Consider the following 558,355-nt stretch of genomic DNA (forward strand, 5'->3'; position numbering starts at 1 on the left):
ACAGGACAACAGTCTCATGGCCCCAGATCAGATCATCAGTCCCCACCCTGGCCTGGGCTCTATAGTCTTTGCCTCCTCTTCTTAGGTAGGCTTTCTTATCCCCCTTTTCTTTAGAGGACTCCAGGCCACCCTCTCCTCTGGGGACTTGTGTTTAACCAACTAAGACCTTTCCAGCCTCTCTCTTGGGAAGCCTGACTCCTTGTGTGGCATTTGGCCAGTCTATTGTTGAGGAACCTCTTCTTGGAAGTTCCCAGTCTCTCTGTCAGTTTCCTAGAACCTTTTCACCCTACTGCTTCTCTCCTCAGGGCTAGTCCCAGGCTATATACCTTACTGGAGCTCTTCCTTCTGTCCTTCCTTTGCTTTTGGCCTTTCCTTTATAGAAACCACCCAGTCTGATTCTTCCCAGCGGGGTCTAATTCTTAATGACCTGTTTCCCCTCCTGGTGTCAGAATGGGCTAATTGGGCTCTCCAGCGCCACTATCACTGCCAGTGTGGGGTTTATACACCTCCGTCACATGCACCTATTTGTTCCAGGAAGTATATGAGGGGTAACACCCATAAACCATTCTGTCTGTTCATTGATTGTTTTGAGGGCTCCTGCTGATGACTGCTATATAAGAACTAGGTATTATCATATTACGGTACTGGTTTGTGCCTTTGGGACCTTGTAGTACTCCTGCTGAAGTCAATGGGACCTTTGCCATTTGCTGCAGTGGAGCATGACTGGGCCCATAGGCCTGTTCTTGCAGCTTGTTGCATATGGGCACACCTTTGCTCCCACATGGAGCCCCTTTGGCTTCAGAGAGGCTCCCCACTTCATGGGAGGCGTGGTGCCTTACACTGTATTGCATTCCCTTCAGGCTTTCACACTGTATCCACCATCATGGTAGCTACTGCCTCCCTTCTAGACTTTTTCTTTTTTTTAAAGACCTTCCTCTCTATTTCCCCTGGGGAGTATAAATTAAGTGTTTCTTTTTTCCCCCACCACAATGTTAATAGGTAATAATCAAAAGACTTATTGCTTAACCATATTTTATACGTCTTGCCGTTTTCGCAGTGTTGCTAAGGGAGACAGCACGGACCAGTGCTTAGTCAGGGGAGCTGGGGTTTATTCCTGGCTCTGCCAATTACTTCTCGTGTGACCGTATCAAGTTGCTAAATTTATCTGTAAAACAGAATAACATCCCATCTATGAAACAGTTACAGTAAAACCTTATTAATCCGTACTCATTAGACTTTGCAATTTATAATGTGCACCAAAGCAGTGGTCTCTATCTCCTTCTGTACAACACACTAATGTTAAATCTTTGACAAGACTTGCATTACTAAGATTTTTTTTCAGAATGCTCTTGTACATTTACTTAAATGTTATACTCATAATATATAATAGTACGGATCAGACATAAAACTGAACTGTAACTCAATTATAGCAAAGCACATTGTGAGGCATTAGCCTTGTTTAAAAAATTATTTGTTTGTCGGCTTACTTGCCAGTTACGGAATGCATTGATTCATCATTCATTAGTGCAATAGTACAGAGGCCCATAGGAACATTCCCAGGACCAACAAATTCCAAAATATTGTAGGGAAATAAGTTAGCAATACTGTTGATTGGGGAATGGTATCACCTTTCATCCCAAAGCAGCTAAGCTCCTAGAACAGAAATCTTGACTAGCAACTCAGATGGCCCTCAGTTTATTTCCTGGTAATTCACATAAGACTCGATTCCTTTAATTTCACTGTCAGTGCAGTTGTGTTTTATCTGATGATAAAATTGTGTATGTGAAAACCCAATCAGAAGAGCCTAACCAAAAAAAACAAAAACGCACCACCACACTTTTGGTCCTAATTAGCTCCTTTGTTGGCAATCACAGCAGAAGCATAATGAATTCATAGATTTTAGGTCAGAAGGGATCATTAGATGATCTAGACTGATCTCCTATATCACAGGCCTTAAATTTCATCCAGTTAGCTTGTGCTGAGCACAGTAATTTGTGTTTGGCTAAAGCAGATAATCCAGAAAGGCATCCAGACTTGATTTGAAGGCATAGAGATGGAGACTCAACCACTTCCTTTGGCAGTTTGTTCCCATGATTAACCACCTTCACTGTTAAAAATTTGTGCCTTTATTTCTAATGTGAAGTTGTCTGACTTCAGTGTCCACTGGTTGGTGTTATACCTTTTGCCTCTGGCTTAAAGATCGCTTTAATATCCAGTATTGCTTCCCTGTGAAGGTATGTAGTTACTAACCAAGTCACCTCTCAATTTTTTTTTTTTGACTGAACCTAATCAGAGTGAGCTCTTTAAGTCTCTCACTGTAAGGCATTTTATCTAGGCTTTTTCTGCACCCTCTCCAAATTTTCCATGTTTTTTTTAAAAATGTGGACACCAGCAGTATTCTAGTATCAGTCTCACCAATGCCACATACAGAGGTAAAAATCACCTCTCTACTCCTGTTCCCTACTCCCATGTGTGTGTACATCCAATGATCACATTAACTCTTTTTTCCATAGTATCACACTGAGAGCTCCTGTTGAGTTGCTTGGCCACTATAATCCCCAGATGCTTTTCAGAGTCCGTGCTTTCCAGGATACATGCCTCCATTCTGTAGGTATGCCCTGCATTCCTTGTTCCCAGATGAACAACTTTGCATTTGGCTGTATTAAAATGCATTTTTGTTGAATGGGCCAGTTTGCAGAGCAACCCAGGTCAATCTGTATGAGTGTCCTGTCTTCATCATTACTTACCGTTATGCCAATCTTTGGGTCATCTGCAAATTTCATTACTAGTGATTTTATTGTTAATTCCAGATCATTGCAGAAAATGCTGAATTCCATTGGGTACCAGTCCCTGTGAAACCCCACTAAAAACTCCCCCATTCAGTGACAATTCCCCAGTGACAACTACTTTCAGATCTGTCAGCAGTCAGTTCTTAATCCATTTAACATATGCTCTATTAATATTGTATAGAGTTAATGTTTAATCAGAATGTTATGTAGTACTAAATCAAATACCTTACAAAAGTTTACATTGACATAGTTACTTTTTATCAACCAAATGTGCAGTCTCATCAAAGAATGAAATCAGGTTTGTTTGACAAAACTCATTTTCTATAAAACCATGTTGACTGGTATTAATTATATTTCTGTCCTTTAATTCTTTATCAGTTGAATCCCATATCAGTTTTCCATTATTTATTCAGGCTAACTAGCCTGTGTTACCAGTGTTGATGTGCATGGACACTCTACCTTATAGAAGTGATCTCCCCAGGTCAGGGCTGAGATACAATGGTTAATAGTGTAGGAAAGTTTATTCGATCACTACCTGTTCTATGGCTATATGATAGATTTCAGTCCCCATTGTCGTAAATCTGGAACATGAAATTAACTTAAAAAAAACTTAGCAAAAATCAGCCACGTGGCAGTTTTGAATCTTACAATGAAGGAAACAATTGCATGTCAAACAAGTGAATACACAACTTCATGGAGGCAACACCCTTATGTGTGAACCAATGGATAAATTGGAAAGAGTGACTGGAGAGGGCCGCCGGACCCTAGTGACGGGGTAGGGCCGCCGGACCCTAGTAGCTGGGAGCAGCTACTCGAGCCTGCTGGGTGGGAGAAACCCCCTGAGGCCAGCCCTGACCTGGAGGAGCTGCCTAGTGTGGAGGACCTGCCGGCATGGACTGAACCTTGTGGACCGGAGGAACCCCTGGGGCCCTGTGACCTGGAGGAGCTACCTTCCACAGACAACCCTGAGGAGTTTCCAGACCTGCCACCGATCAATGGTGAGGGACTTGCTGGACACCCGCTCATCGCCTCCCCCAGCAACCCGGAGGGAGCTACATGGCTGCAGGTATCCGGGGATTGAGTGGGAGGAAGTGGCCCAGGGACAGCCAACTAGCAAGTGGCTGAGTCAGGGGCGAAACCCCCGTCAGTGTGTTGCGGCTGGAGCCCCACTCACTCAGTGGCAAATGGCTTTGCCACTGATAGGGTCCTGGGCTGGGATGCAGTGGAGTCAGGTTGGCCTGTGTCCCCCTCCCCACTTCCCTAACCACCCTGGGAGTGCTTAGCGTCCTCTATACTGCTGGCCAGAGGACCCCAAGTTTTGCCAGCCCCACCAGACTGTAAGGCTGGGGGCTATAGACCATACTATAGACTACAGATCTGCTCTGCCTGCTTGAGGGCTGGAGGCAACAGACTGCTCATCTGTCCCGCCCCGCCGGGAACACTAGACTTATCATCCCTCCCCCCCCCCGCCCTGTTTGAGGGCTAGGGGTCATAGGACCTTGGTACTGTCTAGCCCCTCTTGAGAGCCGGGGGCTAAAGACCCTGTTGCCTGCCCCGCCCTGTCTGAGGGCCGGGGGCAATAGACTACTGGCCCACCCCATCTGTTGGAAGGCCGGGGAGCCGCGGACCCCTTACCAGCCCTGCTCTACATGAGGGCCTGGGGGCTGTAGACTGCTGGAGAAGCCCACCCCACCTAGGGGCCGGGGCTATGGACTCATAAACAGGGAGCTTATTCCCCTCGACAAAGACGCTGTGGCCTCCCTTGGAGCCTGGGCCCGAGGAAGGGTCTCAACGCTGCAGGCTGGACCATACCACCAGCCTACAGTGCCCAGTCTGCTCATTTAATTCATGTGAATCGTTTCATTGAAATCAGCAGGACTACATGGGAGAGAAGGATTTGGCCCTGACTTTGTAAACTGCTGCCTACCAGACTTCCACAATCATATGGAGCTTCTCTCACCCTTAGTAGCCATAGGTCTGATTCTGTGAGGTGCTGAGCAACCAGAATACCAGCAAGCTGAAAGGCACTTATTACTTTGCAGAATCTGACCATATCTGAATGCCTATTCTTGACATAACTTTTAAACCAGTCAAACTGATGGGCTGCAGATGCTAAAGATTTTGCTAAGGGTAGATATAGATCATGAAGTTATTGTTAATATCTCTCAAAATATGGGGAGGGCCAGCGAACATTTTTAAAAAAATCATTCAACTATTGTAATCCCTTCCTGTACACACCCTTTGAATGTTCTATACAAGCCTGTCTCTTTTTGCTTTCTCATCAACAGAACTTGCTGACTGCATCACATGATTAAGATGGATGATTGTATTGAATAGTTTAGCACCAACCTGCACCCTCCAAGGACTTTGAAAGCTTACTGACATTGACTTGTGCTATCTCCACTTGGGCACTATCATTGCTGGAGATGGCTTTGCCAATAGAAAATAGGTGTGTAGGTTAAATGTAAGAGGAGAGAGTGTTTGGCACTGGGGGACAGAAGAGGTAACAGCAGCTCCTGCAATAGGTAAGAAGTGATCCCAGAAACCTGCCCCGTATTCCAAACAATGTTCCTCCAGCTGTGATCCTGTGGCATAATTCTGGGATGGTGTGCCCTAGATTCTATTGCCTGTCAAAGCACACAATTTTCTGGGCAGCAAGCACACCAGAGAACACACACCTTTGTAAAGCAACGAAGATGGATGTGTCTCTTCTCAAACATATTTCCTGTAGCTTTACAACAGCCTGGAAGTTTGAGAATAGGATTGGCTAAAGAGTTAATGAGATGATCCGTATTGTAATTGAATTGGCTCTGCTTTTTGGTGAGGCTTCGTATGCTCTATTAAATAGGGCATTGGACTGGGAGTTAGGAATGTGTGTTCTACTCCTGACCTGCTGTGACACTCTGGGGAAGTCATTTCTCTTCTTTGTGCATCAGACTTCCCCATCTGCAAAATGAAGGTAATAATGATACCTGCATTCATTTATAAATGATGTGGAGACCTACAGAAGAAGCATTATAGAACAGTTACAAATTACTCCATTTGACAAGATTAATAATTTAGGCATTATCAGGTCAAACATTAGACCAGTTGCATAGCTGAGAATCTATTTCATTTTGCAAGAAAGAATTGCAAAATTACGTGTGTTGAGATATGATTTTTGTCCAACTTCACTTATTATTTTTCTTGCTTTCGTTTTCTGTAAATCCAGAAGGCTTCTCCAGGGAGCTCCCAATTGCTCATTCCCAGGTGTTTGTTTGATAGTAAAAAAACAACAACAACAAAAAAACCCAAAACTATTCAGTGGGAAAGAAACCCCTAAGTGCATCCCAGAATCCAGCACTTGGACAGTGCCCAGCATTACAGGGACTGTTTTACTCTCTGACTTACATCTGTTCTACAGTAGCAACATCAACTTTTATACTATTATTAAAGCTGCATTTTCATCATGGCGGTCACAAGATCCATGGATCCCATGATTTCATATTGACATTGCTATTTTTACAAAGGGTCTGTGGCAACTTTCAGCTGAGAACTTTCAAAGCTGACAAGTTACACCGTTTATGAGGTTCAAAGTTAAAAAAGGGAGCAAGAACATGCATAATTAAGGCTATTTGTCAGTTATTAGAGGATCAGAAGGCAATCATGTATCCTGTTATTTATCCTGCTTTTAGGGAAAAAACCATGGAGCATGTATATAGCTGATATTAAAAAGACAGCTGCTCCTGCTGCCTTTGCCAAGGCTAAATCAGGAAAGTGAAGCTAAAGGGAGGGCCTGAACTAGCAGGGATTGGAATAGCTGTTTTTAAATTGTTTTCAGTTAATGGTTAAATGTTATTTAATGGGTTTTGAACATTTTTTGTTTGCAAAATGTAGGCTATTTTAATTAAAATAATGTGACCTGTGATTCTTAGCACTATCTACTATTAAAATCATTACTTTTTCTGCTCCATATAGATTGCCATGACAAACCAAGAGCCCTCATTATTATTTTGTATGTATTTCTAAGGCAATCACCACCACAAACACAATTTCATTTATAAACAGTCCCTTGAGGAACCAAATTCTCAGTCCATCCCCCTCAATAATAAAGCTTAATATATTTAAATGGAAAAATAATCCAGGTGTGGCTTGATTCCCAGGGCATAAAGCCATGACTATTCCATAAATGAGTTATGAGTCAGAACCCTGTCAAAGAAATGAGTTTAAAATCATGCCCTAGAGGAAGGAAGACTGGCTCAGCTCAATTTACCCCTATGCGGCACATACCTACTATTTTCTCACTGTTTGCTGCTCTAAAATTGACAGCAAAAACAGTGAACTCTATAAGGTCTATAGAAAACAACCCTAGTTCGATATTCCTTTTCCAATGGAAATTTTGCATGATGGAGTAAAAATCAACCTCAATGTTTGTACAAAACAATACATCTGACATTTTGGAGAGAGCAGCTGTGCAAAATACAGGGTGGCATATGGGGTGACCAAACTGGCCTCTTGCTTGTGACACTGGAAAACTAAAAGGCAGGATAATATAATGAAAGTGAAGTACACCTAAACCTAACTCGTAGTGCTACCCTGTTCCTTCAAGCTGATTAGTCTTAGAGGAGATTTCAGTTACTACCTTTATTTTTCAATAAGTCCTACAAAAGCAGAAATAAAAAGCAAAAGTTTGGATCTCTTACAAAATATTATAAATATGAATGAAGAAAGGAAGTGGCTTTCAGATAACATAGTGCCATTATAGAGCACCGATTTAGACAGATATACTACATCTATCATATAAAGAGTAAATGACTGTGCATGAGCTCTACAGAACACTCAAATAGATATACTGAAGTCTATACAAGGCTCAGAACCTGAAAGACTTAAAAGTTTAACTTTATGCACTGAGTAGTACTATTGACTTCAGCCAAACTACTCAGAATGCAAAATCCTAAATACGCACCTATGGGTATGTCTACACTGCCGAGTGAAGTCGACTTACTTAAAGTTGACTTTCAGCATCCGATTTTTAGAAGTCGCAGCAGCGTGTACTCATTACGCTGTTTGCACAGGTCTCGTGCGTCCACACTCACCACGCTTATTTCGACTTCCAAAGCAGTGAACTGTGGGTTGTTATCCCACAGTGCAACTAGCCGCAGTGGCTGTTGGGATGAATGTCATCGTCCCATGATGCAATGCTGCTTGCCCCTCCCTTCTTCCCCCAAAGAAACAGGAAAACTGTTTTTGCACCCCGCAGCATCGATACCTCCTCTAGATCACAGTCCATGGACAATGATGAGGAATCCGTGGCTCTGGTGTTTTAAACATGCACCATCTTCCCTAGGTGACAATCAGCGATATCAGTCTCCTGAGGGTCACGCATGAGGAAAGGGAAGATTTGCTGCATGCAGCAGGGTACCAGCTGTGTTCTGCCATGATGCAGGCTCCCTTGATTGCAGCGTCGCATGGCAAAGTATCCTACTGTGGAGGGAGGAACAAGGCAGCCCTCACCAGAAAACGTTTGCAAAGGATAACAGATTACCTATACGAAAGTTTCCGTGAGATATCAACTGATGATTATCGGAGCATATCTCATCACAGAAATAAACTGTTCCCTGGGTAACCTCCCAGTACAGTCACCGAAACGCCTGAAATCCGCTTCTTGCCACCTCCCCCCCACTGTAAAAGGATAGAACTGCTAAGAAGAAAAAAATCTCACCAGATGTGCCTTCCTCGGGATCATTAGTGCTGTCCTGTGTGCTGCTGGACTGCTCTGCGGTCAGGAATATGTCCTGACTTTCAGGGAGAACGGACACCCCGCTCTCATGCACCCTGCTCTCCTCAGCCGCCTCCTTCTCCTCATCCGCGGATTCCTCATCATTGTCCATGGACTGTGATCTAGTGGAGATATCGATGCTGCGGTGTGGCACCGTGGTGGGATCGCCACAAAGAATTGCATGCACCTCATCGTAGAAGCGGCATGTTCTGGGCGAGGAGCCAGAATGGCTGTAAGCTTTCCTGGCTTTCTGATATGACTGACACAGCTCCTTGATCTTCACATGGCATTGCTGCGCGTCCCTCTTGTTTCCCTTCTCCAGCATGCCCTGGGATATCTTTCCATAAATGTCCAGATTCCTTTTGCTGGCTCTGAGCTGAGCCAGAACGAACTCCTTGCCCCAGAGCCCAATGAGATCTAAGACCTCTCATTGACTCCATGCTGGAGTGCGTTTGGGCTTTGCAATAACCATCTCTCCACGCTGGCAGCACAGGAAATGAAAATTCAAATCTTCTCGGGGCTTGAGGGAGTGGACATTTCCTGGCAGCGTGACCACAGTACAGCATAGCACAGTGCGAAAGTCCAGAGCGGTCACAAGGGGGCATTGTGGGATACCTCCCGGAGGCCAATAAAGTCGATTTAAGTGAAGTTGTGTCTACACTGACACTAAATCGAATTAATAAATTCGAATTAGGTGCTACACCACTTGCAGAGGTAGTTTTATTAAGTCGACTTTTGCTGTGACTTAAGTCGACTTAACAGTGGTGCCAGTGGAGACACAGGTGTTCGGAGATTGATGTAGGTGACTTTACGTTGACCTCCGTCGCCAGTGTAGACCAGGCCTCAGTCTTTACAGTAGCAAGGCATAACAGAATTACCAAAAGTAAGCCAATGAGATCCTGCATCTACCTCCTAAAGCCCAGGATTATACCTAAAGACCACATTATTTGCGGGGTTTGTTTTCTCTGTCATATTTCTTTCCTCCGTTGTGATAGGACATATTTGGCATTTATACTGCATAAAAATTGCACTTTTTTGTCAGCATTTCTAATGAAAATAAAATAAGATGAGGTGCTCCCTAGATTTTTAAAGACATCCTTATGACAACGGCCAATGGCATAAAGCATTTCTCTCCCCTCAACAGACAGGAGGACAGAACGAATTTGTCTCCAAGTAGTTAATGTTTTACATACTGAAGGCACCAAGAGAACAGAGGTACAATCTTGGTAAAAAATTAATTCATCTACAAAATAGGTCCCAATCCTGCATGCACTTACACATGCTTAACTTGGCTACCATGACCAGTCCCAAATGAAATCATTAAGCTGGGCAGGTGTTTGCAGGATTGGGACCATAGGGAGGACACCTCTCCCACAGGAGGCGTTATGAGGCATGCCTGCCATGTGCTTTGCGGTTCCTCTCAGGTAAAGCACTGCGAAAGTGAGAAGTATCAGCCTCTGCAGTGAGTATCAGCAAAACAAGCTTTAAAAGCATGTGGGCCTCTCAGAAGACAGGATTTTGTTGTGTTTCAATGGAATTTAAAAGTCTCTGGGTTTCCCCCCTCTGCCTCTGAGATTGTCACAGCCCTGAAGTCTCCTTCAGGGCTGGATTTAGGGGCAGGTGACCCAGGCAACCAGCCTGTGGTGCCAGGCTCAAGGGGTGCCAGGCTTGGGGTGCAGTTTTGGTTATTAGCGACAAAGGGAAAAAAGAACATTTGAAGTAAAATATTTCAGGTATTCCATCTGTGCAGTTCAGTTATTCTTAACATTAAAAAGCTTCTATAAGCTTAGTGGAAACAGTATTATTTGCTTATATATGGCATGAATAAATACAGATTTACAGATCCCAGCGTGCAAATCTGTTGTCTTTAAGACAGGGACACACCACGCCTGCAAATTGTGCTTCACAGTCCTGAAATGGGCTACAAATGCAATACAGAAATACGTATCCAACAGTGTAACAAACGGAGACGGGTTGCCCAACACGCTGGTTGCCTGGGGCACCATTTGGTCTAGGGCCTGCCGGGGTCTCCATTCACAGAGCCCCCCCACACACACACTCTGACTGACTCCAACAACTCCCCGCCCCATGGGCGGAGGACGTGAGCCTCCCAGGAGCTTGTCTTGCTGCCCTGGATGGCACCCACGCCGGGGAGTCGTGTCTGGGCGCTGCTGTGGGTGGGTCTGCCCAGGGTGCCCAAGACTTGCGCCCACTGGGCGTGCATCCACCCAAGGGAGCCACCTGCCCGCCCCCCAGCGCTGAAAACCTGCTACCCAGCCCCCACCCCACCTAACCCCGCCCCAGGTCCTGCCGAGCGGGGCTGGGCGCTAGGTGCGCCTGGCGGGGGCGGGGGCGGCAGCTCCTCCTCTCGCTCTCATTGGCGGGAGGAAGCGGCGGCCGGGAGCTGCTGGATCCGGCGCGGGCAGCCTCAGCATGTAGCGAGCGGGGACCCGGCCAGCCCGGAGCCATGTACTCCGGGAACAGCAGCAGCGGTGAGCGCAGCAACCAAGCGCCCGGCCCGGGGCTGCAGGAGCAGCGGCAGGACCTGCCCCTCTTCAGCCCCGGCACCTACGAGCTCCTGGCGCTGCTCATCGCCACCATCGGCGTCCTGGGCTTGTGCAACAACCTGCTGGTGCTGGTGCTGTTCTGCCGCTTCCAGCGGCTGCGCACCCCCACCCACCTCTTCCTGCTCAACATCAGCCTCAGCCACCTGCTGGCCGCGCTCGGCGGCGGGACCCTCACCTTCGTCTCCTGCCTCCGCCGCCGCTGGGTCTGGGAGGCGGCCGGCTGCGTGTGGGACGGGTTCAGCAACAGCCTCTTCGGTAAGGGGCGCGCCCCGCCCCACGCTCCCGCATCGCCTCACCCCACTACCACCCACCCACCCCATTTGCCACCAGCTCACCTCATCTTCTCTTTCCCCTTCCATTCCCCACCGCCACCCACCCACCTACTGTGCAATCCTCTTTTCCCTCATTTCACTGCCTCGCTCAAATCTCCACGCCTTGTCCCCTTCCATCACACCATCTCAGACCCCTTCCCATCTCCCTCTACATGCTCTACCTCACCTCCACCCTACCATCTCCACCCACCCCTGTCTGCACCACCTTGTCTCCAAACCACACCCAGGGACCATCTCAAGTCACCATCAATGTATTTTCTCCACATCACTACTAACCCCTGGCCCTTTTTATCTCTCCACCACCATCTCCCCCCAGTTACCTTCTTTTCTTGATACCAACTGCCCACCACCACTTCATTCCCTTTCCCTCCCCCAGCACCTCTTTTTCCTTATCAGGTATCATTAATGTCCAGAAAAGCAGTTTTAGTGTGAAGTCATGGGGGAAAAGATGGGTTCCCTGCAAAGAGAATGGAGGAAAAACTGCAGTCTCTGCCCACTGTGCTTTTAGGATATAGGATGCTACTGCTTGAAAGAAGAAAGTTTGTTTCTTGTTGTGATTATAACATTTACAAAAAGTGAGCTGTATGACTGGGACCTTCCGCATGGAAATTTGCATGTGCAGGGTAGTTAACATAGCATATAGCCCTTTATGTTAACTTCTGTTATCAGAAAGAAAACTATTGAAAATTAACCAGGAAAGCTATAAATGAATCAGAGAAGTGTGCCTCAACATCCCCCACCTCACCCAAAGTGTTCTGAAAACGGAGACACATTTTAAAAGAAAGTCCTTGTCTTACTTGAACATTATGTGTCATCACTCCTCATTTATAAGGAAAAACAAAACCCAACGGAGAAGGGAAAATAACTTTGACACATTAGAGGCATCTCTGACCAGACAGACAGCAGAGAAATCTGAATATCACAGGGGCCACATGACAATACTAGGAAATTTAGAAGCCAGCTAGATCTTTGTCTGGGAATTTATCCAAAACATGGAACATGGTTTTTTTTCTCCTACTCTCAGCCTCAATTCTAAAGACCCAGGTACCCTTAAGTCATTATTTTTGGAATGTTAGCATCACCTTGTTGCATTTAAGAGTCCAATTTGTTAAAACAATAGCATTAGTAACAAAAGAATAATTTTTGATGCTTCTCTAATCTTGGATGTTCACTTAATCCACATGAGAAACTCAAGTATTATTGGTATTTGTAGCATTCCTAAACTACTGAACCACTGTAAAGTATGATTTTCTGTACTGTGATAGATAAGTGTTCTCAAACCACTATTTACATTTTTAAAAAGATGAACATCTTTCATATTTTATTTTAAGTAATTTCTACAGACAGTTTATGGAAGTCTGACAAAACAGAGGATGTATTCTAGCAGTGCAGGTGGCTGGAAGGAGGACAGAATTTTTCTTTAGTGATTAATAATGTTGCAAAAAGATACATGATTGTTTTCAGCAGTGAATGTAAGTAGTTAGAAAGCCAATAACTGTCTTTAAAGTTCTTATCAGAAATTCTTTGACACAGGCTTATGAAATACAGAGATGTGTAGCTACACTACAGCCTACCTCCAATAAGCAACCCCTTTATAAGATTTCCAAATTTCCCAATATAATTTTATTTTATCTTTAGCCATAGTTCACTTCTAGTAGACAGCCAATTCAGTGGTGGATTAGCTGATCACTTATGACTGATTTCACTAATGCCAGTAACACAGAAGAAATGCACGTGCAATGGACAGACAATATGGGTGCAAGATGCAATTAGACCGGAAACTCACTAGTAGAGGAACTATTTACTTGTTTTGTATGGTGCGCAGCACATTCCCGGGCTCTTAAAAATGAGCCCACCATTGCTTGCAGCGATAGTTGTGCAGAACGCTCTTAGCATAATTTTATCTACATCTGGCAGCTATTTCAGATACTTAAAAACCTATGTATTTACCAGTGTGTGTTTTGCATGTGGACTCACCCAGAGAGGTTACCATTAGATTTATTTAAGAAAGAATTTAAAAATGCCATTCAATTTACTATCCTTTTTCTCACATATTGCAGTTACTTCAAATGTAAAAAGAACAGCCATTGATGTATTTTTAAATACCTGTAAGAAATATAAAATATACTGTAGGGAATTGATGGTGATGGGGGATTCAGCTACCCAGACATCTGTTGGGAAAATAACAAGTTCTTGGAATGTATTGGAGACAACTTTTTCATTTTGGAAACTGGAGAAAGCTGCTAGGGGAGAAGCTGTTCTAGATTTGATTTTGACAAATAGGGAGGAACTGGTTGAGAATTTGAAAGTGGAAGGCAGCTTGGGTGAAAGTGATCACGAAATGGTAGAGTGCATGATTCTAAGGAATGGTAGAAGGGTAGAACATTAGAAGCAAGAGGAAGACCAAGGACAGGGTAGGCCTGGTACCCATGGAGAGGGGAGGGAGGGACAATAACAGAAAATGTGGAAATGGCAGAAATGCTAAATGACTTTGTTTCCGTTTCACCAAAAAGGTTAGTAGTGATTGGACATCTAATATAGTGAATACCAGTGAAAATGAGGTAGGACGTGAGGTTAAAATAAGGAAAGAGCAAGTTAAAAATTACTTAGACAAGTTAGATGTCTTCACGTCACTAGAGCCTAATGAAATACATCCTAAAATACTCAAGGAGCTGACTGAGGAGACATATCTGAGCCATTAGCGATTATCTTCGAAAAGTCGTGGAAGACAGGAGAGATTCAGAGGACTAGAAAAGGGCAAATATGGTGCCAATCTATAAAAAAGGAAATAAGGATAACACGGGGAATTATAGACTTGTCACCTTAACTTCAGTACTCGGAAAGATAATAGAGCAAGTAATTAAGCAATCAGTTTGAAAACGTTCTAGAAGATAATAAAGTGATAAGTAACAGTCAGCATGGATTTGTCAAGAACAAGTCATGTCAAACAAACCTAATTGCTTTCTTTGAAGGGTAACAAGTATTGTGGACAGGGGGAGGCAGTAGGTGTGGTATATTTTGACTTTAGTAAGACTTTTGATACTGTTTTACATGACCTCCTCATAAAAAACTAGCTAAATACAACCTAGATGGAGCTACTATAAGGTAGATGCATAACTGGTTGGAAAACCATTACCAGAGAGTAGTTATCAGTAGTTCACAGTCAAGTTGGAAGGGCATATTGAGTGGGATCCTGCAGGGATCAGTTTTGGGTCCAGTTCTGTTCAATATATTCATCAGTGATTTAGATAATGGCATAGAGAGTACACTTATAAAGTTTGTGGATGATACCAAGCTGGGAGGGGTTGCAAGTGCTTTGGATAATAGGATTAAAATTCAAAATGGTCTGGACAAACTGGAGAAATGGTCTGAAGTAAATAGGATGAAATGCAATAAGGACAAATGCAAAGTACTCTATTTAGGAAGGATTAATCAGCTGCACACATACAAAATGGGAAATGACTCCCTAGGAAAGAGTACTACAGAAAGAGATCTGGGGGTCATAATGGATCAAAAGCTAAACATGATTCAACAGTGTAATACTAATTAACTGACTTAGACTGAAGCAAACACACCAGCTATTACACTGCCTGATAGATTTTGATACTTTAATACATTTTGTTCAACTTCCACATAAGAACAGAATCATTTAACTATATATGTATATAAATAAAACTAGAATATTTTAATCTGATGGTACTCTAAATTACATCTAATCAGAATTTTGAACATAGTATTATTTTTTGGTTCCCAAATAACACCTGTAGAAAGAAGATTGTGTATAATCTAGACACATATAAAAGAGAACAGAGTTGCCAGGCTGTACATTTACAAATACACCTGTCACTTTAAAAACAGGTGAAGTTATATATTCCAGACCACCAAAATTATTGAATAGAAAGAGTTTCACTCACACATTGCATGTTAGTGACGTTTAAGGCGTAACTTGGACTTTGTCATGTCCACCATTGCATCTTTTAAAAAGTGAGTTTAGTACTCAAAGTACAAAATTGACAGTTCTGAAAATGAAGGTCCTTTGTAAATAGAACAGGTGCAGCCTTGCACATGCCATTCTCTCACTATGCCATGCCAGTGACCTAACAGTTGTCACAGATAGTGAATTCTTGGCTGCACAAGTACCAGTTAGTGTTAACTGTGAGGTTAATTTGTGTGTTGTTTACTCCTGTCCACTGGGAACTGGACTCATTTCACATTGAATGACCAAAAGATGTTTCATTGTGGTCACTATTGTTTGTGCTCACATCTTAAAGATAGACTTAGGCATTCCTCCTTGGTGGAATAGGGACTTATTGCACTAGTTTATCACCTACAAAGGCCAGGTTTCAACTATGGTGATTTCATTATATCCTCTAGGAGAATTTAATACCATTACAAAACCACCACACAACTTAGTGTTCTCATCTATTGCCAATCTTTTATTCAGGGCTGACCTGCAAATAGGATACCAGAGTTAAGCATTTGGGATTGTGGTGTATTAGCCAAGCAGACCGGAGAACATCAGCCCATTCTATGCTTGCTCTGTGGCTTTCTACTAAGAACTGAATTTGGTAGTCAGTCAGTAAATCCTCTCCTCTTTTCTCATCTTCAACTTTTGTGCTCACAGATTTCCTCACATAAACTTGAACTGTCCACAGCTGAAAGGCCCACATTCTAGGGTAGAGACAATCTTACACAGCAGAGTTATATTCTGAATTTATTTCTTATTCACACATCATGTTTGTAGTGATATAGGCTAAGATTAAAGATGACGGGTGAATTTTGGATGCCAGTTTGTGTCATTTTAAGAAAGTTTAATGTGGATCTGATTTTCTGATGGTGGGTTCATGACAGTTTCTGAAAACCAGATCCTTTTAAGGATGGACATCCAAAATCACTAGTCATTTTGAAAATCTTGTCCATACAGAGTTGGGTTTTCAGCCTTATTTTAAACAGCAAATTTTATTTTTACAAGACTGCTATTAGTTATACTTTCAAGGTAGATATCAAAGTACTTTTGTGTTCAACTAGAGCATATCAGTATTACATGATTTTCCTGGCATGTACTAAAAAGACATTGAGATAGCATCTGCATTTTGTATTGGGTACTCTGGTTTACCATGTAATTTCGGAGAGGTTATTTCACAAAAATAAGGATACTGTACTTATGTAGGGATTTTGGAGCAGTGCACTTTTAAGAATTCCTGTTTGAAAATGCCTCTCTTTTGGCCAACTATTGTGACTGATTGCAGGTGCCTTAGCTCTAAAATTTAGACTCCGTCAGCAAACTTCACATTCTAATGTTTTTTAGTAAGGGGAAAAGCGACAGGGCTTGGAACTCAACTCCAGTGGAAGTTGACTGACTCAGGGTCTAATCCTATTCAAGGATATACAAAGCTATTTCTTATGTATTTCCTGCAGTACCCTATTTTTGCATTAATTTTGGTTCATTAGCTGACAACCCAGTATAGCAGTGGCTATTCCCCAGGCAGTAATAGTTTGCCCAGCACCTGCTGTTCACCCTATCTAGACTCTTGGTCTGCTATTATCTTTGGAACCAGAAAGGATGGTGGTTGATTTGGAAAAGAAAGGAATGGTCAAGGTCAGACAAAGTACTCCGCATGATAGACTCCCAAAGTCTGAAATAATCTGGAATGTAAGACTAACTTTGTCCTTGTTCCATGAATAATAATCCTGATTTTTATTTCTGATCAGAATCTGAGGTCAGATATAATTTACCTGTGTATGTATTCACAGTGGGGACCATGAAAATTGTTGATGTTTACACCATTATTGTACCACCATCTGCAGGATTCCCTATATATTTAGGGTGGGAAATAACATGGTAATTTTAATTACTACTAGTAAGTGTCCAGTTTTTAAATGACTATTGCATTAGCTCTCCCACCTCATAGCCCCCATCTAATCCATTAAATCTTAAGTGTGGAGCCATAGGGGCTCTAACATGATGGGAAGAGGTAGGTACTCCAGTTAATAGGTCTATTTCAAGCTATAGGAGGTCTCCTTTCTGATGGCTTTGTAGGAGGCTCTGTACTTGTCCTAGTGAGCCCTTCTGCCTGTGATAATTTGAACCTCTTTCCCCTCCTCCCAACTGATGGGTACCAATTTGACTGCAGCTGGCAGAGGTATCTGAATTACGTTTAATCAGATTCAGCAATATGGCTCTTGTATCTGGAAGATTTCCTGTTTAGCATACATTTATCTATCCATCTATATAAGTGCTAGAGAGGATACCTGATAGCTAAACACAAACAAACCTTTGTAACAGACTCAGTTCCCATTAACCAAAGCAGTTTTGCCTAAGGGCCATAGAATCAGAGAATTAAACCCTTAGATATGTGTCTGTTAGCTTGTCATGCTGGTAGTGACTGGTGCAGAACTTGGCACATGCAGGGAAAATGCGCATCCTGCCCCAGCCTTTCAGGTCCACTTGCAACCAGATATGCAGCTGCAAATCTGGGTGTTTTGAATCCCAACACGTGAAGTAGGATCAGGGTTTACCATCAGGCATAGGATTAGTCCTGTACCCATAACAATATTTCCTGAAGTTTCAGAAAAATGCCTGACTAGCTCCAAGGAGCATATTGTCCTTTTGCTACATATGCAACTTCAGCTAACACTAATGAGGGTTATTTCACTTTGTCAAAAATACTATTCCCATAAACGTTTGCAAATACATTGAAACTTGTCTTAAGCAAGTTCTCAAAAGAACGATGAATTGATTGTATACAGAGATGGTGTTTAGAAAGGTAGAGAAAAATTATATTTTTGAGGCGAGGGTTTTATCTTGCACAGGTTTCACTGTATCATACCTAAGTGATTTTGGAAAGTTTGCGTCATCAGAGGGAGCGGTACTCTTTAATTATGGCTAGAGAGCCATGTCTTTTCTCACAGCATGATATTTTTCTTGTAAAGATATATAATGGAACATATTTAAGCTTCCAGCTCTTAATATCCATTTGACTGAAAATATTCTTCCTACACTGGTAAAAAAATCATAGTATATGCAATAGCTAAATTATGACTCATTAGCTTCACAGATAACTGAATTCCTGAGCTGCAACATGTACAAATGACAATCCTTGAAAATTAAATTCTGTTCTAAACAGACCAGTTTATTAAAGGTGAACTGCCAAGCAAATCTTACGATTGAGGGCTTTATGCTGTCCTCCACTAGCATGAGGAGAAAAACTATGAAGTTTTGCCAGCTATTTTATAGCCTCTTATCTCCCAGTGAATGTCTTGGAGAACAATGCAAGGAATAGCTCAGTGCTAAGGGTGAAATTCACTTTACTCAAAACCTGAAAAGCTTCAAATGTGCTTGTACCAAATTCACAAGGAATTTTGTCCCCCCATCCCCTGTTTTTTTAGTTAATACTGGCCGAGTTTTTCCTTTAAATGTTGGAAGATGGAATAAACTGCCAGAGATTCATCTGAAAGCCAGGTTCAACTTTTTTCTCAGCTGATCAGAGGCTGGAAAAAGCCTATCTGACTTATAGATTCACCTGCTATTCAATTAGAAGCCCCTCCCTACTCTGTTTGAGAGCATATTGCCCTCCATTAACTTCTCTCATACTGTCACCATATGTTGCATTCACAGTTTTATTCCTACTGAAACTAATGCCATCTGCCAAACAGCTTCAGGGATCTGCCCTTTCTTGCAGGCAGCAAAGAACTTGAGAAATATGCTCCTTAAACTCTTAGGGAGTTTTGTCTGAAGCAAATTAATTGCTCACAGGAGTGAAGAGTGGATTATTTATTCTACAATTTTTACAATGGCCACTACAAAAAATAGATGTAAAGTCTAATATTTCTTGAAAAGAAGGATTTCAACCTGTTTAGTTTTGACTAAAGATATTGACTTAATACTAAATGTTGCTGAAAATCCTCAGCAATGTATTGCTGGTATCACAAAGTAATGTTCTGACGACATATATTTGTTTGCTAAATTAAACCATCTGAGTTAGGGATTGCCAGTGGGATGGAAGGCATTTTATTAGCATGTTGTTGTTTCATGTCATTGACCAGAGGTTGCTACCATTTGATGACTGGTTGGCCTTTTAGATGGGTTGAGGCTCTGTCTCTAGATGTGTAGGACACAAAATTCATCATCATATTTCGCAATAAGTCAGTTGTGTCAGAACACATGTCAAGGAGTGAAAGGATAAGCAGAATGATGTACCATCTGAGTAAAGTGTTGGTTCTATCAGGTCAGATTTGAGACATATTGGCTGGGCAACATAAGAGAAGCATGCAATGTTGTAGCTGTTCTGTAGAGATAGTCAGTCTTCAGAGATCCGACTCTGACACATTTCACCAGGCAGACGCACGAGCTAGGATGCATGAAGGAATGAAGAGTGGGAAGCAGGGGTTCAGGTTCTGGGTAAAGCTAGACAAAAAATCAGAATTTCCGTCTCATGGGAAATGTCCCAATGTGGGATGAAAAGTCAAAATATCAAATTTTTTTTTGTAGAACAAAATGTTCTGAAAAATATTGATTTGGAAACATTGAACCATTTCATTTTTACATTTCTAATATAAGTGAAATGTTTAAATGTTCCCACATTAAAATGTTAAGTTCTGTTGTATTTAACTGAAAAGTTTTGTTTTGAGTCAGTTTAATATAATACTGTATCTGTCTATGGTACACATAGTGCCTCATGGGAGTTGTAGTTCTGGTGCCTCTCCCATTGTTCTCCTCTATGGGCTGGGCTCACTAACTGAACTACATGTCCACAGTGCATCAGATCTATCAGTCAGGTGGGAGACTGGAGTGTGTCGGGGGAGAATAGCCCAGCCAAAGGGCCTGCTCATAAGACTGGGTGCATGAGGCACTCAAACTACAGTGCTCATGAGCTACCATGACACTATTGGCAGATGCAAGTTAATGCCAAACTGACTCAAAATATTTCAGTTCAATTGAACAAACCAAAATGTTTCAACACAGATCAAACCAACCCAAAATAAAATGTAAAGTTTTCCTGATGGAAAAAAAAATCCAATTTTTTTTTTATTTATTTATTTATTTTTTTTTAAAGTAAAATCAAACTTTTTCTAGGGAAATTTTAACTTTTCAGGAACTGATTTTCCTGTCAGAAACTCATTTACAGACATTGCTAGTTCTGGGGATATTGAGGAGGGAATGAACATTTAGAAATTGTATTCTGCAGCCCAGTCATGGAGACATTTTGCTTTGCAAATCAATGCTGCATTTGACCACCACAGAGTTTAATTGGGCATAATTTCATTCAAGTCAAGTAATTGTCCTGGTTTAAACCAGTGCTAAAATTAGTCCTGTGATTCCTAAACCATGGAAGTCTGTGGAGCATTTCCAGTAGGCACTTAAAGAGAGAAAAGAATCCTCTGAGGTGAAGCAAGGAGAAGCCAACATGTCTGTCAGACTTTTTTCTGAAAATTTTAAATAAATATAGAGAGAGAGAGAGAGAGAGAGAGAGAGTGTGTGTGTGTGTGTCATTTGAAGCTTGAGCCTTAATCTTAAATAAAATAAATTCATAGATTTCAGCAAGCAAATAGCTTTGAGAATAACAATTTGTATCAAATAAAAACTGGAAATCCTTTTGAAGAGTTTAGTATCACAAATAGTCAAAGTTACTGATGTTCCATAACTGAAAGTATTACATACTTTTTTCCTAGCGTATGTCAGTTTCCTGTTCTCTGGGATAATACACATACAATAACATTAATCAGAGCCATCCATTCAGTGTATAGTTATCTTTCTAATCAGTTCATATTTCATACTGTAAAAATAGGCAAACTAATTCAGAATAAAAATCACCTCATTTGCACTGCTTCAGGAATAACAAATCTATTTAAAATTCAGTTTTATGCTGTGCTTAGCTCCACAAGACTGAATTTCCTAAGGAAAAACTGATGGCGTCTTTCACATACATAGATTAATTTAAAAAAAAAAAGTTTCAGGTTAGATGTGTTAGCCACCAAATTGCATTGGTGGTATGTCGCAAAAACCCAGTGCCATTTCCTAGAGCACTGTGCTAGAAGCAGGCCTGGTGCCTCCAGGTCAGAACTGCCACTGCTATGCCTTTTCAGAATGTGAGACTGCACTGCATGGGTCTATGATCTGTGGTGTGGGCAGTACAAGGAGCATTGCTCCAGGTCTTTAGGCACCTGCCCAGGGACCGGAAAAATCCCAGTCCTTGTGCTCAAGGCCTCAGTCTAGCTCAAACTCAAGGGGGGGGAGTCGCTCACCAGCCAACAGACCTGGCCAGAATCAGAGCATATTGGTGAGGAAAGTTAGGATACGTGCTACCATACTCATGAGCCAGAGGGTGGCTGCAGCATCTCTGGCTATACCGAGGAGCGAGTGGAGGCAAGATATTGCAGCAGAAACACTGGGGCAATTAGGGACAAGTGGGGATAACCTGGGACTCTGCTTGTTTAGTGGTTTTGGGTTTTTTAAACTTCTTCTCACACATTTTTTCTGTGGGAAAAAGGTACGAGAACAACAGTAGGTTTTATTCCTCCTCCAGCCCCTTCTTTCCCACTGGAACAAAGGTGGGGAATTAAAAGTGAGAGGAAGAGAGGGGAGAAACAACAAAAAAAATCAAAATGTTTTTGGAATGACACAATCTTTTAATTGAAAAGTTTGGGGTTTTTTAATTGAAAATTTGGCATGAAATAAATACTGTTTTCTTTTAAAAATTTTCCTTCAAAATAAAAAATACAATTTCAGATATCTCTACAGGTCCAGCCTGAAGATTGGTAGATCTGATGGGATCACAGCATAACACTGTGTATGGCCAAAAAATTTTAAAGTTGTGGCCAATGTTACATATGACTGTAAAAAAATGAATTAAATGTATATAAGAGCCTCTATCTTGGTCTATGCACCAGGGAGTGTATGAGGGATTTCCACAGCTAAAAGCATGATCTACTATTGCTTAGGCTAAGGCTGCCTTACTAGGGCTGTAATAAACCCGCATCCTTTGCAAGTCAGACACAGACCAATGGATCAGGCACTGACCATGGGTAACATTTAGAAGTAGTGATATAGATGTCTGAATCCTAGGGAACTAGGTCTGATGTATCATTACATATATACTTTTACGCCTTCAGCTTGATCAGTGTAAGACTGATGTGCTCCCTCTGATTTCTACCAACAACAAAAGAAAACACCTATGGAACATCAGTGAATTTGGGGTCCTTACTGCACCCAGATTTGCCTTCCAGCTTGAGTTTTTATCAGACCAGTAACCAGTAAACCAATAACAATACTTCTTGCTGTTACCCATTTTTTCTGCCTCAGAAAAAAGTGTGGAACATGAGGAATATCTTCACAGGCAGCAGGAAAGGGAAAAGAAACACAGGAAACATACTTGCATAATGCAGTTTTGGCAATTTTCTAGTTAAGCATGCTGAACTAGGGGAACACCACAGGGAGAGCCCTGAATACAGAATTGAATAGAATCATTAACAAATTGAGGGATCTTCTCCCCTTCACAAAAATGTCACTTTTTAAATTTAGTTTTAGTAATTCTTCGAGTAGGATTCTTCCCTCCCTGCCCCCCTTCCAGTACCAATTGGCATTTTACTACTAACAGCTCCCACTGCTTAAAGGAGATGATGTACTAACTGCTAATTCAGCACTACAGGGGAAATGTGGCATTGAGGCAGACGCAATACACATTGGAATAATACTAAATGCATTTTAAGTGTGGAATGATTCTGTACTATATCTGTCATTTCAAAGAGACCACCCACCCTAAATTATCTCACAGGGAGTAGGATCTGTGAAAAATGAATGCACCTGGTGTTTGGCACCGTTAGGATCATGTTACTCTGAAAAATAGGCTGAATAGCCAGCATACATCTAAATAACTAACACACACAACTATGCATATAAACTGGGGGGGGGGGGGTCATTAGACTAAATTTTTTCAAGAGAACACATTTAGCCTGAAGAACTCACTCCTACAGTATACTGAGGCTATTAGCTTAGTACATTTCAGTACATGAGAACATTTGTATGAATAAGAATAGCATTTGGAATTTCACTAGCTGAAACAAAATTACAAGGGACATCAATCCTCATGCTTCAGGACATGAACAGAAAACCCCACTGGATCAGGAATTGCTAACCCCTTTCATCTGTTTAGTATAGCAGAGTTGGGTGCTTTGTAGGGTTTGACAATGTGGACCACTATTTGAGAGTCAGGTAGAGAAACAAAACTAAATCTTCTTTGTTTAGCTTAGATCTGTCTGTGCAAATATGGTTGGAAGAAGAAGAAAGAATTCTAGATTACTAATGCTCAGACATGGCTAGTGCTTGACTAATAGGAGGCTGATAGCAGAATTCAGCTATTCATAGTTGGGTAAGATGTGGTGCTGCATAGATGCCTTGTTCCAGCTTCCAGACACAATAAACTCTTCATTATTCTCTAACCTGAAGATATAGATGTCATCCTAAATGAAACTATGATCTGATGCTGATTTGTGTTCTCTTCGAACATCAGGGTGATCATGGATCTGTTTCCCTCGCTGGTTTTTCCAGAAGTATCATGACAAAAAGGCAGAAAACTTTTAACTCCTTGGGTGGATGTTCCATCAAGTCCCATTTGCTGTCATCATATGATCCATCTAGTTCAGCATTTTATATCAGATAAATTTGCCCCAATGGGGAGGTGAAATTCAGCTGGTACAAGTTCCTCTGAAGAACAGATGAATCCAGCAAATTAACATTTTTTATGTTGCTGGAAGCATAATCCTTCATGTAAGCCTCTTACCTGTGATCTATCCTTCGCTCCATCAATCCTGATGATGCAAGGATTTAGCTTTAGTATTTGGCAGAGACACAGGAATGTGTATTGGCTATGGAGACTTCTTAAAATGGAAATTAAGCTATCCTCTGTCTACTGAGAATGTTCGAAAAATACAATGCACTGAAGATAAAAAGGACAACTGAAAGAAACTGAGCTGAAACCCAGTATAAAAAGGAGAATCTTGACAGTGAAAGCATTCTAAATATTTAGGTAAGTTAAAAGTCAGAGTTATGGGCAACATCCTTACACAGACAAGACTCCCATTGACTTCAGTATGAGATTTGCCTGAGTAACAATCGCAGGATTAGGCCTATAAACTCTTTGCACAATGAAATATAAACAAATTAATTCAGTAACTCCATTGATGATACATCAGGAAAGAATTTGGCTGTAATCTGTAAACTAAATGAAAAAAGCAAGCACTAAATTTACTGACAATGTAATGGTAAAGATGAATGCAACATGGAGAAAGTTACATGTGCTTTCATTTTTAACTGCATATTTGAAACCACTTTTTCACTTCAGTTAACTACATTTTCCAGATCAAAAGGATATATATGTAAACTTACTTCAATTCAACGAATCAGGCTTCAAAGGTAAGCTGATAAATATACACACTGGGTTCTGAGTTATCCAGAAAGTAACTCTGACAACAGATGTACATTCTGGATATGCTGATAATGCCTCCACAGTTAAAGTTGCTTTCCATATGCATTTAAAGCAGGTCTTCACTCTTTTTGCTTTGTATGAAGAATGTACAGCAAGTGATCTTTGATTTAAGATTGACTTTTCTAAAGATCCTTAAATAAATCTGTTAATAAATTCAGGAATTAATTAAAAGTAGGGTCTTCAAGCAAACTTCTACTGGAGTAAATTTTGGGGCGGGCCTCCCAAATCAATGACTTCTTACTAACCCTTCAAACTCTCCGTAGAGTTAAAACTCACTAAAACCTCTAGAAATAGGTATATTTGAAGAAATTAGGTTATTACTAAGTTGTAAGTAAGCAAAGTTAACAATTATTCTTTACTTGTGTCCTCCTGTGTTATATTTGACTATCTTGGTCACTGAATACATTTGATATCAAATGGATTATGTCTAAAAAAAAAGTCCTGTTTCTAACCACCAAATTTCAAGTAACAGCAAGGAGAAACATAGCTGCCTCATGGTTGATCATCTCCCAACGCTGTACAAATTTCAGCAGTATAATCTTTTCCAAGGTGTCATACACACCACAAACTAGTACTTGGGTAAAACCCTGTTCCCTCTCCATGTCAGCAGCAAAACTCCCATAGACTTTAATGAGGCCAAGATTTCATCCATTGTCTACAAGTTACATATTTCCTTTTAGTCTCCACTAAACAATGAGCAGAAAAATGCCATTCAGAATATGTCTACAATGGAGCGGTAATTCTGGCTTGAGTAGACATATCCACAATAGCTTTGATCACCCTAGCATTCCTAAAATAGCCGTAGAGCCACAGCTATGTAGGTGATGGAACAGGCTAGCTTCTTTGAATAAGTACTCATGGTTTCAGATTGGAGTGTACTCAGAATGGCTAACGTGTCCTGTCACCTATGCAGCCCATCCCACCAGCTATGCAGCCACAGGTAGACTGCTCTTTTTAGCATACTAGGTTGATCAGAGCTAGCTCAGGTAGACATACCTGAGCTGGAAATTACACCTCCTGCTCCTGTGAGAAAATACCCTCAGTCAGCTGGAGCTAACCATAAAAGCCTGATGGTCTGAGAGTGGCAGTACTGGAAAAACAATGCTATATACAGCTGACATTTCCCTCTGAGGCTAAGGTCTCTATTATTTTTTCCTTCTAAAAGGGAGTTACTCACATTTAAAAGAAACAATATGGTGTACTTTAAATAGTTAAGATCTTTCTATGTTCTGTGTGTTTATGTTTCTAGGAGAATGTTGTCTATTGCCATGTTGAGAGAGACAGATGATGGAACATGTTACAATGAAAAGTCACTTTGCTCTCATGGACTCTAGTTCTTGTTTCAATTTTCCATGTAAAATAGCCACTTTGACCTGAAGTCTATGGTTGAGCCATAGACTGGAAAACACACTGGCATGTGTCAAGTGAAATTTGATTTGCCTAGGAGAGACATCTCATTAGATGTCTGTATGTGGAATGATTGATTAGATCGGGCACCTTACTGTATGTCTCCACTTTCACATTTCAAAGTCAAGTTGATGCATTTTGAAGATTGTCACAGACAAGCACAGTTCAGGCCAATAATAAGAAGTAACATTTTCGAAAACACCTAAATGACCTAGCTGTCTAAGGCTTCTAAGTGCCTAATTTTTTAAAATGGGACTTAGGGTTTGAAGTGGAGCTGAACGAATAAATGATTTTTTTGTTCAGTGGCTGAACCAAAAATATTTGGTTCATTTGAACTGAAGCTGGCCTTTTGTTTTTTTCCTCATCAAAATGAAAACCGAAAACATTTTGCTCAGGTCACACAAAACTTTTTGAATGGCAATTCAAAACAACATTTCATTCCAAAACCAATTGTTGATTCAAAATGAAGCATCAAACTGGTTCTTTGTGCAAATGTTGATTTGAAGCATTTTTTTGTTTGTTTGTTTGAGCCAAAACTGTTTGCCAGATTTGACCCAAATAGTTTCAGTGCTCTGAAAAAAATGCATTTTCAGCAAATGTATTATTTGCCAAATTTCTGTTGCCCCGCTCTATTCCTCAGTCACTTAGGGCACTTTGAAAACGTTACCCAAAGCTTCTTCTAGAATTACTTAATCTAAAATGCAGAAAGTTGCAGCAGGTGTTTCAACGTTTTCTGGGGAAGGCACTTAAAGAACACAATTGATCCATCATTTTTATTTGTTTTGATGGCGACGTCTCCATCCTTGTCAAGACTAAATGCCAGACTTCACAGAAATAGGGGTGCGGAGCACCAGGGTCAAGCTACACATGGGAGACCAGATTATTCCACACTGCCCTGCACCTTGCAGCAGGGCAAAGTGAGTGCCATTCTGGTTTAGTAATCTTTAAATTGCGATCGATCTTTTTCACTCTCCCAGTTGATTAATTTGAATTAGCTGATGTTGATAAATTAGTCTTGTGGGGTGTATAAAAGGAACAACAGCAGAGAAGGTTTTGTTGAGCAGGGGGTGTTGAACTGAGCCACAAAAGTGTTACACCTCAGTCTTTCTACACAACATACAGAAAAGCAGGTTTTCAGCCTGTACCAGTTTACAGAATGCTACATTAGGACTTCATACACTTCTAATTTTCTCTAGTTTGACTTGAGTTAGATCTACCAAATATGTCCAAAATTGCACAAGCATAATATTAAACATTTCTGTTTACAAGTTCTAATCATATTTGAAATACAATTTATGTACTACTTTGTGTTATGTTTATGGCTGCAGTTTCTCTTCTAGGTATTAAACATTTAAGTTCTATTAGCCTAGCAGGATGGAAGCTGGCTCACAATTTCTTTGTACTTTGGCCTTCTGACTGGCTGATGCCCTAAACATTTTTTTTTTAAATTGTTGCTTCTCAACTAAATAGCCATCATCAATAATAAAAGGTTAGAATCTCACACTGAAGAAACAAAGAAGGTTTTCTTAAGAGGTCATCTTTACTGAAAGTTTAAAGGGGGAAAAAAAGTATGATAAAACAACACAACCCATTTTAAGATGCTCCTTATGAATTTATTCACAAGAGATCATGAAAACTTACATCCTAGAGGTCACCACTAGAGCAAACTTCTGTTTTTGTTCCTTCCAGGTGTGTCTGAATTCTAAGGGCGAGGCTGTCTAGCTGTTCAAGTTATTCTTTTACATAGAGTAGTTTACTGATAATCCCTCATCTAAGAGTCAGAAGCTGATTATTCACAAAAACCCCATTTACTCAGATGTGATGCAAACTGACAAAGGTGGCTCTTGTCATTTGAACACACAGAAAGTTCTTTAAATCATGGTTAACGTAACCCATTGCAGACATAACAAAGACAAAAAGGACCACCTGACCCCTGAACTACATTCCCCTGAACACAACCAGCATTCAAATTACTTTCTCCAATATAAAATCTCAGACCTTTGTGAGCGTCCTGTCATTATGGGCTGCCCTGTTATAAGAACCATCCCCATCAGGCAGACAGCAAGCATTCCAGTTCTCACAAGCCATCCTTCACCATAAATGTGCAATCAGTGTTGACACCACTCATTAAGGTCCCTTTTTGACATAACACTAATATTGTGTGTTACCCCAAATATATAATTTGCTTTTTAAACATCGACCTTCTCCTGAGTTATTTACATAAATAGTTCCTTTGATCCCAAAGGCCTCTTTAAATATCTTCTTTCCTTAGGATACCCCTTATCTCCAGAGAAGACTTGCATACAAAGATAAGATTACTAGAATATGCACCCTCACTCCTACAGCCCGCACATACTGCCAGTGACCTGCATTTCCTGTCCCATGCATGTCTATTGCCAGATATTTACTGAACATTAATTGCAGCAAGCATTTACATTTCACTAAATACCACCCACCTAGCCAGCCACAGGCTGCTGTCATTCTCAAATGCCACTTTTAGTAAGAATGTTAAGGCTTGGGTGATGGCAAATTAGAGCACCACAAGCTAGAATGTGAATCTACAGTGCATAACGAGTCACGTGGACCCTGCTGTAGCACACTAGATGTGCTGCAGTGAATTAGTGTGCAGCAAGCTAGCGTACTGTAGATTCACATCCTGGCTTGTGGTGCTCTAATTCGCCATGCAGATAAGCCCTACTTTCAAATACGGATGGGCCTGAGCTGAAAAAAAAAAAAAAGGGCAGTATTTTTCCGATTAGAAAGGACAGATGCAAATTCTATTAGAGAGATTTGCATCCAGTCATGGAGTGCTATGAAATAAGTATGTTTGTGTTTAGGCTTTGATGGTTAAGAGAAGAGAGACACTTGCTAGATCAACAGTGGGTGCACAGGGTTTCGGCTGACTGAAGATTGCACTATGTGAACAAAATAGACAGCAATCATTAATTTCCACGACTCATACAGAACCAAATCCTACAGTCCTAATTCAGGCAAAACTCCCATTGATGTGAGTGAGTCACAACAAAATTGCTGGTAGGATGTACTGTTCAGTACTGACCTTAATCTAAGGCTCCTGTCATGCTGTATTCATTAGAAGCGTGGGCTTGAAGGGGAAAAAATGTACCAGCAATTCAAAAGAAAAATATGGTATTGAAGCTCCCCACTGCAATTTCTGGGACAGTTCAGCTGTCAAAGCTGGAATTCTACCAGTCATGTTGTTTGGGAGATTTACTGTGCATGTCAGAACTTTAAGATGTAGACCCGCTTTTAAAGTTAGTCTTCACTCTGAATAGGTGGTGGTGTTGTAGTAAATGACAGCATTCTTTTAAAGTGGTTTTACCCTTAAATGTACCTGCCACATTAACTCCCGCTTAACCAAGCTGTATTTAGGACTATATAGATTAATCTGGACCCTTCTTTCTCTTCCATACCCCATCCATAGGCTGCGGTGCACAAAAGTTGCATATCACCCTTATTCGCTTTGAGTAGTCCCTTTGAAATCAGTGGAACTATTTGTGGAGTGAGGTGCTGCTACTCAACATGCTTAAACGTGTCAGTGTAGTTTTTCAGTGTCTGATTAGAGGTGGTAAACTGACAGACTAGTAGTGAGATTACAATATGTTCATATCTCTCTACTTATTGATCACAATTAGCTTTCTTTCCTTTATTTCTCCTTACAGGAATTGTTTCCATCATGACCCTCACTGTTCTTGCCTACGAGCGCTACATTCGAGTTGTTCATGCAAAAGTAATTGATTTCTCTTGGTCCTGGAAGGCCATCACCTACATCTGGCTGTACTCATTAGCTTGGACTGGAGCACCCCTCCTAGGCTGGAACAGATACACACTGGAGATACATGGACTCGGTTGTTCAGTGGATTGGAGGTCAAAAGACCCCAGTGATGCCTCTTTTGTGCTCTTTTTCTTTCTTGGTTGCCTAGTGGCACCTGTTGGGATCATGGCCTATTGCTATGGCCATATTCTATATACAATACGAATGGTGAGTTGAAAACAGTAAGCAACACATGCAATGAATAATTTCAATGAAAAAGTAAATGAGTAATTGGTCCCTAGATATGTACATAGTCCCCAGGGTTGTATTGATAAAATATTCTACAGCAAAGTTAATGTACATAAAGGATAGGATTTTCATGCCTGAATTCCATTTTTTAAATGGGACTTTGGCATCCAAATCCCTTAGGCAACCTTGACAATTTCAGCCTACACTAAAGTGCTCCTTATTTCACATATTATCTTAACTTTCCATTAACGTGCCTCATTTTTCCCTTGATACCTCTGACATAGGAGGGGAGTGTATCTTAGCAGAATGACTTTTATCTGTAGGTACTTTTTCTAATAGCATTCAAAATGAGATTCTGCTTTTCATGAAAGGGAGCAGGAAAAAAGTCTCATGAGACTCTAAAAAGAAACCTACAATAAAAATTTGATAAACCCATAACATAAAATATTAATACTAGCATTGATTGGAACAACAGACATTTCCCTTTGAGGACTTATTGTACATAGTACTAGAGACATTGGGTAGGAATGCATTGGTTTTGTATCCAGTGCATCTCTTTTATTTTGTGAACCATCAGTCTTTTGATGCAATAACCAAAACTCTTATTCTACTATAAGGGAGGTTTGTTAAGATAATATTCTACCTCTAGGTCACCAGTTCCAAGTCAGTCCAGATCTGTAGTAATTATAAATTCTTATTGTTTGAGTTTGGTATTCTCAGTCCAGTTTACAGTGGACCAGCATCTATATCAAACAACGATAACTGATAATAATTAGAGAGAATAAGAGTGTGTGTAGGTACTTCTTATCTGAAAGTTACTCATCTGAAAATCTGATGCTGAGAGATGAACTGGCATGGAGAATGAATATCCTCTCCACTCAGGAAGCGGTCCCACCATGTCTGAATTATAAATCAATTGGCGGGGCAGCATGGAGAATTTTGTACTGGCAATTCTCATGCTCTACATAGTTTATATTAATAGAAGAAATACATTTCCCAGATTATTCTTTCAGCACCACCATATTCATACAAAATTTGAGGAAAAGAACATCAGACAGAGACTAGAAACTTTCTATGTTAATGGATGGGTGCATGTTAATTTTCTAAAATACTTCACTTTGAATGAAGAAAAAATAATCTGATGTCATTGATTGTCATTCATGTTCATTTTTCTGTATCTCCTCAAACTATATCTGCACTTTATTTACTACACATCATAAATGAGCAGGAAACACACTGTTCAATTGCAAAAGAACTAAAGAGTCTTGAAATGGGATTAGTAGTCTCTGCTCCTAAAAACTGTAGGCTAGGGAATTGAGAATTAGTTACTCTTTAAAAAATTAAAACTATTCATTGAATTTGTTTTCAGCATTTTCCCTTTCCTCCTCTGCAGCTTCGCCGTGTTGAAGATTTTCAGACTATTCAAGTGATCAAACTCCTAAGATATGAAAAGAAAGTGGCTAAAATGTGTTTTTTAATGATCTCCACGTTCCTTATCTGTTGGATGCCTTATGCAGTGGTCTCCCTTTTAGTAGCTTCTGGCTATGGCAACCTTGTAACTCCAACAGTGGCTGTCATCCCATCTTTCTTTGCCAAATCAAGCACTGCATATAATCCAGTCATCTATATCTTCATGAGCAGAAAGGTAGGTTAATCACAAATGTATTTACTTGAACAGTCAAAGGAAGCATATGGCACAGCTGTGAGGATTATATTAGACATGGACCCCAGTTTACAAACTTGAACACTTAAATTAAGGGCAGTTAATCACTCTAATTAGCAAAGGGGTCAGAAATTGGCATTGAGGTGTACAAATACCCATTTGAGCACACAAATATGGAATTAACACATCACATCCTTCCCATGGCAATATTGGCAAACAGGGCAAACACCAGTTCCTCTATTCCTCCATCATTTGCTGCTGCTTCCATCCCAAATATAGAAATACATATCCACATTTTAGGTGGCAAATTTGAAAGTGTTTGCCCAGTATATCCTTTAAAGCAGAGATGGATCAGACTGGAAATATATCTGAATTGCACCTTAATTGCACTCATAGCTTTGGTTATTCAAATGAAGTTCAACCTAGATCAGAAGCATCCCAGAACTAGAGCAGAGCCTCCTGCATCCATCTTTAATTTAGAATTATTATAGCAATCTAGGATTTTAGCATCCTTTGCTTTACTGTTACAGTTTAACAGGCCAGTGCAGTGCTCAGGTTAGGGTGTGTGATACTCCCTTCATTGGATTAGAGAAATAACAATCCCTAAATTGTATAGGGCTTTTCATTAGTAAGTATCAAAGCACTTTACAAAGGAGGTCAGGATCATTATCCCCACTTTACAAATGGAGAAACAGAGAGATGTGTGATTTGTCCAAGGACACCTAGGAAGCCAGTGGCAGAACCAAGAATAAAATCCAAATTTTCTGAGCCTTAGTCCAGTGTCCCCAGACCACAGTGTCTGGATTTTACTATGAGTTTAAATAAGACTTCAGTAGAATGCTTCTGCAATGAAATCCAAGAGGTTTGGATGTTTTTCAAAGCAAAAAAACCCACAAAAACAAACACCCCCACGTAAACCACATACTACTATAATCTAGATCTATTTGACTATAGAAACTTTTACACAAATTACTGATGTGACAGCTCTCCCAAGTTAACACTTATACATGGGGGAAAAAAGTCATCTTGTAACAAAAAGGTAACTTCATTAATATATTAAGATAAAGATGTTCACTAGAGCTGACTAGAAAAAAAAATTGGTTACAAAAATTCAAGATTTTAAAATTTTGTTTCATCACAAATTGGGGCAAAGAAAAATTGCTTCAGCCTAATAAAACAATTTAAAAAAAAAAAAAAACCAAAACTTGCCACATTTCATTTGACTTCAGTCTTTAATTTAGAAATATTACATTTTATTTTTTAAAAAATAAAGTAATTTCAAAATGAAAAAAATAAAACATTCTGTTCTGAAAATGTTGAAACAGAATGTTTTGACATTTTTTAAGTGTTCCATTTTCAATTATTTTCAAAATAAAAATTTGGTCAAAATTGACACGTTCTTGTGGAACATTTGTTTTGCCAGTTTGGCATTTTTCCAAAGCAAGAAGGATGCATAGTCAGAAAATTTTTGACCAGCTCTAATGTTCACTAAACCAGAATAATTTGTGAATAGAAGTGAATTGCATTTTAGAGCTAATTGAAACAACAGATTAAAACAGGAAACATTTGCTTTGTATGAGAAAATTGAGATTTAATTTTATAGGTGTTGTTCCTTGTCTTCCTTCTGACCAGTAGGTTACTTCTCTAGTGGCAGTAGCCAATTTATCTGAGGCTATTGCCGCCGTCAGATAGATTTTTCCAGTTTGATTGAGTAGCCGTGAAGACATACTCAATCAATCCGGAAGTCGATTTAATAAAACCAGTTCCCTAAAAAGTGTAGCGCAGCAGGGATGGCGCACTAAACAGAACTTACAAAATCGACGTGAGTTACGCAAGCTATTCTGCGTAGCTTGCGTAACTCCCATCGACTGCCACCAAATTTCGCTGGCACTGTAGACCAGGCCTGAACGAACTTTTACAGAACAAAGGGGAATGGAGATTTACAGATCTACATATTTATAAAGACACCTAAAAGGAAGCTAGGCCTCTCTGTGAAAAATCATAATAAAGATAAACACCATGAAAATGGCATCACTATGAAGCAAAGCATAATTTGGAAATAGCATGCACATTGCAGCCCAGCTAAACAAACTGGAGCTTCCTATTTTACCTTAAAGCAGAGTTTCAACAGAACCGAGTTCTCTATACGGGGCTTCTCATACACAAAGAAGCATAATGTGACAAAGAAAAGAGAAACGTGAATGTTTTCTGAAAGGTCTTCCCTGACTTTTGGTTGCCTCTTAGAGATGGAGTTTACCAGGATCTCCCACTTGGACTTTACAGTCACATACATAAAGAACATTTGAATGGAATGATTTTGATGCAGTCACTCTGACTCAGTCCCCAGATCACAAACTGATTCCCAATACAATAGTAACCACAAACCCCAAAAGCTCGTGGGGACCCATCAACCAGATGAGATTTTGTACGATCTGATACCCTACTTGGGCCTAATTCATCCCAGACATAATGCCTAAAGCTGGTCAGAAGTTTTCTGACAAAACTTAACTAAGTTTCATTGGGAAAATGCCAATTTGCTAGCCCAAAACGTTTGGTAGAATCTATTGCAGATTAAACCAAACTTTTGCCAAAACACAGACACGTTTCCATTGGAGACCTGCTGGTGTTCTAGCGTGGCCAGTTGTGGCTGGTTCTGGGTCTCTAAGGTCTATCAGCAAAGCCCTAAGAATAATTGGAAGCTGGAAGTGCCTACTAGGCACTATTTCCCAGAGGCACAAAGATGGGGAAATTATCACATGGGATAGCCCCCTAAAAATGCTGAGGGATAGGCCACCAAGAGGCAACAAAGAGGGAGTGCTGGGGCTTTTTCAGAGTGTGGTTTTTGTGGGAATGCTCAACCAGGATTCCCGGGAAGGCTGGAAGGGGATGTAAAAAAGTTACCAAATTAATTTGTTTTGTCTTCAACTGGTGAGTTCTCTCAGGGATCAAGTTCACTTTGAGTTTTTCAGGTTTGTGCAGATTTGGAAGTACTGCGCATGTGTTTTTATGGTGAAAGTAAAACCATACTTGCCACATTTAACACAGTTCTACCTTTGGAATCCTTAAAATTCTATATAATCAGCCACTGAGTATCTTGCACTATATATTTGTAAATCATAAATGATTGTGGTTTAAATGACACACCAAGTACAGATCACATTCCAGATCTAGATCCGTTAATGGAGAGAAACATTTAATATTTTTCCTTTCCATTGCACTGTTACCCATCCTTGGGATGTTATTGCAAGTCCATAAAATTTGGTGTTTTTTAAAGTTACAGTTTTCTAGAGTCGTGCTCACAGGAGAAATTCAGATTTTATTTTTTAAACAGGGAATTTTCTAACCCTGTTGGTTGCAGAGAAAAATCTTAAAATTATGAACTCTAGAGGCTCCAAACAATGAGTAAGCCAATCTCATGTTTTTTGGAGGGTGCCTGACTGATGATTTTTGAATATTTGAAGTTGGCAATATTGAGTTCATGAGATTTTTTTGTATTAGAACTGTTCTAAAGAAACACATACAGTAACCAACCCCATCACAGAGTGGTTCTGGGAGTGGTGTGGTACACCACCTCCCCTCCAGCGGAGTGGTAGTGTACACTGTACAAAAGAGCTCAGAGACAAGCACTGCTTCTTCAAGCATCAACTTTTCCTGAAGTTGGGAAAATCTCTGCTTTCATTTAAAAAGAATTAGCACATTTCTAGCCCTTGTGGTTACCAAGAAAAGCTGGAAAACATGACCAGAGTTTATTCTAAAAGCTCAAAACACAAGAAGGCAAACAAAAAACCCAAAATGTAACTTTTTAAAATCTCACGATTTTTAAGCCAAGCCACATGAGTTTCTTGGGCCTGACTCATGATTTTTTAATGCCCGGGGTTGGCAATAAAGCCTCTAGCGCCCAGTTCCCTCTGATGTTACTTCTTTTCCTGTTCCCTAGGGATTACAGAGCCTTCTACTGGCAACATATTGAACTGGGTAACTGTAACCTCTACTGACTAGATGGTCCTCTCCAGCTCATTTGAGTGAGTGGGGTGCATAAGGAGGAAAGGTACCCAGTAATAAGCCAGTGAGTTAATTACACGACTCCTGATCATTCAAAACCAGTTGGCAACTACAGAAACTGATATAACAGTTCACTGAGAATCATTTGATATGCTTGTCATCACTGGATGCATTGTATGAAGTGAGAGCTTTGAAACATGTAATTTGAATCTAATTTTTCCTCTTTGCAGTTTCGACGATGCCTTCTGCAGCTCTTGTGCTTTCGCCTGTTAAGATTCCAGAGGACTATGAAAGAACGACCAGTTTTAGGCAGTGAAAAGCCAATAAAACCAATAGTTATGTCCCAGAAAGTGGGGGACAGGCCAAAGAAGAAAGTGACTTTTAGCTCTTCCTCAATCATTTTTATCATCACCAGTGATGACACCCAGCAAATAGACAACAGTAGCAAACATAATGGCACAAAAGTAAATGTAATCCAAGTAAAGCCACTATAGGGCTAAGCTACACCAGGTGTTAGAACCTGAATGCACTTTAGCCAATGAAACTGTTTGGTCTGAAGACTTCTTTGATGATCGTGCAATGAAGAAAACATTGTCCTTCAGCTGTGAAATATTGAAACAATTCAGTGGGTGAAGCTCTGTAACCAGTTTAATTGTGGTAACAGTATAGAAATCTTTGCATTTGTACCCCACATAGTACTGGACTCCGATTTTTTAAAACACATGATGAGTCAGTATTCCCTGTACCAGGGAAATCAAGGCAGTTTCTGAAGTAGGCCTCAGGTTTGCTAACCAGAATCTGATCTTGACAAACAAAGGTGACTTTCCAAATTGCCACCTCTACAGACAGACACAGTATGAAGCCAGTGGAAAGTTGCCCCTTTGCTTAGTGCAAGTTGTCCGGTTGCTGTTTTGTTGCTACTCATTAGGTGCCCTGAACACACTGAGGTGCTCTGGGGAAATCAAAATGAAGTGAATAGAGGCAGTGATGAAGAGATGAAAAAAGGAAAGTATCAGAAATTTTACACACCACTACACCCTGCATTAGTTAAAATAAAAAACCCAAACAAACAAGAAACAGAGAGAAAAACATAGATCAGTAGGGACTGAAAACAAAACTACACACATTTATCATTACATGGAACAGAAGTCCTGACTGCTTTTTGACCACTAAATCTGCTGTGATACTTTTCTGAGTAGCAGCAGGTGTCAACCCAGCTGCTTCTGCTTAAATTTCAAATGTGAATAACTTTTCCTTCTTAAAATTCACTCAGCAGAATAGGTACAGATGTTACTTCATAAAAAGTCATGGGAATTATTGCCAACACAAAATAGTTGCAGTACTCCACTGCAGAGGTAGCTGCAATTCAGCAGTGGGCAAGTAATTCCTATGTATGGAGGGCTAGAATCAACACATAGGACTTGACTCTTCTCTCCACTACCCTTGTTTTACACCAGTGAACTGCACATAAATCAATGGAATTTCACTGATGTGTAATGGAGTGGAGAAGCAGACCTAGGAACAATCCCAGATGGGTGCTAGTCCACCCCTTCAGCCCTTGCTACCAATAGGGCAATATGGAGCTCTGAGTATAACTTGCAGCTTCTCCACTCTGATAGAAACTGGAGGAAAAGCAGCCAGTGGGTAAGGGGACCAGGCTGGACACCTGTCTGCACTAACAAGAGTTGATCTGGCCTGAAAGAATTAAGCTCTCAAAGAGATCAATAGGGACTGGAAACAAAAGTTCTCAGCAAGGGTCTGATACTTGGAGATACTGACTGAAATCAATTCATATTAAAGTGACTGACCTAGTCGCCTCCCTTTGAAGAATCTAATAACAGTTGGTACTAATTTTAAGCAGTCCTTGAACCCCCAGGCATTAGATTGAGATTTTTTTCTTGCCTCTATGAAGGGATGCAGTGGCATCAAATACCTTGTACACTCACATTTCTAAATCATGTGCACTGGTAATTTGACTCTGTATGCAATGTTTTAACACACACACACACAAAAGCATTATTTCATCTGGGAACGGACACAGGTAAAACGCTCGTCTACTTTTTTGTGTGTGTGTGCGCCATAAGTATAGAGTTGAGCTGTTTCATGAATTCAGATACATGTCCTTAATGTGGGTTATCAGTTTCCCTCTCCAGGACCCTTTTTTCCATCAATGATCAATACCCATGCGCATTTGTTTTTACCAAAGAGAAAGAAATGCACTGGAAATCCATATAAAATACCACCCCTTAACAGAATGTTTATGTTTCATATTTTAGCATTTTATGTATCTTGAGCCTTTTATGAGAGATTAAATTTACTTTATTTATAGTATATTAAAATTATGGTCAAGTATTTTCTCTTTGAGAAGAAAATGGCTCTTCGCACCACCTACTGGACAAATGTAGAGTTTCTTAGAAACTGACAAAACAATAGTATTTCAGCTTTTGGAAGTAACCATTTTGCTTTTTGCCCTGTTGAAACTGCACAGAAAGGTACTAATTTATTTTATAAAGAACTCACATACAATCAACCTCCTTCAGAGAGATACTGTCATGGAATTTAACCCCCTAGTTCATGTGAAAGAATTACCATGAACTTAAAAATAAACAAACTACTAAGATTTTAAAATGTTCCCCTCCAGTATTTGCAACCCCAAAACAATATATGATGTTATGAACATCACCATATATAACCCAGAATGATAAAATAGTAAATGAAAATCAAATAGTGAAATTTACTAGAAATTGGTTACTTTAGTTTCTTTAGCCAAGCAAGTGAGTATCTACAAAAGACAAATTTTCATAACTGGTCCGAAGTAATTAATTTTAGTTGTAATCCTGTAAATTGTCACTAGCAACACACATATGGACACTTTAAAGAACTACTAGTACTGAAATTGATTTGTATATTGATCTTATTCATTTAGCACACTGGCATCACATTTTCTCACCATTTGTATTTCTGATAGCAACAGCTTTAATGCAGAAATTACAGCCAGCCACAGAATTCAAGGATGCTAACAGGCAATCTTGAGCAAGGACCACCAGCATATTAAACACCATCTTTTTCTGATGCACCCCCAAAGTAATTGGCTTAGTTTGTAGCAAGGGAGGTTTTTAACAATAGGTGACCTCTTGAGTTCCCTCACAACTTTATATTTCTATAGTTCTGCAGTCTACTTTGAGGATGGCCATAGTTCATTAATCCATTTTACAGGAGACAGAGTCCCATCCAGCAAAGTGCTGAGTGCTTTCATGTCCCATTGAATGGAATAGGATTGAAAGGTGCATAGCAGCTGGCAGAATGAGGTTTTTAACTATCTTTAAAATAACAAAAGTATAAGAGGAAAAAGGAGAAAGATAAGGAAATGCATGAAAGGGAGAAGAAGCAAAAAAGATATAAAATGTAGAAACTCTTTAGACAAACCAGTTGCAGAGTTGACCTTTCAGTCCATTCAGTGTTTAAAAAGAAATAATCCCATTTAAGATGTTAAAATATAAAAATAAAGAGACAAAAAATGACCAGAGTGGCTAAAGCACCACTATGACTCATGGTTAGCCCAGTTCATTTGAAATTTTGATCCCTGGATTAGAGCAATATAAAAGAAACTTGGGTAATAATTTAGCATACAGAAAGCTATTAATAGCTCTGCAGTTGCAATAGATTCAGAAAGTGAAATTAATTGGTAGTGGAGGGAACCAGCTGAAAGTCTGCTTCACCACACAACCCTCTCATTGGGTCTTTGTGGGGACACTAGATACAATATAGCAGTTCAGAGGCACCTCCACATCTCCTGCATGCCATGGAAGTGGTCCCCACACCAGTTCTACAAAGGCACATGTGAAGGGTTGTAGTAGGTTTTGAGGTTCTAGCTGCTCCAACACATGGCAAATAGTGTGAAAGGGATTCAGCAACTGTTCTGCTCCAACCTGTAGGCTTGAACCTGTGGGGACAGGAGGGCTACGCTGCATCCCCCCTCTTTGGGTATGGAGGTGGATTTCACTACTTCACCTCCCACAAAGAGCTGGATTACTCTAGCTTAATGCAGAAGTGGATTTCATTCATGAGGAATGGCAGACCCTAGTTCTCCCCTCACCAGGTTACTAAAGATAAATCAATTAAGAGGTACATCATTAAAAGAATACTATGTTTCCAAACAGTTGTTCTAACTGAAGTGATTATTGAAGCATTACATTGTGTTTAACCATCCAGAAAGAACAATCTACTCACTCTCAGACTGAGAGGATGCATCTAGCGGGCCCAGCAGGGATCTGTCGCTATTCAATATTATCATTAATTATTTGGACAATGGAATGGAGAGTATGCTTATAAGATTTGTGGATGACACCATACTCAGAAGGGTTGCAACCATTTTGGAAAATGGGATTAGACCTTGACAAACTGGAGAATTGGTCTGAAATCAACAAGATGAAATTCAATACAGACAAGTACAAAGTACTCCAGTTAGGAAGGAAAAATCAAATGCACAAATATAAAATGGGGAATACCTGGCTAGGCAGTAGTTCTGCTGAAAGGGATCTGGGGTTATAGCAAGTCACAAATTGAAGATGAGCCAACAATGTGATGCAGTTGTGAAAAGGCTAATATCATTCTGGGGTATATTTAAGACACAGGAGGTAATTGTCCTACTGTACTTGGCACTGGTGAGACCTTAGCTGGTGTACTGTATCCAATTCTGGGCACCACACTTTAAGAAAAATGGGACCAAAGGAGAGCAACAAGTATGATAAAAGGTTTAGAAAACCTGTCCTGTGAGGAAAGGTTAAAAAAAGGTGGTATGTTTCCTCTTGAGAAAAGAAGGCTGAGGGGGACCTGATAACAGTCTTTAAACATGTTAAGGGCTGTTATTAAAGAGGACGGTGATCAATTGTTCTCCATGTCTACTGAAGATAGGACAAGAAGTAATCAATTTAAATCTGCAGCAAGGGAGATTTAGGCCTGGTTCACACTGGGGACTTAGTTCGATTTAAAGTCCATTAATTCGAATTAATTACTCCTGCGTTTACACTGACGCCACTGTTAATTCGAATTAAGGTGCCTGTAAAATCGAATTAATAAAACCACCTCTGAAAGTGGCATAGCGCCTAATTCGAATTTATTAATTAGAATTAGTGTCAGTGTGAACATAATGGAGCTTAATGCGAATTAATTGACCTCCGGAATGTATCCCATTATGCCCCATTTTCACCACTCTGGCCAGTCCCACTGTGCTGCTCTGTGGTCACACTAGCAGGTAACGTCCCCGCCCCTCAAACCCCAGGAAGATTTGAATTTCCATTTCCTGTGCTTGCTGCCAGCGTGGAGAGAGGTTTGCCATTATTCTCAGCATGGCTTCTGCAAAGCCCAAACGTGCTCCAGCATGGACTCGACCAGAGGTCTTAGACCTCATCGGTCTGTGGGGTGAGGAGTCAGTTCTGGCTCAGCCCAGAGCCAGCAAAAGGAATTTGGAAATTTCTGGGAAGATATCCCAGGGCATGCTGGAGAAGAGACAAGAGAGACGCTCAGCAGTGCCGAGTCAAGATCAAGGAGCTTCAACAGACATATCAGAAAGCCAAGGAAGCTAACAGCCGCTCTGGCTCCTCTCCCAAAACATGCAGGTTCTATGATGAGGTGCATGCTATTCTGGGGGGGGCGATCCCACCACGATTCCTCCATGCAGCATCGATACCTCCGGTAGTTCACAGTCCATGAACAATGAGGAAGAGTCTGAGGATGAGGAGGAGGAGGAACCTGTGGAAAGCAGGGAGCATGAGAGCGAAGTGTCCGTTTTCCCAGAAACCCAGAACTTAATCTTGACCCCAGAGCAGTCAACCAGCACACAGGACAGCACAAATGATCCCGGGGAAGGCACATCTGGTGAGTTTTCCTGTCCCTGTGCATTGGGTGGGTGGGTGGGTGGGGGGGGGAGGGGGCACGTAGGGGATGTCTGGCACTTATGTGACTGTACTGGGTGTTACCCTGGGATCAGGTTTTTTATGTGATGAGAAAAGCTGCTTTTATCATCAGTTGATATCACATTGGAAATTTAATGTATGTAATGGGCTATCCCTTGAAAATGTTTTCAGTGGACGGCTGACTGTTTCTTCAATCCATGTTAGGATTCTTCTCTGCACTCAAGGTAGCCAGCTTCATGTGTTTTAAGCGTAGCCTTCCCCCACCCCACCGTGCAGTCCACAGTTCCTCTCTGTAAGGGTTTGGAATGAAAGCAGAGATCCCGCCCTACTCAGTCCCTGTCTGTGTGTGTTTGGGATGCAAGCAGATTACCCCCACCCCCCATGGTTCCTGTCTGTGTGGGTTTGGGATGCAAACAGAGAGATTACCCCCACACACACACACCTACTCAGTTCCTGTCTGTGAGAGTTTGGAATGCAAGCAGAGATATCCAACCCCAAATGCTCCCGCGCTGTTCCTCTCTGTGTGGGTTTGGAATGCAAGCAGATTACCCCTCCCCCCCCCAGCCGACCGCTGTCACTCTCTGTAAGGCGTTTAAATACAAGCACAGAGAGAAAGTCACTTGATATATTTTGTCAAGGCATAATTAAGTAAATTTATACATATGTTTTTTCTTCCTCAATATACAAACTGTGGCTACATTTTATCAAGGCATCATCTGAAAATGTTACATATGTATGTTGTTCTTCACTATGCTAGCTGTGGCTATCTTGTTATTTTTCTTTCATTCTGTAGACTCCTCGCCAGTGGCCCGACCATTACGCAGTGCTGCGGACAGACTGTGTAAGATTAGGAAAAGGAAAAAACTAAACAGATGTCATGTTTTCGGAGCTCATGAACACCTTGGCAGCTGCAGAGACAGAGCAAAGAGCGTGGAGGCTGACCTTGTCCAAGAACATGGGCCAAATGCAGGAACATGATCACAGCACCACGCAGGAGATATTGAGACTGATGCGGGACCAGGCAGACTTGCTGCGTCTTATTGTGGACAGAGTCCCAATGCTGCCCTCCCCATCCCATTCCCCAAACAGGTCTCGGAAGAGATTGGCCAGGATGCAGCACCTGCTCTCCTCCACCCCCGTGGAGGGGAGCAGAAAGCTGCGGTGGCCACCCTGACAGCTGGCCAGCAAGCTACCACCCTACCCCTGGAGACAGTGAAGGAACCCCCCCCCCTTTACCCAAGACATGACTGTTCAAAAATAAATGCTTGCTTCTTTCCAAAATGTTTCTTTATTAAATAAAATCTTGTTCATGAGGGATTTGTCGGGCACAGATCTGAAGGGCGGTGGGGGGGTGGGTGCGGGTATCGTCAAAGGAAAATAACATACAGGAACTGAAATCAGGCTTGCATTGAAGGCAAGAAACATAGAGGAAGGTGGGGGGATGATAAAAGGCAAGCAACATGCAGAGGGGTGGGGGGTTGGTGAGGGGTTGGGGGATAATCAAAGGCAAACAACATACAGGAACAGAAATCACTCTTGCATCTCATTGCAGAACCTGGTTTTCAAAGCCTCCCTAATGCAAAGCACTCCGCGGTTAGCTCTCAGCATAGTGCTGGCAGGTGGCTGCTCATAATTGGCGACCAGTCTTTCTGCCTCCACAGCCTAACCCTGGGGGAACCTTTCCCCCTTGGTTTCACACACATTATGAAGAACACAGCAAGCAGATATCACAGAAGGGAGATACTTCTCACTCATGTCCAGCCTAGTGAGGAGACTCCTCCATCTGCCCTTTATACGCCCAAAAGCACATTCAACGACCATTCTGCAACTGCTTAACTTCTTATTAAAACACTCCTTGTCACTGTCAAGGTGTCTGGTTTATGGCTTCATTAGCCAAGGGAGCAATGGGTAAGCAGGATCCCCCAGGATCACTATGGGCATTTCCACACCCCCAATCTGAATTTTTTGGTCGGGGAAGAAAGTTCCCGCCTGCATACTAGAGAACAGCCCAGAATCACGAAATACATGAGCATCATGCACCTTCCCAGACCACCCCACATAGATGTCTGTGAAACGACCCCTGTGATCCACAAGCCTCTGCAGGACCATTGAAAAGTACCCTTTTTGGTTTATGTACTCAGTCGCCAGGTGTGCAGACACTAAGATGGGGATGTGTCCCATCAATGGCCCCCCCGCAGTTGGGGAAGCCCATCGCGGCAAACCCTTCCATTAAGTCCTGCACATTTCCCAAAGTTACTAGCCTTCGTAGCAGAAGTCTATTTATGGCACTGCACACTTGGTGCATGGCTATGCACACTGTGGATTTACTGACTCCAAATTGATTCCCAACAGAGCGGTAACAGTTGGGGGTTGCCAGCTTCCAGAGAACGATGGCGACTCTCTTCTCCACTGTCATAGCTTGTCTCAAGCGAGTGTTCACGCACTTCAGGGACAGTGCAAGCTTCGAGCACAGTTTGAGGAAAGTTGCCTTTCGCATCCTAAAGTTTTGCAGCCACTGATCATCATCCCATAGCTGCATAATGATGCGGTCCCACCAGTCTGTGCTTTTTTCCCCCAGCACCAGAACCTGTGTTCCACCGATTGCAGATGACACATTGCAGCCTGCGGCAATCAGTAATTGTTCTGCTGGGTATCTTCTAGCAGGGCAGCCTCAGTGGCATAGATGTAGTATCTGCTTCGCCTTCTTGCTCTATTTCTCAAGTACTCCAGGATAAGCCGCGATGTATTTGTCACGCTAACAATTATAGTGCGGAGTATAGCTGGCTCCATGTCTCTGAAGCAATGGTGATCGTAGGGAGTTAAAAAAAAAAAAAAAGGCATGAAAATCCTTTTCCTGTTTGTTTGGGGGGAGGGGGGAAGAGGGTAGGGGAAGCAGCACTGCATCCTGGGACGATGACACTCGTCCCAACAGCCTCCGTGGCTAGTTGCATTGTGGGATAGCTACCCACATTGCACTGCTTTCTAATTTGAATTAAAGCTGGCCAGTGTGAACTCAAGAGACCAGCGCAAACAGCGTAGTGTGTACACGCTGCTGCGATTTCTTTAAAGTGGCTGCTGAAAGTCGAATTAAGCTAATTCGAATTAGCGCTGCAGTGTGAACATGGCCTCAGGTTGATATTAGGAAAAACTTCCTAACTATAAGGATAGTTAAGCTCTGGAATATGCTTCCATGAGAAGTTATGGAATCCCCATCAATGGAGATTTTTAAGAGCAGATTAGACAAACACCTGTCAAGGATGGTCTAGGTTTACTTGGTCCTGACGCTCTGCAGGGGGCTGGACTAGATGAACTCTCAAGGTCCCTTGCAGCCCTATGACAAGGGTATAATTATCCATGGCTTATACTACCAGCCTTCACCTCCAGAAGAGAATATTGCATGTACGGTGTTGAGAGAGAGAAAAAGGGCAAAAAAAATCTAATATTAATAATGGATGGCTTCAACTACCCACATATAAACAGTTAAAATATTACAGGAGGACAAAGATTGGAGAGGGAATTTCTTGACACCTTAACTGACTACATTTTCAGAGCAGCTAGTTCTAGAGTACACTAGTCATAAGTACACACACAGGAGTTCGTTATCGTTGTAAGTATAGTTGACACACTAACAGTGGTCACAATATTATCAGGTTCAACTCTTAAAGGGAGGAATGGTACCAAAAATTAGCATGCTGACAATCAACTTTAGAAAGGGGGCACTTAAAAAAAAAAAAAAAAAAAAAGGAAGGAAGGAAGGCAGCCAAAAGTGGTTAAGTGCAAGAGGTTATTCAAGCTACATTGAGATCCTTCACAAAATGGAAAACCAACGAAGCAAACAGAAAAGAGCACATGGGAGATATTATCAAAAGCATCCAGGAGCATAAGTCAACTTTCAATGAGACTTGTGCTCCCAATTACCTTAGGTGTTGTTTGAAAATCTCACCCATATGGTGCAGCAGACACTATATAAAAAGGAAATTAGGAAGGATAACAAGGATTTTTGAAGAGAAAATTGTCAAAGGTTTGAGACATTATTTGAGTGTATCAGAGACAGGAAGCTTTCAAGAAAACTGGTCAGTTCACTAAGGGTATGTCTATACTGATGGCGGCAAAGTTGCTACCGTCAAAACAATCTTTCTGGATCGATTGAGCGGTCAGCGTAGACCCGCTCAATCGATCAGGAAGTCGACTCTGGTAAACCACCCCCTCAAGTGGCGTAGTGCTGTGTCGATGGCTCAGTGCAGTGAAGACACCGCGCAGAAGGGAAGCAAGCAGTCAACGGAGTTACGCAAGCTACGCAGAGTAGCTTGCGTAACTCCCGTCGACTGCTGCTGAATCTCCAGGTAAGAGTAGACCAGGGCTGAGTCACCAAGGATAAGAACATGGGATTTCCCCCTCCCACCACAGAAAACATTTTTTGTCAGAAAAAACCCCAAAACTCAAAAAAACCGAAAAGTTTTCTGTAAAAAAATGTTTATTCAAAAATCCAATTTTCCATTAAAAGTCAGTTTCAACAGAAAATTTTGGATCTTTTAGTGCGGAAGTTCAGAGGGACCTACCAAAGTTTGATGAATGGCAATACAATGGAATTGAAATTCTTAGTTGACAAAGACAGGGTAATGCACATTGGAAGGAAAAATATGAATGATTTGCACACCTTTCTAAGTTGCTAAGTTAACTGTTACACAGGGAAAAGGACTGGGTGCCACTGTTGAAAGCTCACTGAAGACTATGTCCAATGTGCCCCATCTATCAAAAGAGCAAACAAAATGCTAGGATTCATAAGAAATAGGATGGAGTATAACACAAACAATACAATTTTACATATCATGGGTGCGCCCTCACTTCAAATTCTGTGTTCAGTTCTGATCACCCTGTTCCAAAAGAGGTATAGCAGAAATACATGGGGTTCAGAGCCAGACAATGAAAATGATTAAGAGCATGAAAAAAATTCCCTATAGAAGAAATTGAAAAGAATTTCTGAAAAGAAGACTGTTTACCATAGAGAGGAGATGAACCAAGGAACATGATAAAGATATTCAAAAGAATGAATGGTATAAAGAAGGCAGGCGCAGTGTATACACATGGGCACTTATAATACAAGCACATGAGGACAGACTGGGGGGATGTCTACACTTCAAGCTGAAAGTGTAATTTCCAGCTCAGGTAGATGTACACGCACTAGCTTTGATTGAGCTAGTGCACTGAACACACAAGTGTCACTGTCACAGGTTGGGTGGCAGGACAGATTATCCACCCGGGTACAATCTCTCCTGGGACCTAGGTATTTGAGCAGCTCCCTCTCCTGTTTCTTGTGCCCCCATGGCTACATTTCTATTTTTAACATGCTAACTTGATCAAAACCAGTGCACATACCAGAGCTGGAAGTCACATCTTCAGCTTGAAATGTGGACAAACTCAATTAAATAAAATGGCAGCAAGTTTAAAAGGACTAAGAAGTAGTACTTCACACAATGCATAGTTTGCATGTGGAACTCATTGCCACAAGAGATCTTTGATGCCAAGAGTTTAGCAGGTATCAAGAAATAGTTGGACATTTGTATGGATAATGAGAACAGCCAGAATGACAATAGTAATGATTTAAAAAGTCAAAAAAAAACCAAGAGTTTTCTAACAGATTAAACCTTTAAGGTATAAGCCAACCTCTATCTAAGGGGAATTAGAAGGAAACACTGAATATTGTTCCTTTCATTTGCCTTTGTTTGGAGAATGGAAATAGTGGATGAATCAGGACAATTTTGTTCAGTTCCTATGGGTAAAAATGTTGTAATTACATTCTTTTATTTGTGTAAATTTTTAAATCTTGGTACTTACACTTAACTACTTAAATCTGAGTTACACAAGTGTGTGAATTTTCAAATGTGTATTTTCAATTATATGTTAAAGATATGCTAAGAAACTGAAGCCATCAGAAATAACTTTCAGAAAAATGTGAATTTTCAGTGTATTGTTTTTAACTAATAGAAATTACATCAACTTAAAACATGCTGAAAAGTAATATTGCACATTTCACCAGAATTTGGAAACACTTTATATCCAATTTTACATCATTTCATCTCTCCCTAAAGAATAAATTAATGTAACTTCAACCTCTGTAATATAGTTACTGAAGTAGTACGAAAGCACAAGTTGAAGAGAAAGTCAAGATTTTTCTACAACAAATCAAAATACAGGTGATTATTTACATATCAACTTAATTTCAAACTCAGTTAGGGGTTTTCCTATTCCGTTGGTCTCATTATCAATGTCACTATACTTTTTGTATTTGAGCTCCCTCTTCTGGATAGTTCAGCTAATAAGTCTATCCAGATAGAGAAGCCTACTTGCAGTAGAAAGAATGTTTGGTGAAAACAATCTGTATCTGCTGGGAGGTTTCAGTGTGATTTGAATGACTAGCTCATTACCATTTTGTCAAACCAAGAAAAATAAAGAAAACAGCCCTGGAGACAACTATTTGGATGTAGCATAGGACTTGTATTGGGAAGATGCCTTTAAGACAGCTTTCTGCTCCCCTGATCCTTGATCCGTTTGAGGGTAGAACCACCCATATCGTAAGTAGAAGCAGCCTAAGAACTACTCCAAGTGACTTCAGCTAGAGTGGTCCACATATAATTTGGTGCCATCTGCAGCTCACTAGATTGCAGCATGCTCCGTCCCTGACCCGTGGCCAAGTTCAGGCACACCTTCCGTGTCTGGGCAGAGGGCAGGGGAACAGAGTTGCACAGAGCTGGCCACGCTGGCTTTACGCAACCTAGGGATTCCCTCTTTGTCAGCAGAAATCCTGCCTGCCTTAAGCAGTGCTAAGCGGACGGAGCCAGGGACCAGGATGCGGCCCAAAACATTTTAATAGTTATGCTACTGTATAATAAAGCCCTAAAAAGCCTGATACTACCCTTCTGCTTCCGCTGGTAATATTCCCATCCACTTTAGCAAGCCATAAGGACACTTAAAGGGACACTGTTTCCCTGTGGATTTGGGCCCAGGAAGAAACTAGTCATTTTTAATCTCAAGTCATCCTGCTGCCTTCCTGCTTTGTCCAATAGCATCTTAGCCAGGGCTGCAACCAGCATTTCCTATGGGTGGACACGAGGTTACCTGCCAAGTAGCACAGGCCCAGAAGCAAAAAAGGTGGACGAGGCAGCATAAATGGCGGCCCGGGGTTCTGGGAAGCGAGGAGCCTGGTGAGAGCAACTGACTGAGATTTTCCCTCTTTCACCTCCCACTGGGAAGATTGGGACTTCTCCCACCACTCCCATCTCACTGGGTAACATCTATGGCCAAGGGGCTTCCCTCCATGGCATATCCCTGTCTGGCACATCTGAGGACAGTCCTTTCATTTTGTTTGCTGTACTAGTGGGAGTTGTAAGCTGAAGGTGGGTCGGGGGTGCTTCTGAACTCACATGGGCAAATTTAAATTTTCAGAGTTGCAGAAAGTTATAGGAGGGCTCAGATAATTATTTAATGACAGTAGATGCTGAGATTTAAAAAGTTAAAGCTTTCTAACTATTAAACACAAAAGCTGTCAACGTCACATGCAAAATATCCTTAAATCAAATGTCAGTAAGTTCCCAAGCAATATTTTTCTTACTTTGCCTATCTATATATTTCAATTATTATTGATGAATATATTTTGCTGGTTTGTGTTTGTAGGATGAAATTGATGTTTGCTGACTTTTACTCAGCCTTCCAAACCTAGCAATAAAAATGTACTCATAAGTGAGGAACATTTGCTACAATAATAGTATTGAAACAGTTGCAGCAACTTGGCTAGAATAATAATCCTATAGACTGACTTTTTGTATAACTACGCTTTACACATCAAGATCACGGTATTTGGGTTATACAGGCTCAGCTTTTTAAAATGAACTTGGAATATACATGGCGCACGTTTCCAAGGTGAAATGGTAAGTCAGCGATTAGAAACTGACATGTTCCTGCCTGCATGAAGCAGACAGAATTTTTCCAAGGATAAACAATTACAAAATAAACTATTCCAAACAGTTTACAGAAGTCTTACCTTTCAGCCACCTCTTTCTACTAACGTCTCCATAACCCACTACAGCGGGGCACATAAATGCTTCAAACAGACAAAAAATATGTCCAAAATATGGGAAAATCTGAGATATTAGGGTAACAGTTGTTTGCAGTTGTTTATCTTTATCATTTTCCCTTATGATCTTTCATTTTTAAAGTATGAGGCACTAATTTTTTTTAGTAAAGGCCTCTAGCATTTATCTATTTCTCAGTCTTTCAGCCAACCATGACTTCTTTAGAACAGAACAATACCCTTGACAAACAGAAAAAACCAGATGGCACATATTTTGGTGCTCAGACAGCGATCTAGAATGATTAAGAGCAGAAAAGACTTAGACTGTAAGCTACTTGGGGAAGGGACTCCTGGATTTCACTCCTTGCTGAACTTCAGGCATTTAATATGCACAATAACACTCTTCTAGACCAGCAATATTACAAAGCAATTCAGTGGCCCATTTGCTCCGTAGATCTCACTTCTGAAAAATCTTGGTCACTTTCAGATAGGGGCATCAAATGTAATGTCCACATGACGCCCTAATATTGCTTCAATCTCTGCCTGGAGCCCTGAAGCAGGGGTGGTAAGCAGCTGCTGCACAGGCCATTTGTTCTTTGCTACTAGCACATTACAAAGCTTTCTATGAAGCAGCTGGAAGCAAACCTCAAGCACTCTGTCAGGTAAGTAACCAGCTAGTTTTGCTATAGCTCCTCTCGGCAAGGATCTAAAGTGACATACCCCCCAGTATGTTATGGTAAGGTTGCTATATAACACGCAGCATGAATGCACTGTCTCAGGAAGGCTGTTTTACTTTGCTCTGACCTAGTCTGCATGGGTATTTTTTAAACCCCACACCTCTCCCCTCCCCCTCTGATTACAAGGTAAATGAGATCTCAGAAGTATTGCAGGTTACAGCGTGGGACACTGGTGCTGGTTGCTCCCCCACTCTTTCATCTGTTCTCACTGTTGATTTAGGAAGTTACACTTGTGGTCAGATTACCAAGTGCGCACGTGCGATGGTTGCGTTCGTCACCTCAGCCCACCATGCAGCATGAGGCCAGCGTTCAGGATGCTGTGAGAACAGTCACTATTTGTGGATTTGGGAGAGTCAAACTTCAGCCTTAATGTTGCACTCAGATGTCTGCCTGTGTTACAGAGTGAAGCTTGCAACAAAGCCAGTCTTCACTAAGAGCATGGAACTTATTGTAATGAACACAGGACTGCTTACTGGGCACTGTGCTAACCCCCAGTGCTGCACCCAGCCAGGCGGGGCATCTATAATCCTTGCAGCCAAAGAAAGGCAAGAACTTCCAGAGGGGAACCAGAGGCTCTGTGTGGGAGTAGGAGCAGTAGGTAGCAGTCTGGGAGCTGGCTGCCAAGAGAAGTGCCAGTGGGATCAGAGACAAACGCTCCACAAGAGCTGGGCTAGGAAGCTTCCTATTGTGGCTGAGGGGAGGCCTGCTGCTCGGAGGTGGCCTGCAAACAAGGGACCATGCAGATGAGTCTGAACAAGACAGACAAAAGGATGGGGCTCTGGCTGGGAGGGATCTACAGGCCTGAGTGGGAGAGGTGGCCTGGGATGATTACCCCTGGCACTAGACCCATCTTCCAATCCCTGGTACTGGACTTCCCGCAGCAGCTGAGTGAGGAACTGTTGGTTCATCTTTTGGCAGTAATTTACAGCCATTGGGTAACTGCAACGATTGCTTCTGACAGCCCTGGTAAAACAACCCTCAATTATTCATCAGACTTTTAGTATTTATGGGAATCCACTGAGAGCTGGGTCTAGTGCCGGGACCACCGACAGCACTTGCCTTCAGCTGTATGGAGCACCCTGGTGGCTACCATACACCTATGGGGCTGGAGCACCAGAGTGACGCCCAGCAGTGGGTCAGTTGCTTTATATTTCTTCTGATGCGCTGGGGTGGGTGCTCCTTACAACAGGTTTCACAGCGTGGTGTGTGTCTTATAATTCACAGACAGGAACTACTCAGTATTTCTGCACTATTTCTGCATTGTCTGATCACACTATGCAGAGGCATTGCTACTGTCAGTGGGTGTGCAAACCATACAACATGCATTGGTTTTTGTACCACCTGATTGCCTTTTTAGTAGAGATAGGTTGGAAAGGGTCTTTCTGTGGGCTTGATCCAGAGATGACTAACCTCACTATAAAAGAGGTAGAAGGAAATGGTTTAACACATCAGCACTATAAATCATGCTCCTGTTGTACTAAATAGCTGTTCACAGGAACAGATTGTCAGTCTGACAAAGGCAACTTTGCCTTCCTGAACTGTGTGAGAAAAGCATCAGTAACTGCCAAATTTGTTATCCCTACATGCTGAAAAGTGTTCAGCTTAATGCTATTTGCTATCTGAAATTTGTAACTGATTCTTCAAATGTTTCCAATACATTTTCATTGTTTTATTTACACCAGTGGAAAGTGGATTTAAAATGCTATTGAATCATCGGACCAATCTTCCCCTCAAAGTGCTGTCTCCCCATTGGGGAAATAGAACTTCTGACTCCTGTGTGAGAGAAGTGTGGGATACCCTCCACACACACAAAAAAGAGTTGTGTCATTCCTGCACAGAGAACCACTAGGTGGCTGAGAAGGAGGGAGAGGTGACTCATTTAATGATGAGAGTGACAGTCTCATTAAATAACCTGCAACTCTCAACCTCCAGCAGCGCTTTTATTAGCAGCTATTTTGTGATTCAGGTGTACATGAAAGTTAAATTTAACTCCAGCATCTAATTATTTTTTTAATCTTCACTCTAAAAGGCCATCTGACTAGAAAGGTCAGAAAATGCTAACTATATATTTCATGGGTCATTGTCCTTCTGTGGTAGGTTCTATTATCAGTAAAAACATTATCACCATTAAAAAGATAATGTGTCCTAAAAATCTACTTCATACTCATTGTCCAATTCACAAAGGCAGCCCAAGCCATGATATTCTAGTGTAAATTTTAACACTATGGGCTTATATAAGCTTCACTTTCAAGCTGGACTGGTAGACATTCTATTTTATCAGGTAATGGTTCAGTGGCAGGGGACAGTGATAAATATAGTTTTTGGTTCCGCCCCACCCAGCAGAATTTATAAAACTCAATAAATACTTTTTAACAGTTTAAAATCCTCAAAAAGCTGTACAAACATGACCTGATTGAGCCTCACAACTTCCATGGGAGACAGAAGTTATCCCCATTTTACAGAGTAAAAAAAGAGAGCCTGGGTAAGTTGCTCAACCTCAACGATAAATAGGAAATTGTCAGATTCAGTCACTAAAACACTAGATTTCCTAGTTTTCATTCCGTTGCTTGGCCCACTATACAGCAATGCCACTAGAAAAAATAGTAAGACAGGATGCAGGGTAAATTAGGTAAGTACTGAGATAGTAAGGTCTTTGAGAACAGGGACTATCTTTTTGCAGGTCCCTGACTGAGGCACACAGGCACTTCCACAATACAAGTTACATCTCATAACAGTGAGCCTAATAATATTGTTTCTGTCTCCATATACAAAGATTTACAACAGTAGGAAACAGTACATTTTCAGGACCATGGGGGTGAGAACTGCATATACATGTATAGGTCATCTTAATGACTCTTTGAAGGACTTTGACTTGACCTTGAATAATAAAACTCTATGTCACACTGTGTGCATTTGAACCCTTCTCTAGAACTCCTCTCAGGCAATGCTAGGAGTGATATTGCAGCCTACTCTGTACACATAAGGAAGCAAGTGTGTAATTAACTAAGAAAGTAAATGTAGCTTGAAACAAAGGATTCCAGGGACCTCAGATGAAAAATAAACTAGGAAAAACATACACATGAAAAGGATGATGAGAGAGTGAAATCTTCCTGTAGTATGTACCTTAATGACAGATGATGTAGTAGTCTACAGAGGACACGGAAATCTCACTAGCAAATTATTAATTTAGCAGGAATGATTAAAACACAATCTATATAGTTTGTCTAAGATAGATTCATAGATCTTAAGGCCAGAAGGGACCACTAGGATCTAGTTGATCTCCTTCAAAACACAGGCTACAGAATGTCACCCAGTAATTCCTGCACTGGAGGGAATTATTTTTCCTTGCCCTATCACCAGAGCTGGGAGAAGAGGGGTTTATGGGACTGCTTCCAAGTATTGAAAGGGTGTGGACATTGAGGAAGCAAATGAATTTTTTAAGGTGATACAAGAAATTAAAGCTCAGAGGTAGAGTTGATTATAAAACTAAAATTCTTCCTGTGAAAACAATTCATGGGAATATCCCCTTTCTAAATTTTTCAACCAAAAAAATTCATGTTCTCTGTTGGTATTTTCAAAACAAAATGTACATTTTCTTTGTTTCATCTTAAAATGTAATTTTGTTTTCAGAAACTGAAAAACTTTCGTTTTCCATTTTTGGTTTCCAGATTTTCAAGTTTTTGTCCCTCCTTATCTGCCTTTATACTTCTCCCTGCTTTCTTCCATTGGAAAAAGTAAAAGCTAAGTGGGTGAAAGTGGAGAAAACTCTCCTTTTACACACTTTTGTACTGTTTTCTAGCTCTTTCCATTTAGACCCTGTGCCTGACTCTTCACTGCCTAGCACCGTGTAGTGTCACTAGCAAACAATGTGAAGTACCAGTGACACCACAAGGTGCAAGGAGATGGAGAACCAGGCCCCACTCTTTCAGTCTTTTAATGAATTAATCTCTATATTAAATTACTCCTTGAACATTCAAATTTTGTCCCTGCATCCCCTTCATTTCCTATCACCCTCAAAGGCCTTGTTGATACTCACCCATTCTTCCAGCCAAGATGGCTGCAACACGGCTTCCTTTCCAGCCAGACACTGCTGTTGAGCCCACCAGCTGCTTTGCAGCATAGTGCCATGAAGTACTTCCTCCCTCCAGAGGTCACTGCAACTCCTGCCACCTCATCAGACTAGAGTACAGTATACCATCTATAAATAAGGTTACCCACGTGTTTTAATTCTAAAGAGTTTGGGGTTTTTTCAGTTGCTTCATACTCTTCCTTTCAGGATGACATTTAGCATCTTTGTTCTCAGACTGGTATCATTCCCTTTTCCCCTCCTCCCCCCCCAAAAAAAATAACTTTGAGCAAACAGTTCAGCTGTGTTAGAGAATGAAGAGTAAGAAAACTACACTTTTGACGCTAAAAAGAAATAAATGTGGTCGCTTTGTTTAAACAGCTCTGGTATGGCAATGGGAGGCGGGAGAAATTTGACACTGGTCTATTTTCTAAGTCATGTGCTTTGTAGTGATCTCTAGGCATTAGCCATGCCAAGCAGCTGGCACCATCATCATCGGCACAGGATTACATTCCAGGAATGGCTTTACAGAGAAAGATGGTGCTAAGGTAGCCACGTCCAGAGGTGAATGGCATGAAAGAAGTGTTATTGCCATTGTCTTCCTCCCTGCTCAGAGCAACATATACGCTATTATTTCAAGATAAAAACTAGCATTTACTTTTGAATCTTTGTTTCAATAGGCATTTTGGAATGTTTTAATGAGAATCCTCCTAGAACATGTCGTTCATTGCTTTTTTAACCTCCCCAACTCCCGCTTTATATTTAATAGAAGCTTAGAGCATATAATTAAAAATATTAATTAAGATAACGGTACAGAGGAAATGGGGTTAAGTCTGCAGTCTTTCCACTAGAGCTACTTAGGAAAATAGTCAACACTAGATTTCACAGTGTCCCATTTTCAAACTGAGACCAAATTTGTCTAAGCTATTGTGCTACCATCTTTTCACTTTGGACCAGCAACTGAGTTAACATTGAGGAAAGTAATAGAAATGATGGGTCTGAGCAATTGACAATGGGGGTAGATGCTGTGTAAACATCACCACACAGCTCGGCCAATGGCAATGATCTTTGCTACTCCTATTATTTTAAGCCAGAGTCGCTCCACAAGAAAAGTTACTAACAACACTAACTTGTGTTATTTTTTTTTAAACAAACAAACGAGGATGAGACCCTACAATACTCATTTCCACACATGACCTAATCTCCACTGAGCCAAGAGAGAAATGCATTAATCACTGTACCAACTAAGTCAGGTCTTTAACAGGCATTTTAAGCCAATATCCATTTAGACTGAGAATCAGAGAGGTGTAATCAGGTCTTCAGCTCCTCCCCATACTCCAGTGCTGAGCAGATCCAGGCATAGGACAAATCTGGGCCTGAGTTTTAGTGAGATAGTATCACTTTGTGCTAAAATACTAAGCTTGTCCCAGGCTGTGATGTCATAGGGGGCAGAAGGGAAGCAGCAGGTACCGACAAGTTTCCAGCTGCCTGAACAGGGGTGTATTCTACACACCAGAAAAGGCTGAATTGTATCAGCACTCATGCTTACCTCTTTCCTTTGTACACATGCAATTCAGTGTGGTCTTTAATTATGTGATCAAAATTTTTAAAGCAGTGTTATCAAACTGGCAAGGATTCCTCCTCCCCCCCCTTTCAAAAAACTAAGGCCCCAATCTTAGAAGCACCTATGTACTTTGTTAGCTTCACACCCATGAGTAGGCCCATAGGGCCTGATCCAGAGCTCACTGATGTCAATAGGAGTCTTACCTGTCCAAGGGCATGAGGCTATTCCCTTTTAGTCCATTTTCTTCACGATTCGCTATTTGTAAGATGCAAAAAAAAAATGTGGAATGTTTAACTTTTCTGTAAATTGCTGTATTTTCATCTTTCCAGCCCATTCCAGAGCAAGAAGGAACCATCTTCCTTCCTGCCCTTTGCCTCCATGTAAGTACAGTGTCTTTTCCACTAGGAAGAACGTGTGCTTTTGATGGTGGGTTTTCTCCTCTGAGTTTCAAAATTGCTGACAAGATTTTGTTCCCAACAAATACGTACTTTCAGCTGGAGATGAAGCATTGATGGTGTCAGCTGAAAAGGGTTTAACAACAGAGGAGTGTCTTCAATTTGGAAACAAAGAAAAAACAACATTTGTAATCTTGACTAGATTTTTCTACCTGCAAAAGCTATAATGAAGCACTGTGACTGTGAAAGCCTGGTGGGCCTCTTGTGCTCATACCATGTTTTACTGTTCAGCTTATTAAAAAAAAATTATTTTTTAGAGTGGAACAGAGTGAAGGCCCTTGCAAGTGTGAGAATTAGGACAGTCTTGTATCACTTTCCACACTCTAAAGTCAGATGAGTGCTGAATCAGTGCTTTAAAAAAAGCTGTTGGAAGGTTAATACACCCAACTCTTCAAGTAAGAGGGATTTTGGAATTGTTCTCTCCATAAAAGATTTGTATTGATTCTATATGGTGTTGTAGGAAATTCACAAGGAAATATATAAATTTCAGTTAAAAATAACCAGAAGTTTAGGCACTAATATATGATATATTCCCCATCTGACTGTTGAAGTATATTTTGGGGGCAAGGCATTGGTTTACCATTACCTGTCCCAAGAAAGCGAAGTCATTGTTTTAAAATTGTCATTAGTTTAAATCCAGCCCAGCTGGGTTTGTCCGCAAATCTGTACCATATAGCAGGTGTGTAGTGGCCCAGATGAAATGAACCAGTTGTCTACTAAGAACTGACATGTGTCCACATATCCTAATAAAGTCTTCATGGATGGTGCTCATGGTGGCACTTTCAGCAGAAAAGCCAAGCATCAAAAAGGTATGGAGAGTGAATTTTCCTTTTACCATGGTGGAGGTGTCTCCAGAATATGGTTAACACACATGGGTGCACAGCTATGGGGAAGCTTGAATCATTGCTGTTGGCTCTGTTCTGTTAATAGAAGATTCAGGTTTCATTGCTTTTAAGGTTATACAAATTTTAAAAGGTATACTTTTGCCAGAATTTCTAATTCCTTCCTGCCTTTGCCACGGTGGGGTGGTTTTAGCATCAGTATACAGTACTGCCATTTTAAAGATAGATTGTATCTACAGCTTTGATCCTGCAAAGACTTAACTATGAGAGTAGTCCCACTACATTGGATGCACTCAGTTCCAGACCCCTAGACAACCATTTTGCACTGCACTGCCAAAGCTGCCCAAAAGGGGAATCCTCTGATTTCCCTGTTTCTGATGAACCCGCAAGCTCCTGGGAAGTAACTAATGCCAGGCTCAGCTTGACAGTGTTTGCAAGTATATTTTAAAGCAAGACTTCCCAATTGCTTCTACACGTTCTCCTCTTCCCTCCCTCTGATTAAAACCAGGTTCTATAAACATTTTTAAGTCTTGCTTTAGTGAATGATGTGTGTTTGGAGGGAGGCAGGAGAGAAAGGAAAGCAAGTTTCAGGACTAGGAGCTAAGAGAATAACGAGATGGGTGTCTTACACATCTTCAATGTGTAAGCATTGTAGGAGCCATACAGCTGTCAAGGTCATAAAACCTGTCACTGAAATCTATCTTTCCAGAGGTTTTACTAAGTATAAAACTCCCAATTTAATTAGCAGAAAAGCTCATGAAATACAGAAAGCAGTGATTGTGTCAAGCTTGTGGGGAAGGGCTAAGAGGAGAAAAAAAGTTGCTTGACGTCTTCATTGAAATGCAATGCTGTTTAATAAATCTGTGCCTATGTGTATTTCACTACTTGGCAACTGCTTTCTTCTCCCTGCTACCCCCATTTGTTGATGTCACCTTTACTTTAATTTCTGAGAATTTAACCTTCAGGAAATGAAAATTGCTGGAGTGCATGACTGGGTAGGGGAATAATGGAGCTAGTGCAAATGAAATCTTTCATTGATTTTTCTTTAAAGGAAAGGTGACCCTACTCCATGCGAGGCTGTAACCATGGTAGCAGTGGCAGAAAAAAAAATGTTGCTGTTACAGTAGGAGGCAGCTATGGACACAGAGATGAATGTTTTCAAGCTCATGATTGTAGACGTGAGATTTTAATTTAATAAGCTTCGACTTTGAAGATCAGTTGTCTTACTGTATCTCTCTAGAGAAGTATGTCAGTGATAATGCACACAATAATTGGGCCACACAAGCACAAGAGAAATTGAAGGATATTAGTGTTGGAGGAAAGCTGAATCCCTCTTGATAATATTAAATGTATCTAATGACAAATCTGTGATAGACTGCCCAAAATCCATAGGGCCCCATTGCCATTTACATGATGAAGCCACCTTTGTGTCAGTCTGGCAGGGTAAAGGAGCCATAAAGTAGGTATAAATGGACCTTAGTGTAACTGAGAATTCAGGCCATAGTGCTTAAATAGCACTTGAAAGATTGCAAGTGCTTTAGAACACACTAATTATGCCCAGGAGGGAGGACAGAATAAAAACTGAGGCAGTAAGGTTGAGTAACTTGCCTAAAACCACAGATACAGATTCTCTTTATCAAAGCTGGTGTTCAAATGCAGATGTTCCTGTTTTAGTCCAGTGCTCAGGATGTTCCTTTCATCATTTTAGCACCCGTTCAGGCACTAGCTCTCTTCCTGTGTACCATGGCTCCTGCAGCCCCCTCCCCTGCTAGCCGGAGAATGCCATTTACTGTCAGGTTAGATTACTTCTCTGGTCATAGTGGTTCATGTTACTCTAGAACATTTAGGAATGGATTCGCAACTGCACCCATGCTCTACTCCGGCATGGGGGTGGGGGATCCCCCACATGCATAAGGCCAATTAAGGTTCCCTCATCCAGCACCAGCTGGCCCCAGCTGGAATTAAAGCAACTGCAGGCCAATTTATACCACAGACATACACTTATGCCAATAAAGGACCAGAATAACCAAAATCTACCCTATCCCTGCCCTGTCCAAACATCCTTCCTTGTCTCCCCCTATGCTGGGATGGGAGCAGGGGCAGCTAGCATAGGAGTAGCTCCTCCACCAGCCTTACTCCAGTGCAGAGTTTCTTTATGCAAGGGACGGGGCTGCTTCAGACAAAAGCAAAAAAAAATGAGTAGAGTGGACCAGAGAATCCATGCTGCAGTTTATGGGAGGATTCTCCATTTCATCAGAACAGAATTGCTAGACTTAAGGCCATTAAACTGATCATCTGCAGCTGACATGATTAAGATTAAGGTGCATCTTTCTCATGTGATTGATTATTTCCTTCCTATGTTTAATGTTTATGTAAAATATGCAGCAGCATGGAGGATTGTTCAGTATACAAAGACATTTGCTGGGAAATGAGACTTCAGGCAGAATTGTCCTTAAGAATATTTGTATCGCAAGTGCCATATAAACATACATCACTTACAGCACTGTAAACTTGTGCTGCTTGTGACTCAAAGCACAGGCACTCCATCTGCAGAAATTTTTATTAGGTTTGTCAGTCACTGTCCATCTATATTGAATTCCAATATCCCTTTGTATAAAAAAAAAAAAAAAAAATCAAGAAAGGTTGACTTGAACTTTGGAAACCGAATGTTTTGGTAACAGCTATACTTTTGATTCACAAAACATTTAAAAATCCCTTCTGTAAAAAGTAGCCATTTTAAAATTAAAAGAGCTTCTAATAATTAAAAAGTAGAGGCAGAGGCTGGATGGGTCTGACTAGATTTCGGAGGTTGTCCTACATAATTGACCTCTGGAGTAGTGAGCATCAAAATGAAATTCCTTTTTCTTGCATAGGACACAAAATATCATAATAGAATTTCTCAACCATCATCACTCTTGAAAGACTGATTTTCTTCTCTGGGCCAGCTTAAAATAGCCTTCAAGGCTGCAGGATATCTTCAAATGTAAATACACCACAAGTTCTGTTTACTGCAGTAGTGGGCACTTACTGCACTTGCAATTGCATTCAGATCATGGTTTCAGTATAAAAGTTGTAAGAGAGGGGTAATTAGTGCCAACAGTTGACTGTACTGAAACATTCCAAACAGAATGACTCTGGACCCTGCTTGTCCCAGTGTTCCTATTGATTTTAGAAAGTGTTGTGATGCTGCTTATTGATTGACTCCTGCAGAACAAGCACGTGAAGGCCTTGATTTAAAGAGGGGCCAATGAAATTGACAGCAGGCTAGTTAAGCAAACTCTTTCTAGGCCTGTCACATATTGTGATCCTGCCTCTGTCTCAATAAGCTTCCAAAAGGAGTCTTTAAAATTACTCTTCCACACATAAACTAGCTCTTCTATGGCTCCTGACTCTAGCTGTGATGCAGTGTTCTGAGCTTCCACTACTTAGTCCAGTGATTTTATGGGTAGTGGGGAACCTCCTGCTGCTGCCTCACCAGCACCTTCTGCCTCACCTCTCACCACAACACTGTCGCCACACCAGGTCCAAGGTTCAGGCCCTAGACCTGCTCAGTGATTTCAACTCTAGTGTTCCCTGGGCAGAAACAAGGACTCTAAAATTGAGTTTGATCAGCTTGGTCTTTAAACAGTGGAAGGGGAGGGTCAAATGGCATCTTTAAACAGAGTCCAACAGTCAGGCAGGAACACTGTCTCCAGCACCTCTGAGTTTAACTTGGATTTGGAATTGCTACCCCCTGCTTAGCAAGTGAGGTTAAATACACGGTCATCCTCTCAATTAGAGCATATTGAGTACAGTTCTGCTGCCCTTTACTCATTCAATAATGATAACATTTCGTTACCCCTCACTTCAAGAATAAAGTGCATTTTAACCCAAAAGAGCCACAATTAATCACCTTTGGCAAAGTAGCTGTGTCTACTGCAAATAGAGTTTGCTCCTATGGTCTTTTCCTCCAGTTCATCAATAGATGGCAGGGAAGAGCTCATTCAGACTCAGGCTTACTTTTATAAATACCTTTAGAGGCATATGGAGCTTGAATGATAGTCACAAAAGTGTACCTTTAGAAATAGTAATAGCACTTGCACAGTAGATACAATCTGTAGATTTCAGAGTGCATTACAAAGATGCTTTAATGCACACTGATCTGGATATTCATACCAGAAAACAGTTCTTTAAGCTATGAAATACCCCATACACAAAATGCTTCATAGATATCAGTGGCATATGTATTGCAAAGAGAAACATTGTGATGCAATGCACAGTCCTCTGTTAAAGTGGTTTTGCCAAATAGGTTGATGTAACAACAGACTTGATTTAAGAATCGATGTATTGGAACCTAGAAATGTTAATAACTGCTTCTAACAGGCACTTTTTTAGACTAAAAACGTATTAAATTCTGTAAAGCTCCTAGGAGAGGCTTGCATTTCCTTCACCAACCATTGTGTGGGCTTAGAGTCCAACAACAGAGAGGATCAACAAACTAATGAGGGAGTCCGAATCCCCACATAGGCACCTGCCTCAGACTTTTTCTTATTAGTCTGAGTATACAAGATATGCATATTTGTAAGGTACTGAGAGTGAACCAAGCAGTAAATTAGTTTTGAACATTGGTCTTGGTTAAAAACATTTTCTGATCAAGCATTCATTCATTGCTTGACCAGAAATTTCACCATATTTAGAGACAGGTTGGATTCATAAGAGGGAGGATGAGTGGGTAGGGGTTTTTTTTTGGTTTTATTTTTTTGGTTTTTTTTAAACTTAACAGCTATTTCTGATTACTTACCTATTTCAGTTCATTTTGAAGAATTACACTGATAATTGCAGCCAGTGAAGGCTACCACTGATGTGGGAACAATGCTACAATGCCAGGTCACATCTGGACATCTGCCCTTTCCTCTACTTCTCTTCCTTTCCTCATTACCCCCACCCTTTATTACCCCCACCCTTTATAAAGGTGCAGCCTAACCAATGTGCGTGAATCACTTCTCCTGTGAGCGTGTATGAATTTTGCTAGGTTAAAAATAGAATTATAAATGAACATGGAACTACAGTTGATAAAATGAACAAAGTACATCCCGTGATGCATGGGCATCCATTGCTCTTCCACACAACACAGTCTGACGGCCCATTACCAAAGTTGTACTGTGTCTAGTGCTTGGTTGTATCACCTATTTTGTCTGTAGACAATACATTTGGTTAAGTTTGGTTATTTGGTCTCAAACATTTTTCATAATGAATCACAAGTATAATCACCAATCAGCTATTTAGTTAAGCAATGCATTTGATAAATAAATATCTATGCTCAACCAAGAGAAACTGCCTCTTAGCTTGTCATGTGGGACACAAGTCGTGGCAGGTTCCCAACATAATGCTCAAAAACATGTATTCAGGTAACTTAAAATACCGTGTGATCCATTCCTGTAGCATAAATAGCTTTTTGTAGCCTTCATGTGATGATTTTTTATTTCCAGTGTAAATATTTTTCAGCAGTAAAAGTGAGGGAACACCAAATTTACATGGGACATAGGTAATTTCTGGTACTAAAACAAGTGATGACCCTTGAAATGAGGGATATCAGACATATGCAGGAGAGCCCGTGTTCACATGGATAGAAAGATTTACATCCCATGGCCCAAGAATGCTGTTGGACTTTCAAGATGTAGTGTGGTGAGACAAGACATTATCAAACATAATGAAAGGACATCATCATGAATGATTACACAACTAGATTCTGGGGGCGCCAAACCCCTGTGCTTTATACTAGTAGGATGCAAATAGAGAGGTAGCTAGAAAATAAAAACATCATGACTGGAGAAGAGCCCCAGACAAACAAACACTGTCAGAGTGAGCACAGGATAGCTTGGGATGTGCAGGAGAAGGCATCTAAGTTAATTGCTAGTGAACAAGAACAATAAAAAATGTAAAAGCTTATGTTTAACCTGAATGATGCAGATAAATGGGTAAATCTTTCAAGATACCTCTAGCCCATTTCCAGAATTGACTTAGGATCCTAAGTCACATGAAAGTCAATGAGACTTGTTATCCTAAGTGACTTAGGCACTTCTGAAAATGGGGCTTGGGCTCCTAACTGACTCAGGTGTTTTGAAAACTTTATCCAAAACCTAGTTTAGCCTAGGATGCAGACAGAGTCAAAAACTCCTCAACTAGATGGAGGTAGAAGACCAGCAGCCGATTAATCAGTGTCAGGTCTATTCCGTTTACTGCACACAGTGTAATATGTTCAGCTACTTGCCTTTTGCGCACCTGTTGCCTGGAGCTTGTAGCTCTCAGAGCCCAAGTAAAACAATTCTGGTCTCAAGTTGCTGAACTGAATGAACAGAAATGGAATTATTTACAGAAACATACAGAGACATTGGTGTGCAGGCCCAGTTTAGAACTGGATGCCTTCATTCTCCAGTTGAGCAAGTTTACTGCATGATGAGGGAGAACTGAGGTAAAAGAGACACCTTCTGGTAGAAGTGGCTGATCATTCCTCACACTGTAGAGGTCAATGCAAGAGTTGGGACTACAGTTCTGAGATGTAGATACCATGTGATGATTGGGGATTCTATCATCCAAAATATTGATTGCCGGATATGTGGTGATTAAGAACCATTTTGTGACTAGCTTAAAATGGCATGAATGAGTTGGGTCTCAGGACACATTTCTAGTAAACTTGTGGAGAAGAGCTCATGGTCATGGCACATACTGGTAGCGGGGATGTAGTGAGATCTAGGAGAAAGGTCCTAGAGAAAAAAATGTTTAGATTACTTTGAAGAAAGCTTCAGTGCAGAGCCTCTAGGGTAATCTAAGAAATCCTTCTACTTCCATCCACACGGGCAGATAGACAGGGAATAAAAAGTGTGGCTGAGAAGATTAAAGGGGTGAAACTTAGAGGAAGCAGGAGCCTGTACAGGAGAAATGGGCTCTGCCTTATCCAAAGTGCAGCAATTGGTACTGAAACCTAGCAATGTTGACAGGTGCCATGGTGCACTTGAGTTGGACAAAACATCCAGGGAGATCAGTAATACAAAAGTATCTTTCTATCCAGCAGAGGACTGACATGACAGGAGTTAAAACTGAACTGGAGCAGGGACAGACAGAACTGAAGCAAATTCCAGAAGAGTCAAAGGATGTCACAATAAGAAGTGTCTATATACTACTATAGGAAGCTTAAAAGCAAGAATAGGTCAACTAAAATGTCTGGTTATGGAATCATTCCTAGAACACAGAATGACAAGTCACTGGGATAGTGTAACACCTGGCTACAGGACAGAGATTAGGTCAACGTGTTGGGGTATAGCATATATAGAAATGATTCTATAGAATCTAGATAGATAAAAATTCTGAGTAGAGAGATCATACAGATTCTAGTGCATGGAAACAGATCTTAAGCCATAAGAACAAAAATGTATATTACTGGAGCGCTTCATAAAGTAGGGGTCATTGTCTACTCTATAGTGAGGGAGATCAGGGGCAACTAAACAGTAGTGATGGGTGGCTCAGAATAGGACCATTTGTCTGAAAGGAAGTGGGGCCACAGAGGATCATAGAGAGCACCCTGAGTTCAGGAGGAGGCTGTTCAGTTGTTTCTATTTATAGGGAGCCTTCTTTGGACTTATAATACCCTAGAAGGAAAGGGCTTATTTTGAATTAGGTTTGTACCAGGAATGGAAGGCCTTCCTTGGGCCCTGGCAAGACCTATAAACATCTACATAGGTGACAGACCTGTAATAATGTTATTCTCACAGTTATGAGGTAATGATCTGTTTCTTCCAGACTAGATAGATTGAATGATTAACATGAGCACACTTCCTCACTTATCACTAAACCCCCCCCCCCTCAAAAAAAAAAAAAAAACACTGTTGTACATTATTAAACTGGACAGAACTGTGAAAACCCACTTTCCCCACAATATATTTTTTCCACCCCTTTCAGCTCGGGCAATGAAATACAGTCAGTTTTTACTTCCTTCTGTTGCATCAGTTATAGTGTATCTGCTTAAAAATAGTTGAGCCTGGTTCTCATTTACACTAAGGCCCTAAAGGGGGAGTAAATTACATTTATACTCACCTTATGGGCCCTTTCTGCTGCCAGACCACCGTCCAGAGCAGTGAAGTGGAGCCATGATGTAAAGTGAGAATCAGGCCCAATTTGTATGGAATCTAAAATATGGTCCAAATTTGAGCTGACAGTGCCCTTTAAGTCTTATACTGATTTAGCACTCCATTCTTTTCTTAAATAACGGAAAGAATGATTCATTGTACAGTTCCCTGAGTGGACAAAGATAAAGTTGTGAAACTGGTGACCGTGCATGAATCTCACTAACGTGACAGCTCTTCTGTGCATTTGTTATATAGCACAGCTAAAAATAGCTGGTATGATGTTTAGCTTAGATTTACTGGAACACATTTACACTCCCCTGAGAACAAAAATCCTGAAGTGACCTAGAAACACTGTTGCAGATTCTAGTGAATTGATAAAGATACAAGATCTGAATATTAGAGAAAAGGTAGGTGAGGTAATATCTTATATTGAGCCAGCTATTGTTGGGGAAAGAGAGAATTTTGGAAGAGCTATGGTAAGCTTCTCTCTTCTATTGGTGAAAAAGCTCTTCTCTCACCAACAGAACAAACAAACATATCTATTTCACCAATAGAAGTTGGTCCAATACAAGATATTACCTCACCCACTTTGTTTCTCTAATATCCTAGGACCAACATAGTTACAACACTGCAAACAAGATCTGGCTACGGCATATGAATAATTCTTAGGAATGTCAGTGAGAAAAATACTGGTTAACAAGAGTTTTGTTTAAGATATTTGTACCCTTAAGTACATGAATGTGTGTTTGCAGATAACTATATATATATATATAATTGTTTTCTTGATTATGTTCTGTTAATACAAGAGTTAAGGAAGCTAATAAGTACAACTTTAAAACAAAGGGCCACTTTTATCTTCAGTTACATTTGTGCAACTTTATTAACTTCAACAAGAATTGAACTAATCTATCTGAGGGCAGACTTGGGCCCACATGACTTTAAAGCAAGTAAAATATGGTAGCAGTAGCTTCTAGCGTACTGATCATGGCAATGAACTTTCACTCTAGCCATCTTTTCTCTAACCCACAACCAAGATTTAATCCAGTGTTTCCTTTCTTGATGTTTCTACAAGATATGATAATGCAGGCCCCAGGTTGCCACGATAGGAATGAAGAAGCTGGGGGAAAGGTGTGGAGGAGCACATGGTTCAGACAGACATTCCTTGGGTGTGGGGGGAGGGGAATGTAACTGGGATTCTCTAGATCCCTATTAGGGAAAGAAAATAGAAGTTAATAAAAGTACAAGTAGAAACTAAAAAGAAACAGTCAAATGACAAAAGTCCTATTCAATCACATCACAGAAAGCTAAAAAGTGACAAATTGTATAATCGCTTCTATAAATATACTAGAAGGCTAAATACTAAGGTGGGTAAACTTGAGTGCCTGGTATTAAATGAGGATATTGATATAATAGGCATCACAGAAACTTGATGAAACAATGATAATCAATGGGACACGGTAATACCAGGGTACAAAATATATAGGGATGACAGAGTAGGTTGTGCTGGTGAGGGAGTAACACTATGTGATAGAAAGGCTAGAGTCAAACATAATAAAAACCTTTAATGAATCAAATTGTACCATAGAAGCTAAATAAATTCTTTGCATTGATCTTCACTGCAGGAGATGGTGAGGGCGATTCCTTCACATGAGCCATTCATTTTAGGTGACAAATCCCATGAACTGTCCCAGATTGAGTTGTCAGTACAGGTGGTCTTGCAACAAATTAATAAATTAAACAATCATAAGTCAGCAGGCCCAAATGGCATTCACTCAAGAGTTCTGAAGGAATTTGCATGAAATTGCACAGCTACTAAATGTAGTATGTTACCTATCATTTAAATCAACGTCTGTACCAGATGATTGGAGGATAGCTAGTGTGACATCAGTTTTTAAAGAAGGGTCTAGAGGCAGTCCTGGCAACTAAAGGCCAATAAGCCTAATTTCAGTACCAGACAAATTGGTTGAAACTATAGTAGAGAGCAGAATTATCAGAAACCTAGATGAACACAATAGGTTGGGGAAAAGTCAACCCGGCTTTCATAAAGGAAAATCATGGCTCACCAATCTACTAGAATTTTTTGAGAGTCAGACATGTGGACAAGCGTGATTCAGTGAATATAGTGCACTTGGACTTTCAGAAAGCCTTTGATGAGGTCCTGCACCAAAGGCTCAAGCAAAGTAGAGGGATAAGAGGGAAAGTTCTCTAATGGATCAGTAACTAGTTAAGAGACAGGAAACAAAAAGTGGGAATAAATGGTCAATTTTCAGAATGAAGAGAGGTAAATAGCGAGGCCCCCCGATACAAGAGATTTTTAAAGCTGCTCTGGTCCACATAAGGAGACCAGCAACAGAGACAGCATTTAACCACACAGTTGAAAAGAAAGCAGAAGGGGAGAAAAATGTGCATTTTATCTGTTCTGATTTAAAAAAAAAACAAAGATAACAGAGTCATAATAATTAGGCATGAATAGAAATATAGTTTTAAGTTTAAGGCTTTTGATAAATAGTAAATAATGATAGTTAAGAGAAAGTTAGATAGAAATCCAAAATGGTGGCTGATTATGTCATTGTTGAGAAAGAGAAGAAACAAAATGGAGATATTAAGAACTGACCAACAGCAGAAAGGTAGACAAGGGTGAAATAAAGGTCACTCCTAATATCTGTAGGGAGAGGTCCATAAGTAAGGAGGAGGATCCAAGTTTGAAGTAAACAAGTGAAGCTAATTAGCATGTTGGGCAATTGATTGGTCAAAAATGATATCACTACTAGATGGGAAAGATTGTGATGGATTACTTTCTTAATGTCAGTCAACAGCATGGGTCAGAAAAATTGTATATAAGGCAGAGAGCTGACAGGCCTGTGTATGGGTGATTGTGAATAAAGAAGTAGCAGGAAAAACATCTGAAGAACATCGCAGCAGCCACCACAAGATTAGACAGAGCAGAAGGACCTATAGAAAGGACAGAGAGATTTAAGAAGGAGTAAATATAACTCTTCTAAATATAAGAAATGCATGCATACGATGATAAATAAAGTTGGCTGCCTGCGCTTGAATGATCTGTCACTCAACCCATTCTATGATTGCCTGATCAACACTCATTGAATAATGGAACTGGTTTCCATTACATACAGGGTTTACAGTTTGGTTCAATGGCTCTCAGCACCCCCACTATAAAAATTGTTCCAGCATCCCTGTATAGAACTGTACAAAAAGTATTCTGCAACCTGCTTCATTTTGCCTTCCATAGCCATTTGTTTAGCTAAAAAGTAGTGGTGTTTTTCCTTACCCTACACTAACCCTTTGTACGATTATTTAGCATACTATGATAAATACGAAGTAGATCCTCCCCACAGGTTAATGGCTACAATTGCTGCTTGTGAGGACTACTACTGCATCAGTGCTAAGACACAAAGAGTGATCAGGAAAATGTATCATTGCATTTTTTAAAAGATACTTTAACTTGAACAAATGATCTATTTCAATTGGCAGATAAAAATCAGGGGTATCTGACTGCTTCACTGGCCTGTTTGTCAAAGAGATTTTACCATCTGATTCTGGAGTAGATTCCCCCATTTTCACATATTCCCTTAGTAATTAGTGGAATTAATTAATTCCCCACTAAGGATTTTGTTTGTGCTTCCTGCAGTCCTCCGAGACTGTAGTGTGGTGTCATTTCTATCCCATTGGATGTTACAAAGACTATTAGAATGCTTCTCAGTTTGATGTACTTTCTCTAACAGAAAGTACAAGTGTTTAAATGCTCTTATGTTACCAAAAATGAACGGATAGGCAGCTTCTCAGATTTAGCAAGAATTGATGGCTAGTACAGCCGCCCAATGGGAACAGCAACAAATTTCTCTTTCAAGTTTTTAAATGTCTTCATTTTCAAATGGCACTGTTCCATTATTGATTTATAGTGCTCCTTTCATACCAGGTCCCATCAGACTGATCTACATGAAATAAATATTGTACATACCAAAACAGTAATGCTTTTTTCTTGTCTGAAACCAGACTAGAGTGAAAGGTTGTAAATGATGCTCTTTGTATAAGTGATTAACTAAATCAAACTATTGGAGCTTTTGAAGTCTTCCTGCTTTAGAGTGAAGATTGTGCAGGGTGTTGGAAATGTATTTTGATTTCTCTGAAGGATCATGGTTATAAAGTCTAATTTGAAATATTTGCATAAAGCATGCAAATATGTTGTTTCTGTGGGAGGCAAATGTAAAATACACTTCTCATGTTTTACCTGATTGCTTTAACATCATGAAAGACACCTGTTACAGTATTACAAATAATGTTTTCATTGCACAAATCAGGAAACTCCGTTACATAGCAAATTTAAGATTCCTGTGTGTATTACAGCATACAGTGGTCACCAAGCCAGGGTTTGCCAACAGCTGTTACACAATTGTGTCTGAGACAAATGTCCTATATTTAGAATAGGAATTAACAAGATGTGTCTTGGAACAAGACTTGTGGAGCTTAGGAGCTCCTCAGGTCTGCTGTGCTGCAGGTAGGGAGCCTGGGGAGATAAATTCTCTGTTGAGCTGCATGAGTCACAGGAAGAGTCAGAGTCTAACTTGCTATGCTGGGGGTCTGTTGAGATGCTCCTGATGAAGACTGCCACTTCCTCTCTAGTCCTAGGACAGACAGTCTAGTCTGGCACCAGCAGTAAAAGTTGGCAGTGGTGTTCAACAACTTCACAGGTTGTGTGATTCTCCATCTATTAACTGAGCCCCATGATTTAGCTTTGGTTTCTGCCAGGGGAAAAGTAATTTAACTTACCATGTGGTAAGATATCACAGTTCAATTGTCTAGGTATTTACATAATGGGCCCTGGCCTTTAAGCAATACTGCAATACAAATAAATAATTCTCCCACCAAAAGGATATTGGCCCTCCCCAGAGAAATGGAGGGGCTAAAAAGGTTGAGGGGTCAAGTAATGACTTGGGGAGAATTCGAGAGCAAGGACCAGAGTGTGGACTGATGTCGGGTTCCATGCGGGCCGGATAAAGCACAACAACCAATATGATTGCAAGCTAAATCGTTTATTCCATCTTGTTCTTCAGCTTATATACCTTTTTATCATCTCTGCATACAATGATCACACAATTGCTGATTGGCTATTATATAATTTCACATATTTAGCACGGGAACAGCTTACATATTATTGGTGGCTTCTTATCTTACATAACTCTCTTGTTTATGACCTTGGCTACTATCTTTTAGCTAGTGGATGGCGGCCAAGTCCCCGAAACTCGCCGCCAATGTGGCGCCTGACTGAAGGTGGCTGCCTTCCAGCTTCCCTGCCTGCAGCCTCATTTGACCCGGTGTCCATCAGGCCTGCTGTAAATGTCCATGTCTGTAGCCATCAGGTCAGCATATGGATGATATATCCCCACAGACTGAGGTTCAACAGAAGGGGGGACACTGAGTAGATATCCCAAACAATGCCCACACTATTGTCTCCACTCGATTTGACCTCTGGGAAGTGTGTGGAGGCCCAGGAGCAATGATGGCCTCCACCACAAGAGTGAGGTAGTATCACAAAGATGGTGTCAACTGAATGTCTTGGGACAAATAAAGAGGACAGGGCTGAGTGGTGTGGGCGAAAGGGGGTGGGGTGGAGAGAGGTCATAGGAACAAGAGAACCATAAGGGGTGACCAAGAAGAGAACCTTGCCCCAGACTGACAATCATATGTGTGTGAAAAAAGCATCTTATGTTTCATCTATTAACAGGTCCAGAAACTACATTAACTTTCCATGCAATTTCCAATACCTGGCATGGAATAGAAATGGAAAGGTTCAGTGGGTAATGATACTATGCATTATAAGAATGGCTCATATTTGGAGAAAATTTGTAATATTTATAGGCTTGAAAAAAACTTAAATCTGCTTTTTATACACTAAAAAGCATGTTAAAAACAGTCATATTACCGTATATTATAGAAGTGGATATGTGGTTCTGAAAGGGACCTAAAAATTCATCTAGTACAGTTCCTTCACTGAAGCAAGACCAAGTAAACCTAGACCATTCCTGACAAGTGTTTGGCCAGCCTGTTCTTAAGAACCTCCAGTGATGGGGATTCTATAACCTCCCTTCCAGTGCATAACTTTCTTTATATTTTAGAAAAAGCTAATATCTAACAAATCTCCCTTGATGCAGATTAAGCCAACTAGTTTTTGTCCTACTTTCAGTAAATACTGAAAACAATTCATCCTTGTCCTCTTTATATCAGGTCTCCCTCCCCCTCCCCTTCTTTCCTCAAGGAACATGCCCACTCTGTTCATTTTCTGTCTTATTATCTATCCCTTTTCTAACGATTCCTAACATTATTAGTTTTTTTGACCGCCATTGCACACTGAGTGGACGTTTTCAGAGAACTATCCACAATGACTACAAGATTTCTTTGAGTAGTAACAGCTAATTTAGAGCCCATCATTTTATATGTATAGTTGGGATTATGTTTTCCCATATGCATTACTTTGCATTTATCAACACTGAATTTCATCTGCCCTTTTGTTGCCTAGTCACCCAGTTTTGTTAAATTCCTTTGTAAGTCTTCACAGTCTACTTTGGACATATCTTGAGTAGTTTTGTATCATCTGCAAATTTTGCCACCTCACTGTTTATCATTTTTCCAGACCATTTATGAAAGTTGAAAAGTACTGGTCCCAGTACAGATCCCTGGGGACCACCACTATTTACCTCTCCATTCTGAAAATTGACCATTTATTCTTAGCTTTCGTTTCCTATCTTTTAACCAGTTACTAATCCAGGAGAGGACCTTCCCTCTTATCCAATGACCACTTACTTTGTGTAAGGGCTTTCTGAAAATCTCAGTACACTATATCCACCGGATCACCTTTGTTCACATGCTTGTTGACCCCCTCAAAGAATTCTACTAGATTGGTGAGTCATGATCCCATTACAAAAACCATGTTGACTCTTCCCCAACAAATCGTATTCATCTAGGTGTCTGATAATTTTGTTCTTTACTATAGTTTCAACCAATTTGCCTGGTATTGAAGTTAGTCTTACTGGCCTGTAGTTGCCAGGTTCGCCTCTGGAGGCTTTTTAAAAATTTGACATCACATTAGCTATCCTCTGGTCATCTGGTACAGAAGTGTATGTAGCCTATCATTTTAAATCCCACAGTTAGCAGTTCTGCAATTTCACATTTGAGTTTCTTGAGAACTCTTGGGTGGAAACCATCAGGTCCTGGTGACTTACTGTTAAATTTATTAATTAGTTCCAAAACCTCCACTGGCTGATGTCCACACTGCTTTCCTTGGGTTGGTGGGGTGCGTCCTCACCAAGAGCATTTCCATTGACCTAAGGGGCAGTTTGTGGGGAATAGAGAGACCCATCACTAGCTCTCTGCCAGGAGCCCACAGGCTCCTGGACTCCCTGTGGGCTGCTCCCCCACTCCCTGGCTCCAGCTGCCCCACTCCCAGATGAATTGACAAGAATGACAGCCCCTCCACCACTGCAAGGGGACACTGTCTACACGGACGCTGCGTCATTCTAGCTATGCTAACAAAAGCCCTACCCCTCTTGTAGAGGTGGTTTTCTTTTGTTGAAAAAACAGGGCAGTTTTGTCAGCAGGCAGGAGGGGGGATTAGAGTGTGCAAACAAGCACTGTATTGTCAACAAAAGCTGACTTTTGTCAACAAAACTCTCTAGTGTAGACCAGGCCTTAGTTTCTTCACCATAGCCTTATCTTCCTTGAATGCTCTTTTAGCATCTCGATCGTCCAGTGGCCCCACAGGTTGTTTAGCAGGCTTCCTGCTTCTGATGTACTTAGATTTTTTTGCTGTTACTTTGAGTTCTAGCTTTTCTTCAAATTCTTTTTTGGCCTTCCTAATTATATTTTTGCATTTCATTTGCCAGCGTTTATGCTCCTTTCTATTTTCCTCAATAGGATTTAACTTCCACTTTTTAAAGGATGCCTTTTTGTCTCTAACTGCTTCTTTTACTTTGTTTAGCCATAATGGCACTTTTTGGTCCTCTTAGTATGTTTTTTAATTTGAGGTATACATTTAAATTGAGCCTCTATTTATGGCAGCCACATCTGCCATCTCACTGTGAGCTAGTTTTTATTGCAAAATCCTGATCCACTCTGCTGTAACAGATAGTCTCTCCACAGCCATTTCCCAAACACGCATAATATTACGTGTTCTCATGAATATATTTGACCTTTAAGATGTTGAATAATATGCATGATCAGTGACTAATGCAGCATGATTCCTTTGTAAACAGTGTATTGAATCTGTCTACAAAGAAAACACCTGAATTATTGCTAACTTTTTCCATATGAAAAAGGGGTGTAGCTACATCGCTGGCTTAGTTTTTACAAATATGCTTTTATTTAATCTCAAACACTTAAATTCCGAACAGTTGAGTTCCCAGAGGAGACATTTTATAGCATCCTGAGGATTAAGTTTAGACAAAGTGTCAGCTACTCATCACTACTTTAAGGATGAAATTACCTGTAATTTTTCCAGCCCACTAAATTAACATGATTTGGCTTTGAGTTGGGATGACAAGTGCACTTTTTAATCCAGTACCGTGTCATCTATCAAATGGCAACTTTAACAAAAGTTGAATGTTATGCCATCAGACATGTACATCAAAACAAAACTTAAGAATGCACTTGTTTAAGGTGAAAAAAACGTGCAAGCAAACACCATAGAGGATTAATATTTAAGGATGATAACCAGCATAGCCAACTTTTTGTTTTAAACTTTGATGCCTAGAGTTAGGCTTCTACACCCACATTTGCAGAACCGCATTAGACGTGGACTGACTTTTAGAGGTGCTCAGCAACTTCAGCTCCCATTGTGAATTAATAGACTCAAGCACTTCATCAATCAGCTGTTAATGAAATGGCTTAACCTGAAAAACAGTATGTAAAGAAACAATGGAAAATGCTGCAGTACCAGAACAACCAACTGAGCTGCTCTGTGCAAGAGACAACCCACCAATACCTAGCCTCAGACAAACCTGTTCTGGACTGCAACTAAGATTGATTGATTTCTTTTAAAACAAGAAAAACCCATCAGTAGTAACAGGTGAAGAAAAAAATATAACAGCCTTTCCTATTGGAACAAAGTGAGTGGAAAGAACACAAAGACAGGTTCAGGAGAACTCAATATTACATAGGGCCATCAAATGTCAGGCATCTAGCTATGTATTCAGCACCTATGGTGAATTGGGAACAGTTATGGAATGGCTCCGGGCCACAGTGACAGGTGAATTGGGGGGGGAGGGGGAGTGGTGTTTTAATGACCTAACTCCTGGTGAAGGCAAACATCACAGTCCCGATGTTGGAGCAGCGCTGGTGGGACATGTCCACTGGAGCCAGGTTTAATGATCTCTTTGCCCTCACACTCCGAACATTGGAAACTAAATCCAAGTGTGCGACCAACAGAAGCAGCTACATTTTAATGACATTTTCTTCGACTATCAGGTAGTAGGGACTGCAGCATACATCAGCTCTTGCAGGCCAGTGACAGATGAGTAGGACCAGCCAAATTTTAACTTACACATTAGGGCATGAGATGCTGGGGCCACATCAGGCAAGAGCAAGGAACATACCTAGAGGAGCGAGCAGAGGTAAGTAACAGTATTTCTGGCTGTGGGGAGACCTTCAGCTTCAATCCTGTAAGCGCCTACCAGTACAATAGCATCCAACCACCTCTGCTAGACCTAGTCATAACTTTGGATGGGTTGTGAGCCACAGCAATTCCTACTTCAGCCCTTCTGGGTCATCCATGCCTAGCTACACCATAACGTCATTCCATAAAGGAATTCTGTCCATTCTTCTTTTCTTGTTTGAATAAGTTTCCAACTGCAAAAAAATCTTCTGAACAGTCTAACCTTTCCCTCCCCCATTAAGAGGGATCTGTGTAAAGGTTTTTCTGAAAGAAGGTTGATGCTTTTCCCTTTTTTTTTTTTTTTTTTAAAAAAACAGCCACCACATTTCTACTCTTGCTACAAGTTACACTTCACGATAACAATGCTCTTGAACAATAAGTCCTGCTGTTCACCAGCTTTAAATATTTTAATGTGTTAAGAAGTTTTGGCTTCATAAACACTAAAAGCCCAGCACTAATGGTTTATCTTATTTAAAAAGCAGACATTATATACATGGCTGAAGTTGTGCTAGTTAATCCATTTTCTCTCCCCCCCTGAAATCTGTGTAATAGACCAATGAAGTCACAAGGAAGCAGTGGATTGCTTCTTGGGGTAGTTAAACTCAGAGGTGGGCAGGGTCTGAGAGCTTGAAATGTTGAAATCAACCAGGCCTGATTAACTGGTTGGCTGTGCCTGGTTTTTATTTGACCAGCCAGATGAAAATACAGGCTCTTGGTCAAACAGGCCCTTTTTGCTTGCTCCGAGTGATTGTCCTCTTCTTCACCCATCATCTACCACTCTTGCCAGCTGCTAATTGCCACCTGTGAAACGCCAACACTCTGCATCGTAATTGTGGATCATCAGCACACTCTAGTAGTGTCAGCACTTGGGAAAAAAAGTGAGCAGCTTGAACCACAAAAAGGGGACAGAGCAGCTGCACAGGCCCAGCATTGAGACAGCATCTGACATTTGTAGAAGAAAGATCTCAGATACTTCAAATCGTCTTTTATAGACATTTCAGAGCATAGTGTTCTATACCCTTGGCCACATGCAAGCTGCTGAGGCATCTTTTGTGCCTCTACACTGGCCCATTTCCATTCCTTCAGTAACCTGCTAAAGGCCTGATCCTGGGAAGTGATGAACAGAGTACCTCAGTGTAGGATTGGACTCCGTCTGTAAACCCAAACCTTAGCCATATAAAGGTTATTCTAATCTGACTGATATTTAGGAAGTACTTTATGTACCAACCTTGTCTCTGAATTTGGGGTACAACGGATACAATTGGTTATCAAACCCAAGTCACTTCTTGTCAGTCTTTGTTCAATCTTCAGTTTAATCTTCTCTACCAATGCCTAATTCTGGCCTTTCCCAACTCTTCCGGACCTGCTTTGTAATAAGCTGTAATGCATGTCATTATTTACTGCCTCTCATACATGTTTCTTCATTATCCTCATTTGCCATGTAAAATAGTCTTACCCTCCCCAACTAAAGTTAGTAAAATTCAGTATTCAGCAAGTGACTTCTTAGCACTATACAAAGGTGAAGTATTAACAGCATCTACTTTACTAAGAGGCAAATCTAGCCTACAGCTGTCTGGCCACGGTGGTGCCTGTGAGAGGAACTGGCATAGCTGTGCTGTGCTAGAGGGATTCTTCTCTTGGGTAGGTACATAAAAAAAGAGCATGTGGATTGATCTGTGGGGTCTCCTTGCACAGCAGCACGCAAGGGTTTGATAGGGCATGCAGTAGGAAGGACTAGGCCAGAGGATCCAACAGTAAGTAGTTATTGCTGTACTTCCCCTCCTGAAATCTTATTGGGCCGTATAGGCCTACTTTAGCCATTGAAATGAAGCAGACCCTGAAGATGGGCCCTGCAGACTACATAGAGGATTCCATCGCCACACAGTGTCCTCCACTAGGTCCCTAACTTTGCTAATCTTACTTCTAAAGCACATCTGGCTGCAGTAAGGGATACTCTATTGCAGTGTTTCTCAATTAAATTTGGCCACGGAACCCTTTTGAACTCAATAAATAATTGCGGAACCCCCCAAACTCTTAACAGTATTTTTCCATATGGGGCCAAAAAAAATGTCAAAATAAGCAAATTATATACAAACAAATAAGTCAGCGTTTCTCAATTAAATTACACTTACACTCAATACCCTCCGCCGAAAAATCCGGGACATCTTCCCTTTTTCGGCGGCGCGGAGAACAGCTGCTCACGGAACCCTAACAGTGTTCCCGCGGAACACCAATTGAGAAACACTGCTCTATTGTATCTCCCAAGATTGCATCAGTTTCTGAATCAACAAGCTTCTAAAGAAGCTTCTGGATAGACTGCTATGCAGAGTGTATCACAATTTCCCTAGACATCTACAGCCTCTAGCGCCAAGCATACACTTGTCCTAGAAGCTCAGAAAGCTGAAGCAAGTTTTTAGCTTAGTTTTAAACATGCATGGCACAGCAGAGCAGGATTGACTTTCATTTTTGTGGTCTGTGCCTATTTCAATGAAAGTCCTAGCACTGTGAAATAGTTAATCACTTCATATGTACCTGAATACAGTATTCAAATTTCTCTCCAGAACACAAGACAGCTATAACTGTCATGGTGCATGGTGCTTTAAAGAGATGGGTGCAGATCCTCAGCTGGTATAAACTGTCAGAGCTCCATTGAAGTCAATGGATCTATGACAAATTTACACCAGCTTAGAATCCATCCTGCAGTGTCCCATCCCTAACTGGCTTTCCATCAGAGCTTACATTTAAAACAGACAAGCTGAGATAAAGGCATATTTACTTGTGGTACCAATACAAAACAGAGTAATTTTTCACCACATATATTGTATCCCTACAATTCTGGCACTTCAGATAGTAGTCTGTTTTCACTGGCCAACAGGAGTTTCACTTTTGCTTGGTCCATTCAGGTCTGTTTTCACACATCACACAGTGCTGCAATGGCTGAAAACACCCAAAAGAGAAGGTTTAATGCAAAGAAAACATAGCATTGACATCTTTAAAATGCATTGATTTCTATTATAATTATAATTTGGTAATGTTAAAATAGTGCCTAGACCCCTGTCAACATCAGGGCCCCTTTGTGCTAGGTGCTTTAAAGAGTGGGAGACAGTCCATGCCCTGAAGAGTTTATAATCCAACTAGACAGGTAAAAAGGTAGGAGCGGGGGAGGATAGCCCAGAGAGGTAAATGAATAATGACATACCTCTAGTTGCACAGTTGGTCAGGAGCAAGACCAGATTCCAGGTCTCCTGATTCCTAGTCCAGTGCCCTATTTTATTTAGAACCTAATCTGACTGTGTCCCTTTTCCAACTATAAGCAGCATTTAGTTCACTTTCAAAAAGCCTTCTCTTATTGATAAACCAGAACATGCAGGAACAGTAGTTACAGTTTTAGTTCCTGTACTGCTGGAGTTAGCAAGCTGGCTGTGGCCAGCGCTAAAGTTGAAAGCACTAATGTTATTTAAAATCTATTTTCAAATACAGCTCACAGGTTAAGGTGGTGAGAAGTGCCGGGTACTTATGTAAATTCTCAGACTGTGCTCAAGAAGAGGATGCTGCTTTCTTTAGGAAAATGTCAGCTATGGGACTGTCCATATAGTCACCAATGTGATACCCGAGTTGTTAAAGCTTATGCTATGCCACACAGCACTATCTGTGTGTTTAGGGCTGTCTCTCCACCATTTGGAGGAAAAACAAAATCTTCAAGAAAGAAAGTTTCAAGCCAGGGTAAGTGCATATTGCTATTTTTTGGTTAACAGTAACATGACAACTTAGAACTTTTGCTGTTGATATGATTCAAGTACACATCATGGCTTTGCTGTCAATTGTCAGGAGTCTTGGCAGTATACGGTTTTATCTAGTTCATTCAGCTAGCTTTCCCTCATGTAAATTTCCTAAGAGTCCTTATCAGCTATGTACTCCAACCTTTTCCTTAACTGTTATTGCCTGTGAATGTATTCTAATCAGAAATCTAATTATTCAGCTTACAAACACCTTGTAACGAAGACAAAGAACTATTTAGACCTCCTCTAGTGCAAGGCAATACCATTCTCCAGTATATTTCTGAAAGTCTAAGGCTTTATAAACAAACTGTTGCATAATGTGCCTTATTTCCATTACTGCAAAGTATAATAAAAATCCTTGCATTTTGACACCTCAGAGGATTGGCTTCATTTATATCTGAGACGTGCTGTCAGAACCCTCCCAGTTCAACAGTCATTTTGCCACATTCCACAATAAACAGTAAACATATTTATTAGTATAAAGTTAATATAATCATTTGTGTACACAATAATACTTGCAATTTTATATATTGGTTAGTAGCAATCCCTCTAGCTATTCTCTTGCTACCTACTGTGTGTTCCTACTGAGTTTTCCATTAAAAAAACCAAACCTCCCTAAGTTAAGAGCATGTCAGAGTTGAGAACTCAGAAGTCAACAACATTCTAAGTTAGGGTTGAACACAATCTTCTCTCTGCCTCTTTGTGCATTAAAGTTCTTATGTGATCATTACCCAAATACATTATAAGTAATTTTCTCCAATCTTAAATATGTAGCATTTACTGCTCCTATGTAGCACTTGTGAAAGGCATTTCTACATCAGAAGCCCTGACTCATTTGCTGTACAATTTACAGTTTTTTCAGGCACCTAATGATATTTTTGAAAATTAGTATGATCATGTAATTAACGCATACAGAGAAGGGGCATAAAAAGCTGCACATGCAACCTTATTAACTTTTGCATTTCTTGATTTGAGTGTTCAAACATACAGCTATACATCATTGGTTCCCAAACGTTTTGAGTGAAAGCCCCACTAGTGAACACTAGGTAAAACACATGGCCCTCCCGCCCCCCCACCAGCCATAAACACATATAACCCCTATAAAACACAATGATAACAACACTAAATTACATACATAATAAAATTACTCTTCTCTGGCACAGCCATGATCACATGCCCCATGTGGCCCCGCCTCTTCCTGTCCCTCATGGACTGAGGGTAATGGAGGCTGGCCCTGGTGGATTGGCAGGGGCTGCTTCTCTCTGGCCAGGTGCCCAGCTGGCATGGGGCATTGCTCCTCTGCTCTGGCCAGTGTGGAGCTCAAGGCTGCTCCTCTGCTCTGGCTGGTACAGAGCTTGGGAGGGGGAAGGGGCTTTGCCCAGCTTGGAGGGCTTAATGACTTCAATATAATTGAAGCCTCATGGGCCCCCTGTAATCTTTGGCGCCTTCCCAAGGGGGTCCCTCAGTTCAGCATGGGAACCGTTGCTATACATGATATGCAACAGGATGGATCACTTGATGATTACCTGTTCAGTTCATTCCCTCTGAAGCACCTGGCATTGGCCACTGTCAGAAGACAGGAGACTGGGCTAGATGGACCAGTGATCTGACTCAGTGTGGCTGTTCTTATGTTCACTCAATAGGAAATTCTATTACATGCAAATTTGTTTTAAGAGAAAATATATTTAAAGCAATTCACTGTGGTTTGACCCAACAGAATACTCAGTCTCTTACAAATGTAAACTCAGTGATGCAAGGACTGACCAAAAGCTGGCCACTTTCTCAGTGGTTTTGCTCAAGGTATCCTTCAAAAAAAGTCACCTTTAAGCAAAGCCCATGCTTAGAATATTCCAGCCCAATAAATTAAAGTTTTAACGAAGTTATAAGGAGTTCAGAACGCTAGGTTAGAACTGAAATGATTAAGATTTCCATAACACTTAATGCTATCACTCCATCTATAAATACATGCAAACATCTCATTAATTCAGCCTTAATTTTCCACATTTAATTCTCAACAATGCAAAATAAGTTTCCACCCACATTATCTTGACTGTATTGCCTCTCCTTTTATAATAGTTTATAACACATTTTATTAAAGGTGTAACTTAATATATTACAAGAATAGAAAATGTTAGACATACAAGACAGTGGTGTTAGTTGCTGTGACTTCAAACCTGATCTTGTGCATTTCCTCACTTTGCAGGACCAGAGCCTGAAGTCACTGAAATCAAATACACAGATAGAGAATCCCACACACAGCCCTATTGAATTCAGTAGTGCTTTTCATAGGCTCAAAGTCCACACTAATCAGTCCAACTAAACTACTGAGTGGGTAACACTGACTTTGTAGGTAGGGCTTGGTTGTTTTCTTTTGTTTTTTAAAACTTTTACTAAAGCCTCTTAAAGAATAGAATTTGCAACGGTAGTACCAGCAATAAAATCAGTTCAAAGAGAACATAACCCCTTGAAGCAGAGGCGGTGAGAATGAGGTAAGAAAGGAGGTTCAAATGTTAAAATGCTTTTAATGGTACCATAGCAAGAAGTGCAAGAGTTAAAATGAAAAGCCAAAAAGATAATCACACACATTTCTCACAAGCCCTCATATGTATTTTGATAGGCAGCCCTTAAACAAAAGAAAAACCCATTCTTCTCTAGCCTCTCAACAACAGTAGAGTTTCCATAAAAATCACAGAGTAAGCTTGTGTCAAGAAGATCCTATAACCCACCTCCCCATACTCCCAGCCAAGTTGACTATAGACCTCCTGAAGGTGCATCTCACATAGGACAGCAAACAGCTTCCCTGCTCCTAGGGAAGTGAGTCTCAGAGGGAACAAGTCTTCAAAAGAAGCTCCCCCTTGTAAACAAATGAAAGAGTTGGAATGATTCTTGACAGTGGTAGCGTCCTGCTTTTCAATAACTTTAAATATTTACAGCTATAAAGGCCCCTATTATGCTACACTATGTTGCTATAAGACACATCATTCACACGGAATAACTATTCAAGATAATTATGCTACCTTAATTAAAAGTTAATTAAGTAGCTATTCCCTAGCACCCTGATGAGTGGTACAGAGAGAAGCCAAATTGCATTGAAATCTGGGAGAGGGATTAGTCAAAGAGAGAAAAACTGGCTATTGGGTATGGTTCCTCACCTCGCATCCTGTCTGCATGGGTGAGACCAAGAGAAGTGGGAAGGAGCTATACTTCATGACCTGCTCCTCCCAAAGAGCTACAGAAGGTCCACAGCAAAGTCAAGCATAAGTTAAATGTTGCTTCAGACAGAACAATGGTCCTGCACATTCAGATTCTCCTCCAAGGAGGCACAAAACACACTTGGTCCATCTGAATCATAGCTGCTGCAAACCAGCATGAAGGAAGAGTCCCTCCATGCAACTAGCTAGGTTTCACATCAATGAGGTCTGAGATTCAGGTTCTAGTAGATCCCTTGTTTTCCACCACATTTTCTGAAATTGTTTCCTGGCTAAGTCACACCAGATGGGGTCATGGATCAGCAGGAGGGGTAGGGGATGGAGATGGATAATAAGTAAGCTGTTATATCAGAGGTTTTGAATTAGTGCTCCCCGACACAATCTTTCACACAGAATAGGAGCATAGGGGCCTCACAGTGCTACTCTACTTCGCAAAGTAACTGTGAAAAAAGCACATTCTCAAATCAACAAAAGTGATTTACACTCCTGTTAGCCCACAGAGCCAGTACAGCTCAGATTATAAACTGGAGTCTATTCCACTTTATGCACTATGAAGAGCACTATAAAATCCCATTACAGGCCTGTTATGTAGCATACTCACTGTGTGCACATCCCCTTGTCGGGATGTGATACTGCCAGGGGTCCTACAGGGAATGCCAGAGATGAGAACACCAGTTTTTGCACACCATGCACTGCTAGGGTCATTTGGACTGGTTCTCCAGCCAAGTCTCTCCAGAGTTCAAAAACCTCTCCTGGCTTAACAAAGAGGACTAATTGAATATCCAAGTAAACCTCTAACCTAAAGTCTTTCATCCCCCTCTAGCACCACTGAAGTGCTCTCACTGACTTTACCTCAGCCCCCACTCCACAGCAGTCTACTCCACTCCTAGGGGTTTCTTCCTGCAGGAAATTCCTACCTCTACACTCTCTGGCTTAGCCAGCTCCCTCAGTCTGTTTAGGGGCCCCAGATGATTAACAGCTGGACATCTAGCTTCCCCCCTTCCCAGGAGGCAATCAGGAACCCCACAGATGTTAAGCATGTCACTAATTGGGGTTTGTTTTTCTTCTCTAGGTGGTCATGGGGATTTATTCCATCACCAAGCCTAATAAGTTACACCTGTGCAAACCCAAGTGACAGAAATAACAGCTAACATTGAGAGTATGGTGTTTGTAGAACGTTCATGTATGATAGGTCAGAATGAATCCAGGTCATATTTGCTAGCCTGACCATTGTAAAAACCACGTTTTTTCCTTGCAAACTGGGCACTTTTTTCTACAGAATTACTGAGACACAACAAACATGGAATCCCCATAATGTCATTTTTATAAAGCATGGCTTTGTTTCAACTGATTCTGAGGACAAAAAGCCTGTTTTCATGAATTCAGATATTCTGTTTAACATTGCCCTCCAGTTCTTTTTCCTCACTGCTTCAGTTTTTAACAAAAATACTCCCTTATGGAAAACTGTTTTCCATCCAAAAGTCATTTCTACATGAAGCAGTGGTAACCACTGTTAGACCTGTTTTCAGGCAGGGTATGTAACACTCCTAATGTGGTATGCAGTGCTGGTGCCACTTTTGGAGTTCTGGTGGTTTCTGCCTTAGTGAGCAAGGCACAACACTTAATATTTTCCTAAGACAAAAAGTTTGATATGAAAACTAAGATTGCAAAGTTAAGATCTCAAAAGTAAGGAAATGCTTAAGTTGACTCCCCATGCAGCTTTAACGCTGCCACTTGTAGGTATGCATTACAAAAAGGTTTAATATAAGCTCTAACAACACCATCACAAACTATTTTTACAAGACCTCCTGCCTCAATCAGTTTGCCTGCTGGGCAGAATGGTCTTGTGGTTATGGCATTAGACTGGGACTCAGGAGATCTGGTTCTTATATTACTATCTCTGCTACAGGTTTCCTGTGTGCCACTTTGGACAAGACAGTCTCTGTGTGCTTCAATTTCCTATCTGCAAAATGCATCTCATCCCTGCTGTGAAGATGAGTTTATTAAATTTGAGCAGCTGAATACTATTATGATAGAGCTATAGACAGCCCATAGAGCCGACATTGCATAGTGAGTGAAGCATGGGTACATAGTGAATGAAGTAGGGCCTCCTCCAGGCTCAAATTCTGTTCAGTTACAATAGTGGAAATCTGGATTAACTCCACTGAAGTCAGTGTTACTTTAAAGCAGAGTTAATTTAAAGCAAAATGTGGTCCTCATTGTGTAGGTTGGACAGTGTGCAGCAGAAGGGGCAGCTAAAAATAATTTACAAGCAAATATATACAGATACTTATTCATATTTTCCATGGATTAATTTCCTTAAAGAAAAGTGATTTAAAGTATTAGTATGTGGCAACTAGCAACAAAAGCTTTCACCTTCACTACTCTTACTAATTTTAATATATTCCACTCTTTCCTCATATATGGTGCTACCCCCAATTTGTGTATTGATAGAGGCATTGTTTCTATGGAAATAAGTAGTGAAAACAACTGTAATGCATAAGCACCAGGGGATTATTATGTTTGTGCATTCAAACAACATTGGAATTTCTTGACTCTTGAGAGCATAACACTGCAACCTCAGTGTTCTCACTGCATATTCTTTTGCTCTGGATGTGTGCGAACATTTATGTATGACCCAATGGGACAGAGAGGAAGGAAGGTAACAAATCTTTCCAGAACAAATTGTCCCAGGCAATCCATCATCCTTTTTCTGGTCTGCTCCATATGCTCAGGGGCTGGTAGGTGGGACACCCACCTACTACACCAGGTTCCAGCTCAGGGGTCCTCTAATCAGCAGCCAAACTCTGCACTCCTATTTCTCAGTGCTTTTCCTGCTGAGCCTTCTCTTATCTTCCTAGCTCATCCCGTCCCAGGTTTGCTAACTTCCCCACTCTCCTCCCAGGCAGGGGCTGTCGCCTACCCTCTATAGCCCCAAACACATCTCTCTTCTCCCAGGAAGTGACTGCAACCTACACTCCCGCAGCCCCTGGGCTTTATACAGGCCCCTCCAGTTCCTGTCCAGCTGAGCCTTGCATCTAATCAATTCTCTGCTAGCTGGCTCTTCCTCCAGGTGCAACCTGGGCAGTTAATTAGCCAACTTAACTCCTTCCAGTCTTGTGTAGGATGGATGCCCCATCACAGTTTTCAATCTGAGACAATTTAAAGGGGTCTGAATTTTCAGAGTGCAGATATTCAGTACTCCCTGACAATGGTGGGTTTTTTAGGGTTTCCCAGAATTGCTTAGCCACTTTTGCATGGAAGGTGCTCAAGAGACTGTGGTGAGGTAAATAATAAGATGTGAGCATGCAGATCATAAAGCATATATACAAAAACAAATGAGAGGCATCAGGGTATGGACTTCAAACAGAATAAATGGTTTATCTTAAATTCCTGCTGGTAAGACTATAAAGTTAGCAGTGATGTATCAACCCTTGAGGCTGTCTTCAGGATTGATTTATACAGAAAAATAGTAAGGATTAACTCCTTTTATGAAGAGTGCCTCTGTATTTATTATGCATTTATTCAGCCGAAAAAGATGTTTTACATAGAGATAGATAATTTCTCAGTTAAAAAAAAAGATCTTTAATAGGACAAGAGCACATAAGAGATTTACATTTTTAATTGAAGACACTGCATTTAAAAAAACCTGATTTATCATCTTTAGTGTATGCTTATCCTACAAAACCCCAGGAAACATGGTGATGTTTTCCCTCTATTATTAAACACAAAAGCTTCAAGATACAATGTTTTCTTTGAAAAATAAAACTGACGAGATTGCATTTGACTGCGTCATTATCACCTTATCTACTGTCTGAATCAATACAGTTCTAGTGTCACTGGCATTGCAGTTATAAAATAAGACTAGGGTACATGATTATAATGAAGTGCTTTTACTGTAGACATACTCTCATGTTACATTTCATACAGCATTCACTCTTGTATTTCAGTTAGCCTTGATGTTTTACTAATGCTGTTTACAAGTCCAATATCAAAGAAATATAAGTGCTAATACTTAATGTCACCTGCTTAGAAAGCTTTACCAAAGCAAATGTAGAATCCAAGGAGTATACAGTACAGTTCTAATAGCAGAGTTATTAAATATTATGGACCAGACTCTCTTTTTTTCCTTGTCGCTTGTACCAGTGTAAATTCAGGAATAACTCCACTGAAATCAGTGTAAAACTTATGGAAACAAGAGTCAGGCCCAGTATGTCTGTGCACTAGCATAACTGATTTAAATTAATTAGAATTAAAAGTTTTGCTACCTATGGTAGAAAATAACGTCTAGTATTCAGATTCCTACTGTAGTTCCTAGCTACCAGCAAGAAAATGCATATACTATAATTAGGCTGGCAAAGTAAGTTTGAACCCCAACAGAAGCAACAAACATTCATAGGAAACTTGCATGGTAAAGCTTAAGGGTATTATGAATAGTCATGATGACTTCTCACTAATTATTTGTTCTGCACTTAGCTACTGTTATTTTGATCTATGGTTTTATCAGTGAATAAAGTTATTCAGTTTTCCTTATGTATCAGAAGGGATTTGCAAGATCTAAACCTCTCAAATATCTCTGGTGTTCTTCTCTCTGTTTATTTCCTTCATCCAGCTTTTGATGTGGCACTAGATCATCTCTAAATCCCAAACACCCTTTGGTAACAAGCTTTACTCATGAAACTCAATTTTAAAAAATATGAAAAAGTGACATTAGATTAAATTTTTTTTCTGTGAATCTAGCTTTAAAAAATGTTTTTAAATAGATTTTCCTTGTGCATGACTTTTTCAAAACATTACCAAAAGGCTGGTATCATGTGACTCACTTTGTTAAAGTGTATCTTTAAAAAAAAAAAAGTACTTCTGTGGCACTTTCTATTTGAGGAGTTTAAAAGCAGCACAACCATTAATGAATTATGTTTAGCACATGGAAATAGATTTGTTCTCCAAAAGACAAACATTAACTTTACTGTGGTGAATAGAATAGGGCAAAAATGCCATTTTAAAAAAACTTTCTGGAAAAAAATATTTCCCCACATTTTTGGTTTACATTGGGTTATGGGGCATAATTGAATCTCTATCCTCCAAGCAATGATCCCAAAACAAGAGCAGCATGGTTGGAACCAACACTTCAAGAAAAATCATAACACGGTAAAGAGTGGCAGCATTAGTAGTGCTGTATGCATGAGCTGCTGCCATGCAGAGCTGTAAAACCCATAAGAAGAATCATAAAGGCTCTAGCAGCAGACATGACTTTCTATCCCACTATCCAAATGCTGGTTCAACAAAGATGCAAGCAAGCTCTTTTAAAACCCCAAAACAAAACTGAGTGTAGCAACCACAGTGAAGGGGACATCAGCAAGACAGTACAAAGATGGAGATAGGAAAATAGGCACCTCTTCCCTAATGGGTGCAACAAGAGCTGGTTGGAAAATAAAAACACATATTTTCACAACACTTAATTTCTCACCAGTTATAGTTGCACTGATAGTCAGAAGCATGTCAGAACACTGTTGAACTGCTCTTCCTCTAATATTAACACCAGCAAATTGCACACTACTGTATTCTCTAGAAACGGTATGAGGTAAATAGCAAATGCAGTGTGACAACCCTGCCCCAAGACACAGATGACAATGGATGGAACCAAAACAAGGGAAGAAACTTCTCTAAGAAAACTTGACATCAACGGTCCTTTGAATGCTGTAAGGTACCATATCTAGTATGAACTTGAAAAGCAAACTCATTTGGCCATGTTATTCTCTGTGTACACCAGAGCAATTTGACTTTTCTATGCTCAGTGGGAGATTACTTTGCCCTAGAGCTCTGATCCACATTGCACCCTAAGAAACTCACTTTCCTTCAGAAAGTAAAGTTGGGGGAGGGGAAGAGGAGCTAGGAGGGAATGTAATCTTCAAGTAGACACTCAAGTCAAATTCAGTCAAAACTGTTAGATTTTATTTATATATAAAAAGATTGAACAGGCTGCTCTTTCTGTTCCAGGCTCCTGTGACCAGCCCCTATGATGGGTGTATCAGGGGAGAGCGCACACCTGTGCTCTCAACCTTGCTACACAATACTCCATCTCTAGCTCTCATATCTAATCTACAGTAAAATAGTAAATATCTTATTTTGAATGACTGAAGAGTCTGTATTGGAGACTTAGCTTCCCCCTACTCCCTGGAAATATCCTTTCCCCCATCCCAAGATAGTCTTTTTAATTTATTTTTAATAGAAGTTATATTGAATTATTGAGAAGGAGCCATTTCAATTTCTGTTGATATAAATGTTTGCACTTATGGGTTAACTGGTTTTTGTAACTATATTTTGACACTTCTTGCACTTGTTACTTTTAACACTCAGAACTGTCAGCCATCAAATTCAAGTAGTTACTAATTTTATTTTTGAGAGAGTAGCAGGGGAGGTGTAGGTGGTTTTATTTTATACATTTGGTTTGTTCTCTGAGGGGTTTTTTGGAAGAATTTTCCTAAGAGGAAGAGTAAAAATCCTTTCAAAATTTTAAATGACACCTAAATGGAGACCCTGTGCAAATATCTCATTATTTGAAGTCCTTTCATGTATTTTTATGGTATGGATTGGCCAGAGCACGTAGATTACATTTCATCCACTTCAGTTAGTTCTTTTTCCTTCATACTATAATCTTGGAGTTTAGTTGTTAGATTTCAACACAAAGGACGTTAGTGTTACTGCACAACATGATGAGTCTGTTTAAATTAAATTTGAGGGCAATGGGTATGTATTTATAAACACACACTGTAATTTTCTTACAAATAAAGAGCCTTAAAGAACTTAACAGCAACAGAAGAGTTCCTTTTTTTTTTAAATTCCAATTGAAGCAGTTTATTAAAAAACTAAAACACACCACTTACACTTTTGCTAACCCAAGCCTTGCAGTTCTTGTGCATGAGAAATAGAAAGTGAAACTGACTAGGAAAAAAGTGAAACAAAACATTTTCATGCTCCACCAAAGATACATTCCAAAAAGTAAACATAAATGGTGAAGCACAAATTTAGTGATACTTTGTAAAATCTTTGGCTGCAATCCTCTGCACTGTTAGCTTCGGTGCCTGCATGGAGCCCCAAATGAATTCCAATAGGACTCTGAGTGGACCAAAGGGTTTTTGTGCAGAACAGCTTGCAGAATTGGGGTTTAATGTTTCATTCTGAAGGATGTTTTTTTAAAGAAAATGTAATTATAAAATAAAAGGGAAGGCTTAGTGGCACAGTGTACAAATACAGATGGCAGAGTGCCACACAGATTGTACCTGCTCTTGCAACACACAGCATGGTTAATGAGAGGTCAATTTTCATAAGGGCCATACTGATATCTTTACTTATGTTGATTATCACATTACACCATGAGTGGAGCCACTGAAGTCAAAGGGACTACTCAGTGTGAGCAAGGGTATTGCAATCTGGACCCCACTGAACAATAGTATAATGTTAATTTGCTGAATGATTATGCAGTTTATGCTTTCATTAATAAAACTAATGACAAAAAAGAAAGCCCATCACATGTACCCTAATGTACACCTAGTGGAAACCGTTAATTTGTTTCTGTCTTTCCATTGTATTAAATGCTGTTGAATCTTAACCCTTTGGAAAGTATTCAGTTCTCATGTAAATATTGCCTTGGAGCAAGCTATTTTATATGGTTTTAGGGAATGCTGTGCTAAAAAGGAAGACTTTTCTGAAACTAGATGGATGAAGTAGGATGGAGTAAGTCCTATTCTGGGTCTCCACTACCAGGAACTCCTCTTCCCTGACCTGAAGTCATGATATAATTTGTTCCCCTCTGATGCCTCTATGGAAACTACCATGTGAGAGATCAGACGCATTGGGAGATCAGGGGAGAAAAATGGAGTGAGCTGTGGAGTAAAGCCCATGGTGCTCAGAGAAGACAGCAAACATGAAGTCTTTCAATACCTTTACAAGTGGAAAAATTGGATCATTTTGCCCCATCCAATCTTCTCAAGGAAAAGAGGGAGCAGCAGTGGGAGAAGGCAGCCTGCACTGAATATAATCGTTCTTATTAAAGAGGAGCAAATTTGGGGATAAATACCCAGAAACAGGTATTTACTGCATTATCCTTTTTATTTTCTTGCACGTATAAGCATACACATATTAAAATTGATAAAGCACTTGTCAAATAATGTAATTATTCCCTTATCCAGACTTTTGGAGAAATACTTAATAAAACATTTTGGGGCTTTTAAAACTTTGTTTTATTTGGCACACATCAGACCTTTGAATAACACCAAAGAGATATTTAGCAAAATATAGACAGATTGAACATAGGTTAAAGTGCAAATAAAATCATTTATTTACAATACATCACTGCATGATGTACCTTTAACACTATCCTGTGACACAGCCATAAGAAGTTACCAGCCCATAAATAAAATCTATTTGTCTACCCTTTGTCCTACATGAGTATGCCATTTAAGCACCATGATCATAAAAGAACTAATATTTAACTTGACTGCCGAAAAAAGTGTGTGGCATTTTGATAAGCTGCTTTAACATATCATTGATTGAGGGTGAGTAACAAAGGATGACAGGCCACAAATATAGCATTAGAAGATAATATTTTGATGTCTTGAATTTTCCTGCTCTAGTACTTAGTCTTTGCAATGGATACGTTGTAACTGCAAATGCTAAAGAGAGAATTAAATGGCAACAACAAAAAAAGTAGTTGTGGGTGGTATACACACTCTTTAGATCCTGAAGCAGATTGACACACTCCAAGGGCAATAATGAATTACTCCATGTAAGTTTCAAGCTGAAGTTGCCCAAATTCTACAGATTTTTAAAAAGAAGACTGAAAAATAGCTATTTCAATGTGTAGATGCCTACACTTTCAAAATAACAGGACAAATTTGCTATGCTTTTAAAAAAGACAATCTTAAGAGCCAGCAAATAAAACCCCACTTCCCAAACAGTCACATTAAAAGAAAAATATAAGCAACTTGAATGACATAACTAAAGGAAACAAAGTTATCTAGATCATTTTGTGACATGTATACATTTAATTTTAGCCACATTAAGATAAAGGTAATAAAATCTCATAGAGGGTCAGAAAAGAATCTGCTCCACTGTGTTGCACTAATATCTTCCTGCATTTTCCTTTATCCTTTGATGCATCAGCTAAGTCTCCACTGCCAGAGGTAGTACACCAGTCTTGATGAGATGTTTATCATTGCACAGTGATGCAGTGTTTAGGACAATAAGTGAAAAGTATACCCATTGAAGTTGCAAACAGGAATAGGTAATAATGCTAAATTAAAATTGATCAGGACAAGATTGTTATCACCACTATTTTTGTAAAAGGTACTACTATATATTTAACAGGCAGAAATTATTCCCTTTAAGTCATTACTTTTTCTGAAGTTGTGTGTACATTAGCATTTGTCCAAAATTTACTATTGGTGGGAATGCTAGTCTGAGCAGTTGCCGGCATATTTACCAGTGTTATCTACCCTTGCTCAGAGCCAGTCTAGATTATATAGTAAAAACTGCTGCAGTGTGTGTACAGTAGTGTTTCAGTACAGCTTCACTGGTAGTTATTAGTTCAATGCTGTAAATCCTTAGAGAAATGCTAGGGTAGACAAGGCCTGAGATGGCCCTGTTTTACACGCAAGCATCCATAAACTGATAAAAGCAGAAATGTGGTTAAAACTTCTGGAGGGGAAAAAAGTGGAATTATTTCAACCACAAAAGAAATTATGAACTTTTAAAGCATTAATGAGTTGTAACCAATAACCTGTACAGCTTTAATTTTTGCCTCTTCTGTTTAAAAAAAATATCAAGTACAAATCACAAGCATTGTGCTCCCATAAAATACAGCAGACAAAATATTGTACTTAATCATTTGGTAACTGATGACTTTAAGTTATATTTGTTCTCTATCAACCTAGCAAAACACACTTTTAAAAAAAGAATATGACACGATATCATCAGAATTTAATACCCCTGCTTTGCAACCTTTTGAAGTCTACCCAAACTGAGGCCAAACAGGGTATGCCTTTACTGCCGCTGGAAACATCCTTCCCAGCTCAGGTAGATAGACTGAGTTAGCATCCTAAAAATAGTGTGGAGGTTGCAGCACAGGCTAGCCACCTGAGCTCGGACCCAGAAAGGTCAGGCAGACTTGTAGTCGGGTAACTAGCTTAGGCTACTGATGGCGCTGCAATGTCCACACTGCTATTTTTAGCATGTTAGTTTGAGCAGAGCTAATGCCTGCCTGTCTACCCCTTCCCAGCTGTGGTGTAGACATGCAAAAAGAAGTCCCAAACATTTAACTCCCACCCTCCCACCCAAAATCACATGACACTAGAAAAGGCTATTTATACAGAATGTATTTTAGTACAGTGTACATACAACTACATTACTGATATTAGGCCAAGTCCTGTTCATTTAAGCAATCTCATTAAAGACAATGGGACTATTTGTAGTCTTTGGCTCACATACTGATGTACACATTACTGATGTTTACATTACTGATGTTTGAGTTTCTTGGCCACTTGTGCTCCTTTTTGATAGTGAGAAATAATCTGAACAAGGATGAAGCAATTAATAAAAAGGAAAAGCAAACCTGCCAGCCATATAAGTAAAAAGGTGTTATTTCCTTTAAATTCCAGAAAATATGCAGGTGCCAGCCACAGTGCCTGTCCAAGGAACCACAAAAGAAGAAGCAGGACACCCCGATGCCAGGACATCCTCACAACAGGCATTACAAGGGGCAACAGGCAGAGGTACCAAAGAAAATATTGGGATGTGCACACTTTGTTAAAACTTACAAAAATAGCAGTGTGCAGGAAACAACAGAAGACAAGGTCTTTGTAATAAGCTAAGGACACAACTAGAAGCAGGAGCAACTGTGGCAGAAAAGCTGCGAGTCCTAAGGCAAAACTCCATTCACTCTCTGCAGTCAAATACAGCATGTAGAAATAGGGGGAGAAATTATGACGGATATCCCTCCTGGTCAAGTGGTAGAGGTAGGTATGTTCCAAAAACTTCCAACCATAGAGGTAATAAAATGACAGGCTCAAGGCTGTAAATGTAAATCCACCAATTACCCCAAAAAGCAACACATCACGGTTCAGCAACCTTAACAAAAGCTGCCAGAAGTGGCCCACAAGTGAAAACTTTGATTTTTTAAAAGGAATAGCATTGGTTGTCCCTTTTGTACAGCATCCATCACTCTGCAGATGAAGGGCAATTGGCAGGGCATAAGTCACTGGGTAAATTTTCATGTGCACCGAAAGGCCATACAGCACAGCGGCTTTCACTAGGTTTCCTTTTTCTATGTAATACATGGTGGCAAGCACCAGTACTGCGATAAGAGACTCCGCATTTCCCCTGCTGGACACAGCCATTGGGAGAGGATTGAGAAGCCAGAAAGCACAGTACCCGCAGGCTCGGCTAGTGTCCATTCCTCTGAGGAGCAGGATTTGGTACATGAGGTGTGCGGCCGTTATATCACCGGCAATGAAAAGCAGTTTCCCATACAGAGGAGTGAGGTAGATGTTGGGGGTTAAGATCCAGCCCAGCAGAGGCGTGTAGCGGTAGGTAGCTCTTTGGTACGGGGAGCTGCCCTGGGTGATGAACCTGGCTGCATCTGTGAACACGTGGTAGTCAATGTCCGTGTATTTCACCACCATGGTCCTGTCCTGATGGACCCCGTAGAAGACCAGGGCCAGGCGCAGGGCAGCAGCTGCGCCGATGAACACATCGCTCCTCAGCCAACTAGCGGCCGCCCGTCCCGCCACAGACTCCGGCGAGGGCATCCTGGGGGTCGGGGACACCCCAGGCCGAGAGGCCGAACGGGGCCTAACTGACCGCGGCCTAGTCTCCGCCCCCCCGCGCGGGCTGCCCCGCCCCGCCCCGCCCCGCCCCCAGACGCTCTGTGCGCGCGGGCGGACAAAGCGACCCCGGGCCGGGCCGAGGCGCGCAGGCGGAGGGGGAGGGGGGGGGGGTCGCCGCGCTCTAAGAACCCGGCCGGGACGCACGCGCCTTCCCGCCCCTCTGCGCCCGGCCCCCCCCCGACTGTGTGTGTGAGCCGAGCCTCGCCGCCACCCCTGGGCGCAGGGGTCGCTACCTGCGGCGCGAGCTGGGCTGGCCGCGCGGCCCCGAGTCGCTCACTTCCGCGAGAGGGGGCGGGGCCCCAGCAACCTCCCCGCCCTCCCGCGGCTGCGAGGGAGGCGACAGCGGCCAGGAAAGGCGCGTGCGCATTCGCAACCCTCCCTGACGCCGCTGCCCTCAGCAGCCTGCCCGGCAAGGGGCGGGGCCGCAGGGGGGGCGGGGCCGGCTGGGTCTGCTCCGCTGCTACGGCTGGGGTGTGGACTCGGGCGCCTGAGGATGTGTCCGTCCCCTCTCCCCGCCAAGGGAAACGGCTCCCAGGGGTGGGAGAGGATCCCCGAAAAACCTCGGCGCTGTCTCTGCCCCTGTACCTCATTTCTGCCCCCCTCCCACACAGGCGCTCCCTCTCCCCTTCTTGCTGAGCTTTGGGTGCAGCAGAAATAAAATATCCTGCAAGCGAAGCTGCAGGCGGCGATAGCTACACGGAGGGGAATGGATGCCACAGCCTGGTGTTTGCCGGATGAATAATTTTGGGGGTTTCTCCTTTTTTGGGGGGGGGGTCCTCCATCACCCCTTGTGTTGCACCTTGAGGATGTGGCAGGTTGAGAAGCATGGAGCCACCCCGGCTAGGGATCCACCCCGTTTGGGATTTTAGCCTCTTGTGCCCCTTTCTCCTTTGTATCACAGAGAGAGGAGCTGCCTGGATGGGTGGAATCTTCCCCCTACCCACCACATATGGGTTTAGGGGAGGCATGGAACAGGGGACGTAAGTATGTGAGACAGGAGCAAAGAGGCAGGTGTTAAAAAGCTAACTTGTCTACCACATTGAGTTTTCTTCTTTTTGTGTCTTTAATAACAAATCACAATTTTAATGGTGGTTGTTCCAATGGGACTAAACCAGCAAAAAACACAAGCCCAGACCACATTAACAGTGTAATATTATAATAGCAAACAAGGGATTTATTAATAGTGTTGGGCCCACAGCATCCCTTTATCTATACAACACCTGTGGCTTCCCTTGCTGGGCTCAAAATGTGCTCACTAAGCCACTAATTGTGGGCTTAATATTTGCTCTTTGCCCAAAAATTTGTAGGCTCAGATCCTTCAACATCTACATAATAATTGGGATGGGGCATCAAAAATGGTTTACTAACATCTTATCAAGACACCCACTTATCTACATAATATATCTTCATGTCTATTTGTCAGTTACCCTACATTTCAGTTTCAGGCAGTATGATGCCTGTTATGATACTGTTCTTGCCATCTCTCTCCTCCAGGGTCATGCACAACTCTTCCTTGTCCCTTTTTAATGGAACTTATGTTATCTTTTCCACTCCTTTGAGGAAATATCTTACTATAACAAATCTGCTGCTTTCCTGCCATAGTGGATTTCAAATGTAGCTTATATACTGCTGATGTAATGAAGCTCAGTATAGTTAAATGGTAGATTTTAAAAAAAGTCTTCGCTAGTTCATAGTGATGTGAAGTCTGGCTTTAGCCAGGTTCTGTTGTCCATGCTGAGGCAAAACTCCCACTGACTTCAAAGGAAGCAAGAACTGTATGCTGTGGGCTTGTCTACACTCCAGGGGCTACAGTGGCATGGCTGCCGTGTCTAATGTAGACACAGCCTACAGCAAGGGAAGTGGTTTTTCCTGTCACTGTAGGGACTCAACTTCCCTGAGTGGCAATATCTCGGTCAATCAAAACATTCTTCCAGCAGCCTACCCCCGTTACAGCAAGGGTCAGATTGGTATAGTTATGGCACTCACCGGTGGATTTTTCATACCCCTCAATGATGAAGCTATGTCAATCTAAATTTTTAGATCAGGCCTGTGTGAAAAGACAGCCCCTTCTGGGGCCCCCCTTAGTCATAGGTTAGGCCAAGGGATGACTAGTGCACCTGCCTTAGTTTCTCCTTTCTTCTGTAGACTCCACTAACATCACTCAAGCTTTCCAAGTATAGCTAGGCCTTTGCAAAGTTAAGTTAATTCAAAGAGCCCCACACCCTTAAACCAGAATCCCTCAGCATAGTCTAAACTGTAGATTCACTCTTTCAAATCCCAACACCATATTCAGCTCTCATGTCTCTCACCAGGCCCCTGCTTTCTAGTACAACTCCACCACCTTTCATCCTATCCACTCTAGCTAGGATATTTCTCCACCGTTTAATCTTCTGGTTTGAATCTAGCTCTCTTCTATGTAGATCAGTAGACTCACCACTTCTTCATTCCCAACCTTTAGCCCTCTGTGGCCATCTGATTTCAGCTCTCCTGCTCAGAAAACCAGCAGACATCTCCCTCTACTCCTCTCACATCTCTCCAGCCACAGCTCTCTAACTGGGGAAGTTTGTAGGTAACGCCCCCCCCCTCAGCTGCCTTCCACTTTCACCAACCTGATGTGAATCCACTACTCACTACCCTTTCCTTCAAGGACAGTCTCCCAGAAACTCTCAACCCAGATCTGCTAAGCTCTTTCTACTTTCAAGACACTGTATTTAGACCACTCTCACTTTTGGTTCTTAGCTCTCTGACTCCCTTCTTCCTTGGTTTGGGCTTTCTCCCATTTATAACTCCCAGGAACAATCACACCCTCTTCATTACACCAAATTAGGGCACACCTGGATTGGAACAGGAGAGCTGGGCTTGATTTAATGTATTGGTGTTTAACTGGCTCCTGAAAAAAAGAAAGGATAGATAACTTCATTCAAAAGGGGAATGAGGTAAATAAAATAGCGAGTCTGCTAAAATACTGTTTTGTACCAGTGTGATCAAATGACATTTTCTGAGCTAAAGAAGAAATTGATTTTATTTATCAATAATTTAACATCCTGAAAGAAAGCTTGAAGCTCTTCAAAGAATTAAGAGTCTTCCTTTGAAGCAGTTTGCTTCAGGAGTAGTAACTGCATGCTAAACCTGATTTATCATGAGGTATAAAGATTTAGGGCAGGAAGGAGGATAGTCTTGTTAAAACCATAAATCTGTTTTTTCTGTAAAACACTGTTTTTATTTCTATAAGATATCAGGAGCCACTTTTATAAAATACCAGGAGAAAAAACTAATAGAACTATTTAGATTGAGGTTGGTTTACTCCATTGCATATGAAGGGACAAGTAAATTGTAAAGAAGAATGTGGATTCAGCCACAGTTGCACATAAAATATAAGCTGAATAGAAATATTTAGCATTCCACAGATATTTTCCTTTCTCTTTCAGGTCCTTGCTTTGTAGAATCTCAAAGTCTGTGTCTTTCAGATGAGGCCTTAAAACTGAAGTCCTGTCTACTCTGTATGCACATTAAAGATTCCACTGTATTTTCACAATAGGAGAAGAGTTTTTTGTTCTGATCTCCTCATCAAAAATTTCCCTCTTCACATTTTCATGCTGAGTTTGTTGCTACCTTCTCCCTCAGAGGTGGAAGCATTTCAGTGATGTGGTGTACAAAAACAAAAATATTGTTTCAAAACCCAGCTATTGTTACCCAAATAACAAATATTACAGGATCTTATTAAGGGATAAGGCAACAAGCCACGTTTATTGTGAACACAGAAACTTCTGTAGATAGTATCAAAGAAAAGAAAAGTATCAACACTGCAATAATATCAATATTGTGCTTTACCAATGAAATAGCATTACTAATAATGTAAACACTAGGAAAACAGTATTAACATTATTACAGAGACATGTTTCAATTGATGCTTTCATTCACATTCACACACACTGACAGGCACACACAGATAGAGACAGACAAACATACATAGGGATCTTCCAGATGTCATAGTTACCAGCTTCTTGGTGCTCATGATAGTCACTGGCCAGGTGACTAGAGCATGAGGATGAGGAGCAAGGTTCTGCCGATGCGCATCGGTACTCCTGGCTGATGTGATGTTGTAGACCCGAACCTCCAGCCTTCATCTTCTTGTCCCATTTTATAGGGAAAGGACCCCATGTCAGTCTATGGGTTTTACATTGTCATGCTGCAACTGCATTCTTGGTGTGATCCTTAATCACCCACATTGTTGCAAGCCTGATCAGATTTTGTCCTTTGAAATGTGCTGGCTCCAAAGTTATCAGGGTGGGCTCCTCTTCGGCCATTTGATCATCTTTGCTTCTTTCTTCTTCCCTCAAGCGTTTTAGGTGAGGCTGGTGTTTTCTTCATGTCTGTTTTGATATCCCTTACTCAGACCAATTGTTCAATCACTCTTTTTGTCTACACCCAACTCAATTGCTCGGCCATTCACACTTCAATCACTCAGGGCCAACTCCTAGCTGTTTAGAGCAAACCTTATTTCATTTTTGACAGTGTCTTTCACAATTAGATAGATACATTATATTGCACAGTGTGGCTTTTGTACTTAGAATAGGACTTTTACAAATATATTGGAAGCAGGTAAAATTAACAGATAAACTGGCCAGTGGACATGGTACAGACATTTACAAACAATCTTAAAATTATACAAAGTGCAGACAGACTTGAATTAACATTTAAAAGGGTAGAACAGTAAGAGTCAGTCTGAGGTTTTAGCTTTTGATTCAGACTGATGTGCCTTTTGGTAGGAAGGGGGGGCTGTTTGTGGCTCTGTTCTTACATATATTTCAAAAACAAGATTTTGGCCAACACTATGCTAATTGTCATTATTTAACATTTATATCGCGGTAGTCTCATGAAGACCAACCAGCTTGGGGACTTATTGTTCAAGGCACTATGCAGAGATATAGAAAATGAGCTTATAGTCTAGAAGACAAGGCATAACAGGAGGATGACACAAATCACGGAGTCAGGGATGGAGGAGATACGGTAAAAAATATAATAGAAAATGTGCCCAATTCTTAGCCAGTCAGGAGCAGTAATCACAATTCACCACCTGTCTGGGTGTTATTAGGTTGCAGTTTAGTGTGTGCATTATGGAAGAGTTGAGTTTTGAGGAGAGACTTGGTGGTAGCTTTTCAGATTTTGACAGCTTTCTCCAAGCATCACAGGGGGAAATGTGGTTGGCATCAAGGCCAGAAAGGAGATTACAGTAGTCAGGGGTCAAGATGATGGGGGCCTGAACAAAAGCCTTGGTAGCCTGGACAGACAGAAAAGGTTGAATGCTTGAAGTATTATGTAGGTAGGGAGAAGCAACAAGAGGCAGCATTTACAAAACACAATCACTTAAAAGCAAGGAAGTGAACAGTAAAGAGCAATATGTGGTCAGTGTAAGGTCTATTATAAACAAATTATTTTAGAAAGTATTAAAGAAATGTACTTTTCATCATACCACAATAACTTTAATTCTGACCTACGGAATGTTTTTCATGTATCATTTCTGTTATGTTAATTTTGGAATCTAAATATTTTCTTTTGAGGGATAGTGTTAAGTGGAAAACTCTGCCATTTAATATATTTATCAACAGACAATAGATTTTTGGTAAAGTAATTATAATAGTTTTTAATTGAAAGTAGTATTGTACATGTAGTTTGATAGCAAAAATGTGTAACATTTCTGGTATTTTGGACTTGCTTCAGGCTGTCATCCTCTACTCTAACTTCCCACAGAAATATGAATTAAATTCAAGATCTTGGTTCTTATCTTGAAGGTGCTCCATGACCTGGGCCTAAGATATTTTTTAAAATCACCAAAATTTCCAGGATGAAAACCCTGGCCAATAACTACACTCCTATGGCACAGTGGAACTCTCTACTGTAAGGGTAATTTTTGACTGTGCAGAAGACAGAATTTCTGGGGACTCAACCCAAGATTGTAGTATGAACTCCTGCAGAAGTTGAGGATAATCCTTACCACCTTCTGCTCCAAGTGCAAGGTGCATTTCTTTGGCATTGCTTTATCTAACATAGACCTAGACCAATATGTAGATATAAAGCAAACAAAACACACTGAACAAATAAAATAAATACAAAACCAAAAACCAAACAAACCTCTAAAACTCTACCAGAATAAGATCTTTCACTCTACATACTTCTGCCCTAGGCAAGAGAATGAGAAAATTAACATGTGACAGATGTATAGTCGCATTGCATAATACACTAATGAAAGGTGCTTAGAAACTAAAATGGTGAGTATGGTACAAGAACCTATGTAGAACAGAATAGTGTTGCGGAATAGCTGGCCCCTTTAAAGGGAAAAAGAGCCTCAGCCCACCAGATTTGCTCACTTCCCTGGTGGGTAATAATGAATGAGGCAATGAGGTCATGTGATTAACTCAGGCCAGGCCTGGGGGATATAAGGAGAGAGAGCAAGCCATCTCAAGTAGTTTTTGTGGGAGTTGAGTTCAAGCAGGATAGTGATATGGTTATAGCTAGGAGGACTTGGTTTGTTAGGTAGAACAGAAGCCTGGGAAGCTCTGGCTGGCTTGAGGAAGCATCTGTAAGGTACAAGACTGGCTCCTATAAGGAGTTATAGGCTTGTTTGGGTGTTTTAGCTCTGGGAAGGAGGGCTGGGGTCTTCTGGCTGAAGGTAAAGTAAGAGTCTTACATGAGCCCAGCTTTGGGAATTAGGGCTGAGGTGGCCTTCTCTTTTAAGGAAAAAGAACTGTTTGAACTGTGGAGCTAGTGGGGTGAAGCTGGTGTGAAGTATTTGAGTGTGGAATAAATAAACTGAATCCTCCTCCAGAAGGGGAATGTTCTAAAAATGCTTTAGACTACATAAGTTATTGGGGAGCCCTGTGAAAGAGAGCAAAAGTGAGTCAAAGTGCTGTACAGCTGCCCTAATCCATAAGGGGGAGTTCAGAAACTAATTTGTACATGCTGATATTTCTTCTTCCAAACGGTCTTGTACTCAATTTTTCATATGAGTGGTTGGAAAAAACTATTTTGAGGTTGTGGTCAGAGTTAAGGTTACTGGCAAAGGTGGTTACTTCTTTGCTACTTTGCCAAAGTGAATGATACGTTGTAGTTTGCAACACTAGTTAGTAAGGTGCTTTAGATATCTTCCTAGAGAGAAAGCACTAATATAAATGTAAGGTGGTCATTGTTATCTTGAGCTTTTTTGTTCATGTCTAATATTATTGGGTAAATTTTATATACTGTGAACTGACTTCTGATGAGAAAACAATTTCTAGCACTTGTTTAACAATCTTTGAATAGAAATTTGTTTTACCATGATGGGTAAAACAATGTGCTTTAAACTGTATTTATGGAGTTCCACCCATAGTATTTAACATATAAAGTTTTGTTTCAGTGCTTGCTAAATAGAAAATAAGTTCCCAGTACAAACTAGTCAATAGAAAGGAAGTGACAGAGGTGAATCTGATGCTTTGAAGCAGTGTCTATAAATTAAAACAACCACCTAGAAAGAACTAAGCTGTGTGAAAGAAATTAACATATAATCATAGGTAATACAAAATTAATTCAAAATGACTGAACATTTTAATTCCACTCTTACACACAAACATCTCACAAGATGAGCTGGCCTTTTAAGACCTTGCCCTCTTTACACCAAGTTAACTATCACAAGGTAAAATCCTACAGGAAACAAGGTAGGCTATAGTTTTCATACAAGTTAGCTTTTAACCTGACCTGCTATCATGTGAAAACCCCAGCCTACCTTATCTCCACAAGGATTTTACAATGAGACAGAATGCATGTTTTTTCTCACTGTAAAAACATGCCTTTTTTGGCAGTTAAGATGTAGCAGATCAGGTTAAAAGCTATGTAGGCTATGTCATGCTCATTATGGTAGTATCTGAGCACCTTCCAGTTGTGAATTAAATGACATGACTAAACATCAATTGTGTTTGTTCTCTTATCCTCTTGCTAGAGGAAGAAGTGTGGTTAGTGAAGTTTCTTGTCCTGGTAGGGTTTATTATATGTGTAAGCAGGGTCTGACTGAGTTATACTTTGATACGTAGTGATGAGCTGGGAAAAAGACTTTAGGAGCAGGCCACATTTGCATAGATATGCCTACTTTGTCCACGTGTGCAGCAGATGGAACTCATTTGCCAGAATGATGATAAATTTTGGCTAGTTTACCTTCTAGTGGGAAAGTCTGAACGAAAGTCCATTTAAAAACACTCACCTCTCCTTCCACTGTCTCCCCCCGCCCCCCTTCTCAAAATTCGCTATCCTTGGTTAGCGAAACCTAGAGTTCAGAGGTGCCTTCATGGGGTCCAACCGTGCTGCAACTGACTTACAGCTGCCACTGTTTCTCTGTCACCACTCTGTTGCCCCTAGCCATTGTCTCTCTGCAACCATGGCTGCTCTGTCATTGCTGGCTAATGATGCTGCCCCCCACACCATCACTTTCAGAGGTGCCGCCACTTACTCCAGCTCTTTGGGAGTTCAGTAGGCAGTGAAGAGGCTGTATTGTCTTTTACTGCCCTCACACAAGGCCTAAAGCTTAGCTCCTAGGCTTGCTCAGCAGTGATGCCAGTTGATGATTCCTAGAGCTGACAGCATTCTCAACTGAGTCTCATCAGCTCGCTCAATAAACACTGGACAGGGATAGGTCTAATACCATCTAGGATTCAACATCCACACCCACTTATCTTCAATAAGATTTGGCATCCTTATACCCTGCTTAGCAAGTGAGGTTCAGTTTAGGGTGACCCCCAATCATTCAGGATATGATCAACACAGTTCTGCTGTCCTTTATTTGTACAGTAAGGATAACATTTCATTACCCCACATTCAAATATTTGAGTGATTTGTAACCCAAACTAGCTAAAATTGATCATTCTGGCAAACTAGTTCTATCTGCTGCACACCTAGACAAAGTAGGCATATCTATGCAAACGTGGTCTGCTCCTAAAGTCTTTTTCCCAGCTCATCACTACGTATCAAAGTATAACTCAGTCAGACCCTGCTTACACATATAATAAACCCTACCAGCACAGGAAACTTCACTAACCGCACTTCTTCCTCTAGCAAGAGGATAACACCACAACATGGGAAAGGACCTAGCCCAATGCACTGCGAGGTCAGATTTGCTTATGGTCATGGGCTTTTGAATGTGGTTGTGATGTTTTTCCAAATTAATGCTTGGTTCCCTTTTCCTCTTAATAAAATGTTTTTCTTATACACTCAGTGTATAAGTGATTCTGAGTGGGGAAGTATTGAGCCTCACAGGTGTCCAACGGTGATGTTAGATTTTCCCGGATTACTGGGTGGGGGCTTGATCTGGTTCCAGTCTGTATTGCTAAGAGGAACCCCTAGATATTGAACCCGGATCTTGTTGCTGCCAACTCCACCTGGCAAAATGGTTACATTTGTGTTGCTATTTGCTTCTATTAAAGAAGGCAAGGTCAACTTCCGGTGGGAGGAATAGTATTGACCTCACCTAGCTACATCATGGGAAAAACTATCTGCTTCTTGTTTCCACTAAGTTTACAGAAAGATAGCTGTGTCACTATCTTGCTATTAAAAAAACCAAAACAAAATAACCTCCTTATTAGCAGTGAAAACATAGCCAAAAACTATGGGGCAGCCTAGGCTTTAATTCAGCCTTCTACCTTCTGTGACAACTGCATGCTGCCTTATTTCCACTAGGATTTTGCCTTGGGTTAGCTAACAGGAGTTAAGAGCACTTTATTTTGTAGTGAAGACAAGTCCTAAAACTGATGCTCAGCCTCACCTCTGTCAGCTTTACCTTGTCTCCCTTAAGTGGAGAGAATGAGCACAAAGGTCAGTGGGGGGTGGGGGATAGAGGGACACAACATGACTAAACACCAGCTTTGCCGGGAGATGATATAAGGGCAGTCCCATGTTCACTCAGGAGAGGGATTCTAGGGAGAGCAGAGTTGGGCATGAACATGTTGGAGTAGTGTGGGTGATGGGGCAGATGGCTTAATTGTTCAGGAATCAGGGACCTCATTGTGGGGGAGAATTCTTTCTGTGCTGCTGCCTTGTGAGGTGGTAGTAACCTTAACAACAAAGGGAAGAAGGAACTGGTGGGAGCCCAAGGAGGTTGGAAATCAGCCACAGGAAAGGCTAAAGACTGTTGATGGAGAGGCCTGACCCTTAGAGGATGGACTATAGCATGCAAGAGACTAGGGTAGAAGACTGATTTTGGTGGGGGGGTTTGGACTTTGATAAAAACTCCAGAAAGGGTGGACTTCATGGACTTAGCTGGAGGCCTAAGACACCTTAACAGCTGACCCTGGCTGGGAGACAATGGTTTCTTATGTGAGAAAATGGATGGGTCTGAAGCAAGACTGGTTAAATCCAGGTTACAATACATAGTCTATCTTATGCATTGTTTTAAAATGTTTTATACAAATATATAGCACCTGATCCTTCAGAGGAAGGAGAAGAACAGCCCATAATACATCTAGTCAGTTGTATTATCCTGTACAGGGTGATGTGACAGGATTTATGTGGTCTGCCCTGAGGAAGGAGTTGATCTTTCTTGGAAAGGAGGAAAAATACTTGTCTTGACCTGTAGAGTATACAAACTATTGATCCTAGTGGGAGGGGCTGACACAACGGCCTTATTAGCTGGTTTTTAAATGGCAGGGTCTGAGCCTTGGGAGAAGCTCTTGTTCCTAGGGAGGAACACATCCTATTTATAGGAATGTGACTATTTTGGAGCTTGACTGTGGTTTTAATGTTTCCTAGAGAAGCCTTCTGGGAGGTTGACCACAGATCTAAAATCCAGCTCTTAATCTTACATGATCCAATTGGGCAGGTGGAACAGCTACTCCACCAACAGGAACTGCCTCTCACTGAGTGTCCAAGTTTTCACACTGCTACCCTCCCGGCTGTGTCCCAGTCTAGTTGCTGTATATTGGAGCTCTGGTTTGTAGGAGGTAGTAAACCACTCTGATCAGGGAGGGGGCAAGTCTCAGTGTTTGACAGCCCCTCCCCCTCCGGTAAAATTGGCTGAACCTTGGACAGGTGAGGATTTGAGAATTCTACTTTAGGCCTTGCACACAGTCAGGTCACACCTAGAAGCCTGAGATTAGGTTGTTCTTAATATGAATATCTGCAAATACTAACAGCCATAAAAGTATCCCGTCCTAAAAGTATGTAACCATAGTATTTAACAGGTTCACTAAAGAAATACTTCCTCTTATTTATTCTGAATTTGTAGTCTAATTCAGAGTGTCCCTCTGTTCTTTTATTAGGCAGCAGGATAAAAAGGAAGGAAACATGCATTTCTTTACTTGGCACTTCTTGCAATATCTCAGTTAAATGCTTTCTAACTCTTCTTACCCCAAATTTATCAGGGTGACCTTGGGGCATGGGAGGGAAAAATGATCTCTCAGACACTGGCTAGAAGGCCCAGCACCATGATCTCCACCAGTAAGCCCTCAGTTAATTCCTTTACCCTTGGTTTACTTGTGATAAATGAAGGATATTATAATTTTATGCCTCCTTTCTGTTAGATGCATACTATCGGTTTGTACTATTTTATGTATTCTGTTTTGAATCAGTTTGCACAAAATCAATAATTCTAATAGCCACATTTTTTTAATTCCCAGTTTTTTCTTGAGCTTTTTTCTACTGTTTTGAGTATCTCAAGACATGGGGATTCTATCCTTTCCCTTAAAGAGAGGATTCTTTAATCAAATATATCACTTTGCCGGGAAGCTTTTTCCTTACTGTTCAGACTAAATAGATCTTTTAATAATTTCATCCCATTACTGTAGATATTATGCCTGGGAACATTTATTCTTTATAAGACCATGCTATTTACTGTTCTTGATTTATCACCTTCTAGATATATTATGTAACTTTTGTTGTAATACATTTTACTAGAGAGACAGAAGTTACACTTATAGGAGAGTAATGGACAAGTTCGTTCTTTCACTTTCTTTGAAAATCTCTAATACACTTGCTGTCCTCCATTTTTTTTTGGTACTATTTTCAGGGAGCAATACAAATTCCTTTGACAAGTACCCTCGATTAGCAATTTCACCATAACTATTGTTTTTATTTATTATTGTTATTACAGTAGCAACTACAGACAAGGACCCCATTGTGTTAGGCACTGTACAAACATTACAAAGACAGTCTCTGTCCTGGAAATTTACTTTTAGCAATTACCTCTCTCAATAGCCTTCCATTAGAATATGCACTTAAGAGATCAGGCACTTCCCCACTTCTCTTATATATTTGTTTAGCTGTTTCTCATCCTGACTCTATCTGGTCAGTTACTGGATTGAATGAATTGGAAATGGTTGTATGTCATCTGAGTTTTGCTTTTTTGTCATGGCATGCTCTAAGAATGTAATGCTTCTCTTTCAACACAATTACTTGCTGGTTGAGTTGACACACTATTTGGTGCTGAATAGTTATTATAAATCTCGCTCTTCAGTTGTTACATGTCATCAAATGGAATGAAATTATACTCCAAGCTTTTCATACATATGTTTTGGTTAAATCTTTAAAGCTCATTTAATTTAAGTGTTGAATCAAAGCTGCAGCTTCACCATTCAGTCTGTTTGTCCACTGTGATGAGGTGTATACCCCACACGGGCAGAGTTCATGGGAGCCTGAAGGTTCAGTTAGCCACTTGGTGGCACTTGGAGGGTGTGGAGAGCAAATTTTTATCAGACCCAGCTGGGGAGGCACTCGGAGCAGAGAGAGAGATCAGGGAGAAAGGAGTCCCGGTGAGAGTAAGCCTTGGGAGCCTTTACTGAAAAGGGAACTGTAACAAAAAGAGGAGAAATACTGAGAAATCATTGTGGGGGAGTGAACCCCACCAGTGACCCTTAATAAAAGTAAAAAGAAAGTTGTAAAAGTAAAGAAGAATTATGGCTTAATTTTTTTTATTCGTTTATAGTCTTTTCTTTCTAAGGCAAGCTTGAAAATGTAAATGATCCACTAGTGTTAAAAAAACAAACAAACAAACAAACAAACAAAAAAAAACCTCATAACTTTTCTCAAAAGTTAACAGGGTATTCACAGAGCCATCACAGCTACCAAAGGCTTCTGACCTTTGGGTTATAGGTGTGTGTAGGTAGGCAAGGGGCCTTTTTGACTTTTTGGAAGTAATCAGATCAGTTCACCACTGAAGTGAGCAGTGCTGCCCAGGTCCTGTCTACATTGGAGAAATTGCATTTAAGAAAAAAAAAACCCCACAGTTGCTATTACCTGCTTTGCTCTACTGGTTGTTGTAACATTATGATGCCTAGTGTAGATGGGCTACCAGGTACCCTGGCTGTCTTTAACCACTGTCTTCTCAGCCTGATCAGAGCAGGTGTAATCAGCACTGTGCTTACAGTGGTGGCAGCAGCCAGTGGTCTGTCTATACTAACTCTCCCCGTGCTCCCTTTTGTTCCACCAGGCCCACAGTATTCTGCAATAATCCAGTCTTCACCTTTTGGTGCAAGAGGGTTGGGCAGAAGCCTGGATGCCAGCCCCCTTCTGGATTGGTAGCTACCTGCAGATCATGGTGGCATAGCTGCATGCCTGTAGGATCACCATTCACAGATACCCAGAGTATCAAACTCTATATGGATCTGTGTAGTGGAGGGGTGGCTTAAGTGAGGTACTGACTGGGATGCTATAAGAAGGGCAGTGTGGTATTGTCATTTTATGATTAACCTGTGGGTGGCCCCTGAACTTTATGTGTGCTTACTCAACCTGCTGAGAATTTCACCAACTCAGTCAGTTGGTGGTTCCTTCAGGGGCTAGTCTGCAGGAGTACACAAAAAAACATCTCAAAGCACTGTTTTCTCTAAAAACTGAAGATAGAGGTCCTGAAATCAAGGATTTTCCTTATTTTATGCAACACATGGTTACCATATTTATTAATAAAATTGAGTTCATTCACACTAATGCTGCGTGAACTACGTGCATGATGGATGAGAATGATTTGAATTTTTTTTTTTGGTTTTGGTCTGTGAGTGGGAAAAGGCAGGGAAGTTTGGTGGTGAAAATGTTTCACACACATGGCAATAAGTGTTATGGCTGGCCCTGATTACTGTGCCTAAGTAAAGAAAGTGGTAAATGGCTTCCATGATCAAAACAAATCAGAAGCCAGAAGTGTAGTACAATCAGTACATTTATGGGAGCTGTTTACTTTGAGATAATATTTACTTACACTCTATTGCACACTCTGCTTTTGCACAACAAAAGAGCTCCTGGTGAGATGGCTCTGAAGGGTTCTTTTTTCAAAAGGTAAATATTTTTTTAAAGCTGAAAAAAAGGGATGAGTGTGGGAGACAAATAGCAACAATATGACACAAAATGTTGATTGGCTGTGAGAACGGCAGTTTCCAACAGAGTGCTTTATTCCTTTTTTTTTTTTTTTTAAACCACTCGGCAAGTAATATCATCACCGGATATGTTACCAGTGTGACTCCATGAAGGGCCAACGAATAATTAATGGAGTGAATTCAAGAATCACTTCTTCCACTGCTGCTTTATGTAAATATGTGGATCTACAAAATTAAACTCCCAGATTAGACTTTTGGTAGCAATAAGCTACTCTTATTTTTCATTAAATTTAAAATGCATTACAAAAAGTTAGAGATCAGACCTTCATAAAATACAATATCAAACTTTTAGTCCAGGTAAAAAAACAAAAACAGAAAAATGTGAACTTGAAATTAAGGCTGCAGGATCATCTCAGTGGCTAGGGAAGAAAGCCAGGTGTGTGTGTGTGTGTGTGTGGTTCGGTTTTGTTAGAAACCCAGGAAATTCAAAAACAAGAAACTCAAATTTTAGAAAGTAGTGAAATTCACAGGTATCTTAACTCTGACCCCAAAGACCTCAGGTTCCATTCTTCCCACCTTGAGAGAATATAAAATAGGTGCACCACAGAACACTGTTTTTATCTTAACGTAGGAATATGTGATTTGTATATGTGGATACAAAAGGTGTCTATTGACACTTGCATTAATTGGCTGCCATCTAGAACTGTTCTTACTGATCCTGTGAGATGCTAAAGTGCTGAGAGCCATTTGCAGGACCATGCCATTAATGAAGAGTGGGGAGTTGGCTGCCTGCACCAATCTACTTGTTTCATTGGGAACTTGAAACACGTTTATGTATGCTATGTATAACAATGAAGTGACATAACCACTTTACATCTAAACATAAAGAAATGTGGCAGGCTGTAGTCTTGGAGGTCTGCAGAAATGGGAAAATTCTTTTCTTCATTTTGATTACTCCCCTACCCCCATGAAAGGAGTGAAGAACCCCTTGCTTGTTGCCTCATGTTAATGTTCCTGTGAATTCCTTTGCCACTTCTTGAACACTTCAGAATCCTACCTCACCCTCAGAAAGTGTTATGATCAGGCTATCAAGCACCTACAACTCTTTTACTTCATCTAAGTCTTAAATATACCGATGACCATCAGTCAACGATATATTAGTATGGGGGAGTAAACTTACAATCAAACATTTGACAAAGGAACATAGGAATTTCTTTTAAAAGATCTTCTTTCTTTTCTCCAGGTAATCCCAGAATTCACGAGTTCTTAATGTGAAAGATGTTTTCTAAAAATCAGTGCTTCTAGACAAACGTATATTCTTGAATCAATGAACTCAAATAGCCTTGAAACTGTTCTTCAGACTTAGTCCAAAGATTTCATCAACAGTTTACTGGCACTAAAAATCCAAACCTGCTCACTGTACTATCATGAGGGTGTCAATGTTAGCATGTACTGAAGTCAAAATTCCTACTGTCTGTGAAAGGAGCAGCATTTGACCCTACATGACAAAAAAGGAGTAAACAATAAAACTTAAAGAAATAAATCATCCTAAGAAGTTTAATGAGAGAGACATAGGAAGAATCTTGCTCTAGGGTGGCCTGTAGCAACGTCTTACAGGGTTGAGCAACGGGTGGTCTGGGAGCTACATTTAGCCTACCAGATCATTTTATTTGGCCTGTTGACTTGGGGCTTAGCCAGGGGTGGCCCTGAGTAGACTGTGGCCCACCCAATTAGTACCCAGACCCATCCTTATCTGAGCATGAGAGGAGGTAGCTCTGCCAGTATCCCGAATGAGGGAAGAAGGGGGCAAGTGGCTTTGCCTGTGTGCAGCAGAGGACTGCTGAAGGGAGCAGGAGGAGGCTCTCAACACTCCCCACAGGAGGCTGGCACCTGTGGGAATAAGGGCAGGAGGCAGCAGCTTCCCAGTCACAGAGTGTTCAATCTGGGATGGTCCTGGCAGACAGTGCCAAGGGGTTATCAAATGGGGTTGGTGTTCTCTGGTAGTGGTGACTGGGTAGTGTCAGGGGGCATAGGCTCATCAATCTTCCCAGACATTGTAGAGCTGAATGTGGGTCAAAACACAAACTTTTAGTGGGTAAGTGTTGGCTTTGATGAATTTAATTTCAAAACTTTTTCCTATCAAAATGTTTCATTTCAACACTTTTGAAATAAATTCTGAGTTTTCCAGTTTGAAACAACTTTTTGTTTTGAAACATAAGCTAATTGTAGCAAAAACATGTTTACTAATCAATCAAAATGATAAATTTCAAAATTATTGAAAGAAACCTAAACTGAAATTATTTTTTTGGATTTTTTTGGTTTGCAAATCTTTTTTTCGGATTTTGATTTTTTTGTCCTGATTTGAGATGGGGACATTTTTTTTTTTTAAACTCCTCAATTTTAATGGGACATGAAAACTGTTTCCTGTCTAGTTCTAGTAACTATTTTTCCAATGATGTAAAAACATTCCCCATTTAGATTATTTAAAAAAAACAAACAAACCCTACTCCAATGCCACTAACTGCTGCTCCGTTAAGGACAATAAGGCCATATCTTAGGCTCAGGTCAAACATGTAACAAGGGGCCCATCTCTGACTTGTTACACATCAGAAGAAGCTGTTCTAATCATATGTCTCATCTCATTTATAAGACCTTGGGTTTTTTTCATGTCTCCTTGCTTCTTCATCAGCCCCATTCCTTACCAATCTCCCCCTTGCTTGTTTTGCTTCACATACTGTTGTGCCTTCCTTCTCTCTACTTGTTAAGCAGCTTGTAAATGCCATCTCTGCTCTGAACCAGTTTCCTAATGCTATCTCATTTGTCATGTTCTGGTTTTGCTCCTGCTTTATTTCTCCCCTTCCCACCAACACACACACACACTCTGGAATAAGTTTCCTCTTTCAACTTATTCCACACATGTGTGATCAGGCTCTGTTAAAGGCCTAATGCTTCCACACTCTAGGGAGTAGTTTCTTAACTAAGGGTAGCACTTTGGCCTGTATATGGAGCATAAACTGTCGTGCCCTACAGCCACAAGTTGATGTACAGCAGTGGTGGAACTAACCATGGCCACATCTCCATCCCAGTCATGCTCCCTCTGACATATGGAGGAAAGTGCTGGCCAGCCTTTCACCTCTCCTCCCTCCTTCAAGCACTGAGCTATCCAAACTACGGATGCACTTAGAACCACCTCCCCATCTTAATTTTATCTTCAGTAACCACCATCATACTATTTTAAGTACAAGTTCTCCTGGTATCATCTTCCTTCCGCACCACTCCACAAACAGACCCATGATAGACAGATCTAATTTGTCCCTTATTTTTGACAACACTTCAGTTAAACATTTTTTGCATTCCCCTATTTCTTCACTAGGTTGCCATTTTTTTTAAAAGTGCATCTATCTTCAGTAATGAGATCCTGTTACTTCTGTATTCTCTTGGTACTAGAAATAATGCAAATATTGAAGAAATGTCATTTAGTCACTGAGGGAACCACAGAAAAGCTTTTAAGGGTGACCACTGCACTTGAATTTCCTGTTCTTTCTCAATGTTTATTGCCTACTTTTTTCTCCCCAATTTTATATTGCTTTTATTTTATATTGTTTATTGTAAAGTTTCTTTTAATAATTCTAAAGCACCAGGGTCAAAAGCAGTCGATAAAAATAAATAAACTAGCATTTCTTCTCTTAAAACATTGGGTATCTATATTTGTTGGCCAATAATTCTGTCTCTGGCATCGATTACTCAAGGATAGTAAGCATTTTGTTGGGGTACGTCCCAGGCATGCGTTGCTCACATCCAAAGCCATTTTATTTAGAAAGAAGTGGTTCACATTTGGTTTTTCAGATGGAATTCTGCCCTTTAAACATGGCTAGATCTCTGGCAATTTGTAACAGCTCATGACAGCCATTGTTTTATCCTTTTGGTCATTACTCATGAAGACCTCCAACCAGATGTGTCAGAAACACTGTGTAATGTGTACAGCACATATTCTAGGAGCACATACATACTGAAAAGAGAATGATGATCACTGAGGTAAGTGTCTTGATTTTTCCCCACACACTCTGGAAAGAAGCTGTGCTGTTATATTATCCTTCTTCATTTGAAGCATTTCTCTTTCCTTTAAACATAGATATAGTATGAGATGAGGCAGGGGGGCTGAGAGGGGAGACTGCATGTAGAGAAATTAAATGCTTGCTGTCATGTTGATACTGGAATGCTCTGTAGCTGAAGGTTGGAATTCAAGCCCCACTGAACAGGTTGGACTTTGAGTTCACCATACAAGGAATGAGTATTTCCAGGTCACTTCGCCTTTCACTTTCTGAAGCTGGTGTGTTCCTAATGAGGGAGAACAACACAGGAAAGAATGAGTAGTTTCTCAGCAACCCACAACTGACTCATGCTGCTGGCTTCGTAACTAGGAGTGAGAGAGCACTGCAGGATCTATAAGGAAGATGTTTTATTGGTAATCGTGACCAGCCTTAAAGAAATGGAGAAAGGATTGAAAAGTAAATAAGAGACAAATATGAAATCAACAAAAAAGAGAAACTGTAACTTCACTCCCAATACAGCAGGCTGCTTATGGAAAAGAAAAATAATTTCCCCTTGGGTTTCCCTAAAAATACCTGCTTATAACACTTCATGATAATGATTCAAAAAAGGGAACCATTATTGCATGGTATTGATACAAAGAAGAATTGGAGAGTATATCTTTTCAGTCAGTTCTTAAAGTGGAAAACAGTGAGTTGTAGTTATACAAGAACTATATGTGGTGGACAAGACCGATGATCATAAAACAAATAAAGCAAAACCTACAAATACTAAAGCTGCCCAGTTAAAATCAGAAACAGTCAGGAAGAACAAATATTAAGGTACCTACAGAAACATTAACTCAGCCACATTGCACATGGATACTATTCCTATTTTTATCTGGTTCAGTGTATCATTTAATTATATTGTTTATTAAAAATGTACATCAGAAAATATACAAGAATGTGCAGCATGGCCAAATTAATGTTGCTGTGGGAACCTCAGCTTTTGCACTTACACATTGCTAATTTTTATTTTCTATTTTAGGTCCTGATTCAGGAAAGCACTTAAATATATGCTTCAGACAGCATTAAATAAAGTCAGCTGGAGTCAAGCACATGCTTAAGTGCCCTTCCTGAATTGGGGCCTTAATGTTGTATTCACTTAGAGCTTTTAGCATTTAATTTCCTTTCTTTTTTTAAAAGGGGGTGGGGGAGAAATGTCGTGTGCTAAATGTTAACATTTAAAAATGGTCCCAATTAGGTCTTGAAGGTGACATTTCAGCTTTTGACCTTTGTTTTTGCTGTTTTACCTGGAGACAGTTTTCTGCCATGCTGAGATAGAGGTGGAGTGTGGCTGCTCTGCTTACATTATGATGACTGCATTTTGATGATGGAGTGGTAAACAACAGAATGTTAACATTTGTAGAATATTGCAGAAAACTTTAGACATTAACGCAATAGAATCTACAAGCTGTTCATGCCCATGATTTTATCCCTTTCTTAATGAGGTAGAGTGGGAGCTCTGCAGCATTTTGCTGAGTAAATATCCTGTTGAATAAATCACCTGCATACAAATTATTGCAGCAGTATCCTTAGAGCACAAGAAATTGCCCTTGACTGCCCCAAGACTCCTGGGCAGGCTAAGTAGAGGGAAGGGCCATTGTGAATGTGACACAAAGGGTATGGGACTCCACTGTAGTGCTAAAATATTAGCTGGTTCCTATATGATTTTCATTTTAGTGGCTTATAATTAGTTAACCAATATTTGTTTAAAACTAGCTCATGGATATATCTTTCAGCAAGGACTAGTAACATACCCAGGAGTCAGTTCTGCCATCTGATAGATGGGCACTAGATGGTATTGCATTATAATACTTATATGAAATTAAATATTTTTACATTAATTTACAAAGATTGCAATCAGGATCAGGAACCTGGTGTTAGGCACTCTACAAACATGTAAGTAGATGTGGACTTAGTCCAAACAGCTTAGTGTCATTAGACAAGTGAGTGTAACAATGATAGGAAAGGAAGAGGGACAAGGATGAGAGTAAAATGGTATAGGTTAAAAATGTGCACAAAGTCATATTAGATTTTACTCTGTAACTCCAAGGACACACCCTTTGCTCTTTTCTATATTCTTGACTTTTCAGTTCCTCTCTCTGACTTCCAAATGAGCCCGTATGTCCCTGGTCTTTGCTTCCCCTGTTGCTGCTCTCACTTTGAGAGCTTCTAGAGGAAATCCGGTGAGCTACAATGACTTCCTCCACTGTGAGTTTGTTGTAGTGTTTGCACTTGGATTTATTCTTTCTAAATAAATATCTTCACAGACACATTCCTACACTTTAAACCCCCAGCAACTCTTCACATTTGACTGAATCCTTCAGCCTTACTCCCTCCTCCTATACTTAAGAACCTGATAATGCAAATTAATTTAAAGACAACAAGGATTTACATTTCTTTTCCTCTCAGTCCTTTACTTTAATTTTCCTTGTTTTAGCCTAGTTTCCTGGTTGGATTTATTCCTTGGTCTGATTTATAGAACCTTTCTCTGCTGCTGCTTGCTCTTCATTGTTTATTCTCCTCTGGTGGTTCTTTCAGAAGTCAAGCACATTCTTGTTTCTTTACCTTTAAGCTCTCTCCTGTGCCCAGCCTTGCATTTAGTTTTCTTTTCAACATACCATCTTAATCATCTCACCAATTTCTCACAGTGAACCTGTGAAATTCTTCATCTTCCAAAATCCTCCCCTTTTCCTCACCACTGACAATTGCACTATCTTCCATGACACTCAAGTTCACAAGCTCAGTGTGCTTTCCTCTATGTCTCTCTCTCCCACTATATCCAGGTGCTCACCAAATCATTGTGCTTTCTCTATAACTTACCTAATGCTCTCACCTCTTCAGACCCCATTACTAAAACCCTGGCTCAATCTTTTGTTATCTCTTATCTTGATATTCTACCTACCTGGATGTAAACTTGTCCTCCATCTCAAAGCCTTCAATGCTCTATTCCTTGGAGGGCCCAGATTTGTCCCTTTTTGTTTGTTTGTTTTGCTTTAACTTTTCCTCCCCTGGTCTCTTTTTCTTATGAGTTCATGGCAATTACTGCCAAGATACAAATGCCTCATTTCTCTTGCCAACTAACTGATCTGAGCTCTGGGTAGTCTCAAATCTGCATTGTGGGTCTTTGAATTTTCCCTTTATGGATTTAAGGGGATGACAGAAGCCTCTGCACTTGAAGGTCTGCTGCTAGTCTTTCATTTTCTGGAAAAGAGAAGTCTCCAAAGCCACGTGTTCTCTTTCTACTGAAAGAGGCATAGTTTTACATGTTGTCCCATTAAAAACTTCTTCAATTTATCCTTCTAAGTAAATGAGACTGTAAAATGGTATTGATAGATTTTTCTTAAAATAAATAAATAAAAGTTAACCATGGAGAGCCATATTTTTCACACGTTTGAAAAATGTGTAATCCTTTTTCTTTGAGGTTTGAATATGCAGAAGGTATTATTATTGGCCTCTACTGGATATAATCAGAACTGTGTAATTGAGTCATAGATCCTTTAATATTAATTGTTAGAGCTGGTCAATTTTTTAGTGAACAGTAAATTTTTAACTCAGCGATTATTTATTTGGGTCTGTTAATAGTTTCAGGTGATTTTCCATTAGCTCAAGTAGTAGGAGCCATTGCTTTTAGAGGCAGAAAAGTGTGAGCTCTGTCTCTGCCCTCACTTTGCATTTTTGAATGGCCATGATGTACAGCATAGTGACAAATAAAAAGCCCTTCGTAGCTGTGGTTTTGTTACAAGAGGGTGGGTTTATAAGTTACAAAAGGGTTTAATTAAACTATTAACTTCACATTGAAGAAAGAGCAAAATGCAGACCCTCTTTATTCTCAACACTTTTCCATTCCTGTGTTTATTCCCTCTAGCCCTGTGGAATTATGACCATCCATGCCTTTTTAAAAGAGAATTATTTTCTGTTCTAGTTTCTCTGTTTCATCTTAAAGTTGTCTCCCCCCCCCAATATTTTTATTTTTTCCTTTGCTTTCTCAGTGTTTAATTTTTGTAGTTATTCTCTATCTTCATCAATAGAATAGCCCTGGCCAACAACTTTGTACATTTGCTGGGGGAAAAATGCCCCCTCTGTACTGAGGTTGGATGACAAACCAAAGGTTTGGGGATTAAACTATAAATTATCCAGCCCCGTTTAAGGGTGTGTGCATGGCTTAGGTCCTAGATCTAATTAAAACAAACATGAGCTATAGATTGTGATCACATGAATGCTATTTAGAGAACTATGTTAAATTAGTTGGTTTCAGTTCAGTTCCTTGTGGGCAGGCGTCAACATCATCCAAAGCACAACTGACTGTAAATTAGATCCTTGGGTGGGATACACAATGGGACTTAGGCACTGTGATGCTCGGTGTTGCATCACCTAACTTTTAAGCACCTAGAAAATCACAGGTACAATAAAAACTGCAATCAACAAACCCAAGTTAGACAACGAGGCTCCCTGTATAATTAATGGGGGATGGAGATGAAGAGGTGCCAAAGCCATTTTTTGAGAGAATGAGTAAAGCTCCTGTCTTGCTCTCCACAAAATGGCTCTGGTGATGCTACTGCCTACTTATAACTTTTGGCCAGTGATTAGAGCACTCACCTGGGTCATGGGAGAGCCAATTTCAATTCCTCCTCTCTGCCTCAGGCAGAGGGAGAGGATTTGAACAGGGGATCTCCTACCTTTTAGGAGAGGTGCACTAATCACTGAGCTATGGGCCATTCTATTTAGGTGAGGGCTTCTTCAGTCTCTCCTGTTGAAGGTGTAGCAATTGGATAAATGAGTGATTTCATCGGAGGGACTGGTCCTAGGGTCTCCTTGAACCATGGGACTACAGAGTCATTCCCATTCTTTTTCTCTTACTCTCTGCCCCAATGACTATTGCAGATACTTAGGATCATTGGGCCAGAGAGAAAATAAGGGGAAGACCTGCAGTTGGTCTGAAAGAGTCAGCAAGGAATTGAGAGAGTCTAACTGGTGCACTGTTTCAGGCTCCCCACAGTGAAAGTGCCTGAGTGTGATTAAGCACTGTTTCCACCTCTCATGTGCCCCCTCTACACATACCCTTCCTCTTCTGATGACTTAGCCCTCCAACCATGCTACCTACCATTGCTCCTCCTTTCTGGGTATCAAAGTCCCATGTTCAAAATAGTGCATCTGTGGTTGTTGATTTGTCTTTATTCAGGCCCTTCTTCCTTGGCCCCATGACCCTCAGGTTTCCCTCTGGAGTCCCTGCACACTAAGCCACTCAATCAATACCAACTCAAATATTTCCCATTCCAGCTAACACCCCATTCCCTTCCCCCCCCTCCCCCGCTTAAGTCCTCTTCTAACCCAAACATTTATAGGGAAAATATGGCAATATGCAAAACTATCAAGCAGATATTTCTCCTTATATTAGATTGTTTGCCTATTAAATATTCTAATGGAAATAAATAAAATTGTGCTTAGTTCACCTAGTAGCATGGAAGTAGTCCAGTCCATTGTCAGTTCCACCACAGTAATGTGGTGAAAATAACCCAATGACATTTCTTTACTGTACTGTCTTTCCTGTTACGCCCTTGCTGAGGTGGGGCTTCTTCATTGTAATATTGGAAAAAATATGCAAGAAGGGTAAGAAGTGAAAAAAATGAGCCTGAAACAGAACTTTTAATGCCAGATTTATCTCTGGGGGCTTCTTATCTATCTGCCATTTGTGGTCAGGTCCTGTAGTTCTGACACGTGCAAAGCTCCTATGAGAGGCAATGGAGTCACATCTGAGGAAGGACTGCAAAATTTTAAGATGGAAGAAAATTTCCACTTTTAAAGAAAATGCAATATACACTCCTCACTGAACTGATTTAACATGACTTATCCCTTACTTGACTTGTGAGGTTAGTCAAAATAGTATAAAATAAAGCAAGAACAATGTTGTTTTAGGAGCTGTGTGGATAAAATCACATACTGCAATTGGGAAGGCTTCATCTTCAGTCTTGCTTGCTACTTTGCTGTGGTTGTCAGAAAAATGGAAACTTTGGATGAGTTGTTGAATAAATTAGTCACGTCCTTAGAGGAGTATTCCACTATCCCAAACAACACTGCCAGAACTTGTTTACATTGGAATAGTTAAAAGGAAATGGATATATCAGAGACACATCTTAAAATATGGATAGGCTTGGAAGGATTAGATTTTATCAGTAAATGTTGGTAAATATTGATTTCACTGTAAACATACAAACCAAAGAAAAAAACATTTCCATTGATGATGATGACGATTGAAATTTACAAATAGGCAAAATAAGAAAAATTCTGCCTGAGAACTTATTTGGGTTTGATTTATGGATATTTACATATTTTGAAATATTTTGACATGTAGACAATTTTGTTTTTAATGGTCATAAAGCTTTTAACTTTTTGAATCTCAACATCTATTGTCATCAAATTATTGCCTGACTCACCCCCCATCTGATTCCCTTATAATTTCCTGCAACTTTTCAAATTTAAACATTTAAATCGATAAAATAGAAAAATGTTTAAAAATAAACATTGATATTATCTGTCAATTTTTAAAAAAGTCAAATTCTGCCAAGCCTAAATATAGACTACTTCATCCATACTGTAAGTGTTTCAAAACCAATTGGCTTCCTTTTTGCTGGTTCCCTCACTTAGATCAATTACAAGATGACATTACTGTAAGAATATAATATATTATAACAGTATTGGAAACCCACTGATATTTCTCTTCCATGCCATTCTAATTCATACTATTATTAAAATGCATTCACTATCAGTTAGCTGAGTAATTGGAAGGAAGGAATATATGTATATCTTTTAATATTTTCCTGTGAGGTTTTGCAAAAGAAAAAATTGCATTTAAAAAGGTACTTTGTGCAATTGCTATGTATAGCTGTCTCAAAAAGCTGTTAAATGACAATCTGATACAGTAAGTGTTTGAGTTTGTGCTTTTTTGATGCTCCTCGTTAAGATGTTCTTAATGCATCTTAGGAACCATGTTCTTCCACTATATCTATCTAGTGCAATATAAAACCCTATTGTTGAGGTATCTGAACACTTTAGTATTGTCCATTCAAGAGATGGGGCTCAGTTTGGAACCCCAAAGGCATACTTGAGGAAATGTGATTTGGGATCTTTATCTCTCTCTCAGTGATCCAGTCCTGTTCATTAGAGTCTGAACAAACTTGAAACTTTGGGAAGTTCAGATTTGAATCCAAATTCCATGACCTTGAGGTACACATCTAGTGCAGTCTATGCGACTTCTTAGCAGAAAGCAAGAATTTCTTCAAACCCCTTTGCCTGCTCTTCAGTTTCACATTTTCTCCACCCAGTATTTTCACTCTTTTCTCCTTTCTCTTTTTACACTTCTCTCTCCCATCTCAAAGCTCCAAACTCTTCCCACATTCAAATCCCTATGTCTAGTGCCTCTTTTCTCTCTCCCTCTACCCTATCATGTTGTTCTCCCTCTCTTTCTGCCCCTCATGATGAGAATCCCACTTTCTCTTGCTGTTTCTTATCCCCATCATGAAGCATGTTATCTGCCACATACCTTCCCTCTCTATCCTTCTACATCTCACCCCTTCAATTCTGTCCCAGTTGACCTTCATTTTCACTTTGGTCACCTGAACTCCCCCTTTCACTTCTGCTTTTCTTCCAGAACATTTCCACTTGTCTATTAGCTTTCCTCCTCCTCTCCCCTAGTCTCTGTTCCATCCTCAATTTTCCTAAAGATGTCAACCAGCATCTTCAGCTTGACTCTTTCCTCCTCTAACTTAACTCTGTCTGTCTCAGAGGCACTCAGTACAGCTGTTCTTTCCAAAACTGATTCTATCCCTCCAGAAGTCCTTAATATAGTGTTCTCCCCCCTAATGCCTTAAGCTGACTCTACCCCATGCTTCTAGCTTAGTTCTATGTACCCAGATCCTCTCAATTTGGTTTCCAACCCCATAATGCACATCATACCTCAGACTTCCACTTGCCTGTACCTTCAGCTACTCAAAGAAATGTACAACTGGAAGGGACCTTGATGGGTCATCTGGTCCAGTCCCCAGCACTGAGGCAGGACTAAATTTTATTTAGACCATCCCTGACAGGTGTTAGTCTAACCTATTCTTATAAAATTCCAATGTCGGGGATTCCACAACCTCCTTAGGTAATTTGCTCTGGTGCTTAACTACCCTTACAGTTAGGAAGTTTTTTCCTAGTGTCTAACCTAAATCTCTCTTGCTGCAATTTGAGCCCATTACTTCTTGTCCAGCCCTTGGGTTAAGGAGAACAATTTATCACCCTCCTCTTATAACCTTTTACATATTTGTTATTATGTCCCCTCTCAGTTTTCCCTTCTCCAGACTAAACAAACCCAATTTTTTCAATCTGTCCTCATAAGTCATGTTTTCTAGACCTTTTAATCATTTTTATTGCTCTCCTCTGCACTTTCTCCAATTTGTCCACATCTTTCCTGAAGTGTCCTGGACACCATACTCCAATTGAGGCCTTATCAGTACTGAACAGAGTGGAATATTTACTTTTTATGTCTTGCTTATGACACTCCAACTAATACATCCCAAAATGATCCTTTTTTTTTTTTTTTTTTAAATAAACAGCAGCATTCTATTGTGGACTCACATTTAGCTTATAACTAAACTGAAGTCTGCTATACCTACCTCCCCCTCCCCCCATGACTGCTTTCTAAGCAGTCATTTCCCATTTTGTGTTTGTGCAATAGATTATTCCTTCTTAAGTCTAGTACTTGCATTTGTCCTTATTGAATTTCAGATCATTTCTCCAGTTTGTCAAGATCAGTTTGAATTCTAATCCTGTCGCCCAAAGTGCTTGCAAACCTCTCAGCTTGGTATCATCAATAGACTTTATAAATATACTTTCTATGTCATTTTCCAAATCATTTATGAAGATATTGGATATAACTGGACCCAGGGCAAATCCTTGCAGGACCCCTCTTGATATGCCCTTCCAGCTTGATTGTGAATAATTGATCATTACTGAATATGCTTTTCCAACTATTTGTGTACCCACCTTATAGAAGGTTTATCTAGGTTACATTTTCGTAGTTTTTTATGAGAAGGTCATCTACTGCTCCTCCCCTATCCACAAAGCTTGTTATCCTGTCAAAAAAGGATATTAGATTGGTTTGACATGATTTTTTTTTCTTGACAAATTCATATTGACTGTTACTTATCACCTTATTTTCTTCTAGGTGCTTACAGATTGTTTATTTGCTCCAATATCTTTCTGGATACAGGAGTTAAGCTAAGTGGTCTATAACTCTCTGGGTTGTTCTGATTCCCTTTTTAAATAAATGGATACTATATTTACCCTTTTCTGGTCCTATCGTATTTCTCCAGTCCTCCATGAGTTATCAAAGATAATTGCTAATGCCACTGAGATCTCTTCAGCCTTAAGTTTTAAAGATGTATTTCATCAGGCCCTGCGGACTTGAAGACATCTAACTAATTTCTTAACTTGTTCTTTTCCCATTCATGATCTGCTGTGGGAAGGTGATGAAATATGTGGTGGAAAATAAGATTGGCACCTGGTCTGCTTCCCAAGCTGTCAGGGCAGAAAGGAAGTAGCCTGGACTCCTCCTTTGAGACATCTCTGCTCTTCTTCCACAGCAGCAGATAGCAGACCTTCTCTAGCCATTCACTTGTAAGCTCTTTGAGGCAGGGACTGTTGTATGTTGTGTTTTACACAACAAGTGACACCACTATTGTTAGCACTTAACAAATAAACACGTCTTTCCTGGTCAGCTGCTCCTTGGCTGCTTGCTGGGCAGGGGAGAGTACCTCAATCAAGACACAGCTGGAGGGGACAGAGTCATTATTGTCTCCTTCCTGCTCCTGGGAGAGACTCTGAAATTACATGTAGGGGTCTCTTCCAGCTCCAATTGCTATGATTCTCCCAAGGCATACTCCACAAGGGGCAGCATGCAACAGGAAAATCTCTTCACCCTAAAGATGGCTTACTCCTCCTCCTGCTATTACCAATATTTCCCATCTGAAAATTTTAGCTTAGCAAAGTTGGAGGCCTAAAATCCAGCTCCCTCAATCAGGGGTGTGATTCTCCCCTCTTCCTCTCCCCCCCCCCCCCCCGCATTAATTATCCCCAATTTCCCGTAGAGTCAATGAGAGCTGCAGGAATTCAAACATTTCTGACAATTAGGCCCCTTCCCCGTGTAAGTGTGTGTGATCCATCTATGACCCAAGTTTGAAAACCGTGGGCCTCACTCCTTTAAAAAAAAAAAACCCCACGATGCTGGGAGCAGTGGGGTGATCAGTCAGGCTCCTGTTCTGGAAGAAGAGAGAGGATGTGACACGTTTTCTTTCCCCACGGCCTTCCTCATCCATCCCATTAGCCCATATTTTATTCTTGGCCTGCCAGCCCTCGCCGGTTGCCTATATCTCCTTGCCAACTTGCTGCCCAACCCGCAGGCAGCTGCAGCTCCTTGGCTGCTTCCCGGGTGGTGGTGGTGGTGGGGGAGGCGAGCTGAGAGCAGCAGCAGCAGCAGCAGCCAGAGAGCGGGCGGGCGCGGGAGCTCGCCGGGCGGTGCAGCGGCACCTTTGACGTTCCATTTCCTTCACGTGACGAGGCGGCTCCGTTCCAGGGAAGGAGCCGCCGCGGCCGCTTCTGCAAGGCTGGGGGCGAGTCGCAGCCCCGGCGGCGGCCGGGTGCACGTTGTTTGTGTGATGCCCGCGCCTCGCGTCCCTCCCCCCGCTGCCGGCTGAGACGGACCGCGCGGCGCGCGCCGGGGAGCAGGCGGAGGAGAGGAGCCGCTGCCCGCCCTGCAGTGACCTTGGCCCCGGGGAGGTAAAGCGGAGGCAGGGCGGGGAGGAGGGGAAGGGAAGGGAAGGGAAGGAGCTCGCCCTCCTCCCAGGGCGGCGCGGGTGAGGCGGGGGCACGCTCGGCGGGCTCCCGCGGCGCTGTCCGCGGTGCTGAAAGCCCACGCTGCGGGGCAAAGCCGCCGGCAGCCCGAGCCCCGGACGTGCCGCCGGGCGAAGGGGGGAGAGCGGGGCGCTGGCCCGGGCCCCCGCTCGGAGCGCCCCGGGGCTGGAAGGGGGTTGGGGACAGGCCCGCGATGAAGCGCTGACCCTCCTGCAGCGTGCGGTCCAGGTGCCCGCTCGCTCCGGGGCAGAGCCCTCCGCTGCAGCCGGCGGAGCTCAGTCCTCCCCCCCACACACCGCCTGCCTGCCACGGCTGAGCCGCAGCCTGCGCCGCCGGACTCCCGGGCCGCGCAGCTCTGGGGCCGGGGCGGAGGCGAGCGAGGGAGCCGGCCTGGTGCCCCGCCGTGGGGCTGGAGCCCCGAAAGGGCTGACAGGGCTCTTTGCGCAGCGCTGGGAGCCCCCCGCGGGCTGGGGGGACGGCCGAGGGAGATGCCTAAGACTGGCTTGCTCCTCGGGGGGAGGGGGAGCCTGAACAGGTGGGAAGGAAACTGGCTACGGTGCAGTCACTAAAACGCCGAAACAAGCCTTTAAAGTCCGATCCGACAGATGCAGGGTCCAATATGTACTGGGGGGGGGAGGAAGAAGGAAGGAAGGAAGGAACATTTCGTAGGGAGATGCCTCTGCGATAGTGTGCTCAGCGGTGTGTCAACGAGCGGTTTGAAGTGGCAATTCATTAAAGTCGAAACTAGGTTAGTACATTACACTCATTCATTATTTACAGGCAAAAGGGGTGTCTGGGATTGATGGGGGGAGAGACGACAGTAAACGGTGATTTAGTTGCTTTGCTCCAGTGTAAATATCAGGAGGAGAAACTGATCATGTTAACGTGTTGGGAGAAAGTCAGCTCTATTTAGTAATCGTCAGTGGGCAAAGGAGACCTGCAGCGGTATCTCACTGAGATCACTTTTACCTTTCACAGAGGTAAATTGCGCAGCACAACATTTGTCAGCGGATCGTATTATTGGGACATGGCTCAAGGAAATAATTATGGGCAAAGCAGCAACGGGGTGGCTGATGACTCCCCAAACATGCTGGTGTACAGAAAGGTAAGAGGCTTTTTAATTTCTCTAACACAGTTGGGCAAATGACATTAGGAAACTTCTCACTCCTGTTTTTTTGGTTTTTTGCCCAGAAAATGAAACTATTTTAACGTTTTGCCTCCACTTCTCAAGATACAAGCTGCTGCTGTGATGTTCCATTTGTAGGAGTGAACCAACGTGATTTCAGAGCAGAATCGCTTGGTATCAGTCCTTTAGTGTAGTTTGTTGGAATATTTAGTACACATGATGTATACTTTACACTACTTAAATAGCAACAGTATGAGCATTTGAAATGTTAGCTGGGTATTCCAATCTGCTTATCTGTTGTCTTTAAGAAATGACCTAATCTCTTGCTCTAAATTTTAAAACACATATACATATGCCAACTTTACAAAGTGTTCAGGAACGTTTATTCTATAATGCATGCTTTAAACAACCATTTATGTTTGGTTGTCTCACTTTATATATGTCAAATGGCAGTGCTGCAATATTTATTTCACCTCCTATTTCCATGTGGTGGATGCCTCTGATATGATAAAACATTTTACCATTGAATTAGACTATTCCCTCCTAAAATCATTTGATTGTAAAATGAATAAAAATATTACATACTTTATATTTTAGCTTTCAAATATCAAATGTTTTATGACTAATTTGCCAGTTGTTTCCAATGCAATTAAAGTGTTAATTAAACATCTGGTATGAGGAAAATAATTGTGTGGATGTTTTTATGTTTCGCAATCAATAGCATTTTAAAAAATTATATTCCAAAGATTTTCTGTGCAAATATATTTCCCAACATGATAAATGTTTTAACAACAACGTCAATAAACAAACTTCCAGACATTGAACTCAATAATGGAATTTATTTGGCTTCTGTACTTCAATTAGAGTGGTTGCTTGGGGAATATGAGATGGGTTAGTGGAAACAGACTATGTTTAAATTAAGGAGACAGAGTTGTCTTTATGTGGGAATTGGACTTCTTTAAATAAATACAATTAAATTATAATTAAATGAGAAAATTCTTAAATTGTGGAAGTGGTGAAAGATTCTTTCACACAAACTCAGGTGCAGAATATTTTAACTATGAGTTTGCACCCAGAATTTAGGATATTGTAATTAGTTTGTGGTTATTTAAAATGGGAAAATCAACTTTTTTTTTTTTTTACAGAAGTTGGTCCCCTCTCCTCACCCCATTAACTGCAATAAAAACATTCTCAGTGCTTTTTCAATAGGGAGAGGAACTGATGTGTCATCAGAGATTGTGGTAATAGACTGTTCTTTCCAGAGATTATAAATATTTTGTTAGTCAGAAATTGATGTATAGTGCATGCCTTCTTATTTTCAAAGATGCTGCCGACTTAAGTGGAATTTGGGAATTCCCAGCACCTCTGAAAAGCATGCTACTTTTATCTAGGTGACTAAATATAATTTTAGGAATTTGATGCACACAAGTCTGGAAAACTTTGTACATATGTATGTATATAATTGGTCAATGTCACTGGGTCACTTTCCATTAATTTCACAATTGTGTACAAAAATTGTGTCTGTGCACTTATGTATATTTATGTAGTAAACAAACATGGGCAGAATGGTTATCATAATATTACATTTCCTAAACATTTATTGTAGCTAGTTGATTTGATTCAGTTCTCTCAAAAACACAGCATTTCATTATATTTTATATATACTTAAGAATAAGTTGGGTTGTAACATTTCAGCTATATGATGGATACCATAAGTATTGCATAGGAGATATTAAAAGTACTTGAGTATCAGTTATTTTTCTAAAGCTGCTGTACTCAGATACACTTTTTTTTTTACCCCACTAAACTAATTCTTTTCTTTTCTTTCATCTCATTGCTGAAATGTAACTTTACCAGACATATGTGACATATATAGGAAACTACATATACAGTGTTTACTTAATTTTTCTGTGGTATTTTTTTAAACAGGTTTTGTATAGTAGGGCACTTTTCACATATCTTAATCTTATGCAATACAATCATGTTATTTTTGTGGTTGAGAAGGAATTTCTCCCGGTCAGATTGGCAGAGACTCTGGGGTTTTTTTGCCTTCCTCTGCAGTGTGAGGCACGGGTCATTTGCAGGTTTAAACTAGTGTAAATGGTGGATTCTCTGTAACTTGAAGTCTTTAAATCATGAATTGAGGACTTCAGTAACTCAGCCAGAGATTATAGGTCTATTACAGGAGTGGGTGGGTGAAGTTCTATGGCATGCAATGTGGAGGATGTCAGACTAAATGATCGTGATGGTTCCTTCTGGATGTAAAGTTTATGAGTCTATGGCTATGTGTACACTGATGGCGGCAAAGTTGCCGCCATCAGATCGACTTATCTGGATCGACTGAGTGGTCAGTGAAGACCTGTTCAGTCGATCCAGAAGTCGATGCTATTAATCCACCACCACAAGTGGCGTAGCGCTGCGTCGACAGGAACGTGTTTCCCGTCAGCGGAGTGCAGTGAAGATGGCGCACAGAAGAGAAGCACAGCAGTCGATGGGAGTTATGCAAGTTTTCTGCATAGTTTGCGTAACTCCCGTCAACTGCTGCCGAATCGCCAGGGTAAGTGTAGACCAAGCCTATGTCTGCTTTCTTTGATTCCTTTAACTACTCCTCTTGACTATAGATTGACTCTTGTTGACTATAGATTGTGCTGACAGGTGTCAGTCTTGGATGAAAACTTCCAATATTCTTTCCTAAAGCAATGCTCTAGGAAACAGGCAACAAATAAGACCTGATGACATATGTGTTTTAAAAGCACATAGGTGTATATGACAGGATACAAACATGATACTGCAGTAAACAAATATAGTATAACTTCTGTGTTTAGAGTATGATAATAAAAGGTTCTTAAAGCATAAGTCATTTGACTTCAGATATTATCAGCTGCCTTTGAAGTCCTCAACTATGATGGGTTAATAGTGGCTATTACATCACAGGAATTTTGTAATAAATTTGAGAACATAATGCTCCTCCATTTTCTAAGAAGTGGCTGCAGTAACTAGTAAGTTTCACTGAATTTTGCCATTGTATTACAGATGAATGAACTGTGCTGAGTGACGAAAGCATCGACCTGCCAAATTCATGAAGTACTCCTTCAAAAAAAAATTTAGACATAAAATGAATTAGAAGTTACTAGAAAAGTTATGTAACTTTGGGGTGGTTGTCTCATGGATGATTGAATAGTTAGAATAAAACATTTTCTTACATTTTGAATACTATGGCTTAAATGTGGTTGGGTTGAACCATTTGTTCCAATTTGAAATTTAGGCAGCATGATTGTGTGGGATGGCAATCTGATATTTGTACTCATAAGAAATAGATGGAACATGTAACACCTCTTGTGATAGATAAGAGACAGGCCTTGATTGTAGTGAATACAAAGCAAATTCTTTATTGAGGATGCTGAGCACAAACATAATCTTGTAGTTATCCCTGCATCTCTAGCTCCAGTCTAATTAAATGCAATCTGTACTGCCTAGAGTCACAGCCCAGGTCTCCCTAAGTCCTGGCCTAGTCAAGTCACAAAAGGGATACCTGACTGCTATACAGAGTACTTGAAGAATTTGGATGATTTGAGATGGTCTTGAGTCACAGTGTTTGAATCTAAGATCTAATCTGAGTCTGCATTTTTTCTGAAGTTCAGGTGTGTTTGGATTCAGTATTGAAGTTTGGCCCAACACAGAGAAAATCTGAATCCCAAGGTCTGGATCTGACCTTTTTCAAAGTTCAGGGGGTTTATGGATCCAGTGTTAATTTTCACCAGAGATGCCAAGCCCTGACAGAACCAAACAAATTACAAGTAAACAAACTCATCTCTCACCCATAGTTAATTTCCAGTTAGTTACTGAGCTAAGGAAGTGAAGAAAGATGATTGGTTTGTCCAGGCAAGGAAGATGAAGAAAACATAATAGTATAAAATGACACAATGTAGATTTCGGTGCCTTCTAATAGTGTTCCATGTTCATATACATAAAAAATATACTGCACATTTAGATGATTTTTATAGAAAACTGGGGTAAAGTAATTGAGTTAAATATTCAGTGCATAAATAACTTATTTAAGTCTGTGTTGTAAAATGCACTAGCATAGATAAATAGTTCCTTATATCACTATCTTGCCATCGCTGAAGACGCTCACGTGTTAGGATTATTGAGCCTCTGGAAGTACTTTTTTCTTTTAATAGAATGTCAGCTGCATTACTTTTTTTAGATGTCTGCCTCATTATAAAATAATGAAATATGACACATAGGTGGTGCCAACATACCTTAGGAAGAGACCTACATTTTCCTGATATTAGCTTCAGGCAAATATGAAAATTTTGAAAGTTTTACTTTTATTTCCTTTTCTGCTCAGTCTATTTCAGTCAGCAATTAAGAGATGGATTAGAAGATAGAAGAGCATTGTCTGGAACCCATAGTATTTGAACATCAAAACTTCTTCATATGGAAATCTTAGATCTCAGCAACACTTTCAATTGTGGCTAGAAGTAGTATTGTAGAGAAAACTACTAGTATTGGCTTTTTCTTGTATCTTATGAGTTTAAAGTTTCAGAACTTGAGGTTGTTTTCTTTCTTCAATTTGTGACATGGAGAGGATAGAGTTTATTGTTGGAAAAACTTCTAATTTTAGAACCACTACCCCATGCTGTACTTCCTTGAGTTGAAAAAAGCCATGGGATTCTAACTGATCACTCTCATGTTCTGTTTTAAATTAGTCTAAATTGAACATCCTCTGAGGGATTATGAACTCTAATTTACAAGTTTACTTGCTGTTTTATCAGCTGTTTAAGCTATTCCAATCCATCTTTGGGCCTTTTTGCAATAACAGGACTACCTTTTTCTGAATAATTAATGATATTCTGGTTGACTGAGACTTTGGGTCACCACCTCTCTCCCTGTCCCTAAATATTAAAATAGTTTTTGATGTAGGTAATCATATCTTCATAGTGCTTGAGGCTAAGGTGTTCTCAGTTCTAGTCCTGTTCCAATAATCAAAGGTCATACTTGCTGGCACCCACATATGGCAAAAACTAGATTTATATTACAAGTTTGTCTGCCAGTCCACTATAATTTGCTCCCTCTAGCAGCATGGTATTTACAGGAATGGTGTAATGCCATTCCTATTACTGTTGCTCCTCTATAGTGTAATCTGTGGAAGTAGTGATAACTGTCTTTAGTTACCCCGCCTCCCCAAAAATAAATTGCTTGGTTGAAGTGGCAGTCAAATAAAACTGTACTGGTAATGTGTAGGTATTCTCAAATATTCACTTAAGGAAAAAAAGTTACTTGGTGGACGTTATCCTGACTGCAGTCTTCATATTTGGGGAAGGACATGAACAATGGAATTTTAAAAATGTTAAGCAATGACCTATGGGAGACTTACTATTGACTTCAGTAGGAGAAGAATTAGTCTGGCACTATGTACTTCTGAATATGCCTAAATTATGGTGGCATCACACTGCTATATAAAGGAACATATACATTGGACCTATTTATAGACCTGAGAGCACCCCATTCAAATCCTTTCAGAGTCCTCAGAAACATCTTTAGCTGTTACATATTCATCAGCATCAGCTTTGGCTTTAAAATGATAGGAAATTCATGGTGCCAAAATAAGTTACGGAAATTTTGAAAAAGTGGGCCATTTTTATACCCAAAACAACTATTTTCAATTTTCAGTGACTCCTGTAGCAATGTTACCATGGGCTATGATCACATTATATCTAACTGCACAGAAAGGTCAGAGGTCTCAGTTAATACTTTCATGGAAGATGCAAATGCAAGGAAGATTGAGGTACTGTGGGTAACTGTCATGATGACTGAGTAAGTGGTACTCTTACTGCTGAATTTATAGTGACTCCAGGGTCCCTGAAAGTATTAACTGGGCCCTTAGATCTCTCTTTGATCAGATATAATTTTATCACAGCCCAAAGTAATATTGCTAAAGGCACACTAAAGCTGAGCCACTGAAAATTGGAAATAGTTACTTTGGATGCAAAAAAAGGCGGATTCTTTTTTCCAAAGTTTCTCTAATATTTATTTTTTCACCATGAATTCCCTATATCTTTAGAGCCCTAGCTGACGCTGATGAATGTATAAAAGCTAAAGATATTTCTTATGTCACTGGAAGGATTTGCATGGGGGTGCTTGCAGGTCCATGAGTCGGGCCAACTTGTACTGTTCTTTATGTACTACTAGTGATGCCACCATAATGTATATTTCCTTCCAGGAGATGGAGACAAGGAAAAAAAGCTTTTAGCTATGTCACTAATACCATACAACTGAATTACTAACTACAAGACTCCAGTTCTTCCTGTTTTCAACAGGTGGAAGGAATTTCTGCTGGTTGCATTGAGGCATTGGCTGACTTTCTTCCTTTAAACTGTAGTCTCACAGAAAGTCCTTGAGAGAACTGTTCACCTGCTAGGAGGTGTCACTGCCTAAACCACTGTTTGGCTCAGCAGCAGGGGTTCTGTTGTGGGTTATGTGGTCTGGTTACCAGTCATCTGCTCCTACCCCTGCACCTTAAGAGGAATAGCACTATGTGACAGGATGTCCACCCAACACAAGGCCTGAAGGGGGTAAATTAGGCCAATTAACCTATAGGCTGCAGTAGTGACCTATAGTGACCTAGCTGGAGGTCAGAAAGAGAGAGACCATGGGGCAAGGAACCGACAGAAGGGGGTGTCAGACCTGGAACCAACTAATCTCCAGAGCAACCAGGAGGTGGAGCTCCAATGGTGAGTGAACCCCATGACACACCTGTAGGGAACGGTTCTGCATGTATGTTGGACCCCCAAAAAGTAAGTGTAGTGGTTCTGTTAGCTGATAGTCCTTGCTGGGTGGGGAGAAGGGAAACCTTAATGCCACCAGGTGAAAAAGTGATGATAGGCATCTTCCCCTGTATCCCCCATTGCTGTAAGCTTGAAATGACAGCATTACTTGCCAGTGACCCAAACAAGCAGAAAAATGTTACAGTGTGCTATGCAACTATGTCCCTTCTTTCCTATACCACACATATGCAGTTTAATACTGTGTATGCCTCTGTGGATTGTGCATTGTCACTTTTAGTCTCTCTGCTCTTTCCCTTTTGATGCACTCTACATTAGTCACTATGGAAACAACCATGCTATTGATAGTGACATGCAGTATAGTCACTTTTTTATTAAGATTTTAAATTTACATGTTTTTTAAATGCTGATGTTCATGATTTTCATGGCAATATATGTCATGTGATATAAAAATTGAGGGATTTCAAGCAAAGGAAAAAGGATGGTAGTAAGACTGCAAATTAGAAGTTCATATATAAATTTTACTTTAACAATTACAAATGTGTCTAATAACAGATTAAGGAGAAAATGACACCATCCCCACCAAATCAGAGCATGAAAACATTATTTTCTTTAAATAAAATAAAGAGATCCCAAACTCTACCCTGCAAACCCAAACTTTAGACAAAAAAAAAAAATCTACATAGGACATTAAAAAATCAGTAGTAAAATATACTTATTGCATTACATTTAAATATATCTGTTTTCAACCTAAATACTGGAGAAGCATGACAATACAGAAATGTATAATGTTAATACCTAGCACTTTTCATGTGTGGATTGCACAATACTTTACCAAAGAGGCACATATCATTATCCCCAATTGATGGAAAGACATGGTGAAATGAAGTAGGTCAGTGGAGAAATTGGGAATAGAATGCTGGTCTCAAGACTCTGGACAAGCACTATAATCCACTGTCCCACACTAAGCAACCAGATCTGACAAATAAACTTCCGTTGCTGAAAGAGAACTGAATACTGAGTATGAAAAAGAAAAGACGTCAAGGCTGCCAGCGGATTGAGGACTGGATGGAGAACCAAAGCTGGAGACTGTCTAGGAACCTGGGCGGCCCAAGGAGCTCAGCTGGTAAAACAAGAAGAGCTCCTCCTGTTGTTAGTGCTGCCAGGAGTTGTTAAAGCTGTTAAGTTGTGATGGCTGCTCAGTGCTTCTGTTTTTGGAGCGCCGGTGTTAGCTGCATGAACAAAAGATGCAGCTTTCTGATTCAGTGATGTTATTCATAAAGAAAGGCCACGGGCTTGGTTTGATGGCAAAGGGTTGTCAGCAAAGCACGGTACTAGTGCCAGTCCAATAGGTCACAGGGACACTAACACATGTGTTCCTGTGAGAAGATAGAGGTTCAGTCAGGACACCAGGATCCTGTCTCTTTGGCTGATACAAAGATGCCCCTCCTATGACTTCTCCTTTTATACATTGATACAAACAAGTTATATATTACACTCCAGACATTGCTAGTTACCACCTTTATACCTTGTACATGATAGTTTGAACAAAACATCTCCATCCATTGTCCTGTTGGTGTGTTCCTGTTAATCTCTTGAGAATTTGTTTACATAGTTACTTGATAACTCTGGGTGTTTTTATATCGTCCTCTCTGGTCAGGAATGTGTTTACTTGCTTGGCCAATACCTGGTGTGTTACTATTCAGCCAAGGCCAGGTCTACTCTGGTTCACGGGGTCTTTGGCTCATGCTATTACTTATGCTTAGGGCTCCAGCGAGGCCTTTGGCTCCAAGCAAACCTCTGTAACACCTGGCAAAGACATTTTTAACTGACAGTGAAACTGTCTCTAGATAGTCTGCAGAGCTCTTCATAGAAAGCAGTAGGAGCCTGGCATTGCATTTAATCAGATTTACAAAAACAAAGGGAATTCCAAGCCACAAACATTTATATATTAGTAAAGGCTTCTAAATTAATTCACGAGAAAATGTACCACTACAAATCTGTGTATGCGAATGGGAAACAACCAAAAATAACACTAAAAGCACTTAAAACTGTGGAAATCAAAAACTAACTATACTTTTTGTCTTGGTTTATATTACAATGGCTCTATTTTCAAAATATTCAAACATTCAAAATATAGCTAAAATCTCAACATTCCTGTGTTAAACCCTACACTCAGTTGCTCCATATAGAGCTCTTAGACTTATTTCTCTATATATGTCACTTTGGGAGCTTTGTTATCATGGTGGAAATGAATTTATATTTTGAAATCTTTTTTTTTTTTTTGGTTAGCATCCTGGAATTTCAGTCCTGGCATTCCTTATGTAGAAGGCTCTATCACAAAATGCTACTGCAGATCTCTAAATGTGCTTGTTTGACTGATGTATCTTCCTTGGAAAGTTATTTCTCCACACTGACTCTGATTAATGAAAGCGCCTTGGATTGTGGTAGCAGGACAGGAATTTAAAGAAGTGGAGGGAAATGTTCCTTTCAGTCTTAATTCTTTTTCTGCTATAAGCACATATAAAAAGAAACATGAATTGTCTGTTCTTCCTTGTAATATAACATTGATAAGGGGTTGCTTTCTGGTCAAGAACCAGAGAAAATGTGAGACTACTAATCTGTCATATTCAGGTAAATGTTTTAATGAAGTGACCTACCCCAATGTAGAGAGACAGCTAAATGCAAGATTGAACAGATAGTTTAGTGTAAGTATTTAGCACATATTCTAAGGGTCCATTCAAGGTGAAGTGGCCCGTTAACACCCCTGTAGTCATAGGATGAAAAGGGGCAGTTAGTGGGTTACAGATTGTTATAATAAGCCATAAATCCAGTGTCTTTATTAAAACCAGGATTTTCAGTGTCTAGCAAAATTATGAATTTAGGCTCGAAGGTTGTCTTTTGTACTCATTGTGCAGGTTTCCTTAGAGGATGAGGACTGATAGGTCAGATAGAGTGATCGCTTTGTGAAAAGTGTTCACCCGTAGATGATAGGGTGTTGTCCTTTATCATTTTCCTGTGTGAATTCATGTAAGAGCATAGTGGTTGCCTGGTTTCACCCACATAATTACTATTGGGGCATTTAGTGCACTGAATGAGGTACACCACAAGTTGAGATAGGCATATGTAGGACCCAGGGATTTTGAAAGGTGTGTTGTGGGAGGGTGTTAATCATTATAGCAGTGGAGATATGTCTGCAGGTTTTGCATCAGTTGTTCTGGCAGGGTCTGGTACTACTTTGGATTGAGTCCTGGTCTGTGGGGTTCTTGCTTCTGATGATGAGCTTGGAGAGGTTGGGGGGTTATCTGAAGGCCAGAAATGGGTTTAGGAAATGTTTCTTTTAAGGTGGGGTCCCTTGAGTATGGGCTGTAGTTGTTTGATGAAACTCTATATACGTTCCAGTGTGGGGTGGTAGGTGACAAGTAGGGCTTTGTGGTCGAAGGGGGTTTTACTTCTATATAGAAGCAGATTCTCTTGGGCTATTTGGATGGCCTGTTCCATGATGCAACCTACTTCTCTGGTGGACTGTCCATATTTGGTAAAGGCAATTTGAGTCTGTTAAGGTATATATCCTAGATTTTATTCTCAAAGCATATTCTGTGGAGTCTGAGTACCTGGTTGTAGATAACAGATTTCTTGGTGTGCTTGGAGGTGGTTACTGGATCTATGAAGGTAGGTGTGGTGATCTGTGGGTTTTTTAAATATATTTGTCTGTAGGGTTCCATTGTTTACACTGCTTGTGGTGTCCAGGAAGTTGATGTTAATGGGGGAGTGTTCCAGAGAGAGTTTAATGGATGGATGGTGGTTGTTGAGGTTGTGGTGAAAATCTATGAAGGAGTTTAAGATGACTGTAGGATGAAGGATGAAAATATCATCAATATATCTCACTATATCATTGGTTTTGTTGTGCATTTGTTCAGAAATTCTCCTCTATGGTGGGCCATGAAGAAGTTAGCATATTGAGGACCCATCCTAGTAATCATGGCTGTTCCCATGATTTGGACAAAATGTTTGTTGTTGAATTGTTTTGGGTGAGGATGAAATGAATGGGGTGAAATGAATGATTTGTTTGGGGTGGATATCTGAGGGTTGTCCATTGTCTTGTAAATACTTGTGGCAGGCAGGTTTGCCATCATTGTGAGGGATGTTCGTGTATAAGGAGGTGGTATCCATGGTGGCAAGAATGGTGTTGTGAGGGAGGCTGTTAATGTTGTGGAGTTTGTGGAGGAAGTCATTTGTGTGCTGGAGGAAGCTGGCCATTTGTGTGGTGAGCGGTTTCAGGAAGGTTTATGTGAGTCCTGATATTCCTTCAGTAAGAGTGCTGTGACCAGATACGATGGATCTGCCTGGGTTGCCTTGTTTGTGTATTGTGGGAAGCATGTAGAAGTTCCCTGGGTGGGGTTGTGGGGGATGAGTGTGTGGAGTTTCTCTTGGAGTTGTTTGGGGAAGGATTTGATGATATCCTTAAATTCCTGGGTAAATTGTGGCGTGGGGTCTTTGAGTTTTTTATAGAAGGTTGTGTTGGAGAGTTATCAATTGGTCTCGTTACCATAGTCATCATGGTTGAGGACCACAGTGGTGTCCCCTTTCTCTTCTGGTTTGATCATTATTTGGTGGCTAGATTTTAGGGATTTTAGCTGTCCTCTTGGCAGTGGAAAGATTGTGGTGGGTGTGATGTTTGTTAAGGATTAAATTAGTGCCTCGCTCTCCTTGTCTCTCCAATATCCTGGGACCAACATGGCTAGAACAACACTGCATACTAGCCTAATGTACTCACTTTATGAGGTTATTTTAATTATGATTATTGTACTCAATTAGCAGTTCCTATATTTGGGTAAGAATATTCACTGAGCTCCTTTTGAGGCAAATGAAACTTCTATTATCATAGAACCACATAGTCTTGTCCCATGTGGAAAGACTTTAGGATGGGACTTATTTTGAGAAAATCTCTGTGAGGATTACACACATTCTCCCATTAGGACTGAAGGTGGGGTTCCCTTGCCATGGAAAAGCTTCTCCCAGATCTTGTGGATCCCCTGGGATCTGTGCAGATCCATGAGAGGCCTAAGTCATCCATGCTGACTCCCTGTATCCCTGCAGTAATTTGAAGGGTTGGACCCTGACAGCACAGATCCAGGGAAGCTATGATTACCATAGTGGCTCCTGATGAAATCTATGAAAAAGTTAATAGACCATGAAGTAGTGTAGTGTTAACTCTCTCCTATATAACTGTTGTTGGAATTTGTGCATTTCCTCCCCCCTTGCTTGTCCTGTCCTGAACTCCTCCCCACCGCAGAGAACCCAGACTGAGTGGTGAGCTCTCCATTGGTTCTAAGGTGTGTGTGTGTGGGTGGGAAAGGAAAGATACCAGAGAAGAAGACACTTAGCACATGGAGGACCACTCCATACTCATCTCAGAGGAGGCGCAATCTAACCCAAAGTAAATATTACTCCCAAAGGAAATGTATTAATCTGTTCGTTGTGGATTTTAATAACCTGCATGCTTAAACTTCATATTTTTATGGCCCAAGCCTGAAAAGGGTACCACTGGTAGGTACCCTTATGCTAGCAGAGTTCAGCGCACTGTCAGTAGATATTAAGTGTCTGCTTTCATGTCAAACGTTGCAGGACTGGGGCTCTAATTTAGTGTATTTCACTATGTGTACATTTTATTTGGTGTATTTACCTCCTCTTTATTAGATCAGAAATTTAAATAAGCAGTGTGCCGTCAGTTAATTGAAGTCTGGATTTGTTTTTGGTTTTTTGGGTGCTTGGAATATTAGCCTGGCAAAAACCAATTTTCTTGCATGCTGATTGCTAATGATTCATAATTAGCCTTAATTTAATAATCATGAAAATAAATGTTTGCTTTTTTTGTGCATTTTCATAGATAATAAAATCTCCTTCTCAGACAATTAATATCTCTTGGAGTGATAAAATGCAATGTTATTGCAGTACATCTTCCACATAGTAAATCTACTCCTGATTGTATTTATTCCTCCATAGTACATGATGTTCATGACTCTGAAAACAAATCTGAAATTCCTGGTGCTTGGAGATTCCATTTTAAGTAATGAAATATTATCGAAGATTAGATTCTGTGACTTTCGGGGGAAAATCTCTCATATTCTTCCATTGTATAGATTTTTCTTTGATATACTGTCTTATCAGAATGAATAAATGAGTTAGCTAATTTCCTTTGAAAGACAATGACTTGAAATAATTAATAAAAAATCATTCATTTTATTGTTTCTTATTCAACCAAACTCCTAGGAATCGCCAAGATGAAAGATACATTGCATATGTGGGCCAAACTCTGCCCTTGAATATTAACTCAGAAGTCTCCCACATGCATTTGAAATGGAATGGACACCAGTAATTAAATGTGAATTTACAATAAAAACGAAGATTCAAAATTAGGCTTTTTCTGAAGCCGAGTTTTAAAATCTCTTCTGTTTTGTCTGTCTTTTTAAATCTTTGTCCTGTTCCTTCTGGGAAGGGGGGAAAATAGTGCAAGAAATATAAGAAATGGTGGCTGTGCCACAAAATCCCTGATCTTCAGTAATTTTCCATGTGTTTTGTTATGCAGGTACATAGAGGCAATGTGGTCTGGAGCATAGAAGTCAAGAGGTGTTCTCCATTACAGTCCTAGACCTCTCGACTTACTGTGTGGCCTTGAACAAATTATTTTGCCTTTTTATCTTGGCTTCCTCATCTGTAAAAGGGGTTTAATTATTTTCCTAATCCACCTATTTCACAGGGATGATGTAAGAATTCCTTGATTAATATCTGTACAATGGTTTGAGCATATGAAGCATTATACAAATGCAAAGTTATTATGAATGCAGTAATTTAATTTAAAACAATTAATGTGCTCTGAGCAATAAAACTCACCCACCCACTCTCAGACACTCTCACAGTAGATTACTAGATTTGAAATTTCTTGCTGGTATGTGTTTTCAGAGTTGCTAAGCAACCATAAATCCCATTGAAGTTAATGGGAACAAGAGGTGCTCAGCACCTTTGAAAAATCATGCAGTATGTCTATTATTAAACAATCAAAGGAATCTTCATATTTAACTACATTAAACTAGATCTCAGATCCTGGCTCCTGTGTCTTGAAGAACACCGCAAGGTCATATACATTTCCACTTTGGGTAATGATTCATTTTGGTTTCCAGGAGAGCTAGAAAATGCCTTTCTCCCACACATGTGCATCAGGAAAAAGCAACATAATGCTCAGTCTGCACTAATGCCAACATCACTTGTTCCTCACAGAACTGCATCACAGAAATATTTTTCATATTGTAAAGCCAACATTCTTTTCAGAGTTCAAGCAGCTTCTTCTGCTCCTCAGATATTCCCGACCCAAAGCTTCAAAATTAATTTACCACAAGGGAATTGGTATGCTGTCTTTGCTCTGAGTCATTGACTCCATCTCTTAAGGACTTTCAGAACTGGTTCTAAAGTGTATCTCAAGCTGTCTGTTAACAATCGCAGCTGTGTGCTTCTCATAAGAATGTTGTATTTATTCCTTTGATATTTATTCACGTGAACAGAACATAGCCATATTTGTTTATATGCATCCTAAATTTTCCAACAGATGAAGTCAGTCACTTGTATACCTCCATTTCATGAAAATGTTGCAGAATCATTAAGCAGCTGTACTATACCTGAAGTCTTAACATTTAGGATCACCAAAGTGCAAACAATTCATTTTTTTCTTCCAAAACATTGAGGCATGACTTTATGTAGCTTAGAAACAAAGGATTTGTTTCTCATTTACACTAAGGCCCTGTTACTACACTGCAAAGTGACCTTACAATGTGATGCCAGACTGGCATAAAAATAGCCTTAGTGTTCAAGGGAATTAGTCCCAAAATTTAAGGCTTTGCCTTTTGAAAAATATCTCAGCTATGGAATGTGATTTTGAGCCAAATGAAGATAAATGCAGAAGATGGCAGAGTAGTTTGTGTTGATTGGTTGTGTACAGACAGTGTGCTGCTTGTCCTTTTTTCTGTGTTTCCCCCTATCCTCTTCAACTTGATTAGTTTAATGTACTAATGAATTTCACATTTATTTTCAGCTAGATTTTTTAACAGGAACATTATGAGTTGCCTTGTCAATTTGTGAAATATTTTCTGCTTTCTCAATCTGATCACTGCATTTCTTATGCTATTCTTGATATGTTTGCATGACTCTCAGTAAATTAAAGGGCACTGAGTATGCACAGGGAAAGGGCACTGTAGTGCAGCATTTTTCCTCACTTGTGCTTCACGATGAGTTTGTGTTCCATCATATTGGGATCATTTCAGATTCTTGGTACAAAATCTTTATGGCCTACAGCCGTACCCCCTTATGCTCTTATTCTGTCAAATCTCACAAGGTTAAACAAGGTCAGGCTGGACCAGTACTTGATAAGTAACCTCAAAGGAACATGTAGGTGCTGCTGGAAGTACTGCTGGTGACTCACTAGGTGGTGCTCTTCCCACTGAGTATTAAACAACTATCCCACCATCATGTTAGGAGGGACTGTGCTAAGGATAATAAAACTGAAGTCCAGATTACCTGTGGTCATTAATAAAGGTTTTTCCTTTTCATGAGAGATAAGATAACATTGGTGTTGTGGCCAAATTGCAGATCTGATAATTTTATGCTACCTCCCCAAATTTTCTCTTTGTAGTTTTCAATGTGGAAAAGCCTGTATTCCTTGGCTGAAGTGTTGTGCAACATTGTGGCAAGCTGTTAAAAAATTGCCATTTCATCCCATAGGTGAAGTGATGTTAGTGTGTTCCCATGTTTGTAAAACACTTTAGGGTATGCAGGATAAAAGGTGCTATACAAATGCAAGATTGCAATTGTTTATCACAAACTGGTCCAAACTTTGAGGTTTTTCTTCATTGATATTCCTTTGGCAGCTCTTCACAAGAAGAAATCCTCTTCAGTTCTTTCTTTTTTGGCTGTAACATGTGTGCACGATAAAGAGATCTTTTTTCCATAGTTTAGAATCTTACTTATGAACCAAATTCTCTCCAACTGTTCTGCTAATAGTTGAAATGAATGGGCCTTGTATTAAATCTTATCCCTTACCATGATATTGTACGGTCTTGTTTGTATTTCGAAGGATAATTTCTTGTTTTCAGTCACTGACAATTAACACTCTGTCCAAATATTTTTCTTTGACTATTTCTTGATGCACAAGATTTCACTGGAGTTGACATCTATACCAGCTGTCACCACCAATACATCATTTTAGTTCTTTGGAAGGCAATAAGAGCAGGTAACTGGGAATCTAGAGACCTTATTGTTTTTTATTCCTTCTCAAAGTCAAATTGAATCAATGTCAATCATTCAAACCATTCTGGGTTTCTATTTTAACTTCAGAGGAATAAACCCTTAGTTGACTTCATTCCCTTCCTGCTATACAACACTGATCAATACGGTACATTGAAATCCCCATATTGGCATTTAGATACCAAAACTTCAAATAACTACTACATATATATTTAAAGGTATACTATGCTAAAATGATCTACTTCTTCAGAAGATTGTTTGACCTATGGGATACAGTTATGAAGATATCTGGTCAATGAAATCAGAATATTAAACACACATTTTATGTATAAAATGAATTAATATAATTTCATACTGTAAATGAACTGGGCCAAACTTCGCTTTCACTTACCCTGGATTTACAATGGGGTAACTACTGACATCAGTGACACCAGACTCACATCCATATAAAAATATTTGGCCATTCATCTTTCACTGTCATAAAACTGCAAAAGATCTAGTGTAATCATGTTTTAATGGTGTAGGGCACTAGACAATATGCTTTACAATTTTTCATTAGCACTCCTCTCACTGGTACAAAATAGGCAACATTTTTTTAAGTGTGACTTCCTGCAAGACAGAGATTATAGGTGTACAATTCACAGTGAAAGTCTATTTAATATTTGAGGACTGTTATTTCCGTATACATTAAAAATAGACCTATTTATCGTAAAATGTTCCAAGTTTTGTGAATATTTTTACTTATTTTAAAATGAATTGTTTTTCCTGATTGGAAATAGGTTTGGCCTGAGTGAAATGTGTCTCCAAAATGTTTAATATTTCTGTGGTGCAATCAGGGCCCAACCATAATTTTTTCGGGCCCTGTACAAACTTGTAACACAGGCCCCCTCCCACATACATAATGGGGGCTGTAGCCTAGGCCAGGCCCACCAGGGCCTCCAGGCTACGGTAAAGTGTAACCTTTTTCCCCCCAATGTGGGGGCCCGGGGTGCAATAATAGATTATTCATCAATTTCCTTCTCAAAATGAATCAATGCTACAAAATTGTCCAAACCAAAATGTCAACAATTTTCAGGTGAAACATCTCAAACATTTAAGCTAGTCTTGCATAGTTTTTACTAGTCGCGTGTGTAAGTAATTTAGTGAAATCAAGCATCAGCATTTGTGCTGGGGAGATGGTCTATGTCACTATAGCTGGTTAAGAAATGAAAATCTAATCTCAGGAAAAAAATTTAAATTGATTTTGTTTGAGTGTTTGAAATGGACATTCTTTTTTCTTTTTTTTTTAATGCTTTCTAACCATTTTGACAACATTTGATAAAATTGCCATTGAAGTTTTTAATTATTAAAAAAGATGATTTTCAGAAAATGAAAAACTTCAGTAATGTTTCTTTAAAAAAGGATGAATTTTTTCACCAAAAATATCATTTTCAAAATCACAAGTTTTTGTTGAAATAACATTTTTGTTTAAAAATTCAACCAGTTCTACAGGTAACTGAGAAAATGTTACAGATCTAGGTAATGTGTCCATACTTCTGGAAAATGCTTAAATCAATATCTATTCAAGACATAATTTAAACAGGTTCTTAGTTTTGTCATCTGCTTAAATGCTGTTCTGAATAGGTATACTTTTTTGAATTGACATCCAAGTGAGTGACTTGATCAACTTTTAGTCTCAGAGTGCTTGATTTAAAATTGAGAAATTAAGTAGTCCTATGTGTGACTTCCTTATCTCTTCCCCCACCCATATCTCAAAACTGTGATTTAATCTAGCACTGATTTATAATAGCTGTATAGCACAGGCACAGAACTAAAATAAAGGTAGTACAGAGGAGGACAAAAATTATCTTCCAGAACTGTGTGGTAAGCCTTTCATAGCACCTGCTTTCAATATGCATGCCTGGTTTGTGATGCTACTCTAATTTCTTCTACCTTCATGAATATTATGACATTAATTTTCAAAAACATGTATATGAAAAGATGAAGCAAACTATGAATAATAAATTAGCTGGTGATGCTAGGAAGTGGATTAGAAGCATTTCAAAGGCTTCAGTTAATAAAAACAGAAAAAGTTATTCTTCTCTATTCTACATACTCCCAATATTTTGATTTCTTAGAGATTTAGTTAGATAAATACTTTGGGCAAGTAAATGCATTTTTGGGTATGATAACTACTTCCTAATGAAAATTAGGTGATTTTGGGCCCTATCTTGTTCCCATTGAAGTCAATGGGAAAATTTGAGCTGACTTCAGTGAAACGAGGATCAAACTTACTCTTCCTTCACATACAGGAAAAATACTCTACAATAGATTTTCTGATGGCTACAGTTAGCACTTGGGTTTAGAGTTTAGAGGTGATATTGTGCAGTAAGGACTTGATCATGAATCGTTTATGTCAAAGGGAGTCTTATAGTTGACTTCATTAGGATTAGGGCCATATGCTCTGATTCAGGAAAGCATTCCTGTTCAGGAATGGCACTTGGAATTCAGTGAGACTTAAGAAAATGCTTAAGGAAGTTAGTTGTCTAAATACCTGGTCCCTGCTTAACTGCTTTCCTGAACAGGGATGAACATAAGCGTGTGCTTAAATATTTTCCTGAATTGGGGCCTTAGTGAATAACTTCAGTCTAGGTAAGAGAGAACAAATGTATGAGTTCAAGAATGACTTACCTGTAGGCGTAGGCTTGCACCCTGAATGATGAAATGTTGGCTTTGAAGTTTTGCTTTTGTTGTAGAAAAAGCTTCATTGGTAAGGCTGTAAGAGTGTTTTTATTAAATGCTGTTTCCCCCTCAAGTTATGTTAATAGTATGTGTTCATTTTGAGTAATTGACCTTTACTCCTAAGGTAAAGCTGAAGGGCCATTTCTCACAATTTACATATAATTTAACTCTGAAATAACTGTGAAGGACTTCTGAGAAGCAAGACTAAATGAAATTCCAGTTAGATGAAATACAGCAAATTAATATACATTTTCTGGTGAAAGAGGAAAAAGATGTCTTGAGCACTGGCAGACAACACTATACTAAAGCATAAGTGTAAACTCAATTACTAGCAACAGAAAACATATTTGTTGCAACATTGTAATGAACTGTATTGTTAACATATTCCTGCTTTTTACTGGGGAGAGCGGGAACAGTTCAACTGAACCTATACTAAGGGGAGGCAGTGCATCCTAGTGCATAGAGCACTAGCCTGGGATTTGGAACACCTGAATTCTAATCCTGGCTCTGTAACTGGCCTGCTGCGTGACCTTGGAGAAATCACTTATCTATGCCTCCATTTCCCCATCTGTAAAATGGAGCCAATGTAAAGTGCTTTGAGATCTACAGATGAAAAGAGCTGTGTGTCTATATATGTTTATAAACAGCTTGTAATGGCATGGCACCCACCTCTCATCAGTCCCCCTTCTGGTCAGGTGTGTCTGTGGTCTTTAAATGGTCCCGGCCCTGGTATAGGCTGTAGCTCCAGGGCTTCCTATCTGGAGGCAATGGTTTCACTCCAGCCGGGGGCCTCTGAGCTTAGTGCATCCCATCACACCTCTCCTCTCCCCTATGGGATTGGGGTGGTAGTTCTATAGAGCAGCGGTTCTCAACCTTTTTTTCCCAAGTACCACTCGGGGAAAAAAAGGGAGGGGACCTGCGGCGGGGTTTCGCGGCAGCGGGGAGAGACTTGCGCCGGCTTACATGGGGGAAACAATACCCGCCACCGAAACCCTTCCGCCGTTTGCCCATTTTCGGCGGCAAAGTTTTGCAAGGGCGGGCAGGAGGGCACTTCCGGCGGTGGATTTGGCGGCGCGGTACAGCTCGCGTACCACCCAGCCTTCTCGTAAGTACCACCGGTGGTATGCGTACCACCGGTTGAGAACTGCTGCTATAGAGGGTAATCTCTTTTTACCCCATCTTTTGCCCCACTATAGCAAGTCTTCTCCCTCCCAGACTTCACTGTCTGAAGGGCTATTAGCAGTAGTTTCTGTGCCCCGATCTACCAGGATCCTTTTCTCGTAGGCCTCTTCACCTTGAGAGCTTGTCTTAGCCATTGCCCCTTTCAGTCAGGGCTCTGTCTCCCAGACCTCTCTGTTTGGAGAGCCTCTACCCAGTCTTTGCCCAGGTTCCTCAAGGTCTACGCTCCCAGGTCTTTCTTACCTGGAGCGTGTGTTTGTGGTCCCTTGAATCAGTTTCTTCTCCTGGACTTTGGGGTCTCTAGCTGCGTCTCATAATCGTATACCGTGTGAAGCAAGAGCAGTTTTTCATTCTCTGTGAACTGGAGATCTTCGGTCAGCTGTTCATTCTTGAACTTGAGATCCTTCAGTTCCCTTTCTGCTGCCTCCAGTCATTTTGCCAGGGCATCCTCTCTTAGGAGGGAGTGCACAAAGCCTGCCTCTGCTATTCCCTTCCCTATCCTGGCGTCCTGTTTTATACCTCAGCCCTTCTCTTTCACATCTCCCCTGCTGGGGCAATTCTATCTGGGCCTCTGTGCTAGTTAGCTCACTGGATATTTTAGCCTGAGTTCACAGTGTTCTTCTGGGTTCCTGCTGTAGCTCTCTGGGCCTCGGCCAATGCTTCCTGCAAAGCCAAGCATAGTTCCCTCTGCCTCTTGGCTTCCACCTGTACAAGGTCAACTCCTGCTCTACTCAGACTAGGTGGTTAATGACTTTCCCTCAGGAGATGTTAGCCTCATCCAACTCTTGTTGGCATTTCCTTAGAGGGCTCCTCAAGCTTTAGGCATTCTGGTCTCGCTTCTGGGCTCTTTTCCAGGGTCTCACTACCCTGGCTGTCAGTCTCTCTGCTTTCTTTTCCAGCTGGGCCCAGACCCTCTCAGTCCTGGATTGCTGTCCTGGTCTTTCCCACATGAGGGCTGAGTAACCCAGCCAGTCTTTCCCCAAGATTATGGGCCACGGTGTTCTGTAAAAGGGGGATCTATTTCGGACCCAGATTGCCGGATCTATCACCGGGCGACAGATTGTAACCAAACACTGATATGGTATGAAACAATTAACGATTTATTGGGGGTGACAACTCAGAGGGATACACACTGAGGTTGAGAATAAACGAGGGGACTAAACCCCAGGCCCGATACCAAAACACAACCTTTGGATTTCCACAGTCCAAGATCTTATTTACGGTCTTTCTTCTCTCCCTCCGGGGAGTGTTGGTCACGATATCCGAAAGCCGTCTGCTTCTCGACCTCGCTTGACGCCGTCTGCTTCTCTTCCTCGTTTGGATGGGCAGCCAGGTGGGAGCCAGTCAGTCAACAGCAACAGATGGACAGCAGTCAGACCAACCCACGACAGAATGGGCAGCAGCAGACGCAGTAGCCGCACTCACTCCCTTAAATCACCTTCTCCTGGGGCTATCCTTAGCCAATCGGTGGCCAGGATTTTTCCTGCTTTCCAGCCTTTGCACATGGCTCTTCCTATTGTGCACACTGCACCGATGCCTTTGCACACGGCACTCCTGCCTTTTCCGCACAGCACCACCTTGTGCACTCGGCACTAATTCCATGGTTTTCCCGCCTTTTCTTGCTGTCACTAGGCAGATCTCCACCCTTGGCATGTTGCCAACTGCTAGCATCCAGCTATCTATATCAGATCCATGATGGATTCTAAAATTCAAAATGGAGTCTGGCTTAGTTGTTAACTATTTACATCCTAAAAACAAACATTCTCCCTAACAATGGCAAGTCCTTGACCATGTCAACCCAGAGTCAAGCTCTCCAGCCCTGTATCTCCAGCTCAACTTCTGCTGTGGAATAGACTCGGGTCTGCCATGCATAGAAGAGACGTGTACTTGGAGGTGTCGGTCCAGGCTAGTTGCCCTCACCTGGTCTTCCTGAATCAAGGTGTACCCACACCCTGAGTCTACCAGATCCTTAATTATGGTTCCTCCCTGCTTGACTGTCACCATCCACGGTGAGGCCACCCTGATCTTTGGAGTAGACCCCCATCAATTGGTCCCACTGTAATAAGAGTTCAAGTAGTCACACTCCATTAGTGGGCAATTTCTTTTAATATCTGGCCACACCTGTACCAGACTACTGGGTCTCCTAGCTCCTTCCCACAAATTTCTCCCAGACCTTTTGCCATTGCGGCATGCCCACTGAGTCTAAAAGCCTTGGAGCTTTTCCCCTTTGAGACCTTCCCTGTGCCACCCCTTCATGAATCCCTCTCAGTTTACCAAACAGCTTGGGCCATTCCTCTCTTTTGGCCTCTCCTTCAGTTAAAGGAGGCCTTAGCTTGCTCAACTGCTTCTCCCACTGATGGCTGGAAATGTCTTACCCAGCTCTGTGCACCTCCAGGTAGGATCTTCAGGAATTGTTCTAGAACCACCTGATTCAGGAGCTTCTCCAATGAGCTGATCTCTGGGCAAAGCCAGAGCATCGCCAGGTCCTGTAACTTCTGCGCCACTACCCGTGGTTGTGCCCCTTGCAGGAATGATTCCATCTGGAACTTGTGCCTGTATGCCTCCGATGTCAATTCTAGCCGATCCAAGATGGGTGCCTTCACCATCAGGTAGGAACTCGCCTGCTTGTTGCTTACTGCCCGTTAAGCCACTTGTGCCTCACCCATCAGGAATGGGGCTACGGGGCCACCCAAAATTCATTCTTTCCAGTCTGTTGCCTTTGCTATCTACTCAAAGGTCTGGAGGAAGGCCTTGGGGTCATTTTCTGGTCCAAGTTTCACCAATCCCAGAGCCATCCAACCACCAGTTGTATCACCAACTGGGTTCTCGGGTGTGGTGTGACCCAATTGCCTCTGTATCCACTCCTGCTGACTGGAGTGGATCTCTTGCCACCAATGCTGCACTGCAAATTGGGCCTGTTGCCTCTGCAGGTTCTCTATTAATTGCATCAGCAGGGCCTGGGTTGTCTGTTGCTGCTGCATAGCAGCCCCCTATTGCTGCTGGTCTGCCACCAATAGAAGGATCACCTCTTCCATAGTCATACCTCTTGTTTTGATCAGGGGTCAGTCCGAAGGATCCCCACTACTGGTAACAAATATAACAGCGTGGCACCCATCTCTCACGAGCACCCCTTCTGGTCAGATATGTCTGCGGTCTTTAAATAGTCCTGGTCCTGGTATGAGGCTGTACCCACAGGGCTTCCTCCCTGGAGGCAATGGTTTTGCCGTCTCTGGTCTGTTCTGGCCCCACCTCGCCAAGTGGCCTCTTAACAGTTCAATTCCCTTTCCAGGGATGTATCACAGTTCAACTGTAGGCCCACTTCCTCACAACCCTAGCCTTCACCAAAGCTTCACCTTACCTCAGGGGTCATCCAAGTTCAGGCCTAGCAGCCAGCCAGGAGCAATTTCTCACTCTCTTGTTCCCTGCTAGCACTGAGCTCTCTGTGCTGCAGTTCCCTTTGGCCAGCCCATCTGAACTCTTCTGGCTCCAGCAAGGAACTGACTCTGGTTTCTGGTCTGCAGCTCCTTTTATATGGCACTCCTGGGCAGCCCTGCAGCTCTTATGGTTGGCTAGCCCTTTGCAGCCTCCCTGATTGGCTGCTTCCTGCGCAGTCTCTGTAGGCCACACAGAGGACTTAGCTCCACTGCTCCTTTCCTGGTATGGGTGAGGCCTCCAGCAGCGGGCCTCTGAGCATAGTCCACCCTATCACACAGCTGAAGGAGATTTTCACTTACCTCAAGTTGTAGTTTGTTTTTGAGGAGAAGAATTTGAGGTTTATCAAAGTAACAGCATGAAAGTTTGAATGGCCGTTGTGTGCAGTGCCAGCTGTGAAGTCCTGTGTGGGTATGAAGTGTTTCAATATGTATCATGAATACAGTTTGTGTGTCAGAGGAACAATGGTCTTGATTCAAGTAGTATATTGAATTTAGACAATCTGGGTTCAATTTCCATCTCTGTCGCCAACGTACTGGTTAATATTGGGGCAAATTAGTATATATCGCTGTACTTCTGCTTCCATCTGTAAAATAGGGATAATATATCTTGACCTTATGGGGTGGTAGGAATGATTTCATCCTCACTTTGTTGGACAACACATATGATGATGATGGTGATGGGGGGCTATTTAAGTACCTAGAAAGTCAGTACTGCAATATTTTTCTAACATATACTTTTCCCAAAACATTCTAGTTTCATAGTAAACTTTACATCTTGACCTTTTACTATTGAATTAATGGGATCTCTCTCAGGGATAAATCTTCCTCAAAGCATCTGGGGATTTAGCTGTATGACTCCCATTAATGTTAATGGGAACTGTGTGGTTAAATCCCTGTGCAGAATGTAAACGCTTTAGTGTTATTGCTTTTGTATCTTTATCTACTTTGAATTCCTCTGTGAATGATGATAGGGAGAGGAGCTGTAATGTACAAGACCGACAGAACAGGCCCATCTGTGAAAACCAGATGGCATCTGTAACCATTTTCTCAATGATTTGGTTATATTTCCTTCCATTTCCTCTACATTGTCTAGGGAAAATTTGCAAGCTGAAATGAGCAAGTACGACGGAGGTACTGACCTTTTTTGACAGAACAGTATTTTGTGTTTTCTTACCAGCACAGGCTACCCTTTCTTAGCTAACATCCTTAAATGGATAAAAAAAACTCTCTCCTGTAAGCCAACGTTTGTGATATGTGTTACACACTATATTAATATGTATTACACATCACATTTATAATATATGCATTATATTATATGTGAATGTTAGCACAAAGCTATGCTAAGTTGTATTACGTTCACTCTTGCTCACTTTTGTCAAGAGATATGTAATCCACAATACTCTGCAAGGCTACACATAGTGTTTGGCACTACCGAATATAAACCATATCAAAATCAAGATATGTGAGTGTTCTACCCTGGTACAATGTATGGAGTGTTTTCATGGTTTACCTGGTTTGGAATGCTGTGTTCAAAACCAAGAGATAAGGAGTATACCATGGTACAAGAAAAACAAGATAAAAAGCTGATTGGCGAATTTCAATCTTGAGTGATCTACAGAGTGCTCTTAACTTGTAAACAGGAATACTATACATATTGCTGGTTTAGGGGGCGTATTTTGGGGAGCACACCTTCTGTGTAAGATGAATTGGACATTGTTGTGAGAAACTGCTTCCTGGAAGTATTTGTATCATACTTACTGTCTTTATTGTATTTTTGTTATTGATTTTTGTAAGTAGGTTGGCTATGTTTGGTTATTTGGTCTCCTAAATATTTTTCATGACAAACCACAAGTATAGCCAATCAATTGACTATATTATTAATCAACACACTCTACCAGGATCCACACTTCAGGTTCTTTGGTGCTATTACAAGAGGAGATAAAACAAAGTCTGCAGGCTGCATTCTTGACACTGCCTTGGTTTTAGCAACATAATTAATGTTTGAGGAGAAATGCAGACACTGAACTCAAGTTCTGGCAGGCATGGTAAGTAAAGGAAATTAATTCACAACTATTTTTTTATTCCAACCTGTTAAATTTAATAATAAAAGCATTGCAACCATCATCACAGAGGTATCCTATCCTGCCCCAGATCCTCCAGTCCTTTTTCATTTGAGTAGCCCTTGCTTGCGTGAACACTGTTGATGATTTCAATGTGACTATACTGTTAGTAAGAATTAGAGGAGCAGGTCCCATGTAATATAACTGAAGCCAGATGTGATAAGGAAATAAATAAAAGTAAGGAAATAAAGTTCAGTTTCTTTCCAGCACTCCTTGTTATAAATATTATTGTGTCTATATAGTATGGTTGACAACAGGGCTGTTGTTGTTGGGGTTTAATCCCACCATCTGGCTTTGGTTGGCAGAGTTTTTTATAATCTCCACATATTCTCGGTATACACATGATTATACTTCCGTTGAGTTGTACTATCTTACTCACGTCTATATGAATGTATCTCTTTCATCTACACAGATGTAAACCATACAGATTAAAAGACAAATCAAGTCTTGTGCTCCAGAATAAAAGGAAAGAATCCTCTGGTGGAGAAAGTCTGCAGGACTAAGCAACAGAAAACAGTGCATGTGAGTGGCTTGCTGCTACAGGGCTAGTAGGAAGCTTACACATCATTTGGGCATTTAATGGCCAGTCTGCATATTTTGTTTTAAATTTCTAGGTTACATATTGCTGAATTTTATTGTAGATATGGAAAAGATATTCTCCAACTAGATAAAAACAGGTTAGAACTACTATATATCGAAATATGTGGGCTAACCAGGTTGATTGTGTCCCTTTTAAACTGAATCACTAGCATTGTAATTCATTTAGCAATTCTCATCTTGAAGCACTTTTTCAATTACTTCATCTACTATAAAAACTACATGCCTTGATAATGAATTTTCACTTGCTACCCTCTCGACAACTTGTTATGTTTACTTAGATTTTGGCTGATCCCATAGACTATTAGCCCAAGCTTCTTTCTCTGAGTAGCATAATTTCTTTCCTTACTTTCAAGGAAAGAGCCCATTTTTCATACTGTTCTGTGCAAGAGGACCCTGCAGCAAGTATCACTCAAGCATTTTTAGTGTGCAGTTTCCAAAATCTGGAAGGCTAGTCTAATATCTTTACTAAGAACATCTTTGTGTTACAGATTCTTGGATTTTGGTAATTATAATTCCAAAAGAGGTACTTAAACATTAGAACCAATATTGCTTCAAATTTGCTATTTACAGTTGATAAAAATATCATCCTGATTGCTTGCTAATGAGACTGAGCCATTATTCTGAAAGGTGAGATGATTTATGTTTCTGATCATGCTTTAGGTCCAGTCATACTGTTTCCAGCTATTGCAGAGGAATACATTTGCAAAAATGTGATTTGAGATAGAGCTATAGTAGAACCCCTGATTGTTGCTAAGTTTCTGTTTGCCTTTGGAGTTTGTTCTTCACAGCTTCAATTTAGTATAAAATTAAAACCTAGATTTTTAGCTTTCTTTGGAAAGCTAAAGTTTTAGCTGTTAACAGATAAACAAAGCAGTTATTGCATTTTGTTTCTAGGTTTATGGTTCCTGTGTTTCCTCAGATAACTGTGGGACATGAGGTTTTCCTTGTACAGTCTTAAATTCTGAAAAGAATGGATCACAATTTATCAGTAATGCAGAGATAAATATATCATGTCAAATTTCTAATGTGTGAATTGCATATTTGATGATTATTCAAAAATGGGTACTCATACAGACCAAGGTTATTTGCAAGTGCAGTCTAGGAGGCCCAATGAAAATTATGACCTTCAGCAAACAAGTGAGTAGGACTTGGCCTTCCACTCCCTCTCACGATGCCTGATCTTGCACCACTGAAGTCAGTGGGAGTTTTTCCATTGACTTCAGAGGGTGCAGGATCAAGTTCATATTGAATAACACATGGAAAATAGAATGATCCTGGAGAACAACATCCCAAAAAATGAATGGGATATACATTATTCAGCAGAGAACCTGAAAAAACTAGCACTACTTCTTCACATGCCAGTTGTTCAAGCATGTTCCTAGAATAGTTGAAGCAACTAAGATACATGGTGTTGGTACTATTTTAATTGTGATAAGCAAGAGGCACAGATTATTTGTACAGTGTTTTTAAAGATTTGAATTTCAAAGTACATTGTCATTAGTTTAAAAATGGTTGAGTGTTCTTCTCTCACTGTGAGGAAGCAAAAACTTGTCCTTTTGAGACTTTACTGAGTAGTATAACTTAGTTACAACACAGCATTTCAGCTAAAGTTGCATTGATGTTTACAGACGTTTTCGTGATATCCTTTTCAATATGTGTAACAAAGTAATTACAGTTGCTATTTCTAAGAAATAAAAATAATGTTAAGCAAAGAAAATTAATCTCAGAGCATTTTAATAATAAATAATAATAAAAGAATAATAATAATAATAAATATAACGCCCCCAGACCTTTTCATTCTTGGTAACCCCCCGTTTGTTTTCTATGCTGTAATAGTATAGAATTTGTATTTCAGTTGTACAATACTGTCCATTGCCTATGCTTCACTGTGAAGGTAAGTGAAAGTGCTTTTCATCTCGTGGCCTGAGAAATTGATTTCTCTAAAGAGTACTGTTGGATCTTCCTGTTTAAAAGAAATACCAGAATAAGCTTTGATGTCCTGTTAGTGTCCCAGATCTATTTCTGTTTGCTGTTCCTGAAATTGAATTGATATTGAATTGCAATATCTGGATTTTGTTGTCTAAATAGTGTCTTTGAGGACAGGAGGTTTTTAGATGCAAGGTCATGGGAAAATCAGATCCATTATTTCATAGACTTCACCATCACCTAGCTTTTTCCGCAAATGTGGTCTCTATATTAGTTGCTAGCATGGCTCTTTTCTTTCATTTGCTGAAGTACTGTGAGTTCTGTGGTTTCTACTTTTTAAAGCTAGAACACATGAAACAGAAATTGTTTTACATTGTTTAAAGCAGTACACATCTTTCACACAACTTTTTTTTTAAAGGCAGTTGTGAGGACATCTGAAACTGGCTTGTACACCTAACTATTTGGCTATAAAAAGTACCCAGAAGGGGTACTCATCCATGCATACATCTTCAGACAATTAGGTCAGTATCTTGCAAAAATGAGTCAAGAGTAGGTAGAGTTGTGGATCTTTGTGCAAAAGTTGGATCTTCCAAGAAACCTTATGACATTTTATTTGGGCAACTTTAGACAAATGACATTGGTAACTAAGAAAAATAGATGTGCCAGAAATTCAGAGTACATGACAAGAATAATTCATTGATCCAGACTAATTCTAATTCCTGTCTAATACAAGACTGGCAGAAGAAGAATTGCAAGGTTTATTCAGAAATAATCTACTGGAACAAACAATAAGAATACAATAGCTAATATATTTCTCTTCTTGGCAAAGAACAGGTCTAGGGAAAAATTACCAAAAGTCCATTTTATATCTCATTGAACTGATTTGAGCAGTCAAATACATGAGTCATTTGAATTTATATATACATATATATATTCACTGTGTGAATCCTTACTCTTATTCTGTCAGAGGAGGTCCTACTTTATGTGTTGGAGTGATACCATATTTTGGATCTCAGTACAAATAACTAGCTTAGCTTCACAAGTAATAACCATATCAAGTCATGATCATTACATTCCTTTCCAAATGTAGTGTTTTAAGTGTATAAACAATATTGCCATAGTAATGACTTACTGTGGATATAACTAATCATCCTCTATACATAGGTTGCTGTTTGCCTGTATGATATATAATTCCAATTTAAAAGCATCTCATTGCACTGAACGGGTATATCTTTTACATTTTCTTCTACAATATTTACGTACAAATCACTTCCATATTAGGAACTTGTGACTATGAGCTGACAGAACTTGTGCCAGCTAGATATCTCCAGAAATTCCTCAACACATGAGACTCGCAGGACCTGTCTGACTGCCAGTAATAACGGAGAGGTGGCTTCTCATCTGCTAGTTCTTGAACATGCAGCTTTTTCTTTTTTTAGTTATGTGAAGTTCTAAGTCTGAATTGCATGGCAATGGCAAAAATGACTTGCTTGTAATCTTTGGAACAATCAGCCTTGCTAAGTCTTAACAGGAAATAATCAAGCCTTCTGGGTATTGCAGACATCTGCCAGTCCATACCAGTAAGGCCAGCAGCATTTACCAGCCTGAATAAATGTTATGAATTTCTAAAACCTGCTTGTTGTTCAGTAAAGCTACGAGAAGAATGATTCATTTTAATAACCAATGGTAGGTGACCAAGCACATGAATCAAAAACAAGTGGAGTGCAATCGATAGTGTTCTTGTTCATACTGTTCATTTTTGAAGGGATTAAGCTTGTATATACTGACATCAGTGGTGTATAAAAGTATCAAGTAATTATTGTCCCATGAGAAGAAAATGGATAAAATATACAAAATTAAAGCAGGAAGATTATTGCAATATTGAAGATTTCTTATAGACACCTATGAGTATTGGCATAGGGTATAGATTAAGAATATTAAAATTGTCTGATATTTGATCTGAAATAGTGTTTCACCAAAAAGTGATCACTGAGACTATACATCCTATGACTTTCTCACCTCCGAAGAAGTTTTCCTATTGCTCATATAGTAGTGGTAGGGGGATTTGATGTTGAAGAGTCTAGGTTCAATTCTCAGAGGCCTCTGTATGGAGCTAATAATTACTAGTGTTAGCATTTAAACACCATCTTTACAAAGAGCAATAAGTAGGTGAGTTAATGGGACTGAACCAATACCAGAAATCTAATTTAAGGCTGCCAGCATTGTCTGAGTAGAACTTTGACAGAAGCTAGTAGTTTTGTATATAGAAGTTAGTAAGATCAAGTCTGAGCTGGGTAACTAAGATGTGGCGATAGAGTATTTCAGAAGCAGAAAGCTGAATAAAAATGCCCTGGATTCTGAGGAAAACTGTGAACAACAGAAGCTTGAACCAGACTTCTCAATGATCCTGATTTGGAGGGAATAGTGCTGGGTTCTTCTATCTGCTGGGCAGCTGAAATTGAAGGGATTTATTTATTTATTTCCTGGAGTTTTCATTTTCCACTTTATGGGACTGTAGCTCTGTGGATTGGATGCTTCTTGTTGTATTGCTTCTGGCTTTCTTACTCTTTGCTCTAAATGCCTGACTTCAGGGAAGAGGCAATGTAGCTTAACCTTTATTCACCACTAGACCTCAGTAATGGTTCCCTGACAAACTACGCTAGAGGAAGCCTTTAGGAAGAAGACAGTATCTGTGGCACCAATTCTCTTTTGGAGGAATATGCCATTGTGATAGAGAAAACAAAGGGAATCTTCTCCTCCCATTATCTGGGCTGGCAGAGAATTTCCAAAGTGAACTGGCTAATCAACCCAGAATGCATAATCCATAGACCAGAAACAGGCATGACTTGTGCAAAGAACTCACATGCTTTGCAGAAAAGACGTGACTATGAGACGAATTTGCTAGGACCAAAACCTCCATGCCAGAACAGATGGGTGTTTGGCTTTGGCCTGCTAGTGTTTGGCCATATTTCTTCTTCTTTTGTATGGCGACAGTGGAACAATAAAGCAACAGTGTGACTACAGTTGGATTTTAAGGTCTCTTATTCAGCTCAAAGCAAAGGGGGTGGCCATGTGAATGGCTACAACACCTTCAGGATGAGCATAGATTGGGCAATTGTTTGTGGGGGAGGTCTAGGTTGGATATTAGGAAAAACTTTTTCACTAGGAGGATGGTGAAGCACTGGAATGGTTTACCTAGGCAGGTGGTGGAATCTCCATCCTTAGAAATTTTTAAGGCCCAGCTTGACAATGACCTGGCTGGGATGATTTAGTTGAGGTTGGTCCTGCTTTGAGCAGGGGGTTTAACTAGATGACCTTCCGAGGTCCCTGCCAACCCTAATCTTCTATGATTCTATGATGTGTCCAACAGTTTGCACCACACCATAGTTGCTGTTTGGAAATTCCCTCACTTTCCATCTATGGAGTAAGTATGCGCATCTTCCATTTAGAGTGCAGATATGGTTTAGGGCTGTCCATCTGTGCCATGGGGTGGAGAAGCTCAGCACTTGCATAGTTGGGTCATCAATTAGATTTTTGTTAGGTATGTTGGCAGTCACCAAGGCTTCAGATCATTTTCTGCAAACATCCTTATCCTCTACAAGGAGGGCTGAAGGGTTTTCCTGATTTTAGTTACTGGCAAAGGGAGTTTTCTAGGTTATGGTGGAGTGCTAGCATGGTATTTGCATGATGTTTATGTACTCCCTAACTGTCACAGCATCTTCTCGGATATTTGTTGGCACGTTAACCAATACCAATAGCCATGGAAGTGGTATTGATGTGAAGGTGCTACTGATTAGTAAAGAGCAGTGTTAATTTCGATGTCCACTAAAATGGTGTGTGGACTTCTAATCGAAATTGGGGCACAGAATTCCACTGTGGAATGGACCAGGGATAGTGTAGATATTTGGAGAGTGAGGGTGTCACTTCCCCAAGGTGTTGACCCTGGCCTTTGTTTTCCTTTTGGTGATGGTGGTGATGGAAGCTGAGTGTGTAGTCTATGGTTATTCCCAGGTATCGGAGATTATGATCGTGCATCAACGGTCACCCACAGAAATTGATATTTAATGTCTTCTTGGTCTTGTTGTTATTCAAATGGAAAGCTGAATCCACTGTTTTCAAGACATTTGGCTTTAACTGCCAGACCTTGAAATAGGTTTCTGGTGCTTTTAGGTCCTTTTCTAGTATCTTTTCTGCTGCTTCAAATGAGGAAACCTGAGTAGCCAGCTCAATGTCATCCACATACGTGAACTTGCAGGAGGATGTTGGTGGAATATCACTGGTATATAGATTGAAAAGTGATTGATCTAGAATGGACCCCTACAGAAGTCCATTGTTCAGTCTTCAAGAAGACTTGTGAAATATTTGAGGCAGCACTTTCAAAACAGATCTGTGCCTTTCTCAGCTAGTGAAAGCCAGCAAAGAATTATGCCCATGTCTAACAAAAATAATCAATAATCAATCAGAAAAGCAAACCTATCAATTGTCTTGAAATCCACAATAGTCCACCTGATCCTCAAAGCCCATATGTGATGCAAAAGATCGTGTCAGCTAAAAGCCTGTCTCCAAACTCCCATACCTATGCAAAATCATTGAGAAAGTAGCAGCAATCAAGTTCCAACAATATTATGAAATCTGCTAACGTCTTGGATGCTTTGCAATCTGGCTTCAGACCAGATTTGGCACAGACAACCCCAGTTGCAATAACAGCTAACCAACTCCTTGTGGCAATGGATAAAAGCATATTTCAATGCTTATCCTACTTTTCCTAAAGTGTTTGAAGCTTTTGATGGAGTCCAACCACACGATATTAGTGACCAGCCTACATAACTTAGCTAGATCATCAAAGTAACACTACCATGGTGGAAACACTACCATTCCTTTCCAACAGAACCCAAAGAGTGGCGATGGGCAATGGTTCCTCTTATATCTGCCGACAATGACATCTTGTCTCCTTTCTTCTTAGAAAGGTCATGATACATCACAGGCTTTGTCAAATACATAAATAACAGATGTATATCTCACTTTTTACAAACTAAACCATTGACATCACTAAGTTATCCCAAAACTTCCAAGAGATCAGTCCCTGCACAAAGATCAGCTGCTCAGTCTATACCTAGGCAAGGCAAAAGTGTTGCTGGTTGGCAGGGGAGACATTCTTGAAGAACCAGCCAGGATGCTGACTTCCCTTCCCTTCCTGCTGAAGATGTGTGCCTTCCTGTAACAAAGTGACAGGATTATCTTGCTTCCCCATCCTATTAGCAGGTGTTGGAGTGCCTGAGAACTTTTGTTTGGAGCCTGTGTGGGTGGGGATTCCACCATTTTATACTCCATTAGTCCAAGTGCTGCGAAGTTTTGATATCCTATTAGATTGGGTGCTAACCTTGGATGACCAGGTACTAAAAGTGTCTTTCTCCATGTTCGCCTAACTAGGAGACTTCATTCCTATCTCTCAGATGAGGACTGGCCACAGTGATCTACATGCTTGTTGTCTGCAGACAGATTACTATAACTTTCCATGCCTAGGACTTAGCATGAAATTAATGCAGAGACAACCTGCCTCTGGGATGGGCTGAGCACATTGCCCCATGCTTCAGTCTCTCGACCAGCTTCTAGTTTGCTTCCATTGTCAGTTCAAGGCCTTGCTGCTGATCTCCAAATCCATCATTGGTCCAGGGCCCACGTATGTCAGTGACCTGATCTCCATCGATAACCTGGCAGGAAAGCTATTATTCTCTGAAGATGAACTTACAAACAAGAGTGAACAAGGGCCATTCTCAGTTGATTTATTGTAGTGTACAGGAACTGGATTGTATCCCTTTTCAGAGTTAGTAAGCCCTCTAGTAAGCCCTCAATGCTGTGTATTTTTTAGAACCCTGCCAGGGCAGCAGTTGTATGTGTGTTAAGGCCTTACATTTTATATATATATAGTTAGTAAACATGGTTATTTGGATCTCACAGTGTCTATTTGGTTCCTTTATACAGTATTACACTTGTGTATAAAGTGAGAGACACAACAGCTATTAAATCAGCAATAAGAGGAATATAGACTTGGTCCAAAGTCTGACAGCTTTCAGTACACATCGAAAACCCTACCATGGCTGGAATGAGGACACTTTTCCTAAACAGTTTCCTGAAACCTGGGAAGAGAGAACAGAGGAATACTCCATGAAGTCCATCATGGATCTTACATTGCAGTTCTAGTTACACATGGAAAATTACATTAAAAGAACATGTGTCAATCCTGAAGACTGAATGAGGCACGGACTCTGTGGAGAAAATAGTATGTGATCATGTAATTAGACTGTATTAAGGTTGCCCAGGCAACCATAAACCTGACACTTCCTAACTTAGGAGTGATTAAGGGTCTTTTAATGTAACTTTTTGTATGTAATTTTCTAGGTTTATTTAAAGAAAAAGGTAATAACAAATTCTGTCTTGTGCATCTTTAACAACCTTCTCCACATCGTTATGAATCAGCAACAGAATTCAACCCTTGCTCCTTTAACACTATAGTAGAGACTTCTACTTGAGCTACAGAACTAACAAAGATAATTGGTAGACTGTGTCCCTAGAGTGAGGAATGAGTTGCTGGGTCCAAATACTGGATCTGGAGGGTGATAGGGAGAAACCGAGCCTGATCTAGGTCTCTCTTTCCCGTGCCCCCAGAACTGAGAGAGCTCCTGACCCATGTGTTGCCACCAGAGAAGGGGATTAGCTACTGGAACCCATGTACTGGGTCCAAGTGATGGTTGGGGAAACCCGACCCATCTCTCTCCCCACCCAGGAATTGGAAGGAGTGTGTGCGTGCACGCATCACTTGGGTCGTGTGCTGGGTATAGGATTTACATAATGGGGGAGTTCAGCCTGTCTTCCCCCTCTCCCTCACTACAGCTGCTGTGGCAGTTCCATGGTATTCTCAGTGCAGAGTGTGGTGGTCCCTGCTGCTTTGGCTCAAGTGTGAGTCCAACCTTAGAACCATCTGTGACTTTGGCAGGCTGCCAAAGTTTTCTTGCGGAATACAGGTAAGAGGAGGGAAATGGCAATCTTTAACACTTTAAATCTCAGCCACATTGAAATAAAATTTCATGGGACAAAGAAAAGGTACTTGTCTAGCCTGAGGGTGTTCCCTCTGTCAAATATAAAAAATCTGCTGCTAACAATGGAGGAGTGAATGCTTATCAAAAAGTGGTCACAAGAATCCTTTATAATGGAAAGAGTGAGGCACCCTAAATATAAGGGTGACTACCAGCTCCCCCTATAATATCCCTGTGTAGCATTTAGACTGTTAATAGATGTTATAGAAAACCCTCAGAAGTGCAGGTCAGAAGGCCTAAGCTGAATGGCATTAAACACAGTGATTTGCTGTGCAAGGGAACAAATGGCATACTTAACATAATCCCATTTAGGTGCGTAGCAGTTAGCAGACATAATTTACAGTGCTGCTGGGAAGGTTTCTGTTTAAATCTCTTTTACTACACTAAAGAATGCTCTGTGTAGTAGCAACAAGATCTAGCAAGGTTTGTGGCTGAAGAATGAGGACATTAAACTAATACCAACAGTAGTTAGTGGTGTGGATTGATACCCCATTGATTAGTGTCCTGAAACACTTGCAGTGCTGTGAGAAGGCAGAGAAGTTGAGCTGACTGGTGGCAGAAGTTCTTTGTTTCACCCAAGAACATCCAAAGCTTATTTTCTCTGAAATGTCCTTAGAAATTCTTGCCTTACCCTTCAGGGTCCACAATACAATTGTTTGATGCTGTTCTCACTTCTCTTGCTTTTGCTTTACAGATATTTCTTGACAGTAGTTTTTACATTTATCGAGTTAGTGTATTTGCCCATTAATTGTGATTGAATTAGTTTAAATTGTGCTTCTGTTTAATGAGAATAACATTTGTTTTATTGCTACAATTTTTCATTAATTAGTGCTGCCATTTTATATTCATTTATTGTTGTCTTTTGACTCCTTGTTGCCATTTTTAATTAGTGACTGGTGCCATTTTTAACTGCTCAATTAATTGACCTGCATTTGTGTTGTACTGACACTGTACCAGCATTACTATCTATCTTTCTGTTGAACTGTACCTATTCGCTCTGATCTCTTAAATTGCGCCTTTTGTTGCTTGTTCTTAGATATATGTAGACTTGCATGTGAGCTGGGAGCACTGAGTCTGTAGCAGGATTATTATCCAACTGTAACTAACACTGATTTTAGGTAACCTTGTGAATACCTGAATATCTAGATATAGCCAGAAACTTGCATTTGAAGAGAACAGCTTTGTTTAGATGTTGGTCATAGTTAATTTCATGAACAGTATTTCTGGTGATATCAACACTAGACATGATTATCAGAAGTGACTAGTGATTCTGAGTGTCTCAAGTTTTGGGAGTCCAATCTGAGATCCTAAAAGAAGTCTGATTTTTTTCAGCAGATGGATACTCAGTCCTTTCTGAAAATCAGGCCCCTTTAAGGTTTCTCAAGTGGAATGCCCAAAACATCCAAATCACAGTAGAGCTTTTGTTTGTTTGTTTTGTTTGTTTGTTTGTTTGTTTTTGGAATAGTTTATTCACTGAAAATGTAGTTTCGGTCAACAGGGCTATCTGTAGGAGTTTTGTTGCCCAGAGTGGAAAACATTTGAATGGTCCCCCCAAATGGCCAAGCAAGATGGCCAATTTGCACCATCCAATGTTGATCCTTATAACTTTTTTTTTTAGCCCACTAGTTAGGGCACTCACTTGGGATGTGCCCAATGACTGTTTGCTGTTCTCATGATTGACTATGAAGTGCTATTATGAATGAAAATGAATGGTAACTGGGCCACAAAAAGAGAGTGAGAATAATTCTTTAGCCTGATCGTTAGGGTACTCGTGTAGGCTGTAGAAGACCCAAGTTCAAGTCCCTACTCCAGTGATTGTTTATGAAAGGTAGAACAACTTCAACATGAGAAAAGGAGAAATGCCCACCCCAGAATATCCCATCTCCCAGTGACTGGGCATACTCCTGCAATGTGGGAGTCCCAAATTAAAATCCCTTCTCCACATTGTGGGGGATGGGAGGGAATTAGACTTGGTTATCCCACTTCCTTGGTGAGTACCCTCACTAGTTGGCTAAGAATTATAAGGACAGCAGTTCTATCTCCTCCTCCAGCCATTCTGAGACTCTAATCATCCTTTGCGTTTGTTAAAATGTCTGAAATTGAAACAAAATATTTTGAGCCACATAAAATAAACTGTTTTGTTCAACTCAATTCTAAATGTTTTTTTTTTAATTTTCAACTCTCCGAAAATTTTGAAAAAATACATTTTTGGTTTGACCTGAGATAAAATTTTGTCTGACTTTGTGGAATTGCCAGCAAAGCAAAAAATCCATTAGTTATTCAGCTCTAATCACAAGTCGCTTCTGAAACCTTGGCTTCCCACACTTTACATTCAAATTCCACAGTGCTTGTATCAGAGCCAGCCTCATGATCTAATTTGTTACATAATATTTTGTGGGATGTTTCTGGGCAAGTTTCAGAATATTTGTCATCATGAACCTAGGCAACAATTATGTTGTGGACTGAGCAATTTTAATTTACTTGGTCAGTGTCTGGGGAATCCCCAATTTGTTTTTGGTAGTTTCCTACCCCAGCCATTCATTCAGAGAATGATTTCTTCAGAAAGATGGCTGTGTTGCCTCACATTATTAGTTGTCAAATTTATCTACTTTTCTTTCACGCATCCAGCTCAGAAGCTAAGTGACAAAGGAGAATGTACTGTTCAAATGGAGTTGCATGCCTGTGGAAAATGGATCATTCTCAATACCTGTAGCACCTAGTGAGCAAATGTTACAGGGTCCTAGCAGGTTCATTAGAAAAGTAAGTGAATGAAATCTCCAGCTTAAAATATTTGCCTGTTTTGTGGTAATTTACATCTTCAGTTACATCACAAGGATTGGAATGTTGGCTAATGGGAGCTACTGCTAAGTATCTGGGAAGTCATTACATTTTCCTCTTAGATTGACCTGTGTCCTGATGCCTACAAATCTGTCAACAATGACTAAGCAGCTGGTACCTTGTGAGTGCTCCCTATTATATGCAATATGACCATTTCACTGTTGCTTTGTCTTCTCACCTCCCTTCCCTTCCCCCACCCCATTTATTTGCTGTCTCTCCATCTGTTGTTTCTTGTGGTATGCTCCACTGGGGGGCAGAGACTTTTTATTGCATATTTGTACAGTGCCCAATCCCTGACTGAAGCTTCTATTTCAGTACAAACAGTGATAATATTGCACTGTCAGCCTGCTGCAAATGCCCTTCTCATTCATGGCTAAATGCTCCCCTCCTGTGGAAAACCTCAATAGGGGCAAAGAGTCCTTCCCTGCAAAATGAACTTCATGGTGTTGCTGCTACATTTTCTTTCCTTGGAGAGGTTTTTGCCTGAATAGAGGACGTGAGGTTGTGGCCTAGGTATTCTGACAATAGCAGTTCCATCCCCACAGGTACCAGGGTATCTATGTAAAGAGGCAGCCCCAGTGAATTGTTTCCTGATCATCCCTCTCCTTTGAGAGCATGGCTTATTCAGAAGCTGTGCTCTCACTGGTTCTCCTGTTAAGCTGGTGTCTTTATGACTTTTCACCAAGAGAGATCATGGAGTGGTGGTAATGCTTGGAATTTACAGGAAAAAATCCACTGTCTTGGAGTGGAGCTGAGGTGTAGACTGGATATTCCCTGATCTCTCTCCCTATATTGGCCCTAGTCCTTCTCAATACTATAGATGCCTGTGTGTGTTTTATGATAAGGAGCTTCACAGACCCAAGGGAATGGAGAAGCTTGCTACTTAGCTACTTCTGCCCATTTGATGTATTTGGATAAGGTGTGGGTCCTGAAAGCAAAATCTTGAAAGCAGTGCAAACGTCACAGTAAACAAGCTTCACATTTCTTTCTTTCTTTCTTTTTTTCTTTCTTTCTTTCTTTCTTTTTTTTTTTTTTGCAGACTATTTAGCAGCAATCTAAGTAAGATTGCTTTCTATGATGAGGTGACTGGCTCTGTGGATGTGGGGAAGGCGGTGGATGTGATATACCTTGACTTTAGCAAAGCTTTTGATACGGTTTCTCACAGTATTCTTATCAGCAAGTTAAAGAAGTATGGGTTGGATGAATGGACTATAAAATGGATAGTGAACTGGCTAGAGCATAGGGCTCAACGAGTAGTGATCAATGGCTCCATGTCTAGCTGGCAGCCGGTCACAAGCGGAGTTCCCCAGGGGTCGGTCCTGGGGCCGGTTTTGTTCAACATCTTTATTAATGATCTGGAGGATGGGGTAGATTGCACCCTCAGCAAGTTTGCGGACGACACTAAGCTGGGGGGAGTGGTAGATACCCTGCAAGGTAGGGATAGGATACAGAGTGACCTAAACAAACTGGAGGATTGGGCCAAAAGAAATCTAATGAGGTTCAACAAAGAAAAGTGCAGAGTCCTCCACTTAGGAAGAAAGAATCCCATGCACAGCTATAGACTGGGGACCGACGAGCTGGGCAGCAGCTCTGCAGAAAAGGACCTGGGGGTAACGGTGGATAAAAAGCTGGATATGAGTCAGCAGTGTGCCCTGGTTGTCAAGAAGGCCAATGGCATATTGGGCTGCATTAGGAGGGGCATTGCTAGCAGGTCACGGGAAGTGATTATTCCCCTCTATTCGGCATTGGTGAGGCCGCATTTAGAATATTGTGTCCAGTTTTGGGCCCCCCAATACAAAAAGGATGTGGACAAGTTGGAGAGAGTGCAGCGGAGGGCAACCAAAATGATTAGGGGGCTGGAGCACAGGACTTATGAGGAGAGGCTGAGGGAACTGGGCTTGTTTAGTCTGCAAAAGAGAAGAGTGAGGGGGATTTGATAGCGGCCTTTAACTACCTGAAAGGGGGTTCTAGGGAGGATGGGGCTAGGCTGTTCTCGGTGGTGGCAGATGACAGAACAAGGAGCAACGGTCTCAAGTTGCAGGGAGGGAGGTCTAAGTTGGACATTAGGAAAAAGTTTTTTACTAGGAGGGTGGTGAAGCACTGGAATGGGTTACCTAGGGAGGTGGTGGAATCTCCATCCTTAGAGGTTTTTAAGCTGCGGCTTGACAAAGCCCTGGTTGGGATGATATAGCAGAGGTTAGTCCTGCTTTGAGCAGGGGTTGGACTAGATGACCTCCTGAGGTCCCTTCCAACTCTAATATTCTATGATTCTATGATTCTATGATTCTAAGTAGGAAAGAAAAGTATTAAAGAACTGAAATTAGAGAACAATTTGTTATATCCTATTACTGTATACAGTATGTCTAAATAGAGTTGCCAAATGATGGATTTTCATTGTCCCATTGTTCCATGGAAGAGTAATCCTATGTGGATTTCTGGGAGAAAAAAAATTGAAGCAGCTTTAGAAAAGGGTGAGATGGAGTAGGATTTAAGATATTTAGGGGCCTCCACTACATCAACATAAATGTTTTTACACATGCATTTTGCTATGTGACATAAGACCAATATTTTCCAATCTGGGAGGTTAATGTATTGCTTCCTACAGTAAAGCCATCTTAAGGCACTTAGTAAAACCGCAGTTCTTCATGAGTGCCGAACACACACAAATTACACTGAAGGCAATAGGAGCTGAAGATGTTCAGCACCTTTGCACATTAGATCACTTTTATTTAGGTACCTAAATTTGAATTTAAGAGCTGAACTCCAGCCATCAATATTTTATAATTTTGGTCATGTATGTACACACACACACACACACACACACACACACACACACACACACACACACACACACACACACACACACACACACACACACACACACACACACACACACACACACACCCATTTAAAAACCTTTTGTGATTTTGATAATGCCCATTGCAAACATGGGTTTCTATTATTTGAATCTCTCTCTTTATATGCTTAATTTTGCTTTAAGCAAATATGAAAACAATTTATTTTTTACTGGCCCCCTTATAGTGGATGAAAAGATTGGTTGGGCATCCGGTCTTCCAAATCCCCAATTCTAGCAAATATATTAAACTGGTCAGGTTTTCCAGTCTCCCAAGTTACATGGTTTAATGGACTTAGCATAGCTGGAGATTCACACAGGAGACTTACTCCACTGGTGTAAGGCTATACACCAGCTGTTCTCCTTATTCCCAGCATAAGGGAAAGGAGGGATTTATCAGGGTGGAACCCAGCTCTGCTACACCTGATGCTCCACTGGTATAAATTGGAAGCTTACACCACTGTTTCCAGAGTAGTTAGAGTAGATCTCCTGTTACTCTAACTTCTGCTAGGGCCAGGCATCTGAGGAGCATCCAGCTCCCTGTGGCCCTCGGTGCTCATTATGTACAAGATGTGCTTAGTTGTAATGAAAAATCAGAGCTAGTCTCTCTTTATATTACAATAAAATCTACCTTGTATGGGGAAAGTAAATTAATTTCTAGCCCATTGGAGGACATTGATCTTGGAACCAATCTTTTATATAAATATTTTCATTAATGATCATGGCAGAAAAAGAGTGTGCTGAAATGAAATTTGCTCATTGACAAAGTTGGGAGGAGAGCTGTGTGAATAATTGATTGTCCAGTTCTATGGCTGAACCAAAAAAAATTGGTTTGTTCTGAAATTTTTTTTTCCTAGTTAAATTGCAAAACCAAAAAAAAAAAAAATTGTCTTGAATGAATCAATATTTTGGACACAAAATTGGTTGACTTTTTCAATGTTTTTCCTCATTTTTTAATTTGACTGCAACTATTTGCTGAATTAGATCTGAATTAGCAAGTAGTTCCAGTGGTCCTAAAACTGCATTTTTTGGCAAATGTACTGTTTATCAAAATAAATAAATAAATAAATGCACAGGTCCAGTTGGGAGGCATTGTCAACACAGAGGAGGAGCAGCATATTATACAGAAAAAATTGGATGACCTAGAGGACTGGAGTAATATACATGGGATGAAATTTAATAGAACAAAGTGCAAGGTCATGTATTCAGTGACTAATAATAAGAATTTCTCCTATAAGATGGGAGCTAATCAGTTGAAAATGACAGAGGTGGAGAAAGACCTGGGTGTATTAATTGATCACAGGATGACAAGCCACCAGCATGATGTGTCTGTTTTGTTTTTTTTAAGACAAATGTGATCCTAGGATGTATCTGTCACAGTTCAAAGCAACTGCACCTCAGTGGTCCCGTAAGCACACACCCTCTCAAGCTTCCAGCTCCCCATCTGTTGCCTTGCTGGAGTGGAGTCTTACATCTCACTCCTTTCTGACCAGGATATTTCTAGACTGCACAATTTCCTGCCTTCCCAGCAGAGACAGGTTGCCCAAGGACACTTCCTTGCTTTCTCTTCCCAGACGATTAACAGGTGTAATTGCTACAGTTATAAGTTACCATACAGCATTTCCTAAACAAACCTCTTTTATTCTTAAGGTAAAACATTACAGAGAAAACATATTAAAACCATATAATAACCTACACATGTGTTAATAAGCTTACCAGGGATCACCCTAACCTGGGCTCTGGCAGGAACAATCCTTCAGGGGGGATTCTTTTGGTTACAAATTCTTCAGTTTCAGCTCAGAGCAACACACAGCTTTACGAGACCGCAGTAGGCCCAGTCCTTCTAACCCTTCCCAAAGGATTGGGGCCCTCTATGGATTGGGGTCCTGTCCATTTTCTGGATCAGGAAGAAAGCCTTGAGCCAGTTTAAAACCAGACTATCTATGCAAAAAGAGTTGTCTTTGTTTGTTGGTCCCTGGAGAATTCAGTTTGACTAGTATATGCTCACCTCTCCAGGGGGTGGCTTCAAAGGCTGATAACAGAGGAAGTACATTAGCATCCCCCTTCCTACTAGAGAGAATACATACAATAGCAGAGACACAATTGCATTTTTAATACAATGTACCCCAAAGGTAATAACTAATTCCATAAGGTTTAACTTAATTTAGTAAAGTTTTCTCAATTCAATAAGATTTCTTCAAGATATTGTCAGTCTTTCACAGAATTGGGTAAGGTATTTCCACAGTATAGCTCAGAAATATTAGTGCCATTGTACAGAGCAGTGGCAAGACTTCATCTAGAATACTGTGTGTAGTTCTGGTCATCCATGTTCAAGGAAGATGAATTCAAACTGGAACAGTTGCAGAAAAAGGCTACCATGATGATCAGGGGAATAGAGGGCCTATTTTATGAGAGGAGACTAAAAGATCTTGGATTGTTTAAGCTAGCAAAACCAACGTCAAAAGGGTATATGATTGCTCTCTATAAACACATCAGGGAGTAAATATCTGGGAGGGAGAACAGCTATTTAAGCTAAAGGACAACGGAGACACAAAAACAAAAGGAAAAATGGACCATGAATAAATTCAGGCTGGAAATTAGAAGGTTTCTAACCATCAGAGAGATGAGTTTCTGGAATAGCCTCCCAATAGGAGTAATGGGGCAAGCAAGTGAACTGGTTTTAACATGGAACTTGGTAAATTTATTAACAGGATTATGTGATGGGGTTGCCCGTAGTAACAGGGGATTGAATTCCATGACCCAGGAGGTCTCTTCCAGTCCTATGTCCTGTATTCCCATGCAATCTCTTTTTACAGCGTGTCTCTTTTTTCTCTGGGTTTTTGGGGCCAAATTATCTTTTCAGTACTCTCCTGAATGACCAATTCAAATATTTCACAGGCACATGAGTTCAAAATAATGTATTACCTTTCCCATAGTAAGATCAGGAGTTAAAATATAGCCCCTCGCTTTTCCCTGTGCCAGATTCCCCCTCACTGGCGTAGAACGAAACAAGGGGCTGTTGAGCAACAAAGGTAGGACAGTCTGCGTGTCCACTGCCAACTTCCTTTTTGGGATCCATCTGTGGAGGATAGCTTTAAGGTGTGCCATAGGCTGCTTAATCAACACTATGACCCTCCTTATCCAGTGCCACCTACTTTTGGGACAGTGCTGTCTGGTTCCAAGCTCCCAGCAGTGGGAAATCTGGGGACGCATATCCTGCTGCCCTTCTGGTGTACTTTCTGCCACAGGAGTTGTTACATCAGCATAGGTTGGAATAGTTCTGGTATTTATTACTTTAAGTGAAAAGTTTGTGTTATCCTTTTTTTAAACTAGGTACTAAGATATAATTAATGCTTTGAATTAATATACTCATATAATTGTACTAGAGAGCACTTTTGTTTTTAAAAGACTCTAGCATCAATTCCTCCTGAACCTTACTTAATCTGTTAGATAAGTCACACACAGTAAACTGTATATTTATTAAGGATAATCTGTTTCTGCTTTTAGAACAAAAATGTTAAATGACAGATGCCCACAATTCTAACACCAGATGCTACGGATGGAAAGGATTTATGACCTAAATACTCTTAAAGAATTTCCTCCCTAAATGCACATTCACAGCAGCATGTGATCTCACTGATCTAGGTAACTGGAGTGGCTTCTGTTATCACCAGTGATACTAGAATAAATCTGCTGACCTGGTACTGTTGGTATTTTTTGGTTTCATTGGAAAAAACCCACTTGTTCACTTAAAAAAACCAGACAAACACATTTCTGATAAATTAGCACAAGGACTATTTCCAGGCTTAATCTGTTCAGTGAAATCAGTGACAGCATCCACAGACTTCAGTGCACGCAGGCAAGGTCATATGAGAAGGTCATGAGACAGTATCAAAAGCCTTTCTAAAGTCAAGATATACCACATCTACCACTTCCCCCCATCCACAAGCCTTGTTACCCTGTCAAAGAAAGCTATCAGGTTGTCTTGATGTGATTTGTTCTTGACAAATTCATGCTGACTGTTACTTATCACCTTATTATCTTCTAGGTGTTTGCAAACTGATTTCTCAATTATTTGCTCCATTATCTTTCCGGGTACTGAAGTTAAGGTGACTGGTCTGTAATTCCTGGGGTTGTCTTTATTGTTATATAGATTGGTACTATATCTGCCCTTTTCCTGTCCCCTGGAATTTCTCCCGTCTCCCTTGACATTTCGAAGATAATCGCTAATGGCTCAGATATCTCTCAGTCAGCTTCTTGAGTATTTTAGGATGTATTTCTTCAGGCCCTGGTGATTTAAAGACATCTAACTTGTCGAAGTAACTTTTAACTTGTTCTTTCCATATTTTAACTTGATATCCTACCTCATCTTCACTGGCATTCACTATGTTAGATGTCCAATCACTACTGACCTTTTTGATGAAAACTGAAACAAAAATGTCATTTAGCACTTCTGCCATTTCCACATTTTCTGTTATTGTTTTTCACCCCTTTTTGAGTAACAGACCTACCCTGTCCTTGAGCTTCCTCTTGATTTGAATGTATTTGTAGAATGTTTTCTTGTTACCCTTTATGTCTCTAGCTAGTTGTAAGATATCGTATGTAAACTGGTGACAGTATGGTCTTGAAAATCATTGTGTGATGTGTATATACGGGTTGTATGCAAAGAGTTGCATATTTGTGCTGGAAATATGTTCTTAAAATGCATTTAGGAGGCAGTGCACAAACCCCAGCCTGCCTGAGCCAAAGGAATGTGGTCTGACCTGTCTGACCCACTTGATTACAGACAGAGGACAATGAAAGAACTTTTACATAGAAGCTAAACAAAGCCACCAAGCTAATGAGTGGCAAAGAAGACAACTTAGTAAGCACACTGGAGGGCAGACTTTGAATCTCAGAATGCTTTCCTGGCTGTTGAGGCAGAGAAAATGGATTTTGGGTAATATAAGGGGAGCAAAAACGACGTTAGTTATCCATCTCTTAAGGGACATAGGAAATAGCACCCTGGAGCCTATGAAAGTTGGATCCTTTTGACCTGAAGGACAGGAGCTGCTAATAACTTGCTGTGAGTGAGAAATTGTTTTAGGCAAAGATGTAACTTGCTAAATTTAAGTTTTAATCATAGAAAGTGTGTTTTGGTTCATTATTTGTCATCGTATCTATCTCTTTTTCTCTTGATTAGTATCTCTTAAGTCTCTGTTCTTTGTTAATTAACTTATTCTTGTTTTATTACAAAATTAACTGCTGTGTGTTAAAGTGAAGTGTGAATCTTCAGCTAACCTAACATGCTAGTGTGTGCTCGGTCTCTCTGAGTGTCTAGTAAGAGGGACTGGACACTGCAGGGAGACATCTCTGGGGAACTAGGTTCACTGATTATTTCCTGGAAGGCAAGTTTCAGACTGGCAGAGTCTTGAAGAGTTTGCTGGCAAGACAAACAAACTGGTCTATAAGAGAGCTGACATACAGCTTAGCAGCCACAAAATTCTCACTCTATCTAAGGTAAAGCGGTAACACACTGGCTCACACTTCTGGGTGTTCTGAGCAGAATGTCATACAAGTCTGCCAGGCACCATGGGTATGTACTCAGATCTTTAACCCATGCTGAAGCCTATGCCACTGAGTGTGTACCCAGGGTTCCTGGAAGTCTTGTACTCCTGTTTGATAGCCTGTGCTGCTGCATCCTTATTATGGTTACCTATGCTAGCTAGATTAATGCTAGTGCAGATATACCGATCTGTGTTTACAATTAGACCTTCACCTATAGTGGAGGTATACCCTTATTGGAGCTGCAGGAGCTGAGCATGTCAGAAAATCATGCCACTCACTTTTTTTAAGCTTAAAAATGCTGCAAGGACTATTTAGTTGCAGAGATACTTTTTCAAATAAATATTGCTGAATCCGCTTATGCATGTGACTTTGTAATATACTTTTCACAAACATTTTTGTCAGTAAAACTATAATATTTGAATGTCCTCAAAAAACAAACATAAGGAGCTCAAGTATGGTTGATGTAAATTAATTTCAGGTGTTGTATGATTATTTGTGGAAAGGGTTTGGGAAATATAAATACATCTATAAAAAGATGCAAAACAAGACAAACATTTATGCAAAAAAGAGCAGCCAACTTCGCACAAGAATGAGAGAAACTGTGTTTGACAGTTTCAAGCTAAAGAAATAGCAAGAAAAAGTGGTTTGATTTGGAGTCAAATATTTACTCTTTCCTTGTGCCTTTAGTTCTAAATGGAACAATGAGACTCTTTTCAAGTTTACATATTTCATCAAATAGTAAAAACCTACATTATTATTCTATAGCCAAGGATCACTTAAAAATAATTTTCCCAGCCCTCTACACAGTCAATTTCAAGATAACTTCCATAGAACTTGTCGTGATTGTTTTAGAAGCTGGCAGTAGCTCACAAATGGAAAAACTCAACTCTTTAGTCCTAGTACTTTCAGTCAGCCTAATATGGAGAATATATTCTTGAAGAAAATATTTTTTGAGATGAACTAGATGGGATAATAGATTACATGAGGGAGCTTACATGAGGGAATAGTGGGGGGGGGGGGAGTTGTTCTCCCCCTCCCCCCCCCCCAAGGATACAGGGCTGGGCTAGCTGCAGGGAGTTAACTCCTTCCAACACATGCTTTGGAGAGTTGGGAGATTTGGTGGTGAGCATCATGGAAGAAGTAACTCTAGAAAGTCCAGAGAAGAATTTGGCTGAAGTGAGTCTGTTCTATTATATTTACTTTGGGTTCTGGGACAGGGAAGCCCTGTTTTATGAGTTTGGCTCTGAAAGCAGTGAATCATAGACTTCAGCTAGAAAATCATTTACCATGTGGCATTAATGACCTGCATAGAGATAATGACTGGGCAAAAACAGGAGCTGAGTTTCAAAAATGGATCTGCACAATTTGGTACACCTGACTTGACATGCAAATAGTATATTTGTACATGTCTGCTAGAAAATAGCTGATCTATACACACAGTTGTGATATTTTTGCATGTGTGTGTTAGATCACTCTATTATGTACCATCAGAGGTGCACATTCTTTCTTGAAAACCGGGTCTATAAGTTTTTGGTTGATTTGCTGAACTTCTAATTTACACTGAATGTGCCTGTCTCAGGGATGGATTTAGATACACTAGTATGCATAATCTATAGAGATGTTTTTATATGCAGCTGGAAATAAAGAGATGTTTAATCTATTGCATATACTATAAAAGCTCATCAAAAGACACACTTAAATGCATTGTTCTGTGTGGAATACAACTGTTAGGTATGTCACAAAAAGAGCGGAACAGTTATTTTTATATATTAAAATTTTATACAAATACATTAACAGTAATATACAGTACTTTAAATTGTGGTAGTCTTTGCTGAAGAATACGGTTTTATCAATGTGACCTGTGAGATTTTCAGATTCATTTGTAGAACTGAGTTCATGGTAATTCATTGCTTTCTTAGATTATTGCTTGAAAGAAAATTGCACATAGGAAGGGTAGATGGAAAGCATAGAAGGGTGGCCAGTTCAATCATCACATTTCTTGGTAACCTAAGAGAATAATATCAAAACGATCAGTAACACAATAGGAAATCTTTCAGACATACTGGTTTAGACAAGAAGTGTTACAGCAGGTGAGGAAACATTGATATGGCTGCCATGGGATTCTTCTCCATTGTGAGGTGTGTGCATGTATGTTGCAAACATTATTTTTTATGGATGTAAAAGATAAGTGATGTGAAAGGACATTCTGGGGGAAACATGCATTTTAAAAAAAATTATTACACAAGCTAATAGCCTGAAAAAAGTAAATGGCTAAACTGACTGGGTCAAATTCTGCCTTCTAATATGCACAGATACTATAGTGATACGCTCAGTATAGATAGAAGGGTGTGGAATATTCCCATTGACTCACATTCAATTCCTATATAATTAGAACTGGTAAGGAATTAGTTAAAACATTTTTTGATAGGAAAATGCCAATTTGTCTAACCTGGTATGTTCCCACAAACAGTTTCGCTATTGAACTACCGTTTTGATAAGAAGTGGTGTCTCAGGTCCAGAATGGAATGTTTGGTCGGAGAAAGAAATACACCCTCATTCACGCTAGGGATTTGAACCTGGGTTTCCCACGTAGTAGATAAGTGCCCTGACCACGAACACTATTGCACATGCTTCTTTGGGCACTAAAAAATCAGAGAGAGAAACTTTGAAAGGTCGTCGTTTTGTCCCAATGTGAAACAGGAACATTTTTCAAAATGTTGGACATTCACAAGACAGGAAAATAATTTCCCACTCCTCTTTCTTTAATGGACAATAAAGCTAATGGAACTGAGACTTAGGGCTTCTCTACATGGCAATATAGTGTAGTGCATGGCAAGTCGGGGTGTGTTTGGAACAGCAGTATGTCAGTGCTCACAATAGAACTTCATAGGGTATAATAACAGCATCCACATGGCCATTCAGGGCACAGCAGACTAATGTGCTGGAGAGTCACACCCTGGTTTGCTGTGCACAACATTGCTATGTAGGTAAGCCCTTAGAGAAATGTATTAATGAAGGGCTCAGGAAGACATGCATATGAGAGTGAAGCTGTATCTCTGTGGAATAATCTGTTAAATATTTATGAAATAAGGAAGTTTTTGGAGTCAGTTTATATTCTACTGGCATTGTTTGTGCACTTGTTTAAGAAAGTTTCTTGACACATTATAAAGCACTGTATTTGGAGAAACCAACTTCTCTGATCCTGCCTAAGATTCTGGTTTTCATTATAAATAGTTATCCCACTTTATACTTTTATAAAAAGGAAACCTTTTCCACGTTGGAAGCTTCATTTTGAAATTTAAAAATGCAGTGAGTCAAATCCTTCAGATAGCTGTAGCAGTGCAGCCTTATTGAGCTCAATGTGGTTGCATCTAACTAAAAAAAGAGAAAGTCTCTCAGCAAAGCTTGTTCTCTTAGGATTCCCACCCCACTCAACTTTAACCAAAATATTTTTCTTTCAAATAAAGAATATAAAAAAATTTCTTGTCTCAAAGCCTATACAGTTTGAAAACTTTAAACACATTTTTACCCCCAATGGGGGTGAGGTATATAAAGAAAATTACATATGTTATAGGCATAAAATGGGGGGAGGGGAATCTTTCTTCTGCTGATCATTAGGTTTGCTTTCTTTATCTTCATCATTCAAGATGTTGGAATTCATAATAGGATTCTCAGTTTTATTCTAGTATGAGTATTTCTTTTCAGAAATTATTTTTCATTGCTCTCTTGCTAATATCTAGCAACCTAGAACACTAGCTGAAAGTAGAAGAATGAGGTAAATCATAGTTTCTCAACCTGTGGTACGCGTATCCTGGGGGTACACAAGACACAGGCAGGGGCTACTTGGCGAAAAACCCAGTGAAGGGAGGCAGGTGGTAGCCACCGACTTCTGGGGAAGCCAGGCAGCAGCTGCCAGCTTCTGGGGGAACTGGGCGGCAGCCACCGGCTTCCCATGCGGTCCCATCTCCTAGCTGGGAGGTAGACGGCAGCCGCCGCAGTCCTGGGAAGCTGGGCGGCAGCTGCTGGCTTTTTGGGAAGCCGGGCAGCAGCTGCCTGCTTCCCGCCCAGTCCCAGCTCCCAGGTGAGATCCCAGTGGTAGCCTCCTGCGCCCTGTGGGCTCGCAGCTGGGTGGCTGCCACCTGCACCCCAACTCTGAGCTGCCTCCTGCTTCCTGGCGTGAAGATGGGCAGCAGCTGGCTGCCACCTGCCCACATCCCTGGGTCCCAGCCTGCACGGAAGTCTCCTCCGCCCCAGTTTGGAGCACGTGGCAGTCACCCACCTCCCGGGCTGGCAGCCAGGCGGCAGCTGCCTGCAGTTTGCCCAGATGGCAGCCCCTCTCCCTGGCTTAAAGCCCGGTGCCCAGAAAACCAGACGGAGAGCCCAGCGGCTTGCCCAGTCCTGGAGCCGGGCTTTACCTGTAGGTTTACTTGTCAATTTCACTGCTCTAGCTAAGCCCTGAAATTAACAACTATGACAGCCCTAGATTTTACCAGTATAAAAATCTTAAGAGGGACCCACACAACGTTATTTGCCTCAGGCCCGCATCCCCCTAGGTACGGCCATGCGGAGCACTGCTATTCGCTCTGGTGGGCCACTAGTGCCTGCTTATACCTCACAAGTTCCCGCCTGTATGAGGAGAACACCACATGACTCTGCCATAGTGATTGGCTGGTGTTGACCTTTGCTCCTATATGAAAGAAGGAGAGGAGGAAGGAGGGAAGATACAGCAGGGGGTTTTGTGATCTGCCACAGCCACACAGCACTGCACAACTCAGAACTTTCCTGCTTTACGAGAAATACAGTTGTCCAGCGGTAACGGGGAAAAAGATTGTATTTCTCAGAGTGGAAAATTGAGTGTTGGGGTACTTATTAAAATTTTCAGAAGTTAGGGGGTACCTGCTACTTAAAAGGTTGAGAAACACTGTGCTAAATTATTTTTTCTTTAGACGATAGTGCCAATACAGTACCATAGATGTTCCTAATAGCATATTAACATACTATAGTTTTAAGATTCCATAGGCTTATCCTCACAGGTCATCTTAGTTTATGGATGAACTGTTACAACTGAAGTGAGAGGGAAGATGATTCGTTTTGGGATAAATATGGATGTATCATCGATTCATAAATGTTTTGGCTACAATGCTTATTCTTGCAGGAAGGGATAAAATAAGATCCAAATGAAACCTTGTTCAACTTTTAGAAAAGTTTAGTTACCATTATTAGTTCTATACTTCCTAGTTGGCTATGGAGCAGAAAAGCTGAGCTCTCACAAGAAAACGTGTTCTTTATATTTAAGTCCAGTTGCAACCAGTTTTTCAGAGTGTAGAAATGGACATAATTTCTATAAGATTCTGATGAGCATCTGGACTTTTGGGTCTTTATCTAAACTGTATCAGATCTCTGAGCCTTTTGGAGGTTCACTTGTCAAATTTACAGGCCTCAAATAGGACTGTTCATTGATGGAGACCTCTTCAGATTCTAAAACACTTATTTGAGAAGATTGCTCAAATGTTCCTTTTTGGAAAACAGAAATAGATTTCTCTGAGGGAAAAACACCATGTGAGCTGAAGCTCTCAGTGCTGCAGAGTATGCAGGTGATAGCTAGTGCTTTCATTAAGCCAAGCAAACAGATAACTGCAAACTAGTTTTCTTTCTATGACACCCCATCAGCCATAATATGTAATAGTTAACGTACATCATGGCTGTAAAAATGGTCCTTATAAATCAAGCACCAAATGACATTGTTAAATCTGATCAGATACAACATATAATAAAAGGCCCTCAGTGCTGCTTAGGTGCATATTTTTATTTACTAATTTGCAAACATAAGGAAGTGGCATACCAGAAAATCAATGTAACCCCTTTTTTTCTGGGTTACTTGGGAGCAGGCAACACTAATGCCTAAGGCTGCTGACAACAAAGGAGATCCTGAGTATCCTAGTGATGATGTAGGATAGGTGGGAATCCTCTATCCACCCCTCTGCTGCAGTCCCTTTACTCCTAAAGGAGTTTATAATTGTCAGTTCCTCCACCTGGCTGGACCCTGTACATGCTTAATAGCATGCCTTGGGAGCTTCCAGGACTAAACCTACTCTAATAATAATCTGTGGCATGGGTCTAACTAAAAAATACCAATTATGCAAAGTATACATCCACTATACATAAATTAGAGTTAACACACCTTTATTTAACAAATGAACATACTGACGTACAGGCGTAACAGACTGAAATTAAATATCACTACTATTTTAAATCCACAGGGGCAGTTGAATAAAACAATGAATGAATATAGTATACAGTAAGAAATGAAACTTGTCTAACTGGCATTTACACTGCCACTATTTACCCCACCTCTGGAGTGTGCACTCCCCTAGAGTTCAGAGCCCTGACTCCTTGCTTGCGTGGGCACACTTGAAGTTCTGAAGAAGGCGATAGCACTGTTGGTTCAGTGTATCAGTGCAGCCAAGGTATCAAGCTGAAGATTTGGAGTTGGCCCAACCAAATGTCAGCAGTCCTGGCCCTGGCTCAAAGAGAATACCTTTCTGCCCCTTTTCAGGACCAGTCAAAGTCTCTCTGCTGTACCCCTTCCTTTACAAGCCCTACCCCAAAACAAAAGGGGGGGCACTCACACCACCTTCACTGCAGGCCCACCTCAGTCAATGCCAGGCTCAGTCGCTGCCCTGGCTTGGGCAATGCCACCAACCTCCGAAACTGGTGGCTCAATCAAAACTCCAGCAGACTCTCAGCAGCAGCTTCCAGCCTCAGTGGTGCTCCACCCCCCATCCCCCGAAAGAAAATGGAGTCCACACAGGCTTTTTTTCTGAGCTCCCTGCAAGAGGGAGAGTCTCTCTCTCTTTTCTGCAAGGCATCATGGAAGTTGTAATCTCCCAGGATCTTCTCAACTGTAAAACTCCCAATTAAGTTCTGAGGCCTCTCAAGTACAGGGTGCCTACTTTTTATTTACTGATTTGCAAACATAAGGAGGTGGCATACCAGAAAATCAACATTGCACTTACAAATTTTAAATTACATAGACCTCATATGTTTTCCTCCTCAGACAATTCTTGCCTTCCTGAGAGATTGGATTTGCCATGATATTCACTTTAAATCATTTCCTAAATATCCCAGTTGCTATAGCAGCCGGTGCTGATGATGGCATTTACATGCAAAGCACTTAGTGAGACGATTTACAGAAAAGTCATCAGAAATGGTCGTTTGTTAGTTTTTTCATAGCCCACCTATAAAGCAGCTCATTATGCAACTCTCTTCCCCAGGAACCAAAAGATATGTTATAGCTGGCACAGCTAGAAATGTAATAGAGGAGAAATTAAGGCCAAAACTGCCTTCTCTATGGTCGTGGCTTAGTTTAATTAACTCTTTCAGGCTCTCACCTGCATGTGGGAGCAGAATCTTCCCTATTTTCCCTTTCTCATATTCATTGATTTAAGCATTGCCCTGTGATTTTGCTAAACAATAAAGCTAAGCTGAATATGTTTTTTTCTTTTAAAATGAAGAATAGTGTAGTAAATAAATTAATTTAAATTATTTTAATGTTGTTGTGAATTTCCATTGCCTCTGAAAGGGTTCTGGATTCACAGCTCTGCATATTGAATCCTTTTATAGAATCATAGAATCATAGAATATTAGAGTTGGAAGGGACCTCAGGAGGTCATCTAGTCCAACCCCCTGCTCAAAGCAGGACTAACCTCAGCTATATCATCCCAACCAGGGCTTTGTCAAGCCTCAGCTTAAAAACCTCTAAGGATGGAGATTCCACCACCTCCCTAGGTAACCTATTCCAGTGCTTCACCACCCTCCTAGTAAAAAACTTTTTTCTAATGTCCAACCTAGACCTCCCGCCCTGCAACTTGAGACCGTTGCTCCTTGTTCTGTCATCTGCCACCACCGAGAACAGCCTAGCCCCATCCTCCCTGGAACCCCCTTTCAGGTAGTTAAAGGCCGCTATCAAATCCCCCCTCACTCTTCTCTTTTGCAGACTAAACAAGCCCAGTTCCCTCAGCCTCTCCTCATAAGTCCTGTGCTCCAGCCCCCTAATCATTTTTGTTGCCCTCCGCTGCACTCTCTCCAACTTGTCCACATCCTTTTTGTAGTGGGGAGCCCAAAACTGGACACAATATTCTAAATGCAGCCTCACCAATGCCGAATAGAGGGGAATAATCACTTCCCGTGACCTGCTTGTCCATAGAAAAGCTAAAACATGGGCATCTTTTCCTCACGGCCCTACCAATGTACCTCAGTCATAAACTGTAGGTATCATCACTGCGTGAGAGGGTAGTTCAGTCTCTCCTCGGCTTAGCTTTCTGCAGTTGTTTTGTGTCCTAATTGTGGTGGTGACTTTTGTTATGTGGACACCTGAACCAAAATTCATTTCATGTTGGCCACTGAAGCATCATGAAAAAGTTGAGTTTAGTCAGTGCTGATCTGGGATGAATTGTAATCAGTATCATAGAAATGAAGGGCTTTTCTAGCCCCAAACCAATCCTGTTAATTTATTGGCCTTTTTCTATGATGCACTTCACTATAATATTTGTGCCTCCAAAGGTAATGGATTTAGCTCCACATCATACTTGTGAGGTAGGACAATTTTCTGCCTACAATGCAGGTTATGAAATTGAATCATCAAGGTTAAATGACTTGCTCAAGGTCACAGACTGCACTGGAACAAAGACTAAAGCAGAACTCCAGTGTACTAAGCCAGTGCCCGTAACCACTAGACCATCCTTTCTTTTCTTGAGCTAATCAGAAGAAACAAAATATTGCCTTGCCCAAATTGGAAGATCAACTAAACAAAGAACAATATTGTCTTTGGATGCACATAAGTGGTGAAGTTGATTGGCAGGACTGGCTCTAGATTTTGTGTGATCCTGTGCAATGTAAAGGAGAAATATACAGAACTCAAGACCTGGTAATAATGGGGGACTTTAACTACTCATATATCCACTAGAAAAATAATATGGCAAAACACAAATGTCCAATAAGTTCTTGGAATATGTTGGGGACAACTTCTTGTTTTAGATGATGGAGTAAGTAACCAGAGGAGCAGCCATTTTAGACTTGATTTTTGCTACCAGAAAGGAATTAATTTCAAATAAGAAGGTGGAAGACAACTTAGGTGAACATGATCATGAAATGATAGATTTCATGATTTCTTAGTAAAGGAAGGAAAGAGCAGCAGAATAAGGACAATGGACTTCAAAAGAGTAGACTATAATAAAATCTCAGAACTCGTAGATAAGGTTCCATGGGAAGAAAATCTGAGGGGACAGTGCACAGCTGGCACTTTCTCAGAGACAATATTAAAAGCACAAAGGCAAACTATCTAGATGCAAAGGAAAGACAGGAAGAATGGTAAGAAGACAATATGGCACCATCAGGAGCTCTTTAATGCTCTGAAAATCAAAAAGGATTCTACAAAATGTGGAGCCAGGGACAGATTGCTAAGGATGAGTGAAAAAGAATAACACAAGCATGTAGGGACAAAATCAGAAAGGCTAAGAGACAAAATGAGACAAAAATCTTGCAAGGGTCATAAAAGGCAATATGAAGAGGGTCCTTAAATATACTAGGAGCAAGAGAAAGACTAAGAAAAGTTAAGGTCATTCCTTAGAGGGGAAGGAGAGCTAATAACAGACGATACCAAGAAAGCTGAGGTGCTTAATGTCTATTTTACTTCAGTCTTCTCTAAAAAAACCTAATTGTGACTGGATACTTAACACAATTAATATTACCAAAAAGGGGGAAGGAACACAAGCCGGAATAGGTAAAGAACAGATTAAAGAATATTTATTTAAATTAGAGGAACAAACTATTAAACATTCAATTTGTAAGTACCTAAACGATGAGAGGATAAGTAATAGCCAGTATGGATTTGTTGAAAAGAAATCAAACCGAACCAACCTAATTTTCCTTCTCTGACAGGGTTACTGGCCTATTAGGTTGCGGGAGGAGAAGCAGTAGATATGATTTATCTGGATTTTAATAAAGAGTATGATGTAGTCCCACATGACATTCTCATAAGCAAACTAGGGAAAAATGGTTTAGATGAAATTACTAAGATAGGTGCACAGCTGATTGAAAACTGTACTTAAAAATAGTTATCAATGGTTTGCTGTCAAACTGGGAGGAGATAACTAGTATGTTCCCACAAGGGGTCTGTCCCTGGTCCAATGCAATTCAATGTTTTCATTAATGACTTGATGTGACTGAAGGCACTGCTGTATTCATACGCCACACACTATTGTAATAATCTTTGTATACAATATGCCTTGTGAGGTATCATTCGAAAACTAATAACTCAGTGGTCAATAATATGATAACATTGTTACAAACATTTTATATGTAAAGTTATAAACATAAGTTGAAATTAGATCTGAAATGTGTTTGCCAGACAAATCTGGGTAAACCAGTTTTTCAAAGACAAAGGACAAGCTGACGCCTCTAGCCAGGTTTCTTCAAAGTTGAGGGGCAATCATCTTGCAAGTGACCATTCTTTGGCAAGGAAGGGGGGCAGGAACAAACAAATCAGCATTTTAGCAAACAACAGCATGAAACCCTTTCACCATGAGACACCTTGTCTCTGTCCTCACAGCAGGAATGAACTTTATCTAGAGGTGACCCTCAGGAAAATGCATTTCAAAAGGGGACTGGCCTATAAAGTGAAGACCAAAAACACCCCAAAGTATTTCTCTCTCTTTTGCCTAAGAAAACAAAAGAAACACCTTTTGGATTTTGAGAGTAGATCCTCACCTCACATGTCTTGTCCATGGCAGACCAAGAAGTAGAACCCAGAAGTGCTTTAACTCCATGACTTTCCTCTTCTTGAATGGCTTTCTGTGGGAGCCATTCTTGTGCATGTCCAGAGAGAGACACTTGGCTTTAATTTGTCAGTGCTATGGTGTATATAAAAGATTTAAAATAGGTTAAGAATCTAAGGATTCTTGTTAAATATGTTACAATTAGAACTGACCAGATAAAGGAATCCTGTGGAAAACTTCCAAATCTCAAAAATTTTCTTTCATCCAAAATTGGGCCAAAAAGTACACATCTTGAAACTTTTCACCAATAAAAATGTTCCAAAATTAATTTTGTCTCACATCAAATATTTGATTTTGAAAAATTTCAAATGTTTAGTTTTGATTTTGACCTATTTTATTTTTTAAAAAAATTAATATAAAATACAACCATCTTTTTGTTTTGAAAAGTTGTTGAAAATGAAAACCAAAATTATTTTGTTCTGAAAATGTCAAAACAGGACATCTCAACATTTTTTAAATGTTTTGTTTCAATTTTTTCTAAACAAAAATATTGTCTAAATATACACATTCCCATGGAACATTTCATTTTCTGAGGGAAAAATGTTCCCCTGGAAAATTTTCAACCAGCTCTAGTTATAACTTATAGTTTGTTTAATGTATTCTACATTGTGAGCAATATGTATACAATAGTTTTTTCCCCCCACAGTATTTTCTGCTCGTTAGCTTCACTGATTGCTTGTCTGTACATCTACATTTATGGCAGTGTGTAGAATACAGATACTGCACACCCACCTAGCATATGTATAAGCAGCAATATAGATATTGAGGCATGGCTTATGTGAATAGAGGAGCGTGCACTACACCCCTGAACCCTAGGGTAAATAACCAACACAACTCTCTACATATCCATGAAGCATCTCCCATATCTATAGTGCTATTTTTAGCAGTGTAGTGTCCCACAGCCTCCCTGCTGCCATAGCCTTTCCCTGACACAATGAAAGGCTCCTTCATCAGGGAAAGGTTCCGCCAAAGAGAGGCCCCCTTTACGACAAGTGTGGATGCAGCCTGCTTTCACTGTGGCGTGTAGCTACACATGTAGTGGCTGTACTCTACACACCACGTAGTGTAGAAAAGGCATTAGTTCATGACAAGCTGGGACATAAAACTACCCTGCCCTAGCTTGCCACACACTAAAAAGTCTGTGTGGATCCTATGGCTTTGCACTAAAAGTTTCCAAGTGCACTTTGATCTACTACCATTTCAAAAAGGAAAGTCTGTGTAAACATTAGCAGCTCCATAATAATTCTACAACATAGCTTCTGCCATGACATTTAGAACTTTAAAACTATATTAACATCAGAATCACCATTCTCTCTCGATGAGGTTACTGAAATGTGAATTTTTATTTTTCACAATCTATGTGGTAAGAATAGTAGGATGTATATTCTTAACTTTGAACTAAAAATTCCTCTTAGATGTAGGAGGACCATTAGCACTCCTTACAGATTGTTGCATGAATCCCATTAAAGTCTTTCAGCAGAGAAGCATACATTCCTTTATTCTTTTTCTTGAGCATATAGATAACAAGCACAAAATGTAGGTCACATCACACCATCAATGAATTAATGCTTCTAGGAAACAAGATGAAACATCTTAAGATGTTAAGACTTTCATATCTTGTAGAGAGGAGCGAGAAACAAACTTTAAAATCAACATTGTTTTCTACTGGAGTGTAACTATCCCCGTGACTGTCAGATGCTTTTAGTTTTCTCATTGGATATTCAGTGTTTCATCTAAAAAAAGAGCTTATGGCACCCACTTCCAGGTTAATTGGATTCTGAAGATTAACGTGACTGAGAAACAGATCCAATTTCCAACTTTGGGAAATGAGATGTCTCTGGGAAGTCAGGACTCTTTTTTTGTTTTTGTTGGGGTTTTGTGTGTGTGTGTGTATGGAGGGGTTGTTTTTGTACTCGTCTATGGAGAATTGAATTTTTCATGATTTTCTCATTGATGACAAAATATAGTTGAAATAATTTAGTTGCCACCAATTATGTGGTCATGTTTTCAAGAGAATGGAAGGAAGCCTGTTTATGTGGCTCTGATATTCTGTATTGAGTTCCCATATTTATTTAAATTCCAGCACTCTCTGAGACTGTTAATTTTACAGAGTAGACTGTAAGGCATGCTGCACATTGGAGAGCCAGATTATGTCATCATTCCTTGTCACATGCTCCTGAAATCAAATGTGACCTTTTGGCAACATTGCATGTGTATTATATAGCAAGGATTGACTAGATATGAACATGTCTCCATAGCATATGAAGATATGTACTTATGAACTGAATCTTTGATATTCAAGGTTCCAAAAATTAAGTGTTACACTGCTGTATGCTAGAAGAAATTAATATTATTTAAATTCTTAGACCTCTGGCATAACTCATTTGTGGCATATCTCATTTAAAAAACAAACAAGTAGTTGCTTTAAAAAAAAAGCCTATGTGCTGATTTACATTGGCCTGGTCTACTCTGACAATGTAGGTCAACATAATGCGGCTTACATTGACCACATAAAGTATGTGTCTCCACTGGCGTGTCAGTTCTGCCAACCTAAATTGTGGTAAAATTCGACTTAATAAAACCACATCAGCAAGTAGCGTAGTGCTGAAGTCAAATTCTGTGCGTCAAATGAGCATCACTGTAAGACAGAATGCAACGTAAATCGATGTCATTGGCCTCTGGGATGTATCCCATAATGCTCTGTTGTGACTGCTCTGCACATCTGCAGTCTGCTGCACTGTGGCCACATAAACAGGAAATAGCTCCTCCCCACAAGCCCTGGAAAATTTTGAGTTCCCATTTCCTGTCTGGTCATTGTGGAGAGAGCTTGCCAGCACAACAGATCATGGCAATTGCGTGCCCCAAATGCACTCCAACCTGGAGTCAACCTGATGTCTTGGATCTCATCAGTCTGTGCGGTGAAGAGTCTGTTCTGGCTCAGCTACAAGCAAGCAAAAGAAATTTGAAGAAGATATCTCACGGCATGTTGGAGAAAAGGGCACAACAGGGACGTGCAACAGTACCTCATTAAGATCAAAGAGCTGAGGCAGGCTTATCAGAAAACTAGGGAAGCTAATAGTCATTATTGGCTCCTCACTCAAACATGCCGCTTTTACAAGGAGCTGCATCTGATTCTCGGTGGAGACCCACCACTGTGCCACCACTCAGCGTTGATACCTCAGGGGAATCTGAGGCCTGGATGAATGAGGATGAGTCTTTGGTTGAGGAGGAGGATGATGATGAGGAGAACAGGGGGCAGGTGAGTGGGTTCCCCCTTCTCCCTGAAAGCCAGGAGCTATTTGCAACACAGGAGCAGCCCACTCAGACACAGGAAACCGTGACTGAATGGGATACCAGGGAAGGCAAATCTGGTGAGTATGTACTGCAAATTGCATGTCTTTGGTTATATCCCCAGTCCAGAATCTTGTACCAGCAGGAAAAAGTGGTGTGTGTGGTGGTGGGGCTGTGCTTCCTCGTACTTGGTGTGCTTAAGCATTGGGTTCACCCCGGAAAAGATTATTTATGTGCACAGAATCCTCCATGCATATCTCCAGGAAGCTTTCATGTGGGTACTCTGCAATCCTTTGCAGAAGGTTTCTTGGGAGGGCAGCCTTATTTCTTCCACTGCGATAGGACACTTTCCCCCACCACTCTGTTATTAAGTGTGCAGGCATCGTCACGGAACACTGCATAGCAGAATAAGGGCCGGCCTGTAGCCAGGTGCTTGCAGCAAATCCTCCCTTTCCGCCTCTGTTACCCTCAGCAGACTGATATCACTCATGATGACCTAGGGAAGATGGCTCACATTTACAGTACCCGCCTAAGGAAACTTTTTAAAGTGTGTGTTATTGCACAGCGGGGAATGGTTTGTTGGTTCAGCACACCGCAAGTCCCTAAGCAAGACATTGTTGCTATGGACCTTGGACATCCGCAAATGGGTTCCCATTTTTTCCTTCAAGACACTTAACCTGTAGCCACCCCTCACCCTTTCTACCACCTGTTAAAAGCCTGATCAGTTGGGAGCCTGACATCCATGCTGCTCTAGGGAACATGGACTTGTGCAGCATGGGCACCAGGGATTTCCCTAACATAGATGCATGAGCCCCTTACTTACCATGGCTGGAACGTTACTCAGACCCCTGCAATAGTCTGACAATGGTATGCGGTTGTAGCCTTCCCTTGGAATGTTCAGGAGAGTTATTTTTACATTGTAACATTGCTTTTCATCCATGGGGTGAGTTAACAATGGGTACCTTGTGCTTTGCTTCCCTCACAGTGGACAATGTGGCCTTCAACACACCACCGTCTCATATTCTTGCAAAGCGTCTGTTGCAGATAAGAAGGCGGGGATAAAAAACCTGGGATGGCATGTTTAAAGAGATAATGAACATCTCCACGGCTGCTGACACAGAGCTAAGAGTGTAGAGGATATCATTATCTGAGAAACTGAACGTGGACATAGACAACAGGAAGGCAGCAGAGGAGTATGAGCATTCAACACAAGAAGAGATAGTGCGTATAATGTGTGATCAGTCAGACACATTGAGGCGTCTAGTTGAGCTTCAGGAAGCTCAGTGGTAAGACAGACTCCCTCTGCAGCCCCTGAGCTAACGTATTCTTTACTAGCCCCCACACCAAAGCAGTCTAGGTGGGGATTGAGCAGGGTGCAGTACATGCTGCACTCCTCGCTGGTTGAGGGGAGCAAAAGAGGGGACGTCCCTTTTAAGGAGTGGGAATGTGTGATTTTTTTGTGTGTGCACAGCCAAATGGGCTCTGTATCCTTGGCCCCACACAGTGCATGCGGAACATTCAATTATCTTCCATTTCCCCGCTCTGCAAAGGGTCATCAATAAATAAAGTACTGCTTTACAGTTCATTACTGTTTGTTTATTGATAAGAAGGCAATAAAGGGTGAGGGTAGGTGGGGGGGACCGGAATGGTGGGTGACGGGGAAGCGGGGAACTGGATCGGTGGGGGATGGGTAGGTGATGTGAAGTGAAAGCACAGCACAGATAAGCAAAGCACATTATTGTTGTGTCCTGTTGCAAAAGCGTTTTTTCAATGCTTCCCGGAGGCGCAGCGCTCTGCAATTGGTTCTCAGTGTTGCAGTGGCATCTGGCTGCTCAAAATTTGTGGCCAGCCTATCTGCCTCCACAACCCAACCCAATGGGAACTTCTCCCTCTTTATCTCAAGGTGGGTGAGGTAATATTTGTACATTTTTCTTATAACACAAGCATGTTATAATTTCCCCCATTCTCCACAAATCTACTTTGATTTCCTGCCTCTCCAGTTAATTGCATCTCGCCCTTCTCCTCTGAATATACTGAATTCAGTCAGTGCAATTGTTGTCTCTTTTTCTTCTCTTCTGCCTATTTTGGCTACCCTCCAATCTGCCTTCTGCACTCCACTGACAACACTCTCCCCTTGAGGCATCTTTAAAGAGGTTCTGTAAAAACAAGCTATGCTGCCTTAAAACAGGCATGCACTACAACTCTAAACTGCTTTTAAAATCTGTTTAGCAGAATAGGGTTTTAAAATGTCCAGAATATTTTTGCAGTATAAATAGGCCTTACATTTTAATATCATCTCATGGGGATGGCTCTTAATGAGGTGTAACTTAATATATACAACCTTTAAATGAAGGATTTCCATACATGACCTTTGCACTGTTAAATTAACATATGACCGTGAAGGAAACAAATGTCTGCAAAAGTTAAGCAGAATTCTTTAGTCATTAAGGAGGCTCATGGCCTTTCCAAGGGACATAGTTATTAGTGCTTCTGAAAAGGGTTTATTCCCTCTGAATAGCCTGAAATTGATGTCCCTCCCATGTAATCAAACCATCTCCTAAAAGGCTTCTCAGGCCAGAGGTCTCTTCCAGACACATGCTGGGTTTCCTGTTACATCTCTGAGGACACAATGAAGAGGTTGTCGGTAATTGCTAGAGAAATTTATTCTTTTATGGAATTTTCTGAATGGAGATTTTTTTCATTTGAAAGTTTGTGGTTTTAGTGCTTCAGAATGTCACTGCATGCTGAATAAAATGGGTTTGCATTTTGTGTATTGATAATCAAAAGGTCTCGCTCTTTCAAAATGGCAACTTGCTTCTGTATATTAATAAAATCTTTTAAAACTGGACTTTGCTTATTTTGGAGGCAGCTGATTTTGTCTGTCTTTGAGAATTATTCACGGTGGAGCATTGCAAGACAGAGCAGTTTATTGATATCGGAGAGTGGAAGAGAGCTGTAGCAAATGAGAACAAATAGCCTAAATGCTAAACGTTTTACTGAATGACCTCAATGCCATTTAGCCTCCTTGTCCTGAGACAAGTATTTTCTCTCTCCACTGTTATCCATTAGGTTAATGGACATAGACGGCTTCTGTTTTTGTTTAGACTCTTGAACACATCATGTCTCTTCTCATCATCGATCAGTTTAGAATAAGTTTGTGATGTACAAACCAGGCAGTGCCCAGCAGTTCTTCTACAGTAGTCTTTTACAGCTCTTTTCAGCCTGAGCAATAGTTGAAGGATTAGGACTAAGACTGCAAATAGAAATCTACAGCAAAGACTTCTGAGCACCTCCAAAACATTTAACTAATCTGTTAAAAAAATATGGTAATTTGCATCAAAACTAAGTCTTTAATGGCACATACTGCAGTTTCTGAAGCTTTTTGAAAGCTTGTGCAGGTAAATGCAGATGATAGAGTAGAGGATCACAGATGTTTTAACTTTAGCAGAGTTTAAGTATCAACTCAAGGAGCTGAAAATATTGATGTAAGGGAAAACAAATCTCCTCCCAATTATAGCACAGGTGGAAATTCATTTTCCAGTCTGAAAGCTGAATCCACATGATCAAGGTAATAGTATTGAGAAGGTATGCCCCAACTAACATTACCCCAAGGACATATGGTGAAGACCAGAATAATACGTTGGTTCCAGAAATAAATAAAATAAAGGAATTGATCTCATCCCCCTGCCACAGCCGGGCCCACTTACACATCTGCTCATGCTCCAAGAGGTGGATCCTGGTCTTTGTTCCTGCGGTGTCTCCCCCAGGCCTGCTGGAGTGGCTTTATAGCTTTAAAATGCCAATGAGTCAGCTTTTTAAGCTTCCTGTAGTCTTAAGTGGGATGAGTTGTGGTGAGGTCTATTTTCTGCACTCATTGGTAGAGTCAGCAATATATTCTTCTGTTTCTCTTTCTCCAGAATCCCCTTCCCTCCTATGCAAAAGGACTGTTTCATTTGAAATGAGACAGCTCCCTTCCTGGTGGGTGAGATAGTGACAGAGTCTTACTATTCCATGGTCTTTATCAGAGTCAGCTTTTCATCTCAACAGGAGCTGCAGTCACATAGCTCTCTTTATTGCTAAGCATCTTTATTCTCTGTCTCAATGCAGCAGTTAATTTCAAAAGTACTGAGCAATGCAGGGGCCTGTGCAGAAATTTAACTTTGACCCCTTTTGAGGGGGGCATGTTCTGTGCCCCCAGCCACAGCAAAAACTCACTTTTCCCTCCCTTCCTGCTCCAGCAGGAGCTCACTCTACCTTCCTCTCACCCTGGCCCCAGCAAGAATTCACTTACCCCTCCCCCCTGGATGAGTTATGTGCCCCTGATAATTATGGGGGGGAGGGGAGAGACATGCCCCTGCTTGCCTCCCCTTGTGCACATACCTGGAGCAATGAAATGCCTGCTTTAGTTTATGGCCGTTGCAGGTGTTTTGCATCCTGTCAGGTCAAGTCCAAGGTAACTAATGTAGGCAGAATCTACACTAAACCAAGGCATCTCCAAGAAGTATATATAGCCTGCACCGTGTTTTGTAAATAAGTGCAGTGCTAAGGACTTGAGGCAAACTTTGCCTCTCGAGCAAAAAACATCCATTTAATACAATACAGTTCCCCTCTGATGTAACATGACATTGTAGAACATTCTTTATAACAAGATCTGTCAGAGGGAGGTATGAAAGAGCCACTTCACCATGATTTTATATCACTGGAGCTCATCATCCTTTCATCAATAAACTATGAATTTATCTTGTTTGTTTTCAGAAAATCAAAGGACTGGTGTAGATCATGCCATTAGAAGACATAAAATCTTATTCTTAAGGATAAGAGTCAAATTAGCCCTTACTAATTGCTAGCTCTCAAAAGAAGTCAATAGAATTAGTCCACGGAGGAATCTGGCCCTGTGAATGTTATACTCTGTCTAGTCACTTTCATTACATCTGTTTGTATATCTTCTGATATGTACCTGTTGTTTACTTAAAACTGATACTTAGCTCCCATATTAGGGTGCCATGTATGCTTGTTTTACAATATCAGGTTTGAAAGCAGGGATGCTGGTTATAGCAGAACTAAAGGTGAAGCAATCTTCCATTTCATCCTGTTGGGACTAGGCATGTAAACAAAGCCCTGTGTACTCCATGGCAAGAATGAATTAAATTCTGCAGCAGGACCCATACACTCAATGGCAATCCATTGCAGCAGACTAGAAATTCTGCAGCAGTTGCAGGTAATTTTTTTTAAGTGAGATTTTTTTTTTAAATTTTGAATGTTGCAAAAATGAATAATGCAATCACTATAGCATCCCTGGTGTTTAAATCAATATTATACTCACTAGTTTGTTTTGCCCCTACATTTTTAACTTTCATTTTGCTGCAGAATATTAGATGGAACAAGCAAGACTGTTCATAGAAGTTGTCAGGTGGAAGCTAGAGTAGGAGACAGTTGGGGTTTTTGGCATCCAGGAATGTAAGGGAGGCAGTTTGAGTTTGTGGGAAAAGCACATTTACTGGATGTTAAGATGATTAGCAGTGAAATTAAAATTCAAAGGTCACATGTAAGAGTATTTGCTTCAGGCCCTCTGCAAACTCAAGCAGACGTAACCGTGTTGGTTTACACTCAATTCACTTTTGGTGGTTTTCTATGCAGCCTTAAGGGTTACACTAGAAACTTAATTTGTATAAATGCAGAAGCTTGGATTCTGCGGCAGCAAAATATTTATTTTAATTGAATTAGTTTTCCATTACATGTAAAACTATCTTGAGTAGCTAAAAAATTCACTTCTTGTATAAATGGAAGTACAGAAAGATTCCCTAGCATTTTCTCTTTGTGAAACGTAACCCGCAAGGCTAGATTGTGCCACTGAATTTTTTAAAGAAGCACAAGAACTGTTGTAGGTAGAAAACTATATTTCTAACAAAGAGGACCCCAGGTTTGTATGGCTGTGTTAAAGATATATTTTTCTGACATTCTAGAATTAGACATATGACTGGCATAGTTATTAGTACATACTGCAAAATGACAGTTAATTAATTAACACAAAAAATTAATTACAAAAAAATATGAACCTGCCCAGCCAGAGAACTTTGTTGTATTTTATAATGTAAGATGCTAGGTCTAGGTTACTAATTATTTGGGGCTCTAGTGTGGACTGATATCCAGTTCTGGTAATCCATTAACATACGGAATTGCGCTTTAAAAAAATTAGTGGCACAATCTATCCTTGTATGGGTATGTTTCACAAAGAGAATGCTAGGAATTCTTTCTGTACTTCCATTTATGCATTATAAGAGCATTTTTTATCTGTTCAAAGTAGTTTTACGCATAATAGAAAAAAATATTAAAAATGAATACTTGCTGGCCTTAGGCTGTTAAAGGGACATTGTTCCCACTGATGATTCTCTGCTATCATCTCTTTTCTTTCAGTCCTCATTAATCCATTATAATTAATAGTTGTGTGGCTAAATTTCAAGGCTCTTTTCAAGCCAGTGGAAACCAGATATCTCAGAATAGGATTATCTCTATGTGTGTGTGTGTGTGTCAGTTCTTTTGGAGTCGCTGCTCTAAAAGTCCTGAATATCTGTGAGGCTTTATTTTTTCCCCCAAGTCCTTGAAGAGTGGATGAATATAGCTCTCAAATGCAACTCACTTCATTGGTGAAATTCCCCATGGAATTGAACCTGCTTCCAGCAGTTCTGAATTTTGCCCCATATGCAGGCTGTTTAGCTTGCTGGATAGTAAAGCAAGGTCTCAAAACTGTGAAAGTCTTTCTTTTAGGGTTTCTAGCAAACAAGTCCCTGGGAAATAGTGGAGAAATGAAATCTGAAAAATAGTTAATAGAAACACCCTAGCTGTTCCCAAAGCAGTCCAAATAACGAGAAACCCATCACGTTTACTTCCCATGTTGTATTTACTTTATTTCTACATTGTCACCACCACTTTCAGTTGCTGTCATTATCTCAAATGAGAAATTACATATTGAATGGTGCCAGATCATTTGACCAGAATGGCATTGTTTCAGTTTTGGAAATGTATTGGTGGCCTAAGAAAGTTTAAACATTTTATTTTCTCTAGTTGGATGAGTTGAATAGGCTTCCTGCTCCAGAGGATCAGAAACTTAAAATGCTATTTCTAAGATGCTGAGCACCTTGGGCACAAACCATGCAACATCACTGAAAAATGCTACCGCAAGAAATCTTGAAGGGGATGGAGTAGGCGAGGGAAGGAGGTTATTAATTGACTGGCATTTTACATGACTTAGCAAGGTTAGCTATTCATAGTCTGTACTTTGGTGACAATGGCTCCTTTGTTTCCCTCCCCCCACCCATTTTGTTGGCATCTGGCAGCTTGCCCTGGACCCTGGTGTTGCAGTCGAAGAATTAGCTTCACTTTTGACTGACATGTTTCCACCCTCCTGCAATATAATCTCTGTGTTAATATAAAGCTGCTGTAATTGACCTATTTTTATTTGCCTGTATTTTTGGAGGTTTATACAGGTAAAATAGCACCAGGTTTAGTACTGCAGCATCCCCCACTCACGTGGAGATTGAGGATATGTCTTCACTGACAGCAGATATACCAGAAAACATTGGTAAAATTTTTCATTAGCTGTTTTGCTCAAAATGTAGTGAAATTTTCAAGGTCACCTTTTCACAGACCATGGAGCAGTACTAAGTATTTATGCTTGTTCACACTGTGACAACTGGTACCTCGTTAAAATGGCCTGTAAAGTATGTAAAATTGCGGCAATGGTGACACAGTATGTCCGGGAATTAGAATTGGGGAGTTCTCATCCCAGTTCTAATCCTGGTTTAGTGTTTGACATCTGTTAGTCAATGTAACTGAAACACTTTGTTTTTATATAAGATCTTTTATCCCAGAATCTCATAGTAGCATTAGCAAGATTACAACATTCAATCTACATGGAACTGCAATTCATCATCTTAAATCATGATTGGGTAATTGGAAGCTCTTCAGATGTGAAATATGATTCCAGTTCCAAAATGGCCAGACAATGAGGAGACGGGGTTTTCTTCTCCTACATCTGCATTCTGTCCATCTCCCTGCACCAGAGGTTACAAAGGAGGAAAGGGTCATAATAGGCTACTAGACAACTAATATTCCTCAGTTTGAAATCTGTCTTCAGTGCAGGAATAGTTTAAACTGTGTCAGAGAAATCTGAAAAGAAACTTGAAGGTGGAGATTGGTATTTAAACTTTATAGGAACAACATATACTTTTCCCTGTGCACAAGTCCATCTTGATGTGCAATTGATTGTAAGTATTTTGGGAACTTATGGGAGCCCTTTGGGGAAAAGTAGAAAGGAAAAATAGATCCTTTGCATCTATTTTGTTGCACAGCAGGTATATCTGAGTCACCACATGAATTAGTGATACATCCAAAGACTCAAAAGAGAATCTCCTGGAGACCAAATCTTGTTCTCCTTATGAAAGTGTAAGATAAGCATGATTTGGCCTTAGAGCTCTTGCCCAGATCAGTTACTGAAAAATTAGACATCCACCCTCTTTGGAAGGAGGGGTATACAATTACCTCTCAGACAGATGTGCTGTCTCCTTTCAGACAGGAGTCTAATTAAGTAGAGGGGAGGGGAAATAGAGGTACTCTCCCATGCTCCTGCCACATCATACTGCAAAATAAAATTCCATCAGGTTAGATCTTCTTATATGATTGTCCCTTTTAGCACTCACAGATGAGAGATATTACAAACCATTTTTGTTGAGGGTCTCAAGTACTAGTGTTTATAGAACAGATCTAGGAAAAATTGTCTGATATCTAAGACCGTCATATTTAAAAAAAAATGAGAGCAAGAAAGAGATGACACACACTCAGAAGAGCAGGAGAATAATCCCCTCCTCCAGCCAGTCAAGTGTAGTTTTGCTGGCTTCTGAGAGATTTATCTGAAAGTATAGTCAGAGGTAAGATTAAGGCAGGATTATAGGACCCTGAAGAATTTTGCCCACTATAGAAAGGGAGACAGAAATGCTACAGCAGGGACAGACATCACGTTCCTTAAAAGAATACATATTACGAAATTACTTTTGTATCCTTTACTGTGGCCTCTGGGTGTATTACACTCATTTAAAAAAAATAACATTAAGTGCAATCTCCATTGTACAGCAGTGAATTCCCCACAATTGTTTTAAACCTAGTTTAAGCATGTATTCAGCCAAAACTTGGCCTGCACATGGACAATTAGCAAACTCGGGACCCTGTGTACTTAGGTGATCAGACCATGAGGGTTGAAATAATTATATTGTTTGCCAGTAATTAATACTAGTTAATCTTTGAGCCTGCTTCTGCAATAGTCCCCTGTTTTTACATACTCAGACATTTCTGAAATTCTGCTTTTCAGATGGAAATTTTCATACTTAATCTCAGCCCAGAAATTTCTTCTTTTTTCTTATATATTCAAGAAAAATCCATTTGTCCCTCTTGAATTAAGCAAGACTAACTGGTGGAAACTTTACTGTTGTGAAAAGATTTACCTTTATTTTTGAGCATGGATAACTCAAAAACAGCTGTCATGCAAGTTGAAACTTAGTTTCTTTAAGTTAAATTTGGAAAGAAAAGAAAAAAAGAAAGACAGTATGAGCATTTGAAATATTAGATCTGCACATAAGTTCTCAGGGTGAAATTCTGCCAGCCCAGATACAGGCATGTCAATGAAAAAAAAAAGAAGAGGGAGGATGGATGTGCCTCCCTAAAGCATGTAAAAAGTAGAAGGTTAGGGAAAGTATTAGCCTCTGTCAGTTGTTACTTTTCCCCATTCCCATATGCATTCCCCATTCCCATATGTGATGATGGTTTTAAAAACCGCAACATAGTCAAAAATCTGTAACAAAAGACACTGTTTAAGTAACTCGGGAGTCTTCATAATAATCTTGGTAATGTATTAAGCAATTACTCAAAACAAATTGTCAGATACTTTAAAATAAAAATAAAATGCTGCTCCTTTAGATGAGACGTCCCTCTCTGAAAAGATTAAACATTGGCAGAAGAGGAACAGAAAAATTCCAGCACAGTGAAGATATATTTTTAGGATTCAAAATGCCATTATGAGTCTACTGTAAAGACATTAAAGGCTGATCTCTATTTACTCTCTTTCTTGTCAGCTGGCAGTGAGGGGAATTTGAAATGCTGAAGAAAGCAGTTTAAGTCATCAACCCAGGGGAATGTTACTTACCCTTGAATGGCATTTTACAAATAGATTGCAATACTACTGTAGTACAAGTAGTGCAATAAGAATTAGACTTGGCCATATACTTTTCAAGGGTTTAGCATTTGGGGTGGCAGATGCAGAGGTAAAGAAATTGCCTCCAGGAGCAGTAGAACTGCGTCAATTGCTCCCCACCTCCCCGCTTGCTGCATGGATTTTTAATGTACAGCACTGTTGATGCCATTTTGTGCATATTAGAAATAAAAATAGACATATTTCATATCCTGATGTACTACCAGCTGGGCAATGTCATAGGTACCCCTATTAGGGGAACACACTGAATATATAAGTGGCATGGTCTTCCCAGAGAGATGCCATTATTAGGAGGAAGTATTGTAAAAACAGGGACACCTGGGATATATTCCCAACTCCATCACTGATTGAGGGTGACTTTGGGCAAGTCACTTCTTCTGTCTGTTCTAACTTCCCATCAAATAGGTTCCTACGTCATAGCCATGTTATCGGACTTAATTCATGTTTGTAGCATGTTTTGAGTTCCCCAAGTGAATCAACTGGCATGCTGGAGTGCTTCATGTGATCACCTTCCACCCACACAAATGCCAATATAGCAGACACAACTCTGCACATATGGTACTACTAGCTAATATTAATAAAGGAAATTCTCTTCCCAGCTGTACTACTCCTTAATAGACCACCATTTATATGCTGCACTGCCTAATCAAAACATGATTAGTGCAAAGGTGCTCTAAACAATCTTAACTCAATATTACTTTTACTCCTGTATCTTTAGTTCATAACTTTAAAGGCTTGCTTGTATTTAATTTATATTTTTAACAAGGGTATAAATTGACTTTTTGCAAAGTGTTTTCTCCAGATCTTTCTTGCCTTAAATTGTTTTAAATACTTTGACTTCGATACTTGGACATATGAAAGAGTAAATTCTGCTCATGCTTGGGAACTGATTTTCAAAGTTAAACATCCTTAGCTTTTTCTAAACACTTTGGTTTGTGTTTGTTGTTTCAGAAATTTATTAATAAAGCTCCCTCCTTCCTCTACGACCTCCCTACATTGCTCATATCCAAGCTCCAGTCTGGTTAGAACAGCACTGCACATGCTCTCATCCATACATTTAAATGTGACCTTGTCTATATCTTTAGTAGCTCCTCAACTATGTGTTTCCACTATAATGCCTTAAAAGTTGTACACAGCATGATCAGATGGGCAAAGCATGTGACTTGGGAGTCAGGTAACTTGTCTTTTAATCTGGACTCTGACTCAGACCTTGGATAAGTTACTTAGGGTCAAACATTCAAGAAAATTCAGTGCCTTATTTTCAAGTGCTCAGCACAAACAATTGAGGCCCAGTTTTGTTTTGTTTTTTTCCAAAGAGCTCAACGCTCATTTCTGCACCTAAATATGGGGAAGATTTTCCAAAGTGCTCAACTCCCCACAGTTCCCATAGTAGTGACACTTGCGAGCAGCTATTCTGTACCCAACATGCTGAGCTCTTTAAAACTCTAACCACTAACTTTGGTGCCTGCATGGAAGTTGAACTCTTTTGAAAATATAGTCTTGACGTGAGCACTGAATACTTTTGAAAATTCTGCTCTTAATCTTTTTGGGCTTTTAGTTTTCTTCATCTATGAAATGGGTACAATACAAGCATATGTTCTCAGCTTTGTGTGCTATTTAGAGTTATTTTATCCAGAGATCTCAAAGTGCAAATTATCATGCATAGATACAGTATTGCTTCTCTCTCTTTCTGCCTCGTCCCCTCCTCTTTTCTGCTGGAGATCAGTTCTTTACTGATGCCAAGGCAGCTGTCAGAAAAAGCTAGCTGCATCCCTCTGCCTCATTGATTCCCCACCTTCAAGACTGGATATTTTTCAAAATGTTATGTTATAAGAATTATTTTGGGGATTCTGTGGCCTGTGCTATATAGAAGGTCAGACTAGGTGATCACAATGGACCCTTCTGGCCTTGGAATCTATGAATAAGTATTAAGAGTTGGGGATAAAATCCAGAACTCCTGCCCTTTGAGTCCTTTGTTTTGTTACACTCTCCTTAAATACATTGCACCAGAGTTGGCTGCACTAAATCTATCTTTGGATCTCACCCCATCTGCGGCAGTAATCTGCAGACCTGACCTCTGTCTTTCTCACATTTACAATTTACACTTGCAAAGCATTTCTAACACTTGCAGAGGGGGCTATTTTTAATAAGAATAAACAGATGCCTTTTATTGCTTCTGGTGATTATAATATGAAGAAAAAAATAATCATTTTCTAATTAACATTTCCTCCTGGTGTGGCTTCTTAACCCATATGAGCCTCGTGGTCACAGTTGGGTTGCAAGTTTATATCCCAAGGAGTAATTGGCAAGCTAGCTGGACTGTGATGTGCAAGAGTTGTGGAATAGAATTTGAGAAAACATAATGCATTTTGTGATTCCAGAACTTTAGAATTTTTGTGTGTGTTTTAATATACAGTACCTGTAAGTCTGAGCTTTTAACAGTTTTCTTCAGTTCACTTGATACCACTTTACTTTGTCTTCTAGAATATGAATTTGAACAAAAACATTTGTCATCCTCATGAGAGTTGTTGAGGGGAAATTATTTGCATAAATGGAGAGTAGCCTGTGGCTTGAGTGTCCAAATCTTCCACAGCATTCAGAAGGAACAGGAGGGTATATTCCCTCTTGCAGATGTTGAAAACTGCCAGGTTTGACCTTTCTTTTCAGGAAAAGTTGAGAAAATTGCAACAGGCTTCCCAGGAACAGCTGGATTCTATGGATTTTCCTGTGTTCCTGTCACTCAGGTTGGAGACAAGGATATGAAACTGAGACTTTACACTTACAGTGGTAGTTGACCTCTCATTAGTGATGGGCTGAATGTACTTATGCTGATTCCATTAGGCTCCTAGGTATTGCCATTGTAAAAGACTTGAACCACTACAATGAACGTTTTCCTAAGCTTTCTGTGTACTTGTCTCACTCTTACTCATGTCCTTTGCTGTTCCTCCCTTTCTTTGTATACGTTAATCTTCACTGGTCTGTCATAATTGCCATTTAGATTTAAAGCCTGTCTTTGTGTTTTCTGTAAAGCACCCAGCACACTAGTTAAAAATAATAAATACTAATAGATGAATGAGTTCACCCCTTTCTTCCTGGTAAGTCATGGAAGGTGCTGCTGGGCATTTATTCATCCTCAGGGGAGGCAGTGTGTTCCAATGAATTGGGCACTGGAGTAGGAGTCAGTCTTGGGATCTATTACTGGTTCAGCCACTGACCGACTTTGGGCAAGTCATTTGACCCTGCTATGTCTTTGTTTCCCCTCTCACTCTTTGTCTTGCATTTTAAGACTAGATATTTTTATAAGATATATACTCTGCAGGAATTCTTGGTTAAATTTCTATAGCTTGTATCATAGAGGAGGTCCTTTCTGGCTTTATTATCTCTGAATCCTCCCCAAATGGTTTTGTAAGCGGGGTATAGCAAAATTCTGTCCTGTTAACCTTCCCTAAGGGTGAAAAAGATTATGAACTGGCCAGGACTCAGTCCAGATGACATGGAAGTTTTATTTGTTGGTATAGAGAATAGAGTTGCGTGAATAACTGATTTTTGGTTCTCTTAAAATTGGGGGGAGGGGAATTGGTTTGGGTCAAACCAAAACAATTCAGAATTTTTGATGAATCAAAAGTCCAAAAAATTAATTTTAAGTCAAACAAAATGCTTTGTTCAACCCGAATCATTTTGTTTTGGGCATTTTAACTCTTTTAATAAAAGCAAAGGAAATGAATGGCTAGATTCACAAAGCTGAGAAGCAGGTTTGTCACCTCCCTCCTCCATACCTGACAGCCCATTCATTAGGGCATTCACCTCAAAGCAGAGAAACCTGGGTTAGGGTTCCTGCTGCAGAAAAGGGGCACCTACTCCTCTTTGGTTTTTTGAATGACACCTAAACCCTCACATGAGTCTAGCTAAAAATCTAAAAAAATCTACTAAACATTTAATTCTGATAATGTCAATTTGTTTAAACATTTCTGATTTTGTTGTTGTTGCAACCAAGACAATTTGCCAAATTAACACAAATTTGCAAAACATTCCAGTCAGTATAAATCTGCATTTTGCATTGAAAAGAAATCTTATATGAAAAATGTCACTTAGCTCCAATAGGGAAGCCTCTAGAGGAGCTGGCTGAGCTACAAATGGGTGTCCATTTTCTTCTTCTCAGGCAGTAAAAACATACCTTTTGACAGTGAGGATAAAACTCTATAGAGATGTCCATATTCTTAACTCACTTGTAATTCCTTAACTCCGGTGAAGTCTGTTGCATTAAAATATTGTAAAATTGGTGGGGCAGCAGAACTTAGCATCTGATTTCAGTAATGGACAGTTAAGAAATGACCAAGTACATTTTATTTCTAAATGGAGCAGCAAAACTTTCAACAGTTCAAAGTAGATAAGACCTTAAGAATTCTAATTAATGAAAAAAATCCAACATATGCCAAAAAAACAAAACAAAAAAACCCCCCAAAAAACCAAGAACAACCAATTAAAAACAATGCAGCACTAAAAGTAACATCCCAAAATTCTACATTGATCCCTCATAATGAAAAAGTCTTCACTTTTTTTTTTTTTTGCTTGCCTCAGCAACCTGTGCATTTAATTCTAAAAAAGCTGCTTGTTCTGGCCTCAGTCTACCTTCTGTTTACTCTCTCTGTAGATCTCCACAGAGAATGCCGTATAATGTAATGAACTTTGTAAACTGAAGCCCTTTAGCACAGAGTACATTTCTTCTCCATAAAACATCATTATCAGGCCACAAGTTTTGTCTTACAGAATTAATTGTAATCAATTATATATAATTGGCGCTAAGAGGAATTTTATTCTAAATGAATCTTCATTAGAAGATCCCATTTTTACCAAGGCATACATGAACGCTTGCATACTTCTGGCAGTGCTGAGCAGTCTTTGGAATGCACTGATTACTCACAGAGCTAGTGTGACAGCGGATACAGTGAGAGAGGACATGTAACAGAAGCTGCAGAGAAGGTGTGAACTCATCAACAAATAAGGTCACTTTCAGTTATAAAAATGTTACAAAACAAGGAAAGTTTAAAGAGAAGAATTTTGGATACCTATATTATAGAAACACTTAGACTATCAGATACAAAGTTTAAAATTGTGTTACAATTAGCATTTTATACTACTTGTACATGCATATACAGTAAGACCAGCTAGTATACTTTTTCTGTTTTATTTGGAATTCACTTCATTTAGAAGACACTGTATCCAGTCTTCAGTCTACTGACAATTGATACAGCTCTTTAGGCTACTAGATTTACAACCCTACAAGAACTGTACAAGAATACAACCAAGAAGGAAGATAAATCTGTGAGTCTAAATAAGAATGAGAAACTCAGGTTTATGCTGATTTTCAAAGGTCCCAAAAATTGGAATATCCAGCAGGGAAGAAAATAGATTATGTTCAAGGCCTTCGTATTATGCTTGTGGTAACTTTTGAGCACGCAGATACTACAGTGATGGTCTTAGTATAAAAATTCAAATGGATGAATAAGGGAGGAGATAGTGATGGATGAAAATGGCCACAGCTTGATGAAGAAAAGTGGCTAGCTACTGCTTACCTTTTGCTATGGGTCCCAGAAGGGAGTTAAAACAGATCTAAGGGACAATAGCAGGGCCTAAGAAGGTGGTAGAGCCAAGGACTGGGCTGACTGAGTACAGAAACTACGTGGGAAGACAATGGTAGCAAAATGCCCTGTTGTGCCTTTGGGTAAATTCTGTTGAGGAGGAAAGGCCTAGGCCATCCTGTTTCATGAATGTTTAATTGACTCCTTGCTCAGCTGCAGCCAATGTGGCTCACAATTTAGAGGCCTAAGCAGGTTAAACTCGTTTAAACATTAAAAGAAGGTAAATCCCATCTCTGGAGGATATTTTAGCTACCTCTTGGTCAGCCTGGGCTGTCAAGGACTCCAGTGCAGTAGCTGAGGAAATTCAATCTCCACCTGCAGGAGGCAGCAATGTGGGAACAGGAGCCTTTGTTGGCCTGTTGCTTTCTTATGTGAGTTGGTGGCTTGCTCCCCACCTCCAAACAGGTTTCTCAGTTTAGCAGTTGACCTAATGGCCACTCCCACCCCAAAAGGTTAAAGTATTTGGTGCACCATCCACTCCCAGGAGACATAAAGGCTGTTTTAGGTCATTAGGCAACGCCTGTCCCCCTACTTGAAGTCACTAAAATGTAAGGGATTGGAATGACTGTTATTTGTATTGTGGAAGTTCCCAGAGGCCCGAGTCAGAATCAGTCACATTATACTACGCGCTGTACCAACTCATAGGCAGATGCAATCTTTGCCCTGAGAAATTCACCCTGTGACACGTGTGAATATTCTTAATATTACAAAAGTGTCTCTAAGTAAGGGAGAATTAGATTTGAAGCTTTTTTCTATCTGCCTGCTGCTTTTAGAGTATAAATAGAATCCTTTAAGTTTTAGAGTGGTTCCTGCAGGCACCTGCAGGGCAAGACAGATGCTTATCAGTTCTTCTATCATAACTCTGTCCTACTTCATTTTGTGGTGGTAAATTAGTTACCAAAGAAATAGGAACTCAAAATACTTTATCTGATTTTAAGTGCCGGCAGGGGCCAAATGAATCCCTCGTGTAACTTAGCTGACTTTAAAGGAGTTAGCCCAAGAATGCATTTGGCCTTAGCTCTTCATCTAATTTTCTAATGGGTTGTCAGAGGCACAAAGAGGTCAAGTGACTTGCCTACAGACACCCACTGAGTCAGTGGTTCAGTGGTGATTAGAATCAGAGTATTTCTAGCTCCTCATCTTCTATTCTAACCGCAAGAACATATGGGCACTTCTTCTCAGGTGTTTATGAATCATCTAGAAAACTGTGACCTGGGTTGCAACTGGAAGTGTAAAATCTCAGTCTTGGTGTCATGCTCTCTCTCAGACAGTATTTTATTGTTAAAGATATAAAGAATGAGCAAACTAAAGTTAAACATCTTTTGGTTTTAATTATTCCAAAAATCTTGAGGCTTTTTGTCTATTATAAGTACATTTTCAGAGCTGTCAAAATGCCTACTTGATAAAAGTGAGTGTGCATGTTTTTCTCAAACAACAATGTCCAATTTTTAGCTTGCTAACTTTGAATGTAATTCATCCTAGTGTAGCAGATCTGTGCAAGACCTTAGGCACTATTTTTGGTTTCAGGGTTACATAATTATAATATTTTATCTCTGATGTACGGTAACAAACTACAGTTAGAACTAAAAGGAGAAGTGAAAGCTTGCTCAGATACTTGCTCAATTAGAGTATGGGTCTTGAGAGCTCTGTATCATGTTAGATCTGAATTTGGACCTATATGTGCAAAATGTTCCAGTGAATACAATGAAATAAAACAAGTCCTTATCTACAGACTTTATTGCAAATAAAGTATTCAATATAATTTTCCCCAGTGAAGGCATACTGGCAGTTCCTGTTTTCACTTTGGTGGTCTCTTGACATATTTTGTTCAGCTGTAATCAGTTTGCCTTATATCTAATTGCTAATAAGTGCAGTGCTTACAGTAATTAGCATTATGATAGACTTTCATTAGTCTTTCTCATCTCATCTCATTTCTGTCAAATAAAATATGAAAAAATTGGGTTCCTATTGAGCGTTAATGTTACATCTCTAAAACCTGAAGCAATCAGCAGTTAATTTACTTTACAATGTATATAAATTCTAATGTGTTTCTGATTTTATTGCAATTTGACTATTGTTTCTGTTGGGGATATCTATCATAAAGTGCTAAAAATTGACTTAAAAGATGAGTAAACAAGTTAAACCTTCAGATGAACTTAATTTTCTTTGTAAACAGTCTCCAACATTCTTTTTCCACATAGCCTTTTAAAAGACACAGTGAAACTATGTTGATATGTAGGGTGAAATTCTGGTCCTAGTGAAGTCTATGGGAGTTTTGCAAGTGACATCAATAGAAGTAGGATTCCACCAGTAGTTTATTTCTTGCAAAGTTTTATTAATAGGGCTGAAATTAAGATGGCTATTTTATTTTGTTGTTTGTGTACCAACAAAAACAAAGAAGCCAGTAAACCTATGGGAGAAATGTTAGTTGGTTAGATGTGGCTACCAGAGCCAGTAGCAGTCACTTCTTTCTTAATTTGGCCACATTAGAAATATTTTAAAAACAGGTAGTTCAGTGTCAGAGATCATTCCCAACAGCTTATAATAATTTAAAGTTAGCTCAAATTTGGGGATTTCTTAACATATGAAATGCCCATTCCTTTTAAAGATTTCTCAAAATATATTCAAATAAAGTCACGTCTCTGCTGGGATCTCTTTCCTATGATAATATTCATTCTGTGACTCAGACATGATGGGAAGACTATTCTGTTTACCACATAAGTATCATGTGAATACTCTTTCTTACATGGACCATAACAGTGTCAGGTCTTAAATTAGTGGTAAATATAAAAGGTAGCAACAAATGCATTTGAGTCTCGTGTTGAATTCCATTCCTTTTCTGCTCTTCCATAAGGCTAAGACATGAAACAATCTATTTATTCTTATTGCATTTTTCTTCTTATAGTATAAAATGCCAGCCAGTACTTTCCACACCACATTTTGTTGTGGCAGTTTGGGGACCCTGAGCTAAAAACTGCCATCAATAATTTTGTTGTTTTTCAAGTCCAATGAACTCCAGTGTCTGAAATATTTGTAATGTCAATGACTCTTCTGGTTAACTTGTATGGGAGTTCTGGATGTATAAGTAATGAGCGATTGGGCAGTTAAAAAATGCACAACATATATATATGGCCCAAAGAATGAATATGAAATATATGTTTATGATTGCACCTTTACATGTATTTGACATTATACTTGCATATATCCTTATCTGTAATTAATTTTATTTATAAGAAAATGTAAAAGGTTGATTATCCAATGTCCTAGGTGCCCCAGACCCTAACAGAACAAAAATAAAAAATAGCAAGTTTGTACATTGAAATATAAAGGCAGTTGCATTTATTTTGATCTGTGGAGTTATTATATAAAATACTTTAATGTTAAAATTTAGTGGAACATTGAGGCCTGATCCAATGTCCAGTGAATGTCCAGTGGAAAGACAAACTGTTGTTTCAGTAGGTTTTGGATCAGGCTCAACAATGTAAAGCTTGTGCAAGATATGTGATTTTTTTCAAACATTTAAAGAGAACATAAGAATAAGAACATCAGGATGGCCAAACTAGGTCAGATCAATGGTCCATCTAGCTCAATATCCTGTCTTCTGACAGTGACCAGTACCAGATACTTCAAAGGGAATGAACAGAACAGGGCAATTATCAAGTGATCCATCCTCTGTCATATGGTCCCAGCTTCCGTCAATTAGAGGTCTAGGGACACCCAGAGTATGGAGTGGAATCTCTGACCATCTTGGCTAATAGTCATTAATGGACCCTATCCTCCATGAACTTATTTAGTTCTTTTTTTAACCCATTTATACTTTTGGTCATCACAACATCCCCCGGCAATGTGTGAAGGTTGACTGTGCATTGTGTGAAGAAGTACTTCTTTTTGTTTGTTTTAAATATGCTGTCTATTAATTTCCTGGGGTGATCCCTAGTTCTTGTGTTATGTGAAGGGGTAAATAACACTTCTCTATTCACTTTCTCCACACCATTCATGATTTTTTAGACCTCCATAATGTCCCCCCATTGTCATCTCTTTTCTAAGATGAACAGTCCCACTCTTTTTAATCTCTCCTCATATTCAAGTATGATTGTTGTTGCCCTTCTCTGTACTTTTTTTCAGATTCTAATATACCTTTTATTTGAAATGGTGCGACCAGAACTGCACAAAGTATTCAAGGTGTGGACATACCAGGGATTTATACTGTGGCATTGTGATATTTTCTGTCTTATTATCTATCCCTTTCCTAATGGTCCTAACATTCTGTTGGCATTTTTGATTGCTGCTGCACATTGAGCAGAAGTTTTCAGAGACGTATCCATGATGACTCCAAGATGTTTCTTGTGTGGTAACAGCTAATTTAGACCCCATCATTTTGTATGTGTAGTTGGGAGTATGTTTTCCCATGTGAATTACTTTGCACTTATCAGTGCTGAATTTCATCTGCGACTTTGTCACACAGTTTAGTGAGATCCCTTTTGAACTCTTCTCAATCAGCTTTGGACTTAACTATTTTGAGTAATTTTTTATTGTCTGCAAACTTTGCCACTTCACTGTTTACCCGTTTTCCAGATAATTTATGAGTATGTTGAACAGAACAGATCCCAATACAGATCCTTGATGGACACCATTATTTACCCCTCTCCACTGTAAAAACTGACCATTTAGTCTTACCCTTTATTTCCTATATTTTAACCTGTTACTGATTCATGAGAAGATCTTCCCTCTTATCCCATGACTGGTTACTTAACTTTAAAAGCCTTTCATGTGTGTTCTTATCAAAGGCTTTTTGAAAGTCCAGGTACACTGTATCAACTGGATCACCCTTAACCACATCCTTGTTGACCCCCTCAAACAATTCTAATAGTTTGGCAGGGCATGATTTCCCTCTTTGAAAGCTTTGTTTACTCTTCCCCAACATATTGTGTTTATATATGTGTCTGATAATTCTGTTCTTGAGTACAGTTTCGAACAATTTGCCTGATAGTGAAATTAGGCTTACCAGACTGTATTGCCAGGATTGTCTCTGGAGCCCTTTTAAAAAGTTGGCATTACATTAGCCATCCTCCAGTCATCTGGTACAGAAGCTAATTTAAGCAACTAGTTATGAACCACAGTCAATAGTTCTGCAACTTAGTATTTGAGTTCCTTCAGAACTCTTGAGTGAATACCATCTGGTCCTGGTAACTTATCACTGTTTAATTTATCAGTTGTTCCATACCTTCCTCAGATTTGTCCCCTAAAATAAATGGTTTAGGTATGGGAATCTTCCTTGCATCTTCTGCAGTGAAGACCAATGTAAAGAATTCATTTAGCTTCTCTGCAATGACTTTGTCATCCCTGAGTGCTCCTTTAGCACTTTGATCGTCCATTGTCCTACTGATCATTTGGCAGACTTCCTGCTTCTGATATACTTACAAAATATTTACTGTTAATTTTTGTGTCTCTTGCTAGTGGCTTTTCAAATTCATTTTTGGCCTGCCTAATTATACTGTTTCACTTGACTTGCCAGAATTTATGCTCCTTTCTATTTTTCTAAGTAGGACTTGACTTCCAGTTTTTAAAGGACATCTTTTTGCCTCTAACTGCTTCTTTTACTCTGTTTTGCCATAGTAGCATATTTTGGTCCTTTTACTGTCATTTTTTATTTGGTGCCTGGTCTTGGGCCTTGCTGAAGGCTTGACACATAAGCAAGGACATCTGTCTCCATTCTGGTCTGCCTGCAGCTGAGCTGCAGGGCCCTACTCTTATACTTCTGCCCCTCCCCCTGCACTTCCTGTGAAGGGGTGGGGTGAGATTAGCTTAGCCCACCAGGGGGAGTGTAATGGTTCCTCCCTCTTGGGTTTGGAGGGAGGCCACTCTTCCTCACTACACCGGCATGTAGGTACTGCGAACCTCTTGAGATACCTTCTTCCAGTTCCTTTCTGAGGGTAGAGAGAACTCTTCTGTGCATTCCCTTAATTAGATTTTTTTAAGATTGTTAATGGTGCCCCAGTTTGTCTGGTATGAGGAAGAGGGACTTCTGTTCATATACTGATCAGGAGTTCTCCTGGGAATCCACAGAACCTCATTAAGATCTATATCAGAATCCACCTTTTTTAAACAAATCCTCTAGAATTTAATCAGAAAAGAAAATCTTTCAATAGGTTGTGTAAATCATCCAATAGACTTAATAAAGAATTATATCCATTATAAAGGATCTTTCAAAAGACTTATAGAAGGAATAGAATCCTCTATTCCATTATATATGTTTTTAGAGCAGGTTCTATAGAATCCTGCTTGTTTTATCCTTATTAAATTTTGCAACACTCTTCCATAGGGGATTTAATACAAGCCCATATTTATACACTGTGGTTAGTAGCTGTCTCCCTGGCCATTCAGTGATGACATGTAACTATCCTTACATTGTTTAAATGATCAGAAAAATGGAGTAGGGCACTTTAAACCTGACAGCTTAAACACCCTGTTGGAGACCCATTCTGAATATTTCTTTACAGCTAGAATATAAGAATGATGTGCTTACTGGAGGTTATATTTAGTACTTCTGCATCTTCAGTGTCCTTTGGAATGTTAATAAATTGAGAAACTGTTCTGGTTGCTTCCCAGAAATTGCCAAATTGCTCTTTCAATTTAGCATGTAATATTTTGAGGCTGGTGCATATCATTTACTGATAATAAACTTGATAAGAGGCAGCTTTAATAGGCAGACAAGATGTATTGGCATGTGATATTGCTAGAAGTGAATGGCACTGTAAATATTTTATTAAACCATCTCTGGTCTCATATTTAGACCTGTGTGTGTGTGTGTGTGTGTGTGTGTGTGTGTGTGTGTGTGTGTGTGTGTGTGTGTGTGTGTGTGTGTGTGTGTGTGTGTGTGTGTGTGTGTGTAAAAGTTCAATTTATTTATTCCTGCTAGTTTTCTGCCACAGACAGATGGCATATGATGATTGTAATATCAAGAGTGACTGACCTTTGTTTGAGCCACAGTTCCCTTTGAAACAGTGAGTAATCTTGGCTAGATTATATCATTTTGTTGCCAAGAAATCAGGGGTTATAGGAACGGTTTAGATTAGAATGAGATTTCTTTTTTTTTTTGCATTTAATTTCCACTTAACATTTCATTTCCCAATATTATCAAGTCATTCGTTAATATAGTGCTCCCTCTTCAGAAGGCTCTTCGTCACAAGGTTGCCACTGATTTCACATGACAGCTCCCACCAACCCTGGGATCTATGCTATAAACTCTGTGCCAAGATCATCCCTGGTGGAACACATACCTCATTGTCCCCCATCAAAAGACTTAGAGTGGTAGCAGCTCTATACCAGAAAAAAACAATAAAGTACATCCCAAATGTTGCTGCCCATGAATTATTTTAGGATCGGTTTCACTTAGTTTGTACAGATTCTGCAGCCCGTGGAAGAAGGATCTTGGAGATAACAAGACAGATTGGGGATGTTTCACTGATACATAACAACTGCAACCTATCCTCCCTTGGGTACTCTGCAAACAGCTAAAAGTACCTATAGGTCAACGAAGTACATCTCCTACACAGCCTCCATCCTGGACTGGATGGACCATTGGTCTGGCCTGGTATGTTCTTATATTCTCCATTGGGCATCTACTGTGGAGCTACTGGTCACAATTAACTTGGCCTTGCCCAGTGGAAACCCTTGAAGAGGATATACGTAGATATTGTTCTGACTGATTAGGTTTCTTGGGCACCCCATGACTAAGGCTTAAGGTTCTTCTCTATTTGTATTTTAGATGTTGTCCTCATTAATAACTTGTACACTAGTATTATTGACTAGCCTTTATTAATTTAAACATGCAGGGATGGGGGATGGGAAGAATTGCCAGTCAAAATATGTAACTCTTACTATATGATGAAAATATTATTTGGGCTATAACAAAATGTAGGCTAACTAAGGACAAATTCAGATGAATAAACCAATGTAAACATATGAGGAAGAAATTAAGAAAAATAATGTTTATTTATGGCTAGACGGGTGGATGGGTTGCTTGTGAATTGGTCAGTTTAGAGAAGTATAGTTCCTTCTTTGGAAGTATAGTTCCTTCTTAGGTTGATCTGGAATGAAGACTTTCAGAGTAGAAAACAAATGGAAAAGCATCCATTAAACACACTGAAAGGAAAAGACCCTCTCTCACAATAACTTTCAGTCTTCATAACTTTCAGTTTGTAGGTGGAAAAATACAAGCTGGTACTTAAGTGTATATCAGATTTTTCCAGTCGTCCTATTCATCTAAACAGTTGAAACTTGTAATTAGGGAAAATTTGAAACAGTCTAGGAATATATAAACAAAAGTTAAGTCCCAGAAAATTCCAAGAAACTGGTTGGTCATCTCTTGAGATCTACTGATGAAAAGCACTATACAAAATGGCTAAGTGGTTCAGGCCTTTCTAGAATACCATGTAAGAGGTAATTAGTCTCTGGGCCTTTAAACATGTTAGTCACTTTTCTTTTTAGTTAAGTAGAGTATGTTGGTTCCATTATCAAAATAGTTCTGCTGCCTGCCTCCCTCAGATCAGCTTCCCTTTGGTGCAGTAGCCCTGACTTTGTGCAGGGAGGTGCAATTTGGACTGCTGTGTGCCAGTGGAGATGATTTTAGCCCTTTTAACTTTTGGAACAAATGCTAAATACTCTATTTTGGTGGGATGCAAACTAAAGATGGACCCAAATCATGGACCTGGATACAGTTGGATTTCATGCTCTGTTCTGTCCCCATTTCTATTGGGCTAGCATTGTATGAAATGTAACAACTTCATTTCACCAAAGTCTGTCTGACAAACATTAGGATATGTTTCATTCCATATAGTTTCATATTCAACTGTTTTTTTACAATGAGTTTCAGCTTCAAACAATCCCCACAAAAATCTCAAAACTAGGAACAGGTTTATATTACCTCTGTATTTGGCACTGGTGAGACTGTTACTGAAATACTGTGTCCTTTCCTGGTGTCTACTATTCAAGAAGGATGTTGATACATGCAGAGGGTTAAGAGAAGAGCCAGGAGAATGATTAAAGGATTGGAAAACATGCTTTATAGTGAGAAACTCAAGGAATTCAATATACTTAGCTTATCAAAGAGAAGATTGAGGAGTTTCCTAACCATAGTCTATATATATCTACAAAAGGAACAGAAATTTGATAAACTTCCATACAAAAGTATAACAAGATCCAATGGCTGGAAATGGAAGTTAAGTAAATTCTAATGCAAAATACAGTGAAAAATTTTAGTCGTGAGCTGTGCATTTTTAAATCAAGATTGGATGTTTTTCTAAAACACACTAGCCCATCTCACACAAAAACAAAATACAAAACTAAAGATTATCTCAAACCACAGATTCTGGATTCTGTTTCAGATCCAAAATTTCCCATCATTTGCTGTTGTCCTAGTGTTAAATTCTAATGGAGCTTTAACAGATACAGCAATTTCCTGCAATATCCTGGACAATCCTTACTGAATTAAGTTAAACCCTACTAAATTAATTTTTAAGTATTTTAGGAGTACATTGTATTAAAAAAGCAAACGGTTATGTATTATTGTGGGATTGTAAGAACCACCTCTAGAGAGGAGACCTGACTAACGTAAACCCTGGGAACTGTTATGAACTTCAAAGGACTATTTGAAACAATGTGAAGTTTTAAAGTTAAGTGCGTATCGTAAGCAATACCTTTGGGGAAGGAATACAAATTCCCTCACAACTGGACCCAACCTTTTGAAGCTACGGCTTGAAGAGAAACCCATTTTCCGACTTATTATTACCTGTTTATCATCTTTAAGGATCAAAAATCCAAACCATATAAAGGAAAGGAGGAACCAAACCTTTAAAGAGTGTGCTTGTTCTGAGCCAAGGTGGCGATGAACTTGTAACCACAGAAAAACCCCTTGGAGGTGAGGATTGTGTACCTGCCAGAGCCCATGCTGGAGTTGCAGTGATCCCTGGGTAAGCTTATTAGCATGCATGTAGGGCTTTTTTTGTTGTTGTTTTTTTTAAATGATTTTTAATATGTTTTCACTGTTTGGTCAGAAGAAGCTGTGTGGTAACTTAACAGTGGCAATTATGCTGTTTATAGTCTCTCAGGCAGGAAGGTAAAGAGGCCTGTTTAGGCAGTCTCACTTTGCTGGGGAATTCACATTGTAGGCAGGGACCTATGCAGTCTGGAAATACCCTGGTTAGGAGGGAAAGAGACACGTTTTTCCACCCAAGAAAGATGATGGCTGCGGAGTTGGAAATCTAAGAATGGGTGCCCTTCATGGACCATAGAAGGGAAATACAGGTGATAACTGTCACAGTTCAAGGCAATTGCACCTGTATTCCCTCTCTGTGGTTCAGCAAGGGCACCCACTCTTAGGCTTCTGGCTCCCCAGCTGTCACCTCTCTTGGGCAGAGACACACATCTCCCTCGTGACCAGGGTTTTTCCAGGCTGCACAGTCCCATCCTATACTGTGTTATTCCCAGCAAGCCATGTTGCCTAAACAGGCCAGTGTCCGCACTTTGCTTCCTTTCTAGAGGCTATAAAGAGTATAATTGCCACAGATATGTTATCACACAGGTCTTTCTAAGCAGCCACAGTTATGCTTAAGGTGAAAGCATTACAGAGAAAACATCATAAAAACAATAAATGAACCTACACACATGCTAATAAGCTTACCAGAGGTCACCACCCAACTCCAAAAAGGGCTCTGGTAGATGATCAGTCCTTCAAACCCCACCCAAGGTTTTTCTGTGGTTACAAATTCTTTATAGCTTTTGCTCAGAACAAGAACAAGCATGAATCTGTGAGTCCCTTCTTTACACAGTTTGGGCCTTTGAAATGTAACCCATAATCAGCCGACAAAGGTCATTTCCTCAGGACATACTTTCAAATGTCTGGGGTTTTGCATAACTAGAGGGGATATGTTTGCATTCACCTCCCTCTAGAGATTCCCTGGAAAACCCACTTAACTTTGTTAATTCCGAAAGTCCATTCTTGTCAGGCACATTGTTTCAAATAGTACTTTGAAGCTCATAACACTTCCCAGGGTCTATGTTGTTCATATGGAAGTTCAGACAATTCCACAATAATACATAAGCTTTGCATTTGTGATACAATGGACTCCAAAACTATTAGCCAAATGGTCAGGAATTGCTGTTTTGCCAGAAGCTAGGAATAGATGATGGGGTGAAGCATCTGATGATGACCCTCGGAAGCACCTGGCATTGGCCACTGTCAAAGACAGGATACAGGGCTAGATTGACCATTGGTCTGACCCAGTATGGCCATTCTTATGATTTTAAAGCTACATCAATTTATTTCAGTAAGGTTTTTCAAAGATATTGCAGGAAAATGCCACATCTGTCACACTAACATTCCATTTTTTCCTTTATATTGTGTCTGTTAATTTCTGAGCAGGAATCAAAATCATAAAGCCAGATAGTTATGATAGGTGCTGATCAAATATTGACATGCTGTTTCCATTTTTGCACTATTCAGACTGTACTACCATAGCTTTCAACATCACCAGCATTATTCTTTTCTCTTAAATTAGTCTTGTATTTCTCAGGGACCCCACATAACAGGCAGCAGAAATAAGCAAGTTAGCAAAGTATTAATAGTGTTGCTAACTATGACAACAAATTAATTGTAAATATATTAAAAAAACGTATTAAAGATTAGTCTAACTCTTAACTAAGTGCCATTATTGAAAACCTATCCATTGTGCTTGTGCCTCACAATTTACAATACATCTTTTCTTCACATTAGAAGGGGAAGAACTGTGAGTGAGCTCTGTTCTTTTCATTACAATTGCTAATATTTTTCTAGGGACTCTATTATCTATGAGCATTTAGCTGAGCTGGTCAGAGCCTTGCTAAGTAAAATATCTTTGTATTTAAAATATGATCTGCGGGCAGCAACTCTCTCTCTTCCCAGAAGATTACTGTAAATTTGTATAGTTTAGGCACAAAATGATTTTTATCCATTGTTCTGCTCAAAGCGCATTTTAAACCAACATGGTTTGAAATTAGACCAATATCTCCTAGATTTCATTTATTTATGTAGAAATGGAGAATTATTTAAGCCCAAATGTTTTTTAAGTATCGAAAAAATCTTAGATGACAGCAGAGTAAAAATTACACTTTTACACGAAGGAGGCAAAGTGAAATTATATTTGCCATTGACAGAGATTAGAGAGTGTCCATAAAGAAATGTGTTTCCATGAGGCATCAAATGCATATAGCAAGAGGACTCACTCTGATTCAAGGGATGCCCCTGAAAGTGCCTCGAGCTATGTCTACACTGCGAAAATGAACTGTGTTTAGAAAGCACATTAGCTGTCACAGTTTGATTAACATGATTTAAAACTTGTACTCAGCACCTAGTACAGAAAAAAAATGCAGTTTATGAAAGGATTAGCTGGCCACGGTCAACTTTAGGGTCCATGCATGGGATTAGGGATCACTAATAAAACTCTGTAATTAGGTGACAAATTACATGGCATGAATAGGAAATATTCACATTTTATTAATAAGTCATAGGCCAAAATTTGTTCTCAAACTATGTTTGAACAACTGTGAACAATGAATCAGTTAATGTTCTAGAGTAATTCAGAGACAGGAAAAAATTGATGAGCTTGTTGGGTAATTTGCCAAGATCTAGGACTGACCTAAGTCTTTACTAACTGAACCTCACTAGAAAAATATGAATAGTAGTTGAAGCTAGTTTTTAGAAAAAGTTTTAACAATGTTGGTAGTTTATTAATATAACAAATACATTGTATAAGCTATGAAACTGCTATTGAGATGAATGGCATAAGGGGGTTACTCATCAGTAGATTGAATGTGATTACTCTTTTTCAGCACAGTGAAATACCTCTTATGTTGAATTTAAATAATTTTTAATGACATAATCTGAGATGATTGTGATTCAAAGGAAATGTAATTTGCACATGAATACTAGGCATGTCTAACAGATGTTTAGCGAAACAAAACAAAAAAATTGATGCCAATTCTGTGATGGATAAGTTGTAAAGGACAAATTGGTGACTTGATTTTGCCAATCAACAAGAAGCTGATCAGGAAATATTTAGAAAGTTGGGTCAGAGACACAGTTGTGTACTGAAATGTTATATGTGGAAATCTTCATTAATGCAAATTAATAAAACTCGGTTTTAAAGCAGCAACCCCATAGCTGTGATTCATTCTGTGAGGGGCTGTGACTCATTCTGACTGAAATCTTCTGTAATTAATCAGTATTTAATCATCACTTGTTTTTTAACAGTTTTCTACCATGTTTGTTAGTAAGAACATGAACATGTATTGGTTCTAGGCAGTTACTGCAGCTCTTTCAGACTAACAAAAATGCTGTTTATTTTACAATGGAAATGTAGTGGGCAAATAGCCTACTTAGATTTAAAAAAATAAAATAAATGGCACATATTCAAGATATAAAAGTGCCCTATGCATAAGTATAGTAGCTATTTCTTATGAGGAGTTTACTAGAAATTTGGCATTTTCAAGCAATAGTATGCAAAATATTCTATTAATATACATTTAGAAGTTACAGCTATTAAAACCCTAATACACAGTGTGTACTATGGTTAATATGTCCCAGATGTCCTGATAGATTATGTGCAAGTTTATATACTTATCTGTTCATATCTGTAATTTATTTACATAAAAAATGAAGAATGCTTATAACATGTACAAATAATGGCTCCATTGGTATATGTCAGACTGTCTAAGCTGTCAGCCAGACTTTTAAACATTTTCTCTCAGTTGGCTTGTCCTTTTTACCACTAAGATGAAAGAACATTCTATAGCAGTGGGTTTCAACCTTTTATCATTTGCGAACCCCTAAAAATTTTTAAATGGAGGTACAGACCCCTTTGGAAATCTTATACATAGTCTGCAGACCCCATGTTTAAAATCACTGTTCTCTGGTAACAACAACCTTTTGTGGACCTCTTAGACATAGTTTGCAGACCCCAGGGGTTTGCGGACCACAGACTGAAAACCACTGTTCTATGGTAAAGTCAGTCACTAAAGAATGCATAGTGGTCCCTTTGGAAATCAGTGGAAACTTTTCTGGGAATTTTAGTGAGAAGGATTTGACTTGAAATGTGTTATTTTAAAACCTTTGATCAAGGAAATTCACAGTTTTAAGGCTGAAGTTGTTAATTGCCCATTCTATGAAACCAAGGTATTGAAATAATCTCTGTTGTTAGCTCTAATCATGAGGATAGTAATGGGTTAAGTATGAGATTCAGCCCTTTGCTGCGTGTAATTTAGTTCAGGCCCCTGTTGCAGGGCATTCTTTATGATCAGTATGAAGTTACCAGTGAGATTTGCAGATCAGTAAGGTTTAATGTGTAAGGATTTCTTAGCTAGTTCAATACAAAGCAAACAATTAACTACAACATCATACTCACTAGACCCAAAGAGTTATATGTTCACTCAAGATGCTGTATACAGGAACAGCTTGTTTCAGGAGCCCTGCAGACGATCAGGCTGACAGCATCTCCTGTGGAATTAGGTGACAATGAAGCGCACCCCCTTGACTGGGAGGTGGCTTTTTATACTTTTCTGTACACATTGTTCTTTCATTCGCTTATCTTGTATGATGTTCTCATGTCCTTCACTTTCTCTATACTTCATTGTCAATACTAACTACATATTTAAGTGCTTACCGTGATAATTGGAGCAAAACAAGATCTTGTAATGGAAGAGACGTTGGGAAAGAATGCGTCTTGATATAAAATGTATAAACTCTTGTCCTTGTTCATCTTTATCTATATGCAACTATAACATAACAAACTATTTGCTGTGTTGTACAAAACCCATACTATTTACTGTCTGCTGTGGTGTGCAGAAACTGAGATACCACAAGGTTGCTCAGCTCTGCCAATTGCAAAAGGCCATCAGGCTGCTGAAGCAAGGCCTCACACAGCAGTCAAGCAACTCATCACTGGTCAGGCAATTCGGTCAATAAACTCAGGCCAAGCTAGGCCTCCAACAGCCCCCATGTCACTTTTGTCTATTAATCAAAATAATATGTCAGTAAATTGTTTGTTGCTGCTACATAACAGCAAAATCACAGTCAAGGTATTTACTTTAAAAGCAGGAAAAACGGATCCTGTGACAATGGGCTTCTGCTACATGGTGGCTTGGTTTCAGTCCTGATGCATTCAGGATCCTCAAGGCCTGCAAAGCTTGGGTACACTGTTTATCTTTTAGAACAAGGGCCGTTATCAATAGAAATAATGGAACTAAAACACTCAACACTGTTAATTATTAAATTACCCTAAAACAAGAATGAGTAAAATCTTTTCTTCCTTAAAAGGTGTAATAATCGTTAACTAATTCTCTCAACATCCCTGAGAAATAGGTGTGATCACCATTTTAATGATGGGGAAACAGAGGTAGTAAGTTTATAAGTCTAGATCAGCATCAGAGGGATAAGACAGCATGAGAATTCAAGAGATCCCTGCCTCCCAAACTTGTAGTCAGATAACTAATCAAATATATTGCTTGTTGAGTTAATTCTCTAGACTCTTATTTGTATAGTGCCTAGCACAAGAAAGTTCCAGTCCTACCAATACAAATAATAATAATCTGAACAAATTTGTGTGAGAGTTGAGCCCTCAAGAATCATGAGGTTTGCTTAAAAATCATGAGACTTTAAAAAGATAACTTGGTGGAAGGGGGTATTATTGTCCTTTATCTGTGAGTTGTGTTTGGGGTTTTTTTTTAGTTTTCTTTCATGGAGAATTTTAAAATTTTGGATTATTTTTTTTCCAAAATGGAGCAAAACCAAATGAGTTTTGAAATCTCAAAATCTTCCACAAAATGGAATTTCTTCTCCACTTTTTCAACCCCATCCCTCAGTAGGTTCCCATAAATACTTACACACTTTGAATGCGGAAAACAATTCCTTTTCTAAAGCTGACAGAAATAATGGTTCAAATACCCTTGCCACAATTTATTGAACAGTTATTAACTTAAAGATATAAGCCCAGGAGATTCCCATTCCGGCCCAGGGGCAGTCCAGTTCAAGGTCTACTTTAGCCTAGGGCCAGAGAAACTTGCTGTATGCCCCCTTCTCCCAGAGGCAATAAAACATTGTCCTTCATATCCCCTGTCTAGAGGCTGGTCTTTTTGTCTGTGTTATTTGGACCCATCCACATGGCGCTCTTTGCAAGTTGCTCCCTGAGTACCTCCCTGACACAGATACTGCTGTTCCTCTCATTTGCAGCTCCCAGGCTACCTGGCCTTCTCTCTGCAGCTAGCTCCTAGGCTACTGCCTCCATCCTACTGCTCCTGCTCATATAGAGCTACTGAACCCCTCCTTTTCTTTCTCTGGAGATTCTGGAGTCCTCTTCTGATTGGAGTTAATACAGTGCCCAGTAATGAGCCAGCAAGTTTATTTAAGAGTCTCTCTCCATACATAACATACTTTTAGTAGAAGCCTGAACCTATACTTAAAAACAAAAATCCCTAAACATCAAGATTTTTGTTCTAAATCTGCGCCCTTAATAGGTTACATCAAAATCCTTGCTTGAAATACCCTTTAATTTCGGGAAAATTGGGATCTGGATTTGAGGGTGTATCCAATAACCTTGCAGCTAGATCTCATCTCTCATTTGCCTGTATGTGTATTATAGCTAGAAGATAAACAAACAATGACTTCTACTTTTATTTAGTTATGAATGTGTGTACTATTTCCAGAGACATTCAGCATAGTTAACAGAGAAAGCATGGTATTTTTGAAGGCCTATCATTATACAAGGTCAGCTTGTATTGTCCTTGTCTTTATTTTTTCCTAGTTTTTAATTTATTTTTTCTAACCTTTCTTTCTTTTCAAAGGGAACAAAGCTTTTAGTCCTATTGTGCTAGCTGTAGTGGAACAAACTATTATGATTACCTGGGAAATGTGTACATTTTTATTTAACCATTGGACTTGCAAGATAATGTGATTAGAAATTATTTCCTCCACCATTATGATGCAATGTAGCAGTAAATGGGAATCAAACCACTAAAGAGAATATTTTCAGCATCCTAATGAAAACATCCTTTTTTTTTTTTTTTTGTAATTTTTTTTTAGTTGCAAATAAGGTTATTTTTATTTAGAATACGGGAATGGTGCAAAATTCACTATTGTTTCTTATAGTATCTTTTCTTGTCCAGTCTTCTTTTAAAGGTCCCAAATGCTGGGCTTCCATCATGTCACATGGGAAGATATTTCACAACATGATAAATCTCAGTCAGGAAGATTTCCTACTATTGAGTATAAATTTTCCATTTTTCATCCCAATACTTCTAGTTACACCTTCTTGTACCACTCTAAATAATTCCTCTCTCTCTGGCATTTACACCCTTCAAATATAGGTAAATTGTTTTCATGGCTTTCTAAACACATGCACAGATACTTCAACACCTCTTGGCCAAGCTATATAGTAAAGTTTATTTATAAAGAAGAGTTCCAGAGGGGTAGTCGTGTTAGTCTGTATACAGCAAAAACAACAAGAGTTCTGTAGCACTTTAAAGACTAACACATTTAATTTCAGCAGGCATAAGCTTTCGTGAGCTACTTCCTCAGATGCAGTTGGTAGAAATGATACAGCAAATAGGAAACATATATAGAAGGCAACATATGCATATCCAAGGGCATAGATAACAATGGGGTAGGTGGATAAAAGCCGGGTACTTGAGGCATTAGATCACCCATTCTCACCTCCTACTCAATGGTTGTGATTATGCATCAAGTACCCGGTTTTTACCCACCTACCCTACTACATTTCAATAAAGACTCTGGTTATCAGGTCTTGCCTCTGACATTTTGTCAACGACTTCCTGGGAATGCACTTTTTATCATGATGAAATGCTGCTTCCACAGCATACTTGGGGTCTCTGATGATATCATAGATGGTATGGGTACATCCCCAGCATAGAGTGAAATCCCGTCCTGACCAAGTATCTGTAGTGAAAAGTCCTGCTGTAGTGAGATAACACATATCCAGCACAGGGCTTAAATTCTCACAGAGTATTTCCAGGAGCCCCAGGGTTTGGGGCTTCAGCTCCACAGGGAGCACTGGGGCTCAGGCCTTCAGCCCCATGGGGGGTGACAGAACTGGGGGCTCAGGGCTTCTCTCCCATGGGTTTGAAAATATTTACTGCAAAAACAACGAGAGTCCTGTAGCACCTTAAAGACTAACAAATCTTTGTGGGCATAAGCTTTCGTGGGCTGCAACCCACTTGGTCAGATGCATGAAATGGAAATCACAGATGGGAGGTATATATATACATCCAAGGGTAAGAAACAACAATGGGGAGGGCAAGTGCTAACAAAGTCAATTCAGTTAGACTAGTTGAGGCCTACTGACAATCATTGATTAGAAGGTGAGAATGTGTGAACAGTGACAATTACTTCTTGTAATGAGATAACCATTCCAAGTCCCGAATCAGACCCAGTCTGACTGTGTCAAGTTTGCATATGAATTCCAGCTCTGCAGTTTCTTGCTGAAGTCTGTTTTTGAAGTTTTTTTGTAGAAGTATGGCAACTTTCAAGTCAGCTACAGAGGACTCTTGTTGTTTTTGCTGGGTACAGACTAACACGGCAACCCCTCTAAAATATTTACTGGAGCTCTGCTCTGGACTGCTCCGGCTGAATTTAAGCCCTGATCAAGCATGTCTGTTGGTCAGACGGCGAATGAGCCTTAAACAAATTGTGGGATACTGTAAGGATCCAGGGACTAGAAGCCAGGTCTACAGAGCCTGGGACAGTTGATGTTCCCACAGTGCCACAACTAGGGAGCTCTGTGGAGAGAAGGCGCTGGAGAAAGTACCGCCCAAAAGATCCCATGTGACAGTCTATTGGCCAAGCATCCTATTTAACCATGAAAAGTGCCTCAAGACACTGTCTGGGCAGTCGCACAGATTTTGGGCCTGCTGCAACTCCAGACCTCACTTTATTTCCTGATCGCCAGGCTCTTACCCAGCCTGACTCTGACCCTGATTCCTACCTCCTGATTCCAGCCTGATACTACCTCTGTTCTCAGGCCCCAGCCGGACTTTGACCCCAACTCTTGTTTATTGAACCTGGCTCTAGTGGTTCCTCTGCCCCCTGCTCAGTGATTTACATTCCTGGTGTGTGGCTGCTTAGCCAGACCATCTATGGCCTGGTCCCTTACACTTTTCCATCTACAGTGGGACAAAACATGCTCTCATAAAAAAAAAATGTGACAGCACTGGGCATAGGAAAGTAAAGGTGCAGAATTGATGAATGAGGTCTGTTTGCATACCAGTAACTAAATATTTTTGCAGCTCAACACACTGAAATAGCTGGTATCTGAGTACAGACATGTTTGTGTAATATAATAAATTCTCTAGATTCTGTAACAATATACTGACGGTGTTAATTATTGATAGGACTGCTTACAGGGGACACTGTTTTCCAAACAATAAATGTGTAAAGAAGATTGTTTCCCTCTTCCCTCTTTTATTCGAAAGACAACATTAGTTTTTGAAAACTGATCCAATACTTAGTCAGTGCCATGAGCAATGAGAATAAGCTGTGTAGCTCAGTCACTTGTATTTTGAAAGTGTGCGATCTTATGGCCAGCTTACTCAGCATATTTAATCAAAAAATTAGCAACTCTCTCCACTAGTATATAACTGAGAACCTTAAAATGCACCATTACTTTAATTACTTTCCATCAATAACCTTAGTTCTAGCACTATCTCCTCTTCATGTCTGCTCCCTCTCATTTCTGAGCATATGATATCTTTTATAAAGATACATGGAATAGAAACCATATAATATTCTGAATTTTTTGTAACTAATATCCTCTCAGGAACAGTTTTGTTTATCCCCTTGATTTTTTATTCCTCCTTCTCATTGGGGTTTGTTCACATCTGTTCTGTGTTTAGTTTAGACTCTGAGATTTTCCAAGCACAAACCCTCTCTTAGAGTCAGTTAAGCACTGTGCACAATTGTGGGACTATGTAATTGATAATCTTTGGCAACTTGGAGGTTTATATTCCATTTGAGGGATAGGTAGAATCTTTCCATTAAAAGAAACCAGTCAGCAGCCAACAACTTCTCACATCTGATGCTGACTCATGCAATTGCATTGAGCAAATCACTTAAAGCTCTGCTTCTTTTTTCCCCCCCACATCTGTCCTTTCCTAGAGAGGAAGGATGGCCAGTGTTTAGTGTTCTAGTCTGGAACTCAGGAGACATGGGTTTATTTCCCTGCTCTGCCACAGACATCCAGCATGACTGTAGGGAAATCACTTAGGGTAGACTCCAGTAGATGACATGAGTGGCAGGAGAGGCTCACTGTTTCAGACAGGATTGTACTCAGTGTGGTTAAGACCTCCGAACACCGTGGTTGCAATTCTGCACTTTCAGTTTCTGTACCCGAGTTCCCCAACTGTAAAATGGGGATAATAGTACTTCCCTAACTTAAAGGGGTGTTGTGAGGATGCATATACTAAAGATTGTGAGGCACTCAGATACAGTGGTGCTAAGTATTTTCATGGCTCCCAAGATAAATCGATAACACATACTGGGAGATGTAATAAATTAGTTTATAAAACAATTTGGACATAAAAAGTGCTGGTGATCAATATGTCTTTATTGTAACAAAATAAATAAGAACTAAAATGGAGGGAAGAAAATCTAATTTGCATACTGATCTTCTTAGACATTACATTGCTCCTTTCTCTTATTAAAGCAATAATGGGGGGAAATACCCCTCTAACCCATGAATGCCAAACTGTTCTAATTATATCAACATCCAGCATCTGATCAGTTTTAGATCCTCTCACTGCTGTGATTTTGTATTTGTGTGTAATGATTATAAGAACACGTTCATGAAAATAGGTGGCTGTTTACTGATGCAATTATTGTAAGAAGGAAAACAGACACCAAACATAAAATCAAAACAAGACAAAGCTCCACTATCTGTACTTACGTGTCTTCTCCTGGAGAGGAAAAAATCATAGACATGAACACATAGTAGTGCATTGTATTCCAAATCTGCAAATACCTCCAGGCTTGCAAAACTTTTGCACACTGTGAGTTGTCCTAATCATTTCTTTGGAGGAGCTCACCATACATGAAGGTAAGCACATGTATAAATCTTTGCAGGTTCAGGTCCTAGGTCATTTGCATGCCCAAACACAGCTCCATGGAAGAATGTAACTCTAAAGGCAAGCTAAATTTTGGTGTGACAAGATGAATATTTATTATTTTTCTCTACGAAGTACAAAGCACAGAAGAATCAGAATTAATGTGTATAGAACTGAGCTCAGTAGATCTTAGTCAGATGCTAAGGTTGTTTTTAAAAACAGAAAAATAATCCAGGAGGTTGATTCTCCACTCAGTTATATAGGTTTTATGTTGATGAAACTGGCTTTAACTCAATGAAATTACACTGGTATAGAATAGGTGTAATGAAGAAGAGAATCATGCCCAAGGTATCCATTTAAGATACATCAGTGTCTTTTTAAAAGTATAGGCTTTTGAGCTCTGTATCAAAGCTAAAGCAGGTTGTTAATGTTACGTATTTCAAGAGAATATTTCAGTAAGAATTTATTTTACATTCTATGGTTTCCAGTTGAATCATATCAAATAAATTCAGTGCAATTAAATTAAAACTTCCTATGTATCATGACAGCTCCACCCCCACCAGTCTAAAAAGCTTGCTAGGCAAATGCTGGGTATACTGGCCAAGCCTTTCCTGGCCTTTTGAAGGAATCACAGGGAGACTGCTCATTGGATCATAAAGAGATTAGTTACCAATGGGCATTACAGGGTCTGGCCTAAGAGTCGACTGTTATGGTTTGTAGCTACATACCTATCAATGGCTATATATATATAGCCCCATGCAGATTATTGCTACTCTTAATAGGAGCATATTATCTGAGTAGCTTGTAGGCTACAGAGTAGGTGCCCTTTAATTGCTTTGATTTTTATGGCTGTGCCTACCTTCTTCTGACTGCTTCCAGAACTTGTCCTGCAGCTGTGACAAATTGGCTCTGAGAACAAAATGAATAATGTGATTTTTAACTGACAATGATAAGTTCCATTGTGGTATCTCAGTGCCATATATGATTTTTTCTCATTTAAAATAAGAAAGCATTTAAGAAAATATTCATTGTTCTAGAATAGATTTATTATTTATTTCTTCACTTTGATTCTGAAGATGATTGTCATTTTGGCATCTAGTGTGCAGAGGAATTATTCATGTTCACTGGGGCTAGTGAAACAAAGATAATGTCGAAAAGCTTTTTATATATATGGTAAAGTTGAATTTAGCAAGGAAGTTAAGCATATGCTGAATTCTAAGCACTTGAGTGCATGTTTGAAGGTAAGCTTGTGCTCAATTGCTCTGTTGAATAGGGACAGATGTAAGCATTTTCTTAAAGTTAGGTATGTACCTAAGTGCTTTGCTGAACTGGGCCAAAATAAAGAAATAAGCATCATTCTAGGACCATTTGTCAGACTCTGAAATATGTATAATAGAGTCCAGTTCTGCAGCTACAAAAGTCAATCAGTTGTGCAATATCTCAAAATACCTGCTATAAATGTGTGAAAACATCACCCTATACTTTTTCCTTGGGGCCTGATCCAGTGAGTTGCTGAGCACTCAAGATTTGGGAGTGGTAAGTGCTCAGTTACTTTTTGGCTGAAGTCTACAATCTATATTTTACTTAGACACAATATTCTAGGAAATAAAGTCTTGCATAGTTTACAGGATATTATAGTTTTCCTTTAAATTCAAGACAGCTGTTCCAGTAGATGCCTATTCTGAATACTGTAAGGACTGGATACTGCAGGACTGGAGCAAGACTGGGAACAAGCAGAAACTATCCCAGCCATGGGTGAATGCTTTGAGCAGCCAGCAAACTGCTGCTGGGATCATGAGTAACCCTGCTAGCTTCCTCAGCTAATTAGGCAGAACATTCTGTCAGGCGGCCTAGCTGATACAGCCCACCTTTGAGGGCACCCTCAAGCTCGGCTTCTCAAAGTTGACTCTGTGAAAAGCTTGCAGTAGATTCAGGGCATGGATGTGTTCAGTTGGCTCCCATGACCATTTTTCTGGACCTAGACTCTCCCAGTCAATTGTATCCGAACATGTCAGGAGTCAAAGATTTGTTGCACTGTGCGGGTGAGGGATGGAACAGTGCAAGACGGGGTTTTTCTTATGACTCCAGGAGAGAGACATGAAATTTGGGTGAATCTTCAGGGACTCAAATAGTTGTAATTTGAATGTTTCTGTGTTGAGCTAGCCTCAGTTTTGAAAGAGTCCAGATATTGGCAGTCCATTTTGGCCAAAGGGCAAGTCAATTTAAGATTACAGGTAGACAGACAGACATCACCTAGAGCAGGGGTGGCCAACCCTCGGCTCTCGAGCTGCATGCGGCTCTTTGTTCATACAAATGCGGCTCTTATGAGTAAACATAGAATTTCACATTTTAGGAACTGGTCGGTTAATATTTTTGCGTCTATTACTGATTTTTATTTGTGGGTTGTATGCATTTAAAGTTTAAGGACATGAGGGGAAAGTCAATATCCAGGTCTGCTCTACACTAACAGTGCAAGAGGCTGGGCTGCGTGCAGACACAAACATACACTCCACTGTACACTGATTGGGTACACACTCACAGGCTGTTCATTAACAGTGGTCCATGCAAAATAGTTCGGAGAGAAAACTAGAGCTGGATCACTACACTATTAACCAATTGCGTAGCTTCTTATTAAAAATCAAAAAAGTGCATGTGCGGATTTGACAATTATTGTGGTGAACATTTTGGCAATGTCTGAAATTTTGTTTTTAGTTTGCAGCAAGTGGTAACCCTCTTTAAACATGGAATGAAAATGTAAAAATAAGTGCAAATATGAAGAACACAGAATGTTCTTAGCAGAATGGGAAAGTTTATATTTTTTCGTTGAAAGTAATGGCAAACCACTCTGTCTGATATGCCAGACTTCATTGGCACATTTCAAGTCTTCAAATCTCCAGCGCCACTTCAACACACACCATGATAATATCGATCGGGAATTTCCAAAAGGTAGTGAACTTCGCTCACACAAACTAAAAACTTTGAAAAGTCGAATCAAGAAACAGACTCAAATGTTCCATAAATTTGCCAAGCACTCCCAGACTGTTACACATGCCTCGTATCAAGTCACTTGGAACATTGCCCACGCTAAAAAACTTTACAACGAAGGCGAGTTTGTTAAAAAATGCCTCGCAGATGTTGTTTCCATCTTGTCTCCAGAAAACGATAATCTGAAAAGAATGGTTTCAGACCTTCAACTCTCACACCACACAATTGAGCACAGAATATCTGAAATCAATGATTCAATTGAATCACAGTTATATTCTGATCTTCAGAAATGCGAGTACCTCACTATCACGTTGGACGACTCTTGTGACGTACAGGACAAACCTCAACTGGCAATATTTGTACGGACTGTGTCAAATGATTGTATAATCAACGAAGAACTCCTAGATATCGTACCATTAAAAGATAGAACCCGGGACATCGATGTGAAAGAAATACTGATGGATGTTTTTGCAAAAACAAATCTGCCTTTACCGAAACTTGCAGCAATAGCAACGGACGGAGCACCATCTATGGTCGGAACTGTGAATGGACTTGTGGGGCTATGCAGAGCTGACAAAAGGTTCCCTGACTTCTGGTTGTTTCACTGTATCATCCATCGGGAGCAACTGGTGTCTAAAAAGCTGCATTTGGATCACGTCATGAAACCCATCCTGGAAATAGCCAATTATATTCGCACACTCTCTCAGCCATAGACAATTCAAGAATCTCATTGCTGAGCTCGACCGAGGCCTTCCTGGTGACCTGCCGCTTCACTGTACTGCAAGGTGACTTTCAAAAGGTAAAGTGCTTTTTCATTTTTTGAACTTTTGGACGCTGTGAAGCTGTTCATGGAAGTGAAGCAAAAGGAATACCCCGAGCTCTCAGACCCACAATGGGTTTTATATCTGGCGTTTCTGGTGGACATGCTGCGACATCTAGACAGACTGAACCTGAATCTCCAAGGGAAGTTAAAGATGCTGCCGGACTTGGTGCAAAGTATATTTGTGTTTGTCAAAAAACTCAAGCTGTTCAAGGCGCAACTTCAAAGGCGGGAACTAACACATTTTCCCTCAGTGTTAAATACAAGTGAACAAGCACCCAAAATCTTGAAAAGGAGCACAACATGGTATGCAACATTGATCGAAGTACTTCAGGATGGTTTCGTGGAAAGATTCCATGATCTACAGCTGAAAAGGTCTCAGATTACATTCCTGGTCGACTCTTTCAGTGCTGATGCTGACTGTTTGAAAGCCCCGTTAGTCACAGATGAAGCAACGTCTCAGATTGAGATGATTGAACTTTCCGAGGACGACAAACTTAAGTCTTTTCTAAAGGAAGGAACCCTGGAGTTCTGGAGAACTGTACAGATGAGAAATACCCCAGTGTCAAACGGGCTGTGCTCAGACTACTGTCAATGTTCGGGTCAACTTAGCTTTGTGAATTGGTTTTCTCAACATTGAAACGTGAAATTTAAACAACGATCTGTTCTAACTGACACACACGTGAGGGAATTACTTCGAGTGGCCTCAACCGAATACAAGCCAGATTTTAAAAGAATCGTTGAAAGCAAGGATTGCCAAAAGTCCCACTGAGTCAAAAATCGCAACATACATTACAATAAACATTTTGATTGTTTTGTCTTATTGTAAATTATTGTTTCAACGTATGTGCGTCCAGTATGTATGTGTGTGTTTATACTGTACTGTATATATATATACACATGCATAAAAGGTAAATGTGGCTATTTGTGGTATCTATAGCTATTTTTTGGCTCTTAGTCTCTGACTGGTTGGCCACCCTTGGCCTAGAGCAAGGTTGGGGAAGTCTGTTGGCTTTGGTCAATATGTTTCCATAGCAGTTTGTCAAGGAGCTCCTTGAACTCCTAATAGCTAGATCTGTGACAACGGGTGCTGGTTACTTTGTGGAGATGTCAGGATGAAAACAAGGACCTCCAGAAGAAAACGAGGATGAAACCTGTAGTTGACAAAAAAAGGGGCTTTGCTGGATAGAGGCATGTGGCATTACTATAAGCAAACTTGGCATATGGAAGCAGAGACAACCAGTTGTCCTGATGATCCTTCATTGATCAGCAAAGATGTTGCTTAAGAATCTGGCTGGCCTGCTTCATTGGTGTGCAGATTGTAGGCAAGTGACAGGATGGGCTTAATCCCCAGAAGCCTGAGAAATGGTCTGAAGTAATTAGTAGGCTGGAATTCAATAAGGACAAATGCAAAGTACTCCACTTAGGAAGGAATAATCAATTGCACACATACAAAATGGAAAATGACTGCCTAGGAAGGAGTACTGCGGAAAGGGATCTGGGGGTCAGAGTGGATAACAGTCTAAATATGAGTCAACAGTTTAACACTGTTGCAAAAAAAGGAAACATCATTCTGGAATATATTAGCAGGAGTGTTGTAAGCAAGCCACAAGAAGTAATTCTTCTGCTCTATTCCATGCTGATTAGGCCTCAACTGGAGTATTGTGTCCAGTTCTGGGCACCACATTTCATGAAAGGTATGCATAAATTGGAGAAAGTCCAGCAAAGAGCAACAAAAATAATTAAAGGTCTAGGAAACATGACCTATGAAGAAAGATTGAAAAAATTGGGGTTGTTTAGTCTGGAGAAGAGAAGACTGAGGGGGGACATGATAATCGTTTTCAAGTGCATAAAAGGTTGTTACAAGTGGAGGGAGAAAAATTCTCATTAGCCTCTGATGAGAGGACAAGATGCAATGGGCTTAAATTACAGCAAGGGCAGTTTAGGTTGGACATTAGGAAAAGCTTCCTAACTGTCAGGGTAGTTAAACACTGGAATAAATTGCCTAGGGAGGTTGTGGAATCTCCATCATTGGAGATTTTTAAGAGCAGGTTAGACAAACACCTGTCAAGGATGGTCTACATCAGGGGTGTCAAACTCGCTGATGGTGACGGGCCAAATTCTCATAAACTGCACTTCACAGGGGCCATGCAATACCCTCCGCCGAAAAATTCGGGCCACCTTCCCCTTTTCAGCAGCGCAGCATCAGCCCTTTTTGGCGGCAGGATTTCGCAGGGGACCATGTTGCCGGACTGAGTGCATTGCCACTTTAAGGGATTTCTCTGCGTCCGGCATTGACGCTTTAAGACATTTCACGGACTCTTAAACCGGCAATGCCGTAGGCAGAGAAATCTCTTTAAGTGCCAATGCCCTCAGCATGTCTCAAAAAAACTGGCCGGACACGGGCCGGATCAAAAAGGATCCGGCCTGTGGGCCGGATGTTTGACACTCCTGGTCTACATAACACTTGGTCCTGCCTTGAATACAGGGGACTGGACTAGAAGACCTCTCAATGTCTCTTCTTGTCCTATAATTCTATATACTAAAAGATGCTCTGTCTTGTGCTGAACCTGATTTTAAATGAAGAGAGCATATTTCATTTTAAAATGCATTTGCAAGATTTTCAGTAATTCCAGAAAGCTAACATCTTGGAATATAATGTGACTTGGTCCTAGTTATATTTTTCATGATAACTTTTTTGACTCAAACTATAAACAGTTCCACATCCCTGGTAGGAAAAAAGCCTACTTTGTAATTAGATTTTCTCGATATATAACGCACAGTAGATGTGCATGCAAACATGATTAGAGTATGTGGGCTTTTTCCAAAAAGTATTATTATAAAAGAGTTTTTCAGATTTGAACTTGCTGTAAATGAGTTGATCCTAAAGGGTGCTTAGCACCTTGCAACTCCTTTTGAGTTAAAAGGGGAAATGCTGGAGAGGAAGTGGATCAGGTGGGAGATGGTATATTTGTCTTCCCCAGCCTGACAAATCTGCAGCAAAAATAAAAGAACACCTGTAGCTATCTTTTTTTAATTCTCTGAAATTGGAGCAGAAGATGCCAATCGTTGTCATGTAGCACCAATAGTCTTGAATGATGAAAATGTGACACATGATCAGAGTGACTTTTTCAAACTATTGCCTCTCTGCTGAAATGATCTGCCATATTTGTTCCCTCAGTTACAGGAAAACTCTGCTCTGGTCAGTCTAGAGAGGGCCAATAGTATCAACTTTGTCCATGAAATCCTCATGCCACAGGACAGAATGCAGAAGGCAGCTATCCTGTTAGATAAGGAAGTACACGTATATCTTGAGGATTAAATAAGATGGTTAATAGACTGAATGAAATTTAACAGGAAAGGAGCAGTGAAAATGGGTCCTCCAGGCCTGCCTAGAGAGGCCTTACAAAAGCAGCCAATCAGAGCTCAGTATGCTCAGATAAAAGGAGCTGCAGCTCCTTAGCAAGTCAGTTCCTGGCTGGGGCCAGAGGGGTAAGAAAGGATGTTCCTGTCTGGCCACAGAAGCTCAAGGGATAAGCAGATTTTGGTTTTAGCTAAATTTGCTTGAACTGGGAATGAGATGATCTGAGAACTTTAACTCTGAGGTAAGTGGTGAAGATGAAGAGGCCAAGGGAATTTGCAGCAAGTCAGTTGAAGTGAATAGTATGTGGTTGCTGTTTATCAGGTCCCTGGGTTTGAATCTGGATGAGTGGGTGGTCCTGGGTACTGCCACTGGTGAAGTGGTGTAAAACCTGAGAAGGGGACAATACTTATTTGGAAGCCTAAGCAAAGGACTGAATTTAAAGGGCCCAGTGTCAGGGCTGAAGATCCTGGTAATGTCAATAGACAGATTTGTTGGATTCTTTGTTACCTGGGATTTGGCTGATGCTTTTAGTTGTGTGATGTCTTGGCTGGAGGGCCTTGGCACTAAGGACCCACCAAGTGAGGCTGCTAACCTACAGGGGGCACCAGGAATGGGAAAAGGACTGCAGTACCACAGGCAACTGCAAAGAGGCACTCAAGAGGCAAGTGCCCCTCATTAAAGAGAGTAGAAATTTTATAGAAAGGATTTAATCTTGGATCTATTGAAATCAATGGCTAGCTTCCAATAGATGTCAACGGGGCCAGAATGTCACCCAAAAATTGCAGTGTTGAGGAGGCCACCAGAGAGTAGTGGGGGTCCTATAGCAGGAATTGTAACATCGGCTATCTAGTCTCCATATCCAGACTCTCAAACAATCCAGCAGCAGGTAGAGTCTGGAGTTCCCTAGTCATTGGGAAACGCTTGTCCCTCCTCTGAGGCCTGGGGTAGCTGCCACCTGCAGGCTTCTCCCTTTAAAGCTGGGACGCCTGAATAGGCATGCACAGCACATTTCATTAGGGTGTGCACCCAGGTAGTCAGGGGTGTCAAACTCAACTCCGCTGGCAGGCAACATTTGAATTACCTGCCGGCAGAATTCTTGCAACGTACTCGTCTCTGCCGAGAAATGACATGAGACAGGGTGTTTCGGCGGCAGATCGTGGCATCTTCCCATCCGCTGCAAGATCGCGCAGCTCTGTCCGCATAGAAACCGTGAGCCCTTCGCACTTTCGGTGGCAGCATTAAGCAGACCGAGATGATGCCGCCAGCAACATAAAAAAGGTTCGCGGCACGGATACAGAAGGTTTCTATAATGCCCCTGCACGCTTATGGACTCCTACTATATCCTTCCTCTGGAGCTCTTGAGCTAGGTCTGCAGACCTTCTGAGCTGTCTGGCTCTCTTTGAAGACTCTCCTCCAACTGGAACAGGCTCTTCTAGTACACTGGGGCAGGGCTGCCTAGAACTGCTCCTTAACCTTTTCTGTCCTAGTGTGGGGTTGATATATCCCATCATATGGGCCCTTGCAAATCTTTGGGGGGTCTAAAATTGTTTCTGACAAATCTTCCTTTGGGTTGTTGTGGTCATTTCTCTGCATTTGTATTCTGAAAATCAGTAAAGGCAATAGGTATGTTTTCTTGAGATATGCTTTGTCATTAGAACTGTTCAAAACTTGTGTTGCCAGCTCTTAATTTGTGCCAGATTTGCCCAAACATTCTCTGATGTTTCACAAAAATTCTGAGAATCCGAGCCCATTACTGAGTGCATCTGAACTGAGTTTCTTCAGGGAGAAAACATGAAAAACCTGGCTCTTTTTTTTTTTTTTTGGCATGGTTTTGAGTACTTTTTGCCTGTAAGGAGTTACAGCAAGTGACTAGGAACTAAACAGCTAATCAAATATATTTAAATGTTTCTAATGAAAATATAAAGGAATCAAGCAGAACTATTTTATTGTAATACATTTTGATATTTGATAACTATTTAGGACATCGAATATTAGACATTTCTCTTCACCTTCATAAGGAAGGTGGAATGTTGACACATTTAAAGCCCTTTGTGTAGCACTCCTCATCTTTTAGTAATAGGAAATTTTCTTTCTGTGTGTTTAATGGAAATACTGAGCAGTGTCGTGACCAGCTCAGCTGTAATAAGTTTTCAAAAGTATGAAGCTTTTTAAAAGGTTTAGAACTGCTTTTATGATAGACCTCCTCTACAGGCATTGTGTAGCACTGTGAGTGGAATGGACAAGTATTGGAACATGCTGAATTTGTGTCTGACTCGAAAGAAAAGACCTCAAGACTAATTGCTTTCTCTACAGCCAAACTTTTGACATTGATGGGACTATCACGCAGGAGAGGAGTGTATGATTTGTTCCTAAGAAATACTGGATAGAGATGTCTTTTTAAAAAAGACACTTTTATGCTCTTGAGATTGGCCATATAAATTATAGTATACTAATAAATTACAAGTACATTTAGATTTTACATACCCAGAATACACCAAATTCTTTTTATGTAAAATCCATTTCAGACACTTACTCTAACCTACCCAAAACTGTAGAAAAGCTCTGCGGAACTCGAAAGCTTCTCTCTTTTACCAATTGAAGTTTGTCCAATAAAAGAGATCACGTCACCCACCTTGTCTCTCTCCATCCTAATAATAGACTATTTTATTTTTGATAGAAAAAACAAGCTTTATAAAAGATTTACATATGTCTGGAACTTTTGTAAAATCAAGGTTTACCTTCAGCTATAAGGGTCTCTGGCCCTTTAAAAGGCTTTTGTTTTGGAAGCTGTGACACCTTCACTGTTTGCAACAGTAGTTTGATCCTTGATAAGGGGAAAATAGAATGTATGTAATTACAAGTCTGTACCATAATGCACTCTTACAAAGGGACTGAAATCAGGGTGCAGAGGCAACTTTAATTCTGGCTTTTCCTAACATTTGAGTGCTTGATTTTGGAAACCTAAATAACTTGGGTTTTTAAGATATATAATTATATGTAATGCAGGAGTTTTATATCAAATTGTGTGGTTTAGTAGACCATGATTAGATGAGGGAAACCCTTTTCTTTGAAGTGAAATGAACATTGCCTTGTCTGAAGTAAGGAACCCAACCACATAATTTTGTATTACTCAACCCAGCTCTAAAATTAGCACAGGCTATGAGACGTAAATTTGGACATAGCATTTTGTAGATGTTCAATATTTTTATCTTTAAAGACTTCTGCAAACTTGCAACAAGTGGGCAATGTCTTTCTGAATCCTAGCAAAAAGAAGCTTAAATGATGCTAAATTGGTTCATTTACATTTCAACAGTTGTGGAAAGAAATCTGAATTGGGGATGAAGATGGACCAATCTATAATCTCATTTAATAATATTATCTATCACATGGTAACATTGTGCTGGAAGAGGCTAGATTTTTCTACCTGTATCTTTTAAAATGCTATGTATTGGCATTGTAATATTCAAAGTCATAAAATTTAATTCTAAAAGACAATCATTGCTTAAAGGGGAATTATTTCCATAGTCCATGCAAAAAAACTAACACTGTTGCAGTGCTGAGATGAGAAATCCAGTTCTCAGTTCGGGAAATACAGAGTTAAGGTTGGAAGCTCAATATTAACTTGGTTACTTATCTTAAAATTAGGTCTCTTAACATCACTGTGTAATATCTCCAATAACACAGTACATAATACAAACTTGAATTTCTTACATTCAGTACATCTGTTAGAGATACACATGGGGAAACATTAAACTCAACATCTGCCACTCCTCAGTGATTGCAGTACTGTAATAATACATACCTAATATAGAGAGACACTGTACTTATTGCAGGTGCCTGCAGTGGTGAACTTAGAGGTTTTAAAATAAGTTCCAATTTATGTATTTGGGATTTCCTGCATAAATCACTCATGAATTATGTGGTCATTCCACACTCATGCCAAACCTCCTTTATCCTGCACCATCATGTACAGAATATGTCAGATATATATACATTCCTACACTGAATACAATCAAGTAAAAGGTGCCATGAAAAGAACAAGAAGGGGACATTAAAGAACATAAGTATATTTCATAATAGAAAAGGTGCAACACTTGCCCCACCTCACCTAAGGGAATTTTTTCTATAAGAAAGCTCTCTTCCCACCTGGATCCTTTTCTGTGTTTTTAGAGGACTCTTTCACTCACTCTTTCTACCTGTTATAACGCCGTGGTTGTTGTGCTGTAGCTGTGTAATGTTCTGTGGCGTTTGTTTGTTTAATTAAAAGAAGCAATCAAAATAATTGCTAAATTTTTTACCACTAGAATTTCAAAAGACAGTTTGTCTCAAACTTTTGGCATTATATTTCTTCATTGACACAAGTACATAATAGAACACACGATGATATGCTAAATTAGCCTAATTAGAGTGGGTCCAATCAACTGAAGAAACTTTAGAGGCAAAACAAAAGGGTAAAATGAGAGGGTAGTAAATATAAATATTGCACATGCTTTTTGGAATATTGCAAAGAACACTAGCTATATCAATGAGTCTAAAGAATTGGTATGCAAGTCATGTTAAATCAAAATGCTTCCCTGAATATTTTTGACAATTCAATGTTTAAAACCTTTCTTTTTCTTTCATTTAAATAGCAGTACTGTTTTCCTCTGTCAGTTAGATTTTGTACTATACTGACCTCCCTGTTTCCCTCCCATATGAATAATAAAGATGCAAGTGATACTGCTGCTAGTATCCGTCTAGGCAAATGCTGAAGGGTTCAGTTCATAAAGCATTTGTGCACTGAATACTATATGATCTTTGTTCCAACATCCATATTTGCTTGAAAAATCAGGTCATACAGAGCCTGGATCGCTAAGGAAAACATCTGACCCTAAAAATAGGGAGCAGGAATGGGTGAGGGGATGTGGGCAGGCAGAAATGTTTTGAAATCTAGCTCTGTATTTTGCAGTTCAAACCTTTAGTAGAAAATGCTGTAGAAAGTGTTGGCAGGGCTGGGTTTACAGTGGTGCCCGGGCCTCAGGCCCACATCAAAAGCGATCCTGGAGCTCAGACTGTGGCCCCACCTCACTCTGCCTGGTCTCTGCCCTGAGGACCTGCACCGCGCTTGGCCTCTCCCCAACTTTTCTGTTTGGCCTGCCATTGGGGGAAGGAAAGTGGCTCTGTCCTTCTCCTGCTGCACCTACCCCCTCAGCACACTCAGCCCCTGTTCCTGGAAGCTTGGCCCGGGTGGGGAGTGCCAGGGATGGGACCAGCTGCTTCTCATGCCACCGGCTGCTCTGTGTCGCTGCGTGACAAGAGCCTGGCTGGAGAGGTGGCGGCGGTGGTGTTGGGCTGCCCCCTCCCCCTTTCCTGGGCCTGGTTGCCAGAGACATTGGTCAAGTGAGCCAGAGTCCCCTCTCCTCCACAGCATGTTTCCAGTTGGCTCAGCCTCTGTCCTCTTTAGCTGGTGTGAGAAGTGGCTCTGTCCCATCCCCTCAGCTCCTTGCCCAGGCCTGGCTGCCAGGGAGAGCAGCCAAGTGACCTGGAAATGTACTGGGGGGAGGCATAACGGGAAAAGGACAGGTCCCCACACAGGTAACTTTGGTGGGGCAGGGGTAGCGCAACAGTCCTGGGCTGGATGCAGGGAGGGTGTCACAGAGGAGGATCATTTCCTCCTGCCCCCACCCAGTGTGCCCCAGTCTCTGCCTTGCTCAGGGATCAACCCCTCCTCCATCTTGCTGTGCTCTTGCTCTTGGCCCCTCTAAGAAAATTAATGTTTCCAAGCATAGATATTGTATGTGTCATCAAAGCTAGTACTGAGTTGATGACCCTTGTATGCCCAAAGGAGCTGACATTCACATCTTAATAAAGTTTTTCTCCAATCTTCTGGCAGATTATAGTACTACAGATAAACAGGCCAATGAGTGTATTTGAAAATATTATTTTGTGCTTGCATAGCAATTTATGTAACTCAGATTGCAAGAAAGAAGAGCAAACATGAACATAACCCATTCCTGAGCACACATCAGGAATAACTTTAGTAAATTCAGACTGCTGCAGTTTCAGCTAGTAATAGCTGAACTTTTTAAAACCTTTGCCAGCTTCCTTAAATAGCTAATTTCCTGGTGCTGAATGAGGTTTTGATTTGACCCAAATGGAGATTGAAATTGCCACAGTGAATTCATAAAGGAACTCTTTGTCTCAATCATTCTATTTCTGTATCTTAAAGGGTCCTTTTTATATAGTTGGACAATATGCAACCTGGAAACAATGCTGAAGTATTTTGACTTCTCTCAATATTTTCAGAATTAGCAAATCCCAAAGTAGAAATTAAGGAATAGTGATAGATGAAAGCAACAAAACAAACACCTCCCCACACTTCAGTGGAGCAAGAAATGCATTAGACATGACTTTTTCTATTGTTACTGGAAGTCATGCCTTTTATCTTCTGTGCAGATATTGAAATCTCAAAGATTTTAATTCTAATCGTGCTCTGGTGTGCATATATACAACATATAGCTTTCTTTTATAATTTTACTATGGTGTACAGTTTGTTACCATGTCCAGTTATATCACATAATGGCAGACAGCTAAAAAGTGACAATTTTAAAGTGCTTATATACAAATCCTAGAAGTCTCAATACAAAGATGGGTGAACTTGAGAGCCTTGTATTGAATGAGGACATTGATATACTAGGCATCATGGAAACTTGGTGGAATGAGGATAATCAATGGGATACAATAATACCAGGGTACAAAATATAGTGGAAGGACAGATTAGATTGTACTGGTAGGGGACTGGCACTACATCTGAAAGAAAGCATAGAGTCAAATGAAGTAAAAATCTTAAATGAACTAAACTGTACCATAGAATCTCTCTGGATAGTAATTCCATGCTTGAATAATAAGAATATAGCAATAGGAATATATACCAAGAACCTGACCAGGATGGTGATAGTGACTGTGAAATGCACAGGGAGATTAGTGAGGCTATACAAATAAAAACCAAATAATAATGGGATTTCAACTAGCCCCATATTGACTGGGTTCATGTCACCTCAGGACAGCATGCAGAGAGAAAATTTCTTGACACCTTAAATGACTGTTTCTTGGAGCAGTTAGTCCTGGAACCCACAAGAGGAGAGGCAATTCTTGATTTAATCCTAAATGGAGCACAAGATCTGGTCCAAGAGGTGAATATAGCTGAACAGCCTGGTAATAGTGACAATAATATAATAAAATTTAACATCCCTGTTGGAGGGCAAATATTAAAGCAGCCCACCACGGTAGCATTTAATTTCAGAAAGGGGAACTACACAAAAATGAGGAAGTTAGTTAAACAGAAATTAAAAGGTACAGTGACAAAAGTGAAATCTCTTCAAGCTACATGGAAACTTTTTAAAGACACCATAATAGAGGCTCAATTTAAATGTATACCGTAAATTAAAAAATATAATAAGAGGACCAAAAAAGTGCCACTGTGGCTAAACAACAAAGTAAAAGAAGTAGTGAGAGGCAAAAGGGCATCCTTTAAAAAGTGAAAATTAAATCATATTGAGGAAAACAGAAAGGAGCATAAACTCTGGCATGTGAACTGTAAAAATATAATTAGAAAGGCCAAAAAAGAATTTGAAGAATAGCTAGCCAAAGACTCAAAGTAACAGCAATCCCTGATGTCCTTAAAAACATTTTTGCTCTTTGCCAGAAGATAGGAATGGGTGATGCGATGGATCACTTGATTACCTGGTCTGTTCTTTCCCTCTGAAGCACCTGGCATTGGCCACTGTTGGAAGACAGCATACTGGGCTAGATGGACCATTGGTCTGACCCAGTATGGCTGTTCTTATGTTCTTCAGTCTTTTGATTTTTGGATGCCAAAGAAATTAAACACTACTCTTATTTATCAGATTAAGACTTTATTTAGAAATGTAATTAAGATTTGGCTTTAGAAAGTGCCATGTACTGAGCGGTCAAAAATTGTATGGGGTTATGAAAGATCAAACTAGGCTCATTTTTTGGGGAAAGTTTCATGCATGTTTATGCCTGCATTTCTTGCAAGTGGATAGTTGGTCCACATGATTAAGTTTTCTTTGTTGTCAGAAAGGAAGTATATGGATATATAAAGGCAAAGCATGCAGTGGCTTCATTCACTTTGCTTAAATCCCTGGAGTGGGAAGGAGGGAGGTGGAGAAGATCGAGCAACAGGGAAGGGTAAGGAAGGATAGCAGCATGTGGTGGGACCTGGGGTGGGGGGAGGAGGCAGGGCATGGGGAGGTTCTGGAGCGCCTGTTGTAGTTTCCTATGGCACATGTTTCGCACAGGGCCCACAAATTGTTAATTCGGCTGTGGGTGTTCGAATGTGTTCCTACTTTTGCTGCCCCTTGGAAAGGAGGTTGCTGGGTTGCTTCTTGGTTTTCCCCAAGGCTCTTTAGGTTTTGATAGAAAAGTAGTCCTTACTTTGTGTCCCTCACCCTATCTGTAAGAGAGGCAAACTAGCTATCCATCATAGCTGGGGGTGGGGCAAAGAGCCAGGAGCGTAGTGATGTCAGTAGCCTATTAAAGACTTTAATGGCAATGTTGTGGAGACTGGAGAAATGTGTGGTAGGGGTAGGTGATGGCATAGGAGGATTAATGGCACGTTAATAAGATGCTGCAGTGGTGGATAAATGTAGTCACTTTAACAAGTATACAAATTTGTGAAAAAGACCCCTTCTTACGGTGATCTAAATAGTGACATTTTGTGGGAGGTCTTGTGTAAGCCTGCCATTAGTTTAGCACAAACCAGCTGCCTTAATCTGGAGATAATGTAATTGTTTGATTCCAGAAAGGGCATTTTACTTGAACCCAAAGCTTTTTTTGTAACTTTTTTGAAATTCTCTAATCTTTGTGATTCAGGATTTCAAAATGTTTCATCAGCCGGCTAAGCTGAAGTGTCACAAACTGCAGATCCAGCATAGCTCATGCTTCCAAATTGTTTTTAATCTCTTCAGCCTGTAAAAGAAAATCAGTCTCACAGTGTACTTTCTAGTGCTTTTGGGCATTCTCCTTCTTTTGTGACTATAGCCTGACCTGATCTGCTGTACTTATTCTAGTTAAGTTTACTGACAATTTCTCAAAATGAAGGATAAGCTTGCCCTGGATAAATACCACTTTCTGTTTTGGTAGGATTTTATTTTAATGAGATTTCACTTTCCCCAGACTGAGATTTCTATTGCACCTATCCTTGAGTCATTGTACTGGAGTTGTTCCGCTCTTTGAACTCCCATTGAGATCCGTGGGAGTTCTATACAAACATCAGTAGAAAATGTAGATTTGAGCGCACCAGACTGCAATGCTTTGAACAACAACTGAAAGGCAATTTAATTCACATGCAATAAGCCAACATTCTGGAGACTTTCAGTAGGCTCTTTCCTATGGAAGCACTTGATGAAGCACTTTATTTTTCTATAGCATTTAACTTAGCATCAAAAGTATTGAGGGATACTAATAAGTCTGAAAGAAAAAGTCAATCAATATATTTACTGTTTTCTATGGTGTCTTGCAATCATTTCCCAACTGTTTTATTCCTTTGAGAGAAATATTGCAAAATGCAAGCAAATGGCCTGAGTGGACTTTAATGGGAGTTGCAGGTGCTCAGGGTGTTGGTGTTTCAATCTTTCATAGAGATGCAATATTGGTTTGACTTATGGTATCAGCTGGACCAGGTGTGTCTTGCTCGTGCCAGCTAACTAGCACCAAAAGGTTACCACTCACTAAAGCAGAAGGAACTATGGATAGGAAGGGAAAAGGAAACCCAAGGAAGCATCTCTCAGGGTTGTGCCAAGGGATAAAGGGTTAGCTAACTTACTATGCCCTTGATCCCACCAGGACTTATGCATGTGCATAATTGTATGCACAGTAAGTAGACCCACTGTAGTCCATGGGGCTACATGTAAAGTTGAACATATCCTTAAGTCCTGTCAGGACTGAATCTTCAGGTGATCTAAAGAATACAAATTATGGGAATCAAAGAGAGATAAATGTGGCAGGTGAACAGTGATATTAATAGTGCTAACCAAACTGACAACAGTATTTTAGAGTTTTCAGCCCCTTTCCCTTGATTTTCAATTTGTGATAAATGAGATTTCTATTACCATTCCTAAAAGGGCTGATTGTCACTCTGTGTTGCTTGTTCTAGGAAACAACAAATCAAGTGAAAAAATATTTCTTGCATCTTTAGGAACACCAGAAACTCTTAAAACCTTCTGACCACAAGCATATTTATCAATACAAAAAAAAAAAAAAAAAAAAAAAAAGGATGCTTACAGATTATCTGATTGCTCTGTGACTTCCATTGACTGTATTACTTTTTCCACAGGCCCCTCCATACTGAAAAGCTCCCTTTAGTGAATGTCCTGGGGCAGCCACACCCACTGTTAGGCACTGGGGAGGAGGGAGATCGCTCTGGTCCCTCCCTGACTGTGATGAGAAAAGCTGTGGGTGATGTGTAATGTTCTGTCCCCTTCTATTTTAGAGAGTCAGGATTTAGGAAGATCATAAGAGAATTTTAGTAGTCAGTCTTTCTGGACTGCAGAGCAGCTGACCATGTTCATTGCTTTTTCCAAACAATAGTTTTTTCTCTTTTGTGGAGACTGAGATTGATTATCCATATCTTGATGTATAAAGACTACATTATGCCCTTGTTACATCTCCCAACAGAATGCAATAGTATCGGTAAAATAGGATGTGGAAACAGTAGCTTGTGAAGCTTCAGAAATGACATAAGTATAGGTCTGATCCAAAGCCCATTGAAGACTTTCCTTTGGCTTCAGGGGGCTTAGGATAAGGTCCTACTAGCACTATAATGAGTTGAGGGCTGGAGATCTATTTCCCAAAATTCATGGAGTGCGGGCCAGATTCTGAGGTAAAAGATTGGGTTCATATCTAGTGGAAACTATTCACCTGGATTATTGTGGCAGACTAGTATTCAAAGCACACGTGCTAGAGCAACATAAAAACTAACCACTTGTATGGTAATAAAGAAAATCCTAATTGCATTATTTTTAATATATGTATGTCTCTAACAGCTTATTTACATGTTCGTATTATCTTACACATCTTCTTGGTTGGCTGTTTTCCTGCTGGGGCAAAGAATTAATGGTGAAATGGGCTACTCTTCCATAGAAAATTGCTTGAATTACTTGTGTAGCACCCTAATTTCATTTTGAAATATTGATATATCCCAGTCAAGGCCAGTACCTTGGTAGTTGGGAAACTTGCCTATGAACCACTTGTATAAATACAAATACATCCATGGTCTAAGCCTCTTGCAATCAGATTCAAGCCCAGAACTTTAGATACCATTTGATGAGCAAAAAGACACTTTGGAAAAAAAGAAAAAAATGCTTGGTGTTATGCTGGCCAGCCTGAGACTCCTCTGCCAAACCTGAAACATCCATTCACAGGTTGACAAACCTCTGGTTTTACACATCCTATTACAAAGAGAAATGTGTAAATTTAATTGTCTGTAATAATCCTATGTTAAATCCATATGTTCAGAAGATACATATACAAGATATATTGGCTTGGTGGTGCTCCTTGTCTTGAAATATTTCTTCAAAAATCTATAGAGATCTATAGGAAGAGATCAGCTCTAAGACCTTTATGAAGACCTCTTTTAAAAATACACCCTGCAGTGAATGGTGTTGAAAATCCTGCTGTGCCAGTCATACTAGTATTTTCTCGCTGTAACTTAACTTCCTGAAAGATTGCAATACATAGAAAGAAATCTGATAAGTCATAGCTATAAAACCTTCAATAAAAAACCAGTATGCATTGCCAGAATATTATCACAAGAATTGATCATCTCAGTTAATTTCCCTACTGAGCAATCATTCCTTCTTTGCCTTTTTAATTTAATCTGGGTTTTATAAACAAACATTTTAATCAATTAAATATAAATGAATCAAAGAATTATGAATATGATAGCAAGCTGAGTACTATTAGATGACTCCGGCTGAGTAACTCTGAAGCCAAATCACAATGTATGTACTGAGGAATCCATGAATACTCTTAAGCACTTACACCATGCCCATCACCTTGGTAACCTTTAAGTGCTTAAATAGAAACTACATTGTACCACACACTACTATGGTATTTAAGGAAGCAATATCTATGTGGGCTGTTAATTTATTCTGTATTCTTAGTAATTTCAATGTATTTATATAGCTCCGGTAACTGTTGGACAAGCCAGAAAATATTTCAGGTGATTTGGGGTGAAAAATCTAGAAGACTAATGCCTTGGATTTATAGCTAGGCCTGTGACTGTTTGGCCATTACTATATCTATGTGACCTTGGGTTGTCTGCTGCATACTTGCCAGACATATACATCCAGGTGGCTTTGAAGGCAGCCAGCTGGTGTTTGCTAACACTCTGCTGCACCTGGAGCTCAAACTGCACAGGATTTTTGGATGCTGTCTGTACAAGTGCAGAAAGAAGAGAAGTACTCTCAGTGCCTTCTGCAGTCTCTAGAAACTGTAACTGACCTTTGAATGTGACTTTATCAGTATTTTTAAAGGTACTGTTCTTGTATTAACACTTCATCCTACATGGTAATGTAGCTGTGTATTTCAAATATATTATGAATTGTGAACATCCCAAAAGAAATGTAGTAATTCAAAAACAATTTTCCAAATTTGTTCAATATCTACTATAATCATAAGAACAATACATAAAGAAGGTACTACACCAATAAGCTTTTCAACTGCAAATCTACAAATATAGCATAGTGTGAAAGCAGCAACCACATAATTATAAATTAAAAGGAAAAAACAAATGTTGTCGGACAGAAACCCAAAAGTCAAAGCTAGAGATGCAAGGGCGAGCCAGGCTAGAAGATGTTCAATTAATCATTGTTCACAGAAGTAGAAAAGCACCTACATCATATTAAGCACTTCAAGCTATAACAATAAGGAATTGGCAAGGGGAAGGGCAGAAAAAATGTGCAGGACTAAATACTGCCACTGGTGTGTACCACGAGTCCCGTTGTTTTCAGAGGAAGCTACACCTTTGTTCTATAAATACTTTCTTACAGTTTTTTTAAAGTGTTTTGGGATATGATTGGAATGTTAGTGTACATAAGCTGGTAATGGACAAAAGCATTGGGGGAAGAGAACATAGGTAAATCCTCAAAATTACACTTCAGGAGGCAAACAAATGTAGAACATATTAAAGCAAGCAAGCTTTGAAATTGTGATGGGCTATGTTTTCAGTAATATACATTATAAAAGCTTTCTGTATTCTCTCTCTCATTAGAGAATATTCCATATAATACATTCTCTGTGATTTACCCCAGATATTCTGGAAGAATGAAATGGTCATAGGTTTGGAAGAAAATAATTTAAATAGGAAATCACAGGCGGCCACTTGCTATTGAGCTTTCCAATGCTGTAATCAGCATCTTATTAGCATTACAGTTGAAATGACCTTCATTAATCCTGCAAAATGGTTCAGGCCTGGTGTTACCCATGGGCTCAATCAAAGCAACACTGCAGCAAAAACTGACAGACAAATCTGCTGTCGTTTGTTACCTTTGCCCAGAAGTGTCATAATCCCAATTGAGGTTTCAAACTCATGATTAAACAGCTGAACATTTGCTGGCCTAGGGGCATTTTAGCCTTGGAAATGAGGTTGACAGCTGGAATCCCAAGTGCAATTTGTGCCCTTTCACAGGCAGTACTCGTGGGAGAGTTAGGAGCAGGGCTGTTAAGTGAAGGGAAGCCTACTGTTCTAGTTCTTCATCAAAAGTGGCTGCTGTTAAAGATACCTGTAGCCAGATCAGGGACAGAAGAACTATAAAAATTACAAAGGATTGTGGTGTGATCTTTCTTGGTAATTTCTACACTTTGAAATCAGCAACAATCCATATTTGCTTGTTTGTTTGTTTTAGCACTGACATGCAATTTCGCAGCCTTCATTGAGTGGTGTCAAACTAGCCAATACCTGGGAAAAAAAAAAAAAAGTACCTATACAGTAGCTGTTTGACATTGAGGCTTGGCAAGGTGACCATCCAGTTTTCTTTCTTATCCCTCTAAAGAATAAGAAGGCTCCAGTGGTTAGAGTGCTCACCTGGGTTTTAGGAGATTTAGGTTCAATTTGTTCCACTACAGATTTCCTGTGTAATCTTGGTTAAGTCACTTGGGCCCAGGTCCACAAAGATCTTTAGTCTCCTAACTGCCATTGAAATAACTGGAATGTAGGAGCCCATATACTTTTATGCGTCTGGACCTTAGCCTCTTTGTGCCTCCAGTTTCCCAGTCTAAGTGGGGAGAATAATACTGCCTTATTTCACCAGAGTACTGCGAGGATAAATACTTCAAAGATGGTGAGTTGTTCATATAGTATGGTGAAGGGGCCTTAATAAGTACCTAAATATAACTAAATAATATTTGTAAAATAACTAAGTACAAAGCCAAGTATAAACCTCTCAGTGATAGAAATTGGAATAGAAATCAAATGTCCTTTTTGTTAATCGGCTAGACCATGCTGCTTCTCGGGATGCTGTTACTTCCTCTTCTTCCTTTCCTGCTGCCCTTTAAGTTTAAATTCAGTACCATTGAACTTTGAAGCAAAATGACATTTAAAAAAATTAATCTCCTAGAGGTATGGGTCCAAAGTAATGAAAAGAATTAGCAAAAAATGCTCTCATAAAAATGAGCACAGTCAGCAATGAAACTGTGTACTGAGATAGAAACCTCTATTGTAGGAAATGCATGAATTCAGTCAGCTTGTGGGACAGCATGCTACAAGACTAAGTGTCAGTTTATCATCTTTTGGTCAACTTTCCATTTTCATGTCAAAGTGCTGCTTATTTCCATTTGCACGTTAAAGCTTCTCCATGCACTTCTGTTCTGAGAAAATGCAGGCAAAGCTATTTCCCTAGTTTTCTGGCTTTGGTTTCTCTTTGCTTATTCATTCTAAAAGTCTAACTGTAAGATTAAAGTTTCCTCTACAAAACAGCATGCATTTTAGTCCACACATTTTACCAGTACTCATTCTCGGCTGAAAAAGCTATTAGGCCCTGATGCACAGTATGTGGGGAAAAGAATAAGTACCTAATGTTTTGCAAATAAATATTATGTTGCCATTTATTCTGGCAGAATAATCCAAATAAATTTTACATGTGAGATAAAATATAATCTATAGAATCCATAGGCTGGTTAAAAAGTTTCATTTTGGGCCCTCATCTCTCCATGGACTCCCATCACCTCACAGGACTGGAGCCCCGGTTGATGTAAAGGCTTTATCTGCTTGCATTTTATCCAGAGAATAGTGAGTTCCTAGACTAGTATTGATTAGGACGGTCAAACAATTATAAAAAAAAAATCACCATTAATTGCAATATTAAAGTCATGATTACTTGCAGTTTTAATTTCACTGTTAAACAGCAGTAGAATACCAATTTAAATTTATTATAAATATTTTTGGATGTTTTTCTAGGTTTCCAAATATATTGATTTCAATTACAACACAGAATACAAAGTATACAGGGCTCACTTCATATTTTTTATTACAAGTATTTGCACTGTAAAAAGATGTAGAAAATAGGATTTTTCAATTCACTTCATACAAATACCGTAGTGCAATCTTTACTATGAAAGGGCAATTTACGAATGTAGGAGGATTTTTTAAACATAACTGTGCTCAAAAACAAAGCAATGAACATAATTTATTAACAAAACATTGTGCAAATGTCCCCAGACATTGTGCATTTCACCTTTGCAAGAAGTTGGGAAAAAAACAAAACAAAACCAAAACCACACACATCCTCTTTTCCATAAGACATACTACATTCTGATGTCTTCTGCCATACCTGGAGTTTTTGTCAGTCCTCCATTGCCAGGCCAGCCACTCCAGTCCTTCCTTCTGGGGTGCAATCATGCTCTTCCCAGCAGGAATTCCCACAACCTCTGTTGGGAGCATCCTTGCTAGGGGAGCATTCCTCATTTCCCCCTGCCCTTCTTACCATATTCTGGGTCCAGCTCTCCAGCCTTGTAAATGTCAATGAGTAAGAATCTCCACTGTTACCTGCCTTCAGGCTTTTCTGTCCCTTGGCTCCACTTCTATGGCTCAGAGCCAGCAGGCAACTCCCTATGCTGCTTCTTCTGCCTTTAACCTTCTCCAGCCCTCTGGTTTGGGAACATCAGCCAGCAAACCATTGCAGTGATTCCTTGTCCTCAGCATTCTCCCAGGAACCACCTTTGTTCTCTGGCAGCTCTCTTATACTTCCCTGCTCCATTCTGACTCCTGACTGATTTAGTCTGCTCTGACTTCCCAGGTCTCTCTTTGGGTACATCCACACTGCAATTAGACACCCATGGCTAGCCTGTGCCAGATGACTCAGGTTTGCAGGGATGTTTAATGGGGTAGATGTTTGGTCTGAAGCTGGAGCCCAACTGCTAGGACACTGCAAAGTGGGATGGTCCCAGAGGCTGGGCTGTAGACTGACTACATGGCAATTAAAACCCACAATCCCAATCAGCTAGCACAGGCCAGCCACAGATTTTTCAATTGCAGCATAGACACATCCTTTCTTAGTAGGCCCTTTATAGCCCCCAGGTGTTTTCCTGCTCTCTTAACTGGCTCAGTTAAGAGCACCTGAAGAGAAACAGGGGAGTTGAGCTCAATTTCTTTTAATAAACCAGCTAACTTGTTATAGAGACCATATTGAGCAAGTCATCCCTAGTCTTCCAATTTCTTTTGAAATAGCCTCCTTGGCTGGATGCATACGATCCCAGGCAATTATGCTGTAAAGACAGTAGATTAGTAGATAAACTAATTGTGTTTGTTTGTCAACATACATTCTTTTTTTTTTCATGACACTCAGGAATAGTCCATATTCATCACTGTTGTTACATTTGTTGCATTGCATCACTAATTGTAGCAAAGAGCATTGTGTCATCAGCAGATCTGACGTCCGTTAAGAGGTGTCCATCAATGCATATCCCAATTCTTTCCACTTTCCCAAAGCCTTCCAAGGCTTGTTAGAGTCTTGGAAACAAAATACACCCTTGTCTCTCACCCTGCCCAATGGAAAACCACTCACCATCATCTTTTCTTCTCTCCGTGGTCTGGTGGTGGTGGTAGAAACTTGTGATGAGTTCAATGAAATCTTTTAGAATCCCCATAGCTTCCAAAGATGGTCACGTTGGAAGCTATCAAATGCTTGTGAGTAGTCAATGAAAAACACATGATCATTGAGTGATTGTACCCTCTGCATTTTTTCAATGATGTGATGGATATTCATGATTTAGTCATGTGTGCCTGGGCCCTCTCTGAAACCAGGTCATGGTGGTAGTTCTGCTTCTATCCTTCAGTCATTGCAATCCTGGATTATGTAAAGCAGAGCTTTGCTCCTATGCAGTATGAGGGAGATGGTACAATAGTTACTACAGTCTGTTTCCTTTCTTTTGTAAGAGCAGAAAAATTCTCTTCATCCAGTCCTCCAGCTAGCTTCTAGTCATCCATGCATCAGTGCAAATTTTCCACATAAGATTGGTATCTCATCTACCAATTGTTTTTAGGAATTTTGCTGGCACATTATCCAGGATATTTCCAGGATTCACTTTCATAATAGCACACACCGCTTCCTCTCACACGATTGATGGCTTGTTTCTATACTCTTTTCTGTTGTCCTGTATCATGCTACAAATTGGCACAGTAATTTCTCCACCTGCATTTGATATAATCACACTCAACAAGGACTCTGTCATCATGACCTTTTTATTATATTTTATCATGGAGAAAACCTTTTGGTAAGAAGTCTGATCACAGTGAATGTAACTTTTTGTATTATTACTCTCTAATTCTCAAGTTCCATAATTTCCATACAATACTTTATACATTTACTCCTATTTTATCTAATCTGCCTTTGAATTTGTCTTGACTTCTCAGTTCCTTATACCGCCCCCCCTCCCCCATGTTCTTCCATCTCCAAGCCATTCTTTCACTCTGCAGTTTTTTTCTACCAGATCAAACCCCTTCTCAGTTAAGCATGGTGTGTTCTGACACTGTCTTTTTTGAATGTGTGCTTTGCCAGTTTCAAGTATAACGCAATATATTTTATTCCAAAATTTATTGGCATTGTTCTTTCATTTGTGCCAATGACACAAACCCTTTTTGGACATAAGTTAGTAATTTTTGTCAATTCTGGACAAGTCCAAATGCAGGGACCTGTTGAACATCATATCATTTTAAGTTTTAATTTTATATTTGAGGTTAGTAGTTGATGGTCTGATCCAGTCTGCACTCAGCAAAGTCTTTGTCCATTGGGCACTCAATCCTCAGCACTGGTGTAGCATACCATAGTTAATTTGATTCTTTGTCATGCCAATGGGTGACCACCTATATAAAGATCTAGAATGTTGTGTGAAGATGGTTTTTGTAATGACCAGGTGATTAGAGCAGGAGAATTTGACTAAACCCCTTTCTCTCGTTTTGTGAACCTATATTATGGTTTTCCATTACTACTTTGAGACCTTACAGTTCCAACTTTTGCATTCAAGTCCCCAGTTACAAGGATGATATCTTAACTTGGTGTTTTAGTCTCTCCAAGTCATTCATAGAACTCATTAATCACATCCTCGTCAGTTGATATTGTAGGGGCATAAAACTGTCTGATCAACATATTGACTGGCTTCATTCAAAGGTGAATTGTAATGATTCTGTCTCTGATTGGATTATATGCAAGCACACACTGTCTCCTTGGATAAAAAAATGCAACCCCATTTTCTCTTTTTCTCGGATCCTGAATAGTACACTGTCCATCCATCCTCTTGAAATGATCCTTAGCCTTCCAACACAGATCTAAGATTACATATATCTCTATCTGACATCTTTCAAATTCTTTGGTCACAATGGAAAGCTTCCTTTCATACATAGTTCTCACCTTCTATGTTCCTACTCTGATACATTTATAAAGGTTCAGGTCTTTCTTTTCCTTGGTGCAAACATCAGAATGTACTTCCCAAAGGATTTGATACATCAGCATCGTAGCCACAGCCCTGAACTCCTAATGGCTGAAACCACCTCCTCAGTATAATTTGTCATGCCTTCTGGCCTTGGTGGGGGGTTCTCACCAGACAGTGCCACATGTGGATTGGGTTAATTAGAGTAATTTCAAATAAGATCTTAATTAGAATGTAATTCTTTGAGTCAGGGGATGTCTTTTTTTTTATATATATATATCTGGGTGGTGCCTGGCATAATGGAGTTTTGGAGTGCAGGCGTGTCTGCAATACTAATAAGGATCTAACCTTTTTATATCCAAGTCCTCAAAATGTAGAGTTAAGTGTAGCAGAGGGTGGTGTAATGTTGGTTGGTATAGTAAATGAGATACTAATACTAGTTTGTCCCCTTTGGATCTCTGTATCTTGTGCTGGGGTTAGGCACACTTCCTGCCTACTATACATCTATTTGTTTAGGCGCTCGGGGATTTTCTGTAAGGCTGTAAAATAGGGTAGCATACTGTAGTGAATAACTGCAGACAATCTACTGTATGCCACTGTAAATCAGCTATTTACTGCAGTGTTCAATTTACTGGTGTTGGATAAAATCTTAGCCTGGTGGACGGAAAAGGAACAAAGCAAAAACAAAACAACATGATGAGGCAACCAATCCTCATGATGCCCAGTTGCCACAAACTCCTCGTATAACACGTTTCAGTATTTTGGCACTAGTTGTGGAATACTTTATTTGACAAAGTCTCAGAATTTGCCTGACTAAAACTAGAAGCCTGTGTTTGCATGATAGTTCAGGACAGCAGTCTGGGACATTGTGATTAGAAATCCAGTATTTCTTCATGTTCCTAATAAACCTGGGAGAGGTGATAGCAACGGTCACTTGCATCAGACAAAATAGCCCAGTTGTCTTGGTGAGTCAAAACAAACCATTACTTTCAGGCAGTCGAAGATGCTGTCTTGGATTTTAGGGTATTTTCTTGCCTGCAATTTGTAATCTGGAAACTCGTCACTGGGCCAGAGAGCTATTAGGCTAGAGTCCAAGATTCCTGTGCTACTGGGATCATACTAAAAATTTGCCTTTTGGGTGTTAGGTAGTCATTCTGGGCCCAAGGTGCTTGAAGGAGATCCTCTTTATTCAGTAGAGTAGCTCCCAGCTATGAGTTCTGCAGCATCCATCCCCAGACTTCCTGTCTAGGAAGCTAAAATACTTAAAGGAATAGTTCTCAATACCACATTCTCTGTTTTAACATTTTATTCCTATGATTGTGTTATCTAACGTTAATTAAAGGGCAGAAAACATTTAATATATTGGGCAATAAGTTCATTACCAAGTTTTAATTAATATATACATTTCTAGTATACACTTCATCTTAATATCTAGACACCAATACTGTATATAAGTATACATCAATTCCCTCAAGAAAAGGAACAAAATTTCACCTTCCCTTCTAAAGTCATTTTCCTAAGAATAAAATCTAAGTTATTTACTTGTATATTTTTCACCTCAAAGGTTTTGTAGCTCTTGCCATTACGTATGCTGCATGTGATTCTTTTTGGCTTCTTGCTAAGGCTGTCATGGGTAACAGCACTCCATGCGCAACAATACCACTTTTGGCATCTTACCCAAACAAACAGAGATAAGCAGCATTTATCTAGTCACACAAGCAGCAACACAAGTGACAGGCTGGGAAATGTCTTTGCGGAACAGTGTCTAGTGTTATGCATGGTGAAGTAAAGGCCAATTTTGTTTCAACAGAGAACTAATCTAACTGTGCCATTATACAGTAGACAAGATGGTATTGGAGGGAACCTGGCTTATTAGCTTTGCATTTGTTAAAAGTAATGCAGAGTGACATAAACCAAAGTATTTGTAAAACAATGAGGTTTAAGTATTGCAAAAATAACCCTTTTAAAACTGCAGACTAAAAACATATACAGAAATAGGAAGAACTAACTATAAAGGGAACATTTTTCAGCTGGCGTTTTTTCAAAGTATTCCATTAATAGTAACACTTAATGATCAAAAAAGTCCACTAATCAAAATGGACATTAAATCAATTTTAGTGTAGAAAGATATAACATAAATAATTCAGATTGTTTGTTTTTTCACTAGAATGGCACATTTATTTTTAATATGAGTATTTTAGGAAGTTTAAACCAGTTTATAAATCATTGCCATGTAAATATCAAACAGAACAATCATTACAACAATTCTTGTTTGTTCAAAGAGACATTATATAGGAATATAGTCATCAGATCTTTTTATTTAAGTGTTATCATATTACAGAGTGAGCATCATTTCAACACTATGTTGTTTCTAGTGATTTATTAAATTGAGTGAAATCTCTATAGACTTGCTTGGTCTGTTAAATGTGTCTATCAAATATTAATCAGAAAATTGCACAGGGCTCCTGGATGTTTTTGCAGATGAATGTACTTTGAGTATGAATAAAACAATGAATAAGCAAAAATCTACTTGTCCTCTGTATATTTTGATGGATATCTAATTGGTGCATTAACTTTTCCATAACCGCAACTTCCCATATTATTTGAACCATTCCTGTATAGCTGGAGTATTTTTTTCTTTTTTCAGTGAGAAGCTAATAGTAGCCAAGCATTTCCACTAGGAAGCTCTAGGAGGATTTCCAAAGCATCGTTTGGTAATAAATATCCCATTTGTGATATTAGGATGCAGTCCATAAACAGATACACTCTAAAGGCTGGACAAGTCCAGCATATGTGCAAAAATCTCCCTGCACCACAATTTCTCCAACATTTATCCCCATTCTCTATATTTTTAACCTGACTGGTTTGAGGGACCACTGAAACAGTATCTGAAATATTGTTTTATTGTGCTGCAGACTGAGGTTGCTGGTCCTCTTTTCTAGATCGAAGCCCATTCCTCTGGGGTAATTTGTCTATCCATATCCTTTACCCAGCATGTCATATATGGATACAGTTTTTCGTTAGGAACGCTGACTGTAAAGATTGATATAAAATAGTTATAATTTTTTTGTTTTCTAATTTACCAGAAACCGTGTCTATTAAAGTTAGCTTTCTGTATAAAACAGGTTTTTCTATAAAGTTCAGAAACATCATGCCTGACTTGAAAGTACTGGTACCAGGCTGGAGCGTGCCAGTTAGTTTCAATCCTAATAAGGTTAGAAACATTTATTTATTGAGTAGCTGGCCAACTGTGTGTATGCCATGGCTCTCCCAATCTTGGAAGCTCTCTGGTTCACAATCTGATTTAAGATCTAGATTGTTTGCAGTAGGTGTCATTGGTGAGGGAAAAGAGCTTATTTTATCTCTAGTTCTATCCAGACCCACAGAGTAGCCTTTTTCTTAAGGATGCGTGTAAATTTCTGGTGAGTAATTTTTTAAAAATTCATGATAGCCTAGTAATTACACTGCTGCAGTTTTCTTGTTCAATAAAGACCCATTATTTGCATGGGCTAAAGCACTCCCAATCCACTACTACTTTGAACTGGCTGGCTCAATAGCTCTGTAAACTAGTTGGAATGGTTAGTCTGCCCTGTTAAATTGCTCAGTTCAAAGTTTCTTCACTCACTCTTAATCTTGTCTTATTCTAAATAAATTCTAACATCTGTATTCCTGCCAGGGTTTTGTCTGGGTTAATCATAGAAAGATTTTGAAACAAGAAAGCTATCCTTGCCGGAATATTCATTTTGACTGGGTGTTCTTCCCGACCAAGGAATTGCATACTGATCCCACCACTCCAGATCTTTTCATTTGCTGAAGGGAATGGCTTGACGTTTAAATCATAGAACTATTTTAGGCTGAGATTTGAATTTTCAGATACCTTATACAATTTGTTGGTCATTTGAACCCAAATGTTTTCTGGAGGAGTGTCTTTTCAGAGTCTAGCAAATTTATAGGTAGCATTTCAGATTTAGCATAATTTACTTTAAATCTAGATGCTTTCCTAAAGTCCTAGATTTCTTAACCTAATTTGGGGAAATATTTGGTTTAGATACAAATATGACATCTGCATATAATGCTATTTTCTGATTTATTTATTTTTTGTTTCTGCAAGATTTTATTCCTGTGACGGATCCATTGTTCCTTATCCTCTGTGCAAAAGGCTTCATGGCCAGTGCAAAAAGTGAAGGAAACAATGGACATCCCTGCCTAGTCCCTCTGTGTGATTAAAAAAGGGGAGATTTAACCCCATTAGCTTGCCCAGCTGCCTTTCGGCTGGTGTAGAGCAGTTTTCCATTTAAGGAACTGGGGGCCAAGGTGCATATGGAACAGGACTTGAAACAAGGTTCCATGCTGTTCTATCAAAGGCTTTCTCTGAATCTAATGATAAGATAAATTGGTTTTTTTTGTTTTTTTTTTTAACTGTCATTATGGGTGATTCCAAGTACTGTCTGATGTTTGTCCATCCTTAATTAATCCAGTCTGATCTTGGTGTATATAAGCTGAGAGCACGGACTAATCATTTAGCCAGTATTTTTGCTAAAATCTGTGTCATGATTCAGTGGAGATATGGGCCTAAAGGAACTGCACAAGGAATGGCCTTTTCTATTTTTAAGGAAATCAACCACAGTAGTTTATCTTTCATAGGCTGTGGAATTTTTTTCCCCTAACAGGATTGCGTTGAAGGTACATCTCCAGGGATCTACTGATACCTCCTTAATGCCTTGTAAAAATTCAGCTGGAAAGCCATCAAGTCCTGGAGTCTTACCATTTTCCATACTTGTTATTGTCTCTAGGAGTTGTTCTTCTGTTATTTATTTAGATAAAGTTTCTTTACCAATTTTGCTTATCTTTGGTAAGCCAGTTACTTCCAGATATTTTTGAATAACTTCAGAGCTTGGAGTATCTGAGGTATAGAGATTTTTATAATAAGTAGCATTTATTTTGTTAGTGTGTGCAACTCTCTTTTGCTGATTGCTCTTAGTTGGTGAAATAATATGTTGCTCTTGAATCCCTTTAAGCTTTCGAGCTAATAGCCTCTCTCTTTATTTCTGTTTTCATAAAACTGCTTTGTGTACTTAAAAGCTTTTTCGGTGACATCTGTCATCAACATATTCATTTCCCCCTAATATAAGTTAAATGTTATGGGGGGTGTTGAGCCTGTGCTTATATGACTGTATTGTAACCTTTTCATCTCCTGTTCTAGTTCTAATTTTTTCTTGAGCTCTTCTCCTTTTTCAGTGGACAGGCTCTGCTTATCAACTGGCCTCTAATACTGTTTTACCTACCTTCCAGAGATGGCCTCTTTTTTTTTATACTGTCTATATCACTTATTTGAAAGTCTTGAACAATGTCCTGTCTAATTGCTGCAACATGATCTTTGTCCTGGAGAAATAAAGTGATCTTTGAGACCTATCCCAGCTATCAAATATTACTTGATGCATGATCTGACCATGTAATATTGCTTATTTCTGCAGATCTTATCTGCTTCATTAAGGAGTTAACATTACATTACATTACATTACAATGTAATTAACATTACATCTATTCTAGTATGTAGATAATGAGGATGTGAATAAAATGTGTGCAATTCTCTCCAGCAATCTGAAAGATTAACTTCTCTGTACCAACAATTTAGTGTTGTACTTGCATCCCTATTCCCTTGTTTGTTTGTTTTGGGTTTTTTTGGTTTTGTTCCAGTAAGGAATCGGTGTGCCATTTGGAGTCTCCTTCAAATATGTTTTTCCCCTTTCCCCAAATTTATTAATGACCCAGCAATTGTACTCTTCAACAATATAAAGCACCTCTCTTTATCCTTAATTGATCTTTAATCTGAAAAGGTACATGTTTAGTAAATATTATGCCTGCTCCTCTGTTCTTTTGTTTAGATGAAGCAAAAATGTCTAAAACAAATTGCTTTTCATGTCCATAATCTGCCCTTCCTGAAAATGAATTTCCTGAAGTAGAATAATCTGAGTGAGGTTTGGACATTCTACCAGGACCTTTTTCCTTTTAACTACTTTATTTAGCTCTTTGACATTTCAAATATGTTACTTCAAAGGAAGAGACACTGAGTATCTATTTAGCTAATTAATTTTTTAAAAAATTATTGTGATTCTTTAGCTGTTTGATGGCATGAACCCTTTGTTGCCACTCTTGTTTCTAATTATGTCCCATTCATGATTGTGTCTGAATATGACTTGGTTTCTGTTTTGTAAACTACCATAACTATTTCTTGTATGTATTCCTCCCCACCCCACCTTCTGATTCCCCTCCTCTTCTGCATTCCCCTTTCTCTAAATTCACATATGAAATACCAACATGACACGTAAAACAGTCTCCGAACAACAGTGCTTTGTGATCTCTAAACCCTTGTGGTTTCCTCATAAGCACTTGGGCTGTTTCTCTTGCAGTCCAAAGAAGGTACATTGTCCACTGCTGGGACCTTGACTCTTAGGGATAATTGCCATCTAATCATTTGAGTTATGGGGAGGGTTTTCCCAGAACCCCTAAAAGCTCCTCTTTATCCCCTCTGTTTTCTCCATTCTCCTCTAGCCTTGTAATATCCCACCCAGCCACCCTTTATTTTGTCTGTTATAAAATACAGAACATAGCTATTACTTATCATCCCAATTAAGCCAATCTTCATACTCTTTTTTTTTTCTTTATAACATTAACATAGTTACTGTTCAACTGTTCATTCCTGGTGACTCTTAAGAAGTCTCTTCTGATTAGTCTTTAGATTACTTCTCAGGTATCTGAGTTCCCTTGTTCACTGTCATTTCTGCCATTGCCAGTATGGTCTTTAGAGTCATTTTTTTTCTCTTCTCCCCCCCCCCCCCCCCCCCCCCCCCCCCCCCCCCGTCTTTTCCCCCCTGGGTTTCACTACTTGCCAAGAGTTTGTCAGCAGCTTATGTTGACTCTGGAGAGTCTTCTTGTACGTCTGAGATTTGAATTTGTATCCCAAGCAACCAGAATGCATTTTCCCCTCGTTTTTAGTCTCATTATATAATGCTGACTTAGGAAGATGAATGAGAGTTTAAATGGGAATCTCCATCTGTAGCAGATACCTGCTCTCCTGAGTGCTGCTATAATTTCTCCCAACTCTCCTCTCTTTTTTAAAATTAGGGCAGAGAGGACATGGAAAACTTGCAGACTGTTGCCTTTGCAATGAGCTCTGAATACTCTCTGGCCCTGTTTCTCTGTCGCTTGCTTCTCTTAGGCCATTGTCTAGAACTGTGACTGGCTCTTCCAAATCATTGACTTCCTTCTTTGCTTCAACATGTTTGGTCATTAGTGTTGGCAGCTATCAACCTATCTTTCCCTCTCTCTGGGTGGTAATAAAGCCTTTGGGTCATACTTGTTGCCCTCCTGGTGTGAGATGACTAACTCTTGGAACTCAGATACAATTTTTTTGGTGGGGTTTTTAAAACACATTCTTTATTAAGGTAGTTAGGCTACAGATACCAGAGCTCTGCTAATCAGGTAGAGTCACAATGGGGTAACCTGACCAGCAGATAGTTGCAAAGAACTGCTTACAGTATATGTTTTAAGAATTGATTGATCAATACAGAGCTGCGAGCTGTTCTTAGGTAAACAGGTACCTTTCGTATGAGACCTAACCATAAGCAAAATTCTAAATTCTGTATACCTGAGGTCAGGAGTCACTTCTGCGCATGTACAGACCCACAAAGGTCATACAACGAGCTCTTTGTTTGACAGTCCTAGGCTGCGTTTACTCTGCTGACAATATCCTCGCATTGTGCTTTTGTTGGCTCAGCTTACAATCAGATCATCTCTCATGGCCTTAAATTCAGAGAGCATCTCCAGAATTTCTGCTTTGAAGCCATTTGATTTTTTTCTTTTTTTTAGCTCGGGCATTTCTTCCTAATTTGGCTGCCATGTCTTCACTTGGAGTCTGAGAAGTTTCTCCACTCTGTGAGCCAGAAATATTCTTCTTCGTGAGGTATCTTTAATTTTTAAAATTTTCTTTGAGAATCCATCCTCTGAATCTGTGCTCTGGTTTTTCGTCACTTTTTGAGAGGGAGGGGATCGATACAAACAAATTGCTTTGCTATCCCATCAGAGCTCAGGCTTCAGGCTGTCATGTTATTCTGGTCTCCTGCTGCTCTCTCATCCATATATATTTCACGTTAAGGTCAATGCATGCATTATCTTTTTTAAAAAACAAACAAACAAACAAACTTAATTGATTTCAGGAAGAAAACATCTGAAAGTGAGTGTTCAGAAACATGTAGATTATCCTTGATCTGTTCATCTTTTTCTGCAGTTAAAAACTTAGCATTATTAAAATTTAAAATGACGATTTTTCACAGAATGTTAGCATTATTCCAAGTGCTGATAAGGTCATACATTCCTTAAGGAAATAGGGATCTATATGCTTCTGCAGTACATCAGCCTGTCCATCTCTTCCATAAGTCTATCCACGCCTACTGCTGTTAAGATCACTTTTCCTTTTGTTCAATCTGCCCACTGCCTTCTCATGTTCATCCACAGAATTCATCCTTCTCTACCTCCTTCAAAGATCTTCATCTCCTTGCCCTGCAAGCATCCCCTCTTATGCCAGTTCTTACTCCTTATGCTATATCCAACTTTTTTACTGAGTTTCCAAGATTATTTCCTTCTGTTTTCTCCATTGTTTTCATACCACGTCTTCTGCTTGAAACAGCCTTTCAATGTACTTAAAGCCCCTTTCAAAAAGAAAAATGCTACAGAAAAGCAACCTGATCTGCCAAGTACTTGAGTTATAGCTACCATTACCATTCTATATATTTACTGTATTGTACCCATAAATTTTATACTGAAAACTCTTCAAACCTGGCAATATTTTTAAACATTTTTAGTATGTTATTTATTGTAAAGTTTTGTGTATATTATGGCACAATGTTAACCATCATTTGATTAACAAACAATAACTTCCTTAACATGGAGCTGAATGGAATTGCTTAGTTGTTTAGGTTTGCGGATGATATTTTCAAATAAAAAATCTTATGGAATATTTTGTTAATTGTACATATGGCACATTCAACTACAAGCTGAAATTCTTGTATATAGCAACTTGTACTGGGAAGAAAAATATGCACTATACTTGAGTGTGCTTTGATATTAAAGAGGCTTTCTTTATAAATTGCCTAAGCACCATATTGTAAGAAGCAAGTGTGGGATAGAAAATCTGTCTCCTGATCATGTATTTATTGGAACTCAAAAATACCTATTAAGGGGAAATGGACAATTTGATCATATATTCTTTTCCTATATACCATAAAACTTTTATCGTTATTGCTGGATCTGTGAAAGGGAAAAATAAGATTGAGATCACAGTTCTTTTTGCTCAGTAACACATTACTTGTAAACTGAAAGGAAAAATGTCAGAAGTGTCTAAGTGACTCTGGAGCCTAAGTTCCATTTTCAAAACGACTTAGGCACGTAGGATCCTATGTCTTATTTAAAATCAATGGGAGAAATCCCAAGTTACATTGATGCTTTTGAAAATTTTACCCACTACATGTAATGGGGCTTACATTGCCCCCCTTTGATGTACACATGTATATGATTATACAGTTAAATAAATTTGATAATATTACCACTACTATAGAATGAATTACTGTTTCAGTACAGTTTAGCATGAACAATGGATTTAACACTAAGCTATAAACTATAAAAATAGCTCAGGTAGGTTGTCAGATACAACTGTGTTGGGCATAGATAAACCTCTAGATAGAAATAAAGATGGTCCTTGCCCTGAAGAGTTTGTCACTGGCTGAAGGATGTGTTAACAGATCAACATTTCTGCCTTTCTAACAATAACTTTCTTCTCTTTTGGCACCAGCACTATACTATAGACCAAATTCTGATTCACTCTTTCTTGTCTGACAATACAACGCAGTTCAAACACTTCAGGGTACACATGGGAAACCTGCTGATTCAATAAGAAATGTAATTTATAACAACAAAGAAAAGGAAATAAAGTAAAATATACCACCTCTCTTCTCAGACATGATGCAAATTTGCATCGGATTTATTTCTGCTGAAGGCTGCTTTTTCTTTCTCAGTCTCCTTGATTGCAGAATGATTATTGTACAGTATTAGTAAGTACAGGCTACATTGCAGAATGCTAACGTGGATGGCTTGATATGAAATGTAACAATAACCTTCCAAAAAGATACCTTTTCATTGAATTGTCTAAATACAAGGTATGAAAAATACAGAACACAAAGTGTTATCAGAATAAAAATATTCAGCTTGGAAAAGCGACGACTAAGGGGAGATATGATAGAGGTCTATAAAATCACAAATGGTGTGGAGAAAGTGAATGAATGTTTTTTACCCTTTCCCATAACACAAGAACCAAGGGTCACCCAATAAAATTAATAGGCAGCCAGTTTAAAACCAACAAAAGGAAATACTATTTCACACAAGGCACAGTCAACCTGTGGAACTCTTTGCCAAGGGATGTTGTGAAGGCCAAAAATGTAACTAGGTTCAAAAAAGAATTAAATAAGTTCATGGAAGATAGGTCCATCAATGGCTAATTAGCCAAGATGGTCAGGTATGCAACCTTGTGCTCTGGGTGTCCCTAGCCTCTGACTGCCAGATGCTGGGAATTCATAGCAAGGGATGGATCACTGGATAATTGCCCTGTTCTATTCATTTCTTCTAAAGCAGCTGACATTGATCACTGTCAGAAAATGGGATGCTGGGCTGGATGGATCATTGGTCTGACCTAGTATGGCCGTTCTTATGTCCTCATTAATTCATTTTAAAGCAAAACTATGCACTAACATTACAAATACATTTATTTATAAGCAGCTCCCAGGAATGTCATGGGAGTTTTTACCAGGTCATGCAAAAAACAAACAATCGCACCACAACACATTGCCCAGTCTTTCCCAGAGTTGTTATATCACTTCAAAACAATTCAAGATATTTTACTCCTGTCTTAGAAATAATTACTCATACAAAGCCAATGGAGCAGTTGAGTTTTGGAAGGCTGCTTTATTGATAGTTCTGTGGGGTTCATAAGGCCCGATCCAACTTCCACTGAAGCCAAAGTCTTTCCATTGACGTCAGTGTGCATTAGATTGAGGCAAGCTACTGCACATACACTATTAATAGGACTGTGTTGCTTTGGGGTTCACCCAAGTCAATGAGGGGTTCAGTCACACTTGCCTTGCAACTCTGAGTGCCTTAAATGCTATGCTGTCTTGAGTCTCAGCCCTGACACCAATAGCCAGTCTACAAGCGTGCAGGTCTCACCCTTGCTTTCACCACCCAGGTATTCTTTTGCAGGGGAATCTCAAATGCATCCTGAGAAGCCATCTGTCCTCCATGGATCTTGACATATTCCAAGAGAAGGTTTTTCAAATCATCTGATTTTGTCCTGTATAGAATATGCAGTGATATGTGCACAATTCTGTTTTCTGGTGTATTTGCCATATGCATCTGTGTTCATCCTGTCCTTGCCACTATTCTGTTCACCTCATGCTTTCCTTTGTTTGTGTCAGGTAAAGGAAATACAAACAAAATAATAAAATTGTAACCTTTCTTTGACTGGGCCTAGCTTTCTCACTTGAGAATCACTTAATATTTTTTTTTTTAACCAGTGCTTAAAGTCTAAACCTCAGTCAAATAGGCAAGATTTACACTCAGCTTACTGACTTCACCAATGTGTTGCTGTGGGATTCACCCAGGCCAGAAAGGGGTTTGATCAACACCTGCCTTGCATCTCTGGGTGCCTTGATTGTTATGCTGCTATGGATCACAGTCCTGATACCAACAGCAACATACAAGGATGGCATCTACACCCTGCAAGGGAAAGGATATCTGGAGATACACTTCAGAAGAATATATTTCAAAGTTTACTGGACTATAAAGAGAAGGAGAAGAGAACCCCCAAGTTATCCTTCATCTGAGGAGACAAAGAAAACCAAGCAGTCTGGGGTCTGTGGTTGGATCCTAGCTAATGACTAGCCAGCCACGGTGGAAGAATGACTATGCTGAGAACTTTCAACAAAAGACTAAGTCTTTGTAGCATGTTTCACTTTTTGTTTAACTATTTCTATTCCTATTACTTCTACTTGGTATCACTTAAACCTATGTGCTTATGTTAATAAAGCTGTTTTAGCTTTACTATAAACCAGCTCAGTGCTATGAAAGAAAGGAAGGGCGTGTTAATCCCAGTTAAGTTAATCAGCTGCAGTGTACTGTATCTGTAAAGGAGCAGGGATCTTGATAAAAGTTTTGTGGGGGCTACAATAAGAGGGACTGAGCACTGAAGAAAGGCTTTTTAGGGACAACTCAGAGTTGGAAGGGTGGTTCAGATCCTTCTGCAAGGGGAAAGTGGGTGGTGGAAGTCTGAGTGAGATCTACATGTTTGTAGGATGGCTGTTGGGGTCAGAGTAGCAGCATAGCATTCTAGGCACCAAGAGCTGCAAAACGAGGCAAAGCAGATGCGAGGCAGGTGTCCTAGATGAACCCCAAAGAGTCATAGGAACCACGAATGCATGTTCTGAAACAGAGCAAGTTATGAACTTTCTGATTATCGAGAATGTACAACAGTAAAGTGGCACTCAAGTGTTTACTACATTTGACAGTATTGTTATGGTTTTCAACCATGTATACTGCATTCTGGAATCATTGCCCAAACTCTGATCTCACTACATTTCCTCTCAGCTGCCATCTTTCTAGGACCTCCAGTTTCTTTGATCACTCCATCTTCAGGTTTGCTTTGAACTTTTTTAATACAGTATTTCTGATGTGGATAAATATTCTCATGGATAAAAATATAAAAAACAACTTTGGTTTAGCCAATAGTTTATAGCTGAAAGCGCTCCAGAGAAGGAAGAAAGTTGATTTGTGATTACTTCATTTTGTCAGAATGCAGTTTCAGGTATCATAACAATTAGACATGGTGTTTTGGCTCGGTTTCCTTTGGTGTGAACTCCTCCCTTTTTTAAAAAGAGAGGTCCTGGCCCCAAAAGCTTACAATCTAGGGGCACAGTCTTGTTAACACTTATTACCAACTGAACCTAGTTCTTACTTCCTTGTGTAGTTCCATTTGAAGTTAATCGGACTACTCAAATAGTCTTATTCCTAGTAGACTAGAGTCCACACTACGGAAATTTCCACCTTATTTGATCCTGAAGGCAATATGCTACTTCTCTATGTTCCGAACTCTTGTTGACCATTTGAATTGGGTGCTGAGTAGCAACTCTCACCCCACAGGGAAAGGATGCACTGTAAAATGCACTGTAAAAGATCCTCATTACCATATAGTCTGAGTCCCACTCAACACCACTGAGATAGTGTTGGAGAAGGTAGAGGGGTGCCAGTCGCTCCTCCCCTTCTAGATTGGAGGGAGGCCATTCCACCTCATTCACTCGCTGTCTGTTGGCCAGGGGAATTAGCCAATCAGCCGAGTAGCAGTCTATTGCCCCAGCCCTTGGACAGGGCAGGGTGAGCAGAGCAATCCAGCGTCCTGTCCCTCGGGCAGGGCTAGGCCAGACAAACAGGTTGTGGCCCAGTGAAGCTTCACAGGCCAAGGTGAGGCTGCCACCCCAGGAATAGGCTGGCAATGGGGGAGGGGGACGTGGGCCCTCCTGACTCCACTACGTCCCAGCCCAGGGCCCTAACAGTGACAGAGCATACTGCCACTGAGGCTCCAGCTGAAACTTGATGACCTGGCTACAGACTACAACACTATAGGACGATTGTCTTGTTCCACTGGGCTCCTTTCTACCACCTTCCTTACAGTACTGAGCCTCAGAGTCGCCATCAGTCTACCCGGGGTAAATTGCAAGCAGCAGCCCCATCAGGTTCTCTGCATCACAAATGGCAGGCAGCTCCTCCAGGTAGCAGGCTCCAGGCAGCTCCTCTTGGATCTGTCTTGGGATAGCCCTAGATCAGTGGTGCAATAGTCAGGCTCAAGTCCCAGCACTGGGGGAGAGATGTCCTTCTCCTCTGGCAACTCTCCCCACACTGAGCTAGAGGCCCTGCCTTTTGTACTTTCTGTCCTGCCCACCCACTTCTCGTAGGAGGGGTGAGGTTGGTCCAGCTCCACCCCCTTGGGTAAGGAGGGTGGCTTCTCCCATCTCTGGCTCGGAGGGAGGCCACACCACTTCACTACAGGGAAGTACTACTATTTGAACAGAAGCAAAAAGAGACTAAATGACTCGTTCAAGGTCTCTCTCACAACCTGTGGCAGAGCAGAGAACTGAACCTAAGTCTCCCAAGTTCCAGGTTAGTAACCTAGCAATGAACCTCCTTCCTATTGTTATATCAACTTATAGAAATCAAAGGATTTATTGGCACACTGCAAGTAATAACTCTAGCACACACAGACAGGACTTAAGTTCATTCTAATTCCCCTCATCGCTCAAGATGACAACAGTAAAATAAAGATACAGCACTGATCATTATACTACCCTCACTCTTGCAGAAGTGGGCCTGCCAGAACAAGGTGGAACAGATTGCCACTGTAGTGTGGGCATGAGATTTGGTATCATAGTTTTCAAATAGGAGACTTAGTGTAGACTCACAACTACAGTAGTGGAGTGAAGTAGGTACCGAAGAACCTTGTGAAATGCATGGGAGCTGTGAAATGCATGGGAGCTGTTTCATTCACAGGAAAACTATCTGATGGTATTTAATGGAAATGACATATGGACATACCACAGCCTCAAAAAGTACCAGAGTCTGGGGATGTTCCAGTAGGACTTTCTGTTCCTGCAATCAAACCTCCTTCCATTACAACTCCTAATTTCAATGACTTGGTGGAAGAAACTTAACAAATTCAATTGATTCCATACCACTTCCAGTTGATTCCTTACCACTGACTGTTTCTGTTGTTCAAGACACTGCCTCACCAGCATCACCCTGTTATCCTAAGAGAATGTGAAAACCAATGGTGCACCTGAACTTATAAATTGTTTAGTTAGTGAGTTGCTATTCCAGAACAGAAGAATCCCTTGCAATTTGAGAGTCTGCAGTAGTCCACACACAACTCTTAGTTAGATTATAGCATGTTAGATAGATAAATGATGATGTGTATATATATATAGCTGGAAAATTGTTTTTTTGTTTTTTGAAGTAGGGTGGAGGAATGTGATGTCCTATCCCTTTATATGTTACAGTACTCTTTCCATGCCCCCAGTGAAAAGCCTCAGGTTTTATGTTGGTTTCAGTTTTGCAGCTGGAACAATAAATGTTTCACAGCAGCTAGGTGATTAAATGAGCTTTTTCTGTATCTGCTTCTCTGCTGTGTCCTGATATGACACTATTGCAAACAGACTGTTTCTCCTCTTCCTCTCCTCACAGGGCCTCACTCTTTACCTTGTACCACTTACATTAAAAGGCATTAGGGTGTTTTAAAAATGTTTCACTATGTTATGCTGTATTTCATCTTGATGCTTTTCTTTAAACATGATGTAGTGGAGCAGGATGTAATGAGAAAAAAATGAACAAGGCAGGCAGTAAACAAAATATCTTTCTGATCATGATTACAATTGTTTAATTAATTTTCAGTTCACCTTTAATATAGCTATCCAGCCAGCTGATATCCACTGTGTCAGTAAGCTGGCAGGTAGCACTATACATAAATGACTCAAATATGCATATTTCTAGATGTAAGTCCGCATTTTCAGCTTCTGTTCTATAATGGTTTCTTACTATGGTTTTTAAATCATTTGGCTTTTGGTGGGGGTGTGTTATGCCAGGCAGAGCTAATCACAGCTGCCTGCAGGTTCTGGATACCAGGTGAGGAATAAAAACACGCCCACATCAATTAGGTACACTTATCTTTAATCATGGCTTACGCTCCAAACAGCAGAGGGAGACCCTAAACAAGCTCTGCGATGCGACTGCAGGGGAGGGCCACGCAATCCCAGTAGATTCATGGCTGAGTCTCATTGCGCAGTTTGCATTACGAGCTTTTATACAGCATTCTCTAGGGAACAGCAAGCATTGGCTAATTTACAGCACATGACCTTGCTTCCTAACTTTTTTCCTCTTTTGGCACCTAAACAAGCTACACAGCGGGTTGCAAAACTGGCCCTGCAACTTGTTTACGGGTGCTGTGCCAGCAATCCTAACCAAACCGGTTCAGAGTAGACCCACTGCGTCACTATCTCCAACGCGTTACACTATCTTCCTTGGCCTACCTACTACAGGGTGACACCCCTGAGAGGATTAAACTATATAGGGCTACTGCTTCATCATTGGAATGGATCCCAAGCCAACTGAGGTCAATGGGAAGACTCTCATTGACTGCAGTAGGTTTGAATCATGCCTTTTTTTAGAGAAAGTATAACGAGGAAAACAAATTCCTGTCTATTACTTGGCATTTTTTCTAGGGGAAAGAATTAAGATACGGAAAATATCAGAATCAAATAATAGTACTTAGCTTTACAAAGAGCTTTTCATCCAGAGATCTCCAAACACTTTACAAAGGGGGTAAGTATCCTTATCATTTTACAGACAAGGAAACTGGAATGAGTAAAACTTGTCTCCTGAATCCCAGTCCAGTGCTCTATTCATTAAGCCACACTGCCTCTCACTACCCCAATACCTGTAGAAATGTATTGCTATGTTGATGGTGGTTTTTCTTCAAAGGGCCATGAAATAATGACAAGTTTCTTCTTCCCTGTCACATTTGTCTTGATGAAACTTGGAAGGCTTGTTCTGTTGCAGAAGTCATGATTCCTTACACCTCTTATCGGTGGGACATTTGTGGCAGCATGCTTTATTGATTCCTATCACCACTCTGGAAAGAGACAATTTAAGAGTGCCTTGTGTATATATTAACTATGAAAACTTCCCATCTCTCACTATCTCTCACTATCACTTAGCACAATAGGTCCACTATCCTGTTCGGGCCCTCTAGGCATAAGTGTAATACAGATCATTAGAAATTATATCTCCTTGTTTATGTGCTCAGCTCTGCCACTTAGTCACTGTGGGACTTGGCAGTTCTTTTAATCTTTCTTTGTGCCTTTTGACACTAAAATGGGATTGATATTAGTTTATTTCACACAGATGTTGACATTCTAAATTAGTGGGCCAATCCTGATTAAAATTACACATGACCCGATTCTCATTAACACCAAAGCACTGGAAGTTTAAAGGGGTCATCTTGGGAGTAAATTATATTTATACTACGTTAAAGCTTCTTTACATGACTAGCAGTGTAAATGAGAAGCAGGCTTTCAGTTTTCACTCATTCCTCACTGGAGCAAAAATCCTATTGAGTTTCCTGAGTAAAATCAAAGTGATGTATCCCAGTAAAGTGCAAACTATTTCATAAGTAGTTTGTCCAGTTCAGAGAATATTAATGTCAGTGACCTGTTAGAAATAGTCCTCTGCTGTAGTGCTCTGGGGTTTTCAGGATTCTTGACTGCCTTAGGCTGTTCTTTATTTTTCTACCACTGTAGTAAGATTTTACAGTAATAAGTAAAAAAAGAAATTGACAGTGGCTAGCCAAACAAATCAAAGTATTGAAAAAGCCAAATAACATACTGTTAATTGACAAAGTAGGAGCAAAAAATCGGGTTACATCATTTTTGTTATCATTATGTTAATAACAGAAAATATCACTACATTTTCATGGTGAGGATTTAACAAGATCAGAAAACAGTACAAACTTAATTACAATTTTAAATTAATAATTTTGCACTCTTCCAGTACATACTGTGGAGCAAATTCATTTCTGGTGTAACTTCATTGAACTGGGGTGAAACTAGAGATGTATTCATCTCAATAACTTTTTATAGTGCTTTCTTGTATTGGGACTGCTCCTGCTCCCATTGAAGACAATGGCAAAATTCCCATTAGCTTATATGGTGCAGGACTGAGCTTGGTATATATATATAGCTATTTTTGCATAGCATGAAACTGTGTATTAAACAACTGCCACGTGCAGTTTTATTTGCTCATGAGTAGTAAATAAATGTATTACCAACAAAATAAGCACCCCTCCCACCCTGGAAAAAAAATCTCCTGAGCCTCATCAAAAGTATATTTACACATACAAAAAAAAAAAAAAAAAACAAAAAACAAACACAACAACAATCCCAACTTGAATAAGGAAGAGTGATACATCAAACATTCTAGCTTCAATGGAATTTTCTGCCACTGTGATCCCATAACCATTCCAAAGAACTATTCATTTCCTTTCTATCAACTTCACTTCTTGATTAATGTGTGGTACATGCTTTACTTATCTTTAGGACAGAGTAACATTGGTTTTGTCTGAAGAGAATGACAAGATCACCCCAAGAATAAATTACTTTGGTTGTCAAACCCTGTACATTTCATGCTTTAAACTAGTAGTAGAATAATGCTTGTGGTGGAGGCAACATTGGTTAATAAAGAGTTAGGACGTGTGCAGTGAAAGCATTGCTCATTTATAGATAAGGTGTTTGTGTTTTGAGGTTAATTGTTAATAAGACTCCGGGAAATGAAGTAATACAAATCTGCAATTTATTAAAAGCTAAATTCAAACTACCTGAGCAGGAAAAGTCAGATTTATTCCAGAAATTCACCAGTACAAGTGTCCCATATGTGATGGATTGATAGCATTCAACCTACTAAATACAAGATGGAAGCATTACACTATTTGAACAAACTCTTATTGGCAGATTGGCCATCCTGAAGTCAAGGTACTATTACCTAGCAACTTCTTAAAGTTGATTTACCATTTCCATGATGTTATGCTTTCCCTTCCCCAAAGAGATATTGAAAAGTTTATCTACTGAGCTCTTAGCTAGTTTGAATAGATCCATTACAGTATGTTTTTTAAAAACTGAAATGTCCATTTTGTTTCTAAAAAAAAAAAAATTCTGCTGTTGCTAATCTTCTGACAGTTGGGATAGATGACCTTCCCTGATCTCATGAAGAACCTTGGCTTTGGGGCCAACTGAAGGGTTAGGTTCAACCATCCTTTCTTATGCTTGTTGACAGGATTCAAGGCACAGGAAGGACAGGGTTGAGAGTCTGGGAGGTTAAGCCAGCTGGATCTTATCAGCCAAGCAGGCCCAGCTCCTTTTATATAGCAGGCAGAAAGAAGAAGCTGGGCTAGAGTGGGAAAGAGACTGTGATTGCAGGGGAACGAGATTTGTCAGCAGCACAAATCAGATAGACAGAGATCTTTCAATCTACCTGCTGATGAGAAGAAACATATTTTGGAACTATATTGTTTCTGAGTGGGGAGAGTTTGAGTGGGTGTGTAAGCCTGGAATGGCCCACCCCATGACAATAACTTAAAGGTAAAAATCCTATAACCAGCCCTTTGAGACATCTCTAGGGCATGTGATTTAAAGATGGCTATGTATGGATTCCTCAGAATATATTCTTTTTAGAATGTTTACAAGTTTTTAAAATTTCTGTTACATAAATTGATATTGAATTTGATGGACATATTGCTGCCTGAGATTTGGGACGAGACCACATTCCATTCAGTTTGTGATGTAGGTTGAATTTCAGATGAGGTCTCTCAAGGTAAACAACTTGTGCGTTAACTCACTGAGTCACCTCAAGTCCTCCGTCTTTTCAGAATTACTGTTTGTACTATCATTAGTTCAGATCTGTTTGTATATATCTATTTTATTCTAACTTGTAAAATGCCCCTAACAAAAACATTGTGTGCATGTACAACTATCAATTAAACATACTGTACAAATACATCTAAACTGACAAAATGTCAGCAGAAATCTCTCCAATTTCCCTCCCTTTTTCCCGTTAATATTATCTTCGTTGCTGAGAGATCTGGCTCAGCTTGCTTTACAGGGCTTTGGTGGAGGAAGAGGTTTCTCATGCCCTGTTTCTCCACCAGTAAACCAGAGCATCACAGAGAACAATTTTACCCACCATTTGTGATTACAAGAGTAACCATTGTGTCAAGTGTTTTACTCATCAGAACAAGAGACAATATTGTGATCAGTTCTGGTTTTTAGTTCACTCAGTATTTTCTTACCTTTTCAACTGGACTTCCAGGACAAAATTCTGAAAGAGATGCATGCCTAAGTGTACATCCCCACATGTACAGGCACATCAAAGGTTTTTTGTGCAAAAGTCAGATGAGCATAAAGTGCATGTGAACTTATGCACACCCCTCCTCGTTGTTTCTAAAATATCTAGAATCAAAATCACAATTTTCAGAGCCTATAGAATTCAAATCTGTTTAATAATTTATGCTGTACTTGCCAAAAGCACTTTTGTATTTAAAAGAAACAAAAACTCTCTTAATCCTCCTAATTCAGAAATACATTTATAGAGAGGAAAGTAAAGTGAAGATACAGTGAATATCTGAATATAGTAAAACAGATGAAGCACAAGATCTTTCAGAACAGATTTCTTGTTCAAATATTCTGTACTAGTCACCGTGGCTATCTTTTAGAAATGTCTAAATTGGTACAACTCAATAGTCAATATTCTGAAGGTAAATTGGTCATTTTGTAAAGTTACTTGTCCTCTAGGCTATTAAAATATAATTGTTTCTATTAATATCAGATCTAAGTTCCTAAGAGAAACCTTTATCCTCATAAATAGGAAAAAAATTAAATAAAATTCTTGCAAGAAACAAAACAGGGTTGTCATTTTGATCTCTTTAGCTCCTTCAATAAAGAGCAACTTCAGTGGAACATTAGAGATAATCTAATCATGAAATAAAATTAAAAGGAACCTCTGGAAAACAATTGAAATGTCTTTTAATTATAAGGCAAAAAAAATTAACTATAAGCTAGGATGCTGAAAACTTTATAGTCACATGAGTCTTAATTCAGCAAAGCACTTGAACATATACTTAGTTCTGTGCACATGTGCTGACTGTTTCAGGAAGTTAGGTGCCTATTTCCCTTAGTCCCTTTAGAACATCCCAGCCTCAAGCAAGTATTTGAAATTTAGCGTGTGTGCCCCCAAACACATGGTTAATTTTAAGCATGTGACTTGTCCCGTTGAAGTCAATGGAATTTCTCACTGGCTTAATACTAGGCATGTGCTTCTGTAACTTGCATGAATCAGGGTCATGTAGAATAGGCCTGAAGGAAGCTAGACCTTGTTTCAATGAATGGGAAAGGGGATGGGTTTTTTGAATGGTCAGTAATGTAACTTTAAAATGTGGTTAATTTTGCAGAATTGAAATGACTTTTTAAAAATCTTACATAATTATATATAATCTTAGTGATATGCTAATGAGCAAGGGGATGCAGATATATAGCTGAGAGAGTGTAAAACTGAAAATAAGGACACCCGCGTTTCGTGATTGGTTTTCCTACCCCTACATTTTCAGAGCTGCATTGATCCCTAATTGATAACTGAGGCTGATCCCCAAGGAACTCTAACAATTGTTAGAGTCGTTTTCAGCATATCAAACTTCTGTCCAGTGGGGATTTCTTTTAAAGAGATAATGAGATGGAAATGCATTGAACTGGATAATGGAAGAAAAAGATAATCTTAAATATAGTACAAACTGAATATTGAAAAAACTGATGTTGTTTAGAGACCCAACACTAAGTTTAAAGGAGTGGTGGAACAGTATCAGGCCAAGAAGGCTCCACCCCTCAGCAGCTATTAGGCATACTTCCTATGGAGGACCTGCTTCAAAGGGGAGCTCTGGCAGTTGATCTGGGAAAAGAGTGAAGGAGAGATGGTTACAAGAAGGCAGACAGGTGGTAGTTGCTGAAACAGAGCAATCTACAGGGGGAAGACTCAGGACTGTAAGACTTGGCTGGGAGACTGGGGGCCTGACCTAGCCTTCTTTCCCCAGGGGAAACAACTGAACTCTGGAAGTGAGCTGGGAAGCTCCCCTCCCCACCACAGCTGAGATTGCCATGCCCCAAACCGAAGGGAAAACAAGGAAGGTGGGAACTGGCCCAGGGAGTCTGATCTGAAGTAAGCAGCCAGAAGGGACTGAGCCACTCCTCACTTCCCTCCCCCTGGGCCAGAACCCAGTGGAGAGAGAGAGAGAGAGGGCCCTGGTCCCCCTACCCTTCCCTCCTCCCACTGGCCACATGAGAGATCCTGGAGGACCCCATGTGTTGGTTGGGGAGGGGAGTGATGAACTGTGCCTTGGCCACCGTCCCCCTGGACTGTTCAGAAGAGCTGTCCCAAAACTTGAAGAGTCTGTTTGGCTGCAGCCTGACCACTAGATCTGTTGGCCCCAATGTGAAGCCTGCTACAGTTCCCATTTACTGCCCACTCACAGTGATAGAATTTGGGGGGGGGGGGGGGTTCTCCTCAATGTATACATTTGCTTACCACAACAATGAATACCTGCCTACTTCTAGAGAGTCATATCTGTTACAGCTGGTGTTGTTAAAAATTAGCTTCTAAACACTGAGAAATGGTGCATTAGTCAGATTATTTTGTGTCAGAGCTTTGAACTGGTATTAATTGCTGAGGAGTCATTTGTATATTTTCTGTTTAGCACATTTTTGTGGATACCATAGAAAAATTTGCATCATATAAAGCCTGGTATTGCATGTGTGAATTATAGAATATGTTAAAAGCCTAGATATAGGGCTGTTTGGAGAAACTTTGATGAAACCATATTCCATCAGAATATACAGAAAGTGAGTTGTTTTAGCCAGAATTTATTTTTAGAAGAAAAGTAGGGGAACTGGGGAGTTCAAAATACTATGATTTTTTTTTATTTGGAAATGACTTTTCATTAATTATATTATATTATATTATATTATATTATATTATATTATATTATATTATATTATATTATAATACAAAATAAAAATTGTTATTTTATCAAAACAAAATGTTTTAATTGATCCAATTGGGGGGGTTTACTTCAGAGAATTTGAAAATTTGCGGGTTTTACTTTCATTCAGAATCGAACCATATTTTGAAATATCAAAAATCCTTTGTGAAATGCAACTTCTGGCCTCAGCACAATTCAACCTACTTATCTATGCACAAGATGCATGTAAAAGTTCAGTATAATCACTTAGCCAAAGGCACTTTGTTTTCATGATGTGGACAACCATGTATTTCTCAAATTTTGTCATGGTCTAATTAACAGGAAGCTTTAGCAAATAGTATAACAGACAAGAGACAGTGATGAATTATTGCTTGGTTTTGAGAAATCCCCTTTCCTGTCACCAGAAGGTTGATTAGAGTTCTTATATGTTGCTTTTCTTTATATAAGTAGTTATAGTCTGCATGATAGTTCCCAGGCTGCTATGGGCAAAAATCTTTCTGTAATAGATTTTTCTTTTACATTTCATATGATGATGTTCTGAAGAATAGGTATTTAGGTAACAGTGCAGACACTACTACTTGCAGAAGGGGAAAAAATCAATGCATTTCTTCAGTGAGAAGGGAAAAAGATCTGGGTCCATCTGAGGCTAACATAATTTTGAAGGTAAATGGTTTAAATAGTCTGTAAGGAGTTAACTGTTATTGCCCTGTTGGTCAACACCCCTTTAGATACCCTGCCTATATAATGGCCACAATATTAAGAATTGAAAGAGGGACCTAGAAACCTGAGTTTAAGAGTCAAGGCTCTTTGGATGGGACTATATCAACATATATTCTCTGTGGATTGGCACAGAGGGGGACCTATAACACATATGCACCAGGCTGTGCCAAGAAGACCATTTCTTTGGATTTGGTCTTCTCTGACCCATTATCCCTGCTCTGTCAGGCCAGTACCCAGTGATTCATTTGTTTTCTTCCTTATTACTTTGTTCTCAGCCTAAAAACAGGTAAACAGCACACACTCCAAGAACAGTAACAGTCAGGATTTTTGTTATTCTCCACTCAGCTTCTGTTCCAAGTATCTAAAACAAAATGTGTGGGGTTTTTTAATTTATTTGGTGCAATTCTTAAAGACAAGTTAGGTACAAAAGTAGAGGATAAAATGTTGTTGTTAGAACCTGTGCACAAGTTCTAGTATTTGTATTTCCAAATTTAATGGAGTTCAAAGCCTCAGAACAATGTAAAGATCTGAAATGACATGCAAGCTGGTCTTCTCACAAGATCTCAGATCCTGGATGGTGAAAATATGAGGAAATTGGATTGCTCGTTATTCTGTCAACTTAAAAAAAAAGTTCATGGAAAACACTAATACCAAGATAGTCAGGTTTTGTTTTCTTCAAATGAGCATTCCTCCTTTCAGAATTACATAGTACAGTGACGAGTAATGTTCCCCACTAATCAAAACCTTGCATTACAGATTCTCAGAGTACACAAAAGTCACAGCCTTGGATCCTAATGTAGTATTTTCCTTTCTATAACATGTTGTCACCTGTAATGTTTTTTCCTCTCAACTATTTGATATTCTTTTGAGTTTCTGTTTTCTTCCTCAGATCTTCTGATTCGGTTAATGCGTGTTTTCCTAAAGTCCTTCTCCTTCCTTGGGAACTGTCACTCCTAAATAAACAAACAAGGCAGATATGAGCCCAGGTCATATGTTGAATTTGTTTCAGATTATCTGGAAGGCAGGCAGGGAAGATGATAAATCCAGTAGTACAAATACACCTCTAAAACCACATGTACATATGAATTAGGAAAGCTTTGCCATACTCTGAGATGCCATCTGTTTTGTCTGTCTTGAAATGGACTAACTGGCTTTTAAAGTCAGTCCAAGTACTTTCATGAGGAACATGACTGTTCTAGCTAGTGAATATGTCCTGTTTCCACGGTATCATCCGGTAGTTAGTGTTTTTGTCCGTGGTTCTTGTTAATATGACAAACAGCCAAGTTGCAAAATGAACTATTGACTGCTCCCCATTCCACTGTTTGAAAGTGCAGTATCTAGTCTGAGCCATCCCTTTAAGTACAACTTTCTTTAAAATGCCTGGTTTGTTTTCATCTGGTTTAAAATATTAGCACTAGAGCTAGTCAGAGGTTGACAATTCTGTTTTGCAACAACTTCTGAGGTTTCAGATTTTGTTTTTGTTCCACATTGAGACAAAACAAACTGTTATCTGTTTCCACAAAATGGAATTGTATTGCAATATCTATTTTTGGATTAAAATGGTCAGGTTTTTGAGTCAGCTGTCTCTGCTTGAAGGTGAGTGGGGAGTTCACCTTTGACCTCAGAAACTTCCTGTCATAAACATCTTTGAAATCTATACATTTGAAGGCATTTTTGTCAAATATGTTCTGCCAAGCTCCAATTAACACTATTTGCAAGCTCAAATCATATCTTAGCAAATTTATAAATTTATAAATACTATTTGATAATATCAACTTCATTCTGTTCAAAATTCCATTCCACAAACCTCTCCTTTAAACACCACCTCTTTTACCGAGCCTTCCAGAGTTGATTCCCTCCATCTCCCCTTAATAATGCCTACTTGTCCCCTCCAGTTCTAACTGCTATTTCATATTCCTACACTCTTTGACTAAAATCCTGCCTCCATTGAAGTCAGTGGCAAAACTCCCCCTGACTTCATTTTGGTCAGGATTCCACCCTTTGAGTTGGGTTTCAATCCTTTTGAGGCAGGCTTCATTTTCTCTATCACAGTCTGTAAAAGTCCATGCATTTTTACAGTGTGCAATACTGAGAGGTTTATTTTAATTTTACAGACATAAAACATTAAAGAATCAGTGGAGTCACTTGCATGAGAATAAATTTTTTAAAGGAAAGTAATGTTCTAAGGAAATGATGGTATAGTGTTTTATATTATCCATAATCTGTTACTTCATCAGTGCCCATACTGTGCAAGCTTTGGAATTAGATTTGTAAATGAAACCTTAATTTAACTGAAGTGTTGATTTTGCAAATTTATCTCATTTGAACGGGTTAGTAAATATAATGCTGTTACAGCTGATTAACTAAATAGAGAACTCTATAAATACTGTACATATGCAGTGAGTAGAAAACAATGTTGTTTTTCACATGCAGTGCATTTTCCAATGTGCAGAGTATATTAATCCACAAATAATTGGCAAGGCCAGATTTACAAGGGTATTTCGGTGCCTTGAAATGCAGATAGGCACTTTTGAATATCACACTAGGTGCCTAAGTCACTTAGGCATCTAACCCTCACTGACCTCACAAACCAGCTTGTGGAGGAGGTGGCCCTCTCCCTCCCTCCTCTATGAGATATAGCCTGGTGGTTAAAGTACTCTCCTATACGGTGGGAGAGCCAGGTTCAAATCTACTTTGTGAATAATCACTAGAGCAGGAACTTGGGTCTTTTACATCTCTCGTGAGTGCCCTAATCAGTGGGCTGTTCTGGGGTAGATGGGCTTTCTCTCTCTTTCTCTCTCTCTCTCACACACACACTCAGTTTCATCCTGCTATGGAATGAAACAAATTTCAAAACCTCAGATTTTTGCGAACTATAACTCTAGTTTTCCAGCCAGCCCTAGTGATGGATAACTGCCCCTCCTCTCTGAAAGAGATCCATACTATGCCTGCTTTTTTTCAATATCTACATGAGATCACTGGGAGAGGTAGTGAGACCTCCATGGGCATAACTGTCAAAGGTATGCTGATGGTATTCAAGCATATATCTAATTCTCAGTTAATGCAACCACCATCACCACTAAAATGTCAGAATGCTTTCAAGAATTCAACTATTGGATGAAGAACAGCTGGCCCAAGCTGAACCCAGGCGAGATTGAAGTGATTTGGTTCAAAGGAGAAATGCTTTGAAGAACTAGTTGAGAGGCCATCTCTACCTTCACTGAACACATACTGCCCCTGTTCGTTGAAGTGGTGTAAAGCCTCAGAGTCCTGCTTGTCTCCTCATTAAGCTTGGGTGACCCGGTAAAATCATTGTCTAAAAATGCTTTCCCCACCTTCCTTTCCCGCCCACCTCTAGTTTTCTAAGAAACTTAATCCCTCCCTCTTGGATGAGGACTCGGACTCAGTTATCCCTGCATTTGTCATCTTCAGGATGGATTGCTGTAATTCACTGTATCAGAAGCTGAATGTACAGATTCTAGTTGGTACAAAATGCCCACCTTTTCCATGGCTTAAGCTGCTATGAGCATCTCAGACCTATGCTCAAGTGACTCCAGTCAGCTTCCGATGCCAGTTTTAATATTTAGGGCTTAAGTTGATCTCTAATGTGACTGGAGCAATTTCAATCTATGAAATACTATGACAACTGTACTTCTCTGGGTCACTGCAGATTACATAGATCAAAAGGAAGGGTACTTTTGATGAAGGGGATTCAGATATGGAACAAACTTCCAGAGGAGATCATGCAAATCCAGAATCTAAGCACCTTGAGGAAAACACTTGCCAAACTTTCCTCTTTGGAAAAGATTTAGCACCATAAAGATGAGTCATGACACTGACTCTCCCTTCTACTTAACAAAAAAAAACAAAAAAAATTCTTAAAAATCAAAACAAAAATCCTACCTGAAGCAGAGCTTTTACCGTGAAAAGGAAGACGTGCCAGAGACTCCATGAAATCCACTAAAGGCTTTGCTGTTGATTTTATGTGTAAGATACACAGGTGATGGGTGACAGTATAAAATCTCGAGATAGATACACATGAACACAGAATGAGAAGTAAATCTTAATCTTAACTACACATAAACAATGTTTCCCCCTATTCTTGTTGCATGTCAGTAATGCACAGAGCTTGAAGTAATCAAGACTAATATTACTAATATAAAGTTCTCGCAAATATAACTAAATAAACTTAGTTGCATTTCCCAAGCTATTTAGAATATTAGGGGTAGATTCACAAAAGAATTTAGACATCTAACTGCCACCTAAATCCCAGAATCAGGCCCCACCGGGAGTTACAGATCACCTCTCCACAGCTGCCTCTGGACCCTGTAGTTACTGAAAATAGCTTGGCGCCTACATTTTTGCAGACACTTACATTTCTGCCTGTGCACATGTGCACTGCAGCCCCATGTCAGGCATCCAGATGCCTAATTCTCAGAATGAATGATGGATCCATGTGATTTATTATTGTGTGTGTCTTTATTTATGAACTGTCTCAGAAGGGGTCAAGGCACACATCTATTGTGTGGCTGAAACGACATAAACTCTGGTTCATGTTTGAAAGTCCTTGTTTAAATGTGAAGGCACTAAAAACTTTCACTTCAGCAGGTTTGACACCTGCCATTGCGTTTCAGCTGCAAACTATACAGGGTAATAAAGAAAAAGCTTTGGTAAATTGTTCTGAGAATGTATATATACGTATTCTGAGTCTAGCAGTTCTATTAAAACCCATATTTTGCTTTAACTGTCTTTAAAAAACAAAAAAACACTTGGAGAATGATTGCACAAATAATAGCACTATTCTTTCATATTTCGTGCTCTAATTCCACAAGCACTTGACAGTATCAGTTTTGCATGCAGCCAAGCATATGCTGTGGATAGATTCAAAGTTCAAAGAGGATATTTATCTGAGGGAGAATTGTCTAGCATGTGGCCTAATTCTTTAATTGTTTTCCCTGAGTTGTAGGGAAGCTTTCTCTAAAACATTTAACATTTTTCAATTTTTGCAGTGATATAGGATTAGTGCCACATGACATATTCCACTTGCAACATGTGAGCAAGAGAACTGAATGGAACAGTGGTATATTTTTTTTAAATGGAACACATTTATCTCTTAAATGGACTAAAAATCAAGATAGCACTGTGAGATTTTAGACTATATTTATTGATGTGTTTATCATGCTACAGTGAAGACCACAAAAACATTTTGAGCTGGATAGATCAAACAGCTTAATGGGGCTAAATCAGGAGGCCTGGATAATCTCCATCCAAGAATATTAAAGGGCCTGGCATATGAAATTGCAAACCTAAAAGAAAGGATTGTTAATGAATACATAATCTCAGGGGTTGTACCCTATGATTGGAGAATTGATAATATAGTACCTTTTTTTAAGAAAGGGAAAAAAGTGATCCAGGAAACTACAGGTCCTTTAGTGTGATCTCAGTTGTATTCAAGGTCTTCGAACAAATTTTGAAAGAGAAAATAATCTAGAACATAGAAGTAAATGGTAATTGGGATAAAATATAACATGGTTTTACAAAAGGTAGATCATGTCAGGCCAACCCAATCTCTTTCTTTAGATTTACTGCATTTCCTTTGTCTAGGAAATCAGTTATCATCTTAATCTACATAGATGTCAGTAAGGCAATTAATACAGTTCCACATAGGAAGTTATTAGTTAAATTGGAGAACATGGGGATTAATACAAGAATTGAAAAGTGGGTAAGGAACTGGGTAAAGGGAAGGCTACAATGGATCATATTGAAAGAAGAATTGTCAGGATGGAGAGAGGTTACTGGTGGAGTTCCTCAGGGACTGGTCTTGGAACAAATCTTATTTAAAACTTTCATTAATGACCTTGGCAAAAAAGTGCAAGTGTGCTATAAAATTTGTGGATAACATACAGTTGGGAGGCATTGATGGTATGGAGTAAGACCAGAATATACAGGAAGATCTGGAGGACTTGGAAAACAGAAGCAATGGAAACAGGATGAAATTTAATAACGTAGAGTTCAACTTGAGTCAAGCATCTAGTACATTCTAATTACATATATTTTCTTCAGTATCAACTTTAAAATGGCTTTCTTAGTTCTAACTATAACAACTCTCATGTGTCACTTGCAGTGAACTGGATAGAAGTCCCTATGTATTTAAATCTCCAGTTTTTGGCTTGGTCTACACCAGTGGTTCTCAACCAGGGGTCCGTGGCCCACCGGGGGTCTGTGAGCTGGTTTCAGGGGGCCAAGGAGCACCACAGCTGAAGCCCAGCACCCTGGCACTACCACCGGGCTGAAACCAGGAACAGAGCCATCGGGCTAAGGCCCCAAGCCCCAATGTCCCATGGGGCAGAAGCCCTGAGCTCCCCCACCTGGTGGATGAAGCCTGGAGCCCTGAAGCTCTACCTCTTCTGCAGCTGAAGCCCTGAGCCCCAGGTTGCCCCCACAATCCTCGTTCTCCTCTCCCAGCTGGGCTGCTGTCTGGTTCCCCGCTCCCCACTGGGAGCCCAAATGCTGCCTCGAGGCTCTCCATTCCCCGCCATGAACTCGGCTGTCCCTTGCCAGGCTCTTGGTTCCCCACCCCCGACTTGGAGCACAGCAGCCACCCAGCGGGGAGTGGGGACAAAAAGCTGGGGAGGGAGCAGCCATTTTCCCATTGGGGAGCCAGGAGCCTTGGGGCAGTAGGGAGCAGGAAGCTGAGAACCGGGGGAAGGGAGGGCCATACAAGCTCCTGGCGGGGAGCTGCACTCAGAGCTGAGAGTCCAGGCTCTCAGCCCCCCCCACACCATCCTCTTAAGTCAGTGGAAGGGCTCCGGTTGAGGACATGCACCACCGACAGAAGAAGGGCACCGTGGACATGAACCACCCCAGTAGTTACTGCAGTGGCTGTAAGTCGACCTAACGTAGGTTGTCTTTAGTTTTTAGTGTAAACATGCCCTTTATTTCAAGCAAAAAACTGATTTAATTGAAAAAGCTGAAATTATTAATAGCGGGCCAAATCCTGCAATCCCTAATCAGTCAAGATAATGAGTGTTTTGACATACTAATAACTGGAGGATTTTAGTAGGAATGCATTTCTATATAACGCTCATTCAAGAGTCTCAAAGCAATATGCAAACACTAAAAGTTAAAAGTAACCCTTTGAGTTAAGTGGGGGGAAACATTCCCTGCTAGAATGCCTCTGTTTTTGTTTTGTTTTTACAGTGCACAACATAACCCAGCAGGTTAGAGCAGGAAGTGAACTACACTGTATTCAAGGGAAACTTTAGAGAATATTTACGAAGATAACTCAGTTGGAGTATCTGAAATTTTGCCAGGATGGCAGGGCTAACACCCTTTTTCTTAAAAAAAAGAGTCATGACATCTTCATAAATGCTTGGTTTTACATCTCATCCAAAAGGCAACAGTGCCAGGCAGATGCACAAGTTGGCTCATCATCAGCAATCACTAGGATGGATGAGAGTAACCTACTGAATGACCAACACCCCATTCTACACCACCTACAATATGTGCTCCTTAAAGATTTTTCATTCAGATATTGCATCAGCTCAGCTTTTCTCTGTCAAATCTGGTGGAATCACAACACACACTGGTATGAATAAAGGCTGAAACTCTTATTTTAAGGATATCTTTGGATTTAAAAATAAACTATATGTAGCCTATTTCTCAATCTTGCTGTTAATACTTAGAGGTTAATCATTTCCATGAGAGTTCAAAGAGTGTGCTTTCAGCTCATCCTTCCCCCAAAGAGTAGTAAAAAGATGTTCATTAAATTTTATCACAGCAGACAAGTAATTTCATCTATTTTTAATCTCGAAAGTGTATGTATTGCTCTCAGAGAACTCTTTATAATGTTGGTAAAATTATGAATGGTTCTTCCTTACAGTACAGTAGCTAATACTACATTTGAACTATTGATAATCTGACTGATTTTGAATATTGTGTGGTCTCTTCATTTGAGGCTCAGGGAATTTTTCATAAATCCTGGGTTGTTGCTTCGTAGTACAGAAGGGGTAGACATGCAGTGGCGGAAGGCACCACTTGTGTGATGTAGACACTGTAAACATAGGCTATGTCTTCACTGATGGTGGCAAAGTCGCCACCGTCAGATCGACTTATCTGGATCGACTGAGCAGTCAGTGAAGACCCGCTCAGTCAATCCAGAAATCACCGTATTAAGACCACCTTCTCAAGTGGCTATCACTTATAAGAGGAGGAGGGGGAAATTGTACCACAGTCACCTCATCTTCTGTTTTTCTGAACCTAGCCCTTCATTTTCCTTGCTTTTATTTTTCTTAAAAAGAGTTAAAATACTCAAACTAAATGTTCTGTTCAATCCAAAACAATATTTTTGTCGACTTTTCCCAGTTCATCAAAAATTCCTTAACATTTCTCTGAGTTTCAGCTCAGGTTGAATGTGAACATTTCAGTGAACTGAAATATCAGGTACTCACTTAACTCTACACAATACAAATAAAGGTGGATATTGCTTCCTTAATGTAAGCATAGTTGGGTCCCTGTGAGTCCATATCTGTTCATTGTGGGAATTGTCCTTTTCTAAATCTCTGGATATTTTCTCCCTTACATGTAACGTGACTAGAGATTTCAATGTTATCTTGTCTGCTATTACCATGTAAATATTTATTGCAGTGTACACTGCATCTGGAAAAGGTTTGGGACCAATCTGAGAAACCCATTACCCCAGCTTTTTTTTTTTTTTTAAATAAAGGTTAAGACTAATAAATCCCAATGTATTGTCAAAGCTAGTCTGGTTTAAACAGATAAGCAGATAATAAAGGAACAGCAAGAAGCTACTACAGAGGCAAAGCAAAGCAGTTTATACTTCACTTTTGAGCAGCAAACTGTGACACATCAGGAAGGCTAGTTACTATGTCAAACAGCAGCTTTTGTTTCCCAGATTAGCTTTCCTGATCAAAATTAGAAGAGGATTTCTTTTTATCTCCCTAATTAAGCTTTTCAATCCTTTGTATTGTTTTAGTCAACATTGATGACTAACTGAGGAGAAGTGCCTTGAGGACTGTTTCCGAAATATAATTAAATGAGGACAGAATGTTTTGTAATGGAAGAGATTATACATTTGCTGAATTTTAAACAGGCAAAACAGAAAAAAAGATTGTACATACTGGAAATTGAGCTATGTACTGAGATGTACTGAATTAGATTGGAGACTTAAGGAGACTTAAGTCAGAGCATTTTCTTCTACTTTTCATTCTCCTGAGATTTTATGTATAATATTGTACAGTGGTTGTCTTAAAAAAATCTATTGTTTCTGCTATTTTTGTGAGATGAGACAAGTTAGTCTTTCTAATCCAACTAAGCACATGCAAGGAATCCCATCTCTGTTGTAGCTAATTAGGAGGGACGTGTTCTGTTATATCTAGTTTCAGAACATCCAGACTCACTTAAACTATAATCAGTGCATACTGATTAAGACAGTCAGTCCACAATGCTGATATTTACAGCTTCAGCAGCTTTTGTACAGGGGATGTTCATTTGTGAACTTGAAGTGTAACACATTACAAAGTCCTCTGAGCCAGATACAACAGAACCATCTTAGGACCAAATTCTTCTCTAGTTGTCTCATTTACTTCAGTGGGAGAGCTCTGCACTCGTGGTCAGAATATATACAGAGAGAATTTGTCTAACCTGTGTTTCTTTATTAATGTTTACTATATACCAGGATACAACTTGGGAAATCCTTTTTCATATGTAATTTATCCACTGATCAACCTATCAGAATTTTGGCCATGATTCCCTGATAAAAGGGCTTGCTCATGTTTCCATTTGTAGCCAATAGAAATTTGGTGTTGGCTTGAATTACTACAAATGTAGGCCCAGTTGGCTTGTAAAATCTGGTCAGGCATAAATTAGCTAATGCAATAAAAGTACCCAGACTAATAATATAAAAATGCTGAAGACCATTCTTGGCCATCTACTAGGAGAACAATCTGCATTTCTGGCTGTACTGGATCAAGGCAGGCAAATCCCACCATGAAGATTTGTCCTTCCTTTCTCTTCTTCTCAAAAGCTTTTTTTGACTCAAAAGCTTCATTTCAGTTTCAAATAGCCTTTTTGAGGACTGTATCAATCACCAAAAAGACTGTGTGGGTCTTTTCATTCAAGGAAGGGAGCACTCTTAACTTCCATTTAAGTCAAGGACTGGGCTTTTTGAATGGAGGAAAAAGCTTTTACATCTTCTAAACCACCTGTGAGCGAGACTTGCACAGACACCATTTTGAAATCTTTTGAGAAAGGGGGAAATTTAGGCAGCTGCTTTAGATGCTTTAAAAGCTACTATTTTCTTTTATATTTGATACAATAGAATAATATTAATAGAATGTGCAGCTCTGGCTCTAAAAATGGTTTGTAATCTCTTCAGAATGAAATCTTCCTGCTTTGCCTCAGCATTTCTCTCTCAAGTTTTGTCATAGTATAAACTCTCAGTGCATTAATCTTTGTTCTTAAATAAGGAACTTGTGGGGTTTTTTATCCTCTTCAAATAAAAATTGAAGTTAATGGGGGAAAAAGTCTAATACAAGTGGTGGGCCCTCATTTCTGAGAGGCTGACTTAAGGTTGTCTGAGAATAGATTTCTACTAGGAAATAATGCTAGCTTTATTTTTTCTTTATATTCAGATGGAAGATGTCATAGCACGCATGCAGGATGAGAAAAATGGGATTCCTATTCGTACAGTCAAAAGTTTTCTTTCCAAGATTCCCAGTGTCTTTTCTGGTAAGATTCAAAGTGAATTTCATACTGTTCACTTCACTAGCTGTATCTGGGCAAAGGGGTGCTTGTACATCAAGCATGTACTTAATACTAGTATTCTAAGGAATCCACACAGTCATCTGATCTGGAAATTAGATTAATTATATTGTGAATCACTGAAAATTGGATTTCTTGGGAAAGATGTGTTTCTGCTATGTGTTGTAGGGAATTTACTCAAAGGCTTTTGTAGATAGTCCAGTACATTAATGCATTGACAATACTACATTTGCTGCAGAAAGGCAATTACAGGTAGGTGGCAATATTTTAAATGCACCATAATTACATTTCAAACTAATGTGTAAATCCGTTTTTAGGCTACAAGTGTACTGAGTTTGGTTGTTTGTCTAGTCCAATGTATTAACATAAGAACTGCCATATCTGCAGCATCAAAGGAAGGTACACTTCTACTCCATAGTGCCATGTGCCATTGTGGTACCATACATGAAAATTAGCTGCTGACTTCCACAGAAAATCAACTGATGATCAGAAGCATGAGGGAGGCTGTCCTTTGTTATTTTAGTTCAGTAGTGAAACTGCAAATATATCTGTCTTATTTGTTCATATATGTAGTCAATAGCATTATTTATATTTTTAAAAATATATTAACTACTTTTATCTTGTGGATATTTATCACAAAATTACTGAAATAGTTTCACAGTTATCTAGTTGTGCCCAAGACAGGTTGAATTCTGGAAAAACAAAGATGCCTGAGGCTAGGACTGAGCTGTATCATGCAAGCTTGCACAGCATCTGCCCACTTCATAGCTGGTCCTAATGAATGTTGTTAGTTTCTCTCTTTCATAAGTAGAAAATTCCACTCCATTTTTTTAAAATCGACTGGTAAATTCCTTTTTATTTTCTTTATTTCTGTTCATGGTATCAAATGAGTGTCAAATTCTTTTTGAAGTACATATTTGGTATCAAACCTATACTTCAGACACACTGTGAAATGGCTAATAACTGCATATTTTCTGTAGTGGAGAAGGTAAACCTATCACAGAAAATGTTTGTAGAAATGTATGTCATGTAGAACCCACACAAAAAGTTCTATATACCTTCTGGGATTTCTTCTGAACAGTGAAAAGGAGTAGTGGAGCCAAAGATACTTCCTAAGAATGGATAAAAACATTCAGGGTTTAAAAGGAGAAAAAATAGCATGCAAATACTAGCCTCTGAGAAGTGGACCTTTTTCTTCCATAAGCAAGGAGAATGTGGGATTCCCATGGAAAGAATCATCTTATCTACCTTCTCTGTCTTTCTTTGACTCCTGTGAGATCAGACTTATGTCTGCAATTTACTAGAAGCCATTATTTCCAAAAGCATTTATTTTTACTTGAAAAGAAATAATCAATCATACTTGTGAAAGTTATATTAAAATAAGGTACCTTTTCTTCAGTAGTAAAGGTTTCAGTGGAAGTAACAGCAACTCCTATGAAGGAGGTTTGTTCATTTACACAAGTTGATCTTATTTTCTTGTCTTAAAAACAGTAGGAATCAGAGTTTATTGTTCCTCTTTCAAATCCTCTCTATCACATATTATTCCAGTAACTTGCATTACCCAATATTAACCTCAGCCCTGAATATATTTTATTTTTCCCATATTATATTTCTCAATGTTCTCATTTCTGTGGACACAAGTGACTGAACACAAACTACATACAATTAATTTGGTAACAGTTCTAAGTAAAAATACATGTATAGTACTTCCCTCTACTGGATGGAATCAGATCTGCTTGACTTTGTGATAGGCCCTTTCCTGCTGACAATAATTCTTAAATTAATGTGTTAAGAGTTCATGCTTATGGAGCAAGAGTATCCCAGCTCTGCCATAATAATATACCAAATGACCATGGAGCATAGTGACAATTATAATGTTCTAGGTGGCCACAGATTTGTTACAGTATAATGTTGTACAGGCTATGTTAAATGCTACTCGCAACAAAAGTATCCATTTATTAATTCAGCAAAGTGGAGAAAATTCATTAGTTTTTAAAAAATATAGAAGCTAATGAATTGCTTTACAGCTAAACCTGAGTGTGGAGTTGTCTACCTCGAAATGCTCTGGCCAATGGGAAAATGTTAAAATGATGAGTGTACAGGTGTCATTTAAGATGTAGCTGGCTGCAAGACAATATATGGACTTACTGCAGGTTGTGAAGTTGTTGGACAAGATCATGAAGTACTGTTGCTGGGTTCTGGTGTCAGGAACAGATCACAGAGCCAGTTCTAGGGTTTTCATTTCATGAACAAACCTGGAAAAAATGTAATCCTCTCCCAGGACCACAGTCTCTCAAACAAGAAATGGCCACAGAACATTTTGCTGCTGTAGGCAATCACCCATACTAGGTAGAACTGAACCCTTTGAGGGAATCCCACAGTTCGAAGCAAAATAGTGAACGTAAAATACTTTCAGGCTAGAATTCTTCACTCACAGTGGTGTTGGAGTTGTACGTACATTTTGCGCAGGTGTAAAGATCTGTGCAAGGGGCAAGCTAGGGAGAATTGGGCCCAGAGTCTTTTGTTACACAATCTCTTAAAACCATAATATTTTAGTAGGCAAGTACTTATTTCATAAATATTTTTTAACTTTGGGCATGGGCAGGGTATTTAAATATTTCATGTACTTAGTGGAAGAAATTCAGATTTCAGTTAAATTGACATACAATAGGATGGGTTCTCTTTTTTTAGTTTACCTATTTGCAGTTGGACAACAAATGGCGGAGTTAATGCTACATGTCGGGACCTTCATTCTCAATGTTCTGAATGTGTGGGTTAAAGTAAAAAAGTTCCATTTATACCACATGGTATGCTTGCTCTGAATGTCCCTGTATAAGATGTTTGATTGTATGTGAAATGAAGAATGATCCCTAATGATTTTTATATTATTTTCATAACTGAATAAGATAACTTATCATCCATTTGACATTTTAAAGAACAGTGTAAAGCTGGTTAATTACATACAAAGGAAATGTGATCATAAAACTATATTTAAAGAATGCAAAATTTAGGATTTAGCCATAAAATCCTGATTACTATTTTGTATTTTCTAAAATTCATGCAGCAGGTTTTTACAGAAACATTTGCCCACATTCTCACATTGCATAAGTTTTTGCAAAGAAACATATTAAAAAGCTTGCAAACCTCTGAAGGTGGTCAGTCACACTTCTAAGAAGGACAAACTGAAAATTGTCACTACAAAAAAGATTTCACAGATTCTTTTGGGCCCTGTAAATATTCTTTTAAATTTCAATATGTATTGAAGCATTACTGTTTAAACAGGCTGTAGAAATTGAGAACAAATTTTGGAATACAGCCCGGAATCCAGAATGATGGCCACAATGTAGTGGAGGAGAGTTTTGCAACTGTTTTTAATTATAATGACAAGCTAGATCTGCTGGCCTATCACAGTTAGGCCCTGATCCTGCAAGCACTTATATCCATGCTTAATTTTTTGCATAAGAGCATTTGCACTGAAGCCAATTAAATTACTCACTTGTGTAAAGTTAAGCAAGTGCAAGCTTGTTTGCAAGATTAAAACCTTAACATTAAAGTTACACTGTTAAAAATGCAAGAGAGACTTTCATTTTCATTTACTTCTATTGCATATTACTGATCATCACAACACCAAGTGAAAGATTACTTGAAAAACATTCAGTTTTATTTGGAATAATGTCAAATGACCGATTTATACCCACTTGATGTTTTTAACAGCATTACAGTTTAGCAAAATTTCAAATCAAGAATTGTATCTGCATTTAATTTTTATATAGAATGTCATGATTGTATTTTGTCATTTTTGTGTAGTCATTCCTTTAAAATTTTTAACAAATATGGCATCAGTGCTATTAAATATACCATTCATAGGAACCTCAAATCTCTTCCCTCCCCATTCCATTCTTTTCACCAACACCTGCTTTTTAAGTCCTTTACTAAGCCATTTATCCAGTCACTGTATATCTTCCCTATGGAGTACCTGCACTGGACATCCACCCCACACTTAGGCTACATGTCACAACTCCTTATATAATTGCCTTCATGCCACACGTCAACAAAGCCCTCCCTGAACCTGCTGTGGGGAAGGCGAAAAAACCGAACTCCACCTAGGCCTATCTGGTGGTAAGGGAAAAATTCCTTCCCAGCCCCCTCAAAAAGGGGCGGCTAGTGCAGTGCCCACTGCCAATGTCCTCTGCCAAACCTGGCATTTCACTGCCTAAAGAGGAAGGAGGGCGGGTGCTGCTTCAGCCTGCTCCATGTAAAAGGGAGTTTCAACACACAGGGCTGCCCCTTTTAAACTCTTCTGCCCATCCAATTTCCAGGGGATGACTTACTGTCGCCACATTGGCCCCTTGTCCTCTTTTGCAGCAGTTTGATCTCTCTCTCTCTCCACCATCCCCCAGCCATAAAGCTCTGTTCCCTTCATTTGGCCACCCAGACAAATTCTCCCCTGATTAAAGGTGTGATGTGGTCATTATTTCCTAGTTTTGTGAAAAAATCTACTCCAGGGGCTAAGACCTTGTGTGCCTAGTCAGTCCAAGAATTTTTAACACCAGATTATAAACCTCTGAAAACAGAAATATATAACTGCAACACTGGCAGCACCTGCTATGCCAGTGTATAGGGACTCACAGGGCCCAAGCATAATTTTTTCGGGTCCAGTACAAACTTGTAACACGGGCCCCTTCCCACACACATACCGCAATCCCTCATCCCATACATACAATCTAATGAGCTGTGAAAACATTTCCCCTCATAGTAATGGGGGTTGTAACCTGGGTTGGGCCCCCCAGGGCCTCCGGGTCCCAGTAAAATATACCCTTCCCTCCCCCGCCCATGTGGGAGCCCTGGGTACTCATCTGCACATAACCCCATTAATATTAATGGAAAGATGCACATGTAAGTTCTTCTGCATCAAAATGAAACTGTACTTCTTAATATGCAAATAACTACAGTTAACTGATTAATACATAACAAAGCCTGTGAGAGAAATGATTAGGCAAACAGTATCCAAACACTGAAGAGGAATAAGAGCATTCTAAAAATAACATACTTGGCAAATTCCCCCTGAGACCCAGCCTGAAAGAATTACAGGACGTTTACCTCAGGACATTTTACTCATGTTACCCACTAACCATTAGTGGTCACATTATGCTGATCAGCCAAATGATTGTGGTGCATTTTGATAGCTTTGTGAGACACTCAGGTAAAAATCAAACACCCCTGAAATCTGCCTTCTGTGTTGTACTGTGATCCTGTTAGATCTCACACTAAGAGGGGTCAGACAAGGTTAATACTTGGGTGGAAGGCCTAGGGCCTGCAGAAAGTGGTGCTTGTGGTCATTAAACTTCCTGTGGCATATCTAGCAAGAGTAGTGATACTGGCCAGCTTCCAACTCGGGTAATTGCTGTTTATTCTGTCTATCTAATTATCCCCCTGTAGTTTCCACTGGCTGTTATTTTTCTTTTCCTATGTTAAAATGTTAATGTGCAGTTCAACAGTTGCCCAGTGAGGTTGCTGATGGTAGTTTTTATAGCTTTTTATATTGATATAGTTAAATTTGCATAGCTCTTTTGGTTTGAGGATAAAAAGATAAATATTTTGTTCTCTCTGCAAGAAGAGGCTGTTTTTATTTGAATGAATTATTTTCAGTCTTCTTTCTCCTTATTCAAATAAATGACAGTTTTTCATGTGTTTTTTATACACCTCTCCTAAGATGTATTTCTCTGTGCCAGATAAAACTCCTATTCAAGATTATTTTCCACATTTCCTGAGAACCAGGTAATTTTCTGATGAGATCCTTTGCCTCTATTAGCAGCTCAGCAATGGTAGACTTTCTTGGAAACATGAGAACAGGGCAAAAATCTGTCTGTTAGGCAAACTCCACACTTCTCGATTGCCTTTGAAATTAATGGGGGGTTTTCTGACTTTAAAAGCCCTCAGCATTTTTCCCCTACTCATGTTCGAAAGTAAAAAACAGAACTGCTCTTTCTGTGATTACAGTGATTGCCCCACATGCTCCGCAGCAAACTGGGCCAAAGTTCTGGGGCAAGGTCCCCCGGGTTCTATGGAACACCTTAACTGAATTCTGCAACAAACTGGAAATTCTGCTGCAGCAGCAAGGAAATTTTAAGAATGAAGGTTTTTAATGTGCTAAATGTGAAAATGACCAGTACAACACGCATAGCATCCCTGATGTTATTTTAAATCTCCAATACATTTGTTTGCTGTCCCCAAATTCTGAAATTATAATTTGCTGCTAAAATATAGAAACAATTCAGAAAATGCTTGCTTTAAAGTTGTGCATAATTACTTTCCTCTGTTCTCTTTTATCTGCTTGTTGGTGGTGGTGTTTGTTGGCATCATGGTAGTGCCTAGATGTCACAGCCCTATTATAATAAGCCTGAAACAAACATATGAGAAAAAGATACTCCTTGCTCTAAAAAGTGGCGCAGAGACCTGACTTTTTATCATGTTTGTATAATGTCTAACATGCTGCAAAAATATTAAGTTCTAACCCTGAGAATTTCATAATCATCACTGATAAGTCCCAAATATTCAGAAGAGAGCTGGAAGAATTCACATTTGTCTTTGAAGACTCATAGGCCATACTCTTCCAGCCTTTGTAGGGCAGCCTCCAAAGTTCTTAATGTGATCCTCCTCATTCTTGCCAGTGACCAGGATGTCATCAAGATAGCAATGGACTTCTGGCAAGCCACTCAAGATCTGGTCCAGGTATTGTTCTGCACACAACACTGGATTAACAATGATCTTAAAATCCGCACAAATCCGAATGGAGCCATCTTTCTTCAATACTGGAACAGTTGGGATTGCCCGTTGGCTGTGGGTAACTGGTATTAGGACTTCATTTTTGACCAGGCACTCCAGGTCCATTTCAACCTTTAGCCTGAAGGCATATGGCACAGTTCTGACTTTCAGACATTTTGGTTGGCTGTCAGGCTTAATGTTCAATTTCATCATGATTCCCTTCGTACTTCCCAGGACTTCTCCAAAAACAGCAGCATGTTTCTTTAAGACAGCTGTCAGACCTGTTTCTTCTTTAGCCATCCTGTGCACTTCTGCCCAATTCAGCTGGATCTTCCTAAGCCATGACCTTCCCATTAAGGCTGGGTAATTGCCTTCCACCACAGCTGTGGCAATTTAGCAGTCTGTCCATTGAGATCCACCTTAATATCAGTAGAGCCCAATATGGGTACAGCTTCTCCAGTGTATGTCTTCAGAACAATTTTTGTCGGCTTAAGTGGGAGATGCTTTAGCTTCTCCTTATACACAGTGTCTGAGACCTGTGAAACTGTTGCACCGGTGTCTAGTTCCATATATACAGGGTTATCTTCCAACAGTGGGGTTATCCAGTATTCATGTTAGTCCACTTCCATGGACAAGACATGGCGTGGCACTTCTTTTTCTGCTGTGTGTCACTTTGATCATCCTGAGTCTGCTCTACCGCACGCAGATTTTCCTTTTCGGTCTGCCAGGCAGCAGGCTTCTTTTTCTCCTGCTTGCCTGTTCTATTTGACTCCTCTTTCTTTTGTTTGCAGGCACGCTCAATGTGTCCCTTTTTGCCCCATTGTTGACACACTAGGTCTTTACACCAGCATTCCAATGCATGGTGGCCCAGCTTTCCACAGCAGTAACATTCCTGGTTCCCCACTATCTTGTGGTTAGGTTCTTGTGACATCTTATGCACTCTAGCCGGTGCACTGAGTTGTTGGGTTTCCTTTGCAGCCAGCTCCATAGAGATTTCAATTTCAATGGCCTTCTGCCAGGTGAGCTGGGCCTCTGTCAATAGGCACTTCTATATCGCTTCATTGTGCAGACCACACACTAACCTATCATGTAGGGTGTCATTTAACACTCATTAAATTCACAGTGCTCAGAAAGCTTCTTCAGAGCTGCTACAAATTGCACAATTGTTTCACCACCTTCTTGATTCCTTTTGTGGAACCTAAATCTCTTTGCAATTATCAGCTGTTTTGGAGAAAAATGTGCCTTCAGGATTTTCACAATGTCACTGTAAGATTTTGTCTCTGGCTTATCAGGGTGCACTAAGCTGCACAATAAAGTATAGGTTTTAGCTCTTACAACACTTAAGAAAATGGGCACCTTCTTTGCATCTGTCATTTCATTTGCAATAACAAAAAGCTGAAAATGCTCCGTATGAGTTCCATTCCTCTAGCGTCTCATCAAAAGGTCCCAGGGGCCCCGTAAGGGTAGCCATTGCTGGCCCTCTTTTTTTTCTTTCTTTTTTTCTTTTGTCTTTTTTATTCATGTGTGTTGGATTCCTTCACACACAATTACTGGTGATTTCCATTCACTAGCACTACTTTTCCCCATTCCCAGTCTGTCTGCTTCACTTTGGTCAGAACAAAGCAGAGCCTGTTTTAGTTTCAGTTTGAACCCTTAGTGTAAACAGCCCAGACCCCAAAACAGAAAAAGGTTTTTTTCTTTCATTGACTTTTACTTCTTTACCGGTGCAGCACAGGTCGATCCCATCCTCCATCGCCACTTTTGTTATGCTAAATCCTTGGAAAGTATTTGTATTCAGAGAGAAATCAGCACGGAATACAGAGAGATGCAAACCCATGAAAAGTCTTTATTGAACTACACTAAAACCAGCCAGGACTGGCTGAGCTATCCCCTAATAGTCTAACTCTGTTGCTATGGCAACCTAGGCAATAAGGCAAAACACAAGATACACAACAATTACCATTTACCTTTAAAACTGTCTGTATCTAGACACAATACATGGTAGTATTCAATTTGTAATGAACTGGCTAGCGTTTGTATGTATGTATCATTGGCTGCACTGGATGGAGGAAGTGGAACTGCCAAATTGTCATAGGTCCTGCACTGCTAACTGCTAATGGAGATTTCCCAAATCTTTTGAGGGGATTACAGCATTATCTGTCTTATTTGACATCTTTCTTACTAGCTTGCTGTTCAGGGTCTGCTCACCACCCTGTATCTAGACAAAAAAAATGTCAAAAGTAATGGGGAAGAAGACAGCAATCGAAGCAATAATATGTAGAAGAGCGGATTGAAAAACAGAGATTCCTAAATCTGAATTCAACTAAAATAGGTGTCTTGATTTAGAAAAGTATATAAAAAACAGACACAATGATATGTTAATTGTGTATATATACAATGTGTACATGTGTATACATCTTTAAATGATCTTTTTTGTGTATCCTTCTTAACACACCCACCCTCTGTTACAGTGCCTGTTTGCATCACTGTTGCACATTGCTCAATAGCACCTAGTTTGTAGTAACTAAGCAGTCCGTCAAAGCAACAAATATAGTAAGAACCTTTTATATAAATGCGTATAGAGAACATTTCCAATTCACTGAACTTCCTCTGATCATACATTAATGCCTCATTGCACTCTGGGTTCCCGAAAGAAACAAAGTTGTGAAGAGTCACATGTTGGCCAGCACCAAGTACTTGAGTTTGCCCAAAACCTTTCTGCAAAGGAAGATGCTAGCCTGCTTGCCAAAGACCAGTTGGTATTGGGAGCCCATAGTGTAATGAAGGGCATTCTAGCTGACTTGGGTATTATCCATCTCCAATAGTTTTTAATAGGCTAGTATGTTCCACCCCTCAGACCTCTGGGAAAACTGAGGGTGACACTGTAAAATATCATGACTGATATGTAACACATTTGTTTTCATTTTCCATATTATGGTGCAAACACTATGTATACTTTGTACAGGGCCTGTGTACTTTGACCCTGATTCTTTAGGGCATCTAGTATACCATAGTATATCTCCATGAAAGTTCCTCTGTAGAGCACATTACTGGGCTCAAAAAAGAGTAATACATGCATTGATTAGTATTGTACTCTATGCTAACAGGTATTTTAAAATGTTGTTAGACTGGGTTAAGCTTTCGACAGGCTTCCCAAGGATCTGCAAAGTTCTGGTTGCCATCTTGGTTTTGCTCCATCAGAGGAAGCCTATAAATTTTAGAGCATATATTAGAAAAGCATAGATTAACTTCTGCACTTCTCATGAACTCCTTTTAATGGAACTTTTGGATGCTGAATGAATCCAATGGGAAAACATTTGTATGTCAAATATGCTCCTATACAACTAATGCTTAACTATAAAACCAGCTGCAGAAATTGGCATCGCATACAGAGCAGTTTGCTTCATTTAAATCCCTCTAGAAAAAGTGTATTTTCTATAATGGCCCCCATTGATAACTGTGAAATAATAATTGGGTCAATTGTTCAAAAATCAAAGTTCAGTGCCATGAAATTTCACTCTCTGCCAATGCATTGTTTGTGCCTGAACTGAATTCACTACATTGCAGCTGAATTGCAAGCTTTTTGTGGCAGAGACTCAATTATCTTATATTTTTCAATAGCTCCGAGCATGCTGTTGTTGGTCTGTTCATTATTATCCAAGATGGTGGCTGAAGATGAATCCCTGCAGGTTCTTTTGAAACTTTGTGTTTGATCTTCAGTTGACAAATTCAGTTTAACCATTTCTAAGAGTCCAAATATGCTTTTGTGGGCTGAATTTTCAGAAGGCACAAATCTAAAATAGGGACTGGTAGCTGGTGTGCTGGGATATATAGCCTGCTGTGGTCATGCTATGCTCTTAAGGTGAAGTGAAATTGACCTTGTTAACCTTTTTTCATTTGTAGCATCAGTTTGTATAGGTACATGATGCAGCAAAACATACAGATATGAATGGCTGCTGTGTCTTTTTGCCTTAACATTTTGATGAAAGAAAGTATTGCAAGAGGTAAAGAAAAAAGAGGGGGGTTGGTATTATTGTCTCCTTAGATTTAATATGCTGTGTGAGAATGAAGCTGCCAATCCAACTGCCTCTTAATCATCTCCACAATCAACAAAGATAATCACACGAAAAACTCTCGGTGCTTTTTTGGCTAAATGTTGATTGGAATATCAGAAATAGATAGGAGATGGGTGATTTGCATAACACAGGGTTCATCTCTATGGGTAGTGAATGAATAAAAACTTGTCTGAAATTAATATAGGAAATCTGACACATGAAACATAGAGATTATGATGAGCACTGAGATCATCTTTATTTTTACCAGAGGAACACTACTGGCAATTGTCCCAATTGTCGAAAAAATATGTGATCTTGTAATTAACAAGCATATTATAATGCATAGGCACAAGGGGGACTGAACTAAAGTTTCACAGGTAACCTTAACTCTGGCATTTCCTAACATTTCAATGCTTGACTTTGTAATCCTAATGTTCTTTGAATGTAGCTTCCTTCCTCCCCCCCCCCCCATATAACTTTATATATTGGGTAGGAGGAGGGAAAGGGAGAAGGTATACTTAGAGCTTGTATGTATGTATACTGTAGAGAGAAAAACCTCTACAAGAGACCAGTCTTATTAGGTAACACCTTCTCTTAATTGATTCCTCCACAGTATCCCCAGATATGAACTGTGACCTGGAATAATAACTGGACACTGTGCCTTTTCACTTAGAATTTGAATTTTCCTTTTCTTAAAAGAGCATTTATTCCCATCTCCATTCCTCTGAGTCAGGAAATTTTCCTACTGATCTCAGAACTTGCTCATTTTTCTACTACCTGATAGCCTTCAAGACCTTGAACTGTTAGTCTTTGAGTAGTGAATACATTAAGAACATTATCAAGTAGTGTTTGTAAAACAGGTTTTTTTTGGCAGGGGGTGGGCTAAAGGGAACTGTACTAGCCCTTTAAGGGGCAGGCTGGAGACTGTGGATAATAAAGGAGATCCAGCACTTGCCCTGTGGCTGAGCCATATAAAGAAGAACAGGAAGTAGTATCACACAGAGAAGGGAGTAGAAGCCTGGTAGTCTTGCTCTGGGAGACAAGCCTAACTTGACTCAGGAACTTGGGTGTGAGCTGGAAGTTTGGGAGTTATGAACCAGGCTCCTGATGAAGTATTTGTTATAATGATTCCTGTCCTGAACTCTTATTTAAAAAGGGACATGGCATTTTGGGAATATGTGCCAGCTTCTCCATGCCTGTGGGCTGGTAAATATTAAATTAAACTGTTGCTCCATGTGAAGAGATTAAGGTGGGCTACATCTGCAGTGTTACACTTGCCCACAACTTTACAGTGTGCTTTATTAAGCACTAGTAGTGTGTTCAGCATTGCACAAGATGCAGTCCCTGTCTCAAAGAGCTGGTTATTTCAGTAGACAGATGAGATTTAGTGGGAGATTAAGAAAGTACTGTCATTTTGCTTCTCTTCTTACACAAATGTTGGTTGAGTGACTCAAGGCATGAATCACAGGAGCTGCGGTACAGCTGCCTCACAGAAATCACCCGAGTGTAAAGAGCTAAACACTGGCAATTGGATGACTCAGGGGATTAGTAACAAGAAAGTGTTTAATCTGTCATTAGTTCTGATCTCATACATCTGAGTAATGATCAAAAGTTGTTACCATCTGATGACTGTTCAGTACTGTGTGTGAGAAGAGTTGAGGGGTTCACTCACAATACTAGGGAAGAACTGTCCACATTAAAAACAAACAAAAAATACAGTGAAACCCTCCACCAGAATTGGCAGTCTCAGAAGCAAGACAAAGGACTGACACCTCAATCTATTTAAATGATCACTTGAGAGCAGTGTAGTATTGTGTTATAGGTGAATGGAAATTCCTATATCCTTCTAGACCTGTTGACAGATTATCCTTTTCTGGGATAAAATGACCATGTAGGGAAAAAAGCAAAGGGTCCATCCCCCCAGGCCCTTGATCTCTTGTGTTTTGCTGAACACTATGGCCATAAAGCTATGGCGGTGTTTGGTCCTTTCCTCTGTTCTCCTCCCTAGCACTACACCTGCAGGTGAAAACCCTCTGTATCATCAACAGATTCTGCAGGCCTAATTATGTCCTTGATAACATCTGTGTCATCTCATTGTTTTTAGTTTTAGGCCTTATATTACAACTGTGCAACCCTGCTGCCTTGACTGTATAGCTATGACTGTTTGGATTTTAGTATACAATTTTGTTAATGCATTGGAAATAATATAATCCAGTCCATTTAGCGGCTCTGGCTCTGCGAGAATAGTCCAAGTAATATGCAGATGGAGCAAGTCTGAGTAAGAGAGAGCCTCTTTTTTTTTTTTAAATTATCACTCTTCAAGCCAAGACTTTCTGAAGAATGGGGTTGGTGGTGATTCTGCAGAAACTGTCTGTTCCCAACAGAGTAGTTGACTTTAGGATGATTAGAGCCATTTTCTCTTTCATGCTAGTTACTTTATCACCTCCTTAGGGAATCCCCGGTTGGGATTCAAATGTTCATGATTTCTCGAGAGTTAATATTTTTTCAGTGCAGGGCTCCTCCTCTTGTTGCCTTCAGCATACTCTAGATTTTTGGTGTATAGAACAGACTAGCTTTATAAACTGGATACATAGGTTTTGGAGGCATGTTGTCTGTCTGCTGCAGGGTGTTCAGAAGATTACTGGTTGACCTATGAGAGAATCTAAGAGCCTTGTAGCTACTACCATTTCAAATGATGCAGATACTTCAGTCTGTTCCTCAAACTTCCCCTTCATGTTGCCTTTTTTGAATTGTCTTTGCCTGAATATAGGGATTGTACAGTAAATAAATACAGTGAGGTGTATTAAAAGCAATTTAAAACTTAATTCTTTTTATTTTATTTAAATAATCTTAGTGCCAACATTAGTCTTGAGGCTCAGCATGTCCATGTGACAAGTCTGGGCTCTCTCTGATTAATGGTAGCTGAATGCTGCTTTTATTAAATGAAAAACTGTTTCCAATAAGTTTTTAGCATTAAAAGATGATTTAGCTCTCAGTTCAATCTTTTTAAGCAGTGCGTGTATTAATATTGGTCCTTTTCTAATTCATTGTAAGAACAAAAATCCTTCTAGGGTCAAGGGTTTAAAAATAAATCTCTTTTGAAGGTAGTAATTTCCTTCCCCTCCCCAATTTTTTTTTCTTTATTACAACCCACTGGGTATTGCCTTCTGGAGCAATGGCGAGAATACAGTAAAATACGTGAAAGTCCAAGGCAATTTTGCAAAACTGTAATAGGAGACTTAAATATGATTACTTTTAAAAGGTAGTTTAATAAGTTATCTGGGGAAAACAGTCACTGGCTCTGTCAGGTCTCTTAAACCAGGGTATGAGAAAAGCTTATTTTCACAGGCATTGGCAGTAGAGGTGGGGTAGAAGTTGTATGCTGATGGACAAGAGAATTTTTAAAATCGCTGCCTTGTTGTAATATGGGAGCTTATGGGGATGTCCAGTCTGATAATCAATTATTTGGTTCAGAATTTCCTCCCCTTTCCAAATATTGAATGGGGACTTACAGCTCAGCATGGTCCCATGGAAATAGCTGCAGGTTTGCTGATCATAGATAAGAAAAGTAACCTTGCAGTGCCAGCTACCACAGTGCCATGCGAACGTTCTCACTTTCATGCAACGTTGTAAATAAGAAGCAGGCAGCATTGTTTACATTTATGGGAGATAAACTTGTTTGTCTTAGTGATTGGCTGAACAAGATGTAGGACTGAGTGGACTTGTAGGCTCTAAAGATTTACGTTGTTTTGTTTTTGAGTGCAGTTATGTAACACATCTACATTTGTAAATTGCGCTTTCATGATAGATTGCACTACAGATGTATGAGGTAAATTGAAAAATACTATTTTTTACAATGCAAATATTTGTAATAAGAATAATATAAATTGAGCACTGCACACTTTGTATTCTGTGTAATTGAAATCAATATATTTGAAATGCAGAAAACACCCAAATATTTAATGGAATTTTATTATTGTTTAACAGTGCGATTAAAACTGTGATTAATCACAATTTTTTAATTGTGTTAACTCAAAACAAATTAATCACTTGAGTTAATTGCAATTAATTGACAACCCTAGTTGAAACACCTTCAGACAGGTAACAATACTTGAAGAGGCTTGTGCATACTGGTTCATACTGGATTCTCTACATACCAACAGAGAAAGAAAGGACTTTTGGATAAATAGCCTGAGTTTAAACTAAGACAGGGTCTGCTTTCTGATCCAGCAAACAGACAGAACCTTTTGTCCAAGGGAGGCCCCAATCCTTCCTGGGAAGAATTTGAAGGACTTGACATACTCATGGGAGGAGGGAAGCAAAAGCTGTATGAATTTGTAAACCCAGGAAAACCTCTTTCTGGGGTTTGAAGGGCTGTTTACTGACCAGAGGCCTAGTTGGAGTTCTAGTGATCTCTGGTAAGCTTATTAGCTTGGATATAGATTCTTCTATTCTTTTTAATTAGTTTTCTATGTAATGCTACTTCCTAACAATTACTGTGCTTGCATAGATACAGCGGTGTGGTAACTTATATCAGTGGACAATTACACTGTTTAGAGCTCCAGAAGAAAAGGCAAATGCTTTGGCAGTCTGACTTGCTGGGGAATTCATAATGTATGCAGAGAACTGTGCATCCTTGAAAAACCTCGGTTAGGAAGGAGAGAGAGGTGACAGTGGGAAAGATGGAAGCTTGAGAATGGGTGCCGAAGGGAGGGGGGGGATACAGGTGCAGTTGGCCTGAAATGTGACAATAGCTACAACAGCGAGGAGATTATTAATGATAGAGAGAGCAGTTGTTTATGATTGAAAAGTGTGCAATATAATGATTATGGCATTTGATTTGTTAAAACTAATTAGCAAATACAAATGGAGTTTCCTGATTTAAAGAGTTCGAGAGTGTAATTAGAATCCCAAAGTAATGGTTGGTTTGCAGAAATTATCACCCTTGACAAGGCTGTGCACTGGGGAGAAAGCACTATTTATGTAAAAGAGATTTATAACCAGTGAAATATAAATAATTCTCAGGCACCTGTAATTTTAAGTGATTGTTTCTTATCGAAGGGAATGCAAAGAATAGGTTTGACTCCATCTGTGCTTTTGATACTTCTATGACAACAAGACTGTTTATTTAAATAGCATTGCTGTTTACTGGCTGGGTACTGCAAAACAGAAGCATTTTCTGAGAAGGCAAGTTTGTCATCCCTAACTTAGCACTTGACCCTGAAAGGAGCTAGACACACAGTGCTTAGACAGAGACCAAAAGGGAGTGAGTATGTGTCTAGTTAAAGAGAAATGGATTCCTAGGATCAAGCCCTTCGTGACTGTGAATAGTCGTTTTGTTGGAATACATAATCCATTCCAGAATGGGTAGTATGCAGATGCACATGCTGCGGGTTTTCAGAAACTGCTCCACAAATCTATATTCCTTTTGTCTATAACTGGATAAAGTCCAGCGTAGCGTTCTGAATGAGTTCTCCTGGAAGAAAAAAGTTACTGGAAAAAATCCTCCATGTCAAGAAATATGCACACATTGCTACTAACTCCGAACCTTGCAGTCGTGATGTTGGCACATGGTTTTTGTTTTAAAGTGTATTTGTGTATGACTATATCACAATCCTAAAATTGCCAAAAAAGTGCCCAGATTTTGATTTTCAAAATATGGTCCTTAAGTCTATGATCCTTTCTTAGACAGCGTTTAATAGGATTAATATAGATAAATATCCATTTGTTATAAAATCTGTATACCTGATTTTATTTCTTTATATACAGATAATTACATCATGAGATAGGGACAGATACTTCAGTATAGAATTATTCTACACAAGTACATATATGCAAGTATCTGGTGCAACATTCTTATACACTCAGATCCACCAATACCTTGTGCAGACATTTCAAGGTACATGCTTATTTGGTGCAGAATTGTTACAGGTGCAAGTTATTCAGTACATCAATAAGGGAGGAGTGGCATCTATCCAGATATAATTCAGAGCAATGTTGGTTGCTTGAGATGGCTGTTCTGTTTATTATATTTTACTTGTTACAAGTATTTCAATCCACCATCAAGTGACCTTTGCCCTATGCTGCAGAGGAAGGCAAAAAAAAAAAAAAAACAAAAACCCAAAAACCAGGGCCTCTGCTAATCTGCCCTTTGGGAAAATTCCTTCCTGACCCCAAATATGGCGATCAGCTAAACTCTGAGCATGTGGGCAAGACTCACCAACCAGATACCCAGAAAGAATTCTCTGTAGTAACTCAGAACCCACCCCATATAACATCCCATCACAGGCCACTGGGCATATTTACCGTTAGCAGTCAATCAAGATCCTGAGGATGATGTGTAGCGCTCCCTGATGAATATGTCCCTCAAGACTCAATGGAATTAGGTTAGTAGTGTTTTGAAAAGATGTCCTGAAGTACAAATGTATCATTTTCAACTTCTGGGAAAAGGAGTCATGGTCCCAACATCAGCACCAGAAATACTCAGGTTCCAATCTGCAACAGGACAACCAGAAACAAATGAAAAGAATTGCATTATTACTGGGGCCAAAAGTGGTTCACAGACCACTATATCATTATCAGACACCACGTATGAGGGAACAGTACATCACGACAAATACCACAAGTAGCATGAGGCTTCTGGATGCATTTGGGATGTCTGTTAAGTGTGTCATTGAGTCATTGTTCTCTGGTTACATGTTTAGAGTTTAATGGCTTCTCCACAGGACCCCACAGTTGAGGCTATAGGGGTATAAACTGCAATGCACACTGGTGTGCTGTGCTGTAACTGCCCCATGTAGATCCTGCAAGCGTAAACTAAAAGATACCTTGTTCACATGAGTGTAGTAGTCCTGTTTAACTAGGTACCTTTTAGTTAGTATTCACAGTGTTTACATGGATCAGTGACAGCACAGTGGGGTACACTAACATGCGCTGCAACTTACACACTGTAGTCCAAACTGCATGGCCACTTAGATGTGCCCGGAAGGTTATTCCTCGTGCAATGCTTATTGCAACGTTGCATTGTTTCTGAGGCAGAGGAATTAAATTTAGGAACCACTGGGTGAGGTTTTTTTGGCCTGTGTTCTGCAGAAAGTCAGACTAGATGATCATAATGGCGTCTGCTGGCTTCAAAATTGATTCTGAAAAATTTCCCCCCAGCCAAGTCCACAATATCAGACCCACCTGGGTGGCAGAGGAGGGTTTGGAATCTTTTTTGTAGCCCTGCTGGTGCAGTTGTTTCCTGATTTTTCACAGAGCTATTTTTGGGGGGGTTTCACCAACAGGATGATACAGTCCTTAGGACCTGATTCTGAGTGATGCTCAGCATCTTTAAATCCTATTTGAAATCAGCAGGAGATGCAGGTGTTTTGATACAGGCCCTTAGTGACAGGATAATGTGTACTGTTATGGATATCTTTTTAAATTAAACCTGTCAGCTTTGCTAAATGATGCCAGCCAGGTGTGTGCTAGATATTTGGGTGTGAACAAAAGTCTGTGGAGACCCAACTGGTTCAGTTCATTCAGGCTACGTTACAGTCCTAATTAGTGTGCCTGTTACACAGACTGATTGAGAGTAGCTTTAAATGAGTTGCAAGAGAACAGAATGGTCATTGACTCCACAATTTCCTCTATTTCAAAGCCCAAATTGCTTTTTTATTGTGGTATCAGTTTAAACAAAATCCTCACACTCCTGCATTTTAGGCATTCCCTTTCCTTTCTTTGTTTAAGGGAATGATAGTCATCAGCAGGAGATTGTGCCTGAATTCTAACCTGCTTGCAAATTCTGAAGCTCAGAGTGAGTCAACTTTCATTAGTTGTAGCAAATATCAGGAAATAATTAACCTGTTTTAGAACCTGGTGAGGGTTTCTCTTTTGCACCTGTTAACAGCTGGTTATAGAGTAGAATTTCTGTGCTGAAGACAATGGACCTGCTCACTCAGCAGTTGCCCATCTCCAAAAGCCCATCACCGTTTTTTAAGATGTCTTATCTGAAACATCACTTTGCGATTACAACAGCAGGTCATGGAATGTCACTGAAATTTCATACAGTCCCAAATTTTGGCATTGGGGTTCCTGGATACTTGGAACAAGCTTGTCCCAGTTGTCTTGTTTAACTTGATAATTGTAATGGTTGTTTTAAAGTGGATTGCTTTTATATACTTGACACATCTTTATATGGTTTAGTTGTTATTCAGACTTGACCTTTTTTCCATATGTGAAACATTGTAGGTGAGCTAGAACATCTAGGTCCCTTGGGACTAGGTGGGCTACTGACAGATAAAACAAAACAAACCACCAAGGGGCTATGAATTTCCCATAAGAACAAGGGCCAGGTGCTCAAATACATTCGGTATAATTTTACAAATAAAGGCTTATCCTGCAATCCTCACGTGTGAGTAATCCCATTCACTGAATGCAAAGAGAACTACTTACCTCAGTAAAGCTGCCAAGGTCAAGGCTAGGGAATTTAACTGTGAGTGGAAGAAGCATCAGGGCAGTAAAGAGAGGAACTAGTTTAAACAGCATAAAAAAAGGAGGTAATTGAAGGGAATAGTGACAATGTCTGTCTTCTGTCTTAAAATGTCCTGTTTTCCTTCAGTCTTCTTTCCTCTGTTCCTTCCATTTCATTGCAACAAGAAAAGTTCAGAGTACCAACTGGAAAATTAGGTAAGGGAACTCCTTTATTGTTTTGCCAATCACTCTTCATTAAAGTTTATTAGAACATGTAAATATCTCTTGTTTCACAGAAGATAGGGGATAGAAGCGGGGGTGAGACTCATCTTCCAGATAAGTTTTCCTTCCTTTTTCTTGGGTGATCATGATTCTATTTGTGCGGTATGGACCCTTCCCCATAGTTTGTAAAGGATGAGCTAGATGGCAAATCCCTGATACCTATGGCTCTTTCAGAAATGGCCATATCTTTTTACCTGTACCTGGACATGAAGGATGGGACATGTTTTGACAGAGTACTGTTAGTAAATTGGTACCATAATAAGCCTTGCTAAATGGAAAAATAACACAGAAGCATTTATTGAACAATGGTATAACAAAACGAGAGAGAAATAAGGAGAAATAACTTGCCCTGAACCAGTATTAGTGGGGAGTGTCTAACTAGCCAAGCGATTAGACTAGGCAAGGTCCAAACTGCCATTGAATTAGCACATTGTATTAGAGGATCTTTTGAACACAGTAACCTCTGTCACCCCTGTCTTTCCCTATCACCAACCCTGCATGATAAGCAATAACACTGCAGGATAAGCAATAACAGGGGAGAGGAAAAACTGCAGGAAGATGCAACACTGAGTACTTATTGTTCTCCATTGTCTCTTCTCTTCCGTTCTGGCAGTTCTAGGCTTCTTATTTCTCTGCACAGTTTCCCATCCATCTTTCCTACAGCAGTGAGCTCTCTGTCACCAGTCACTGAATACTCTAATACCCTCCTCCATCTTGCTATATCATATTACTACAGTGCCAGGCACCACCTCTCTCTCATCCATATATTATTGAAGCACTGGGCACCTTAAATTTTCTCCCTTCATCACTACTCCTAGCATCCCTCCTATCTTCACTTCTTCTTGTCCCCTATTATTGGCACACAGAAAAGTAAATTGTGTTTGAATGTAGAAGAGCAACTCTCCGCATTTGTCACCACAAGTTAGGTTATAAGTGATGATCAACACTCCAACTGTGGCCCAGCACCGCACTATTAGGTAGATCATTGTTCCTAGAAGAAACAATAATGCAAGAGCATATTTCAAACTGTCATAATGAATGGTGGAATTTGCATGTCTGCTTCTAAAATATAAAGTATGTTTTTTATACCCTGAAAAAATTGGTGGAAGTTGCACTTTAGAGTTCCATGTCTAGGGTCTCTCAGTGATACAGATCTAATGTCCTCATTTTACAAGTGAAAAGTCAAATTGTTCGTTTGGTTTTTGTTTTGTTTCTGGTTTGTGAATGTTCACCAAAAATAAAGGAATTCGTTAACATCCCTAATAATGCAGAAGAAAATCCGGCTCACTGTTAGCTGTATTGGTTCTACAGAGCAAACAGGAGTAAGTAGTAGTTAAACTTACTGTTTGTCATTCAAGTCAACAGATATTATTCTGAGCACACACACATAGTATTCTGTTAAACAGAATACTATTTTTCCACAGTAACTGCTCGTATGAACCATGCTTTGAGGAGCTTGCTTCTGGTTTTTGATATTCAATTAGATAGGTCATTCCTCCTCTTTTTAATTTCTAGGTATTTTGGAGGGTTTTTTGGCCCCTAACAATTGAAGAGCAGTGCAGTTCAAAGGTTCAAAATGCTGGAGATATTGTTGGGAAAATAAATCAACAGAGGTCAGAAAAGATTACGTATCATCCCTGCAATCGCTGCTTTAAATCTGTGCATGACATTTTAAGAAGTATTTTGTTATTGAAGATCTTAGCGGCTGAAGAAATGGGGAGATTAGAAGCAAACACAGAAGTAGAAACACAGAATGCTAACGTTATCTAATATTAGATTTGAGAGGATGCTCCAAAACAGTATTTGTGAACATTAACTTTAATTCTGAATAGCACTTTGATTGGATCATGTTCATGCCGCTTCTTCACTACTTACAAACATTCACACAAATGGGTTTTAACATATGTTTGGGGAATAGTGTGAGCAAAAGTACTTGTTCATACCTTTCTTTAACTATTTGTTCTCTTGCTTAAGAAGTTTGTCATCTGATCAGAAAGCAGAAGCACGGTAACCCATGAATATCTAACAAGAACTACAGATTGTAATTTGTTCTCATAAATTGTTGAAATAACTATGAATGGATTTACAAATCAGTCTGTTTATGAACAATTTGTTAAAGGAAATAAGAGGGCCAGATTTGTAATTAATATTATTCCCATGGCACTGTGTATTCCATGCCTTGCCTTGCCATCCACAGAACTTATGGACTTTCACCCTGTGCTTCAGAATTGTACAGCAAAATCTGAGGTTTTGTTTCTGCAACCATGAGGGCTTGAAGCATTCTTTTGAGAGGACCTTGAAAATATAAACTGAGTCTGCAGACAGCATTAAACAATAGCTTTGAAGGAGCATAAACCGCTCCACTCCTTACAGTCAGGTCCCATGGACCAGCAATTCGCTGGTTATAGAACTTTTCCAAGATGTAAAATCCAGCAACTCAGTCACCGAATTTGCCATTTTGCTGCGATCATGTGCCCAACGTGTTTTCTTTTTGTTTCCCTTGATGGCCAGGATCTGCCTGCAACAGCCTTTGGTTCCCTTGAGTTCCTCACTAGGGGGACTTAATTGGGTCATGTAGCTGATCCTCTGAAGCTGGCTACGTGTTGCCCCTTCCATTGCGCACATGGGGGAAAAGAAGACTGACTCTATGCCCAGTTACTAGGGACAATATTGGGGGAGTCAACGCCCGAAGACTGAAGCCAAGCTGCCTGGACAGCATAGAGAGGAAAAACCCCTCCCTGGCCCTCCAACCCCCCCCCCCAAAAAAAGCACTGTTTAAAAAAAAAAAAATCAACAAATTTTACAACAAGGAGTATTTTGAACTACAACCTGTAACTCTCTGTTGGGAATGGTGCTGGGAATGAGGGGTATTTTATTAGAGAAGAAGTTAGTGTTATAAGCATAGATCTTGCTGGGCATGAGTAAACTTGCATATAGCTTAATTTGAGTGGAAGGTTAAACTGTAAACAAGGGTATGACAGGCTGTATGCTGGAGACATTTAGGTCTAATTGAGATAAGTGGGAACACCTTCAGCTGATAAGCTTGAAATATAGACAAGGTCAGGACATAAGTGACTGTTCCTTACATGATCCATAAGCTGTCCAAACCAATTAGTTTCAAGTACTGTAGATGTAAATAATTAGGACAATGTATATAAATTCAAATTGTGATGTCACCCTATATCTAAAGCCCCTACATCTGGACCTGGCTAACATGGGCATATTGCTGTTAGATGACTGATAAAGTAACCTGAGTGATGAGCTGAAATCAAACTGAATTCCAGTATCCTGGAGAACTGGATGTAGTGTTCTCCTGGAATCGGAGGAGGAGGTTCTGGGTAAACTGAGTGAAAAAGTTTTTGGGCTTCTCTCCAACAAACATTGCTACAGAACTTAGGAGAAGCCCAAATGAGGAAATAAACAGATTTCATTTCAATCAGTTACAGCATGCTGCCCAAGAAAGTGCAATGGTTGGTCAGTTCAGTTTGACACTCAACTACAAACTGATTAGCAACATTGAGTAAAATTCACCATGTAAGAGAGCAGAACTAGCTGGCAGGAAAAATATTCAGGATATGTAAGTAGAGAACAGGATATAGTTTCCAGCCAAAACCTTAATTGTCTGTAGGTGTCAAACACTACTCCTAAATATTATGTATAGTGCATATATATACCCACAGTGCCTAGTCTTCTTGTGTTTTGTGCCCTAGGTCAAGGGCTGTTTTATAATAGTATGTAGGCCTTATACATTATCTACAGTGTATCACTATGCTGATCATGTTATTGCTTAATAAATAACAGCAGATAACACAAGATGCAGATATGAACAATAACCAGTTCGAAAAGGACAAGCCACAAACTGCATAGTTGCAGGGGTCAGCACTTGCCAAACCATACTTGTTCCACAGTTATTTCCTCTACCTTTAGTAGCTGGCTAGCTATGGACCTTTTCACCATGCTTTATAGAGAAGTACAAAAAATATGTAAGTAAACAAATTAAAAATCAGAATCCTGGCTATTACAGAACTTTCCTTAAAGTGAAGAAAATTGTTTTTTCCCCCCCCAGCTTTGTCTTTTTTTGAGAAATGTTTGGCACTGTGACAAAGCCAGACTAGAACAGCTGTAAGAGAGTGAGAGTGGTCCTGTTGGGTTTTGGGATGTGGGCGGGTGTACCTGTTCACATCTGAAGGCCCCTCCCCCAACCTAAGGGGAGGTGCTGCTGATCCTGGGACTCAACTAGTTACAGGGGCAACAACAAATGAAAAAAACATGAACAGGCATGTAGGTCAAAAAATCAAAAGTAGGAAACCAGAAGGCAGGTATGTCAGCCCTAGAATAGTAAAGGCCCTTTCCCCCCATGAGTTGAAAGGTTTCCTCAGCTCACCTAGGGACACAGGAGTCCAATTAAGGGCTGCTGTGACCTTTAAAACCCCCCTTTTCTGGTGAGAGAGGAAGGAGAGACAAGCTGTAGCAGGTCTAGTGGCAGCAGGGGAAGCAGCCAAGCCAGCTGTCTGCTTGGGGAAGGACTGGCACGCCTGAGCCAGTATAACAAGGCAACACCTCAGAGAGGAGACCAGGAAAGGTTCCCTTTTTGTGTTATGAATTTGTTTCTTTGGTTTGGCTGAAGAGTGCTCCTGAGGTCCACCTTGTAAAACAGTGAAAAATATAACCCCAGTGCGGAATAAAAACTCTGGAATCGGATTGATTTACTCCAGGTTCCCCTACTGTCAGAGGGGGGATATGCTGCACCCGATGAGGCAACAGAGGTGCCTTGCTATAGCACTTTCATGCTTACTTAAATTCAACAACCATGTTTTCATTGTTTGTTTTTTAATTTTTTTTTTTCCTGCTAGTGAAAAACTGTGTGGTAACAGCTGAGTACTGTGCTGAACAGCGTGGAGTTCCAAAAGAATAGAGGGAAGGGGTGGGTGCAAGAATCATGGAAGTCACCAAAACCTCTTGTGTTAATAGAATGACCCTGTAATCTATGATGTCCCTCTAGCCAGTGGTTTCAGGTGAGGATGGAATTATAGGTTATTAGAGGCCAGACTCATCATTGGCTGAAAGGAGAGAGCTTGAGGATGAGGTGGGAGGAGTCAGTTTCCCAGAATTTTGCTGTAATTGTGGTTAGTAAAGACAAAAATGTCCCTTGGGTTTTTTTGGTTTTTTTTGTGAATTGGCAAAAAAATATTTTTACTCACTGCCTTCTAATGTTAAACTCATAGTTGGCCCAGTACCAACCGCCCCCCCCCTTTTTTTTAGCCTTCCCTCCCAGTGACAAGAAGCCCAATTTGACACTCAGACCTGCCAAAGTCCTCCTGCTCTCTCGGAGTGACAAGTGGCTGACCCTTCTCAATTGCCAGAGCCTTCCAGCGTATTTGGCTCCTGCAAACCCAGCACGCAGCAAGTGGCACAGAAGAACAATAGCTGTCAGCTCTGCTTCTATGAGATTCCTGTTATATCTCTTCGCTTAGTATAAATCAACAGCTGTCGGCTCAGGCGAGCTTAAAGATAGGAGTGTGGAAGAAGGCTGGCTTGTGTGAAACACTGAAGCATTCTCCATCATAGGGGAAGAATCATCAAACAAATTACAGGGCTTAGGAGTAAGTTGTAGTGTCAAGGTAGGCGTCATGGCTAACTGTCACAAGCAGAGATTGTGGCAGTACTTCGCTATGTGGAGAGGTTCCACCAGTTATAAATCCATGGCTGCTACCACTTAGTAAACACATCATTTCAGAGCACGGTATGAAAGTCTGATGCTGTTCCCTGGGAAACAGACTTGCTTTGTGTCATGCTAGTAGGAAAAGATTGTTTAATATGAATCATTACAAATCACAGCCAAGAAACCTGCATCAAATATGTGAGACCGATTAACTATTATGAGCAGACTCAATCATGGACTAAGTGTCCCGGTATCTAAGAGTTCAAAGTTGAATACTATTTAGCATGCATCTGGAAAGCCAAAGTTCAAATAAAAGACCTTATCAACAGGAACTAGACCCAACTGACAAATACGGTGTTCTCCAAGGTGGAGTGACTGCCATGGCCTCACTGATGATTTCATTCCCATGGGAAGAGGAGAAAATGAGCACTTGACTGCTGCCTTGGGAAGATTTAAATCTCCATTTGTTACTCACTGTTCTTGCAACATATTGTTTCTGTGCATAGCAAAATAGGAATTTGGCCTTTCCCTTGCCTCTGTTTTGGAAGTTCGTGCCCACTCTGTTTAGACACATGAGCAACTCAATCCATGTTGCTTCCTACCACTCCTCCTCCCAGCTATGCTCTTGGTGGGAAGAATCGCAGTCCAGTGTTCTTGCTCTCATTTCTGCCTGTCGGGGAGATAACATGCTCTGCACTCTTGATATGATGATATGGCCCTCAGTGACATTAAGGGCTTTCACTGTTGATCTCAATTATTCCCTTTGATAAAGCCTGACCCTGAGAGGGGCGGAGACCTGCATTTCTCAGTGAAGTGACTGGACTGGTGGGTGTTCGGCAACCACTCAGTATAAGATTTGGAGCGAGAGAATATTTTCTTTGTAACCTATTATTTGTCTTCACTCTGTTCTTTCAAAAACCAGAGCCCAGTTAATTCAATAGCTGCTCAAGATACACTTTTCCCTTGAAATGTTTGTTAATCACTTTCAAATGTTGTTGCCTGCTGCAATAATAATACTTCTCAGTGAAGCATACATGCAAATTATTAGATTCATTTATGAGCTTTTCAGTGTAGTAAATGCACCAATCAGCAACTCTTGCACTGATACAACAAATAAAATTGAAACAAAACTAAAATGTTCCATTGAAATCCTGCCTCATTATCCCATCAGAGGTGTATGCATTTTGGGGTATTTTCAATATATGTAGATAATAGTTGGGATGTCTTTAGGTGAAACAAAAGAAAGTAAAATCAAGGTGGCATAAACTTATCATAAACCCATTTAAAAAAAGGCAAATTTTCTATAACCATAATCAACTAAGGAAGAAGCTTTTTCAACTGAAAAGAAAAGCAATACCCCCTTCCCAGAGCTCACTCATTTTAAGAGACTCAGTAGTACACTATTAAGTCATAGTGTACTACTTTTAAAACCACTTACTTACACTGAGTTTTAAAATAATGAAAATAGTAACACACAGCAATTTGATGCATTACTGGGAAATTGACTTGGTTCCTGGGAGACAGTGAATCTATAGTGCACTATAACATTTTAATGGTATTACAGCTGATTTGGGGGAGGGTGTATTGATGCATCCTATACAAACACTCTGGGCCAAATTCTGTTCTCAGTTACACCTACAACCTCAGTGAATTCAAATACAAACCCACTGGGTTTACATTACGGAGTGTAAAATTCTTAGGGACAAATGTGTCAATTGACAATAAATAAATAATTTCCACAATACTGTGCTACTCAACAACATACATTCTCTTTGCTTTTACTTTCTAATCTGATGACATAGCAAGCTTTATATATCCTACAATACTATTGTATATTCACAACAAATGCTTTGGAATGGTAATCAGGGAAGTTGAAGTACTGACTAATGCATGAAAAAATATGGTATTCACTGACAGATGATTTCGAGTGAAATCTCTTTCTAGAGAGAGTCATTTATGGGATGTGCCTTGAAGGAGGTACATTTAAACAGAGAAGTACAAACATCCGCTCCAAAATCTACATACGCTGTATGTGAGTGAGAGAGAGGGAATGTAAAATGTTAATAAACAAAGGGTATGCCTATACTGACTGCGGCAAAGTTGCCTCTGTCAGATCAACCTATCTGGATCAATTGAGTGGACAGTGAAGACCCGCTCAATCGATCCAGAAGTCGAGGGGGGCGGGTTTTACCAGCATCAAGTGGCATAGCGCTGCGTCGATAGGAACGCGGTTCCTGTTGGTGCAGTGAAGACACCGTGCAGAAGGGAAGCACAGCAGTCAACGGGAGTTACGTGAGCTGCTCTGTGTAGCTTGTGTACCTCCCGTCGACTGTTGCCCAACTGCCAGGGCAGTGCAGACCAGGGCTAAGGCAATATGAGTTAGGTAAATTTGGTCTTCAGGTGCGAGAGCCAGAGGTTCTCTTGGGGGACAGTCCAAGAGACACCTGCAAGTTCAAAGAATTGTCACAACTTCCACTTTCTGCAAGGTGCTTTTCTTCCACCTTGACATAAGCATTTGATACATTTTGAAAAACAGAACCCCACATTGACCATTTTCCTTCCTTGCAATGGAAGAGAGAAAGAAAGAAAAAAGAATTGTGCCCACTAAAGATAATGTCATATCACTTAGTGCATTATTGGAAGATGTTCAGATAGCATGGAGTTGGATATGGTATAAGGAGCTGAATAGAATAGTGAGCAGACAAATAAGTCTTTATTTCACCCACCTTTAAGCCAACTTGTGTGTAGTTTTACTTAATTAGAATTTGGAGATTACTTGTTTAGTGGCCAACCTTAATCCTCCTTTGCCTTTAGATAACTAAAAATGTGTTTGCAGTATTTCCTATAATAAGCATACATACCTCTATGAAGTACTGAATTAATCTTATTTATCTAAGGCAGAACTGACACCAGTGTTGCTCAGTTCTCTGCCTCAATGTAAGGAGAGCTATCACAATCTGTACCATACTTCACCTCTCTTAGTTACTTTATACTAGTACCATATGAATTTGTCCAGCAGTGAAAATATGCCATTGATACATGGATTTTTGTCTCCATCTCATATTTTACAATAGTTGTACATAATCTTTTTTTGTTTTGTTGTCTATTATATTCCTTTTTATTAATACATATAAATGTTGTGAAAGCAGGCATAGGACAGGAAGGATAGGCCAGTTGTTATGCTACTGACCTGGGAGACCCAGCTTCTGTTCCCTGCTCTGTCATTGACTTCCTGCGAGACCTTGGGCAAGTCGTTTAGTTTCTCTGTGCCTCAGTTCCTCATCTGTGAAATCAGGATAATAATACGGTCTTGTTTCACAAGGGTGTTGTGAAGATAAATTAATTGAATATTGTGAAGTGCTCAGATACTGCGGTGATGGGTGGCGTATAAGTACCTAAGACAGATGAAGTTGCTGTCCTCACATTCTTGGTGCACCTAGGTTATTAAATAGATGATTTTACATCATGCTGGGTGTCTTCATCAGTTACTCACTGGTTGCTTCCATGACTTACAAAAGCGCTTAAGGTTAAGAATGAGAGAACTAATGTTTTGTATAGTATTCTACACTTTTGGAAGGAATAAGTTTCCTTCTGCCTCCTGTGCTGCTCACCTGTTACTCAACAGCTTTAAGAGCTACTCTCAAAAAAAGTTAGCTGTTGGGCAAAGAGCAGACATCTCTGAAAGAGAGAAGGTGTGACCCATATGTGTCTAGGGTAGCCCACCTGAAAATGCCAAGGTTAGGGCAGGCTGCAAAAGGAGAGCAGATTCTCCCAGAAGTGGTGGCTAACACTGAAGTTAGATTCACCTACCAGTTACAAACAGTGCTGCTGATTCCCCACACTGGTTATCAAGAAGCCCCAAAAAAGAAATACAGAACCCCCTTTATTGCATTTCAGTCTCTGGCTCGCAATCAGCAACTAGTTCCAGTAAAGAGATAATCTCTATTCGCTTTACCAAAATATTCTCCTGATCCCCAAAACGTCAGCCACATTATCAGATCTAAAAATTTTATTAAAGATAATGTTTAAAAAATGGTCAGGTACAGAGTTTAAACAGAAGAGTTCCTGGACATCCAGGCATAATGTACAGATTATCAGCGGGTACAGAGTTTGGTTGAGAGTCAGGGAGTACAATGAAAGCATAATCTGTGGTATCCTGGGTGGGGGGTGGGGGGTAATAGGTTTGACAGTTAACAGTACATGCAATCAGTAATTCGGGAACATCACTTATTGCAGGGGTTAGAGAGGATGCAGTTAATGGGGAGTAGGTATGTCCATAATAGTGGATTGTCCCTCATTGAGTCAGTTATGTGGTGTAGATAGTCCTTTAATCTATAAATTCCTCGCAGTGGCGCTCCGGTTTACTCATCCCGGTACTGTCTGTGCCCGGTAATGTGCTCCATGTAAATAAGGTGCCGCATCAGCCGGATCTTTCCCAAAATACTACACTGCCAGCCAATCCTTTAGTATTGAAAACTAAAGGTTTATTATAAAAGGAAAGAAACAAACAAGATGAGAACAGTTAAATGGTCAAAGCAATCAAATACATATGGACTTTGAAGTCATTTGTATGTATCAGATTCTTTGCAATACTGGAATTTGCAGGCTTGTTCAGTTCCTCTGGTGTACAGCCAGTACCTGGCTGGGTCTCGGTCCTTTGTTTCACAGCTTCAGATGTAGAATAGTTGATCCAGAGGTAGGAAGCAGGAATGAAGACAAGATGGAAATAGTGCAGTTGCCTTTTATGTCCTTTTGCCATGTGGCCTGTTTCAAACACAAGCCACAGCATATGTGTGTAGAAAAGCACTTGGCATGTCTCTACATGTCCTGATGACGTATAGGCCTAACCCCTGGCTTTTCTCCCAGGCCACAATGTATAGCTGAGGGGCCTTGATTGGTCCTCAATCAGGTTGGACAGTACTGGTGCTAAGCTGTTGGGGGTGTCACCCAGCCAGCACAGCATGAGTTTTAAATACAGAAATATCACACATTCATAGCTTGCAATACAAAGATAATACACACACACAGACGACATTATCATGTTCAGTAAATCATAACTTCCAGTGATACCTTACATGGCATATTTTGTTGTAATTTTGCAACATTGATATCGATAATCTAATAAATGGTCACCACTAATCCATACAGTGTCACGGAAGATACCCGACAAAGAAAATCAGCCCACATGTACTTGTTTACACCTGTGCAAAACAAGTGCCTAAAGTGAGTAAAATGCTATTATTCTGATTTTACACCCACTTAGCACAGCTAAATTAACTCTTGAAAGGGAGGGGGGGAAAAACTCATAAAAACCCAATTCAAACTACCAAAACAAGACTCTCTGCTCCATGACCTTCCCTCTCTGGGGAGAGGATGAGACGACAGACACGTGACAGGTGTGTAGTCATGTTGCTTAATACGCTAGTGACAGGCATTCAGATGCTATAATGATGAGAACAATATAAAAATCCTATACGGAATAGAAAGCAAAAGAAAATCAGGCCTGCTGAGATTCTCCTTTGCAGCAGCGCACACTGTGGGCAAAGAGGTCACCCTGCCCCCACACCTGCGGAGCACTCTGACATAAATATCTGCTCAGCATCTCTATATAGAGAGATGCTTCAGCAGCTTCTGTTTCCAAAAGGCATCCAAAGAACACTTTCAGACTCGGTAAGTCACTCTGCCATGGCAGAGTGATGAGCTAAGTGATTCAGGGAGGGTGAGAGGAGCAAGTGTTACGTCAAGCTTTTGTGAAGAGGATAGTGAGCATGGCAGAACTGCAATAAAGCACATGGTCTCAGGGGCAGGTTTGGGACCAAATCCTGGCTCCAGCCCTAGAGCTCCACAGCCAGGTACAACTCCATGTCAGTACAGCACTAAATCTATTTTGAAAGGGGGTGGTGGGGAAACAACCCATGCATGTTAACTAAACTGAACTCCTTTCCTAGGAGTTAGACCATGATTCTGATTCCTCTGGCTCTTGGGAATATCACACAGGAGGCCTCCAGCAAGTCTGGTGCATCCCTGACTCTGGGGCAGAGGGTGGGGCTGGTCAACCATCCACATAGGAATTTAAACAGTCTGTGCATCCCAGCCACAAACTGGGGAAGGTAGGTCCAAAATAGAAGTGGACAATAGGTTTCTGGGTCAGTGATCTCCCTCCAGTAGGGCAGTTGGTGGTGAGGGGGAGGAAAACACAGCTGGATCCCTGTGATTTCTCAGGTTTGCCAGGTCACAAAGATATAGTTCATTTAAAAAAAAAAAACAATCCCCCCAATTTAGGAATCTGGTCGTGTTCCCCTTTTCTGTGCCAGCTCTTTATCACCTTGGACTTTGAGCAGTTGGGACTAAGAACTGCAGAAGGCTTCTCAGGGTGGCAAGAAATGCCACACACTCTTTGACTGTCCCACCACAGAGCAAGCACTAATTCCCTCGTGGCCCTTTCAGTCCTGAGGATCAATCAGGCCAATGCAGAGCTGGCATATAGGAGCGTGTGAGGGACTAAAGCATCACTTAATCCCATGTAACACAGAATCAGTATCTCTGGCTACAGGTGAGTAACTGATCAGTCCTCCCCACCTCCCAGCAGGTTACATGAGTTGTGTAAACTAATCCTCATTAGTAAAACTCTTATTTCAGTCTTGGGGATGATGTGTTCTGTGTAATCCTACCAGTCACTTAATTTGGTTTGGTTTTGGTCAGGTCAACATAATCAGCAAGGGACAGTTTTAAGCCTGTTATTTCTGATAGGTAATGGCGACACAGAAGAATGATGGCACCTAATTAAAGATTTGCATGGTGAAAGCTCCATGAAAATGGAAGTGATCACAGAGGTACCTGTGAGGTCTGCTGATGAGTTGTGAGGCACCTTAATTACTACACCAATAGTGTTTAAAGAAATATTCTAATTGGAGACCAAAATGAATTGACCTACCTCTATTTTTCAATCCTACTAGTACATAAGACATATTACTATGGGGGTGAATTAAATTAATATATTAGAGGTGAGGCCCCATCCAACATCAGAGCACCCCAAATTGTTGAGATGGGGAGGGACTCCTAAGCACCAGGAGTGGTGGTGGTAGCTGTAGCAGAGCCCCAAACAAGAGGGATGAGTGAATGGTAGCATTAGTAGTTTTGATTGGAGGGGTGGAGCAGCTAGTTACATTTAGAAGACCCAAGCTGACTGAGGATATGTTTTGTTTTGTGATTGGTAAATGAGAGCCATAACCATTTGGGTGCAGGTCTGATTGGATTGGGAGACAGATTTGGGACAAGATTGATTGGGGAACAAAATTGATTTAATGTAGATTGGGCGGAGACTTGATTTTATATGGGAACTGTAGAATTAGTTAATTGGGAGAGTTGAAGAGATGTAATGAAAGCTAAATATGTATGGCTTTGGAAGATAGTGACTTCAGAAGGGTTGCAGTCTTTCTGCTTGGGTAGTGGGTGTCGGAGATTTTTGGGACGTGTGTGTTTAGGAATAGAAATATTTTTGTCTTCATTTTCTGTTTGTCTTTGTCTTAGATAAGAGAGAACCATCTAATTCTCTTTTTAAAGCACCTTATTGCTCTATATAAATGTTTAAAATGTAAGCACATCTGTGTAAATTATGAATTACTAAAGTGCCTACTAATTTCATCTGAAAAGAAAACTGTTTGCTAAATGGACAAGTTGAGAATGGAAATTACTTTCCAACTTAAAAAAACAAACCAAAAACAGCAGAAAACAAAACAATTTTTTTTAAAAAGATACTCTTAATCCTTTGAAATTCTCTTTTTTATCCATTTTGAGACTTCTTATAATTGTCCTCCAGAGAAGTGACCTCTGTTTAAAGGCTATGGATCGAATTCTGCTTAACTTTTATATAAGTGTACGTATGCTCAAAAAACTGATACAAAAATCGTAACTAGAGCTGGGCAAATAACCTGAATTTTTGTTTTGGTTCGGTGGCAGTTTTAAGAAAAAATGGCATGGGTTGAGAGCAGGGATTCAAACATGGATCTTCTATATTAGAGGTGAGTGCCTTAACAACTGGACTAACAGTCAGAAGGATGGAGGGAGGTAGCAGCACTTCAGATGCCACCATCACTATTTCCTTCTCTTCCTCTTTTGAAAGTTTTGTGAATGGATGAAACTCTCCATGTAAACTTTGTGAATATTTCTGGTCAACCAAAACTGCATTTTTCATTAAATTTATCTAATTTTTTTTGCCCAGCTCTATCAGTTTGCATTGTGTCCTCCTTTGTGTCCATTCCACAGAGTCTATTACAGCCTAGCTACAGAGCCTGTCATTTTAGCTCAAATTGTAGAGGCTTATGCTTCTAGTTTTGAAGAGTTCCAGTTCAATCTCTGGTCTTGGCCCAGAGGGAAGACATCATACATCTACACTTGAAAATGGATTTGTGCCCTAGCCTTGATTGACGTTAGGCTGAATACTTGCTTGAGTGCAAAAATCTTCCAATGGCCACAAAATTCAGGAAAACCTATCTTTAAAAAAATAATTTAATCAGCCTCAGAGGTAGAATAGGTTAATCAGGTGCTTTGTGCAAGGTTTGCTTATGCTGGCTTCTACATTGACTATAACTACTTTTGACTTCTGTGTGAAAAGGGGCCCTTGCTAGCAGATCTGATTGCTGAATTGGGCATTAATTTAAGACAAGATGCAACGAGTGAGTTACAGACAAAAGTGGGGGAAGGAGAATGAGAAGTAACTGTAATAAGATCATGCATTTACATAAATTACCTATGTGCACAACTTGATGGCTGAAGAGGTCCTTTTTTAAACTCCTATGCAAATATCTGGCTGGATTTTGGTCCAGTGTAAGCATAACAGACTTCTCATTTGAATTTTCCCCTATAGTATAAACAAATAACCAGAACACATGTACTGTGGCGAATGTGGACCTGGAGACTTTTATATCTAGAAACACCATATCATGGATCTTTTTTATTTCTGTTTCTATTTTTCTAAAGAGGATACAGTAAATGTATTGGATGTCTTTTCTAACACTGCCTTGTTAAAGGCCAACATTTACTACCATTAACCAGCATTTAAAGAGCGAAAATAGTAATCCTGTAGTTATCTTAAAAATCTTTGATTCTATTGCATTCAAAGGTGTATTTATCATGACAGAGAATATATAGGAGTCCACATGATCACCATTAGAGGCCACCAATAACAGATAAATATGGATAATGTTTTCATAAAAGAATCTGATTGTTCCAATGGAACTGTGAAAGGAATCATCTTGATTTACAAATATTTTAATTCTTTTCAAAATTATTGCCACTTCATTCAAAACTAATAGTAAATCATAATAAGTTTGTGCACAGATCAATATCAGGAATTCATAACATTGTTTTATTTACAAAGGTAGTTGCTCAAACGAGAGATATTGAAGGAATAATAACATGAAAATGTGAAATTTATCTCACACTTGTATATCTTAGATTATTTAACAATTGGTTTTGTGTCATATAGTAGATTACACCCATTGGTCTCAAATCCAGTAAAGAATCTATTGGATCAATATTAAAAACATTATCAAAATTAAAAGTTGTCTTTCCCATTCTTAATTTGGGAGGTCAAAAATGTTTTGCCAACATAGTACAAAAATGTAAAATGTTTTTGATCTTTGATTAATTTAAAACTTGGCAAGGAAGAGAAAAGAAGCAGAGGAAACCCAAAACAGCATATTCTACCTTAAGCAAAGACATTTTTTCACATTGAGCGTGGGTAGCTTTTAGATAAATCAGGAAATATATATTTTTATTATAAAAAACATTTCAACATATACTCTCATAAGACACAAACACTACAATTATAGCACCAACATAAAGAGCAGACGTGTCTGAGGATTTGTGCATATAATTTTTACCAAATATCCTGAAGAACAGGTGAGAAGGAATTTAATAAGAGAAGTACAGCATTAGTTAGAACCTCCACTGTGCAAGGTCAAATACAGGTACAGGTGTATGTCTTGGCTCCAGGAGTCATGTGATGACATCAAACTCTGACTTCCATTTAATGGGGAAAAATGTTTCTAGCCCTTATGGTTATGGAAAAGGCCTGAGAATGTGAATTGAATGTAACTGATACAGATAGCCTCCAGCCAGGGGAGGAGCAGCTGCTACTAGAACAGATAGGAAGTCTGTCACCAAAGATGAAACTCTGTGGAGGGATGAGGACCTATTGCTGTCCCAGTGGATGTGTACGTGGAGCAGAAATAGAGCACCACCAGAGCTCCATCTGCTTAGATAATGGCTCTAGTGAATCCACATGAGGGGACATACTGAATCTATCTTTAATAGGCTGGGTGGTGGCAGAGCTGGATTAAAGCAATCTAGACTGAGACCTTAAGTATGTGGTTCTTTTAAAGGCTTTGCTAAACCTGCCTAGATTCTGATTTAACAATGAATACAACATTCGTGTCTGGAGACTTTTTCCAAAGTTCAGGACACTTTCTCTATATCCTCAAGGGTCTTCTCTACCATTTCTCCCTCCTCCCACCTCCTCCCTGGGAGATTTTATTAAGTGTCAATCTTAGCATCAAAAGAATCAAATTGTCCTAACGGGGCATGGATAGCTGCAAGAACTGGTTCAAATTTGGCATCAGATGAAGCAGTTTTTTCTAAACTGGTTACTATATTATCTAGCCTAATAGTTTCTATTATTGTAAGAGCTAAAGGGGAAATGTGTTGGGGATTGAGATGCAAGGGAAGATCTCCTTGTGCTGGACCCTTGTGACACCATACATTTTATAGTGGAGCTCATTCCTATTTTTCTGGTTGTCCTTGGCAAATTCACTAATAAAAATGGAATGAAAAGAAAAATGGATGGAGACCAGTGCCCATTAAGCCAAGCAGCACTATCTTAGAAATTATCCACCAGGAAGGCTTCCCAGAGTACTGCAGCATGATATAAAGCTTATCGAGCATCTTCTAGGGTTGGAAAACAAAACCTACTCATCCTGTCTTCTATAACAGTTTACAAGCTAGCAGATGCAGGGACAAATGATTTTGCTCCTGGGTCCTTAACATCAGTTCCAGTTGTGGCTTTGGGAGACAGCATCTCTTTTAAACTTCTTCAGTCTTATAACTTCAAGAAATCAGATTTCCTTTAAAACAACAATACTTCGGCTATGTCTACACTGCAGCACTAATTCGAATTACAGGAAGCGATTTATAGAAAGCAGTGCAGACTGTCCACACTACAGAGTCTGTGCTGGTTTCTTGTGTCCACACTGGCCAGCCTTAATTCGAATTAGAAAGCAGTGCAATGTGGGAAGCTATCCCACAGTGCAACTAACCATAGAGGCTGTTGTGATGAGTTTCATCATCCCAGGATGCAGCGCTGCTTCCCCCACCCTCTTCCCCCACCCCCAAACAAACAGGAAAAGGATTTTCATGCTGTTTTTTTTACTCCCCCGATCGCCATTGCTGCAGGCACATGGAGTCAGCTGAACTATGCTCTCATTTTGACCGTGACAAATACATCGCAGTTTATCCTGGATTACTTTAGAACTGTATGCTGTTTACCTTTTAGGCTCCCCGTACCACACCCTGTGTATTGCTTGCCTTTGATTTTGATTCTACAGGTGTCTGTAGAATGTGAGATAAATAACAATGGAGTCAGTTAGTATATTAATACAGTGATACAAATGTTTCCATTTCACTGATGGAAAGCATGATATAATGTATCCACATGTAGCACTGTGAATAAACTCTTCAAGTATCAATTTCCATGATTGGCCACTGAAACAATGTAGCAAACAATTTCCTCTCACTGCTGGCATTTAAAACACATTCGCCACACGGGGAGGGGTGGGTGGGTGGTGAAATCTTTCAAAGGGACAAACTTTAAAAGGCTAAACTTTCAAAGGGACAAATCTTAAAGGGACAAACTGCAAAAGGCTTGCTGGGCAATTAAAACGCATTCACCATATGGGGAGGCGGGTGGTGAAATCTTTCAAACCCGTAAAGAGACAAACTGCAAAGGGCTTGTGGTGTGTGTGTGGGGGGGTGATCGCAGCTTGGATTTTAAAACCATTCACCACAGGAAATGAAGATTTAAATCTTCCCGGGGCTGCTTTGGGGGAGGATACTGAAATGGGGCATCACAGGATACAGTCTGGAGGCCAATTAATTCAAATTAAGTCCCATTGTGTCCACACTCACAGTAATGCAAATTAACTGATGCGCTTCAGGCACTAATCCACTTGCAGAGGTGGTTTTATTAATTCGATTTTAAAGGCTCCTTAATTCAAATTAACAATGTGCAAGTGTAGATGCAAGAGTAATTAATTCGAATTAAGGGACTTTAATTTGAATTAAGCCACCAGTGTAGACCAGGCCTTCATCACAAAATGGGCAGCTAAGTTTTGTTTTACCTATCATTTCCCCAATAGAGCTTCAGAAATTTTCAGGCTACAGCTATTGTGAGTCTTTTTTCTTAAGCAAAGTCTGCATGAGATATTTTTGCTGTTAGTCAGTTAGAGATGTTTATAATTATTATTGTGACATTTTTATACTGGCCTAAAAAGCTGCAATATACACTGGTATCATTTATTTTGCTCACCAAACCAGTATAAACTACACCACCAAAACTACTTTTTGATGGATAGAAGCTGCAGCTACACTAGTATGGTTTCCCTGTATACCTATATTGCTATAGCTATACAAGCAAATCCTTTCTACTGTAGACCTAACCTAAGAATTTTTAAGCATGCAGGGCCTAATTCAACCCTGAACTAAAAGTGAATGGAATTTATACCAAGGATGCATTTGGCCTAGGATCTTTGTTACACCAGATTTAACATTGTTTTCTACCTCAGGTGGGCTTCCATCTGAATTTTGAAATAAAGATGACAGTCTCATGAGCTTGACCAAACACCCTAGGGAAGGATTGTTTGCATTCACTAAACACATCCTATACCTTATAATACACTTTTAGAAAGACAAACAAGACTTGGCCTTTAACAACAGAATAAGGCTATGGGGCCTTCTGGGAATGGGGGAATACGTGAAGCCAGTTAATGCTTCCTGTTTTCAAATACATAGCATCACTGAGTGAAGAACAGTCCATGACAACCTAGTGACACATTGGATAAGATTAGGAGAAATATGCGGAGATGCCGGCTCTGAGTGGGATAGGACTCCTTCTGATCATTTAATTTGACCACCTATAGTAAAAATGCTAAATCCTGTTTCACATGTTTCATTTTTCTTTAGTAGTAGGGTAATCCCCAAAAGTGGGGACAATAAATAATAAGGATAAATCACCCCCAAAAACTTGTCAATTCTAATGCAAACTATCACTACCCTAGTGTGTGGTATAATGTCTCTCTGCTCCCCAGTATAATTCTGAAATGGGGGCTACAAATCTAATCTTTATTTACAGTGTATATCTGCTCAAGCAATACAGACAATAGCCAGAATTTTCTACTCTAGGTGTCCCAAGTATCCATATTTAGGTGCCAGATTACTGTGATGTGATTTTTACAAAGTGTGTAGCACTTGCAACTCCATTGACTTCAGTAAGAATTGTGGTACTTGAAAATTAGACTATTTATATTAGTCATCTTAATTGTAGGTGAATAGCAATCACTATTATTAAGGTTGCATAAGACTTGCCATTATAATCCTCAGTTTTCAGTTGTTTATAACTTTGTGAAACCTCAACCCCTTGTGGTATTCTCTACAGGCTTGAAGAGAAGGGCTAAGAACAAACCATTAATGAACACAGTCACAATGAGCACCCCATAACTACAGCAGGCAGCACTATGTGAAGGGCTAAATTGACACTCTCTGGGTTTCAAATCTAATGAACATCCAGCACTATTTAGGTTTTAGAATATATATTTGAATTTTAAATGCATTGCATGATCTCAGTTCTGACTCAATCACACATGGCAGCGATAAAATGTTAATATATATCAAAGCAAAGAATAAACAAAACATGCAAGTCCAAATCAAAGTATAAAACACTTAAAATCAAGAGAATAAAAATTAGAAAACTGGCATAGTAGTCCAAAACAATACAGGCAGCATGCAGAGAACTACCTTTAGACAATCACAGCAGCAACAATATATCACTTCCATTTTCCAGGAAACATGAGGCTACATCCTGAATGGCGGTGGTTCTTGTCCAACAACCACATTTGAAAACTTAGCCGCTCATGGACAAGTGTGATCCGAATTTTTGTTTCGAATTTCCCAACTGTGTAGTCTTGCTGAGACTGTTGAATTGCCATTTTCCGCCTAAGAGTTGGTTGCATTTCAGTAGAAGAGGAAAGTGATCCCTGTACATCTCTTGCTTTGATATCTTTTGGGGGTGATTGGCACTATATAAATGAAAGATATTACAGAATATTATAACATTTCTGATATCAACACCATACTGTCGCTTTTTTATTATGATTGCATTTGCACATACATTTTATCATCCCTATACTGTATCAAATTTCCTTTATCTAGGAAATGCTAAGGAAAGCCAGTAACTACAATGCAGCATAAAGACAGATGTGAAGTTTATAGTCAAGAAGCTGTTTTTATTCCTGTTGTGTTCACTGCATATTTCTATCACAGGATGGTTGGCCCTTCTAAAGGGAGATAGCTAATTTGATTCCTCAGATTTGAGAGTATGAAGCAAGCCATGTGACTGAACCAGGGGAAAACCTGCAGAGTGAAGCTGCAAGGAAAGAGGGGTCCTGCAGGGGTCCCCAAGAAAGGGAGTTAGTGATGTAGCTTGAAAGTTTTTTGTTTTCCCTTTTCAGAAGAAAGCAAGGCAGGGCAGACAGTACATCTTCTCCAGGTGCTCAGAGATCAGGAAGAGACAGTCCTTCAGGGATAAGGGTCTGTGCCCTGCTTAAGGCTGAGTGGAAGAGTTTTGATGTTTGTTTATTGGAACTTTCTTTAATAAAATACCACCCCAAGGAGCATGGTTATTGGATGAGATAGCGTGCGTGGAGTTAAGGAGCCCAGAAGTGGGGAAAGAGAGGCAGGGATGCAAAATGATCACAGGAGGATCATTCTACAAGAGGAGCTTAGGAGGCAGCTTTCCTGTTACAATCACCTATCACTAATCATAAAATTCATTGAGAAATTAGTGTAATACAAGTATGTTTTTGTAGAAGGTGGGATCAAAACATTATAGATCAGGCCAATATTTAGCCTTGACACATTTAATGTAACTAAAAATAAGAGTCCGTATGGGAAAGGATGAATAGGCATTGTAAATGTGGATCTACTTTATCAACATTGGATTATTTTTATTTTTTTTTACATTAAGATGAGTCAAAGATTTGTACTCAAAATGGCTTCTTAAAAACAAAACAAAAAATCATTTCAGAAAGAGGGATAAAATTAAGCAGTAAGGTACAAGAAAGCATATGTTGGTATGAGATAACACCTGGCTCAAGGGCATATTCTGTAGGAAGTGTGTTATCTAGCAACCCCAGAGCCTCAGGAGAGTCTGATTGTGCTTCTAAAATGGCAACTTGGAGGTGGGCGGTGGGAAGGAGAAGAATTAGCTAGAGCATGCAGCTGTAGCCTGCCCTTGCTTGGATTGTTCAAGTCAGTGCATGTGAACAGCCAGGCAGTATATTTCAATGAAGTGAATTAATTATGGGGGAGAGAATGTTAGGCAAATTCTGAATGCAGATGCTAACAACATCATCTGTTAACCCAAAAAGAATAGGATAAAAAATTTCAACATACATATTCTTAAACCTGCTACAACGGGCAATACAGTGCAGTGTAAATCAATATTTAGGTGTATGGGGGCCAAGGAGGAGAAAAGAATGCACTCCACTTCGTATGTTGTAGCACAAAGCCATCAAATTACCCGTGAATTTTTCAGCACAATGATCTAAAAAGAACACAGATTCTGCCCTTGAAAAGAAACTTTTTAAAATATCTTTCTTCCCCTGAAAAGGAAATAGGATGTAATGTGACAGGTAAAAAAGCCAACCCTTTTTCTCATGCCCAGATTGTATCACAAAAGATACTTTTCTTTCAAGTGAAATGTCTTCAGCAAGAACAAATCTGATCTTCTTAGGAAGTGAGAGAATTATTTTATCCTGAACTCTACATGCTGAAGATGGATACTTATGTATAAATGTTCCCTTATCTTGCTTCCCTTTACATAGTTTTTTGCATATAAATGGACTGAGGATAATTCATTATTAAAGAAGCCATTGGGATAGTCAGTTCTACACTCTACAAAATTGTTAAATAAGACAGCAGGATCCTGTTCATTCTAAATAGCAATGAAAATTGACCAATTTATTGGCCATCATTTCAATGTACTTTGTGTTCTGTAACATTTTGAATGTACAGTTTGTGCAATAATCACATAAGAAATACAATGGAAGGCAACTCTCAGTCTTTCAGGCTGTGTCCATAATCTTTAGCGTAGTCTAGAGCTTACAGCAGGGGTTCGGCATAAAGGACTCTTGGGTTCTTTTCACAATCTCCACCACCAGCTCAGTTTTGTGACGCTAGGCAATTTGCTTAGGCTTGGCCTATGCTATAAAGATAGGTTGACATAAGCTGCCTTGCATTGACCTAGCTGTGCATGTGTCTATGCTCAAATTTGTCTCTCTCTGTCAGCACCCCGTTACAGCAACCCAGTAATACCATCTCCCTGAGCTGCATTAAGCCCTGGTCCTGGCTACACTGTGAGTGTAGATGCTGCATGACCTATATTGAGCCTAACAGTCCTCCAGCAGCTGTCCCACAATGCTCGACACTGACTGCTCTGGTCACGATTGTGAACTCCACTGCCCGGGAGTCACAGACAGACTGACTAACTGCCCAGCAGGGCAAGCACACTTAGCAGCAAACCTTTGTGTGCAACTGGCCAACCGACCATGCTGGCTACACACTGCAGATGCACTCCTGCCTGGAGCAAATGAGAAGTACTGGATCCTTTGGGTCTGTGGGGGAGGGGAAGTTGCACAGCCCCAGCTACAGAGCAGTTGTAGGAATGTGGACATCTATGAGCAGAATGCATAGGGGATGCAGACAAAAGGGTACCACAGAGGTAAGCAGCAGTGCTGTGTGAAAGCAAAGGAACTGCAGCAGGTATACTAGAATGCTAGTGAGGCCAGTAGTTTTCCTGGTGCCGAGCTGCAGGCCTGCCACTTTTACAACAAACTGATCACAGGGGATACATTGGTGGAGCCTGAGACATAAACCTCTGCTGTGAACAGGAGGAGGAAGATGGGGGACATGCAAGTGGGGGGCTCCAGCTTTGCTACACGGCAGGATCTGTTCAAGACTTCATTGCTGTCTAGTCAGTCCAGAAGCCAAGCACAAATGAGCCCGATACAGGGAAAGAAACTGGGTAAGTGTATGTATGCATTTGCTGTTACAGAGTTTAAATATACAAATGGAGCCTAACTCCCGTGTAGCAGGACACAGTGATTTTTTTCATTGATTTACTCATAGTAGGGGAGAGAGCAGAACAGCAAAAAGAGGTAGAGTTGGTATCTGCCTTTCATTCCTCTGTAGAGGTGGGAGGTGGGGTGGACATGCAGAACAATTGGTTGATGTACACAGGGACGTCCTTTGTAGCCTCCTGAGAGATCACGATGAAATTTTCATGGAGGTTCTCTGCAGTCCTCTCCCAAAGGTTTTCTAGGGATGGCTGCCTTATTTCTTCCTGCGTTGTATGAAACTTTCCCACACCATTCCACAATGACTTTAGCAGCACCATTCCTGTAAACAGGCTAGTGGCATACCGACCCAGGTGGCTTCTGGGCACCAGTGGCAGATGTGCTCTCTGTTCCTTTGTTAGCCTATGGAGTGGGATATCAGCTATAATCACCACCACCTGTGGCAAACAATGCCAGTATTCAGCACCATTGCCCTGTACCCATGGAAATTGGGACCAAAGTCGTATTGTTCCATTCAGTCGAACAGTTTCCCCCCATGCGTCTGGCAGGCCATACTCACCTGGAGAATGGTGCCATGGAGAGGCACTCCAAAGCTGCAGTGTTAGTAACCAGGCCTTGTTTAAAACTTTTGGGGTGCAAGGAAGAGGAGTTCTGAAACATAACTTTTGCTTTCCATTGTGACTATTCTGACAATGGTACCTCTCTGTATCGGTAGCTGCTGCCATTGTGGCCTTGAGGCCCCACTCCTCCCCACCTGTGGAATGCCTGAGCCAGATGAAGAGAGAGAAGAGGACACAGGAGGTTATGTTCAGCAAGATCCCAAAAGCCAGTGCTGCATCGGATTATGAACACATTCTGGAGGGTGAATATTACAGACAGAATAGAGTGAAAAAGAACAAACAGGAAAAAGGTGCAGGAGTCAGAGGGACGTGAACCAGGATGTAATGGGGTTTCTCTGGCAGCAAATTCAGATGTCACAGACTCTCTTGTTAACCTACAGTTTCAACAATCACACGCTCGCCTCCATTTGCAGCCAATGGAGAACTCCATTTTAGCAACATTCCACGTGTCATCAGGGGTCACATCCATACTCCTACCACTTTACACCAGGGAACAGTAGGGACAATCATGGCTTCACCTACACTGACCTGTGAGAGTCACAGCTGCTGTATGTGCAGCCAAATTAACTGAAATGGACAGGAAAGTTCTCTCCCCTTGTTAAGTTCTGTTCCATTACTTTATTTCAGCAGTTTTTATTGTCCTTGTCTTTTATTGCACTGGTTTTGGTAATCTTTTTTTGGTAAATCATTCAACTTTACTTCCTAATATAGGCCAGGTCTACACTGAGAATGTACGTCAACGGAACTCAGCTTCTGTTGACCACATAAAGTATGCGTTTCCACTGACGTCAGTTCCACTGACCTAAATCGCAGTAAAATTCAACTTAATAAAACCACCTTTGTAAGTGGTGTAGTGCTGAAGTCTAATCGTATTGATCGAATGAGCATCAATATAGGCAGAGCACAACGTAAATCAATGTCATTGGCCTCCGGGCGGTATCCCATAATGCTCTGTTGTGACCACTCTGGACATTCGCACTCTGCTGCACCACAGCCACGTGCACAGGAAACAGCCCCTTCCCTGAAGCCCTGGGAAATTTTGAATTCCCATTTCCTATTTGGTCAGCATGGAGAGAGCTTTGTAGCTGAACTGCTCATGGTGACTGCACGTCCCAAACGCGCTCCAGCATGGAGTCAACCTGAGGTCTTGGATCTCATCAGCCTGTGGCACGAAGAGTCTGTTCTTGCTCAGCTCCGAGCCAGCAAAAGAAATTTGGATATGTACGAGAAGATATCACATGGTATGGTGCAGAAGAGCCACAACAGGGATGCGCAACAGTGCCATGTTTAAATCAAAGAGCCGAGGCAGGCATATCAGAAAACTAGGGAAGCAAACAGTCATGCTGGCTCATCCCCAAAGATATGCCACTTTTATGACGAGCTGCATGCAATTCTCAGCAGTGACCCCACCACTACACCACCACGCAGCATAGATACCTCTGTAGAATCCCAGTCCAGGATGAATGAGAGAGACTCTGAGCCAGGACCTGTTTGTTACCCCAGAGCAGCCCAGCTGAATGCAGGACTATGAGTGACCAAGATGCTGGGGAAGGCACATCTGGTGAGTGTGTATAGCAAATCATATTTCTATGGTTATAGCCCTAGTCCAGCTTCTTATTTCTGTGGAAAAAAAGGAGTCTGTGTGTTTGTGGGGATGGGCTTCCTGGGTGTTGGTCTAGTTAAGCAGAGGCTTGCCCCCAGAACAGACTATTTATGTGCACACGGATGCTCCAAGAATCTTCCGTGGATATTTCCAGGAAACTTTTATGTAGGTACTCTGCAATCCTTGCAGAAAGTTTCTGGGGAGGGCAGCCTTATTTCTTCTGCCACAGTAAGACATTTTTCCCTGATACTCTGCTATTAAATGAGCAAGCATCATTGCGGAATGCTGCATAGCAGCAAAAGGCCCAGACCTGTACCCAGATGCTTGCAGCAAATCTTTCCTTTCCACCTGTGTTACCCTCAGGAGACTGATATCACACATGGTCACCTAGGGAAGATGGCGCAAGTTTACAGTACCTGACCAATATAGTCACTGTGTGTTGTTCTCCTGCCATGGACGGTGTCCTGGGCCCCAACACAGACAATTCCTAGCCATGACATTGTTGTCATGGGTGTTAAGGATCCGGGAATGGGTGCCCCTATGTTTTCTCCAGCAACACTTCACCCACATCATCCAATCCTTTTGGACCACCTCCTCCCAAACTGGTCTTTGGGATGGTAAAGGGGAGCCCAATAATCCTGCTCCTTGGTTAAGTAAGGATTGGGGAATTTAATGCTATGGAGACTTCCCTAAAACGTATGCAAAGAGCCTCTTACTTACTATGGCTGGAATGCCACTCTGACCCGTGCAATAGGTACAGCTTGGTATGCAAGTCTGGCGTCCCCTTGTGAATATGAAGGGGAATTATTTTTACATTGTAACATTGCTTTTTGTCCATGGGACCAGCTAACAATGGAAACTTTGTGCTTTGCTTGCCTTACAGTGGACAACTCAGCCTTCACCCCAGCTTCTACTCCTGCAGAGCACCTTTCCCGGATTAGAAGGCAATAAAAAAAAAACTCAGGATGACATGTTCAACAAACTAATGAATGCCTTCAAGGCTGCTAACACAGAGTTCAGAGCCTGAAGGATATCATTGTCAGCAAAACTGAACTTGGACATGGAAAACAGAAAATCAGCCCAGGAGCAGGAGCGTGCAATGCAAGAGGAGATGTTACGTATTATGAGGGATCAGTCCGACATGCTGAGGTGTCTGGTAGAGCTCCAAGAAGAGCAGCAGCAGGATGGACTCCCTGTGCAGCCCCTGCAAAACGCTAAGCTAACAAGTTGTTTCCCAGCCCCCACCCCCAAACACTCTAGGAGGAGGTTGAGCAGGGTGCAGTATATGCTCCACTCCAGGCTGATGGAGGGGAGTAGAAAGAGGTGACAGCCCCTTTAAAAACTGGGAATGTGCTTGCTTTGCTGTTTGCACAGTCACACTTTGCTCCGGATGTCCTAACAGCCTTATGAAAATGTTTAAATTATTTTCCTTTCTCCCCATTTTAACAAATCACCAATAAAACTTTACTGCTTTAAAAAAAACATTACTCTTTATACATTGAGAGCTCGGGGATTGTCGGCGGGTGAAGAAGGGGAGGGGAATGATGGTGAGGGGGTGGAGGATGGGGAAGGGAAAGCACAGCACTGAGAGGTGTACATTATTGTGGTTCATTGCAAAAATGGGTTTTCAATGCTTCCTTGAGATGCAGCACTCTGTGGTTGGCTCTCAGCATTGCTTTGGTATCTGGGCCATCCTATCAGCCTCCATGACCCACCCAGCAAGAACTTTCCCCCTTTGTTTCACACACATTAAGGAGCACACAGCAGGCAGAGATAACAGTTGAGATGTTGTGTTCACTGAGGTCTAACCTAGTGAGCAAATTGCGCCATCATGCCTTTAACTGGCCAAATGCACATTCCATCACCATTCCGCACTTGCTGAGCCTATTATTGAAACACTCCTTCTTGCTGTCCAGGTGCCTGGTGTAGGGCTTCATTAGCCAGCAGAAGCAAGAGGTAGGCAGGATCCCCGAGGATCACTATTGACGTTTCAACATTGCCAATATTTATATTTTGGTCAGGGAAGAAAGTGCCTGCCTGCATCCTTTTTAACAGACCTGAGTTCCTAAAGACATGCGTGTCATGCACCTTTCCAGACCACCCCACATTGATGTTGGTGAAGCATCCCCTGTGATCCACAAGGTTCTGCAACACCATTGAGAAGTATCCCTTTCGGTTTATGCACTCTGGCAAGGTGGTCCGGTGCTAAGATAGGGATATGTGTGCCATCTATCGCCCTGCCACAGTTTGAGAACCCTGTTGTGGCAAACCCATCCACTATGTCCTGCACGTTTCCCAGAGTCACTACCCTTCTTAGCAGAAGTCTATTAATGGTATCACAGCAGCTTCCATGGTGGATTTACCAACTCCCAATAGATTCCCAACTGACCAGTAGCAGTCTAGGGTTGCTAGCTTCCACTGAGCAATGGCCACTTGCTCCTCCACTGTCATAGCAGGTCTCAAGTGAGTGTTCATGCACTTCAGGGCTGGGGAGAGCTCTGTGCAAAGTTCAGTGAAATTGGCCTTTTGCATAGGAAAGTTCTGTAGCCCCTGCTCATCATCCTACACCTTCATAATGGTGCGATCCCACCAGTCAGTGTTTGTTTCCTGGGACCAGAAGTGGTGCTCCACCATCAGATGATGGTGCGTGACAGCATGCAGCAAATGGGAATTGTTTTGATCTATGGCTTGTAGCAGGGTGGCTTCAGTAATATCGCAACTTTCCGCATTGCGGCTCCTGTCTCGACCTTGAAAATACTGTAGGATAAGTCGTGAGGTATTTGTGATGCTCACAATGATAGTGCACAGCTGATCAGGCTACATGCCTCTCCGGCAATGGCGTGAGCGTGGCAGAGGTGGGTTTGGAAAAATGGCACGAAAAAACGTTTGTCTATTTGCTTTGGATAAGAGGGGAGGGGGGAGGGAGTACGTTGCATCATGGGAGGACGACAACCTTCCCAAAGGCACTGTGGGTAGTTGCATCAATAATCAAAGCAGTGCTCCATGCGTAGCTATCCTACAGTGCAAGTGTGGCTGGTGGGGACACAAACCCCTGATGCAATGTGCATGGTGTGATCATGCTCCTCTGACTGAAATTAAATCAACTTCACTCCATAGTGTAGACATACCCATAGGCTGCAGAATGCTTAGTGCTACTGTAAGTGCCCACAACTTGCAATTGTAGAAAGCTACAGAACTCATGGAATCCGTGATAAGCACAGTATAACAATTATTAATGTACACCAAGCACCGCAAAATGGAGAGGTGCATTAACAGAGACCGTGTTAGACACATAAGTGTAGACCAAGCAATACACAATTCCCAATACCTCACAAAACTTCAGGGCCAGGTAGAGCACGGTCCACCACACCACGTTAATGTTGCTGACTCTTAAAGTGAACTTTCAAGGCTTCTCTCAGCTGCATAGATCTGTGTTGAGCTCTTCTAATAGCTTTTGTGTCTGGCTGTTCGGACTCTGCAGGCAAGTGCTCCACCTCTGTCCTCCACCCCTTGCAGCAGTTTCCCCCCTTTGCCTCCCAGATACTATGCAGGACACAACAGGGAGGTATAACCATTGGACTATTGTCTCAATGAGATCTAATGCCAGTGTCCCTTCAGTCTACCAAAAATACATTCAACTGTCATTCCTCATCTGCTGAACTGGTAGTTAAATCTTTCCTTGGTGCTATGGAGGTGACAGGTGTATGGCTTCATGAGCAAGGGCTGGCCTAGGTCTCCCAGGATCACTGCTGGAATTTCAACATTCCCAATAGTAATCTGCCAAAGAAAGTCCACGTTAGAAGCTTTCTGAACAGTGCTGTGTTCTTAAAGATGCAAGCGTCATTCACCTTCTCTGCCAGCCCACACTGATGTTGATGAAGCATTGCCAGTGACCCACCAATGCTTGCATAACCATAGAAAAAAATAGCCTTTTCTGCTGGTGTACTCAGTGGCAAGGTGGCTGGTGCCAAAATAGTCATATTGTACCATCTTTCATCTCATCATGGTTTGGGAACTTCATTGCTGCAGATCCATCCACTATGTCCTGCGTATTGCTAGCATCACAGTGCTGCATAATGAGATGAGTAATGGCCCTGTACATTTGCATCACAACGGCCCCTACTGTGGATTTTCCAACTCCAAAATGGTTTCTCATTGACTGATAGCAATCTGGCTTTGCCAGCTTCCAGAGCTCACTCACCACTCTCTTCGCCACTGTCAATGCAGCTCTCATTCTGGTGTCACTGCACTGGAGGGCTGGGGCAAGCTCAGCATGCAGATCCAGGAATGTGGTCATCTGAGAGTTCTGCGGCCACCCAACCTGCATTATGATGTGATCCCACCAGTCAGGGATCGTTTTTCAGGCCCAGAAGGTGCGCTGTCTGCAGCTGCTCCATGAATGCCACCAACAACCTTGAATTACATTCTTACAGGAGTTCTGGGGCTCTGGATTATGGAGTAGATGCAGGTCTCCTCTGCCTTCCCTTACATGTTCTTCTGCATTGGCAAGCCTGGTGCAGAGCAAGTTTGGTAGCAGTAAGGATCTATTTCAATGCACACTGGCCTCATGATTTGGCTCCAGATATTGATTTCGACGCACCATCTTTTAGCATCTTTCAGGCTCACAGCAGCGGTTTTTCTCCATTATGCTAACATTTCTCTTTGACTGGCTTTTCTCTCTCTCACGGGGGTGTGTATGGGCACACGTACATGTGCATGGACACACGCACGCACATTCTTGCCTCTAAATAGATATGCCTAAGAATGGAGTTGTACAGCTGATTTCATAAGTACGGCTTTCATTCTGCTTGCTGAAAGGAAAAGGATGCTTTTACAGCTAGCCAATGCTGCTCCTGTAAGCCATGCCAAGTGGTTTGTTGAATGCACACAACATTACTGAACTTTAAAGGAAACTCGCAATGATGTGGCCAAGTTCAGAAGCATTCTCTTTACTACAGTGATCTGTAGTAGGGATCTAGCCCTCCTGAAGGAGGTTAATATGCTTGTATAACAATAGAGTCATTGAAAGAAAGGCTTGAAAGTTGTAAGTCGGTACATTTTTTTCATAGACATCTAAATAAGTTTTCTGTGACTTTATAAAGAGTCTCTAAGATGGGGCATTAGTGAGAACTACTAGTTAAGGGTATAGTATGTCTGTGTTTCTCAGACTTAGAGGAGTAATCTTGTCAAAGTCAAGAGAAAGAGATGAAGCCTAGGGTTTTTCATCTACATAAGGTCTCTGGACTAGAGCTGTTTAAAATGTTTTTGACAAAACTGTTTTCCATAGAACCTGAAATGTTTCTCAGGTCCAGACGAAGGCAGGGGAGGTGGAGATTCCCATAGTCCAGTGCATTCACCTGGAATATGAGAGACCTAGCTTCAAGTCCTTGCTCCACATCAGGAACACCTACATTCTAGGTGGAGTGCCCTAACCATCAGGTTAATGGCTATTCTCAGGTGGGTTTCTCCTGTATTTTTTACATGAAAGTTTTTGAATAGTTTCATTTTCATTACATATTGGAATTAAATTTCAAAACTTCCTTTTTTCCTGAAAAGGAATTGTTGTTTTCCAGCCAGCCCTACTCTTTGCTCTTTCTCATTGATTTGTCTCACCAACATGTATGCTTGGTTTGCCTAAGAAGCACTCTAGTTGCCTGCTGTTTCTAAAAAATAAGTTCTTTCAGAGTATGTTATTGTTGAAGGTACTACTCACCTGTGATTCTGTTTTGCCTCCTGTGGGCAGGCAGATCAAGTGCAAGATCTTAGACCACAAAAGGGAGAGGTGAAGCACTTAGTCTGTGTGATCTCATGTCCACAAATAATGGGAACAGGACCTGGTGGTGGACAGCTGCTGTACACAATTCTCACTCCTGAAGAATTTCAACCAGCAAGAGTCATAGCTGTGAGTGCCGCACAAGTCAGCGCCATCTACAGTCATGTCCTCTGTTGATCCCTTTTAAGGATTCAGAGAGTGCCAGTGGTAATGGAGAAGCCAGCCACACTTCTGATGGGAGAAATCAGGAAATGGACATTTAGAAGGAGGGGGATCTCTCTGCTCTAGCTCCTGAGAGGTCAAGTATCTGTAGAAATCTATGTTGGAGACACAGTTTTGATGCAAAATAGGGGCTTGAGATTTATGTAAATTGATACAGTATTACAAAAAGGAGAATTGATTAAGTGCGTACAAACCTGTAAGCTTCCCACCATAAATCAGTCTACACCAATGTTGAGTTGTAATCTGCAGGGGAGAGTAGTCTTCTGCCTGTACCTTTAACTCTAAGGCAGGAGATGACCCATATTCTTCTTGTTTCCCAGATTACTTCCTGCCAGGAAAATCCTTTCCCAATCACTCTGTCCGCCCCTCTCCTATTTTTTGAGAGAGGAGTGCCTGACTCCCAGGCCATCAACCCTGGTAGAAGGACGGAGTCTTCTCCTGTCCTTCTCGCTTTGGTTTTTGGAGGGTTCTTTTTTTTTTTTTTCCTTTTCTTTTTTTTTTTTAACAGTTATGCGAAAAGAGTGGCCAGCAGCAAATTTTCCACAAAATGTTCAAAGGAATTAAAATGATACATAGAAAGGCAGGCTAAAAAAAAAAAATTATAGCAGATGAGATTTTGTGCACAGAAACTGATGGTTTTTATGACATGATATTTGTTTCTCTCACCAACACTGCAAATAGCAAGGATGCAACAGGTGCTATAAGTAATAGTCATTTACGTCATTGCTTTCTCCTAGGCAACACTACGCACTTAACATTTTTTCTCTACATTGTTTAAAAAAGGTACTTTATGCTGGTGACATGCAGTGGACCAGAGCTTACAATCCTCATAAAAAAACTTGTGAACACGAATCTAAGCCATAAAATCCCCATTCTGTGATTACACTCAGACAACCATCATCAGCTACTCCATCCAAAGGAAATAAAACAGACCGTAGAATGAAATAGCAAAGAGAATAGGGTTCAGACTCCCAAATATGCAATCTTATTGATTATACCATTGCCTACAAATCAATCTTTTCAAAGTGCTGTCCACTCTATCATCCTTGAACACCCTGTGCATTAGGGATGGAAACTATTATCCTTATTTTACAGATAAAAAAACTGAGACAGACAGGCTATGACTTACACACAGTCACACAATAGGTTAGTGGCACAGCTTTGTCTAGTCCTTATAGTTCCTATCACACCTTCTATTTTCTTCTTCCTCCTCTTATGAAAGCGGCTGAAAATAGCTTTCTTTTACTGTCTCTTCTCCCATATGGGGTTGGTGTTGGAAGGTGATGGTAGAGGAAGGAAGGGGTTTAGGCTCCATGAAGGCACAAAAGAAACTTTCTTAATATGGATTTACCCACCATAGTTCCATGGTCATAATAAGAAAGTTCTGTTGCTGGCAGGCTGTGGCTAGTTGTGGCAAAGTAACAGAATGTTTCTGCTTTTCCAAATGCCTGGTAAAATCAGTCTTCTTTCACATAAAAAGAATAAATAATTCAGTCATGAAATCACTTCTTGTTACTGGACTGAAATGAGTTTTCCACAAATGCCTGTATGAACAAACATTCATTTGTATGAATGTTCATGAAATTGAGTACAGAAGGGGGGATGAATTTGGTCAATTGAAATTTTAATTTCATGTTTGCCAAAATATTTGCCTAGAATTTTCCCCACTATTTACATAACTTTACCATCTTTGGTGAGAGAGTAGTTGATATGATGGTTTGCATGACAAGACTCAGTATAAATATGTTTCCATGCATAATATATAAGCATATATTATAGATTTCTTTTTTAGACAAATACAGTATTTAGAGTGGATGGTATTGTGCAAAAATAATGAAGCTTATTATAAACCATAGCAGCTGTTGACTGAAAATTAAAATGCTAATTCACATCTATTTTAATTTCTGATAAATATCCATTGACAGTTAAATCATGTTAGACTCTCAATTGTCAGCATAACTTACATTTCAGTGAGTCATTGGAAATTATCCTCGGGAGCTAATTGATTTTTGCCTGTGTTGTGACAATGTGCTTAGCATGCATATATAATGAGCTGCTATGAGAAGAGCCTTGTGATTTTTATCCTCTGTGGAAAGACCGGATAGTTTCTGCATTAAGTAATATCATGGCACGCTTAGTCTTTCCACTGAAATTTTATATAAATAAATTCATAATCTCAGGACATTCATGAAAGACAGAAAATGGGAAATGTGTGGAGTTTGGTGGAAGAACAAATTTAAAGCAAAGATTAGTCTTATTGTTAACATGCTTCTAAATTAAATGATACAAATTCTAAATTGCATGATGATTTATATCTTTTATGTCAGGCACTGGAGCAATGGGTGGAAAAGGTGTGGAGTTGTCACTAGTGATGCATAAAGGCCAAAAGGTTAGACTCTGGGTTTATGCCAAATACATCCTCCTAAGTTTAAATGCATATGTTTTGGATAACTTTTTTTCTTAATGAAAACATAAGCCTCCACCAGACCTTTTCAAGAAAATAGCATCAAAATGTTGAGCCCAAAAATGTATACCAAAAATATAAATTTAGTAGAACTTTGCTTGGAGGCTAGTGAAAAAATTACACTTTTCAAAAAGAAAAATAGATACTCTAGGCAAAATTCTGATCTTAGTGAAATTTTTTGGATTTACACTGATGTAATCCCGACCAGAATCTAGCCTCTAACTTTCTACAGTTCATGTCTCAGAAATGTCTGTTGAAGTTAACCTAAACTTTTCTTTAAAAAGTTCAGCAGGAAACCAAACTTGAGAAATTTCCAGGTGAGAAGAATTTTTTTTTTCATGAGGTAGTTCTATATAGGATCAAAATCAGATTAATGGAAAGCAAGTTACTGTCATTACTATGGAGTCTCTTCTGTGCCTTCATAATAATAGTGTATTAGGACTAAGTTTTGACTCTGCTTCAGACAAGTAGTTGTCTTGAATGTGCTAATGGTGGTTAAAGAGTAAATAAAGTATGGGTGTAAGAGTGGTAGGGCTGGTCAAAAATTTTCCTTTGAAAAACAGTTTCAACTGAAAAATAAAATGATTTGGCCAAAACCAAAATATTTTCATTCTGAAATATCTCTGTGGTGGCTCATGGGAGTTGTAATTTGAGACATCTCTCATGATGCACCATCTCCCTTCACTAAGAGGGGAGATCATATTAAATTGCAGGAGATAATTTTTATCTGGAACATATGTTTCAGCCAAGCATAAATTACTTAAGTTCCTGCAAGGCGTTTGACATAGTGATGCACAACATTTTGCTTTAAAAACAAATATGATATAATATTAACATGGCACACATCAATGGATTAAAAACTGGCTAACTGATCAGTCTCAAAATGTAACTGTAAATGGGGAAACATCATTGAGTAGGTCTGTTTCCAATGGGGTCCCCCCTGGGATCGATTCTTGGCCCTATGCTATTTAATATCTTTATCAATGACTTAGAAAAAAACATAAAATCGTCACTGATAAAGTTTGCAGAGGACCTAAAAATTGGGGGAGTAGTAAATATAGAAGAGGGGACTGGTCACTGATTCAAAGTGATCTGGATCGCTTGGTAAATGGGGAAAAACAAACAATATGTATTTTAATATGGCTAAATGTATACATTTAGGAACAAAGAATGTGAGCCATACATATAGGATGGGGGACTCTATCCTGGAACGCAGTGACTCTGAAAAAGATTTGGGGGTTGTGGTGGATAATCAGCTGAATATGAGCTCCTAGTGTGACGCTGTGGCCAAAAAAGTTAATGTGATCCTGGGATGCATAAACAGGGGAATCTTGAGTAGACATAGACCGATTATTTTACCTCTCTGTATTTGACACTGGGGCAAACAATGTTCGAATAATGTGTCCCATTCTGGTGCCCACAATTAAAGAAAGATATTGATAAATTGGAGAGAGTTCAGAGAAGAGCCACAAGAAAGATGAAAAGGTTAGGAAACATGCCTTCTAGTGATAGACTCAATGATCTCAATCTACTTCATTTAACAAAGAGAAGATTAAGAAGGTATTTGATTACAGTTTATAAATACCTACCGGGGAACAAATATTTAACAATGGGTTCTTCAATCTAGCAGGGCAAGTTGTAACAAGATCCAATGATTGGGAGTTCAAGCTAGACAAATTCAGACTGGAAATAAGGCGTAAATTTTTAACAATGAGAGTAATCATCATGGAAACAATTTGCCAAGGGATGTGGAGGATTCTCCATAACTGTCAATTTTTAAATCAGGAGTGGATGTTTTTTCTAAAAGATATGCTCCTGGAATTATTTTTGGGATGTTCCATGGCCTATACTAGACAGGAAGTCAGACTAAGTTATCACAATGGTCCCTTCCGGCATTAGAATCGATTAATCTTGTGTCAGCATTAGCCAAATGGCATTTCAATGATAATTTTGTCTGAATAAGGACTGCAGGATTTTCCCCTATGAATGTAAATTGTGTGGCATGAACTGCACAGCTGCGTTACTACCTTCTGTTGCCATCATTGTGGGGTGTCTTTGCGTGTCCTTGGAGTAAGAATGAAGGGAACAGAGTAAAAGGAAAATGTCAGATATCATAGACAGGTTGCAATGAAAACATAAAGAAAAAATACAGAAGCAAATAAAATAATAGAGTGAAATATTCCTTGACAAAAGATTTTTGTTTTTCCCAAAGCAGTTCCAAACTGCTGAATGTGTTTTTTCTTTTTCGAGAAAAAAGTAAAACTGTTCATCACAGCAGAGTTAACAGTCTCAAGCAGCTGTTACTGTGTAATGAAGGAGGTTATTGAAGTGCAAATTATTGATGCATATAAGAGATGGGACGTGTTTGGCTTAGAAGTGAGATCTACCTAGGGAAGAACTAAGTGGTGAAAAGCTGAGGTATGTGATGACAACACTAACTAGGGCTATTAGAATGGCCTTTACCAGTGCTTCTGCTGCTATGCTTTAGTTCTTTCAGCTTGTTCTGAGCGCAGCTAAAACATCACAAACAGGGCCTCCTACCAGAAGCAAAGTTATTTCTCACAAAGTTCTTAAAATTGTCTTAACTATTGTCAACTTATTGAAGTGTGAAATCTGACACATTGGGTTGTCCTGATTGGCACAGGGCTGGGAATATGAACATCTGTTCTATTCCTGGCTCTGTCACAGTCACTGTAAAATATTGGGGGAAGCTTATTTATAATGAGAGTTCTTTTAAACATCTACCTCGTGCAAAATAAATCCCCCCTTCCTCCAACACCATTGTCCCACTGCTACTACCAGCTCAGGTGAGCGGTAGGAGAATTTTGGGGTCTTGCAGGTCACCTTCCCACTGGAGGAAAAATCAGTGACATGGAGTCTGGGTATATTCTAAATGTCACTTGCTTTATTTACACACATACACCAGTCCTGGATGAAAGGCAGTCATAAATACCACACAGGCAATTCCTCCTCACAGAAATTTCAGCCTTCATACCAATGCCTGGTTCCCAGGAAGCATATTTGTCTTAAGAATTGCATCCAAATAAAGAGCAGAAATTTTGCTATGAAGCATAGCTTCTGTCCAAGGAATTCTACATAACAAAACTAACAACAATACAGCATATTGTCCAAGATTATAAAAACATGCTTGCATACTAAGGAAAAGAATTTGAGACTGCAAACGGTGCCATCTGATGACTCCTGCCACTACAATAAACACCAAGACACAATATGCTTTAAATCTGTCTGAGAATTTTCTATAGCAATCCTGTACTATGGAAGTGCTTTCCAGGAAAATTAGATGTGCATAATGAAGTCTTTAATGGACTTCAGAATCTCTTCTGCTCTTTGTTCTTCCCAAGTGTTAGGAGGTTCTGCCTGGAGTGTATATATAAAATTTTTAAAAGAACATAAATCTTTCTAGTTATAGGGAAGGAAAGCAGTTTTTATGATGTGCCCTAAAGCTGGTCAGACTCTGGTTTAGTCTAATATTCTCTGGAAGTTCATTGCACAGATGAGCCCCACAGGTGGAAGGGTAAGTTTTATCCCTAGTTATCATTTGCTTTGTCTTAGGCATTGTGAGTAGAGCTGGACAAAATATTTTCAGTGACTAGTTTATTCACCAAAAAAAATGCAGTTTCAGTTAATGCAAATTAATTTGCGAATTCCCTGAATACTTTTGACTGAACTGAAAAAATTGAATTGTTTTGGTAAGGTCAAAATGAAACGTTCACTTTTGACCTGACTTAAAATTTTTATATGACTTGAGTCTACCAAAGTTTTCAAAATTTTTAATTTCCATTCCATGTGAAATGAACTATTATTATTTTATTTTATTATAATTCGAAATTTCCTGTGGCCTGAACGCAGGCGTGATAAACTCATGATGGCCTGTCTAACTGATATTGATTGGCTTATTTCGGCACAAGCTGTATCGTTTACATTACTTCCATTGTCAGCCCCAGATACACTGCTGTGGCCAGACTTAGCTGGAAGAAGCTGCAAATTTTCCTAGCTAGCTGAATGTAGAATACCCATGCTTTCACCACCCAGGCTACCGGAACACTTAAGTTTAGTGATGAGTCAAACAAGACTCCAAGATTTCACGCCAGTTTAAAGAATGGTTTGAAGGCTCTTTCATTAGAAGGGGAATATGAGTGGCCATGTAGGTTCTTCAAACCATTTCAAACAGCACTTTTCAAACAGCACTGCTTTGATCTTGTCCTGTTTGAGTTTGAGCCAGCTTCTCTTCTTCCAGGTGCTGACCTCTTTTAGACATTGTGACATCCTTGTGCTGATAGTGGTTGCTTCCATGGAAAATTATATACTGCTGGACATCAATAGCTTGCTGTTGGCAACACCACCTGTGTCATCTTGCAACCTATCCTAGTGGTTTTATGTAGACAATGAAGAGGAGCAGGGAGAAGATAGATTTTGAGAGACTCTGCAGGTGAAGCCCTTTTTTGGGAGAAGCAGCTAGCAATCATCACTCTCTAGCTTCCATTGGGGAAGAACTGGAGCCATTATAGTGCTGGAGTGTCCACTTCAGAGGGCCAGCAGTACCAAGTGGATGGCTATGCTGAAGAGTGATGTAATAAAATGGGCATTTATTTATGGCTCCTGTCCATAGACATGAGAAGGCTGTCTTCTAGTGGAGGCAGGGCTGTCTCTGTGCTATGACCCACCCTGAAATCTGATTATGAAGCACTGAGCATGACAGCGATGTTCACGTGACTGGAGCTTGGTTGTTGCTATGTTCTGAATTATTTTGTGCAGGCATGGGAGGTTGGAGAGATTTTCCACATCATATATTACCTCTTTGATCATCAGGGATTGGCAAATTCATTTCTCTGAAGGAAGTGTCGATAAATTCCCTTATCAGTGGACACACTTATTCTTCATTGGGTTTCACTAGCTAGGAGATGTACAGACCATTTGTCCAGGCTTGAATATTTTACAACCTAGCGTAAAAGGGCTAAACTGAGAGTAGGTGGTGATTGAGGTGAGATTTTCAGCCTCAGCAAATTCCTCCCGTTTTGTTGACCTTTAGCTCATTGCACAGAGTACCTTAGAATTTTCTTAGTATTTTTGTTTGCTTCTGAACAGTTATATACACTAAAGCATTTAACCTTTCCTTACCTTTGGGGAGGTGGAGGTGAATATGCTACATTTCAGAGAGGAGACAGGGCTGTGAAGTTCAGACCTACATCTGGATCTGAGCTTCCCCTAGGTCCGAATGTTCTGGTTCCTGTCCATCTCTGATTGTAAGAGGTTAAAACGATTCCAGGTTGCTATTTCTGCTGCAAAATCCATCAATGGAAAACTACATCATTTAGAATGAAAGACATAAGTATGTGTGAACTCATCTCAGCTGCAAAATTCCATTCATCAAACTGATTTGATTAATGATGTTCCTTTGTAAAGGTCAACTTTTAAAGCAGAAAGGTTAGTAGGTTAAATATGTGAATTCAATCAGCAATATATGCAAATTAGCACAAATTCAATCCTGGTGTAATTTCATAGATGTCAATGGCACTATATTAAATCTATTGGTTTATGCTAGGGAGGAATTTGGCCTAATATGTTGAATGAATGGAGAAAGGAGAGAGGAAAATATTTTCCACCTGCTTTAACTGATATTTTAACTTGTACAAAAGCATGCAAAGCCTGACACCCTCATCCCCACATATAGCCCCTTTGTGTCACTTCTCTCAACCCAACTTTCTTGCCTTTACAGTTTCCATCCTACTTAAATACTGAACTGGGGCATTTAAAGCAACTCTCAATTTAGCTTCTAGCAAGTTTAAATAAAAAGCAGTTTGGCTGCCTCTGTTGGATTGCTGAATGTTGTAGCGACAATGAAAGGGGAGGTAGCAGTTTCTCAGTGAAGTGCCACCACTAACACTCCCTCCAGTGTTGATACTTCAAAGAGAAATTTCTGCTTCCCTTGAAGGTCAGCTGTGGTATGAGCAGCAGCTATGAAAGACTGACAGGAGAGAGCTGCATTACTCTGCTTCAGTCTGAGTAAGCTGGAAACCTTTACAGGCAGGTAGCTGTGACTGGAGGAGGATTGATATAATGGATATAGTGTGAAGAGAGAAAGTGGCTATTTTAAAATGCTCTTTTCCCTTATAAATCCAGCTGAATATTAGGTAGCAGTCAGTGGCCAATTCAAACTTATTTTCTGTTACTAAAAACTCCATCATTGGCTATCTAATATTTCCATTTTCCAGTAGAAAGTCAGAGGTAAGCGGCAATAGGGCCACAGACTCCTGGTGAAGTGACATCAGACCTGCAGAGAGAGAAAGGGGGTCTGAATAGTCCAGCAAATGTGAAGAAACAAGTTATGATTCTTTAACAAACAAATAGTCAAAATAGTAGAGGGCAGGTGTTTACAACGACTTCTTTCCTGTTATCTCTTAGGCTATGTCTATAGTGCACACTAAGCCCAGGCTCTGACTCAAGTTTGAGCCCGAGCCCCCCTTCCTTCCACACACAAGTCAGTCTGACTCAGATCTGTAAATGCTCAGGACCCATGTTCTAGGACCCTGCTAGGTCGGTGGCTCAGAGCCCAAGTTCTGCTGTGAATCAGGTCCAAGTCCTGTCACTTTGCAGTATGGATATAACTCAAGCCACAAACTAAAGTCAGAAGGACTGCATATTGCAATATGGACACATTAGCATGGCTGTAAGCCCCAGGTCCAGCAATTGTAAACCCAGGTTTACGGTGCAGTGTGGACATTCAAGCATGGCTTTGGAAACATTGAGTCTTCAAGCCTGGATCCCATAGACCTGGGTTTACAATGCAGTGTAGATATCCCTTTATTTTTCTACCCTAAGATATGGCAGCTGAATTTTTTTTCCCCTAGATAAAATAAAATTGTGCAGGAGCTAAGCTGTAACTCCAGGTCTGCCTTAGTAGGTAACTACAGAAACCACAATAGGAGGCTTAAAAGCATGTTGCCCAATTCATAGAATCATAGAAGATTAGGGTTGGAAAGGACCTCAGGAGGTCATCTAGTCCAACCCCCTGCTCTAAGCAGGACCAACTTAAATCATCTCAACCAGGGGTTTTTCAAGCCGGGCCTTATAAAACCCTGAGGATGGAGATTCTACCACCTCTGTAGGAAACCTATTCCAGTGCTTCACCACCCTCCTAGTGAAAAAGCTTTTCCTCCAAATTCACCAAAAACCTACTAATGATAAGCCAACCAGAAAGCAGACATTTTCCTATGTGTTCTGAGTCTCTGCAAGATAGTGTGGACATAACTATTAATGCTGATTACTTAATTAGAGTGTAGGCATTTGCGATCAACAGTCATTTGTTAATCTGGCCCCAAGTATCAGTACTGGTGACTCTGAACCGATAAGCAGTAGGAATATTATGGCAAGTGATTTTTTTTTAGTGGATCATGAACCAGGATTTTCTTGTATGCATCAATATTTTGTAACAGATTTTCATGATATACAACCCTCAGCAGGTGTAACAAAGTCATACTGCTGAAGGCAGTCATAAAATACAGCACGCATAGAGAGCAGCATGTGAAAAATACTCTTACGGTTGTAATGTTGTCTTGTACATTTAAGAGAAAAAGTGAGTTATTTTGCAGTGTAAAGTTTGTCAAAGCATATTCTGCTCTATGAATTGTTCTGCAGGGTCTTTGCTGCACTGAGCATTGAAATATTGAAGGTGATGCAGCACACAGAGATGTGACGCAGGGCACTCTTCAGTGGTCTGTCTGTGTCATTCTTCAAGCAAGCAACATAGTGCCCATCAGTCAAGATGTCATGAGAAGGGATAAATGGTATGCTGACTATTTTCCCTTGGAGGACTTAGACTGCAAGAGCTTTAATGGGAAATGGCTGTAGTCAGGGCTCTATATAGCCATGACAAAACGTCTATTTACCAGCAAGAGGCAATGTAGCCTGGTGCAGAGAGTAATACAGTGGGACAGAGGAGGCTTCTGTTCTATTTCTGATTCCACCATTGGCCTGCCAAGTCACCTCCTTTCTGTGCTTGCGTTCTTCCATCTTTAAAATGGGGATCATACTTATCTCCTTTGCAAATTGCTTTGATATCTACAGAGGAAAATGGGTAATAGCTAGGAATTTGGTAGTAAGAGAATATTTTGATGGCTTTTTTAACTGTATCTTGGCTCCTATGAAATAATATCAGACAACTTTACTTCAAGGTCAGACAGTTTGTAGCTCTCATAGCAAGTTAGCAGAAAACTCATAAAATGTATTTGCTCACAACTCGATTCCTTTCCAGCAATTGTGCATTTCTGACACGTTCTAAAATGCTGAGACATTCTGGTAAGTTCCAAAATTGGTAAGGGTTTAGGATGTCTGTTTCCATTTTACTACAAACACTGCCCTGAAGTTTTTCCAGTCAGTAAGGTCTTACTAAACCTATTACAGCTTTGCATAAAAAGAAATGGGTTTATAATCCCTGGGACAGCTTGCTCACAACTTGAAATGCAATCAACACCTTTTTATCTGTTTTTATACATATTAGCTTAAATAGGTTTTCTGCATGCATACATATATATTTCTGAAGTTGCTGCAGTCCTTTGGGTCAGTGTCACAGCTGTCTCTGAAGACTTCAGACAGAAATCAAACTTTTCCTTGATCAAGGGAATTTTGCGACAACTGAAGTAACTGATGTCAGCAGGTCCCTTGAAGCCACGACTGGGCATGTGTTTGTATTTCTGTGTGTGTATGTGTATGTTATTTTTATAGAAAATAACATAAACTGTATGAATGTGTTTAATTGTGGACTTTTTTTGAGAGGGTGCCTGTTCATTAAATTAAAAATAGATTCGATACCTTTGTACAAATAACTAAAACAAGTCCTTTACACCTAAGGGTGTGAGCAAGAGTTTATTTATGGTACAATATTTCCTTCACTTAGTCAGGCCTTGGCATTTTAAAGAATCTTAACATGTATTCTCAAAGGCTTCAAGAGTAAAACTTTAGAAGATAAGTTGTCTGCTTGCATGGTTTTTAATTTATTTTCCTGTCTAGCCACATGTGCTGTAAATGTATAGTATTGCAGATGAGTTTTCTCTTGGGCTTTTAAAATTCGGTATAGCAATTTAACTGCAACACCTTCCCCAACTAACAACATTTAGAGCCAAGCTTGCTCTAAAGTAAGTCAGGAAGAGCTGGAGAAAAAAACTATCATTTTATTTTCTTTCAAGGAAAAATAATTGTTATAGTTTTATTATAGGATTTTTATACATTCTTCATTGTAAGGGGGTATTACATCATCTACAAAAATGTACATATATTTGTGAAATTGCAAGCATTTCCCTTTTTCACTTGTAGCTTTCAACTAATTGAGTATTGCACTGAGAATCTGTGTCTCTCTCTCAATGCTATCTTGGCTCCCTTTTGTTTAGAATGAATTACAATTCTACTTCTGAATTATATTTGCTTTTTAGTAAAAATGTTAGTTTATATTTTTAATACATAAGAACAGCCACACTGGGTCAGACCAATGGCCCATCTAGCCCAGTATCCTGTCTTCCGACAGTGGCCAATGTCAGGTACTTCAGAGGAAATGAACAGAAAAGGTAATCATCAAGTGTTCCATCCCCTGTTGCCCATTCCCAGCTTCTGGTAAACAGAGGCTAGTGGCACTTCAGAGCATGGTTTTGCATTGATGGACCTATCCACTATGAACTTATCTAGTTCTTTTTTAAACCCTGTTTTAGTCTTGGCCTTCACAACAACCTTGGACAAAGAGTTCCACAAGTTGACTGTGCGTTGTGTGAAGAAATACTTCCTTTTGTTCATTTTAAACTATTAATTTCATTGGATGACTCCCATTATTAAAATGGGTTATCAAGGTTTTGTTGTTTTTTGTTTAACAACTTACTGTCTATTTGAGTTTCCATACTTTGGATGTTTTAGTCCCCTGCCCCCTACACATTTTAAAAGATAAAAACAAAAACAGTTAATGTTTCCTTAACAGTGCTCTTTGTAAATATTTTTCTCTTTTACACTCTAGATTTTCTCATGATTTTTAGCTTGGGGTTGTCTTACTTATTAGCCAGTGGCTTAAGGCTTCTCATCTATCATCTATCTTTGATACAGCTCCCATTGCTGTAGTATCTGAGTGCCTCACAATCTTTAATATATTTATTCTTATAAAACCCCAATGAGATGGGGATGACCATACTTAGAAAGACTAAGAGTTCGTCTGCACTGCAATAAAATACCCATGGTACTGAGTCTCGTAGCCCAAATCAATTGCGGATCTAAAAATAGCGATGTAGGCTTTTGGGTTCGGGCTGGAGCCCAGCGAGGGGAGGACACCAGGCTCCACTCTGAGTGGGATCATCTACACTGCTACTTTTAGCCCTGCAAGCCTAAGTCAGCTGATCTGGGCTCTGAGACTTGGTGCCATAGGATTTTCTTTGCAGTGTAGAGGTACCGTAAGTGACTTGACCAAGATCACTGAAATGTGTAAGAAAGCAGTGAATTACACCTCTGTGTACAGGAATATCCTCTCCAGCGTCGTCGTTTTGTCCATACACCAAATCCTACTGGCTTTTCTTTGAGGTGAACTTCCAGCTGATAATGGAGGTGCAGGGGTGGGACAGAAGGGCAGGAAGAAAGAATAAATTTGGCCAAACACGTTTGGCCAGATAACTGTTTAAAGAATTCTTGTTTTGGAACAACTGAGCTTGTGAACTTTGATCCTGACTGTTGGAATGGGTGTTCTATGTATGAATATGGAGGTATAGGACCATCCGATTTAATATGTTTACCAGTTACCACATTTCAATTTACAACCATACAAAAGAAAAGAACCTTTATTTTCCTTGCAAAGCATCCAGCTGTTTTATCACCTTGTTCTCTTTGTGACCATCTAAATGAATCAGAACTGATAGTGATATTCTCAGTATTTTAGGAATACATTTGCAAAAGTAACAAAGCAGTTCAGAAAGGGCATAGAAATCAGAGGCAACTGACAGAATTAAGATCATTTTGTTTATTAGATATTTAAAAAATTGCTAACAAACTGCAGAACAATCTGTATAAGATAAGACTTCCTTTATCGTTCTTTTCAATAACAAAATTGCCCACAAGGTGTCTAACCCTGAGTGAAGAATTGATTACTTCCAATTTTGCAATACCACTTATTGTTTATAGATTTAACTGAATAACCTGGGGGGAGCACATAGTTTCCTACAGGGAATACAAATCAATATATTGACTCATACTAAAAAATATGTTTGTATATTTTCCTTATTTGGGCCTGAACTTGAGGTCCTGACTGCATGTAATTTGAATCAATGGGGCATATGAATTTGGTAACAGATTTAAACAATGCTGTTTTGCTCAGACATTCGGATACCATGGGGATGGCTGTGGTATAAGAGTATGAATAAAATGGGACTGGAGGGCATTTGTCATCTTTCAGAATCAGGCTCAGATCTGACTGCACTTGAACTTTGGGATTGCCTTCCTCCAGATCCAGTTCTGAACTACACAGCTCTGACCTATCACTGTTGTCTTTTTAAACTATTTCTATAGCACCATAAAGATATGCAGTACTGTATGGAACACATAGAAAGATGGGAGCTCTGATCCAGAGAGCTCACATACAAATATGATGTAAGCAGCTTAGTTGTGAGACGATATGGAGGTAAGGCTGTCACTACAGGAAGATTCTGTGAAAGAAGAAGGGTGGAAAAAGGCATCTGAACAGAGAAAAAAAGAGGTGCTTAGTTCATGGGAATAAGAAGGCTCTTCCAGTGCCTACCCTGAGAGAAATGGATCTGTTTGAATGGATCTGAAGTTTGGAACTCCACAATCTAAAGCTCATGTATTTTTTTGACAACTTGTGCCCCTCACTCTTGAATATTTCCATGGGAGGGAAGCACTTATGTTAGCATGCTATTCCTTACCTACTGCTGTTTTTTTGGAAGCCAATTGGTAGCAAGATATCTCTGGACTTAGAACTATCTCACTGACATCAATGGGATTTAAAAATGTTTGTCTAAACAATTTGTTTTTATAAGTCTTTATGGTAACCAGAGAATTTGGATCAAATTCTTCCTCATTTATTTATATGTAACCCTACTGACTTCAGGGAGGTCCCATGGGTATAAATTAAGACATATTGTGTCTTTAAAATGCTATCTCTATGTGCATGTTTGTCTGCCTAACACATTTTTAAAGTGTAAGAGAGTCTGTCTGATATATATTTCTGGCCAGCTTCTGCTCTTACTGACAGGTAAATCGTTGCTTCTCCATATTTACACTAATATAAATCAGAGCAAGAAATTGGCCACTGAAGTCTAATAGCAATCAAAATGCACAGTTGTAACTAAGTAGTAAAGATGTTTTCTCTGCACACAAGACAACTGCATTCGTATGTAATCACTGAGTACTGAAAATATGCACATTAAATGTGATTGCATAGTATACGTAATTATTACCAACTACGCCTTGGAAAATACATATTAAGCTTAGTGAATAAATGTGGTAAAATAGAAGCAGCTTAATTATGATAATTATCCACAATAAAGACACTAAGAAAATACTTTTGGTTTGTTTGTACTATTCTTATTTATATAAAAGAAAGAGACATTATAGTTGGAACAACTGTGTTTGTCTATTGTATCCATGTGTCCCAAATTGGAGTATATTGACCAACTATGTAAACAGTGCCATGAGGTTACGATGGCTTTATACACCATAATGTGTTGTGCTGAGACCATGTCTTGTTTAGTGAATAAAGCAGGGGGCTTATGGGTTCTCGTTCCAGCTCCACTGCCCACTTGCTGTGTGACCTTGGGCAAAGCACTTAACCTCTTTCACTCACTTTACCCCTACATAGGATGCTTTTGCTCATCATATCAATGTCACAACAGCTTTAGAAGTTCGTTTAATGTTTGTAAAATGCTTTGAAATCTTTGTTTAAGGTGCTATAGATAATACCTTGCAATATTATCTTAATTATGTCTCATAAGGTAGGTCAGGTAAAATAATCATCCTAAGCCTTTAACTTCCCTTGAACCAAACCTTTTTGAATTTCAAATGGGAGGCATTAATGCTTCTGGTTTGACTCAACCTTTACTCAGCTAACTGGATTGACTCAACTAATATTCTCTTCTGACTATAGGCGTGCGCAGCACATTTCATTAGGGTGTGCACCCAGGGAATTTTATTTTTTTATTTTTTTTAAAGGCGAACATTTATTAAATACTCAGTCATAAAGGACATTATTTTTATTCATCAAACAAACTAAAGAAGCTAAAACTTAACTAAACCAGTTTTTTTAAATTAACAACTAAACTTTACTTAAAAAAATAGAAACTTAAAAAATGAGACACAAAATACCAAATTTTTGCTGTAGTGATAACCAGGCATATACTAAGGTACAGTCAATTTTCATGTTCTTTATCTTTAACCAGATAATGAGCTAACCCAAATTGACCAAAACAGATTAAGGTTTCTTCATCTTCCTGTCCTAGAGAATGAGACGTCACTCACCAGGTGTTATGGACTTAAATTCCTCAATCACATCATTGTAATTAACTGACAAAGCCAATTCTTGTTCAATGTACAAAATCATGAGTGAGTCGAGGCGCTATTGGGACATTGTACTTCTTAGTTTGTTTTTTACATGTGCTAGTTTCGAAAAGGCTCTTTAACATGAACAGCTTGTAACAGGTAAGACTGCAAAGCATTGAATAGATTTGTAAAAGGCCTGGAACATGGAAGACCGATCCGATTCCTTTAGCCAATCAAGCCACTGTCTGGTGGTGTTCGTAGTGCTACCTTTAGGAACAGATCTGTCATAACCCCGAAGCAATCCGACTTCAGCTTCCAACTCATCCAAGGACACTTTAAATTTGTTGGCAATGATTCTCATATAGTCCCTGCCAATGTCTAAGCTCAGCAGTTTTCCCATTGCAGTCACAATTTTACAAGTCTCCTGTTCAAATCACTGGTCAATGCCGGTAATCATTGAATCTAGGAGTGGGTAAAATGAAGTTATTCTCTCCTGCTCCTCTTTTCTATCAAAGTGATGCTGGGACTCAAACGCATCATCAATACGAGTGGATGTTTTTCTCTTCTTAACTGGGGGAATTGATATATCATTCTCTACACACATTTTCACACTGTCATTGAAAATATTCTGGGCCATTTCTCATCGCAGCCGAAGAATTAAGCAAGCTTTTCACCCGTCATTTCAGTAAGTAAGTTGAGATCTGGAGCTTGAAGAGCCTTACTCACTTTTACCACTATCTGGAGAATAGGGTGCATCATGTGAAGGGCAAAGATGAACTTGAATTAATTTAGTTCATGGATAAGGCCCCTGGCTTTTATTTTAGCGTCAGCAAGGTGAGTTGTTTAGATAATCTCTTGTAAAGCTTGTAAAATGATGGAGTAGTTTTGTTTTACAGCAGCCACTGCTTCTGCTCTGCATGCCCATCTTGTGTTTGACAGTGACTTCAAAGTCTTCAACTGGGATCCTACTTCTTGTGAAATCTTCTCCATTATTGCATGCTGCACAGGACTCCCCTCCATGAAGGCATAAAGAGCCTGAATAACACCAAAAAAAATCAAAGACAGTTCTGTTTTGTTTACTTGAAGTGCATGCATCTACTAGGATGAGGTTCAAACAATGCACATAGCAGTGTACATAGAGTATTTCACTGTTTCTTTCTTTACATTTCATTTGAACTCCCACAGTACATCCAGACATAGTAGATGTGCCATCAATATAGACAGACACCACTGATGACCAGTCAATTTTAAGAATGCCAAGGTCATCATTTAACTGGTCAAAAATAGACTGAGCATCAACTGTTAATAGTCTCTGAACAGACACAAAATGTTCAACTGCACTATGTTTTTCATTGTCAAAATACTGCACCACAATGGACATCTATTCATGGTATCCACAGTCAGTAGTGTTGTCGGCAATTATTGACACCTTTTTTCCATTTAGTGAAGACACAATCTTTTGTTGCACAATGTTGTGCAAGGCCACAATTAAATCATTTTGGGTGTGATTACTTAGATAGGTAGCGTTTCAAGGAGATTGTTGCACATGCTTTGCCATTACGGGATCATATTTTTGGAGCATATTGACAAGATTTAGAAATAAACCTTTCTCAAAACTGTCAGCTTTTTCATTGTGATCCCTGAATGGTCTCCCACCTTTCACCAAACACAGAACAATGTCAATCCGTTGCTCCATTACACTTCGGTTATGGCACCATTCTTCTTCTTGTTTAGACAGATAAGCCTGCTTGCCCTCATTCAACAATACATCAATAAGTTTCCCTTCATTAAAACTTGACCACGAAGAACAGCTCAACACGTGAGGTTTTGACAGTTTGTGGTTTTTAAAACATTCGTTAGCCCTATGCCAATTTCTGAATCCCTTATCAATAAATGCTGGATCATTGTGACCTTTGTTTGCTGCATCATTAGAGGAGAAGAAACAGCAGTAAAAGCAAAATGCTGCATCTTTTGATGGGCTATATTCTAACCACCTATACTTTTCCCACCAATCAGACTGAAAACTTCTTGGTTTATTTCCTATTTTACTTCTAGGAAACATGCTCAATTTAGGTTGATAAGGATCTCTAGATAATCAAGACTGGTGTTCTAATCTATTTTTTGGAATATCACAGACTGGGTCATCAGATGGAATGTTTGATGGCTTTGAATAGGAACTACAGTGACCTGAACTAAGAGACAAAATATGTTTCTGTTGATCATTACTCACTTTATTGCACGCACTGGAACTGGTGGCGGTATTATCTTCATGTAAGTTCTTAACCGAGGAGTCCGAGGTATTTGCACTACTATCAGCACATTCATTATAATTCAGTTTGTCTGCTCCTTTTCTTTTCTTAGCAACAAATCGATCCATATTTTAAAATTAAAAGGGATTCATTAATTCATACGATTGAATTAAAACGTAAAGCCATGGGCTTGTTATGCTATTTCAGTAGAGCACACCCGACAAAGATTATAAACACTGTAGACACTGCGCTGGGCATGCCTGATGTGGCCGCTTATATAGGTCAAAGAATTTTCTAGAATAGTAGTCGGGGGGGGGGAGAAGGGGGCGGGGAGGACCAATGATAATGTGGCACCGCAGTAGTGGGGAAGCATGCTGCGAGCGAACGCGGGCTTTCCATACATTTCTACAACATTTCTATTATGCCGTTCGGCACTTATTGCATAATACAACAATCCATACTTTAAAACTAAAAGAGCGTATCATGCGATTAAATTAAAATGCAAAGCCACTTTTTTTTTGAGACATTAGGGCACACCCAGCACACCCCATATGCACTTCTGACTATCTCTAAATAGAGCCTTCCAAGAAGCAATAGACTGCTAATCAGTATCTCTTCTGCAGACTCTCACTATGAATAGCATGCTTTATATAGGCCACCAGCACTAATGATAAATCACAGTGATGGAGGATCCCTGGGATCCATTTACTGAAGCTGAAATACTAAAAAGCACATCTGCAGTGTTGCTGTTTAAACACCACAATTTACTTAGGAAAAAGAAGTACCTAGTATAAAAGAGGATCCTTTATCATATTGCTATTCAAAAAAGATAACACTTGGTAGTAGGTACAACTTTTCATGACTGTATGTCTGTCCAGGGAAAAATAGTTCTTGGTTTCAAGTGAGATTCAGCCTGTTACGTGATGGGTGGTGCTCTGTCCCCTTCCTTTATGCTGTGCTGGTGGATCACTGGTATCAAATAACTTTATGCTGGTTTTTGGCCTTAAAAATGATAAAGGGGACCCCCAGTGTGTGGAACATGTGAATATACTTCATATACTCATGCTTTGGGAAGTTTGCCAAGATCAAATCTCTGTACCTGTTAAGTATCATGAGTCCTGATTCTTCATTTTTCCCCAATGTAAATTCAATGTAACAATGAGATTAGTAAAATAGGTCTGGTTTGAAACCAAATGAAGCAGATGGAAAATCTGGGTCCTTGAATCCCAAACAGGACCATTTTCAGACATACCATACTGTGATTTTTCTTCTCTCAATCCATGTTTTAAAAAATAAAATAGCTCCTTATAAGCACCCACTTAGCCATTAATACAAAACACACAGTTATTCACATGCCTCTAAAGCCATTAGCCTGTCTGTTCTTTGTACAGAAAAGGAACAACAAAACAAACAATGGAAATAAGATCTCTTCGGAACCTTTACAGATCATCTTGAATCTCATAAAACAGTCACAATACCAGATATTTATTTCAGTTAAGGAATAAGTAGTGCATTGACTTTTAATAATTGAGTGTGACCTGATCTTAGCTAAAAACCTACTTGTATCTATTGGACCTGCAGTGGTTGATGTCACAGAGGTAAAAACATCTGCATTTGGTCTACACTAGCCTGACACTGTTGGTAGTACCTATGCAGTAAAACAGATAGCATTTTTTAAAGTGTAGCTGGGCCTCTAGAATTTCCAGAGACTTTTTCAACTAATCAAAAAGATAAATATATCTAAGCATACAGAACTGTCGTTTCCTTGCTGTTTTGGGTGTTTGACATAAATCAACAGTGATCAAATGTGCAGACAATATCAAAAGAGGATGTAAATATAGGTGTAGAGAAGTAAAATGCAAAGTAATAAGTCGATGCTGGAGAAGGAACTACAGGCAAGAAAGGGAGCTTTGATATTAATTGTCAAGTCTCCTATCCAGGGAGAGGAAATGAACAGCATTGACACACAATGTGAATGAGACCATGGAACTGTACGTCTCACATGAAAGAGAATTTAATTTCCTCTTGTCCGTTTAATACTATCCTGATATTGCTTTCCAATGTAATCAAACTCCATAGTAGTTGCTCAAAGGAAAGTGTGTAATCTGTATTGGGAGGTTGGTAGTCAAAGTGTGAGGTCCATCGGGGGGGCGGGAAGGGGGGATTTTGACCTTTTGAAGTGTTCCAAATCATGATAAAAGCTGAGAACTGCTGCAGTCTACTACCAATTAACATTAATAAATGCTTGGGAGACAAGCTTCTGGGGGGTTTGTGGGGCATAGGAATTTTTTTCTGCAGAGTTATTCTTGTATCTTTAGCCAGATTATGTGCATAGTGCCAGAAGGAACCTGTACTAACTCCTAGTATTTTTTTCTTACTGTCTTTTCCCCACTCAATATTACTTTGGTTTGTCTGACATTAGTGTAAATCTGGATTCTTACATCTGCCTCCTGCCCTTAAACCAAGATTTTAATGAATGGCGTTACTTCTGCTGTGAAGTGGGTAACTCCTTTCCAAAATGCTTGATAAGTACACAATAATTTATGATGTGTCTTTCCATTATCCTTTAGGTATCTCCACTTGTCTGAAATGATCACATGGTGCAACCTTCCTGGAATAGACAGGAAATGCACATAAAACTGTGGTGGCATTCTTTTAAAAGATTTTCTTCTTAAAATGGATTTTTGCTATTTAAAATGTTTTTGTTTGTCAATATTCTTTTTGTTATCCAGAGAATCACCCCTTCCCTTGTTTAAACTAAACAATTAAATATGTTTATAATGGGTCAAATCCCACTGGGTAGCTTACAGTTTGACAGACAAGCCTGGGAGTAGTTCAAGCAATGCTGTGTGTAGAAGGCTTTACCAAGCAGAGAGCACAGCAGGAGTGAAGGTGCAAAGCCAAGAGGAGATATAAGCATTAGAAGAGAGGACTTAAAGGAGTATAGGGAATGAGAAAGGGAGATATGAGCAGGAGGATATGAAAGCAAAGATATAGATTGCAATTATGTAGGACCTGGAAAATAAGGACTGGAACATAAATTTGGAAAAGGAAGCAATCAGAGGAATGGCAAGGTTGGAATAGTGGGAAAGGAAGAGGACATTAGCACCACCAGCCTGGAGAGGTGAAGGTTCCCTATGGCATGGTGAGAAATGATCAAGAATTGTGCTGCAAAGATTTAACAGTGCAAATAATAAGAAAAGGGTGGGATTGGGTGATATAAAAGAAGAAGAATTGACAGGATCTAGACCAACTGGACATAAGAAAAAATAGGTGAAGCGGGATTAGGAGGAAAGAAATTTATTTTTAAATATAGCTTGAGATATTGCTGGGACATTGGTCAGAATTTGAGATGCTGGTAGGATATAATGGCACCAACGATATATAACTCTGTGAGGGGAAGAGAGAGGGAGAGAGTTGGGAGTGTCAGAATAGAAGTGGTTAAAGATGGAGGACCAGAAGAGTTCCCCTACAGAGAAAATGGAGAGATTACCAGAGATTAAAGGAAGGGTTCCTGAGTGGAGCTGCTATTAGCACATTAAATCAAAGAGTTAGGTTTTCAGTAACATCTCCAAATAGAGATTTTGGAAATTGCTGAAACAAAGAATGCAGAGTTGAGCTGTTCCATCGATATGAGTATATACAATTACAATGTACGTTGCATTAACCCTTTTAAAGTCTTACTTGATAAAGTGTTGGGTTTTTTATTTTTGTTTTTGTTTTTTTTGCAGGTGAATACAAGAATTTAACACAATGTTTGCTTGTTTGTCTCTGAAAATTTACAATATTTTATTTTAAATGTAGGCTACTATCAGATAAGTAACATGCTTCTTGCGCTATGAAATTGTGCATCAGCATTCTTGATCTGGAAAAAAAAAGTTTGCATCATGTGTCTCTTTTGTTAAACTATGGGGTATTCTATAAAAATAAAATGGTCCAGTTGATTCTGGACAGACTCTATATTTGTTCCTTTTTAGACATTACATGCACATTTATACTATCAGGGAGCTGTGACTGAAGAATATAGAAAGGACAAACTTACTAAACTAAAAATTTTGTTTTTTTCTCCTAGGTTCAGACATTGTTCAGTGGTTAACGAAGAATTTAGCTATAGAAGACCCAGGTAAATTGTTTTTTCTCTATTAAAAAATTCTGCTTGGTGTTTCTGTTAAGTTCTAAGGTCTCGTTCTGTTCTTTGGCTCTGTAAGGATGCCGGCTGGTAACCAGACAGAATTTGATCCAGGGGTTTTCAAGGGTTCAATTTTACTAGTAAAGCAAACAGCTCCAATTCTGCAGACCTTCCTTAAGAATCAGGCCATTAGTTGGGATGAATATGTTATTAGCATAACTTCTGGAAAATCAGTTTAGCTTAATGGTAAAGAATAGGAATGACTATTGCTTTAACTTGTGGAAATACTAGTATAAATTCTGTTCCATGTGGACACATTCACCCAACATCATGTTAAATGGCATCTAGCCAGTTGTTAAATAGATGAGAGATTTTTATTTCATACTGAAGTTGTCAGTAGATTTAAAAAACTACATTAATTTGATGTTTATTCAGTCTTTTTTTATTCTGACACTCTTATCCAGTACAGTATTGTATTTTAAGTCTCCAGATGGTTTTATGGGCCTCTTAATTGGAAACATTAAACAGAAAGATACAATCCGTGCATCTCACTAAATACAGTGAGGAGGGATGATCCAATTTTTACAGTGTTAGGCTATGCCTACACTGCAGTGCTAATTCAAATTAGCTTAATTTGACTTTCAGAAACCAATTTATAGAAATCGCAGCAGACTGTCCACACTACGGTGTTTGTGCTGGTTTCTTGCGTCCACACTGGCCAGCCTTAATTTGAATTACAAAGCAGTGCAATCTGGGTAGCTATCCCACAGTGCAACTAGCCACGGTGGCTGTTTGGAAGAGTGTCTTCATCCCAGGATGCAATGCTGCTTCCCCTACCCTTCTCCCCCACCCCCAAGAAACAGGAAAAGGATTTCCGTGCTGTCTTTTTACTCCCCCCAATCACCATTGCTGCAGAGACATGGAGACAGCTGAACTCTGCACTGTAATTCTGATCATGACAAATACAACGTAGCTTATCATGGAGTACTTTAGAAACAGAGCAAGAAAACGAAGCAAGTACTACACTTATGCCACCATGGCTGCCCTGCTACAGGCAATCAAGCAGAACAATTCCCGGTTGCTGCAGGCTGTAACGTTTCATCTGCAGTCTGTGGAGCGCAGGTTCTGATGCAGGGAAACAAGCACAGACTGGTGGGATTGCATAATTATTCAACTGTGGTATGATGATCATTGGCTGCAAAACTTTAGGATGCAAAAGGCAACTTTCCTTGGACTGTGCTCGGAGCTGGCACCATCCCTGAAGCACGTGAACACTCGCTTGAGACAAGCCATGATGGTGAGAAGAGAGTCGCCATCGCTCTCTAGAAGCTGGCAATCCCCGACTGTTACCGCTCGGTTGGGGATCAATTTGGAGTTGGTAAATCTACAGTGGGAGCTGCCGTGATTCAAGTGTGCAGTGCCATCAATAGACTTCTGCTACGAAGGCTAGTGACTTTGGGAAGTGTGCAGGACATAGTGGAGCGGTTTGCCACGATGGGTTTCACATCCCCATCTTAGCACCTGCACACCTGGTGACCAAGTACATAAACCGCAAGGGGTACTTTTCCATGGTCCTGCAGGGGCTAGTGGATCACAGGGGTCATTTCATGAATATCAGTGTGGGGTGGTCTGGAAAGGTGCATGACGCTCGTATATTTTGTAACTCGGGGCTGTTCTCTAAGATGCAGGCGGGCACTTTCTTCCCTGACCAAAAAATTGACATCAGGGGTGTGGAAATGCCCATAGCGATCCTGGGGGATCCTGCTTACCCATTGCTCCCTTGGCTAATGAAGCCCTACACCGGCCACCTTGACAGTGACAAGGAGTGTTTTAATAAGAGGTTAAGCAGTTGCAGAATGGTTGTAGGATGTGCCTTTGGGCGTTAAAAAAGGTAGTTGGAGAAGTCTCCTCGCTAGGCTGGACATGAGTGAGAAGTTCCTCCCTTCTGTGATATCTGCTTGCTGTGTTCTTCATAATGTGTGTGAAGCCAAGGGGGAAGGTTCCCCCAGGGTTGGACTGTGGAGGCAGAAAGACTGGTCACCAATTATGAGCAGCCACTGCCAGCACTATGCTGAGAGCTAACCGCGCAGCACTTTGCATTAGGGAAGCTTTGAAAACCAGGTTCTGCAATGAGATGCAGGACTGATTTCTGTTCAAGTATGTAGTTTGCCTTTGATGTCCCGTCCCCCCCAGTCCCCATTTGATAGCTATGCCCGACAAATCCCTCTTGAACAAGATAATATTTAATTAAAAAATCATTTTTATTACTGCAACACTTTATTTTTTTACATTCAAGTCATAGTGGTGGTGGTGAGGGTTCATTCACTGTCTCCAGGGGTAGGGTGGTAGCTTGCTGGGGTGGAGGAGAGCACGGGCTGCATCCTGGACAATCTCCTCTGAGACCTTGTGGTGGCGGGGGATGTGGAGGGCGCATAGCCCTCGGTTCAGGAGCATTGTGGAGGGGATGCAGTGGGACTGTGTCCTGCCTCCGCTCATGAAGGTCCACAAGACGCCCGAGCATGTCTGACTGGTACCGCAGGAGTTTCAGCATCTCATGCGTAGTGCTGTGATCAGTCTCCTGCATTTGTCTATGAGTGTCCGTGACCCTGTCCATACTCTGGGACAAGGTCAGCCTCCATGCTCTTTGCTCTGTCTCTGCTGATGTTGAAGCGGTCATGAGCTCAGAAAACATGTCTTTTTTTTTTTTTTTTCCTTTTGCTAATCTGAGACTCTCTGCTGCATTTCTTAAGGGTCAGTCCAGTGCAGAGGTGTCTACAGAATGAAAGAAAAATAACAGGGGACACATAGTTAGCATAGGGGATAAAGTGATACAAATGTAAGTATTTCAAAAAGGGTTAATGAAACAAATGTAGCGACAAGTAGCATAGTGAATTAAGTGATCCAAATGTTACATTGTTTCATTGGCTACTTATTTAAATTGTATCTATCAAATTTTTTGAAGTAGACCATGAAAGAATGTATCTAGCAAATAATATCCTCTCTCAGCTTGTATTTCAAACCCCTACCAAGATCAGCTGTGGGTGGGTTGTTGTGAGGGGGAGGGGGAATCAAGGCTCGGATTTCAAACCTTTACAAAGAGCAAGCACTGATGGCTTCTTGTGGATGGTGAGGGGGAAATCAAGGCTTGGATTTCAAACCCTTACGGGGACCAACTGAAGACAGAGTGGTGGTGTGGGGGAACAATGCTTAAAACTCAGGAAGCCATGATGTTGGCTTCCTTGATTGCAGAGAAAAATCCTACCATGGAGGGATGAACAAGGCAGCCCTCCACTGAAAAGTTTTTCCAGCCAAGGGAGGGATAACAAATTACATACATTAAATTTCCTATGTTATAACAAGTGATGATAAATGTAGTGTTTCTCAACACATAAAATGAGTCCTGGGTTACCACCCAGTACAGGCAATGAAATGCCTAAGATCCTCCTCGTGCCCTCCCACACACACACACACACACAATGTACAAGGATAGAAATGCTAATAAGAAATAAAACTCACCAGATATGCCTTCCACAGGATCATTTGTGCTGTCCTGTGTGCTGGTGGACTGCTCTGGGGTCAAGAATAATTCCTGTGTTTCTGGGAGAACGGACACCCCGCTCTCATGCTCCTTGCTTTCCACAGTTTCCTCCTTCTCGTCCAGGGATTCCCCACAGCCCGATAAGGTCTAAGACCTCTGGTCCACTCCATGCTGGACCACATTTGGGCTTTGCAGTAGCCATGCTGAGAACAATGGGAAAGCTCTCTCCACACTGGCAGCAAGCACAGAAAATGAAGATTCAAATCTTCCCGGGGCTGCTTGTGGGGAGGGTACTTTAAAATGGGGGATTATGGGATACATTCCGGAGGCCAATTAATTCAAATTAAGTCCTATTGCATCTACACTGACACTAATTTGAATTAACAAATTCGAATTAGGCACTACGCCACTTGCAGAGGTGGTCTTATTAAATCGATTTTACAGGCAGCTTAATTCGAATTAACGGTGCACCAGTGTAGACGTGGGAGTAATTAATTCGAATTAAGGGACTTTAAATCGACCTAAGCCACCAGTGTAGACCAGACCTTAGATTGGAACTTGGTAGACCCAGGTTCAATTCCTTGATCTGTCTGACTTCAAGCAAGTCAGTTAGAGAACTGAGGCAAAGAGGGACTATCTGATATTTCCCTACTTCAACGGGATTTTGTGAGGACAAATACTAGTGCTGATTAGAAATTTTCTATGGGAATGTTTTTACAACAGAAAATTTGTCAGAAGCAAAACATTTAATGGACATTTTGACAAAATTGCATATTAGCAGTGGGGTAGGGGGTGAACAGACCGGTGAATCCTGAAAAGGCTGGCGGGGGCGGTTCAAACTTTTCAGAATGGAATGTTTCAATTTTTCCTTTTTGAAATGTTGTTTAGTTTCAATTTTTAAAATTTTGTATTATCTCATACAATGTTTAAAAAGTGAACGTCTGAATGAAACATTTTGATTTTATTGAAACCAAATGTTTTGATTGACTTGAAACAATTTCTTTTCCAGAAATTGGTTTCACAGGAAATTTTAAAATATTTTGGTTTTGTTCCATTTTTAGAATGGAAAAAAAAATCATAAAATTTCCCATGAAAAGGAAAATCTGGTTCCTCCCCAGCTCTAATAAGTATATTAAAGATTGTCAGACTCTCTGATACTATGATAATAGGGGTCATGTAAAGTACCTAAGATAGATGCTTGAAAGGAACTAATTGTGAATCTACCGGAACTGTCTCAACAAAGAGGATGGTTATTGATTGCTTCCAGATTAGCATAACTTTACCCACTCCAGCAAGCAACTAACACTGACAATACAAATAGTGCTCACAGGCCTGATTGTGTTGATTATGCTCAAAAGGAGAGCACTTGAGACATGACTTTAAGCTACTGGGGCTTTTGTTCCCCTTGCCTTGTTTGTCAGGTACAAAATGTTCACCAGCTTATTTTTATTATGATTTGAGTCTCTGTCTTACTTATTATTTAGCTGAGATGAGACTGTGACTTTTGAATTGTCAACCAATGATGATTTGTTACATTAGCAGTAACTGAGTTTCCCTTGAACTGCAGTAATGGGATCCATTGACAGTCAGTTGTCTCATCAGCGAAGAGAAGCTTACTAAGGATGAAAGATTAAACCAAATGTTAATATGTTTTGTTAATATACAAAAAAATAATATTAAAAACACAACACTGGAGTAACTGAATTTTGATAATGTCCTATGAGGTGTTTATGACCCATCAGGGTGCAGCTATCCCATGGGAGAACAGGGGATCTGAACCCCAAAGTATAAGCAGTTGAACCAATTGGGGAGTGGAAGATGGGAAGGATCAGCAAGGAAAGCTGCCTCTTGGATGTCAGAACATGTAGGAAAAAAGTGAGAAAGGCCAAAAGCCAGGTAGAGTTGGGCCTTGCAAAGGGAATTAAAACCAATAGTAAAAGGCTTTATAGCCATGTAAATAGGAAGAAAATGAAGGAAGAAGTTGGATTACTAAGTACTGAGGATAGGGCGGAGGTTAAGAATAATATAGCCTGGCCCAATAACTAAACAAATAATTTGCCTTAGTTTTTAATGAGGTTAATGAAGAGCTTAGGGATAATGTCAGGGTGGCTAGTGGGAATGGAGGTAGATATTACCACATTCGAGGTAGAAGCCAAACTCAAACTGCTTAATGGGACTAAATCAGGTGGCCCGGATAATCTCCATCCAAGAAAATTAAAGGAACTGGCACATGAAATTGCAAGTCCATTGGCAAGGATTTTTAACGAATCTGTAAATATAGGGGTTGTACCATATGACTAGAGAATTGCTAACATAATTCCTATTTTTAAGAAAGGGAAAAAACGTGATCCGGGTAATTACAGGTCTGTTAGTTTAACCTCAGTAGTATGCAAGGTGTCAGAAAAGTTTTTGAAAAAGGAAGTAGTTAAGGACATCAAGGTTAATGGTAATTGGGACAAAATGCAACATGGTTTTACAAAAGGTAGATTGTGCCAGACCAACCTGATCTCCTTCTTTGAGAAGATAACAGATTTCTTAGACAAAGGGAATGCAATGGATCTAATTTACCTAGATTTCACTAAGGCATTTGATACAGTTCCACATAGGGATTTATTAGTTAAATTAGATAAGAGGGGAATTAATATGAAAATTGAAGGGTGGATAAGGAACTGATTAAAGGGGAGACTACAACAGGTCATACTGAAAGGTAAACTGTCAGACTGGAGGGAGGTTACTAGTGGAATTCCTCAGGGATGGGTCTTGAGACCATTCTTGTTTAACCTTTTTATTACTGATGTTGGCACAAAAAGTAGGAGTGTGCTAATAAAGTTTGTGGGTGACACAAAGTTAGGAGGTATTGCTAATACAGGGAAAGACCGGGATATCATACAGGAAGATCGGGATGACCTTGTAAACTTGGTTAATAGAAATAGTATGAAATGTAAAAGTGGAAAGTGCAAGGTCATGCATTTAGGGGCTAATAACAAAATTTTGGGGGGATGATTCAGTTGGAAGTGATAGAGGAGGAGAAGGACCTGGGCATATTTATTGATCGCAGGATGACTATATGTCGCCAGTGTGATGTGGCCATAAAAAAAGCTAATGTGGTCTTAGGATGTATCAGGCGAGGTATTTCCAGTAGAGATAAGGATGTGTTATACAAGGCGTTGGTGAGACCTCATCTGGAATACTGTGTGCAGTTCTGGTCTCCCATATTTAAGAAAGATGAATTCAAATTGAAACAGGTGCAAAGAAGGGCTACTAGAATGATCTGAGGAATGGACAACCTGTCTTATGAGAGGAGACTCAAAGAGCTTGCCTTGTTTAGCCTAAGCAAAAGAAGGCTGAGGCAAGATAGGATTACTCTCTATAAATACATCAGAGGGCTAAATACCAGGAGGGAGAGGAGTTATTTAAGTTCAGCACCAGTGTGGATCTAAGAACTAATGGGTATAAACTGGCCATCAGGAAGCTTAGTTTTGAAATTATATGAAGGTTTCTAACCATCAGAGGAGTGAAGTTCTGGAACAATCTTCCAAGGTGAGCAGTGCGAGCAAAAGAGCTAGCTGGCTTCAAGACTGAGCTTGATAAGTTTATGGAGAGGATGGTATGAGGGGACAGCCTAATATGGTAATTGACTGATCTTTGACTACTGGTGGTAGATATGCCAATGGTCTGTGAAGGGATGTTAGATGGGGTGGGTTCTGAGTTATTACAGAGAATTCTTTCTGGGTATCTGGCTGGTGAGTCTTGCCCACATGCTCAGGATTTAGCTGATTGCCATATTTGGGGTCAGGAAGGAATTTCCCCCAGCACAGATTAACATAGGCCCTGTGGTTTTTTTGCCTTCCTCTGCAGCAGGGGACACGGGTCACTTGCTGGTGGATTCTCTGGTGGATTCTCTGTACCTTGAAGTCTCTAAACCATGATTTGAGGACTTTAATAACTCAGTCATAGGTTAGGGGTCTATTACAGGAGTGGGTGGGTCAGGTTTTGTGACCTGTGTTGTGCAGGAGGTCAGAGTAGATGTTCATAATGGTCCCTTCTGACCTTAAAGTCTATGAGTCTATTGTATACAATATTATCATACTATAAAAGTGTATTGAGTAGGGATGTAAACATTTGTTTAATTAAGAATCCATTTAAATGTTCTAAAAATAGAATGTTTAAACGGTTAAATGCATTGGTGGGGGGAGGCGTTCTGGGCTCGGCTCCTCGCTGCCAAGGTGCGATTCCTCCCCCCCCACTGGGCTCAGCTTCCCAGCTGCTCTCCTCCCCCCCACTCCCCAGGGTAAATGGTAATCAACTGTTTAAAATGTTTAAAAGAGCTGATTACCATTTAAACGTTTAGGCTTTTACATCCCTAATATTGAGTAAAGTATTGTATAAAGTTAGTAACATGCTGGTTAGGAATATCACTGCATGATGTATATATGGCTTGTGTACAAAGAGTTATGTATGTGTGCTGTAAATACGTTTCTAAAATGTGTTTGGGAGGTGGTGCATAAATCAAGCCTGCCATAGACAAAGGACTGGATTTATCTGTCTGACCGGCCTAAATACAGACAGATGGCTGTGAAAGTACATTTACATATCAGATAAACAAAGCCATCAAGCTAACACGCAGTGGAGGAAACCGTTTAGTGAACACATCAGGGGACAGAGTCAACACTCTCCGGAAGTCTTCCTGGCTCTTGAAGACAACTTCCTCTGTGAACACTGGATCCTCCGACCAGGAAGGGTTGGAGATGCTGTTAGCATGATGTGAGGAAGCTGGGCAATGACTTGCTTTGTTAGAATGATGTTTTAGGCACTAGAAAGTATGTTGGTTTTGTTTTGTCTGTAACCCTTTTCTAACTCCTTTATTCTTGCTTGGTATCACTTAAATCTGTGTTTTTTATTAATAAAGTTATTCTTAGTTTTACTATAAACCATATTAGTGCTGTTATACTGAAGTAAAGGGCGAGTCCTCAGCTAACCTGGGGCTGGGGTTTGCTCTGTCTCTTTGGAGGCAGTGAACTTAATTTCTGCGAGTGTTCAGAGAGAGGGACTGGACACTGCAGAGAGATGGCTCTGGGGAACTGGGGATCACTGATTGTTACCTCCAAGGCAAGGTTTAGACTGGCAGAGTCCTGGAGTTTGGTGGTGAGGAGAACAACTGGTGTTTCAGGGAGCTGACACAGTATAAGCCCCAGAAAAACTCTCCCTTGCTGAGGCATAGGAATAACAGAGTGGCTTACAGTTCTGGGTATCCTGAGGAGAATGTCACAATTGTACTGGATGGAAAAAACTAGTCCACAAAGTCAATGGACATTGTATTTACTGTGCTTCAGTAATAGGGACCTGGAGGACAGATCTCTCCAAAGACCAACCAGTCTAGAGCTGGCTAGGATAGTCTTTCACTGTTATCCAGTTTGAATGGAAGCTACATCCTTCACGCCTACACCTGCATTGAACAGTATCGTGCACATCTAATTGTGTGCATGGCTGCCTGGTTTGATCATGCACATTCACACTTCATTTCCCAGTGTTGGCATATAATGGTCCAAATTCTTCATGCTAGTATCAATGCAAACTCATTGGCATCACTAGTATAACTGACAAGAAAATTTAACCTATGACTGATTTACAAAGTTTTAAAAATATATCCCATTATGTCAAGGAACATTAAGGAACTAATTCTACATCCCTTACTCATGAGAATAATCCTGAAAGTGAGAACTGCTCATGTGAGCAAGAGTTGTAGGAATGGGCTCTGGCATTAAACAGGCAATGCTAGATCCAACTTGCCTCTCGTAAAAGAGAGAAGAAATATTAGGAAAGGAAGCTGCACAAGAATGTGTGAGAAAGCTACCTCTTCACATTTGTAGTAGTAAGATTTTTATTTTTTTTTTTTAAATAGGAAATATAACTGCACTACCATTTCATTGAGAATAAAGGACATACTGATTTATGGGTAGTGGCACATCATAATTGGGAATAAATAGGTAGCAGTATTTGTTTTCATTAGGCAAAGAAGTATGAAAGTGCTATGTGGAAACAGCAGTTTTGAAGGGAAAAAATAGAAGTGTAAATTGCTAGTAAAAATATCATCGCTTACCATTAGCTCACAAATGGGAAATAATTTACTGTAGAAGATTTGAAAGATCAATTTGCAGCCAAGCTCAGCTCCCTGATTGCTTCAGCTTAACATTTCCAATGAAGTTGTAAATCTCTGTCTAGAAAACACACTGGATAGATATAATGCATCGAATCGTGCTAATTTATAATGGATTTTCATGTCAGTGAAGTTTGTCCGATGTAGTAGCGCAGAACTTGTGTCAATATAGCATGATGGCTATTTTTTTTCCAGTATGTAGCCCTGTTTTTTTAATACGTGTTTGTATTTGACCCTCTTTTTTATTGAAAAATTTAAAGGGCCGGAAATTATCTAAATTATTTTTAAAGTGGAGGCTTGGTTCAGCCATAAAAATATGCCTGGCCTCTATATAAACTAAGGCAATGAATTAAATTTACAGATTTGCCCTTTGGCATTTGTTTGCAAAATTGACCATTAGAGGAGTGGTGACTCTGCAAGTGATGGTGCCAATTACTTTTAATGTGGAAAATCTACCCTCCTCTGCAATTTTCTTTTTTAACATGATAATTAGTGCTGTGAAAGTTACCAGATGGACCACGCTAGAGACTAAAGTCTTTTTAATCCTTTGAAAAGATACAGCAGAGAGGATGGGTAGATTTGTTGTGAGCTCAGATTTAAAGCTTGGTCTACACTACCAACTTGTGTCTTTATTACACATCATTCAGAGGTGTGAAGAGTCTACACCGCTGAATGATGTAGTTATACTGACCTAACCCCTGGTGTGGACAGTGCCATGTTAATGGAAAGGCTTCTGTCAACATAGCTACAGCCTTTCAGTGATGTGGAGTACCTAACACGGACAAGAGAAGCTCTCCTGTCAGCATAGATAGCACTGTAAGTGTGGACAAGCTCTGCGACTCCCAAGATGTGAGGTTTTTTCCTGGCTCTGCCACTGATTTCTTTGGTGACCTTGGGAAGTCACTTAACAGCTCAGTGCCTCAGTTATCCCAGTGCATAAAATGGTGATACTATTGTTGCACCTTTACTGAGTGGTAGCAGATTTGGGGATCTTGTCAGTTTCCCATTTTGTGCAGAAATTGGTAACGTAAAGTCAAATATTTTCTCAGTGTAATTTGTTTATTTACAAAATATACATGACATCTTTAATTCTTTCTATGGAAATTTTTATCCATCAATATGCATCAATGAACCATACATAATGTGCAAGCCATTAGTACCTTTACCGGACCAATATCTATATCATAGTGGGGGTTATGCCTTTTAATTAATCAGTGTTTCTAAAGCTAGATTCTAGAAATCCCTAAACTGAGGGCACTTCATGGTGAAAAGTAACTATGTCAGGGACAGTGGTATTGCAAAGAACTCCAGAGTGTACCACAACCCTTGTGCCCACAATGGCACTTGGCTATCTTTTGGGATCACTATTTGTGGTGCTACAGAAATTGTACCTAAGCTGCAATCTACCCTTGCCTTAACCTCCCCAGAGACTCAGTTTAGGTTGTTACAAAGTGAAGATTGTTTACTGACCATTTTACAGAAATAAAAAGTCATTAAATAATATAGATCTAAGAATATACACCTTACTGGAGCCATAAATTGTACAATTCCCAGGAATAGCTATTGTAATATTAGTCTTTTAAAAGTTATTCAATTAAATATTCATTGAAATATATTTCTGTCAGAATTTTTTAACTCCTCTTCCTTCAGTTCCTTTCCCTGGTATTTGATAGATGTAGCTAATTTGTAACTAGATATTCCTTGGCAGTCTTCTGAATTGTGTTCTCTGATCCAGTAGGATAAACAGGGAGAAGTCAGGAGTTGAACATCTGTTTACATTACTTCTCTTCTTTTCTTCAAAGTAAAATCTCTTTCACGAGCCTCCAGTGCAGTCAGGAATAAATCATATACCTTGGCGTGTTCAGATCCAGGATTTTGTCTAGGACCTCTTCCCTCTGTCTCTTCTATAAACAGTAAGGTCCCAATTCTGTAAACACTTACACATGTGCTTAACTTTAACTTAAGTACATGTGGAGTCCCGCTCAAGTAAATGGACCTACTTACATGTTTAAAGTTAAGCACATGTGTGTGTACGTGCAGGACTGAAGTGTAAATTTTTTGTACCGTCTCAAGCTGGGTAAATATTCTATATTTTGTTTTGTGAAATTGCTTTCTAGCAAATTTTGCCAAACAAAAATACATTCATTTTCTCCAGTCCATGAATATTACAGGTGAGCTTGACAATATCTTGTGAATGCTAGAATTTTTCCAAGGTTCAGTGATAACACTTGCTAAAAGTATTAGTTTTCTCCAGTTTATGGAAATGCAGTGAGAGAATTTGGTCAGACTTAAGTCATTTTCCCCCACACTTACTAATGCATCAGGGAAGGGGAGCTAAACAATATGGCACAAAGCTCTGGGCAGTTAGAAGGTGAATTGGGAGCTCTCGTTTCAGAATTTTTCACACAGGAAATTAACCTTTTATGGAGAAGGAAAAATAGTGAGTAGCAAAACGTCATTTGTAGTCCTTATGTTGATCAAATATGATTTAATAACTTGATATAAAACCACAATGAAAAATGTTCCACCTACCCATTTAACTGAATAAACCTAAATCAAGTAAACTGGCTGCTGATGAGCCATGAATCTCTCATTATGAAACCTGAAGTTACAGGAAACTAATCTGATTTCACGTATTCTTACCTGAATTGGGCCAAGTTTGTAGAAAGAGATGCTAAGGTTTGCAAATCATTAGAATTAATCTTGGACGGGTTTGAAGTGAAACCCCTCTCTACTGCTGGATGAGTTTGCTTTGTGCTTGTGACATCATGTAAAGTCTAAATGAAACACTGGGCGCGATCTCAGATGAACAGAAACTAGAAAGTAACGGTAAACCAAACTTCCAAGGTTTCTGAGAATGGAAACTTCCTAGTTATGCCGAACTGCCTCTCCTTAATACTGTTAGTGGTGGTGAAGTGCCACTTTATTATGGTATCTGAACAAAATAGGCTAAATTCTGTCTTTAAGTATGTGTAATATATGCCCATATATACTAGTTAATCATGCTATAGCCTTGACTAAGAGAAAGGGGTCTTTTGCCCAGACAATAGAGGTTTGTACTTTTAGAGTCAGAGGTCCCAGGTTTGATCCGAGCTGTGGATGACCCACTCAGAGGTGCAGGGTGTTATATGTGCACACGGGCTTCCCACTGGAATCAATGGGAGATGCATCAAAAGACAGAATTTGCCTCTGTGTGTTGTGTATGTTAATGTACATTAGTACTGGCAAACTAAAATGCATAACTGCACTTAACATTTCTTCCCATTATATCACTGCTGTTTTTAAAAAAATAATGTGTCTGGTATGTGACTGAAGATTCAGATTCCTTTCTTCAGGAATTCCTACTTTATTCCTAAAATTTTTCTATTTCATAAATTCTCATTTCATATGTATCAAATTCATCTCTATCCTTTTTTTTCTGATCACTCTAAGAATGCAGTGTGTGAATAGATTTTTTTTTTTTTTGCTATCATCAGGTTTATCATGAATGTGGTTTTTTTTCAAAAATAAAGGTAAATGTAGCAGAATATCCAAAGTACAAGGATCAGCCATTTTCTGAGGGCACTCACATGTAACACAATTTTAGACAGCAGCCATGTTTACTAACAGTAGTCTTGCTTCAACCAGCAAATCATGGACAAACTTCTGGCATGACATAATAAATTCTCCTGGCAGGACATTATAGCTACCCAAACTTAGTCATCTTGACCTATATCAACAAAATAGGTTTTGCTCTTGCTGTATGGCTGCCACTCCTTTGATTTCTCCCCTGAAATCCCAAAATTTCACCTTTAGTTAAAAACATAAACTAGCCAGAGTTGTATGTAAGTCATGCCTACATTACATTTTTAGGAGAATCTGAATCAGTTCCCAAAAATCCAGATAAGCATACAAAACATATAAAGATTCTATTTTTCTCTGTAACTGAGGTGTAGTCTATGCTAGAAAATTGTCAGCTTAATTTGTCATTCGGGTGTAAAAAATCCACATCCCTCAGCAGCATAGTTAAACTGACCTAACCCTCAGTATAGATAACACTATGTCGATGGAAGAATTCTTCTGTCGACTTAGCTACTGCCTCTTGGGAAGGTGGACTGCCTGCACCAATGAGAGGTGTTCTCCTATCAGCATAGGGAGTGTCTCCTCTGAAGCACTACAGTGGCGCAGCTGTAGCAATGCAGCTGTGAGGCAGTAGCATTTCAAGCGCGGACAAGTCCTCAGTAGTCATAGATTAAAAAAAAAAAAAGAAATGTACCTGATTTGGTTTTGTTTTTTCCAACAACTTCTCTGCTGCTGAAGGAGCAGATGCATCACTGTTTTTTATTTTATTTCATTTTTTTGGTTGGCCCTTTTTTCTTTTAAAATCCTGCTCTGCCGGTTGGTTTACTCTATCTTCTCTACAAGCCTCATGAATCAGCAGCTTTCTCGCTGTTGCTAGAGTTATTACTTAAGGCATCTGTGACCCTATGAGTCCCTCAGTGACAACTGACAAAGGGTTCATTGTCATAACAGCAACTCCTATCTGGCCTGATAAACTCACTACATCTAACACATTGCTTTCATAGTGTTTATCGATAAAGAATGTCATGTAAGGTATCAAATAAAAGATTATTTTCTACTGGTCATCATAAGCATTGTGAGATGTATGTATGGGTGTTATGCAAGAGATTGTTTGTATGTAATAAAATTTGTTTAAAGTATGTAACTAGGCAGAGTTAATAAACAAGATTTTCCCAGACTTTGGAATGTTCATTACCTGTCTGCCTAGATCTCTGATGTCAAATAAGCAGGACAAGCCAAAACAAAGGAAAGCCCCCAAAATAGGCTGATGGAGTTTGGGGGGAATATGAACTCAGCATGGGAGACCAGGCCACAGCAGGTTGTCTAATCTCTGATGCCAAAACTGTGAGTTTTAGGGAAATATAAGGTGAAGCAAAAAGACGTTATCTATTTACTGAGGAGACCCCCCTAACAGAATGTGGGGGAAATAATGAAAATCCATATCCTTATTTGAATGAAAATCAGCAAGTTCTACAGAAAAACTCTGAGGGTGAGCAAAGTACTTTAGCCTAGACATTGTAGCTTGCTAAACTTATGTTTGGTGCCTTAAAAGCATGTTATACTTTTGCTTCATTTATAACAAATTCTGTTTCTACTATCCTTACTCAGTATCACTTAAAACTCTGTTTATTAATTAACTTCTTTGTTTTGTCATTAGTAGATCTCAGTGCTGTAATAACCTGATACCCTGTCAAAGAAAGCTAACAAGACTTGTGGATGGGGGGGAGTTGTAGATGTTGTATATCTTGACTTTAATAAGGCTTTTGATACTGTCTTGCATGACCTCCTCATGAATGAATGGACTATAAAATGGACAGAGAGCTGGCTAGATCATTAGGCTTAATGGGTAGTGATCAATAGCTTCATGTCTAGCTGGCAGCTGGTAACAAGCAGAGTGCCCCAGAGGTCAGTCCTAGGGCCAGTTTTGTTCAACATCTTCATTAATGATCTGGAGGATGGGGTAGATTGCACCCTCAGCAAGTTTGCCAATGACATGAAGCTAGAGGGAGTGGTAGATATCCTGGAAGGTAGGGATAGGATAGAGAATGACCTAGACAAATTGAAGGATTGGGCCAAAAGAAATTTGATGAGGTTCAACAAGGAGAATTGCAGAGTCCTCCACTTAGGACGGAAGAATCCCATGCACAGCCACAGACTGGGGACCGATGGGCTAGGCAGCAGTCCTGCAGAAAAGGACATGGAGGTTACAGTGGATAAGAAGCTGGATATGAGTCAGCAGTGTGCCCTGGTTGCCAAGAAGGCGAATAGCATATTGGGCTGCATTAGTAGGAGCATTGCCAGCAGATTGAGGGAAGCAAATATTCCCCTCTATTTGGCATTGGTGAGGCCGCATTTGAAGTATTGTGTCCAGTTTTGGGCCCCCCACTACAAAAAGGATGTGGAGAAGTTGGAGAGAGTCCAGTGGAGGGCAACAAAAATGATTAGGGGGCTGGAGTACAAGACTTATGAGGAGAGACTGAGGGAACTAGGTTTGTTTAGTCTGCAGAAGAGAAGAATTAGGGGGGATTTGATAGCAGCCTTTAACTACCTGAAAGGGGGTTCCAGGGAGGATGGAGCTAGGCTGTTCTCAATGGTAGTAGATGACAGAACAAGGAGCAATGATCTCAAGTTGCAGTGGGAGAGGTCTAGATTGGATATTAGGAAAAAGTTTTTCACTAGGAGAGTGGTGAAGCACTGGAATGGGTTACCTAGGGAGGTGGTGGAATCTCCATCTTTAGAGGTTTTTAAGCTGTGGTTTGACAAAGCCCTGGCTGGGATTATTTAGCTGAGATAAATCCTGTTTTGAGCAGGGGGTTGGACTAGATGACCTCCTGAGGTTCCTTCCAACTCTAATCTTCTATGATTCTATGATAAACAAACTAGGGAAATACAACCTAGATGGAGTTACTATAAGGTGGTGGATGCATAACTAGTTGGAAAAGCATTCTCAGAGAGCAATTATCAGTGGTTTACAATCAAGTTGGAAGGGCATATTGAGTGGGGTCCTGCAGGGATCAGTTCTGGGTCCAGTTCAATATCTCTTTCCCTAAGACTTTATTCCTCCTTAACAGCACAGAGGCTGTCAGATATCTGTTGTGTCCCTGAAAGTGTTGTCTGTGTACCTTTCTGTCTCCCCTTGCTGCTCCAGTTCAGCCACTATGATATCAAGAGCCCATTTTCTGTCTTTGAATATCATTTGTTGCTTGCACCACATGCACACATACACCACCTGCCAGCAGGCACATAATTGTACATGGTGAGTTCAGTGCAATAAACTCAATAGCCCCTACTCTGCTGCTGGACTTTTGTTTGCATTATTTTTGCTCTTTAAAGATTTGGGGAGGGGGGGGGGGGTGTGTTTGAAGGAAGGTTTATTGTCCTGAGTGAGAGTATGTTTGTTAGATGTGTCTGCCTCTCATGAAACTCCCTTGTTTGCTGCTCCTGTTCCCTGCCATATCTGGTCACTTAGGAGCTGGCTTTTTAAGCCTCTGTTCTCCCTGAGTTAGCCCTGCCCCCTTGTCTAGGGAGCCTAAATGAGCCTGGGATCAAAGGGTGACAGGCTAGAGCTTTCTGAGTAAGCTCTTAGCTTATCTTTGCAGGCTGCTTGGCTCAGTACACTGCGCCCAGACAGACCACACTATAATCTTCAAGCAAGCACAAGGCAAAAGGATCACAGTCACTCCTCCTTCATCTGGAGAACTCCCTTGCAAAACTCCCGTTTGCTGCTCCTGTTCGCTAGCTGTACAAAAGAATAATTAGTTGACATGATATCAAACCCCATGTACAACAAAAGAATCAACTGACCGATAATGGAAAATGAACATATCATCTCCTCACTACACTCCTCATAAGACCTAGCAAAGACTTGGCAGTACGCTCCAGAAGTCAACAGATTTTGGCCATTTCAGATCAAGGTGGGGAGTAAATTCCAGAATCAAGCTTTAAATAATCAAGATCCAGATATGGAAATAGTAGCTAAATTTTAGTGTCCAGGTCTAAATCTTTAATACCAAATTTCCTACACCAAATTCACTACTGATGTAAGCAACTCTACCAAGGTCAAAGCAAAATTTCATAGTGCACGAGGATACAGGCTTTCTGTTCAGGATGCCCAAATTCTGTCCCCTCTTTCTGCACCAGAATCAATGGATGACAGTCCCTTCTCTCATTGGAGACGAAGGGGGAATATTTGTCCCTTTGTGACTATATGTACTATGCATATTGCTCCACCCTCTCTTCTATGTTAGTCTTGGAAAAAAGGTTTGAAGTTGATTTCAAGAGATGGGTGAAAGATTTGGACCGATTTCTCTTTTTATCTTTTTTTTAATTCTAGTTCATCAATCTCAAGCAATCAGGGCACTCATTTCTCTACAGCAACTTCATTCCAGTGCAATCCATGGCAACAGAGAGAGAAGGCTTCCATTTCCCCTTCCCCAGCTTCCATACTCTACTGCTGCCACTGGAGAAGGAGTGGGCCTGCCATGAACCTCTCTTTCTACCACTGCTAGGTTGTTAGAGGTTTTGATAGCACATGGATGGGCATCACTTCAGCCATTTTTGCTAGTTAATTATACGTCTGTCTGAAAGTCAGAGAGATTTCTTTAGTTTTTAATAGTGTATGTTCCTGAGTGATGTCAAACCTCCACTGCTTGCTGCGCAAATCCTCCATTATAGGGGAAGTAGACAATCTTGACATACAGGAATGGATTATTATTAGAATAATATGTAAATCAGATTATAAAAGGCAGCCTTGCACAATTGTCATGGAAATTTACCAGCTCATCCTTACTCTGATGATAATGAAAAAATATTTTACTTTCCTGTCAGAAAAAAATGTTTGCCTCAGCTGAGTGGGTGAATAGTTCTTTCCAAGGCTGATCTATATAATATTTACCAGCTGTTCAAATGGAACCATCACTGGAGACAGAGAATTCTTTAACTGGGAGCAAATACCTGTGCTAATCTGTGGAAAGATGCCTCTGCAATGCCTTTTATTATTACCTCTTCCTAAGCTATTATTATGTTCCCTTTTTGTATCTCTGCATGGCACCATTCGCGTCATAATGCTTTTTACATCTGCTGGACAATAAAACACAATATTGTCCTCATTAAAAGAAACAAATTATTTTTGCTTTTGTTAGCTAGCCGTTTGGTAGGAGTATGGACATTGATTTAAGGAAGGTTAAAAGCAAACATTTTTTTCTTTACTATAGAGACTAATTAAAGAGGTGGCTATGATTCTAGCTACTGCTGCATGTTTTTGTTATCTGAGCTGCCTGGTCACAAGTGGGTGTCCTGTGAATATTATAGCAGTTCATGACAGTGAAACAAAATTCATGGTTGATGTAGCACTAATTTATATGAAAACAGGCTCAGATTAAAGGTATTCAGTGATTCATCTTAGCCAAAACTAACCATAGCAAGTTTTTCATGCTAAAATTTTCTTTGCCCTCCTCCAGCTGCAAAAACCCTTTCTTCCACACCTCCCTGACACAGCAAAATTATCTTCTGCTGCCCAATCCAGAAGAAGTGTTTTGTTCACTTTAAACATCTTCTTACATGGCCCACTGCCACCATACACAGTATTGGTGGCCAGTAGATTCAAATAATGCTTGGACTATTTGGCCATGCCCTTGCCACTACCTGTACCTGCCTACATACAAAAATTAGGGGGGACAGGTCACAAACATAGAACAGTCGGGATCACTTGGTAAATTGGGTGCAGGCAAACAATATGCCTTTTAATACAGTTAAATGTAAATGTGTACATCCAGGAACAAAGAATGCAGGTCACCCTTCCAGGATGGGGGAGTCTATTCTGGGAAGCAGTGACTCCGAAAAAAGATTTGGGGATCACAATGGCTAATCAGCTGAACATGAGTTCCTGGTCTGACACTGTGGGCAAAAGGCTAATGCAATCCTTGGTTTCATAAACAGGGAAATCTCAAGTAGTATTAGAGAGGTTATTTTACCTCTGATCAACCACTTCTGGAATACTGTGTCCAGTGCTGATGTCCACAATTCAGGAAAGATGTTGATAAATTGGAGAAGGCTTAGAGAAGAACCATGAGAATGGTTAAAGGTTTAGAACAAACATGCCTTATCGTGATAGACTCAAGGAGTACAATCTATTTAACTTAAGAGGAAGAAGGTTAAGGGGTGACTTGATCACAGCCTATAAATATCAACATGAGGACAAATATTTGGAAATGGGCTGTTCAGTCTAGCAGAGAAAGGTGTAACATGATCCAATGGATGGAAATTGAATTTAGACAACTTCAGACTGGAAATAAGGTATACATTTTTACCTTTGAGAGTAATTAACAACTAGAACATTTTACCAAGGGCTGTGGTGGAATCTCTATCACTGTCAATTTTTAAAACCAGATGGGATTTCTTTTAAAGATATGCTCCAGTGCTAAAAGAATTATCTTGGGGAAGTTCTATGGCCTCTGTTATATAGGAGGTCAGACTATATTATCATAGTGGTCCCGTCTGGCCTTGAGATTTATGAATCTATTCAGTCAGTGGAATGGAGTGCAGAATCCAGGTTGCGTGACCTCTCTGCTTTGAGCAAAAATAATCCAATCACATCCAACATTGGCCATGCTGTGACTCCCTGGATATGTAGGGCAGGATTTTATCCCCCCAGAAATAAGGAAAAAATATATAGCCTGTGCAATGATCAGGATATGCTGATATTTTTCTTTTCATTTTGGCATTGGTATTATTGAGAGAGACTAAATACCTAAGCATTCATTTTCCTTTTTTTTTAGCTAGACCTTACTGGCAATGTATGCTGGGAAGGCTCTTGCCTTCTGGAGGTAGGGAGTTCAGGACTTTAAATAATAGGTGGAGTCCTTATCTCTCTTCATTTTGGGCTCTCATTTTCTATGTTTAACCTCCTCTCCAGCACCTCCAAATGTATGTTGTGAGTCACGTGAAGAACATCTCTCCATATTAAGAGAACTAGCTGTCTTCTCCAGACTGAAATGGCATGTTAAACCAGCTGCCAGGGGAATGCTGCAAGTCCTCAGTGATAGTGTTCATTATGCTCCTAGCTAACTGGAGATGCTGTTAATCTTACAAGCATATTAGGAATCCAGAGTTCTATGTGTCTAAAAACCTTAGGTTCTGAGGAAGTGCCACTGGGGAAACTTGGGTGAAATGCTGACCCCACTGAAATCAATGGTTGTTTTGCCATTAACTTCAATGGAGCCAGGATTCCAGCCCAAATATTTAAATGTAAGGGGACAGAAGATATCAGTGATAAAACAAAGATTGTGAACTCTATTAATGGATAAAATTGAAAATAGAAATCTTCAGTTCTAGTAGTGAAATAAGAACAAATGCATAGTCCTATAGAGTGAGCATATAACTTCCACGACTTATCTCAATGGGTAGGACAGAGAGCCAAACAGTTTTCTCCATTCTGTAAAATTGCTGGTCTGATGCAGATAAACATTCCAAAGTCTTTTTGTGCAATAATTGTGCCCATGTTCCAGTAGTTTGGGGCCAATTCCTATATCCCAGCTCTTTCACTTGTGATGTGTGGGGTTATGATTAGCTCAAACCCCTGAGCATCAGTATAATGTGCTACCTATTTGTCAACAAAGCAGTTTGGTCAGTGCTTCAAAATTTAGTATTCTTAATAGAAAAAAAGCCAGGTTTTAATAGGAGATGATAACCAATTCATTTGTGCTCTTGGGAGCCAAACAACTTACGTCTAAATTTAAATCCTAATACAAATATTTGCCAAATATTTCATGAAATTAAAAATAGTGGGGTGTGTTAGCGAAGAGGGTTATGTTACTGATCAGGATTTAGCTCCTTCTCATTGGGGCTGTCTTCTTTTCCATAATTTGATTTTTTCCCATTTCTTTTATTGCTTTGGGGGTTGGGGAGGAAGTTTCTTCAAGAAATTGTAGTTTAGGTCCCACTTTTCCTTGTATATTTCACCACTTCATTGTTTTTGTTGGTCCGCTAATTACAAAATAAGCCTACTGTTTATAGTGTGAAGGTTTGAGACCCACCTCAGCCTACACACATCACGTTGGCATAAGGTGCTGGGCTGGCATGATGATTTATAGGACCACAAGATGCTGGCAGAGCTCTGTGAAAGTGATTACACTGAAAAGCAAAGGGGATATAAGAAATAAAAAGTTCCCAGATCCGCAACATGGCATTATTAAATGACAAACAATATATTGTAGAAACGCCAACCATTTCCATTACTCTCATGAGAGGTACAGTAAGACAAAAGATAGCCTCCAGTCTCAGGCAGAAATGGAGATGTGTTTTGACAGAGCTGCTTCATGTTCACAAGGTATGAATTCTTTCAAAATGTAATTGGTAGTGTTCGTTGTGGTTCTTAATTTGTTCTTGGTCTGTGTGCCAAAAAACATAGAAAAGCTTAAAATGTCATGGTTCATTCTGCAGCTGAATTTTGTTTAGTTGTGTGGGTGAAGAAAACAATGCAAGTACAAGCAGATTAATTAGCAATTATTTTGCTCAGAAGTGTAATATTGCCCTGCCATCTGCTGCACCATTACTGGGAGAGAGATCATGATGGCACACTCATTAAACACTGGTCTTTTTTCCCCCTTACTTTCAAAGTCAATTAAGCTAAACTGAATTAGAACCGCTTTAGTACTGACTAACAGCATCCAAACAGGGATTTAATGTGATTTGACTAATCCACTTCAAATTCACACTTTCCATTAATTTGGATTAATTGTTTAGTGTTCCACATAGACAAGCCCTAAAGAAAGTAATATTGCTTGTGGATGTTAGCAGGCTTCCACTTAAATGTGCTTTCAACCTTAACTCTTTTATAATGAAGTTTTTGTTTGGGATGGAAATAAAACCTATAGACCTACTTTTGATTGTTTATCTCAACAAACATTGTTTGTCACTGGAAGCTGATCTGCATCCTCAGCAAATAGTGCTCCAGCCTGTTTGTTTGATTCTAGAATCTGGAATTGATCGCAGTATTAAAATCCACTGCTATGCTGAGCTGCTGCCGGCAAAAGAGATCAGTGACTCAGGACTTCAGAGGCACATGCCCATTGTAAGTGCTGAATGCTAAAATATTATCACTTACTGTCACTTAGCTTCTGCCCCTGTTGTCATTTCACTGCTGGACTGAACAGGAGAAGCAAAAGCAAAATGATCAGTACTAAAATACAACTTACTTTTCATCCTCACACTGGGACCAAGAGAGAATTCACGTTACCTCTGTGGATCTGATTGCTCCCATTAAAGGAGGAAAAGTACAAAAAGGGAAAGAAATTCTTGAAACACTGCTTCAAATCAACACACTGTAAAATGTTTCCTTTCATCCCACCTCCTCTACAGAATTTGCAGTGGGAGCAGCACCCAGTGAGTGTGGATTCAGTAAGGGTAAAAGTTCCATAGAAGGAAGAGGCACTATTTACCCAAATGTTGTTTAAAAGTAGTCATCTCAGACTCCTGGTCATCCATCACAAAGGATATTACCTGTAGCCATAGCAGCTGGCTCAGATGTAATGGATTTTTTAAATGCATAGCATGGAGACAATGACATCAGCAAAAGCAGGGAGATAGTCATCATCAGAAGTATGGTAATTGGAATGTGGTTCAGAGTCAAAGGAGAAAGTATCCATATAGCTTAAAAGTCTCTGAAATGCTTAACTGACTAAAATATGAATGTGTACATACACTGCTGATATGTACCATTTCTAAAAGAGATGCACATATGTTATCAATGCAGCTTTACCTATGCATGGCTGTCGGCTCTGGAATCAGTGATGCATATGTTGGAAATATAGAGTATTGTCCTATCCAGTCACAAAAGTTTACAGCATAGTAAAGAAAAAAGAGCTTATATCTATAACAGACAAGTGACCCTTTTCGAAGGCAAATCGCTCATCCACAGGGGAAGCCAAATTCTTTTGTTATATCTGTTAAACCCCACTAAACTCTCAGGTTTTTGTAAGATGCCTTTAGTTGTCATATCTAGTCATTGTACAATAATTGAAGATAGTACTGAAAGTGCTTGTGACAAGGTATATAACTCTGCACTGGCCTGGAAAAGGTTAAGGAGCTGTCTTGGGCTGGAGTGGCCTCACTTCACTGCACCTGGACTGGAGGAGGAGCTAAAAGGCGGGAATTCCACTCACATGGGGTCACTGGCCAAGAACTAAAAGAAAATGTACTGAAAATGAGAACTAAACCAGCTATCATGTGTATCTAGGAAATATGGTTGGTTGAAAAGCTTGCTTTTAAAATTCCAGGGTACATATTGCCTTTAGGATAAACCAAAAAGCTAGAGAGTGGAGAAGCTGTTTGTACTTTCAAAAGGGAAAGATTAAACTACATACAAGTAAGAAAAGAAGGAGAAAGTCATGAGTATAATGCTATTTGAGATCCCCATGCAGAAGAGAAATATTTCTTTAAGGATTTATACTATCTCTAACCCATGTGGGAAATGAGAAATCTTGGAATTACAAGAAATAGTGAAGAATGCTGAAAGGTCATATATGTGGTGACCTAAACAGTCATAATAAATTGTGAGGAAATGGGACAACTAATAGTAAAGGCGCATGCATAGAAAAGTTCACAGATGAAAATAATCTAGTGATTTTAAATGATGGCACTCCGATTAGAATTAATGTAATAGATGACAGGTTTTCTTGCTTAGACCTGGGAAGTATAATAGCAGATATTGCAAGCAAATGCAGCTGGAACACATATAAGAAAAAAGGAATGGGAAATGATCATTTCCTGATACTTATTATTTTTCAAGGACAAGTTAAGGTTGAAGGTAATGGAAAATTACCCACCAGGAATTTTAAGAAAGCTAAGTGGGAGCTATTTACAAGTAAATGTACTGAATGTGAATGATACCTGTGTGAGTGATGACATAGAGAATTTCAACAACAATGTAATAAAAGGAATAATAGCAACATTTACTGTAGCCATACCTAAGATATTATAGTACTTCAAAAGTAGCAACTCAGTTCCATGGTGGAATGAAAAGTGGCAGTTAAAGAAAGGAACAAAGCTTATATGAAAATGAAAAATATGATGACTAGTGAAGATCTGATGATGTATAAAAGAAGTAAGGCAATAACGGAAAGAAGTATAAAAAAAATCCAAGTGAGTTGGAGGAAATATTATGTGAGTTTAAATAAAGATACCAAAACATGAGAAATATACAGGCAAATTAGAAGAATAACTGGAATTCAGAATAGGAGTAGTTATATCCCAAGTCTTTAAGGATTGACAAAATACTTAGAAGCTTTAAAATGAGAAAGCAGAAGTTTTAGCAGAAACTTTCTGAGGCATGAGTAATGATGAAAATCAAAGTGCAGTTTTTTATTAGATTAAAGGACAATTAGTTGAAGAGAGCCATAAACTATTACATAGTTGGGGGAAACAGGCAGATACTATACTGAATGAAAGGTTTTCTATATGGGAATTTGAGAAAGCTATTAATATAAGCAAAATTACATCCCCAGTTAATGATAGTATATGCAATATAATGTTTAGATATTTTCCTGAAAGCAATTTGAGGGTTTTTTTTTTTGCAAATATATAATACTATATGAGAACAAGGAGTGATACTGCTAGGGTGGAAATCTGTAGCAGTAATTTCAATAAGAAAACCTAGAAAAATATCCACAAAACTGGATGCCTATAGATCAATTGCCCTTATATCCTGTCTGGGTAAACCTATGGAGAGGATGGTGAATGAAAGATTGGTTGCCTATTTGAAAAACAATGGCTTTATAGATAAAGTGCAGAGTGGTTTTAGGAGAGGAAGATGCACCACAAACCATTTTGCTAACATGGAAACTGAAATACAAAAATGTATGACAAACAGAGGTTTCATGATAGTTGTATTTCTAGATATTGAAAAGGCATGTGACAGGCTATGGAGGGAAGGCTTATTGTACAAAATAGGTACAATAGGGAGAAGGATGGATGGATTTGAGTATTTTGGAGTATGCAGGTTATGCATTAGATTTTGCATAAGATTATGCAGGTCAGAGTTGGGAAAGTTATGTTGAAAATATATATAATATTAAAAATGGGATACCTCAGGGAAGTGTTATCAGCCTGACTTTATTTAATATTATGATAAATGATCTTCCAAAATGAATAAGTGCCAGCTACAAAGGAATGTAAACTGTATCTTTGTAGAGAACCAATAGATGGAGGTAAAAAGTTTAAATTTCTGGGGGTAATATTTCATACTAAATTACTTTGGAAAGATCATGTAGACTATGTTAAAGATAAATGCAAAGGAAGGATCAACTGCCTTAGAAGTATTTCTGAGACTAACTGGAGGGGGATGGGAGTGGATAAAAAAACACTGCTGATGGTATCGAGAGCCTTAATCTGACCATTTATCGACTATTGCTGCCCAGATTTTGGATCAGCATCAAAATCAGAATTTAAAAAAATTAGATTTAATACAAGCACAGGCACTACAAGTTGTGTGCAGTGCATTTATTACAATGCTCGTATGTGCACTACAGATAGCTGCTCGTGAAATGCCAGTGGCATATGAATGAAACGAATGGACCTAACTTTCTGGACAAAGTTAATGGTAATTGCAATGATGGAAGTACCAAGCCAATATATGAGTATTGTTGAGAACTATTGCACACAATGCTAGAACTCCACATGCCATTCTAGTTAAAATGTGGATGCAAGAGTTGAAAGACAAGGAAAAGCTAAACAAAGTCAAAACTTTTAGTCATGAAAAATCAGTTATGGATCAAAAGCCACATATCCAAATGTTGATTTAGATTTATTTTACAAACTTAAGGGTAAAAAGGAGACAAGAGGTATAAAAAATGAAGTGTATTAGCATACAGTTAAAAAATTGAGTCATTTTTTTTGTCAGATATATATAGATGGATCCGAAAAAGAAGAAGAAGGGGGACTGCATATTGTACATCAAAATTAAGAATTAGTACATCTAAAAGAATATCTGGTTTGTAGCTGTCATGACAGCCAAACTAGCAGCAATAATGTTAGCATTAATCTGGATCTGGGATATGTGCCCACCAACGGCAGTCATTTGTTTTGACTCAACATCAGGCCTTATGGCATGAAAAAAGGGTGTTTCCATATGTACAAGTGATTTAATCAGTGAATTTATATTTCTAATAAGAGAGTTAGTACAGATGTGGATACATGTAGTATTAGCTCAGCGCCCAGAGCATCTTGGGGTAACAGGGAAAGAAATGATGGATAAAGCAGCTAAAAGGGCTGTAAGAAATGGAAAGATTGACACAGAAATAACTTTGGTAAACAGGAACTCAGAAGTTTAGTAGAGAAATATTTAAAAGAGGAACGGCAACAAATTTGGATCATTGAAAAAAGAGGAAGAAGATTTTTTTAATTGTGACCTTAGGGTTGAGGATAATGACATACTTCAGAGCTGGATAGGAAAACTGAAGTGATTTTGTTTAGAAAACGAACTGATCAATGTGGTTTAAGCAAAAATCTTTTTTGAATAAATAAACACAAAATGATAGGCTATGTGTGTGCTGTAAGGTAGAAGAAACAACTGATCACTGTGATGTTCCCCTTTACAATCTGGATTGGTATATTGCTGTGTCACCCCAATCCCCCCACTTCTGCGGTTGTTTTGTACTTGCCTCACTGTGTGAACCCTCACTCCTGCATCTGACCACGCCCAGCCACCTGCAAGCAAGCAGTCCCATACCTAGTGAATGAGTGCTTCTGGCCAGTCACTCATGGGATTGTGCAATGATGTGACCCACAGCCAAAATCCCCAGTCTCAGTTGCACCCCTAGGAACTGCTGTTTTACAGAGTTCATTGCTGCCCACTGAACTCTGATTGGTTAGTCAATTTATCAAAGAAATTGGTATGCACCAGCTCTGTCACTGAATGAGGTCTCTATACACACTCAAACTACATGCACTGCTTTAGATAAAACAAACAAATAAGTCTATTAAGTACAGAAAGATTTTAAGTGGTTATAAGACAGAAAAATACAAGTCAGATTTGAGCAGGAAGAAATAAAAAGGTAAATCGTGTTCTAAACTAAACCTAACACTTCAGAAGCCTTACAGTTTTTGATGTTATCTTATCACAGGCTGCTTGGTTGGCCTTCAACCAGGCTCCCTCACCCTTCATGGTCAGTCTTTCCATTGTTTGATGTTGCTTCATAGATGGATTACAGGGGTAAGCTCCAGAGACCAAAATGTCTCCCCTTTTAACATGTTCTTGCACCCACCTCTGGGGCTTCACCTTCCTCCTGCCCCGTTCAGGGTCAAGTAACAAAAGTAACCATGCATGGTTTTTTCCACGTTCTGAGTTGATGAGCATCCCCTTATCAGATACTTAGGCCAATTTATTGTTCCTGTATGCATGCCTCAGCGAGGCGTGAACTCTCACTCTGCGTTGTGTTTGCCTGGGTCTATTCAAGCCATGTGAGATACACATTATATAGCACGGCTTCGTAATGTGACATTGCAGGAAACATGCTACCATAACAATAATGTTCAGTATGTCATGAGCATTCCAAAAACGTACATGACATACTTTGCATTAAACAATACATAGTTACACTATAAGGGTGAACATGAATGATACACAGTTACACCATAAGGGTGTACATGGGGTGCAGTGTGTCACAATCACCTTTTATGGGTATTTAAGGGCTTTATAATTAAAGGGAAAAGTTCTTTGAGAAACTTAAATGGCTTAAGCTAACAACAGTTACATTGTTATTTAGCAAAAGTATCTGGGAAATGAGGTAGTTTTAGAAGGGCATTGTTACATTACCTGAAAATCACAGGGCAGAGTGAGAGAATATAAACAGCTATGTACGCAGGAATTATAGTTGGTGGTGGCTATAGATTATCCAGTCAAATCAGCTTCACCATAAAAAAAAAAAAAAAAGTGGGGTGAGGAGGAAAAGATGGGGTCAACCCAGGGAAAGGAACAAACTGTTGCGTTTCTGCAGCCTTGCAAAGAGCCCTGACAGTCTGCAGAGCCCCTGCTCTTTCAGAAGGGGGGTGCAGGTTCCCTGAGCTAAAGGGGGGAAAAAACTGAGACATGCACTGAAGCCCTGTGGAATCTGAAGTGCACAGTCTTGCTTCCAGGTGCCTGAAGTAAGAAAGGCCCATATCCTGGATGCCTTCAGGTTTTTCTTTTCCTTTCCTTTGTTTAACCTTGTTTGCTGTCTGTGGACTGTTTTGTTGTTTCACCTGAGACACCAGGAGCGGACAAAACAGCCAAGAGGTCTTGACTGAAGGGTTGAGTGCTGATGCACTAGAAAGACACACTCTGCAGCACCTGCTAAATGGACTCTCACACATGTACTCCCCACATAACTCCTAAAGAAAGCACTCTACCACAGAGAGATTCGTGACAATGCCCAAAATGGCAACTCTTCAGTGAAGTTAGTTGAGTGTAACTGAGAGCATAATTTGGTGCAGATATTCTTACATGAAGTGGCTGACGAACTGGAAGTCATGCTAATGTATGCGTGTCACACTTGATATTTGTGTATATATCTATATGCACTTATTTATTAGGTAATGCAGAATCTTCTCATTTTTAGCTGTGTTCTCCAGGATTTTAGAATATGTATTCAGTATCAGATAAAAACATTTTTTTTTTACCCAGGAAGAATTTTCAGGGTAGTATATTTGAAAGTATTTGTTAAGGTCTTTTTCTGAGAAGAGTTCTTCAGCTAAACTGTCTTTTCTAGTGTACTTCACAGCAGTCTATGGTGATCCCAATCTTTATCTGTCATTCTTGGAAATGAAAGATACTTCGTCAGATCTATACCTCCTGACTCCACCTGCAGTGATGTTTAGAGAATGCCGAATCTAGCTGGATTTAATTCCTTTATTTAGGTACATAGGTACATTCTGTTGCTGGCTAGATTTTTCTTTTCAGGCTCATGATTTTGCCTACCATAGTTTCTCATTTGGCCTTCTTACTATGTTTCTTTTTGGATCTGATCTTGGGAAACCAAGTTGTCTATTGAAGACTTGCCTTTTTGGTGTTTTGTAATACATCAATACACTCAAGTACTTTTTGTTTAGAGATCAGAAACTTTCTGGGAGTTGAGATTTTGTTCTGTGCACAAGGTCTACTGCTGATTTGCCAAGCGAATAGCATTAATCTTTTCTTAACCTGATATTAGACAGTAATAGAACTTTGTGCCAGTTGTTCACCTACCTGAAAAGAATTTGATTTATAATTTATTTGCCTTCTGTTCCTGAAATAATAGTGTAGTGAAGAAGCCTAGGTTACCTAATTGCCCCAAGCATTAGCCTTTTATTGGTGGGGAGTGGGTTGAGGCATCCTTGCAAAATGAAATGGCTCTGATGGCATCAGTATTATTAGACAAAAAAATGTCCTTTTTCTAAAGGTGGTAACGTGTCTTCTTCAGATTCCCCAGGTTAGAAAAGTTCTGATCTGCTATGCAGCTAAGGTTCTTTGTGTATTAATATATAATATATTTTATTTGTAGCAATGCAGTGCTTTGAAAAGGTATTGGAGTGACAGCTCTAGAAAATGGAAGTCCTCTTTTTATCTGAAAAAAAAAAAAAGTAGAATCAAAGTCCTGCCAAAAGGCTCACTTGAAAGGATTGTGTCTAGTGATGAATGGATATCTTACTCTTCACTGCTGCCTTACATTCTTTCCTCCTGCTCCCACTATACTCAACCTTCCTCTAGATCTAGAATGACCTGACAGGCCCCACTAACTGCCTCCTCCTTCAGCTGTTTCCATTTCCTGGCTTCAGCTGTCCCCTATCTCCTGCTGTATCCATACACAAACTCTTACAGTCACAATCTCCCTCATTCCAGCACCAAAATGGAATCTCAGATATGCTCTCTCACTACCTCTGATTTCAGGGTATAACTGATGCATTCAAAAATCACAGTACACAAACACATACATACACAAACATATTATATTTGGCACCAAAATGTCACACGTACCCGTAGCTAATTCTGGCTCATCCCAAATACCATTTTTAAAATGGAAAATTTACATTGTGTCCAAACAAATGACCTGACAACGCTCACAACGGACTGTTATAGTAATAAAACTCCATGTAGGAGGCTGAAACTCTGCTTCTATCCCACTCTCTTATGTTTATGGATGGCAAATGCAGAATATAAGATGTAAAATCAGCCAGCATTGAGAGACCTCAGCAATAGTTAAGCAAAGAATGTGGTGGTAAAGACATTTTCAGCCTAATGTCTGTCAGATCCATTAATATTTTATGGGTTATGAGTTTTCTTACTGCAGTTCCTGAAAGGTAGATAAGGGGAAAAGAAAAAGCATATTACTTTAGTGTCACCTTGCTATTCTGTAAGATTAGAGGGTCCCTTTATGACCAGTATTAAATCAATAAATGTGGTGATTTAATAGTCTTGTTTAGAGTTCTTATTCCCATATCGCTCTCATTCACAAACCACAGAGTAAAGGCACATTTAAAGTTCTATCCTGTATACATTTTGCATGCAGCTGGAATCTCAGATAATTCCCTTTCAGTACCTCTGACTTCAAGGGCTAAATGATGTATTCAGAAATCATAGCACACAAGAAAAGCAATGACTTCTTTGAATAGTTTTGCAGGAATAGCTATGTGTATTTGAGTGTGTGCAAAATTTTCAAAAGTGCCCAAGTGACTTTGAAAGTCAAAGAGACTAGGATCCTAAGCTACATAGTCACTTTTGATAATGTTACCTTCTATTAACAATTGTATGTATTATTAGAAATATTTAAAGGAACACTGCCAAGTTAAATTATTTTTAACTTTAAGTTTAACTTACTTTTATTGCTAATAACACTTTAGAAATATCAAAGAGAAATTTACATTTCTATGGGACTTACTTTTCTCCAGTTATATAGGAATTGCTATACTGGATCAAACCACCTACTCTGTTAAGTATCTTGTCTCCAAAAGTGGCCAGCACAAGCTACCATTAAGAAAGGTAAAAGACCCTGCAGTAGGCCGTTATCAGATAACCTCTCCACAGGTTGTTTCCTTCTAACCTCCATTAGTTTGGCTTATGCCCTGAGAGTTTATATTTATTCCAAACTTCATATTTTCTTTTATCATCATTACTATTGTAACTCTGTGTACTGTTGTTATCCATATAAATGTGCAATCCTTACGGTCATACACCTTGTATAGAAGAGTAAATTTCTTTTAAGACTGAGGGGGTTTGAGATATTCTGGTGCTTCTTGCTGACATGTATCAACACGATGACATCATCATTCACCACTCTCCCTTCCCTTTAGAGACTTGCCCCTGTGCCACTGTATTCAATGCGAGTTCCACTTTGGCCCTCAGTGAAATCAGGATCAAGCTTTTGGTGACCAGTCAGTTTCTTCTATATCTGAGGAGAGCAACTGAGGAGATATGGATGTGAAAAAAAGGCATTGGGTTGTTTCATTGTACTGTGTCATTGCAAATAAAACTTTTCAAAAAAAAGGTTTTAACATTAATTATTCCTACTTGCACCACCTGTCTGTCCTTCTCCTGGCAAATACAACCACCCATAATCCATCTTACTTTAAAAAAGATACTGGTGGATTTCTTCCTTCAATCTATTTGTGTCTGTCTCTCTCTGTCTCTCCTCCCCTTTTCCCCACACAAAGATAGCCATAATTTAGATAGCTGCTAGATAAAAGGTGACATGATAATGGCTTCTTATATTTACTCACACAGTGAAAGAACAGGGGTATTAAAATTAAAAGGCCATTGATTTTAAAATTATTACAGGGGGTGGGGTGTTCATTTATTTATGTATTTAAAATACCCTGTGGCACTCATTGGCACAAGATGTAGAATTTAAAGGCTTATAAATATATATGAATGACAAGAATATCTGCAGTTATATTAGATAGGATAAAATTCATATGGGTACAAACCTTTATGTTTCAGGGCAGAACTACTAACATCCTGGTTTAAGAAACTTTCCTTCTGGACATGTTCTCCAAGAATGTCTGTTATGAGGGTTTAATTCTTTTACTGAAGCATCTGCTACTGTCCACTATCAGAGACATCATGCTGGGCTATATCGATCATTTGTCTGATCCAGGATGGCAATTGCTATGCCAGCAGAACTGGGACTAGCTTGCAGAAGACTGAAGGAGCAAGAGGTGTTTTCTATGGAGCAGAGACAGACTTGGGGTGGGCTCAGTGGGAAAGTAGCCAATCCTATTTCCCTTTGAACTGAAGAAGGGGTTCTGAGGGTGGGTGGTTTCAGGGCAGCTAAAAATTCCCACTAAACCTCTTGAAAAATTTAAAATACTTGTGATTCTTCAGGTCACATACTTCAGGTCAGCGAACAGATGAAAGAGAGAATTTGCACCTCTTGCTCATGAAATAAGGGTGAGCTGACAGGAATATGTTTCATTCTTATAGCCAAGAGTAACATGAGAAATTGTAAAAGAGCACAATACTAATCCTCCCTTGTCACAATGACTTTTGTAGCAAGGACAAGAAATAACAGATTGAATAGAATTTTTTCCCCGCGGTGATGTAGTGACTGTAACCCCTTCGATGTCATAAAGGCATGCTGGTGTTTCTGTGCTAAACTTCTGCTTCCAGGGTTTAGAGAGGCAATACAGTATAGATCCATGCTGAAAAACTGACGAATGGGATCTCAACCTGGTAATTAAATATTAGGAATTAGCAACAATCCAGTCACCTCTTTTTAAAGTATGATATGAACATAAAGAAGGCAAAACTGTAGGCATTTACCAGTTTGAACATCGTGCTGCATATAAAAGTGCAACTGGTTTTTCAGAGTGAAATTATGCATGCCACTGGATCCATCCTTGATAGAGTATTGTCAAAATTTCAAATGGTAGAAATGACCGTGTGTCTATTTCATGGGTATACAAGTATTCCACAGCATGGTTTGGCTTGCATAGTTATTTGGAGGGACTGGTGGAGAAATAGCTTAGTCTTGTGGATCAAGGAAACCTTGATAGAACTCTACTGTAGGAAGAACATGGTGTAACTAATACAGTCTCATTCTTGTTATGGTATGGCTCTGCTCTCTTGAGAGGAGAACTGTAATAATTACAAAGCCAGTAGTCAATATCATGGGGCTTCAGGCTCTGGTACTGAACAATGGTGCATTGTAAATATAACAATATGTGTAATACTTAACATTATATGCTGTCACTTTGTATGCTAAGATGAATTAAAGCCATTCTTGAATACATTGTTTATACTGAGGATTTTAAGGAAATCTCTCACCACACTGGTGCAACTGGTAGCAGAGCCAATGTAGACCAGTCTATACTGTTTTAACACCAAGTCATCTCCTAGACTTGTTCTGAAGGGAAGGGTTAGACAACACAATGCCAGTAATTCTCAGTGAAGAAAATAAACTGAGAAACGGATTGACTGAGTGCAGAGGTAGTCAATCATGAAGGTGGTAATGCAGAGGAAGAGCTGTCAAATGGGAGGGACACAAATCAACTTCTTAGGAAGAGGAATCATTCTGGTGCCATCTCTGTATTAAATAGAAAAAGAATTGGGTGTTTACTCACAGAAGACAGGAAGAAATGTCACAAAAATGTCCCTTGCTGTAAATACAAAAAAGGTTTAATTCTTTTTTGTTCTTTTCTTTCCCCTGTCAAACAGTGGAAGCGCTACACTTGGGGACATTAATGGCAGCCCATGGCTATTTCTTTCCAATCTCTGACCATGTTCTAACATTAAAGGATGATGGCACCTTTTACCGGTTCCAGGTAAGTATGCTTAAAATGTTCTTGAGTGGCTTAAATGAAGGCTTATATTAACAGCAAAATGCTATTCATTGTAACTGTAATTGTATTGTCCCCTTTAAGTAGTCCCCTGGTACAGAAAGGGCTTTACTTTTTAAAAATAAATAAATAGCATAATATAGTAGCAATGATAATAAACAATTTTAACTAGTTGTTACATAGCACTTTTGACCCATAGATCACAAAGTGCTCTGTATAAGAGCTAAATGTTTCCATTTTATAAATAGGAAAGAGAATCACAAAGAAGTTAAAAGTCTTGCCTGAGGTCATTGACAGGACTGAAAATAGAAACCTGGTCTCCAGAATCCCAATCCAGTACCTTTTTTACTGGGATTCAGTGTCTCCTGATGGATAGTACTAGAATGAGAATGGTATACTGTAATAAAAACAATATCTCCTTCCTCGGAGGCAGTTTATCGTAATGGATGATTTTCATTGTACCACATCTGAGGTTGCAAGCTGAATGCTTATGAAATGTATAACATTTTTCCTAAGGTATTTTTACATAGATATATCTGCCTAATAATGTATACACCATTACACAATATATTGAAAACGTTGGTTATAATCTTGTAAGAGATGATATTGTTGCTAATTAACAGCAAAAATGGCTCCCTAATAAAGATTCAAGGCTTTACTATGGGGAGGTGTTATAACCTGCTTCTCAAAAGGGCACCCCTGGAGACTGCAAAAGCAGAGTTAACATTACACCCATGTTCTGGCTCCAGTCAGCCTCGGGAGCAGCCTTCTTGTGCAACTTATCCTTAAGGGTGAAAATAACCCGTGCTGGAGAATATACATAGAAACTCCTGACATAGGGAATGTATGTGATTAACACGAGGACCAGCCCTCTCTCTCTCCTGGGCATGCTCACTGATACCCTTCCATCATGCCTAGTTTGAAGGAATTATAGGTCCTTGATGTTTCAAAGAACCAATAAGTGTAGCAGCTAACTACTTCCCTGCACTCCTGTGGCTGGCTGTGAGATTGCTCGTGGGTGTGTTTGTGTCACGCGTCAGCCAAAATTTGGCCACTGTGCTTTTGGTATAATTTTCTCTTGAATGCATTTAACAAATACATTTGTTAAAAATGAAATGACCATCTTTAATAAAATACATTTAAACAACAAAAAATATCAAAACATCAGTGCTGATAGGCATTAGTAAGTTTACATCTGTTGCATCAGATTTTCATCTATTCCTACAGGTTATACCACCCCAGGCTATGGTTTTAACAAGCTAACCTCAATCAGACTTGCTACTTGCTCGATGGAGTGGTTCTAGTAATTTAGTAGATGTTAAGATTGAGAATTTAAAGTACTGCATTAATAAAGTCTCTGTATATGAAATACATATAACAATATCAGTTGAATGGGATGGAGTTCAGTGTTTCTATGTTTCAGTGTTGTAGATATATTTTAAATATATTTTCAGCCCCTCTACCATTTCATATAATACAAGTAAGACTCTGACTTTTTATTTGCACTGCATTTAAAAATCACTTTATTCTGGGAGAACAGATTTTGTGTTATGTGCAGTTGCATTTATACAAGTGTAATGATACTGAGTGTGGGTTCACTTTTGTCACACACAGCAGGAACACTGCCCCCACACACATACACCACCACCACACAATGTCCTTGTACCATGTCTGAACAGCCTGGTGTCAGCTACCCAGAGGTGCATCTATAGGAAATCCAAGCTATAACTTTAGTGCCTTGTCTTTAAGCAAAGGCCAAGGATGCTGCAGGGTTCTGATAATCCCACTCCTGTCTATTGGTCAGATCAGTCTGTAATGTACAGATCATATTTTGGAGATGAATGTATATCTTTTAAATATCATACAGTTAGAGTTCTTAAATTATGTTTAAATCACCAAGTCTTACAACACATAAATAAAACAAAATTAGATATTTATGTGTAATACAGGATTATTGGTTAAGATTTCCATTCACTACAAGAGATTCTTTCAGTGAATGTAGTGTGGTCTATTGAGTCAAGTGTGAGAATGGAAGTGAAGATTCTTGGTGTGAAATCCTGACTCTATTGATGTCAATGGCAAAAATCCCATTGATTTCAGTCAGGCCAGAGTTTCATCCTTGGTTTTCATTCTCATTTCTGTTACTGACTTCCTTTATCTTGGGCAAACCACTTACCCTCTCTCGGCCTCAATTTCCTTATCTTTAAAATGGGTATAACAACACTTACCTACCATTGTAAAATGTTTGAGTTTCTCCAATGCAGATGTTATAGAACATGAGACTTTTTAATTTTTATATAATCAACTGTTTTTTATTGTGATGGTACCTTAAAATTATAGACTCCCGATTTCTAGAGTCCATAACAATCCTTAACATTCCTTCCTGGAAAGGAATGACAATATATGGATAAAAGAGTTACAAATGACTTGAATATTCCTCACTCTATATACAGTGATTAGACTGAGCAGTTCCTTTGTTAACAGACCTTTCCCTGATAACTGTTCAAAGGGATGGGTTAAAAGAAACTCTAGGATTTTTCTCCTTTAAAAATACAGTTTAAATCATGCAAACTAACAAGGGTTTATAAAAAGGTGTTGTGTTCAATATTTTCTATTTGAAATAGCAAGTGCCTATTCATTAGTTCAAATATTAGGAGGAGGAGAAAGAGGAGGAGGGGGAGGATTCGTTTTAGGGTAGAGTCTAGATAGAACTATTCTTTGTTCCTTTGCTGAATTACTCGCAAAACACCAATGCAAGTATATTTAATAGGGGGATATATACTTGGATTACAGGAATTGGTTTTACACATTTTTGTTAGCAGAAGAGGTCTGCATATATTTCTGCAGCCACAGGACTGAATAGAACAGGCTGCCTTAGAAATACCTCATTACAAATATATTTAGACCCAATGCATTAAAATTGTAGTGATGTAAACTGGCAACGTTATTTCTGCCTGGGCTGATAAACACTATTTGATTTTCCCTTCATCTATTCCACCACCCACCTTCCTTCTGACTATCAACAGGATGTTACGGCAAAGTGGAAAATAGGGAATGTTTGTCACTAGTTCATGGCAAACCACATGGCAGCCCCTTCTCAGGCAAAATGAAATTCTGAACTAAAAATAGTTCCTTCACGTTTTCAACATTCCATTAAAAAGAAGTTAATGTTTGATAATCTCCTGTATGAAAATGGTTATGGTACAAAAGGCTTGTACTGCAACATCTCTGTAAATCTCCCAGGCAAAGCTTTCAGTTGCCTAAAAATTGTAGCATGTGTAATGGGGTGTGTAGGACTTTTTAATGTGTGTGCAGCAAGGGTATTAGTTTGTACTGCATGGCACACTATGGATAATTCTACTACTGTTGATGTTTAAGCTGTGCAAAATAATTAAATCAAAACTCCACCATTCCCCCACACTGTGCCTAGGTTGGCACAAACTGTTGGCAGTTACATGCATTGCAAACCACAGTTCATATACAGAGAAAATCTAACCATGGACGGAGACTTTTTGCATAGATATCAGAGGGTTTTTAACTAGCTGAGAGGTGGGCAGCTAGCCTTCCTTCTTCCTACACACACACTTATTTTCCCACTCCTTTCTTACATGCACCCCACCCTACAATATGCCCTGGCATCTCTTGTTTCTTATGTCTGAGGCCTGCTCCCCTCTCCTGTTCTTTCTTCCTTGAAAAAGTTAAACCCCTTTCCTAAGTCTTTAGGGTTCGTACCTTTCCTCATCTCCAGCAGTTTTTTCAAGGTCCACGATTTTATCTAGTCCTGACATGCTGGGAAAGGTTGGGAGAGGAAGGGGAAGGATGTAAGCTAAATACTTACATTACAGAAATGCAGTGAAACTTGTCACATGTTTGAGATAAGACTAAGACCTATAGCAGCATCCATGTGAGAAAGGAACACTGTTTTTACTCTGTGTGGGAGAGCTGTGTGTTGGCTAAGGGAGAAAAGTTACATCATATGGCTTACACGTTTCCAGTTTCACTCAAGGGATTGCTGTCCAAGACTCTGGGTAATATCAGGGTTAGCTCGTTTTCGTACAGCTTTAGGGCCAAATTCAGACTCCTGCATTTACAGCCATGAAGACTCAGGGACTGGGAAGGTGTGTACCTTGAGAGTGGTATGCCTGGAGTCAGTTTGTCTATGCATGGAAAAACCAGGCACGATGCTGCCAAGTGCCCCGAGGAAGCATATTTATTAGTGGGCCCTGTGGCATCTTTTCAAAAAAGTTTAGCATGTGCTTCTGCTAATTTAGGTACAGAATTGTGCGTAGATTTTTGGGCAGGAGGGCATGGCTGTTTATTGGATGGGAGTTCTATGCTTTCTCCAGGTGCGGCAGGCATCATTTAAGACTAACATTTGAACACTGGAGCATGGCAAAATGAACCTCAGTTTATACAATGACTTGTAATGTAAGCTAACGTCAGAGCTCTAGAACTGTGAATAATTCATTAGAAATGACAAATGGAAAATACGTCTTATAAAATATTTCATAGTCATTTGAATTCTGCAGGTTTTGCGTGGGAATCAAACATTTTCAGTTCTAAACATTTTTGGGTTTGAAATTTTGTTTTGCATTTTGCTTTTTCACTTTTCACTCCCCTCCTTCTCCCGTGCTACCTTTTCTCCTTTTTTTCCCCTTTGTACCACTGAAAAGGTGCGGGGGAGGGGTGTGGAGAGAGAGAGGGAGGATGAGGGGAAACAGAGAGAAGGGAGGGAAGGAAAACCAAACAAACAAAAAACCCCAAAACAGAAATCCTAGGGTGGATTATAATCCTGTATACATTGCAAAGTATTGTCATCTTGCCATTGAGTGAAATGGGAACAAGGTCAGCTTTTATTTATTCATATGCATTATAAGAGAAGTAATAGTCTTGAACAACATTTGACTGTATTTGTGTTATTTCTGTAGAATTCACTGAATACCTCCAAAGATTATTTTAACATTTCCAGGCCCCATCATGCCATTCACACTTGTGTGGCCCCATTGATTTCATTGTCATTTTTATGGTGTAATTTACAGGAGGAATTATTTATTTTGACCTCTTCATTATAGAGCACAAGGGAATTTATCATTCATAAAGAGCTTGATTCAGTCTTTGACGCTAGATCATGAAACCTTTTTCTCTTAATCATAATTTCTGCTTAGTAAATACTAGAAAATTGCAAGGTTAAATATTATTTATAATTTCTGGAGAAAAATGAAACAAGTATTTTAAAGAACTGCCTCAAGAGTTAACCAAAGTGGTGTCTTTCTGCTGAATGGCAGGAACTGGGAATGCATTGGAGGTGGAAGGTGAAATTTTGCATTGACTTCAATGGGGCCAGCTTTTCACCCAGTAAGTTCAGGCCTAAAATGAAGGGTAAATGTGTCACTCAAATGACCCTCTACATCCATCTCCAGCTGATACATGGGGCAATGTTGATGGGTTCTGGAGTCATAAAAACAGATTCATTGTGCTTTGAAGCCTTTGATGATGGTGGTTGGAAATAGAGAATAAAATTAAGGGAAATCTCAAAGGATTTCCTTCTGTCTCCCCAAATGCAGGCTCAAACGAACACCAATACTGACATTTGACTATGTTAATCTAACATGTCAAATTTCATGTTTGTGTATACATATGAATATACTGTGTGTATAAGTACTAGAGCTGTTTGATTTTTTTCATCCAAGGTTTTCATAGTCTTTTAAAAAATGAATTATTTTGTGAAAAATTGCCCATGTTGCCCATTTTAACAAAATATTAATAACTTTTAAATATAATTTCTCCAACAATATAAACACAATTTCCATTTAAATAAACATTTTTCATTTAGTTGTCAATAAAAGAAAAAAGTCAATAACATTTTAGATTATTTTTAATGGAAAAAGAAAAGTTGCAACATTTTTATGGAAAAATAAAGAAGTGCATTTTGAAGACCTTGACATTAAAACAACTTTGAAATGTTGAATATTTTTTGTGAAGATAGTCTGTCCTTTTTTGTCCAGCACTAATGAATACCTACTAGTGAGATACCTAGAACCTTCATATCTATTAATCACAAGTTCTGCAAGATCAAAGATTGAATGGGGCATAAAGACTATGAAAAAGTCTCACCTCTAAAGGTTGATTCTTCAGATCTGTTGTGAGGCAGAAAGTAGGGCTGCCCTATACTTGTTCTGTAGTTTATAAATAATAATAATAATAAAAATATTTAATTCTTTTTAGCTGCCATTTTGGCACACTACACAAATACAATAAATAAGCATACAAAAGTAATTTACCATTTTGTTGCCTATTCAAACTTGCTGGATTTACAATACAGTGGATTTCCCCAAAAATGTAAATAACCTTTACAAAATAGTGTCAATCTGAGAATTGTATAATGCTTGCTTTGTCTAACCTGAATTCCCTACTTTTTTGTTTTGTTTTGTTTTATTCTATAGACACCCTATTTTTGGCCATCAAATTGTTGGGAGCCGGAAAACACAGACTATGGTCAGTGTGGATATCTATTCTCTTTCTATCAGGAGTCTTGTATTGTATGTATAAAATCATTATTACAGTCTGTCTTGTTTAACCATCCCACCATTAAAAACACTGTTTGTGTATTGTCCATTCCCAGTGCAAGAACTGCTGATGCTCAACTCAAGGTTGGCTCTGATTTTACAAAGTTTAAGGCAGAGGTCAAATCTGAACTTGATGTAGGAATAAAAAAATAGCATTCCATTACTGTCCACACTGTAAATACTTAAGATGACAAAGTCTCAGTGAAATATAAGGTTCTTTAAAGATAGTGATTCTACCATACTTATGAGATTCAAACAAATGCAAGCAACTCGTTTACAACTCTTAAAAAGGAGACACAACCCATAGTGGGCCCAGCTTTCAAGACGTGTATCTATGTATCCAGTGAATGTGTGGAAGTCAATTATTTGTGTGTATACATGGCTATACATACACATGTGCCCATGGATGTGAATGGCCACATCTGTGTACAATATATTATTTCATAACATGTGTAGGGAGTCCATTTTTCCAGTTTAAAGACAGACACTCCTAGATTTGTGTGTACTGTCCCTGTCCAGTAGGGACTTAGCACTGGACAAGGCTTTGTCCATTGAAAATGAGAGGAGAGAGTAGGAGAAGACTGTGGATGCAGCAGGATGCCAAAAGGGCAGGGTGTATGTGGCACCTCCATGTGCAGTGATGCAGGCAGGGGCAGGCCAATGCAAGCAGGCCGACACAGGCACTGGTAGATCCATGTAGGCAAGGATGGACCAGTGCAGGGGGCCAATACAGGTGGGGATGGGGCCAGGTAGGCGGGCTGACACAGGTGAGGGTAGGGTCACGTGGGCAGGGGCGTGGAAGTCCTGTATTCTGGGGATGTGTCAATGGCCACCCTAGGCATGTGTAGTATTTATACACATAAATTATATGTGCAGTTATTTATGTGTACCTACATTTGAAAATCTGGGCGTAACTGGTAGAAAAATATAAAATGGTTGACGTCGAGATTTTCAAAAATGCATGTCTAATGTTAGGTTCCTATGTCCACATGCATATACCAAATTAAGTGTCCTGATTTTCCATGAAACTGATCAACCAACTCTCCCATTCGTTTTAATGGGAGCTGCTTGGTACTCAGTACTTTTGGGAAAATAGCCCACTTATTTAGGTGGCTAAATATGGACATGGTATCCTAATTCCAGGAGCCCATTTTTTTAGAAAAAAACTTGGTTTAAGGCTTTAGAAATTCAAGCTGGTGTGCATCTGTAATGTGTGTTCAACCTCAGTATTGGAGAGCTGTGGACTAATGAAATCAGCACAAGGTTGGGAGTCAGTCAGTCCCAGCTTCTGTTCTTATCTTCACAGTTGACTCATGATTCTGGATAAATCATTAAGTCCAACAATTACAAACTCAGGTGCCTAAAGTTAGCAACTAATAAGTAGCCTAATTTTCAGAGGTGATGAACACCCACAATTCCCAAGTTTGAAAATGCTGGTGTTAGCTATCCCCATGCTGCAGTTAGCCCATGTGTAAAATGGGACAAAAATGCTTACCCACCTTGTAAAACATTGAGATTTGTAGATGTAAATAGAATAGAATAGAAATAGAACAATAGAAATCCAGAGTATTGTTATTAAACTAATTTTTAGACTTCTGTAATTAGTCACTGATGCAGGAAGATATTTGATTCATCACTTTCTTTCTTTCTTAGCAGTTTTTAGGTGCCTCCCTTTAAGGGTTGTCCTATCTATCCACAGTCTCCTGGGTTATGCAAGACCAGAAAGTTATGAAATGTGGTTCTAAGGGCGACCAAGCTGTTCATCTGAAAAAAGTCTATAGGATAAGTGGGGGAGCTAATAAATATTAATAAATTAATAATAATTAATAAATGTTGTTAGGACTCTTCACTGACTAAAAATAGGTCTGAGCCTGAGGTCAGCCTGAGAAAGTTGATGGTGAGATACAATGTCTAGCTGTCTTATTAAAGTGACCTTCCAGCCAAGAAAAAGCAATAATGAAGATTAAAAGAGAAATCCCACAACAGTCAGAATCAGAATGAATAATTAACTAAACTGTGTTTTGGGGGTTTTTTTGGAGTGTGTGTGATGGGGTGGAGGGGGAGCAGGAAGAGAGTGAGTGACTCTCTGAGGCATCTGAACAGATCTCAGAATCTGTCTATCCCTCTTCACAGTGATGAGCCAGGAGAGTTTCTTTGTGCTAGGCTCCTCCAGTTATCGTGTAGACTTTACCACTATACAACTCAGTTTCCTGTTTTCTGCATATGAAGGCCTGGGGGTGGGCAAAATTTTAAAGGAAATTAGAAATCTTATGTTGTGGAGTGCTGAATTTTTAATGGTTTTCCATGGTACACTAATCCTTCTGCTGATTAGGGTCTATCACTGTGCCTGGCCTGGAAGGGCGCTGAGATTTTCTGTTGAATGTACAGCAATGATTTGAGCAAAAAGATAGAATTTCAGTGCAAATAATTGGATCACACCAAACTATAATAGTTAAAAATAAATCATTTTTCAAGACTATTTAAATTCTTAGATTGCAGTTGTTAATTCTTATACCTTAGGGCCTACATAATTTGACCACTCAACTGTAGAATCCTCTAGGAGTCCTGCATTCATGATGGTGACAAAGTTAGACATTTAAAAATTAAGGATCAGATTCTGGCGTTATTGCTCATGCTGAGAAGTAACTTGTCCCAGAAGCTGACCTATTGATTACAGTGGCTCTAAATGAGAACCTACTCATTAAAAAAAACAAAGATTCCCAGGAATGTTCAAAGCATTATTTTTACTTACCAGCCATTTTTAAACTGTGAATGCTTCTGGTGTTTCTGACGGACAGCTGCCATTTTACTGCTGCTTCATAGCATGAAGTCCAGGCCCTGCTCACAACTTCTTTTTCTTGGAACAGAAGAATTGCAATACCAAATCAGACCAGTGGTCCACCTAATGCACTAATCATCTCCAAAATTGACCAGTACCAGATTCTTCAGAGGAAGGTCTAAAATTCTCACAAAGGACAACTTTGCAATAATATCCCTACTGGGTAAGCTTCTTCCCAATCCCAGGCAGTCAGAGGTTGTTTTATATCCTGAAGCATAAGGGTCCATATTGTATATATTTATTTTTATCCTAGCCAGTTTAATTGCATATATGAACATAGTGGGAGTTCTGAATGCAGACCACTTGGAAGGTTGCACTGATAGGTCCCAGGTGAGTGCTAAGTGAGTGCAGCTGTGTGGGGTGTGCTGTGCTAGAGGGGGGAGTACCTGAGAGACCAGGTGTGTGACTGGTGCAAGTACAGCTGACTGTGGGTGGGTGCTTGTGACTGGTGCAGTTACAGGCACCATTTTGGCAGCTGGGAGTTTGTCTGTTTGAGTGATTGATTGGATCCAGGTGGGGTTAATTGCGGGGGCGGGGCTTTGAGGGGTAAGTGCAGGGGCGGGGCAACTGCCCCAGCCTTATAAAAGGCAGCCAGCTGCGAACCAGCTGAGCGGGGAACAGAGGGGCGGCTAACAGAAGGAGAAGGAGGGAGTTTGCCTGGGAGTTCGCCTGCGGAGAGAGCCCACTGCAGGTTTTTGCCTTGCAGATGTTGCTGAGCAGGAAATTGAGCATCTGAGGAGGCTCTCAGAGCAGAGATATGGAGATGGAGCGATCCGTTGTTGTCACCTGCACTGGGTGTGCTATGTTTGTCTTCCTCCCACAGGATAGAGATGACTTCATCTGTACCAAGTGCAGGCTGGTTTCCTTATTGGAAGAGAAGTTTAAAGGACTAGAGACCCAAATGTCAACCCTGCGGTGCATTACAGAAAACAATGTCTTTCTCCATCAGGCACAGGCAGAGCGTAAGGAAGATTCAGAGAAGGCCAGGCAGGCGAAAATGAAGAACGGGGAAGAAAATTGGCAGCATGTGACCTCCCGAAGAAAAAGAACCCATGTGCCCACCATGCAGATAGAAGTAAGGAATCGTTTTCATCCTCTCTGCACAAGTACTACGGCAGAGAATGATTTGGAGGACCCTTCAGAGGGAATGGATCATCAGGAGACCCGTTTGATCAGAAGGCAAGAGATGCATTCTCCTAGGAATGGGGGTTCCACGACCACCATTCCAAAGAGGAAGAGAAGGGTGATGGTGGTCAGGGACTCCCTCTTAAGGGGGACGGAGTCATCCATCTGCCGTCCGGACCGGGAAACTAGAGAAGTGTGCTGCTTGCCTGGAGCTAGGATTAGGGATGTGACGGAGAGACTGACAAAACTTATCAAGTCCTCAGACCGCTACCCCTTCCTGCTCCTCCATGTGGGCACCAATGACACTGCCAAGAATGATCTTGAGCAGATCACTGCGGACTATGTGACTCTGGGAAAAGAGATTAAGGAGTTTGAAGCGCAAGTGGTGTTCTCGTCCATCCTCCCTGTTCAGGGAAAAGGCCCAGGTAGGGACAGTCGCATTGGGGAAGTAAATGCGTGGTTACGCAGGTGGTGTCGAAGGGAGGGCTTTGGATTCTTCGATCATGGAATGCTGTTCCAGGAAGAAGGATTACTAGGAAGGGACGGGATTCATCTAACGAAGACAGGGAAGAGTATCTTCGCAGACAGGCTGGCTAACCTAGTGAGGAGGGCTTTAAACTAGTTTCGATGGGGGACGGGGACCTAAGCCCGAAGGTTAGTGGGGAAGAGGGACACCACAAGGAAGCAGAAGTAGGAGGGTGCAGCAGGGGAGGCCTCCCTATTCATACTGTGAAAGTAGGCCACTCGGCTACTTATCTCAAGTGCCTGTACACAAATGCAAGAAGCCTGGGAAACAAGCAGGAAGAACTGGAAGTCCTGGCACAGTCAAGAAACTACGACATGATTGGAATAACTGAGACTTGGTGGAATAACTCTCATGATTGGAGTGCTGTCATGGATGGGTATAAACTGTTCAGGAAGCACAGGCAGGGGCGAAAGGGGGGAGAAGTTGCACTGTATGTAAGAGAGCACTATGACTGCTCTGAGCTCCAGTATGAAACTGGAGATAAGTCAGTTGAGTGTCTCTGGGTTAAGCTTAGAAGCAAGAACAATAAGAGTGATGTCCTGGTGGGTGTCTGTTACAGACCACCAGACCAGGAGGACGAGGTGGATGAGGCTTTCTTTACTCAACTAGGGAAAGTTTCCAGTTCACAGGGCCTGATTCTCATGGGAGACTTCAATCACCCTGACATCTGCTGGAAGAGCAATACAGCAGAGCACAAACAATCCAGGAAGTTTTTGGATAGTGTTGCAGACAATTTCCTGGTGCAAGTGCTGGAGCAACCAACTAGGGGCCGTGCTTTTCTTGACCTGCTGCTCACAAACAGGGAAGATTTGGTAGGGGAAGTAGAAGTGGGTGGCAACCTAGGCAGCAGTGACCATGAGATGGTCGAGTTCAGGATCCTGACAAAAGGAAGAAAGGAGAGCAGCAGGATACGGACCATGGACTTCAGAAAAGCGGACTTTGACTCCCTCAGGGAACTGATGGGCAGGATTCCCTGGGAGGCTAATATGAGGGGGAAAGGAACCCAAGAGAGCTGGCTGTTTTTAAAGAGACCTTATTGAGGGCACAAGAGCAAACCATCCCGATGTGCAGAAAGAATAGCAAATATGGTAGGCGTCCAGCTTGGCTTAACAAAGATGTCCTTGGCGAACTTAAACACAAAAAAGAAGCTTACAAGAAGTGGAAGCTTGGTCAGATGACCAGGGAGGATTATATAAGTACTGCTCGAACGTGCAGGAATGAAATCAGGAAGGCCAAAGCACAATTGGAGTTGCAGCTAGCAAGGGACGTGAAGGGGAACAAGAAGGGTTTCTACAGGCATGTTGCCAACAAGAGGAAGATTAGAGAAAGTGTGGGCCCCTTAGAGAATGAGGGAGGCGACCTAGTGACGGAGGATGTGGAGAAAGCTGAGGTACTCAATGCCTTTTTTGCCTCTGTCTTCACAGACAAGATCAGCTCTCAGACTGCTGCACTGGGTGGCACAGAATGGGAAGGAGGCGAACATCCCGCAGTGCTGAAGGAACGGGTCCAAGACTATTTAGAAGGATTGGACATTCACAAGTCCATGGGGCCGGATGCAATGCACCCGAGGGTGCTGAGGGAGTTGGCTGAGGTGATTTCAGAGCCATTGGCTATTATCTTTGAAAGCTCGTGGGAACAGGGGGAGGTCCCTGAGGACTGGAAAAAAGCAAATATAGTGCCCATCTTCAAAAAGGGAGGAAAGAGGATCCAGGGAACTACAGACCGGTCAGCCTCACCTCAATCTCTGGAAAAATCATGGAGCAGGTCCTTAAGGAATCCATTTTAAGGCACTTGGAGGAGAGGAAGGTGATCTGGAACAGTCAACACGGATTCACTAAGGGAAAGTCATGCCTGACCAACCTGATTGCTTTCTATGATGAGGTGACTGGCTCTGTGGATGTAGGGAAGGCGGTGGATGTGATATACCTTGACTTTAGCAAAGCTTTTGATATTGTCTCACACAGTATTCTTATCAGCAAGTTAAAGAAGTATGGGTTGGATGAATGGACTATAAAATGGATAGAGAACTGGCTAGAGCATAGGGCTCAACGAGTAGTGATCAATGGCTCCGTGTCTAGCTGGCAACCAGTCACAGGTGGAGTTCCCCAGGGGTCGGTCCTGGGGAAGGTTTTGTTCAACATCTTTATTAATGATCTGGAGGATGGGGTAGATTGCACCCTCAACAAGTTTGCGGACGACACTAAGCTGGGGGAGTGGTAGATACCCTGGAGGGTAGGGATAGGATACAGAGTGACCTAAACAAACTGGAGGATTGGGCCAAAAGAAATCTAATGAGGTTCAACAAGGACAAGTGCAGAGTCCTCCACTTAGGAAGGAAGAATCCCATGCACAGCTATAGACTGGGGACCGACGAGCTGGGCAGCAGCTCTGCAGAAAAGACCTGGGGGTAACAGTGGATAAAAAGCTGGATATGAATCAGCAGTGTGCCCTGGTTGTCAAGAAGGCTAATGGCATATTGGGCTGCATTAGGAGGGGCATTGCCAGCAGGTCACGGGAAGTGATTATTCCCCTCTATTCGGCATTGGTGAGGCCTCATTTAGAATATTGTGTCCAGTTTTGGGCCCCCCACTACAAAAAGGATGTGGACAAGTTAGAGAGAGTGCAGCGGAGGGCAACCAAATGATTAGGGGGCTGGAGCACAGGACTTATGAGGAGAGGCTGAGGGAACTGGACTTGTTTAGTCTGCAAAAGAGAAGAGTGAGGGGGGATTTGACTTTAACTACCTGAAAGGGGGTTCCAGGGAGGATGGGGCTAGGCTGTTCTCGGTGGTGGCAGATGACAGAACAAGGAGCAACGGTCTCAAGTTGCAGGGCGGGAGATCTAGGTTGGACATTAGGAAAAAGTTTTTTACTAGGAGGGTGGTGAAGCACTGGAATGGGTTACCTAGGGAGGTGGTGGAATCTCCATCCTTAGAGGTTTTTAAGCTGAGGCTTGACAAAGCCCTGGTTGGGATGATATAGCTGAGGTTAGTCCTGCTTTGAGCAGGGGGTTGGACTAGATGACCTCCTGAGGTCCCTTCCAACTCTAATATTCTATGATTCTATGATTCTATGACTAATCAACAAGGGTGAAATCCATCGCTCTGCAGAAGACCCACAAAAGATCTGTGAACCCCTTAAGTCCTATTATGATAGCAAAATAATTCTCCAGTGGGATTTCAGTGCCTTAAAAATCGCAAGGGGTTTTTATAGGCCTCAATGGGCCCTTGGCAGAAGGGTGAATTTCTCCCCAAATGAATTAAAAACAGATGCTGCAGACTTTCACAGTAGTTCGTTATTTATTAGAAAATGAGGTGTTGAAAATGTAAGTAATTGCCCAGAATAACCCAATTTCTAATAAATAGAACTTACCTTAAAACCACTGTATCTCAAATCTCTGTCATGCATTAGAATGCTGAGTGGTACGTCCTTTGATACAGACTATGGGCTAGATCTTGAGCATCCCTAGGCACCTCCAGCTCCCTCTAAAATTAATGGAAGAGCAGGCACTCTGTACGTTGCAGGACCAATCCTCTATCATATAGGCAAAAAAGAGGCTTCCTCAATAACCTTTTTTTAATAGCGTTAATGACAATGTAAACAACGTTATTGGTGACTGATACAATTTTACCGCCTATGAAAAGATTATACAAACATAACCCCTCCCCCCCCAAAATGTAGTTTACTTTTTAATAAAGGCAGACACACCTACCATTGACACACCTACCATTGACACACACACTGCTGTGCTGTGAAGAACAGTGACAATAAAATAATTTACCTTAAGATAGAAATGAAATGAGGTTGACATGTTGCATTTCTTCCTTCATTACCAAAGTTAACTCCAAAAAGAATTGCTTGTTTCGTCATTTATAGAATATGTTAAAATCTGCTCTAAAATGTTTTTTCACTTTCTACTTTGTGTTAGCTAAAGGTATAAAATATTTCCATGACAAACATTTAGCCACTGGCAATGTGTGTAAGACCGATGATGGCCTTTTTTTACACGTCCTTTAAAAAATTCTCCAAAAATGTATTTCAGGAGGTGCTGGCCAATTCCTAGAGCAGTGCTATAGTGAAGTGATGTGAACCCTGCTACTGAAACATACATTGGACTCTTTTACCTTGTATCAAGGTAAAATATCTTGGCCTCCATTTTGAAGGTGACTAGTGGTCCTGGCTGCCCATTTTTTGGGTGCTCAAACTGAGACATCTTAGAAGGTCCTAATTTTTAGAAAGTGCTGAACATCTAACCTCTGAAAATCAGGCTCCCTTAAAATATCTCAAGTTAGGCACCCAGAATTGCTAGTCAGTTTTAAACATGTAGGCTCTTGGCTTTCATTAAATGACTGTATCAGTTTAACGTTTTATATGGTGCGGTCCAACCATGCTGGAAAGTTCCTCCCATGCAGAGTTCCACTGACTTCAGCAGGACTTGGTGCATGAGTAAAGATGTGCAGTTTTTTAGATTGTGGGTGGCATCTGAGTAGTTGTGCATCCTCTATGTATTGGATAGTGTTTCTGCCTTATGACTTGATCATGTGGCTATTACAACTATGATCTCACAGTTTAGAAAGCTGCCTCTGCTTTATATTGTTGCTCTAGTGTGACATGAGTGCACTAATGGCTGAATGTACCATCTACTTTAATGTGATAGAACAATTTATTCTGCAAATTAACATGTTATGTACCCAAACCCCTTCTTATTTGAAATTTAATTTATGAGATCAATAGAGGTTCTTCTGGAAAATTAAAAATACTTCCATGTCACTGGAAGTGTATGAAATACTGAGGCTATTTATGTTCATAGTCAAACAGATCAGGGTTCATCTCAATTTGGCCAGATCTGATGCATGTTAATTCATGCATGTGGGAGCAATTCTTATGAGGCTTGTCAGTTCCTTTCATGGGTTTAAGGACCCACAGCTGTTGGGAATTTGAGGAATTTAATTCTCCCACACTCTCTTGTTTAAAGGTGATAAATAAGAAAGATGAAAGCTAGAGAAAAGTTCCAAACAAAAGCAGTTTATTTTTTGTGTTTGAAAGGTTCACAGGCAATTACAGTCTATGCAAATACAACAAATAATAGTAACAATGTAGAAAACAGTATGGGGTGGGTAACACTTAGAAATGTTTCAGGGGAAAGGTGAATAGAAGAGGGTGAAATTATAGATTGGATTGAGCACAGGAAAAGTGAGAGGTAGAGGGAGTTGAATTTGTTTGTTATAGAGAGATGAGATCTGTAAATCCAGGAGAAGAGATGGATCTTGAGACAGGTATGAGGTATCAGGAAGTCTTCAAATCAGTATAATGAGATAGGGAAGCTGTTCTGGACTTTGGGGCAAAAGGAGACAGACATAAATTAGTTGGAAACAGTGGTAGACAAAAAAATCTGTGGAATATGTTGGAGAATACAAAGATATTTTCAGAAAGGGAGGTGAGTGCTGGTAGGTGAAGGAGGGGCAAATTCTTTAAAACTATGAAAGAGGTAATGTACTGGTTCCTGAAATGGACTCAAGGTGTAGCAATGTGTTCCCATTTTATGGTATAAATGAGAAGATTAGCTGATATGTTCTGAACAAAACAAAGTTAGAAGAATTAGTCATATGGACTGAAGAAATCCATAAAGGAAATCATTTCACTAGTTCAGGCAAAGAAGAGAGGAAGACATGCATAAGAGCTTCAGCAAAGGGATTGAGATAGTGTCTGCTGTGGACATGACAGTATTTTGGGGGTGATCGTGGGCAAATATATAGATCTAAGCAGCATGAAAGCCAAAAGATTCCTGAGTCTAAAAGAATATGTAGCTCTTTCTCCACTAGAGGTGAAGGACTGTGGTGGTTTGGATGAGAGGGCATTTACCAATTACAGTGTAGGCTATCAGTCTAGGGACAAATTATGCCTGCCTCTGTGTGGGTGCTCTGTGTGCAAGACAGCACAGGGAGCCTCTTTGCCCTTTCCTCAGGACACTCATGCTCAGGAGACAGCCATGATTTATGTTCCCCAGGGTATTGTGGCTGATAGCACTACCAGAAAGGGCAAGTTGTGAGGTCAGAATCTGGGCATGGCCCCACTTTCCTGGAACCAGACAGAATCTTAAGTTCTACTCTATAGAAAGCACACATTGCACCCTTTCATCCTCCTCCTCCTTCTCCCCTGTCTGGGGGCTTTCAACCTGCTCTTCCTTAGGTAGTAATGCCTCAATGCACTGCTGTTCCGGCAGTACATGTCCAGCCAGGCTCTGCCCATAGGTGCCATAATTTGCCTAATTCAACTGAGATGTTCTGGTGAAGACATGAGCAGGTGAGAAAAGCAGAGAGCGAGAAATGGTGGAAAACTGAATGTACTAGAGATTGAGAGAGAAGGAAAGGCAAAGCAGGGAGTTCATGTCGTCGGAGGGAGTAAAAGATTCCAGTATCTGTGATAGGGCTTGTTATTCTTGATGTTCCTATACTGAGCCTAATGAGATTTCCGAAGGGAGAGTCCTATTGCTGGATGTACCACAGGCTTTCTGCATGACCTGGGTAAGTCAAAGACTGTATTTCATCTTCCTCATCTGTAAAATTCTTCACAAGGGTGTTGTGAGGCTACACTAATGCGCACTAAGTGACCTGAGATTCTCAAATGAAAGGTGCTATTAAAGTGTGAAGTATAATCATTATTTCTAGCACTAATTATGTTAGACCAGGGAGGCACCATTGTTTCTCAAGACACTGGCCATTCATGTAGCTGAAGAAGGTTTTTAGGTGCTTGGTTAGTGGGTAAGGGAAAAATTTGGGGAAAGAGTTTAAATAAGTGAATAGTGATTGATAGTGGGCATCACTGATACTGTAGGATAGAAGCGAGGGAAAGTTACAAAAGATGAGGACAGGATAAGTTCACAGAGATAAAATGGGCAGGCGATTGCAGGGTTGGGTCCTGGGGAGTCAAAGGCAGGAACTGGATTTTTATGACTCCACTGATTCTGGCTGAAGACTAAACAAAACAATGGATGTGAGGTGATCTGAAAATTCATGTATCAGATTTGGACTAGTGAGGTGGTTGCTTCTTCCTGGGTGAGTGCGGGGGGGAATTTAGCAGGTAGAAGATGTGAGTTTAGAAGACTATACAAATGATCAAGCAAATAGGCTGCAGACAATTACAAATGCTTGTGAGTTAAATGTTAGAGAATGCAGACAAAGAACACTGTGTGGAGAATCAGAAATGAAAGTTCAAAACGTCCCTCAGTAGTATTCTCTTCTTGTAGCAATATATTTCATTTTTGCATCTTGTTAGCAGAATAGTTCAGTGTTTTGAATCATGTTAGAAAATATACAGTTGTGTCTATTTTAATTCAAATGTACCTATGGCAAATAGACCTTTTATTATCCTGTCTGTCTAACAAAAAAGGAGAATTTGTGAATCAGAAAGGTTACATTAACTAAACTTCTTGGGCAACTTCTATGACTCTAAACACATTTTGTCCTTACATAAAAGATATTCATCAAATCCACGTATGTTTGCAGTGAAATTCTACTTTTTCATTTTCAGAATGCACTTCCCCTGAATGATGAGGTTAAAAAAAAGTCTTGATTTTGGGGGAGAGCATTGCATGTGTTTTTTGTTCTAAGAGAATTTTAAATACAGGCTCAGGAAAAAGTACCTCAAACCCTGTTTATAAAATACAGTATATTATATCAGGCAATGATAGTGCTTTCTCTACTTAAGATTGCAATTGAGTATAACCCCCACATATTCATGTACTCATAATTTTCTGGAACTTTCACCTTTGTGGAGGAAATTTTCCATGCTTGGTCTTTTTTTTTTTTGTGGTTTGTTTGACACACCAAGGAGCCTTTAAAATAGTGCAATAAGAGTATTCAGTAGGATTTTTATGGTTGTCAGACATTTGTATTTAAAGAAGGTCACAACATGCATAGCTAAGTTAGTGCATAGTTTTCAAAACTGGTTAAAAGGAATCAGTCAGGAATGCATAATGGGGTGGTAGGTTATAAAGATTTCATTTTGGCATGGTCTGGAATACCTATATTGCTCACTGGGGTGGAGCAATGAGGTCCTGATTCGGCAGCACGCTCCAGCATGAGCTTGACTTCTGTGGAACATGTACCTAAATGTTTTGCTGAATTGGGGCCTAGATAAGTTATGCAGATCCTATTAAACAGATGCTGATAACTTAAGGCCTTTGTACAGTACCACACCGTCATGTGTTCTGTATGTACCACACTGTTTACAAAAAAACCCCCTATTTTGGAGCAATTTGAGAGTTTAAAAAAATTATACTATATCCCATATTCCTCTACCTTTGTGCCTTTCTTACCATGAATCCAATGTCCCAGGGCTCAGAGAGAGAGAGAGAGAAATTAAAATGAATAACTACAAAACATATCTCAAAATTACCTAAAATACATCATTTTTAAATTCTGGCTTTTTTTTTTTTTGGGGGGGGGGGGGGAGGTGAGAGTTTCCAAGGCAGGAAGCAGGTGTTTTGTCTCATTTGAAGCTGGGAAACTCCCCTCTCCACTAATATAAATCTCCTATTTATGACTATGCAGGATCATAAGAGATTGTGGCTTAAGCCTGTTATAGGTGCACCTTGTGGTAGAATGAAGAAAACATTTTTCTGGCAGGTTGAATTTTTAAGTGGTGGCTGTCTGAAACTGCTCAGACATTTTGAAATGTTTAGAACAGGTCTTGGTCAGGAAAATGCAGATAGAGTGGTCAAAGATGAGTAATAAATATAATGTATGTCTAGTTGTTATGAAGATGCAGTTAAGAAAATGAACAGCGTTCTGTAGTTCTGTGCTAAAAAGTAGAATGGAAGTTCAGTGATGTGAATCAGATTTTTCACATCTGTAGTTGCATATAGTAGTTCTAAGTATCACATTCTTTTAAACAAATGTGGTAGTGTTAGACGGGAACTATAGAGAAGGGGCTAGCATGTTGATTGTGGACTTGAAGGGTAGAAAGACACACAAAATATTAACATAAATCCACAGAGCCTTCAAAAGTAGATGTGAAAAAAATCAACAACCTGAAAACAAGACAACAGTGTAAAAAAGAAATTATAAATATTCAAAAGGTATGAACAAAGATGAGTTTGATGATTTAGATATGCACAGTCACCTGCAAGTAAAAATACTGACCCACCAATAGAGCAAAAAGCTACAGCCTAGAAATTAGAGTATTTACAAAGAAAGGTGCATTGATTAATTGCTCCCCTCCAAAGTTTCAATTTCTTGTCTAGTTCAGAATAAACTCTGCTGTAAGCTTCTTTGTTGTTTGTAGTGTTGTAGCCGTGTTGGGTCCCAAGATATTAGAGAGTCAAGCTGGGTGACTTTATTGGACAGCTTTTGTTGGTGAAAGAGACAAGATTTCATGCTCCACAGGTCTTCTATTGAATGAACTCACGCAGAAAAATGATAAAAGGCAAAAACATCATATCACCCATGGGCAAACACTTTCACAAAATGATCACTTCATATCCGACCTCTCAGTCCTCATCCTCAAAAGAAACCTGCACAACACCTTCAAAAGATGAACCTGGGAGCTTAAATTCATAACTTTGCTAGACACTAAATATCATGGTCTTAATAAAGACACTGGATTTATAGTTTATTACAACAATCTGTAATCCATTAACCCCCATTTTCTGTCCTTATGACTGCAGAGGAGTTCACTGTCTGTCTCACTTTGAATAATCTCTTTCAGTATATGTTAACTCCTTATGCTAAACAATCTGTTTCACCTTGTATTCATCTGTGACACACTGAGTACCTTTCCCAGACCTGAAGAAGAGCCCTGTTTAGCTCGAGAGCTTGTCTCTCTCACAAACAGAAGTTGGTCCAATAAAAGGTATTACCTCACTTACCTTAGGCTGAATTACAGTAAAGTATGGAAATAATCCCCAGTGGCAATATGCCACTTTTCTTTCTCTAGGTAAAGTGCAGTCTCAAAGCTTCAGCTATCAGGGATTCTTTATGAAATGGGAGAAAAGGAGAAGAAATTTTCTTCTCCAGAGCTTTTCTTTCTAGATATCATCTTCCCCAGCAGAGCCAAATTCAGCCATGCTACTGCTGAACTTGGCCTATTGTACCTCAGTTGCATCTGCAGAACGTAACATATGCTAGGTAAATGCAAGCACAGACAGGCAATTGCAATCATGAGCCACACTTTTATTCAGCTTAATTTTCCATTTAGAACATATTTGTCTACTTATTTTGCATTCACAGCTTAAAATGCCTGTTCGAAAACTTGACCTCTTCACTCAAACTTTCTCTCTCTACTAGGCAGTCATTTTACTAATATCTTTCCACTGAAAATTCAGCAAGTAGGAAGCACTCACAGAGTAGACATCTGTACTTTTCTTTAACCAGATGGTCAAGTAAGAGTTCTAGGACAACTGCCAAACCATAAGCAACCTGTATTTGAGACATATTGAGTACCCGCAGCTTGCATTGACTTCAGTGGGAGCTGCATGGATTCAGCATCCCTGAAAAATCAATCCATAAATATGTGCCAGTGACAGGGCAGGCATGGCAACAGAGCATGAATATTCTCAGGAAGTAATACAAATGTATTTCTTAAAACTTAGTGCCTCGGTACTACTTGTAACTCTGCCTAGCAATACAGTTTGAATTCATGGAATCCGGAGCTGGGAATAAGACCTGTTAGGTCATCTAATCCATCTCCCTGACATTGCAGGTTTGGTCCTTAGAGTGGTATTACTGGGATTAGTATCTTGCCTTCTCTCGTTTTATATATCAAGCTGTGGAGCTTTAACACTTCTCTTGGGAGACATCCACACCCAGATAAAATCTTACTGCCAGCTGCAATTGTTAGCTCTTGGCTAGTGATTTTCTTTCAGGGGTCTCACAGCACTTTACAAAGCTAAGTAAGCAGCGTTAACCACATGTTACTGATGAGGAAACTAAGATACAAACTTAAGTGAGTGGCCCAGGGTCAGACAGAGTGCCAATGGTGGAGCCAGGAATGAAATCGGTCTCAGGACCTTTGCTCAGTCTTGTGACCTAAGTGCTGGTTCCTACAGTCAATTTTGCTAGGTATAGCACGTTGGTAATGTTGTTGAACAGGATTACATTTCTGGATGTGAACTGGCAGCATATACAGAATATCTGAACCAGAAGCTTGGTGGAAGGACTGGCTGAAAAGTATCATCTATTAGCATGTGGAAAGATCCCACAATAGGGAAGCCCTGTTGCTCGGCACCCACAAAATGAGACAGGACAAAACACTAATAAATGGGCTCCAGGGAACAAGCCTGCATTGGCAGGGAGTTGACTAGATGACCTACAAGGTCTAGATTCTATGAATTCAAACCTCATTGTATTGCTGTGCAGAGCTACATTAGTCAACAGAAGGCACCTCAGCTACATAAATGATTCAGTGAAAGTCTCAGTTCAAAGCTTACTGGAACCTGCTTCCCCTGTGTTTTGTCCTGAAGCCTGCTAAATTTTGATGCTGACAGACCACCACACTGAGGGCTGTCCATACGTGAGAGACCTCTGCTGTCCTGCCTGTCCTAGTGAACTTTATCCTAGGAACCAGCAATTGACATGCCCCAGCTGACATTAACTGGGCCAGCAGAATATAGGAGGAGAGGCAGCTTTTCATATAATGGAACAGATCATTTCTGGCTCCAAAGTACAAGGATCTTTACCACAGAACTGTATTATTTATTTATTTATTGTCTCATAAATGTGGCACTAAGCTTAGAAGAAAAAGAAAGTGATAGAGGAGAATCCTCATGTTTAGTCTGTCCAGATTGTTTGCCAATGTTTTTATATATGGGTATAGGAAAAGTTCTCTGCTACTTTCTAATCAAGAGTGACCCAAATAGCTGTTTTTTAAACATCTGTTTGCTGTAGCATTGTTAAAAATACATTCTTAATCTCGATCTAAATCCGGGCTCTATCAATATAAACAATGTAATTTCTTATCTAAAGAATACATTTAAAGATTTATAAATATAATTCACAATTTTCAGAATCACTTTCAAATCACTGCATTGAGTAAACTAAACTGATTTGACTATTTCATTATTAATATGAAAATTAAAGCTGCCAGTCTATGAATAGGGAGCTAACAATAGACATGGGAGTGACTTTATTCAAGAGTGACATGTGGTCATGGAGAACTCCAAAACCCTTGATGCCTGAAATAGCATCAATAACATCACCAGGGTTATATAAGCGGGTGTAATTGCATTGTAGATACTTGAGACTAATTTATGAAAGTATCGTGCCTAGTTTGTCCACATAAAAACTGGCATTTTGTTTTTAAGTGGAAAATGAAACCTGAGTTAAGTGAGAATCCTAGAGACTAGAAATAATTATTTGCTTTGTAGAAGCATTAGTGAACTACAGATGGATCAAATTGCACTGGAAACATTGGTTATACTTAAACTGGGCACTAGTTACAGGGTTGTCTATTGTCAGTGATCTTCAGTGCAGATTTACTCTAATCCTTTATCTGGCACATTCAAAGATCACTAATTTATCTGCCCTCAGGACAGCATCTGTTTCAATTCTGTAGACCATAGTTTCTCAACCTGTGGTACGCATACCCCTGGGGGTACGTGAGACACAGGAAGGGGGTACCCAGGAAAAAATAGAGTGAAGGGGAGGTGGGCTGCAGCTGCTGGCTTCTGGGGAAGTCAGGCAGCAGCAGGCCGCTTCCCATCCAGTCACAGCTCCCAGCTGGGAGGCAGATGGTAGCCACTACAGTCCCAGAAAGCCGGGGTGCAGCCACCCGCTTCCTGCCCAGTCCCAGCTGGGAGGCAGGCAGCAGCCGCCGGCTTTTGGAGAAGGTGCACAGCAGCCGTCCGCGTCCTGCCTGGTTGCAGCTGGGAAGCAAGCGGCAGCCGCCGGCTCTTGGGGGAGGCGGGCAGCAACCGCCCGCTTCCTGCCAGGTCCCGGCTCCAAGCTGGGAGGCGGGTGGCAGCCCCCAGCTTCTGGGGAAGGCGGGCAACAGCCGCCCCTTCCCGCCAGGTCACAGCTCCCAAGTGGGAGCCTGGTGGCAGCTTCCTGCATCTTGGGAGCTGGGCTCGCAGTTGGGTGGCAGCCATCCGTGCCCTGGCTCTGAGCTGAAGGACAGCATCTCATGCCCGGCTTCAAGACAGCCAGCAGCTGCCTGCCCACATCCCTGGGTCCCAGCCAACACGGAAGCCTCCTCTGCCCCAGCTTGGATTGGGTGGCAGGCGCCCACCTCCCAGGTTGGCAGGCAGGCGGCAGCCGCTTGCAAGTTGCCCAGGTGGCAGCTCCTCTCCATGGCTCAAAACCCAGTGCCCAGAAACTTGTCACTTTCACTGCTCTAGCTAAGCAGTGTAATTGACAACTATGACAACCCCAGATTTCACCAGATACCCTCTTTTCCTGTCTCTCTCTTTCGTCCTCCTTTCCTCTCTCTCTCTCTCACCCCTTCCTCCTTTCAAATCTATGGCAAAAAAATTTGGCGTGGCTCTTTATATTCCCCAGCATTGGCATGCCGCTCAAAGCCTCCTAGTTTTGGCCATCACCACCTCTAGCCCAGGTACATACTTGAGTTGTGCACCCCTGGTGTAAAGGTGGTAACCCAATCCACACTAGATCTGACATCTGTCATATCACGGCCTTATATACTCAGCCCTTCTTCCAACATATAGCTCGCATAAGTCTGTAAATATAAAATCCCATGGAAAATTGAGTGTTGGGGTACTTATTAAAATTTTCAGAAGTTAGGGGGTACTCGTTACTTAAAAGGTTGAGAAACACTGCTATAGATAATAGTAATTTCACTTGTATTCTGCGAGAAATAGGTGAAGGTAACATCTGTAAATTCCCATAATTTGTGTTTCTTACCAAATAAACCTATATCAGGTACACTTAAACCAAAAAAAGTGTCTATGTTAGATGTTTTTTTTGTTTGTTTGTTTGTTTGTTTTTTGCCTATTTGACTTAGGAATTGATTTAGTGAAATTGGTGGAATTTCTGCATGTAGATATACATATTGCTTTTTCAAATTTTGCATCCATCTGGACACCATGCTGCTGTTATATCGGAATTTTCACACATGAATGTGTACTATTTTCCTATACTGTCCTAGTTCTATCAAGACACTGCCTCATGCATCTTTCTCCTTTTGTCTCAGTATAGGCTTGGACCATAATGGCCATGTGTCTTACCAAACAAATTCAAACTAAGGCTTTGAAACTACTTTTCATACCTGACCCGACCCGACACTTGTAGTAGGGTTCTTTTGGGTTCGGGTTGGGTTGCAAGTCAGATGCAGCGCTGACAGAGTTGGAGCTAGAAGAGCAACATGGCTGGGGTACTGCAAACAGACCATGCGCTTCTGCTATTCACAAAATGCACTGCCCCCTCTCCCTGCCACACAGCCACCTCAAAGAGCCCAGGGCCACCAATACCTACACCCCAGTGAGGCCACTGCCCCTGGACCACCCAGACCACAGCCAGGGCAGTCAGGCTGTGAGACAGCCCCATCACTGTGCAGACACAGGGCCCCCGTGCTCTTCCCCCCCCAACTGCCACCTCCTGCTTGGCTCCATTGCAGGAATCCAGGCACGGGGAGTAGATGTCAGAGAGGGACGTAGTATGGGCCTTAGGGTGGTGGGGTGGCGCAGGATCGGTAGCCACCTGCAGATCCCCCTCATTACCGCCTCAGATTTTTTAAATTGCTGCAGTGAGAGCACCAGGATCCTCCATGCTGGTCAGCTGAGATGCACGGTGGGGCAGGACAGGGGTTGCCCAGTGCAGGGTCCACACTGCTGCACTTGTAGCTGAACCGTGTTGTGTCTCTCTCTTTCTCTCTCTCTCTCGGCTAGAAACAGCTGATATGAGTGCAGCAATGCCTCCCTCGGTGATGCCACCCCCACCAGCGACTGGTCCTTTCCTCACACACCTCCAGTCTTCTTGGGCCTGATTTTAAGGCCCAAACTGAACCTGACCCGTGTGTGTCAACCCTTTCCCCAGTCTAACCTGCACTTGTAGTCAGGTCGCTGGTCAGGTTCAGGTCAGGATGCAAAGGTCTAGTCTCCAAAGACCCAGTCGTGGTGCCGTTGAAATCAGTAGGTGTTTTGCCACTTACTCTTGATCAGGCTTTATCTGAGCTACTAACTAACTTCATGGCTTTAAACTTTTAGATTGGAAGTTGTGGGTTTTCCACTAAGTATATGTATGTACTGTATAATTAGTCCACTTCCCTGTTCATAGTATGAAACCTCATAATTATCTCTATGGTCTTCTTTAAAAAAAATTCTGCAGACGCTTTACATGAGCTTCAAACTATAATTAAGCAGTTGAGCATTGGAAATAGCTGAACCCTGAAAATGGGTTGTTGTGACAGAATAGATTTAAAATCTGTTGCCAAGAGGAAGCCCAGCTCCCTCTCGTGTACAGAGCTCAATGGGGCACAGTCAGTAATTTTAGTGCTGAGCTGTCAAGTTGCCCACATTTTGTAACCCACTTCAATATTCTGGGTGACATTTTCAAAAACACAGAGCAGTTCATGAGCTCAGCTTCCACTGAAGTTAATGGGCCTGTCTCCACTGCATCTGGGACCGAGTCTCCCAACCCGGGCCCGCAGACTTGTGCTAGCAGGATGTGCTAATATGCTAAAAATCACTGGCTAGATGGTAGTTTAAAGTTGCAGCTCAGGCTGGAACTTGGAGTCTCAAGCCTCCCCCGCCAGGCTTCAGAACCCGAGCTCCAACTCAAGCTGCAACTTCAAAGCATCGTGTGCACAACTGTTTTTAGAGTAGCAGTGTGGGCCCCGTTGGCATAAGTCTATGGACCTGGGCTGGGAGGCTCATTCCCAGATGCTGTGTAGACAGGCCCAATGGGTGATTTATCATTGGTTTCAATTGATTCTTACCTTATTGCCCAGACAGATGCAAGTTTAAAGTAAGGCTTATGTCTAATAGTTTGGAAAAAACAGTCACTGCACATTGGCTATCTCAAAAAGCAGGAGCCTATGAAAACAAACAAAATAAAGTAAGTTCAGGGGGAAGAGAACAAACATACTACTACTAATACCTTGGTCTTATATAGCACTTTTCAACAGTAGATCTCAAAGTGCTTTATAAAGGAGGGCAACGTAATTATCCCCATTGTACAAATGGGAAAGTGGAGGCACAGAAAGATGAAGTAACCTGCCCAAGGTCACCCAGTAGTAAAGTAGCAGAGATGAGACTAGAACCTTTGGGGCATTATTCTGCTTCCTTGTACATTTAAATTATCTTGGTCACCTGAATTTGTGGAACGCTGCTCATTGATACAGTCTTTTAAAAAAGATGCTACTGAATCTCTGTTTTTCCATGATACTCCAATCAATTCTAAATCATATGCTATTGCTACTACTATATAATTTGTTTCACTGGAACGCAATCACATTGATTGCAAAATCATGTTAAAGTATACACGCACTAAAATAAGATTGCATGTTGCAGTCCATATTTGGCAAACTGAAATTATGAATCAGGCTTTGGTGCATTAGGTATAATTTGTCCATATGTCAAGCAATTTTTATGAAATGCTTTGTTGCATTTGGTTATTTCCGGTGAGAGTGTGGCTTTTTTGTAAGGTGTGCTGGAAATGAATGGGCCAAATTCTGATTGTTCACCAGTGGCAAGCCAGTCTTTGATTTCTTTGAACTGGTTTGTAGCTGATGGCAGAATTTGCTTCATGATTGGTCCTCAGGAAGTTTATGTCTCTATCTAGATCCCTAATATGCAGTCTGCAATTTAGATGTTGGCATATGATGCTGTTTGCTGAAAAGGTTTCTCTCCTCAGTGCAGTTAGTAGTTTTCTGAAGGCTTTCTGTAAAGCCACATAACCAGTCTGTGGAGTGTGCCGGTTTCCAAGATAACTGCACTTCTGACCTCTTTGTGGTCTCCACCTACTTAAATTTGTAAACTTGACCCTCTCAAAAAGTATATGTAAAAATAAGAGACCTTTGTTGTTCAAAGCATTCCTGCTCTAGCTATGCATGCACAACAGAAACATTCATTCCAAACAGTGGGCACTCTGCTCTGCCTCTCACCCTGTTGTTGACCCAGCTATCTAGGACTGTCTGCTTTGGAAGAAGGGAGGAAAGCCACTGAGTCTTTCACTCCCGCTCCCAGTGCTACCAGCCAGGATACATTAACTGTAGTTACTGCAAACATCTATTGTGACAGATAGGGCAAGGCAAGGCCTGGGAAGTATTCTGTTACCTGTGTCTTGAGGAAAGCTTTGTTGCAGCATCCCTAACTCCAACTCCCACTCCTCTTCAGGTTAAAAAAAATACACTTCTCTGCACCTCAGTTTTCTCTTCTGCAAAAGGAGGGTAATATTTACCTCCTTGTGTAAAGTGCTCTGAGGCCTATGGATGAAGTACACTATAGAAGAGTTGAAGTATTATTATTATCTGGGAAACTGCAAACAATTCAGCTCAAATTCCTGAGCTGCCTCCACAAGAAGCCCTTAATAATATCCCAGAGTGGCTGCATTCATGCTACAAATGTGAGTGCTGGCAACACAATGATGGGGGAGAAAAATTGAACCAAAGAGTTGAAGTGTCCTTGAGCTCCATTTTCTTCTGCCTTGGCACCAAGAGATACGTCATACTTTCCAGACGGATAAATCCTCCTGGGCACACTTTAGACTCTGCCTTAAGTACGCTGACATGTAGAAAGAGCTTTAATGAGAATATAAAAGGCCAGATGGTATAATCATTAGACTCCTAAAATAAGAGAGGCATTTTACTACCCTGGAGGAAAGGGTTGAGGGATAAATGTAACAGTTTTGAAGTCCTGGCTGAGAAATGTTCATACTAAAAAGAAGGCATTAGATGGACATTTTAAGGAGACAGGTGTGGGGCTCAATGCCACAAGATATTACTGAGACAAATAACAGTATAATAGCAGATGTTGTAATTAAAGAAGTCTAATCCTGTTCTGGAATTTACTAACTAGGATAAAATGACACAGGCTGACAATCCTCATGCTTCAGGACCATATGCTGATCTCCAGGTGGCATACCTCGCCAATGAAACTCGTTTCAATGGACCTCACATCTTTAAGTCCCCAAATTGCCTACGTTCCATGCAAATATGGTGTCACATCACTTTTATTGCTGAAATTTATTTACCTTGGAAATAAAGAATCTTTAGTCTGAGGCTACGGAAAGTTATTTACTCTGAAGGAAAGAATCCTACAGCATTTTAAGTTCCCTGCATGACACTATATTCCTCTTTTTGGATCTTTGTTGCAATTTAAATGTTATTCCAGGGGCCTGAATCTGCAACTCTTGCTCACGTTAGGTGACGCTTACATAATCAGTCCCATTGATCTGTGATGAGCGTATGTCTAGAAGCATGAGAATGGTTAGCCCTTATCATTTTACTCCAGATAGTAAATGTTGAAACAGTATTAGACTCCTACACTTGTGTGGGTAAATACGACTTATCTTCGGGTCACCGTGAAATTGCCCTGTTATAGCAGCATTAGGCAGATTGTGGGGTGTTCATACCTTCAGCTGAAACATCTTGCATTGGACTCACAGCCAAAGACAGGCTGCTGGACATGTGAATCATTGGTCTGTTCTGCGATGGCAGTTATGAGCCTGAGGGAATAACTACTGGAAAAAGGGAGATTAGGCTGATGACAAGGGACAAAGTGCAACAAATATACTGAAAATAGGTGAGAAAAATATCATATAAGACTGTTAGTTTTACAGAAGGCCAAGCAAAAGAAGAGAGTGAGAGTTTTCTATGTGTATTTAAAGAGATGTTAGGTTTACCTGACAAAGCTTAAACACAGCTCATGGAGTTCCTGGAACACTCTCTGCTCATCTTTAATAAATTCATTTTTTTAAAACCCCCGACAATATATTAAAGTGAATGCTGACAGGATTCTGTTTCTTGTTCAGTCAGTTATGAAAGTAATTTTGAAAACAAAAAGAAGAAAAAACTGGACTGTAATGAGGGCCCAACTCTGCCCTCAGTTATATGTGCATACAGCTACCACTGGACTCAGGGCCAGAATTCAGTGCATATTCTCTTTCCTAGATTTCAAAACACACCCTAAGGTGATAGTGTAAATGTATGATGCTTTAAAAATTCATTGAAATTGGGGCTGTTAGTTTCTGCACCTCCGCCTGCTAAATTGTGTGTGATGACTGACGATAGATATATCTTTGTATCATCTGAGGAGGTAAATTCCCTCTTAGATCAGAGGGAATATCAGAGAATACAGAGGGTAACACTTTTGAAAAAAATGGAAAGAAAACAAATGCAAAAGAGAATAGTCCAAATAACATATATATCAAATTTTAATTCTTCTTTCCATTAACATCTGGAGCCCCAATTTACGTTCATTGCAAGTGCTTCTGAACATTAAGTTCTCTGCTGGCTTTCACGCTGTGTGGTCCCAATGAAATAATAGAATTCCTTGGGGCAGAGGGAGCAAGACGGACTGAAACCATTTTTAAGATTTATTCTTTTGTCTGAAGTGATTTTTTTTTCCTCTGGAAATCTTAAGTATTATTGATTTCACCTCGTTAAAAAGACAAGATTAGATAAGATATAAGGGACTTTTGCCTGTCCAGGGACTATAGGGTTGAGTTATTAGAGGCAAACCCTTCCTATCTGTGCCTGCAGTGGAAATGCAGTGGATGGGGGCAGCGGAGGAGAAGGAATCCTGAGCCACTCATACCCAATCCCTTTCCTCAGAATATAACAGAGCCCAGCTCTGTGAGGGCTCTATGTGCCCAGCACAGAGTCCATTGAAGGAGTTGGTGGATCCTTAACTGTACAAATCAACTCAAAAGACCATGCCAGCATACAGAGGGTATGGGGCTAGGGAGACATGAAAAGATTGTGATGTTGCTTTTCAGCATTGTAAAGGGAAATTCTGTCCCACCCCTACACCTCATCTCTGGAGGAATCCCCTGTATTAAATCCAGTTATGGAGGATAGGATTTGTCCCTAAATGAAAAGTATAAGGTTTGCAGTTCAATTTAAACCATTAATGTAATGACTTAGTGAGTAATGCTAACATCTGTCTTGTCTCATCTTAGTTTGATTTTTCACTCCTTTTTCTTTTCAGAATTTGTTGCTTGTAATATATTTGGCAAAATTCTGTTCAGTTAAACTGGTGTGATCCAGAACCATGCTGCTGAAGTCAGTGGAATTACTTTGGATTTACACCAATGTAAATAAGACTACATTTGTTCCCATTGTTGTATGTGAAGATATGCTCCCTCTTTTTCATTTTCAGTCTCACATTATTTTCTCTTATAGATATTTGCTATCTTGAGTGATACTTTCAGAATTTTTCTTTTTTATATGTATTGTTCCCTTTTTCTTTTTAAAAATTGTGCATTTCTCTTGTTGATATGGATTGGTCTCTATGCAGTGGGGAAATAATAACGTATAAACAAACAATAAAGAAAACCCTTCTACTAGTGAAATTGGACAACAGCTCCTGATAAATCTCTTGGTTCTTTTAGTGCATATGCAATTCTCTAAAGATAAGTTACAATTTAGCTTTTTAACAAATTAGTTCCTGGCCAAAAAAAAAAATCTCAAATGTTTTGTTGATTACTGCTATAATGTGAAGTGAGATAGACGATTATGTAATTAATCTCTATGGTGGAAGCTACACTTCAGTAAAAATACCAATGTAGGTATTGACCCCCATGTTCTAAAACTTTCAAGTTTAGAGGAAGAAACACAGAGGTAAAAAAGCTACCACTCCATGTCAGTGAAATGTGGATGAAACCTTGAGATCTTGATTTCTGGGGTTTTGATGTTTATGAGATAGCAAGAAATGATTGATTTATTTTTTTGTGTTTTAGCGGTTTACCTCTGCAAGCGAACAATGCAAAACAAAGCACGGCTTGAGCTAGCAGACTATGAAGCAGTAAGTACCTGTGGCCTTTCTGGAACTGAGATGTCAAATGAGATTTCCAAGCTCAGCAGCATGTAGGATAATATTACAAGCAAAGGCCACAGAATTTTTCTAGTGCAGCAGTTTATAAATTGAGCAGTTTAAACCTGTGTCTAGGCATGCGGCAACTGGCACTTGAGTGCTAGTGTTTCAGAATCCATAAATGCTGTTGTACCTGACAGGCTGCTGTATTATATTGAGCAATGAAGATTGGGTGGGTGCATTATGAATAGAGGTAGAAACAAGCCCCGAATGTTCCCAGAGCTTTGGGGCGCTGAGATCCAGGTTGTTGGTGCAGCAAGCCATAGAGAGGAAGCCCAGCTGCAAAGTTTGGATTCAAACCTCTCCAAAGTTCAGGGTTGTTTGGGAACTGAGGTTTTGGCTTGAGCCGATCTCTAATCTAATTGCGCACAGATCCTTTTCCCCAGATCAGGTGAACTGTTTGCTTATTTCATGCAGTTGGAGACAGATTTGGCCAAGCCAGAAAAGCTACACTGGGATGAGTATGGCCCATGGTATCTTTATAAGATTATGTGGGTTATTGATCAGATTATAAACACATATTCCTTTACTATTCTGCAGTAAATATATAATACATTTGCAATCAGACTATTTGATACCAAGTTCACAGACTTTTATTCAGTTAATTTCACTATAATTAACACCAAAAGAGGGATATGGGGCATGGTCCCTGGAGGAATTGAGTACCGGTAACTCCCTTGAAGTCAATAGACCAAATTCTGCTTCTATTTACACCAGTGAAATTCCAGAATAACTCCATTGCAACCAACGAAGTTGCTCAAGATTTACCAGCATTTCTGAGTGCAGAAGTATGCCAAGTCACTGCAAAAAATATTTATTATTAAATACATTTTCTATACAATAATAGACAGCTATAGTCTACAAACATTTTTAAAAGTACATGGCCAATGGCCGATTTCCTTTAGAAGAATCTCGTATTCCCAAAGTATCTTTCATTGTAATGTTCCAGCTAAAGTCATCACTATAGGGACCGTATCCCATAATATTCAACACAAACTGCTCACATAGAAGACAAATGGAGGTTTTAGAGTGAATCAGTGGCAGTATCAAGCTAATGTCGTTGCTACATTTCCAGACCTGGCTACAGTTTAAAATTGGCACATTTCATTGAAATATTTATAATAATCAACCCGCCAGCACACTCACAAAAGCTGCTGCTGGCATATTTTTCTGGGAGTGTCAACCTCTGCTGCACCATCCCGACTCACTAGAGCTGTGTCCGGACCTTTCAGCTGAGTTCCAAATCTCAAAGAGACAGGGGCATGGAAAATATAGTCTGGAGGCTGTCTCCTGTTCTGTGTCAGACAGACACCATACACCAAATAAATAGACTACATTTACACTAGCCTGTACATTATGGCTCTTGAGTGCAACATCATCTTTTGGAGGTTTGGAAGACAGTTTAAAAACTGTTAGATAGTGAATAACTCAAAGCACAGTTAAAGTCGTTTATACTGTATTTTCAGGAGAGTTTGGCCAGGCTACAGCGAGCATTTGCCCGGAAGTGGGAGTTTATTTTTATGCAAGCTGAAGCACAAGCAAAGTGAGTTCCTTTGAAGTTTTATCGCTGGATTTGTCATTGACTGTTTTTAGAGGCACTGCAATTAATGTTGTTTATCTTAAATATACTGCAACATTGACAGAGTGGACAAGAAAAGAGACAAGATAGAAAGGAAAATCCTTGATAGCCAGGAGCGAGCATTTTGGGATGTACACAGACCGGTGGTAAGTAACCATGTGGAACTTCTGTTGATTGTAAGCATTTCAAAGGATAAACATGAAATTCCATGCAAAACTGTGATCATTTGGGAGCAGGAAAGAGGGCATCTGTCTTGTTTTGGGAGCCATAGATCTGTTTGTGGTAGTGGCATGTGGTCTATCTACATTTTCTCCACTCTAGAATTACAGATGTGCCCATGTTCAATGCTGTTTTCTCCGTGAGGAGACATGGTATGGTTGGATTGTTTTTTTTTAAATCAGAAAACGGTATCTGATTCAGTATTGCCTCTCAAACCATTCAAAACACAGGACACAGGATGCCAAAAATCATGAGATTTTTTTAAATTACATTTCCAGTGCTTTTTATTTGATTTCTGAGTGCACTTGGGTCAGATTTTGAAGCTTTTCTCCACAACCATGAAGGATAGCAACATACTTACCTTTTAGAAAATGAAACCTGAAATTCTCATGTTCTCAATTGATTTTGGGAGCAGTGGCTTTAAAGTAAAAACACCAAATAACACAGAACTTGCAATAAAATCATGAGCGCTGGCAACACTGTTGATTTGGAGCATGGTAGCTTATGTAGAGAGCAAAAAGCTCTCATCTTCTTGTGCACTCGAGGAGAAGCCTAACATCAGTATCGATGAAATAGAATATAGAGTGCATCTTGCACTGCCATTTATAAAAGGACATTGACAGGATAAAAATCATACTTACAAAAAGAAAAAGGTCTCAATTTGTTAAAAGCCTTTTAGATTGCTGCAGCTGCAAGCATTTAAAAAAAAATCTAACTAGCATTCCACTGATTACTTTGGGACAGTAAAATTAGACTAGTAGTAGTGATAGAGGAGTTGTAGAGGGTGTAATGAAGGATTTTCAAGGAGAATGAATGAGCTTGGAGAAGCACCAAAGACTGAAGCTGAAGTGTGGGGAGATTAGGGGAGAGAGGATCTAAAATAAATGTTGAGTGGAGAAAGACATGGAAACAGTTACAAATGATGAGCATAGCATAGCACAGCATTGGAGCAGTATTGTCCACCTGCTGTGGAGAGGTAAGGAGTGGGGAGAGAAAGATATTTAGCATTTGCTATCCATAGGAATGAGCTAAAGAACAGAAAAGTGATTGAGCTGGGCAGAGAAAGGTCATTCTGTTTCACGGAGCATTTCAATATTTTAAAATGTAGTTGGGTTTAAATTTGGAACAACACCCAAGCATTTCAAAATTCTCCACAAAAGGAAACAGAGCCCTGGTTCTGGGGCAGTCCCCCTGGAGCGCTGCCCAAGGGCCGCAGACCCTGAGAACCCTGGCTGCTGAAGGTTTGCAAACCTCAGAGCTTGGGAACCAGCACTCCCAGGGCTCCTAGCTCCCCAACAGCCTGCTTGGTGAGCTGCAGATGAGCCAGAAACCTAGAAACTCAGGGACCCCAGCTTAGCAGGAAGGCTTCCAGGTCCTGGCTTCCCATCAGCTGGACTGTCAAAGAGCCAGGAGCTTGGGAGCTGGACAGATGAGTTAGCAGGAAACCAGGCAGGAAGGGTTTTGTCTTCAATGAAATTGAACAGTCCCCATGAAAAATGTCTATTCTTACTAATCAGCCATCCATCGGGGTATCTCTGACAAGCTCTAAAAGATTAGGAGCAACTCTACAGGCTGTGGGAACCTTGAAGTCTAAGAGAGATGTTTTGTACTAGATTCTGAACTGGATGTAAAGATTTTGGAGACTGGCAATGATGTGCTCCTATTTTCAGGCCTAGGTGGGAAGATGAGTCATTGACGTTTGATGAGTTAAGATATAAAGAGACAATAAAGGAATATATTACAGGAGCCAGGATGAGGGGAAACAAAGTCTGCTAAAGGCTTTGCTTGAGTCATTGTCAGAGGTGCCTGTCAGATGTTTCTAATTTGCCTGTAGTCAGACCTAGGAGATATGAGATGCAAAAGGGTTTGGGGTCTAAATCAGAAATCTAAGTTCCTGACTGTCAAGATAGCGTGACATTTGAATAGAAGATGGAGAGGGAAGTATTGAAGATTTGGCTGGGGTGGCTTTTCTTTCCAATGAGTAGAATAGCAGTTTTGGATACACTGAGGTGAATTCAGTTCTATCAGACTCAGAAGTAGGTAAGTTTGAGAGGGAGAGAAAATGAAGAAATGATTGAAGCATTGAAAGTGATACAGATTTGTGTGTAAAAGGACTGCTAAAAATTTCTTTAACTTTCCTGTGCAAATTTTATTTTTAGTCAATGAAAAACTGGAAACCAAAACCTGAAAATGTCTGGGGCCGGATTAGAACATTTGATTAATCATTAAAATATTGTTTTAGTTTTTGAAAACTGATTTTTTTTAACCCAAAATGACAAATTATTACTGAAAACAGTTTTTGAAAATAATCATTTTCATTTTATGGTTTGAAAAAAGAAAACATTTTGCAGGGTATTTTGAATAAAACAATTCCCCTCCCTCTGAAATTTCCTATGAAAAATCAATTGGCATTTTTCAACTAGCTCTTGAGTACAGGCATAGAAATCATATCCAAATATAATTTCAGAAAATAGATGGCCAGAGATGATGATTTTGAAAAGAGGAAAAAGTCAAGAAGTGGACCAGGGAGATACCGTAGTAGTGGACTTTAGAAGTGGGATTCACACATAAGCATCATTCAATAAGCATGAAACCAGGAGAGCAAAGGTCCGGAAATGGACCTGTTTCAGGTGATCAAAAATAATATCATGGCTGATAATATCAATTACAGCTCGAAGATCAAAAGTGAGCCTGGCTCTGATGGGGAAAGATCATTTGATTTGCCACGTAAGGGTTAAATAATGTCTCCAACTCATAGTGGAACTCTCAGTAAGAGGTGTGGGCACAGACCAAGGGGAATACTCTGTAGCCTACAGAAGGCTGGCTTCTGTACTGTACTGGGTATAGAAGGCTGACTGGAAATGATTAAGACCATTATTTTTGGTGTGGTGATTAGATACAGTAGATGTCTTTTTACAAGATTTTGCTTACAAAATGATGAAAGCTCGTTGATGAATCAGAGTGTGTGTGTTTAGGGGAGGATCTTTTTTCAAACTGGGTTGTGTGTATTTACATTTGTTATTTAGAGGGCAAGAAAATGGCTTTGATATTGCACCATTTGGTTTCCATTTTAATGTTCAATCTAGTGCAATGGTTTTCAATCTATGGTCTGCGGACCCCTGGGGCGGTGGGGGGGGGTCGTCCGCAGACTACATCTAAGATTTCGAAAGGGGTCTGCATCTCCATTTGAAATGTTTAGGTGGTCCGCAAATGAAAAAAGGTCTAAACCCACTGATCTAATGTAATACTTTTATCGTGTAATATGATTTTCAGGCATAATTTGTTTCATTTCTGCATCTTCTAGTTACTGTGTTGTACTAGTAAATAGCCACTCTTTTTCAACGTGCTCCCCCAACCTCTACAACTTCTACAAATATTGGGCTAAAGAATCCACAAAGGATTGTCCAGAAAGATTAGTACATTAGTAAACTGGGGTTATAAATTTAGATATACTCAAGGACGTCAGTTCTTTTCAAGGCAAAAGAAATTAAGAGGTTGTCCTTGTTTGAAAAGAAAATGTTAAACTTCTGATTAATGTCTATAAAAGAATGCATAACCTTCATGAATCATTATCTCAGTTAAGATCCATGATCTTACAGCTTGTTTAAATAGCACAAACAGGTACTAAAACAGTAAATCCCCATAAATGTTCTCCAACCCACTGCGGAACAGTATCTCCTGTGCTTGCTGTGAGATTAACTCTTTAGATAGTGATCAAGGACCATTGACACATAGATAACTTGCTGCCATGAACCCTTAAATTAATGCACTTTTCTTGCTAGCTTTTAAATTAATCTCATTCAAATGCAAAGTACAGCCTTGATGGACAGTACTTAGGATTCAGATTGATTTATAAATGTCCTGATATAGGGGAAATAGTCCCTTGCTGTTTAAAATCATCTATAAATCTTTAAATTAAAGCAAATTAAGTTCAGAAAGTCATGTTGGTCTCAGCAAACTAGAGAGAAGTTATCTCTCTAATGTTACTTTTATGTAATCCGGGAAGGCGACTTGCTCTTAGTGTGTGTAATTGCTAACTGTAGCATCTATATTTATATTTGTTATGACCTTCCATTCCTGTATGTCTCGCCCTGTTTTAAGTTAAAATATAAAAATAAAACCCTTATGATGTGTGGCATTCCATTATCCCATCCTCTTCATCTCCAACATCTGATTTACTAGGTAGAGTTACCATCTAACTAGACTTTAGCAGAAGAGTCTTAGGAATTTTTATGTATCTGTACTTTGTCCTTCAAGGTTGTTTTATAGGACATTACAAAATGCTGTGTTTAATTTGGGTGTGAGGGTAAAATCCCTGTTTGAATACTAAAAATCTCATAAGCTTCTTTAGCAATAAAATATTTGTCTTATATTTTAATTATTTTTAAAAGGTTTCAAACAATTTGAGTGAAGCAAATAGGAATGCTGTCATCCAGCCCTACTAGTGATTCCTCAGTCTATAAGTTCATGTCCAAATGTGTGTGTGTGTATGTTTCACAATACATGACCATAGGTAAGGCACCTCTGTCCATTAGTGGATTAGCACTCCCAAAACTGCAGTTGGTATAGTCTCCTAAATTGCATTATGGGTAATAAAACAAAGCCTTTTAAAAGATGTTATTTTGGGCATATAGCCTGTGTTTATGGTACATATATGCATCTACAAATTTCTTGTGACAATTCTGTTCAAGATAGAAACAGGTGCACATAGCGTGTCTTCTAAACGTCATAGTTATCCTGTTGTGTAATAGCTTTAAGAACAATGTACTGGGTTTGTTTACATTATTATAGCATGAATATAAATGGAATTTCTCACTTACAAAGAGAAGTACAACCTCATGGACATTTAATGTTCAAGTGAAAATTTAGGATGATTCAAAAAGGGGAAGCTATGGAATTTGTAGGGAAGGAAGATAATTACAGAAACTGATGAGATGTCAACTGTTCTATAAGAGTCAGTTCAAACGGCAAGTAAGCCAAGTAGCAGAACTAAATATGAGAATTCTGTAGAATATCTTCCTGAGTAAAATTCTAGTGCAGACACATTACGTTTTGTAGTCTTGTGTGAGATCAGTTTAGTAGTTTCTTAGTTGTGGGGGTTTTCTTGTTGTTTTCTCCCCCCTGCTCATCAGTAGTATTTTCTCAAAGATTCTTGCATAATTCAAAAGGCTGATAAGCAATTTCTGTTTAATAATGCTGATCAGATTAAGCTAACATGCCACCTACACTCCCAGTTATCCTGCTAGGAAGGCAGTGGGGAAGACTTTCCTGTTGTAGAAAGTTATCCTCCTGTTGAAGAGATAGGCCTGTGCATAAAATTAGTTCACTTTGGCTCCTAATCAGTAAAATTGGATATGTCTGGTTTCTGTGCTATGGGCCAGAGTTGCCAATATCTTAATCTTCACGAACACAAAGCTCAGATAAATATAGCATAACACCCAGTTTGCAGAAATGTATAATATATATTTGCTGTCCAAAATCAAATCTCTGCCAAACAATAAGATTGCCAGGAGTACTGTAAATCTTCGACTATCTTTAACTAGTGATAGTCTGAAAATAAATTAAATTAGCTTTCAAAAAGACATGTATCCTCTACTACCAATATAGTAGTGTATTCTCTAGTGCTTTTCCCTATCTAGTTTTTAATGATTTACGACTCAGTATTGTTTTCAGGTAGGCTGCTGTCTATTTGGCCGATGATTAATATTACTAATCATAATTCTATAAAGCATACTTTTGTCCCTCCCCACAAAAGCTCTCAAGGGACTGTTCATCTCCATAAAAGCAAATTCAATATAACAAAATATCATTCTCTTTGAGTGCAAGCACATGTACACAACAGGGTTACCCTTTAAACCAGTCAGAATGCAGGAAGTTAATGGTACAATGAGCAATCGTTTACATAAACTGTTGAAATGTAAATAATTTGTTTGTCAAGAATCCGTTTTTAAACTGTTCGCGTGCACTTAGAAATTGTTATAGATCAAATAAATGTGAAATCAATGTAATCCAACACTGCCTCATGATCAGTGTTTGTAGCTTGGCAAATAAACATCTTTGATTCAACATTTATGTAGAAACAAGGGAGCAACATCCCTGGGCAGCTTTCTGTTGTCCTCACATTATCTCTTGTTCGTTTTGTTTAAAAAGTTTTAAAAGAGTCAAAGTCAACACACAAATCCTGATTCCAAAGCAATTAAAGGAAGTTTTGACATAGACATCCGTGGGAGCAGGGATGGAACCGCTGCTTGTAGCAAAATATATGTACATTATTTGAAAAGCACCAGAAAATATTATTTGCAAATATACAATGGCAAAAATATGTATCCCCTTCTGGTGTAAGCCCCCAGTGAATTCTTTTGGTAGTATTGGCTAAAATCTGTGTATTCCAACTATGTATTACTTAATATATAATGACTGTTGTATTCATTGTTTAGGGGATTTGAATACTCCCACTTCAACTCAGAATTGGGCACCCAAATCCCTTATGTGGGTTTGAAAATCTCAGCCTCTTACTGCAGTTATTCCATATAAGAAATGTCTCTTTCCAATACTGCAGCTAAAATTCTTCTGTGTGTAATGTCTATTTGGGTGCTCCACTTCAGGTGCGCATGCATCTTTGATCAGAGATTTTTCGTAAAATCTATCCCACACTTGCACTCAAGGCATTCTCATGCCCTGTACCAAGGATATACAGAGCTGCACAGGCAAATCACCCTCAGTTCCTTCTCAAATGCCGTGGCCTGAGCTGGAGCTTCTTGCATCTCTGCTCCTAAGAACAACTTACCCCAGCTTTAGCCGTAGGTGGAATTCTAGTTTTAGTTCAGTTTAGTTGTAAGTTTGTCTTTAGAATCCTTCAGTTCTGAAGGAGTCTCTTTTTATTACATTGGACACACCCCTCCCTTTTTCCCAGCCTTTTTTTTTTTTTTTTTTTTTTTGAGGAGTTCTCCCTTTTTGAGTTCTTCTCCAGGGTATGCCCAGATCCATTGCCTCACTTGCCAGGAATCTATCCCAATCAGTGACAGTCATTCCCACTTGTATCCGTTGCTTGGGAGACACACCGGTCCTATCCAAGTGCAAGATTTGTTCAGCATTCAAAATAGGAACTTTAAGCTTATCATCTTTATGATGGAGTGCTCCTGTTGACCTGCCTTGCATCTGGGCTCAGATACTCCCTAAACAGTGGCCTCTAAAGGAACATAGTGCCCCATCAACTGCCATACCCCACTCACCCATAAGTTTTTTATGGGACAAAAACATTGAGGGTATGAGTAGGGCTTCTGGGAAGAGGAGTACCAGATTTCCACAGCACGAGCCTGCCCCCCAAATAGCCTCGGTCTCCTCAGGGACTGATTATTTCCGAGACCTCATGTCCCGTAAAGGATACTTTTTTGGCTCCGGGCTCCCCCAGTGCTGGAAGCTCATCATCTAAGACTTCCAGCTCTTCTGAAAGTACCAAATATACCTTGGTACTGAAGCATACCTTGGTACCCTCTAAGCATGATCGCAGTTGTGGAGGTCGTAAGGACTTGGCACTGAAAAAGTCAATAACATCTGCAGGTCCTCTGCCACCATTACCTCTGCTATCTAAGCAGATGTGACAGACCACTAGAGCAATACCATTGAAGCAAGCAACACATTCTGTTGCTCCACCTTCTACTACAGAGCCTCTTGAGGTTTTGTTGCAGATCCTCTGGATACTGCATGAGTCAGAGTCTCCAGAGACTTGCTTGTCTGCAATGAGCTGGAGTTTCCTTTATTAAAGAGTACTAAAAGACTGTCAGTATCAGAGTCCGCTGGGTCACCCATACTGTACCGCTCTCCAGTACCATCAAAAGTAAACAGCCAACCATTATCACCAGCGCTGTCTGCTCCTCCTTTGGACTTTGCTGAAGACACCTCCTCTGACTCTCAGACCTCAGCACAGGGATGATCTATCTACCACCATAGAGCCATCTCTCCTGAAGCACTCTCTCAGAAGTTCTTAGACAAACTAAATCTCATGCTCCCCCCCATTCAGCCTGATATTAGCAATGCTGATACTCCCTCCTATTCCTTATGGACCCGCACAATGCCCATACTGGGACCTGTGAGCTGCCTATTGAGAGCAGTTTTCAAGAACTACCAGCTATACCTGTGGGGACCACCACAGGCCATAATGATGTTCTATTAATCTCCTGTCCTATCTATCTTTCCTCAACAACCTCAACCCGAAGAGGAGTCTTTCAAGGAGCTGATAAGTATGTGACACCACAAATTAATATTTCATCATCTTTGCCACATGAGGCTGTGTTTTTCCCACCAGCACCACCATCTTCTGATGCTGGTGATTTCAAACAGTTTCAGGAGTTTATGTAAAGAATTGCTGAATTGCTCCAGATCCTGTTACAGGATGTTCAAGAGTCTCAGCATAAAATTTTAGACATTTGCCATATAATGTCAAGTGGCCTTGCCAGTGAACAAGACTTTCTTTGAACACACAAAAATCATCTGGCAGACCCCATCTACCATATCATCTACATATAGAATATTTGACAAAACTATTATGTTCCAGCAAAAAATCTGAATATTTGTTTACCATCTCTCTTCCTAACTTTTTGGTTGTTGATGCTGTCAACAAACATGGCAGACAACATCGTTCCAGGGCAACACCTCAAAATAAGACCAAAAGTGCCTAGATCCCTTTGGCTGCAAGAGGTAGTCTTCCACAACACTACAGTTTAGGACCAGAAATAACCAAGCTCTGATGGTGAAGTATAATCTCACAAACTACAGAAAATTTAATTAATTTATTCAACATCTCCCCTTGTAACATTAGGAGGAACTCCAGGAAAGCTTCACAGAGGATCAGCTTCTAGCAAGGCCCTCATTACAGATCTCCCTGGATGCAGCTGACATGGCAGCCTTCTCTATTTCTACAACGGTTGTCAAGTGTCTTTGCTGCAAAGTCAGGCTTCCCAGGGAAGCCGCAAACACTGTAACTTCCCTTTGATGGACTTCAGCTTTTCATCAAGTCCATTGCACACCACCCAGGGATCTGTCTCATAAACAGTTGTTGAGATGGGAAGTCCTCTCCATTGTACATATAGGAGCCATAGAACCAGCTCCAATACAGCACAGAGGAAAGGGTTCTATTCCAAATACTTTCTGATTCCCAAAAAGAATGGGGACAGAGGCTGATTTTAGATCTCAGGTAGTTAAACACCTTTGTCAAAGTACAAAATTCAGGATGATAACTCTTGCAGCTATAATTGCATCATTAGATTGAGGGGACTGGTTTCTGGCCCTTGATCTTCAGGCTATCTACTTTCACATTGCAATACACTCATCTGACAAAAGATTCCTCTGCTTCATGATCAGCCAGGATCACTTCCAGTATCGAGTGTTCCCCTTTGGACTCTTGTCTGCCCCTGTGGTCTTTTTGGAGATCCTGACAGTAGCCGCTCTCCTGTGTTGATGGAGGATAATAGTGTTCCCCTACCTCGAAGGCTGAATCCTCAAGAGACAATTATACAATAAAGTTCTCTCTGCAGTGAGGACAGCTATGACCCTATCTGACAGGTTAGGACTCTATCTCAACATAGAAAAGGTCAGTGGATAGAGTTGGTAGGAGCTTTTCTAGATGCTATAACATTCCAGCGCTTACCTATTGGTGGCAGGTTTATAGCACTGACAAATATCATTTCCAAGGTTCAGCTAAACCCACAGATTAAATTATTTTCAATAGGCCAGATGGAAGCCTATATATTTGTCATTCTACACACTAGATTGCAACTATGCTGTTTCCAAGGCTGGCTGAGAACTATCTACATACCAAATAAACACATTCTCGACAAGTTGGTGTCCATTCCTCATCAAGTTCTGGACTCACTTACTAGGTGGAAGGACCTGTTAAACTCTGTGCAGGAATTCCCTTTATTCATCCTCCTACTATCATCGCTATAACTTCAGGTGCATCCCTCCTGGGATGGGGAACCCATCTCTGTACACAGACTGTTCAGGGCAAATGGTCCTCCTGGGAGTCTCTTCCCCACTTCAAACTCCTGCATTTTAGGACAGTCAGGCATCCCTACATTCACTTCCTTGCCATAATCAAGAGTCTATCCATCAAGGTCATTACAAACAACTTAGCAACATTCTTCATGAATTGCCAAGGAGGAGTGAAATTCCCTTCTTTTTGTGTGGAAGCCATAAAGCTATGAAACTGATGCATAGCCAACCACATTTTCATTTAGGCCTCTTATCTTCCAGGCATTCAAAAGAACATAGGCAACAATTTGAAATTACAGGATTACAAGTGGGAACTAGACAGTTTGATACTCATATATATTTTTTTAACCTGGGGGTTCACAGAACTGGACCTTTTTGTCAGCACCATCAACAGAAACTGCAATACAATTCTGCTCAAGAGGTGGTCTTGATTGTTAATCCCTAAAGGATGCCTTTCTCATTCCTTGGAAGAGAGGCCTTCTTTATATTTATCCTCCAATCCCATTGATTCTAAAAGTGCTAAAGAAAATCAAGCAAGACAGAGCCAAAGTCATTCTAATGGTACCGACTTGGCCAAGACAAGTTTGATTCCCTTACCTGATTCACCTCACTTCCTGTCTGGTGTTACAACTTTCCACTGTCCCTCACCTGCTGGGTGAGGATTCGGATTAGACATTCGACATTCTATGACTCAAAATGCGTAGGATGCCTAGAACGCATGACCAGGCTGAATGGGCACTGCTACCAAAAATATCTGATCAAAGATTCATGGGACACATGCTTACTTGATGTGGAGCACCCATACGGTCAAACATCTCAAAGAACTCCTGTTACTGTACAAGGTAAATTACCTCTTCTTCCAAACTGAGAATATGGTTATTTTTTCTGATGTAAAAAGTGATGGCTGGATAATTTGAAGACAGTTATATTAAAAAAAAACCTCTGGTATTTCATGTTGGCTTTGGTAGTGCGAAAACATAATTGCAAACATAATACACAGAACAGAGTAGGATGTTTGGGCTACAGAGACAAGCAATATTCAGGGCTCGTTGCACAAAAAAAAAAAAAAAAGAGAGAGACAGGTTTCATGGATTGGCAATGGAATCAATATAAAATTTCAGTTTGTCATGGATCACAAGAAGATGTCAAAGCTCTTTAACCTTATTCAGATAGCCTTATGAGAAATGTAAATAATAACTCTGAATGTCAGCCGTTGAGAAGGATCTTTACATTGGAGTTTGTGTCGCTTTGTTTTCCTAATTTTAGACAGCCTGATCTCATGATTATCCTTGTTCTTTTATTTATATTTGTCAACCCTCACTTCTGCCCCCACCACCAGGAGATGCATTTCTCAGCAATAATGTTCAACACAGTCAAGCATCTGACATGGTGTCCCCTGCTTGACCCTTCCCTTTCACACTGCAAAGCTCATTGGGGAGTGTTGCATAAGGTATTCCATCCATTGTTTAAGTAATGGGACTGGATTTCACAATGGATATGGTACATGACACCAACAGCAGGATACCTTCTGGGGACCGGGGGTGGGGGAGATGCTGAGCACTATCTTGCAGAGTTTTCTGTCGGGGGCAAAGCTTGTTCTCCAGTGTCTCCATAATCCATGGGTTCCTTGGAATCCACAGGGCCCGGAGATCTCTGTGCCAGTTCCAGGGCCCCCTGGCTCTCCTCTGTCTCCTGGTCCATGTGGCTCCTTTGGAAATGCACAGTGAAGGTTTGTTCCATTACCATCCTTGAAGAGTGGGGATGTCTTGATGTGGAGGGCACTGGGGATGTATTAATGCAGCCACAGGCTACGCTATCCACTTGGTGTTCTCCCAGGCTAGGTGGAGATGATGCCCATTCTAGATCTAGAACTGTTTCCTGCCTCTGGCAGTTACAGATCCCATGGCAGTGTGGAATGGGCTCCAAAGACTCTCTATCAACACTATGGGAAGGGTGAAATCTGCACAGAGGAAACCATAATAAAGACCATAATAAAGACCTTGACCACTGACAGGAGTGGAAAGAAGGGTCATATAGTTTGAGATTTCTTGTACTAAAAACACGGAATATCTCTGGAACAAGTTTTGCCAAAATGTCTTGATTAAGTCTACACTGCACAATAATATGAGGCCACAACCTGTTTAATAGTATTCAGTGAACTGAAAAAAGAGAGAGCTTAAAGACAGTGTGCATCGATTACACTAATTGCTTGTTAGTTGAGCCAGCTTTATTTCAGGTGGGTCTGTCTACAATAATTTGAATTTACTGTTGGTTGATCCATTTCCATCTGTATTTCATAAAGTGTAAATATTCATTACTTTTCCTGTAGTATATTTAAAGCATTTGACGGAGTCAGGTTGATTGCTCATTCATTCCAATTTAAAAATATAGAACTATGTATTGTCTCTATTAATTAATGAGTCAAAATAAAGTTAACTAGGAAGGATATCTATTAAGCATTTAATTTCATTCTGTGTTGCCTTCTATAGATCTCTTCTAAAAATCTTCAGCAAGAGAGAACACTTAATCCTAACAAAGCTTTTCTTATTTCTTACCAAGATGATCTGATCCTTTGTAGTCGTCCGTTCACTACAATGTTTGACATTGAATAGTCCTAGGTCTTAAAAACCAGTTGTATAAAAGTATTAGAAAAAAAGAAAAGTTGTACTTACATAATTACAAGCCTGTAAATTATATATCTTTGAGCTAAAGGAGACAAAAATTAGAAATTTAGCTGCATACGATTAATTTGTTTTGGTAATATTAATTTACTGAAACCAATTGCATTTTCTTTAGGGAAGTCTACAGTATCTTGTGACATGTATCCTGTATAGTTTTTAATGATCTTTTAATGCTCCATACTAGGGAAAATGACAAAATTTGACTTTGGATTAAATAAATCCTTTTACAAATTATATCTGCTCACTTCAGGGCTGCATTTGGCTCAGAATATTAAAAGAAATGATTATCCTGTCCTGCAGCTCTGTAAAGATTTTATTTGGTACCACAATAAGAATGGCCATACTGGATCAGACTAATGGTCTATCTAGCCCAGTATCCAGTCTTTCAACAGCGGCCAGTGCCAGATGCTTCAGAGGGAATGAACGGAATAGGGCAATTATCAAGTGATCCATCCCGTTGTCCAGTCCCAGATCTTGGCAGTTGAAGATTTAGGGACACCCAGAGCATGGGGTTCCATCTCTAATTCTTTTTGTAACTCAGTTATATTTTTGGCCTTCACAACCTCCCCGGCAATGAATTTCACAGGTTGACTGTGCATTGTGTGAAGAAGTACTTCCTTATGTTAATTTTAAACTTGCTGCCTATTAATTTCATTGGGTGACCTCTCATTCTTGTTTTATGTGAAGGGCTAAATAACACTTTGTTATTCACTTTCTCCACACCAGTCATGCTTTTTTTGACCTCTATCATATTCCCCCTTAGTTGTCTCTTTTCTAAGATGACCAGTCCCAGTCTTTTAAATCTCACCTCATATGGAAGCTGTTCTATATCCCTAATCATTTTTGTTGCCTTCTCTGTAACTTTTCCAGTTCTAATATATTTTTTCTGAGATGGGGCAACCAGAACTGTATGCAATATTCAAGGTGTGGCTGTGGGTGACATCCCCCAGGGAACAATATGAACTGTTGAACCACTGTGTCCCTTTAATTCTCCAGAACAGGGTGTCTAGTAAAAAGCAGCCTCTCCAGGCTCTGCTCACACAGCCATTTGAATGTAAAGGCACACCCCACAAAGTTACATGAATGCTCTCCCAGCCACTTATGAACTGATACGGGGCAACACCAGTATATCCCTCAGTCCCAGCCTTGCACCCCAGAAATATGTGTCTTACACTGATCAAGGACACCATCCCCTTCCCCGAACAGTGTAAACTCATTAAAAGTTCATAACTCCATCAAAGGGTAATGAATACGCAATAGCCTTTGATAACCTGAGTAGAGATTCCCCAGCACGTCAACCAAAAACATACTGGTTTAGATAAACAATGAAACAAGTTTATTAACTAGAGAAAGATAGATTTTAAGTGAATATAATGGATATAGGCATAAAATTCAGAATTGATTACAAAAGAAAATAAAAGGATAAAACCTTAATCTAATGCCTGAACTTTACCAAGATAAATAAGATTTGAAAGCAAAAAGGTGTTTTTGACCCAAAAACTTTCAGGAGTCCATGCTAATAGGAAAACGTTCCAGCTAGAACTAGCGCTCCCCTCAGTTCAAGGGTGGTTCTTTGTCTTTTAAGTGATCTTGCAGCCGTCAATAGAGATGGGGGAGAAGAGGTAATGAGGAACCCATTGTCCCTTATTTTATACCCTCCTCCTCTCTTTGAGAAATACCTCCTCTGGGGTGGAGACAATCAGTCTGTGATATACATGAGATTTGAAGCAACTCTCAGGTGAACTGTAAATGTCTTGCTCACACCTTCTGTGTACATGACTTTTGAGATGACATGCAAGGTCGTTGTTTACAGTCTTTTGTTATCTCTGAGGAATTAGTCCGTGGATGTTCCCCAGAATCACAATATGTTTCACTAACAAACATGTAACAAAATCTATAACTCCATATACAATGTCGTTACACACATTTTAACAGGACCATGATGTTCACTGATTATCATTCCACCAAGTTTCTGTGATGCCCATTGTATCACTATCCTCATTTAATACCAAGCATTCAAGTTCCCCCATCTTAGTATATAGACTTCTTGCATTTGTATACAAACACAAATAAAATTTGTCAATATTTAGTTGTCTGCCTTAATGTTATGTTACTGAATAGAACTCTTTCTCATATGACTGCCTTCAATTCCTACCTGTACTTTATCAGCTTCTACCCTCTTCTCTTTACTAGAGTATGTACTAGCTTACTAGAGGATATAGAGTATGCCCTTTAATAAATCCTCCCATAAAGAGTGCCTCTATATGAACCATGTGCTTCTTCGCACCTGTCAGCTTTCTCCCAGCTCTTAATTTAAAAACTCTTCTATGACCTTTTTAGGTTTACATGCTAATAATCTGGTTCCATTTTGGTTTAGGTGGAGCCCATCCTTCCTGTATAGGCTTTTCCTTTCCCAAAAAGTTCCCACTTTCTTAATAAATCTAAATCCCTTCTCTGAACTCCATTGCCTCATCCATACATTGAGAGCTTGCAGTTCTACCTGTCTATAGCCCTGAGCATGCAACCGGAAGCATTTCAGAGAATGCTACCACAGAGCGCTTCGACTTTAATCTCTTACCTAGCAGCCTAAACTTGGCCTCCAGTATCTCTCTCTTACCTTTCCCTACATCATTGGTACCTACATGTACCATGACTACTAGCTCCTCTCCAGCACTGCACATAAGTCTGTCTAGATGTCTTGAGAGATCTTCGCACCCAGCAGGCAATTCACCATGCGGTTCTCCTGGTTATCACAAACCAACTCTCTGTCTTTCTCATATTCAAATCCCCCATTACTATTGCTTGTATCTTCCTAATATCTGGGGTCCCTGCCCTGAAGGGGTATCCTCAGTGCTGGAGGATGCCATGACATCGTCTGAAAAAAGGGTCCCTATGGGGATCATTTCCCTCCACTCCAGCTTGAAGTTCTCTTTCCTTCAGATTTCCATCTTCCTCAACACCACAACAAGCTGTCAGACAGGGGGTGGGACTGCTCTACTGTGTCCCTGAAGGTCTCATTTATGTACCTTTCTGTCTTCCAGTTCAGCCACTCTGGTCTTAAGAGCCCATAATTTGTTCTCTGAGGGCCACAAGGCACTCTGCATTCAGTACAATAATCTGGATAACCCCCACTCCGCTACTGGACTTCTGCCTGATTATTTTTAATCTTGCAGGGGTTTTGTTTGTTTGTTTGTCCTTTGTTTTGTTTTTTTGGGGTGGTGGTAGTGGTTATTGGCCTACATTTAGAGTATGTCAGTTATATGTATCTATCTCTCACACTCCCTCACTTCACTTCCTTCACAAAACTCTCATTTGCTGTTTCTGTTTGTTAGCTCCTCTAGTTCCTTAGGAGCTGTTTTTTAAACCCCTGTTCTTCCTGAGTAAGCCCCGCCCCCTTGTCACGGGATCCTGAAGGGATTAAGGATCAAAGGATATCCAACTAGAGTTTCATGAGAAAACTCTCAGTTTAGCCTAGCAGGCCGCTTGGTTTAGCACACAGCCCCACAACAGACCACGCTATGAACTTCAGTCAAGCAGGCAGATTGCAAGCAAGCAAGTACACAACAAACAAAGCAGAATCTAGGGGGATATAACAGAGAATTATAATAAAATGTGTGTTAAACAAAGGATCATATAGTCTCACCTCTTTCACCTGGAAAACTCTCTGACAAAACTCCCACGTTTGCTGCTCATGTTCACAATACATCTCTTTGAAAATGAACCAGGAAAAGACTGAAGAAATGGGGATGTAAAAATACAGAGATTTAATAGTTCCAGAGGACTAACCCTGTTAGTCTGTATAGAGCAAAAACAACCAGAGTCCTGTAGCACTTTAAAAATCAACACATTTAATTTCTGCAAGCATAACCTTTCATGGGCTGCAACCCACTTCATCAGATGGAAGAAATAGAAATCAGATAGGGGGTATATATATACATCCAAGGACAAGGAACAACAATGGGGAGGGTAGGTGTTATCAAAATCCATTCAGTTACAGTAGATGAGGCCTATTCACAACCATTGATTAGAAGGTGAGAATGTGTGAACAGTGACAATTACTTCTGGTAATGAGAGAACCATTCCTTAAAACCCAGGAACCTATCTCTGCAACAAACCCCGTTGCCAGCTTGCCCCCACATCAACTCTAGTGACACCATCACAGGTCCTAACCACATCAGCCACACCATAGGAGCTCATTCACCTGCACATCTACTAATGTAATATATGCCATTATGTGCCAGCAATGCCCCTCTGCCATGTACATTGGCCAAACCAGACTGTCACTATGCAAAAGAATAAATGGACACAAATCAGACATAAAAAATGGTAACATCCATAAACCAGTCGGAGAGCACTTCAATCTCCCGGGACGCTCTGTAGCTGACTTGAAAGTTGCCATACTTCTACAAAAAAAAATTCAAAAACAGACTTCAGCGAGAAACTGCGGAGCTGGAACTCATATGCAAACTTGATACAATCAAACTGGGTCTGAATAAAGACTGGGAATGGTTATCTCATTACAAGAAGTAATTGTCACTGTTCAGGTTTGTTGCAGGGATAGGTTCCTGGGTTAATAGGTTGCAGGGATAGGTTCCTATAAACTGTCTTCAGTAGTATCTTGCTTTGATTTGCTGTGGTCCTTGCGGATTAAGGATATCCCAAACTTGTTTGAGGTCTTTCTTAGATTTTAGACATATATGAGAATGGAACTGGAAAATCCAGGTGAACTACTTTGCATGTTGTGACACTAAGCACCTCTGTATTCACATCCAACACACTATTGTAATAATCTTTGTACAAAATATGCCTTCTATGACATCATTTGAAAACTAATGATTTATTAATAATTAATATTCTTGCATGCTGTAGATATATGGTGGGTATTAAGAGTTATGGATATATGCTAGAATTTTGACTAAAGTGTGTTTAAACCAGTCATGCCAGGGAATTGGTAAACAGATCTGCACTAGACACAGGAATGTGTTTTCCCCACCTGGGAGTTACTTCCAAAGTGCTCTCAAAGACAATGAGAACATATTTACATATCGCATAAACAAACCCATCAAGTTAACAAGTTTGGGAGAACCCAGCATGGAGTCTTCACCCAGCAGGAGAGAGAAGTTCAGTCTGAGTTTTACTTCTAAAAGAATACATTGGAAAGATTTACTGATCTATAAAGACAGGAGGGCTGAACCTCAAGTGATATAATTGAATCAACTGATTGTATACAATACTACTGCATTATAAAAGTGTATAAAGTTTTTTCTGAAAGGCTATGATATGCTGGTGATTGATATAATTGTGAATTGTATGTATTAACACTATATAAGGAATTGCAATCTGCCCAGACAGGAGGGACTGTCACAGCTTTCTACCTGTCTCCGATGTCAATTAAGCATGGTGGAAACAATGAATGTCCCATTTACACAGAAATCATATTTTTTTTTTGGGGGGGGGGGGGGTATGGGAAGCCCACAGCAAGGGAAGAACAGCATGAGGTCATCCTGCCTCTTGAAATAAATTCATTGAATTCAAGAAGATAAGCAAGGAGAGAATCCATTTCAGCATCCATTACTAGACAGCCACAAGGAAACAGCTTTTGCAAGCTGAGAAAAATGGGTCCTTCAACCAAGTGGGGATTGAAGTCTCTGGGACCTGAATATAGGTGAGAAAGCTGCTTAAGCAAGGATTGTACATTGCTAGCTTAAGTTTTAGACTTTTATATGCATGTTTTCACTTTTATTTGCTTGTAATCCATTCTAACTTTATTTTCTTTTACTTGGCATCACTTAAGCTATGTCCTATTATGTTATTTTTACTATAAACCAGTTCAGTGCAGTTTTTAAATGAGAGGGTGTATTTACCCCAGTCAAGTTAGTAAACTGGTGGGTTTTGTGTCTTTAGAGGAACAACTGGACCTTGTAATTTCTCTGAACTGTCCAGGAGAGAGGGCTGGACATTGCAGAACACACGGTTTTGGGAAAATTCAGGACTGCAAGTGTGTTGGGGTCACCTTGCAGGTTGTAACCAAGGTCAGTGGAAGCCAGACAGGCTGCTGAACCAGGACTGGCTAGAACACAGACACACAGAGTGTGTGACCTGCATGCTTGTAGACTGGCTGGGAGCATCCCAGGCTGGGAGCTACAACAGCAAAGCATTGTGAGGCACCCAGGGGGGCAGGGCAAGTGGTGACACAACCCCTCACTTGTCTGGATTGCATCTTGAATCGAACCCCATCACATGTGCTACCATAGAGATGTGGATTTGAGAGGAATCTCAGGATCTGCTGTCTGTTAATTAATTGGGTCTGAGGTGCATCATTCAGAGGACATATTTGTGTCTCACAGAGGAGGTAACTGATGGCTTAGGAGATGGTCATAGGGTAAAATTAAAAAAAAATACATTTGATCAGAAGCTGGTCTTAAATAGTATCTGATCCTGAATTCTAGGCGTGTGAAAGTCTAATGATTATATATGGCATGGACACATACACCTACCTTAAAATCTAGAAATTCACAGTTCATGCCTAAAATACTTCACCGGCCATTTTAATGCTCACTTCATTCAACTAAAATGTTGTCTTTCTGTATATACTTCTCAATGGACGCATAGGCCAGGTGGGACCTGAACAAAAGTAAAAGTACCATATCTGAATGCCCTTTAACTCCGAGGAAGTTTAAATCTGGATCCAAACATTATGGCTTAGATTTCAGTCCATTTTTAGTTACAAAATAATGTGACATAGCAAAAAAATCTACCAACACCACACTTCATAGAGACTTGCCACTCAGCGTGCAGTGGTACCTAAGCATTTCCACTGGAGAATCATGAAAGCTCAAATATCAGTTTACTTCTGTTTCAAGATTTTAAAAATTGTGTCTTCTATTACTCAGGCAAGAACTAACATTATGCAGTCTAAGATCTCCTGAGGCCCATGAATCATCTGAATCTCTGAAGTGAGGACACTGTAAAAACTAAAACAGAGTGGGCTGCAATTTTTCATACAAGCTGGTCCCATGGTTCCTGAGTCATCTATTAATTAGTGATCTGTAGGAAAAAACTTAAAAGGCCACCATTCCTGATGCTTAGATGCCAGTTGTCAGTTCAAAGCCAGGTGGGGATCAACTGAGTCAAATATTTGTTCGTTCTAAGGAGGTATCTGTGCGGTTGAAATCTAGGGAATATAATAGAGAATTATAATAAGATGTGCATGGCATTCATATGTTCTCTTGAAAAAAGTGGAGAGAGAGAAAACAGTGATGATCTCTCCCACTTCTATTATGCCATAATGTTGACTCTTGACACATACTAAAAGATTAAACTGTTACTGTATATCAATGAAGGACAAACTCATCTGATATTTATCAGCTGTGACAAGATAATGACAGCTATAAATCATCTGAGAGCCTTGAGGCTGTATATTTGGTAAACTTATTAGCTTGCAGCTTGTGTTTGTCTGTGGTGGAGGGGGAGGGACTTTTTTTCCCCCACTTTGCAGTTTATAATCTGTGCTGGATTCACTTTATGACAACTACTCATTTCTTACTCGAGCATTTCGCTAATTTACTTGTGGTCTTGTGAATGTAGATGCAGTATTACAATTAACTAGTAATTTTGTGAAGAGTAGTTTTTATACTTCTCAAAAGTATCCCGGACCTGAAGGTGAAATTACAATTTCTTACCATTATCTTCAATGTACTGAGGAAACATATGGAATTTTGGAGTTTACAAAATACTCAGACTTTTGGGAGGTTCATAAGGTTTGTGAAAGTGTTTCAAATTAAAGACCCTATTTCCCTTTGTAACTTAAAACCAAGTGTGTAATTCACTTTTAAACTTCCTTATTTACATATCTAGACTGTACTCTACCAAGTTGTATTCCTGTTGCAAGGGATGGGGGCAGGTAAAGTGAGCTCCAGGCTGCAGCAGTTATTTGGCAGAGGGGAAAGGGAGTGGTCTTCTGTCATGTGTATTTCTATGGATCTCAGTTCTGCAGTCTTGCTATTGCCCTGTCCATGGTTCTATTGGCACAGCATCTCTGAAGGGAAGACGGAACAAACAGATCCACAAGATAGTCCATCTGAGCAGATTTACAGTTAAGATGGCATGCTCCTTTTCTGTCTGAAAATGCTGCAGGGTTTCAGTATGGAATAAGGTTTCCTTAAATATGGTATATGTTCATTTGCTCTCTGCTGAGGCTTTTCTGTTTTAGGATACATCATAGTGAGTATATCTTAACAAATGTCTAGCCAGTAAATAGTTATTGATAACAAATACTGTTGGCTGTGCAGGAAGGCAATATGAAAAAATAATTGATATTACAAAAACCTGGGACAGCCAATTGGATTGTTTGGATTAAATACAGAGGACTTCATTAAACATTGGCCACTCCCTACTATTGTAAGTAAAATGTATCATGTTTCTCATTTGAAATATAGGGAATACCACAAAGACTTCTGAAACCAAAATGCATTTAGTTATCACACAGTAACTCACTACTACAGCTATCTCTTCTTCTTAGCATAGGAAAAAATATGTGACTATCAGTTTTTTCTCAGATAGTATTATGTTGGCAAATGGTGACCATTGTCATTATCATGGTGTAGAAAATACCAATGTTTAAAGATATCCACTAATGATATACTTTTATGAAAATTCCTGGGATGAGGTTGCAGTACCAAAAATTTCAGTTTACTGGTACTGTTAAGCAAGGCTAGAGTGCCTTGTCCCTCAGATGTGTGGGGTTTTTTTTAATTGGAATTATATCATAATGCAGCTCCATACGGTCTATCAGGAAGCATCAAGAACATAAGCAGTAGTATCCAGTAGTACTAGTACTTAGTCATCCATCCTTGCTTCTGTCTAGTTTCTTAATAACATATTTGTGTCTTTGTAGTTTGCAGTGCTTAGCTTTCCCCCTTGGAATAGGTTAATTTATTCAAGTACCTTATGTATTACCAAATTTCCCTGTGTCACATCTAGCTGTACTGTTACTAACCTCTGAAGGCTTGAAAGAATTAAAAAAAAATTATACTGCAGGAGGAATTGATAATAAATGCCATATCTAAGCTATTAATAATATCCAAGCTATTAATAATATCCTCCCACCTACAGAACTCCTTGACTTCAGTGGAGTTGCAACCATTTTTTCCAGCAGTGAGTCTGCCCTGGTATGAGTGATAAATCCTTTGATCCTGCTAACCCAGTGATGGACCACTCCTTTGCTCCAAGTCTCTCATGGTCAATATTATGCCTCAACACACTTTGAGATAAGGGAAATGTTAAATGCTAGATGGAAAGGGGCTAAGTTTGATTTTAAATACATGACAGAAATTTGGCAATGGTATTTCAAGGCCAAATTACGTCCTCAGTTATGTTCTTCCACTCCCAACAGTTTCAACAGGGTTGTTAGAGTTTAACTGAGGGCAGAATTTGCCCCACACAGCATCCAAGCTCTATAGGAAATAAGTATAATGATTCGTCATATAGGCTAGGTTTCAAATTTTCCAGGAAATCTTTTGGAAACTCCTTAAAGTGTGCCAATTACATACTGCATGCTAAATGGGACGCCTGCAGCATATCTCTATTGAAGCACTTCTCTCTAGCAAAAGTAGGTAGTCCTGTTTAAAAAGGTACCGTGTATGAAACTCACCCCAAGGGGAAGGTAGGAAGTAGCCCAGGAACAGCCAGCTACAGTGCGGCTGTTGTTGGGGCCTGAGCCTCAGTCAGCGTGTTTTGGCAGGGATCCTGCTAACCCAGTGATGCACCACTCTGCCACTGCCAGGGCCCTGGACTGGTACCTGGTGGAGTTTTATTGGAGGGAGGCCAACTCGCCTCACTATCTCACCATCTATTGACAGGAGGAATAAGCCAATAGGCCTCAGGCCCCCAGGGAGGGCAGGGTAAGTAAGCAGTCAAATCCTGGTATCAAAAGGTTTAAGATACTGCAGATAGCACGTATCCTCTCTTTCGCCCACTGGCCTAATTCTAGAATAGATATATTGTTTATCGTCTAAATTGATAGCTAAACCTTCTGCCTTGGGAGCAATGGACCATCATAGAAGGTTTCATATTTTTAAACTCCCAACTTTCACTATGAGCTAGAAGATATTCTGAGTTAGAAGACTGTATTTTTTGCTTTTTCACAATTGCAAATTATACTTTTCTATATGTATTTCAATAGTATTTAAGATGCTTTCCCTAGGATTTTTGGTCACTTCTAGGTATTTTTTTTTATCCTTAGTGTCTAAGGACAAAAATGTTTATATTATTAATGCCATGTGTCAAGTTTTAACAAAAATGTTAATTTATCACATTAATGTAAAAGTTGTGCTCATCTCCTAGTGAGCAGTGGATAAATCACAACAAAAGGATTAAGATTAATATATTAAAGAGTTTCTTTCTTTCCTATGCCAATGTCCAGAGATCTTAAATCCTTATATAGGGAGATTTCTGCGTAGTTTGCGTAACTCCCATCGACTGCCGCTGAATCTCCGGGTAAGTGTAGACCAGGGCTCTGCTTGTTTCACATCCATTCATTTATTTCTTAGGAGTACCAAAGTAGTGCATGTTGACTTTTCACACAAGGGCTTTCAATTATAATTTTAGCCTCTGCCATACTGTCATGGAAGAATACTATCAATTTTTGAGTGGGAAAGAACTTCCTTCTAATTATTACTAACAAAATCGGGCACTGTATTATGGGAGGCAGCGACCCTGAACAAGACTTGGTCATGGTGGATAATCAGATGAACATGAGTTCCCAGTACGATGCTGGGGCCAAAGAGCTAATGCAATCTTTGGATGTATAAACAGGAGAGTATTGAATAGGCGTAGTGAGTTCATATTTCCTCTGTATTTGGCACTGGTGTGACTGCTATTGGAATGCTGTGTCCAGTTCTGGTGTCCACAATTCAAGGAGGATGTTGAAAACTTGGAGAAGGTTCAGAGAAGAGCCACAAGAATGATTAAAAGATTGGAAAAAATGCCATATAGTGAATGAACTCCTTCAGTCTATCGATTTAGCATATCCCAAAGAAGGCTAAGGGGCAAGTTGATCACAGTCTGTAAGTACCTGCATGGAGAACAGAAATGTGATAATAGAGACCTTTTCGGTCTTGCAGACACAGATATAACTTGATCAAATGGCTGAAAGTTGAAACTAGACAAATTCAGACTAAAAATAAGGCACACATTTTTGATAGTGAGGGTAATTGATCATTGAAACAACTTTCTAAGGGCTGAGGTGGATTCTCCATTACTGGCAATTTTAAAATCAAGATTGGATGTTTTTTTCTAAAAGATATATTCTAGTTCAAACGGGAGATAATTCAGAAATACCTATGGCATGTGTTTTGGAGGAGGTCAGACTGGATTATCACAATTGTCCTTTTTGATTTTATAATCTCTGAATCTATCATTGACCTTTTCCCTTATTTTAACATTTTAATCAAAATCTGACTTTAGGCATTGTTCAATTTTAGGCATATACATTTATGGTTTCTTAATTATCCTTACAGATTATATATAAGTTTTAAGACTAAAGGTCTCCTTCTCAGAGGTACTGAGCATGCTCAGCTCCTATTGACATCAGGAACAGTTGTGGATACTTATAATTCCTCAGGGTCAGGCCTCAATTTTTGTCTATACATCTGATCTATCTAGACCTCAGGCCCTTTCCAAAGATTTTTGTTTTATTATTCTTATTTTGGTAGCACTTAAAGGCTCTACAAACACACAGGAGGAAACAGCCCCTGCCCTGTGGATCTTACAGTATAATTTAAAACATGAGTTGGAATGTGAGTGTGACGGACGGTGGGGGTAGGGATTAAAGTAACAATAAAATTATGCCCAATTTGAGGTTCCAGACTACTGGAAGGCTTTTATTTATATATAAAATACATTACAATAAATCTACTACCCCTGTCACTCCACCTACTCCTCATTGGGTGGCTATATTTTTGTAAGCATCACAGCACAGATGGGATTTGCGGCGAGAGACTGGAGCCTCCTAAATAGATTACTTGCACACTGGCTTTTCTCCCAACCCACAATGGACACTTCCACCAAAACCCCTCCTCCATACAGATGGCTACTTTTTGCCCTTCCTCTTATTGCTAATCGTTATTTCTACTCTTTGTCTTCCACTTATGCTCCTAGCAAGGGGTTGTCCCTGACTCACCACTGTGTTATGTCCCCTGACTGAGCTGTATCTTATGCAGCTTTGTACACTTTGTGCTTTTCTTTGTACTTTTCTAGTTTGTACCACTCTAAGAGTAACTATACCCTATTGATAATATTTTGGCCAAAAGCAAACTAAATGTTGTGAGAGGGGAAAGAAGAACTCTTTTCTGAAGAACTGTGAAAGTCATTCATTGTGTTTCAATATTATTCCCCTTCTCTGGCTATTAGAAAGCAGCAAAATTGGTTGAATATACCGATTTCAGAAATCACAAAGCTAAATAAGATGAAAAACACAGCACCCTTCTCTGACTGTAGTATTTTCTTTCAATTATACTGTATGCATTTTCACATCATGTAGCTCCTTTTGCCAAGAATTCTGTTCTTCCACAAAAGTCTCTTGTGCTCATTTAATTCTGTCCCTTTTGTACTTGTGTGGTATTTTTCAGCTCAAGGAGTGTTGTTTTGAATTTGTCAGTGGCTAGACTGAATTTTATTTTAACTTACAGTCTGTCTTGTTTACAACATCAGAAAATATAATGGGCTCTTCAACCTAGAGCACTAATATAAGCTCCAAACAGTAAAGATGTATGTACTGGCATCTAGTCTGCACACACAACTTTCCCCAGCTGAGCATAGCTTCTCTTTAGTATATCAATTGTTTAATCACTTTTTAAAAGGGACACATTTTGCTCAGTTACACTGGTATAAATCTGTAGGAACTCCAGTGAAGTCAATGGATCTGATGAAATCAATGGATTTCCTCCAGATTTACACCAGGATAACTGGTCAGAATATCTTCTTTTTTTCTCCCTCAACCGCAAATTAAAATGGCTCCTACTTTAGTATAATAAAAAAATTTTCTCTGATGAGCTTTTTTAAAGCTCAGATACAATGGACAGCTGAGTTACATTATGGATTAATCTTGCCCATTGTATCGTGCATTGAGGGAAATGATGATGAAAAGCCTGAAATATATGTAATTTCGTTTAAAAATATTTAAGATTAATCTCCCCTTCTTTTTAAATGCATGCTATGTCTCTGTCTAGCCTGTTCATAAAATGTATGCCAACCCTTCTAGCTTGCTTCAAAATGTTGTTGGAAGATCTGCAAGTTACACATTTTAAGCTTATAGGTTAACATTTTCCAGAGCACCTAATTAATTTAGGAGCCCAACTTCCATTAGGACTTGGGCAGTTATGTCATTTCAATGCTTTTAAAAATTGTACCTGTAGCCTACTTTCCTAGATCAAACACATTTCTTTTGAATTCCTCAGATGGGCATTCCAGTCCTCCAACATTTCATCTGAATGTATCAGATTCCTTTTCTACATGTCATCTGCTGAGCTTTTAACAACTATACTTATTAGCAGCAATAAGCACACATACACAGGGGCATGCATAAGGGGGGCAAAGCAGGGGCACAGACCCCCCCAATAATCATAGGGAACACAGAACTCCCCTGGCCTTGGGCCTGCGAGGGACAGCAAGCATTTCTGGGGCTGGGGGAGGAAAGGGGGCAGAAAGAGTGATCTCCAGTGTGTGGGGATGGGGATACAAAATGTGCCCCTCTAAAATGGGTCAAATTTAAATTTCTGCACACACCCTTCTACAGACACAATATCATTTTGCAGACTTAATTGTTTTATTTTTCTGAAGACACTGTCTATGCTTCATAGATAATGATGTTCATTTTTCCTGTGCATTTTTAGGGGAATGGAAAACACTGGTTTTATGCTAAGGTATTTCTTGGTGTCTCAAAGCATTTAAAAATTATTATTTTAAAAAGTGAATTTACATATTTCTCCTACTTGCAGTAATATATTGAGAAAAGATGACAAAGGAAGGAATATGACAGAGATCTATAAAATCATGAATGGTGTGAAGAAAAAGTATTATTTACCCTTTTTCCATAACACAAGAACTGGGATCACCCATATGAAAATTAATAGACAGCAGGTTTAAAAGAAATAAAAGTACTTCTTCACACAACACACAGTTAATCTGTGGAACTTGTTGCCAGGGGATGTTGTGAAGGCCAAAACTACAAAACTATAACTGGGTTCAAAAGAGAAAAAGATAAAGTCAGATGGAGGATAGGTCCATCAATGATTATTAACCAAGATGGTCAGGGGAGCCACCCCATGCGTTGGGTGTCCATAAGTCTCTGACTGACAGATGCTGGGACTGAACCCAAAGGATGGATCACTTGATAATTGCCCTATTCTGTTCATTCCCTTTGAAGCATCTGGCATTGGCCACTGTCAGAAGACAGGATACTGTGCGAGGTGGACCATTCATCTGACTTAGTATGGCCATTCTTATATTGGTTGAAAATATAGTAAAGAAAAGAATGATCAGACACATAGATGAACATGATTTGTTGTAAAGGGAAATCATGCCTCATCAATCTATTAGAATTCTAATATGTTAGCAAACATATGGACAAGGATGATTCAGTGCATATAATGTACTTGGACTTTCAGAAAGACTTTGACAAGGTCCCTCACTCAAGGCTCTTAAACAAAGTAAGCAGTCATACAATAAAAGGGAATGTCCTCTCAAGGATCAGTAACTGGTTAAAAACAGGTAGGCAACAAAGGGGAGGAATAATTGGCCAGTTTTCACAATGAAGAGAGGTAAATAGCTATGTCCCCTAGGGAGCTGTACTTTGACCAGTGCTGTTCAACATATTCATAAATGATCTGGAAAAAGGGGTAAACAGTGAGGTGGCAAAGTTTGCAGATAATACAAAATTACTCAAGATAGTTAGGTCCAAAGAAGATTGCAAATAGTTACGAAGGGATCTCATAAAACTGGGTGAATGGACCACAAAATGGCAGATGAAATTCAGTGTTGATAAATGCAAAGTAATGCACATTGGAAAACATGATCCCAACTATACATTCAAAGTAATGGAGTCTAAATTAGCTGGAGTCATGGTGGATATTTCTCTGAAAACATCCACTCAATGTGCAGCAGCAGTCAAAAAACCTATCAGTGTTGGGAATCATTAGCAGTAGTTCAGCTCCCTGGAAAGGACATACGGCTCCTTCCATGGTCTGACTCCAACTGGGCAGTGAGGCCCAGCTCTTATGCTTCCTGACCTGCCCCCGCACTTCTTGTGAGGAGTTAGGGGTGGGGCTATCTTCATTCAACACGGTGAACTAACTCCCTCTGTGCCAGAATGAGGCTACTCCACCACATTATAGATGCTGTTTTCTACAACCATCAGTGCATACAACAAATGTTGGAGGCTATAAGGAGTAAGGAATATGGACTATTCCTTAATGTGATGAAAACAAAATACATGAATGCTGACATGACTAACAAAATCCGGATGCAAGTAGACATCATGATTAACAGATGAGGTGTAGAGGCAGTAGATGAATTTAATTATATGGGATCATATATATCCAACCAAGAAACTTTTCCAAAGAAATTGGAAGAAGACTAAGGATGGCTCACTCAACTCTGGTCTCCCTTAAAAAAGTGTGGAAAAACCGTGCCATCTCAAAATGTACAGAGGTATGACTGGTGACAAGCCTAATTTTTTTCCAAAGCAATTTATGGTTGTAAATGATGGGGAAGTTAGTGCTTCTGGCAAGTAGAAAATTGAAGCTTTTGGAATGTGGTGCTGGTGAAGACTCTTGTATGTCTCCTGGAAAGAAAAGAAGACTAATGTGTATGTTAGAAATATTATTTGAGAGAAGCAAATCCTGATGTCATAAATCAACAGATGCAAACTTATATACTTTAGTCACATTAGGCGTGTAGATGGAAATAACCTTAAGAAAATTGTTATGGAAGGAATGGTGGAAGGTCATTGCAGTAGGGGATGACCAGTGAGAAGATGGATGGATGGTGTATGGCTGATAACTGGAAGTCAGCTGCTGTGTGCTTGAAGTTAGTAATGAATCCTGAAAGCTTCCAAAAATTCAGATATGAATTAAAATGGATTTACTTATTTACCTAGTTACTATAATTATGATACTGGCGTGTCTGGCATTCCGATCCAAAGTGTTCTTTAAACAGACTCTTATTTCCTATAAGTATTTTTATCTTTTATCTCTCTCACTTGGATATATTTGGTTAATAACAACCAGATTTTTCTTGTCCTGCTTTTATTACTTCAGAGAAAGTAAAAGAGGACCCAGTTGACTATATATTTCATAAAAGTTGTTCTGCCCAAACACAGCAATAGTCCATAATCCCATGATTTAGCTACAAAAGTGTCTAGAGCTTAATGCCTAAAAAAGAATGGACTATTCCAAATAAAGCACCTGTTTGTGCTATACTCTGCTTTTTAGCATCCAACAATTGTGCTATATTGTGAATGGTGCCACCACTGCTGAAAAAGAAAAAGTGGCTGAAACCTTTTGGTGTATTCATGTCAAATTCACAAATGGTTTCAGGTTGACCAAAACTGCATGCTTCAGGGCTAGAGCTAGGTGAATTTTTTCAGAGGAATAGTTTATATGCCAGACAATGCAGTTTTTGTCAATTAATGGATCAAATTTGTTAATGGAGTTATTCATGGGATGAATTTTATTCCTTTCCCTACTTTTTAAATATTATTTATATTTGTTATGATAGACACTGAAATTAAAATCTCTCTAGGACATAATCACTAAAAGTATCATGAAATGGTGGAGAAAAAAACCTCTTTCAAATTTTGTGTGGTGTTTACTACATGATTCCCAGATAATCTCCTTTTCTGGATGAAAACATCCTAAATGGTTGGCTGTTGAAATGTTTTGCAGTAAAGCAAGTTAGAGTAAAAAGCTTGAGTTAGGTCTGTGCAAAATTTGGGGTATGAATCCCCAAACAATGCAAAACTCACAACATTTGATGTTTTGGTACAAATCTGTGGCCCAATCACGTTCGCATAGAAGAAATTGAGAGTTTTGCCATCGATTTTAATCAGTATATGATTGGACTGGTGAAAGACAGCACAGATTTGTCTAAAGAGTCTATTGAATTTTAGTAACCTAGAATAATTTATGATTTTTTATAATCAGAAATTGGCCAAGTTTCACTTTGAACCAGAAGCTCAGAGCAGAACTTGGGGTTCAAACTAACATGAGGGAAAGGTTGAAAGTATCTTCAGTGTGCCCCAGGAATGAATGCTATTGAGTTTGACACATCTTTGATTAAAATGCCATCGTTGGCTCCCCATACCATGCCTAAATATCATAGTGTAATGCCAGCACATTCTTCTGAGAATGAAGCCTAAAAGGCTTCAGTTTTGTGTGCAAAACCTTATTTAACACAGAAAGCTGCATTTGTAATAAAATGTAAAAGCAGACCTGTAAAGGATCTAAAAAAACAAAAATTGGGTTTTGTATCCTTGTATACAAAGACGGCCATTTGCTCTATTTTTTAATTTTAGAGTCTTGTCTGATTGGAGAACTCTCTCGGGTTTCTCACATCTATTTATTCTGAGTTCTTATCCCATAACTGAGATGTTGAATGTTAAAAACCTATGGCTTTTAAGCAAATCATTTATTAGACAATTAAATACGTGTTAAATAAATTTCAACATAAAATAAGCTTCAAACAATGTAACTAAAAGTCCTTCCCCTTGTAATTGCTCAGCTTTCTCTCTTGTGATGTCATAATTTCATTGGTTCTCCATGGAGTCTTTCAAGCTAGACATGACCTGAATTTCTAAAATAAAAAAATAAATAAAAAAGAGCAGCAAAATTTAAAAGATGCTTTTGTCTATGTTTTTTGTCAAGAAAGTTCAAGTCTCCTTTATGGTTCATGAAGAAGCAAGCTCAATTTCTCCACCTTTTTCAGGCTATCTTTTAAAGAAGTGGTCCAATGGTCTTTGCTTTCTGAAGAAGTGATAGTCAAGATCATGGCCTGGTGGGTTTCATATCTGCCATGGGGCACTGTGCAGTGCACAGTTCAATGCATAGCCTGATGGGTCCACCACACTTTTCAAAGGACTGCATTGCATACAAAATCACTCATTGTTTGGAGATCCTGGCAGAACCAAGGCAGAAACGTGTTTTGCTTATGTGGTTGTAAAAGGGGTTTGTTCTCTCTACGTTATAACTTTGAGTTATAGCAACTTGTATTTAAATGTCCAATAATTGTAGGTTATAATGAATCAGATGAAAATTTTAGCTGATCCATTCCGAGCCTCAGTTTCAAATGCCTATTGCAGTGAACATTGGGTATATTTTATGTTTCTCTGTATATCATTCAGTCCTTTCAATATGGAGAAATAAAGTGAAATCTGTCTAAAGGCCACCTGAAGATCTGGCAAAAAAGCCAAAGTAGGTCTCAAAATAAACCAAACAACATTGTTCTGGAGACACTAATGATATTTTATAGTAATAAATTAAGACAGGAAATCATCTATTGGAAGTGAATTTTAGTGCAGGTTTCAACATATTATCTCCTGAATGTGTTGCTTTTGCATTATAGTGGTATCCCCATTGCTACATAAAACCAGGGTATAAACCAGCAATAGTCATGGTCCCATAAGCAGTGCTATCTCATATTTTTCCAGGGGCAACTCCACTCCAGCATCTTCAGTTTTTTAATATAGGTTGTCATCCTTAGGATAGAGGTATCCATACATCACAGTTTTAACCAGTTCTCTGGTTATTCTAGCCTTTAGTGCAGGCTTCACTGTGCAGTAACTAAATGAAATAAACATGGAGTTCAATGTCAAATTCCATTATTCCCCCCCCCCCCCCCTTTTTTTTTTTTTTAGCCTGGATGTGTAAATACTACTGAAGTGGATATAAAAAAGTCTTCAAGAATGAAAAATCCTCACAAAACAAGAAAGGTAAATACTGTGTTTGGATAGAAAGTAGTATAAAAATTAAAACAGATCTGTTTATTCTTACAAGGCTATTTAAGGGTACTGAGCACCTGCAGCTTCTGTGGTTCACTCGTAATGCAACCTTACAGGAACTTTCCAAATTTAACTGCCCTGCACAAAATATGTTGCTTGCATATGTAAATTCCATAGAAATTACAGAGAATAGGAGCCCCATGTTTTGCAGTATATAGCATATTGAATAGTGCATGTTACGTTCTAAGTATGCACATTATACATTTTTTATCAGTAGTTAAAGGGGAAAAATATAAGTGAAAATGCCCACAGAATTTTCACTTTCAGAACAAATATGCTAGAAAAAATAATAGTAGCAATGGATCTCTGGACATCCTTGAAGGTAAAAAGAAAGTCTAGTTTAGAATAAAGAAGTCACCAAATGAAACCACTGGAACTTTGGAGGAAATAGATTTAGTATTCCAAACCAATTTTACAAATTGCCCAAGACTATATAGTAGGTTGGCCCACTATCCCAGATCCAAGCAGCTCTGAATTTTCAGGTATTTCAGTTCCAGAGATGGATCCCAGTTCTGCACATTGAGCCCATCTTTAATCTAAAGTATCACTTTGTAGTTAAATTATAGTGTTGTTCCATGGTAAAGTTCTGAATCTGAAGGAAGACAGGATTTGGAGATGTCATCAACACAATTTGTTAGCATTAGTGAAAGGTCCCAGGAATTAGTCATTTATCAACAGCCTGGCACATATTTGAGAACTGTACAAATAATTCATCATAACAGTGTACCTCTCAATTTCCTGTTCTTTCCTTTCCATGCCAACCACCTCCACCTACTTTAACAGCTAATACTTGCTAAATGCAAATATATATATGGAGTCCTAGTATCCTACGCCATCATGTAATAGGGCCTTTTTTCAGAATTCTTTATTTCATTTTGCAACATAGTGTTTCAATACATGGCATATTTATAATACTTTTGAACAGTGATGTAAGGCTTGTGAAAATATAGAGGTAGCTAGCTTACTGAATGCATAATATAAAAATATATACAGTGAATGTTTGTATGCATACATAAGTACTGTTTAAAAACAAATGTCTTTCTTTCCATGCTTTTGCATAGTCTGTCTATGGATTACAAAATGACATTCGAAGTCACAGTCCTACCCACACACCAGTACCAGAAACTAAGCCACCCACAGAAGATGAATTACACCAAGAGGTTTGAAGAAAAAATATTATAAGCTTTTAAATTTAAAAGTAGATACGCTGGAAGGTAGGGATAGAATGCAGAATGATCTAGAAAAATTAGAGGATTGGACCAAAAGAAATCTGATGAGGTTCAACAAGGACAAGTGCAGAGTCCTGTACTTAGGACAGAAGAATCCCATGTAGTGCTACAGACTGGGAACCAACTGGCTAGGCAGCAGTTCTGCAGAAAAGAACCAGGGGGATACAGTGGACAAGACACTGGATATGAGTCAACAGTGTGCTCTTATTGCCAAGAAGGCTAATGGCATATTGGGCTGCCTTAGTAGGAGAATTGCCAGCAGATTGAAAGAAGTGATTATTCCCCTCTATTTGGCACTGGTGAGGCCTCATTTGCAGTATTGTGTCCAGTTTTGGGCCCCCCACTACCGAAAGGATGTGGACAAATTGGAAAGAGTCCAGCGGAGGGCAACAAAAATAATTAGGGGGCTGGAGTACATGACTTATGAGGAGAGGCTGTGGGAACTAGGCTTGTTTAATCTGCAGACGAGAAGAATGAGGGCAGATTTGACAGCAGCCTTTAACTAGCTGATAGGGGGCTGCAGGGAGGATGGAGCTAGGCTGTTCTCAATGGTAGTAGATGACAGAACAAGGAGCAATGATCTCAAGTTGCAGTGGGAGGTTGGATATTAGGAAAACGTTTTTCACTAGGAGGGTGGTGAAGCACTGGAATGGGTTACCTAGGGAGGTGGTGGAATCTCCACTCTTAGAGGTTTTTCAGATGCGTCTTGACAAAGCTGTGACTGGAATGATTTAGTTGGGTTTGGACCTGCTTTGAGCAGGGGGTTGCACTAGATGACCTCCTGAGGTCCCTTCCAACCCTAATCTTCTATGATTCTAAATAGACCATTCTGGAAAACAAAAAATTAGAATAAAAAGATACCATAGCATCAAGTATATTTATTTAGCATTTAAATGAGATTAATTAAATGTTTAGAGGAAACAAAGTTTAAGAGTATATTTCTTCTCATTGGAGAACATGGAGATTTATGCATATAACTTTCATTAACGGTAATGGAAGTAACACTTACATTTTTTAGTCTGTATTAACAGTATAAGGCTTTACCAATAATCCAGTTAGTGGGTTCTTTTTGTAATTAAATGCATCAGCCTTTTTGCAGTAACCAGTTCACTCACTTTCTCTTTCAACACTTCACCTTAAGGTTTGAGGGCATAGTTGCATCTCAGTATGTGCATGTGTAGATTTACTCACATATTGTCATTAATACTTTATTAATCTTTCCCAGAGTAATAGAAGTGGTAGAAAGTGGGTGACTAGGAACAATTAATGGGTTTCTCTGTAAAAATTAAAATGCTAATTAAATTTCTGTGGATGAACCTTTAGGGAAAATGTTATACTGGTCCATTTTTAGCTTTGTATAATCTCTTGTATTTAATAGAGAGTTCCATTTACTTTAAGAAATATGATAAAATGTCATCATAGCTCAGATGTACTTCTCCTCTGTGCCTTAGGATACATTACATTTACATCATAGCCCTAATAGAAAGTTCTGAAAATAGAGCCAACCAAGAAATTTCTCATACGATTCTTTGCCTTCATTTTTTTCAGATAAAATATTGGCAAATACAGTTAGACAGACATCGATTAAAAATGTCAAAAGTTGCAGAGAGGTAAGTATATTGTCGTATCTTCTATTTTTGAAATGGTCTAAGTAGTGTCTTGAAAATTTCTATGAGAAGGAGCCAGAGAGGAGGAGACAAGGATGTGTTATTGAAATTGACAGAAGACAGTTTTCTGATTCACTAATAAGATGTGATTTAATGCCATACCCTCAGTTCAGTGAAACAGAGAATGTTTAGAATTTAGAATAAAGCTGTGGCCCAATCATCTAACTGCCTTGTACACTAAACTCCCTGACATTGCCTACCCTCGGAAAATGGCTATCTGTTTTTCAGGACCAGTGTGGAAAAAAGGCTACAAAATTCCTAATGTAGATATAACCCATATGTTCCTCTCTCTGCCCTATCCACAGAGGCCATGTCTATTACAACTCCAAAGTACAGAGGCTAGCTCTTTACCTTTCACTAGAACACCTCTTATTTTCAGCTCTGGAAGCCCCTTGTTCAATTCATGATATTGGCCAAATTGCTGGCTGTCTCACAAACTCCTATTGAAGTTCTCTGGTACAACAGCTGCTGGTGTTAATTTTTTGTGGGCCTGCAAGGCATTTTTGCACCAGGAACATTGTACTAAGCACACTCCTTAGAATTAAAAAGAAATATTGACTCCATGTCCATCCGTTCTTCCCCATCCCCACCAACATAATACATCAACATAATACAATACCTGTATGCTCTCACTCCACTCTTTATTAATATGAATGAACATCACAGTTTCTTTAAGCAGAATAACTATATCTCCTAGAAAGCCAGGCATATCCTTATTTCCAGAACTGATGCCTCTTTTACAGAAACCATGTGTTGCCCTGTGTTTTTTTAACCACCTGTCGACTGGCCACCTGAATGAGCCACTGCACAGCTGAGCTGATGATCAGGCAGCAGGCTGATTGACAGCACCTATGCAGCTCAGGGACCTATCCCCAGATCTGTTGTATAATAATGTTGTCACCTTGCCTCCATCAAGCCTCCCAGTGAGCTCCCCTCCTAAGCCAGGGTCAGATCTGCCTATTTAGTTTTTTTATATCAGGTTGTGTCTGTGCTTTATTTCAATCTCTTTGCACCCCAGTTGCCTCATTTTAATAATACCTGATTCATGGGATGCATTCATTAATGCCAGTGGAAACACTTGAGATTCTTGAATGAAATTTCATGCAGAAATGTTTAGTAGTATTAGTAATGCTTGCTGTTTATTTTATTTCAGCCCATGGTAAGCTAGGATGCACTATCCCACCACCATCTGCAGACATCCATAGTTTACTTTAAAAAAAAAACAACAGGTTCCAGATCATAAAGCTTATTAACATGACAATGTTTGATGGTTCTGTTTTTCTAGTCTGTTAGCCTACACAGAGCAGTATGTGGAATATGATCCATTTCTTGTGTCACCTGACCCCTCTAACCCTTGGATATCAGATGACACTACTTTCTGGGAATTAGAGGCCAGGTATGTTATTTCTTTTTTCTTTTCAGATAAATAGTGCAAGTGTTAATAATTGCAGTCTTTGCTTGAAATGGCAGATTTCAACTATCGGTACTGCAGCACAGTACTTAGGCAGATAGGAAACGAGATTACCATGCGTACCCATTTGCTCTTGGTCTTTTCAGCTGTCCAGTTTCACGTTATTTTGGATGGATTCATATACCTGCATGAAAAACCACAGTCTCCACAATAACCAATATCCAGGATTCCACTAGGGAAGGGGAGCGAGGAGAGCTCCATTTTAGATGAATGCGCACAAACACACACACTCGTATGCTATGTTGATTAAGCATTGACTGTGTACTTTGCACTGACTATTAAATCTTGGTATAACACTATACAAGCACAAGTGACTTGGAAGGTGAGAAATCTGTAGCCGAACTTTAGGAATTCACATAATTAATTATGCATACAACACTGAAGTGCTAGTTTAGTCTGTGACTACTTTTTTCCCACCCTCAGCAAAGAGCCAGGGCAGCAGAGGGTAAAGCGATGGGGCTTTGGCATGGATGAAGCATTGAAGGATCCAGTGGGAAGAGAGCAGTTTCTCAAGTTCCTGGAGTCAGAGTTCAGCTCAGAAAATTTAAGGTGAAGCTGAAGTGTTTTGTGTGTCTGTTGCCATTCTTTATTTATTTTCTTCATTATATTTCAGATATATTCCCATTTCTTCTCCTTAAGGGGCCAATCCTACAAGGTGCCACATGCCCTCACTTTCCAATTACTTTGAGTATTAGTGGTGCTCGGACCATCATCAACAAAAATGTAAATAGTCGGCATCCCTAAAGATAGTATTCTGGTCATGCCCAGCTTCCAGTGGGTTCCTTTCTCAAATCATCATATCACATGTCTCAGAAGCACTGATCCATCACAGGCCATTTGGTAACTTTTAATACATGTAGCATTATAAAGACAATAAACTTACAGTGGGAAATTTTCAAACACCTAAGGGATTTAGGAACAAAAATCCTATGAACTTTTCCCCTAAATAGGTGCTTTTGAAAATCTCTCCCACAGTGGTTAAAAAGAACAATAAAATGCTCTTAACTCTTAGTGCGGGTTAAACGTGTTAAGACTGATATGACTTGCTCCTGTCATGCAAGTTTTTTGAAAGCTTGTAAATCACCAAGAAAATTCTCTTCAGGAATTGCTTAATAAAGGTGCAGTGTGCGCGTGTGTATGCATAAGACCACTTTTCAAATCTAAATTTGTCTACTTTAAAACAGGACTTTTAAAAAAAAGATCAGAAAAGGCCTATTTCTCCATATAGAATTATAGCTGGGCAACTGGGCAAAAGCCTTTTTTTGTTGCTGCATTTCCAGTGAAGTCATATTAAAGTTATATGCACGTGAAAAGGACAAACAATGGATATTGATTTTTGCTCTTCTATGGCCAAAAAAATTGAATTTTGCTTCTTAAAAGTATGTACATCAAAAAACCCATCACCATACTAAGTTCTTGTTCATTCACCCACACGTCACTTTCCATTGCCCAGCCGTGAGTCCCTTAAAAATGGAATTCACCAGATACCTAAGCATTAGAGATACCCTGATCCTGTGTAAGAGCCCTGTTTTGAAATATGCCAAGCACCCCCAGTTTCTAGTGATGAGTGTACATAGCACTGAAGTTATTCCAAACTTACACTGGAGTAATTGGGAGCAGATTGTTCCATGTTATTGGGCATTTTTTTACCATACTGTATTTAACATATTCAAAGTTTGGAGTTCTGCAGTATTAAGTCTCGATTTAATGTGTTAATACAGGAAAACCCTTATCTAGACAAGTTAGAGAACAAGTTTGGATCAAAAATACAAATGAAAGATTCCAGCCCTTATCCTGCCCCAGCTGTTGTTTTGCATTGATTTCAGTGGGAATAATATCTGGGCTGATGTGTATGTTAAATAACATGTTACTTGTAGGTGGCAATTTCTGAATTAAAAAAGCTCAGTGATAATTAAAGGGCAAACCTTTCATCAGCATGGTACAAAGGAATGGGATGCTATTTTTCTTTATTTAAAAAAAGTTGCCAGTAATTCCTTATTCAAAGCAGCTGTTCAAACATGAACCTGTTCAACCTAGCATATGCTATGTTTTCTACACTTTTCTATGACTAATTTGTCTTGCTGCCAACCAGACTGTTACTACATAATCCCAGGCTCTTTCCTCTAATCCTATTTACAACACTAACCACAGGCAAACTGCAAGTGACTGATCCAGCAAAATACACAAGGGGAATTTGTTTGGGGCTAATTTCTCAGTACGCTATCTACCATTAGATCTATCTATCTAGGTTCCTATATTGGCGTAATAAAGCATAATATCTGAGCGGTGATGAGTGTCAACTAAAAGGCTATACCTGTGACGTGTTAGAGAGAACTCATTTTAACATCTCATATGCATGAGATTCAAAATGTCACCAACTACAGTGATATAAATAAAATGCACTTCGGAGACAGTAATTCCATGCATAACGAGGCACAATATACCAGCTGATGCACAATAGAACACCTAAAAGTGTCAGCCTCTTCCCGAATGCTATCGCAACTCAGTTTTGACTTCTTAAATTTAAGAGCACCTGCCTGCTTACACAACTATTAACCACATACTGATAAAATTAATGGTTTGGGGGATTTGACAACCTCTTTTTAATTCTGTGGCAAGGGGATTTGCTTCCATCAACAGCTCTTCAGCTTAGTAACATGACTAACATAACTTCACGTCCGTGTTTATCAGGTGTCATCCCTTTGCAGATTTGACCATGACTGAATTTAAAACAAGTACCATCAAAACTGGAGGGGTAGCAAACAGATGGGTCTACAGAACTGCGAAATCTCCTGTAGAAAATACAGCAGTGGGCTTCAGGCAGTGAGGAAACTTTCAGCACTAATAAATGTGAAGCCCTGTACCCTGATCAATGGAAGAAATGGCAGAGATACAAAAGGATGTAATCAAGGAACCACACTCTTGTGCTTTGGTTCCCTATCTGTAAATTGGGGGCAGTATTATTTCCTTATCTCCCAGGAATGTTGTGACAATAAATAATGAAAGACTGTGAGGTGCTCAGATACTACAGTAATGGACGTGGTCATATAAGTACCATAAATAGATAAAACATAATGCTGTGTTTACGTTATCTGAATGAATATATACATAGATCATAGTTAAATCATACCATAATAAAATGCTTTGATTGGTGGAAGAGGGAATGATACAGGAGATAGGCATATCGGGTTTGACTGATTTTTCCCATTTGGCCTCACCATGTTCTTATTGCTATTTATATTAAGCATCATTGTAGATTATTTTTAAATGTTTTTATGTATTTCCGTGTATTTTTCTGAAATGTCAGGGGTGGCTACTTCTGCAGTCAACAGGCCATGGAGATCAGTTACTGGCCTTGATTTTGTTGCGAGGTATAACAGGCAGAGCTGGTAGCGACCTACAGTTAAGCTTGTCTATTAACCCCTGCTTTCAATTGCTAATAAAGGGGCCAAAATTTAACCCCTCAGACTAAAATTTTCCATGCTTGCTCTCTGCCTCGGACTGAATTTTTGGAATATTTCAGCCATTTTGTAGAATAAGACTAGGGACTAATAGCTAGTTTTACCAGTGTTAACATTTTTTCCAACCATTTCCTTGAAGAGCTTTTAGTCTTTGGAGCAAGACTTGGTATTTGGAAAGGGGGTGGTCATAGGGGTCAGAGAGAGGACTTTGTCCTGATGAAAATCCACCCTAATGTGACAAGAGTTACAGACCTCTGAAATCCCAGATGCACGTGTTCAGTGGAGCTTGTTACAAGCTTGCTGCTAAAACCTCTAAAGGTCCCAGCCAGCTCCATAGAGCTCCCTAGATGCCAACTGCTCTGAGTATGTTCAGTCCTGCAGAGCTCCCTACATGATGGGAGTCCCTTGACTCCCATGTTCTCTTGTGTTTAAGATGATGTTAAGGATGTTCTCTTTTGTTTAAGGCAATGCACAGGGACGCTGGAAGTCTGGGTTCCAACCCTAGCTCTGCTGTTAACTTCTTGTGTGATAGCTGGCAAAATTAATGCTCACCCACAAGGCAGTAGCCTTAATGCTTGCATTTCCTAAATTCTGAGTGCTTGACTGTTTGGTGGGAAGAGGGTATACATTTGTTCGAAAGCTCAGTAAGCAGATTAAAATGTAAAATTGTGTGTCTACAGTGAAGAAATCTCCCTAGACATAGCATATTGCAGAACTCAGCACATTTTCTTTTTTCATTTTAAAAGAGGTTTCTACAATTACAGTCTCACAGTTTCTGTAGGGTTTTTGGAATAGTAATGTCAGAAATGTAAAATAAAAATTAACCTACCAGTGAGGAGCTTGTGCTCACCTTGATGAAAGATGTGTCTGGATTGCCTGTCTTTTTCATGCTAGATGCTACATGTTCTTCCAAAGTAGTTCACTTTATTTCCCAATTTATTCCACCACTGCCTGTACCATAGTGTAAGGCAATGGTTTACTTGCAAAATAGCATCTTGGGTTTATTTGTTCTAGGATAGATCCTTCCAGATGTCTGAGTCAGGTTAATTGAAAATGGCTGTGTTTACAAACTCATCTCTCCCTTTCATTTCTCTGTTATTTACCTACCTTCTGTACACATGAATTATCAGCCATCCCAGCAGGTGCATTGGATGGGGGCTAGCACTGCAGGACATACCATTTTAAATACAAATATCAAAAACAAAAACAAACCCAAACTTAACAGAATAATTTACTGAGTCAACTGAATTAGAGTCTGTGTGCTATGCAGTTGTTAAGCTTGGGTAACAAGAACACTGTTCTAGGTGTATTTCAAATTTACAGACCAAATACAGTAAACCAATCAGATTTGGAGAGAAGGAGGTCCTGTAGTTAGGGTACTAACCTAGGACTTCAGGGACTTGAGTTTTAACCTTCTATTCTGCCACAGACTCAGTGTGATCTTGGGCAAATCACTAACCACCAGATCCTCAAAACAACTTAGGTGCCTAAATATCTTTTGAGAATCTAAAGATTAGTCTTCCTGTACATCAGATCTCCATCTGTAAAGTGGGGATAATAGCACTCCCTTGCACCATAGGGGTGTTGTGAAGGTAAATACTTTAAAAGATTGTGAGGTTCTCAATGTGGCTGCTTCTGTGTCCTGGAGCTCCAGCAGCCTCTCAGCAAGAGTCTTCAATAAACATCTGCTCTGATCAGTGGCCAGCCCAGACTGAGATGAGTTGCTCCCTTTTGTACTCTGGTCCCTGTTGGAGCATGCCTAGCAGGGGTGTCAGGGTGTAGCTTCCTCAGCCCACAGCGTGTGGTTAACCCCTGCTGAACTAGTGCAGGGTAAGTACACAGAAGTGAAGAGCTGTCTTGTAAGGTCCTCTATTTCTTTGCTTTGCTTTGTTGTCTTTGTGCAGCAGCCCTACTAGACCTGAGTGTTGTATGCAATGTTATTTCTGGGTAAAACACAATAATCCCTCAATGCCAAGTGGAAACATGGCTTGGTCTTGCAATGTAGACAGGACAATACCATGTTTTAACCTTATTCCCAAATTATGCTCTCATCATGTAAAGTCCAAGCCAGATCACGGTCCATATGCAGTTGAGTTCCAGCTTGTCTATGCTTTTAGACCAACTGTGTTGAAACCATATGTTGTATCTGGCTTCCTCGACATAGCAGAAATCACATTACAGATGTGTCCTTGATCCTGTCCTCTCTGAGTATAAAACTGTGCAAGTTTACTGCACCATGTTTAAGCCTAGCTGTTGCTAGCAGGGTTCCCAGAGCAGGGCCTTTTTTGTTAACTATGTTGTACCGTCTGTAGACAACAAAAAAGTGATTATAGTACAGTGATCAAGATAACCAAGCTAATATCCTAATAGCAACAACTGTATAAACGTGATTCCAGCTAGCACAGTTTTGATCACATTCGGTCAAGGCCTTTCTAGTGATCCTTTATTGAGGGAGAAAATATACCATGGTCCTGCACATAACCTTACATAGCCTCTAAAATGTGCATGCTCTGTAATAATATAACAAGAAGTTAGATTGGTCACTACTATTTACAGTTGCTCATAATACCAGGTCAATGGGACAGTCAAGGAAACTGAAAGGGGGCAAATTTAAAGCTGATAAAAGGAAATACCTTTTCAGACAATGTGCAAATAGGGTGCAGAGTTCACAGCCACAAAATACAGCTGAGGTTAAGTGCTTAGCCGGATTCAAAAGAAGATTAGACCTTTATATAGATAACAAGAAATTTGGCCTAGTGAATGGGGGAGAGCAGTAGACATGATATGTCTTCATTTTAGTAAGACTTTTGACAGAATCTCACATGACATTCTCAGAAGCAAACTAGGGAAATGCGGTCTAGATGAAATTAATATAAGGTGGGTGCAAAATTTGTTGGAAGACTGTACTCAAAGACTAGTCATCAATGGTTTGCTGTTAAGCTGGGAGGACATATCTAGTGGGGTCCCACAATGGTCTGTTCTGGGTCCAGTACCATTCAATATTTTCATTAATAACTTGGAAAATGGAGTAGAAAGTGTGTTTATAAAATTCACAGATGACACCAAGCTGGTAGGGGTTGCGAGCAATTTGGAGGACAGGATTAGAATTCAAAAGGACATTGACAAATGGGACAATTGGTTTGAAATCAACAAGATGAAATTCAATACCAACAAGTGCAAAGTACTACCCTTAGGAAGGAACACTCAAATGCACAACTATAAAATGGCTAGGTAGTGCTTCTGAAAAGGATCTGGGGGTTATATGGATCACAGATTGAACATGAGCCAACAACATAATGCAGTTGTGAGAAAGGCTAATATGTTGGGGTGTATTAGCAGGAGTTTAAGACATGGGCAATAATTATCCTGCTCTACTCAGCACAGGTGGGGCCTCAGCTCAAGTACTGTGTCCAATTCTGGGTGCCACGCTTTAAGAAAGATATGGAAAAATTGGGTGAGTCCAGAGGAGACGAACAAAAATGATAAAGAGTTTAAAAAAACCTGACCCATCAAGAAAGTTTAAACAACTGGACATGTTTAGTCTTGAGAAACGAAGAGTTAGGGGGGACCTAGTAACAGTTTTCAAATATGTTAATGGCTGTTATAAAGAGGAAAATGATCAATTATTCTCCATGCCCACTGAAGGTAGGCCAAAAAGTAATGGGATTAATCTGCAGCCAGGGAGATTTAGTTTAGGTATTCAGAAAAATGTTCTAAACATAAGGACAGTTAAACTCTGGAAAAGGCTTCCAAGGCAGCTTGTGGAATCACCTGTTTCTGGAAGTTTTAAGAACAGGTTGGACAAACACCTCTCATGGATGGTCTAGGTATACTTGCTCCTGCCTCAGCACAGGGGGCTGGACTAGATGACTTCTTGAGATCCCTTCTAGCCCTTCATTTCTATGGTTCTATAAAACCTTATGCTTCAGGGCAACCTCTGTCTGATGGGGGTTATGTAGAAATTTCCCTGTGGGCAGATTACCATATAGGATTTCTTGCACCTTCCCATGATACTGGCCACTGTTAAATGTAGGTTACTGCACTAGATAGACCACCAGTCGGAGCCAGTATGGCATTTCCTTTACAGAAACTGGATAATCCTAACATAAAATTCATGGCTACAACTTTGCTCATTGTTATGTATTGTTTTTGTGAAGTCTTTAAAGCAGTTTTTATATTATTACAAACTATACTAAAGAGAGGAGGCCATGACAGACTGGTTAAACCAGAACCTAGGAAAGAAATTAACCTTAGATTCAAGTTGCCATATTTTGCTATAGGTTCTGGTTAGCAGTTGAGGATTTGAAGAAAAGACCTAATCGTGATGTACCTGCTCGAGTCCAGGAAATCTGGCAGGAGTTTCTTGCTCCAGGAGCTCCCAGTGCCATCAATCTTGATTCAAAAAGTTATGACAAAACCACGCAGAATGTGAAGGAACCAGGAAGATACACATTTGAAGATGCTCAGGTCAGTATATGATCTTCATCCAGGCACCTCCGAGGTATAATACTGGCCATTGGGAAGCACACTCTTACAAACGGAAATATTTCGTAAAGAAATTATAGTGTTCACTTTTCTAAAAATATCAGTATCAGTTCAGTACTGGGTGAAACTCATTCCTTCAATTAAGGCCTATACATCAGTTAAGTGTCACATGAACCACAATTCTGATCACTGCAGTGGTGGGAAGGCTTCAAGCTGGCCCTCTGCAGATGTGTGAATTTTGCCTGCTTAGCAAGGGTTGTAGTGCAATATAGGCACAATGAAGCTAACTTTCTTCAGATACCAGTTTTCTTAATCCTTTTGCTCAGCTGCATTAAAAATGCTCCATAAAATCAAATGCATTTCTGAATCTTGACCTCTGGACAGTGTATTTCATAAACCTCACTGTACAAGTAACATCCACTGAACAGCATGGCAGGCTTCTAGGAACTGTTCTTCAAAGAGTGATATTCTAAGAATGAAGGACAGTTTGAGTATGACTTCCCAAGGTTTTTTCCCCTCCCTTTTACATTTTGCAGGTTGATTTAACAAAGAAATATAGTACCACACACATAACAAACAGATAATTCCAGTCCAAGTGGCCTTTGTTTTAGATTAAGAATAGCAAACAGCAAAATTGCCAAGAGAGAGCACACAATATGTCTCCTCTGTGATAGGCTGCATTAAACTGAAAACACAGTGGTTGTCTGCCACTTTTGAGCCCTTATGGATTTAATGATACAGTACACAGAAAACAAAGACATGAATTATATAGTTAAACATTTCAGAAATACAGAAGCTCTAAAAGAAAAGAGATGTTTAAACTGTAATCTGTAAAGAAAGCAAGCTTCCTTTGCCATTATTCTAGGTTTGGAAAATGGATATGAAAGCTCAACACTCCTTTACTTTCTTCCTAGACTCTTTCTATTTCTGTATGGTCTGGAGTATTCAGTCTCCGTGCAAAGGGGCTCTTTTCTTCCAGAACTCCCTCCTTTGATCTGCTTCAGCATAATTTAAGTCTAGCAGTGAACATTTCTCAGAGCAAGCAGCATAGGACTCAACTGTCCTGCCGTGAACATTATGATCTTTACCCATTTTTCTAAAGTGGGAAGACTTTTTCAGTAGAGGAACCATGCTTTTGAAATTTGCTGATCGTTTATGGTGTGCCCGGTTTTGAATTGAACAGCCTCCAGGGCATCAGACAAGTAACCTTATTTTTGTTTAAAATACAGCTCTACTCTGTAAAGTGACTCACTAAAAATGGAGTAATGGGGTTTCATATTTGTCTCTTGCTGAGTCCAGATAAAATCTGTTCAATTTACAAGTAAAATAAATGCTTTTTTTTTTTTTTTTAACTCTAGCTTTGCCAGCTTGACCTGGAATCTGAGAATGAACCTTGGTTCTTTACTTTTTGTGCATTGATATCAGTAATAAGGTTCTGCAGGTGAAGTTATTCTCTCTGCAACACTTCTGCATGGCTGCTGTTTGCAGTGTGGGTTGCCCAAATTTAATTGGCTGGATGTTGTTAATCAATTCTGTTGATAATGTAGACAAAGGAATAGAATCCTCTTCATTCTCTCTCAGCTGCGTTAGCTGTGCTAACAGTAATAAAATGGTGCAAGACTCACCAAAGGGGCCAGAGCTAACTCTGAATGCATGAAGGTAGCATCTTTGTTGGGTCAGAAGGTGTTGTTTTTACCTGATCATTTTTCAGAGTTTATAAATGCCTTAGATTATCAAAACTGAAAGAACTTTGAAAATGTGATCGACTTCTACCCTACATTTTGTCTCCTTTTTATTTACTTTCTCTATTCACCTTCTTTGCACTGCATGAAGTGTGGGAAGTTTCACTTTCAGGTTCATTCACTAGATTAGTGCCGTTGTGCCAGGATTTCCCTAGACTGCAAGGGAGGGTTTAAATTATTTTATAAACTGGTTTGATTGAACACTCACAAATATATATTTCTATCCAGATTGGCTTTTGTCAACCCTCCCACCCCAATAGGACAAAAACAAATGATGAATCGTGAACTTAGACTACTTTGCATTTTAGCCCTTTAGGTTTTTGAGCATTGCTTGTGAATTTGATTTCTGAGTATTCTCTCTCTCTGTAGCAGAGGCAGTTCAACACAATCTGCTGCCCTAGGCACACTTGAGTATGCTGCTCCCTGTGCCACTCAGGTTTGACTCAGCCTCCCCTCTGTCATGACTGATGGGTGGCTAGGCCAAATCTGCCACCCTTGGAAGCTGCCTTGATTGCATATCTAGAGTGGTCTCTGCTCTGTAGAGTTTTGTAAACTTTTCAGGGCAGGATTCACATGACTTCATATGCATCTGAACAGTACCTTGTGACCCAGTTCATGGGTGTGATCTTGACTGGGATCTCAGGGCACTACTGTATATAAATATTCCAAGATAACTACATTAAACTGGATTTATGGCTGAGTACATATCAGTAATTAAAGGGCACAAATATTACAGGGATATTGCAATTATCTCAACACCAGATCTAGGAAACAGAGTGTTAAGGTTAAATTTAAAAGAAATCCCAACGTGTTACGGTATGGAAATGGACAGTTAAGGCACTCAAAGAACTTTAATTTTGCCTAGTAGTGAGGTGATTCAGTTACAATCAGTGCATAATAGTGTTTGTAATCCCAGATTAGATTAAATCGATTAGATTCAATTTAAAGACAAATTTGATTTTCTCCCCCTCCAAGTGTAACCAATGCACTAAATTTCAGTAAATGTAACTGTACTAGAAGTTTGCATTATTCTGCTAGTAAGGTAATTTGGGGCAAAAAATGATCTTATACAGAGTGTTATATTTGTTGAAGGATCTATTTTAAAATTAAATTTAACTCAAGTTAATTCACAGATGCACTGATATAAATTCTCAGAAAATTCATTCTGTATTAAGAATGAGTGCTGTAATTTAGGGGAAGATATGCTGTATTCTTCACACATGATAAAGTGGTGGAATCTGCTTTACAAACAAAAGTCAACTCAGCCTTAACTCTAGAATTGCAACCAGTGCTCCTTCCATAAAAATATACTAATAATAATCTTAATATTTCTCAATAATGGCATTAAATAAATAATCTAAATTATCTCTCTTTTTATCTTAGTCCACTGCATCTTTTTTCAAAACATCAATTCAAATGATCAATTTTTAAAATGTATTTCTTTTCTTTTTAGGAGCATATTTACAAACTGATGAAAAGTGATTCTTATCCTCGTTTTATACGATCCAGTGCCTACCAGGAGCTGCTACAGGCCAAGAAAAAGGTATTGGTTCATCTTGTCTTTTTGTTGCCACTGTGCTCAGTGGTGGTTATGTTTGCTACAATCCATGGACTTTTCTCCCCTGTGCAAGTGCAGCTGAATATCTGGTAGGTGACCAGGTTGGCTTATTTGGAGGGTCACGTACATACAGTAGTTCAATATATGTATCCTGCATGTGTGTATGCTTTAATAAGTTAAATTAGCAAAACCTATTTTTATTGTTACATCCCACATTGTAGCACTCTTTCTGTTACCAAGCAACTTAAACTGAAAAGAAGTTTACAAATAGGTAAAATAAAATAAAATACGTGCAGTATAGTTTTTTAAATTTGCTAATATACTAATTCGCCTTTTCTTTATTTTTCTTTACAAAGCTTACTAATTTGTTTAAAATTGATCTCATTGAATCACTTCTGATTTCATTTTTTTTAAAAAGTATCTTAGGAGTTCTGTTTATCTCCCTGTTATTATATGTCTAGTTTTTATCAGTTTAGGAATCTATTATGAAAGTGAGATCATGTTACACTCATGCAGACAAAAAATCTTACAATGGTACATGCTGCTTGCTTTTTAAGGTCCAGATTATGCAATGGGCTCTGCACAGACAACTCCTCACTGTATGGAGAAGCATGCATGATTGGCGTGAAAGTGCTGAGTGCAAGGAACTTCTAAAACACTTTATGATGCAAAAATCTGTAATGAAATTGTTGTTTGTTATTAGATGGCCTGATTCTGCAACCACCCTGAACTCTGAAATCCTCTTGCAATCAGTTGGGAACATTGTGCCTGCAAAATCAGACACGTTATCCTATGTAGAAGTAGTAATAAGCTAGTTATGATCTACATAATACTAAACTGTGCATATTATGGCAACCTAAAAATTATATGGAAGTACTGAATGTTTTTTTTCAAATGTTGGTTTCTGAACGTCCAATATGGAGGAATGTTTAAAGTGCCAGAGAGCTGCTACTGTGTATGCAAAGTCCTTAAGTTTTGCAAATGCCAGTTCATTAACAAAAGAAATGCTCTGCGTTATTTTATTTTCAGTTTTTCTTTTTAATCAAACCAGTTTGATCCAACTGAGAAGTGCTTTTTTATCAAATATTATAACTGCTTTGCCCATCCATTGTTGTTATATAACAGGCATTCATTAGCAGCTTCATACCTACTTTTGCTTCTTGATTTGTACACAAGCTTTGTTTTGCAATCCATCGTTTCATCATTCCTTTTTTTCTGCTCTATTTGTTTCTTGCTCTTCTTCTTTTCCCCCCCTTTTCTTTTCTTTTTCCTTTTTTTAATTTAAGTTGGAAAACACACTGGATCGTCGAACATCTTTTGAGAAATTCACACGCAATGTGGTAAGTTCGTTACCTTGGCAAATTAATAAGCCTGATCGATGAAACATCATTCTCCCCCCACCACCTAATTCCCTCACCTTTTCTCCTTCTTATGACAGCAGATAAAGTTTTGCATTCATGCAAGTTTACAACTTTACATAGAAATGACAGCTTTGTACTAGGCTTTCATTACAGTCCATGCTGTTTGCATTAAGGAACATGAAAAACACCCTAGAAAATGGAGTTAACTTATTCTTCATTTTTTTATTAAACTAAATGAACATCTGGAAACCTGCTTGATGCTGTTCCTTTACCTAGTGCATCATAAGAATGGATATGCAGAGTCAGACCAATGGTCCATCTAGCCCAGTATCCTGTCTGAGAGTGGCCAGTGCCAGATGATTTAGAGGGAATGAACAGAACAGGGCAATTATCAACTGATCCTATCATCCAGCCCCAGCTTCTGGGAGTCGGAGGTTTAGGGACACCCAGAACAATGAGTTGCATCCCTGACCATCTTGGCTAATAGCCATTGATGGAACTATCCTCCATGAACTTATCTAATTTTTTTTTAATCCAGTTATAGTTTTGGCCTTCACAATATCCCCTGGGGCAATGAGTTCCCCAGGTTGACTTTGCATTGTGCGAAGAAGCACTTCCTTATGTTTGTTTTAAACCTGCTTCCTACTAATTTCATTGGGTGACCTTTGGTTCTCGTGGTATGTGAAGGAGTAAATAACACTTTCATTTTCTCCACACCATTCATGATTTCATAGACCTCTGTTATTCTCCCTCACGCAAGTCGTGTCTTTTCCAAGATGAACAGTCCCCGTTTTTTTTAATCTGTCCTCATATGGAAACTGTTCCATACCCTAATTGTTTGTGTTACCCTTCTCTGTACTTTTCTCAGTTCTAACATATCTTTGTTGAGATGGGGTGACCAGAACTACATGTAGTATTTAAGGTGTTGGTGTATCATGGATTTATGTAGTGGCATTATGATACTTTCTATTTTATTATCTAGCCTTTTTCTGATGGTTCCTAATAATCTGTTAGTTTTTTTTTTATTGCTGCTGCACATTGAGCATGTGTTTTCAGAGAACTATCCACAATAACTCCAAGATCTCTTTCTTGAGAGGTAACATGTAATTTAGACCTCATAATTTTTTGTGTATAGTTGGGATTATGTTATTCAATGTGCATCACTTTGCATTTGTCAACATTTAATTGGATCTGCTATTTTGGGGTCCAGTCACCAACTTTTGTGAGATCACTTTGTAACTCTCTGCAGTCAGCTTTGGATTTTGTGAAAAGGGAAGCATGTTACTTAGAGTAGCTAGGTCTTCTTCCCAGCCCTTAGTCTTCTCTTTTCTAAGTTGAACAGGCCCACTCTTTTTAATTTTTCCTCATATGGAAGCTGTTCCATCCCCCTACTGATTTTTGTTGCCCTTTTATGTATCTTTCCAATTCTAATATAACATTTTTGAGATAGGGCAACTAAAACTGCACACAGTAATCAAGATGTGCCATGGCTTTATATAGTGGCATTATGATGGCCTCACCCGATACTATGGTGGATGCATTTTTTAATATGCTGGATACCTTTCCTTTTGACATTCCTAGTGTCCTAGATAGAGTCTTGCTCATATTATAATGAGACCTGGAAGGGGGTGGGAAATAGCCTGTAACAAACGTCCCCATCTAATAAAGCTTCTGAGGAGAAAGGTGGCTTATGAGCAGCTGATGCTTATGATGCACTAGGGGTTTCTTTGAGTGTAATTTCAGCGACACAGCACAAGCAATCAAAATTCCCGTCTACACCCTTCAATTGTGCTCCCTTTCTTATTCACTGGAAAATCAGATTTATTTTTTTTTTGAAAGACGTTGCACCAAGGTAAAAATGGAGGTTGGTTTGATTTCCTGTCCACATTTTCTCACCCCCAGCCATGAGTTCCACGGAGGGTCCTCGCTTGCTGCATTATTTTTATTTGTGCCAGTGTCTTTGGATCTTTTTTGACATTGTGCAAGTTCAAACTAAAGCATTCAACACATTTATTATTTTTGTAGGGCAGAAACATCCCTATTTTCCCATGCCATAAAAACTGTACACCAACACTGAGGGCGAGCACTAACCTGTTATGAAAAGAGGTAGAAAGATCTTGGATTATACTCAAGTTTGTCTGCATTGTCTGTTGAATTGTGCAGGTCACGCTGCTGTGTGTGTTTGTTGTGGCTTTTGCTGTGACAATCGGTTAATGGAGCTGTGTGTGTTGAAATGAAAAGTATAAAAAGCTTCAGCAAAGATCATGGTTTTTGTTTTTAGTCTCCAAGGGAGGAGGGGCAGTTCTCATAAAAGGGCTCCTGTATAATGAGCTTTAACTTCTTAAAAATAAATGTATTTTATGCTAAACAAAAAAGAAACAAGTGCAGTGAAAGACCAAATTTATAAGAGGCTGTGGGGGTATCTCACATGCTAAAAACAAAACAGTCAATTGTTTTTGTTTCATTGTAGATAAAGGTTGCCTGTAATACATATCAGGTATCTTATTTTGCAAATTCAGAAATCAATTTGGATTCTAATGGGACAAAGTCACTAAAAATCCAGGTAAAAGTCATTAGGTAAAACTCACTAAAAAGGAAATAAATAGCCATGAAACAAGCAAAAAGTTTGAAACAAAAACCCCTATTTTTTGCATGGTGGTGTTGCCACAGCATGTTGCACTGTGATTTGTGTATTGTATAAAGAGATTGGTCTATAAAATGACTTTAAACTATAACAATCATACTTTCTTTCACTGAGATGTTTAATAGGAGTTTCTGTCTTACATAATCAAGGCTGTGCTAGTAAAGAAAACATGGGAACAACTACAACATACCGTGACCTTTGGGAGCTAGACTTTTTCCAGTCAGCAAGTGGCAACCTACAATAACTATGGCAGTTTAGAACCGAAGGTGGCCCCAGTATGGGCCTCAGTGCAGATTAAATTCTTTCCGTGTGCCTTGTGCTCTTGAGAGGGAAATGTAGCTGTAACTGCTAATATAACATACGATAATATCCAATACACAAATAAAACACAACTCAAATATGAATAAGACTGTTACATTTAATGCAAAGTAAATGGTTTGAAGAATGTTACCCAAAGCAAATTTTAACTTTTCTGCAGTTTATTCATTCTCCCTCTATACGTCTCTCCTCTTCCCACTTTTCCTCCTACTCTCCACCCCCTGTATATCTTTTGTCTTTCGGACTTTGTCACCCTGAACCCTAGAGCAAGATAGATGCCCCAGAGTGATCTGAGAAATTTGCATGAAGTAATAACTATTCTGAGACAGGAAAAGAACAATAGAAAAAAGGAAGGAGCATAAAAGAAGGAAGGGCAAGGGAAAGATTTTTGGGTGAATATAGCACAGAAGAGGCACAAGTGAGGAAAGAATGGGAGGAATAAGGGAGCAGTTGGATAGAATTCAAGAGGGTGATAAAGTCGTCTCAACTGTGTGTTGAGCATTTTGCCTTGATATGTAGGTATTTAGTCCTTTTCTGTCTGGGCTTGTCACTGAGGGAATGGGAGTGAGACTAAAGTATCATTACTCTTCTCATTTCTCCCACCACTACCATGATGTAAGGAGGTTCTGGGTAGGCCTAATTCTGCAAGGTGCTGAGAACCTCCTGTGTGATACTGAAACCCTCAACTCCTATTGTAAACAGCAGGCTTTTTGCAACTCCCAGATTTGGCCCTAAAATGAGAGCTATATAGTTGTAATATGATTCTATTGCATGTCACTCAGAAAAACCTCAATGCAGCATCACTTTTAAGGGAGGTCCTGCTTGTATCACTGTCTCTACTGACATACAAAGGGTCAAATATTCAAACACAGGCACTTCAGTTTCAGTTGCCACTGTGAAATACGCCTGCACACACACTGAACAGTAACTGCACAGACATATCTGGATTTGTTGCTTGCTAACAGGGGTACTTGTGCGCTCAGTTGCTTACTTGTGAGCACAGCTGCCCGCGTTCGTATGTGCAATGTCCTATTTGTGTGTGCGTATGCAGAGTTTGCATGCACAGCAAATGCATCTGTTTGAAAATTTGGCCCCCAAAAGTTCCAGGCATAGTCCTGTTGTCCAGAATGTCAGTGATAGTGACTGGATTGGAAACTAGGAGGACTTCCTGACCCAGGTTTCAAGCTTTGCACTTAGACTATGTTTTTTTCATAAAGATGCCTATGGGGCCAAATTCTGATGTCCTCACTCTCATTGACTTCTGTGGTAGTTTTGCTTGAGATAAAGACAGGGCTAGATTGATTCACAAGTGGGACTTGGGTGCTGGGAATACCAAAGGTGCCTAAATGTTAGACTCAGACACCTAAGCCCCCTTGTGAAACTAGTCCCATGAGTCTGATTCTGCCACCTTTACTCAAGGTTAGTAGTACCCTACTCTTCAATTTCAAGTAGGCTCAGTGACTTCAATGTAACTACTTCAGTAACAAGGTGCTACTCAGTGTGAGTAAGGCAAGTAGAGTAAAAAGTGAAATGAGGGCTTCTGGATTCAGCAAACTAGCACCCCATTAGTTTACAAATTGATATTTTTGTATAAACAATACCCTGGCTGGACTGTCTATGAGGAATGTACTCCAGAACACTGGATCTAAAAGCAGGACCCTCTAACACCTGCACTTAAAGGACTATAGAGGGGAACAGAAATTCACTCTGGGTTAACATGAGTTAAATTTGCAAAAAGTTCTCATGAGAAGTCACTGTAGATTTTGTCTTCATTCTGCAATATAGTTATTTCTGTAATAGAATTATTCATTTTTCTGGCCCTGTGACAAAATTAAAAATAAAAAAGGACAGAAAAGCTAAATTCGGCTCTGTATTTTTAGAAAACTCAGTAATGCAGTTCATTTTGTGAAAACCCTAAATGCACAGCACACCATCAAATATTGATAAGAGCTATAGATATCAGCATGTTTGTATTTCCACATAAACATAATAGCTGTAAAATTATTAACCTTCTTGGCATTATCTACTCTAGATAGCATCAATAATACCATGAAGGTGTCCACATTTGTGCACTATATAGACACAATAATACCATGGAGAAAGGATTTTTGTATAAATGTGGCATTTATTGATGATCGCAGTACATTTTATTAGTGTATAGAAATGAATAGCAAAAAGGCAAAGTTATTCTCTTTATTTTGTCTTTGTGTACTCAGAACTCTCAAATACATTGCAGCACAACTAAAATGAAGTGACATGTAGCTTTTCAGTTTAGGCATGTGCATTGATTTGGAATAATAGTTACAGATGAGATTAGCACAGATCTTTCTCAGCCATCCATGGGAATAAAGCCTCTATATCTCTCTACAAAGCTGCTCAGATTATGACTTGGCCACAGTGGGAAAAGCAGGATCTTCTCGCCTGATACCCTTGTTATAGCACAGTGGACAGGCCGGTTGCCTTGGCTCCTCCCACCTACACCTGCCTGCACTGCAGATGGGAGAAAGCCTCCTAGCCCAAGTAGACAAACTCATGATAACAGGGTTCAAGCTAACGGACTAAAAATAGCAGTGAGGACATCCAGCTCAAGGTCTCAAGCTCAACCTGCCCCTTGAGTCTATGTTCAGGTGGCTAGCCTGAGTCTTCGCTGGAGCCACAACAGCCACACTGCTCTTTTTAGCATGCTAGCCTGAACACTGATTGCATGTCTGTCTACTCAGGCTGAGAAGCTCTCTCCCAGCTCCGTGTAGACATACCCTATCAGGACAGGCAGACAAAGGGAATTCAGCTGCTCCACCAAAAGCAGTGAAGTAACTAATTTACTGGGCCTCCAGAGCAAGAGAGGAATTGTGACTTTGAGTCACGACTCGTTCTCTGACCTACTCCTGGGGAGATGCAACAATACAACACTCCCTAGAGAAGGCAGATTGTAAGATTGCAGCCATTTGAGGGAAGTCTGTGTGGAGGGGAATTATGAATTTAGCACCACATTGCTCAATGCAGGAGTGAGTAACAGCAACCCTACAAATTTACTGTAAGTCAAACAGAGAAGGATGAAGAGACTGGCCACCAGTAAATAGAACAATCCACGCACCAGAGGGAGAGGGTTTTCTAGATCAGAAAAAGAGGCTGAGGTTAGGTTGAAGCTAGCTAATGTGTGGGGTTAACTAACCGCAATATATGACCATGACCTTTCCCTGCTGTGGATGCAGGTTAACACATTTACCTCAATTTAGCTGGCTGTTGTTGACCCTGACTGCCTCCCCCACCCTTAATGTAATATGTCAGATGTGTGTGAGCAATCAGTGCGCTGTCAGAGAACTTGCCAGCTGTATGTTTGATTGCAGTGTCAAAGACACCCTGCTTCAAAGCCAGCCTGAGTTCACTCTTTTTTTATATATACTCTCGTATTTGCAGGACTTTAGCTGTGTATTTAAATCCCATCCCATCTCCTTTCAAATGTCATAAATAGACCTGGCTGAAATACGAGTGACACATTTTCATGGGAATTAAAAAAAAAAGTTTTTAAATGTAAAGAACCCATCAGATTTCAATATTTTGTTCTATGAAATTTCTAATCAAAGTTCTTTCAGGGTGTTTTTATTGAAAATCAAACTTTTGATGAAAAATATCATAAAAAACTTAAGTCATGAAATTTCCACCAGCTCTGGTAATAAAAGTAAAAGTAGAAACAAAAACAAATATCTGTATAAATGTGTTGCTATATAAAAGAGCACAGATAAACCTGACAGGCAATATAGGAAAGATGTCCTTGAAGAACAATTTCTGTTTTTAACTTTTCACAGAATTTAGGATTCATGAAAGGTGCTAGACTGACAGCCTATTTACTGATGTTTTCCGTCTACGGTCAGAACAGGCAGCCATGCCAGCTTCCTGCACCCTGCTGTGCTCAATGTTCCTGAAGTCAAAATTGAAGAGATTGCCTCTAAGGTGATAGGCTAGGCTTATCTCCACATCCAGTGAGTTATTTCGCCTCACTGCGGAGCCAGTTGCAGACTGATTTTTCTTTAGTTACATGCATATACATCCACTAAAAAACAGTTCCTATAGTATAACCAGCAGCCATCAGATGATAATAACCTTCACTCACTACCTATTAGGTGAAATTTGAATCAGTGAGCTTGAGCAGAAAAGCTTGATAGAGTGCAGTGCTATAGCCCTGAGACATCCGCACCTGCTAACTTTGTAGACATATTTACCAGTGTCTTTTGATATTATCCTCTCCAGCCCAATGAGCAAACACTGGAGCACCTCATGCATGAGCTGACAAATTGTCAGAACCATTAAACACAGCATATTTTCCCAATAGCTCAACACATCATCATTTAGCATTGACGTGTCAAATTGTGGCTTATGGAAGACAATTCACATTGTTTAAACTGTCCTTCATGTTTATTTCCATCAGTGGGTGATAGACTTTCGATGTTCTTAGGGTTGGTTTTACATCCAGTCATTTTAGGATTTTGTTAGACAATAGATACGAAAATGGTAATTTATTCTTCATGTTATCATTCTTAAGGGATCTTTGTGTACAAATATGTAAGATTTCATCTGTAACAATGAAAGGAACTTAATGAAAGCTCAATCATTGGACATTATGGATCCAGTATGGAACTATGTGAGGTTTCTAACTTAGACTTATGGAGTAGTTTTCCAGAAGCTAATCTTGAGAGTTATAATGTACTAATTTACTAACCAACAGTTAGAGCTGGTCAGGAATCTTTTAATGAAACATTTTTCATTAGAAAATGCCAATTCGTCAAAACTGAAACTTTTTATGGTTTCTGTGTTGGTTCCTATGAATTTCTTCGCCTTCCACCACACCCCAAATGAGCAAAAAGTTACATTTTCTAAACAATAAATACTGGTTTTCTGCTTCAAAATGACTTTTTGTTTCAAAATTTAAGCTAAATATTATAAATACATGCTTAAATAAAAACATTTTTAAAATATGGTCAAAATCTAAACAAAACATTTCACAATTATTGAAGTGAAATATTTTGATTGACCCAAATTTGGACTCAAATGGGTTGTTTGTTTTTTCCTTTGGTTCACAACAATTTTCAAAATTTCAACTTTCATCTTGATTCAGGACAGGAAATATGTTCAAAATCATGAATAGCATTTCCTGTCCAGGTCTACCAACAATTAACCAAAATAAGCAAAGAGCAATATCTTACTCAATATCTTACTCAATTCCTAGTGAAGTTTTGCCTGAGTAAGGGTCCAGGACTTGTCCTAAACAGAATAACAGGACTGTATTTGTCAGGTTAGGCTTGAGATACAAATGAGTAAAACCTAGCACCTCAAAGATCCTTCACCCTATGTACCCACTGCTTCCATGTTTCTCTGTTGTGCCAGGCTTCAATAACACGTGACCACTTCTCTTTCCCACCCCATAGGTCACTGCTGCAGTATCAGAAGCAAATGAAATCAATTTGCAAATCAGTCCCATGTTAAACTAACATATAAACCCTGGGTAAAATTTTCAAAAGTACCCAAGTGACTTGGGAGCTTTTGACTCTTGCTAGAACTTGGGCTTCTAAGTCACTTAGGCATCTTTTGAAAAATGTTCCCTCTAAGCCTTATTTATTTTCTATCCCACACTTCAGTTGTTAACCATATCAACCTTTCTCCCATGGCCCAGTCTAGGGAAGGCCTGAAGTTTTATTGAAGGAAAAAGCAACCTGTTAAGGAGTAAAAGTAAAAGGAGAAACACAGAGAGGGAGAGACACGGAGAAGGTGCTGGCTGGTCTTGGAAAAATGGGGAGAGATAGCAAAACTAGGAAAGCCACTCAATCTAAGAGCCATTTGCTCTTCCCCCATTCACTCTTGTCAATTAGCCACCTCTGTAGCAGGTGGTCTTAGTGGAGCCACATCTTTGGCCATAATCAGACATTTTCCTTCTCCCTAGCCATAGGAGTACAAACCCTTACAACATGTTGAAGGGAAGAAATATCTTGACCCTGCCCTGAATCCCATAACCTCTACAAAGCCTGTTGGGCTCCTTGGTACCACTATTGTGATGAGAATCCTTGCACAAGCTTCATGAGATTTCTCCCTACTTCCTGAAGTATACCAGGGTGACTGTAGGCACAACCTTCTGCTACTTTGCAAGATGGGGAAGGATTTTTGGTCCAGAGAGTCAAGTTAAAGGGAGTAATGACTAAAGCCTACAAAAGTATCTCTCTTCATCTTACTGTCTGCATTCCTTGACCTCTCCAGATGTCCTTCTGTTAACAAATAAGCCTTTATTTGTAGAAAGCTGAGATTTCACTTGATTTCAGCCATGTTGCCAGCATGCCACAGGTAAGCAACACAGGAGCAGAAGAATAACCGTGAGAGCAAAGAGTTTGGTGAAAGTTCTTTATCTCATTATGTTCATGCCAGTGTGCACATTGTGCATCTGTTACACAGTTCAGTCCTTGGGGTTTTTATTACTAGTAGCTCTAGAGATATTGATGCTACTGAGTAGCATCTGCTCTAATAATGAAGAAAAAGGGGTTGTTGAGCTTTCTCACCAGGAGAAGAAATGATGAGAACCTTTTTAAAGGTTAAACAGGTATCTTCTTCATTCTCCCTATCATTCCTCTTCCATGAGTTTCAGTCCCAGCTCATATGTAGTTTTAATGTTGGCTTGTGTAAACAACCAACATGTTTTATTGAAGTTGTTGCTGGCACGTTTCTCAGTTATTTGAGACATTAGAGGGGTGCTATGTAAATAAAGTAGTGTGTCAGTAAGTTCTAATATGAAGTTTAATTGGATAGGATTTTATATATTTCTTTCTCGCCTTAAATAGCTCCTAAAAATGCTCATTTGATTTAGCTAGTTGGGTAAGTTTCTCTCTAAATCTATAAACTTTAAAGCACAGTTGTACCCTGAAAAGTAACTATATAAAAACATTAACAGCTTAATCAACAGATCTGCTGGCCAGGTGTGTTCAGAGTCATACCTGCTCACTCTGCTAATACTTCTACTCTCTATTCTGGTTAGCCTTCTAAAGCCAACACAGCTCCGAGCATGTGAGCTGGATTCTGGTTTAACATGTACATAACAGAATTGTTATCTAGATTCCAATTTCAGGGCCATATTCTTCTCTCGGTTTACACCTGCACAGACAAAATTGCTGAATTAGAACATCCCCAAACTTTTGGAAAATTTCAGATATGGGCCTCACAGTACTACTCTGAAAAGTGACTGTGTGTCAATATCATCTTCTTATTCAACAGCTGTGTTACCTGTGATTATTCAGAAGCATACTGACTTTTGTGACTCAAATAATTTTCTATTGTTGTTACTCGTGTTCGTGCTCCAAGACTAAATATAGCTGAGAGAGAGAGAGCAGCATTCTATTCCTTTTTGTGCTTCAACTGCTGAAATGTTTACTAACTTCCAATCAATTACACCTGTCTTACTCCTGCTCTTTTAATGAAGATGCACAGGTGTCACGTAGATCATAGTTTGGCCTGCAGACACTTTGTTACAGTGATGATGCACAACAAAGAAAGAGCCACGCTTGACTCTCTGTTCAGTGGATGACTTAGGAACGGAGGCATTTAGAGAAAAAAAACTTTTTGGAAATTGAGCACATCTGGAAATCCTTGAGAGGCAATAAATATGAAACCCTATCATGCTATTTATAAAGAGTCAGCTTTCAGAGCAGACGTACATTTTAGAATGGATTGGAGGTGTACAGCTTTCTAGACCTTGAGGTAAAGATTCTGCAGACTGGACCATACCATTTTTGTTTGATGTCTGAGCCAGAATGCAGTCCAACTCTCTCTTAGCTGCTTTGACTCCATATATTAATATAAATAGAATGTGGTTTAATCTTATTTTCACACTAAAGCACATAAATATGATTCTGAATGCACAAATAAGAAGCTGACATTTTTAAATAGCCACTTCTCTGACCAGAACCATACTTAATTGTAAAGCAGATCTCTTAAGATCTTCTAGAATGGGACACGAGAAGTTTTATGCACCTTGTTCAGCTACCGTTGCCACATTTCATATCTTTTTAGCAGTGGAATAGTCCTCTAGAAAGTACTACAACCCCATTGCTTGGAAATTTGAAAGCAAGAATAGCCAAAAGATTGGAAAACATACTAGGGGAGCAAGATGGAGGGAATGAATGCTATAGAGGATCTTTTCCCTCACTCACCTTATCATTGTATGAATCTGTGATATGTTCAACTGTCATTTTTTAATTTAAAGTTAATTTGTAAATACCAAAATTGGTCATGACCACTTACTGCATCTGTGGAGCAAATTTAAAATAGTGCATGTAATGGGACTGTGCATGTCTCAAAATTCAAAGTAACTTAATCAAAACTGCCACTGTTTGCCTCGATTTGGATCAAAATTGCCTCATTTTTACATTATATAATAAATACCTCCCCAAACCACTCCAGAGGAAAGGGATCAGAACTTGGCCTTAGTTCATTGAAAGCTGCATGAATTTCTAAACTTTCAAGAACCTGGTGCTAGTATGTATTTGCTGTTCAAAGCAGAGTAAGGATCTTGTGTTGTCTGATGTCCTAACAAATGCTTTGCCACAGTGCTGGTAATTGCTGATCTGTGCAGTTTTCTTGGATCCTTTTTAAGGAGAGTGCACTGTTGTACAAATTGATATCCTACTGAAATCCACAAAGACTTCACAGCAGGGATTTCATTATCTCAAGATCTTCTGAATTATTATATATACAGAAAGTTGCAAAGCCCATATGCACCAGTCCATATACTTAAAAAACATACTTAACTTGATGCATGTGAATAATTTCATAGAAACCAAAGTTAAGCATGTGCATATGTATTTCACTGGATCATGGCTTAAACTGGGATTTTCAAAGCAGACTCAAAGTGTTAGCCATGCAAATGCTATTGAAATTCAATGGGAGTTGGGTGCAGGACTCCCTTAGATTCCTTTGAAAATCTCTCTGTAAATCATCCATCTAACTGATGGGATATTCCTTGCCTCCTAAAACAGAAAACAAATGAAAACAATGCAATGTTATGGTTTATCAGTTGCAGTTTTGGAAAAACTATTTTATTCTGAAGGCTTAACATGGACAAAGACACAGACCCAACTGAAATAAAGTCAGAGTAATCACTCAGCCAAGAGAATTATAATTATACATAAATAAGCATGAGACTTAAAATGACATTACAAACTAATTTCACTATTGGGCAATGACAGATTTATCACTTCCTTGGGACCACTTAACTTTTAGCCCCAATTCTGAAAAGAACTTAATCATGTGATTAACACTTAAGTATATGATTAAGGCCCATTGAAGTCAATGGCCCTTAAGCATGTATCTACAGTTTCAACTTGATGTGTATTCTTCAGCTGGGGCCTAAGCTCCTGATTTATTTCTCACTTGTGAAGGAGAGGAATTAAACCTTAAATATCAAAGACCCAATCTTAGAGTAATTGCAGCACCCACAAAAATATTCAATATATGAACATGTTTAATGTGTGAATGTAAAATAAATTTGTGATTGAGATATAATAATTTTTTAAATAGCTTATTGGCAGAAATGAGTCACACATTTCATGATTTGTTTAGCTGCTGACCAATTTATGTAATCTGCGGTCTGGAACAGTGCGAGTGAATATATACATCAAAAGTGTTGGATAAAATGGTTACTTCATATGCAACCAAAGCATTGCAAAGTGGGATGTGGGTACGTGAGAGAGGGAGTTGGAGGTAGAGATAGAAGAGATTGGTTGAGAACAGGCTTGCCTTCTTCTGAAGTATGAAGTATTCTTATTGTGAGAGGCATCATACTGAATTCGGTGGCCCAGTGGTCTCATTCAGCATGGCAGATCATGTGTTCCATTTAAAACATATGTTGTAGGGGGGGGAAAATTGCATCCAGATCTACTGAAACTTTTGTACTTGTAAATGAAAGAGTTATTTTATTTCATTTTTGTGAAAACCCACTCCTGTTGACACACTGATGCATCATGTTTCAGCAAATGTTTGCAGTTGAATTATGAATCCCTGTGAAGGGAAAATTGAATTTATGATGAATATAGATACTAACAGCAGATATATTTGTGTAAGTCAGCTGAGTTATAATAAACCAGCAAAAATAACAGAAATAGCTTTTCATTGACATGACAAAAAGAGGCTTGTTTACCATGTATTTACTGTTGAAAATATAGAATTTGTCTGAAATTTTGATTTTTTTCCCCATTTCTCATATTCTCTCAGACATCTGCTTGCTGTTTCAGTGAGTAGCAGCAGACTGTCACTAGTTATGCTATAGATATTCCTCACCTGCACTCTAGATCCAATCCCTGAAGGGGGAGGCACTCATTCCACCTTATTACCAAAATTAGTTAAGATCCCAAAATATACTTTTACAATAGTAGGAATTCTTAACAAAATAATGAAATGAATCCCACAGGCCCTGAAAGCAGTACAAGTGGGACACCTATCATGTACCTGTATAATGCTTGTTGTAAACAGTAGAAATATTCCTTCCACCCCATAAAACAACACCCCCCCCCCCCAACTTTAGCTTAGCTCAGAGGTTCCCAAACTCTACCACGTTGCACGTCACCAACATAAAACACCACCACCTGTAGTACCACCACCAACTTTTTATAAACAGACTATGTATGAAAACCATCTTAAAACCTAAGTGTTGTTGAAACACATTGGATCAATCACATAGCTATGTATATAAAAAGCTGTAGTCTTGCAAAATATTAATAGATGCATTCTAAACGTACCCCATCTGAGATGGCAGAGTGAAACGATTTTTTAAAAGAGTTCTGCAGTCTTAGGGTATGTCTTCAGGACAGCGGCAAATTCGTTGCCATCAGATTGATTCTTTGGGATTGATTGAGCCAGAAGTGGAGACCCACTCAATCGATCTGGAAATCGATTTAATAAATCCACCCCCAGCAAAACAATAATGCTGCATCAATGGGAGGGCGTAGTGGGGACACCACGCTCATTAGACTTTAGGACGTCAACAGGAGGTATGCAAGCTACTCTACGGAGCTTGCATATCTCACGTCGACTGCCACCGAAGTTCGCGGTAAGTGTACACCAGGCCTTAACTGGGAGGTGGCCTGCGTACCGTTGGTGATTCATGTACCACAGTTTGGGAACCACTGGCTTAGCTCACAGGAAGGATGATTTCCTACTTGTATCCAATGTATAATCTGCCTTCTGCACACTTAGCCACCCTTCAGAGTGGATTATGTAACTTGTTGGACTGTTATCACTGCAATTCAGAACATTCATCTCATTGCACACTAGGCTACTGTATTGTAGTAGCCTTCTTGAAGCTATTTTAAGCCTTGGGTTTGACCAACCACAAAAGCTGTGTTTGCTTTTTGTTAAGCACAAATAGATCATTTGGATGATACTGTGTATTTTATAATTTTCTCAATTATTATGTGAAACAATCTCTCTTTTGGCAGTTTTGGATTCAGTTTTGTCCAGGTGTTCAAAGTATAAAGCAAAAGAGTTTTCCAAATTTAAGTTTTGATGTTAGCTCCAATTGTTGCCCCCATCATGTTGCCACATCACTGTCAAAATGCTAAGTGTTTGCTGACGAACAGGTTTTCAGTAATCAAGCCTCTGTTTTCTGTTTTTTGTTTTTATCTTTTCCTCAGGGGAAATCGCTCACTTCAAAGAGATTAACCAGTCTAGTGCAGTCCTACTAAAAGGATCATCCTTATAGCATGGAAGCAGACTCAAATCATTATACATACTTTGTAGCTCACTGATTGTCTGAATCAGAGGACAGTAGAACAAGATGTTGCATGAGCAAGGACCTGACTTGTTTTCTTTTGTGTATACTAAGGCATTACAGACTCCGAGGGACTCTCTAGCCTTTCAATGCCTCCATTTTGAAAATTGTCCACTCACTTCCTCCTTCATATCAAGCTGGATCTCTGTCATTTTATTTTCTGCAAGCTCAAGTACAGTGAAAAAAAAAAGCTTCTGCTAGACACAGTTTATTAAAAAATACTGTCATTTTCATGACCTGGAAGAAATGTAAAAAAAAAAAATGCATATAATAATAAATATACATATGGCATCACATTTATTGCACAATAAATTAGCACAGAAGGTTCCATTTCATTGATGTATTCACATTGAGAAAGAAAGCCTGTGTCTTTGTCTGTTGTCTGTATATTCTCTGTTAATGTTTCTTGCATTTATTTTTATACCATATTTAAAAAAGAACACCTTTTAATCCAAATGTATTAAAGTTGATCCTTTCTCTGTAAATTTGTGTATGTTTATATTGTTGTTTTATCTTTCATTAAAAGATGCAGAATCTCTTTCCTTTGGTAAGTTTGGGATTTCAATGCTGAGCCACAAAACAGAAAGCCATTTTGAAAAGTTATTTAAAGTTGAGTTCTTAGTCCACATTCATGCACTAAGTGAGTAAGTTCCATGTTTTCTCACTCCAGATCAAACATACCTATTTTACAAGTAAAAAAATGTTCTTTCTAACTACCAACCAAGCCAAATCATCTTGTGCTCTGGATCAAATTGGGTTGTTTTAATCTTATTCATAATCACTCATAAATAAATGAAAATTCTGCAGGCTAGACTAGACCCATACTACAATTCTGCAACCCTTTTGTTTGGAAATTATGTCCCCAGAGACACCTGTGTGACCAGATTGAAATTTAGCAAATATTTCTGTTGAAGCGCAAGAAGAAAGAGAATTCAGCTGATTCTTTTAGTTCTGTTAATAAAAAGCAATAAAACTTAAGTTACTCGCAAAAGTGAGCACAGCTGTCTGAATGCACAGAGAAAGCAGAGCTGTTGTGTAAGAAAACATTACTTTCCCACAATCGTTTTTGATAGTATCATTTCATTTTAATCTAAAAAGATGATGGTGTTTCAACAGACTGTTTTCAAAGAGCAGCCCCTAGACTGCAAATGTAATGTATTTGCATTCCAATTCAAGGGTGCCATTCTGCTCAACTATTATGCAAATAGTTCTTTTTGTGGGGGGATTATTCACGAGTAAGGATTTATTGGTCAAGGTTGTCAAAATCAGGCCCCGAAATGGCAAAGAGACAGCAAGTTTGGCACATTTTGAAGCCATGTTGAATTGGAAAATGAAAGATATCTCTTTGGCCTAAAGGAATAGCACTTTTAACTGGTACGGAATCTGTGAGAATAGTAGCTATCACCACTACCTGAGACTGAATGGGAAAAAGAAAAGGAAACTGATGCTGAAAATCAAGAAAAGCAACCAAACACTGATACTTTTAGGGCATAATGCAGCATGTAAGCCAAACATTCTGAAAAGAGATGGTCATTTTGTTAAGGCATGGGGATGTAGCTCAAGAGATCTGAATTCTAATCCCATCTGCCACAGACTTCTTGAGTGACCCTGAGCAAGGGCTTTTCTGAGAAAGGAGTTGTCTGTATAACCCACACAAACATACTCTCAGCACCTACTATAAGATAGGGTAAACAAATGGGAGTGGAAAAACCTTAATGTATATTTCTTTCCTATCACATCAGTAACAGGTAAATTTCCACATTTGGAGTGGAACATGGCAGGTGTGAACGTGGAGAAGCAACACTGAGCATCCCAGTTTTGGGCAAGAAGTGAAGAATGTCATATCCAAATCTGCAAAAGGGAGTTTAACTATATAAAATTAACAACCCAAATTGTAATTTAGCCAGTTCTTTAGGTGTTGGGCCAGTAAACCATCTAAGTACATGCTTAACGTGAGTCATACCATTGACTTCCCAATAAGTGCTCTGGTGCATTGCTGCTTTGATGTTCTAATGAACACAAGTAGTAAGGATTTCAATTTTATGCCTTTAGAGCTCATTTTTTGGATTCCTAACTTGAGTCACCTTAAAGGGGAAAAATTTTCAAAGGACAGGTGCTCAGCATTTTCTGAAAATCAGCCCCTTTTAGGGCGTTTCAAGTTAGGCACCCAAAATCACTAGTCACTGCTGAAAATTTAGGCTACCATCTTTATGAGTTTGCAAAGAAAAATGTATCTATCAGCGCTGTGATGTTAAGCTGCTGCTATGTTGATAAGTGCAATGCAATGTGATATAACATTACTTTTCATCCAACTGTCATAAGTTGAAGATGAGACAATACGTCAGAATGCCATCACACTGGACTATAATGATATTTCATCCCAAAGGTTCTTTTTGGGACACTTGAATATTCCACTGCTTGCGGGACCAAAGAACTCTCTTAAAATAAATAACTACTCTCAATAAACAATCCTAGCAACACCAGATGGGTGACACACCTAGGCTCAGTCATTCTGAATTCATGGGAAGTGATGAGCAAATGAGTTTGAATTAAAAAATGAACCAAACCTTTACACACAGCACAAAATCATCCTGGAGTCCAAAATTTCTGACGTTTGAAAATTTTAGGATCGCTTTCCTTTCTGCCTGTAATTTTTAAATTTTAGATGCTGCTGCACCTAGACTAGTTTCCAGCAAGGATTGCATTCCGAGTTTTAGAATACCGTAAGTATGTTTTGTTCTTTTGAATCTTCTGCTTCCTTAGCAAGAAAAACTGGAAATCTCACACGAGAGCCTGATCTTACAGAATCTCCTTCCAGATCAACTCAATATAATCAAGAGGTTTGAGTAATTCACATGCTATTGAATTGACTTTTGAGTGGGTATCCAAAATGAAACCCAAACTCTGAGCCCTTTAAGATGTACTTTTCCTTAATCACAGGCCAATCTATCAGATTCAAAACTTGAAAAATCTGACTCACGTGTGCGGGGCAATTTGCAGAAACTAAGTGCTCTTTTTCACTTCTCAGAGCCATGTAAAGATACATACTGCTCTCTCCTGCTGCCTTTATGATCAGTCTTTCAGCAGTTGCATCAAATGGTGCATCACCTGTATCTGATTAAAAGTTAACTAAGTTGATACCAAAGTCTGTTTTGAATCATCACCATTCAAGTGTGGAAAGTTTCAAATTCATGCAGTAGATATTCCAGATGCAGCACTCTCATAAGGATATGGATTCTTCAAATCACTTTGGAACAGATTAGCCAACCAAAAGGTTTGGTAAGTATATTCACATGCATCCATTTTATATGTATTCCAGCTCCTGTATTATCTTTAGATAGTAAACCACTCAGGGTAGGGATTGTCTCTTTTCTGCATTTGTACAGCCCCTAGCACAATCAGCCCTTACTTTAATGTAAATATTTACTACTAGTAATGAAGACTAACTCATAAACTGTGGGAGTTGAAGATTTAAATTCAATCCTAGGCTAAGTGATGCAACTCTAATAACTTCAATGGACTTATATCAGCGGTGAATTTGGCCTAGGGTTTTAGTGTAACAAAGGTGTGGGGTTTTAAAGGGCATGGGTGTTTTGTGAATTTTAATCTTCATGACAAGTTCCAGAGGGGTGGACGTGTTAGTCTGTTTTCAACAAAATAATGAGAGTTCTGTGGCACCCTAAAGACTAACAAATTTATTTGCCCATAAGCTTTTGTGGGCAGAAACCCACTTCATCAGATGCAAAGTCTTCATGACAGTTATCAAAATAACAGTCCTGGAAAATAAAATTCTCTGTAACCACAAACTTCCCAGCACTGCCCAAGTCAGGGCTTCAACAATGAATGTGGGGAACCATCTCCAGGGAGGAAAGAGGTAATTAATCCTGAGCCTATTCATTCTTGACCTCACTGCTGTGACTGCCAAATCAGGTATCAGACCAATTGGACAGATAATTTAGGTGATGTGGAGCCATAGCCACTGGGAAGTGGAGTGAGATCATAGGCCTGAAAAAATATATCAGTCTTCAGGGAAACCCCATTTTGATGGGCTGCCTTTCACATTTCCCCATCTCCTGGGGAAGGGCAGCCATTCAGAGATTCCTTCCTCAGCACACGTAGCAGATGGCATTTCTGCCTCCCCTCCCTGCTTCTGTGTAAACAAGGAGCTGGGAGCCTTCCTGGAGCTCTCCACACTGATCTGAGAGCTGGCTGGGGATGGCCTAATCCCTTCTAGTTGTACAACAGTTCCCTGTGTCCCCACTTCCCATGCCTGGAAAGGGAGAGGAAAATCTTCTTGGTGCTGCAGCATACCTTAGGCCTACAGGGTCGTGAAGAACTTCTTGTCATGCTCCCCACCTTACCCTGGGACAAAAAAATCACAGGAACTGCCTCGTTGAAGAGGCTGATACTGCTGCTATGCAGGCCGCAGGGGAGGCAGTTAGGTTCTCACCAGGTCTCCATAGGTGCAGAAAAGGAAATGTCTGCCAATGCCTTGCTCGAGATGATGCCAGGAAACATCCCAAATCCTGCAGGTCAGGGAGGGAGGAGGAGGAGGTCTCTAATGGTGAAGGGGAATAGGGTAACATTATTACGTGGTGGGGGGAGGGAGGGAGCAGAAATGATCCAAAATCGAGTGGAGGTGGGGAATGAGAACTGACTAATTGTGGTGGTCAGAAACTGAACTGACATGAGAGGGTGGTTGGGAAATGGTTGGATAAGGAGAGTAAAGAGGCCAGGTTTTAATTAATGAACTGCAGTATTGCCAACCCCAACCACCCAGAGATCTTAATCAGAACCTCCAAAATCATGATTGGCTTAAAAATAATGAGACATGATACATTCGTGGTGGAAAAAACCTGCTAGAGAAATGTAAAAAAAAAAAGAGTGGAGTTACTACTAACTCCAGGTGACTGCTTCTTTCAAACTGCACCCTTAATATTGTTGGAAAAGAGTGAGAAGAGAGAACAGTGAACAGAACAAACAATAAAAAAGCAAGAATCACTTACTGTAGCTAATGTATAACAGACAGTTATAACTACAGTGGTGGATGCTATAGAAATGAATATGGGAAATGCCTTATTAATAATAATAATAATAATAATAATAATTTAAAAGTAAAAAATAAAAGGACAAGCAGTTTCCAAAGGTAGGAGAAGAATTAAATCTAGTAGTCAGAGCAAAGGGTTGTAAATAGTTTTGCAGCTCTTTATGGCTCCTATCCTTAATTTTTGAGCAGCAAACAAATAGCTTAACACTTGCCTCTGTTTCCCTATCTGCAAAATGATTATATTTAAACTACCTTTCCTCATGGGGATGTTGTGATTATGAATGAATATTTGTTAAATGGCCTTAGTTAAGCGTAAAGAAACAAAGCAAACAGATTTTGTTCAAACAACGTAACAATATGAATCCCAACATACAAATCAGACTTTCCAAGCTCAAATTCTTCAAAGAAATATTTGCAGGTTGTTTATTTTAAAAAATGTATTGTGTTCCCATTATTAGTCTAAACAAATGTAATGGATGGTTTTTTCACTTCCAGATGACTTCACAATTTTGGAATAATCAAATTTACTTTTTAAATGGGCTGCATTGATTGGATTAATACATCTTTCCAGCTTCGATTTGTGTGTGATATATTACAAAACTGCATGTTCATTTCTTTTTCTCCTCTCTCAGGTATAAATCTTACTGCAAAGTGAAAACCCAATAGTTAAACAGCATTAAACCATCAGCATTTCTATAGGAGATCTTCGTATGTACAATTTAATTACAGGCACAATGGTTATAGAAGTGGTATGATCCTAGATACCACAGTTACCCATGTTTATTGTTTTGGACATGGCTATCTAGAGCAGGTTACATCAAATGATTTCTACTTCTCTCTGTTGCAAATGTTAATTTGTTAGTGGAAACCAATACAGGAACTGTTCTGTTCTTCCTTCACCCAAAAGCATTTCTTGCAATGTTCATATTTGCTGTCTCTTTTGAGATAACCGGATTTTGAAATCTAGCTTTAAATTTATTATTGATGCCCTTTGTCTGAGAGAACTTATTTGCTACCATTGCTGTTAGCCTTTTTTCTTATTCTTTCCTGTTCTGTAAAATGATCTTTAAGGTGATTTTTTAATATTTGTATTAATTTGGTTAGGGTTTATTTATATTTTTATAAGGGCATGAGGCTTTAGCATTTGTATGTAATTTTATTTTCCATTTTCTTCTCTCTGAGGAACATTTACATCGAGATACAGTTATGACCTTTTCTTTGTAGGCATCTCTTTTTTCTACACTGCTCTTTATCAAGGATAATCTTTTCTTATACTGTCTCTTTTTTTCATCAATGGTGTACCTTTTTCTGCTTCTCAGTGCTGCTCTGTCTCTTCATGATGCTTTCTTTCTTTTTGCTTTGGTCCTCTGGCTCGCATTCTTTTGATCTCTCGCACATATTCCTCTGGTGACTTCAGATTCTCTTTCCATTCACTTTTTCTCTGTTGATTTGTCTTTCCTTCACTATTTTCTATTCTTTCTTTTTGTTCAGAGAAAGAATGAGCCAGTGATTAGGGCACTAGCCTGGGACTAAGGAGAGATGGGCTCAGCTCTGCTCTGACCTAGGGAAACTCACTTAGGGACAGATTTTTTAAAAATATGTAGCCCCCTAAAATGCAGCTAAGGTGCCTCAGTGGAATTTTCAGAAGTACCTAATTCCATTTGATTGCTTGATTTCAATGGAAATTAGGTGCTTGATAATCCATTTAAATCTGCAACTTTAGGTGCCTAAATACCTTTACAATTCTGGCCCTTAGCCTCTCCGTGTGTCAGTTCCCCATCCATAAAATGGGCATGGCACTTACTTCCCTTATGGGATGTGAGGATAAATACATTAAAGATTGTGAAGTGCTCAGATACTACAGTAATGGAGGTCATGTACATACCAAAGATAAATAGTTAACAGCGTTACTTTAATTGTTCTCACTTAGACCTCAATGGCAAGCTGTTGCATGTGGACCGACTTTTGCCTTTGCATGGGGCACTGTTGACTTTGATGGAATTCTACACAGGTGTCAGGTCCATGCAACTGGGTCAGTGTGCAGGAACAGGGACTTGGAGTGTACTCATTTCTCATTTTCTTTACAGGCTCAGACCCAAAGTGTTCATAGTAATGTAAGGCTGGAAGGCAGCTCGAGGGGTCATTTAGTACAGCAACCAAGAAAACCTGGGCAGTCCCTGATGGGTATTTGTCCAACCTGTTCTTTAAAATCTCCAAGGACAGGGATTCCACAGCCTCCCTTGGAAGCCTGTTCCAGACTTTAACTAGCCTTATTGTTGGAAAGCTTTTCCTAATATCTAACCTAAACCTCCCTTGCTGCAGATTAAACCCATTAGTTCTTGTCCTCTCTTCAGTAGACATGGAGAACTTGATCACCATCCTCTTTATAACCACCATTAACATATTTGAAGATTGTTATCAGGTCCCCTTTCAGTCGCCTTTTCTCAAAATTATATATGCCCAGTTTTTTTAACCTTTCCTCATAGGTCAGGTTTCCTAAACATTTTATCATTTTTCTTGCTCTCTTCTGGACTCTCCCCAATTTGTCTACAGCTTTCTTAAAGTGTGGCACCCAGAGTTGGAAATAGTACTCCAGCTGAGGACCCACAGCACCAAGTAGAACGGCACAGTTACCTCCTGTGTCTTACATAGGATACTTCTATTACTACACCCCCGAACAATATTCACCTTTTTCACAACTGCATCACACTGTTGACTCATATTCAGTTAGTGGGCCACTGTAACTCCCACATCATTTCGGCAGTACTACCAGCTAGGTAGATATTTGTTCATTTGATTTTTTTTCTTCCTAAGTGTAGTGTCTGGCACTTGTGTTTATTGAATTTCATCTTGTTTAATTCAGACCTATTCTCTAATTTGTCAAGGTCATTTTGGATTTTAATTCTATCCTCCAAAGTGCTTGCAAGTTCTCCTAGACTGGTGCAAGTTCTCCTAGACTGGTGTCATCCACAAATTCTATGAGCAAACTCTCTGCTCCATTATCCAAGTCATTAATGAAAAAACCCCAGGACATACCTGTTATGGGACCTCACTAGATATATCCTTGCAGTTTGACATCGAATCACTGATAACTATTCTTTGATAACTACTCAGTTATGGACAGCTTATATAAGAAAAATATCCACTTGATCACTAGTAAAGTAAAGTCAGTGAGAAACAGATCCTTCTAGAGAATTTTACTAAGGTTTTGTCTACATGTGACTTCCAGGAAAATCTGAATTAACTAAAGATATGAATTTGAAGTGGATTAGTTAAACTGCATTAAATCCCTATATGAATGCTGTTATTCTGAATTGTAGTGGCTTTAATTCAGTTTACTTTGATTCACTTTGGTGAATTCACTTTGAGTATCTGGCTGGAGAAACTCAAACTATCCCACCATGCTTGTTAGATCACAGGCTAGTGGGTTGACAGTGTTCCAGCTCTATACCATACTGTGACTGTTTATTCTCTTACTTCTACTCTGTGTTTCACTTTTTTCATTTCATATCTTAGAGAAGTGGAGTGTTAATTGAATGCTGACCTGCTGCACTCCAGTGCAATGAAACTGTCATTATTTTGGTATGCAGGGGTTTTTTTGGTTGTTTTTTTTCCCATAACGACAAACATCTTGGCCCAAAAATGAAACCCTCATTGTTTTGCATTTAGAGTTTTCCTCTCAATGTTGGGGTTTTTTTCCTGTCAAGCAAAGTTTTGTGGACAGACTTTGTCCAATCTGCGCCTTTCAGAAACTTGTATGTTATCGAAAGTTCCTGAAAATAATCCTCATGGAATGAAAGAAAGAAGAAAACTGGAAAACAATGATAACCTGAAACTGAATTTTGGATACTCAGCGTGCTGCTCCTGCAATAGTCATTCAAGAGGAAGAGGAGCCGTCTTTTGTTTTGAAAAAGTCCCTCCTCAGTTAATTTCTACTTCTTTCTAGACTCAGCTACCAGCATGTAGCAATCTTATTACAGATCAACCCACACTTCTGGATGCCCACCAGCCAGGAGTGCTGTCATCTCCTTAGTGCTTTTGGTGGCAGTTCCCTATCTGTCTCATAACTCCCCACCCACATGCCATCAACCCCTTTCTCCCTGCTCATCCCATATACAGGCCCCCATTTATATACTGCTTGGCTGTCTCTTCCTCCCGCTCTGAGTGTCTTACTGCAGAGCTCAAAGGGGAAGAGGAGACAGGAGGGAGCGCCACCACTCGAAATTAAAGTAACTGGGTTCCTAGGGTACTTGAAAGTGGTACTCCCCATGGGTCATTTCCAGTGATTGGCCTTGTAAAGCTGAATATCTAGAAATCTGGAGGTTTTATGCAAATAATGCAAGCCACAGTTTTCCTCTTTGATGAATATGCATGTCCTTATTTGCACATTTTGTCATTTTATTTTTAATGGGCAAAGTCGTTTCCATTTTCTCCTCCTGCTCCTTCACCGCAGTATCTGCTTCTCTGCCACAGTGATGGGAAGTCAGTAAAATAAACAATTTTACTAGGCATTTAGATGCCTTTTAACTCCCACTAAAATGAAGCATCAAACCAAGCTGAAGCTAGACACTTTGGTTTGTGAGGTGGGTGGATAGCAGATGAACCCGTATTACCAATGGATGGATCAATGGCCACAGGACAATGTTGAGCATAGATTCTAAAGCCAGAAGGAACCATTATGATCATCTAGTCTGATATGCATTACACAGGCCATATGACTTCTCCGAATTTACTCTGGTTTGAGCTAAAACATATCTTTTAGAAAAACATGCAGTCTTTATTTAAAAACTATCAGTGACAGAGAATCCTCCACAACTCTTGGTAAGATGTTTTAATGGTTAATTACCCGCACTGTTAAAATTTTACAGAAGAACAAGAGAAAAGTCGAGGTGATCACGTTATTTTTTGGACATACAGTATATTAACAGAAAAATTAGTAGTGGATTGACTGAAATTATTTGCTGAATTCTACTTGAATTATTTGGCAGAAAAAAAAAAGAGTAGGTGGAATGTTTCTCTTTGACATTTTTGAAACAAGATGTTTCAACTTTTCATTTAGAAATGTTTTGTTTCTAAATTTAGCTAATTTTTTTTAAAAGTTAAAAAAGCACTCCAAACCTACATGAAATTATAATAACGAATGAATTTAATTTGGCTTGAGCTATATGGAAGTAAAACGTGGTTGGTTTTTCATTTTGGCAAGAAAAAATGAAAAGTGTCCATTCTGGATTGACCTGAAGTGATTTTGCCCCTCCCTGATTTTTCTGTGCCATGTGCGCCTGGGGCAGGCTAGACATAGATCTGATCAAAGCATTTCCATCAAAACTGATTTGATTAGTGGGAAACTGGGTTTTGACCAAACAAAATTTTGCACAAAAAGTGTCTGCTTTACAGGGAAAAATGTGAGGTTTTGTTGAAATATCGAACACCCTCAACCCCTTCCCCCCACCCCCCCAAAAAAATTCTATTTGACACTACTGCCACGGTATCTAACAGGAGTTGTAGTTCAAGTGGCTAACGCCAAATGGCACCTGTACTATAACTCCCATGAGGCACCACAGTGGCATTTCAAAATAGAAATTTTGGGATTGCTCCAAGATGTCTAAATTTTCCACAGGAACCACACGCACTCCACCACCACTTTCTGACCAGTTCTAGCTGGAAAACCGCTGCTCTGTGCACAAGGTGCATGCTAATGTTGCAGCATGTTTGGCTTGGTCAACAGGAGGCTGAGAACCCTCAGGCAGGGCAGAGGGAGAGAAGAGGAAGGTGAGGGCTGAATGGAACTGACTATGAGCAACTGGACATCGGTGAGGAGAGGATGTGGGCAAAAGTTGCCAGGTCCTGGATCGAGCCAATTTAATGATCCAACCCTTTATGTTCCATTGCCCCAATAAAGAACAAGTTTAGCTCCTTCTAGTTCACCCAAAGTGCCCGGGGAAGGGGATGTGATTGCAGTTGAAGTGATTGGCTTCTCTTTGCTCAGAATTCACTTCTCTTCAGGTGGAATCCCAGGATTCACCCTGCATTTGGACTGGATCTGCAGACAATAGTATACCAGGAACCAACCGTGATAACTCTGCAGGTTTGAATGTGTTTGCCCACCTGCATGGTTTTTGCTTTTGGGAGCTGTGACCAGGATGCAATTCAGTGACTCAGAACAGCCTCTTCAAAGTGGTGTTATTCAATTACATCAGCAGGAACACAGCATTCAGAGAGAAGGGCTAAAACAAGAAAGTCTCCAGGCATTTGTCTTACCTAAATCCTAGGTAGGTCTAACCGAACCCAGACACTCCATTCTCTGGGAGCTATCAGGGGCCAATCTGCTCCCCTGCAGTCATTTCCACCGTCTGTCTCTTACTCAGCATCAGGACTGAGATTTTTAACCCCTCCAAGATTCTCTGTTTCATTTTGCCCATTTGGATCCCTACTCCTACCCTGCCCTGGGTAGTTACCACCCGTCTGGTGATCACAGCATGGTGAAAGTAAAACACCAAAGAAATTGACAGCTGTATTGTTTAAGTACCAGGGATTGGATTATCTGAAGCCATGACCTCTGGTTCCCACACACCTGTAAAACCACTTAAGACTGATATAACCACTAGTTAATTATCTTTGGCTAGCAACGTAATAACCATCAAACAAGCAGAGGGTCACATAATAATCCTAAAAAAACATGGCAGGCAGTCACCATGTCTTTCACTTCTCTTCCTGCTTAAAAATGGTAAACAGAGCAGAGGTTTAGCTTACAGCCCTGGCTGAGTTCAGTCATCAGAACAGTCCCCAGACTGCTGTATTAGACCCAGACTTTGGATCCCACATGCTTTCAAGCAAGCTGGGTCTGAGCAGTGTCCAGACATTGTCTCTGAGTCTGTCCTGTCAAGCTCACTCCTGGCTGCAGGCTTCTTGTGTGGTTCCCTTTCTTGGGATGTAAGACCCAGCTGCCCAAGTCCCCAAGACCAGTGTTGACCTCCTAAATGGCTCTCCAGTAGCTTAGGCATATTGTCTCAAGAGCACCACCTTCTTGAGCACCCCAGTACACAGTTCAACCCTCCAGGGACCATGTGACAGTTAAAATTAGAAACACAGGCCTCTCAAAAAACTTCTTAAACACTCATACTATACTCACAGAGAAGCACCAGAGATTTACCGATCTATGAGAAAATAACAAACACCTGAACACAAATACCTTCTTCCTTACCACTCCCAAAAGTCTTTTGGGGTTTGGTCAGTGTCCTTCAGGGGGTTTGGGCCTTTCCTGCTCACCCTATTCCTCCTGCCTAGCCTTCTCATTCTGGCAGTGGTGTCCCACTCTTTGCTAGAAAATGTTTCCTTTTAAAACTAGTTTCCAACACCTTGTGCTCCTTTGGTTCCATTCTCCACCCAACTGTAGTCATTAACAGTGAATGACTCTATTGTTAGCCTCCATTGTCATGAAAGGGCCAGGCAATTCAGGGGTTGAATGGGAGAAACTATAACCTCTGACCACTTCAGCCCATGCAGAGCCCATTGGTTTTAACTTCATCTCACGGTATTTTTGAGGAGTATATTCCAAACATGTATAAAATCTCCTGTATGCTGCTCATATGGCAAGGAGCCATCGTGTTGGCTTGGAAGGCTAAACATCCTCAAGTCCTCTGGACCTGACAAGTTAGAATGGGGTTAATCACTGCTAGAGAGGGTAAAATTTTGTGAACCCAGGCATGAATGTTGACCTGCCCCTTACTCTCACCTCTGTCAAGGAGGAGCTCTCTGCAGCATTCAGGAAGCTGCCTGTGTGCTGGCTGCATGTTCCTCAGCCAAGGTCCTTTTAACATCTGTCTCTGATGTTTACTATTATCCCTGTTCAGGGGCGCTGATCAGAACATGACAGTGGTCATCAAACCAGAACCCACAGCAGTGGTGCTGCAGCTGAAGAAACAGCATGCTCAGTGATACTGTAAGATGTAACATTGTAGAAGAGGCAGAGCCTTCGGGGCCTTACCAGTCTGCACAATGACTTGGCCAATTCCGCACAGCCAATGAAAGCAGTATTTCTGTCTGTAGTCAAGTTGTAATATCTCTCAGTGGATTTTTAGCTCCAGTGCCTCCATGCAGACACCTCTAGAATCCTTGATCAGACAACAGCACACACTCAATATCTACTCAAGCAAAATAGGTTTCTGCACAGTTAGATTTCATAAAGTTTAAGGCCCGCAGGGATTCGTTAGAGCAGCTAGTCTGACCTCCCGTATATCACAGGCCATTACATTTCACCAAGTTATCCCTGTGTTATGCTCAATAACAATTCAATCCTCAGGTGATTGAATTATTCTGTGCCATAGGCAGAGACAGTAGAGACTGGCACCAGTGTACATTAAGTAGCTTGCGTATCTCCTGTCGACTTCCTAAATTCTAAATAGCATGGCGTCCCCACTACGCTGAGCCAATGGGAAATGCCTTCCCATCGACGCAGCATTACTCTTTCTGCAGGGGTGGATTTATTCAGTCGACTTCCGGATCGATTGAGCAGGTCTCCACTGCCGCTCAATCAATCCTGCAAAATTGATCCACTAGCACCGATAATGTGGCTATACCCCGAGCTGCTGCCAATGCCTAAGGCCTCGGCAATAGCAAGGAATTAATAGCTGAGATATGCTCAGATGCTCATTCAACGCTGCAAAGGAAGGTAAAATATCCCCTCCCCAAGGTCACTGCCAGTCTGACCAGTGGCAAATGACCTCCCAACCCCAAATATGGCAAGCAGTTTATCCTAAGTAGGTAAGCAAGACATACCAGATAAACGTCTAAGAAAGGATTCTCTGTCTTAGAGCATTGGTGCATCCTGTCCAATCTTCAACTGTGGTCAATCCCTGATACTTCAGAAGAAGTAGAGGAAAATAAACCCAGAATACAGCTGGCCAATTATGCATTGTTGGGAAAAAATCCTTCCTGACCCCTGAAGGCTACCAGCTGATGCTCTGAAGCATCAAATTTGATTATAGACAGATATGTATTTCCTACCAGTAGACAGCAGGCAAAGGAATCAACACTACAATATATTTGCACATTTGAAAGGCTTAGCAACAATGGATGTAGTTGGGACACATTACAGCAAAAATTGTCAGCATAATTAATTGTAGGGATGGTTAATCCTGATTTGGGGGGATAAACTTTTGACTGTATGATATTCAGATGAGGTGACCTAAGGACCATCCAAAGAGAATTTTCAGTCCCAAAAGACTTACTTTTACCTTGAGAATTAAGAAAAATGAACACTGTCACTAAACAGGCTGCAGAATCTTAGCTGAATTTCTAGGATACCCAGTACAGCCTGTGATACTGAAGACTAAATGCCGATGCACTCTCTCCATTGCCTTTAAAAGCAGAGACACAGTCAAAAATTAGAAGATGATGGTTTCCTTACTGCAAAAGGTGGTATATTGTGACCTATAATTGGTGATTTGTAAAATTCATACGGAACAGTGGGGAACAAACTGAAACTTCACCAATAGACCTGTTACGTAATACTATTATTGAAAGAAAACCCACAATTGAGTTAAACGAATGAAAATGAGTTTGTTTGTCTTAAGGAAAAGAACTGCTAAGTATGGGTTATCAAGGCTCCTGGTGAGTTGCAGAGTTGTTTTAACAGACTCAAATGTTTTTTTAGATGAAAGGAAGTGTGCGCACATGAGGCATACACTTAAAATGCACGGTAGCAACTTCCACAGCTTCATCTATCCACTCTGTAAATTGTGTCAGAAGCAGGCTTTAATACCTGGCCATGCTTTTGAAATTGTTTGCAGGGTTGTTGTAGTTGTGTTGGTCCCAGGAGAGACATCAGGTGAGAGAGATCAGGTGGGTGAGGTAATATCTTTTACTGGATTTGTTGGTCAAAGTGACAAACTATTGAGCTTTTCTTCCTCAGGTCCTGAACTTGTCCCTTCCACCAAAAGAAGTTGGCCCACCTTGTCTCTGATGCTTTTGAATGTAATATTGTAAGGAAAGTGATGCTCTTCAGATTGACACCTTGGATCAAGCCTTTAACAGGGATCCTGTAAGAGTCACCCAATTCATTATCAAACTTCACGGTCCACTATGATTATCATGGGTGAAGAATACACCAACATGAACCAGGGTAGCAGTTTGCAGTTACCATTCAATGTTTCAGAAGGAAATGGTCATGTGCTAACAGGCAGAAATTGGCCTAAGGTGGTGAAGCTGGATTTGAGTACCACGTGTCATGTGTTAGATGCAGTGACGGAGCTAAAAGAAAAACTCAATCTGGTTTTGATACAGACTTGTATTTACTGAAAGGCTTAACAGCAGACTTACTTGCTGGCTAAATGTACTCATCCCTAAGTTTTGTAAGATACATTTATTCATGCAGGCTTCTGCAGAGCATGGAGTTTGATCTGCATGGGGCGTTTTAGGAAGGGATTTAATGCTGTCTACTGCAAGGTGTTAAGTAAGTTGCTGCCTAATTTTATTTCTGATTCTGTACTGTATGTCTGGCAACTGGGGGCCAGATTCACAACAGGGACTGAGGCATTGCACGTCCTAATCAGGACTAATTGTTCCTAATCAGGCAGCAGAAAGGACTATAGGGTATCAGCGTCCACAGCTATCACCACTACCACCATCTCTTGTGTGGGTTAGGAGTGCTCTGAGTGTGCTGATCAGATCAGACCCCATGGGCAAGATAGACAGGGGAAAGCATAGTCTGTGAATCCCACCAGGGCTTACGCATAAGCTACAGTTCCAAGCAACAGTGGTGTCAGAATTTCGGTGGTTTTGTGCTTGTCCACCAGCATAAATTTAGGCACCCTGGAGACTTTACCAATGGAAATTTGAGTGATGATGGATTTTTTGGTGCCTCTAGAGTTAGGCAGCAGCTAAGCAGGGGTTTTTATGAATGTCCGTGGCAGCAAATATTGAATTGTCCTAAGGGGGCAGTTGGGTGCCTAACTCTCCCTTGTGAGTGTAGCCCTTAGAGTCTTGGAGAAGTACCCCTTTTTATTAGTGTAGAAATCCCACTGAATACAGAAATAGATGGATCTGCAAATACTTGTGTTACTTGGTTGATTTTGAGGGAACAAGGTTGCTGACATTTTTTTGGACAAAATTGTTAAACTTGTAGGTATCAGGGAGCATTAGCCAGCATCATGGCTGTCTTCAATATCATCACTAGCACCACCTTGCAGTACCTAGGGAGATAGCATCCCCCTGTTGCAGCTTTCTGAGCCTAGACAGACATCTTAAATGGACCAAGCCCAGGGTAGGAGCCTGACAACTGTAGATACCTCTACACCTAAATTCTTGTGGATGTAAGAGATTAAAGTCTTGCTTGCCCCTCCTCTTGTGTCCCTTTCATCCCCATTGCATTTGTTGTCTTCCCTAGCTTCCTTTTTGGTCTCAGTCTAACTGACCTTGGAATTACCTGACTTCACCATGACCAGCCTCACAGGCTAATACAGCAAAACTTGAAATGCCCAATTTAAGGGTTCTCCACCACAGCCCCTCCGCTTCAGTCACCCTCTTGGTCACAAATGAGTCCAAGATCCTCTAGTTTAGCAGTCACCAATGTAGCTTATTTAGAGCATATAGTCCCACCAGTCCTTACAACATGCGGCTGGGGCTAGTAGCTTCAGGGACTTCTGCAGGCAGAGCTTCTACTCATCATTCCCTCCCCATTTCCTTCACCTGGGCCTGTATATAGCCCAGGCCTAGTTAGGCGGACAGCTGCTTCCCCTTCACAAATCAGGTACAGGTGTCTCTAGCCAGTTCCAATTTACCTCACTTACTTGGGGCTGGGGTGACAGAGGGCTGGCTAAAGGTTGCTACTCAGTCCTCCATCACACTCCAACAGGCAAGAGGGTCTAAGGAGGATTGGATGCATGCTGATTAGATGCTGTCTCTGACCATGGAAGTGAGCTGAGTCCAGAGGTCTAAAGGGTACCTTTTTGTCATTGGCTTGCCTGTGGCAACATGTGAATGAAACAAGCAACAGTGTGACAGGAGCTTTTCCTTTTTTTCCTCCCCAACCCTTTCTCTTTCCCTCTTGTATGTGTTTGTCAGCAGAAATAACTTTAACAATAACTGTTGTGCAATAGAATCATAGAGTTGGAAGGGACCTCAGGAAGTCATCTAGTCCAACCCCCTGCTCAAAACAGGACTAACCTCAGTTAAATAATCCCAGTGAGGATTTTGTCAAGCCTCAGTTTAAAAACCTCTAAAGATAGAGATTCCACCACCTCCCTAGGTAACCCATTCCAGTGCTTCACCACCCTCCTAGTGAAAAACTTTTTCCTAATGTCCAACCTAGACTCCCCCCTGCAACTTGAGACCGTTGCTCCTTGTTCTGTTGTCTGCCACCACTGAGAACAGCCTAGTCCAACTAATCCAACTAATTCTTTCTTTCTCCCCAAGAAGGACTCTCAGTACTAGCAAGATTGTTCTCTCTGAATGACTTTACTGAGGCATAAGCAAAAGCATAGGGGACTTCCCCAGAATGAATAATCATTTAGTATTTGAAGTCCACATATCTTAATGTTTCTATTTTGCTTAACTATTTGCCAGCCTTGCTTAATAAATGTTATGAAGGATTTTTGTAGGATGGTTGCTACAGCAAAAGTAGGTCAGAATCCCTTCATGCAAATCCCGCTCTCTATTAACTGTTAAGAACGTAACTGTAAAATGAGGGTTTATAGCTTAATAGATTCTAAGGCCTGAAGGGATCTGTGATGCGGCTTAATCCCTATCACTTTTAAGGCAAGAGAGAGAACCTAATTAGGAATGCTCCACACCTGGGAGAGAAGACGGTGAACAAGCAGAGCAAAGATTGTGAAGGAGGGGACATTACCCTCAGACAAGGCCACAACCCCAAATCCTTTCTGTGGGGTAGGTATGTGTGAGAGTGTACCTGGCCTTTGTGGCTTCCTACAGTCCTACTACCTGCCACCCCAGGAAGCAGTGAAGTTACAGGAGAGGAGCGGCGAAGGTAGGTCCTCCAGGCCTGCCTAGAGAGGCTTCATAGAAGCAGCAAATCAGAGCCCAGTGAGCTCAGATAAAAGGAGATGCAGGGGCTTATCAGGTTAGTTTCTACAGGCAGGAAAGATGCTCCTCTCTGGCCAGAGGAATTTGAGGGATAATCAGAGTCTGATTTTGGCTGCATTTGCTTAAGCTGGGAGAGAGAGGATCTGAGAACTTTAACCCTGAGAAAAATGAAAATAAAAGGGGTCTGGTAGGCTCTGGGAAGAAGCAGCAATGACCTGAAATTGAGCAGAGTGAGGCTGCTGTGTACAGGATCCCATGGTTGGATCCCAGAGTAGTGTGTGGGCCTGGGTTCCCCTACCAGCCACAGGTAAAGTGATGGAAACCTTAAGAAGAAGACAGGCTTTTTTTGAAGCCTGAACAAAGGGCCCAATTTAAAGGGCCCAGAGTGGGGACTGAAGACCCTAGCAAAGGCAAATAAACTGTTAGTTATTGGGTTCTAATACCCTGGAAAGGGTTCACTGAGGCTTTGGACTTGGCCAGAGGGCCAAGTCATTGAAAACCCACCAAGGCTGGTTGGCAGCCTGCAGGGGGCACCAGAGGTGAGAAAAGGACTGTGGTATCACACCCAGCTTCTCTAAAGTGCTCAAGAGGTGAATGCCACAGTTAGAGGGCCATTGTGACTTAGGAACTCCTTAATACCGAGATACTTTCCCCATAACAGGATCTTTCTTTGTAATAGAATATACTCTTTCTGGCTGGCCAAATAATATAGCAAATGAGACAATTTTGCCCTTATTTCAGTAAAAAAAAAAAAAGAGTCAGTACAGAATAATTGTTTACTGTGGGGTGTAACAGGGGTAATACCAAAAAGCTTACATTGAAGGTTGCTTGTTAAATTACACCAAGGAACATCAAAAACAAAGTTTGGCTAGAAATAGGTGGGATTTTTGGCAGAGGAGGTCCTGGGGTGTTTTGGAGGTGGATTTTTTGTTTGTTTGTTTGTTTTTTCCTGTGGCCAAGCTTGCACTAATATATTGAAAAAGAAATTAGTCATCATGAGTCCCTTTCAGTACCCACCAAAACATACCACAAAACTCAGTGTTATCCATGTTATACATAAAGACTATGCATTCACTGTGCAGAGTGACCCATAGTCACTGATGGGCTGGGCACTTTACCCACATTCACAGATAGTCTGAGTGCCAATGAAAACTCAGATTTAGTTTCTCCAATGTAAGGCTATTTATTGGAAAGCAGATAACACAGACAGACAGCAAAAGTTATACAGTGCCTCTCCTTAACGAGTCTCAATCCTCCAAGCATAAACCATCCATCACTATGCTGGCCTCACATAGTATCCTGATCAGCAAACAAAGCCCATGTAGCTACCAATTCTAGGTAGAGACTGTTTTTCTTCTTTTTCTTCTAAGTACTTGGTCTGCTTAATGGTCCCTCGCAGTAGGGTGTTGGCTATCCTGTGATCCTCTCATTCTTCTTCTTGAGTACTTGATTTGTTTAACGGTCCCTTGTGACTACTCCAAGACCCTCGTTTCAAAGTCCCTCTTCAGATGTTAATTAGTGCACCCATGGCATGTGATATTCCCCAGTATTTACACCTTTTTTAGTGGAATCACATGTCCCCAGAATATGCTGTGCTAGCATTTACTTAGCATATCATGATTATTTATAATATTTTTCTAATTAATTTTGGGAGGGGCAACAGGGATTGGCTGAGATGTATTGTCAAATATTCACACAGGCACCTGACGTTGTGCTGTTCTACAGGGTCAGTTGACCTAAGTCATTTAGTTCCAGATTCATCATTACACACACTTCTATGTGTACACACTTAGGGGAACTGGCCATTGGCTGACCATCACTGTTGGTCTCTTGCATCAGCACAGCTACACACACACACACAGAGCCCCTAGATAAATATTCATGGTTTGTGTCAGTGCCAAGTGCAAGGTCAGTATTCTCAGTGATTTTCCATTTAATGCTAAGAAACCCTGCTCCCAAAATTCTCTAGCACTCAGACTTACCAAACTTTACCAGATTTATGTCAACCACAGTGATTTATAATTCAGCACCATCCCAACAGTCAGTCTGTCAATATTTGTAATTTTAAAAATAATATTCTACAAATTTTTTTAAATGTTTTTCTCTCCTCTGTTGCTATGTGTAAATTTTGCACAAATAAAGGGGGAAAATTGACTGAGTGACACTACAAGGGAAACAGTGAAACTGATGGGGTACACTAAATCTGGCCAATTTGTCTCTGTCAGAAAATACTGTTTTATCACAATTAAATGTTTCATGATGGCAATTTCAACTAAATTTTTGACAGAAAAAAGTCAAAACGAATAATTTGACTCTCATTTCAATAATGTTGAAACATTTTGTTTCAATAAATAGTAACATTTAGTTTTGCCTTTTGTCTGATTTCATTTAGACTTTCAGTATTATATTTATATGTTGAATACATAATATGATATACATCATATTTAACCTTTTTATATAATATAAAGGTCTAAATGAAATCACGCAAAATGATAGTTGAACCAAAATGTATTTATCTTATCAAAACAAAATGATTCTGAATCAAAACTTTTCAGAATTGTTATTCCACTGGAAATGTCTAAATATCAGCTTTTTCATTCCAATTCAGAATGAAAACAAATATCAAAAAGTTGGAATTTCCCGTAAAATGGACATTCAGTTTTCTGATAATCTTTACATAGTCTGTAAAGTGCACAAAGCCCACAAACCTGAAAAAACTAATTTTTTTTTTACTATATATATATATATATATATATAAGCACTTTTAGGTATAGCAATTTGAATCAGTTTCAAGTGTTATCTTTAACACTACCTTTAACACTAGTGGATAAATTGACAGTGTCCCTTTAAAGTTTGCACAAGTGAAAAGTGGGATCTTCACTGGAGTTCTGGTTTGGGGGGGTTATTCAACCCCTAAACTGCTGAGGAAGGAGGTGGGAGGAATTCGAAGCAAATTGGAGCCAAAGAAAAGAGTTGTATGAAGCTGGTGTGTACCTGAAGACATGAATTCCTTGAACTCCTCCTGCAGGACAAAGGTATGACAGCACTTGTAAGCCATGTGACAAAGACAGAGTCAGAGTCTGCAGCAGCATAGGGTGTTGTCAGATCAGAATGGTATCTTTTCAATTTGGGGCGGTTATGTCAAAAGAAGGACCCTCCAGAGACAGTCTTAAATTGTCCTCCAAATCCAAATAATTCTAAGCAAATTGAGCCATCTGGTCTCCCACATACCACAGGAAACCATGTAGTTGAAATGTAATTTTTGTTCAAAAGGCAGTGTTTTATTAGGTTGCCAACCGGTGCTTATATTTAACAAGAGTGTCATCTAGTGGGCACATGCATTAACTGCATGCATTATCTTACTTTCTAATAGATACTGCAAGAAACACGTACTAGGTCTCATCTTCTAAGTATTCATAGGACCCCTATTACTGTAGAGACAAAATGGGTGAGGTAATATCTTTTATTGGATCAACTTCTGTTGGTGAGAGAGGCTAGCTTTCAAACTCCACCTAAACACTTGTGTTTTTTTCACACCCCTGACCGACAAAAGTGCTCGTCTAGACAAAGCCTGAGGGTAAGGCCGTCGTATTGGTGAGATGGTGAGCATCTAAAAAAGAACCGCACCACAACTAATCACTGACCTATGCTTCTTCCCCTTCCATGCCTACCCTGGGATGATAAATTTATTAGTTCTAAACATTTTGCAAATGGAAAAATTAATGACTTTTGTCTACCAAAGAGAAAGGGAAATAATGCACATTAAGGAAAATAAGGTCATAGTCATTAGAAATGAAGGGGGAAATGACTTGTTCTATACTTTTTTAGCAACACAAACTGTTTTGTTGGCTTGCATGGATATAGCCTGTGTGCAGCAACCACACTGCAAAAATAAATCAGTATCAGGGATTCTATGGCATATTGGTGATATGGGCAGCATCTGACAAGAACCGTGCCACAACTAATAATAGCACTTTGCCAAGATGGAACTGCCTATACATTCAGCTAAGCAGAAATCGTAACAATATCTTTCTGTTCTGGTGACATGAGGTGACAGAGCCTTCATCAGAATGTTCCCAGGAAACAGATTTAACCTAACTACAAGGAATCATGTCCACTTAACTAGGGTGATACTAAGATAAATACAGATTGATTTGGATGAATTTAGTTACTACAAAGTAGTAAAATGGTTTTAAAAGTGTGAAATTCAAAGTTCTGGTCTTTTAAATATAAAAGTAGCAAGAATAAAGGGATAATAAACCCAGGCCCCCCCTGGTGCCAACTGATGGAGGTGCATAGAATTTTACGGGGATACCCTGGGTTGGATATATGCATAATAATTCATTACAGGGTGGCACATGAGGTCTCTACCAATAGCCAGTAGTTTACTGGTCACCATAATCTCTGGGACATGTATTCACGGATAATATTTAAGGAGTTGTGTCTATGTTGAAAATTATGTTCTTAAAGCAGGTGACCAGGAGATGATGTCTCAGACTGGTTCCTTTCAAGCAAGAGGTAACAGATGCTTATCTCTCTGTCTGGTCGTGGGTGTACTGGGCATTACGTATTTCACAGTGGATGTCAGTTTGCATACTGAGCCAAATGCTCATCAAGAGATTTTAGCATCTTCAAGAGTGGAAATTTACAGGAAAAAATAATAAGCAGGATGGGAGGCTGTTTAAAAGTAAAAACAATGTATTATGGGGCATATCTGGAGGTGCAGACGTACCCCCTGGATTTTTCACCAAGGAGGCAAGCTGATGGAGTGACTTGTCTCGTGAAGGGAAGATAGTAGCCAAACCTGGCTGTAAAAGACTGGAAGGACTTTGTGTGAAGATTGCTCAATAAGACATGAAAGCATCTAGTTAAGTCTAGGTTCTAAAATATATATTGTGATTTCATTTCCTATGTAACCATTTGTTTCCAATACTCATACTTCCTATCATGTGAATCTCTTCTCTTTGTTAAATAAACTTATATTTGTTTTTATTTTAGAGATAGCTAAGTGCTGTGTGCAGAGGTGTTGTAGCCATGTTGGTCCCAGGATATTAGAGAGACAAGATAGGTATCTTTTACTGGACCAATTTCTCACCAGCAGAAGTTGGTCCAATGTCAGATGTTACCTCACCCACCCTGTCTCTCAAATATATAAGTGCTGTATGTTAGATGGACAGTGAACTGAGGTGAAACTGAGAAGTTGGGGTGTGCGGCTTCTTTGGAAGTAGCAAATCTGTGAACATTGGGTGTCCAGTGGACCAGGGCTGGGCACTCCAGGGAGATGCTCAGAGGGCTCAAGGATTGGAGTGTGCCTGTCGCTAACCTGTAAAGTGAGAGTAGTTCCTGCTCAGGCCTAGTGGGGACTCCTTGTGTTGCCGGTGACTGGTGGAGTCAGGTTGCTGATCCATAGCAGGCTTCCTTCCGCTAAGGGAAGTTGGGTGCAAGGTAACTCAGAACACTGGGAAGTGTCCCAGCTAGGGACTACTACACAAAGATTCCCTGCTCTTCAGGGAGTCTCAGAGAAGATTAGGTTTTGGAGGCTTTAGTCAAGGGCAGCTGGGTTCACATCCCTTTTGGTCAAAGCTGAGTGAACATGGCTATGTTCTTCTGGCTGTCACTGACAGCAACAGGGTTTTTGTGGCTTCGGATAAGGATGCCGCTTTTCAGGAGGCATCAAGCCGGATAGCTCCATATCACAGAACTTACAGTCTCCATTGGCAATTCATTATTTATTTATTTATTTATTTATTAATAAGATTCTGTGCAAAAAAACAAAACAAAAACAAAACCCTAGTGTTGCTACAACACTAATGGTGAGAAATTAAGCACTTCTAACTTATGAACGACAATGTTAAAGATAAAATGTCAATCTTAGCTCTACTTCCCTGTGGTTAATACTTACAATATTGTTGTGCTGAAGGTTGTTGGTGGCTGCCAGCAGGTGTGCCTTTGATCTGTGGGCAATCACAGACCTAACAGAAGCTAATGGGCATCCAAGCCACGTTTCATTAAGGTAAATGAGGGAACAACTAAATGCCTTTTTGTTTAGGGATACCTGAAAACAATAGTAGTCACTGCACAAGGCATGAACCAGCATGGAAAGGTGTGATGGGGCATTGGCCCCACACTGGCCTGTAAGGGTTTAATAGAACTCTAGGGAGGCTTCATGAAAAGCAGCTAATAGGAGAGGGGCCATGAGGAGTGTATATAATAAAAAAAATTATACCAAAGCCATATAATCAGTTTGTTCAAGACTTATCAGTAATTGAAGGAATTCTTTTTAAAGGTAATACAGTTGTAATTCCTTTAGGGTTAAGAGCAGAGATGTTGGAATATGTACAGGAGGGATATTTAGGCATAGAAAAATGTAATATAGAGCAAGAGAGGTTCTGTATTGGCCTCAAATGAACCAAAGATAAAAGAATGTGACATATATCAAAAATATAGAAATGCTCAGTCTAAATAACCTATGACATTTATTCAAGAAAACTTAAGACATGGGTCTAAAGTAGGTTTAGATTTCTTTCACTACGAAAGACATGCATATTTGATCATTCTTGGTTTTTTTTTGTGTTTGTTTTGTTTTGCAATTTCCTAAAATAGCTATACTGGAAAACAAGTCATTAATAGAATTAAATCAAATTTTTGCAAGGTATGGCATTCCCTATAAGGTAATAATAAAAACTGATAATGGACCTCAATTTCATGGTCAAGAGTTTAAAAGCTTTGCCATAGCACATGATTTCAAACATATTACATCAAGTTCAGGTTACCCACAATCTACTTGGCTTGTTGAAAAATGGTGTTAAAATAGTGAAAAGGTTATTAACAAAAGCTGAATCAATGAAAGCTGATTTACTTTTGTATTATTAAATTATAGACCATTGCCATTACAACAAGGTTTATCACCTATTTAACAGAAAGCTAACAAACAGATTACCTGTGTTTTTTTCAAGAAGGATATAAAGAATGCAATAAGCATAAATTATCAGGTCTTTGTATCAAATTCTTTGTATCAAAAGAATGATTATGACAGAGGATTACATGAACTATCTTATTTGAAACTGATAGAGTACTTATCTATAATGGTAGAAATTGGACTCAGAAAGCCATTGTAACAAAAGAAGCAGTCCCTCAATCATATGATATCACAACTAGTAATGGTCAAGTGTACAGATCAATTTGGAGACATTTGCAATTATAATTTGCAAGACAAAATTTAGCTGAAAAAAGAAATGATATAGCACAGCAACAAGAGCAGCAAGAAAATGAAAATGCTCTAAATAATAAAGAAAATAGAGAATTTAGATGGTCATTGCATTAATGGAGACCTTTTAAAAGATTTGTAGAAAGCTGTTAAGATAATTCTGATAAATTTGTGCTTAAAAAAAGTAAGGAGACGTGGTGTTACTGTGGTTTTAAGAGACTGAAGAGAATCTACAGGGTGTGGGAGCTGATAGCTTGAGGAGGTGGTTGGTTTTAGGTTAACCTGAGTTAAGATGTTCTGTATATATCATAACTATGTAAAGACTGTGTTAAGTTACCAGCAATGAATTATTATTAAGACTAGTAGACAGGGCCAGATTTAGGGGCAGGTAACCCAAGCGACTGCCAAGGATGCCAGCCTTCGGGGATGCTGGACTTGGGGTGTTTTTGTTGTTAGCAACAAAAGGGAAAATAGAATGCTTGAAGTGAAATGTTTCAAGTATTCCATATATGGAGTCATTTTTCACTAACCTCCTAGAATGTTCTGGATCTTTGTAGAATCTCGTGGAACCTTCTAGACTTTCTGAAAACTACCTTTTCCTCAAAACTCCTAGAATGTTGTTAGTCATGCTCTCATGGGTATGTACAGGGCAGGGCATCACCAGTCAGAAAGTGAGATGTAAAAACTAACTGAAGTGAAATGAGAGCCCAGCTGCGATATTGTGAACCTTGTTTTATTGCGTAACTCTGAAAGTGTATTTGTGTTTTAAGACTTGAAGAGTGTAAATAGCGGTTAATAAAGGACATATTTAATGAGATGCCAGAGATATCTATCAAACCCCTATCTATGCAACAATAAAAAAGAAATACTGTTATTTCTTTTGCCATGCTTAGTACATAATGTTTGATGATGTTCTATGACTGTGGAACATAGACTTTTGCTTTCCCTAATACTGTCTGTTTTCCCCCATAGAAAATAAAAGATGCCCCTGAAGAAGCCTTCAGGAACTAAGTAAAGGAAGCAAAAAGCTCAACTGCAATCTAGTTTGCAGCAAGGGGCAAATGTGATGGGAAAATGTCTGAAACAGAACAACATGGACTGGACTTTAGGCAGTAGTGATCATTCGAATGCAGAAGATGTTAAGGAGCAAAGCATAAATGCTGGAAGTCCTATTACTAAGGAATTAGCAGATCTACCTGAAGATAAGGATTGGGAATGTGAGGAAAGTGATGGAGAATCATCCAGTTTTCCTGGCGGTGTAAAGGAGAGTGATAATAAAGAAGAATCAGCCTCACATGATGACAGAAACAGCAGTGATAAAAAAATTGCACACCACACATCGATACCTCTGATCCTGCTTTATGGCTGGCGATCCTAAACTCTGCCGATATTGATTGTACAATTTTGAACAGGCCAGGCAAAATCAAGAATATAACATTTCCAGCAAATGAGCAGAAGTAACACTTCTCAAAGTCACACTGCGAAGGAGTGCTCGAGAATAGTGAGAAACTGAATCGGTGTTGGCTATTTTACTCAAAATCAACTGACAAAATGTTCTGTTTTTGTTGAAAAATATTTGACAAGAATGACAAATCATTGCCTACGCTTTCCAGGTACAATTACTGGTGTAACTTAGCTGATGCTCTGAAGCATCATGAAAAGCCATCCTACTATTTCATGGTCTACTCCAAATGGATGGAGGTTGAGTCCAGGCTGAAGCTGAATAAATGCACAGACATGGAAAACCAGTGCATTATTAATGTAGAAACCCAGCATTGGAGGAATGTGCTTGAGCATCTGATCTCAATTACCCTCTTTCTTGCAAAGAAAAATTTGGCTTTTTGATGCTCATTGGTATTCACTGAACATAACAGTAATTTCCTTGGTTTGGTAGAACTCCTTGGAAAATATGACGAGGTCATGCGTGGGCACCTACATCAAGTAGTTCATAAAGAAAATACGGACCATTATTGCAGCAAAAGAATTCAAAACTAATTGATTGACCTTATGGCAAGGAAGGTGCTTGATAACATATTGATGAAGCTCAGCAAAGCGAAGTACTACGCTGTAATAATAGGCTGCATGCCTGATATTAGTCACCATGAAGAGATGTCATTTACAATAAGATTTGCTGACAAGGAGGATGGCTGTATCCAAGTAAAGGAACACTATATTTGTTTCTGTTCTGTGGACAACTCTAACAGAACTGTTCATGAAAATTTTGAATGAGAATAAAATAAAGCATCAAGACTGCCACGGCCAAGGCTATGACAATGGCGAGAACATCAAGGGAAGAAACAATTGTACGGACTTTCACCAGACACTGACACATGAAGAATGTTCAGACATCAATGATAAAGACCTCTATATTGAATTGGACAACATCCGTCACGTTTTGCCACATGGGAAGCACTCTCCACTTCAACCTCCCCAGTTTATTCATGATGCAGAGCTGAAGAACACTTTTCCTAATGCTGGTCACAGGTGCGAGTAGCGAGCGCAGCTTTTCAACGCTCAGGCTCATTAAAACATATTTTCAATCGATGATGGCCGACGAGAGACTAACTTCACTTCCTATTTTATCGCTTGAAAATGCCATTGGCCAGTCTTTGGATCTCTCTCTGACGTTGTGCATCAGTTCACGAGGGCAAAGGTGAGAAAAGCATCCTTTTAAACTAAAGAACTAGGGTTAATATTCAAAGGCTGTCACTTACTGTAACAATATTTAATACTGGTCCACCCAATGTCAATGCACAATTAAATTTCTTAATGTTAGTCCATTTCAGTTATTCTTAAAATTAAAAAGTTTCTATAAGCTTAGAGGAAACAATTTTTTCTTTCCTTATATATGGCATGAATAAATATAGATTCCTAACATGCACATTTATTGTCTTGTATGACAGGGATAAATCATGCATCAAAGTCATGAAATGGGCTACAAATGTGATAAAAATAAGTTATTCAAAAGTTTAACAAATAGAGGGGGGTGGCAGTGCCTAAGACGCTCCTGGCCTGGGCTGCCATTTGATCTTGGGCAGGCATAACTTGAATATAAAACAGCACAAAGTACAATCCATTTTAACAAAGAGAACATTAAGGGGTTATTTGTTTACAGTCTACATGGGAAACAAATATTTAATAACAGGCTCTTCAGTCTAGTAGAGGAGGTGTAACATGATCCAATGGCTGGAAGCTGAAGCTACCCAAATTCCGATTGGAAAGTAAGCATACATTTGCAACAGTGAAAGCAATTAACCATTGGGAAAATTTATCAAGTGGCATGGTGGATTCTTCATCACTGACTATTTTAAAACCACAGTTGGATGTTTTTCTAAAAGAGATGTTCTAGGAATTGATTTGGGGAAGTTCTACTGCTGGTGTTACACAGGAGGTCAGACTAGATTGCCACAGTGGTCCCTTCTGGCCCTGGAATCTATGAATCTACATGTGAAAGGTACCAGAAAGAAAGGAGAAAGTCAGAGAAGCAATGATGGGCACGGCCCTGGGAGAAAATCAAGAGAGAAAGAGCCTCTTTTGGGCAGAGGACTAGCTGAAAAGCAGGCTTGGAGTTGTGAGAAGGATATTGCCTCCTGTTCTTTGTTCAGAGAAACAGGACTTTGTGTATATTCTTGTAAATTGACAGGATTACACCGAAGAAATACCTGACTTGTATCATCAATTTCTCCTTCTAACTGAAACAGCCCAGCAAGGCCATGAATATTGGCCAACCACTCAGGCCAAGGAGCCAGAATATGGTCTCCCTATGAATTCCTTCATAGGCTTGTATTGTAAATGTCACTCAGAGTGAAAAATCAAGCCAAGTCTGAAAGCTCTGCCTCATTTTCATAGCTACTTGCCTGCAACTGAGTGCAACTGCATGGCTAAATTATACTCATTGTGGCTATAATTTTGTACAAAAACATCTCTGACTTCTGCGTGCACTGATTCTGGCCTCCTTTGCTCCTTCTCATGCCAGTCTCTGGCAGCAGCAGCCCTTAGGGCATCTGACTCAGGTTTTATATATATTTGTATATATATATATATATATATTTTTTTTTTCATTTAAACACTCTGAGGCCAGATGAGGGACAATGTTTATCCTGCTCCAACCTGCCCAATGTCCTCTCACTCAGTCAGTGTGCACTCTAGCCACACGATGTGCACTCTCTAAGGTTCTCAGAAATGAAAGACGGGCTGCAGGTGACCAACCTTTCGGCTTACCTTTGCTTAAGTGGAAGGGGTGTGGGATGACCTAGGCCAGAATATAAAAAGAAAGTGGTCTGGAGTCTCCAGTCCACTAAGGCCAGCTTGCATGCAAAGCAACCTTAAAATGGCTGGTGATATCCAGTGGAGAATTCCTCTTGCACAAGGGAACAATATGGAAGAGACCGCTCCTGCACAAACTGCCTTCACTGCTAATATAAAAGGAGGGAGTGGGCATGTCAGGAGTGTTCCAGGGACAGTGCATGGGTGGGAAAGGATGTAGTGGAATGGAGCTCCTATACACCTGACCCTCTATTGGTATATGGACCTTACACTGATGGTGTAAATTAGAAGTGCTTTCTGCTGCTCAAACTTCCATTGTGGCAGTCAAGGATCAGGGACCACAAGCTGGGCTTTCAACTTTAAATTTGCATTTCTAAATTATGATGACTTAAAAAAAAAATCTTAATGTTGCATTAATGATATTTTTTTCATGGAATGCCTTCTTAGTTGTGTTAATGGATGGAGGGAGTGATTTCTCTTGGTTCTGTGCAACCAGCTTTCATGAAAAAATATCCACATTCATTCAGAAATATGTTAGGATTTATCTTGAATCATTATAATTTCTGGTATGGATATAAGTATAAAGCAATTGTCACTTTTGCCTTCTCTCTGCTGTTCTCGCTTCTTAGAAATATAGGCCCCTTTGGAATCCTGTCATCTGTTAATTTCTCCCACATGTTCTTATGAGTGGGATGTTTTTGTTTCCTAGCTGTGTCTCTCCCCAAGTCCTGCTGGGTAATATTTCAGATGGTCACGGTCAACAAAAGCATAGGACAACTTCCAGATGTTCAAACAATCAAAGCAATCTACAGATCTAAGGGAACACACTAGCAAACAAATGAAGGATAACGTGTATGCTTGGAGGCTAAGTGGGGGGTCACATTCAGAGGTGGAGTAGCAGGCTGTGAGAATTTTTTTAAGTATCTGGAAAATCCACCAACATCTAATTCATTAGCTAGCAGAGAGGCAGTCTTGTGTAATGCTTAGGGCATGCGACTGAGTCAAACCCCCTAGATTCTATTCATGACTCTTCCATTGTCTTACTGTGTGACCTTGGAAAAGTCATATATGGCTTGATTTTCAGAGGTGCTAGGCACCTGCTGCTCCATTTGGCTAATGATTAACTTCTAAGATAGGTGAAAAATCATCCTTGTAATTTAGTCCTAAGGCCAGATCCTCAAAAGTAGTTAACTACCTAATTTCTTTTAATTGCTGTATGCAGCACTATAGCCGTGTTGGTCCCAGAATATTAGAGAGACAAGATGGGTCAGATAATAAATATCTGTTATTGGACCAACTTCTGTTGGGGGGAGAGAGAGAGTTTTCGAGCTTACACAGAGCATTTCCTCAAGCCTCAAGACCCGAGGAAGAGCTCTGTGTAGCTTGAAAGCTTCTCTCTCACCAATAGAAGTTGGTCTCATAACAGATATTATCTCACCCACCCTGTCTCACTAACTTCTTTTAAGATAGCTAACTACCTTTGAGGATCAAGGCCTAAGTTTTTAGTATTCAGTAGTTAATATTTTGTTCAAGTTTGTATTTCTGGGAACTCATCAGCAAAAATACTCCGAAATGCTAGTCCTTTTTCTTGTTTGCAGTGTGATTGTATCCATTTTGGTCCCAGGATGTTAGAGAGACTAGGTGGGCGAAATAATATTTTGGTTGCTTGGTCCAATAAAATATATAACTTGGCCCCCCACATCTCTCTCATTCCATTTCTTCTTATTTCCCTGGTCTGGCTCATCCCACTTGAGAAGTACTGTTTTATAGAAACTGAAAAGAACATTAAAAATGTATTGGATCACAACGTATTTCTCTTTTGTGCTGTAAAAACATTCTGCAGAGAGAGAAAATGCTCATATGAATCGCTATCAAATCAATTTTTGTAAAAGGTAAAGTGCATGACCATAGGGTACAATATGTATGAAGTGCCAAGCAGAAGCAGTAGGGTGCAGGATACACATTGCTAAGTGTTGTTTAACAGGCTGTGGAATCGTGTCATCAGTCACAGAGGAGACACATTCCTACCCAGCAGGACCTTAAAGTAAGTCTGCAGCTCTTTTTAGTAGACTGGCGTTTTACACTGCAGTGGTTCTGCTTCTGACAGCAGATCCTTTGAAACAGATGTGCTGTGAGTCCACCTGCTGTGTGTGGAATTGACGTAGCGCCAGTGAAAATCCATTTTTCAAAGTCGTTTACAACTGAGCAGTGATGGGGGCGGGTCAGCAAGCAACTTTATTTTTCAAATACAGTTTTGTATGGAAACCTTTTTGGGCTTGAGTCCTGTCGCTTTCTGATGCTGAAGGGTGGTTCTGATCACATCAGATCCAAAGTCTTCACTGTCAGAAGCAGAAAGCTGATGCAGCCGTGAGACACTCATCTATTGAAAGTAGCTGAAGAGGTTAGGCTCTTGCAGGCCACTTCCTAAAGGAACTGAGCCAAGATCCTTAAAGGTCTTTCGGCACCTTTGTCCCATCAATTTTAATGAAACATAGCTTTCAGGATCTGGGATCTTGCACTTTTTGGGGGTATAAATATTTGGGACGTTTTTACTGTACATTATTTCGCTTGTGGTGGAAAGGATTTACATGACTTTGAAATGCCGGCCTACGTTCCCAGTTTCAATGGTTCTTCCACCACTGGGAAGTAATACTAAAACAACGACAGGAAAAAGATAGCTCCCTACAGCAACTTATTTGGCATATGCGCCAGTGCACATGCATGCATAAAAGCTTCAGCATGTGACTAAATAACATTATCACAACTGAGGGGAAGGCTATTGCTCAAAGACCAATAGTATCTTTAAACCTCTTGCCCAGGAGATCAAAAATGTCTCCTTTAGAGTGTTCCTGGTTCACATTTGCGGAGCCCAGTAGATCAGAATCAGAGCAGGCCCTAACATTTATGGGTGGGTTTGTGAAACAATTTTTCAGCCCCCTCCTTCCCTCACCAACATATCTAACTGCTGTCCATTATGATCACTCCACTTTGCACCGGGCTGGCCTGAGGATATGGGGGAGGTTTAATGAGATTATTCTTTAGGATATTCCCCAAATTTAAAAGACTCATTTGACACGAAAAGTGTGTGTTGAGAGGGAAGCAGTATCTTGTTAGATTCAAGAGCAGGGAGAATGGCTGCTGCCTTCTTGCGTCTCACCTATCACCTGCACATAGAAGATGCAGCTGATGTGATTCATGAATGTGCCTTGTCAATGTTTCAGAGATTTGTAGATTTTAAGGCTTGAAGGGACCCGTACGCTCAGCTAGTCTGAGTTCCCAAGGGTGGTGTGTGGTGTCTGGGTTTTTAAAATCATAGTACTTGTGAGGACATTTTGTTCGCCTCTGTGGCTAGGTGCTGATCTTAACACAATATTCTGCTTTAGCAGAATACGATACCATTTTTAAACAAATATTCTCCAAACTTAAAAGCTATTTATATGATAGATGAATGATCTCAGCAAGCATTTTAATTTGTATTCCATTTAATTCAATGTATTCATGACTCCTTTCCTTTCTTCCTGCTACTTCTGTCGCTGTACCGCTCAACACTACACTGTAAATAGAAGCTGAGATGTGTCAGACTTTGTCACACACCTTTACTGGCTAATTCTGGAGGGAACTTCAATGGTATTAAACTGCAGTAATTAATCATTTGGCTTTTACCTAGTTCCAATGATTCTCCATCACTCGAAGCCTTTAAATCAGGATTAGATGGCTTTCTAAAAGATAGACTATAGCTCAAACAGCTGCATCAGTGGACTGATGCAGAAATGACTGGGTGAAATTCTCCGGCCTGTGTAATGCAATAGGTTGAATTAGATGATCATAATGGTCCCTTCTGACTTAAAATCTATGAATTCCTAATTATAAACTGATGAGCTTACAATCTAAATAGACATAGCTGATAAAGGATGGGAGAGGAAACAGAGGCCTAAAAAGATGAAAACACTTGCCCAAGATCACACAGCAGATCGGTGGCAGAGCTGGGAATAGAAATCAGGCCCCTGAGCCCAGTCCAGTGCCTTATCCATTAAGCATGTTTGTGGCTGTACTTCCCATTCAGTGTCCCAGAAAAATCATTTTCTTTCCTTGTCCCCTTCTCTCCTCACTCCCAATTACTTTCTTCTTGGCACTGGTGTACCTCATTTGCCCTTTGGCTGGGATAGGGACATGTTATTGCCCAAAGTTTCAAGAAATGCTAATGACGTACAGAAAATCCCAATGAAAGAAAAGCTGAAGCTTAAGAAAGGAGAGGCATCAGAAAAGTCAGAACCTCTTGAGGATGAACTATATAAATGGCCAGGAAATTGTACCCAAAATTACCATTAATCTAACAACTATTTTGGACCTAACATTTGTGAAGCTGGTAGCTAAAATAGTATAACAAGCCTAAAAGGGCTGGAAGTGTCTTTCCAGTTGGTAAATGAACTACAACAGCTCTGGGACTGATCAGAGGACACTTTGATGGACAGCTGAGTCACTCCCCCTCAGCCTATCAGAGAACTTTGGGGTTGGAACTCAATATGACAGCTATCTGATGTGACCAGGAGGAGTCAGAAGTAAGAAGGAGGCTTCTGGAATCCAACCTGGGAAATGAGAGGGTCCCTATACAGGCTGACCTCAGGCCTTTCACTTGTAAAAGGGGTGAGCTCTGAGGAGGGCAGCCTGAGCCCAAGGATTGCTGTAGGTTCCAGTTTGGGAGTTCCACTTCACAGGACAGAGCAAACTGCAGGACGACTCAACTCAGAGGAGCAAAAGGCCAAGTATTGAAGAGAGGACTCAGGGGAGGCACACCTCATCCTAGAGAATTTAGGACCCTGATCTGGGGGAGGCATCTCATAACCGAAAGGCATGGTCATTCCACAAGAGTGTGTGGGTCATGTGGATTTGGTCTGGTCCCAATAAAAGGGGTTTACTATGACCAGTCAGCTATTAGTAGAATTGTTAAATGTGCTATGCTTTCATATTACTCACTGTTTAATGTAGTTTAGTGTAACCCTTTTACCTGAAGTACCCTACAACCTAACTAACCTGTGTCTTTTCCCTAATCTCTGTCTGATCTATTGTCAGACTGACAATAAAGGTCCCTTGTATTTTGCAAACCGTGTATATGAGTGTCATTTGTGGGTTAGCCCAGCAATTTGTTAAGACGCCCACATGCCGCCAATAGTTAAAGCATCTACAGCACTTGCCTGTAGGGTTTATGGTGCAGGTGCTACAGACACAATTACTAACAAAGTTCCAAGATCAAGCCCATTGGAGGAAAGTGAGGGTCAATTAGAAAAGACAAGCACCACTGACTATGCTGGAAGCTAACTCACCAGAGCTAGATAATCAGTGGGCAGAAATGGCAGAGTACATAAGGCTAGTAGGTGACAAACTGGAAGGTCTCAAGAACCAAGACAGATTCTCCATTTAGCAAGCCTCAAGGAGCTGCCTTCTCCAAATATCAATAGTACCTGTCCTAGCTTTATGCCCAGGATGAAGAATGGGTTAAGGAAAAGTCAAGCCAGCGAGAATATTCTCGTTTGGTGTTACTTCCTGGCTGTGAAAAAGATAGGACGTAAGTATTTTAGCTCCCACAGTGTACTGGTATGGATAAACAATACAAGACTGAATTTGTGCAGCCTTTATTCCAGAGCAAAAAACATGTTAAACGCAAAAGTCCAGTCTGACATGATTAGTCAGATCAATTCATTTAATGGTCATTTGAACTTATATTTTAAGTGCTTTCAACAAACTAATGGAATTATCCATAGTCATGGATAATTTTTATGAAGTTGTTGGTCATGGCTCCATAGTTAAGGATGAATTGAGTTTTCCATTTAAAGCAGGAATTCACTTTCTATTATGTATGAAGAGTAGTGTACATCCTCCCCTAAGTTACATCATCTTTCTCTTTGAGTAACAAATGAGTTTTCTGAGAAATTTCAAATCCGGTAATTAGGTCAATCCTATTCCTTAACATGTTTGGGTTCTCGTCAGAGTTAACCTTAGCTCTGAATTTCCTGGATTTGTAATATTTGTTTGGGGGAACAGTTACACCAGCTTTTCAATGTGTCTTACCCCTAAGTTAATGATAAGTGCTCTCAACCTTAACTATATCTTAATATCAGTTTTTGTTTGTTTGTTTAGGAATATTTATGCATGTTAAAGTATTGTTTCAATGGGGGAACCCAAAGATTATTTTCAGGACCCATCTCTAGACAAAGTTCCTGATTGTTACAAAAATGTCACTAATTTAAAAGTAAATACAATACAACTCCCTTCCTGTTAATATCATTTAGAGATGTGTCTAAACAAAAACCTGAGATTCCCATGCTTTTGGGAAGTTAAGAACCGCTGCAAAATTCAGATCCAATCTCTTACACATACTGAACCAAAACTCCAACTCAAATGTCAAGGAACTGCAGAAAAGTTTGCATTTGGATGCATATTTTAGAGCCCAGGCTCACCTCTAATATTAATAATGCTAAATTAAAATATTCTTAAAAAAAATGTCTGTTTCTTACCATATCCTACTATTCTTGCCTCAAAAAACTCTCCCTCTTCTCAAGGGTTATTTTCTGTTATTCTCTTTTCTCTGAGTCTCTCTCTGCCTTCCTAGACCTTTTATCTCTTTTTCAGCTTTAGGTTCTGTTGGTCTTTTCTTCTTTTTAGATTCTGTATTTAATTAGTGAATTTCATTTATCCTTTAGTCTCTCATTCATTCTAACCCTTAGATCTGCATGTTTCTTTCCTTCTTTCTCTCTTTGTCTGCATTTTATATCTCTATTTCTCTGTTATCTCATTGCTGATGATCCTTTTCACTCTATCTTTTTCTCTGTCTCTCTTTCCTCTATGCCATTTAAATCTCTATCTCTTCTCTGCATGTTTCTCTCCAGCTCCTAGTTCATTTCTTTCTCCTATTCCCCTTGTTCATTTTCCTCCCATCTGTCCCCTCCACATTTTCAGACTACAATCCAAATCCTATTAAAACCAATGGAAAAGCTCCCATTGATTTCTAGGAGGGTTGAAACTGGCCTTCTCTGCTTATTTTTCTCCTTGCTGGCTTTATTCTCCCTACTGGTTGACTGCATTGAAAATATCATTGGAGAAACTTGTCCTGGCATGACTACACTGGGAAATAATGGATAAATAATCTTAGTTTTAGTTGCACACAATTCTCCAGCAAACTATGGAGCACACTAATAAATGGGAAGGGTCTGGGTCTAATTTGTTTTGATCTGGATTCATGAGATCTGGTTAGTTAGACTTTTACTGCAGTAGTCACAATATTTGAATGGAAATTTCATTTAATGAAAGAAAGTAAGTTGGCTTTTCCTTTCTTTGCAACACAGGCGGCAAACTTTGAAAGACACCAGATTATTTCCCCAGGGGCTCTTTTCTGCACCATCTGGAAAGGAGATTTCATCCTGTCCACAAACTTAAATCTTCACTTTGTAACTACTGTATTGTATGCACCACATTGTCCTGGCGATGACAACTGACATCAGTAATTCAGTCCTGCTGTGACAGTACTGTCTTCATGTCAAAATGTACTACAAACAGCCTGGAGAAAAGGTAGCCCAGTGCTTCTCAGTATGAAAATTTAAAAGATGGCTACAGAAATGAGAGATTTTTTTAATGAAAGCTTAGATTCTGCACCATAGTTCTGCAGTGTGCATTGGATTCTGCAGCAAATACCTTTGTATATACTTGTGTGTATGCATACACAAACAAACACATTAGGATGTGCATGCAGGATATAAATATTAAAGTTTCTCGATATAAATACTGAAGTACTATACAGGAATAACCCAAAAGTCTACAGTTACAATACTGTAAGTTGTAGTTGATTTGGATCTTTACTGTAATATATTTAGCACTTCTGTTTTCGGGGTTGATTAATTTCATTTTTAGGGGATAGTTTTTAACCAATATTTGAGTTTTATGTAAATGTCCAGAAATTTGGGGTTTTCAGGGCTTTCTCTTTGTATAAACACATAGTGCTGTTTGAAACAGCCCTATGTTAAAGCACACTATGGAACCTTTAGTGTGCAGCAGTAGGCTCAATACAGACTAATTAATGCACAACTTGTTAATATGCTTTAGAAATCACAGCCCCGTAGTCCATATTACTGCTCTGTGTAGACAAGTCCTTAGATATAAGCGAGGAAGCGGGGACATTGCCTATACAAACAAACTGCTCTGGAAAACGGGTGAAGTTAACTTGAACATGAAGTTAACTATCTCCAGTGTTTTTCCAGTGTTTATTAAATAAACACTAATTTTTATTTTTGAAATTTTTAAAACTTTTTTTATATGGGAGGGTATTATCAGTTAAAACCTAAAATCAGAAGCCCTAACCTTCTTATAGGAGCAGTTCGCACAACTATGCTATTATCTCAGGTTGTGTTTTTGCAGAGTCACAAAAATAACCGGATTCAGCCTGCCTTAGTTTATATTCAGTCCTGTTTTGGAAGGTTTTCTTCACCATCAGAAGGACTGGTAACATTTTAAATGAAGTTTTGATTCTACACTATAGTTATTCAGTGTGGGTTGGATTCTGCAGCAAATTCTGTGGCATGAATTGTGGAAAATAAGTGACCCTACTTATTTGTAGCATGTTAGTCTTGCAGAAAGCAGTATGAGAAGTGAGCAGAGGAACTTTTTCCACCTGATTTGTGTGGGGTTTTTATATTCCTGTAATGAATGATGGGAAAAATCTACTGGAGATTTATCAGCCATATAAAAAGATACCCAGCACCAGAAAATAAAGAGAGAAAGGTAGGCAGCTGGGGAGAAAATATAAGCGAATTTCAGCGAATTTGTTTAGTGGTGAAAGCAGAGAATCTGGAAGATAGTTCTCCTGAGGTATATTTTCAGCTCTTTTACTGAGTTGCTTTGCTCATATTACTTACCTCTTTTGTGCCTTAGTTTATCTAGCTATATGCATAATACTTACTGCCCTTAATAGGTGGTTTGAGTCAACTAATTTGTAAACCACATTAGCATCCTCAGATGAAAAACACTATAGAAATGGAGAATATTATGTATGCTTCCCAGCCCTACTAGAGCACCAGAAATACCCATTTCTTGGGTAAAATGCAGCATTTTTTAACAGTGCACCGCAACCCTACACAACAGTTTAGGGTAGAGCGTGAATAATAATTTGCTATCCATTTGACACTGCAGGGGAATGTAGGTAGGATAGATATAATTATCACTGCTATAATTTATCCAGGACAGCAAACTTAACTGCTTTACTCTTACAAAAAATATCATGGGATCTTTTAATGATCACACTTTGATCAAATACACTGAAGTCAATGGCAACATTTTGATAGACTTCAAAGGAGCCAGGATTTCTCTTCCTGTGTTTACTTTTCATCTGAAAAGATGGCTTCCCCAACACCTGGTTCCAGTTCTCCACTAACTGATTGAGAAGAGTGCCAATTTTTGAGTCAACAACATCACTTCCTATAACTTTCTGAATTCTCCTTAAGGGTTTCCAGTCCTGGCCCAGTCCTGCACATGGTTATCCCCATGAAAAGAAGGCTCTTATCCACACTGCCCTCTCTTTAAAGGAGTAATAGTACGTTGGGACAAAGTGTGGGAATTTTCAAGGTCCTGCAGCCAATGTGAACTCCGGCTGAGTGTTTTGGAGGTGCTCCTCAGGAGGAACAAGTCCCTGGCATCATCTTAAAGATTCAGAAGCTTTATTTTCAGGTATATTCCAGAGCAATGCTTGCATACGTGATTCCAGTGGCAAAGGAATGATTTTAAGATTTATACACACTTCTAAAAATTCACACCTGAGAAGTTAATCCAAAATTATAGCAACCAACTGGTTTGTGATGGAATTCCAGAGTCCAGTGGAAAGGACTCTGGGTTAGGAAACAATGGTTTGTTTGTTTATTTTGTTGTTTTGCTTTTCTCTACCACGAATTTGCTGTGTAACCTGGAGCCAATCACTTAGCTATTCTGCTCTTCAGTTTTCCCAAGATCAAATTGGGATAATAATGCTTCTCTGCCTCAGGGAGATGTTGTGAGGCTTAAATCATTAATGTGCATAACATACTTCGAGATCTTTGAAGACCGTCGAATCCCAACATATGTTGATTAAAGTGACAACACTGTATTGTGCTTTGTGACATAAAAAGGATGCAGTATTATGCAACAGCATTTCATCAATTCAGGTTTTTTTCCTTACACTTTATCTTTTGCTGCACTGGGATTTGATTCTCTTAAGCAATGTTTGGTTTCCGTTTTCAAGGGCTTCCTGGATTTCTATATGTGTTTTGGTTCAGCACATAAAGGTCATCAATATGTCTCTTTGCTTTGGGGCAAAGGAGGTCACAGGAGATCAATAGTAGGCCCTCCATCCTCCAGGGCCACGCATGCTTCATCTGCAGTTATTTACTTCCATGCTGGAAACCCCAAGTTCATTTTCACCACACTAAGACACATGGAACAGCCTAGAAATCAGGAGCCTTTGTAACGATTTGGGGCTAAACATGTATAAAAATATCCTAGGTCTGAATTAAACTACACATGCAGAGCAGAACTTTTTCCACTAGGAATTCAATGCTCAACTAACCTGAGTTCAAGTCAAATTCCCTTAGCCAGGAGCAACAGTAGAACTTTGTATGGCAGCCCCTTGAGGGTAAGATGATCAGACAACTGTGATCAACAAACAGTTAAAAGTAAGTACTCTTCAGACTTGCATGATTTAAAAGAAAATCAAACCTTTTGGAGGTTCTGAAATGTTCAGCTACAGAATTGTCAGATTCCCTGCTTCAAAAATTCAGATACAGAATATCAGAAGTGGATAACGATCTGAATTTCTGGATGCTTATGTGAACGCAGTCTGATTCCAGGCCTTGTGAAGATGGCATATGAACAGCACAAAATGGCTTTCCTCAGTGACGAGAATTGTTGTTGCTATTGTTGTCTTTTAAAGCCTGTAGATAGACCTGGGTAAGATGAGTAGAGTTGAAGGAAATTGTTTTCCAGAACTTTGGGTAATCAGAAAAAAATTACTCTTAGAAGATTTAAATCAATACATGTAGGAAAGAGAATGAGGGTCACCAGGTCTATGGGGCACCGGGTTTTCTTGGTAAGTTAATGGTTAACTGTATCTGAGCAGCTTTAATAATGAATTAGTGGCAAACAATAAATCAGATCATGTCATATGATACAACATGGTCATCAATAAGAGCTATGTTATAAATGATCAGGTTTGCCCCCAAGAAGATCTCAAGGGATTACATCAGAGACACAATGAGAGAGAGAGTTTTGCAAGAGGAAAAGAAGTGGGGAATTGCTGCACATAATAGAACACTGGAGACCAAGGAGCAGAGATGCTGAACAAATTCCAGGGCATTATTTCCATAAACAGAACTACAGGTAAACGAATCAGCCCTTGAATGTCAAGTATCTTGAATGATGGCTGTCGTGATTAATGCCATAATCAGGGGTGCACAGATTGTCCTTTTGTGAACAAGGAGAGAGAGAGATTGTGGGGCGCCAACTGAACAAAGTGATCTTTTTCTGCAGAATATGTTTATGATGCTTCAGTGACAGTGTTCAGAGAACTGGACAGAATGTCTTTGATTGTGTGTGTGTGTGTGGGGGGTGGGAATCAAAGGGATCTCAATTTAACATAAACGATGCAAGTAGTTTTTAAAAGTCAGATCCTATAATGACTCTGGCTGCTTTGCAATACTGGGGCAACACAAAGCAACCCTAAAGACAGTGTTGCTGGCCTCCTAAATAGGAACTGGCATACAACTGTCATAGAACTGCAGTGACCATGGACAAAAAAAATAGGTCTGGCTGTGATATCGTTATGCCCTGGTTATTCCCACCTGCCAGGAATAGGCACAGGGGGCACTGGCAATTGGTATAATTTAAAGCACCCTTGAGGCTGTTCCAGTCTATTCCACAGACCAGACTGGTACAGAGTGGCTCCAGGATTCGATGGCAGCAAAGCAGCCTAACACCACTGTTTCTTCCCCATGCAGTCTGCAGCTCAGCGAGACTGAGGCTCTGCCCTGAAGTGTGTTATGTTTAAATATTGTCTTCCTTCTCCTTGTTTTAATGAAGATTATTTCCAATTCATATTACATTCTCTCATTGGTGCTTTTGCTGAAGTGCAGCACTGGTATGTGCTATAGACCTTTTCAATTGCTCCCAACGTATTTGTTGTTCACTAATACAGTCCAAGAAGTTTATTTTAATATAGTGTACATGTAAACCCTAGGTCTAGAAGATTTAGCGGGATGGAACTCTCTGTTCCCTCTTCTGGGGAAAAGGGGAAAAGCCAGCACTTGCCAGCCTCATTTACATGTATTATAATGTTGCTTACCCATAATTTCCTCTACTGAGTTTTGTTATTTTTTACTGGAATTTGTTTGTTTTGACAAATAAATGCTATAATTACTGTATTCATAGAATTGTGCTGCATATGCCCTGGGTGAAGAGTCACCCTAACTGAATGAACCTAACTGAATGGGTAAAAATGCTCAGGCTTAGCAAACAAACAAACAAACAAAAAAAGGCTAAAGGGTTCTGCCGTGGTGATGAGGAGCTCCGTCCTCAGAGGCATGCTTCAATTCAAATGTTCATCTGATTCATTATCCACTTCTGTACTAAGAAGAGTAGAGATGAATGATATGAGTTCCCTCTAATAAACACAGGGAGTTGATCTATATTGGTAAAAATACATATATTTTGACGTCTCATTCTGCCTTTACAGGGAAGTTATAAAGAAAGGTAACTGCAGATTAAAAAAATAATCTTGCTTGGAGTGTGCTCCAGTGCCCACTGAAGTCTGTGTAAATATTTCCATTGATTTCAGTGGGTTTAGGATACAGTAAACATCTACACCAACCTGTGTTCCATGAGAAACATCAAGAGATATTATAACACTTTCATCCTCCAGTCCTATTGGATTTTGCAGTAATAATTTCCAAAGCTGTCCTTGGTCATCGGAGGAAAAAAAGTGATTAAAATCATAGACATGGAGCTTCTTTTTGCTGATCACAGGAAGTACGATTTGTTCCATATACAGAGGCTCAAAAATGCTGGAGGAGTGCTAAGAATAGATATGTTTTGTGTGGATTTTTTCCCCCCCTTTGGAAATTAGCTTTATGCATTTGTCCAGCTGTTTTTATCATTAGCTGCTTTTTGCTGACTTAGTTGCAAATACAACTGGCTGAATCCCTTGTTAAAGTCAGCGAATACAGCAGATGGCAGCATTAGGCCATTTTATCCTGGCTGTTGGCAAATTTATTTTTGAATGGACACTAGTCTGGTTGAACAAAATAGTCATCTAGATTCAATCTGTTCCACATGCCCTTTGTCTTCCCCCATCTGTCTCGATTTCATTTCTGTCTGTTCATTAAAAATGCATTGTTGTGCAAAAGCACTAACCACCAAATGGCAGAAAAAAGTGGCTGTAAGGTCATCCCCTATTGATTTAGTGACATACAGTATGGCCTGATGTGACCCATTAAAACGATGGCATGAGGTTTTGGCCTGCACTACTAGAGCTTCACATCCTATTAAATACTCCACAGGGGTAACATCTGTGAGTGCTAAACAACTGCAGGGTAATGAAATATTAAATGCCACTTCATCAAAGTAATAGACTCCGCAGGACTCTCTTGGGACAAGTAAGCTGATGTGTGCCATGCTGTGTGTGCCGAAGGCCTATTGTGTGACACATTAAGAGGAGTCTGACAGCTTTGACCATTGCCTAGTGATATAACTGGGATTTGCTAATTCATCCATAGCAAAATACCTTACTGTAACTAGACACAAAAGCATTGCCTCTAAGCTCTTCCCTTTGTGCTCAAGAACCTGAAAATGTGTACATTAAACTTCACTCCTTCCCATGAATAAACTGGGAAATGGATTTTTAAATACAGGGATCTATTCTCTCAATGGGAGAGTGGAATTACTATTGACCTTAGTGGTTTCTGTGTGTGAAAAGCAGAAGGAGATTAGGTTTAAACCTTTTGAGTAGAACTGGAAGCCCACTAGGAGGGCATTAAGCAGTCACAGCATCATCAATGACAGAAGGACTAGGCCCACCACAAACACAGTCTAGGGTTCTTTCTTAAATTGAGGGCCTTTGGTGTAGTTTTCACAGCCCCCATGCTTTTCACAACCCTGAACGGCTGTAGAGGGGACCGTGAATCATCTGTGATCTTTAGGTGACAAGTTTTCAATTTTAATAAAAAACTTATGCAGCAGAGCTCCTTCACATGGAGAAAGGCTACTTCTCTCTTTCTTAAAATGCAAGCTGAACGTAGCCCAAATATTTGTAGAAACCCAATCATGGGAGCTTTGTGGTTGTTCAATTTGTGGGCCCTAGGGGCTGCATCTGCCCCGCTTGTTGAAAACTGACATTTGTGACACCAGTCCATATGGATGGGTGCCCAAGACTGTGGAATAACTTCCTTTCTGCTGTGGGACTGGTTTAACAATCATTTTAAAAAATCTTCAGTTTAAGAAATTGATCATTGTATTTAGTAATGCCATTGAATATCAACATTTTTCTACTGATCCCTAAACCAGTATGAAACCAATCTTCACACTGATTGATGCCCCTTTCCTTTGGGGTATGCATGCTCAAACTGACTAATTAATCTGGACCCTGCAAATTGCTTACCATAGACAAACCCGTGCATTGGTCACAACCAGCAACAGGTTTGGTAATGCTAGCTGTAATTAAAGAATAATTTGGGGAAACACTTCATAGCATCTTCACTGTGAGAAATATATAGTCAGATTTACAACTGGTGTGAAGTGGCACAAGCCCACTGAAGTCAAGGGAACTACTCTAATTTACACAACTGAGTATCTGGCCCTCGTTGCCTTACAATCATCCAGATTACTTTTTTTAATTTTTCTGATTTACCTTAGTGATTGCAGATTAAAATGTAGGCAAGAATTCCTTTAGCTACCTGACACTGCACTACCCATAAATCTGTATTTCAGCTTTTAAAAGTATTGGGTGAGTTTCCATGCTGCATCTCTAAGAGGAGCAAGCACAGAACTCACAGTTCAGGGGAGGTGGGCTTACAGAAGCTTTAAGACACCTTTGCATCCTCCCAATTATGGGCCACTCTGTGGCTCTTGGAATAATATAGACAGTCCTGGGGGAAGTCTGTCTTGAGCAGCTTATGGGGCACAGCATTGCCCACAGCCTCTGCAAAGCTGCATACTACAGCCCTGCCCCCAACAGGCCAGTCCTAGCCTAACCCCACCTCCATTGAACTCCTGCATTAGCACTTGCAAGAGGGTTATGATGGGATGTATACTCCATCCTGGCTTTGAAAGGGTTAGCATGGGCCTAAAAGGTCAATTTACCCACCTGGTCGCACCCAGAGATTGTGGCCGACCTAATTAAAGACGAAGCCCCATTGGGGAGGAAGTGGGTGAAGCTATAAAGGCAGGAATTCTAGAGCAGAAGAGTCATGGAAAGGGCAAACCCAAGAGCTGGGGAGAGGGATCCTGGAGGAGCACAGCACAAAGTCCTGGTGAGTGGAACCCTGCCAGGAGCCCACTAGCAGGAGTTCTGCGATGAAGGTTGTAGTAGCTCAGGAATGTAGGTAAAGGGCAGAAATCGGACTTCCAGGGGGAATCACAAGAGGACATGAAGGGGCTGGGGAGAAGACTTGAGGAGCCAAGAGGCAGAAGTCCAGGGAGGCAGCAGCAAGAAGTCTGATGGACGGAGCAGACCTCGGATGGTGGTGATAGGATCCTTGGACTGGAACTCATTGTAATGGAAGGGCCTGGGTTTCCTTACCAGCTCCTGGGTGAGGCAGCATGACTCCCCCTGAAATAAGGGGATATTTGGAGCCTGCAGTTAAGGGTGTTAGGACCCCTGGGCTCACAGTCAGGTCTCTAACCCCAGGTCTTGGAATTATTATTTTATGTTTGTTTGTCGAACATTCTGCTAACCCCAGAAGGGGAGAGACTTTACAGCAACCTGGCTGGGGGGGCTGAATCACAACAAGAGGCAGGCCACGACAGGGCTACAGCAGCTGTCAAGTGGGGGTGCTTTTGAGGCTAGAGCAAATATGTCATGCCTAGCCATAAGGAGGCATGTTAGAGATGAGCCCATACTTCCACAGGGGTCCTCCGAAAGCAGCCAGCTGCAGCTTGTGCAGCTGGGGAATCTTCCTTCAGTGAAACAGATCTTTTAGAGCAATGATTCCCAACCTGGGGTGCACGACCCCCTAGGGGGTGCCAAAGCTTACAGGAAGCCTGTGAGGCTTCAGTAATATTGAGGTCATTTAGCCCCGTGAGCTTTGCCTCGGCCAGGTGCAGCAGCCTGGCTGGAGCAGAGGAACAGCATCCCCACGAGGGAGCAGCAACCCCAAGCTTTGCTCTGGCTGGAGCAGCCCCGCCTCACCCAGACCCAAGCCGACCGGGACCCAGATGGAGCAGAGCAACCCTGCACTGGTGGCGGACTAGAGTAGCCCTGGCCAGCCCGCCAGCGCCCGCCACCTCCATTACCCTCTGTCCATGAGGGACAGGAAGAGGTGGGGGGCCACACAGGGCGGGTGGTGGTGGCTGTGCCAGGGAAGGCTTAGCTACTTACTCAGACAGGAGTCATTTATTATTATTTATGTAATTTAGCATTGTTATTATCATTATATGCATTTAAGGGTTTATATGTGTTTATGGCTGGTGAGGGGGCGGGGCAGGATGATGTGTGTTTTACCTGGTGTTAACTAGTGGGAATTTCACTCAAAAAGTTTTGGAACCACTGTTTTAGAGCCCCCTTTATATCACTCCAGCCTTCTATCCTCTGCAATGGGGATGGAGAGAGGGTGAGGAGACCACCCATTATGACTTTTGCTATCTCCCCTGCTTTACTGGGTCTCTCTGCCTACCAATTATTCCCATGCTCATTTTTGTTTAAAAGCATATCAAAATCATTCTATATACACTGTCATTCTGAAACCAAGAAAGTTAACAAAGAATAATCAGTTCAGGAGAACCCTTCCCCTTTCCCACCTGGTAGAAAAATCATGTGTGGCCTACACCTTGTAAACTTTATTTAAACAAGGTTTATTGAGGCTGCAGGAGCGCTGAGGGTTGTTGCAATTACCTTCCATTGGTGTGAATGGTGAGCAGGGGTACTCCATTAGAGCAGTATAAGAACTGGTGGTAGCAGAACAGGAATGAGTGGATCCTCTAAAGAATATGTTTATTTACTTCAAATGTAATTCAGGTCTTGGCTTTGTGCATCTTTCCAAGAGGCAAATGCTACATTGATGGAAAAAGCAGTTTTCAGTTGTGCAATCTCTAAACAGTTCAGATAAAACTAAAAACAGAGCTATGTGGGGACAGCCCAATATTTTTCCAGTTTCATTTTGATTGTGACAATGTTGACACAGCTCTAGAATTAGCAACATGAGAAATACACAGCCTTGGTTGCAATCCCTAGCTGGGGCATCACTGCAGGATTGATTAGAAAGGAAGGCTTCCATGTCCACACTTAAGGTCCAAATCTGCTCTCATTTACACCAGGGTAGACGTGCAGAAACTGTGTTGAAAGTGTTGGGCCAAGTCTTACGTAAACCAGTTTTATACTAGTGCAACCCCATTTTGGGGGGGATCTCCATTTTGCAGTTCGGAGGAGGAGTCAAAATTCATTTCTTCACTGAAATACTTTGTTCTATATTGAGTACACATAAACTAGACTAGTGAAATGCTACAATTAGAAAGAGCATCATGCTTCGTAATGAAGAATCTGGACCTCCTAAGTCTCATGATGATGATTCCTATGGAAAAGTCTTATAGAACTTAATACAGATTAAATCAATACGGTTGTTTATTACTCTGAAAAACCTGTAGAATTTACTAGTGACTTATATTGCATAGAGTTTTTTTAACCATCCCAGTGAAATCCATAGCAGTGATGTAATTCTCTATTTAATGCTATAGGCTCATTCCAAAACAATAGAAAGGATATCATTTTTATTAAATCCTGTAAGATTTTTTCCATAAGGGAAAACTATTACAAATGCTTCAGAGTTTATGAATTAATGAAACAAACCTATAGACAGACTTAGGTATTGCATTCTTCTCATTTTATTTTAAATGGATTGTATAAGAATTCCTTTTCTATAAAAGGCAGCTTTTTTGCCATGATTTAGGAAATATTAGTAAGTGCTTTAAAGATAACAGTATCACCAGGTCATATGCAGCATCATTTATACTCAGGGGGGTTCTGAAATGTCAGAAACGTGGTTCTTCCTTTTATTATAATTACACAGGGTTAGGTGATCCAAAGGGCCAAGATTTTTAAGAGAAATTTTGAACCCTTTCCACTTTGGGTGCCTGTGATGGGGTGTGCTCCCTACACTAGTGTTGCAAGAGCTGAATTGGGCCAGCTGGGCCCAATCTGCTAATTAGGATGCAAAGAGGGCAGCTTTGGTTTAGAGGCAGCTAATTAAGGAGAGGCTCACCTGTGAGGGACAGGGAGAGATTCTACAATAGACAGGAAATGGGAAGCAGAGAGGGTGGCAGGGAAGGAGTCTGCAGTCACTCTCTACCTTTGAGAAGGGAGGTGTGTTAGGGGGACTGCGGAGATATGTTGCCTAATGTCCCTCCCTGAGAGGAGGGAGTGAAGAGACTGGCAAACCCAGAGGACTGGGGAAGGCCAGGAGGTATGGAAACAGTTCAGGGAAAGGCAGTAAGGTGCAAGGAATGGACCTTAGCTGCTGCGTAGGGGCTCCCTGATCCGGCACCTGGAGTAGAAGGTAGGCCCAGGTTCCCCTGCCAGCCATTGGGAGAGTGGCACTGTGAGGTAATGGAGCAGAAGACTGCCTGAGACTGCTGGAGACCAGGAATCTTGATGCCCTCACCCCCAGAAAGGGAAGTCACAATGGTGACCTGGCCAGAGAATTAAGTCACAAAGAGGATGCTGCAGTTCCTGGAGCAAGAGAGGGGCTTGCAGAGGAGAAACGGATGTTGTGTATCTGCTGGAAGGGGCATTGGCCTGAGTGAGCTAATTCCCAGAACTGCCAGGAGGCTGCGCCATCCAATGGTGAGTAGAGCAGCCCCCATCAGTGTGCAATTTGAGATAACTGAAAGAGGCCTGCTTTTCAGAAAGTGCTAGGACCCAAATTCAGAAATCCAGGATTCTCTCACCTGCTGGAACCCAGGCCTCTCAGAGGGGTCTTTTGAGCTGAGCACTTTAAAATGGAGACATGCAAAATCACAAGTCACTTTTGAAAATTCTGGCCACTATTGCTGGCCTAAAATGGCAGTGGTTCTCAAGTATATTTTTCAGGATCTCTGTCAAAAATGTAGAAATGTGACTAATAGTCATGGAATGTTCAAGTCACAGCATTATGTGACTAATTAGGGAACTCTTAAAAATGGGCCAGATGTGGGGTGGATCTACCTATCCATGTGTGCAAATGATAGCTTATGTAAGCCATTCCCCCTTGCTCATCCCATCCTGTCATCAGTGGGGGGATCAAACCTGAGACCTCTGAAGCTTAATGTATGAGTCTCTACAGCATGATCTAAAAGCCATCTAGGCCTCAGCTAAGGCTGTAGCTTTCATCAATCTCTAGCTGAGCTAAGTGCCACTAGGTGGGGACAGAGCACCACACCAAGCAGACATAGGTTACACTCCTACAAACGTTTGCTTTTGCACCTGCATGCTTTTCTCCAGTCTGCCTGAAACACATAGTTAGGTGTTCCTAATAATAGTTCCTAGGCAAACACAATTGTCTTTTTCCAGATATTAATGGGGACACTGGGTAACTTCCGACAGCTAAACAAATGTTCAGTGTAATTAATAAGCACTGGGGGCCTGGAGAAGTGGTGGCTAAGAGGGCATTTGTGATCATTGTGGTTCAGATAATAAAGGAAAATCAGAATAATCAGTTGAACAAAGTACAGAGAGAATGCCTGTAATGATTCATATTAGCTGCTGAGACCATAGAAATGTAGGCATGGAAGGGGACCCAGAGGTCATCAAGTCCATCCCCCTGCACTGAGGTAGGACAACATAAACCTAGACCATCCATGAGAGGTTTGTCTTACCCATTCTAAAAAAAAAAATCCCTCCAGTGATAAGGGATTCCACAACCTCCCTTGGAAACCCATTCCAGAATTTACCTGTCCTTATAGCTATTAAGATTTTTCTAATATCTAATCTAAATATTCCTTGCTGCATATTAATCCCATTACTACTTATCCTACCTTCAGTGGACATAGAGAACAATTTGTAACAGATCTTAACATATTTAGGTACTATTAGTTTCCCTGCTCTGTCTTCCTTTCTTAAGACTAAACAGTTTTTTTAACCTTTCCTCATAAGTCAGGTTTTCTAACCCTTTTATCATTTTTGCTGAGTGCCTCTGGATGCTCTTGAGTTTAGCCACATCCTTTTCTAAAGCATGGCACCCAGAACTGGACATAGAACTCCAGCTGAGGCCTCACATGTGCCGAGTGTATCAGAATCATTACCTCCCGTCTTACATACAACATTCCTGTTACCACATCCCAGAATACTAGCCTTTTTCACAACTGAATCACATGTTGATTCATATTCAACTTGTGATAATCCCCAGATCCTCTTCAACAGTACTACTGCTAGCCAGTTATTCCCCAATTTGTAGTTGTTCATTTTGATTTGTCCTTCCTAAGTGTAGCACTTTGCATTTGTTTTTTAATGACTTTCATCTTGTTGATTTCAGACCAACTGTCCAGTCTGCTAAGGTCTTTTTGAATTCTAATCCAGAGTGCTTGCAATCCTTCCCAGGTTGGGGTCATCCGCAATTTTTATAAGCATACTCTCCACGCCATTATCCAAGGCCCTAATGAAAATATTGAATAGGACCAGGTCCTCTACTGTCTACTGCAGGCCCCCACTAGGCACACTCTCCAATCTGACACTGAGCTATTGATAAGTACTCTTTGAGTATGATCTTTCAACCAGCTGTGCACCCATATGATTGTAATTGCATCTAGACCACATTTCCCAAGTTTGCTTATGAGAATGACACAGGACCTCAATAGCTTCCTCACTTTGGACATCGATGAGGAAGAGCTTTGGACAAACATTGAACAAAAATATGTTGTTTGGGTCACTGAAGTAAAATAGCAAAACTATCTTTTACTTCAACATGAGGAACAGCAGGTTTAGTGACCAAAACTATCTGTTACCAATCTTAGAAGATTTCCCTGGGGGGGAGAAGCATGCAGGAAATGTCTAGTTGCTTGTGCAACTGTTGTCAAGATGCACAAATCATCACCCAGTCCATGACTCTTACCTCCTCTGACAATAAAGCATTTCCTTGCAGACATGCACAGATGTGCATCTGATACTCATATTAGTCAGCCAAAATGACTTGCTTGTAGTTTATTTTGAATATCTAGCCCTTAGTATATGACATCACCTCCTTAACTTGATTAAAAAAAACATTTATGTTGAATTCTTCCCATTAAAAATAATAGGGCAATATTTTTTATGCCAATAATTACGGCTGTCAAAGCAAAACACTGTCTGGGTTATTTGTCTTAATTTAACCCAAACAGTACACAAAGCACAGTGTACAAAAACAATATGTTCTTTCTTCTAAACCAGATCACTCATAACTGTATGGTTTGAATGGAAACAAGGAAATTAATGTTTTGTAAATATTTTGTTTCTAGTTGCAGTTTTATAGTTATCCTGTTTGGAGGTGGGGCCATAGGATTCCTCCTTAGTAACCCCATGCACTTCTATAGTCCTTTTCAGCCAATAATCCTTAAAGGAGCATCTTTTAGTAAGCAGTTATTCAAAATATAGCACAATGATCTCTAGTTAAGGTTTCTAGGCACTACAATATAAATAATAATAATAATAAAAGCCTTTCTGAAACCTTAATTAAATTTCTCAAATCTCAATGGAATTTAAACTTTCCTAAATTTCAGGGTGTTTAGATCTGTGTGTGGTTGTGATCCATTTTAGAATATGTCAATTCAGGGTCCAATCCCACACGCAGAGAAGTCAGAGGTAAATGTCCCATGTGCACAGGACTGAGCCCTTGCTTCTGAACCCAGAGTTGGATGTAGACCAGGATTTCACATGATTTCCACCTCGGTTGGAAACTTAGTGACACTCAGGGGCTGCAAATGCACAAAAAATGACAAAGCAAATGAGGGCTGGAGCAAGATCATTGCCTAAATCTCCCATGAGCTCAGTTTTACACACACTTCTTATTCCAGTGCATTCAGAAAATAGGATATGGTTGCTATTTTGACTGAGGATTATGTTTACAACAGTTCTGCCTATCCTTCCCTGCAGTTCTATTGCCCCAGAAATCTTTAGTGAAAGCTTAAAAGTACATTCCCCTCAAAGCTTTCTGACATAACACATTTACCTAAACACCTTAACTTCCATCTAAATTAACTTCATTCTCATTTTGCCTCTCTTACAAACGCTTCCGGTATGATGCTTCGTTACTAAGGGTAAGGTATTGTGTCAATGGTGAAATTAATCAAAGCCAACTCACTTACTACTTTTTCACTGCACTAACTACAAACATGCCCAAACAATGCCACGTACAAACACAAATGCTTGGCAGTAGCCAATGCTTGCCACTTGTGAGCGGGGGACAGAGAGAATGGACCTTCTGTATTTAACCGCTAGATGGAGTAGAGCCAAAACTGTGGATCTGATAACCTAATGATGAGGGAAACGCATTCACTTTCTAGATGGTGTTTTGATTAACTACATCAATTATGCTCAAAACTGAGCATGTCTGAATTTACATGGGGGTGGGAAGTTTTATTTAATAAATGCCTGTTTGATTTGTCATTTTTTGTGTTTCTAGAATACATATAAATAACCATTTTGAGCTATGCTGCAGAATTATATACATTTGTGTTTATAGAATACATAGACATCGCCATTTGAGCTATGTCACGAAATTATATACATGAGAATTATTGCTGTACACTTGTATTCATGAAGAATTTACAAACGTCACTACTTTCTCCCTCGCCTACTGTTCTGTCGAACATACTTCTAGCATTTGTCTGTGGGTGCTTGCAAAATGTCATCCTGTATACTATTGTTATTACGTTAGTTTCATGTTTTCTTGATTTTTTTTTAAAATACATATTCTATGTACTATTATCAGTTAGTTGTTTGCAAAGCATGGGTGAGATTTTTTTTTCAAAGAGTTAAGCGAATGTTGAGCCCTACTCCCAGTGATGTCAGTGCTATACCTCCCATTGACTTAAATGGGAGCAAACTTAGACAAAGAGTGAATGCATTTGAAAATTCCACTCCAGACTCATGCATGTTTTGAAAAGTGCAATACAACTTGAATAGAAAAAAAAATCTTGTACTGTTTTTTTATTTTGTTTAAAAATTTTATACATAGAGCAAGCATCAGATCATAGGCAAAGTCAAACTACCATTCTTGATACATTTCTCTGATTTCATTACCAATCTGCTTCTCACAGCTGCTGGTCAAGGGAATCTGTCAAGATTTCTGTCTGTAAATTGGCGGGGGAAGTACGAAAAGCTCAGTCACACTATGACCTTGATTGTGAAATGTAAGATCACCCTAAGTGAATTTTGACAGCCATCCTTTTTTTGGGAAGACTGTCATCTGTACCTTAAACCTTGAGAATCCCCCCCGAGTCCAAATTATTGTTTATAATACTTAATACCTACATCATCACTAATATCCATCTAGTTGAGGTTGAATGCATGGTATTCTATTTCCAGCCCACTGAAGTCTGCTCTTTCAGTATCCACAAAGGTGAAACATTTTGGGACTAGAGCTGGTTAGAAAACCAAAATGTTTCCTATGAGCAATTTTGAATGAAAAAAATCTTTAATTTTTTTTTTTTTTTTTTGGCTTAAAGAATTTTGGTTTTTTCCACAGAAAACTTTGAACCAATTCAAAAGAAAAATGTGAATTTTGAAAAGAAAAGACAATTTTTGTTTAATTTTGATTTCAAATGGTTTTCATTTTGGCATCAATGTAAAAGAAATGAATAAAATGACATTTTAAATCAGAACAAGCTGAAAATGTCTCTTGGAGCTGACGTGGCAACATAAGCCATTTAGTTTTGGATTTTTGAAACCTACAGCCAAAATGTCAGTTTAAGCTGATTTCACACTGTTTTGAATTTTTGGATGCCTTTTCTATATATTGAAATGAAACAAAAGTTGTAATTTCATTTCAAAACATCAATTTGAGAAAGCAAACAAACTCCCTTGTTTCAGCATTCCCTGCAGGAAAATCAAAGTTTTTCATTGGAATTGATGTTTGACACAACCTTATTTTTTCAGCAGAAAAATAATTGTGCAAAATATTTCAACCAATTCTATTTAAGACACTTCCTCCTTCAAAGCCTCTGGTGCTGAATGCCAAACACTAGCTGTTGTGCCTAGGTATTGCGGGGCTTACAGTTAAGTGTATGATATCATTACTAATAATTCATTCACTCTGCTCTGTTCAAAAGTACCTTAACAGGCTTTACAGATTATTTAGATAAGAATCACTTCACCCAGTAGTGAAATGAAGCAACTTTTCACCACACACCAATGTTATAGGTCGTGAATCAAATTATTTCTCACGCTGAAGCTGCAGGAGACGGATAGGCAAATAATGATAATTCTCTGATTAGGAATTTGGCCAGGGCATGAGTGCTCATAGTGCTACTCCTAAAAGTGTTACATGATTTTTAACGATCACACATGACCAGGAGTTCATTTCCGTTTCTCATCTAAAGCACACCACCTCAATTTCTCCCTAGTATCATGCTGGGACATTAGTTCAGCTTCTTATCAGAGGGAAGAATTACTTACTGAATAATCAACCTCACTTTCAGCTCTACCCTAGATTTTTTTCCTGGGAGGTCTCCCATGCATCAAACTAACAAGCCTTGGTCCTGCTGAACTCATAAAATCAAGCACCATCATACTTGATGCTTGGTGCAAGGGGAGAGTGAATGGGAACTGTCAGAGTTACAGTAAATTTTTCTTGCACCAGGAGCAGCAATATAAATTATGTAAAGGTTGCACTGAGCCAGTTAGCACACGTAAATAAATATTTTAATTTCAAGAAAGCTTGATTGCTGTATCCCCATCCTATCCCCTACTTACCCTGCCCTATTTAGAAGACAGAGTTATCCAAGTACTTCAGGTGATGGACACAACTTTTTGATTCATTGGGGAAATAGTTGGGGACTTGCTTACACTTTAGATGTCCTTTTAGCTTCTAAATTACCAAAAGCAAAGGTGTTTTAAAATAGCAGGGCCTGGTGTATTCATTCAGTTTGTGTCCCTACCTCAGGGCTCTGTGTAATTCTGCAGTTTTGGATTATCCTGTCTTTCATGGGGGCCCCCCAAGGAAAACTGTTTCCCTGCTCTGCAGTACATCTGAGACCACCAGGCAAAGCAGAGAAAGAATCCCCGTAGGTAGTTTGCTGGCTATGTCTGAGGTCAGGCCAGAGAAAAGTGTGCCACTGCAATAGATGTAAACAAAACATTTGTTCAGGACATGTTTGCGTCTGGAAGGAGAGGAGCTGATAGCATGGGCCAGACACAGCTCTGTCAATGCATCTCAAATGTGCCCTTGCAGCTAAAACCTGCTATTCAACTATCCTTGTCCTGAGTAGAGAATGAGAATTATGCCAAATGAGGTGGTGATTTTGTGCTATGGAAGAAATCCACAGGAGTTAGGATGAGATTAGCAAAATCATTTCCATTGCTGACCAATCACAAAAATTGAATCTAGGTCTCCAAAGGTGAAACGTCAGTACGCCAACTGCGGTCTGAGCACTCCTTAATTGAAGGCACTGAAACTCAGTTAGTGAATACTGTGTCCAGCTCTATTGTTGACACCTTATAAAAGGATGATGACAAATTGGAAAGGGTTAGGAAATCGGAATGACTTGAGGGTGGAAAGCCTACCTTACAGGGAGAGACTAAAGAAGCTCAATTAGTTTAGCTAATCTAAGAGATGGTTAAGAGATGTTTTGATTGCAGTCTACCACTTATCTAAACGGGGAGAAAATTTCTGATAGTGGAGGGCACTTTAATTTAGAAGACAAAGATATAAGAGCCAATAGCTGGAAACTGAAGTCGGACTACTGTTTCATAACCTACATTTTATAGGATCCTTTTTCTTATATAAAAGAATAATCTCCATAACTCCAAACCTGATAAGCTGGTATCTAAGATATGGGCTAGAAATACCAATAGTCTTCCTTACACAGAAGAAAGTAAAAGGGGAAAAAGAACGAAATATAATTTCATACTATTCTAGTCCAAAATCCCTAGTACATTTCTCATAGTTCAATCAGATAAGTACCAAGCTCCAGAACTGGGTCGTCTGGTATTTGTGTGACATGAAAGCGCACAGAGAGTTTGAAGGTGTTTTAAAATAACAGTAGCTATATCGCAACCAGTAAGCCATCCCGCGCCTGTGATCAGCACACACAGCAGGACACGAAGCTTAACTACAAGTTACATACATGAACGTGGCCTGCAGGCTCCTAAAAGCCCTGGGAGCAACAGGGTAATAGCAAGTCAATGGCAATGGCTCAAAGGCTAACTTATCCCCATGCAGCAGCAGCGGAGATAATAATGATGGTTCTGAAGACACCCCTTCTTCCTCTATGCGTTCCTCCTCAGCAGAAAAAAGGCATTGAAGAGGAGGGTCCTGAGGAACAGAAGAAGAGAGACATTGATGAACCCAGAAGTATGGACAGAAGAAAATATAGATCTAGGATTTCTGCCTTCCTGCCGCTAGAACACCTGAGCATTGTTTTATTGGTGCAACCCTTGTCCAGCTTCAGCTGACCCTTTCCTATTGTTTATTACCCAATATACACTGCATCAAGTGCAGAGGTAGATAATCCAGCCCCCAGTTTAGTGTGGCAGAGAAAGAAGAGAGAGACAGCTGTGTTGTCATTTTTAACTTGTTGGAAGTGGTCAAAAACTTTGGTGATGAAGGCCATATAAGCACCTGGATAATAAGCTCCTTGGATCAGAGACTATGCCTTTCTATTTATGCTATAAAGCACCTAGCAAAGTTCTGGGCACTGTAAAATTAATTAATACCTCTCAGCCAGTTTTGATTATTTTGTTATGTCTACCACAAATCAATAACTATGATCCCTTCACTCGCCATATATAATTTAACGTGAATTAAATATATATAGTCTATTTAATGGATTATTGATATCATAATGGTTTTCTATGCTGCACTTATGCTGCTGCATTCATTATTTTCATGTGCTACAATAAATATAACATCTCCTTATCAGCTATTAAAAATAGCTACCTTATCTCATTGATGTCATACCACTTCAGCAGTAATCCCACCAGCTCAGTAAGAATCTCAGCTAAATGGGATATTCACCAAAGCACTGACTAGTTTTTCTCAGAGCATGGATGGAGCCACACAGGTCTGGTTCCAAGTCATAACTTTATTAGACAGCAAGTCACACATGGCTGAGTTAGTCCATTCCACAAGAAACATGGCTAACCACTGCCACAAACTACAGCTAGCCATGGTTGTTGGCACTGCAACATTTGCTCAGAAGAAAGGTGGACCTGGCCCTTAGTGTCTGACTCTTTTCTCCTCACTAGCAGAGGACTCCTCATCTTAAGGGATGGGCAGTGTTACAGGCCTCCTCAGATGGGAGGAGTCCAACAAGGGTGAGATTACAGAATCCTGATTTCTTAGTTGAGGGCGAGATTTCTTGTAGGCTAGCAGCTTGATACTGAGATATTTTTCCCTTTTGAAAATAGGAATCCAGAAGCCCAGACTCAAGGGGAAGGAAGTCTTAAAAAGAGGGAAAAATATGGGTCAGTGTCTTAGAAATTAATGTGCACATCTGACTTCTTATATATACAATCCAGTCAGGAAATATGCTAAATGAACATATGTCAAACACAAATAAGAACTGTTTTGTAATCTGCATTATATCGGATCCTCTTTACCTAGGGAGGTGGTGGAATCTCCATCTTTGGAGGTTTTTAAGATGCAGCTTGACAAAGCCCTGGCTGGGACTATTTAGCTGAGGTTAGTCCTGCTTTGAGCAGGGGGTTGGACTAGATGACCTCCTGTGGTCCCTTCCAACTCTATGATTCTATGTAAAAGCATAATCTCCATAACTCCAAACTTGACAAGGCCAGTATCAAAGATATGGGCTACAAATACCAATAGTCTTCTTTACACAGAAGAAAGTAAAGGGAGGAAAAGAAAGAAATATAATTTCATACTATTCAAGTCCAAAATCCCTAGTACATTCCTCATATTTCAATCAGATAAGTGCCAATCTGGAAAATTGAGTAATCTGGCATTTCTGTGACATGAAAGAACAGGGAGAGTGTGAAAAAATCATGGCCATGTATATGTAGGCCATGAATAACTACCAACCATGCACATATGATGCAAACAGGAGAGTTGGATGTATACAGATGTTCACACTTGGAGTATGGAGGAGAGGGACTCACTCCACACACTCAAATTATGCAACAATTAAGCAACAATAGTTACTCCTGTTGTTCTTGTTCGACCAGCCAGATCTAAACAAACTGTGGGGCTGATCTTTGTACCTCAAAACTTTTCGTCTTCAGCTTTGTGTTCCTGTTTCCCAAATTTATCAGTTGTTCTTGTCATTCAATATTGTCATGAACCAGATTAGACTCTCGTCTTTCATCGGACATATTAGACACAGTATTTTATTTACAGGGCTCACGGTAATCTGCTTCCATCTTCCTCATTAGCAGCTGCTGCTTCTTCTTCTAGTGAACTGTTGCAAGACAAGAGTCATGCTCTATGGACAATTCCACAGCCTCTTGGAGTGCCTTTGACCTCCTTTTGAACTGCAAGTCCAGATGGGCACTTATAAATCAGTCCATTGCCAGTCTATTGTGGAAGGCTTTGGTGGTATCTGGGTACCCTAGGAACACAAATCTACACAGATCTTTTGATAGTTTAGGGGGAATTTATTCTTTCCCTCTCTTTCTAGCCCTGAGCTGTGCCCTGGCCAGCTCTGGCTGAGAGCTAATTTCAAACCAGTGGTTCTCAACTAGGGATAAATGTATCCCGGGGATACACTGAGGTCTTCCAGGGAGCTATGTCAACTCATCTAGATATTTGCCTAGTTTTACAAAAGACTACATAAAAAGCACTAGCGAATTCAGTACAAATTAAAATTTCATTCAGACAATGACTTGTTTGTAACTGCTTTATATACTATACACTGAAATGTAAGTACAATATTTATATTCCTGATAATTTATTTTATAACTATATGGTAAAAATGAGAAAGCAAGCAATTTTTCAGTACTAGTGTGCTGTGACACTTTTTGTATTTTTCTGTCTGATTTTTGTAAGCAAGTCATTTTTAAGCAACGTGAAACTTGGGGGTACACAAGTACATAAAAGGAGGAGGGAGAAAAATTCTTCTTGTTAACCTCTGAGGTCAGGACAAGAAACAATGGGCTTAAATTGCAACAAAGGTGGTTTAGGTTGGACATTAGGAAAAACTTCCTGTCAGGGTATTTAAACACTGGAATAAATTGCCTAGGGAGGTTGTAGAATCTCCATCATTGGAGATTTTTAAGAGCAGGCTGGACAGACACCTGTCTTGGTCCTGCCTGGAGTGCAGGAGACTGAACTAGAAGATCTCTTGAGGTTCCCGTCCAGTACTACAATTCTATAAGTCTCCCAAGGACTTTTTCCCTCAAGGCTTTTGCATTATTTGAAGTGGGACTACCTATCCCCTCCCTTCTGGGCCTGTGGGGGTTATAAACAGGGTAGAAAACTGTTGTAAATGTCCGGTCTTACCTGGTCTTCTGACTGGCCTAATCCAGATGGCTGCCTTCCACTATGGTTTGGGACCCTTTGGCTTTTAGCTTTTTTTCGTTTTTAGGTTTTTTAGCTTTCTAAATCCTTTCTGCAGCTCATCTCAGTTAGCAAGTTCCAAATTGGCCAAAGCTATTTGGTCTCCTCCATTTTGCTGAAAAACTTCTGTTCTGTCGCAATCAGATTGCTGGTCAAGTCATCAGTCTGTTTTCCCATTCCAGCCTGTGTGTGTGTTGCAGCTGGGTTTCCCAATCTATCTGGGCACTTTGTAGCTGCTGCTCCAACAAGGCTCTCAGGCAAGCCTGCAAGTCAACTTTGAGTCTTTTCTGGGAAACCTACCGCTTTTGTTTTCAATTTTGTTTTAAGGCTTGTCTTAATTCCTTTTGTGAAGTCACCAACTCCTGTTTTAGATCTTCCTTTAATTCCTTTTGGCCATCTTTGGTTTCTGCAAGCATTGCCATCATTTACTCCATTTTGGTTCAACAGGAATACCTGCTCACAACGTCTCTCCTTGGAAACAGGGTCTCATCATTGAGATTGAGACTAGATCAAGGGCTACTCGAAGTTTGGGGCCCTGGTTATGTTCCATTTGGAAGTAGAAATGGATGATGGAGTCTGGTATTTTCTTTGATGCAGTCTTGGTTATTGACAAGGAATGCACAATGTCCGAAGTCTCCAAATGCAGGAGGAACCAAAACCAAAAGGAGCAGTTTCTTAGCTTACACACCCAAGTGTATATCAGCCAGAACCTCTCTCTAGCCTTTTCCCGCCATGTTATAGGTTGTTGCTTGGCTTTCTTGCTCCCTTCTGAGTCTCTTTAGGTTTCTTATCTCCCCCTTTCCCAGTGTGTTTTTTTCAGCCCCAGATTCACCCACCTACCTGCTCAGAACAATTACCCAGCAGAACCTTTGGCCCACATCGTACTAATTTTTGGGCAGATACTATAAGGTTTTGTTTTAGGTGTGGCCCCTTAACTATCTCCTGCAACTATGTTAAGTGAAGTGTGCATTTGCAGCTCAGTTTCAATGCAGCTTTAGCACAATCCATAAGACGATTCAACCCAGCTCATAACCATGCTATTAAAAGCACGTGCCCCCAAATAAATGAATAAAGAGCTGGGAGATTAATAAATGAGGGTGTGACAGGAGCACACAAAATAGCAAATGGTATGGAGACAGTAGATGGGGCATTTCTGTTCACGCTGTCTCATAACACAAGAAAAAGAGGACAATTATTTAAAACGAAGTGTGCTTGGTGTGATAAGTGTTGCAATGTACGGGCTTCGGTGTTGTATCACCTGAGCACCAAGGTTCAGTAGGGCCCTAATCTCTCCTGTGTTGTCTCTATCCAACAGCCTCTCTTGTCTTTTATGCCCATAAGCATGTTTGAAATGTAGAAAAAGGGCATTATCCACATGTATAAAGCCAATGCTGTCAGAAAACACTTGACTATTTCCCAAAACATTCAATTCCATTATCAATATGGGGTAATGCCAGGTTTAATTAAGCTAGCCAGTTGAATTGTATCATTTGTGACATTAATACCTTTCCCTTTCTTTTGTTTGCTGTTCATGTTAAATTGCTACCACATGTATGCCATACTGAACAAATCTCTCAAAGGACTCTTGTCACTTTAAATTATCATGCAGTTTAGGAGAAACACTACATTTTGTAATGATTTTTGTTTGTTTGTTTTGAGTATCTTCCCTCCCTGTCTCCCTTCCCCTCCCCACATAACTCAACCTTCTCCAGTGCCCCAGTGGCTCTCCTCTGCAGTGGCTGACAAACAGATGAGTTAAAGAGACATGCCCCCAATCACAGACCTCTTTAGGGGTTCCCAATGGCAGTATGAGGGGGGTGGAGGATAAAAGCCTAGATAGAGAGACAGCAGCTAGACAAAGTATTTTATGAGGAGGTATTTTATTAGATATTTTAAGGGATGTAGCAGGGGGAGTGTGGTCTTCTCATATCATTCCCTCATGCCCTAGGGAAGGACTGGGCATTTTTGCAAGCTGAGGCAGCAGATCCTGCTTTGCAGTGGCCAGTCCCTTTATGTATTATCTCCTGAAGTCTGTCTGCTTTTGACATGGGCAGGCGTGCAGCAGCACATCTTCCATTTTTAGGCCTTTTTGGGAAGGTTTTTAAAAAGCTAGTGTTTAAACCACTGGTGATTTGAATCACCTCTGAGAGAAACAGGAAGCCAGCAATGGGATAAGAAGGAAGGTCCTCTCCTGGATCAGTAACTGGTTAAAAGATAGGAAACAAAGGATAGGAATAAATGGTCATTTTTCACAATGACGAAAAGTAAATAATGGGGTCCCGCAAGGATTTGTACTGGGACCTGTGCTATTCAACATATTCATAAATGATCTGGAATAGGGGGTGAACAGTGAGGTGGCAAAGTTTGCAGTCGATTCAAAATTCCTCAAAAAATTTGAGTCAAAGCTGATTGTGAAGAGTTACAAACGAATCTCACAAAACTGGGTGACAAAATGGCAGATGAAACTCAATGTTGATAAGTACAAAGTAATGCCCATTGGAAAAAAATACCAACTATACATATGAAATGATGGGGTCCTAATTAGCCGTTAGCACTTAAGAAAGATCTTGGAATCATTGTGGATAGTTCTTTTTTTAGGCATCTGCTCAGTGTATGATGGCAGTCAAAACAAGCTAACAGAATGTTAGGAACCATTAGGAAAGGAATAGATAATAAACCAGAAAATATCATAATGTCATTTTATAAATCCATGATACGACCATACCTTAAATACTGCATGCAGTTCTAGTTGCCTAAGCTCAAAAAAAGATATAGTAGAATTGGAAAAAGTAAAGAGAAGGGCAACAAAAATAATTAGTATAGAACATCTTCCATACAAGGATAGATTAAAAAGACTGGTACTGTTCAGTTTAGCACACAGATGACTAAGGGGGAATATGATAGAGGTTTATAAAATCATGAATAGTAGGGAGAGAATGAATTTGTGTTATCTACTCCTACACATAAAAAAAGAACTAGGGTCATCCGATGAAATTAATAGGCAGCAGGTTTAAAACAAACAAAAGGAAGTACCTCACACAATGCATTGTCAACCTATGAAACTCATTGCCAAGGGATGTTGTGAAGGCCAAAAGTATAACTGGGCTCATAAAAGAATTAGCGAAGTTCATGGAGAATAGGTCCATCAACGGTTATTAGACAAGACAGTCAGGGACGCAACCCCATGATCCGGGTGTCCCCAAACTTCCAACTGCTAGGAGCTGGGACTGAATGACATTCAAAATTGCCCTGTTCTGTTTATTCCCTCTGAAGCACCTGGCACTGGCCACTGTCGGAAGATGGGACACTGGGCTAGATGGATCATTGGTCTGACCCCCAGCATGACCATTCTAATGCTATTATATTCTCAGGGCACTAGATAAGCTACAATAACATCCAGTCCAGGGTTGTAGAACCTAGGGGCTGAGGCAAAAAACAAACAGGTGGATAAGAGGAAGGAAGGAAGAAACTAGGAAATGTTAACCATAGTGCAGCTGGAAAAAACCTCCAAGCTTTTTAAAGCTTTAATTTTACTTCTTCTTTTTCATTTACATTAGCTTGTCCTGTTTGAAGCAAATTCATACACTGGACTCTGCTTGTAAGAATCTCATTCAATACATTTGCATGGGGAAAATAATCAGGGACCTGGCTAGTTACTCACGGTTCCTGGAAAGAGCTACATTGGCCCATTTCCTGCTTCCGTATATGTTACCTTGATTAGTCATTATATGGCCAGTAAATCTCACATAACAAAACTGGTTTTGTTCCCATATTGTGAGGCTATCTGGTCCCATTTAGCGAGGTTCCTTGGAATCCCAGATGTCCCCACAGATCCTTGGTGATAGAGAAGGAGAATAAACTGGGTTCCCAAATGGAGTTCTGCTCTTTGGTGTCTGTCTCCCGTCTCTCTAGCTGAATACCGCTCATTTCAAATATGGGAAAGGAGTGGAATTACAGGCCCTAGTTACCTTATATGAGGTCTGTTTCTTTTAGCAAGCCTATTGTAATCTTCACTGGGGTAGGCCCAAGCCAAAATCCAGATCCAGGTCTCCAAGAGCTTGGGAGAGTTTAATTCTGGTTCTAATTCTCACAGCCCTCAAATCAAAGTAGAGTTAGGCCCTGCATGGGAGGCCTCCAGGGAACAGCTTGGGAAGGCAGTCAGAGAGGCTACCTTGTTACACCCTTTGGATATGTATTGAATCAATTCCCTCTGTGATGTTAAGGGGCACTCTGCTTGTTGGCAGTGCCATTTTTTGTGTCAACCATAAAAGGGAGGTCCTGGCCATTTGACATTAAAATTCCTGTAGCACTTTTTCACCAGAGCAGGGTTATTAACCCAGTGTCCTGGCCTAGATACATTCCAGTTTGGATCATTACTCTTCCCATGGTTAAATAAACCTAGAAGGGTTCTACATGCTGTGAACCTCTTAAACTATTATTCAAATGTGAAGGGTGTAATAAAATGAGTTCATGTTTTAACAAGACATGTTGAGATGCTCACCCTTGGTTTCCTATCTTCCCCGCCACCCTGACACTTACCAGAAGGAGGCCATGAACATCCCTGACCCCCACCCTCATTCCTTCATTACAAGGAATGAAGGTATGGGTATCCCTCCACCCACAGACTTCTTGCCTCTCCAAAGCCCCAGTTTCCCAAGTTCTTTCCATGTCTTGTAAGGGGGATGTCCTTGATAATCCACCATCCTCCTCCTAACTGCATTTTGGGGCAAAAGGCTGCCTTCTCCCCCCTTCTCTTCTGTCTTAAGCAAGGAGGCCCATTTTAGGAAGCAGATGACCTGTCCACCTGCCACTACTATCTGGAATATGTAGGAAGGGAAATGTCCCTCCTTGCCCTGTTACAATGTGTCTTCAAGATTTCTGTGGTGATATGTGCCAGAGTGCACTAAGCTAAGTGGAAACCTCACTCAGGCTGAATGGCACTCCCACTTGCCTTGATCTCTCCTAGGCTCCATGGAAACCCTGCTCTGGTTTTATCTGGTGGATCTGGGCCTTCATGCTAGTTTACAAGGACAGGAGATAGAGGAGGAGCAGTCTGCTGCCACAAGCAAATGCAGAGGGGAAAGGAGATGGCCACCATCTGAAAAATCTTAGTGGTAAGAATAGGGCCATGGTGCTTGGTGAGGGTGTCTGGATGGAGCCAGGTCCAAATATGGAGGTTGCCAGGATTGTCTCTCTCTTCCTACTGGGATCAAAGAAGGGGAGGATTTTTTACAAGGAAGGTGCTAGCAATGTGTATGTTTCTCTCTCCTCCCTGTGAAGCCAAGAGGTTCTTCTTTTTATTGCAATTGTATGGTAGAGGAAAGGGTGTGAGGGCATGTGTACTTTTTCTTTAAATCTGATGTCAGGCATGGGAGGGGCTGGAGAGGTTTCTAATAAGAAAATCTGCTATGAAAGAGAAAGAAAGAGAGACACGAAAAACACCTTTAGTCACATAAAATTACAATATATACACAAAAAGACATGGATAAAATAAAGCAAAACACATGTTAAGCGAGGAATAAACACGGATCACTAAAGCATCATCATCACCAAGTTCACTCAAAATATTATTAACACACCAAGTCGACCAGGTTACAAGTCAATTTATGCAGCTGGGCCACAATCAGTCTGCAGAACAGCTCTAGCACACAGGCAATTCTGTTCGGGTGAAATTTCAAAAGGGCTAGTTTGGCCTGACCCAGCCAAAAGTTAGCCAGGAAGAAAACCAGCCAAATGAAAGCACTGTATCTCACTCTGAGAACAAACAGGGGCTTGGAGAAAACCAGTCTCAAACCTCTGAAAAGCTGCTGCAAAAATACAAAAAGAGGAATCAAATGGGGGAATGTGGGAAAAAATGAAACACCGCGTCTGCACACTGGGGCTCTGCACAAACACCTTGGCGTAATATAGTGTATAAAACTAACGGTTGCTACGAAGCTTTGCAGGACCCTCCTCTGCAAGCCACTGGAGCACTTAGGAAGAGGAGGTTTGTACAACATCCTCCAAGATAAGGACATAGAGTCACCCAGGGACAGAGGCTTCCTCCAGGCTGTACCAGGGAAATCAGAGAGGGTGGCACAATGCTGCACCTTGACACACATGCCATAGAGCTGCTGCTTCCTCATGGTTGCAAAAGGAACATTCGCCAAACCCTTCCAAGACAACTATCTGACTCGTTGCACAAGGATCTCATGTGCAAAAAAGGAGTCAGCTAGTGAGGAAAACACGATTCCTCCCCCTCCACCCACCAGAAGAACAATCCCTGCAAAAACTCTCTGTAAATATTGAGCAACCCATTGAGGGAACACAGCCTGGAATTCAGAGAGGACTTTATCCAAGAAACACACAGACTGGCTTCTGCTCTGAACAGCAAGAGCGGTCGCTGACTTCCAGCTTGGAGTAATCAGGTGAGACAGCTTGGTCAACCCCACCTGAGAAAAGGCAGAAAAGAGGCTCCTGGAGGAGAGAACTTCAGAGGGGAAAGGTGGATTTAAAAAGAGCGGATGTTCCAAAAGCCATAAATTGGAAAATGCCTGGTCAGGTCATGCACTTTGCATTAAAAATACTGTTGTAAAATGGAAGCAAATCTAGATTCTGTAATCGACCAGGTGCCAACAAAGCTCATCCCCCCAGCATGATGAAGAAGAGAGAAGGCAAGGGACTTCCTGGCCAGCAGGGAGTCAGAGTATAGCAATTGCTGAAGAGACCAGAAGTGAAAGGCAGCCACCTTGCTAAATAAATCAATGAGCCTCTGGCACCCTTCATCTAATGGCAGGAATAGCAACGCAGGGTGCAGTCAGTGTTAACTATTCAAAAAAACACAAAAAAACAATCCTGGTTCATATGTATCTGAATCAGTGCAAAAGGCCTGGGGAAGGGTCCAGACACACTAGCTGGTGCCACAACATTGAGACCACAAGGTTGCTGGAAATCAAAACCCATCCCCGAAAAGAGAGTTCAGGAAGGAGTCAGCACCATTTCTACAGCAGCCTCACACCTTCTCCTCAACCCTCTCCCAGTTCCTTAATGTATATTGCTCAGATACAAAATAGACCCTCCAATACCTTAATCCAGAGGTGCCCCATTGAATTGTCAGGGCAATAAAAGGAGGGCCACTACAATCAAGAGGTCAATGAGATCAAATTGCTCTTAACCCAAGTTATGGAGGCAGAAGACGCCTGTTCACACACTCGTAAAGAAGTGCGAAGTGCCTGCACCTCGCTGGCGGATGTGATAAATACTGCGATAGCAGCAGCACAGGCTGACTGATGAACCAAGAAAGCATCTGGCATGCCTAAGGCCAGCTGGATGGCTTCTGAGGAGGTGCAGGAACCAAGAGCATGCACCATCCAGGCAGAGGACACCTCTAACAAATGGCTTTGCGAACTCGGAAGCAGCAGCTAACACCACTATTAACTCTTAAGACACAAAAAAATTACAAGGTATGCTAAAGAAATAAATATATGACAAAAATTCTGGCCCAATCCCAAAAGCTTCTAACGTTTTTAAATTATAACTATAGTTAACTCTATCAAAGGCCTTCTCCTGGCCTATTGAAACAAGCCCCACAGACAGATTACAAAGTTTGCTCACCATAAAAGCCATCATGAATTAAAAACAAATGATCAAAACCACAGTGGGTAGGAATACAACATGTTTGATCAGGGTGTATCAGAGAGTCCAGACAGTACTTCAGCCATTTGGCTAAGAGCTTGGATAAAATCGTAGAATCAGAGCAGAGAAAGGAAACAGGTATCTAGCGCTGCAAGCCACAACGATCCCCTTTCGTGTGCAGCAGGGTGATCGCTGCCCTACGGCAACGGAGGGGAAAGTCTTTCTCCTGCGTACACGCCAGCAACACTAGAAAAAAGTCAGGACCGATAAGATGCCAGAAAGGCTTCTAAAATTCAGATGGGGCAACCCTTCCCCTGTATCTGGACCCTTGCCTATAGACAAACTAAAAAAGAGGGCTCCTGAAGTGACAGCAGGCTGTCCAAGCACCACCGTTCCTCACCAGTCAGAGGGGGTAAACCCTGGGGCAGCTCCTTCATTGCCAGCAGATCACAGGCTTCAGGTGAGTAGAGTACTGTAAAAAGGAACAGCTGCTTTCCGGATCCCAGCAGGGTCAGCTATCAGATGACCATCCAGCACTTGTAGGGAAAAAATCTGCTGACGGTCCATAGCCTGTTTTCTCCAACCTGAAAAAGAACCTTGTGGGAGAGTCAATTTAATGCAGCTGAGTAAAATGGGCCTGACCCAGGGCTCCTTGCACATTCTCTTTCAACAAGCATCACCGGAGCCGGTACTTCTCAGTTAAGGTTTGGTGAATCTACACTGGGTTTCCCATGTCAAGGCTGCCAGGAAGGCCCATGTTTCTCATTCCCAGGCATTCAAGGCCTGATACAAGGACTGCATGGCAGTCTGGGTATACTGCTGGCAGAACAGTTGGATTTCGATATGGACCTTTCTGACATCCCACCACTGTTTCAGGGACTCAAACAGGGAACTTGTGCTGCCAGCAACACTCCCAGAACACAGCAAGCATCTGGGTGAAAGTGAAGTCCTGTAATAATTTGGTATTAAAGCATCAGTGACAAGCACAGGGAGGAAGAGAGAGACACACACTGACAGATACATAATAATGACCAGACAAGAGAGTGGAGACATTGAAGACCAAACAAATACATTCACACTGGCATTCATGGTATAAAAGTGATCCAGTCTAGCCGCTGAGACCTGGTTGGGAGTAGGCTTCAGTCAAGAGTACTGTCAGCCATGAGGTGAGACAACCTGCAAACATCTACTAGCACAAAAGTCTGCAGGAGACAATACAGTTCCCTGGCTAACTGAGGTGTGACTCCTCATGGTTCCTTGTCTAAAACAAAATCTACAGTGCAATTGAAATCCCCTCACAGGACAATAATAGGATCAGGGTTACAGCCAAGCATAGCATAGGCAAGTGTCTGCAGAAAAGAGACACGATCTCACCCCAGAGTAGGGGCATTCACAGTAAAAAGATTAAATACGGTAATGCTAATACCTGATTCCACCTGGAGGAGCCGGCCCTGCACAATCTCCTCCACAAGAGGATCTGTGTCCCTGCACCTCAGGAAAAGAGAACAGCTACCCCAGCAATGTCATGGGAGCCATGATTCAAGAAAGATTCTCCATCCCATTCCTTCAACCAGTTCCCCTGATTATCAGGGTCTGAGTGTGTCTCTTGCATAAGGACAACATCAGCCTGTATTTGTCTGAGAAATTCAAAGAGTTGTGCCCTTCTATGACCATCCTAGCATCCATTAATGTTTAGAGAGCCAAAACTGAGCAGCACCATAGAGACTAGAAGGACAGAGTCAAGCAGTAGAGAGAAACCATGGAAAGTGGAAGTAGTTTGAACAAAACGACACTGATATAGCTTGAACAATCCAAGGACTCTTTCTCACCTTGTTCAACAACTCTTTGAGCTGGAAATGTTTCCTACGATCAACCAGGTATCTCTCAAGACAAGGGCAACTGAGTGAAACAAAATGCTGTAAATTGTAGAAATAGGCCTCAACTCCCTGCTTCCCTTTAGTGCTATCCAAAAAGGGACTAAACTCCATCACACTGTACTCACCCTTCTTATCAAGCTGACTGGCTGGGACATCAGGATTCAATGAGGAGTCAAACAGATCATTGCCATCCTCTTTGTCCCTAACATCCCAAAAGCAAAGAAACACCAAGTAACAAAACAAAAACAAACACAGACTCTCAGAAACACCGCTAGCGCACACATGCCAAAAACAGCCTCACTCTCAGAAAATACGACAATCCTGAGAGAGAGAGAGAGAGTGTAGTTTTAGAGATAAAACTGTTTTCTTTCTTAGAATAAAGTTCCTTGTTCAGTGTTAGAAGAAAGTTTCTTTTTCTGTGATTCTTTATCATTGTCACATGACGGGGGCGTGCCCTGTCTCAGCTACTAACATATGTCACCATGGCTCAGGGCTGCTGTTGATATCAGCAGAAAAGTGCTGAAATGAGCAGAATGAAAACCCCAAAAGTATTGTTCTGTTTCTAATTTGAACACATTGTGGTGGAGTGGGTGTGGTTTTCTCTAAATTCCCACTGCAATTTCAGCTGGACATAGTGTTCTTCTGTGTATCCTGTCCCAAACTATTATGCAATATTGCTATCTGCTGTCAAACAGTTTCTACATTTTACCCCAGAGGTGACTGAATTTCACTGGTGGTTGACCAATCAGTATAGGGGCTATGAGTCGGGTGACCAGGTACCAAGTGTGAAAAATTGGGTCAGGAGGATAATAGGCGCCCATATAAGACAAAGCTCCGAATACTGGGGCTCTCCCTATAAAATCGAGTCATCTGGTCACCCTAACTATGAGCCAAATTCCTTGCTGGTGTCAACTGGCACAGCTGCATCAAAAATTGAAGGGAGATACATCAACAATATGAGATTAAGGCTTTGTACACACTTACTGGGAAATTCGGCAGCAAGCTACGCAGAGTAGCTTGTGTAACTCCCGTCGACTTCCTAACTTTCCTTTAGTGCGCCGTCTCCACTGTGCTGTGCCAACGGGAAATGCGTTCCCATTGATGCAGCGCTATGCCTTTTGAAGTGGTGGTTAATTGAATCGACTTCCGGATCGATTGAGCGGGTCTTCACTGCCACTCAATTGATCCGGATAGATCGATCTGATGGAGGCAAATTTGCTGCCGTCGTGTGTACATATCCTAAGTGTTATAGCCCTGATTCAGCAAGGTATATAAGTATATGTCTAACTTTAAGCGTGTGTTTATTCCCATTAACTTCAGTGGAGCTATGTCAATTGATACCAGTGAAGAATTTGAATAATATCGTATATAAGGATAATTCAAGTGACACTGATATGAAGCCAGCATAGGAGAGAATTTAGTTAATGAGAGTGCATATGTGCTTAAAGATAGGCATGTGGTTGCTGAATTGGGGCCTATATTACAATCGATATGTATTAGAAAGCTTGTCTACACACAAAAGTTGTACCCATTAACTATATCACTATAGATATACTATACAACCCCCTGTAGTGTGAATGCAGTTATATCAGTACAAAGATGCTTTATACTAGAGCAGTTACTGGTCTACAGGAAGGGGAACAAGCTATACTGGCATAAGGTTCCTTTATACCTGTACAACTACATCCACATTTGAGAGTGTACTGGCATAACAATATAGGTATAAAATCACATCTCTAAACAGCAGAGTTATACTGTTACAAAAACTGTGTGTAGACCAGGTCAAAGGAATAAACGTAGTATCTTTTATCGTCATCAGACTAAAACCTGTAGCACCTGGCACATCTCAATGATTGCTTCGCAAAGGAATAAGACTCCCATGATCCCAAAATACTCAATTAGCCTTATGACTAGCTATGCTGAATGAATAAACATGAATATGTGGGTAACATAAAAGTTACTAACTGAACAAATAGAACAGGCACCATTTCTGCTTTAAAAAGAAATAAGCCAGATAATGACAAAACAAAAATTATTTACCAAGTCAAACGACTTTTAAATCTTTTAAATCCACATACCTTCTAGGATTATGAAAACCTGTGGAAGGTCATTATAGTTATAAAGGAAAAGATTAAATAAGCACTTAAGCAGACATAAATAAAACGGACAGGTTAAAAACCCATTAAAATGAACTGGGGCTGAGGAAAACCCAGTCAAAATTGCAAAGGAATCCAACCAAACATCAGTTGAATGGACA

The 558,355-nt window shown here is 40.0% G+C and overlaps 3 protein-coding genes and 2 long non-coding RNA genes across 10 annotated transcripts; 2 read left to right on the forward strand and 3 right to left on the reverse strand.

Annotated features, from left to right (window-relative positions):
- The first annotated feature begins 10,997 nt into the window (after window positions 1-10,997).
- OPN3 (opsin 3) lies at window positions 10,998-38,945 on the forward strand. The gene is made up of 4 exons (XM_067535780.1): window positions 10,998-11,369; window positions 30,018-30,337; window positions 31,752-32,003; window positions 36,254-38,945. The coding sequence occupies exons 1-4, from the start codon at window positions 11,015-11,017 to the stop codon at window positions 36,515-36,517; spliced, it is 1,191 nt and encodes a 396-aa protein (XP_067391881.1). The 5' UTR covers window positions 10,998-11,014; the 3' UTR covers window positions 36,518-38,945.
- A 39,088-nt stretch (window positions 38,946-78,033) lies between these two features.
- Window positions 78,034-83,349, reverse strand: LOC137145248 (uncharacterized). Its single transcript, XR_010917617.1, has 4 exons — window positions 83,277-83,349; window positions 83,026-83,180; window positions 81,357-81,436; window positions 78,034-78,373 (listed from the first exon to the last, which is right to left on the reverse strand). It is a non-coding gene; the product is annotated as an uncharacterized lncRNA (long non-coding RNA).
- A 9,399-nt stretch (window positions 83,350-92,748) lies between these two features.
- On the reverse strand, window positions 92,749-94,280 carry PIGM (phosphatidylinositol glycan anchor biosynthesis class M). The gene has a single exon (XM_067535777.1). It carries the CDS (start codon window positions 94,226-94,228, stop codon window positions 92,936-92,938), a length of 1,293 nt encoding a protein of 430 aa, XP_067391878.1. The 5' UTR covers window positions 94,229-94,280; the 3' UTR covers window positions 92,749-92,935.
- A 28,985-nt stretch (window positions 94,281-123,265) lies between these two features.
- RGS7 (regulator of G protein signaling 7) lies at window positions 123,266-487,205 on the forward strand. 6 transcript variants are annotated; one of them, XM_067535826.1, is made up of 19 exons: window positions 123,266-123,527; window positions 124,581-124,707; window positions 282,473-282,569; window positions 355,762-355,812; window positions 389,734-389,840; window positions 396,299-396,350; window positions 421,763-421,827; window positions 423,363-423,439; window positions 423,540-423,621; window positions 455,276-455,350; window positions 456,481-456,579; window positions 458,197-458,258; window positions 459,601-459,711; window positions 460,210-460,335; window positions 467,528-467,714; window positions 470,928-471,017; window positions 472,319-472,372; window positions 474,419-474,499; window positions 487,019-487,155. In XM_067535826.1, exons 2-18 carry the CDS (start codon window positions 124,630-124,632, stop codon window positions 474,491-474,493), a joined length of 1,488 nt encoding a protein of 495 aa, XP_067391927.1. In that variant the 5' UTR covers window positions 123,266-123,527; window positions 124,581-124,629; the 3' UTR covers window positions 474,494-474,499; window positions 487,019-487,155. The 6 variants fall into 6 exon arrangements, with proteins under 6 accessions (XP_067391927.1, XP_067391923.1, XP_067391924.1 ...); XM_067535822.1 differs by lacking the exon at window positions 123,266-123,527 and adding an exon at window positions 124,184-124,350; XM_067535823.1 differs by lacking the exon at window positions 123,266-123,527 and adding an exon at window positions 124,184-124,350 and having other exon boundaries at window positions 474,424-474,499.
- Window positions 172,908-188,997, reverse strand: LOC137145160 (uncharacterized). The gene is made up of 3 exons (XR_010917586.1): window positions 188,957-188,997; window positions 181,891-182,033; window positions 172,908-173,130 (listed from the first exon to the last, which is right to left on the reverse strand). It is a non-coding gene; the product is annotated as an uncharacterized lncRNA (long non-coding RNA).
- Window positions 487,206-558,355: the final 71,150 nt, after the last annotated feature.

The sequence above is a fragment of the Emydura macquarii genome, unplaced genomic scaffold (genome assembly GCF_026122565.2).
Source record: "Emydura macquarii macquarii isolate MOO-44397 ecotype Brisbane River unplaced genomic scaffold, CSIRO-AGI_Emac_v2 contig_3517, whole genome shotgun sequence".
NCBI classification, from domain to species: domain Eukaryota; kingdom Metazoa; phylum Chordata; order Testudines; family Chelidae; genus Emydura; species Emydura macquarii.

What these genes read in the sequence shown, in the direction of transcription:
- OPN3 (XM_067535780.1), top strand. Translation starts at nt 11,015, where the DNA reads ATGTACTCCGGGAACAGCAGCAGCGGTGAGCGCAGCAACCAAGCGCCC. An exon ending in GTTCAGCAACAGCCTCTTCG is followed by an intron (nt 11,370 to 30,017) that starts GTAAGGGGCGCG and finishes TTCTCCTTACAG; the next exon opens with GAATTGTTTCCATCATGACC. An exon ending in TTCTATATACAATACGAATG is followed by an intron (nt 30,338 to 31,751) that starts GTGAGTTGAAAA and finishes CCTCCTCTGCAG; the next exon opens with CTTCGCCGTGTTGAAGATTT.
- PIGM (XM_067535777.1), bottom strand. Translation starts at nt 94,228, where the DNA reads ATGCCCTCGCCGGAGTCTGTGGCGGGACGGGCGGCCGCTAGTTGGCTG.
- RGS7 (XM_067535822.1), top strand. Translation starts at nt 124,208, where the DNA reads ATGCAGGGTCCAATATGTACTGGGGGGGGGAGGAAGAAGGAAGGAAGG. An exon ending in ACATGCTGGTGTACAGAAAG is followed by an intron (nt 124,708 to 282,472) that starts GTAAGAGGCTTT and finishes CTTTATATTCAG; the next exon opens with ATGGAAGATGTCATAGCACG. An exon ending in TTCTGGGAATTAGAGGCCAG is followed by an intron (nt 459,712 to 460,209) that starts GTATGTTATTTC and finishes TCCCACCCTCAG; the next exon opens with CAAAGAGCCAGGGCAGCAGA.